Source organism: Equus asinus, chromosome 20 (genome assembly GCF_041296235.1).
Source record: "Equus asinus isolate D_3611 breed Donkey chromosome 20, EquAss-T2T_v2, whole genome shotgun sequence".
Lineage (NCBI taxonomy): Eukaryota > Metazoa > Chordata > Mammalia > Perissodactyla > Equidae > Equus > Equus asinus.
The window spans coordinates 61,103,358-61,616,388 of record NC_091809.1 but is presented as its reverse complement, the minus strand read 5'-3'; the positions used below and the strand labels follow the sequence as shown (position 1 = coordinate 61,616,388).

The 513,031-nt window shown below is 38.2% G+C and overlaps 1 protein-coding gene across 2 annotated transcripts; it reads left to right on the top strand.

Annotated features, from left to right (window-relative positions):
• Positions 1–227,256: 227,256 nt before the first annotated feature.
• On the top strand, positions 227,257–489,184 carry ARHGAP42 (Rho GTPase activating protein 42). 2 transcript variants are annotated; one of them, XM_014842478.3, is made up of 24 exons: positions 227,257–228,028; positions 294,580–294,675; positions 316,679–316,740; positions 373,132–373,203; positions 418,620–418,721; positions 426,467–426,577; positions 436,561–436,665; positions 438,676–438,805; positions 444,516–444,616; positions 446,438–446,547; positions 448,930–449,008; positions 450,402–450,441; positions 459,247–459,309; positions 460,231–460,305; positions 461,021–461,105; positions 461,713–461,771; positions 464,326–464,431; positions 466,864–467,023; positions 468,270–468,414; positions 469,676–470,056; positions 470,436–470,592; positions 472,621–472,683; positions 483,350–483,429; positions 483,812–489,184. In XM_014842478.3, exons 1-24 carry the CDS (start codon positions 227,875–227,877, stop codon positions 483,898–483,900), a joined length of 2,625 nt encoding a protein of 874 aa, XP_014697964.1. In that variant the 5' UTR covers positions 227,257–227,874; the 3' UTR covers positions 483,901–489,184. The 2 variants fall into 2 exon arrangements, with proteins under 2 accessions (XP_014697964.1, XP_070346491.1); XM_070490390.1 differs by lacking the exon at positions 227,257–228,028 and adding an exon at positions 262,068–262,219 and having other exon boundaries at positions 483,812–487,278.
• Positions 489,185–513,031: the final 23,847 nt, after the last annotated feature.

Sequence of the window (513,031 nt, the reverse complement as noted above, 5' to 3'; positions counted from 1 at the left end):
TCTTTATCTCATTGAAGCTTCCATGAGTTTTTCAGAGAACACACTAGGTATATATTTAACTCCAATTTCTTTGTTGTGGGAGATATGTTTTCCCTTGGCTAGTCATTTCCTGCTCTGTCTCATTATTACTCACAGCAATGCTATTGGGCAGGATTTAAAACAGCTTAAGGACAGCATTCTCTCTTGCATGATCTACGTCTGATCCATGTGAAACATACCAAATCCTTTGTCCTGTTGAACTCTGCATGTATAGAACCAACGCAATGCAATGAGATTAACTCCAGCATCAGCAGCCAGCTTGCCCAACTCCAGCCCTTTAAATTTCTCAGGTGGGAGTTAAAAAGAAAAAACTAAACTGCCATTTCACTCATTCTGCGGCCATCACATGTTAAGATCTCTGAATAGTCTTATTGAAGTACCCCCATTAGATAATAGGAGGTGGAGCACTCATAGCCAGGTTCTCTGCAGAGCATACCTCTTCAAAAATCTTCTTCATGAGTCTTCCTCTTGTCTCAGTCAACGTTTTCCACTCTTGATGTGGGTGATGTATTTTAGAATCATGTAACCACTTTTGGCTGTGTATTGTGAAATACCTAAAGATGCTCTGTCTTCCTCGTCCCTTTTTAATCTGATAGCTATTGTCTTAAAGTCTCAGCCAAAACATTTCTCAGTATCCTGTTATAAGGGGTTTGAGAAAAGAAGTGAAATAGACAGTTATGCTTCCAAGGAATTACTCTGGTTGTTCTGTAAAAAATAGATTGTAGAGGGTAGAGGCAAATGTGGAAGCACAGAAAAGGCTATTAGATTAGTCCAAGTGAGAAGAAATGGGGACCAGACTAGAGCTGTGAAAACTTACATGCCAGACATATTTTCAAGATAGAACCAGGAATGCTCATGAATTATGTGAAAACTGTGAGGAAAAGAGAGGAATCAAGGATAACTCCTAGGTTTTTATCCTGAACAAGTAGGTGAAAAGTGTGCCGTTAACTAGATCAAGATGGGGAGGTAGATTGTTTAGAGAGGTAAAGAATTAAGAGTTCAATTTATACATGCTAAGTGTGAAATGACTATTGAAAATTCAAGTAGAAATGTCAAGGGGCAGTTGGATATAAAAGTCTAGTGCTCAAGAGAGGTCTAGACATGAGGGCTACAACACATATTTGTAGATCAGCAACATTTGGGAGATATTAAAAACTATGGGACTAAATGCGATTACCTCAGGATTGAGTGTATCTAGAGGAAAGAGAGCAAAGGGTTTAGTAGCCGTCAGGCAGTGCAAGATTCAAATTTTAGGAAGATGAGGAAGAACCAGCTTTGAAGGAGTGATCCCAAGGACTCTGAAAGGGGAAGCAACATATTGAGGAAGGGTCATTTGGTGAAATGGTTAAAGATATAATTTCCCATTTCCAGATACTAAAACTTAAGAATTTCAACTTGAGGAGGCAGCACATATTGTTGTTGGTTCAAAATACAATATTTCATGCCTTGCAAGGCAGCAGCTTGTTTTCCCAAGGTGTTTTCTCAACAGTGATGCTCTAGCTGAGACTGTAAAGGATCAATCTAACATTTTATAAAGCCAGCAGAAAATTCCTTACTGCTTTGCCAGCTAGCATATATCCGTGTTATCCTATTATTGAAAGAAGGACATTGTGATCATAATAATGATTAAAATGGCTTTATCTGTGTTTCCCTGATTCAGTAACTAGGAGACCAGTCTCATTTAAAGAAAGAAATAAGTTAAAAGAAAAGTAGGTAAAGAGCTTCACTTACTCCAGAAACAGAAAGAAGAAAATATGTAATTTTGCTTTACCATTTGCATTCATCTGTTTGCTCTACAAAGAACAATATCTGGTGGACAAAGTTGTTCGTTTTTATAGTTGAGTTACCAGATTCAAGCCTTGATGTACTCCCCGATGAACTCTAACAATGCTTTCAAAGGCGGACTTTGACTTTGCCCATTTAATGAACAAATGCAATCAGCCACCTGTTAGTGAAAATCGAAAATAGATGTCTTTGAGAATGATAAATAACTAATTGCAGAGGGATTTTCAGAGCATACCACTGAAGAAGCTCTTTTATATCCAATCTCACAACTCGATTTTTTTAATGGATTGATAACAGTTTTTCTTTGTCCTATAACAAACTTCCAGTTCAAACTCTCAAGAGAAAAATCCATCACACTGGAATCCTGTTACCTCTCAGCTAAGTCCATGAAATCAGATTCATGAGAAAATAAATGTCTATTGTTCAGATTACCGCTGTTTGATGGGAAGCTGAGGCATCTCCCACCTGTGTAAGTTATAAGCATGAGTTTCTTGTGTGAAATGGCCTTTGGCTCACTTGAAGTGCCTTTGAATCGTAATCCTGAGTGAATAGAAGCTGAATAATCTCTATGTTCATGTCAATAAAGGAACACACCACATTATAGAATCAGAGAGTCAAACACAGATCTCTGGAATGGGACGTTGGATCACATCGTATAGCCTTCGTAAAATCTTAATCCAGGCATTCCCCTAAATCCTACTAAAATCAAAAACGAATTGTTTATTTATTAGTATTGAGGTACCTGATTGCTATATAACTAGGGAAATTTACCTGATAAATTCCTCATCATCTCTCAATCCCTAGTTCACATTTCAACTTTTCCGTGAACTTTTTTTAAATTCCCCACTCCTCGTCCCTCCCTTCTCTGCTTGCACAGCTTCACATCACTTCCATAACACCTATTCACATTTTCCTGTAATAATCTACTACAAGTCTGTTGCTCACAATCCATAAACTTAATCACGTCTGTATTCCCAGAGCATGGGTTAGTCCTACAACATAATGGGTCTCCCTAATCATCTCTGGAATGAATGGTTGAATGAACGTGGCCATGTGATAAGGTGTAAAGAATCATGCTGTGCAGCCAGCATTTAGTTCTCAGTCCCTGGTTAAGCCCTGAAATTACTTTGCTGAAGACCCTACCAAGGAAGCTTAAGAGCTTATGTCATTCCTACTGCAGTTGATGCTATTGATGTCCTTCCTAGAAAACTTTTTTTACTTGGTGTACACGTATACACCCCAACCCCAACCCCAGCTGCTATGAGTGCTGGCTGAGAACTACTCACAACTGATATCTTTACCAAAGAAGGAACACCTTCCCCCAGTGCAGACCTGACTTATTCCCTGGGACAAGGGGAAAGTGAGAGAATACAAAAGGCCAGCCTTCTTAACTCAATGTGGGGAAAATTCTGTGGTACAATATGTGTGCCAGAGCTTTCCTGAGAGGGATGAATGAAGTCAGTCTCCAGCTGAGACTGTATTTTTTGCTTACTTTTCCCCCTGCCCAATCCTGTTTTTCTCACTTAGCACCTCCTTCAATGAATCACTTGAACAGGGATCTCCATCTCAGGTTCTACTTCAAGGTAATTTGACCCAACATAGCTGGTACTGGAAGTGGTTCTAAGAAGCAGACTCTGTGGCCAGGATTCTGGAGTGCCTCACTTGCTGGGTGGATGGCAATAAGGGCCTATCAGTGGTGTAGGTGTTATATTTATAGTTCATGGCATGCTCTAAAGTGCAACTGCTAAGACTTCCATCTTTTCTGGACTGGGAAGGGATACAGGCAAAAGAGAAGCATTAGCTTGCACATTGTCTTGGATTTGAGATGTCAGTGAGAAACAGCAACTGTAAGGACTAGGAAATTTGGTGACTGTTCTTGAGTCCACTAATTCACTGAAGAAAGAACTTAAAAGGCTCAAATCTATTAACCAACAATTTAAAGCAAAATGTGAGAGTTAGAGAGGCACATTTAAAGAGACACTCATCTCCTGCAGCCAGAGGACACATGTAGAAAATCAGTCACAGGACTTACTTGAAAGAGAGGCAGAGTTTCAGAGAAAGCTGGGTTCTCAGCCCAGGCAAGTCTCCTATGCCAAAGCGAGAGCCTTGATAGGGAAGGAATAGGCTTCTGAGACCTGTGATGGGGGTGTCTGGATAGATGAAAATCATGCTACCTAACTAATAGCATGAGAATGTTTGAGACATGGGATGCACTTGCAAACATGGCTGGTAGTATTTTTAGTTTAGACAAATAAGGTCTGATTTTCTTTTAAATCTGCCTGCTTTGGGCAGAACTAATTTGGAAAAATGACTTAGGACATATGGGCAGTTATCTTAATCTAAAACTTTTAAATGAGATCTCTCTAGACTACACTTTCCAGTACAGTAGACTGGAAACACATGTGGCTATTTAAAATTAAATTTCAATTAATTAAGACTAAATAAAACTTAAAAATCAGTTGCTCAATTGCACTAGGTACATTTCAATTGCTCAATAGCTACATGTGGCTAGTGGCTACTGTGATGGACAGTGCAGGGAGATGACATTTCCATCATTGTGGGAAGTTCCATCAGACAGTGTTGCGCCAAACTGTGCAAAGTTTGCAAGGTAAAAGAAGCTTCTTCTTTGAGAGTGATTTATAAGTACAGCAGCTAACAACACTTATGTCTACATCCGGGTGTGTGGTCCTTAATCGTGTTGCCTTCTTATTCCTCACAGACTGAAATTTAAATGAAACAATCCTTGCAGAACTTTGATCTCGTTGAATGTGACAAGAAGTGTTAGTCTACACAGTTAGCATCATTAATGAGAATATCACTTACAAGATCTCCATAGTCATTAAAAAACATTTACATTATCCTGAGTCTGCTAATTTCCATTGGGATTTTCCCTAATTACAGTAATGCAGTCTTTCAGCTATGATTTGAATGTAGTGACAATGCACAGGCCAGCTTAGATCATTTTTCATTTATTTTATAATGTCATATTAATCCTTTTCCCATTTAATACTTCCTACCATTAATTCTGAATCCTGCCAGAAACTTCCTATATATAGTTTGCAGTACTTACGCCATTTACAAATGATCACATTCCTTCCATGTAAGTTATCTTATCTCAGATTTAATTTCACCAAGAATAAAATCTGCCTTTGCTGATTCTTTTGCATTTATTTACAGCATCTTGAACAGTTGATGCTCAATGATTGGAGGATGGACTGACTTACCAATAAACAGGCTCTGTGGTCATCAATATTATCAACTACAGAAGTGATTTAAAATTTTGCTTCTTTTATATTTGCAGATGATAAGGCTGATCTTGTCTCTTTTCTTTTCTTTCATCCAATCTGGTTGTAGGAACTGTTCTGTATAATCATTATTTACTAATGGTACAAATTTATATTAAACAGCTATACTGTACTATTAGTAGGGCAATTATATTCAAAATTCTAAAATCAGAACTTATTTCTAAAAATCACTGGATGTAAATTTGTCATTTAACTACATGTTTCATTTTCCAGTAATTTTTGTGTAACATAGACAAGGACACAGCACATAGTAGATGTGATCCTTGCCTGTGGTCAGCGATAGGTCACAGGCAAAGACTAATCTATAAGATAAATATCACATTCACATGCTGCACATTAGGGTAGAAAACTCACATACAGAAAAGCATGAAAACTATATTGCAAAAATCTAGATGAAGTAGAAAAAATTAGATGTTCATTCTCGTGATATCTTGTTGCTTTGATGAATGAGGAATAGCCATGCAAAAATCCCTGATGTGCAAAATCTCAAAAACAAGCCATAAAGGAATTAAACAACTTTATATGGAACTCTCTGCAAAAACACAAAATCTAGACAAGTATAGATTTAACAAGGAAACTTGAGCTGTTGGGTTAAATAATGGTTTACACAGCATCATTTAACAACTACTGATCAGTCAGGCCACACTAGGTTTTGCTGAAGCTACAAATAACCCAATAACAGTGGCTCATAACACACAGTTTCATTTCTGGTCAAGGTGCATGTCTGTTAGGCGTCAGCCACTGCTCTGCTCCACATCAGGTCGCTCCAGGACCCAAGAAGACATTATCTGGAATATTGCTTGTCCTGGTGGCAGAGGGAAGAGAAACATGGAAAACCACATACAGGCTTTTAAAGCTTCCCCCAGGAAGTAACACTTGACACTTCCACCTCACTTGATTGTGAACACCGGTCATGTGCTCACTCCTAAGGTTAGTGGGACAGAAATGTGTAAAACTCCCTCAAAGAGAGGCCAAACAGGGAAAGAAAATGAAATATTTGCTTACAGTATTACAAACTACCACACTACCAAGTAGCCAACTCATTCCAAAATGTGGATATACATCCCTTGCTGTCCTGCCTGATTGTTTCCATTTCACCACATTATCTTTAGCTGATTTCCATTACAATTTAAATATACCACTTTTCAGGCTCTGAAGCTGAAGAGAAATTGCAGTTTTCCAGCTGTTCTGCAACAGAGCTTTCCAATTCCATTTTACCAGTACTAAAGCTGATATTTTAATTTGTTCCTAACTTCCATGTTTATTTCCCATTTCTCATATGGACCAGAACTTGGGAGGGAGATGAGAGTGAACGAGAATAGCCTGAGAAACATCTACCTAACAGTTTCATTCACAGTGCCCTCTGATCAGAGAATGCCTTTCTCTGGAAATGAAAGATATTCACAAGAAGATTTCACACACTTAATCTCACTTAATCCTTATAAGAAGCCAATCCAGTATTATTATTGTCATTTAACAGGTGATGAAACTGAGACTGAGATAACTTAATTGTTCCGCTTATGAGCTACCTCACAGCTACCTCACCTTGTCCATTCCCTTCAGTGCCCAAAGTGTAAGTATCCTTTAAGACCTAGGTCTGATGTCATATTTTCATGGAAACCTGCCTTATTGTCCATTTTCCATGCTGAGTTAGGCACCATCCCTCCCACCATTGTGTGATTATCTCCTTCACCAGACTATGAGCTTCTTTAAGGCAAGAAAGTTCTTATTTATCTTTGTATTCTCAGGGTCTAGCACAATGCCTGTCATTGGCCTCACCCTTAATATTAATAAAATGATAAATAAATGAGTGAACTGTGCATGTAGTTTCAAACTTGGCAAAAAAATACTAGAATCAATGTACTACATCACAGAGGGTACAGATACAGTTGAAACCAGAGAGCACTGAAGAATTGAAAGATAACTAACTGGGAATCAATTGGCCTGGGTCTTAATGTGGCTCAATCACTATCTACTATTGTCATCATGATGATTTAGTTTTCTTGGCTATTAAACAAGTATGTAGGAATGAATAATCCTTACATGATCAAGCCCCATCAGCTCTGAAATTCTTTGTTTCTGAGAGGGGAGTGTTCTTCTCAGCCACCAAAAGCAACTCCGAAAGGTATCTGCCTACCTGCGGATCCTTTCGTGCCCCAACTAATGCCAAGACCAACCAGTCAAATCAACCTTTCTAAAACACCTCTGCAGTTATTTCCCTACTATAATGTATCCATTAGCCAGGCCATTCAAATTTCTTCCATTAGCTGGCTTGACTTCATCAATTCAATCCTATCTCTCATTTCTCATGAAAATACAAAAAGCAAAGTCATATAAATCAACAAGTCAAAAACTCAGCTGGGAACCTAAAATGGGTGCAGGAACAAGGCAGAAAATAGATATCCGAGTGAATCTAGGAGAGGTACGGAAGTTAGAAAATAAGATGTCAGTGAAGGGGAGGCAGATAAAAATTGAGGCAAGACACACTTTAGGCAGGAAATCTTAAGTACACTTCCTATTGGGATAGGAGAAGGGTCGGTCCAATGAACTAATCAACTCAACAAATATTCTTGAGCACTTATTACATAGCAGGTACTTTGCTGGATACTGAGGACTCGAAGAGCCAGAGAAGAGGGGAAAAAAAGCAAACAAATAATTAAAATACAATGTGTATACTATTATAAGGACACAGACAAAGGACTATGGCACCAAACAGAGGATACAATTAACTCCTTCTCAGGAAGCCAGGGAAGCTTTCACAGAATTTTTGACATACGAGCTAGGTCTTCAAGAGTTGTTGGGAGCTTTTTGGGCATAAAGATATTTTTCCCAGAGAGGGAACGGCACAGGAAGTGATATAAAGAATGAAAGGCCAAATGTTTTGGTGGAAAAACAAGAATTTTAAGGTCACTGGAGGTTGAGATGAAACGGATATTAGGAAGATGACACTAGAGAGGAGACCAGATGGTGAAAGATTTCCTTTGCCAAGTTATCTGTTAACAATGAGAAATTCATAAGGAGGCAGTTCTAATCACAGACCCAGACAACTGCAACCCCTGCTCTAGGCCCCAGCCTTCAGAAAGCCCCTCTTTGGCTCTTGTCCTGCTGTCCCTCTCCCCATGGAATCAGAAGTCTACAGGGCCAAGTGAACATGCCCACCTGGAGCCCTACCCCTAGCCTTTCCCCCATCCCCTCATCCTCCCAACCCCCAGAATCCTCTTCCACTCTTCCATTAGGAAATATATTCCAGGTACTCCTAACCCTAAACTTACTTGCTCAAATACCCTCAAACCCACTTCCAGGGCCTGCACACTTCCTTCCCCAGCTCCATTCTCCCAAGCATGGACCACAGCACTGATGTATGCACCCCTAGGCATGGGAAGAATCCTGAGGGGCTGCTGTTGCCCAAAGGTAAGGTGGTGGATAAAGCTCAGACATCCAGGTGCAGAGCAGAGCCAGAGTTCAAAAACAAATAGGAAGAAGGTAAGGGAGTCACAGTTCACAGCCGTGGCTTCTATTCGTACCTTCACCTGGGCAAATGTGAGAGGCAAGCTTGTAGGGAGGTCTCAACTTTTAACCATTTCACATAATTTTCTTAACTGTAAGGATTACTTGACTTCCAATTTGAATCAGCATAGATATTTGCACTAAAATGAAAATCTTATTGTTTTTTACTAGTTTCCATGCTGAATTAGATTAGTTCCCTCACCTGCACTTTTAAGAAAGTGGTCCTTCTGTCTTTTAAAACTTTATAGGTAAGAACTCTAGACCTCCAGTATGGCAGGAAGTCCACTCATCTTGCAAAGGCAGGGCCTGGGTCCTCAGAAGAAGCCTCATCGTAACAGCACAAGTGAATGGATTTAGAGTGAACAAGTATTTTCCTACTCCCCAACAGAATTTAATCTTGGCTTTCTTCTAGGACTCAGATCCTTGACCTTGGCCCTGCTGTGCTGAATCGATACCTTGCCGTAGATGCCCCCAGACTCTGCTTTAACTTTGGACGCCAGGCTTTGGTGTGCTGCAGAGGCTCTTATTTCCTCTCCATCCACCCCCAGCATCCAACACCAACTCCACCCTCTTTTTTCAGTTTCATTATTTCCCTGTTGTCATTGACAGCTGGAGGTGCCTCACATCCCTAGGCCTCCTAACATAAGATGGATCAAACACTGCAAACAGAAAACATCAAATAAGATGAGAAATTAAGCTTTTGCAAAATTCAGCATCTTCAGCAACTTCTTCCCCATGAACTACATTCCCTACACCCAGTTTCAAAAGAGCAAAGAAGGCTCTTCATTTTCTCCTTAATTTTTAGAGGACTAAGTCGCACATTTGGAAGAAGAGAATAGGGCACCCCTTAAGACAGCAACTATTCAGCTTAGAGTATCTTTGGGGAAAAGAAGTAGCTGGAGATTCACTGGAAAGACACAGATGGGCTCTGTGAGAGCTTGATTTGCTTTAACATCCTCTTGTGCAGTTGTCTCAACTGGCTTCGAAAGACAGTTGTTGGAAATGTAGTTTATGATTCAACTAAAAGTATTCACTGAAGCATATGTTTCTCGGTTGTTAATAGTTATTTCAGAAAAAAGATGTGTGTATTCATTCTTAAAATACTTTACATTCTATTGCAGTTGTAATTTTTGACTGCACGATCCATTCGATGGAAAAACAAGACAGATAGCAAAGATGTCTGTGATTTTTATGGCTTCCTGTTTATTCACCAGGCTCCTAATTTCTTTTTGCCTACACAGTTACTGGGGGGAATTAAGGCTTCTGCTCAATCTGGCACGCAGGAATAACTTCTTTAAATAGGTTTTGCTTTGTGATACTGAAAATGCATCACTGGCATAACTTTTTAATCAAAACTTATTTCCAAAGTCATTTTAAGGCACAAATTAAACCAGTCTAGATAATGGGGCCAATTTTAACATTAGATTGTCTTTCAGAGACCCAGTGAATTGAAATGGAAGGCTGAATCTTAGCCCTTAAAACATCATTGGTTAAATGAAGCAAGAGCAGACAATGGGGAGGTGAACATAGTATTTCACAGCAGGATGAGTTAGGGAATTCTGTCCTTAGAGCTTGCAACCCAATTTTTAAAAATCAATTCGAAGTAAATTCCATGGCGGAGACTTGGGAAACCTACTGATACTCATTAAAACCACTTCCTAAGGAGAACAGGGGAAGAGTTGGGTTTAGTTCTTTAAATAAAGAACATGAACCTTTGAAGGGAAAGACAAAAATTGACTTTTAGCTTTTGAAATCAGCTTTATTGAGACCTGCTGAGTTGAGTTTTACTTGCTGATGAGTTGTCAGGCTTTCAAAGCGCCTAAGTGGTCAAGGTGAGTGCCTACATTTATCTCAATTCCAGGCACATGCCTGGCTTCCCATTCTCTATATTAAAGAGAAAAAATCTTCCTAAGCTTAAAGCCCACAATGACAACAGCTCTGGCTCTGTCACAAAGCTGAACTGCTGAGCAGAATGTTAAGTGCTAAGGGCTAAACCCGCCCTAAGGTGATGACTCTTAGTTCATACTGAATTCAATTAGATCAGCTTCATTTTCATCATTAAATTATTTTGATGGGAGTCCTACAGCCGCTAAGGGAAGAACCAGCCTTCAGTATAATTCACAGAGGAAATGTCCTTGTTTAGTAAGTCAAGGAATAAGTGGAGTTAGAAGGAACCTCTAGCATAAACACCTCATTTATCGCTCACCATCCCCACCACCACATCTTGGGCAAATGGATTTCATTATTCCTAAATCATGCTTGACAAATTGATATCAAATCTCTCCTACAGCATGTCACATGACAATTTGCTGTTGCAAGGGTATTAAGTAAGCTTGCATAAAATAGAGATGCAGGAATATCCCATGGCCATTGTTGTAATAGATGACTGACCTCTAAGAAGCTGAAGTATATTAATAGCTAGCCCAGAAGAATTATTTAGAAACCACTGGAATTTCTCAGTATGCTAGACACCTCACCACAGCCAAGAATTCATGACCTTTATGAATTTATTGTGCATCCACTCGATACACGTGAACATAGCTTTCTCATTTAACTTAAGTCATAGAGGACAAAGTAAACAAAGCCCCCACTGAGAGCCAACATAAGGAAAAACGTAATAAGTTTGTGAGATATCAAAGAGAATAGTACTCTCAAATGCTCTGTGGAATCGGGCGAAGTAATACAAATAAAAAAGGGTCATGTATGCACACAGCCCGGCTACATATACATGTGTACATATACAGCCACCTCATTTAAAATACGGCTAACATTTACTGTGTCCTAGCTATTTTAGTAGAGTTCTTGAATGTAATATCTCTTGGAATCCGCTCATCAACCCTATAAGGTATTTATTCATATTACTTTGCAAATGAAGAGGTTAAATGATTTACTCAAAGCCACATGGTTAGAAAGTGATAAAACTAGGATTGGGGCCAGCCCCGTGGCACAGCAGTTAAGTGAGCACATTCTGCTTAGGTGGCCCAGGGTTCGCTGGTTTGGATCCTGGGTGCGGACATGGCACTGCTTGGCAAGCCACGCTGTGGTAGGCATCCAACATATAAAGTAGAGGAAGATGGGCACGGATGTTAGCTCAGGGCCAGCCTTCCTCAGCAAAAAGAGGAGGATTGGCAGCAGATGTTAGCTCAGGGCTAATCTTCCTCAAAAAAAAAAAGAAAGAAAAAAGAACCTAGGATTGACTCTTCATCTTCTGATTTCAGATCTCGTGCTTTCTCCTATATCTTATGAATTAAGTTAGGATATTCTACTTAATTAAATTAGCCATTTATGGGTCACCAATTTTCCAAGGATTTAGAAAAATATACTTAATAATAAAGCCTGTGATAATTGAAAATACCTCCCGTCTGATGATCCGGCTCTTTTGGAGCTTAGCGTTACACTGGACCTTGGTTTATCCTGCTGCAATCTTGCGGATGTAGATAGTGCAGAATCTATAACCAAATGTGTACAGGCCCAGGACATTCCTTAGTAATGTGATTGCATTTTTCTTTGCTTTGAACAGAATCCAAACTTCCACCTTTATTTATCATTGGCAGCAAAAATCAAGGAGTGCAGGTGAGTGCAATTAGTCATAAGCTTCCCTTACTCAAATGCTGGACAAATCGAAAACACCTTGAAACTGAGGACCTTGTTTTCTTTTTCTCTTTTTCTCTTGTGCCTGGCATAGTCTTAGCATATAGAAGATGCTAAATAAGCATTTTTTGAATGAATGAACACAGACTCAGTAAAGTCCTAGTTGGAGCCTCATGAGAGTCTGTGAATGGACACACAGTATCTGTATGCAAAGAAAACTCCATAGTGCCCTAATGAACATAATTAAAGCTCATTGCAAAATTAATAGCAAATGTTTATACTGTGTGTTTTATTTGCCAGGAACTGTTTTAAGCCCTTTAAATACATCTATTCATTTATTCCTCAAAACAATCTTTTGAAGTATATATTTTAATTATGTGTATAATTTAATATACCTGTCTCTCCTTTCTTTTCCTAGATATTAGGCTACTTAAAAGAAGAGATTAGAGCTTGTTCATCTTGTAACTCAAGCCTCTACCACACTGCTTGACCCATGATATATTTTGGGTAAATAAGTAAATTCATGAGTAAGTGGGCTTTTTTCCTGTGGGGCAGGTACATTGTAAAGATCAGATCACAGTCATCAGTACCTTCTACACTGTACCTAGGAGAAGACTACTCTTTTTCTTTTTTTTTTTTTTTTTGAGGAAGAACAGCCCTGAGCTAAGTGCTGCTAATCCTTCTCTTTTTGCTGAGGAAGGCTGGCCCTGAGCTAACACACATGCCCATCTTCCTCTACTTTATATGTGGGATGCCTACCACAGCATGGCATTCCAAGCAGTGCCATGTCCGCATCCAGGATCCAAACTGGTGAACCCCAGGCCGCCGAGAAGCAGAACGTGAGAACTTAACCACTTCGCCACCAGGCTGGCCCCAGAAGACTACTCTTTGAATTGCAGCTACCACTACAACATTCATTCTTATTTCGAAACTCTACAATTCATTCAAGGACTGAGCCATTCAGAATTACTTCTAACCTCCCATAGTGGTAAGCCCTTTGAATATATACTCTATAGGATCAAAAAGCGTATCTGCCTGTAAGACATGCAGCTTATACTTTCATAGGATAAGATTAGAGTTAATAGTTAATGCTAAGCCAAGAAAGCAGTAGCCGAGCTGAAACATTTAGGCATGTCAGAGAGTCAGAAAGTTGGGAGATTAGGCTGATCTTGGGCATGAGGCCAGAGTGTGGTTCCTGGGAAGAGAGGTGAACATATGTCAATGTTTGAGTTGATAAATATTAAGAGACAAAATCCCTGGGATTGTTTGAAGTCACAACTGAAGGAATACAACCTGGTGATGGGATCATGAGATTAAACTTGGGTAGACTTGGATAATTTCTTTAAACAGGAGAATTTGTGCTAGCTTTCAGTGGAAGGAGGAAGCCAATTGGACGCAGAGACATACCAACTAAAAGGCTATTATAGAGATACTGTAGATGTGAAGAATTAGTTAAGGAACAGACAAATGAAAAAAGAATAATCAGAATTTAGTGAATGATTGGAAATAAACAGTGAAAGGCAAATGACGGATCAAGCATGATTCCAGCAAAAGTGCTAGGAATTTCAAATATTACTGATGGGGAGAATTGGCAAAAACAAGGAACTCTGGAAGAAATGACAGTTTAGGGGAAAGATGATAAGCCCCCTTATAATTACACTGAATGTAAGCTGATCCATTCAAAAGGAAGTAGAGCAGGAGATCAGAAGGCCCAGCATTATCCCTTAGAGTCCACAGGAGAATGGGGATATTTTAATGTTGTCTAAGTCAAGGAAAGAGAAACTTCAAAGGATTTTTCAATTGTCAGACAAATACTTTCAGGTCATTAGCATTTTTGCTTTAAAGGAATTTGGTGGACCCCTGTCAAACTTGACCACCCCAATCCTCCACCTTGCCTCTAATGGAATATAAATGTCCTAGAGTCAATGACTTTCTTTTGTTCTCCATTGTATCTCTAACACATAGACTATTACTAGCACCTAGTAGAACCTCAACAAATATTTGTTAAGTGAAAAGAAAGGGCAGAGTGGGGGAGGGAGGAAGGCAGGGAAGAAGAGAAGGAAACAGGGAGGGAGGGGGAAAAAATTACAAAACGCTACTGACTATGCAGCAGACCATGAAACAGAAAACATATGAACTGCTTCTTCAAAGTTTTGCTTTAAAGATTTCTTTATAGGATAAAAGTATCTCTGGCCACATCACACAAAAGATAAAATAACGCTGATTGATTCAGAAACAGAAACTCATTTGTCTTCTATACTTTTTTCCCAAACCCACATTTCCCTCACAGGTCTGCTTTTGAAAACTGACAAAAGGTAAGAAATAATGCTAAGGCACTTAAAGCGTTTAGAAGCACCTCACTTATTTCCTCTTTCCTCATACAATGCATACACGCACAAATACTGATTCTGGACACATTTCATCCCTCAGCTATTTCATCGTACAATGGGGACAACTTAAGGGGACTTAAAGGTGAAAAATGAATTTTATACTATCATAAAAAGTTAAAGTCAGCCCATCCACGGCTAAGGTGAAACAACTGTAGGTAGTAAATATTCTTTTTATTAATCTGTTTAAATGATCTGGGGAAGAAATTGTCCCACAATAATCTTTCCTTTGTTCATTGGATTTTATGATTGCTTCTTTTAGCTGCTAGTCATTAAAGTAAATACAGAATCTATCTCATCTTCTACCATGAGGAAAGTTATGTAATATGAGGACAAAGGGTTATAGCAAACAGAAGTTGCCCCTTTCATCTAAAGACTCTGAAGAATTACAAGTTCCAAATTCCTTTTTTTAATGAAATGTTTAAAAATCAGTTTCAGCTAATGTCCTCTTGTTAAATGAAGGTTGTGTGCACAATTTTTGAAATATATTACAACTTGCTGCAGTAAAATCTTCCTTGGCCAGAATTTAGCAACCAAGGATCCTCCATGTTACAGGAAATTTTGTTCACCCTCAACCATCATGTTAAAGCAGCATAGAGAAACAAACAAATTACTCAGAATCTCAGTGACCAGGACTCCACATAGGAGAGTAGCAAAGGGAATTTCAAGAATGACAACAAAGAGAGGTCCTAAGATGAAAACCATGCAGCACGCATAGGGAACAATGCACCCAGACAAAAGAAGTGATGGCTTCTTTCAGAGGGAAAAATAAATTGGAACTCATCAAGGATCAGAAGGAATTGACCTTGTGGAAATTTACACCAAGAAGCTCTTGAAAGGTGTGAGAAGAATTAGTGAAGAGTAAAAGAAAACTATGCAAATGAATGAGCAAGGAAATTATTATCACCTTCAGGGAAAGGAACAATAACCATAGTACACTATGCTCAACTATGAGTAGCATTTGTGTAAGCATAGTATAAAGACAATAATTGATTATTAAATAATAATTGTAACAAATCTATATTAGAAATCAAATTTTTATCTTCCCTAACAGAAAATCAATAGATAATGTGGAAAACTGATGAATCAAAAGGTAGACACACCCACAGGCACCAAATCCCAACGCTAACATAAGGAAAAGATTCCTTAAGTGGAGAAAATGGAAAGAGGGATGCATGCTGGGAAAAGGGTGTGAGCAAAATAATGGTGATTGGAATTTGCAAAACATGATAGGGAACTATGGGAAACAAGGCAATCGTTCTGTGGACTGTCTTGTGTGCTAGAATAAGGAGTTGAAATATTATCCTTTAGGCCCTAGAGAGCAACTGAACACTTGAGTAGAGGAGTAATATGATGAAATCAATGTTTTTCTGAATTTGAATCTAACCTCAGTATGTTAAATGGTTTGGAAATGAGAGAAACTAAAAGTGGAAAAATCAGTTTGAAGCTATGGAAATGGTCTGAGTAGTTGATTGACACTACAGGCCTGTCCCTTCATGAACATAGAGTTGTATAGAAAATTGAGATTTGAAATATTAAGACTTTATAAAAAAATATAAATTAATCAATACTTGAGAATTTCTTAGTGGAGTACTTGATTTCTGGCAGCAGAGTACCAGTTCATAAGTGATATGCTGTTAACCAAACTACTTGGCTTGCTCACCCACCTAATCATCAGGTAATGTTGTCCTAATTAAAGAATTATGTTTAATAGATCTCACACATTAAATGAGAAAAGATTATAATAATTGGGTTGTTATTGTTATAGCAAACAGTTTATAGCATTTATAATATAACTGGAAGTGTTCTAAAGCTTTATGTATATTAAGACATTTAATCCCTAATGACACCCACCATGCAGTATGTAATACTCTTATTCTCATGTTACAGAAAGCTATGATACACCAGGTTAAAAAACTTGCCCAAGCTTTAATAGCCAGCAAGCGTTGAAGGTGAGATTTGGATTCAGGCAGGCTATTGCCAAGAGCTCACACTCTTAGCCACTATGATAGTATAAGAGGTTGCCTCTAGTTCAAATATGTGAAAATTAAAAGTGAAAACGATTTCTCTTGAGCCCTCATTTCAGTTAATTAACATTTTCATATAAGAAAAAGCATATACATGTGAGGACTCACTTGCAGCTGAGCCTCATTTTCCCTCATAAGGGGTTTTTGTAAGCATTATGGTAGATGAAGGGGGAAAATGGCCCAATTCTTTGCATCTCCTTGTATCCATGACTTCCCACTTTTACTCTGGGCTTGGTTATGTGTTATGGGCTGAACTGTGTCTTCCTCCCAAAAATTCACATGCCTGAACTCTAACCTCCATTATCTCAGAATGTGACTCTATTTGGAAATAAGACCTTTAATGAGGTGATTATGTTAAGTGAGTCATATCCAATCTGACTGATGTCTTTATAAGAGGAAATTTGGACACAGAGAGAGACACCAGGAATGCAAGCACACAGAAAAAAGAGCATGTAAGGACACAGCAAGAGGGCGGCCATCTGCAAGCCAACAAGAGAGGCCTCAGAAGAAACCAAACCTGCCGCCACCTTGATCTTGGACTTCTAGCCTCCAGAGCTGTAAGAAAATTAATTTCTGTTTTTTAAGATACCACCATCCAATTGGTGGTATCTTATGGCAGCCCTAGCAAACTAAGATACTGTATAACTTGCTTTGACCTATAGCATGTTAGTATATGTGACACAAAGAGAAACTGGAAAAGCACTTACCTCTTTCCACTTGCTCTCATTCTTGTTCTCTGCCATCATCCTAAGAACATGCTCAGTACCTTCTAGAAGAAAAAAAACAAATGGAACAGAACTGAGTAACCATAGATAAATCTATCCTAGGTCGTCCAACAGCTAGTCAATTCCCTGATAGATGACCAAAATCAGCCAAGACCAAAGACACCAACGAATAGACCTGTGACCTAAATACTTGATGATTGTCTAAAACCACTATTTTTGAGGGAGCACGTTATGCGGCATTACTGTAACAACAGATAACTGAAACAAGCATCAAAAAAATACACAGTCACCTGGCACAAGGCAGCAACTCCATTAACCTAAAGTCGGCTTCTCCACTTCTACTGTTTTAAAGGAGGCCAAAGGGAACAAATAAGTCCTATGCCAATTTACTCACATCATGTGTGTAGACAAGGCTCTAGTAATTAGGAGAAAGTGATAAGCTAAAACATCCATTTCAAATGTAAGAGAATGGATGAGAATACGATTTTATTATTTTAAAGGATGTCCATGTCCATTACAAAGATTTTAAATGTTAACAGGCCTAATTTCCCTGATGCCATTAGTAAAGAAACTCACAATTACCTGTAGTTTCATTAAATAAATCAATCCTCTAATTCTCTTTAATTAATTATCATTAGTGCAGATGATTGCTGTGGCCACAGTAAATAAAGCTATTATCAATTGCCTGTGGTGCTTCTCTCAAAGCAAGATTTGTTCCATTATTTAAAAACAAGGACTCAGAAAAATGCATACATTTGGTTTTAGAAGAAATTAGAAATGATCATTCAAATCAACCCCTTCTCCAAAGAATCTAATGCTTGAATACCCTCTACAGCATCCCTCAAATTTTGTTTTACAACTGTTTCACTTTGAGTCCAAACAGGACACCGAAACCATAACATGATATAAAGAGAATTTTATTAAAAAGAATCCTTAATCAATGATAAAAAGAGATGCTATAAGATGGAAAGAAAACTCAATAGGATATCCTAGGACTGATAGAAAATAGCCAAGGAAGGACAAACTTAGCTGGGAGGTACCCTCCCCAAGGAGAGGATTCAGACTTTGTTGGAGAAGACATTGTTGCAATCTAACGGATGGCAGAAAGGTTCTCTGTGTTGCCTAAATCAGCTCTTTTCCATAGTAACTGGACAAGTAGGAGGTAACCTTCTGGAGTACAGAAGAGCTCCAGCCAGTGGGTCGCACATGTACAGAGGGAGTCAAGCTATCACCGTGGGCAGGAGGCCTGGGGTACATTGTGTCCATGTTGCAAGAGGCACAGAAAGGTGATTGCCAGGGCTGGACCAAGATTACAAAGTCAGAAGGACCATGAGTTTCAGCTCTATGTCTGAGGCAGGACACCATCAGATAGCCTCACACTCACATGGCTGACTATCCATGCAGCCTCCAGATCCAGTAGGGGATGCCCCATCCTCCTGCAAGATCCCTGTAGCACCCTCTACTGAGGAAGCTTAACATCAGGATCACTGTAAAGGAGAAATGTTTTAAGGAGTTCCATCCCTAATGCCAGACCCAGTTGCAGAGCAAGGTTTGAAAGTGAGTGTCGAACAGACAGGTAATAAAATTATCAATTGATACACCAACCAAAGTTTGAAGATTCACTGTGAAGGAGGATTCAACAATTCCCAAGCAAGAAAAGTATTTCAAAAGTAACTGTAGTTTTTATCTGACTGATTCAAGATTTTTCACTTAAAAAAGGAAACTTGCAAATCTAACAAACTGAAGATAGTTTCTTTCTATATATTTTATGACCTTCCCAAATACAAACACATCATATAAATTAAATTAGCAACTCCTTTTTGAATGACTCTCATTTAGTAGCTAAAGTTTTCAAACAATAAAGAATAGCATATGATTATAACAGAGATGAAGAGATAAAAGAAAATATGTAATGGCCTGTGAGTGTGCTGAAACCTAAGAAATATATCTAAATATGTAAAAATTAACTACAAATATCTACTTCTAGTGTGTGGTCATAATAAACCTTCCTCGGTTCTCCATAACTGATTCAAGTTTGCCTAGTATGCAGCATAACTGAAGTCTTCGTTCTCAGAAGAGCTAAGCGCTAGTGCCTTCTTAGATGTGAGAAAACAGAATTTCTCACTGAAATCTCTCTATATTAGTTTGATAGGGTTGCCTTAACAAAGTGCCACAAACTGGGTGGATTAAACAACAGGAATTTATTGCCTCACAGTCCTAAGGGCTACAAATTTGAGATCAAGCTGTCAGTAGAGTTGGTTGCTTTTGAGAACTGTGGGGGAGACTTTGTTCCCTGCCTCTCTCCTAGTTTCTAGTGGTTTGCTCACAATCTGTGGCCTTCCTTCTCTGGTCCATGCATCACCCCATCCCTGCCTTCAACTTCACAAGGCATTCTCCCTGTGTGTGTATCTATCTCTGTGTTCAAACTGCACCCTTCTAAAAGTCACAGTGGATTAGAGCCAACTCTAATGACCTCATCTTAATTCGATCATCTGCAAAGACCCTCTTCTGAAATAACTTCACGTTCACAGATACTGGGAGTTAGGACTTCAACATATTTTAGGGGGACATAATTCAATTCATAACACTCTCCTTATACTTTAAAGCCAGCAATTTCCACAGATTTCAGTTTCCTTGTGCCAGGAGCTTCCATCATACTTTTTAAGCCTCAGTTCATCTGGGTACATTGTCTCACAGGATTCCTACTTGATAGACCCATCAGTAACGATTAGTAGTTAGTAAACAGACTCACGTTTAAGATAATCAAGAGAGACTCATTCACAAGCCAGAGTAAAAATCTACTTAGATATTCTCCAGAGGATCACAACTGGCCATCCACCCAACAAAATTCTCTACTTGAGGAGACAGCCCTAGAGCAACCAAAATTAGACATGAGAAAAACGTTTGCAAAGGATTATGTCAAGAAAATTCATCAGAACTCTTTTGATTTCAAGTGACAGAAACCAAATTTACACTGACTTTGTGGTCAAAAGGGAGGGGAATGTAGACCCACAGCCAACATCATACTCAATGGACAAAAACTGAAAGCCATCCCTCTGAGGACAGGAACAAGACAAGGTTGCCCACTTTCACCACTCCTATTCAACATAGTACTGGAGGTGCTGGCCAGAGCAATTAGGCAGGAAAAAGAAATAAAAGGAATCCAAATAGGTAACGAAGAAGTAAAACTCTCACTGTTTGCAGACGACATGATCTTATATATAGAAAACCCCAAAGAATCCACAGAAAAACTATTAGAAATAATCAACAACTACAGCAATGTAGCAGGGTATAAAATTAACGTGCATAAATCAGTAGCATTTCTATACACTAACAATGAACTAACAGAAAAAGAACTCAAGAACTCAATCCCATTCACAATCGCATTGAAAAGAATAAAATACCTTGGGATAAACTTAACCAAGGAAGTGAAGGATCTATACAATGAAAACTACAAGACTTTCTCGAAAGAAATTGACGATGACATAAAGAGATGGAAAGACATTCCTTGCACATGGATTGGAAGAATAAACATAGTTAAAATGTCCATACTACCTAAAGCAATATACAGATTCAATGCTATCCCAATCAGAATCCCAAGAACATTCTTCACAGAAATTGAACAAACAATCCTAAAATTCATATGGGGCAACAAAAGACTGCGAATTGCTAAAGCAATCCTGAACAAAAACAAAGCCGGCAGAATCACAATCCCCGATTTCAAAACATACTACAAAGCTACAGTGATCAAAACAGCATGGTACTGGTACAAAAACAGGTCCACAGATCAATGGAACAGAATTGAAAGCCCAGAGATAAAACCACACATCTATGGACAGCTAATCTTCGACAAAGGAACAGAGGGCCTACAATGGAGAAAAGAAAGTCTCTTCAACAAATGGTGCTGGGAAAACTGGACAGCCACATGCAAAAGATTGAAAATTGACCATTCTTTTTCACCACACACCAAAATAAACTCAAAATGGATCAAAGACCTAAAGATTAGGGCTGAGACAATAAGTCTTTTGGAAGAGAATATAGGCAGTACACTCTTTGACATCAGTTTCAAAAGAATCTTTTCGGACACTGTAACTCCTCAGTTGAGGGAAACAACAGAAAGAATAAACAAATGGGACTTCATCAGACTAAAGAGCTTCTTCAAGGCAAGGGAAAACAGGATTGAAACAAAAAAACAGCTCACTAATTGGGAAAAAATATTTACAAGCCACTTATCTGACAAAGGGTTAATCTCCATAATATACAAAGAACTCACACTGATTAGCAACAAAAAAACAAACAATCCAATCGAAAAATGGGCAGAGGACATGAACAGACATTTCTCAAAAGAAGATATGAATATGGCCAATAGACACATGAAAAGATGTTCATCATCGCTAATCATCAGGGAAATGCAAATCAAAACTACACTAAGATATCACCTTACACCCGTTAGATTGGCAAAAACATCCAAAACCAAGAGTGACAAATGTTGGAGAGGATGTGGAGAAAAAGGAACCCTCATACACTGTTGGTGGGAATGAAAATTGGTACAGCCACTATGGAAAACAGTATGGAGATTTCTCAAAAAGTTAAAAATAGAAATACCCTATGACCCAGCCATCCCATTACTGGGTATCTATCCTAAGAACCTGATATCAGAAATCTCAAGAGTCCGTTGCACCCCTATGTTCATCGCAGCATTATTTACAATAGCCAAGACGTGGAACCAGCCTACATGCCCAGAAACTGATGATTGTATAAAGAAGATGTGGTATATATACACAATGGAATACTACTCAGCCATAAAAAAGACAAAATTGGCCCATTCACAACAACGTGGACGGACCTTGAGGGTATTGTGTTAAGCGAAATAAGCCAGTCAGAGAAAGACGAACTCTATATGACTCCACTCATAGGTGGAAGTTAGTATATTGATAAGGAGATCTGATCGGTGGTTACCAGGGAAAAGGGGGGGTGGGGGGAGGGCACAGAGGGGGAAGTGGTGTACCCACAACATGACTAACAAAAATGTACAACTGAAATCTCACAAGGTTGTAATCTATCATAACATTAATAAAAAAAAAAAAAAAAGGGAGGAGAATGATGATATTTGTTGGTTTGTGTCACTAAAAGATCCAGAGTGTGAGAAGAGCTGGATCCAGGAGGCGAGCAGCTGGCACTGAGACTCTCCCCCGTCTCTTTCTTGTGCAATCCCTAGGGATGGCTCTATTTCAAGGCTTCTCAAGCTTACCACTCCTGACATTTTGGGGTGGATAATCCTTTCTTACGAAGAGTTGTCCTGCGAGGATGTTCAGCAGCATCCCTGACCTCTACCCACTAGATACCAGTTGCACCCACTCCCAAATTATGGCAACAAAAATGTCTCCAGACACTGCAAAATGTCCCGTGGGGGGGCAAAATTGTCTATTTTCTTCAAATGGTGATCTCAGAAACTATTTAATCCATAGGACATCTACTGATTTAGCAATTCCTACATAAAAAAAAGGGCTTCTTTTCCAATAGTCCAAAATCAGTCCTAGGCCTAATGCTTATAATCTAAAATATAAAAAATATTTATAGTATTTGTAGACATGAGCATAAGACAGGGGCTCAGGATGCTATAAAAGTCTACACAAAGATAATGTACCTATCTTCTATTCTGGATAGACACTTTGTGCTAATTTCCATAGCAACTTCTGTCATTTTATATGAAGAAGTTTCTTTTTTACTACTTCTTAACTTTCTTCTGAGAATGTTGACTTTTCCTAAATTTCCAGTGTCTATAGTATTTGGGGCCTGAGGTGGTTATTCATTTCATATGCTTTTGATCTATATTGCTGGCAATTTCATATGGTTAATAATAAGAGAAATTAGAATAGTTGTTTGACTGCTTTAGCAGAGAGCAAAATAACAGTATTTTCAGTAAGAAAGAAGGATTAAAGACATTAAATATCTTTCCCAAAGACATAAAGTTGGAAATAGTAAAGCCTGGTTTAAATTTCAGTTCGTCGAAAGTGATATTCTTCATGAACCCACAATATCTAGCAGTGGTCCTTCCACGCTGCCTGTGTCAGTGCTGGGCTCACAAGTCAAATGTAAAATGAGGAAAATTAACTACACTCAAGTGAAATATCACAAAAATTCAACTCCCATAACTTTTCAAGTCCTTGTTTTCTTACCCAATAGGATTATATAAAAACATTAACTTAAAATGACTCTGGGTTTAATCGAAGACCTAATCTAGCTTTCTCACTTTACAATAAGGAAAATTTGGGCCAGGCATCATGGTTAAAAGCCTTGTCTATCACTTTTTGTGATCTTTCTTATGTCTGAAATGTCAGAGATCCATCTAGTCTTGAAGTTCCCACTTTCATGGAGCTCCCAGTCCACTGGGGGAAAGAAAGCTCTAGAAACCCACTACAACACTATCTGAAGAGTCCTCTAAGCTGGCAGCAAAGGGCCAAGTGTAGCCAGCGCCCAGAGAAGGGAATCAGATGCAGAGTTACTGGGTGAGCAGAGACTAGAACCCGGGTCTCCTCCACTACAACACCTGAAACTTGGTGTGTAGGGATCTTCAGAAGAGACTTAAGCAGGATAAATTTGCTGGCACCCTAAGATATGGATGGATGTAGTTTTTGACTAGCCAGCTATCTAGAAAGCAGTTTTTATTGTTCTTCAAAAAAAAAATTGTAACCATTTTAGAGCTCAGGAGCCAAGGGCTCAGACAATAAACTGATGCAAAGTTGATTTTCTAGAAGGCAGAATCCGAGGGCATTTGATCTCTAGAAGCCTCATAGTACAATTTCTGTCTCAAGTTTTCTTAATAAATTAAATGCAGAATACTCTAGTGTTATGAAATAAAGCTCTGGAGTAAAACCCACCTAAGGTGAACTCCCGGTTCTTTCTCAATTAGAAATGAGTAGTGTTTGGCAAATTACTGAACCTCCTTAAGCCTGGGTTTTCACATGTAAAGTAGAGTAAATAGTCCCTACCTCACCTAATGGTGTGAGGTTGAAATGAGATAATGCACTGTGTGAAGCACTCAGCACAGAGCCAGGTATGTTGTGAGCGCTCAACAAAGATTTCCTGTAAGTTGTACTGGCTTTTCCCTTGGTTATTTTAGCTTTCGTTCACTTCCTTGAGCAACTCTGAGATCCCACTGTGCATGGGTGAAGAGAGAGGCTTGTGTTTCTAAGTTCTCTGCCATTGTAAGAGTTCCTTGGAACACTGTCTGGCTAGCCTCATACTCCTGACCACAAATAGGCTCATGGTCTACCTGGATTCTTTTTCAGGTGAGCTAGCATCGCTAGGATTCATTCATTCATTTGTCTATTCAATAAATCCACAAATGTTTATTGAGTATTAACCAGGCAATGATCTTGGTGCTTGGACAACACAAAAATAAATGTGTATAATTAAATAAATAGTACAATTTTTGGAGAGTGACAAGTATAATAAACTAGAGAGCAAGATGAGAGAGATATGCTTTAGATATGAGAGGATAGAAAGCTGTTGTGAGGAGGTGACATTTGAGCTGAGACTGATAAGGATGTAGGCCATTGTAAGAGTCAAGGGAAAGCATTCTAAACAAGGGGACCTTCAAGTACAAAGGCTCTGAGGCAGGAACAATCTTGGTATAGTTCAGGGGGAAAAAACAGCATTGTGAGCTATGATAAGCATGGCAGGAGATGAGGTCAAAAAGTTAAGTAGGATTTAGATCGTGTAGCCTTGTGTACATGGACTAAGAAGTTTTTTGAATTTGATTCTAGGTGTAATCGGAAGCCTTTAGAAGGATTTATTCCTAAGATACTTGGATGTTCTAGCGTTCTGTGGTGCTATAATTTCTGTGATGTTTTTTAAGGAGTCCAGGTCCAGGGGAAGTCAAAGTGCTCCACATTTTCCAGTCACTTTTATAGTGGTTTAGCATTTATAGTTAGCCACAGCATTTATAGTTAAAAAGTGTTCCTTCTACAATTATCTCTCATTGGAATAAAACTCTGAGGGGAAGGGTAACTTCTGAGCAGAAATTTGAAGCTATTTTCCAATTATTTCAGAACCTCCCCCCTCTTAGCCAAAGGCATGAATCCCTAATGATGAGAAATCTATGCTTGACCTCAACAGTTTGTTCTCACTCTTTCTCCATAAATCAAAAGATAATGAAACGGAAAAAATGAAAAAATAACTTTTTGAGAATATTTATACATTAGAAATTCATTCCGTGTAAGGTGATTGTATTCCAACTCTGAATAACAGAAAAGCATTAAAGTTTGTTAAAGTTTCATGAATCCGTTTCTCCAATTGAGAACTCTCTCTTGAGCTCCAGACCCATATTTCCACCTATTGCATATCACCAGATATGTAGGTCTGGCACTCATCTACCTCAAACTCTATATTTTGAAAGCAATTTTTCCCACCAAACTTACTCTTTCTCTTGCCTTCCTTATCCCATTTGATGGCTTTGCTATCTAGCCAGTTATTAAGGAAAAAACTCTGAATCTTTCTAAACCAACTCAGCATTACCAGCAACTTCCAGTTCTCCAAAAATATTCAAATTTCTTCACCTTGATACCTTGACACCTGCTTTGTCTCCTCCATGAATGGGATTTCCTTCCTTGTCTTGCCAGTGAACCCCTACCTATGCTTTCAGGGTCCACCTCAAATCTTCTTCCTCTCTAATGTAGGAATCTCGTGGATAACACAAGCAGTCAATTGCTCAAAACATGCTGCCGATTTCCCATGCTTTTTTTTTTCTAGTTTTCTTAGAAACTAATAAACAGAAAAAAATAATAGTTTCTTCACCTTTTTAGAAGTTCATGCCTAGGTTTAGCAATTTTCACAACATTGTATAAACCTTTTAAATGTCTGTCTTCCACACGAGATGATGAACTCCTTAAGGTTCTGCCTAATTCATCCTTAGAGAAATCTAAGAAGTAAATAATAAGCGGTAAATATAATGAAGTAAATGGTTGAGTTGACTAGTTTCCTGTTAACAATTCCCTATCATCCCTTTGCCTTTCTGGAAGAAATATCTCAAATAGTTTTTCTCACAATTTTCAATTGACATCTGTTTATGAGAATATTCAGATAGGAAATATAGGTTAGGGAAGCTGGCAAGAGATGAAGCCAGAGAGATAGGCAGGGAGGGAAGTTCTTGTCCACCATCATAAGGAGTTTGGGTATTAGCCTAAGAAGCCAGTGGAGGTCTTGAATCAAGAGAGTTGCATGATCTGATTTATATTTTCAAAAGAGAATTCTGCTAAATGGAAATCAGATTTTAAAAATCCTCTACCAGTTAGAAGGCTATTGCAATAGTCCAGGCAATAAATGATAGTGGTAGCAGTGTAAAGAGAGATATAGACAGACTGTGTATTTTGTTGACGTAATAGATACATAGGTGAGGAAAAAGGAGACATCAAAGGTAACTACTACTGGGTTTCACTTGATCAACTAAGAGAAGAATGATACCATTTACTGAAGAGGGAAATAGAGGGTGAGGAATAGTCTCAGAAGAAAATCAAAACCTGCCTTTTGACACATTGAGTTGAAAATGACTAGTATGTCATTTTCAAAAATGACATACTGGAAATATCAAGTATATCAAGCCTAGAGCTCAGAATGAGGTAAAGGCTAAAGAGATACACTTGAGATGCATTAGCATTTGCACAGGATTAAATCTACAGTACTGGATGGAATTGCATAGGGGGAAAGTCAGGTGAAGAGGAGAATGGCTGGAAGACTCAGAAACAAACGCTGAGCTTCCTCAATATTTAGACATAGGATAAAGAAAGTGAAGAAACTGAGAAGGAAGGGATAGAGAAAGAGGCAGAAAACCACAAGAAAGCAGTGTAATCATAGCACACTGCTTAGCTCTACAGTGACCAATATTTACATAGTCATTACCAAGTAAATCTTACTGTCATCAACATTTAGAATCAGCTTCTAGAATATTTTGGCTATGATTACAAAACAAAATGTATAGCTTATTAATCTTGAAAATATAAATGTTGATTTATGGCAAGCAGAAAGTGGGAGATGGTCAGGAAAAGAAGAAAGGGAGAAAAGTGTGAGGGTGCTAAAATCTTCATTTACAAAGTGGGAAGAAATGAAACTGTGTTGAAATAGAACACACAAACTATTCTGAAGTGTTGATGTAGCTGGCAGGACCGTAACTAAAAGAATTAAAAGCCCTTCCAGTGCACCTAGAAAGGGAGGTATAAACAGGAGTCTGTTCCTTCTCATTTTAAATCTTTCCATACTATTTGATTTTTTAATCACATGCAGGTTTTACTTTGATGTAAGTAAAAATTTTAATTTAAACAGTTATTCCAGAGCCTCAGTTGCAGGTGTGTGATAGGGGGAGGAATAAAATTAAACTAAATTTATAAGGCTAAAATATTCTGACCCAGAAATTCTACTTCTAGTAATATTCCCTAAAGAAACATTCAGAAATGAGGACAAAGATTTATATACAAGAGTGTTTGCTACAGTATTAATTATAATAGTAAAAGGTTGGAAACTACCTACATAATAAATATTTGGAGATGATTTAAATAAATTATGGTTTACCCATACAACAGAATATTAAACAGCCACTAAATTGTATTTGAGATTATCTGGCAGCTTATATAATATTCACATCACATCATCAGCCTAAGTAAAAATACAGAATTAAAAAACCATGCATGTGTGCACACACATATGGACAGGATTGGATACCCAGCAAATATACGGTTCAAGAACAAGAACCAACATTTCTGTACGAAGCTAAGAATTTACCACCTACAGATCCTCTCTAGAGAAACTTTTTAAATGTGTACTTCTAAAAGAGAGAAAATAATTCTAGAAAGGAAGTCTAAGATAGAAAAGTAATGGTGAAAAAAGAAAACTTTTAAATATGTGGATAAATCTAAATGAACATTGATAGTGAGCTTTAACAAAAATAGAACTGAAATCCTAGTGAGAAAAATGTACAATTTGAGAGGGAAAGACAAGGTAAAATATTCTATGTCCTTTTGGAAAGAAGGTAAAATTATTTAGGCAATATACGCGTACTAAAATGTCTAGGCTAACTGATGAAACAATATATAGAGTTTATGGCTTCCAAAATAGTTCAGGGAAAAAAATGGCATGAGGGAGAAACAGCTACTTTATTGAGAAAAATGCAAGAAAAGAACAAATGGAAAATCAGGATAATAAGCAGAACTAAATAGAAAGTGTAAAATAAAATAGTAAAAATGAATACAAATATACTAATATTCATAATAAATATAAATGTACTAGACTCAACAGTTAAAAGACAAAATTGTGTGACTGGATATGTTTAAAATCCAACTAAAACCCATTTCTGAGAAACAAAACATGATACCCCTACTGTAACAGGAATCTCATGGGAGTGATTTGAATCCCCAGGTCTTAGCATCAACTAAGACCCTGTATCCAACAGCTTTCAAAACTATTCCCCTTTGCCCAATGTATAGTTACCTAGGTAGACAAGTAGATCCCTTTGGGACGACTGGGAGAATTGCGTATTTACATTTGCCATGATGGTGTAGGGTCCTTCTTCATGGGATAGAATCACTCACTTACTGTATGGTTTCGAGTGTGAGAACTGGCTCATGTCTGGAAATTGGTCAAAGAGTCATGATTCACCATCTGGAAGGCTGACCGGGGCTGTCTATTCATCCCTTCTTGATCCTTTTGGTTATATGCATTAAGCAGTACCCTTGTTGGTTGCCCACCTATCTAGCCTCTAGGAAAACCATTTTCTCTGAGTCATCAGAGAAATTCCTTGAGTCAGGACCCCCTAGATTCTTGCTGCCAATTATGGTAATTAGGCCCACCTTGGCTATGAAAATGAAGCATTGCCATCTATCCTCTGCTACTCCAGGGTCCTATCACTCCCTTTTTACTGAAGAGTCCACTATTATAATAGCAACTCCTACAATACGAAACATTCCTGAGACTTTCAAAAAAAGATTTGACCCTCTCACTGGCACAATCCTCATCACCTTGGAAAATGGAGTAAGCTTTGGGCCCTCCCAAGGAAAACTGTCAGCTAATGAGCCCAACTGAACATGCCCATTGCTCTGAGCCTTTTGATGGTTTCCTCCACAGTTACCCATGGCAGTTCTGGCATCTCTATTTCATTTGTGAGAATTGTCACTTTTTCCAAGCATTCAAGAGCCATCTTAGCAACACACTAAAGCAATCAGCCAAGGCCCAAGCCAGGATGTTAAATCCTGTGTTACAGCAGAGTCCCTCTATACTGACATTCTCCTCTTAGCCAGCTTTCTGTTCTGCCCCCAGTGACCCAGCACCTTCAGGGTTAACTCCTCATTCATGCCAGTTTATGTTAAACCAAGTGCTGAAGTTTTTTTGGTGTATGATCTCTCACCTTTAGCAGTCCCAGCACTTCTCTACTTAGTTTATGCTACAATTTGACATTATTGGTGGTCTGGTGGCCAGGAGAAGTGAGGTCAGTTCCTGAGGAGGAGAGGGACTGTCGTAAAAGGTATCGGCCTCGTTTGAGGGACTTGTTCAATCTTCAAGCAAGGAAGGGGGCTGTGTCTTCCAGAGGGATGGGTCAGTCGTTTTTGAAGGACAAAAGAGTTAGGGAAGCAAGATTTTCAAGTGCACCTAATTAGATATCCTCAGTGCCGAGTCCCAGTTTTTCACAGTCAGGCTTCATCAAGTTTACATGTTTTTGGCATAAGAGCCTTCTCTGAAATTCTGCACTTTACAAATCTACGACTTTTAGAAGGAAATATAGATGATCTCTATGACTTTGGAATATATATGGATTTCTTAAATGACACAAAAAAGCATTAACCATAAAAGAATTAATTTAAAACTAAGATCTTTTGTTCTTGAAAACACATGTTAGTTAAAAATCAAATCACAAACTGGATTGCAATACGTATAACTCACAAAACCTTAATATTTAGAATATATGTACCAATCAATAAGACACAACCCAATAGAAAAATGAGTGAAACCATAAACAAGCATTTCACAAAGGAGGAAACATGAATGGCCAGTAAACATTTAAAAGAAACTCAACATCAGTAAAAATTAAGGAAATACAAATTAAAATCATAACGTGATGACATTTCATACCATATTAGCAAAATTACAATATCTGACAATACCAACTTTGAAAAAGATATGGATCAACAAAAATTCCTATCTTGTAATGATGGGAGAGTAAATTGGTACAACTAGTTTGAAAAACAACCATACGTAATGTTAATATGTATCTACACTACCCAGCAATTTCACTCTAAAATAGGCACCCTTGAAGATTGTGGGTTAATTACAAAATCAATGTAGTTCAGTGATTCTTCATGTGTGGTCTCTGGATCAGCAGCATCAACATTACCTGGGACCTCTTAGAAATACAAATTCTTGGGCCCCCCTGAAGAGCTGCTGGAATAGAAACTTTGGAGTAACTCCTAGCTATTTATGTTTCAACGAGGCCTCCATGTGGTTCTGATAAGTACTAAAGTGTGAAAAAACACAGATGGACTAGGTTAAAACCAGCTTTTTAAAAAAATAAAATAGACTAGATTTCACTAAAACAAAATTAATTAGAAAAGAAAATGGATTATATTGCAAGCAGGAAGGGTAATTACAGTTTCATTAAAGTTTTGTTTTAGGTGTATGTGTACATGTATTTGAGGTGTGTGTGTATTTGTGTTTGTACAGAGTCAATATGCAACATGTATTTCCTATTGTGGATCACAGTCAACAATGTTTGAGAAACGCTCATAAAGAGACTTTTAAACATGTGAAGCAGGAAACATGTACCAAGATATTTCTAGTAGCATTTTTTTATAATAGCAAAATAGTGGGAATACTTGAAAGACCATGGACAGGAGATTGTAAGCTGTGATTTATTAAGGAAATGGAATACTGTACAGCAGTGAATAGAAATAAACTACAGCTATACTCATCAACATGAATGAATTTTCAAACCATATTGGTGAACTTCAAAATTAAAAATTGTACTGATGAGTGAGAAAAACAAGTTACAGAAAGTTACATATAGTATATTCCATTATATAAAGTTCAAAGATAGACAAAATAATATTTTCTTTGAGTAATCACAGAAATGTGGTGAGATGATAAAGAAAATAAGGGAATATATGTGTGTATCAAATCATCACATTGTACACCTTAAACTTACATATGTTATCTGTCAATAATATTTCAATAAACCTAAAAAAATGAAGGAGTGATTTACACAAAAGTCAGGATGTGGTTATTTCTGAGGGGTGGACAGGGAATACAATTAGGTAAAAGTGAATAGGATGCTTCAAAGATATTGCTAACATTCTATTTCTTAAGCAAGGTAGTACATATACTTTATTATTCTTTAATTGTACATGTATGTTATAAACTCTTCTGTATGCAGTATATTTCACAACAAAATATTTAAAATATATTTAAATATGCACAAATAGAAAAAAATGGAAAGTACATGGTTAAATAGTTATCACTAAAAGGTGGAGCTATGGCAGTTTTAATTTCCTCTTTGCATTTGTTTATATTTTCCAAGTTTTCTTATCCGAGCTTGCTATCCTTTCTAAACCAGAAACTAACTATATTGGATATCCCCTCCTTGATCATCTTCTCAGGGAACCTAATCCTACCCAGTTCCCTGCTGAGTGTCTAGCTGACCACATGACACAGGATGCTGCCCTCTCCTTATGTCCCCAGCCATTGCTGATGGTGCCATGATTGAACATCTAATCTGAAGGGGGCCCATCTAGAGGCTGGGCAACATTTCCAGTTTATAAAATTTTGAAAAATACATAGGGCAATTATATTCCTCTTAAGTAATATTGAGACACAGAACAAACAGTTGTAGCTAATGACTGTTAAGAAGAACTAGAAGGTCATACAAGAATGGAGTCATCACTAAGGAAGGCCAAAACCAAATGCCAGAAGTTACCATGGCCTAGAAACTGTAAGCAATGAGAAAAGGCCAGTCAGAAGAAAAAAGAGAATGACCTGCCACATTGTTATGGACTTTATATTTGTGTGCCCCCAAATTCCTATGTTGAAGCCTAAACTCCCAAAATGATGGTATCTGGAGGTGCGGCCTTTGAGAGATAATCAGGTTTAGATGAGGTCATGAGGGTGGGGCCCCCATGATGGGATCAGTGTCCTTCTGAGAAGAAGAAGAGAGAGCAGAGCCATCCCTCTGTGTGTGTGTGTGTGTGTGGATTCAGCAAGACGGTGGCCATCTGCGAGACAGATAGAGGGTCCTCTTCTTGAACAACCGAATCGTCCGGCACCTTGATCTTGGACTTCCAGCCTTTATAACCGTGAGAAATAAACACCTGCTGTTTAAGCCATCAAATGTGTGGTATTTTTGTATGGCTGCCCAAGCTAACTAAGACACATAGAGAAGAGCAGATAGAAGCAGTACAAGAATGACCATTCAGCCCCAGAGAAAGGGAAGGCAGTGCCTCAGTTGCTTACTTTCCATTCCCTATTCTGGTATTTTTGAGGCCAGTGGTTTTTCCCTGTTCTTAGTTGTCCATCAAACCTCTCATTGCATTTTAATAAATCTCTTTATATTTAAGCCAGCTTGTTTGAGTTTTACTTCCTTATAACAAAAGCTGTGTTTGAGAGCATTTCCTGGGCATCATTTATTCACCCCTGCTTAGCAACATCAGCAAAGAAAAAATCAAGACAGTCATGACTGACAGTGTAGTGAGTTGAATACTGGCCCCCCAAAAGACATATTCAAGTTTATGACCCAGAACCTGTAACGTAACGGTGGCCTTGTTCTGAAGAAGGGTCTTTGCAGCTGTAATTAAGTTAAGGATCATGAGAAGAGATCGTCCTGGATCTAGGGTGTGCCCTAAACCCAGTAACTGGTGTCCTTATAAGAAAAGGACAGGGAGATTTGAGACACAGACAAGCTCCTGAGCTGTGAGAATAAATTAAGCCACACAGTTTGTGACCATTCGTTACAGCAGCCCTGGGAAACTAACACAGACAGTATTGTGAATAAGCCACAAGTAATTTGATATCTGTTCTTTACTCATTTTCATAATAAAATTATTTATATCAGAAATTAGTATAAACAGCATAAAATTATTAAGAAGAATTTGTAGACATTATAAAGAGCATTATATTATTAATATGGACTTATACAGTAACCAGGCGTAGATCACCTTTTTAGATCAGACTTACAGAGCTTCTGATGCACAAACCGAAAACAGTTTGAAGTATGTTTCATTTCAATCCAGAACCTCTTTAAGAATGAAAATTGACTTTATGAAGAAAAAGCCTTTTATAAAAGCAAAAATGACAAATGTAGGAGAGGCATAGGAAGTTTGACTCATGTCAGCAGGAGTGAATTTGCTTTCTCTTTCATTCCATTACTTTCCCTGCTCCAACCCCCAGCACACGGCGGGGCAATGCATTAGACTGGGAGCAGACGTGGGCCCAGGAGCAGCGGGCGGAAGACTTCATTCTGCAACTCTCAAGATGACACAGCTGCCTTCTACTCTGGGGATCCTGCTCTGAATTGCAAAGAGCACACACACTCCATTCTCCCACTGAACGAAGGGCTTCACATTTTAATAAGGGCCCGAGGGTGAGGTACAACTCACAGTAGGTGAGAGTTTTACTGCTGGCCGAGTGAGAGAGAACATCGCACTTAGAGATATTAAATTGGACAGTGTTCACATACATTTTAGTTTACGGAAAAATGGTCAGTTCAAGTGAAGAATCAGTGGATGAACATGAGCGGGTTTGGGACTTCAGTCTGGTGTTTGCTGAAAGGTGAGACATGTGGATTTAGTAAGAAGAAGATGCACAGGATGGAGAGAAGTGGGGGTGGGAGAAAGTGCAGCAGGGTTTGGGATGGGATCCCCACAGCTGGCGAGAGAGCTGCCAACCTCCCCAGTAATGGGTCTGTCCGGGCAGCCACCGTTGTGGCCACGCTTCCTGCTGCTATTATGAAAGCAAACAAAACAAAAGGGGGACAATAAAAGATAAAGAAAAACAATGTTTTTTAAAAAATAAAGAGTAGATTAAAAAGTTATAAAAGATTAAAACCGAAATAGAGAGTGGGCTAGGAGAAAAATAAAAAGTAGAAGTTAAGAATGACCACATGAATCCAAAGAAAGATAAGAGATTAAGAGTTTTTAAATAATAAGATAAAATAGGTAAAATTAAAGATAAAGGTCAACAGGATTAGTGGATCAAAAGCCATAAAAGTAAAGGCCATAAAAGGTTATTGTTATGAGCTAAAACCCATAAAATAAAAAGTAAAATGTAACAGAGGGAATTAAGAACTGAAAATATGAATTATGATAAAAATAAAACTATAAGAATAAGGAAGATTGGGAAAATGATTGAGATAAAGTACATACAAACTGTTTGAAGATTAGATGACTAGATTAGAAAATAATATAAAGGGGAAGGAAGGGAGAGAAACCACAAAGAAGTGTGCACAGGGACAGAGGCCCCCACCCCATTCATTGTGCTGTGTCATACCTCTTTGTTTTTGCCGTCCTTACCATGAGAAATGGCTTTCTATCTTCTATACTTGGCTAATGATTCTGTATCCTTCAAAACTCACCTCTGGTATCACTTCCTTTAGGAGGCAAAACACATACATACACACACACACACACACACACACACACACACACACACACACCCCTTTCTGCCCAAACTGGGTAAAATACTTCTCTGTGACCCAAAAGAATCTGGCATCTACCTTGGATCAATGTCTGTCTCTTGCCTTGCCCTCCTCAGACCGTTACTTTGCATTTTTTGCTATACAAAGAAGTAATAGTATGATCACTTTTAATAAAAAAATAAAAACAGGAAACTTTATCAAATCATGGACTTTTTCTGTACTGTAACCTATTCAACAAGTGTTTCCTAAGCATTTGCTCTGTGCCAGGCTCTGTGCTAGGATCTGTGAATAGAGAGACCAATAAGACACAGTGCCTGTTCTCAAAGAATTAATAATTGAGTTGGGGAGACAGCTTAGTAAGCAAAAATTACAGCACAGTGACCCTGAAAACTGTGTGAGTTTTACACATTTCAATTTGTTCAGTTCGGATGTCACATCCACAACATGAAGTCACTCTACATTGGTAAAACCTTCATTCTCTGTTTCTAAAGCCACATCCCAAATGGAATTTTGAGTGTCCTTCAGTAAAAATTTTATAACACAGTAACAGCAAAAGCAGTCTATTTGAGCCATCCTCAGTAAAACACTAGCTAGGTGTAAAGTGAAATGCTCCATTGGCCAGCCACCGTATTTCATCAGGACAATGCACTGTTGGCTGCATCATTTGATGGAGTTGCTCAGGGCAGGAGGCCTGTAAATTCTTGTTAACAATTTTAAGATACCTTTGCCTCTGAACACAGGCACAGAAGGCAAAAGTGTATAGTGTATCTACATACATAAATTCTGTTTTATGAGATGTTTCTTAGACTCATTTTGTGACTAGAAGAAAAGTCAATAATATAAATTTCAAAAACGGTTCTTTAAGAAATATAAAACTCTTCTCTCCCTCAGATTGAAAAACGTTTACCAAAAGACTGGGATTTATGAATAGTGCTATGAGATCTGTGTTTTAGCAACACATTTTATGTTGTAGTGGGGGTTTCATTCTTCATAACCAAAAAACACTCCTCCCTCTCATGATGGTTTTAATGTAATGGGAATTACTATAACTGTCTAATATAGGAATTTACTTGGGATAATTATTGGGAAACTATTTATAACTTTATTTCAAGGTATATAGTACACTACAACATCCTTATCCTTTGAGTAATTGGTATTTATCAACATTCATCTTTTTTTGCAAAGAGAAAATTGAGAAAGAGGTGCACAACCCAGGATTTGGAGTCTTAAGGCTGGAGGACACCAGATTCTGTGTCTTAGTGACTTAGTTTAGGCAAATTATTCAACCTGTCCTCAGTTTCTAAAGCCTGAGAAGTAGAGGTGATGGCAATATCCATTATTATGTGTTGTAAGGATCACATGTGATTAGATAAATGAAACCCTGTAAACAAAGTATCAGGACACAAATACAAAGAACAATCATTTCAAAATGCTACTGAACAACTATTAAATTAATTAAGATATCAAAGGAGAAATAAAAAAAATACCTGGAGACAAATGAAAATGAAAATATGACATTCCCAAATTTATGGGATAGAGCAAAAGCAGTTCTAAGAGGGAAGTTACAGCAATACAGGCATACCTCAACAAACAAGAAAAATCTCAAATAAACAATCTAACAGTACACCTAAAGGAACTGGAAAAAGAAGAAAAACAAAGCCCATAATCAATAGAAGGAAGGAAATCATAAAAATCAGAGAAGAAATAAATGAAATAGAAACTAAAAAAAATATATATATATATTATGAAAGTAAGAACCGGCTCTTTGAAAAGAGAAACAAAATTGACAAACCTTTAGCCAAACTCACCAAGAAAAAAAGAGAGAAGTCTCAAATAAGTAAAATCAGAAATGAAAGAAGAGAAATTACAATGGACACCTCAGAAATACAAAAGATTATAAGAGAATACTATGAAAAGCTAAATGCCAAAAAATTAGACAATCTAGAGGAAATGGATAAATTCTTAGAATCATACAGCCTTCCAAAACTAAATCAAGAAGAAATAGAGAATTTGAACACAGCAATCACCAATAAGGAGATCAAAACAGTAATCAAAATCTCCCAAAATATAAAAGTCCAGGACCAGACGGATTCCCTGGTGAATTCTACCAAACATTCAAAGACTTAAAATCTATCTTTCTAAAACTCTTCCAAAAAATTGAAGAGGAAGGGAAGCTTCCTAACTCATTCCCTCACAGTCCATGGGATAGCCCCACACAGAGGTAGCTAAGCTATTGCAGGGGTGTCTTCATCAAGTCAGCACACCAGGAGAGCAGATAGCAAGAGCAAGGCACGAACATCCCCAGGATCATGCAGGTGAAAGAAAGCCCCCCACCACCAGGTGCTTCAGATCAGCTGGTCAGCCAGAGCACCTATGCATACATTAGAAAAGCAGCAGCTGTGAGTGAGCAAGGTGGGGATTGCAGTGGGCTCAGAATATACAGCTCTTGACCCCCGCCCACTGGGGACAAGTGGAAGCTGCAACTCAATACTGTCACTATGCTGAGGCACAAATCTACCCCATCCAACTGTATGAAGAAATATTTTAATACTCAAAACCAGAAGGAAAATGACAAGCACCCAGAAATCAATCCTGAAGGCACAGAAATTTAAAATCTAAATGACAGAGAATTCAAAATAGCTATCGCAAAAAAACTCAATGAGTTACAAGAAAATACAGATAGACAGTTCAATGAAATCAGGAATAAAATTGATGAACAGAGGGAATTCTTCACAAAAGAGATTGCAACTATAAACAAAAACCAATCAGAAATGTTAGAGATGAAAAACACAATGGAGGAGATAAAGAAACATCTGGGCTCCCTGAATAACAGAGCTGATATTTTGGAGGAGAGAATTAGCAGTCTGGAGGATAGAAATACAGAAATGCTTCAGATGGAGGAGGAGAGAGAATTAAGACTAAAAAGAAATGAAGAAATCCTCTGAGAAATATCTGACTCAATTAGGAAATGCAACATAAGGATTATAGGTATTCCAGAGGGAGAAGAGAAGGAGAATGGAGCAGAAATCTTGTTCAAGTAAATAATAGCTGAGAACTTCCAAAAGCTGGGGAAAGAGCTGGAAATACAATTGAAAGAAGCTAATAGAATCCTAATTAAATCAATGTAAAAAGACCTTCCCCAAGGCATATAGTAGTAAAGCTGGCAAAAGTCAATGAGAAAGAAAAAATATTAAGTGCAGCAAGGCAGAATAAAATAACTTACAAAGGAACCTCCATCAGGCTTTCAGCAGATTTCTCAGCAGAAATCTTACAGGATAGGAGAGAGTGGAATGATATATTCAAAATTCTGAAAGACAAAATCTTTCAGCCCAGAATACTCTATTTAGTGAACATATCCTTCGGATATGATGGAGAAATAAAAATTTTCCCAGATAAACAAAAGCTGAGGGAGTTCATTACCACAAGACCCCCCCAACAAGAAATGCTCAAGACGGTCCTCATACCTGGAAAAACAAAGGGGGGGGGATGGGTTACAAAGCCTTGAGCAAGGAGATAAATAGGTAGACAAAATCAGAAAATTGCAGCTCTATCAGAACAGGTTAGCAAACAATTATAACATTAAAGATAAAGGGAAGGAAAACACCAAAAATAAATATAATCTCATCATTCTAATCACAAATTCACAACACAAGATGGAATAAGTTGTGACAATAACTTAGAAGGGGAAAAGCAAAGGGATGGAATTGGCTTAGTCTAAGGAAATAAGAGGCTATCAGAAAATGGGCTATTTCATCTACAAGATTTTTTATACAAAACTCATGGTAAGCACTAAACAAATAATCAGAACAGAGACGCAAATGATAAATAAAGAGAAAAATGAGAAAACTATGATAGAGAATTACCTAACTGAATTGGTAGTCTGAAATACACGGGACAAGAAAGAAGGGAAATGTGGAAGAACCAGAAAATGAGTGATGAAATGGGAACATTAAGCCCTCATACATCAATAATCATTCTAAATGAAAATGGATTGAATTCTCCAATCACAAGGCACCGAGTGGTGGGATGGATTAAAAAACAAGACTGAATATTATGCTGCCTCCAGGAAATACATCTGAGCTCTAAAGACAAACACAGGCTCAGAGTGAAGGGATGGAAAACAATACTCCAAGTTAACAGCAAACAAAAGAAAGCAGGTGTTGCCATACTTAGGTCACACAAAGTAAACTTCAAGATAAAATAGTTTAAGAAAGACAAAGACGGGTGGTATATAATGATAAAAGGGACACTCCACCAAGAAGACATAACACTTACAAATATATATGCACCCAAAACAGGAGCACCAAAGTACATAAGGCAACTATTAATAAATCTAAAGGGAGATATTAGCAACAACACAATAATAGTAGGGGACCTTAACACCCCATTACAGCAATGGATAGCTCATCCAGACAGAAAGTCAACAAGGAAATGGTAGATTTAGATGAAAAAGTAGACCAGATGGACTTAATAGATATAAACAGAACACTCCATCTAAAAACAGCAGAATACATATTCTTCTCAAGTGCACGTGGAACATTCTCACGGACAGACTATATATTGGGAAACAAGGCAAGCCTCAATAAATTTAAGAAGATTGAAATCATATCAAGCATCTTTTCTGCCTGTAATGATATGAAACTAGAAATGAACTACAAGAAAAAAAAGCTGGGAAAGCAACAAATATGTGCAGACTAAACAACTCATTACTGAACAACCAATGGATCACTGGAGAAATTAAAGAAGAAATAAAAAACATCTGGAGACAAATGAAAATGAAAATACACGATAACAACTCAAATGGGGTAGAGAAAAAGCAGTCCTAAAAGGGAAATTCATAGCCTTAACAAACAAGAAAAATCTCAAATAAACAACCTTAAACTACACCTAACAGAATTAGAAAAAGAAGAACAAACGAAACCCAATGTAAAACAGAAGGAGGCAAATAATAAAAATTAGAGCAGAAATAAATGAAATTGAAACAAACAAAATAGTAGAAAGGATAAATGAAACAAAGAGCTAGTTCTTCAAGAAGATAAGCAAAATTGACAAACCCTTAGACTCACTAAGAAAAAGAGAGAGAAGGCTCAAATAAAATTAGAAGCAAAAGAGGGGAAATTACAATGGATACCACAGAAATACAAAAAATTATAAGAGAACACTATAAAAAGCTATATGCCAACAAATTGGACAATCTAGAAGAAATGGATAAATTCTTAGACTCATACAATCTTCCAAAACTGAATCAAGAAGAAATAGAGAATCTGAGAGCTGGCACAGTGGTGCAGTGGTTGAGTTTACACGTTCTGCTTTGGAGGCCCAGGGTTCGCCAGTTCAGATCCCAGGTGCTGACCTACGCACCACACGTCAAGCCATGCTATGGCAGGCGTCCCACAAATTAAAGTAGGAAGATGGCCACAGATATTAGCTCAGGGCCAGTCTTCCTCAGCAAAAAGAAGAGGATTGGCAGCAGATGTTAGCTCACTGCTAATCTTCCTCAAAGAAAAAAAACAAGAAAAGAAATAGAGAATCTGAATAGACCAATCACAAGAGATTGAAACAATAGTCAAAATCTTCCAAAAAGTAAAAGTCCAGGACCAGATGGCCTCTCTGGAGAATACTACCAAAGATTCAAAGAAGATTTAATACCTATCCTCAAACTATTCCAAAAGGTTGATGAAGACAGAATACTTCCTAACACATTTTACAAGGTCAAAATCACCCTGATCCAAAAACAACAAAAAGAAGTAAAATTACAGGCCAATATTGCTGATGAACATTGATGCAAAAATCCTCAACAAAATATGGGCAAACCAAATACAGCAATACATTTAAAAGGTCATACACCATGATCAAGTGGGATTTATACTAGGGATGCAGGGATGCTTCAACACCCATCAATCATTCAATGTGATACACCACATTAACTAAATGAGGAGTAAAAACCACATGATCATCTTGATAGATGCAGAGAAATCATTTGATCAGATCCAACATCCATTTATGATTTAAAAAAAAACTCTCAATAAAATGGTATAGAAGGAAAGTACCTCAACACAATAAAGGCCATATAGGACAAACCCACAGCCAACACCATACTCAATGGGGAAAGGAGTATGGGGAATCTGAGAAGAGGAACAAGACAAGGGGTGCCATTCTCACCACTCTTATTCAGCATAGTGCTGGAGGTTTTGGCCAGAGCAACTAGGCAAGGAAAAGAAATAAAAGGAATCCAAATAGGCAATGAAGAAGTGAAACTCCCACTATTTGCAGACAACATGATTTTATATACAGAAAACCCTAAAGAATCCTTCAGAAAACTATTAGAAATAATCAACAACTACAGCAAAGTTTCAAGGTACAAAATCAACTTACAAAAATCAATTGTATTTATATACTCTAGTAACAAACTAATAGAAAGTGAAGGCAAGAATACAATCCTATTTACAATTACAATAAAAAGAACAAAATATCTAGGAATAAATTTAACCAAGGAGGCGAAGACCTATACAATGAAAACCATAAGACATTATTGAAAGAAATCATTGATGACATAAATAAATGGAAAGATACTCCATGCACATGGAATGGAAGAATAAATATAGTTAAAGTGTCCTTACTACCCAAAGTAATCTACAGATTCAATGCAATTCCAATCAGAATCCAAGTGACATCCTTCAAAGAAATAGAACAAAGAATCCTAAAATCCAAATGAGGCAACAAAAGACCCTGAATAGCCAAAGCAATCCTGAGAAAAAGAACAAAGCTGGAGGCACCACAATCCCTGACTTCTAAATATACTACAAAGCCACAGCAATCAAAACAGCATGGTACTGGTACAAAAACAGACAAATCAATGGAACAGAATTGACAGCGCAGAAATAAAACCACACATCTACGGACAGCTAATCTTTGACAGACGTGCTAAGAAATACAATGGAGAAAACAAATTCTCTTCAAAAAATGGTGCTGGGAAACCTTGACAGCAACATGCAAAAGAATGAAAGTAGACCATTATCTTTTGCCTTACACAAAAAATTAACTCAAAGTGGATCAAAGACTTGAAGGTGAGACCTGAAACCATAAAGCTCCTAGAAGAAAATATAGGCAGTACCTTCTTTGACATCAGTCTTAGAAAGATCTTTTCAAATACCATGTCTACTCAGACTAGGAAAACCAAAAAAATAAACTAGTGGTACTTCATCAGACTAAAGAGCTTCTGCAAGGCAAAGGAAACAAGGAACAAAACAAAAAGACAGCCCACAAACTGGGAGAAAATATTTGCAAATCGTATATCCAACAAGGGGTTAATTTCCAAAATATATAAAGAACTCACAGCACTCAACAACAACAAGGAGAAAAACAACCTGATCAAAAAGTGGGCAGAGGATATGAACAGACATTTATCCAAAGCAGATATACAGATGGCCAACAGGCACATGAAAAGATGTTCAACATCACTACTCAACAGGGAAATGCAAGTCAAAAATACAATGAGATATCACCTCTTGGCTATGAGAATGCCTATAATCACCAAGACAAAAAATGACAAGTGTTGGAGAGGATATGGAGAAAAGGGGATCCTCATATACTGCTGGTGGGAGGGCAAACTGGTACAGCCACTATGGAAAAGTATTGAGATTCCTCAAAAAATTAAGAATAGAACTACCATAGGATTCAGCTATTCCACTACTGGGTATTGATCCAAAGAACATGAAATCATGAATGAGTAAAGATACATGCACCCCTATATTCATTGCAGCATTATTTACAATAGCCAAGACTTGGAAGAAACCTATGTGCCCATTGAGGGACAAAAGGATAAAGAAGATATTGTATATACACAATGGAAAACTACTCAGCCATAAAAAAGGATGAAATCTGGCCATTTGTGACAATATTGATGAACCTTAGGGATATTGTGCTAAGCAAAATAAGTCAGAGGGAGAAAGTCAAATATCGTATGATCTCACTCATAAATAGAAGATAACAACAACAACAAACAAACACATAGAGACGGGTTTGGATTGGAGGTTACCAGGGGGGAAGTGGGGAAGAAGGAGGGTGAACAGGGTGATCAGGCGCTTGCGTATGGTGATGAATGGTAATTAGTCTTTGGGTGGTGAACGTGATATAATCTACACACAAATCGAAGTAAAATGATGTACACCTGAGATTTATGTACTGTTATACACCAACGTTACCTCAATTAAAAAATTAAATAATTAAAAATTTTAAAAAATAAAGGCTAAAGCTCCACAGATTTTTACAAGGAATCATTGTTTAAAAGAATAGACCTAAGATAAATAGATAAATAAAAGAAAAAAATACACTTTGACACAACTTATCTTAATTATTTAACTGTTTCCTCTAGTGGTTACTCAATATATGTAATAAGCAATTCTAGAGCTACTTCCCAATTTTTCAGATTCAGATTATCTAAGGACAGATTTCTCTATCTAAGGACTTCCTGCTGTGATGGATGAAAATTCAATCTCTGTAGGCCCACAGTTTGTAATATATTTATGACATTGTGATATCTTAGTTTCTCTCTGGCTTACTCTTACAACATTTAAGCAATAAAATAATTTATTTCTTATTTCCTAAACTTAAAAATAAATAAATAAATAGCAATCATCTGAGTTAAATAGTCAAAAACCACGTTCTACTCCCTAGTCAGAGCTAATCTTACCCATTGGCACAATAAGATATGACTTCGGGGACCTCAAAAAAGTCCTTTTACCACCGAAACATTATCAATGAATTGCTGCTTACTAATGATATTAAGAAGTTTATTTTAAAAAATAGGATTAGAAAGGCTTTATTTTACAATTAGAGATAAGATTTAAAATGGAAATATCTTTGGTAATAAAGTTGAATCCAGGACACCTGGAAAAGACAGGGTATGTTATTTAAATACAAGAAGCACTGAACTAAAGCCAGAACTGAAGTAAGGCAAGAGAAAATTAGCTCAGAGCAAGAGAAAGTTCAGTTGGAAAATAGGACTTATTTACTGTAACCATAATAGCAATGACAGAGGACTGTCCCATGGTATAAGGAGAAGGTAGAAGTAAATTTAGGTGAAAGACAAATCTGACAGGTTTGGAAGGTGTAAGAAAGAACTCATCATCACTCACATGTGCAAGGCATTATTCCAAATGTCTTAACATATTCATTCATTCAATCTTTGAAACAACTTCAAGGAGGATTATTATTATTTGCACCATTTTAGAGATGGAAAAACTGAAGTTCAAATGCTAAAATAACTTTCTAAAGAATGTTGCCATGATCCCTTTGAAATATCAGGTAGTTTCCCGTGTTTGATTTTGAGACGTGGAATTAGAGATTGCCCAGATATTAATTTCAGATTTAATGTCTCAAGAGCTGGATTAATAGTTCAGTCAATCGGAAGGGAGTCTACATTTTCAAATGTCTGGACCACAAGAGTAAATGAAAGCAAGGAATTTTCCTTGACTTATAATGAATTAACCTTGGGGACAATGTAGCAGCCAGAAGACCTCTGCTTCTGGAAATAGGAAGACAAGGAAAAGACTACATAAAAACAGTGTTGGGGAAACTCCAGGGATGCAGTGCTTTGTTCCAATGACAGAATTCTTTCTGGATGATACCCCAAACCTAACCTCAGTGTCCCAGCTCCATCTGATGTCAAGCACAGCTTTCATTCAAAAGGAGCCAATCCCAACACCATATGTTCTGAAAGTCGTATTATTATCACGTGTAATTCAGTATGTCCACATTTGGAGAACAGGAGTGATAAATCACAGTGGGAGAGAAAATAAGCCCTTACAACTCCTGAAGTTGGATCTGCCTATCTTCTTATGATTCTATTTCTCAGTCTTGCACTTTAAGCCAAGAGATGATACCCCAAAAGAAGACAAAAAAGGTCCACAATCCAGTGTCCAAAAACTTAGGACAAATGTTTTTCAGAATTCATATTTTTTCAGATATTAGAAACATAATGTGATGCTTTTACTATAATTATGTAACATCTCCAACCGGGCCCGAGAAGCCCTATAATCAAATACATTAATATTTTTGCAGAAAGTGATAAATATTCAAGCAAAGTGGAATGATAAAGACTAAATAACTTCGCATCAGAATGGAACAATTTTAACATAAAATGAATTTACCACACACTTAGAACTTTTTGTTTTTGCATTTGAATTGTGGACATTTATTATCCCTTAAACCTAAACTAAAGAAAATGATCTAGTAAAAAGTTATGACCTCTAGGAGACCATATTAAAATATAAGACTTCCTAAATCGGACTGGCTACTACAAAGAGTGGCCTCTGGTGAGTTGCTTATGTCCAGTCTCAGGAGGTGACCTATACCACCCGGAACTTCTAACGAGGCTCTCTCTTCCCTTCTCTTTAGTCAGAGCATTTAATTAATGCCACAGCAAGAGCCAACTCTGAACAATAATGTAAGGTTAAGTGAAAATAACATGTTATTGAGAAGTATGGAAACACAATCACATTGATCTACTTCCAAGCTCACTCACATAGTTACTGGCAGGCTTCGATCCCTCACCACCTGCACCTCTCCACAGACTTGCTTCATAACATCACAGCTGGCTTCCCTCAGAGCTAGCGACCCAAGAAAGTGAGAGAGAACACTCCCAAGGTGGAAGCCAGTCTTTTGGAACTTGGAAAATTTGAAGTGACATCCCATCACCTCTGCAATATTTTACTTATTAAATGTGAATCAGTACAACCAGTCCTTGCTCAAGGAGTGGAGGTTACACAGGGTGTGACTTCAAGGAGCTGGGGATCATTTGAGGGTCATCTTAGAGGCTATCACAGTGGAATTCTGGAATTCATTGAATACTTAGACATGGTCTTTTTGTAAAAGACATCACTCACTGGTTTAAAAAAATATATATCATATTATATACTTATTCCTAACTGTCAAATAAAATAACCACCTTTGTACATCTTTCTATGGAATAAGGAGAATCATATTTTGATGAGACACTATTCTCCAGTTAATTTGTAATTTCCTCCCACTTGTTTTGTTTCTGATGTGAAACCAGTTCATTTTATAGTCAATACTACTGAAGAGATTATATTACAAAGAAGCAAGGCAATAGAAAGCAACTGTCTAAAGTCTGTGATACTGTGCAGTGAAGTTTCTAAGCATGGATTTTGTGGCAAAGAGAAAACTGAACAAGAGCAGTAGGAATCAGATATTGATTTTTTAAGCATATGAGCCTTTTTTTCTCAGAAAATAATTTAATACAATTTTATTTTAGAGCAAATTTTCTGTGTTACAGAAAGAACACTGTAAATATACAACCAGAAAAAGTCTGGATGAATTAACAACTTTAGCCGTCATTGTTTCTAAGTGGTGAGATTACAGATAATTTTATTTTCTCTTTGTATTTTTCTATATTTTCTGAAATTTTTATAATATAAAGGCATACTTTTATGCTATACAGTGATTATTGTAATGAAACGAGAAAACTCTAAAAAATTTTGTCATAAATAGATGTTTTCCCACATTTAAAGTCTTTTAGGACTTTATCATTCATTTCTAGTCAAGTGTTAGTCTTTAGTCTTCAATCCTGAAGCCTATGGCTTCTACCATAAAATGCTTAGTAGAGTAACTCATGATCTCTCCCCCCACACCTCACTCCTTACATTTATTCTGGGTCTTCCTTCATATGATTAGTGCCTATTATGTATCTTTTTTCTTACATGGAGCTCTGGAGAATTGTATAAAGATGTAAAAGACATGGCTCCTGTCCTTGAAATGCCCATGATTCATTTGGGTTGACAGAATCATAACCAAAGTTAGAATACAATTTGCTAAGTATTTTAATTGAGGTATATACAAAGTGATTTGTGAGCACAGAGAACAGAGGCACTAAATCTGCCTGGAGTACAGGAACGTTTCACACAGGATATGATATACTTCAAGTATAAGTAAAGTTTCCTCTACCTTGAATGCAGACAGCAGGAGAACAGCCTGTGCAAAGGTATGGAAACAAGAGAGAGCATGATATGCAGAGGGAGCAAGTGATTTTTGTGATTTGAGTATAACAGGTGTGTGTTTTGAAGGAGAATGAAAGTTAAAGTGGAGGGAGATGGGATAAAATTTTTGCAAAACACACAAAGTTCAGATAAAGAAGTGGTATCCAAAATACACAAAGAACTCTTAAAATTCAGTAGTAAGAAAACAAGCAACCCAACTTAAATGGATAAAAGATGTAAACAGAAGAAGATATACAGACAGCAAATAAGTATATGAAAAAGATGCTCAACACCGTGCATCATTAGGGAATTCAAATTGAAACAACACTGAGATACCACTGCAAACCTATCAGAATGGCCATAATCCAGAATACTGACAACACCAAATGTTGGTGAGGATGAGGAGCAACAGGAACCCTCATGCACTGCTACTGGGAATGAAAAATAGTAAAGCTGCTTTGGAAGACAGTATGGCAGTCTCTCACAAAACTAAACATACTCTTACTATATGATCCAGTGATCATGCTCCTTGGTATTTATCCAAATGAGTTGACAACTTACATCCACACAAAATCTGTACATGAATGTTTATAGCAGCTTAATTCACAGTTGCGAAAACATGGAAGCAACCAAGAAGTTCTTCTATAAGGAAATAGATAAACAAATGGTGGCACATGAACAAATAAACTATCAAGCCACCCAAAGATATGGAAGAATTTTAAATACATATTTCTAAGTGAAAAAAGCCAATTTGAAAAGGCTACATACTGTATTATTCCAACCACATGACATTCCAGAAAAGGCAAAACTATGAAGACAGTAAAAATATCAGTGGTTGACAAGAGTTATGGGAAGGTGGATCATAGGAGATCATAGGAGATAATAAACCTATCTCTATAACATTGTACTGGTGGATACATGTGATTTTACATTTGTCAAAACCTGTAGAACATACAATACAAAGAGTGAACCCTAATTTAAACTATGGAGTTTAGTTAATAATAATGTATTAATATTGGCTCCTTGATTGTAATAAATGTACCATACTAATACAAGATTCTAAAAATAGGAGAAATTAGTGGGGGATAAGGATTATACTAGAGCTGTCTGTATTTTTAGCTCAATTTTTTCTAACTAAAAGCTGCTCAAAAAAATTAATAAAGTATATATATAAATTAATAAAGTATATATGTTAATAAATTATATATATAAATTAAAAGTATATATATTTATACATAAAATAATAAAGTGTGTGTGTATATATATATATATATATATATATATATATTTGGTGAGGAAGATTGGCCCTGAGCTAACATCTGTGCCAATCTTTCCGTATTTTGTCTGTGGGAGGCTGCCACAGCATGGCTTGATGAGCCGTGTGTAGGTCCACACCCAGGATCCAAACCTGCGAACCCTGGGCCACCAAAATAGAGTGTGCAAACTTAACCATTACCAGGCCAGCCTGGCCCCTATTAATTTTTTAAAAGTAGAGGAAAATATGATGAAGAAAGAGATTGGTGTTGAGATATAAAAACTTGATAAACTATGGTTATGGCCATCTATTTCTGTGTAACCAACCACTTCAAACTTGATGGCTTGAAATCAAAGTCATTTCATAATGCCCACAATCTGCAAGTTACAAAATGGGCAATGCTCAACTGGTTGGCTCGCCTGTTCCATGTGGTATTAAATGAGGTCACTTGATGACAATCTGCTGGTAGTTAAGCTGGACTAGAGAATCCAAGGCCATTTCTTTCCTATATCTGGTGCCTTGGTGGGGGAGGCTGGAAAGCAAGGCTCAGTTGGGCCACTCTCCCTCTCCTGATGGTTTCAGGGTTTCTCTATGTACTGTCTACAGCAGGATATTTTAATTTCTTATGCTACCACTCAGATTCCAAAAGTGGGTGCTCCATAAGACAAGAAGTGGAAGCTGGCAATCTCTTAAGGTCTGAGCCTACAAACTGGCAAAGCATCACTTCTGCCATATCTATTGGTCAATGCAGTTATGAATCCTATCCAGATCCAAGTGGAGGAGACATAGACCCAACCTCAATGAGGGAAATGCCAAAGCTTTTGTAGCCATCATTGAGGTATCACAGCCATCCCATGGAATTTGAATCTTGTCATCTAGTAAATGGGATCCACTGAAAGATTTTAATCTAGGGAAAGACATATTAGAATCAGTTGTGGTAGTATGAAAGCGGGAATGAGGGGGAAGAAAATTGGAGGAAGGAAGCCCCGTCACCCATTATCACAGAATTATTACTTTGTATTTTTAAGGGGCTTCTCCCAGAAGGGGTTGAAGCCCACTTTGTTGTTTTGATTGTAAAGATGGTCATTTGAGGCTGCTAAGATATTGACATAATTTCAATTGGAAAACTTATGTGTGGTGGGTTTTTTCTCTCCAATTAGATTATGAATTCTTTGAAGACAGAAATTGTGTAAATCCATAGCACCAAGAATTTTACAAATGCTAAGGAAATGTTGATTGATTGGCAGATTAAAGAAGGCAAATCATATAGTGCTCCTCCTCAGACAACAAATATTTATTGAGCTTTCGCAATGTGCCAGGCATTGTTCATCCTTTTATTATTAAGATATAATTGAAATTTAATGCTACACAAGTTTAAGGTGTACAATGCATTGATTTGGTGCACATATATTGCAAAATGAATATCACCATAATGTTAGCTAACACTTCCATCATCTCGCATAATTACCATTTCTTTTTTGTGATGAGAACATTTAAGATCTACTCTATCCATCTATCTAGCAGTTTTCAAGTATATAATACAGTATTGTTCACTATAATCATAATCACCATGCTACATAGGATCCTCAAAACTTATTCATCTTATAATTGAAGTTTATACCCTTTGACCAACATCTCCCTATGATTATCCAGTTTTCCCAGCACCATTTATTAAAGAGGCCATCCATTCCCCATTGAGTGTTCTTGGCTCCTTTGTCAAATATTAGTTGATTCTATGTATGGGGATTTATTTCTGGGTTCTTGATTCTGTTCCATTCATCTGTGTCTATTTTTGTGCCAGTACTATACTATTTTTAATACTATTGCTTTGTAGTACAGTTTCAGATCAGAAAGTTTAATGCCACCAGCTTTGTTCTTTTTCCTGGAAATCGCTTTGGATATTTGGGGTCTTTTGTGATACTATACAAATTTTAGAATTGTTTTTTCTATTTATGTTAAAAATGCCATCGGAATTTTGACAGGGATTGCACTGAGTCTACAGATAGCTTTGGGTAATATGGACATTTTAAGAATATTAATTCTCCCAATCCATGAATACAGGCTATATTTCCACTTATTTGTGTCTTGTTCAATTTATTTTATCAGTCTTATAGTTTTCAGTGTACAGATCTTTCATTTTATTAGTTAAATTTCTTCTAAATATTTTATAATTTTTGATGCTATTGTGAATAGGTTGTTTTCTTTATTTCTTTCTCAGATATTTCATTGTTGATGTATAGCAATGCAACTAATTTCTGTATTTTGACTTTGTATCCTGCAACTTTACTGAATTTGTTTATTAGTTCTAACAGTTTTTTGATGGAGTCTTTGGGATTTTCTACATATATGATCATATCATCTGCCAACACAGATAATTTTATTTCTTCCTTTTCAGTTTGGATGCCTTATATTTCTTTTTCTGCCTGACTTCTCTGACTAGGACTTCCAGTACTATATTGAATAAAAGTTGTGAGAGTGAGCACCCTTGTCCTGTTTCTGGTCTTAGAGGAAAAGTTTTCAACCTTCTACTGTTGAATATGACATTAGCTGTGGGCTTCTTGTATATGGACTTATTATGTTGAGGTATATTCATTCTATAGCCAATTTGTTAAGAGTTTTTATCATGAAAAGATATTATATTTTGTCAAATGCTTTCCCGGCATCTACTGATGCACCTATGGAGATGATCATTTGAATTTTATCTTTTATTCTATTAATGTGATTTATTGATTTACGTGTGTTGAACCATCCTTACATGTCAGGAATAAATCTCATTTGATCATGGTGTATGATTCTTTTAATGTGCTGTTGAATTCACTTTGCTAGAATGTTGTTGAGAATTTTTGCATCTATATTCCTCAGAGATATTGGCCTGTAGTTTTCTTTTCTTGTAGTGTCCTTATTTATGTATCAGCATAAGGCTAGCCTCATAAAATGAGTTTGGGAGTGTTCCCTCTTCTTCAGTTTTTTGGAAGAGTTTGAGAAAGATTGATTCTTCTTAAATGTTTGGTAGAATTCACCAGTGGAATCATCTGTTCCTGTACTTCTCTTTGTTCTGTGGTTTTTGATTGCTGATTCAATCTCCTTCCTCATTATTGGGTGTTTAGATTTTCTATTTCTTCCTGATTCAGTCTTAGTAGGTTGGATGTTTCTGTGAATTTGTCTATTTCTTCTAAGTTAACCAATTTTTTGGCATATAACTGTTCATAGTAGTCTCTTATGATCCTTTGTGTTTCTGTAGTATCAGTTGTAATGTCTCCTCCTTCACTTCTGATTTTATTATTTGTCTTTTCTCTTTTTTTCTTAGTCTAGCTAAATATTTGTCAATTTTGTTTTATCTTTTTAAAACACCAACTCAGTTTTGTTGATCTTTTCTATTGTTTTTCTAGTCTCTATTTCATTTATTTCTGCTCTAACCTCTGTTATTTCCTTCATTCTGCTAACTTTGGGCTTAGTTTGTTCTTATTTTCTGGTTCCTTGAGGTATAAAGTTAGGTTGTTTATTTAAGATCTTTCTTTCTTCTTAATGTAGACTTTTATAGCTATAACCTCCCCTCTGAGTACTGCCTTTGCAGTATCCCATAGGTTTGGTATGTTGTGTTTCCTTTTTTTATTTGTTTCAAGATTTTTTTTAATTTCCCTTTTGATTTCTTCTTTGACCCATTGGTTGTTCAGGAGTGTTATTTAATTTCCACATACTTGTGAATTTCAGCTTTCCTCCTGTTATTGATGCTAGTTTCATATCACTGTGGTCAGAAAAGACCAGGTACTGTTCTTTATGCTTGCAATACATCAATGAACAAAACCATGATGGCTCTTTTAGTGAGATGAACATATTAAGTCTACAAAACTCAAAATTGAGGTGTGGGATCTCCTGGAAGCATTTTGCTTAGAAAATCTGTTATTCTTCCTTATGGCTCTCTCCTGAGTGCTGTTTCTATAAAACTTCAAAAAATTTCTTTTCTATAAACTGCAAGTGACCTTGGAGTCAGAAATTGCTTTGCCTGTGTAAATAGACAACTATTTTACTCAATACTACAGAGTCTATAAGTCAACTAAGACAATAAAGTTGAAGTAGGGTATCAATCTAAAGAGAAATTTTTGCCCTTGCAGGCATTTTTTTGAATTTCTGTTGAATGCACAGCTGCAACTACTATTTTGATAGCAAAATCCTAATTGCATTCAATAAAAAACAGGATATTTCCATTTAAGACATCTAAGGTCATTTATTTTTGCTGTTAATCCAACCTGTGTAAGTACAATCATATGTCACTAAACAACAGGGACACATTCTGAGAAATGCGTCGTTAGGCAATTTTATTGTTGTGCAAACACCATAGAGTATACTTACACAAGCCTAGGTGGTATAGCCTTGTACACACCTAGGCTATATGGCACTAATCTTATGGGACCACCATCATATATGTGGTCTGTTGCTGACTGAAATGCGTTATATGGCAAATGACTGTATCTAAAAAATGAAAAGTTTTCTAAGTCTTTGGACATACACACATCCCAAATAGAAGATGTATATCCCTGATCCAATAAACTACATAATGGGGTTTTAAATAGAGAAAGAGAGGTCATCGTAGTGTAAATGTCGTAGAAACAAAAGGTTTCCTCTACAGAGCGAACTAAAAGATTCAAAGCCATACACTGCAATGATTTCATTTTCCTTCTACATTTTCAGCTATAAAGCAGCATAGCTTTGAAAAAGCAATAAATTTAATCAGATCATGTTTTGTAACAAAGTAACCAGTCTGAAAAATTGAGGAAAGTATATGAAGTATATGACTAGGTATTGGCATTATTGTCTGTTTTCTTTCTCTTGTTTTTATTTCAACCGGTATTTATTGAATATTTACTATATGCCAGGCATTGTGTTAGAAACTGAGAATAAACAATGAAGAAGACAATATCCCCATCTCACTAAATATTCACAATATTGGGAAAGATACACATATAAATAGACAGTTTTATTTAAATCTTCATGCTTTCTTGGCAAATTAAATCTTTGTGCTTTCCTAGCAAATTAAATTTTTAATGGCAAGAGTAAAGAGAAATTGATACTTTCATGTGCTGCTGATGAAAATATAAATTGAGGTAACTCAAAAGAGTGTGTTTTTATGACACTTATCAAAAATCTTCAATATATGCTTGCTCAAGCAATTCCGTTTCTGGGAACTCATCCTAAAAAAACAATCATGAAGCTGTACAAAGATTTATGTAAAAGAATTTTCATTACACAATTTTTTGTAATATTAAAAGATTGGCAACTACTTAAAGGTAACAATGGAGAATTTGGTCAAATTATTTGCAACTTATGATGAAATAGTGCACGGTCATTTAAAATAATGTTATCAATGATATGGGAAAATGTTGGCTACATTATCAAGTGGGGTTTTTTTCTTAAATAGGCTACAAAGGAACATGTGCAATATAATGCTATTTTTGCTAAAAACGATTTTATATATGTGGTGGGATGAATTGGCAAGAACCACCTCTCATTGTCCCCAACAGTGGGAGGCCAAGAATCAAAATAATTTAATCATAGTTGGCACCATTCTTCCTGGCGCCTAAAAGAACAGCTATTGACAACCAGCGTGATTGTTCTTGTGATTCAGCCAAGTTTCAGGTCTGGCAAGAAAGAGCGAAATGCTTCTCAGCATAATAACGGGGCAGGCTATTGTTCACCAAAGACAAAACGCAAAAACCCAAGCTGATGGGAAAAACGTCCGTTCCTCGTTAGGCAGGAGACCAACCTGCATTTTCTCAGTGGAAAATTAATGCTTGTCTTTGTGAGAATGATGTACTGTACAGGTGATTCAGTTAAGAGAAACTGCTCTCAAAGGTAAATAGGCTGAACTGATATTAAGAGACTGGCATTCACCCTTCTTCAAAGGACAGAGGCCCAGCACCCTCTGTTGCCCGCTATGTCTAATGCAGGAGTCAGCAAACTATGGCCCTCATGCCAAGTCCAATCCACCACCTGTTTGTTTGGATTTTTTTTTTTGAGGAAGATTAGCCCTGAGCTAACAGCCACTGCCAATCCTCCTCTTTTTGCTGAGCATGGCTTGACAAGTGGTGTGTATGTCCGCGCCCAGGATCCAAAGCGGTGAACCCCAGGCACCAAAGTGGAGCACACGAACTTAACCCTATGCCATAGGCTGACCCCTCATCACTGTTTTTGTGTGGACCACAAGCTAAAAATAGATTTTCCACTTTTAAATGGTTGGAAAAAAAATTTTTAAGAAGGATGTCATGTGACTTGAAAATTATATGAAATTCAGATGTCAGTGTCCATAAATAAAAAGTTTTACTGGAATAGAACCACACTCATTTATTTCCGTATTGTCTATGGCTACTTCCTGTTGCATCAGCAGGGTTGAGTAGTTGGGGCAGAGACTGTATGGCTTGCAAAGCCTAAAATATTTACCATTTGTGTTTTGCAAAGAAAGGTTTGCAGAACTCTAGTCTTGTGGAGAAATCCTCAGGGTGCTTCTCAGCAAAGATTAGGTGCCACTCAAGTTTGCACCTCCTCCTGTGAGGAGAGGTGCAATTTTCAAAGGGAAGGACTCGCATTATGATTGCAATGACTTGAAGTTTCCCTTCTTTTCCTAGGAGGGTGTAGAGAAGACTCTGAATGTTGGTCACAGTAAAAATTACCCTATGTAGGTTAGCAAAGATTCTTTCTTTCAGGACTAAAAATAGGAGGAAATTCTGTCACGCCCAGATTACATATAAATGTAACACAAGCATTGATATCCACCCTCACCCCTACTCCACATTTCAAGGGTCAGCTTCCTCTATAATGCTCTGAAAAGTGAAGCTTTCCTTGAGTCTCTCCCAAGTTGTCCACTCAGAAGCTCCTCTGGGGCAGCAGTCTCTCCTGACTCAGCCATGGACCAGCAGTCATCAGCTACTGCTCTTCACCTGGAACTCTTGGACCCTGACTCTTACTTAGACACCACTCCTTCCCTCAAGTGCTAGCTTGAGGTCAGAGTGCAGCACTCTGCCCTTTTATTTTATTTATTTTTTTGGTGAGGAGGATTGGCCCTGAGCTAACATCTGTGCCAATCTTCCTCTATTTTATGTGGGATGCCACCACAGCGTGGCTTGACGAGCAGTGCTAGGTCCTCACCCAGGATCCAAACCTGCAAACCCCAGGCCACCAAAGCAGAGCACGTGAACTTAACCACTATGCCACCATGCCAGCCCCACTCTGCCTTTTATCCTCTGCAAAACCCCTAGGCAAGCCTATAAAGATACAAACTATTTTCTGCTGCTGGCTTTTTGCCTCTCTCCCAAGTGTTTCCTCCATCTAAACTCTCCCATACAGGGCTTCTTCTACCTTCCAGGAAACTCCATTCTTGCAAGTAAGGATTGATCTTGTTACAAGATCTATTCCCCATCCCCTTACCCCTCACCCATGCAGAACTCTTCTCTAAGTCTTTTTAATGCCGTCTGTACTAAGGCAGGGGGTAGAGGACCTTCCAACAGGATGACTGATGATGGCCATGACATGTAAGGTCACGCAGACAATGGTGGGATGCTTTGGAACTCCAAGTCTCAAATCAAATCATAAGCCCTCTGTTATGGACTGAATATTTGTGTCCCCCCAGAGTTCGTGTGTTAAAACCCTAATCCTCAATATTATGGTATTTGGAGGTTGGGCCTTTGGGAGGTAATTAGGCTTAGATGAGATCATGAAGGTGGAGCCCCCATGATAGGATTGCGTCCTTAGAAGAAGAGGAAGAGACCAGAGCTCTCTTTCCCCCCATGTGAGGATACAGGGAGAAGGTGTCTGTCTGCAATTCAGGAAAAGTACTTTTGCCAGGAACTAAATCAGCTGTCACCTTGGACTTCCCAGCCTCCAGAACTAAATAAATAAATGTCTGTCACTTAAGCCACCCAGTTTATGGTAATTTGTTATGGCAGCCCATGCTGAGTAAAAACCTTTCAAATCAGGTCACATTCTCAAGCTCTCTATTAGTGAACTGCGTGTGAGCCTGTTTAATCTGCCCAATGTTTTCAACTACTGAACTAAACACTACATACTTACACACATTTGCACACATAAACTCTCACACACACTTAATGTGCACTCAAACCATACACCTGCACATACTTATAGAACAAACACTACTTGTCAACAACTGTAAAATATTTGTTAAAGTTGTTTGCATTGCTGTAATGTAACCCCCTTCTCCATCCTTTCTATGGAAGCTTTATTAAAATCCATATCGTTCATGAATACTTGAGGTAAATGGATTCTTTTGTGCTATGCCCAAAGAGGCATGATATTTTACATGGGGATCAATATGGTATAGTAAACACTCTGCATTTGCTTAACCAGAAGGCTGTTCATCCAGAAAAGCAACAATATTAGGCCTCTGGATATTTGCAGAAATCTACAGGGAAGGCTTCAGGCTACCATAAACCACAAAATAAGAATTCAAACCAACTATAAATAGATCTCTGTTGGCAAGGGAGATATTAATTATAACTTTTACATGCAAGTTTTAGTATGTAACACTTATGACGTTTTAGTTGTGTTATGGATTGAATGTTTGTGTCCTCTCAAAATTCACATTGAAGGCCCTAACCCCCAATGTGATGGTATTGGGAAGTGGGGCCTTTGGAACATAACTAGGTCTAGAGGAAGTCGTGAGAATGGAGCTTCCATGATGAGATAAGTAGCCTTATGAGAAGAGGAAAATCTCTCTCTCCTCTCTCTCTCTGCACGAACACTGAGGAAAGGCCATGTGAGCACACAGTGGGAAGGTGGTACCTGTAAGAAGGCCCTCACCAGAACCCAACCATGCTGGGACCCTGCTCCCAGGCTTCCGGTCTCCAGAATTGTGAGAAAACAAATGTCTGTTGTTTAATCTCTGGTATTTCATTATAGCAGCCAAAGCAGAGCAAGACAGAAATTAGTACTGAGAAGTGGGGTGCTACTGTAACAAATACCTAAAAATTGAGAAGTGGCTCTAGAACAGGATAATGGGTAGTGGCTCAAGAGTTTCGAGAGACATGTTAGAAAAAGTAGAGATTGTCATGAAGGGGCTGTTAAAGGTGTTTCCGGTGAGAGCTCAGAAAGAAAACAGGAGAGCTGTAGAGAAAGTTTCCATCTTCTTAGAGAATATATAAATAATCAGGAACAGAATGTTGGGAGAAATATGGATGGTAAAGCCATTCTGGTGAAGTCTGATCAAAATGAGGAGCATGTTATTGGACAATGGGGGGAAAGGCAATTGTTGTTAGAAAGTGGCAAAAGACTTGGCTGAATTGAGTTCATGTTCTAGTGTTTTGTGGAAGGTAGAACTTTTGAGTGATAAAATTAGATATTTAGCTGAGGAGATTTCTAAGTAAATTGTTGAAGGAGTGGTTTATTTCCTCCTGACTGCTTAGAATAAAATTTGAGGAGAGAGAAATGAATTTAAGAAGAAATTGTTAAGCAAAGAGGAACCAAAACTTAAATATTTGGAAAATTATCAACCTATCCATATCACAGAGAATACCAAGAGTCTGGCTAAACAACCGTTTGATGAGAAGATTAGTATGGGTACGACCTAATCAGCCACCACAGTGGAAACACTGCTCATTTGAACTGAAAGAGATGTAAATGGGACAAAATGAAGTGTCTTAGTCAGTTTGGGCTGTAGAAGAGAAAACCATAGATTGGATATCTTACAAACAACACAAATTTTTTTTTTTTAAAGAGTGGCACCTGAGCTAACAAGTGTTGCCAATCTTTTTTTTTTCTTCTTCTTCTTCCCAAAGCACCCCAGTGCATAGTTGTATATTCTAGTTGTGAGTGCCTCTGTTTGTGCTATGTGGGACACCACCTCAGCATGGCCTGATGAGCAGTGCCATGCCCGTGCCCAGGCTCTGAACCGGTGAAACCCTGGACTGCAGAAGGGGAGTGCGCGAACTTAACCACTGGGCCACAAGGCCAGCCCCAAACAATACGAATGTATTTCTTATAGTTCTAGAGCCTGAAAAGTGTAAAATCAAATCAATGGCCAATTTCTGCTCTGATGAAGCTCTACTGGCTGGCTCATAGACAGCTGTCTGTTCACTATAATGTCACATGGCAGAAGGGATGAGGGAGCTCCTTTGTGTCTCTTTTATAAGGACACTAATCTCATTATGAGGGTTCCACCGACATGACCTCATCACCTCCCAAAGGCCCCACCTCCAAATGCCATCACACGGGGGATTAGGTTTTAACATATAAATTCTAAGGAGACACAAATATCCAGTCTATAGCATGAAGGAAAGCTGTCAGATTCTTACATCCTACAGGATCAGATCATAGAGCTATTCAGCTGTAAACATGCACACCTCAATTTAACAGGCTAGAAGGCAAGTGCCCCAGAGCTGTGGGGGCAGGGTTGTCTGGAGCCTTGGGGGCTTGACCCCAGCCCAGCAGAGTTTTGGAGGCATGACTCTCACCAGGTAGAAATTCAGAAGCAAGACTGCCATCTCAGTGGGTCCCAAAGGCAGAGCATTGAACTGAAGAGGATTGTTCTCCAGCTTTAACATCTAATGGTATTTGCATTGCTATGTTTTGGACTTGCTTGGGACCTGTCAACCATTTTTCCCTGGAGATTTCTCCCTTTTGGAATGATAATACTTACCCTATCCCTACCCTATCATTGTATTTTGGGAGTACGTAACTCATCTGGTTTTACATGTTCACAGGTGGAGAGGAATTTTCCATTAGGATGAATGATCCCTCAAATCTCACTCCTATCCGATTTAGAGATATTTAGATGAGACCTTGGACTTTGGTCTTTAGATTTTAAAGTTGATGCTGTAAGACGTTGAGAATTTTAGAGCTGTTGAGATGGAATTAATGTATTTTTCATGTAAGAAGGACACAGATTTGGAGGGGCCAGGAACAGAATGTGATGGACTGAATGTGTCCCTCCAAAATTCATATATTAAAACCCTAACCCCCAATGGACCACTATTAGAAGGTGGGGCCTTGGGAGGTAATTGGGTTTAGATGAAGTTATGAAGAGTGCATCCCCCATGATGGAATTAGCACCCTTATAAGAAGAGGAGGAGACACTAGAGCTTCCTTTCCCACTATGTGAGGATACAGTAAGAAGACTGCTATCCCCAAGCCAGAATAATGGCCCTCTTCCTAAAGAACTGAATCTGCTGGCATCCTGACCTTGGACTTCCCAGCTTCCAGAACTGTGAGAAGTAAATATCTATTGTTTAAGCCACCTAGTCTATGATTTTTTGTTATAGCAGCCATAGCTGACTAAGATAAGCTACAAACATAGCATGAAATATAACCTTGAACTAGTTGAAACAATTAAGACATTGATTATCTACCATTAATGGAAGCCTAGAGGTATGGCTGCCATTTGTCCAGTTCAATCAGACAGATCAATTCTGTTTTCAAGGATCCAGGTTCTTTCTTTACCTCTACTCAACCATTCTCAGTGTCGGCTTTATCCTAAGTTTGCTCTCATTATTCCAAGTTGTCTATCTTTGACCATTATAACTTCATACTTTCTTGTTCATATTGAACAGGAAAGATAAAGGAAGCCCTCTCCTACACTTGTGGAATATACATTGTTTCCTACAATCTGATTGATCAAAATAAAATATGTATCAACCCTTGAGTCACTAGTAGTCTTCAAAGGAAGTCCATGTGCTAAATAGCTTAGACTAATGAGAACCCACCTGCCCTAGAATACAGTCAGCTTTCCCTGAAGCAGAAGACTAAGGTGGATACCCAAACTAAGGTTCTACTAGAAAGGGGGAAAAGGGAATAAATGCCAGGTGGGCGACAACATTATCTACTGCATAGTAGTATATGTAATTCTTATCAGGACCCAATATTATCTATGAATTCATGTTCTGGGGTTCACTAAATCCTCCGTTTTGCAGACAATACTGAATAATCTGCCAAAAGAAAATAACTGCCTAAAAAGTTTACATGTATTAATACATCAATAAAAAAGAGCCATCAGATATCATATGTCACACTACAAAGTATAATTATGGGCTCACATAAATGACTTCAAGTTCCAAAATAACTTCTAAAAACTAAAGCATTTTCACACCTATGTATTAAGCTGAAATTCAAAAGAAGTCTGTAGTTTTTATAGTAAATTATTTGCTGTTTTCAGCACTCTGACCATAGTTTTTCAGTTAACTTTCTCCAGGTTACCTCAAAGTCAGTGCATATACTTTTTTTTTCTGTCTTCCTCAGGGCAGTCTAACCTTGCTTTTATCCAACTAAAGTGAGTATAAAAAATAACCATTATTAATGGACTCTCAAAATCCTAATCTCAACCCAGAATATGGGGAATATTATTTATGAGTCCTCCCATAATCACCGATGACCTCAATCAGAATCTGAACTCAGTAAAAGATAGGGTCTCTAGTAGATAACACACCGCCACAATGTAAGTCAAAAGATTAAAAATAACCCAAGCAAACTAGCTTAAAATATAATGGCAGTCATTTAGCATTGACCCTTTACATTGAGCTCTTGAGGTTCCTGCTCATAGAAATTATAAGTACTTTGATAATTTTCATGTTTTTTCTCACTTTTGTGTTTATACAAGTTCCTATAATTATGAGCTGGTACACCTTTCTCTTCATTCATTATCATATTTAAATTTAATTGAAAAAGTAATATCCTTACAATTTATAAATGGTCTTTTGACAGTACTTCACTACAGTAAAGCAATTTCCTGGCTTTCATTAATGACCAGACTGATATCTTTTTAAAACTGAACAATGGATCTATTAAAATTATTATTCACCATCTGGGTCTCCTTGAAAGCTTGTTTGAGGCCAAGCTGTTATTTCTATAGAAGAAATGAAAATGGACCAGGCTGAATCACCCAATAGGCCTATAACACATACTTATAAAATTTTTTCTCAGATAGGGCATGCACTTGATTAGCCTCCAGCAGTCAAAAAGGTAAGAAATAGAGATAAATACAAAGAAATTTAAGAGCTAAGTCTCAGGAACAGAGGAAAGAGAAGGCTTGTAAAGACTATCTGAAAAGTGAATCAAGGCTAACCACATCTGACACACATCTATTTAAAAGTGATTTTAAGCCATCAAGCAAACAGTACTTTGAACACAACCAGTCACTGAGTTATTGTGTGACTCCAAGTGACTATTTACCCAGGGCATTGTCAGAGCAGAGTATGGAGAGGAGTCCCTGCTCTTGAGTCCCAGTGCCAAAGCTTAACAGCTGTGGACCTTGAGCAAGTCACTTGACCTCTCTACTCATTCATTGCTCACCTGAAAAATGGGGACAATAATAATTATAGTATCTTATTTATCATCATTTATAAGTATTAAACAAGGTAGTATATGTAAAGCACAACATTTAGTACATTGTAAGCTCTTTCTCCATGTCGTCTATTATGATTAATTTGAAGAAAGAGTTATATTGGTTATACATTAAATGAAATCATTTTCAAGTTGTCTATTTTACAAAGACTATCTCAATTTCTATAATCAACCAACAATAGAGATAGTGAGTAGTCAAAAGTCATCTTTTGAGCAAAGACTTGAAGAAGGCTAGGGAGAAAGCCATAGAATACCAGGACGAAGAGTGTTCCAAGTAGACAGAATAGTCGGTGCAAGTCATGTTAGTTTTAGGAATAGCAAAGAGGACAGTTTGGCAGGAAGGGAGTAGACATGAGGAGACAAGGTTAGAGGGGAAGGTGGGGACCATGTCATAGATCCTGGTAGATCATTGTGAGAACTTTACTTTTTCCTTGAGTGAGATGGGGAGCCATTGGATGGTTTGGAGCAGAGGAATAATATGATCAGATTCACATTTTAAAAGGATTGTTCTGGTTGCCTTGTACATAATAGACTGTAAGGAGGAAAAGATGGAAGCAGGGGAGCTAGGTAGGCTTTTGCAGTATTTCAGGCAAAAGATCACGGTGGCTCACATCACAATGATAATAGTGGAGGTGGTGAGAAATGAAAGAGCCATAAGAATTTCCCAATGGACTGGATTTAGAGTGTGAGATAAAGAGGCATCTGGATGACTCCAAGGGTTTTTGTCCTTAGCAACTGGAAGTTGTCCTCAGTTGAAATGAAGAAGGTCATGGATGGAGCAGATTTGGGGGAGTGGAGGAGAAATCAGCTATTCAGTTTTAGCCATTCCAAATTCAAAATGTCTAATAGATACCAAAGTGGAGATGTATGATTTGATTGGACAGTTTGATATATGATTTTGGCATGTTCAAGAGAAAAGTCTGGACTGGAGATGTAAATTTGATAGTCATCAGATGTGGTATGTAAAGCCAGAGAGTGAATGTAGATAAAGAAGTTGACCAAGGATTGAGCCCTGGAGCACTCCAAATTAATAGATCAGGGAAAAGAGGATCAAGGAAAAGAGGCTAAGAAGAAACAACAAGCAAGGTATGAGAAAAACCATGAAAATATGGCTCCTCGAACGTATATGAAGAAATTCTATTGAAGAGGAAGGCATGAGCAATCATATACATTCTACTAGGTTAAGGAAAATGAAGACTGAGACCTGACCAATGGATTCGGCAGTGTGGAGGTCATCTGTGACCCCAACAAGAGCAGTTTTGATGGTGTAGTGGGAACAGAAGCCCAATATGAGTGAGTTTAAGAGAGAATGAGAGGAAAGGAATTGAAGGCAGCACGTATAGACAAATATTTCTAGGAGTTTAATCGTTAATGATAAACCCACAAAATAACTCTGGAAGGTAAGTATGTGTATATTCATTTTACAGACAAGGAAACTGAGGCTGAGAGAGAATAAAGATTCAGCCCAAAATGAAACAACTAGCCAAAAGTAGGACTGGAACCTGAACACAAATGTTTAACTCCAAAGATAGAGTTCTTACTTGTTCCATGCATTCAGCAAGCATATGTTGAGTGCCCACTATGTATATGTACAACATGATGCTTAGTAATGATAAATGTTTATCTGAACAATTATCTAGACAGTATTTCATAGAATTGTCCAAGGATGACCTGAATCAGAATTAACCAGAAGGCATCTTAAAAATTCCAATTCCCGAACTTAATCCTAGACTCACTGAATGAGAATCTCTAGTTTTGGCGCTCCGAGGAATTCTTATGCTCACCAAAGTTATAAGATTTGCTCGTGTAGTGAAATATGGTTTTTTCCTCCTAAGAAGACATTAAAAGCATGTATATTTTTTAAATTTCTCCATTTTCTGTCTTTTCTATATCTCATTTGCAGCACTGAAAATCCATTTGGTAACCCATTCCAACAAATTTTCAATGTCCTCTTTCATAACATTTTTCATAACCAGATAAATTTCACTAGAATAATAAACTCTACTTTTTCTATATAAATCTCTCAACATAAGTTTCTATAATTTGGGATGATGTTACATGTTGCATTTTCCCCTTAAGGTGGAGTTTCACTTGATGGTAACTTAATTAGGAAAGAACCTGTCTTTAAACCAAGTTGCTCTATTTAACAAAGGCTATGGGTTTTTCAACTCCGAAGGAGGGGATTCCACTGAAAACTATTTTTCTGTGAAGGGAAAATGCACCTATCCATTGTATGTTTCAGGTCATTCACTTATGCTAAAGACTGAGACAGTAGTTGCACTGGAGTTTCTGAAAATCATCCCATTGTAGACACTTGATCTCTCTTTTCTAATAATTCAGGAACATTGGTTTGTGCACCTATTCAGAGAATGCTTTATTTTGTACCAGTTCTTTGCCTTCTATCCAGAAACAGCTGTTCCATCTCCTGTGACACAGGATGTAATAAAATAGAGTAAATGGAGTAGAGTATTTTGATAGATTAATCACTGCAGGGTGTGCGGCGTTCACAGTACTCGTGGTGAAAGTGAAGAGATTACACCAGAATGACATCTGTTTTCTTCCATGCAAATTGCTAGACTTTGAAACTGGTGTTATTTAGCAGATGTGTAGATTTAATTATTAGGATTGCATAACCACTGGGGAAAGCATGGGATTTTATTGATAGCTTTCCACCTACAGTAATTGCAGAATAAGTAAACTGTCTTTGTCTCCTTCATGGAATAAAACTAAAAAGTTAAACCCGTAAGGGATGTGTTATTCTTATTCCTAAGGTGCATACGAACTGGTTGTGTTGATACCTATGTATTAATAAAATTCCAACAAATGTGTGTAACAGTTTGACAATTATTTTCCTCATAGGCTGCAACTAAAGACCCATTTTCAGTAAAATATTTCAGAGATGCTTATTGGCCCATCATTTGCAAGACTGAAGATCTTTTCTGGAATCCTAAGATTTTTAGAGGGTTATCTACAGTTTGGATTAAGAGAAGTTTGGAGATTATCTGCGCCTATCCATTCATTTGACACTCAAGGAAACTAACGAAGAAAGAAATACAATATCTGCTAAGCAAGTGCCAACTTATTCCTCAATTTGCTGACTCATTCGACTCCTCAGAGCAGAGTTTGTTAGGACAAGGGGGACCCAAATCTGTTGACAGACTCTCCATAGAGTGCCCTGAGGCTTGGCCTTCTCAGCCTCTATGGTTTCACTCCTGTGTGGTAACAGAAATAGCTTGAAGGCAATGTTGAAGGAGGTCATCGAAAGGACATGGCCACCAGCTGATCCTGGAGTTGGACCTGGGCAATCAGAGGCTCCTCACCCCTCCCTTGTCTTTGGAATATACACTCTGCCTACCGTTCCCATAGGTGGAGCTGTTTTCAAGGAGGCAGCCTTGAGAGAGCAAAGTGTTGTTGGGACCATCTGGATGATATATGTGCCTGAACCCAGTTAAGGCCTCTCCATAAACTTGTAAGATTCTGGCGGGCAGGTGCAGAGATCTACTTGTCTAGTGGCTGCCAAAGACAAGCCTCATACGTGAGTTCCCTTGATTATTAAATCTGCCACGTACCAATCTAGAGTGGTCTGCCTCTTTCTTCAGTCTCTCCTTGCCTTCCATCTATGGGGTCCAGTTTCAGATTTCACTCAGGAAATTCCTGAGGTTGTGAACCAACAGGCAAAGGGAAGATACCTGAAAAAGCTCCAGGGAGAATGTTGCTCCACATGTGAAGGAACACAAAATTCAAGAATCCAAGGCTTAGGGATCTGGCCCCACAAGTGCCACTAATGTGGTTTCTGGCCACATCCCTTTCCTAGTCTGTGCAGTGATTGTTTAGCCTGAGAAGCCACCAACCAGCACTGTTGAATTAAAACCCTATCTAGTGACTCTTCTACTGTAGGATATTCGTTCCCCCTTTTCCCCAAATGCTCTTGAACCTGATGTATCAAGAAAAGGTGCTAAATGATCAACTTCCCTTGTCCAGAAAGGGTGGTTCCTGATGATCAACTCTTTCAGAATTTCTATGTTGATCCATTTGAAAAAATTTAGATACATTGAAGAGTTTAAATCACATCCGGAAATCAAGTTCATATAGAATCTGCCTCCCCTCCTTCGTAAAGTAGTGATCTAACATCTACAGAATATAAGGTGTATGTAATTTTAGCCAAAACAGGCAGAGACATGTCTTTAAAATATCAAGCACGTCAGTACAAAAGTTAAATTTTCAGGTAGTCACGCAAAGGTTTTGTCCCACATAATGAAAACAACTGAATATTTCAAAGCCATCTGGATAATTAGTGGAAGTTTTCCATTTTGATTCAGATGTTTTGATATTATGTGTACAGTTGAAGCAGAGCTATGGGGTTTATCTGATTAATTGGTTATGCCATATGCTCACTGTATGGCATTAGACAGAGCTCACTGACAGTGCCCAGAGAGTCACGCATCCTACAGATGAAACAATGCGACCGCGGCCTCCACACCACCATTCCCATGGCAGAACCAGGAACCCATGGAGCTATGCCTCGCCCGGAAAGATACCACATTCCATCTTCCCACATTCAATGCTATAAGCCTTCAGGAAACATCACACCCTGCCATACATCGCTAAGTACTACTTAGTTGATCTCCCATTACCTGGGCTCTTATTCACATATTAGTCTGTACTTCCCCTTAATCTGTCTGAAGATTCCACCACTCGTTGACCTCTCTGACCTTCTACCATACTCTCTGAGCTTCTCTACCTGTCACTGACAAAATACTCTTAATCCTTGACTTCTTCTCTGAATATTCCCTCTACTCCTATCTAACTGAAATCTGCTTTCCTCTAAAGATGCTGCTTTGCATGTAGCCAACGCAGGTGGCATCATTTCTCACACACCACTTATTTCACTGGGTCTGGAGATGGTGAGGCTGTCCACTTTATTCCCTATTGCCACTCGAGGACCATTATCTCTGCCTCCTCCCTAAAACACTTCAGCTATTTTGAAGCTCAAGCCATTAAACCGTACCACCACATGTCCCTCCTTGTTGCATGCATATCCACGCCTCCAGCTCATTTCCCTTGTTCCTTGAAGAATGTAGCACCTGTCTCACTGTGTCCTTCTACAGAAACTTTCTTGTCAGAAAATTGTAATATCTTTTTTCTCCTTTTTTTTTAATACCATCACAGATAGGAAGGATTTTCAAAATATGTAAGTGGTATAGAACAGGGACGAATTAGTGGTAAAAAGACTGGCACAGCTACATCTGTATACTAGCTGAGTCTCAGTCCCGCACAAAGATAGTTTTTCCAGTTGCCCAGCCTCTCAACTGCTAAGTCCAATTCTTGTTGCTCATCTTACATGTATCCTTATTAGAAAGGCCTTCTCAGAGGCTGGCCCCGTGGCCGAGTGGTTAAGTTCATGTGCTCCGCTTCAGTGGCCCAGGGTTTTGCTGGGTTGGATCCTGGGCACAGACATGGCACCACTTATCAGGTCACACTGAGGCGGCGTCCCACGTGCCACAACTAGAAGGACCCATAACTAAAATATAAAACTATGTACTGGGGGGATTTGCGGAGAAAAAGCAGAAATAAAAAAAAAGATTGGCAACAGTTGTTAGCTCAGGTGCCAAAAAAAAGGAAAGGCCTTCTCTGACTAGTCCATATAAATTAACACCACCCTCCCACAAGTGCATCTCTAATTGTCTACCTTTTCCAAAGCACACATGACATGTAACACATTTATGAGTTTACTAATGTATTTTCTTTCTCTTCTAACTAGAATATAAGCTACATGGGAACAGGGTCTTTGTTCTTTCCACCGTTGCTATCCCAGTGCCAAGATCAGTACCTGACACACAACTGGTGCTCGGTAAATCTTTGTTGAAAAAATAATTTTGGACCAAAAGTAGGAGTTTTAGAGATGGAATTACCAGATTTCCACTGTGTGATATTCAGCTTTCAAATGCTAATTAGTCCTTTAATTTTTGAAATAATTCTAAATGAATCAGAGAATAACATAACGTCTCTCACTCTGGAGAGTGAATTTAATGCAGGTATCTTAGCATGCACAAAATTCTCAGCATCCACTGATAACCACATCTATCTGTACTTACTGAAAATACAGGCACTTTAAATCCCATGGAATAAAGTAGTTCTTGAAACATCAGAGGTGATATCTTGGGTCATCATACAGACAAACTTCTAGAAACAACATCATTTCCATCTAGGATAGTAGGAATATATAAATGAAAAATAGGATTCAGTCAGTGGAAGCAACACTAAATTTCTGCCTCTGCCATGCATAAGTTTCCTGTCTTCCAAAAAATAGCATTAGGAGAAGCACAATTCATTTATTTATTCGGGGATTTGCTATATAAAATAGAATATATGGCATGAATTGCAGTAAGGGGGCACATTATTCTAAAATTTTCTAACAAGCCAGCCAAGTTTGCCAGATTCCAAATTAGCATTTAGTCATTTGTCCTATGAGGAAAATGCAAAATTATTTATTTATACCTCTTACAACCTTGCTTGGTTAAAGTTGTATCTGCATAATAGGCAATGTGCTAGAAGGGAAAGGAAATATGCTTATGGCATCTGCCATAAAAAGAAGCTATTAAAATGACAATGTTACTGATTTCTTGAATGTTGAGAATAAGCACTCCATGAAAAAATCATTCCACAATAACAGGCTAAACTAGAGACTTTTATTAACAGAGTTCTCATAGTTATTGTTCCCTGGACCAAAGTCAGTTTACATCTGACAAGGGGTTGTCATCTCTAACTAGGAGCCCAAGCAGTGACCACGCTTGACCTAAAAGCTGAGAGTACAATCCAGATGAGACGAGGAAGCAAGGACATACCATAACCTTGCAGCAAATTCCAAATAAAGGGAGAAATATAAAGAACAAATTCCAAGCTGATGGCAAAGTTTGGAATTATTTTTTGTAATATACTCATATTCGATATGTCAATTGTGTTTTAACTTACAAATGATACCAGGGACTTATTCTATTGAAAGAGATTAGGTGAAACATAATCCACAACAAACACTCTTAAAAAAATTTTTTTATACATTGCCCCCAACTTTGCTCTAAATCCTATTTTCTTCTTGATGTCTTTATTTTTTTATTCATTTTCTGGGTCTTAGAGAACCAAATCTCTCAAGTCCCAGCCTAAATGAGGTTACATCCCCCTACTGCTGAACCATTCAGTAGGAAAGAGAGAAGAATTTCTCCCCTTCCACCAACCAGGCCAATCTCTAGGGCTGAGGTAGGGGGAGCTTCCCCCAAAGCATACAGCTTTGTGGAGCCAGGATAGATACTTGCACGAAATTGAATACATGAGAAGTAGAGATGGACAAAAAGCTATTCTCACTGTAGTAATCTAATCTAAAGAACCAAAGTCAAAATTGCAAAGCTGTTTTCAAAGCACAATTCTTTGTGACTAAAACTATCACCACACAATGTCAAAATAACTGGGAACATTTTTCAAAGTATTCAAACCATCACTTAGTCAAACTTAAGGAGAAAGTTAAGTTTCTCCTCACTTATCTCCTACAGTAACAGCAAGAATGTCAACTTGGTATAGGGGAACTTGCTGTCAGACAGATTGTATTGAAACCCAACTCTGCCACTTACTATCTTTATAACCTTGGTCAAGCCACTTAATTTCCCTTAGTTTTTATGATTCTTAGTGTAAGATGCCCATCATAGTACCAACTGCACAGAATAGTTTGAAGCTTGAATGAGATAAAGTAAATATAGGATTTTGAAATATTCCTCAGTACGTTATCTATATTTAGTATATAATAAAGGCTCAACAAATATTATTGAATATGTAATTTAAAAGAAAATACCTTTAATTCAAGAAAAGTGAGAGGGAAGATAGTGAGGAAATCCAAAACCAAGTACTGACGTGATGGGTTTGGAGATTTTAATGGGATGGGGGCCCCTGAACTATTAAAAAACACTATATTAAAGCAGTTCATAATTAATAACAACTAATATTTACTAAGCCTTTACTATAAGCCAAGAAGAGTGCTAAACCCCTTACATACACTATCATATGTAATCCTCCCAACAACCTTATTTACAAATGAAGAAACAGTCTTAGAGACGTTGCGTGGTTTGCTGAGGCCTCAAGGCTGTTAAACTACAGGGCTGGGGTCTGAGTTTAAGTCTGAGAAATCCACATTCTTAACTACTACTAACCACTACTTTATTCCGCCTCTAGAAAATGTGGGTTGTTGCATTCCCACTGGGGTTTCAGAATCAGGTGCTCCCTGTGCAAGCATGTACCCAATCTATGAAGAAGGAAGTATGTCAGTGTGCAAGTGGGTGTTGGAAGCCTGTCCTCATCTCTTTTCAGATGCAGCTGGTGAGGGGAAGGAAGCAAAGGGAAAAGTTAAATGTAAAGGCCTACAGCGATGCACTGCCTATAGTTTCCTCCTACCACCTAAATAATAGGAAAGATAACTCCAACAGCGGCATTCCAGGGAGCTCAGATTTCCTCTTTGGCCTGACAACTTTTCTCCCAAAAGGATGCAAATAGAAATTTCCAGCTTTAGTTTTTCTAAAATATTTTTCTAATCACACAGGATTGAAATCTAGGAGTTGTCTTACCCACATGTCTTACCAGTCATCAAGCCCTGTTCTTCGTTCATAATTTATCTCTAATCCACACTTGCCTTTCAGTTCCCCCACAAGGTCTCTAGGCAGCCCTTCCTTACCTTATGCTTATTTCGCACTGTGGCGATAGGTGTCACTGAACAATGTCCCAGGTCAGGCGTCTCCAATTTATCGTGTGTGGCTGTTGCCTCCCACCCTTACCTAATGCACGTTCAGGAATGTATCTCCATCACACTTCTGCTACATAAGCAGGTGGCCTCATTGGGTTTATGGGTTTCTTGGGGCATGAAGGGTGGGCACTGTTGCACAAGGCTGGGGAAAACTTCACACAGCTGGGCAGACTGCAGTGCTGCTGCTACCTATGAGGATGGTCCTCTGTAAGGGAGCCTGAGGAGCAGCAGACACAGGCCTGAGTGCTGGCTAGGGCAATACGGCTGGTGATGATGCAGCAGCCTAAGATTCCTGGGCATAGGAACAATGGCCTTAGCAGGGGTCCTCCAGGATCATTCACCTGACTCACCAGAGGAAAAGAGCCTCCTCGAAATTGGTTTCCTGTGTCCGTCTGCCAATCACCTTTCTACTTCCTTATTCTCTTCCCTATATCCTCTTTTATCCTCAAACCCAAAAAAGCCCTAGTCTCTGCTTTTTCTTTAATTAGATCACAGTGGCTCATGAAAATCAAAGCAAAAACTGGAAACGAAAAACTTGCTTACCTTTTCTTTGAGGGGAGGGAGGAGTTAATCTTCAAAAGTTCCCTGAAAGAGAAAAAATATTTTCATTCCATTCTTTTGGAAGGAGTGGTTGTCCTTTTCCTTTCAGTGGTTTGGAAGGAAATCTTTCCTTCTAATGTAGAAGGAAAAGGAAGGAAACCCAATAGTTAAGTTTCCGCATTAAAACGGTCTGACTACTCATTTCCCGTTATGCTGCATTTGCAAGGCCCTTCTAACTCTTCCTGCTTCAAGTCTCCCCGTTCCAAACCATTCTACCCGGCATCGTCTCCAAAGTCCATTGACTACTAATTCTTCCAAACATGTTTTGGTGTTTATCTCACTAAATTTCCTCCTCCATAAACCTTGCAGTTTCTTGACTTCAGTGACAACACACTGTCCTGGAAGTCTGTCCCAGAAGCACCTCTGGCTGCTATTTTTCAGTCTCCTTTACAGGCAATTCTTTCTGTATTCATCTTTTAAGTATTAGAGTCTCTCAGGATTCCATTCTGTTTCCACTTCTTTTTTAACTCTACATAGTTCTCCAAGGATCTCGTCTGGTCCCAAGAATTTTTCATCTCGGTTTTAATAACATCTTATGTATCTGTGCAGCCCAATCTTTTCCTATGTTGCAAACTCACATATCCAACTACCTGCGAGCCTCTTTACTTGGATGCATCATAGACACCTAAAATTCAATCACATCTGAGACTGAAGTCAGTGTTTCTCCATTCGACCTGCTCTCTCACCTCCAGAAACAGCACAGTCAATTCAGTTGCTCAAGGATATATCTGGAACATAGTAATTATCCCTTCACCTTTTCCAGTCCTCCAAATCTCATTCAATCACCAATCACTTCTCTCCATTCCACCCCACCCCAGTTTAGGTCCTCCTTATCTCTCCTCTGGATTATTACTATAGTCTCCCCACCTAAATCCCTCCTTCCTATCCCTAAATTGCCCTCCACAGTCTAATTAGCGATCTTTCTAAAATGCATATCTCACCTGTCACTCTCCTGGCTCCTCTGAGTAACCCTCTACTGCAGCTAAACTGGCAGATGCTAACTCTGCTTCACAGGATTTGTACACCTATTCCCCTTCTTAGAATTCCTTGCTCTCTCCTATCTCTCTGGAGTATGCACTGTTGGGAAAGGCAGTCCTCCTCAGGCCCTGAGAGTCCATGCACATTACGGCTGAGTGTGCCAAACTTTAAGGATGGTGTAAGCTACCACATGACTAGCATCCATCTTGGCTCATTGCCTTTCCCTGTGGGAAAGGGGGATCAGGATACTTGGAGGCAGGGGAACAGGATACTTCTTTCCTGTGCCGTAAGATATAAACTGTCTTGCTCTCATCTGTTGTCTAATCACCTCTGGAGTGCTGGCAAGTTTACTCCATACCATTCTCTATGAGGTCTGTGTTCTTCCCTGACATACACATTCATGAAGACCAAAGTAAAATTCTATCTTCCCCACAAACACTCAAAGATCCAAAGATTTCTCCATCATGCCCTGAGCATCTATGTGTTAAAGCTAAAAAGAGGTGCACTACAAGGAAGTCGGGGAAACTGGGAGAGGTTACCAGGGCTCCTGTTCTAATTCTCAGCTTTGAAAGTGCTGCACATTTATTACAACCTTGTCACAGGGTTGCTTAGATGCAGGGGAAATGACTCCAGCAAACCAAACTCACAACTGACTGAAGTACAAACAGTCACCCAATTTGTTCATTTTCAGTGAGAAACATAGCTGTTATGTTCATCTGAAATGTGTCTGTCAGTATGACAAAAGATTCTCTCACTACAGGCAGATCTGAGAAACCACAGGATTGGTTAGTGAGCCAAACCAGTCACAGGATTGCTTAGTGAGCATGGAATCAGAGCCAAGGGAGTTGGTTAAGTGAGACCAATATTATGGGTGAATCAGAGTGAGAGAGCTTATGGATCCTTCTCATGTCACAGATTTACCTGGTACAGAGGAGAACAAATCAAGTCCTTGGTGTAGGGCAACCTTCCCCAGAGAGTACTTTTCTTTTGTTTACGTTCCGTTGCTGCCCGTCCATCTACTTTCACTTGGGCCCTTTCTTTCCTGCAGCTATAGATATCAGCCCTTGTACCTGAATCTGGTGGAGAGACAGATTTGATATCTGTTGGTTTGAAACCTCAAGAGCTTCCTGGGTGAAATCTGAAACTGGCCCCCATGCACAGAGGGCGAGGAGAGACTGAAGAAAAAGGCAGACCACCCCAGATTGGTGGGTGGCAGGTTTATAAAGCAATAGAACTTATGAGGCTTGTCTTGGGTGGCCACAAGATGAGTAGATCTCTGCACCTGCCCTCTAGAATTGTAAAAATTTATATAGAAGCTTTAACTGGGTTCAGTCACATATACCATCCAGATGGCCTCAACAACACACTGCTCTCTCAAGGCTGCGTCCTTGAAAACAGTTCTGGATATGAGAACGGTGGGAAAAACGTACATTCCAAGGACAGGGGAGGGGTGAGGAGCCTCTGATTGCCGAGGTTCAGCTTGTAGGTCAACCAGCAGTCTTGTCCTCTCAATGACCTCCTCCAAAACTCCCTGCCTTGTAAGCGGCTCTTACAATCTTCTACGCCCTCCTCCTCCACAACGTGCCCTGAGTGGTCAGCAAGGGGTTTCATTAGCACGGATGTGGCTCATTTGGAGGCTATCTGGATGCATTGGAGGCAGATACCACAGCAACAATATAGACACATGCAAGAGAAAATGCAGGTTAAGATAATGATTATAAGTATCTATTTTTTCCACCAAAAGCCCCACAATCCAAACCACCAATTTTTGAAGTCCCCTGGCCTGGGGGTTGGGTTGGATCACTTAGGGCATTCACTTGTGTCCTCAGTGATTTAATAAAGATGATATATTAGAAGACTCATGAGGTACAAACACACAACCTTCTGTTTGGGTAATGGCACAGGTGCCTCCTTGTGAGACAGTCATAATGTCCAAGGCCATCCTATTTTAGAGGGCAGCTTCTTTCCTTAGAGAGGTTTCAGTGTTCAGTAAACACAGGCTTTGCCAGCAATCATTTAAGGTTTGTTAGGTGAATTTAGGCTTCTATGTGTGCTATAATGTCCTCAAGCCAATGGAGAGAACAAAGATGTTAGCCAAATGATTGTACCAGTAGAAAACAGAATGTGCCCATCCTGTGACTGGATACCACAGGAGAAGCAGAAATCGAAGGTCAAAAAGACAGATATTTGCTAAGAACTTGTATGGAAAGGTCTTCCCTTCCTGTAAGAAGTACATTTGTGGCCTGATCCGTAGATGTTAATGTGGCTGTAGCTTAGGAATCTGACCTAGTTGTGCATACCATACATCTTGGTCCAGGGAGAGAGCATTATCAGGCATGAGGAGATGGACTGGGGGCAGGATATACCAGACCAAGACTTCCACCTTTTCTGTTCTTTTAATGGTGCGTTTTCCATTCCAGCTATAGTGTGTTTCAACAGGTCCAGCTTGCACCAGGACAGCAAGATGTTGGTGAAGATTGAGCAGTTCCCCCTCACCAAGGGATGCGAAGTAACTCATCCATCCCAGTGGGATGTCCCATTGCAAATTCCAGTAGATAATGCCTTTCCCAGGCGTAATGGTATTTGCTGTTCTCAGCAGCATAGCACATTGATTCACAGTGAGAGGTGGGGCACTGGCTGCCTCCTATGACTTCTATAATTTTATATTTCTTCACAGTGTTGGGTATCTCAGCAGGAATCCCAGTCTGGCATGTGGGGCAGCACATCCTACTGGTTGATCATTCAAATGTATTAAAGGCTGGGATAGTACTTTAGTCCACCCAACCAAGGTGGTTTTACCTGTTAGTAATTTAGTCTTCTGCTTTAATATTCCATTTTTCCTTTCAATTAATCCTGCTGCTTTTGGGTTACAGGAGAAATGCAACCTCCATTCAATGTTATGTTCCTTTGCTTAGTCTTGCATATCATGACCTTTGAAATCCCTGTCTCTTCTACGAGCGCATCCATATATGGTACTCAGTTTCTCTAATCCCCTAATGGTAGCAGCCTGGTTTGCGCAGTGACAGTGGAGACCTTGGGTGAGGCAAAACATGGTGTCCACATAAACCAAAGTATATTTAGAACGCTCACTCAGAGGGAAGGAGTCAATATGATCAATTTGCTAATCCCTCACTTGTTAGAATTCCAGTGGATGGCTCTAGGCTCCTTTGACAGTTGCCTCAAGTGCTGTTTAGAACACACAGAACAGGGTGTTACTGCACTAATCAAGTGACTGTATTTTAAGGTCAATCAGACATCCCTGGCAATACACCATCCCACCCAGGTGCTATGGTGGCCATTCTTTCTATGCATCCAACTTGCTGTATCTACTGAAGAGTCAGTTACTAGGGCTCATACCCAAGCAAGGACATCAGCTTCCTGATTGCCGGGAGTTGAGGGGGTGTCAGTGCCTTATGAGCTGGGAGGAGGAAAACAGTGAAAACTTCCCCAGGCTCTTGTAGGCAAACCTAAATCTCTTTTCATATATTCTGACCCCACAAGGGCTTATTCATGATCATCCACCCCTCTGCTTCCCATTGTCTAAGCCATAGGGTTAATCCTTTTGGAATAGCCAACTGTCAGAGTAAACAGCCAGAGCTCATGAGTGATCACCAGCCAAATGCTCTAACTTCTGCCCATTGGCTGCTGCGGTTCTTTCATGTTTCCATCCAGATGGTGTCAGTCTTGGGAAGAATAGTGACTGCAGTCCAGGTAGGTGGGTTGTCCCCACTAGACAGATCTGTATATCAGGCATCAGCGAGAATTTTCCTCTTTCCCTCTCTACAGTCTGCAGGGAGTGCCATAGCAATAGGGGTGGGGACATTTGGAGGATCTAGATATCCTACAGGGCCTAGTAGCACCTGCATTTCTAGAGACAGTGGGATGTCAACAGGGTGTTCCTCTGCTGCAAATAGGCATGTCACTTAGTCAAAGTGGGAGTTTAAGTCATGGCAAAGGTAGGCCCATGGAACATATTTTCAACCCATTCCTTGATAGGAAGGGAAGTCTTATCATGATATGTTGTTTCTTCATGAAAGGCTCTACCTGAGGGAGTGCTGTGTCCATTGCTAGGAGCTGTTGCTCCAGTATATCAGGTATTTAGGGTTTCTCCCACCTTCTAGAGCTCAGACCAAAATTCTAGGGGTACTGTCTCCTTCTGTTGTCTCTGCCACAGTGCCCAATCCATACCTTTTGGAGTCAAAGACACTTCTAATTCAAATGGTAGCCCTGCTTGGGAGATGCCCAGAGCTTTAATCTGCTTCACTAGTATTTTTGCCTTCTCAAAGGTGGCTTGTTGCTCTGATCATCAGTCCTATATGTGCCCTTTTTTTACAAGGTGGTATAAGGGATCTCCATCTGCACTGTGTCAGATCCAGAATAAAAGTCTTCCAAAACCCCAAAATCCCTGCAAAAGTTTGCATCTTTTTCATGTTCTGAGGGGTTGAATAGACTTGCATCTTGTCAATCATACCTTTAGGACAATAAGCATCTTACTCGACCATATAATCCCCCAAAACTTTACAGCAGTGACTGGGCCTTGAATTTTCTGTGAGTTCACCACCTTTCCTCTCCCTCCAAGGTGTTTCAGCAAAGTCTGCAGAGTATCCTGCAACAGAGGCAAATCTTCACATGTTAACATTATATTATCAATGTAACAAGTCCGTGTTATTGATGTGAGGAATGAGAACAGAGATAGATCTCAGGTTACCATCCCATGACGTATTGTGCAGTTGTGCAGGTAGCCTTGGGGAAGCACTTGAAAGGTCCATTGTGGTCCTGCCCATGTGAAGGCAAATTGATCTTGTGACTCAGCAGCCAGGGGTATACTGACAAAAGCATTGGCTAAGTCCAATACAGCATGGTACCTTTCTATACTGTGGCCAAGATATCTAAAATGGTGGCAATTTTCTGCATAGCCGCATGGATAGGGGCCATTACCTTATTCAATTCTCAGTTGTCCACAGTCATCCTCCAAGAACCATCTCGGTTTTTTACTGGTCATACCAGTCTGTTGAAAGCACTATGGGCAGGGCATACAATACCCATTTGGTGCAGTTCTTGGATAGTTTCTCCTATTTCCTTATGCCCCTCAGGCAATTTATATTGTTTGACAGCTACCACTCCTCTGTGGGGTGGTAGACTTACTGGTTCCCAGCTGGCATTTCCCCTCAGCATTAGTTTGATTCCTCTAACTTGGAGGCAAAATTCACTGATAGAGGTTTGCAGATATCCTGGTAGGATATCATTGCCCAATATGTTCCCTAGTATTGAAGAGAGAAAAGCCTCATATTCTCATGGAGGAGGATGCCCAACTTGCAGTGTAAAGGGACCTTCCTGACCATAACTCTTTGCCCTCCATAACTATCAATGGCACTGAGGGGGCCAGAAAATTTCTAAGAGTTACTATGCGTTAGAGTACATTTGACTTTAGTATCAACTAGAGCCTTCACCTATTATTTATCTCTGGGGAACCAGTGAATAGTAAGCTCAACATGAGGTCTCCAATCACCTTTGACAGCCCTCACTTCCAGGTAGGCTTGGCCTGCATCCTGTACTCAGGGCACAGGAGGCACCCATCCAGAAGAGGACTATATTCCTGAGGCTTCTCCTGGAGAAGCAAGAGCATCAGGGATAGTAGGGCCAGGTGGGACAGGTCTGAACTGTTGCTCAGGTTTTAAAGCTTTCTATAGGCCCCCAATACAGCATTGGGTTGTTGGTTTATCTTTTCAGGTAGGGTCCCGGCAGCAATGAGATCGAACGACATTTGCTTCCAGGTTACTTTTATCGGATCCTTTATAACTGGTTGAGATAGTCTTCTGGATTTTTCAGTTCTCTCTCTGTTTCAGGTCTTTCCCATAGCTTGTACTCATTCCTGGAATTTGTTAGTTTCCCCCAGATCAGCACTGGATTGCCCGACAGCTTAAGTGACTTGTCCCGTGACTGGGCTCGGCACAGAAATCAGTATCCCATACCAGATGTGGAGACATACTGGAGTATCTTGGCTTTCATTCCTGCAGTGAATGTGGCCCAATCAGGGTCTTCAAAGTCAGGGACATATATTGCCTGTCTCATTCTCAATTCTCTAAGAATTTGTTGTACTTCCTCTAGAGATTTCCAGGGTCCCACATGCCCAGGGAGATCCCCTTCATTGAATAATTCATCTCCACCTAGAATAATTCAATCTATAAGGGAGTGAGTATCTTGAATTCCTGGAACACCATGCAGGCACTACCAGAGGGCAGGGCACGTGGTGAGGTTGTCCATTTTTTCTGCTTCCTGCCCAGTCAGAGAAAAGTCATCACCCTGCTGTATCCCATAGGCGCACCAACCATGCCTGGATACTCTCTCTGGTCTTTTGCTGGAATTTGGAAGCTATATCAATAAGCTCAGTGGGAGTATATTCTGTCATCCTGAACGTTTCCTGAATTGGGGGCTACCCTGCTGGCTGGGTTGCTGCTGCCATGCTTTTGTTTTCCTTTGTATTACAGGTCAGATGGGACAGGGCCTTTCATCTGTTTCATTGTCAATCACCATAACATCTTCCTCTTTGTTCTCTTCACTTTCCCAGGGTTCTACCTCCTGGTGTTCTAATCAGGCTTTGTCACATCACTCTGACCTTAATCTGAGACAGTTTGTGCCCTCCTAGCTTTGCAAAATGGCACGCTAAGTTCTCCAACTCATTATCCTGCTCTCTCACCCTGTCTGCCAGCCTGAAACTGGCAGTGTAGTGGACAAGAGCATGTCATTTTCTAACCTCAGCTCTTCTTCTAGCTTTCTAACTTGAGTTTCAGCCTCTAGTCAGGCTGAACTGTCCACAGTAGAGTCCCCCCACTGTAGGAGCCATTTGTTTCTCTTCTTTGGCACAGTGCGTTACATATAGTTCCTCAAACAAGTGCATTAAAGTACCAAGCATTTTCAAGGCATCCCTGTACTCACACAGCAGTCCACAAGCATCGAACTTACAGGTCACCCCTCCCCACACAGAGGTCTATGGCCAACTTGGAATTTCTCTTGCCAAAGCTTCTTTCCCAAGACTCATTTCTTCAATATCCTGGCTGGCTTTCTGATTATTAGTTTGAAACCTTTGGAACTTCCTCAGTGAAATCTGAAACTGACCCGTCCCTCCCCGCCTACAGAAAAGGCATGGAGAGACCAAAAAAAAGAAGACCACTCCAGATTAGCAGGTGGTAGTTTTAATAAGCAAGGAAACTTACATACAGATCTTGTGTCGGGTGGCCGCAAGATGGTAGATTTCCACATCCACCTGCCAGAACCTTAAGAGTTTATATAGATGCCTTAAGTGGGTTCAGTCACATATGCTGTCCAGATGGTCTCAACAATACATTGCTCTTTGAAGGCTGCATCCTTGAAAACAGCTTCCGCTATGGGAACAGTGGGCGGAACATACATCCAAGGACAGGCCAGGGGTGAAGAGCCTCCAATTGCCAGGGTGCAACTCAAGGGTCATCTGGCAGTCACATCCTCTCAATGATCTCCTCCAACAAAATTTTAAAGTTCCTTTTCCCTCTATCTAAAGTTTAATTCTATCAGAGCCATAAAAAAGGGAGGATACAAGAGAGTTACTGAGGCTCACTTTCAATGTATGATAATTTAAGAAATTACCATTATTTTTAAGGATTGTACCAACTTTTCAGCCTCGTGAAGTCAATGTTTGGTGGCATGACCCCTCAGATCACTTTTCCAGAACCGTACTACCCTCTATACCTTCTATAAGTATTGAAGAACTGCCCTGCAGCTTATGGAACTGCCATTCTGAGAATTCAACATCCTCCTACTCCATGGTATATGGGGTTAGCCCACAACCAATGACTGACTTATGTTGGGGTACAAAAAACAGCTCCTCAAAGGGGTCAATTCTTCAGTGAAGTATGTGTGCCTTAGTCCCCATCTCCAACCCCAGGTTCAAAGTAAGACTAGACTTGAATTGAGACCACATTCTTGCTCAACTCTTTTCCCTCACCTTTTCTCCTTTGCTCTCCCCCAACAGGTCCTTTCTGAAGAGATCTCTCACAGTAAATACCATATCTGAATCTCTGCCCAACCTAAGATAGCTCATAACAATATCTCCTTCCCTTCCTCCTGCTACCCTTCAGCATCCACTGTGGGCTTGTTGCTCACCCTAGATAAGGCCTCTGCTAGTTCTGTGGAATCAAGCCAGAGACCTAAGATCAAGCATAAAGAGCCTACCAGTTAGGATCCCTCTATGCAGGATGGGGGTGCATGGGAGAGAATGTTTCCTGATGCTTTCTCCCAGATGCCAGAATTGTATGTTATAGCCTTGACTCAGTTTCTGGAGTTGCTTTGTGTGTCCTCTGCCATAATTTTCCTTAATAACTAACAGTACTTTCTGTCTAATAATAATTGCTTTTTTGTGGAGGAGAGGGTTTATAGAGAGAAATAGGGCCAACAGAGCACTGGCATGGGGAAGAGGCTAAATGGGTGTGAGAGCTCAGGGGACAAGAAGGTCATGCCATACCTAGAACACCTAAGAAAAACCCACAGGAAAGCTTATGATTTGTTATCTCCGGAAACCATGACAGGACAAGGAGGAGTCATAAGGCAAATGACACCAGAAAGGAAAGATGAGGTAGGTGTCATAACCCTTAAAGAACTCGATCCATTGGCCACAGGGTCTCCCGTCAGGACAGGGCCACTTCAAGAAACATGGTCATTTGGGGGAGAGAGAAACTAAGTCCCAACCTTCTCCTGACTCTGCTGGCCTCAAGTAGTCCTTCATCAAAACAGGAGGACCAGAGAACTGTAAAAGAAAAACATGGGCAGGAGCCACCAACTTGAGAAATACAACAGCTCCAGCAGCAGGCTCCACAAGAGCAGCCTACACACACACAGATGCTCCAACCTCAGCACCTCAGCCGTAGGTACCATAATTGCCTTTTCAGTGCTTGACAATGATCTCCCTGAGACCTGGGGCCAGATCTCACTCATGTCTGCATCCTCCAGTTACAGAGAAGGCCTTACCTCCTAGTAGACCTCATCTAAATAGGTCCACTCTCTCCAGCACTACCCCATCCCTGTCCCAAATCTCTACTTACCTCCTGCTTATTTTCTTCATTGCACACACCACTACTTGAAAATATATGTTCCTTTGTTTCTCTTTTTACTGTCTTGCTCACTAGCTTGAGAGTTCCATATAGACAGTAACTGTATTTATTGACCATGTTTACCCAGCATCAAGGACAGCACCACACAAAAATAACGTAGACTTTATAAAACTTGTGAAATGAATGAATGAATGTCGATTAGCTGATGGCATGGTGGAAAGAGTTGGAGCTGACTATTGTTTCAGCCCTTTAATTCAAGACAGGAGCTTATCTTCAAAAGCCAAGTCTGAGCTTGGCACTGGGGACAAACAAGAGTTGGAGTACTTCCTATTTCCTGATGCCTAAAGGATAATTGGGCTATGGGAGTAGTTAAAAGGACTGAGTAGAATTGGATGATTAGAAATGGAATAGAAGAAACGACTGGAAAAGAGCTTTTGCAGTAATCCTCTTTCATTCACTTTTTATCTCAGAATGCTGAAGAGTTTTCCATATGTATCACGTTTTCAGTTAGCTTTCAAATGTGTAATTTGCACAACTTCAAAAGAATAACTGGCAACATATGAATATGCATGTGCATATTTATAATATTGCATCCATCAGCACAATATTACCTTTCCCCCTGGGTTTAAGATGTGTACCTTTGCACCTTAGAATAATGAGTCTACATGGATTTGTGTCAAACAAATGGCTCTACTATTCTTTATTAGTTTTCCTTTTGTAGTCCTTTATGCCAAGAACAAAGACCATTTTCTTTAAGGGTTGTTTTTCTAAAATGCTTTCTCAGGTGATACAAAAAAAAAAGAAGAAAGGATTTGCTTCTTTATAGGACTGCGTATATTAGGTTAAATCTTCCGGGGCAATATTGTCAACAGTAAAACAATACCTTTAACGTATTCCATTCAAGTCTTCAATTCTGTGAGTTTCTCAGATTGACCTGTCAACCGCTCTCTAACTTTTGACCCTATAAATGAAAGCCAGCCCTCCTTTATCATCATGCCAGTCCTCTGGGTCTTCCTCTCACTAAATTCATCTGCTAATGTTTTTCCGTTTAATTCTGTTTATCAGCTTACTCTCACCTGACTCTATTCTTTCCATTTTCAAATACCCAGGTTGCCCCTCCCAAAAAAAAGTAATATTGATTGAGCACATACATGCTTAATGTACACAATCTTATTTAATCCTTATGACAGCATTATGAAGTACTGTATCCATTAGAGCTCTCAGGTTGTAAGTGATGGAAACTACCTCTGGCTAAATTAAGCAAAAGGAAATTTAGTGGAAGTAAACTGGAATTCCCAGCACCAACGGGAAGGGCAGAAAACCAAGCTCAAAAATGAGCAGCATCTAAGACATCTCCAGAGAGCTGGGAATCAGAAACTACAGGGGTAATTTGTAGTCAAAATACTGCCATTCAAATAAACGAGTAAATGCTCACACTTCCATGTTGCTATGTGTGAGGTACTATTTTAAGAATTTTTATAACACATATATACATATCACAATTTGTAATAAATATTCATTTTTCTGTTTGGCATCTATCTCTCTCAAAGTTTGAAAGCTCGATGTAGGCAGAAACAACCTGTACTTTATTCACTGATGCATACCTAATGCCGAGGACAGTAGCTGGCACTGGATGAAATAGGCACTATTACTGTTCTCATTTTACACATGAGAAAACTGAGGCACAGGGAAGCTAAATAATTCCCAGCCACATAGTTGGTCAGTGATAGAGTCAGGGTCCATACAAAGATGGCCTTTCTCTAGAATCTGTGCCCTTAACCACCATACTACAGATTCCATCTACTTTTAGTCTTTTTATTCTTGTGATCAGGATTAGACTTTCAAAGAGCCCATCTAGCTGGTATTGGTTGGTCGTATATAGGCCCATCAGCTAAGGAGGGGTGGGCCCATGATTACCAAGTCACTAAACTTAATTCACTGAGGAAGCAATAATTCCTCCAAAGGAAATCAGGGTATTGCAAGGAAGATAAAATGGGAAATCAAAGAACAACAAACATCTTCTCACAATAACCTTCAGAGTAGAAACTGGTATCTTCCCCATTTTACAGATAAAAAAACTGAGGCAGAGTGCCTATTACAATCCTTTAGTTTTATAGTGAAGAAACTGACTGTACTGAGTTGAATGGTGATTCCCCCAAAACTCTTATGTACCCACAATCTGTGAATGCGACCTTAGTTGGAAATAAGGTCTGTGCAGATGTAATCAAGTTAAGATGAGGTTATACTGGATTAAAGTGGGCCCTAATCCAAAGATTAGTGTCCTTATAATAAGAGGGAAATTTGGATTCAGACACACAGAGAGGTGATATGCCATAGTGATGACGGAGGCAGAAACTGGAATGATGCATCTGCAGGCCGAGGAATGCCAAGGATTGCCAGCAACCACCAGAAGCTAGGTAGAGACAAGGAAGGATCCTCCCTCGAGCTTCAGAGACAGCATGCCCTGTCAATGTCTTGCTTTTTGATTTCTGGCCTCTAGAATTGTGAAGGAATACATTTCTGTTGTTTTAAGCCACTTGGTCTGTAGTAATTTACTACGGCTGCCCTAGGAATGTGACACACTGAGACTCAAAGAAATTAATTTATCTCAAATACAGAATTTATAAGAGGCATACACAGGATTTTCTCTCTTTTCCTTTTCCTCCAACCCTCATGCCCTCACTCGATCTCCTGTCCCCAACTGTCCAATTTTCCCCCAGATTGCCTAATCCTTCCTCCATTCTTACCAACTGCAACATCATTTGGGATTTGCTCCCCACATCATCTTGACTGCTAATCTCCCTTTTGTCAAAATTTACCTAAGTAGTATTCCATTCTCCAAGGCTACTCAACTTTCTGTTAATAAGACAAACTGGTGTGCTAAGTCAGAAATAGTGAAAGCACAATAATGAAAGATTTTGATTCTAAAACAGCTTTATAAAAACGAATATCTTGATCCAAAGGCACCATGGTCATAGGGGATGAAGAAGAGGGTATTATTTTAGCATTCCATCCTTTGGCTCACACCTATGTGTCTAACAACTCTGCTCTCTTTTTCTAAAAATATTGACATTTGGCCTCTTCTGCCCTTTGAATCATTAGTCTTTTTTTAAAAACTCTAACCTCCTGGGAAAAAAAACAAAAACTCTAACCTTCTGAAACTAGCCATTTTGATTTGCTCTATCCTCTCTTTTATAATCTGTGACTTCCACCTTACTAAGCAAAAAAAAAATCTGTTTTCTGTTCCCTTGTATCAGTAGGAAATTATTGATCTTCAAGAAAGCAGAAAATCCATCTGACAAACAGGATGCTATTTAGTATTTAGCAAAGAAGGAGGAAACAGGAATGGTTGTTGATTTAACCAACCAATAATGTCTGCCCTTTGTCTCTATGTGCCAGGAATAATTCTAAGCACTTTATATTTACTAACTGATTTAATCTTCACAAAAACATAGAAAGTAAATATGATTATCACTATCATATTTTACATATGAGGAAACTCAAACTCATACATATACTTTATGTATGTATGTATGTGGCACAGAGAGGTTAATAAAAGCCTTGTGTGTTAATTTGTTAGGGCTGCCATAACAAAGTACCACAGCTGGGTGGCTTAACAGAAATTTAGTGTCCCACAGTTTAGGAGGCTAAAAGTTTCAGATCAATGTGTCAGAAGAATTGGTTCCTTTCAAGGGCTGCAAGGGAAAATCCCTTCCATGCCTCTCTCCTAGCTTCTGGTCATTTGCTGTCAATCTTTGGCATTTCTTGGCTTGTAGATGCATTACCCCAATCTCTGCATTCATCTTCACCTGAGGTTTTTTTTTACCTATAATTGTTGTACTTATCTTGGTTTTGTGAGTTATGAACGCTAATGTGGATGGTATAGGCAGAAACATTCTAATAAATAATGTGGAAAAGGTACATGAATGTAATTAACCTGTATGGCAAGTAGAAAAAGAAAGAGAAAAGATTATAAACTGTGTGTGGTCTCAGTCTCTTAGAAGTGCTTTCAGCATGGAGAAAGGAATATTTTAAGTAACATTTTCAGTCTCATTTTGACAGCATACAATTAAATGCATGATTCATGTTTACTATTTCATGTCTTAATTATGTAGTAACGAAAAGCTCGTGTCCTTTTGAACCGCAGCATTACCTCTGGCTCTTCACGTATCATACTTGCAATAAACTACATCTTTCGCTTTCAGTGAAGAACATAAAGGGATAGAGGGAAGAGAATAACTTAGAAAAAACTATTTAAATGTGATGACCATTTGTGAAATTACTGGAATGAAAATAATAGGCTTCCATTTCCAAAGTATTAAAATCAATTTTCTTAGACTACTCATTTGTCCCCTTGTGGAAGTTAGAAATAATATAAGGCTGTCAGTCCTTAGAAATAAGAAGTGATAATTCACTTTTAACAGGTACATTTGGCACACTAGCTTCACCTCATCTCAAAGTCTTGACTGCATCAAGGATCTCTAAATTAATAATTACCTATAAAACAACTGACAAGCTAGTAGGTTAAGTAAATGCAAGACTTAACCTTTAGCAAAAGGAGGAATATATCAGGATAAAGTTGACTAGGAGACTTTCTTCCAATATTGTTAAATTGGCCTGATGCTAAACTGACTTTAAAAATCATTACAACTAGAATTAACCTAGAAACCTAACTTAGGGGATTTGAAGAAAAAAGCCATCAACTAGTTTTTATTTTAATGATGTATGTCCAGAAAATAGAATTTTAAATTGCACAGCACACAACAAAATAAGGGACAAGAAGTGTTAGATGGAGGGTATAATTTTCACAATTTTATATTTTACTACCCCTCAAGTAATCAAGATAATCCAGTTTCAGGTGGGTGCACAAGGCAACGGAGGTGGGAAACAAATATGAGAGGCAGACATTGTGATGGTCACAGAAGCTCTTTTTTCTAGGATGAGTACTCATTTCTTGCAGACGATGCCTGGCAGGCCTGCCACCACCAAATTTGTCTGAATCCCGGCGGAAAACACAGTTTACACTCAAAATAGGAGGGACCTCCACAGCACGTGTATCCTCTACAGTGCCTTGTTTGAAACAGAAGGCACCTGCTGAGCTTCAGATGCAACCTTTGCAGGCTATAAAATAATTCTAGGAGAATTTAGCCTTCAGTCATTCGAGCATACAACTACAGGGCCTGGGAAGGAACAACATCAAGAGCCTTTCGGTAAATCTAGAGACAGAAAGCAGTACAGTGGTTGCCTGGGGCTCGGGGTAGGAATGGGGATTAACTGAAACAGGGCAGGAGGGATCTTACTGGGGCGATGATATGTTCTAAAACTGCTTTGTGATGAGGTCTGTAGAACTCAGGAAAATCACTAAAATTCATTGAAGTGTACACAAAATAAGTGAATTTTATGGCATGCAGATTATACTTCAATAGAGTTGTTAAAAAAAAAACAAAAAAGGAAGCTTTTAAAATCATGGCAGCTCTGGGCCTACGTCTAGTTTCTACACAGCTGTGGTTCCAGGAGGCTTCTGGGATAAACTACACAAGGTGATAATGAGAATGTCCTTCTTTGTTGTTCAGGAAGCAAACAGGAGGACAATTGACATCACACCCAGGTCCCTGAAAACCACTGATAGCTCAGATCCATAAAATCTCTCTTTCTTTCTTACAATGATTGTTAGGCAGTTTTGATAAGAATACCAAATCACTAAATAACATAAGTTAGAACTTCTCTATAGAAATTCTCATTTGAATTCTAAACATCATGATGCTAAATGACCCAAATTTATTTCCCCACACAGATTCAAAAAGGAAATTGGTTTGTGTATCAAGTCAGGCTCGTCTTTCCTAAAGCAGTTAGAAGACAGTGCACAGACAGCAGTCTCTGCTAGAGAAGGACCTAGTACCTTAGGTCAAGAACTAGCAATCATGGCAGAACGTCTTGGGAAAGCTTGTTTAGCACGTGCTCACACCATCTCTAACATAGGCTTGAGCTGTGAGACTATTGAAAGACTTGGCCTGATTTCTAAACAGCCAAAAAAAGAAGCATATTTGTGTTTTTCTTTTCTTTCAGCAGAGTTTCAGCACCATATGCCTAGCTTTGGCGCCTGTTATGAGCTGAATTGTGTCCCCCCATGTTATGGAATGAACGTTTGTGCTCCCCTAAAATTCATATGTTGAAGCCCTAACTCCCAGTGTGACTGTGTCTGGAGACGGAGCCTCTAAGGAAATAATTAAGGTTAAATGAGGCCTTCAGGGTGATGCCCTAATCTGACAGGATTAGTGTCTTTATAAGAAGAGATATCAGAGAGCACTCTCTCTCTCTCTCTCTCTCTCTCTCTCACTGCCCCCCTGACCCAACCATGTGAGGACACAGCGAGAAGGTGGCCATCTATAAGCCAGGAGGAAATTTCTCATCAGAAACCAAATTGGTGGACACCTCTAGTTTGTAGTGGCTGCCATACTTACCAGGAGTGATGCTTAAAAATACAGATTGCCAGCCCCAATTCAGATCTACTGATCTACTGAAAGAGGATCACTGGAGGTGGGGTCCTGGAATTTTTATTTTTCTAAAGATTCTTGGGTTATTCTGATGCCTAGCATGATTGGGGCACTACCAACAATGCCAATTCTCTGACCTGAATGACCCTAATGTTCATTTTTCCCACTCCTTAGCTGCCAAGTGTTGCTAAAGAGCATCACAATGCCACACTGGTTGGAGCTTCTGTGCTGCAAACTACTTGATATCTTTGGGCCTCCTGGACTCCTCAGAACACTTTTAGCATCATTTATTAACTTTGCATTGTTCCCCAGTCTCCTCAATTCTTCCTCTTCTAAACTTGGTCTTATTCTCACACCACCTCCCTTGCTCACAGCAGAAAGTTGTTGCTGTGTTACTAAGAAGATATAGGCCAGTAACTTTCAACTGTGGCTGCACATTAGACTCACCTCAGGAGAGTTTAAAAATACTGGGGTCTGGGCTCCACTCCTAGAGACTGTGATTTAACTGGCCTGGCATGGAATCTACACGTCAGTATTTTTTAAAACTCCCCAAGTGATTCTAATTTTCAGCCAGTGGTAAGAAGCACTGAACTAGGCCATTTGACACCAATTATCTCAACTTCCAACACTCCCCATTTCCCAGCCTCTACACACAAACACACACACACATACACCCATTAACATTTTTTTCTAACCTACTTTAACTTTTCTTTTTTCACAAAAGACACGTGCCTATTCATTTTCAAGGCTAACTCCCCACCTGTGTCCTAGACTCCATCCATCCCACCTCCTCTAGGAACTCACTTGCTACTTCCCCCCTTCTTTTCTACCTTTGCTCTTACGCTTATGTATGTTTAAGCAATTTCCTCACTGATTTCAAACATACATAAATCTCTATTTTACAAAAGATCTGCTACCACCAACAACACAACTACAGCCACATTACATTTCCTTCATCCAGTCAGAGTCAAACTTCTCTAATAAAATAATTTATGCCCATTTTCTCTACTCTCTATGTGTCGTCTAGCGTCAACTTCAATCTCTTCCCATCTCATGCCAACCTAAATACAACCATCAGATTCACTTTCAAGTATACATTTGATCACGTCACCCCTTTGTTTAAAAACTTCCAATGGATCCCTACTACTTTCATTAGCAAATATTTATTAAGGTCTTACCTTACACTAGGCAGAGTGCAGGGCAATGGAGATTCAAATATACAAAGAGAATAAGACACAGACTGCATCTTCAAACAGCTCAGAGTGGTAAAGAAATTTGTGCTTTGATGACTATAAAATTAATTCTACTTGCAAACCGAAGTTTTTAGTCCTCGTTTAGTCCTCTGAGATCATTGGTATTGGATCTACTTCTCCAACTTGATCTCTCAGTAAAGCACTGGCTATAAGGATTAGTAGAATTAGAATTGTCATTTGAATCTAGAACTGATTCCAATGTTTTTCTCCTAGTACAAAGGAAAGAAAGAAATTGGCAACGATTCTGAGGTTTCTTTCCAGAAGACACTGATACTGTTAATTAAAATATGGAATGAATGCATGACTGAAGGATTAAAACAAGTAACAAAGAAAATAGGTAGAAAAACATGAAAACTTAGAAAAGATAAGCTGAACAAGATCAAGGTGAAGACAGTACCACCAGAAGCAGGGAGGGAAGGAGGTGAGAACAGAAAGTGAGGATGATGAGGAGGGAAGGAGTGAAGGAAGTGTAGATAGGAGCAAAATAATAAAAGCAAGAGATAAAGCCGTTGTTCAGCAAACATCCACAACGATAAACTTGTGAAGTCAATTCAATAATTTTTCATTTTAAGGAATATCTTGAGAAAAACTTTAAGAGTGTCTACCCCAAACAGAGAATACCTACAGGTAAGTCTGGCATAATAGCACTGGAATGAGCAAGACTAAACCAAGGATATTTGGCTAGGCCAGCCCTGGGGGAGCAGAAAGAGAATAACCAGGTCACAGGAATTTTCCCTAAAATAACCCAGATATTGTTTTATTTTGTTGCTCTTAGTTTCTACTTTTTAATAATTTGAATGATTATAAAACCAACAACGTAGATCAACATTTATTCTATCACTAGAAAAAGCAACTCTCACATTCTAAGAGTTCTTCATTAACAAAGTTTTGATAGTAAATAGAAGGTACCACCAAAGATAAGAAGATAAGCACAATGGAGTTGAAATCACCTCATCCTCAAATACAAGTACCTATCTTATAGGGATCTTATGAGATTAAATGAGTTAATACATGAAAAGCAATTATAAGTACTCAAAAAACGTGCATGTTATTATTGTGAATACTTCTCCATGTCTAAGAGATGGACACTAGTGTAAGGCCTTATTATAGCTGGTAGGTTTGGTATTCTTATTTAAGCCTTCATTCTTTATCAAAGAGGTACTAAACCCCAGCTTTCATAACCTCAGCCAATCCTATGGGGCACTCTGGAGTTGGAATGATCCTTCACACTTGTCCTGAATGGAGATACGAGAATAGGACTCTCTACCCCTTCACTGACCAGGCTTTGGCTGCAGACTGCCCCCAGGAAAGGCTTTGACCTTGAGTGAGGAGGCTCTGTTCCACTGAGGGCAAGTCCCAGAGAGGAGTCGGACGAGAGACTAAAGCCACTAACAATCCCAAAAGCTAAGAGAACGAGTGGCCTCAGTCCTGAAGGAGGACCCTGTGTGGCTCACCACAGGATCCACAACAAACACAAAGGGCTCCTGTGCAAGCTTCCTTAGGACATGAGAAGGTAAGGGAACTGTGGTTAACTATTAACCCTCCCGCAGGCCCTCCCCTCCTATAGTGAGGACACCAAGGCCCAGGTAATATCTATTACAGGCCAGTCAACCCAATCTTAGATAGTGATCATTTGTATTTATAGGAGGACTTTTACACTACTTAAAGATATTTTCCATACCATTCCCTAAATCCTAATCACAACATCGTCCAATAAGAAATGTGTATATGTATTTTCTTTATATTCATGCTCCATTAGCCCACAATATACCTAGACAAGGATGGGGATGGATATCCTAGAAGCACAGGTATTGGCCACACATATATGATCTAAGTCATCTCAGAACAGTCCCCTCCCTCTTGGCTCCTTCCAGCCCTTTCCAGTATTCACTGTTAGTTAGTATCTGCTATCTTGGTCTTATCCAGGTATAATATGACATAATCATTGATTATCATATGACTCACCAAATTTAAGAACATTTAGATACCACAGATCTTACAATATGTCCCAATTTCATACAATAGCAAGATTTTTACAACCCTGGTATTTAATCTCATGTGCATTTGCCTATCTTGAGGCAAAAGACTCCACAAAATCAAGGCAGCTATAGAAGAATAACAGATCAGATCCCTAGAACATGAGGAAAGGGAGAGATGAGCCAAGAATCTTACACTAAGGGAGAGGTCCAGGGCCTAAGTAAGTGTGAGGCCTAAGTACAGTTCCTTAAATATTAGGAAGTGCATTTATCTACCTGAAGGATGTTTCTGATCACTCAAAAACGAGAAAAACAGGTTTTTTTCCCGGTGCTAAACAACTGAAGATTGATGAGAAGTTTCATCCTAGTTTCTTTGTACAGATTTTGGATAGAGTTATAGGTGATATACTTAAATCTTTTTCCTCATCATTTACATTTTTGGAGGAAAAATTCATATGTTGCAAGGACCATGAAACAAAGGAGAGAAAAACAACTTCACAGACCAGAAGTTCCTTTCAATACCTATTTAATGGCTCTATATTTCAATTTTGTTCTATCCTTTCAAATACATTTTATGGAAATGTGCTGTTATGTGTGAACGATGCTTTAACTTCAGACAAGGAAATACATATCTTATTATGTTTTATTTCACATAATTGAACCATCTACAATAGCATTGTTTCAGAAATAAAGACAAATGATTTAACTTTTTAATTAAGCTTTAAAATCCCTAATTAAATGCCTAAATTGCAAAGAACAATTTCAGTCTAAATTGTCTTTAGATTGCTGTGTGTGGATTTTCCTATTGCATGGTGACTGCCAGAGAAAGTAACAAAAAGATATAAATCAAACTCATACTTGGTAATTGGTACCATTAACGCATCTTTCATTATCTAGCAAGACAAGAACAGAGAACATATAATGCTTCAGGTAAAACATAAACTCATATTGGCTGCAAGTGCCTTCTCTTAAGCTTGAAATTTGGGGAGTCTATTGGGCAACATGTACTTGCATAATTAGTGGCCTGGAAAACTTAACAGGACGTGGCAAAATGGCTGCTTGGATCTATCCGGGTCCAGGGGTATTTTACAATACCTAAAGGCGTTTTTTTTAAAACATGGGACTTTGAGAACAAAGGAACTAAAGACCCACATTTATTGAATATCTATTATGTGCCAGACATTATGCTTAGTCCTTTACACACATTCTCACATTGAACTGCATATCAGTCCTGTGAGATAAAGAGCATTTCTGTCTCTTTGAGGAAACTGAAGCTTAGAGAAATTGAATCACCTACTGAAGGTGACTCAACTAGAATGTGGCAGAACAGGGACTCAGAATCCGATTCTCAAACGTAACTGTGCATTAAAACAACATTAGCTATTAGAAAAAGACAACTTAAAACCAAAGTAGATATCACTACACACCTATGAGAATTGAAAAAGTTAAAATAGGAACACTACCAAATGATGACAAAGACACAGGGCAACTAGAATGCTCACACATTGCTGAGGCCAGGGGCAGAGTGCAAAATGATACAGCTGCTTTGGGAGATAGTTCGGCAGTTTTTTACAAAGTTAAGTCTGTACTTACCATATGACCCACAATCCCATCCTTATGTATTTACCCAGGTAAATAAGAACTTATGTTCACACAAAATCCCACACACAAATGTTTCTAGCAGCTTCACTCTTAATCGCCCAAAACTGGAAGCAGCCCAAATGTCCTTCAACTGGTAAACTGTGGTACATCCATACCATGGAATACTACTCAGCTATAAAAAGGCATGAACTACTGATACATGCAACAACATGGATGACACTCAAGTCCATTATGTTAACTGAAAGAAACCAGTCTCAAAAGGCTATGTATTTATGATTTCTTTTATATGACATTCTGGAAGAGGCGAAACTATAGGACAACAAATCAGTGGTTGCCAGGACCCGGACATGTGGGGAGGAGTTGACTCTAAAAAGTCATGGGGAAATTTGGGGTTGATAGAACTATTCTATATCCTGATTTCATGGGAAAGGAGGAGACATGGAATCTGGACTATTTAAGCCCTCCGGATGATTCTGATACCCAGCCAAATTTGGAAAGTTTGCACTTAAGCAGTGGTTTTCAACTGTGGTGTTTCCTCACTTTGGTGTGTCATGATCAGGTGTGTACTATGTCACAATTAATGTGTTACTAATAATAATTTTAGTCACAATTAATGTGTTACTAATAATAATTTTAAAAGTTTATGAATAGTTAATATTTTTATATTTAAATTAGAGATGACTCAAAGTTAATTCCAAAATGTCTTTTTTGTTTTTTTTTTTTTTTTGCTTACTTGCCTCTGAAAAGCTATTTGAGTGGAAAAGAAAAAACAAGGTGGAGCTATAGCTAACATCCATAACGCAGGAAATCTGGATCCAAGGTGCATGCTGGTCACCACTATGCTATGGAGAGTTGCTCCTTTCACAAGCTCTGATGGGATCTAAATCTGCACTGTTACATAATATAATAGCTGTCCATAACCAGAAAAGGTCTTGCAGCACTTTTGAATCCTCTCATTTCACTTTATCTAGTCCATATGTGGTTTGCAAACACAATGGAATGTAAATATAGTGGGATGGTACACGAAGCATTCCTATTTAGAGGGGTGTGTGTGTGGTCTGTGATGCGGTATGTGTGTATTTGTGGTATGTGTGTGTATGTGGTGTGTGTGTGTAAGTGTGTGGTGTGTGTGTATACATATATGGTGTGTGTGTGTCATATATATGTGATCTGTGTGAGTGTGTGTGTTAAGGGTGAGAATCACTATACAGAAATAGGAAATACTGAAAATTTGAAAATAGGCAATACCAATTTGTCTATTTCAATTATAGTCACTTTTAAACCTTGGACAATTTTAGCAAGTAAAATTATGACTAAAGTTTGAAACAAAGAAAATAGTTCTAAAATGACAATTTAATACTTTTCAAAAAACACAGAGACACAAAGTAATGGCTCAAATAAAGTGAAAGAGGAATATAAACCAAAATTGGACATTTTCCAATGATCCAAAAGAAACTGATTTTAGATTCATAGCTAAGGAACACTGCTTTCCCTAAAGAGTGTATGCAAACTTCACTGTGTATAAGAATCATTAAAAGAGCCTGTTTGTAATGTATGCTGTGCTATGCTGCCCATATCTCACCTTCTGGATGGACACACTCATTCTTCCAGCTGCTAAGAGTATTGGCTGCTGATGACTCACAGCTGAGTCCCTCTCCAGGCATTTCCCTCGTCAAAGGGAGTTGCCTGACTCAAGGTTACATCCTTGGATGCTAGCAAATGGCAGCAAATCAATTCAAACTCAAAACGTAGTAGTCTCAATCGCAGCTGCTTTGCCAAATGTGGTGTTTCAGCTTCAGCAGATCAGCATAGCCCTAGCAACATCGTATGTTGCCCTTGATCAGGCCAATGCCATCTTTTCCATTCTTATCAAGGAGAAAAATCAGCAGCACTCTGAATTGTTATGAGATGAACAACAAAATACACTTATGGTGGTGCCCAAGGGCTATGTTAACTCTCCTACCCTTTGCAATAATATAATTCAAAGGGCCCGGACCACTGGAACATTATACAGAATATTTAACTGGTGCATTATGTTGATGAGATCTTGATAATTGGACCAGATGAGCAAGAGGTGGCATGTGTGATGGAGGCCTTGATAAGAAGCGTGCACTCCAGCACAAGGAATGTAAACTCTGGGAAGACTTAGGGGCCCACATTTGTGAAATTTTCAGGGGTCCAGGGGTCTGGGGTATGCTGGGACATTGCCTCAAGAATAAAGGAAAATTTATAATACCTCAGAACTCCCATTACCAGGCAAGAAGTTCAATCATCTGCCAGGCCTCTGCATGTTCTAAAGACAGCATATTCCACACTTGAGAATACTGCTCTGACCCATTTTACAAGTGACACAGGGGCATATAGTCTTGAATTGGGCTCAGAGCAAGAAACAGCTCTGTATGAGGTCCAGGCTGAGGTGCAAACAGTCCTGGTACTTGGGCCACAATTCATGGTAGATTCTATGGCACTAGAGGGTATTTATAGTGGGAAAAGATGTTTTGTGAAATTTATGGCAAGCTCTAATAGAAGAATCACAATATAGATCCTCTAGGGATCTGGTACAAGGACTTGTTATCTGCAGCAAAGAACTATACATGTTTCAAAAACATCTGGCATGTTGTTGAACTCCAGTGGAAATGTAGAATTTGACCTTGGGAGATCAAGAGACCATGTAGTTACAGCTGCCCATCATAAGTTATGTACAGTCAGATACACCAAGTCACAGGTGGACACAATAGCAATATAGCATAAGAGGGAAAAGTACATTTAGGGAACATACTGAGCATGAGTAAGGCCAGAGGGTGCAAGCAAGCTGCATAAGTGGGTGGTCCAGACTTCCATGTCATCTACCACTGTTATATTTGTGTTTCTCCATCAGCTCACACCTATGGCTATGGGGGAAGGTAAAAAAAGATGCCTTTATAACTAGCTGATAGAGAATAAAAAGTCTTAGTTTACAAAAGAGTGTGCTCAATATGTGTGTGCAAGCTGAAAACAGATGTCTGCCACATTACAGCCCCACTCAGGGGTGACCTGAAAGCAGTGAGGGAAATCCTTTCAATGGGTAGAGCTTTGGGGATGTACCTAGGCAACTACTTTGTTGGAATAAAAGTGGCCAAGGTAAGAATATACATGAACTTATGGGCAGTGGTGAATGGCTTGATAGAGGGTTGGAAGGAAAAAAAAACTGAGGATCAGGGATAAGAGGTTTAAGGAAGAGCTTGTGAATGAACCTATAAGAGTGGTCACAAAAATGTGATACTCAGTGTATTGCATGGCAATGCCAACTGGAGAGCAACCACCTTGAAAAAGAGAACAATCAAGTAGACCAAATTACTCAACCAGTTGACACCAGCCAGATTCTATCAGAAGCTCCCCGACTGCAATTGTTAAAGGGATGGAGACTGTGAGCCCAGCAGCACGATTTCCCTCTCACCAAGGTTTGATCTAGCTATGACCACTGCTGAATGTCCAAAGGGTGAGAAACAGAGACCAAAATTGTGGCCTGGACAGAGCACCATACCCTGCAGAGACCAACAAGCCTCTTGATGGACACTGTGTACCCCATAAGAGAAAGTAATTCATCTTGACTGGAAATGACACATATTCCAGGTACGAGTTTGCCTCTCCTGCCAGCAGGACCTCAGCTAGCATCACTATCTGCAGACTTACAGAGTGTTACAACCACCAATATATTTTACTGTAACATATTGCCTCAGACTAAGGAACCAACTTGAAAGCAAAGGAGGCGTAGCAATGGGCACATGATGGGGCCTACTGGCACTTTCACTTGCTACACTAGCCAATAGCTGTCTGCCTGAGAGAGCAGAAGGACTTTTTGAAGATGCAGCTGGAGATAATATTCTGAGAGGCACCATCATATAGAGGGCAGTATTCACCCGACATCAATGACCATCATATGGAACTATGTCCCTAATAAGTAGAATACGTAGGTCTGGGAACCAAAAGATAGAAGTTGACCTTCAGCTTTTAGGGCTTATAATTCTAGAGGACCTGGTTTCCTAGAAGACAAAAGCTTACATAGAATACACAGGAAAAGTCCCATTAAACTTAAAGCTATGGCTGATGCCCAGTTATTTCATTTTCCTCATCCTAGAGACTGGATGGCAAAGAAACGAGTCACCATATCTGCAGGCTTAACTGACCTTGATCCTCAGGAAAAAGTACGGCTGCTATTACACAGTGGGGGCAGGGGAGAATGATTTGGCACCCAGGTGATCCATCAGAGCTTCTAGGGTTTCTTCCCTTCCTAATTTTGATGGTAAATGAACAAGCACAGCAATCACAGCCTGAGAAGAATATAGTGACCAGAGACTCAGGCCCCTCAGGGATAAAAAGACTTTTTACTCCACCACGTAATCCTTCTAGACCAACAGAGATGCCAGCCAAGGTGAGAGAAACCTGGAATGGAAGGTTGAGGAGGAAGACAGTGAGTGTTCATTGCAGTCTCAAGAGTAGTTTCAGTAGCTGAGGTTATAATTCATCGCACTATCCTTCCTCTTATAAGTTTCCCTAGAAAACAGACCAACCAGGATCCTGGGGGAAGTTTTGTGTTACTAGAACTTACTAGATGACACCAACACACCCAAGTATGCAAGGGATGGACTATTGTGGTTGCTGTGGACTGAGGTTACTCTTTCGTCTAGATGCCAGGAGTGTTGTCTACTGAGGCAGATGACTACAACTGTCCTTAGCCAAAGGAAACTGCATCACCCAAACTTACATTCCCTCCCCAGCCCATATTCAACAATTGGTCAATGCAAAAATACAAAGGCCTGGTCCCTTTGCCTGAGTTCATGGCAAATCCAAAGGGCCCTAGCTCCAAAATTCCCTGCGGGATTAGCTGAGATTCCTGTTACAATACCCATTTCTGCTTCCCTCTCTCCCAGATAAGTGCTGTACCAGAAAGCAAACCCCTAATAAGCTTCTAAATTCAAAACTTGTGTCAGTCTGTTTGCTGGGGAATTTGACCTAAGTCGCTCTTACGATTGCAAATTTCTGGTCAAATCTCCAAAGCTGAGATCAAGAAATCTATAATTTTAATAAACACTTCAGGAGATTCTGGTACGTTAGGTAAAGGACCATACTGTGAGAAACTGAATGAGAAACTGCATTCGGTAAGCCCAAGTCTATGGATTAACTATAACCTAGTGTTGTAAAAGGAAACTATCTGGCATCCTGTTACCTGAATCCATGGGGCTTCCTCCATACCCTTACATTCAACCTCCAGGAAAAAGGTGAGGTCACGTCCCAGCTATGGCACCAAGATTCAGCCCATCACTTTCCTAGAGGAATGTGGCCTACCTGAGCATCAGACTAATCGCATATCTCCTCTGCTTTTTATAACCATGTTTCTGCTGGCTCAAGAACAGAGCCGTCTTCTCAAATGGAGGAATTCCACAGGGTCAAAATTTGCACGTTATTGTTTATTACTGGTCTTCCCTAAATCCATTGACTAGCTAATGTGATCAGAGCCTCAGGTAAGCCAATTAAATCCAAGATATAGAAACGAAGTGATGATAGTGATGATTATATATTCCCACCTTTCATCTTTCCAATTCACAAAACACCTAACTGTCTTCAGTTCCAGCCTGCGCAGTAATTACTTCCATTTACCTTTCCCATTATTACAACCAAGTTGCTGAAATATCAGGGTCTGCTGATCTTAATTTGGGTCTATTAATATTACTGTCTTTTCTTAGGATTCATTCTCACAGTAAGTGTTCTTTCCATCTCTCCTTCTTAAGACTCTGATCTCATATCTTTTTGTCAAAATTGAAATTATCTCCATTCACTTCATAAAAGTTTAGTAGCTCAAGCTATTCACACATTTCTGAGCAAAGAGGTGGAGAAAAATGGGGTCCAGCTTTAATTTCCGTATCCAAGGTTTCTTTAGAGCTGTGTCTTCCTAACATTTTATCCATCATGACAGATTTTACTATTTAAAACAGAAAGTGGGGGGGCCAGCCCGGTGGTGCAGTGGTTAAGTTTGCACATTCTACTTCGGTGGCCCAAGGTTCACCAGTTTGGATGCTGAGCGCAGACCTACATACTGCTTGTCAAGCTATGCTGTGGCAGACGTCCCACATATAAAGTAGAGGAAGACGGGCACGGATGTTAGCTCAGGGCCAGTCTTCCACAGCAAAAAGAGGAGGACTGGTGGCAGATGTTAGCTCAGGGCTAATCTTCCTTAAATATTCTTTCCAATCCAAGAAGAGTGAGATGTGGGGAAAGAGAAAGGTTATCCAGACTACAGAACTCTCATCCAGGTCGTCTTTCAAAGGGAAGGTCACCCTGGATTGACAGCATCCCTTTCTTATAATTTTATTTATTTATTACTCACTATTCAATCTCTTGCTTACATTAAGTAATGAGCAGGGTGATACATCTCAAGTTGATCTATTCTGCTCTTGCTTTTCTCTGGCTACAGCCTTTGTAGGAACAGCATAATCATTAAAAGTGCTGGCTTTGCAAACAGACAAACCAAATTCAAATCCCAGTTGTGCCATCTCAGACAAGTTAATTAGCCTTATTTTTCTCTTTGTAAAACGGAAACACTAGTACCAGTTTCATGGGGTTATGATGAGAACTAAATGAAATAATGCATACAATGTGCATTGTACTAGTGCCCAGCACCTGGGGGCTTTAATAAATAGTAGCTGTTATTATTGCTACCATACAGCATTGTCATCAAGAGAACTTTCTGTCAAAATTTCATTAAGGAGTAAATGAGAATCACCTGTAAAGAAACTGGGACAGGATCCCTGAAATTATTTCAAAAATTACATCAAGAAGCACTGGCTACAGTCTGTAGCGAAGGGTGCAGCTTGGCAAAAAAGCCCCAGATCGAGTTCTTCCTGATTTCTAACAGGTCGACCCTGGCAGTGCTCTTCTGCCTCCATTTTACTCTCCCATACGACTTTTAAAACGCTACCATCAAAGATATCCCTTCATCTTTTCACGTATTTTGGCTTTTAGTTTTGTTGAGAAGCATAAAATCTTTTAATTATCCCCTCACGTACTTAAGGTAAGGTGTATTTAATGAGAAATCATCTGAATTAGAGTAACCACACAGTAACATGCTTTTTAAGCAAAGTTTCATCTCTTTTGCCAGTTAATTTTGGAAATCAACCCAAATTCAACCAAGAAATGCTAAGGCATGATTTATCTAGACATCAAGAACACATTTGATTCAGTACCACCCCAAACAGAATCTGCAAGGCCAGCAACTCTATTTGGCCATAAACCACTTCAATGAGTAACACACTCTAATGAAGGATGAAGATGAATCATCTTGGTTAGTGGTAATGCTTCGGTGTGGAGAGAGGGAATAAGTACTCTACAAATGACTATTAGGTTTACTTTTTTTCCCACTTTAAGAGACTAGAGAAAATAAATATTTAATGAAAGAAGAAAATGGGGCACTGTAAAACCAAACTGGGAGGCTAGCAGAGTTTTTTTGAGAAACAGTATAGAGTTCTAAAAGCCAAGCTAAGCCAAAGCAATTCACACACTGGAGAAAAGGGGCCCACGTTTTCAACATCTTTACAGCTCTTATCCCCACTAGGACAAAATTGTTTAGGCATTCATCAAATCGTGGACACTGGAGTTGGAAGAATCATCTGGTCCCGTATTTCTTAACTTCAATCATTAAACAACAAATTTTGTCACATCCGAATGTAATCAATATTCTGACTGACAGTATTTTTCTTTAAACTGACTCTAATTTTTGTTTTCAAAAGTTCATGTTCAAGGAAAAACATATTGTTTTGAATATATTATAATATATAATATTATGTTAAAGTACTAGTTATTTTATCTTAATATACATTAAAACAAACACAACATTTAAAATTTATTCATTCACAGTCCACCTAAAATTATCTTGTATACAAGTGGTACTTGTCATAGACAATGAAAAACATTGGAAGATATTGGAAAAACTGAACATAAATTTTATATACCTCCTCAGGTTCCCTCAGAGCCACCTGTCTCCTGGACCCTCAGCTACTCTGTCTACCTCAGCCATTACTGCTTGTGTCTATAGAGTTTCCCCACCTGGGCCCAACAAGCCGCTTGGCCTACGACTCCTAGCTCCCTCCCAGCTTTGGCCAGCTCAAAGAAACGTGGCTCACTAACCTCACACATGGAGTTTCAGGCTCTTCCACCACTGCCTAATTTACACAAAACACCATACACAGGGCATGGAACACAAACAGCTTTTGAAGGTCCCAGAGGATGAAACAGAAATGTAGCAGAGTTACCCGATAGAGCAAACTTTGACCTATAATTCCTCTAGATTTTGCTCCCACAAATGAATCTAGACACAGTTTCTCTTTAAAGCCCATCCTGAAAATTTTCTTATGCAAAAAAGACACACCTATTAAGCACCCTACTGTGTCTCTTTGTGGTCTGTTGTGAAATAGGACCTGACTTCTCATTGCTGCCCAGCTTTCCTTACCTCACTTGTCTTCTTCCTCACTCTCTCTGCCCTAGGTTTGGCATCTCCCAAATAAAGCCTTAGCACTTTAACTCTTGGCTCAGGATCTGTTTTCTAGAAAATCCAGATTAGGAAAAATGCCATTTATAGCCCTCCCTGACAAGACATTCAGGCTCTGCTTGATGACTTCTAATAACATACAAATTATTGACACAAATAATACCTTCCAATTCCACACAGCTCTCATGAGTAGAATATTCTTATAGTCTACTGTAATCTATTACAATCTCAGTGAGCCTTTACTGAGTCCAGTGCAGGTGGGCACTGGCAGGGAGAACAATAAGGATTTGCTGTGGTATTGGCCCCCACAAAGTAGGCTAGGAAGGCACGATAGGTTCATATGAAGTCACTAAAGAGTAACAGTTGACTAACACCAACCTGTGACAGCTTGTCCCAGGGTTCTTAGAAAATGAGAAAAATAAAGACAGTATAGAGAGTTTTTTATAAAATTGATTTTGTTCATTTGTAGAACTGTCCTTTATTCTGAGATCATGCCCTTCCTATCTTATGGGTATTTAAAATGTCCTTTCTTTTATTAAATAATACTGATAATAGATAAAAAGTATTTTTTAAATATCCCTTCTTGGCCATATAAAAAATAAATATCTTACAATGGTCCCCACACTTGTTTTTAAACTTGAAGGTCTTAATTATTGAATGAAGGACTAAATTAATCAAATTAAAAGTAAAACAGAGGGGCTGACCCCATGGCCTAGTGGTTAAGGTCAGCACACTTTGCTTCAGCAGCCCAGGTTCATGGGTTCAGATCCCAGGCGCAGACATACACCAGTTGTCAGCTATGTTGTGGCAGCGACCCACACACAGAGGAAGATTGGCATAGATGTTAGCTCAGGGCTAATCTTCCTCAGCAAAAAAAAGAAAGTAAAACAATGATGAAAGTTAAGATATCAGATAAACTCAACAGGGTATCTTATCCTTAATGTTAATACTCATGACTAAGAGATTAAGCTATGGGTTCTAGCCTGTGTTCTAGAAAGTCCTAGTCAATAGTTTGCCATCTAGGTCCTTAGGTACTTATCTGGGTGAGGAATGTTTCATCATAAGTTACAGCTTTATGAGTAAACTCTGGCCTCCATCGCTACTTATACTGGCATCTCAGTTTTCTTTTCAGGGTCGTTTGACACTTGCTACCATGTGAGACAACTGTCATATCAGATTGTCAGCAGTAAATTCACTATCAACCTGGTAATCATTTTCATTACTCACAAAAACTGCTATTGAATTCCTCCAAGAAATGATTGATATGCTGCATCTTGTTTTGACACATCACACTAACGCTGGAGGGAAAGAGTGAAGAAAAAGTTTTAATGATGCATTCTACAAGATGGAAGTATGGCTGCAGGGCAACAGGAAGTGATTACTGGCAATATCTCCTTCGATTTAGACTCAGGACACACAGGCAGCCCAGGACTTCCTCCAACACAGATTCTCCTGATGCCAGGCACCAAGACAGTTTCTGAGGTTGATGAACTTAGTGACCTTATCTAAAAGTGCAACAACTAAAGGAAGCCCGACCCCAAAGAAGCATAGTTAATGCCTAAAGGGACAGTCCAATTGCACCCATCTGATAACAACAGCAGTCATAATGAATAATAATAATAATAATAATTGTTATTGGGCACTTATTATGTGCCAGGCCCTGTGGTAGTGCTTTACATGCACTATATCACTTTATCCCATTGTATATTATCCATCTCCCTCACAACAATGTAAGTTCCAAGAGGGCCAGGACCTGGCCTACCTTGTTCAGCGTATACCCTAGGTTCCTACAACAGCACCTGGCACACAGGAGGTGCTCAATAAATATTTGTTCGTGGAATGAATAAATAAATGATCATCTCCTCCTTCTTTGAAGTTGGTCCTCAGTGTCTTCAGAGGACACTCCAGAATTCTGCAGAGAAATCTGCAAGCCCACTGAGGAAGCTGGAAACACAGAGAGGTTACGAACTGTGTTTTTGAAAAGTCTGTAAAGCTGTAGAAGTTTTTCATCAACCATAAGATCTGAATCAATAGTAAATTTACATTTCAAACTTACTAAAAAATGTTTTATTTTTGTTTATCATATGCTCCTATGTGGGTACAAGGAGAGTTTTTAAACAAAGATAATCAAGGATCTAATGAAAAGCCAGAAGCATGCAACAAGAGTGGACAGAAGAACTGCATTTCAACATGCAAAGCTTTCCTAAAGTTCCTTGAAGAAGTAATGCATATGCTTCCAGTTCTTGCAAATAAAATGCTCAATATATGTGGGTGTCCACCAGGCTGGTTAGCTCCCAGGCCTTCTCAACAAAGAGTACAACCAAAGCCATCAGTTTATAGAAGTTCCAGAATTAAGACACTACCTTCAGCAGTGTCTTTGGAAGGATCACAGACAAAATAAAATCATCATAAATGATTTGATGATAAACAACTTACATTTGAAGGACAGTTGGGGAGAAAGAGATGAAAAAAGCAAAGAAAGAGAATTTACCCACAGGTTTTAAAGAAGTTGTACAAAACGGAAGTTATCATACTATGAGAAGGCAATGATGACACTAAAGAACATGTAAGAGGATCCCCCGAAGCACTGTTTGCAATGTATATAACTGTGACCCTATAATTTCAACAATCCCAGGAAGCCCTAAGCACTGCTGACAATGGGAAGTGCCACCTCCTCCGCTATGCCACTTCGTGACACATGGCCCCACCCAGAGCAGAGAGCATCATTGACAAGGAAGACAGATAGACAATGGCAAGATTCTCCTTTTATCGTGAATTATTCACTAATAAAGAAAAGGTTCTGGACAGAGATTGATCACACACACACACACACACAAAGTACTGTTATTTCTAAAATATCTGGAGAGGATAAAATACAAAGCATTTTATACCGACCTTGTGGATTATTTAGAGAAAGACCAAAAAATTTGCCACATGAGTAAAATTTTATAATACTCTCAGTCTGTGCTGAAGAATCTTCCTAATATTGTTCCTTCCTTCTCATTTGTCTTATTTCTACCTAATTTTGCCTTTGGTCTTTTCTCCATTTACTTATGCTTCCTGCTACTCTCCTTTTCAGAAAAATCCAAGAAGGAAAGTGAGAAATATAATTTTTTCAAACCCTCAGAACACATGGAGTAAATCTAAAGCCCAGTTGACAAACTCAGGGAGGGAAAAAGTGAAGCTTTCTTTCTTGTCTATAATTCAGTCTCATTTGTATTTTGAGCTCCCATTCCTATTTCACAGATCTAGTGGTAAACCTAAACTTTTTCATTTTGGGGATTTCCCTCAAGGTTCCTAGGGTCTTAAGCATTGTCAAACAACAAGGTAATGGATATTCTCTATTTATTGGGACATAAGTTTAACTGTTTCTTCCAGAACATTTGCTATTCCTGTCAACAAGATCTCAGATTCTGTGAGTCTTTATTGCTTCTGGGCTACACTTGGAGCACCAGCTTCTTGTTTCAAAACTGCTCTTAGTTCTATCTACCAGAATGCATCCTGTGACCATTTCTCTCTCTGGTCTTGCCACTTCCGCAAGCACACAGCATAGAAGTGGATTCTCCACGTCAGTCAAGCTATCAAGACTGCAGCACTGGCCAACATCTTGACTGCCAACTCATGAAGGATCCAGAGCCGGAACCATTCAGCTAAACTCTTCTGATCGCTTCTTTCCAATGAAAGAGGAATTTCTTTTTAATCCAGGGGAAATCCTTTATTTTTTTTTTAACAACAAGCTGTTTTTCCCATGCAGCCTCCTCGTTTTTAGCAAATCTGCAAACTCCCCTCAAATTCTCCTACAACTTAGGGTTTTGAAAAACAACAACCAAAAGGTATATTGGCTGCTTCTCTCTCTGTGCCCCATACTTCCCTGAGGAAACAATGACCCTGTTTGATGGGAAACAAGGAAGAGGAGACATAGACACAGGGAGAAAAACGTCTCACGTATTGACCCAATCTGACTTTGGTCAAGTTTCCTGGTAATATGGGTACATATAACCAAGTTCTGTCAATTATTATCTCTAATCTCTTCCATCTTTCTCATTCCGTTGCAGTGTCTTGGTTCAAGATTATCATTTCTTATCCAAAATACTTACTGTAAACGCCACCTAGCCTGGCTTCCCTGATCTAACTTCTTCACTGTTAGCAGCGGTTTTTCTAACACAAAAATCAAATCCTACATGTCACTAGCTTAAGTGAAATAGGTCAAAGCCTCTGGTTTCTTTTAAGAATTAACCCAAACTCCTTAGCGTAACACATGAGACTCTTCATGATCTTGTCCTCGCCCTCTCCAGCCTCGTCTCTTGCTACTCCGAAGCACGCACTCTACCCTAAAGGCATAACCAGACAAGAATAAGCTGTTCTTTCCAAGTCTTCTTGCCTTTTTCTATGTTGTTCCCTCTTTCTGGCACTCCATTGCCTCCTGCCTTCTCATGTTGAACTAACTTGTTCTTTCAGACTTTCCTCTGGGATCACTCTGCCAGGAAATTTCTCCCTGACCTCCCCTTGCGGTCACTGCGAACCTCTTATCTGAGGACCTGTAGCACTCCATGCAAACCGCATCATGGTAGTTACTGGTTTGCTAATCTCTCTTCCCCAGCAGGCCATGAGCTCCTTGAGATCAGGAATTCTCTTTCATCTCTGTATCCCCAGGATCTAGCATAGTGATCTACAAACAGTGTTCAGTAAACAATTCATGAATTACTGTGTAATCAGACAATTTATGTTATTTATGATAAAGCTAGTGTCTACATCATACATCTAGCACACTGGATATCTCTGTCAAGAAAATTAAAATAATAAACTTTGCTGATCAATTCTAAACTCACTGAGTAGGTTAACATTTTGATCTTTTTTCTGAGAACATTGCTGTCATATTAGCCTAACTATCTGGAGTTTTTGATTCATCTTTGATATCAGTAACAAGGCTCTATTTTTTGGCATTCCTAGAAAAACAAAACAGAGTAAATGACACACACATGGGCATAACTCCGATGTTACACTATACCTTAGTAGAATCTTAGCTCTTTTGGGAGCAGCTGACTGAAAATTAAATGAGAACAGACATTTAAAATTATACCAAAGGTAAGTCAATGGATTGAAGACTTATTCTCATATCAGACTATCCACGATTGCACAGAACTCTATTCATGGTCACTAATTAACACTTTTCAAAGGGCATTGTGTGCTGCATATTTTACTAGATACAATATCAAGTGATTACAGAATTATAGGGTGATCATTGTTGGTTATTTCAAGTAACATATTAGGTAAGCCAAACAAAGAGATTCCAATGAAGGTCTCGAAACGTTATCTAAATGAATATTTAATTTTGTAAAAATTAATTTAACCTATTTTTACACTTTTTTACCCTTTTGTTCATTTAAAGTCTTAAATTCATTATCTTTGGATTAGCTGTCAGATATTCCTAATTAAAGTTATCCCTAGGTATAATGCAGGTAGAATTTTCAACTCATGGTATAATGAAAGGAGTATGGTTTGTGTTGTACACATCTCATTCCCTTTAAGGTATACACAGCAAATATTCAGCATCATATTGGGGGTCAGAAAGCATCTGCCATTAGATAGAGGCTGACACCTGTGTATAATTATCTAGCATGATTAATGAAGAAGGAGATCAAAGTTTCATGCAATTTTAATTTTATGCTCTGGGCTTGATGTGCAAAGGATTTGTACTAGGTAATAAGGGAATATAGTTTCATTCTAATAAGCATGACAAATGAATTTTTTTAAATGAGTCTGACTCATTTAGCTAGGTGTCTATAAGCCTATGTGACCCTTAGTGTCCTGGCAGAATTTGGGGATAATCTTAGTGCCTAATTACTAGTTATATGACAATATTTCTTTTATGAAAGGCACACACACACAGAAGTATTCATGCTGAGGTACAACAAAAACCAAAATTCTTATAAAGAAAAGCATCTTGGTTTCAAAAGCTAAATCATATTAACAGCAATTTTCCACGAGGCCACATTTTTAACATCTACTGTGGGCCTCTGAAGACACTTTGACAAGAATGACATTTTGTCAGAATTAACAAACCAGGCAAAGAATATGTGCTGTAGTCCTGACATGAGTGCTATTGAAATAAAACACAGACAACACTGGATGCTGTGTTCAGCTACAACATGCACTTCTGAGATGTTGCTGATTCAACTTGATCTCAATGTCCGCATTATAACGAGCTGGTCTGGTGCCCTGAAAAGAATACTATGAAAGTTCTGTAGCTTAAATTAAGATGAACTACATCTTCTCTTTTAAATAAGATCCAAAGCATAATACAGTGTTAAGAAGAAAATAAAAAACAAATAACTACATGTAGTTCTAAATAATAGAGTAAATAGAAAAAGACTTCTCCTGAAATTTTTTGTGAGAATGACTAGTTGGCACTTTTAAAAAATAAGTCCTTTATTTTTCTGTTTTTTAGGAAGTTCATTTTAAAAAAACTTTTTGCAGTGAAATCATGATGGAATCAGGGACTCAGTGACCAGTAAGATTCTTGACATGCATTGTAGACTCATGCTACGGGAGAAGAGATTTTTCATCTATAATCATTATTTTGTGACAAAATATATGTTGGAGTCGGTACTGATAGAAACCTGGCCGTATGTTTGGCAAAGAGTGTTGCTATAGGATTAAAAGTTTGCACCTGAACGCCAATCCACACACTGCTTCATTCACAGAGAACCATTAGGAGACAACGTGTGCTGTGACCTTGAATCAGGGATCAAGGAAAGAGTAAAGATTGCAAATATGATCAGGTCACAACCACTGAGTGAATGTCCTTTCTGAATGTCGTGAGAAGAAATAAGACTGCTTTTCTATGCAGGGCATGTTGTCTGCTGGGGAAAGGCTCTCGCGCAAATATTTTTAAATAAAGGAAGTGATTTACAGTAAAAAAAAAAAAAGAGAGAGAGAGATTCTCAACATATTCCAGATCAACCCAAAGTCATTGTACTTTAGTTTCATTTTACAGCAAATGTGCCTTGGGCACTTACGCTATGCTAAGTGCTAAAGGAATATGGTGGGAACACAGGGCCTCATCTTCAAGGAACTCAAAACCTAGTGAGGGAAATAGAAGTGCAAACAAGTACAATGCAGAGCAGTCATGCATAAGTGCTACGGGAAAGGAACCAGCTAAGTGCTGTGAGAATCAAGGAACACAAAGGAATTAGCAACTAATTCCCAGGCTTGGCAGAGAGAAGATGGGGAGGACTTAGAAAGAATATGCATTCACTCACCCATTCATCAAACATTTATTGAGTATCCATAATGAGCCAGGCCTGTATTAGGCACTGACTGTATACAGTTGAATAAAATGTAATTCCTGCCCTTCAAGATCTCCCAATCTTCACTTCCACTCTATCAATGAATATTTTTGCTTGGCCTTTGAGAATATAATGATGAGAAAATCGAGAGTACAGACTTCATGGAGTCTATGACCTGGAAGGATAAACTGGCAAGTAAAAGAACAATCATGATACTATGAGATTGTAATACGGCTGACTAACCTTTTTTATGTGCTTAAATGAATTAGCCCATTTAAACTCTACTGACCACCTGAGATAGAAAGTATTTAAAGCTCCAGTTTAGAAAGGAGAAAACAGGCACAGAAAGGGTGTGTAACCCATTCAAAATCAAATGTCCAGGCAACGGCAGAGCCAAGATTTGAACCCAGGCAATCTGGCAGCAGGTCTATGCTGTAGCCACAATGTCACATCACCGCTCCAAGTTCTGTGAAGGATAAAGTCCAGGGCGCTGAGGTGCAGAGAAATGAGATCTAACCTAGGAGTGGGAGGGAGGCTAAAGTCTACCTGGAAGAAGCAACATCCGTGTTGAAACTTAGTAACAGCAGTGACCAATGCTTTTTGAGAGGCAAGCATGGAAAGCTAGCGTACAGTCCCTGCTTCATTTGAACCAAGAGTATGATGGATCAGCAGCAGGCAGGAAAGAGAACAGCATTCCACATTGAGTGAACACCACAGGTAAAGGCTGGGAAGCTGGTTTGACTATTTTCTCTCCTTTGATTAAGCTCTTATACTTGGTTTCCAATTGGAGCATAACTGAATTGATTGCCTGATGTAAAAAATCCCAGGAGGGCAGATCTTTCTAAAGAAAATTGAAGGATTTCTTTCAATGTCAATGGAATGTTTGACTTTTAAACACATCAATTAGCTCATCAGGATTCCAAAATTACTTAGAACCCAAGAACCATTGATCGTAACATTGTTCTACTGCGGAAGGAGCTAACCACAAAAAGCGTCAAAAAATTTTGTTTTTCAGATGCAAACATAAAAATAGTAGCTAATATTTATTAAGCATTCACTATGTGTCTGACTTGATGCTATATACTTTACATGAACCACTTCATCAAATAATTGTGTGGATTAAGTGAGATATGTACTGTCATTTTCCACTTTTTACAAGTGAGGAAACTGAAATTTAGAAAAGTTAAGTAATTTTCCTGAAGTCACAGAGATTAAAAAAACAGCTGGAATGGAGACAAGGTCAGATATCAACACATGCTCTTAACCATTATGTCATTTGTAGCTGAGTTCCACAAAAAGGTTTTTACCAAACCTTTAAGTTGACATTGATGACTAGAAACTGCCTTATTTATTTGCTTTCTTTTCTTTTTTAATAGTGTAGAGGAAAGAGAAGGAGAAAAACTTTATTTGGGTCTCAGCTCTATAATTTTCTGCTCTGTGACCTTCACAATCATTTCACCTCTCTGAGTCTCAGTCTTTCATCTTTAAAGTGAAGAGATTTGACTACATGGTATCTAAGGTCCCTTCTGGCTTATCTACAATTTTGGTAAAAAAAAAAATCTTAAGGCATAAAAATCACTAACTATTCCCACATTTTTAGAAAGAATTTTTAAAACAAGCAGGATAAGTTGAAAACTTAAAGAATTCAAATTTAGTAAGATTTTTGGTAAATATAGACTAAAATCATCTGAGGAGTCGACATGACATTTTCAATACCCTGAATTATTTGCTGCACCTATTTGAGACTGAACATCCACCATATTTTTCGCTCATAACTCTGAGGGCTAGTGACACAGTTCATTTCCTCGTTTCAAAAAGATTGATTTCATCCCCGAGAAAAGGTGCATATGAGCTGGAAAAAATGAATGTTTATGGGAACTGGGAGCATCCGTTCTCATTCTATTAAAACATCAGCTTATGTTCCACTTAGGCCTTGCTTACTAAATTCAGGATTGCTCAGTCTTTAGCCTAGGATACCATGTGTTTGTAAAAAGGAACAAGCTGTCTCTTTTAATCCAACAGCCAAATGTTAAGATTCCTCAAGTGTCAGTTTGAATTGTGCTGTTCAGAATCTTAAATTGAGTGGATTGTATCAGCTCAGGGCTATGCCTCCAAGAGTTCCCAACACACTTGGGTCTACAGTTACAGAAATAGCCAGATAACCAGAAAAATGGCCCCCACAGGAGTGGCTCCTCAGCTCAGGGATCACTCCAGGGCCCACTTCCCACTGACCTCTTCAAACCTGCTCTCTCTCTCTAGGCTTCTGAGTTTCACTTGTTTGAAATGTTTGGATGGCTCACCTCCCCCAACTCCCCTCTCAGCAGGCTCCAACAGACTGAGAACCCGATCAAGCTCTTTCCTGAGATGCAGCTTTTATTAACAGCTGCTTTGACACCATGAACAGTAAGCTAGAGCTGTCACCTGCCCAACTCGTGCCCCATGGAGGCCTTCAAGAAAGAAGCAGTAGGAGAGCAGACGCAAAGCAGATTATGACAAGAAAAAGAAATTGGGAGAATTTCTGCTAAGACATGTGCAACAAAATATAATAATAGTCTTACATTTATGAGTTGCTGTCCCAAATATGATCTTTTTTGATTTTCAGAATTAGACAGGCAGAAAAGTACTCATGGCCCAAATTTAAAATGAGAAAGCTGACGCTCAAAGAGGTGGTATAGGTCTCATTGTGTGGAGGCTTTTTAATTCCTATGGCTGCAGACCAAGTCCTCATGCACAGTGTAGGGCAAGACCACCAACAAGATTTAAGATCTTCTATGCTAAAATCCATACCAAAATTGATGCAACTTGGTCCTTGCATTAAAGGTCACTTAATCTTCCTCACTTAACAAATATTTCTTGACCACCTACTTCCTCAATCTCAAGGAGCACACACGTCAAGTCATCAAGTCTAACTTTCTGTCTACTACACTATGCTTGGAAATTAATGAAAGCTCAATGATGAATAATAATTACACCTCCACTAGCCCAAAAGTTGACTTTGTACAAATTGACATAAACACCCTTCCTCAAGATACTTTGTGATATCTGCTAGAATATTGTCATCATAACTCTCTAAATATGATGATCACAATGTAAAGGATGACCCTTGAAGATGTGCAAAGTGCAACCTGTAGAATCATAAGAGGACAGCCTTGGCTCAGGGAAGGTTTCAGGACTCAGGAAAGAATCTTGAAAGGAAGATATTTGTTCCATAGACAGAGAGAAAAAGGGGAGGTGTGGAGAAATAAGCACAACGGAAGTGAAGCCAGTGCCCAGGTGGACTAGAATGGAACAGCCAATAACAAGAATAGTGATGATAATAATAATAAAACTTGTTTATTGGGTATTTAGTGCATGCCAGGACTTCAACTTTACATGTATTGATTTGTTTAATCCTCAAATCAGCCCACTGAGAAAAGCATCAGTTATTATGAACGAGGAAACTAAGCACACAGAGAACTTAATTAACTGGGACTATATAGAAGGTATCACTGACTTCAATTGCTTTGTAATCTGCACATACAATTATTAATTTTAAAAAACTACTTAGCCAGGTCTGCTCAGTCAATCTATTGGTAGGAAATAAGTAATGGAGACAACAGAACTCATTTGCAATTTTTTAATATTATATTTTTGTCACCACTCATCATGTTGGGAAATTATCTAAGCTGAAAATATCTATGTCAACAAGTTTATATGAACAGACTGTAAATTAATTTCCTCTAATTGCAATTTTAGGTGGCATATTTCAAAACAATCAATTTTCACCAAAAATTATTTCCTTGATACGTTATATGAATTCATTCAAACATTGTGAGACAGGTGACTTTTTTTTTTTAAATCTCAATATTGAAGTTATAAGTTACAGATTGCCCAAATTATAAACTTTTTATAATAGTCCTACACCAAAAGCTGAATGATTCGATTAATATAGATGATTCAATACAGAGTTAAGTCTTATTTTGTTTAATGGACTGGGAGAGATTTTGATAAATTTTAAGCATTTTTTTAAACCTATTTTTAAATTTAGAAGGCAAGGCAAGGCAAGGCAATTTTTGAAATATTTTTGCCCTCAAGAGGGCAGTGGTCCCTCGAAGTCACTGTAGTGGTCCTGGCTATTCTTTAAGATTACAATGCTGACTCCTACGGACGTTACTGTAAGCACTCTTCTTCTCTACACCTCTGTTTACTTGGAAAGGTTCTCACTTAGGAAATCTTTCTCTCACAAAACCCAGCTTTAGAGACAGCAGACATACCTAAGAATGGAGCTTAAGTTAAGATGCCCACAGTATATCATTAGTTCCAGAAAATTACAATAGGTTAGAAGAATTTTCTGTGTGTATCTACTTAATGCATGTAAATATGTTGCAACCCTAACTGAAGGATCAGATGGTCAGAATTGTAAGGTAGGCTTGGTCTGTAACATCTGACACAGAATTTTTGCCTTTAAGCAGCTAAAGTACCCTTCTATTTCAGGATAATAGAGGTTTTAACGCACTTTAAAAATGGATTCAATTGACTATCTGGACATCTAATAGCTATTAAAACCCAAGATTTTAATTATCTGAGGGTAAATGAAGCTCACTTTTATTGACTTTATTGCTCTGTGAGGGCAAATAAAGTTAAAATTTAAGATAAAATGTATTCTGTAATTTATGAATCCATGAAATTTACTGGATAGGCACAGATAAATGACAGTGAGTTCACTAGCCACCTAGAATCGTAAGAAGTCCTGTATCTGAGCATGGAACTTCACAGCAGGCTCTGAGCTGTATACTTAAAGCCTCGATGGCAAATACTCATGCTTATAATCGTCATATGTCCCCTCAGAGGTTTTCAGTTACAGAAACTACAGTTTAGCTCGGAGACAATATTCCTAATAAACTTCTTAATTCCTCCTTACTGTCTACCACCCCACGGACTTCTAACTCAGAAAAGGGTCAAATTTATTTCATCATTCCTGATTGCTCATAGAGGTCTGTTCTTCAGATTACCCTTTGAATGAGTTATGGCATTCTAATGGTTTGCTTATTAATTAGCAAGTTAAATAAAATCTTGGAATGTGTTCATTTTATATTTGTATGAGTGGCATGATTTCACATATTTTGAGGACTATAGTTTAACAAAAATTTGACTACAAAATCACAGTACTGTATGCCGAAGGGGAGGAGTTGAGTAAAAGAAGAGAATGGTGAGTTCTACTGGATTATACATAAAAGATTAGTCAGAAATTTGAGTATCTATTCATATCAAAAATCCAGGTAGGCAGCAGTTTATTTTAGCAATGTCTTGCTATCTCCCTAATCAGCTACTAACACTATTTCTTTCTTAATATCTTGCGAAGAACGTTCAAATGAAAAATATTAGAAATTCCGTTCCAAGCAAATCTAGGAAAAGAGTGGCCAGCTGTTTTTTCACTAAATTTTATCAATATAACCAATGCATTTTGCCCCTGCTGGTTCCTAAGCAAGAAGAACTCGATACCTACTAGATTCTTGTTGAAACCATTATTCTGGTGACAGTTAGCCAGGAAAGATAAAAGCCAATAGTGGAAGCCTGAGTAGACAGTTGAGTTATAGCCCATATAATGGCAATTGCCAGAGTATAGTGAGAGGGGTTGGAAAATATCACCTTGCTACATAAAGGAGACACTGCGTAGGATCCCACTGGATATAGATGAATTATTGTTGCACTGCTTGCCCTTAATGAAAATATCTTCATTTGACTAAGTCAATCATCAGGTTTAATCATAGAGAATGTTGAAGTATATTAGACATTAATGATAAAGTAATATTTAGCAAACTATAGTCAACCATCTTATTAATTATTGTACTCAATAACATAAACAAGATAATTAGAAAAGCCGACAATGAAGGAATCAGAATGGTAAACAACCTAAGTCAACACAATTCTTAATAGAGAAACTCAATGGACTTTTAGTGGGCTACTGTGTTCTTTGTTTAATTGAATCAGCAGAGAAACATGGACCACAAATGATTATAACCCATCTTATTGCTTCTTTCAAACTTTTCAATGGGAAACAATTCATGATTGAAAAGTAAGCACTTTGTATTCAGACCTCCCATTTCAATGCAAAGCATGGACTTAATTTGTTCTGAGTTATATTTCCCTAAAATTAAAAAGCATAAATCATATTTCCATATTCTACACCCGAGTCACCCAACACATCCAACTGGGCAAGACAGAAGAAAAAATGGCATGTTTCAAAATGACTGGAATCAACAGAAATCTATTAAAAGTCTTATCATAAAATAAATAAAATTTTCAGATTAGCTAGCTGCTCTTTATGATCATACCTATTTTAAGTGTTTTTAAAGTGCTCTCTTATTGATTTATATATCACCAAGAAGTGGCTAATAAAACTACAAGACTAGTCTGAACATTTTAGCACCAAGAAACACAAAACTATGTATCTCATAAGGTGTGAGCCTTTTAAAAAGTTGACACTTTTATTCTCCTCCCAGCTCTGAGATTGTCTGATCAAGACAAGAAAAGGGAGGAGAGAGAATAGTGTTGAACACTAGCGGAAATAAATGGCGGGCACTGATGGTGCCCCTGCAAGAATTATGCTGTTAGTAGTAACTCATAATTTGAATAGCACTTTTTAAACTGAAGTGTGTGCTTTCACTTTTACTATGTTGTTTTGTGCCTCACAAGTAAAGCAGGCATATTTTTCTTCCCATTATAGAGATAAAGAAACAACTTTGGGGAGATTCAATGACATATGCCGCTAATGGAGAAATCAGGACTGGAACTGCAGTTGTCTGAGTCCAGTATCTTTTCTACTACACCCTGCTGCTCCCCCCATCCCCTGTAGACCCTTTTAGAACAAATTGCCATTTTGGTAAGTGGTAAAAGCTTGGTAGCAACTTGAACTATACTTGGCACTCTGATAAATGACCCAGGCACTTAATTGGGATGCTTGCCAAGGAATAGAGTTAGTGCAGTGCATTTCCAATGGCTCTAAACAGCAGATGAATTGCACATCAATTTATTTAAATAGCAAGACGGCAAGCCTATTCATGGTCATTACCAGGTGCAGATTGATGCCTGCTAGCATAGATTTCCCACTGTGAAGCCCTTTAGTCACTCCATGTGGCTTCCCCACTCCATTATGTCTGCTAAATGAATCAATCTTACCTTAATATCATTCTTAAATATTTAATGCCAAGTTACAATGCTACCTTTTAAAATCAGCTGGTAAAATAAAAGCAAAGATTGTTCAGCAGGATGCACCCACCTCTGCAGCCTCCACTCTTCCACATGATTACTTGCTGGGTGAGTTCTTTGCCCCAGGGGTGGGCCAATTAAAAGGATTTATTTGCTTGTGTAACAATCTAGGCAGCAGCAAAAGGAACTGTGGTTATGAAAAAAGAGTAAGCCATTTAAATTTTACTTTTCTGGTTGAATCCTTATTTGTTGTAATACAGATCTTGACCCAGAAAATCACTTTCAACACTTTATCAGTGTATGCTCCTTTATAGGAATTATACTGGGCCCTGTGTGGGAGAAAAGGAGACATCCCTTTCCGAAAAGAACTTTCAGCCCTGCTTCTGGGTGATGCTCAATATGCAAACAGTTAAATTTCTGGATTTTTAGACAACCAGCACCCTCAAGCCAAATTCACATCAACTCTGTTGTTTCTAAGAGTTGACATGTGATTCTACACCAGGATATGGAGCTCTATTTTATCTTTCCCTCTTTCTACTTTTGATTTGGCATTCAAATATATGCTTTTCACAACCTTTCTGCTCTATGTGTTTATTTGCTCCTGAGATAGAGTAGTATTCTAATTCACAACTTTGCCTGTGTCTTTCCAGTCCTCCCTTTCTCATTGTTCTGTAGGGGAAGAAGAAATATTCCTCTACTCTCTAGGTCCTTCTGGCTGGTCCAAGAATTAAATTGACATGAGATAGAATAACAGGAGAAAATTGAACAAGTTAACAACATGTATACATGGGAGAAACTTAGGAAAGCTGAGTAACTCACCAAAATGGCAGAAGCCACCACCTTCAATACCTTCTTCAGCTAAAGACAAAGGAGGATGTTGGGGATAGTGGTTTGGGACTTCAAAGGGGAGGAAGGCAATTCACATGGAGATAGAAACATTTGGGGTTTTTTTGATAAAAATTTGTTTATCAAATGTTTGCTGGGCCATCTATAGACAGCGTGACCTAAGAGAGACCTTTGATAAAAATGGTCTTGGCAAGGACCCTGAAGTCTACCATTCCCAGAGTTATCTATGGTGATGGCCTGTGCTGGGGACAGGGCTTTTATCTTAAATTCTTTTAGGCAGTTAGGGGAAAGGTCAAAGTTTCTTTCAGAGTCTTTTGTCCTTAAAAATTATCAAGCCAAAGAGACACATTTTGGGGTGGCCAATTCTGATCCCCACATTTGCCTTTCACTCTTCTTTCTTTTGCTTATGTATTAATGTTCACATAGAAGAAGGAGGCATAGATAAAATATGGATTTTTTTCAGCTGTGTGGTTTGCCAAAGATCTCACTTATATGCACGTGGTATATTGTTTCGTTTCTCAAACTTCTTTCCTATGCTTTATATCGACTAAGGGATTCCAAAATAACCAAGCACCTGTTAGTGAAGGAAAAATTAAAAACTCAGTTCTACCTTCCAAGAAAGAAAAAGACTGTTATTGAAGCAAAATTGTCCAAAGATTAAAATTTACATCCTCTAGCATAAGTAGTTAGTTGGGTACCTTCAAAATCTACATATATCGGGGGGCGGGCCCCATGGCCTAGTGGTTAAGTTCATGTGCTCCACTTCGGTGGCCCAGGGTTTTGTCAGTTCGGATCCTGAGCATGGACATGACACTGCTCGTCAGGCCATGCTGAGGTGGCATCCCACATAGCACAACCAGAGGCACTCACAACTACAATATACAACTATCTACTGGGGGGCTTTGGGGAGAAGAAGAAGAAGAAAAATAGAAGATTGGCAACAGTTGTTAGCTCAGGTGCCAATCTTAAAAAAAAATCTTCATATATCGAGACTTAATGATGCTAAGTATTAGGGATGTTATGAGGGAAGAAAGGGTGTTATAAAATATTTGGCAAACTGTTTACCTGAGAATCAGTAAACCTGGCTTTTAGTTCTGGCTCTATCGCTATCTGCCTGACTCCAGGAAACTGTCTTTATCATCCCCAACCCCCATCCACTTATAAAATGAGGATTAAACTAGACCCTTGCTACTCCAAGTGTAGTCAGCTTAGATCCTGCCAGAAATGCTGAAGGATGTTGGACCTCACCCAGACCTACTGTACTAGAATCTGCATGTTAACAAGATCCACAAGTGATTCACATTGTTAAATTAACTAAACCAGGAGGCCATTAGACAGACGGGACTCTAATGCTGTAGCAGCCACAGTAAGCAAACCAAAATCTAAGCCTATAAATGCCTCAAAGTTTCTAAATCAAAACGCTAAGGACAACCAATCACAAACAGCCAACTAGGCCTTGAGCCGTAGCCAATCAGTAATTTCCCTACTTTGCTTCCATCTTTTCTCCATGAAAGTCCTTCTCCAAGCTCGCATAGACAAAGCACTCCTAACCACTTCTCGTTTGGCGCTCCCTGGTTGGAATTGGTTTCTGCTGAAATAAACACTTAACAGGTTTCATACGCCTCAATCTAACTTTTAACAACATGCATGGAAAGTCTGAGAAGCACTGAACTCCAAAGTTCTGTTCTAAATCTAAAATTCTGGTGTTTTTCTCATTTTAAAGCAGAACCTTAATCACTGTTGTTGACCCTTCCAAAACCAATTGCTTGTCTCTTTGGAAGCATACCCATTGAAATGCCGAAATGTGACTCTAATGAGCCTGTGTGGACCTACAGAGGTTAAAAGCCACCTGTTCTGTGGAAGTGCTTGTCTGGGGCTGTTCTGATTCATGAAACTTCTCCTGGAAATACTGCTTCATGACAGCTTCCTGACGCAATGGAGCTACCTTAGATTTGGAGACATGAAGATCACATCAGAGTCACTGCGCCAGCTGCTGACTTAGGGAAAGTGTTGCGCCTGTGCAGGTCCAGTGCAGGCAGGGCTCTGCGAGCCAGGCGAAGGAGATTCCTGTTGGCTCTCCTCACTACTTATTCAGTCGCACAGGGAGAGTGGGCTTCTCCTGACACCCAGAGACGACTCAGGCAGAAGTATTCTTCAACTGCAAAAGTTCAAGATGTCATTTCAAATACTTTTCAATAAATCAGGATGGCAGAACTCAAGGGAAAAAGGAGAAAGGAAGTTCAAAAACTAACACACAGAAAGAGATTGCAGATTTATTATCCAGAGGTGTGACTAAGGAAACATAACAAGGAGAATGCAATCAAATCTAAAATTCAAGATGGAATTGCTTTGATTGACATGATGGGAAGGTCAATCTGACTTTCCGGAAAGCAACATGCAGAAAAATAGGCAATTTGTAAAAGAATGATGATTTGAAAGTGGAATTTGTTTCTTAGAAATTATTTTTACACATTCTTTCCCATCAGCTCCAAGTTTAAGAATGCATCCAAAAAAAATGTGTTGAAATAACCTAGTAGAATAATTTTGACTTATTTTTGCTCCCTTTTTAGGCAGACTTTGTCCCATTTGCTTATTCAGACATTGTGTGAGCAGTTTCTTCTGTTGTTTTGGTAGAATCTAATGTCCCTCACTCTTCAGAACCTGCCAATGCAATGCATGCTCTTTGTCTTTGCCACTTTCTAATTCAAATATTGTGGCTTTATACTGGTTTCTAGTCAATCTCCTGATTATGATTCTGCTTATGTAAGGCCCCTTAAATTTCACTGGGACCCATTTTCTGCATCCTTAGTTTGGAAGTATCTGGGTACCCATATCAGAGAGGTTCTTTTTTCTGGGTAAAACAGATGGAAAATATATAACTACTTTTTTCCCTCCATTCTCAGATGGCACAGAACTCTTAAACAGTGCTCACAAACCCAGGCCAGTAGCTTGTACTGAAGTGGTTTTCCATTGCCCAGAGATCTGTGTTTGTGTTTTACAAAGACTAGGAGGCACTCTGAAACAGTGTCTTAAATCAGTAACCTACATATCACAAACAAAAAAATTGTTAGTCACATTGTGACTATTTTTAATGGCTTTTGGGAATGAGACTATCTCAAAGATGATAAGTTCCCTCTATTTGCAGATTCTCTGACATTGGATTCACCCTGAAAAGTAATAACAATAAATAAAATCTCATAACTATGAAAACTGAGGCTCAGTAAAGTAATTTTGCAACTATAGACGTTTAGGACCTTAGGTGTCCTCTTGTCCAATTATCTCTTTTTACAGATATGGAAATAAGTCCAGAGAGGTAAAGCAATTGGAGCTAAGTCATACAAATAGTTTTTCATCTGTTTTGGTACAGGGCTTTCTCTAGTTTCTGAACAGCTATTATGCATGTTATCTGTACTTCTAGAATTTAATTATGGGTAAAGCTTTGTGACACTTTTTGTTTGTGAATTATGGGGAGCAGATTCTAAAATGCAACCCCCTCCTCGTGATCCCCACCTCCCAGTATTTATGCACCTGCGTAATCTCCTCGCCTTGAGTGAGAGCGAGACCTGTGACCTATTTCTAACCAATCAAATGCAACAAAGATAGCAGAATATCATTTTGTTACGTAAGATTGTAATTTCTGTTTTACTAGCAGAATTCTTTATTGATTCTCCTGTGCTGGCTTTGATGAAATAAGTGTAAAGGAGGAAAAAAACTTTTCCGCTCTACCTTCCTAGGTTCTCCAGCTGGGGCCCTATAAATTAGACTGACAAAAAACAGATTAACAAGAGAAAAACAAACAGACATTTATTAACACATGCATCCTGCATACACATGGGAGCACTCAACAATGAGTAGCTCAAAGGAGTGGTTAGAATTTGGGCCTAAATAGCATCTTGACAAAAGAATAATAAATTTTTAGAGAAGTGACAAGACAAAGGAAAAGGAATTTGAGTTCCTAGGAGTGGCAAATTGTGGGAAGGTAAATACACAGGGAACTAATGGAAGATAAGAGCGAGTTGGTAAGGTTTGTTTTGTAGGTTCTTCTGGTGCCATCTTTGGGCTGATAAAGGTCTAGACTTTTCTCTGGTGATTGACTTCTGTCCTTCCCAGTAGAGACGGGGAGGAGTTAACAACTTTACAAATTTATGTCCTGCTTTTAGGCAAATAGGAAAAGGGTAGAAGGCTTTTCTTGTATCTGCTTTTTCTCAATTGTCTGAGCCCAAAATAATTCTTACATCAAAGCGGCATCTTTGGGGAGGCTGAATATTCTGCTACCCTTCATTAGCCGCCATCTGGAGAGGCCCACCTGGCAAAGACCAGAGGGTAACCTCCAACCAACATCCAGAAAGGAGATGAGTCTCTCAGTCTGACAGTTCACGAGGAACTGAACCCTGCTAACTGATAAATAAATGGAAAGTAATAGGATATATTGGAGTGTATGGGGAAGCCATTTGGCTTAAAATTAATTCGGCCTGAACTTGTTTTTCCAAAAGGGCCTGGCGCGGCCTGTTGAGCGTGCATTGTACATCTGCTTTAAATATTTACTATGTCCTGAAGACAAGAATGACGCCCCTAAAGATAGGGATGTAACCTCCCCCATGTCAGCATTTCTTTAAGGATAAGCATTTCTCCCTAAACTAACAGTTAACTACTGACCTCCTGTGCTCACCATGTCACCACTCACCTTGTGACCACCGACCTACTATGTTCACCAATCTGCTGTGCCAGCAAAGCATCTCATGACTATTGTAAAAGGGACATTCTTATCATATGTGATGTATGCTCCTTGTTCCAGGATACAATATAACCACTCTGTAAACCCCACTTTGTTGGTGCCCTTCTTTCATTGGGGAAAGAAGGCCCCAGGCTAGTCCTCAGATCTGGCTCATAATAAACTCACCCCAATATTGATTTATAGGTTGATTATGGATTATTTGTGTTGACATAACAAACACATGAGTTCAGAACCAGATCCTTCCTCAATAGAGCCTCAGATGAGACCTCTGGCTGCAGCTTCATGAGACAGTTGGAAGCCAAGGATCCAGGTAAGCCATGTGCAGATCCCTGACCCACAGACTGTGAGTAATAAATGTGTGTTGTTTTAAGCTGGTAAATTTGTGGTAATGGGGTAGATAGCAATAGATACGTAATCTATGATTATTAATTTTTATCTACTTAAATAATATGTTCAGGAAAACAGCATGTATAGCAATTATAAATCAAAATATGAGATTATAATAATTAGGTTTGAGACCTTGGGCTCATCTCTCTTTAAAGCACTCTACTATATTATAAGCTCCTTAAGGGTAAACCTCTATATTATACATCTTTGATTCCCAAGTACTTAGCAATGAGCTTTATCAGCACATGACAGACAGTAAAGAAACATTTTTTTACAAATTAATTTTTGTTTCAACTAGAGTAATGTGAAGTTACCTAGTGACTACTCTTGGATTATTTGTAAGGCAGATTACACTAAATAAAAAGAAACTCATATACAATATAGCAGAGAAAAACTGGAGACATCCTGAATATCCATCAATGAATTGGAAAAGGAGTTAGTTCTATTATGGCACCATGGAATACCATGTCATCATTTCAAAGAATGAGTGAGCTCTTTACCCACCAACCAAGTATATTATTGAATTTGGGGAAAACACGCAGAACACTCTGTAGAAATAAACTAGTTTTTTAAGCTACATTTTATATACATGTATGTGCACAACATGGCCATTAACGAGTGGTGTAGGCCCATGCCCGGGAACTGAACCCAGGCCACTGAAGCAGAGCGGGCTGAACTTAACCATTAGGCCACAGGGCCAGCCCCTCATTGTAATTTTTAAAAATCAGTAAACTGAACTTAAAAACCCAAAGTTTTTTCTTTTTCTGGATTGCTTCCTTTCAGTCCCTTCCAAATGATAGAATCTTGAATAATAGCCTATTTCTCCCCTACTTTAGATAGAAATCTTAGAAAGAAGTGAGAAGGAACTGTATTCTATGGAGCATGGAATCCAAACACAGAAAACGTTACAAGCTGTTCTTTGTATTACTTTTATGTATCACATTTAACTAAGGTAAAATACTTTTTAGAAAATGTTTGGAATTGAGAAATGGGCAAAGAGTTAAAATAAATGGTTCATAATAGCTACTTTAAATATGGCGTGATTATATATTTTCCAGTGTAAATATAAAGCTCTTATTTAAAATTTATATGCTGTTGGTTTGACTCAGAAGTCATCCAGCAACAAAGCAAGATCTGATTGCGAAGTAGCTGACATCTTACCATTTCTCAAACAAAAGGAGGAATGCACACACTTCTCTTCATTGAAGATTAACCAATTTGACTTCCTCTCTAGTACATCAAATGCATTTCGGTGGATCTTCTGCAGTGAACGATAAGCCATCAAATTGTTCACATAAAACTTTGAATAAAAAACCCAGGGCTGGGGTAGAAGATGTAAAAGTTTCCAGCTTTGACATTCTGTGCTTTCTTGATTCCACAATTCTGTCTCTACAGACATTTTTTTTATCATATAGATCACGATTCCACATAGGTGCTTCTGTCCTTTTGGCACACACAACCCCCAGCTCCCAAGTTATCATGGCTATTAGTCCTCAGTCCACACTAGCCCTGCTAACATCCTAAAATACTTAGATTTGCTATATGATTAAATAAGAGGGACAAACTTGGGGGATTATCCTGTTTTAAGAAAATTTTAGACTCATCTCCATGGAAATCATTTTCCTTATAGTAATATAAAACAGCATCTTTCACGCAACAGTTGATTCAAATACCATCATAAATGAGCCAACTTAACCATATGCATGAGGACTTCAGGAAATTTTAAAAGTAAAATCGATTTTTCATTTATCTTTGGGAATGAAAATGCATGGCAGAACAAATCTGAGAAGAGTATTTTCCTTGGCACAAACTGGGTAGAGATGAGTTGATACTAATAAATGTGAGTTAATATATCTATTTAAAGCTACTGCCACTGGGGAAAAGGAGCTATTTAAAAAGGTCTCCAGCTAGAACTTTGGAATAAAAAATTACTTCCTATGATATTTGCAGCTAAACAAATAATTAAACGTGGGAAAGGGAAGAGTATCTAAGTTAATATAGTTGCTGAGTTGTATGGTCAGTCAAGTTGAAATACTAGAGAAAGCACTCTTAAATTTCAGACAGAATAATTTCATTGGAAAATGTTACATCTCTGTAATTTAATCATAGGTAAAGCTTTGTGACACTTTTTATTTGTCAGTTGTGCTGAGCTGACTCTAAAACGGCCCCCAGAAATCCCCACCTCCAGGTATTCATGCCCCTGTGTAATCTTTTCCCCTCCACTGTGAGTGGGACCTGTAACTTGTTTCACAAACATCCCTTCATGATTTTGTTCTGATAAGATTTTAACTTCTGTCTAGTTTAAGCAAACTAGTAAAATGTGAAAATAGACCTATCATTCACATATGCCTTACATCCAGGAAATCATCAGCTTTTGTAGTTATACAATTAAGTCTTTGGAAATATTTAGGTCATTATTATAATTACTATTCTGCTTTGCAATATAATTTCAAATTACTTCAGAAAATGAAACCAAGTTAACTAAGGTCAGAAATGTTATCAGGATAACACTATGCCACTATTGATAAAAGAGTGTTATTAAAATATATTTTGGGGGGCCTGTCCCACAGCATAGCATTTAAGTTCAGTGTGCTCGACTTGGGCCACCCGTGTTTGCGGGTTCAGATCCTGGGTGCGGACCTACACCACTTGTCAGTCATGTCATAGCAGCAACTCACAAACAAAAGAGAGGAAGATTGGCACAGATGCTAGCTCAGGGCTAATCGTCTTCAGCAAAAGAAAAAAACTGAAAAAAATATATATTTTGGTATTAGTGTAAAAAATTATTATACAGACAGACTTTAAGCTCACAAACATGATAAAATATCCCCTTTTTTAGAGTTTTATATAAGGAAATCTTAAAATTAGTTTTATGAGCCCAAACAAATGGAAAAAAATAATTTCTTGTTAGAGAGTCTCATTTTTGTATAATTCCCTGAAACAACACCATCTGCCAAGGCCTGTCTGTGAAGATGGTATCATGGTCCCAGGAATAAACTAGGCTCATTTGGTTTTTTTTTTTTTCAGTGGACTTTGGTCCCAGTTGTTATTAGTTTTTCATCTATAAGCTATCTTTATTTTACGGTTAGACACCAGACCCCTGAATTGTTAGATACTTACATTTAAACTCTAAGGAAGCAACTGGTACTTTAATAAGTGGAATTGAAAGTGACCTGGAGATTGCCTGGTGACCCAGCCTCCTAGGACTTTATGAGCCTGCTTTGTGTAGGATATTTGAGTTTTTCCTGCTCAACCTACTGCTGTGTTCTGTAACCAAGTATTGAACCAGGAGAAATGAACTTTGCACATTTAAACTTCGACATCTTAAAAAGTCAAATGAGAATGGGAAGCTCTTAAATATTGGAATCAGAGAATTTTAGAACTGAAGAGGACTTTGGAAATTAACTAACTTGACTTCTTCACTTCACAAATTAATAAACCGAGAAATTTAATTGTTGCAACACATGCAATTCATTCGATCTTAGAAAAAAATATGACCAGAGAAGTTAAGTGATCTTTCAAGGTTGCAAAACTAGTTTGTCAGGAAGCTATGATTCCAGCTGAAATCTGTCTGACTCTAAAACTGATTCTCTGCTCACGACATCATTCTGCCTTTCACAAAAATCTTCAGAAGCAAGAATATATGGCTTGCAGGGATCCAAGAAAGGAGAGCACTTTAGAAGAGAGACAATGGAAGCCCTGAAATCGTGTAAGATGGACCTCAGAGAGCAGATAAAGAAAGGCTTTGTCAAAGTGTAATTTTCAATTGTTAAAAATAACAACTCTCATTCAAATACATGGTGACCGTGTGTCAAAGATTTGTTTACCTCATTAATCATGCAACCAGCAGGATGGTAAAGCAGGTTCAAAGAGCATTTGCAGAACAGAGGTTTATACAGTCAGTCAGGGAAGGAGTGATGAAACAAGTTTGATAAATTAGATTTGTAAAAATTGGCTGATGTCCTAGAAGGCAATTAAAAATCTCTGGGTTCATTTTACTTCTACTGGAAAGAATGCATTTAATTTCTACTGGTAAAAATCATTTGTAATTTATCAGTTTTCTAACTACACAGAGTCCAGGTCCCAATCAATAACAAATAGTAAATCAAACAATGGTATATTTCCCTGGAGAACTAGATAATCCTTTGGTGAGTCTGTTGGACAACACTCCAGAATGATATCAAAGGGGCATCCAGTCATCCTTGCCTTATTTCCAAGTCTTGGTAACTTTTCTTAGCAGCCCTCTTTGCCCAGGGATGAGAGATGGCTGAAGAGAGGAGGTACAGCATACCTATGGACTAGGAAGGACAGTCTGGGTCCTAAACCCAGAGAAAAGTGTAAGTACTTGAAGAGCCCCATGACTCATCAGAGTTTGAAATGATGCCAACCCAATGTTCTTGGGTCAGAATAGTTTGGTTCAGTATCCCTTTCCTTGAATGGCAAAAAAAGATTGGGGCAAAAGGCCTGAACCAATAAAGCTAACCAGTTGTTAGCTTTTATTTAGGAAGAACACATCCGATCTGATTATGCCAACCTACACACTACACAGCCAGCACCCTCAGGAAAGCATAATTCAGTAAAAACAGCTCTATAGGAGGCCAACGATACAGTCCAGGTACCTAGTCTTTGATGGAATGATAATCCACAAAAGGATTTTAAGTTTCTACATAAATGGATGTACAGCGTATCCTGAGAGGCATTGGTAGCTATCTGGCAACTATGGGTTTAAGGTTATACTGCTTGACTAGCACTTGAGGGAGAGTCACTTTCTGTTGCCAATTAGCTATAGAGCAAAGTAAGCTAATAATTAACTGTGTTGGAGGTGGTGTTGACCTTCTCATAAAAGCTGAGGAGGCTAACCAAGGAAGGATGTGGACATAAATTTAAAGAAGACCATTCTACCTCTTCCCAGAGATAATCCACAGAAGCAGCCTCATGCTAGGCAATAAATCTACTCTAAAAGTAATTCTGTGTACAATGGAACATAGTCAGTTGGACACTAGCACCTGAAAAAAAGGAATTCTGGGCATCCCAATCCTATTCTGAGGAAAAAATGGCTCTTTTTATGCAGTTTCCATCATGCTTCTTGCCTTAAAATCCGTCCTTGCACTTAGTCTCTGAGCTTTTGACTTAACCTCTGATGCTTAAATGAGGCCCCTGGATCTGCTGGCAGATTTGACTTGCACAATTTTAAATCATAAAGCTTGAAGGAATGGAAAATCACCTTTCCCTTTTCCTCAGTGAGACAAGGTTGGAACTCTTCAAATGCAACATAAACTGTAAAGTAAAAGAAAATCCACAAAACCATACCAAAAAATGCTTATAAAACATAGTCAATTTCTGATATGGCTTTAATTAACTCAAGCTAAAAATAATATTGCTCATGAGAATTAAAGTTCCTTTTCTTTTTTTTTCTTTTTTTACTGAGGAAGATTAGCCCTGAGCTAACATCCACTGCCAATCTTCTTCTTTTTGCATGTGAGCCACCACCACAGCATGGCCACCAATAGACAAGTGGTATAGGTCCATGCCCAGGAACTGGGCCCAGGCCACCAAAGCAGAGTGTGCTGAACTTAACCACTAGGCCCCTGGGGTTGGCCCTAAAGTTCCTTTTCTTTTTCTCATGTTTATCTGGGGAATTCTACCTGGAAAAATGAAATAAATCACCTACTCTCCATCCTTAGATTTCTCCCTCCCCTGCTCCTTTCCCACTTCCTATCCCTTTTCCCTAGCCTGGGATTTCAAAGAGGCTCCAGTGACCATTCATCTTTCTTCTCCCCATTTCAAAGTTAATGTGTTCAAAGGAAGTCACTAGATCCATTACTCTCATTATTGTCCACACTACATCTTAGAGGAGAAACAGAAGTAAATGCAAACTCCACAGACATGTAACTTTCTATTCAACTGCTGTTCCAAAACTCCCATAACTCTCTACCTTACCAGTGGAATTGAGCCCAATAATAGTAACTGCTTCTGAAAAGCAGACTGACAGTCAGAAGTCTATTTTAGCTTCATGACTCTTTATTCTCTATGAATGTGCTGTCCCCTATGCCAACCAGGAAAGATGAATACCTGTTTCAAAAGTATACAATATAATGGCTGAGGAGTTTGAAGAATTGAGATCACTGGTCAAGATCCATTAGTGCCCTAGCAAACTCTGAACATTGATTGGCAGTAAATACAGTAACAAGCTTAAAACTTGATAGAATACGACACAGATCAACCAGAGGCAGTCATTCAAGACCTGAATTTGAGGACAGTATAATGGACAAATTTAGGGTCACAGCCCATACACACAATGTAAAAGCATCCACATATGATCTCTTTTCGCCCTGGAAATTTTTTTTTGTCTTAGGAGAAGAGGGACGTACTCCAGAGATTTAATGCATCCAATTTTTTCTGCATATAAATATTAGTTTAATTCAAAATGGTCTCCCCATTTCTTTAACAAAACTAAATGAGAAAAAAATTGTGAGAAATGTGACAAGTTATCTAAGAGCTGATATATTTACAAGATCTTCCTTCTGAAGTGGCAATTGTAAGCTAATTTTTTTAGTGAGCTTTTAAATTTTAATTAAAATTGTCCACTTTATCTTAAAGGAAACAGAGCCTCTTGCTCTGTTCAGACTTAATTTAGAATATTTGCAAAATACAGAAAGGTTAAAGAAAAATCTTTTTTGAGGAAACCGGTAATTCTCACTCTCGTCTTCTTTTGCGCTATCTGGGCCAAGGCCCCAACCCCTCCCTGGCATTTCATCCAATCAATGTTGTCTCACGTCCAAAGTTTCACCACCTGAAGAATCCCCAGTTTCTAATCGAGGGTTACTGTGTTTGGTTCTTCTCACACCTTATAAAGTCCTAGACCATATACTCCTCCCCAAAATCTTCCTTATTTTTTTTTTTTTTGTAGATTATTTTAAGCTCTAGATAGCATTTGCCTCCTGGATGTCTAATTTCTTTCCCTGCTGCCACAGGATCTAATTCTCTTTTTAAAGGGGTTCCATTTCTCTGTAAGTTTCTCTCTCTTTTTCATGCAGTTTCAGATAAGAGTTTGTTTTTCATTTTGTTTTTGTAACTTCGACGTGCCCCATTGAGAGCAGCACTTTTTACTACACCTGAGCGTCTTCCTCTGTTTTTCTTTATCTTTCACATGATTCTTGTGTATATTGCTTAAGGTTTTCTTGGTATCAGACACCAAAAAGTGACTCCCTAGCTTAAATAGAAGGAAGATTTTATTGAAAGGGTCCTGGATTATCTCACAGAATTGAAGGAAGAACTGAACAATCAAGACTCAGTAAGTTAAGGAACTGGGGCAGCTGGAGTTTATAGACTTCTCTCCATTTTCATGTTTCAGATGAAATAGAAAAATGAGTCATTATGCAGCTGAAAAAGTATATTAAGAGGGAGAAAGGCTTAAAAATGGAATATACAACATGATCTCAGTTTTAAAAAAGAAATACATTGTTATTGTTAGTGGACAGCATACAGAATAATGATTTCCTTCATTATATACCTCTATTCTCAAATTAGTATGTATTACTTGTATAATTTTAGAAGTGTGAAAGTAAGACATCCCTATGTCATGGGATTATGAAAAAATGACCTCTCTGAACACGTTATTCCATCATAACTGTCCATAAGTGTTCATTGGCTTCTGGCTGGTGACCCGATATTCTCCCAGGCAGAGAGGAAAATCTCTTCCATGTGGCCTCTGCAGTGGGTTCACTCTCTGCAGCTTTTGCACCGTCTGAAACTGGAATAAACTTCACTACCCCAGGAAAAGCCCAGTCTCTTTTCTCTGCCCCTCCTTCCTGCTGCAGAAAGAACTGACTCTTTTATCGTCCTTTTCCCCTCTGTAATTCTGCTACCCTCTCTATGTGGTTCCCACGGGAACTCAGTTCTAGAGGACCCCATTCTTTCTCAAACACTGTTTTGTTGATCTTGAGGACAGTGGGTGTTATTGCCTTTCGTGGCACAGGAAAGGAAATTATGACTGCCTCCACAGGAAAATAAAAGTTTACAGTGGGTACTATTGGTTAGAGAAGAGCATAAAGAAGAAACAGCCCTCAGTTTTGAGTGCAATTCAAATGTGATACCAGGGCTAAGATAGTCACAGTCCATACTAAGAGAGAAAGCAGGATATAAACAGTATATACAAGACGATTCCAGTTGTGAAAATATACCTTTATCGCTATCTTTAATTTGGGTCACCACAAATAATTTTTCTCTTTGCTAGTCCGTGTTTCCTGGTTGGTTTGTTTCTTTTCCTTAAATAAACCTGTGTTATTTGTGCCGCTTTAAACATTAAAAAGGTAAAGTGATAACTGCAGGTGAGTTATCTATTGGCAGGAAGAGACCAGGTACATGCAAACACCCTGCTGTATTTTCTCAACTTACCGGCCAAGAATTCAGAAGTAATGGACGTGAGGTAGCTGCACAGGGAGGAACAGATGCCGCCGACCTCAGCAGGGCTTGTCCCTGCCCCCCGGGTTCCCTACAGAGCATGCAGCTGTCCTGCAACACCTGCTGACCAAAGAGAATCCTAACAAAGCTGGGGAATAAATAAAGAGTTAAATTCTTGCTGTGCCACTGCCACACTTGATGTGATTCGGATCATTAGTTTGGTCCTAGGATGTGGTTCAGAAATCCATTTCCCCCAGTAACACTGACACTGAGTCCAACAGCTCCCTAAATTCACTGCAGTCATTTATAAATATACATAATACCTTTAAAACCACCATTATCCTAGTCAATCTAAGTGTTCGTTGACCTCCGAGTATGTGCACAATACTGTGCTAGGTAAGATGCAGGTGGAGACCGATGATTTTGCCATGTGCTTCTCCATTAAACCTACTCTTGAGTCAGCTTTGAGGGGCTTCAGGTTTGCGGTAATCCTCACTACCCACAGTGAAAGCCCAGGATTCCCCTTATCCACCCTGTTTCCTGACCGCACTCTTTTTGCCAGTGTTCCATTCCCTTCAGTGTTCCATTCCCTTCAGTGTTCTTCCGCCCATTTAGAGGCTCCAGCTGGGTTTTACAGCTTCAGCATGCCCCTGGAAGACAGAGCAGTCCTTGCCTTACCAAACACACAGCTGACAATGGTTTGCTTTCACCTGAGGATAAGTGAATGGTAGTGACCGGCTGGGGGCAAAAAGTGAAAATATGGCTGCCTATCCAATTCAGAAAAAAAGATCTTGTCCTAGTTAATAGTGGTTAAAGAAACACCACCACAGTAATAGTGTACCTCAAAGGTGATGCCACCCAAAGCATGCTGACAGCTTCTCATGAAGCAATGACCCTTTGTCATGTGCTCATATAAAATATTTTGCTTTTCCTCATTTTAAAAATTCCTATGCCTTCTGTAACCTTTACTTCTAAGCAGAGAGCCCCATTCCCTTTTTATTTCTCTTTCCTAATGCAGCAAGATCAACCCCCCACCCCCTTTTCGAGAATTCAGTTCTTTCTGATGCTCTTCTACAGTTCCAGCTGGGTTCTTTTTTTTTGTTTCTAGCTTCCACATCCCTCTTTAGGTGGTCTCATTCTTTCTCTAACTAGGCAGAACGAATGCTCTTTACTGGATTCTGATGGCACATTGAATGCTAGTGACTGACCAGAGGCATAAAGGGGAAGTGTGCCTGCTCACTCCATCCAGAAAATGTCTTCATCTGATTAGCTGTGGCTGGAATTAAAAGTAAGGAGAGACAATGCCAAATTGATAGTGCACTTCCCCAAAACTATGCTACTGAAAACATATTCATAGATTATTAACGTAGGAAAAGCCAGAAGACCAATAGTAAGAATTTATCATCTCATTTTTATAAAAAGAGATATTTTCACACCTCTTTAAAGAGACATAATGAATATTTATTATCATTTTGATTATCTACATTTTCTAATTATTCTCAAATGAACATGCAATATGGATAGTTTTAAAATTTTGATGCTGAAATATTACCTTTGAAACAGAGCACATCACATAATCATAATCACGATAAATCGCCAATTGAATAGATCATCACTAACAAGTGTCCATTAACCTCAGGTTGTTATCACAACCTTGGTGCCGGGGTGCTAGGGCAATAGGGCCTGGGAATTCCACACCATAAGCATCTCTAGACTTACCCTTTTCTCCACTTTCAAAATATCCAGGCTTGAGGTAAGCTCTATCACCACAATGAAACCCCAGACTTCCTTTTTCTAGCTCCTTTCATCCTATAACAAAATCAAACTCTTTCTTCCCGGCTTCCCATTTCCTTTTGAGGTTCCCTACCATTTCCAGAGAGACCCACTATTATTTTTAAGTGTCAGCACGTCTCTTTAGGTGAGATCCAGTCCTGTGTGCCTCATGTAAGGCTAGCACGGTTCGACCCCAGGATAAAGTAAATGGAAGTGACTGCTTTGGACGAGAAAGAGAACTGCACCCCCTATTTTTTCTTCCAGGGAAAAAAAGTCTTAATATTATTAAATTTGGTTACAGGAGAACATAAAGACAAAAGAGTGCCACATTAGTAGATAATTCTAACCAGATGCCTCTGAAATATATTCACAGTTCATTGATTAGAGAAAAAAGCGGAACATAAAGTGCACTGTATGATTTCACGTTTTGTACAAAGAAATATAAACAATGCTGTCTATTTTATGTGGAAATAAATTAATTTCTTCTTTATGCTAATGTCTATTTCCTAGCTTCCTCAAACCAACTTGCATTATTCTATAATTCTTACTATTCTAAAGGAAAGACTATTACCTGCAGCGTTCCAGGTTACTGTGTGGGAGAGGAGACCACGCACTCTCCTATGCTTACTGTGTGCTCCATTTTATTTAGCCAGTGATACAAACTTAATGGAAGCCAGGTACCCACGCAGAGCTGAGGCAAGAGCAATAATTCTTGGACTGCCTTTTTCCTCATGCCTGGCTTCTGTGTGGAACTGGTGATCACTCCAATCAGCAGTGAGAAAAGAGCCAAACTCCTATTATCAAAAAGACAAGAGATAGCAAATGTTGGTGAGGATGGGAAGAAAAGGGAACCCTTCTACACTGCTGGTGGGAATGTAAATTAGTATACCCACTATGGAAAACAATACAGAGATTCCTCAAAAAATTAAAAATAGAACTACCATATGATCCAGCAATCCCACTTCTGGGTATGTATTAAAGGACACAAAATCAGCATACTTGCACTCTCTTGTTCATTGCAGCATTATTCACGATAGCCAAGATATGAAAACCAACCTAAGTGTCGATGGATGAATGGATAAAGGAAATGTGGTGTATATATACATAGATATAGACAGACATATACATATATCCAATTTGTATATCTACACATTGGAATATTATTCAGCCATAAAAAAGAAGAAAATCCTGCCATTTGTGACAACATGGATGAAACTGGAGGGCATTATGCCAAGTGAAAGTCATACAGAAAGATAAATACTGTATGATATCATTTATAGGTGGAATCTAAAAAAAAAAAGGGGGAGTAGAACTTGTAGAAATAAAGAGTAGAATGGTGATTGCCAAGGTCTTGAGGTGGAGGGAATGGGGAAATGTTGATCAAAAGGTACAAACTTTCAATGATAAAATGAGTGTGTTCTGAGGATCTAACATACAGCTTGGTGACTATAGTTAATAATATTGTATTGTATACTTGAAACTTGGGAAGAGAGCAGATCTTAGACATTCTCACTATAAAAAAGGGAGTAAGTATGTGAGGTGACAGATGTGTTAATTAACTTGATGAGGTGATTTTTTCACAATGTATATGTATACCAATTTATCACATTGTACACTTTAAATATACACACTTTTATTTGTTGACTATACCTCAATGAAGCTGGGGGGAATAAAGGAAAATAGCCAAATTCTTGGTATGCCACTGCCTATTCACACACAGGGATAAAACACCATTCACACTAAAAACTAATAATTGGGGCTGGCCCTGTGGCCGAGTGGTTAAGTTCGCGCGCTCCGCTGCAGGCGGCCCAGTGTTTCGTTGGTTCGAATCCTGGGCGCGGACATGGCACTGCTCATCAGACCACGCTGAGGCAGCGTCCCACATGCCACAACTAGAAGGACCCACAACGAAATATACAACTATGTACCGGGGGGCTTTGGGGAGAAAAAGGAGAAAAATAAAATCTTAAAAAAAAAACAAAAAACTAATAATCCATGCATTTTTAAAATTAATTAGTAGACTTTATTTTTTTTATGTTCGTTGCCTGTCTTTTTTTTTTATTGTGGTAACATTGGTTTATAACATTATATGAATTTTGGGTGTACATCATTATATTTCAATTTCTGTGTAGATTACATCATCTTCATCACCCAAAGACTAATTACAATCTATCACCACACAGATGTACCTAATCACCTCTTTCACCCCCGTCTCTCCCCAATTCACCTCTGGTAACCTCCAATCCAATCTGTATCTCTATGTGTTTGTTGTTGTTTTTACCATCTATTTCTGAGTGAGATCATATGGTATTTGACTTTCTCCCTCTGACTTATTTCTCTTAGCATAATATCCTCTAGGTCCATCTATGTTGTTGCAACATATGTTCTGTCTGGAGTAATGAAAATGTTCTGAAATTGGATAGTCATGATGGGTTCCACAACCTTTGAACACACTAAAAACCACTGAAATGTACATTTTAAAGAAAAGATTCTCTGTTTATTGAACAAAGTCCAAACTTTGAGGCCACATCCTTGCTGGAGGTTGGAGTCCAAGCTCTCCACCTCGAGCTCTACAGTGCTGGTCAAAGTCCAGCTCTCTCCCAGGCGTCCCCAGCTCTCATTTCACAAACTTACACTGGGGCGGTTCTGATTTTGACCTTAGCATTCGGACCACACTCACAAATTCATTGAAACCCATATATCCCCTTTGAATGAATGTCACATTTAGGAGAAGCTGCTTCTTCCCCACTCCTGGTATCTCTCTCCACATGAAGAGAGTGCAGCTCCGTGCCTCTCTCTGCACCTGTACCAGGTGCTCCAGGGAGGGGGAAGATAGTGGCAGTGCCACATTCTCCACTATGGCTCTCTTGCCACTGAAGCTCAGCTTTCCTTCAAGGGTTTGCTATTCTTTCATGTACTTTTAGCTGGATTTTAAAACTTAACTTCCCTCTTTAGATGAACCCATTTCTTTTCTATATCACATGCAGAACTGACAATGTTTGCCGGATCCCAGAGGCATAATAAATGGTAGTGATTCATTAGGAGCAGGAAAGGAACCAATTTTAGTTTTAAAAAAATCTGTAGCTGATTAATCTTGGTTAGTGTAGAGCATAAGAGATAGACATTACACTAATAGAGTACTTCTAAGATTACATTACAAAAAATATGTTCATAGTTTCTCATAAAGAGAAAAAACAGGGCACAAACAATATGTACTGTGTGATCCCATTTTCGTACAAAGAGATATCTACCTTACTATCTCTGAGTGCCACAGTGAATGATTTTCTTCTTTATAACTTATCTTATTCTACTCTTTTCTAAATTGCACATATAGGTCTTATGTAATTCTTAAAATTCAGAAGTATACTGGTACCAACAATATTTCGTGGACATTTTTAATGGTTATAAATAAATGACTCTAATCTGATCATCCTAGACAATCATTTATTAAGCTCAGAGTGGGTATCCAATCCTTCCTAGGTACTTGGAGACAGGAGGGAGACACCAGAGACAGTGAGGGGAAGGAGAGGCTAAAAGTCACACAGGGAGGCTCTATCCTCCACAAGCTCATGTTCGGAGAATTTGATGCTGTACATCAGAGACAGGGCTGACATCTTATCAGACTGTCTGCCGCATGCCCTTTGATTCAGCAATTCTTTTACGAAGCAACAGTTACTGAGTGACCACTTGTGAGGACATTGTCCCTGTCTTCAAGAAGCAATTGCTGTTTCTTCCACTTTTCAAGCTAGAACAAGACATGGCTTGTTCTTCTGGGGCTCCATGTGTCCATCTCAACTTGCTTATTTATTTATGTGATGCCATTAGATCCTGACCAAGCTGGCAGATCTGGACAAGGTTTTAAAAGCAAATGATCCTGGTCAAGAAACAAGACCCAGAGGGAAAGAAACCCCTTAAAACACATGTCCTGAATATCCCCAGTTCCTCCTCTTCACTCCCATCTTCTCTGTGGGGACAAGTGAGAGGATATTAACATTAATAAGCAAACATTTCTGACTCATATTCCCTACCTGCTCAAGTGGGATCCTTCAAGTCATCCCTGGCTACTTGCACAAGCCCTCAAAGACAGGGCTAGTCTCAAGTTTGTCCAGGAAGGGTCTGCATATGCCCTCCCTGTCTCGCTTCCCCCACTGCCCGTGAGATACTTGGGGCATCTCAATACTGTGTGTACCCCGGTGTCCTCTGAGAAAACTCCAAAATACTAAAAATATGTTGTTTGAACCAGTCTTGTGTAAAATTAATTTTTTAAACTACACTGAGGAATATTTACTATCAGAGGAAATTCATAGTGACTCTTTTGTAAACTGAAGAGTTATTTTATGTTAGACAAATAATATTCCAACCTCAATTTACAAATTTGCTCAAGCTGAGTTGTATAGGAGGTTTGCTCAAAGTGAGGTTTGTCCAGGGCTGAAACAGCAAAAGAGCAATTACAGAGACTTATGTAAACCTGTACGTGATAATATGGTAGAACTGCACTGAGACATGCTTAAGGGATGCAAAATAAATAAACGATTTGGGTGATGCTCTTTGAATGGGTCCCTTTAGAATATACTCCACATCTGCCGAGGAGCAGTGTAGTGTGTGCGTTTAGTATTCATGCATTTCATCTGCTTGCAGGAGAAAGCTGTGGAAACTGAAAATGGCAAGGGTCAATTATTCATCTCTCTCCTTCCTGCTCTTTCATAACGTAAAAATGTAATCCCAAAATGACATCTTCCCACACAGATTTATCTCGTAGACATCCAGTAACTTACACATACTTACACAAGCCCCAACCTAAATTGTTTCCTCACTTGTGGCATTTCATTTCCTTATTCCTCTAGAAAATGGTATGGATGTTTTCCTCTGGAAAATAAAATACACTTCCAACCTGAAAGTTTAAATCTTCAAGAACATGCAGCCCCTTTGATGTAAAAATGACGTTCAAGAAAATTCAAGACCCTTCTAGGCTGTATTGTTCCTAGAATAAGATATCACACAAGTTTCTCAGTATTTTAGATGCTAAAAAGCAACTCTAAAACTGATGTGAATTTGAATGTGAACTAATTACATATGCAAGTGCCTATCAATTATTAAAAATGACTAAAGTTAACTATATTTTGATCACACCACATATGAAAGCATTAGTGCAAGGCCACCAAACTATGAATTACCAAACAAGTGGTCAAGAACCAGCTTTATACTCCTTAGCTCACCAGACACCTCCAACCTATAAAGGAGTTGAGAGTGCTCAGCCAAGAATTGGAATAGGAGATGAGAAAATCTTCTGTGAGAATTTTCACCCACCCATGGGAGGGATGAGGTACTCCTTTCCCTGGAGCCCAGTGAAGAATGGCTTCTGGGACTAAATGTGTCTCCTAGAGTTTGTTAGACATGGTGTATTAGTATCCTATTCATGACTGAGAAATCTAAGGAATGAGATACTGACTGGATTGACCTGTAGTAGTGCAATCTCTGGAAACATTTTGGAAGTAACTCCCATTTACAATGGATCGAAGTTGCCGATTTCCTATGGACCATGTGAGGGTGTGAGAGAGCAAAATTATAGTTTCTTTATGACTGTATCTTACAAGTTCTGCTATTTCAGCATGCTAGTAAATAGATGACATGTATTCCCCTCCGATCTCCAAGTCTTTTCTGAGGCCCCCTTTCCTTTGAACTCTATCCCAAATAATTAAGGCTTCAATTTTCCTCTAACCCCTGGTCGACTGGCTCTCTGAGGCTGAATTTAATATTGGATTAGAAGACAGTAACTCTGGCCCCTCTCTTGAGGAGGGAATTCATTGGCTCTTGCTATCCTCACCCACCCCACCATAAGAATTGGGCATTCCCCAACAGTTCCAGAATTATGTTTTTCTCTATGGATCTCTGCAACTCAAACTGAGCTCAATCGTTTCTCATCTCTTTACACTGCAGTGATAGACTGGCTTCTGCTCTAGAATTTCCCTAGAGATGAACTAGGGCACTATGAGTTTGTTCAGGTTGGTGAATCTGCCTCAAAAAGTTTCTGACCAAGAACTCTTTCTGTTTGATACTTTCCAAGCCTGTTTCTTCAGAGGTGGAAGGTGGATCATGCACTCTCAGCTGTTTCTGTTTGAGTTTCCAGACTTTAAGAGACCTTTTCAATGAAATATTTCTCTTTTTCCAATCATTTTTCCTCCTGGAGCAAGAATGACTCTCCTGTAGTATTTATTTTCCATGGATGTTCCTTTGCCATTTTCTCAGGGTTAGGTAGGTTTTTGTTTTGTTTTGTTTTTTCATTTCTACTTGCCTCATTGGGTAATCCCATTTCTTTTCTATCTAATATGGAATTAACACATTGCTGGACGGAGGTGTCATCTTCTGTTTCTCTCATTCTCACTGTTTTATGTATTAGTTAAGCCTTATTTGTTGGAAGCTAGATATGCCTCTTTATTTATGAAGAGAAGAAGAAGATTAGTATCTAACAGAGTCTTCCCCAAAACTCAAAAGGAATTGAACAACAGGACTGAGGAAGGGAAAGAACATGGGCTGCTCTGGGCTCTCGGCAGCTGTTGTTGAGGGTGTCTATCCAAGCTCCCCCAGGACCAACTGGATAGGAGTTATTCTTTGCACAAAGAATTTCATCCCAAATGTATCTGTAATTGAAGGAAAAAAAGGGGGTCAAAATGTGAAACAGTAACCTATGCTGGTTAAGCAAATTATCACAAATATACACAATGAAATACTTATTATGTGGCCATTTCAAATGACGTTTATGAAAACTCTGTGGTAAAAACATGGGAAATGCTTATGGCAAAATACAAAGTGAAATACAATTTACAGAATGTATCACAACTGTGAACCTTTTAGTAGTTGTAAAAACATATGCATAAGGTGGAAAACTGCGTAGAATAAAGCTATCATTTGTGTTAAAAATGGAGAAAGTATACATATTCTTATTTATGTGATTATACTGAAAAATATCTCTTGAAGGATACACAAAAGATTAATAAGAGTAGTTATCTATTAGGGTTGGGGGTGGAACCGAGCAGATGGGGTACAGAAACAGGAAAAGATTTTACTATATACCTGGTCATACTTTTTTGAACCACGTGAATGCATTACGTTTTCAAAATTATTCAATAAATACATATATGCATTTATGTGTGTCTATGTGTGTGTATATATATATTTATTTATCTGGAAGGCAATATACTAAGATGGTAAGAGGAGTGGCTATCACTCTGTATTAACAAATGGTTTATTTTCTTCTTTCTACACGTCATCCAAATTTCCTCTGAGTAAATGCTCCTTTTACAATTAAAAAGAGAGAGTGAGAAAGCCAAACATTTTTGTCTAGTTTTTTTTTTAACTAATTCCTTGTCAAACAAGCTAGAGTCAATAAAATCCCAAGAAGGGAGAGGAAAACTATCATTTGCAGAGTTTCAAAGAAGTGTCAATAACTGTGCCAAGGATTTCACGTGTTTTTCCCTTGGGCAACCAAGCCAGAACATCAGGAAAGAATCTAAACAGAATACTGCTTCCGTGAGGCTCTTTTATCTAGTGCTTAAGATAATGCTTCTCAAACTTTACTGTCTCTACCAGTCATTTGGGAACCTGGTTAAAGTGCAGATTTTGATTCAAAAGTTGTGGGTGGGGCCTGTGATTCTGCCCCTCAAACAAGAGGATGCTGCTGACCTGCAGACCACACTCTTGAGTAGCAAAAGTCCACTGCGACACATCCCTGCTGCTTCTAGTGCAGCCCGGAGTCCCCATCTTCAGGGCAGGACTCGATCTCAGAGTAGCCCACAGACCAATTCACCTTGCGGAGATCATTAACAATGTTGTATTATTTGTTTTACTTAGTTGTCCTCATTTAAAAATGTAGAGAAAGAATAAAAATAAATAAGAGACAGAAAACAAAAAGAAGGAGTTCTCACAGCCCTTGAGAGATCTTCTCCCCGCTTGGTACAAGTTGACTGCTTTGGATAAGCAAGGACTCTGCAGTTCATGGTCCCAGCCTGGTCTAGCCTTTCACAGCACTTAGGTTGAAGAAAACAATCCTTGCTCGCCTTGGATTAGGAGTCTTCCTCCTCCAGAGATAGTGCCAATGACACTCTTGGTTTCTAGTCTAAGCTCAGTCATTTAGAAGCAGGATTACTTTGGGAAAGTCATTTCAGCCTTGTGGCATTCAGATTCCTCATTTGTAAAGGGTGACTGATGAGCTGGTGGTAAGAATATCCAGGCTACAACGTCTGAGGCTGATTCAACTAATTGGGCAAGCTGCAATTGTCTGCCACGTTTGTACTTTGTCCTCAGAGTCTTGGGGAGCTATTCAAGGCTTAAAAATAGGAGAATAATACAATGCTACACTGCAAGACTAGCACAAGAGGATGAGAAGAAATCCCAGTTTGCCTAACAATTGGCCAAATGATGTTCAACCAAGTGTAGCTGCCAGACTTAAGGCAACTTTCAGTTACTGTCACCAGCAGAAGAGAAACTTTCCGAAAAGCAAGGCCAGACCTCTGTTTACTCTTCAAACAAATAGCTGAGTTTAGCAAACAAAACCTTGATTAGAGGCCGTTATGGAATATCAGTTATTGCAAGTGTTTAAATTTTTATAGATGTGCTTGAATTTTATTACACAAGAATTCCTTAACTGTGAACCAAACTCAGGCCTTCCGTATGCTAAGGCCGGTGATCAAAGTGTAAAATGTGCTTCTAATTAACATTTTCCTCTTGAAATTAATAATAACTACTATTATTTATTAAGCAATCTCTTCTGTGCTACATGCGCTTCATGCATTGTCTCAATTTACTCTCACAGCAACAGCAATGAGATAGATATTACTATACCCATTTTATAATTAAGAAAGCAGGCTCAGGGAGGTTAATTAACTGGCCAGAGGTTACAGAGTTGGCTGAACTGGATTTTGAACTCTGCTCTGACTTCTTGGCTTTTAACCTTAAGCTCACTTAAAGCAGAAACAACAGACAGACATGAATTTGCCAGTTGTTCATCCCTCAGAAACCACTCAGCATTCATCCTTTAATCATCACACATGCACAGTAAATATATGAACTCAATCTGAAACCACCCATGAGTGTATCACATACTTGGTGAGAACAGCCAACGTGTGAGTGACATGCCATGTACTTCTAGGGTATCTGTCGAAGAATGAATAATCTCAAATACAATCTTCTATATATTTTTAGATTATCAATTTTATACTTCCTTTGGATGCATATAATTAACATTTCAATATATATCTAAACAAATATATTTGCTTTCACATATATGTAATAGATGTTAGATACCTATGAATTCACTTATTTCCTATGTGTGCTTAATTTCAGGATCATGGGCCTATGTATAGACCTTTTTTGATTGTTTTTAAAAAGTAAGGTCACAGACAGATAAATACATCTATGGCTATATTTCATAGGTACCATAGTGACATCTTGTGGGAAAAACATGTTGAGTTGCATCTGTATGTTTCTGAGTATTTCAGAACTACTTTTTCTATTTTCAAAGTGGAAACTATCGTCAGACTTAATTTGAGATGTTGACCATCGAAATAGAGCTTAGTGCTATACAAATTTAAGATAATAGGGTTTCATATCAATTTCCAATGTGCTTAAAAATAATAAAATTTTTTTGAATCATAAGTAGTCTAAATTGATGGAGTTGAGAGAAGTGATCCTGATAGCAATACTAAGACAGTTTTAAATCAGTAGACTTTCAAAACAGTTACCATTGTTTCTGTTTTAGAATGTGAATGAAACGATTTCCTCTGGGAATGATTTTGGAATAATTTAATTTGAAAGCAGATAGATAATATCTCTTTTCTCCGTGAGGGAAATTCATATTCCCTCAGGATATCTTTTAAAAGATTCAAACAATCAAGACTTAGTAGAAGATTGTTTACTGACTACAAAATAAATAAACAATTGTTTCTTGAGCTCTCACTACGTGGACTATGAAAGCTTTTTGAAAAGGCATTATGAAAGCTTTTTTTCTTTTTTCTCAGTAAAACCTACCCGTTTGATCAGCTGGCTACAGCAAGTTTGTTAATGAGGCTAAGGGTTGATTTTATTCACATGGGGATGAGTTTATTCTCCACTTTTTGGGAAGTAGTATAATATAATGGAAAGATAGGGGTCTTTTAAATCAAACAAAAACTGAGTGCTTTTCTTTTCTGTTTCCATTTTTCTATTTTCTTTTCTTGTATTCTATTTTATTTTTTAAGCCAGGTCCAGGCTATACATACATTTGCTTGATTATTCTCTATATCTTATTTATTTATTATATGTGTATGGTGTGTATTCTTTTACTATTTTTTTTAATACTATGAGACATTTTTTAAAGATGTTACATTAACCTTGGAAGACAAAGCAAATATTTTATCTTCATTTCATTACATTTGACCTATATAATAAGTGAGAAGAATTGTAGTTACTAATTGTGAAAGGGCCATTCCTGGATAAATTCATTTTTATTTTCACCTACTTTATTATTTACTTACTACTTATCACCACTAGAGGGCATCTGAGAACTGAGCTAAGTACGGTGCAATGTTGTGATTAAAACAAGCCTCTGTTAAAATAAGACTACATCTTCCATCAAAAAAGCTAATTGTGTTTTGTGGCATAGATATTCAAAAATTACTTGATGATAGTTTTATAATGAAGTTAGTAAATATGCACACACTTCCTATTAAAATGTTAAATTAAAACACTTCCTTTTCTTTTCGATACAATGCAACAGCTAATTCTGTAATTAGAATTAAATTTGCAAATGCCAGGTATAATAATGGCAATTATGCATCAAATTTTATTTTCAAGTGCACCTGCCTACATTTTAAAGTTGGTATGCAATTACAAACAAACTACTGAATATCTGGGAAAGTATGCATAATTAGCTGGGCAAGACTGGTCTTAATTATTATAAATCCTAGCATGTTATCATTTTTAGCATATTTCACCCCACAACGATGTTTAAGTACTACTGTGTGTCAGGCACTATTGGTGTTCTGGATTCACTGTCAAGGAGCTCCAGTCTAGTAGGAGAGATAGACAAAGAGACAGATGAGGAGAGAGACTGTAATAACCAGTGTGCTGATAGGTCATGCGTGGCACAACCTGGGAATCAGAACAAGGAGAGTGAGCTCCAGTCCTTCCAGATAGTTTCCTTTTCCTGGTAGGTGCCTGTCTCAGACTACAGAGATCTAGGCTAAAGGATAAGTGCTGATGTACAAAGGTGGTTTCAAATCCTGTTTCACCCTCTTACTAACTCTGTGACCTAAAGCAAGTCTTTTAGCCTCTCCAAGCTTTGATTTCCCCTCAGGATAGCAGTAATAGTAATAATAAGCCTACCACACGAGATTGCTGTGAGAATCAAAGATAATGCCTACAACGTATTTGATGCAACAGTTGGCACATAATATATGTGAGCTTTCATTATTATTACTTTCATGTTATGATCAATAGACCCAGAACAGACTCCATTGTCCCATGTTGATGGGGATCAAGATGACACAGAGAGCATTTGTTTTCACTGTGTCATGGTAGTTGAGATCAGATGGAGGAGAATATGAGGATCCTCCGGGATAAGAGGAGGATTGACGGTTACCCACAAGAACTTGGCTCCAATCTCTTGGCCACTCTAACCAATAAATTATTGTGCTTTTCCTCATTGCTGGATTTCTTCTCTCTTTCTGTCTTTCTTTCTGTCTGTCTTTCTGTCATTCTCTCTCTCTGTTTTCTTTTTCTTTCTTTCTGTTGTTACAGAGTATCAGGGTAGGGTGGAGTAATCATTTTTCTCTGTGTAACATGGCATTCAAGAATGAAACATGTTCATTTTATATCAGTGTGCTGGTTTGGGTTTTTAATACATGACTCTCTAGCATAATATCATACTTCAGTCTCGATTTCCTAAAAAATCAATTTATTTAAAAGGTTGGACTGGATGAGCTTCACAAATCCTATTGTGTTTTTATTTTCTTAATCTTCTCTTTTATTACATTTGCTCAGAACTGGAAAGGCAACCACAAAACCAAAACCAGATGGGAAAAACTAAGCCAAAGGAAAACTAAATCCTGATTACTAACAACTACTTAGATCATATTTTGTCAATCTGTGATTCAATAATGATGCATACATATTTTGATAAGAGTATAATACCTCAGACTAAGCTTCTCTCTCTAACATCATAGATATTTGTATCATGACAGAGGATGAAATAACCCAGCAAATTGAAGCGGAGAGTTTATAGTTATTTTCTTCCCAGCTTTAAAATTGTCTACTTTAGTAGATGAGTATCACGTGTCCCTCGCCTACCTATAGAGTCACAAAACAGATTCCTCTCTCAGAATCTATAGAGTGAAAGGACTTATTGGAAGGTCTGACCCTCTTTTGTCCTAAACTGACGTATCTGGCTTTTATTGGAGAAGAAGCAAAAACTCTGGAGTGATTTTTAACCTTCAACTGGCGTGGGGATGAGAGGGCAACCTTGTTTTGAAAGGAAGCCAAGTGAAAAGTGACAGAAGACATCAAAATGAAGGTGTCTTTTCTCTGCCCCCATGGTAATGCCCCCAGTTTTTCAGTTTGGAGATAAAGGGTTCTTGACACTCCTCTGCCGATCGAATAGATTTGTTTTTAGCTGATACATTCCAAGTTGATCAAACAGCTTCCTTGGTAAAAATAAACTGCCCACAAAGAGATCGTACGTTGAGCACAAAAGAGAAGGAAAGCTGGGTCAGGAAGAAAGAAGGAAAGAGTGTTATTTGAAGATTTATTCTGTTGTTTATTTTTTCCCTGTAAAAACAATTGCAGCTAAAGCTATGTCTCTGTCTCAATGTATAAACTAGCTTTTCACAGGCAGTTTTATTTTAGTCATCTACATTGGGAATTCATTTCTGGCAAGAGTTGAGTGAGCGCACCAGCTCCACTTGAGACGGGCTGCAGGGAAAGCAGGCCAGCGCTTTCTCTGTGACAGTGATTAAACTGGAACACTCTGGGGGGAAATGCCACACGAATGCAGCATGTTTTCTCTTCCTCCAGGGGATACAAGAAAGGACCATGGACTGAGCGACATGTGCCATTGCCTGAGAGGAAACAAGACCAGCAGCAACTGTGTCCTGGGCCCTCTGCTTTGGAAGACTTGCCTTGCTCTATAAAATCATGAGGGGGCCAAGCTTCACTAGGAAACATTGATCATAGTAGTCACTGTGCTGGCATCCCTGTGCTTTACTCCATATCTCAACACTCCTTTAAGTATTTCTTCTTCTTCGGGTTTTTTTTTTTTTTTTTTTTGGTGAGGAAGATTGGCTTTGAGCTAACATCTCTTGCTTGAGGAAGATTGTCACTGAGCTAAATCTGTGCCAGTCTTCCTCTATTTTGCATGTGGGACACTGCCACAACATGGCTTGATGAACAGTGTGTAGGTCCATGCTGGGATCCTAATCTATGAACCCTGGGCCGCCAAAGCCAAGTGTGTGAATTTAATCGCTACACCACCGGCTGGCCCCAACACTCCTATAAGTATTTCTTTTACCCACATCATTCTTCAGAGGTTCCTTTGGCTTCTAAGATTTTCCAATTTTTTCCTACAATTGGCAGGGTCTATCTTTCTTTAACCAAAAAATGCTTCTCTCTCAGCCTTTCTAGTTGGCTGAAATCTAAGAGAAAACAACTACTAAACTTCCATATAATCATCCTACCTGTGCTCCGATAGCCCCCCCCACCCCAGCACCCACCTAACGACCTACTGCCCCAGACTCCTGCCTTCTTCCCTACACAGTCTCCATTAAAATGGCACGTCTTTTTTGCAGTGTGCTCACCAAACATAACGGAATGCCTTCTCCATGCCAGTCTAGACATTAGGCACTACAGGGATTCAGAGAGAATAAAGGCAGCCCCGGCACTGACTGGTGTTCTGTACTGAATGTTCATTTTATAGAGTAGGAGAACTTAATTTGGGAGCCTAAGGATGGGATTCAAAGGGGTGGCTGGGGGCAGAAGGTATGAATCTCCTGAAATGGTATATGTGTGCGCATGTGCCCTAGGGCACCTCTAAGCGTTTTTCTGAAGGGGAGGCTGCAGCTTTCATATAGTGTAAGGAAGAGTTGTCACAAAATACCAGATATGTTCCCTGCCCTCTGGAGCATAAGGAAAGGAACCAGAATAGTGATGAGCAGGACACCAGGCAGAGTCAAGGAGATGGAACGAAGTGTATGGCAGAGCTATTATTTAAATACAGGATATCACAATATTAAGTCTACTGGTTTCCCCTTCTTCTCACCATCATTTTTTCAGTGCTGCCAATTATAAAAAGAAAAAAATAAATGAAAAAAATCATTCAGACAAAAACAAAATTGCGTTTTTATATAAAAAATATTTTTAAAGGCATATGTTGTATTTATGTTTTTTGTACTTTTGCCTGGTGGCTTTTAAAAATAAGTTTCATAATGCCATTATGGCTTTACCTATTTCTGAAAAAGATGTTCCAGATAGCACTCCCCAACAAATGAGCACTTGCTCATCAAAGCACCTCGGATAACAGTGGTAAATGCACGACATATACTGCATTGGACATGTAAATAATCAAAAATCATATAATTTTATTATTTTATCAGATTTAGGATAGAGATAATATAGTAATTAAAACCCTAATTCCTTCAGGAAAAAAGAGTAAATCAAGACTTATCTCTCTTCTGAGGATGTTTTTCTATTTTCATTTTGGGTGGCAAAGTTGGATGGTTTCACGCCATTTTCTTTTGAGCCAAAATTGTTGTTTTAGTTGGACTGGCCTGAAGGCAGAGTCTGGACTCTGAGAATTTCACTGGGTTTCCACGTGGTGGTCTTCCCAATGTTGTGTAGAGTCCTAGCCTGACCTGCTGACTGTGATTCAGCAGCCTTCTGCCCAGAACAGTTCCCTGAAGGTGCAACTGAGATGACGCAAAAGTAGAACAACTCCCCAGTCAAGTGCGTTGCTGCATCATATCCCTTTGCCTGGTCTCCTTCCTGATAAAATGTTTGCTTCGTACCTGGAGGTGTGAAAGAAAGCTCCTAGAGGAGTCAAGGTGTGAGCTGAGGCTTGAAGCAGGAGGAACACCCTGAGCAGCATTCCCCCTAAGGCTGAGTTCTCCTGTCTTCCCCATCTCCACACACAACTCCCCCTCTTGGGGGACAGAACATTTCCTTACCAAATTCTCTTTAGAACCCTGAGGGAAGGATCATCTCTTCTCTCCTCTTACTGCTCTGTACCTTCTGTCTCCTGAATTGTCTCTCCATTGCCCTTTATACCCCCAAACCCTTTCCCCTGTGTCTGCAGAGTCTTCATTTCATTGTAATAAAATTCCCTAAAACACCTCAAACACTGCACAAAATGTCTTCTCCCCCTTCATTCTTTGATAACTGACGCCTGGTTTACTCCCACTTCCACTATTATCCTGGGAGATATCAAATAGCTTCACTTCCTCCTCTTGTTACCCAAACGCTATAGTTTGCCTCTTCAACCATCCTTCCAGCACTTTCCTCATTCCAGCTACCTAGCTTCTCCACTATGGTCATTCTGTGAACTCCCAGTCTTGGATCAACTCAACCATCTGTCTTCTCTACCCTCACACTTGCTGAATATGACTGAAGAAAATCACTCAACTGTTCAGGTTAGTGTTGCTGTAAAACCAACGTTTCCAGCTACAGTTTCTCCAAACTTCAAACTTAATCACTCTTCTCCAGCTCTCTTCTCCTAGATTAATTTGACCTCCTAATACACTAAGAAAAATAAAAATTATGTGGTTCATATGTCCTCAACTACTCCTAACCACATTGCCTTATGTTGCTATCAGAACTTCACACTCATCTCCAATCCCACAAGTTCCAAGAACGGGGTGTCCCTTGTATTCTAGGTTAACCCAACTCCTGTACTCTGATCTCTTCTCTTCCTACCTCCTCACAGACTGCTCCATTATTTATCCTCCTCTCTTCCTATGGCTATTACACTATCTCTTAACTGATTCTTTTATGTCGACTCATGAATGTATTCTCTTTTCCAGTCCTGTGGGAAAAACTTCACAATTCTTATTAATTCCATATTGTTCTCCCTCTAGCTCCCATTCTTTCTATCCTTTCAAAGTAGAGCATCTTGAAAGAGAGGATGTATACTTATTTTATCACCTCCTGTCCTAACTTCCCTTCACTCCTTAACCTGCTGCAGACCACAATCTGCCCCAAAAACTCTGCTGACACTGTCCTCACTGAAACCATCAATCTCCTCACTGTCAAGTAGAAAGACATTATCTTGGTCGTCTTACTCAACCCCTCCATGCCTTTTGATACTGTTAACTACTCCCTCTATTCCCTTGACTTCCTTGATATGACTCTCTCCTTATTTGATACCCACTCTCTGGCCAATCTTTTCCAACTTCCTTCATGGGCTACCCTTTTTTCTACTCACCCCTTTAATCTTGATGTTCCCAGGTCAATGCCTTCCAAGCTTTTCTACCTCATAACATACATGGATAATGAAACTATCTGTATAACAAACTGGGATAAACATGACACTATTTGCAAGTGTCTAAATGGTATTAGTAAAAAAAGTAATTTCTTTCTCTTTATATCATATAACTTTTGATTAAAAAAATTTTTTAAATAACCAAAAAGGTATTAGATAGTGAATTTGTTTAAAATTCCAAATATTTTTTAAATTTCTTATTTGTGAAGTAGCTACTCACAATTTCTTGTCAAGACTTTATAGTGATCATCTTATTTAACACGTTATTGGAAGTCCTATCCAGAGCAATCTGGCAAGAAAAAGAAATAAAAGGAATCCATATTGGAAAGGAAGAAGTGAAACTGTAATTCTTTGTAGACGACATGATTTTTATATAGAAAACTCTGAAGAATACACTAAAAAAACTTTTAGAAATAATAAATGAATACAGTCAAGTCACAGGATACAGAATCAGCATACAAAAATCAGTTGCATTTCTATACACTAACAACAAAGTAACAGAAAGAGAAATTAAGCATACAATCCCATTTACAACTGCAACAAAAAGAAGAAAATACCTAGAAATAAACTTAACCAAAGAGGTGAAAGATCTGTACACCGAAAACTATAAAACATTGTTGAAAGAAATTGAAGACAAAGAAATGGAAACATATTCCATGTTCTTGGATTGGAAGGATTAACAGTTAAAATGTCAATACTTCCTCAAGCAGTCTATAGATTCAATGAAATCCCTATCAAAGTTCCAACATTTTTCACAGAAATAGAACAAAGAATCCTAAAATTTATATGGAACAACAAAAGACCCCAAATAGCCACAGGAATCATGAGGAAAAAGAACAAAGCCGGAGGTATCACACTCTCTGATTTCAAAATGTGCTACAAAGCTGTAGTAACCAAAACAGCATGGGACTGGAAGAAAAATAGGCACACAGATCAATGGAACAGAATCGAGAGCCCAGAAATAAACCCACACATTTATGGACAGCTAATTTTCGACAAGGGGGCCAAGAGCATATAATAGAGAAAGGAGAGTCTCTTCAATAAATGGTGTTGGGAAAACTGGACAGCCACATGCAAAAGAATGAAAGTAGACCATTATCTTACACCATGCACAAAAATCAACTCAAAGTGGATTAAAGACTTGAATGTAAGACCCGAAACCATGAAAGTTCTAGAAGAAAGCCTGGGCAGTACGCTCTTTGACGTGGGTCTGAGCAGCATATTTTCAAGTACCATGTCTGACCGGGCAAGGGAAGCAAAAGAAAAAATGAACAAATGGGACTACATCAAACTAGAAAGCTCTGCACAGCAAAGGAAACCATCAACAAAACGAAAAGACAACCTAACAATTGGGAGAAGATATTTGCAAAACATATATCAGATAAGGGGTTAATATCCAAAATATACAAAGAACTCATATGTCTCAACAACAAAAAAGCCAAAACCCAGTTAAAAACTGGGCAAAAGATCTAAACAGAGATTTCTCCGAAGAAGATCTACAGATGGCCAACAGGCATATGAAAAGATATTCAACATCATTAGCTGTCAGGGAAATGCAAATCAAAACAACAATGAGATATCACCTGACTCTGGTCAGCATGGCTATAATTAACATGACAGGAAACAACAAGTGTTGGAGAGGATGTGGAAAGATAGGAACTCTGCTGGTGGGAGTGCAAACTGCTGCAGCCACTATGGAAAGCAGTATGGAGCATCCTCAGAAAATTAAGAATAAATCTACCATATGATCTAGCTATTCCACTGCTCGGTATTTATCCAAAGAACTTGAAAACACTAATGCATAAAGATACATGCACCCCTATGTTCATTACAGCATTATTCACAATAACCAAGACTTGGAAACAACCTAGGTGCCCATCAAGGGACAAATGGATAAAGAAGATGTGGTATATATGCATAATGGAATACTACTCAGCCATAAGAAATGATGAAATCTGGCCATTTGTGACAACATCAACGGAACTTGAGGGTATTATGCTAAGTGAAATAAGTCAGAGGGAGAAAGTCAAATACCATATGATCCCACCCATAATTAGAAGACAAAAACAACGTCAAACAGACACATAGCAACAGAGATTGGATTGGTGGTTACCATAGGGGAAGGGGGAAAAGGGAAGGGGGAGGGCAAAAGGGGAGATTAGGCACACATGTGGTGATGGACTATAATTAGTTTTTGGGTGGTGAACATGATGTAATCTACACAGAATTCGAAATACGTTACAATGTACATCTGAAAGTTATATAATGTTATTATCTAATGTTACTGCAATAAAAAATAAAATAAAAATAAAGACTTTATAGTGATCATTTCTTCATACTCTTCATAGTCACCATCAACAAGAAACTTCATTGTGAGAAGCAGGTGATAAAAATATTTTCTTAATTTTGACAGTTATTTAAATGTTTACAACAGTTGACATTGTATTTCCAAAACATAATAGCTTTTCCTTTTATTTCAGTGACAATTGTAATGTTGTAATTTCTTGTGAAGATATGAATGAATTTCTAATATGATTGAAGTTTTTCATATCAAGGATTTCAAAATGGTGATGTTCTCGTCTGAAGTACTTGCAGTATTACAGATAGTTTGGACACCACACTGGACATGAACTGACTGATCTGTCCATTATATTTTAAGTCAGAAATTTGGGGCCACTACCTGGAGCTGCACCTACTAATCTGTCTGGCCTTCCTACCACCATCCCACCTTCCATCTCTCTCAACTGGCCAAACCTAAGACTTCTGAGTACAAAGACCATCAATTCCCCCAGCAATGCCACAGTTGGCCACCTCCACTCTAAAAAAAAGTCTGAAATAGATGTTGCGGTGGTAGATTATATCCTTGATTCTATTCTGAGTTTTGCAGCAATGCAAGTGACAGAAGACCCTCATCATGCTAACCAACTTCAAAGACTGCAACATGAGCTATTAGAACCACTGTGTTCAAGCATCCCACTGCCACATCTGGAGGCAATCTTCCCAGAGACTCTGGCCACGGCTACTCCCACTCAGCTTCCCTAAACTTGAGAGGATCACTGTCTCAAGGAAAATTAGCGTCATGTTACACCAGGCAGGAAACTTTGCCACTGGACTCTGTCTTCAGCCCTGTTTCTGCCATATATGTTCTTCCAGAAAGAGAAGAGAAGTTGCTTCTAGGACTGCAAAATCCTCCCATACGTTGACCTATATAATTCCCTGAACTATATGTCTGTCTTCTGAACTATATACCTATATCTGGATGTTTCCATCAGGGTGTTCCACAGACCTAGAATGTCCACAACTGAACTTACTATCTTCCTCCCTGAAATCTACCTTTTTACTGAATTTTCCCTTTCGGTAAATGGCACCATCACTGCCTCAGTTACAGAAATTCAACAGTCTCTCTTGGACCTTCCCTGTCCCTCACCATCCACATCTAATCAGTCATCAATCTTGCCACTTTGGTCTCAAATTTATATTCCTTGTTCTTCAAAGTCTCAAAATGCCTCCATTGGATCACAGAAAAAGCCTCTAAACTGATCCCATTGTTTCCAGACTGCCCCTCCAGACAGCTACCATAGTGGTCTTTCTAAAATGTAAATCTGATCATATAACTCCCCAGTTTGGAATCTTTATGAACTCCCATTGCCTAGGTGGTAGAGCCCAAGTCCTTTAGCAGGAAATACAAAACCCACTTTGAGCTGGCCCTTAAATCTTCTCTGCCCTCTCAGCTTTCACCTTTCCTCCCTCATATTCCACAATTTTCTTTCCTCATGTTCCAGAACGTTCTCTCCTCTTCTTCCACAATCAACTGTTTGTGGTTTCTTGAATAAGCCCTGCTATCTTATTGCCATGCCCTGGCCCATGCTGATACCTCTGCCAGGAATACCTGTCTCTTCTGTCACCCTCCATTTCCTTCCTGAGATGACTCATAGCTGTCTTTCTAGACTCAAATCAACTACCACCTCCTCTGAGAAACCTTCCTTGGTCATTCCAATCTCAGTTGCCTCTGCTGGAAACACCCATTATATTCCATCCTATCATAGGACTCATTGTATCATCTACTTTCTTGAATGTTCTAAGGAAAATTATAAAGATATGCACATTTGGCATATAGTTCTTACCACCAAGACCCCATAGTATACTGTTTGGCCCAGACATCTGGGTATTAGAGGGAATAATAGGAAATTCTTGAATACAAGCATGAAGACAGGTTTATTTAAGAAATTTATGCTGTATGTTCAGTGATTTCACAGTTGGAGCTGCCCCTTCTGCACAGCCAATAGATGAACCAGCCTCAAGTCCTGGTGCTCTTCATCCAGATTGTCCATTCACCCAAACCTTGTGCCAGCCCCTAAATTAGGCCATCATCCCCATCCCAGCTTCCCCCTACAACTCTTTGTTATGCTCCTACACAAAAGTCACTTTCCTATGGGTGAGGTCACTGTCATATATCCTAAGGAGTTTTTGCTCCCTGGAGCCTCTGGGTCAGTTGAGGACATATAGTCGTCATAATCCTGAGACTCCTCTTATCCAGGGGCTTCTGACAATGGCCATCCCCCGCCTCTGCTTGGCCAGACAATAGAAAGAACTTCCACCACACAGCTCTGACCAATCTCACTTTACCATTTAAGCTCAGAACATAACTTGGTATATGCATTCAATATCCATTTAAGTTGTGTCTTTCTCTTTTCAGCTTTAGCCCTTTTTATTTGCTAACCAGAGTGGCACTCAATTAATGCTTGTTGAATGAGAGAGGCCCCTGTCTAGACAAGATAGGCCTTGCAGGAAGAAGACTCAGAGGAGAGAGTCTGGTGCCATTCTTTGAGCTAAAAAAGATAGAAATATAAGGCAGATTTGTATGTAGAAATGAGGAGATCAGTTCAGAGCACTCAGGATTTGCAGTGCCTCTGAGACTCTCATACAAAGAGGCTGGCCAAAAAGTCTAAAGAGGTGACTCCAAGGAAGGCTGACATTTCCCAGGTCGCCACTACAGAATCTCCCTGGATGATAACCACTCAACCTACTGTGATCTTTAACCATGAATTAAAGGAAAACCTACATTTAGAGTTACCCAATAATAGAAGGAATCATTTCCTGCTGTGTGTTGTTATAGAGGGTGAGTGATCGTCTGCTCAGAAGGATGCAAAAGGGAATCTTGCACTGAGCAAAGATTAAACTCAAAAATTGTGCGATCCTATAATCACCTTATCCAGTAACAATAGGCTATATTTTTGACTAATCTTAGAATCACCTCATACTCACAGGGTTCTTAACAGAAAACAAAAAGCAGTTTCATAATTTTGGCTTGATTTAATGCCGGCATCACATGATCTTGACATTTGGGGCAAAAGAAAGGTAATGGAGTGCAAGGAAGCTTTACAATTGTATTAACTCGTTCAAAAGGCTTTCTTGAGCATTAATTGGTTGGTTCAAGACAATAATTTGATAACTTAAGAATAAGTAAATCAGAAGCATATGGATTAAATTTTCCTTGAAGCACATTTGAGTTCCAAAGTAAGGAAAAAGGCATTTGGCAAAATCTAATCTGCCTTTGCCAAACCTAAAGTGTTTGAGAAATAATTTGAGAGGTTTTGCCAAACCCCAAATGCCACTGTGTTCTTCCATCCCACCCATATCTCCAAGGTGCAAAGCTAATGCCTGTCCTCAGCATTGCAAATGAGCCTGGGCACCTGGCTGGGAAACCAGCTGGCTTCACTGAGAGCCGCCCGAGAGAGTCCTGAACATTTTTAGATAGAAATTATTTGATTGAATGGTCTTTTGTTTCCCATCCCTGCTCTGATCCCTAAAATCTTCATCTCAGAATTATTTCGAAAAAAATTTGTCCAGTGACTTGCTGTGAAATATTTTAAATCTTTAGCAGAAGAAATTTTGAGCAGAAAAAAATACTTCTAAATAAACTTTACCAAAAAGGTAGCCGTATTTTCCTACTAGAACCTTGTGTGTGTGGGTGTTTCTCTTTCTATGTGCAGTCATAGTGCTGACAACCTGAACAATCAGTTTTTATTCAAATCATCTCTGAACTAAAATTAAATTTGCGGTTGAAGCTGCCAACAGGGAATCCCCAGGGGCCTGAATTAGGTCAAGACTGAACTGGTAAACAAAACCTTCAAGAAATCAACAACATATATTGGAATGTAGGTGGTACATGCAAGCTTTTTCATCCTGAGAATTTTCGAAGAGTAACCTCAGCTATATTGAATTTCCACATACGGGGTGATTTTTCTGGAAGATTGCCAGTAGATGTCTGTCTAATGCACTTTACTTTGCAAAATGATGCTCCCCCACCTCGCGGCAGGGAAGCAATGTGGCACATCTCAGAGACACACAGGGCTTTCAGTTCCCAGGGAAACTATTCACAGGCTTTTTATTCTGGCGCTAAAGCAGTTGATTTTCTTTTCTGGTTTTCTTGCATTTTATTTATTTTTAATTATAGATTAAGTTCCGGAAATTTTTATGGGTACTTCGTATTATCATGTCTCAAATATTTATACCATTTGTTGAAATTTAGATGAGAAACTTCAAAGATGTTTTGCTTATTTGTAAATATAAAGTTTTTGAATAATTTTTGGTTGAAATAATTCATTTCCCCCAGAATTTAAGGTTGTTTAACACATATTTTACTCAAGAAAGGAGTATATTTCTATGTTCTTTAAACTCAGCCATGAAATGACTGTTCTTCCCCTTGAATTTATACCCTGAAGCCCTGCAGGAATGACTTGCTTGTTATGAGTTGCCTTGATATGAGAATAGTTCCGTGTATGCTGTCCAATCTTGTGTTGTAAGAAAGAAACTTGCTGAAAATGTGACCCCAAGGGCAATCGCTTCTGTTCTACAGATGCTGTTACAGAGTAGAAATAAGGGATTAGCAGCAAGGCCCTGGGATACTGTCTTAAAGGGATCATTTGGTTGCACGGAAGAGGAAACTATTCAAATTAGCCCAAATGTAAATAGCACGTTTGGAAGGATACAGTGAAATCTCATAGAACCCAAATGTAGAAAATATAGAAAACTAAAATCTTCATGGAGATAGTTTGTCTCTCTGTAAAGAGGCAAGTAATCTCTTTTCTCATTCTCTCTGTTCCATTTCTCCTGCTCGTCTCCATAGACTTGCTTTTTCATGTTGGTTTGTCACAACTGAATATAGTCATGTGTCCTGAAACTACTTGATGGTTCTACGATTTACCACCATCAAAATACCAGTTCCCAGAGGCCAGACTCCCAATGACCAAGGAGCAGGGCAGAAGAGGAAATGCTTGGAAGGGTCCTGATGGCTTATAGAGCCTGTAAACCGGAATGTATGTCATCTTCCATTGTGTACAGTGTCCCTGTTGTATTGGGTCCACGTGATTTGCAACATACTAATCAAAGGGTAAGTTCAGTCATATTCTTTTATTTAGCCAAATTTGATTAAAACAAGCTTAAGATTCCACCTCTGGATTGGCAGATATATTAATTATCTGTTGCTGCATAATAAATTCTTCTAAAATTTAGTGGTTAAAAAAACTATAAATATTTATTATTTTACAGTTTCTCCGGGTCAGGAATTTATGAGTTGCTTAGCTGCATGATTCTGCCTCAGAGCTTCTCATGAGGTTACAGTAAAAATGTTGGTCAGAGCTGCAGCCATATGAAAGCTTGACTGGAAGTGGAGGATCTGCGTCAAAGGTAGCTCATTCACATGGCTGTTGGCACAGCACTTCAGTTCATTTCCTTGCTGACTGTTGGCAGGTAGGCTCAGTTCCTTGCCAGATGGACCTCTCTGTAGACTGCTTGAGTATCCCCATGACTCAAGAACTGGTGATAGGAGAGAGTGAGAGGAAAGAGAAGGCCACAATGCCTATTATGATGTAGTCGCAAAAGTCACGTTCATCACTTCCACCATATTCTATTCATGAGAAGCAAATCACTAAGGACAACCCACACCCAAGGTGAGAGGAATTAGGTTCCACTTTTTGCATGGAGTAGTGTTGGAGAATTTGTTGACATATTTTAAAACCACCACATCAGTAGATCCATTTTTATCCTCTCATGCCTGCCCTAGTCCCCTGTATCACATAGTACCCCAAAAAGACTCAATGCAATGCAAACATAAAGTCTCCAGGAAAGGTTTAGTCCCAAACTGTGAAGACCTCTTGAGTCTTCCTGGCTACTTCAATGGTTATCTCTGCCCCCCAAGGCTTTGAGGAACCACTGTTGAATGTTAGACTGGAACCACTAGACCATGCACAGCATCGTCATATTGCCTCAGGTCCCCACATAGCCACCTTCAAAGAAAGTGACTTTGTTACAACTTCACTCTTTCCACATTAATTATAACTCAACAGGCCCCTCCTAAGTTTCCCTGTCCTCTTTGTCCCTTATACAATCTTTCTCCTCCTCCAAGACCCCACTGTGCCCATGGTCAGATTCCGCAGATTCCATGGGTGCCCTCTGCTCTCCCATGAAACTCTCACCACTATCTATTTTTTAAGTTCCTGGCATTTCTAGGGGAAAATAACATTCCTTTTCCCTACTAAAGTGTGTAGGGAGTCACACACAAGCAACACATCTCAGGATCAAAAGAACAAAATTTATGCTGAGCTAGGTAATAATTTGTTCTTTGCATAAAAACAAAAAAAAATTTTTTTAAATGACAGATGATTGGGATTAACTTGTCTTTTTGGAAAATCCTGCATAGTCTATAGAGAAAGAAAAGGATCAAACACTAAGATGAGGACCTAAATCGTTTTCAGCCAGGCAGGAGTTAGATTAAAAACCCCATGGTTTCAGAGACTCTTTGGTGGGCTGTGAACTGAGGCAGGACAGTCTCCTTATTGCAGTGAGGCAGCATTAGCACTTGTATTAACATGTACTGATTAGCCTCTGCCTACCAATTTTTGGAATCATTTTTATAGCTACCTCCCAAAAATTTAAGTCACAAATTTAATTTGGGGATGGAAAGGAATTTAGGAACCATCTATTTTAATTATTTCATTTTAAAGATGATATTAACTACACCAGTGATTAAGCTGTTGCTCCCTGCCATGGACATTAACTCGTGACTCTACACTGTGAATGTACTTTATGTGGTGGCTAACACGTAGAATGATCAACTGTCCTGGTTTGCACAGCACTGAGGGATTTCCCTAGAAGTGGGACTTTCAACACTAAAATCAGGAACTTCAGGAGCAAAACAGGATGATTTAAACACTCTACTGACATGTTGTATTTGTTATCAATTGCTGCATAACGAATTACCCGAAAATTTAGTAGCTTAAAACAATGGGTATTTATTTCTCTCTCATAGTTATCAAGAGTTAGGAATTCAAGAGCAGCTTATCTGGGTGGTTCTAGCTCAGGGTTTCTCATGATATTGTTGTCAAATTGATGGCCAGTGCTACAGCCACTGAAGGCTCAACTGGAGCTGAAGGATTCACTGGGAAAATAGATCACTAGCATGGCTGTTGGCTGGAGGCCTCAGTTCTTCACTACATGTACCTCTTTTCACGATGTGTCACCAGCTTTCCCCTAGAGGAAATGATCCAAGAGAGAAAGGCAGAAGCCACAAAGATTTTTTATGATCTAGCCATAGCATTGACATGCCATCACTTGTCACATAATCTATTGATTACACTGACCAATCCTGACTCAATGTGGGAGGAGACAGCAACAGTGGTGACACAGGTGATGTCAGAGCCCCAAAAGGGTAAAGAAGGTGTCTGTACAGGAGGAGTGTGGTGTCAGAGATGGGAGATTGGTTATATATGGGGGAAGTTAATCAATTAAGTAAACATATTTATCATAATGGGAACCAGGATTCCTAATGTTGTAAAAGGGAGTTACAAATATGAAAAAGAAGAAAATGAGGTAGACCCTATGGTATTAGATTGAGATTGGAGATATCACTGTGAACTCACAGTTTTCAACAATACAAATAGGTGTATAAATAAATGTAGGTATAAATGCAGTTTTTATAAATTTTTTAGATCTGTCCACTGAGAGGATATGGGAGCAGCAGCACCCAATGGCAATGAGCATAAATAATACCACTAGCATGAAAATCACAACATTATAAATACGTTCACCATTAAAACAAAACAGGTCTCCATGGAGAAATGACTGATTCCAGGAGTGCAGCAGGGAAAATATAAGATGAGCTTGGAATAGCTTCTTGTGCCAGAAAGTAGCAAAATGCTCAAAGAGTGATGTGGACATGTCCAAAGGACACAAAAGTCAACTTGAAGGGGCTCCCATTGGCCAAATATGGGCCAATTTTGCACCAAAACAAATAATGATAGTAATTAATTTTAACTCATAAAAGAGTATAGAAAACTATTGACATACATACATACAAACATGGAAAGTTTGTTGAGAAATAAGGTATTACATGGTCCCAAAATACCTCTCCAAAAAATTCTTATTAGTTACAAGTGGGGAAAAGGGAGTAACTTTATAGTAAAGGAGCTTGCAGGTACCACCTTGCTCAGTAATGAATACTAACATAAGTAACAATGGGACAAACCAAAATGTGTGCCATCTGATAAAATCCAAAGACAAGAATTCAACACAATTTCTGTGATATTTTTGCCAATCTAATCTAATCTTAACTTAATTGTGAAAAAACATCTAACATATCCAGAATGGAGGATATTCTATCAAAAAAAGAAATTGACCTGTAAATCTTCAGAAGTGTCAAGGTCATGAAAGTCAAGGAAAGACTGAGGAGCTGCTCCAGATTAAAGGAGACTAAGGAGAAATGTTGATAACTAAATGTAACCTCTGATTCTGGACTGGACCAGTTCCTATAAAGGACACTATTGAATAATGGTGAAACGTGAACGAGGCCTGAGGATTAAATAGTAATGCAAGTTAATTTTCTAATTCTCTGTATTGCATTATGTTGGGAAATGCCCTTGTTGTTTTGAAATACACACAATAAAGTATTTGGAGGTGATAAGGCATCCTAGCAATAACTTATTCTCAAATGGCTCAGCACGTAAAAGTTCTCTAAATAGTTCTTGAAACATTTCTGCAAGTTAAGATTCTTTCAAAATAAATTATTTTTGAAAAGTAAAACACTTCCACCAAATCTTCTTGTTTCACCTCTATCATGACTGACTTCTTTAGCATCATGTGACACTTCATGTCAATTTTTGGTATTCTTAGGCTGTTGGGGGATACCCTTATTTATTTATTCACTCATTGTTAAACAAACAATTACTGATCACGTATGATGTCCCACGTAACTTGCTGGGCACTGAGAATTTACCCATGAACAAGATCCAGAATCTACCTCTAGGAAGTTTTAGATTAATGGGGAGACAGACAAAGAGATATCATCATGTTTAACGTGACATGTGCTGTGCTTGGGGAAATACCAGCTAGTATGGAAGACCAGAGGAGAGGCATCTTAGGATGTATTCGAGGATTCCAAAGGGAGGGATCTTAAACTGACACCGGAAGGAAAACTAGGAATCACCCAGGATGAAAAGTTGAGGAGGTGTGTTCAGGCAGAGGAAATAACATGCAGAGAGGAGCTGGAGGGGAGAGCAGGAGCATGGCCTACTGTAGATATTGCAACTGGCTGAGAATGACTGAAACAGAGAATAAGCATAAAGAAGCGTCAAGACATGAGCCTAGAGAGGAGGGAGGCTACAGGATGACCTTTGGAGATGCCTACGGCACCACCAGCACCTGCTACACTTGCATCAGCCAGGTTGTTACCACCACCTTGGGTGATCTAGTCACAGAGCTTGCCGCACCCAAGTCTCTACCCACACACCTTCCAAGAAAGTGGTTCTGAGGAGAGCATGGTTTAGCCAGCTCAGGACTGTGAGATATCAGCAAAGAGAAGTACATCATTTGCAACAACTCTCTTGACAATGTTAAGTTACTTAGCCAAGTTTAGACAAGCGTATTTTGAAAAGAGTTATTGGCATACTTGTTTGCATATAATCTTTCATCCCTGGATGGAAAGATATTTACAAATGATGTCTGGAAAATAGAATTGGATATTTTTTACTCTCCCTAAAATACTTGCTCTATTCTAAACACCCCATCACAGTGGGTTTCTCCTAGGCAACATCGTGGTTCCCTGAATACACACATCCAATGATCTCAGTGGTTGCTATTGCACTGTGGCCTGTTTTCACTTTGGGTGGCAAGCCTCAGCTCCCTGCTGCTCACCCAACAAGACGTTCACTAATTCCAGAACTCCTGAGCAAAGAATTCCTTCAGATGAACCAGGAGCTTTATTTTTAGTGGAAAAGATGTTTGCTTAATAGAAAAATTACTTCATGTACTTATAGTCATTAGAAATGAGAAAGAGACAATACTTAGTGAGTTGATTGCTCCATCTGGTTAGGGTAGGATTATTCCCCGTGACAGATTGGCTGTGGTCAACTATACAAACTGAATGAAGTGACGCCCAGACCATCTGTGCATGAAGCCATTTCTGAGCGGTTACTGTAGACCTCTGGATAAGTACTTGCACTGAGCAGTGAGATTGGTAGCACCTGATGTCCTTATGGTGAGTCAGTCCGGCAGCTGAGGTCAGTTGTTTACTGGATCCAAGACCAGATTATAAACAGAATGCCTCGGCTTTCTTCCAGTTCAGTTTAAAGCATGTCAATAGTTTGTTTCTGGCCTCCTCTTGTTACAATTTAAGCAATATAGTGTATATTAGGGTCTTTGCAACTCTGTTACGTAAGTTTTAAGAATGAAAGAACAAAAGATAAAGCAAATAATAATAATAATACCTACTCTTTATTGAGTATTTACTATGTACCAAGCTTTTTGCCGGACGATTACATCATTTCTAATCTTCCTAACAACTCTACAAAGTAGTTATTATCCCCATTTTATAGTCAATGAAATAAAAGCTCAGAGGCATTAAGTATCTAGTCTAAGATCACAGAGCTAGTAATCTGATTACAAACTGTGATTTAAATTCAAGGCTGCCAAATTTATACTCATGGTCTTTTCACCAGGCCATTGCCTCTCAAAGATACGTATCATTAGGTAGCTCTTCTTTGCTCATTTTGTATGGTTTTTTTAAAATCAAATATTGTTGAGCATTTGCTATATGATAGTCAATAGTCTAAGATAGAAAGAAATTTAAAACATGGTTGCTATGCCCAAGGATCATAGAAACTAAATAAGGATGGTCGACACGCAAATAAGCAATAAAATAATACATGTTATGACGAAGTCCATAAAAGTTATGCATTGTACCAGAGACTTTCACAAATGAGAGAGATCTATTCTAGGTGAAGTGACCAGACAAGGTTCCAAAGGAAGTATTTGAGCTGGATCTTAAATGTTGAGTGTTCACATGGTAAAAAAGAAGCAAATTCTAGTAGAGAGGCATGAGCAAAGGTGCAGAGGCAGGAAAAAACAAAAATCTTCCATCCAAGAGGCAGGAAGTACATTGATATGACTGGGATATAGAAGATTCTTTATCCGACACTCTCCTGGCTGACTACTGCCTCTCTGCTTCTCCATTTCTTTCACAAACGCAATCTACTGGTAAGCACCGTGTCGAGCTGTTGAGACATGGCTGCTGATAAACTTGGAAAACATTAATGAATTGATAAACAGACATTATGTGCAGTGGATGAGAAACGGGAGGTAAGGAGACTACTGTCAGATCACTCTCTTGGTCTCCCCACCTTGTCTTTCTTTAGAGTCCCTAACAGGCAACTGAATCCTGAAAAAGGTTTTTGAAATCGTGCTAAGTGCTCTTCTATGAATTCATGCTAACTCACCCCCAGTGAGCCCTTGATGGTTCTCTACAGTGTGGTCAGTCATCGCTCACTGACTCCCAGTCGTGTCTCCTCAACTGCTAAACCAAATCATTTCCATGAGCCAGAAGTGTTATCCCAGGGAGATGGGATAGCCACATGAACTTCTTTGATTTCTTGTTGCTATACCTCAAAACGCTTCTGTAGTCACGCTGTCTTTTCCACATCAAATTCCTTCCATTCTTCTTACATAATTTTTTCCTTCCCTCCTGTCTTTGGGAAAGGGATTCATTCGTAGTCCTTTTTCCCAAGACTAAACCCACCACTCTCCTGGTTATCTCCATCCCTCCTAGCTCTTCTGGGCCTCTGTTTCTTTAATTGTTTTAATTCTTCTTTGATCTCCAGTCTCTCCCTCTCTATTTCCACTCACTCTACAAACATGCTTAGGTCTGATTTATAATTTTTTAAATTAATTGTAATACCTCCCTTTACCCTGTTATTCCTTCCATCGGCCATCCCGTTTCACCCTCCTCTCTCTGCCAAAAGCCTAAAAATAAAACTGGTCTAAGCCAGTTTTTCCACTTCCTCACTCCTACTCACTCCGTGAAGCCCTTATAATTTGGCTTACAATCCCACCTCACTTCACTGAAGTCACTGTCTAGAAATTCTCCAGTGGCCATCAAACCAGGGGCCTTACCTCATCATTTTCCTTACCTGCCCCTCTAAAAATCTGGCCATGCTGAATCAAGTGGGGCCTTTTTGTCGGTCATTTATCCTTTAAGTTACAGCACTGTTTTCTCAGTTGCCTAAGGCAGAAACCTAGTATCTCTCACTCCCAGTCCTCCTTGAACCACAATTCTCTTGCTTCTTCCGTTCTCTCCATTCGCAATGACACTGCAGTTATTCAATACTCATTATTTCCTGCTTAGATTATTGCAAAACCCTCCTAATTGTGCTCTCTGCTTCTTGTCTTGGACACTAATAATCCATTATCTTAAAAGCTACTGCAATGATCTTTGGAATATACACATAGGTTCATGTCACATCCTTCCATTAAATCCTTTACAGATTTCCCATAACCTTCAGGAACTCTTGAGCATGGTATATGAGGAACTTCATGTTCTGGCCTGTGACACTGTTTAGTCCAGCCTTATTTATACTCCCCCTCAACACACACACACACACACATCGTAAACTATACACCATTTCTGAATTTACAGTTCTCTGAAAATGTTATGCTCTCTCGTATCTCCAAGCCTTTACACATTCTATGCTCTCTGCCTGAATTGCTCTCCCTAATCTCTTTCAACTGGATGATGCATTCTTGTTCTGTAATAGTCAATTCAGCTGTTACCTCCTCTAAAATGTCTAACTTGATCCCAGCTCCACTCTGTCCCAGAGCCTCAAAGGGGAGGTGCCAGCCCCATGTAATTCCATGAATCTCACTGGATATCTCTATCCTAGTAATCACCATTCTGAATACTGAACATCTGGAAAGGCTGGCAGTCAGTGGAATAAGTAATTGGTAACAATATCAAAAATTACTGTCAAAAGAGATATGGCGAGGGATAGTTTTGAAATAGTGATCTGAACCAGTATTAGATGCGAAAATTAAGTCATTCCATCTACCCAACCTAAGCTCTCTCAGGGAGGTGACAGGGCAGGGGGAGAGCTATTATTCATACCCATACCCATGATTATCTTCCCAGGCAAAGCAAAGACAGCCAATGGACCCAATCTAAGATCTAGACTCTACTGTAATTGAGTACATATTTCATGCAATTTAATGGATCACCTAGGTGGGTTGTTTTGATCTGTGCTTTCTTGTTATTACACTTTATGCCACTTTCAAAGAGCTGAAATTCTTAGAACAGATTCGTCCTACAAAGCAGGCATCTAACTCATAAGCCCTGCTAAATAAAAATGGTGTGATATTTATGCATATGGTGACTACTCGCTGAACAAGTTAATGTTGGTACTTTTTATTCTGGCAGACAAGAAAATTGGTGAGACCACTTAGGTGTGATCTGTTGTGCTTTTGTTGCATCAAATTTAATGTTTCTTGTATGTCCCGCACCATCACTGGCATAGTCATGAGAATATGGAGGGGCTTAATAAATGCTTGGTGTTTGATTGATTTCAAGTACCACCTGAAGTATAAAATGCATTTTGGCAACAGATTATACACTGGAGGCAAAGGAGAAGATGAAATCAAAATGGTTCCGAAGTTTGCAAACGTGAGTCACCACGAGAAGGATGTGAAAAAGAAAAAAATAACAGAAACAGCAGGTAGAGGAGGGGTTTTCAGGAATGCAAATTATTAGTTTGGGCTGTAGAAATACATTTGTGGTACCAATAGAATGTTCAGGTAAAGGGGTCAGAGATATATATTTACATGGTAAAAGAAAGCTGTTTTTCTACTCACAACAAATCTGACACCAAATGTGTGAGTTTTCCACACCAAGAAGATCTCCAGTTCTCTATGGACTCCAACTGGATGCCCTACAATTTAATTCATTTTGACACTAGCTGGAATTAATACAGACCCCACAGGTTAAAGGCTCAGTCCCACAAGACTGCCCCCAACTTCAAACACCAATTGCAAGTACTGGGTGTCCCAGGTTACCCACATTTCTGTCTGGCTTGACTACAGATTGGAGGTTCCAATGACCCCCTTCTCAAGTTCGATACTTGCTATAATGGCTCACAGAACTCAGGGGAAGCGCGTTACTTGTTACTGCTTTATATACTATTTATTTACTATTACTGATTTATTATAAAGGCTACAAATGAACAGCCAGGCAAAAAGATATATAGGGCAAGGTCCAGAAGAGTCCTGGGTACAGGAGCTTCTGTCCTCATGGACCTTGGACCTTTGGACCTCATCACCCTGCTGGTACGTGGGAGTTCTCCTAACTCCTTCATTTAGAGTTTTCATGGAGGTTCCATCCATACGCATAATTCATTAAATCATTGGCTGCTGGTGACTAACTCAGGGGATGAAGCTGAAAGTTCTAACCTTCTAATCATGTGATTGGTTTCTCTGGCGACCAACCACTATCCTTCAAGAGACATCTCATTAGCATAAACCCAGGTATAATTGAAAGAGGCTTCTTACGATTAAAAAAAAGATGCTCGCTCACGCCTATCTTAAGGGAGATTCCAAAGGTTTTAAGAGTTCTGTGCCAGGAACTAGGGAAAAAGACCAAATACATATTTTTTATTATATCACAGGTTGCATCTAAGAGATGATATGCAAAGGGCTGGACACGGGTGAAATCCAGAAGGCAGAAATGAAGAGGAAGAATCCAAATTTTTCAATAGTGAAACATTTGTATATATACATCCTCCAGGAAAATTTTTATTGTTTAAAACTATTCAAAACCATGGATTTTGGGCAGTAATACAAAAAACTTTACCAAAAAAAGTCAATATACAGCAGACATTTCCAAATTAGAAAAGTTAGATTCCTGAAAACCTCAAGTCTGAAGAAGACAAAAACTGATGGAAAACAGGGTAAAAGAAACAGAAATCACAACTGATTCTGTTAATGCGATTTATAAATGTGTAAATATAATAATATTTATTTAGATAAATTAATACAGACAACAAATTGAATAAAGAAAATATCAATGACATTTTAAACGTAATCAATTACTAACAATGGAAACATCAAAATTAATTTTTATTTATCTTTCCATGGTTACTGGGAAATTTTATAAACTTTTCCCCCCACAATGACAACAAGATGCTTGCAAGTTCATTGCATTTTGTAACAAATCACGTCATGACTAAGAGGTATTTTTCCTGTCTCTGGTCCTCCATGCACATGTCTATTGCCTGCCTAATATGAGGGACTTGCTGATTGCTACTTTCTCAATTTCAACTTTTCAAAGTAATCATCTATAGAAGTAAATCATAATTCTATTATAATGGATGTGAAATTTCCAAGGCTACTGAAAATGTGTACTGGCATAAAAGTAATATACAGAAATTTCAACCAGGAAGACTTCCTAGAAAGGATTGTTGCCACCCTTCTAGGCCTAGTGCGAGCCATTGCTCAACCATGATTAATCAATAAGGAGAGTGATATTTAACAGACTGAACTGAACTCCTCTGGAGAACTATAGAAATATTCATGAGTCAGAACTGAATTCCGATTTCAGAATTAATCAGAATCAATAGAAAGAGCTCTTTGTTTTGAGTTCTGTAAATTCATCAGAAAATATACTTTCACAGAGTAGATTGGTTCAAACAAATCTCAGGGTATTATCACATAGTCCAAAATTCCAGTTTAACCCAAAAATTCATAAACTTGGCTCCAAAATCTCATGAAAATTGTCTCTTCTTGATGAAGAGTTCTCCCTCAGCTCTTTCAGATTTTCTTGAAAGTAAGTTATGCTGTTTGGAAAGATGCATGAAAGTGCAGAAACTCTAGAGAACTGAAAATAATCTAATAATGTGTCTTCTATTCTTCAAACTTTCTGAATAACTTCTGAAATTGTAATACTATATTCATTAAATAATTCCTCATTAGTTCAAAATCCACGTTTCTTCAGAGGGCTCGTCAAATGGAAACTAAGTATAGTCTCCATTTGGCCAAATCTACATGACCAATGTGCGTTTGAATATTTGCACTCAAAAGTGAATTATCAGAACTCTTTTTTTTTCAAACAGAGCTTATTAAGATATTGCATTAGATAGGATACTTTTGGTTGCAAATAAAACTCAAATCACTTAATGAAAGAATGTATTATGTCACATAAATGATATATAGCGAGGCTCTACAGGTGAATAAATTCTAGGCTCAATAATATTATCAAGGACTTGAGTGCTTCCAATTTTTCATTCTGCCATCCTCAGAGAATTGGCTTTGTCCTCAGTCAAGTGCAGATGAAATGGCTGCCACATTTCTAGGAGTGGAAAAGCTTATTTCTTCCTAAGAGTTTCTTTTTCTATGAGGAAATCTTTTGCCAAAAAAAAAACAACCAATAAGGTTCCCTTTTATATTTCAGTGGTCAAAATTATATCACATGCCCATTCCTAGACAAACACTTGCAAGGAAAATGAGAGGGGCAAACTGACTTAGGCTAATTAGAATTTATCCCTGACTTGGGGCTAGGATCACTTCCCTCAGCCAAAAAATTGATTTCATTAATAAGAACAAAAATGGGAAAAAGGAGGTATGTTAGCTATAATTGTCTTAGCAAGTCATTTGAGCCAATCTAGACCTGACAAGTTGAGACTGTCAAAGCAGCTTGCTTAATTTCTTTGACATTATTTATTTACTAATGCTTATTGAATGACTACTTTGTGTACACTCTTTACTAGCTATTTGACCTAACAATATGACTGCATTAAACGAAACCAAATCCATGTACTCTGATTCAGCTACCTCCAATTACGCCATCAACTCCTTATGGTTACATGTAGAAATAGGAGGAAAAGTTATAATCTTGCTTCCTTCCTTTCTTACACCAGGTGGGAAACCTCACATGCAGAAATGACAGTATAGGCTGTGAGAATGATACCAAGAAACCCGGAAATAGAGCTCATTTTTTCTGAAAAAGAAAACCACTCGAAATATCTTTTTGTTTCTTTTTTTTTTTTTTTTTTTTGCAGTTTTTGTCTCTATGGCAAGTGAATTGCTTTTTCTATGTTTCAATGAAAAGCTTCCAATTTCTGATTATCAGGTAGTTAGGTTGGGCTAATTCATGTGGGCTGGCAAATCTTATAAAACATTTTTTGCCAAAACCCCGAGACAAATCACAGCATTTGTTCAGATGGACTGCACTTGACTGCAAGCTCCACGAAGCATGCCCTTGGAACAGGGAAGAAAGAAGTATTAAGGCAGGAGTCAAAGGAAAGCCTATGTGTACTGGCATTCTTCTGCAAGTGGAAAAAGAATATCCAAAAGCTCATTACATAGCCGTTTCTTGCAATTAAAAACACCAAACACTGCAACTTCCATATTTAGACTCAGCTTGTTTCTTTTTCTCTTAAGATGTCAGCATTATGGAATCCCTGAGATCATCTGGAAAATACAATATACAAAAAAGAATATGACGAATCTTCTTTATCTTCAAAATAAACAATTACGTGTAAACAATTCTAGAAGGAAAAACATGCTGGCTCCAAGTTTCTCCAAAACTTGGAGTTTAACTGAGAATAAACACTGATAGATTACATATTATAAAAAAAAATAACACTTCTCAGGAAATTTACAATTTCCCAACACAATTTAGACATTAAACATTAAAATGTTGACTTCCACTCATACAGTGGAAATCTACGAAACTATGGAACAAGGAAGACTTTTATGTCCTTGATATGAAAACATACCTAAAACATATAGCTACATGGAGAAAGGGAAAAAAGAGTTACCACAGTGTCTATATTAGGCCACATTTTATGTAAAAAAGTAAGGGTAAGAAATCATCTTTATGTGTCTTTTTCTTATATAGGCATACCTCAGAGATATTGTGGTTCAGTTCCAGACCACTGCAATAAAGCAAATATCACAATAAAGCAAGTCACACAAGTTTTTTGGTTACAAAGCACATATAAAATTTATGCTTAAACTGAAAGTGAAGGTAGAAAAAGATATTCCATGAAAATGGAAACAAAAAGGAAGCAGGGGTAGCAATATTTATATCAGACAAAATAGACTTTGAAACAAAAATTGTAACAAGTTGGGCCAGCCCCATGGCCAAGTGATTAAGTTCACATGCTCCACTTTGGCAGACTAGGGTTTTGCCAGTTTGGATCCTGAGCACAGATGTGGCACTGCTCATCAAGCCATGCTGAGGTGGCATCCCACATACCACATCCAGAGGCACTCACAACTAGAATACACAGCTATGTCCTGGGGGGATTTGGGGAGGAAAAAAAAAGAAGATTGGCAACAGTTGTTAGCTCAGGTGCCCATCTTAAAAAAAAAAAATTGCAAAAAGAGACAGAGAAGAGCATTACAAAATGATGAAGGGAACAATTCAACAAGAGGATATAACACTTGTAAATATCTATGTGCCCAAAATAGGAACACCTAAATATATTAAACAAATGTTAGCATATATGAAAGGAAAAATTGACAGTGACATAATATTAGTAGGGCACTTTGACACCTCACATCAATGGATAGATCATCCAGACAGAAGACCAATAAGGAAACATTGCCCTTAAATGACACATTAGACCAGATGGACTTACTAGACATATACAGAACATTTCATGCAAAAAGTGCGGAATACACATTCTTTTTGAATGCATATGGAACATTCTCCAGGATGGGTCACATAAACCATAAAACAAATCTCAATAAATTTAAGAAGCTTGAAATAATATCAAGCAACTTTTCTGACCACGTCAGTTTGAAACTAGAAATTAACTACAAGAAGAAAACTGGAAAAGTCACAAATGTGGAAATTAAAACCAAATGCTACTGAACAACTGAGTTAGTGAAAAAAAATCAAAGGAGAGATCAAAAAATACCTGGAGACAAATTGAAATGAAAATATGACATACCAAAATCTATGGGATACATCAAACACAGTACTAAGAGGGAAGTTTATAGCAACACAGGCCTTCATCAAGGAACAAGGAAACACTCAAATATTTTCTACACCCTAACATTCTACCTAACAATTTAATGTTGTAAAGAACTAGTAAAATGAAACAGAGGAGTTAGAAAAAAAAAAGAACAAATGAAGCCAAAATTCAGTAGAAAGAGGAAATAATAAACATCAAAGCAGAAATAAATGAAGACTAAAAAGACAAAAGATCAAAGAAACTAAAAGCTACCTCTTCAAAAAGATAAATAAAATTGACAAAACTTTAGCTAGACTCTCTAAGAAAAAAAAGAGAAGGCTCAAATAAATAAAATCAGAAACAAAAGAGGAGAAATTATAAAGGATACTACAGAAATACAAAGGACTTCAAGAGCATACTATGAAAAGCTACACGTCAACAAATTGGATAACCTAGAAGAAACAGATAAATTCTTAGAATTAGACAACATTCCAAAACTGAATCAAGAAGAAACAGAGAATCTGAATAGATCAAACACTAGTAAGGGAGATTGAAACAGTAATCAAAAACCTCCTAAAAAACAAAAGTCCAGGACAAGATGGCTTTCCTGTTGAATTCTACCAAATGTTCAAAGAAGATTTAATACCTATCCTTCCCAAACTATTTGAAAAAATTGAAGAAGATTGGACACTTCCTAACATTTTATGAGACCAACATTGCCCTGATACCAAACCAGACAAGGACAACACAAAAAAAGAAAATACAAGCCAGTATCACTGATGAACATAGATGCAGAATCCTCAAAAACATATTAGTAAATCAAATACAACAAAACATTAAAAGGATCATGCACCATAATCAAGTGGGATTTATTCCAGAGATGCAAGGATGGTTCAACATCTACAAATCAATTGATGTGATACATGACATTAACAAAATGAAGAATAAAAATCACATGATCATCTCAATAGATGCAGAGAAAGCATTTGACAAGATCCAGCAACGATGTATGATTAAAACTCTGAATAAAATAGGTATAAAAGGAAAATATTTCAACAAAATAAACACCATATATGACAAACTAACAGCTAATATCATACTCAACAGTGAAAAATTGAAACCTATCACTCTAGGAATAGGAACCAGACAAGCATGCCCTCTCTCACCACTCTTATTCAACATAGTATTGGAAGTCCTAACCAGAGCAATCAGGCAAGAAAAAGAAATAAAAGGGATCTAAATTGGAAAGGAAGGAGTAAAGCTGTCACTATTTGCAGATGCCATGATTTTATATATAGGAAACCCTAAATAATTCACAAGAGAACTATTGGAAATAACAAATGAATACAGTAAAGTTGCAGGGTACAAAATCAACATATAAAAATATGTTTATATTATATCTATATCTATATATCTATAGGTATATATAAGTATATAGATATATAGATATAGATATATAATGGAATACTACTCATCCATAAAAAAGATGAAATCTTGCCATTGTGACAACATGGATGGACCTTGAGTGTATTACACTAAGTGAAATAAGTCAGACTGAGAAAGCTAATACCATATGATTTCATTCATATGTGGAATATAAAAAAACAACAACAAGAAATAAAGACATAGATACAGAGAAAAGATTAGTGGTTACCAGAGGGGCAGAGGGGTGGGGGAGGGTAAAAGGGGTCAAAGTGCACGTTTGTTCAGTGACAGATGGCAACTAGACTTTTGGTGGTGAATACAATGTAGTCTATACAGAAGTCAAAATACAATGCGTTCATCTGAAATTTATGTAATGATATAAACCAATGTTATCTCAATTAAAAAAAAAAGATTCACATAAAGTCCACACACACGCACAAAAATTCTCAGACTTTGACTTCCACAAAAATGCAATACATGTCCATTTCCCCATTCCTCTGAATAAGTACAACTAAAAACTCTAGATATTATATGTAAAAGAAATATAAGAAGACTTTAAAAGATGGAGATGAGAAGGCATGCCAGTTAGGGTAGCAACCATCAAAGGAACCTAGACTTCTACGCTCATTCAGAGGAAACAAGGCACCTCTTCCCCTCCTCGCTAGGACGATGTCAGAGGAGGTCTAATGGAGAGTGAGGATTTTCACCATCAATCAGTGGTAACAAGGCTACATCCCTCCACATCCACCATTATATCAGTAGAGGACTTGTGGTGAGTAGCAATGAGATGCCTTTCTTCCTCTTAGTCAGAGTAGAATGACCAGTGGTCCAGTGGGGAGCTTGAACAAACACACCTACCCAGCAGTAACAAGAAGCCCCTCCTCCCGCAGGCATCAATAAAGACTTAGACTTCTACCCCTACCTTGCAGTAACAAGATGGTGTCCCCTTCACACACCAGAGAGGTGTTAGAAAAGGCCTGCTAAAACATAAGATTTAAAATAAGATCCAGCCATGTTACATAATTCTCAAAATGTCCAGGTTTCAACTGAAAATCACTTGTCATCCCAAGAACCAGGAAGATCTCAAATTGAATAAGGAAAAACAATCAAAAGACACCAACACCAAGATCATTCAAATGTTAGAATTATCTGACAAGCATTTTAAAGCAGACCATAAAAATGCTTTGACAAGAAATTACAAATATTCTTGAAATAAATGAAAAAATAACTATCTCGGCAAAAATACAGAAAGTCTTAGGAAAGAAATAAAATACATTTAAAGAGAACAAAATCGAAAATTTACAGCTAGCAATATAATAGTGAAGTTAAAATAACCTCAATGGATGGGCACAAGAGTAGAATGGAGAAGAAATAAAAATCAGTGAACTTGAAGCTAGAACAATAGAAATTGCTCAATCCAAACAACAGAGAAAAATAGTGACCAGAACCTTAGGAAACTATGGGACTATAAGAATTAACATAGGGGATGGCCCCATGGCCAAGTGGTTAAGTTTGCACACTCTGCTTCAGCTGCTCAGGGTTTCACGGGTTCGGATCCTGGGTGCAGACATTGCACCACTTGTCAGGCCACGCTGAGGCAGCATCCCACATGCCACAACTAGAAGGAGCCACAACTGAAATACAAAACTTTGCACGAGGGGAATTTGGGGAGAAAAATCAGGGAGAAAAAAAGAATTAACATTTACGTAATTGAGTTCCAGAAGGAGATGAGAAAGAGGATGAGGCTGAAAAAGCATTCAAATAAATAATGGCTGAAATTCCCAAATTTGGCAAGAGACATAAACCTACAAATTCAAGAGGCAGAGTATAACCCAAGCAGGATAAACCTAAAGAAAGCTACACCAATATACATCAGGGTCAAACTCCTGAAAATTAAAGCCGAAGAAGAAATCTTGAAAGTAGAAAGACAGAAACAATACATTATTTCCCATTGTAACGACATCAGATTTCTCCTTAGAAACCAGGGGCGCAAGAAGGATACATCACAGCATTCTTCAAGTGCTGAAAGAAAAGATCTGTCGACTCAGATTCTACACCAAATGTAATCATCTTTCAAGAATGGAAGGAAGATTAAGACATTCCCAGATGAAGGAAAGCTAAGAGAATTTGTCACCAGAACTACCCTAAAAGAATATCCTAAGGAAATTCTCCAAATTCCAGTTGTAACATCAGGGAAGAAGGAAAAACACATGAAAAGAAAAATATGGGTAAATGCAATACACTTTCACTCTCCTCTTGAGTTTTCTAAATTATGTTTGACAGCTGAAGCAAAAATTATTATACTGCCAAATATGATTCAAAATGTATGTAGAGAAAATATTTAAGACAATTTTAGTAAAGGGGGGGTAAAGGAACATAGAGGGAGGTAATATTTCTACACTTCACTTAAATTGGTAAATTGTCAACACCAGTAGGCTTGGATAAATTATGGATCTATAATATAATATCTAGAGCAAGAACTTTAAAAAAAAGGTATATAATAAGATACACTCAAAACACTGTAAACACATCAAAATGGAATTCTAAAAAACGTTCAAGTAGCCCACATGAAAATAGGAAAAAGTGAATAGAGAAATAAAACCAAAGAGAAGAAACAGAAAACAAAAATAAACTGGCAGACTTATGCTGAACACATCAACAATTACATTAAACATGAATTGTCTAAATACACAAATTAAAAGACAGAGATTGGGGGAGTGTATTTTAAAAAAAAAAGCATGACTCAACGTGCTGTCTACAACAAACTCACTTCATATGCATGGGTATATTTCTGGGTTCTTTATTCTGTTCCATTGGTCTAAGTGTCTGTTTTTATGCCAATACCATCCTGTTTTGATTATTATAGCTTTGTATTATAGCTTGAAATCAGGAAGTATTATGTTTTAGCTTTGTTCTTCTGTCTCAAGATTGCTTTGGCTATCTGAGGTCTTTTGTGGTTCCATACAAATTTTAGGATTGTCTTTTCTATTTCTGTGAAAAATGCCAATGGAATTTTTAGAAGGATTGCATTGAATCTGTAGATCACTTTGGGTTGTATGGACATTTTAATAATATTAATTATTCCAATCCATAAATACAGGATATCTTTCCACTTATTTGTGCCTTCCTCAATTTCTTTCCATAATGTCTTATAGTGTTCAGTGTACAGATCTTTTACCTTCTTGGTTACATTTATTCCTAAGTATTTTATTTTTTTTCATGCTATTGTAAATGAAATTGCTTTCTTAATTTCTTTTTCAGATAGTTCATTGTTAGTGTATAGAAATGCACTGATTTTTGTACGTTAAGCTTGTATCCTGCAACTTTACTGAATTTGTTTATTAGTTCTAACAGTTTTGGGGTGGACTTTAGTGTTTTCCACATATATAAGATTATATCACCTGCAAACAGTGACCACTTTGCTTCTTTCTTTCCAATTTGTGTGCCTTTTATTTCTTTTTCTTGCCTAATTACTCTGGCTAGGACTTCCAGTACTATGTTAAATAAGAGTGGCAAGGGTGGAAACAATTGTCTTTTTCCTAATCTTAGAGGAAAAGTTTCCAACCTTTCACCACTGAGTATGACGTTAGGTGTGGCTTTGTCATATACGTCCTTTATTACGTTAAGTATGTTCCTTCTATACCAAATTTGTTGAGAGTTTTTATCATCCAACATTGACAACTTTGATGGATCTCAAATGCATTGTGTTGAGCCAATCTCATAGGGTCACATACTGCATATTTCCATTTATATAACATTCTCAAAATGAAAAAAAGTAGATGGAAAAAAAAAAATAAGTGGCTTCCAGAGGTTAGGGATAGCTGGGGAGTGGAAAAGGGGCCGAAGTATGTGATTATAAAGGGGTTGCATCAGGGAGGTCTTTGTGGTCGTGGAATAGTTCTGTATCTTGATGCTGTGGTAGATACACAAATCTATACTTGTGATAAAATGACATAGAGCTATACACACACATTATACCAATATAAATTCCTGGTTTTGATATTGTACAATAATTATGTAGGATGTAACCATTGGGGAAAGATGAGTGAAGAATACACCAGATCTCTTTGTACTATCTTTGCAATTTCCTATGAATCTATAATATTTCAAAATAAAAATTTTTTATTATTTACATTTTTTTATTGAGGTATAATTGACATATAACATTATATTAGTTTCAGATATACAACATAATGATTCAATATTTGAACATGTTGTGAAGTAATCACCACAATAAGTCTAGTAACTCTGTCATCATACATAGTTACAAAATTTTTTTCTTGTGATGAGAACTTTTAGGATCTACTCTCTTAGCAACTTTCAAATATGCAACACAGTGTTATTAACTATAGTCACCAGGCTGTACATTACATCCTCATAACCTATTTATGTTATAACTGGAAGTCTATACCTTAAAAAATTTTTTAAATAAATTAAAGAAAACATTGCCTTCCATAATAAAATTGCATTCTCTCCTAAAATGTCAAATACAGTATCAAATTAATTAAACTTATAGCTGCATAGTATGCATAGAGTCATTGAAAGTTAAGTACAAACTAGTCATGTTTTTTTGAGAGCTTATACAGATACCACTCTTTGCCTGAATGACCATAATCCCTTCCCTCTCCCACTTCATGAGCACTTATAAATTTTCAAGACTCAGTTTATAAATATTATCTCTTCCATGAAGTTTTCTTTTATCCTTCCATACCCTCCACACCAACTCCTAATTTTACGTTCCCAAAGCACTTTGGACCCATCTATGACACAGCAGTTAATGACCTGTGTTACAATATTTGTTGATGCATCTGTCTCCTCTACTAGATGGGGCATCTTAAAGGCAGATATTCTAACTTCTAATGGATCTCCAGGGGCAAAAACAATATCCACACATAACAGTAACTGAATAAACAAAGTAAGGAAAATAGTATTTAATAAGTTACAGAAAAGAATAAACTATGAAACTATTCGATAATCTTTAAGTTAAAAGTCCAAGCCAAGTGTTGACGGAGGAAAAGACTTATCTCTGGATAATGAGAAACATTAACTATCATCTCTCATTAAAGTACTTAGATATCAAGGAAACTAAAATTTTAAGTAAAATTTATTTCTAAAAGAATCTTCCTTAGAACTCCACTTCCAGTATAGTGAGATAAGCCTCTATCATATTTAGTCCCTTGCAGATACCAGCTATAAACTCTGCACAAAATACAATAGAAAACAAAAACCAGAAAACCTACCTGAAAGTACTGGAGAGTGATCAAAAGGAAGAGGGAAGTTGGCACTTGGATGAAGGGAACAGAAACTGCAGTAAGTTTCCTGTTTTTGTGGCTTTTAGCCTGAGGTTATAGGCATTCACTGCTCAGTGAGGCGACTAAGCCTCTTTATAGAAAACCCATACATACTTCTTCTAGACTGAAGAACTAGAGGAAAGAGTTTAAGAAACTACAGCAACTGGAAAGTGAAGGGGAAATTCCAGAAAAGAGGAATAGAGAGGATTCTCAACTTCTCTGCATAAACTGTACCCAAATATCTGGCTGACCCCTGAACCATGCAACTCAGCTACGGATAAGAGAGTAGAATTGAGATTTGAGCTTCTATTCAAGAGAAAGAATTTTCAGTTTGAGTTCAAACAAGTTAATTTTCTGCTTAAACAAAAAAATCAATACACCTCAGAATATAACATAATCAAGATTCTCCAAAAGATAATATTCAAAGTGTCCAGAATATAATGCAAAATTACTTATATGGAGAACCAAGAAAGTGTGACAAATTCTCAAGAAAAAAGATAATCAACAGAGATGAAACCCAAGGTAAGCTAGATGTTCAAACTAGTAGGCAATGATTTTATAGCCTCTGTTATAAATCTGCTCAGTGACATAAGGGAAAATATGTTTGTGATGAATAAGAAGATAGGAAATCTCAGCATATAAATAGAAAATACAAAATAAGGCCAAGTGGAAATTCTAAAATGGAAAAATGCAAAATCTGAAAAAAAAATCGCTAGATGGGCTGAAATCAGAATGGATATATAGAGGAAAGAGTCTGTGAACTCAAAGATAGATCAAGGAGAAGTATCCAATCTGAATAAGAGAGAGAGAAAAAGAATGAAACCAAATGAACAGGGATCTTTGGGAAAATAACAAAGGGTCTAACATATGATCAATTGAAATCCCAGAAGGAGAGGAGAGAATATGGCAGGAAAAAATATTTAAAGAAATAATAGATTTAAAATTCTCAAACTTTGTAAATGATATACATTTATCGATTGAGGAAGCTCAGTGAACCCCAAGTAGAATAAGTGCAAAGAAAACCATATGCTTAGGCACATCATAGTCAACCTGCTAAAAAATTTTTTGAAAGTCAAATAAAGAGAATCGAGCTAGCCCTGAGGGCCTAGTGGTTAAAGTTTGCTGCTGTCATTGCCTCAGTGGTCCAGGTTCAGTTCCCAGTCCCAGAACCACACCACTTGTCTGTCAGTAGCCATGCTGTGGCAGTGGCTCACATAGAAGAAATAAAGGCACTAACAACTAGAATATATAACTGTGCACTGGGGTTTTGGGGAGGGAAAAAAAAAAGAGGAAGATTGGCAACCCATGCTAGCTCAAGGCGAATCTTTCCCAGCAAAAGAAAAAAAAAGGTAAAGAGAATATCATGAAATCACCTAGAGAATTACATTTAGGGGACAGTAATTTGAACATCACCTAGTTTTTCATCAGAAACAATGGAGGCAAAAAGACAATGAGACAGATTGTTAAGTGCTGGAAAAATCCATGAAAACATTGTTTTCGTAATTAGCCAAGGAAAACTAAATAATTGTGTTATCAACATACTATCACTCATATATGAAAACATGGTGTTCTTTTATTTCTTTTCACAAATTTTCAAATCTCACATTACAGAAATATGAAAGTGAAAATTCAGTACACTTTTAGGGGCATAGGCATTTTAGTAGCATTTCTCCACATCAGTTAAAACTGCCTAAGCTATAGTTTCTTTTTTTGTTTTTTAAGATTTTTATTTTTATTTTTCCTTTTTCTCGCCAAAGCCCACTGGTATATAGTTGTGCATTTTTAGTTGTGGGTCTTTCTAGTTGTGGCATGTGGGATACCGCCTCAACATGGCTTGATGAGTGGTGCCACGTCCGCGCCCAGGATCTGAACTGGTGAAACCCTGGGCCGCCAAAGGGGAGCGCGTGACCTTAACCACTCAGCCACAGGGCCAGCCCCCAATAAGCTATAGTTTCTAAATATCATGTGTCCTTGTTATTGTCAACAATTTATTTATTCTTTTACTTTTTTGGTCAACAATTTAAAGTTTAATATTTAAGTGACACTCTAACAGAGCACGCCAGGTCACTTCTAGATGTTCTTCACTACATTTCCCAGCATGCTAATTACAATAATTATGCTAAGCATTCCCTACCTTCAAGTTCTTTGTCTTCTCCCTCCCTTCACTCCTGGTACTTGATCTCATTCCTGTATCAAGAAATTGAGGAAGAAACATATGAATTTATTCAGCTTTATCCACTTATTCATTCTATCATTTAATAAACATTTGCAATAAATTCCAGATAGATAGAGAAAACTTCTAAGAGAGCTATTGGAATTAAGAGATGCAATGAGGAATACAGAGTTTATAGGGGAGCTCCCTGCTACCAGCTTAGATTGAGAGATATTGGTATATGGATATAGTTTATGCTAGAGGGATGGATATGATCACCCAGAGAGAGTATGTGTGTCAAGACGGTGGTGAAAATAACATTTATAAAGACTGGAAAGAAACATCCAGATAAGTTAGAGAAAAATCAGAGGAGAGTGTTGTATTGGAAACCAAAGGACAGTGCTTCCAAATAGAATAGAAAAAGCACTCTGTAATTATGAACAACCTCTAATTCTCAGATTGTAACCTCTAAAAAATTTAAAAACAAAAATAAAGGCTTCTTGTGGCCTTCCTGGTGGCTCAGTGGTTAAGTCTCACATTCCGCTTCAGCGGCCGGTTCGGATCCGGGGTGCGGACACGGCACCTCTTGGCAAGCCATGCTGTGGTAGGCATCCCACATATGAAGTAGAGGAAGATGGGCACAGACGTTAGCTCAGGGCCAGTCTTCCTCAGGAAAAATAGGATTAGCGGCAAATGTTGGCTCAGGCTGGTCTTCCTCAAAAAAAATAAAAAATAAAAATAAAGCCTTCTTGGGTAAATGGCTGAATCCTGGGCTTAGACAAGATGTGTACAATAAGGACCTGAAAATTTTGTCAGCCTGCAAAGCAAAAAAGCTTTTAATGATTACTGGGGTTGTACCAGCAGTTAAGGGTCCAATTTGAAGCATTAACTACTGGTCAAAAATGGGTAACTTGAACATCAAAAAGAATAATTTCAATGGAGTAAAACATTATCAAATATTTATAAATCCATGAGTTCATGATCACACTAAAAACAACCTCAGTGCTCACTTTTGGAGGATGAAGAGGGGACCAAATGTTATTCTGTACACTGACAAATAAAAGAAAAGGATCAAGATTCAAGACATTGAAAGAGGAGGTCAGAGTATATGCTGAGAGTGTGGGGGAGATATGGTAGAAGAGAAGCCACAAGAAAGCTCTGAACTATTTGACAACTGGGTTTTGGGAACATGAGAAATGTGAGAGAGAAGTTAGGGGGGAAAAATAGGACAACATATGGGGTTGAATATCTTTGTTCTCACAGGTTTTATTTATTCTGCTGCACTCAACAGCCACGGATAGGAACTGAGCAAACATCTACTGGGACTTTGCAGGCCAGGTGCACCGGAGAAAGCAAGCAAGCAAGGACTTCTCAGTGGAAGAAGTTGTTGAAGTTTTCTCCTCTCTCTTTATTTCAACAAACCTCTGATCTTGACTTATCTTTTTTTGACATCCTATCAAGTAGATATGCCCCTCATTTTGAAGGCTCGCCCCTCCTGTTACGTGCCCCATCCTTTTAGCGTGCTCCAGACCACTACTCCCTTTACTACTCCCTCACTCATCTGCATCTTCCTGCCAGCTTACTCCTATGATGCTTTTCTCTGGGTTTATAAATGTGCACAGGCTTTCTCCATCCCAGGGAAAACTAATAGCCTTTACCCTGCTGCCTTCTCTATCTACCATCTTGTTCTAACCTCTCTTTCTCTTCTTCTTCTTTTTTTTCTTTTTTTTTTGCTGAGGAATATTCACCCTCAGCTAACATCTGTTGCCAATCTTCCTCTTTTTGCTTGAAGAAGATTTGCCCTGAGCCAACATCTGTGCCAATATTCTTCTATTTTGTATGTAGGGTCACTGCCACAACATGGCCATCAATGAGTGGTGTAGGTCCACACCCGGAAACCAAACCCAGGCCACCAAACCAGAGTATGGTGAACTTAACCACCAGGCCACAGTGCCAGCACCTCTCACCTCTCTTTTATTTACAAGTTTCTCAAATGAATATGCAACACCTGTTACATCTGCCTGATCTCCAAACCCTCTTACAATCTGATTCTGCCCTAATTATCCTACTTGCTCATCAAATCCAATGACTTCTTTTCTATCTTTGTCTTACTCTGATTTGGGGTGGAGGATCAGCGTTCAATATTGTCAATACCTCTTTCTCCTTTAAATCCTTTCTCCCTTGGGAACTTGACGTGGTAGAAAAAGCCTCATCTCTGCTACTTACTAATTTTGTGGTTCGTGTCAATAAAATAATAATATTAATGATATCTATTGAATACTTACTATAGAGTTTGATAAACAGTTTAGACACTGTATCTCATTTAATACTTTAACAATCCTATAAGAATAGCATTATTATCCTTGTTTCACACCACTAGTAATAAGATGTGATTCCTTTTTTCTTTTTGCCTTTTCTAATAATAAAAATGTCTATTTAAAAATGTTTAATCCCCTTTAACCATATCAATATATGGATTGTTCTTTTACAGTTTTGTTTTTTTTTTTTTTTGGAGGAAGATTAGCCCTCAGGTAACTGCTGCTAATCCTCCTCTTTTCGCTGAGGAAGACTGGCCCTGAGCTATTGCCTGTTCCCATCTTCCTCTACTTTATGTGCGGGACGTCTACTACAGCATGGTGTGCCAAGCAGTGCCATGTCCGCACCAGGGATCCGAACCAGCAAACCATGGGCTGCCTAAGCAGAATGTGCGCACTTAACCACTGCACCACTGGGCCGGCTCCTCTTTTACAGTTTTTTTTTTTGCTTCTCTGTCTCTTCACTGATGAACCCTCCTTCTGCTCCCACTGAATGTGATTAGACTCAAGAAATCTGTCTTTGAATCTCTTCTAGTGTCTCTATGTCAGTGAAATCAGTGTATCCTAAGACAGAGATTCTCAAAGTGTGGTCCCCAGACCAGCAGCATTGACATTTGCCTTGGTAGAATGGCAAATTATTTGGTCCCATGCTACATTTATTGCATCAGAAGCCCTCCAGTTGAGGTCCAGCATCCTGTGGTTTAATAAAGCCTCCAGGTGATTCTGATGCATGCTAGAGTTTGAGAACCAGTGTCATAAAGAATGGGACACAGACCACCTACATCAATGTCATTGGGGTGCTAGTGGAATATACGGTTTTCTAGGCCCCAGCCTAAACCCACTGAATCAGCATCTCTGAGTCAGGGCCCGAAACTCCAAGATATTCTTCTTCCCACTAAAGTCTGAAAATCTGCACTCTATACCCTCATCCTCAGAGATCTACTAATAAGGCTTCAGTTCTAATTTCTGCACAAATGACTCCTAAACCTCCAGGCTTTATTTTCAATTTCCTACCAGGCATGTCCACAAAAAATGTTTGCTACCACCTCAAAGCCATATATTCTAATACTATGTTCATTCCTCCTCTCCTCGCTCCCTCAAATGCCTTCTGACATTTTATTTCTGTTCCCAATCATCCAGGCCTAAATCTCATTAACCAGGAGTTATCTTTGTCAAATATAACTCCCTTGACCACAAATCCAACTGGTTCCATTGATTTTTGCTAATAACTTTTCTGAAATACCTTTTGCTTTTCATGGATGCTGCTATTACTTATTTCTTGGTTAGAAATTACATCACACTTTCTTTTAAGAATATTTTCTGGAAAGACTGTAAATATAATGCAAAGATTTTGAGTCAGGAGTCAATTAGACTTGGATATAAATATGAATTGCTGAATTCAGGGCTGAAACCCAGGTCTCCGCTTCCAAACCCAGTTTCTTTTCAGTAAGCTGTGCCCTGCGAAATGTTTGGTTTTTGGATAGCTGCTCTTGACTCTTTTCTTATTTGATGCAGAACAGAGTCTAGTATAAAGCAAGTCTATCTTGGACCCCATCCATGGGGATTCAGTAATGCTGTACCAACTAGATCTCAGAATATTCTTCCACAGGAAGTGTTAGAACACATTATTAGTGATCAGAGCAACTTTAAATCTGAATATAGTAGTGCATGGTGATTTAAAAAAAAAGAGTAAATTGTTCCATTGATGAACAATTTTTGAGGTGATGGAGAGAAAAGAGCCTCAGAAAAATATAAGGAAACTTTTTCAGGTAGAATGTTTTGCAGCATTCACGGTGTCACTATAGCAGTACCACAAAAGCACTTCATATTTTTGGACAGCTTTCCTTTAATTATGTCTCTCACTACTGTTATTACAATAATTACAGTCCGTGTTTGTCAGAGTCGCAAATGTCAGAGTTGAAGAGAACCTCGAGGTCATCTTTTCTCCACTCCACTTTGTATTATTCAATATTACATCAGTATTTGTATTGATGAAGAAAACTTAGAGTGAGGGAGGTAAAAGGACTTGACTAAAGTTATACAGCTGATTGGTGACAGAGCTGAGATGATAAAAACGCAAGTCTCTTGACTGTCAGCGTTTGGCTTTATTGGTCTTCCTTTGTGAGCAGGCAGGAAACGTGACAAACACAGAGGATGGAGAGGCATGAGGGAGAGGTCAGCAGGAAAGGCTGTGAGGCCAAGTGAAGGACTGGATAGTTAAAGCAAGGAAGAAAGGAAATGGTGTTGCTCAAGTCAAGTCTAAGAATAGATTTTGAGGGAGGGCAATACCCAAATCTTCAATAGTTCTCCATTCAAGTTCGCAAGGAAAATAGATAAGACAATAAACCCAAATCAGCTGTCTTTTTTAAATTGAAAAGCTTTATATGCAATATCTGAACTTCACCTAAAAATGCCAAGACATTTCCTCACAGCATGTGACTGCGCATATTTGACAGCCAGGGATGACTGCCACCAACCCTCAGCTCTGTGGTGTGACCAATAGACCAAAATTAGATCAATAATTTGACCTTCCACAGATGGCCTCAAAGGGGCTATTACAGGTAGTACAGGAAATAAAGTATTTCATGGAAAGATTATCATTATAGTATTCCTTATAAATAATACGTACTTTTTAAAGTCCACAATTATGCCTAGAGTAACATAATATAATCACTAGATTCTTTATTTTACTTTCCCCATGTGTACACAGATTTTGTTTTGCAATGTTCTGCAGATTCCCAAATTAGATCCCAAGGGCAACTTTATCTTTCTCTCCCTGCTTTCTATCAACTCCTTCAGTACGCAGAGATATACAGGGGCTGTTGCTCCCGGCCTCTCTCCAAATGCTATAAATAGCAAACAGGCTTCAGATTTTCAATATCTGCATAGTCAGTGTCACACACATATGCTTGCCAAAAACCCATTGCCAAGACTTCATAAAACTGAAAATCTTTTAAGAACTTTTAAGTGGGTTCTGCACTAACAAAGCCTGGACATCATTCTGAAGGCAAATGTCTTTGGTGATATTGCTACTAATCCTCTACTATATGAGGGTAGAGCTGGGAGTCAACATTAAATTCATCATTTGTCTTCCCACAGATCATTACAGACTGCCTGGGAACTAATAATTTCCATTCCTGTATCGTGAGGGAACTTTGTGAGGAAAAGTTCCAAGGCAGGAAACTTGAAGGAATGTTCAGTTTCTCTAGTGGCCTACTCACCTTCAATTTTGTTACCAAAGTTGGCTGCCTAAAAACAGATCTAAACCACTATGTCATTTCCACACTCAGAAACTTTCAATAACTCCCCACTACTTACAGGATCATGTTCCACCCCCTTAGACATCACTAGGTCCTCCTGGCCTCCCATGGGTTCTTGTCTCACAAAATCCCCACCCGCTTTCTCACCATACTCACTACTCTCTCACAGCAGTACTCACATGCTCCTTTGCTCCTGCCCACACCTCACCTCCTTCTTTCTTATCTTCATCTGTAGGACTCATCTTCTTTCATGAAACTATCCTACTGGTTGGAAGTAGTCCTGTCCTTATATATACTCCCAAATCGCTTCTAAGAATCTCCTTTCTAATATATGCTACTTTGTGCATCCAAGCCTAGGGGCTCCCGGGGGGAATATACAGACCTGGGACATGTGGGCTGAGATGTCCACATACATACACTCAAGGTACCTCATAGTATGGGGTGGAGCCAAGATCAGAAAGAAAACATAACTTTTTTGGTTAGCTTGAAGGATATATTTAAATATTTAGGCACATGTTATGTGGGCCTCTTGCCCTGGGCCTCGAAAATGTTAAGGGCAGGCATGAACAGAACTGGGTATTTTGGAAAAATGGTAAGCTCCCTGCTTCTGCAAGTGTGCAAGCACAGATTAGGTAACCAATAATCTAGGACTTTCTTTCTTATTTTTCTTTCTTAAAACTTTTCAAAATATAACTTCATGGGGAACTGAAGGGCAGGTTTGAATTTAGAATTCCCGTAGTCCTCTGTACTGCATGCAATATAGTGGCATGAGACCAGGGCCTCAACTCCCACACCCAAGCCTGTAGCTGTGGCTTGCCCTCATTCTCTTCCCACCGTTGGTGCCATCCCACACCATGAGGTGCCCTACATACACAGGTGCAAAACTGAAAATTTCACATGAGCATAAAAGTACTTAAAATTCCATCATCCATAAAGATGTCTGTACACAAATACTTATTTAAGTGTGTTTCTCATAGTGAAAAATTGGAAACAACTAAATACCATCAATGGGGAGTTAGATAAATGAAGTATGGCACAGCCATCCAGCAGAATGTTAGGTTAAAATTTCAAAAGTATATTTAATGTGAAAAATATTCATGCTATATTATTAAATTAAAAAGTTGTTTAGATATAATATGCATACTATTATCCTACATTTGTAGAGTGCATATTTAACATGAAAAATAGTCACATTACATTGTTAAATTAAAAAGCTTATTAACCATAGTGTACACAATGTGATCCCATGGTTGTGTTATGGTGATAAAGGCACAGCCTTTGGGATACATCAGACTTCCTTGGTTCCCCACTTAACTAGCTATGTAACATTGTAGGACTCTCTGAGTCCCAATTTATTTCTGTAAAATGAGGATAATCTTATTTACCTCATGGAATTTTGTGACCATTTAAGGAGATGATATATATAGAGTACCTGGCATAGTACCTGGAACATCAATGAATGATAGTATTATTGTATGTGGATTATATTTTATATATGATTGATATTCTCTCTCTCTCTCTCTACACACACACACACACACACACACACACGTTCACAATACCTGGAATAAGATTGACTAAGAGGTTTAACAAATATTACTACTTCAGGCAGTGGGATTTCAAGGTTATTTTTGGCTTGTTTTGGTTTTGTTTAACTATATTTTCTATTTTTTGTGACAAACTATTTTAGTTATTTACAAAATACATATTTAAAATAAAATAAAAATCATTGTACACAGAGACTATTATGATTATTTAGATGTAGGGTCATGAATGTTTGAACTATGGCTGTGGCAATGGGGATGGAAAATAAGGGTCAAATGTGAAAGACACATTGCTCAGAAGTAAGCAAGTGTGAAAGGAAGGAACAAGGATGATTCCAAGAACAGTGGAAAAATTGAGTTGGGAAAGTGGGAACTGATTTGAGAGTGGTGAAAATACTAGATTTGGTTATGAATATACTGATTTGATTGAGAGACAGAGAACCAAGAGGAAATGTATAAGATATGATTTGGCTGAGCATTAGAAGAGGTGTCACACAGGAGATATAGACTCACAAATTTACCAAAATATATAATATATACATATATATATGTACGTATTTGAAGACTCAGTAGAGACCCAAGGAAGAACACAAAAGGAAAAGAAAACCTGAGTCTTGAGTCCAAATTTTGAGCCTGAGTCTAAATTTACAGGAAGAAGGGAAATCAATGAAGGACGAAGAAAGAGTAAACAGAGGAATAATTCACAAATTGGTAACCCAGAGGAGCAAAAAAATTTCTGTTCTCAAATAATGGAGTGGGTTAAAAAAAAATCTGACACTTGGATGTACAAAAACACTGTAGATTTTTTTTCCCAATATTATTTTTTTATAATCTTCCACCCAACTAACCTTGGGAGGAGCAGGGATAGAAAAAACATTAACTTGCCTATTAACAGTATGTGTCTGAGACTCTTCAGATAAATGCTCTTTCAGGCTTTTATTTCCTCCCAGCCCCTTCTTAACTTGGCATCCAGGTATAAGTTATGCATACAACTGGGGTTTACAGGAAGCCTGAACCAATTTACGCATATCTCTTCCTAACTCTATGTTCAGCAATATCACGGTGGTAGCTTAAAATCAGGAATGGTGTATTTATACCGCAGAAGATGTCACATGTTGTAAGTTAGGACTTTTTTTTCTTTTTGAGAGTTAAACATCTACCAGCATATCACTCTTTTCATGCCTAATGCCAGTGAACAACAGAAGGTTCTTTTATTGTCTTCTGGGTTCTGTGATCTCCTCAGAGATATCTCTTGTCTGCCTAGTCACTGGTTAGCCTGTTAATAGCCCTGAAGATGTCTGCAGCTGGTCAACACAAGACCCGGTCTCTTGGATTAGTCAGGACCCAGGGGTCTTCCCTTGCTGCCTCAGCCTCACCTCACTCTAACTAGTAGTAAAGATAACTCTGAAACTCCCACTGTGTCTTCGATCAGATCTCTTGCTGGCAAGCCTCTTCCCTTGGCCTCTGGGATGGGTCATCTTGTGCAGTGGCTTGCCTCATTCATCTTCAGCAGTAGGCCCACCAGCTCTCTGCTCAGCTCTTTTCTTCTTCTCCCATAGGTCTTGTAAATCCTCTGGGGACATTTCTATGCCATTTGGGAACTAAGAGTTTCAAAGTTACTAATTTAGACTCAATGTCTGCCCAAACACTCCACACCACCATTTTTACTCTAATGACACTCCTCCAGGAAGTGGAGTTTGTATAGTGATGTTCTCCCAGAATTCTGACCCAGAAATAGAGCAAAAGACCCTCTGCTTTGACTTCTCCTCACCGCAGATCTACCTAGCAATGCTCTGCAACAAGATCTCAGCCTAAAGGTAAAGCCATTGCACACATGTCTGACCTGTTCCTCTTCCCTTCAACTCTCTTCTTCCCACACTCCTCCATCCAAAGGCTCAGGCTTTCTTCCCTAAGGCAAAGGCTACCTTACATCATGTCTTTGGATCTCTCTACCTATGGCATACGGTAATCTGAACTTTCAAAAAACCTGCTGCTCAAGACTATTGCCTTCCTAGGTACCAACAGCAAATGTTATTTGACAGTCAAAACTGAGTGATGCCTTTATCATTCTAGTTTGTATCACCCTTCACCTGAAGCACCAAAACTCATTGCTTCAAAAGGTGGGGACCCTGGAGTAACAACATTTACAGATAGGAAAAAATATCTGGAATGGTCATTTTACTATGATCCCATTATATAAGTTTTGGAAATGTGCTACTAAACAAAGTTAAATAGATTTCTTTAACATAAAAAATTTTTAAGGTGGTTAATATGCTCATGCACATTGTAAATTTTCAAGACAGATATAGTATGCAGCATTTCTCAAATTTATTTCATTAAGGAAACTTTTTTAAAAGATCTCCTTGTGGAACTAATTTTCTATGGAGTAAATTTTTGGAGACAGTGAGTTACTCAGGAGAACCAAAATAATATAGCATCCAGAGAAAGACGAGGGGAGAATTTTCTAGGGGGAAAGAACAGCTTTTGATGGTCTCCATTTGTCTCCCCCTTTGTCTCAAAACTAAAATTGTTTCTATTGGAGAAAGTAAACTGGCATCGATTAAACAGATCCTCCAAGCATATATATGTGCTACTTATTACGACCTTAAGGGCTTTTAGTAGCTCCATTATTGTTTTTTCTGCCATCGGACTTAACAATTTAGTAATTCATCCCTTAGAGCATTAATAGTAACTTTACAGATTGAATATGTTAATGGAACTTTGAAAGTGCTTAATTTAATCTTGTTGAGTAAATTATGCAATGGGAAAATCTAAAAGAGGGCAGCTCTATAAGGAATAGATTAGACTCTATTATCTGCTTGAAGGATTACCTTCCTGGAGCCAGGATCACTGTTTTATATTCATCTTCTCTGACTTTCTCACTTACTTACTCTTTCTGGTATCCCCAACCCCACAGGCACTAGAAGGGGTTAGGTCGCTGCTACGGCAGACTTTTATTTTAGTAACTGGAACTATCATATTATCCTGTTGGCATTTAAATTAAGTTATACAACTCTTAAAAAGTGGTCAAACATGGCAAGGCCTGGGGCAGCATAGATTCACAGGTTTGCACAGTGTGTGAGGATGTCCCCAAAGCCAAAGTTTGGCTTGAGTTTTCACTGAACCCCCAACTTTGCTGTTCCACTGGGTCTCCCCTTCACCCCAAAAAGAATGCGAGCCTGAGTGCTGTTTTTCTCGCACCTCGGCTACGTTGGATGCCTCAGATTCACCTGACACAGGATGCAACTGCCTCTCACCAAGCCTGTCCCCAGAGGGTTGCCATGGAGAGACTATGCTGGCCATAGGCCCAACCTCACCAAGAATGACATTTTGGACAGGGTGGCATAGCTTTCCAGGGACAAAGGAAACCTTTTAGCATGCAAGACATGCCTTGCACAAAAACATTAATTTTTTTAAAACAGTTTTCTGTTACTCTATTGCTAGGCATTCAAAAACATCAACAGAGTATCAGTAACTGTGTGATGCTGATGCATACATTGGCCAACTGGAAAACACTGACTGCTGGTAGTCCAGCCATGTGATTATGTTTACATAAATTACATAAATATGACATAATATACATTATATATAACATAAAAATTTTGTAAATATATGCACAACTATAGAAATGTTATATATATACATATATTTAAATGCTTGCCTAGTTCTTTAGAGTTTACGAATATCTGCTTAATAACATAATATTCCATAAAATGGAAGGAAGCTTGTCAACCCAGAACACAGAAAACAGGTATTACTAAAATCAAAAAGCAACCTAGACAAGATACTCCGAACTACTATTTTTCAAAAGTTTGAGTAACATCATATGAGGAAGTATAAATTTATTTAAAAGCATTGCTGATACCTTAGTAGTTTTGTGTCCATTATGTTTTTCAATCGAGATACTAAAGGTGAAACTATTTGGGGGAGAATCCATGAAATGTTTTTACATGAGAAAGAGGGGTCTTACAAAATGATAGGATTAAAGGTGACTTCAATTTTTTTCTTTTAATTTGTCGTCATTTTCTAATTTTTCTTAAATAAGCAAGTAATATTTTGTTATAAGGAAAAGCATTTTTAGTCAAAACATTAGGAAGCCAGTATGATAGGTATCAGGACTTGGGTAAAATGAAGTTCATTAGGTGCCAGAATTGTTTGGTTTAAAGGTGTTCGGAGCAGATGGCCCAGCCTGGAAAACAGATCCCCAAGATTTGGGGAGCGAGTAAGGCTTGAGAGGAATTTTGAAGAGAGAGAAACACTTAGCAACCAGCGAAGTGAGAAGAGAGTGTTTTCAGTAGATGAAGCAACATGAACAAGGGCAGGGAGGCGGGGTTCTGCCTGGCAGGCCAAGGGATTGCTGTGGAAATTGGCAGGATACATACATACTGTAGGAAGATAAAGACACACTGCTCAGAAATGACCTGGCTCAGTAGAGCCAGAAATACACACCAAACACAGCCATTAAGGAATGGAGATGCTTCTATCCAGACATTAACACATATACAAATTAGGTCAATAGGATAATAAACGACAAGAAAAAGACAGAGCAGCTCTGGTCAGGCTGCTGTTTCTCATCTGTGAGAGGTGAGGCAGACAATAACCCACATTACTTAATCACTTCATGAAGTACTCACAGAAAATTCCCAGTCACCTTTGGGTTAAATTATAGAGCCTGTTGTCCTGCTTTGGGACCCTCACTGACTTGCCCCACACACTCACAAATCCCTTCAAATCTCCAGGGTTTCTCTCTCCACCCAGCTCAGGCACTAAATTAACCACTCCTGGCCATCCCCCAGGACCCTCCCCTTTCTGGAACGGCACCTCAAGCCTTTTCACCCATCTGGAGCAGTGCAATTCCAGAAGTCTCTGAAGAATGGGACAAGCAGTGAGGAGAGCAGAATCCAGGAAGGTGTTCCAAGCAGGTGGTCCAGCCTGGAAAATCGATCAGAAGAGGGAGAGGATATTACTGTGTCTCAGACAATAAACTTTGAGCAGATACTCAGCAAGAGAGCCAACTTTTCATTAGTGGTGGAGGTGGAGGTGGGGGGGTAAGGTGGGGGCAGGCATAAGATGAATCATTTAAAACCAGCAATTGCCATTAAACCACCAAATAACAAAGTTAACTGATATGAATTTCACACCATGTCCTTTTTATTTTTATTCCTTTACTCATTTATGCATTCAAGAGGACATTTATTGAATATTGAATGTCACCCACAGAACATAAATTAGTAGCTAGCCATGGGAATGGCTAATTAGAGAAATGCCTGGAAATACTACTCCTGAATGACTATTTGTTAATGTATATTCCTTCCTCTATAATGGCAGCCTTAATAAGTCACAAACATATTTGCTAAGTTCTCTCATATATACCAAAAGTTTGCATCTCTATTGGGATGCATAAAGAGCATAATGAACACTAAAACATAAAATGTGTCTCACACAGCTCCATCACATGTAATGATGGAGTTATGCACTGCACAAGTTTGTAGTCCCATTCCCATCACATTCTATGTGATAGAGTCAGGAAGTGCACAGCCTGCAAGATAAACCATGGGGAATTTTCTGCAAGAGGAAGTTGGATATCTTGATGAATTGCAAAGGACTCGAGGTAAAGTCAAAAAAGAGGAGCAAAGTATTAGACTCTATATGAAAGAAAACAAATCTTTTTTATTTGCCTAAGAGCCTTGCAGGTCTTCAGATATTGCTTAGATAAACCAAAATAGCCATATACCTAATGCATTTTATTACGTAAGTTCCAAGGAACTCATGTGCCAGCAAAGGAAAGGAGATGGGAGAATGCCAAACTTACCAAAATTAAGTATTAGAGAGAATGGAGCTTGCAGTGAAAAAATAAAGTTGAATTTCTTGCCCATGGATGTTTGGGACTGATTCAGACCTGCTATGACACATTCACATATATAATTTCATTCATTCCTTACAGTAATACTGTAAGGAAAGTATGATGGATATCACTACAGAAGAAAAAACTGCGATCCAAGGAGTTAAAGACAAGGATTCAAATCCAGAACTTCTGCCAGTTTTTTCTTCTAGCTATTACATGTTTTTGTCCTATTTTGGTCATCTACTTCCTTTAGCAGTCCAACCTTCGGGGCATGATATTCTCTTGTGAATGTATGATTTTCTCTCCCAAACCTAGCGTAAGTTCTCAGTTTCACTCCCTGGATCTCTGGAAAAGGAAGGTGTCTTGCTTTGTTTACTTTGTTTTGGCTTGGTTCCAAAGTTTGCCCTGTCATAAGTAGGAAGGCTTTGCTATGAGCCACTTTGGAACATCAGTATCATGGTCCAAAGAGAAGGCAGAAAGCACCAGGAAATGGCAGGCTGGAAACGCAATAAACCTAATTGCTAAACCTAATTGAAGAGGCCTGGTGAACTTGTCCATGATTTTACCTACTGTCCATATCCATGGATATTCATTCTTGGGAGCAGACCACAACAGCAGACATCTCTAGACAGTGCAACCAATTGACATCATACAGGCTGCAGCATCAGAGTTGAAGAGATCAGTCTGTTGGAAGCAGGACCCTAGCCAGAACCAGCAGGTGAGACTACACAGATTAGAGTTCAGCCATGAAAATAAGAGAACTGCTCTGAGCTCAGTATCCTGCCAGGTCCCCAGACAAATGACTTGATATTCAGGACAGCATTGCAGTCCAAGCGGGGCCAAGGATAACAGTAGGGAACAAAGTAGCAGGGACTACATTCACACGCTAGGCACCTGGGGCTAAGTGTCATGTGTCAAGAACACATGACACTGGTTTTTAACAGTGTAATTCAAGTTCCAACAAGAAAAAGAGTGGCCAAAACACACAGGAAAAAGAAACACTATCGAGAATATGGGGCTCAAAGCGAGAAGTGTAAGGGCCAGCCCATGGCCAAGTGGTTAAGTCCGTGCCCTCCACTTCAGCAGCCCAGGGTTTCGCTGGTTCGGATCCTGGGTACGGAGCTAGCATGGCCATGCTGAGGCGACATCCGCAGAGCACAACCAGGAGGACCTATAAGTAGAATATACAACTATGTACTGCAGGGTCTTTGGGGAGAAGAAGAAAAAAAAATTGGCAACAGATGTTAGCTCAGGTGCCAATCTTTAAAAAAAATAAAATTTAGAAATACAGAGGTGAAGACTAAAAGGAAACAGAGTAACGAATGGTTACCTCTAGGGAGAGGAACTGAAAGATGAGAAGGTTCATGGAGGGAACCTGCTAGCTTTTATTATTTGCCTTACAATGCTATTTTTCAATTGTGGTAAAATATACATAACATAAAATTTACCATTTTTAAATGTACAGTTCGGTAGGATTAAGTATATTCACAATGTAGTGCAATCATTACCACTGCCCACTTCCAGAACTCTCATCATCCCAAACAGAAGCTCTGCACCAGTTAAATAATAACTCGCCATACCTGCCTCCCCTCCGCCCCTGGTAACCTCTATGCTACCTTCTGTCTACAAACTAGCCTATTCTAGGTACCTCATATCAGTGGAATCATACAATATTTTTCCCTTTGCATCTGGCTTATTTCATTTAGCATAATGTTTTCAAAGTTCATCCATGTTGTAGCATGTCAGAATTTCATTCCTTTCCATGGCTAAATAATATTCTATTATATGTACACATTTATTTATTCATTTGTTGATGGACATTTGGATTGTTTCCACCTTTTGGTTAACGTGAATAATGCTGATGTACAAGTGTCTGAGTCCCTGCTTTCACAATTTTTTTTTAACATCTGTCTAAGCATTATTCCCTTTAAATTTTTTTTCAAAGAATAGTTAAGGAAGGGAGGAAGGAACTAAGAAACAAAAGAATGAAAGAACAGAGGAAGAAGCGAATGGGCTGAACCTTTAAGTGAAGACCCAGATTATGGGGTTAGAATGCCACAGTGTGTTGGGGAGAGGAGGCAATGGTGACCCACGCTCCTTACAGCCACAGTCCCTTAACTCTACCCAAAGCAAGTTGCTGACACCAGGAGTGAGATAGGCTATCTCCATTTTGAATCCACATTGTATCTGTGGGAATACAGGTAAATTACTTAACCTCTGTCATACTCACTTTCCTCATCTGGTAAAACGTTTGAATATCCTTTTTTTTTTCCTGCCCTGTCTGCATTCAGCCCTCTGATATTTCTTCCTTTTATTATCAACAAACATTAAGAAACTGTGTGTCTTTACTGTGGCTAAGTTCTCAAGATAAAGAAATGAATAGGGGCCAGCCCAGTGGCGCAGTGGTTAAGTTCACATGTTCAGCTTCTCGGCAGCCCGGGGTTCGCCAGTTCAGATCCTGAGTGCAAACACGGCACCGTTTGGCACGCCATGCTGTGGTAGGCGTCCCACATGGAAAGTAGAGGAAGATTGGCACGGATGTTAGCTCAGGGCCAGGCTTCCTCAGCAAAAAGAGGAGGACTGGCAGTAGTTAGCTCAGGGCTAATCTTCCTCAAAAAGAAAAGAAAAGAAAAGAAAGAAATGAATAAATGTGGTCCACACTCTCATGAAGCTAACACTCTGGGGGGAAGATGGCCTTGGGTACAGATAAGCGCAAGAATGTGTGTGTTGGGTTCAGTGGACACATCACACAAGAATGGTCAGATCTACTCGGAGTTGACATGTATTACATTGTACATCAGGTTGTTTCCATCCAGGGTCTGTCTGATTGGTTAGAGCCCATGCTGTATCAGTTGTTAAGTTCAGTGTTTTGAATATTACTGATTTCGCTAGTACATAATTGAGAAAGATAGAGAAGGAACACGAGCAGAGTGTTGAAGGATCAGTCTCATTAGCCAGACAGGGGAAAGTCTAGGAGGATACTTTCCCAGCAGAGAGGATAGTGATGGTCTGTGCAGTTGAACACAGGGTGAAGAAACAAAGCTCACCAAGCAAGGAGGCTGGAGAGATAAGGAAGGGCCAAGGGTGTATCATGAACCACCTCATATGCCAAGTACTGAATATTTTCCTCAAAGGTGCAGGGAAGCCTCAGAAGCCTTTGAGTGCAAGATATGGAATGGCGGATGAAAGAATAGGCCAACTAGGGACTGCAGCAGTTCAGGTGAGAGACGGAAGGTCTCCTGCTACGGCCGGAGCAACAGCGATAAGGGCAGCCATCAGAGGACCCCTGAAGAGAGTGTGTCAGGTCTGGTAATTGCGAAGTCATTGTTGAACTTGGCCAGTGTTGAGGTGAAAGACTTATTGCTGAAGGCTGAAAATTGGATGGCTCAAAGCCTATACCATATGTTCAACCCTAGGTCTCTTCTAGTCTTCAAAAAATTCTGGAGGTGGTTTATACATTTCCTAGTAAGTTTTAGCTCTGAATACCTACTTGGGTGGAATTAGTTCAATTTGTAGATCTTCCCACTGTCCTGGGCACACTTTCACACTGAACCAAACTTCCAGTTCTCAGTAAATTCTGATCTTGTTTTTCCCACTGCAAGACAGTACCAAAGCTCTGTCGAGGTGGTGTGCTTCCTTACCGTGGAAAGCAATAAACTCAGCTTTGTCTTACCGACAGATTGTGTTAGTGATATTTGAGCACTCAGAATTTGACCACACCACCCTAGCCATAGACCTCAGACTCTTTCCTTCATTCGTATGTACACATCAGCAATATGTGGCATTCGTGTAAATAGTTGCCATCACTAGTTTTGTTTTCTATATCATAATGTTGCTCAGGTCCCACTCACATCAAAAGCCTTTGATCTCCCACATATCCTGCGCTCTTGCAGACGAGCTTCTCCCCTTACATTCAATTTCATTTTCACTCACCAACAAGCAAAGCACTTTAACTCTCCAGCCCCTCCCTGCCACCACAATTACTATCACCTGTGTCAGAGTCTACCTTGGGAAGTCCAGGGACCCTTTAATTAAGAGCCCTGTCAAACAACTGACCTCTACCCTTTAGCAGCCCAGAAAATCTGTCAAGGGTCTTGAAATTTATGTCCTGAGCTTCCTTACAAGGGAAAAGAATGGCGTGCATATTTATTTTCCCATTCAGGCCTACCAAATTCAGTGAAGGTTCTTAAGCAGAAGTGGCTACAAGTCATTTTAGGTTTTAAGTTATGAGTTTGATATTTTTTTCTGTTATGCTACTCAGTATAATTGCTCTAATGGATGTGTGTACAAACTCAAAGCAGCATAAAAGAAGCTATACAAGTTGGCCTATGCAAGTCTGGAAAAGATTCCAGAGGAGCTGAGATGTGAAAGGTGAATTGGCCATATGTAGCAAAGGCAAGAACAGTCAAAGGATTAAACTTTGAAATAATAGTAATAATCACTGATACTTATTGAACGCTCAGAACGTCAGCCCTGTTCTAAGCATTTTCATGGAGTTAAAACCATTTAATCCTTTCAACCACCATGAGAGGTCAACACTATTTTATCATCCTCATTTTACAGATGGGGAAATTGATGGACAAAAGTATGATGCAACTAGCTCAAGGTCACATATGTAATTTCTAGAGTCCAAGATTCAAACCCAAGTGATAAGAGTGCACACACTGAATCAAAGTGCAATGTTTCCTCCCACTGAAAGAACAAGATGAGATAAAAAATGAGAGATCACTAAGGGGCTGGAGCATCAAACACAAGAGAAATAAAGAAGGGAGATGAAGCTGTACAGATTTATCTTCCATCTTTGGGATTTTGTCATTGACAGGCTTCTTATATTTTTCCTTGTGATTCTTCTAAATTCTTTTAGAAAAAGAAAAGAACACTGTTCGGGATTGTTATTTAATGCTAGCATGGGGACAGGGTTCTGTCACAAGCTGAGACCAGGCAGAGACCCACATGATGTGGGAGAATGATTGCTGGACTGGGAGTTAGAAGACTCAGTCCTGAGACACAGCCACGCTCTGTGACTTAGGGCAAATCTCTTAACTCTCTGGCCTGTCACGTCCTCACAAGTAAGCATTGGAACCCAGTTGTCCCTGAAATGCCATCAAGTTCCACGTCCTTATTGCCTCCTACCAGCCTGTACTTGGACCTCTCAGCTTGCCTGCTGCCAGCTGAGCTTCTCGTGTTTACTCTTTTCTACTCCTTTCCCTCTGCTTTATCCCATCTGCTGTCTCCCACTGTTCTGGCACCATCTGTTGTTTTCATATGTCCTGAGAGTTCAAGAATGTGTTTTTACATGGGAAGTTTTCCTATATGGGATTAGGTTCTTCCCAGGAAAGATACCTTATTAATAAAAAAATCATAAATGTAGTCTTCCATAGGGTCATTTTCTGTCCTTAAATCTCAATTCTTCTTTCTTATAGTGTTTATGGTATTAGAAATAAATGTATGCATTTACCACAGAAAGGTTAGAAATAACACATAAGCAATTAAAATTTTGTAAATCTTTCTAGGCTCATATACATTGTTAACTATTTATTTTTTATTTTGAAATCCCCAATACCTGAGACATTTCTTAAAATTCCTGTGTTAATTGTAACAGAGTTGCTTCTGAGAAGTTATAAGAATTAAGAAAAAGAAAACCAACAGGTAGGAGAAACGCATAAAATCTTGGATAAAATTGTTTCCAAAGAGAGTGGGTCAAATTTTGGTCTTAGAAACTTATGCCTCACTTTATTCCATATTCCTTTTAGTCTTGTCAAAAACTAAAAGTGTGCAGTAATTATGCATGAATACCCTGTACCAGCTCCAAGAAATGTAAAGTGCAGTATAGATACTATCTCATTACCTTTCATCATAACCTCATACAGTCCCTGCACGCTGGTGCCATTCTCCCCACTTTAGAGGTGTGTCCTAAAATAAAAGTCACCAGGCCTGTTCATAGCCTAACCTTTTATGCACTTTGGGATTAGAAAAAATCTAAAATTCTATTCTCTCTTTTACTAACAAAGCCCTGAGTCTGTATCATCACTCTTTTGAGGGAAATAAATTCATTGGAGCTGCAGGACAAGGAACAGATCACAAAAACATTCCAATTTTCTTCTTGTTTCATGGAATACATGAAAGCTACGAATGTAAATGTCAGTAAAACATGCCTCGGTCCTTAGATGAGAGGTAGTGAATAAACACGTTTTTAGCTGAGCCTGAAAAATGTGTTTACTTACAAACTTTAGATATAATTCTGACTGCTTTCCAGGAAGCAGTCTCCCTTCATCACCACAGGGCTTTGTCCAGAGCCTGCCAGCTCTTGTTTCTCAGCTCTCTGGACGTGGGACCCACCCTTTGAGAAGGTTGTTTGTTTACGCTGTGATGCATCATCAATTTTCCCACTGCAAAGGCTGCCTCTGCTCTCATGTGAATCAGAGCCTGTTGAACTGCTCCTGACCCAGAAATCCACACATTGCCCCCTCCCCAACGTCTCCTTCATAGAGCATTTGCTCCTTTGTTTCCTTTGACTTTCGGTCCTGGCTTCTGCCCCTGTGCTCTTGTAGTCCCAAACTTCTCTACTGTTTTTGTCTCTGCTTTATCCAACTTTAATCATATCAAGAGGCCATCTCTCTTCTCTCCTGTTAAAATTGAAGTCTCCCCAGACTCTTGTACTTGTCTTATCTTCCAGTATCTCCCAACCCCTTAAACAAAAAGAAAAAACAATTGTATGAAGCTCCTTGAGGTCAGAAACAATGAATAGGGTCTTATTCAGCTTTATATCCCGGAAGCTTTTAGCACAGTGACTTGCAAGTAGTAATTTATGTTTAATTAGCTCTTAGATTGAATTTGGAGGCATTTGTTTGGCCAGATAATGAAGTTCACAATGAATATCACAGTATAGACTATGATCTGGTCTCTATCGTTCTACTCTTTCCTTAATTACAGCCATCACTTGTGTGTGATGCTCCATATTCTGGGCTCCAGTGTTGAAAATAAACTTTTATACACAAAGGGATGAAAGGATTTAATGTTCATTTAGGGAGCCAAAATCTCTGGCTTGTTGAATGCTCACAATTTTTTTTAATATTAAAAAGCACAGAATCACCACGTATCCACAACACTAAAGACATACTTTTCCCAATTTAGCATTCCTAAAGTTGTGATGAATTCTATAATTAATGCATACATTTAACGTGGTAGTGCTGGTCTTTCTCCCCAAGCATTAGTGGTATTTCTTACAATCAATGGAGTTTTAGAATCAACAAATACAGTGTAAAATTCGGATATCAGTGCTTCAAAATAGTATTTTTGAAAGAATGCTACTTTTTTCACTTTTCACTCTACTCAATGAATATTTTTCTCAGCAATAAGATCAAGAATTTTAGTTCTTGATTAATTTACCCTAAAGTATGGAATTAAATGTCACTGCATCATAAAATAACCAATGACATATCTTCCATTTAGTGCCACCGAATATTTTCTGCATTTTCTAATTTTCCAAAGTGTGTCGTGAACTGATATATATTGGTGGGGCGCTTGCCAGGTTGCGCTTCTTCCAAAGCTACATTTAACATCTTATTTAATTTGGGGGTTGAGCAAATGCCAGCAGCTGCAGGCTGTGACTACCTGTAACACTGAATCAATATCTTTTGCTTTTCACTTCCCAGAAAATTATCAAAATTCTGGGAATTCTAGAATTAAATGCAAGTGTTAAGACCCTGGTTTAGTGTCTCACTGATAGGAAATAGGTATCATGGTGCCCAAAATATGGAATTAAAAAATAGTATCAGTACTTTTTAAGGATTTTTTCTTTTAGATTTAGAAAGACACACATTAAAAGACAGATATTATCATCCTACTTGATAGGGAAATATATGAATCATTAAGAAAGTTATTTTGGGGGCCAGCCCTGTTGCTGAGTGGTTAAGGTCCTGTGTTCCTCTTCGGTGGCCCAGGATTTCGCGAGTTCAGATCCTGGGCACCGACATGGCACTGCCCATCAAGCCATGCTGAAGCGGCGTTCCACATGCCACAACTAGAAGGACCCATAACTAGAATATACAACCATGTACTGGGGGGCTTTGGGAAGAAAAAGGAACAAAATAAAATCTCATGAAAAAAAAAGAAAGTTATTTTTTAAGAGAAAAGAATGAGAGACATGACAAGTAACTCACCAAAGAAATAGAAATGACCAATACGTGTGGAAAAAGGAAAGTACAATATCACTACTAACTGGAAGTCAATTACCACAGCTACAGTTTTTTCTTTCATTGTCAAGTTTTCCTTTATTTTTTTTTAATAATAGCTTTATTGAGATAAAAGTCACCATTTTAAAATGCACAATTCAGTGGTTTCAGTATATTCACAGAATTGTGCAACTGTCACCACTAACTAATTTTAACATGTTTGCATTGTCCCCTAAAGAAACCACAGGCCCCTTACCAATCGCTCTCCATTCTCCACTCTCCCAGCCCCTGGCAATCACTCATCTACTTTCTGTCTCTATGGATTTGCCCATTTTGGATATTTCATATAAATGGAATCATACAACATGTGGTCTTTTGTGACTGACTTCTTTCATACAGCATAATGTTTTCAAGGTTCATCCATGTTATAGCGTGTATCAAGACTCCATAATTTTTATTATTCTAGTGAAGTTTTGACAATGTTCTGGTGAAATGAAACTCTCTAGCATTATTGTTGGGATGATATACTGATTTTTTTAAAAGTCCTTTCTGGGTGACAATTTGTCAATCCATATTTTTAAAACTTTTAAAAAATACCTAACTTTTCACCCAGGAATTCCACTTTCAGGAAATTACTCCAGAGAAACAATCATGGATGTGCTCATAAATCAACCTGCAAGAGTGTTGTTTGCAGTACTGTTGAAAAGGAAATACTTGGAGGGACACGATGTTCAACAATAGTGAACATGTTTGATAAATCACGATGTGGCAATATTGTGGGATACTCTGCAGCCGTTTGAAACGATGTTGAAGAATGTGCTACAGCAACTTGCATAAGTGCCCTGCAGCTATGAGGTTGCCATCTGTGGGCTACAGTCTTTTTTTTAATTAAATCAGCTCAGATATGATTTTTTCAAAATTTCATGTAAAACCTCACTACATAGTAGATAAAAGGGTTATACTGCTTTAAAAAATTAGTTTTAAGACAAATCTTATAGATGAATATTTGAAATTGTAGAAAGAGATTAGTGATACAAGGATGAGTGACAAAAGCAATTTATTATACCCTTTGGATCTCTCTTTCTCTTTCTCTCTCTCTCTCTCTCTCTCTTTTTTTTTTTTTTGGTGAGGAAGATTGGCCCCGAGCTAACATCTGTTGCCAATTTTCCTCTTTTTGCTTGAGGAAGATTGTTGCTGAACTAACCTCTGTGCCGATCTTCCTCTATTTTGTATGTGGGACACTGCTACAGGATGGCTTGACGAGCAGTGTGAAGGTGCACAACCTGGGATCCAAACCCATGAACCCCAGGCCAGCAAAGTGAAGCACATGAACTTAACCACTCCACCACTGTGCCAGCCCCAGGATTTCATCTTTTGTAAAAAAATGTGTGTGCATAAAGATATGTGATATACATGTATGTTTTTGCTTCTCTGTGTTTTCTGTAACATTTATGACTACTTATACGATAAGAAAAATTCAACTTTTTCTTAACTCTGGAATTCAAATATATAGCACACCATGCTTTTTTTTTTAAACATATCTTTTTTCCATCATAAAGAAGCTTCCTAGATAGTTTACTCCTCTCATGAACTGAGCTACAGCATCAGTTCTATTTTGAATCAACTGGCTGCACTCCAGCATTCTCCATCATGTTCTGGCTAATCATGAAATTTTATTCAGTGGGATTCATAGATAAAAGAAGATTATTCCCCCTAATTCCATAAAATAGTTTGTACACACATCCTCAAGGGAACTTTGGTCCCCAGAACCCAAACCTATGCCTTGACATTGCCAAAGTTTTTGTAATCTCTTTAAAAAGAAAAGGAGATTAAACGAGATTCCAAAACCTGGCACTATTTTGAGACAACGCAAATTCAGATAGCTCTTAGTTTATGTAGCCAGCCAAACTACTCTCTGTATGTGTGAAAACATGGAACACCTATTTTTTCCAGTAATGAAAAATTCATTCAATCAGCTGGATCATATCAAATACTTTGATGTTTGGATCTTTGAACTTCAGACGCACCTCTTTTTTCTTTTATAAATTATAAGTACGTGAGCAAACTTTCACTATTCATCTTCAGTACAACATGTACTAAAAAATTAAGACTTTACTCCTTCAACCCAGGCAACACATACCGTTAATTAAAGTGCAAGTTAATGCCAACTACTGCAAACAAATTCTAAAGCAGTAAAATGACGACTTCTCCCTCTAGGGGCCCCTGTAGATGCTCTTGAAGATCTCAAAATTACATGCATACAATTCATAATTAAAAGAGAGATAAAGTAAATCTAGTCTGTCCATCCTCTCAAAGGTCGTCCAAGGCAAAGGTTCTCCAGTTGACCTTTAGTAAATAAAACCACAGACCCAACAGTTAAAACCAGAGAACGTCTGCCGTTGGTGATGGGAGTCAAAGATCTCAAAAGAAAGTTTGGCCAATAAATACTGGTAGGTCATTTCTGAAAAACAAAAATGACATTTATACCATACTGTCATTATTTTGGGAAAGGTCCCTTTCTTTTTCCAACTTCATTCATCTGAAAATACGGAGCCTGATTTACCTTCCATCGTGAATGTATATAATTCTCACTGTTTGAAGACCCTGTCTCTAACAGCACCAGATTATTCTTTGAAAAGAATTCCTTATGCCATTTGCATTTTGTAAGTTTACAAATGCAGAAAGAAAGTATGTGTCTCAACACAAAGATATTTTAAAGAGATACTGGCTACTATTTGTAAGGTTTTTGCTGTGAAATTATGTCTTTTTTATTGTAGATTCTTTATTGCAATTCATAATATATTTTACTTATTTATAAGCTACCAGAAGCAGATATACAACTACATAATTTATCAAAGTAAAGGGAAAATTCAATAACATTTAAAGAAATTGTTTTCATGAACTATATTTCATTCACATTTGCTTTTCTGAGATAATACAGAGATGATGAGAACTTAGCAAAGTTATTGGCAAATAGTGAATACTCAACATTGATGCCATTATTATTGTGTCTATTATTAGACTATTATTTATGAATGCTATGAGTCAACACTTTGTGCTGGCACAAAGGCAAGTAACAATTTCTGCTGCCATAGAATTTGCCATTTATCAAGGAGATAGATGTTTATCCAAAATTACACAAACAACTCTAAATTTACCACAGTAGCAAGGTCTATGAAGGAAAGGCAAACAGTGCTATGAGAATGTAAAATAAGGGACCTGAGCTGTTCTGGAAAGTCAGGGGAGGCTTCCTGGAAGAGGTGATGTTTGAGCTGAAATCAGAAGAAAGAGTAGTAGTCGGAAGACCAAGATGGTGAGAAAAAGGGCTCCCAGCAAAGAGAACAGCATGTTTGGAGCAGCGGAGGTCAGTGAGACTGGATCAAAAACACTGCAGAAAAACAGAAGGATTCAAAAAATATTTACATAGTAAAATCCACAAGAGGAAGTCATGGATTGGATACAGAGGAAAAAAGAAAACAAGTTGTCAAATGATGAATCCAAAAACCTGGCAGACACCACCTTAACCAAATGATCAAAGTTAGCATCATCAGAAATGAACTAATTGACTGAGAAGAACCCAACATCACTTCTGTGACATTCTTAGGCAACAAATGGTGTTGGGAAAACTGGATATCCACAGACAAAAGAAAGAATTTGGACCTCTTACTGTATACTATATACAAAAAAGGACTCAAAATGGAACAAAGACCTAAAAATAAGACCTAAAACTATAAAACTCCTAGAAGAAAACATAGGAGAAAAGCTTCAGGACATTGGATTTGGCAATGATTTCTTGGATATGACATCAAAAGCACAGACAGCAAATGAAAAAATAGACAAATGGGGCTACATCCAACTTAAAAACTTCTGCACATCAAAGGAAACAATCAACAGAGCAAAAAGCCAACCTATGGAATGGGAGAAAATATTTTCAAATCATATATCTGATGAAGGTTAATATTCAGAATATATAAGGAACTCCTACAACTCAACAACAAAAAAACAAATAATCCAATTTTAAAATGGGCAAAAGACTTGAATAGTAGATAATTCTACAGAGAAGGCATACAAATGGTCAAATATATCAAAGGATGTTCAACATCACCAATCATAAGAGAAATGCAAATCAAAACCACAATGAGATATCACCTCACATCTATTAGGACAGCCACTATCAAAAGAACAGGAGATAAGAAGTGTTGGTGAGGGTGTGAGAAATTGGAACTCTGTGCACTCTTGTTAGGAATGCAAAATGGTCCTGCCATTATAGAAAATGGTTTAGAGGTTCCTAAAAAAATTAAAACTAGAATTATGATATGATCCAGCAATCCCACTTCTGGGACTATACCTAAAGGAATTCAAAGCAGGATCTTGAAGAGATATTTGCACACCCATGTTCATTGCAACATTATTCACAATAGCTAAGAAGTGGAAGCAACCAAATGTCCATCAGTGGATGACAAGATAAAGAGAATATGGTATATACACACAATGGAATATTATGCAGCCTCAAGAAGGAAATCCTGTCACGTGCTATGTCATAGATGAACCTGGAGGACATTACATTAAGTGAAATAAGCCAGTCACAAAAGGACAACTACTGAATGATTACACTCATATGAAGTATCTAAAATAGTCAAAATAATAGAAACAGAAAGTAGAATCGTGGTTGCCAAGGGCTGGGGAGAGGGGAGAGCAGGAATTAGTGTTAATGGGTAGAGAGTTTCAGTTTTGCAAGATGAAAAAGTTCTAGAGATCTCTTGCACAGCAATGTGAACGTACTTAACACTACCAAACTGTACTCTTAAAAATGGTTAAGATGGTAAATTTTGTGTTACTTTACCACAATAAAAACAACAATTGATGTACAGTCTTCAAAAATATCAATGTTATGAAATATGAAGTATGATTCAAGAAGTATTCTAGATTAGAAGAGACTAAAGAGAAATGACAGCTGAATACAATACATGATCTTGGATTTTCTTTTCATAAAGGACAGTATAAAGGCCTTAGAGGAAATCTGCATAAGGTCTGTGGAATAGATAATATTGTATCAATGTATAATTTCCTGATTTTGATAATGTACTTCTTTAATGTGAAAGAATTCCTGTGATTTTAGGAAATAATGGCTGAGGTATTTAGGGGTGAATCGGCATCAAGTATACAACTTACTCTTAAAGGTACAGCGAAAAAAAAAGTGTATGTGTACAGAGAAGAGAGCAAATGTAGCAAACTGTTAATATTTGGGGAATGTGAGTAACTGTTATGCAAGAATATTTGTGTGATATTCCGAATTTTTTGGCTTGTCCAATCAGATATCACCCACTGAAATGAAGAGTACTGTGTAAAGGGTTTCCACTCTGCCCTCACACTGCAAGTACTGGTGCTAGGGCTTTCCATTCCCACCTTCACTGCTGATTTGCTGTGTTTGAGGATCCTGGACTTTTGTAAAGGAGGAGGAAGAAGCAAACAGCCCATGTGACTCCTCTTGGTGGCACAGCGCTTTCTCAAATGGAGACACTGGTCTGCGGGCTTTGGCTGGCTTCCATGTTTGATCTGGCTTTCAGGGAGCTCACTGTTGCTGTTTGTCAGTGAATTAGGCAAAGTCCTGATCTTGAGCCCTCCATCTGATGCCCCACCACTCACCCAATTATAAGTGGATTCATTGAGATCTATCTGCCTGGACCTCATCTGAGGTCCTGTTTCCCTCCTCTGTTCCATCCTCAATCTAGGCATCCTCTTCTACTCCTGCAGGGGCAGGATATAGAGTGATGTCTTTCTGCCTCTTATCTTGGTCAATTCTACTATATGTAAAACCTATGCCCTGTCTCCTCCAATGCAAATCTCTATTCCTGATTTTCTAAAAACCTTTCTGGAGATCAGAGGAGAATTCTAGGCTACTAGATAAAATTTTGAGTAATGCTGGCTTTATTGTTGACCATTGAAGCTTTTCTTTGGGATGAGTTTGCCTAGGAAAAGAGCACTGTGAGAAGGCTAGAGGGCCTTCAGGATCTCCTAATATTTAACTACTCATTAAATTATAGGCCTCATCATATATTTTAATATTAAAATTGAGGTCTTTTTTAGGACATTGACAGTCCCTTCCAGCCTAGAGATTCTATTATTTCATCAGTTACTCTCAGATTACCTGAAAATTACTTTGAGGAGAAAAAAATTGATCAAACAAATGAACCACAGCGATCAGCTCAGCTGACTTCATGACATCCTGATTATTGTACAGTTGATAGTTGCTGTAAATCTCATTATCACAGCAAAGTACACTCATGCTGTGACAGTGGCAGAATTAATACCATTAATTGGAGGACAGGGGATAAGTTCATTTTTTTCTTATCCCAAACGTAAAACATTCTTATTGGAAAAGAAATCAGAAATGTAGAATGTTATAATGGAGAAAATAAAAACCACCCACAATTCCACTGTCAGAAATAACCTCTCAACATTAATAGCCATTAGTTTTTAATGACTTAGTCTAAAGAAATACCTATACTAAATGCCAAAAGATATGCATATGATATATATAGATATAACATATATATGTTTATTACAGTATCATCATAGTGAAATTGAAAACCACCCCAGGGGGCTGGCCTGGTGGTGCAGTGGTTAAGTTTGCACATTCTGATTCAGCAGCCTGGGGTTCACCTGTTCGGGTCCCGGGTGTGGACATGGCACCACTTGGCAAGCCATGCTGTGGCAGGTGTCCCACATATAAAGTGGAAGAAGATTGGCACAGATGTTAGCTCAGGCCCAGTCTTCCTCAGCAAAAAGGAGGAGGACTGGCGACAGAAGTTAGCTCAGGGCTAATCTTCCTCAAAAAAAGAAAAGAAAACTACCCCATTTGAAGGGGACTGGTATCATGTGCCATCTATGTAAAGGACTATTATGTTAGGAAGTGTGGGACATTTGCTTGGGTTAGGGCTTCATCACAATCAACTACAGGGGATAACTGAATTAATTGTGATGGCAATTGACACTGCCTGCCATGGATTACCAGTACTCCCTTCCTCATTGGCAATGAACTTAGCACTGCATTCAAGGCCAAGGGCATGACTTAGCAAATCCCAAAATTCCATCTTTGTGATGTTTTTTCAGAGACCACTTTTGGTGCTAAGTACAGAACCGGTCTGAATCAAAGCAGGAAAACAAAAACCACAGTAGGTATTTCAACAGAGAAGTGTAATTCAAAGGAACTGATTAAATAGGTATTGGAGAATTGAAAAAGTGAGAAGAGGACACTGAGGTAACAAATAGCTAGCAATTTGAGGAAGCCCTATCACTTCAAAAGTAAGGGGTACAGAGAGAAAAGGTAGGGGTAATTAGCACCTGAAGCTTGGAGGGGAGGACCCACAGAGCTGGACTCAGGCCTCTGAGAAGAGAATGCTACCCAGCTGGTGATGGCAACTCAGGAGTTCAAAGAAGGGACTGGTGAAGTGACAACATTAACATTTCTTTTTTTTTTTTTTGAGGAAGGTTAGCCCTGAGCTAACTGCTGACAATCCTCCTCTTTTTGCTGAGGAAGACTGGCCCTGAGCTAACATCCATGCCCATCTTCCTCTACTTTCTATGTGGGATGCCTACCACAGCATGGCATGCCAAGCGGTGCCATGTCCGCACCCAGGATCCAAACTGGCAAACCCAGGCCACTGAGAAGCGTAACATGCACACTTAACCCCTCTGCCACTGGGCGGGCCCCGATATTTCCTATTTTATAGGATTCTTGGGTGGATTAAATGAAATTACAAACGTGGAGCTCTTAGTTATTATTATTGGCAGGAGGTATTGTAGCCCAGTAAAGTGCAGGAAACTTCAGTCAGACTGCCTGCTTTCAAACTTCATTTCTAAGAAATACTAGCTGTTTGTCATAGAAAGTTTCCTTGCTTTATTGTTATCAGAATGAGTAAAACATCAGAATTCACTTAATTTTACTAGAATATCAAACTGGACTATTTGTGATAAATTTGATATAAATTATCAAATCAACCCTAAAATGTAAGTGGTATTATTTTTCCCATTTCACAGATTAGAAAACACAGGTATAGTGAGATTAATTAATTTTCCCAAGGCTACGAAGTTACATACCCATCAGTGGTGGAACTTGTATTAAATCAGGATTCTCCATAATACTTGTGACCATCTAACACATTAGATATTTTTCCTTATTTATCTCCCCCTGCCCACTAGAACATATGCTCTGTGAGAACAATTATTTGTTTGTTTATTTGTTAGTTTATTTGTTTCACTTGTACTTTCCCAGCCTCTTAAGTAGAGCATAGCACACAACAGGCGTTGAATAAATATTTGTTGAGTGGCTATGAACCAAGCAGGGACTTCAAAAAAGAACAACGATACATATTATCTCACTTCATAAAGGCCACAAAGTTGAGAAACGGTAGGGTAGACATTATTTTGCCTGTACTTTGTATAGAAAAAAATTTTTTAAGAGGTGAAATTAATTCCCTAAGTCACATACTTGGAAGACCTTCGGCCTCTGGATTACCAACTCCTTGCTCTTTCTATACTTTTAACTGGGGACAGAGGTCAAAAGAGAGAATCAGAGAAAAGGTGGAAAGGAGGAGCTGGGCTCACGATAAACCCTTTGTGAGTCCAGTGTGCCTTGTGGGTCAGAGTTGGAAGTCTCACAGGCTGACTGCTGTGGAAAATGCTCTAGTAGCAACAATGAGGTGTGTCACAACTACAGTTGCAGCAGACTGAAAGTGTCAACACAGCTTTCTCACTGATCTGAATATTCTTAAAGATGTAGCTTCAACTCTAAGTCAAAATTACTTAGTCAAATTTCCTCTGCTTCTTTCCAGAAATCATGAGTAAAAACCTTATTTGAAAGCCATGAGAACAAGACAAAAATGAGTCTACTTCAAGCTTCCCAGATAGCAACGTGAGTTATAATCACTAGTCAAATATTCAAAGACTTCAAAGCAGCATTTAGAGAGATAAGTGGTTAATCACAACCTGCCCATTGTACTTGGAGCTTCACAGGGTTTTTTAAATCTCAATTAATTAGTGTTTATAAGCTACCATGAGATCATTGGACAAATAGTAGATAATAATAATTAAGCATTATTACATGAAATGCATTGTTACATCTAAACTCTCATGAAATTACTAAAGTGAAAAGAATGCCAAGTGACAAAGCTCGTAAAAATAATTTTAAAGTGTGTACAGCTTCTTTGTTCTGAGCCCTGAAAGAGGTTTGAAACTGGTTAACTGCCGTGAAAAGCTGAAATGTTTTTATGGGTGGCGAAATAGAAGCACAGAGAGAAACAAGGTATCATTTGCCTTAATCCCAGTCTTTATGTCACACTGGAGCAAAGGCTACAGAATCATAATTGAGGCAAGACCTACCAACCAAACAAGACAATAAAGAAACAAGTTTGTAATTGTTGTAGGATCTAGTTGATAGCAGTATGCATACATTTTCTTTGCAAAAACTAGTAGACTCTTGTTCTTAAAATAGCTGCTTCTACTGCTAAAGAAGTCAGAGTCACTCTGAGTTTTCACCTAAGTTTCTAGTTAAGTTGGAAACGAATGCCAGTGTCAACGTTTGTTTATGAGCTGTAACCTTGAAAGGTTTTCCAGTTTTGCAAAATTGAACGCAATCTTCTCACTATAGCTTTAAGATGGTTTATAGAGTGATAAGAGATGATATGGCTGCCACGCAACTGCCCAATTTCTCAAACAATCCTCACTACACACGAGCTTTTCTCCCTGCATCCCTTAGGAAATAGAGAACTCCTCTATTTTCAAACAGGTGAAATACCAAGAAGCTTATGAGAGTGTATTTTTCGTTAGTCCATAGTGACTTATACAAATGATGGCCAACACCATTTTCCAGTTGGGATCAGAAATCTTCTTTTCCTATCTGGAAACCATTGATTTGAAAGTTTATAAACAGAAGGAAACACTGAGCAACAGGTGAGCATATTTTTCAGGAGCCTCTGCCATTGCTTTTCCCTTCAGCCCTTTCCAGGTGCCCCACTTGCTATGCGTCGGCCAGTATCTAGGTGCCTGACTGAACGGCGTGGTTTTAGGCAACAAAGAACTCTTGAGCTGTAACAGAAAGCAAGTGAGACTCTAAGGATGAGATTGAGATGATAAACTTTTTTTTTTAACCTCTGGCATTGTTGGTTTTTCTCCCTTCTGATCTTGAAAACAAAAATTGATCTGATTTACACAAGAAGAGTTGGCATAGACTACCATTAGCTACTAAAAAGTAAGATATTTCAGAAATATTTTGGAAAGACTGTTAAACAAAAGATAAAATTACCAAGATAAGTATAAAATGTCCACTCATTTAAAGTTAAGTTATATTCATGGAGATTTTGAAAATATTTAAACCAACACATCTGTTATTTATTGTTGAATATAAATTTATACACACTGTCAAAACTCTATGGACAACATGGGATCAGTGTATTTTTTTTCCCAACTGATTTTGAAAATAGTGTTTACTTTAAACATGTGTAACATTTTTTAATTCTCATGTGCCCGTTTTCCCTAACACCAAAAACATTGTCCAATCTTCACAGTAAAAAGCCACAAGACTATTTTAAGTACTAGGCTATCTTTTTGAAAAGCCTCTTAATTATGTGGTTAAAAAGCTTTTATTGCTTATGGAATATTTCTAAGTTATTGCCATTTTTTTTTCCCAGTCAGACCTCAGATACATGATACATGAATCTGCTTCCCTAAAACTATATTCTTACAATTTCTCTTGGTTTGTTTATTTAATGAGATTTTCCATAAAGTCTAACTCATTTTTCTTTACAATCAACATTGTAAGCCCGCTTCAGGGAGTTGCTTTTTTTTTTTCCTCAGTCCAATCTAATACTAACGTTCTTCTCTGTTATTTTCTTCACAGAATTTCTTTTTCAAATCAATGACTTTTCAATTTTCGTTGTTAACTTCCTTCTAAATTTCTGCAGGCAATCTCTTGATACTTCTGAACCTTGTTAGACCACTTTGTAAAGCAAGAGAAGTTAATGATGAAATTATACACTAATCAATGTGTTAAACTGGAATAGTTAGATATTGCTTGATAATTAGGCTTTGGAGATTCTAAGGATTGGGGGAAGAATAATCCACTGGGTTCCTTCTTGTCTTCAGGAGCAGACAATACCAGTCCAGTGTGTGCACTCAGCTTTTTGACCAGACACACTTTGACCTCTATTACTGCCTTTCTTCTGGACCTGGGCCTTCCTTCTCATGAGACCTGCATGAAACTACCTTTTAACAAAAAAGCTGCTTTCTTTGCCTGGTTCTGCCCTTTCCCCTGTGTCATTTGGGCCCAACTCTCTCTGCCACCCAACCCAGATATCCCAGAAGAATATTTACGGAAAAGTGAGCTCAATGCAATAGTATTTTTTAAAGCACTTGTACTATTTTTTTAAGGGGCTTTATTTTTTTTTCTGGTGGTCTATTGTTCACATTTATTTTAAAATGATACCAACAGTGAAACTTGAGATCATAATAATTTCTTTACAGAATGTTATTTCCAATAAGTAAAAATATTAGAGCAAAATTTTTGCACATTTTGGTGTTTCTTGTTTACAATGCTGTATTATATTTAAAATGATCTTTTGTTGTTGTTTGCAACCACTTGCAAAATATTCCAGATTTCTTCCTATGTCATAAAGTGCACCAAATTACTCTTTTACTTTGAGATGGTAATTTTATTTGCATTTCTACTTGTCCCTTTCTTAGAAAAGAAAGAATTTTTTAAAGTGGTTAATATATTCTCTTCTCGGGAGATCAGCAAAAGGAGCAAAATAGATTAGAAGATTTAGTTTAGCTACTTATTTAGCTGTGTGAATTTTGACAAGTCTCTCTGAGCCCTAAAATAGGGAAAATAATACCTCTCATAATGTTTATGACAAAAGAGTGGACATCTATTGTCAAATTCCCAGTGATTCTTTGTCCCTCAGGGAACTGCATGTCCCTGCTCCATCCAAGGGTTCTGATACAAGGGTTAATTCTGAGAGACCCCACCAGTCTCCAGGCCATGAGGTTTAGCAGATGACCACAATCTGGCCAACCAAAATACCCCAACCTTCTCTCTACTGTGATGGGTCCCAGAGATAGGCACACGACGTACAAAGGGCCAACTGAAGTGATTCTTTGAGCTTTGCTCTATGAACACACAGAAAGAATCTATCCTTCTCTAGGATAGCAAGCGCTGAGAAGCATGTGAAGCCAAAGCCAGGTGACTTTGAGTTATCAGAGAGAAAAGCTGAGTTGAGAGTTATTGAGTCAGAGATAGATGTGGAGAACACCTTAATCCTGCCATGTTTAACATCAGACCTGCCCCTGAAGTTTTCAATTAAGCCCTTACCCCCCAAAAAAGATTTCCCTTGAATGTTTACACTAGTTAAAGTTAGTTTTTGTTATTAGCAACTGAAAGGGTTCTAACTAATACGGAGCATTAAATGAGACCAAATATGAAAGTACAACGACCTATACAAATGTAAAGGTATAACTATCGCTCAAGGAATACCATGTTCGCCCCCAAATTGTCACGAGTAGAAATTGGTGTTAGAGAAATACAGTGAGGACTATATCTTGTGGGGTCACTTGATAAATATGAGTATACTGCTTTCACAACCTCCAATCATATCGCATAACCAAAAATAAGGGGGGAATGTCCCTTCTGGAGAGTACTCTGAATTTCTGGCAATAACATATGGGTAAAAACAATACAAACTGAACTCAGATGAACCAAGCTACGTGATAAAGTTTCAAAAGCTCCTTAAAACAGCAATCATTTAGATATACTGTCTACCACAGAATTGCTCCTATGCCCTTAAATAATGTTGTATAAACATTGTTTTAGTCTAAAATGTGAATGTTCAAAGAACACAAACTGCTGTGATATTTTGTATTTTTGTTTCTTCTATGACTATGATGGCCTTTCTCCCCCAAGTATTAAATTGGTTTATTACCTTAAAAGGCAAAAATTAGTGACTATATTTGTCTCTGTTGAAACAAGGAATAAACAAGCAGCTGTGGTTTGTGCGTAGGCATTTAAGATGTTCAGAATTCAGATTGTGGTTTAGATATCTATCTCAAAAATGAGATTCTCAGGATAGGAGTCCATTTAGAAACGAACATAGTGTACAGGTAGAGCAAGGACGTCTAGAACAATCAAGTCCAAGGGCTAGCTCAATCCTTTACCAGTACAAAATACACAATGACGGTAAATAACTCTTCTTCTCTGATATGTGCATTGGGCAATTTTCTGACACATCAGAAATTAAATAGGGAAAATCTGTTTTTAGGCTGTGCCTTTTCCTTTTTACCAAATGGAAAAATGTTTATGATTTTGCAACAAGGCCCTGTGTGTGAAACACAGGAGACAGTACTGGTGCAATAACAAGAATGCCACATCTAATTAAGCTCAATATAATGGTTATTTGAACACACACTCACTGTGTGACAGGAACTGGGTGAGAGAGTAGGTGTGCAAACTGATTAATACTCTGTTCCCAAAGAGAAAAATCAACTGTGGAAGCCCAATCTATAAAATGTATAAAAGAGAATTTCTCTACTTGGCCATGTGGAGAAGGAGAGTTTGACACCACATCATTTGATTCCTATTCAAGTGTCCTTTCCACTATACCATGGCTTTAAGCTTCCACATATCTACATTTATCTGTTCCTTCCCTGTTGAGATCAGGTCAACAAATAAAATGATGTCTGTTAAGTTCCCCCATGAAAGCCATATAAGATGTAAAGCTAGCCCAGAGGAGAAAATGAGTAACTCACCTTGGGGATGGCTGGGAAGCTTTCTAAAGGAAGTAGTACCTTGGTAGGATTTTTAAAAAGTGATTTTTCCTTGGATGGTGTATTAGTCAGGCTTCTCCAGAGAAACAGAACCACTAAGACATACATGAAGATTTATTATAGGAATTGGCTCATGTGATTAGGAGGCTGAGAAATCCCACAATCTGCCAACTGCAAACTGGAAAACCAGGAGAGCTTGTGGTGTAATTCAGTCTGAGGTGGAAGGCCTGAGGGGGGAGGGAAGAGAAAGTGGGGGCACAGTGGTGGAACTCTCAAGTGAGTCTGAAGACCTGAGAACCAGGAGCACCAAAGTCCAAAGGCAGGAGAAGATGAATGTCCTAGCTCAAAGAGAGAGAGCAAGCTCACCCTTCTATTGTTCTATTCAGGCCCTCCATGGATTGGCTGATGTCCATGCACAGTGGGAAGGGCCAGCTGCTTTTCTTGGTTCACCAATTCAAATGCTAATCTCTTCTGGAAATACCCTCATAGACACACCCAGAAATAAGGTTTTACCAGCTATCTCGGAATCCCTTGACATAAAATTAACCATCACCAATGGGGATGGGCAGTCCAGGAATAGGTAAGAAAATCATGATGAGCTTGGAGTACAGCTCGATCCTACTAGAGAGTAAAATAAGTAACTCTGAAGGACTTGGAAGAGAAACCCCCTTCTTAGATTGTTTTATTTTAAGGAGAGAAATGCTCAGTTGAAGCCATATGTGAATTAATTATCCTCCAAAACCACTGAGCTGTACATGTTTCTATGGCTTCTAGGGTCAAAAGAATATTATTCTGATGATGAAGTGGCAGAAGCTATACACATAAAATAAAAATCTAGTTCTGTACTGTGCCAGCCCAATTTTGTTCCATCAAAGCCATTCTCTTAAACAGCATTTGCACAGGACTACAGTCACATTTGTACATCAGGGACAGAATTGGATAGAACCCATTTTGGGTCACCAGCTCCTCACCCCAACCCTAACCCCAACCTTACGCTGTCCATCATCCTGATAATTCAGAGAAGGTTTTATTAGGAAGCAGCCTTTCTATATATAGACCAGAAAATCCATCTCATTGTCAAACAAAGTCAAATGTATTTTAGTCTTTGTCCTGTTCTTAAAGGCGAACTGAGCTTCACTCCCTCTTTCAACTCCAGTGAAGGTGTTAACCAAAATTGGATGGCAAAACCAAAATATGGGGAAATTGGGGCCGGGTGACTCTATGGGCTGCAGAATTTATCCTGCATAACTGAAAGTTGAAAGTTAGCCACAATTCCAGCTCACCCATAATGTTTGACCATACTTTGGCTGAGGTTCGAGCAAAAAAATCAGTTCGACTGATTTTTCAGTCTTTCCATTCTATTTTTAGTTCTGATGATGCATCAACCAAAATGTAATCACAATGTTCTTTTCACATTATTTTAAAACTCTCTAAGCTTTAACCTCAACAAGCAGACCTCTGGAAATTAGTGAAAATACAGTCTTTTCAGCAGATTTTCTAGGAGACAAGTAAGGTTTTTGAATTACCATATTGAAATCAAATTACATGTAGAAGAATATTAGAATTATTTATACTCAATTTTTTTCACCCTCAAATGTGAACACATGGTACATTGACACACTCTTTCTTTCTGTCTTAGAAAGGAGCAAGCCAAGTTTTATGTCCATTCATGCATTCAGAAAACATTTATTGAGCAAATATGGTGTGCCAAGCACTGAATGAATACAAATAAAACAAAGAAGACTATGCCTTTGTCCTTGGGATAGAAGAGAGTCAACAAAGTAAGCAAACATTTGCTGTCAAGTGTGCAGCAAAGTGTTACAGATGTTATGAAAGAAATTAGGATAAGGCACAGTTGTAGTATAACATTGACCATGGGGCTCTGAAAGCAGCCATAAGGAAAAGTAGCTGTTTGCTAAGTGGACATGGCAGGGTGGCAAAGTTGGCAAGGGATTAGGGAAGGGTACTCCAGGCAGAGGTGACATCACAAGCAAAGGCAAGGAGGTGTGACTTGCCTTAGTCCTGTGTTTCTCAAACCTGTGTAATATTTAGACTTCAGAAAATTTCTCTTGTACCCCAGAGTCGCATTAAATTTTCTTAACTATGCAGAAATATAACACTAAGTATAAACCCTAAGGTTTATAACTATTATATAATTATGAAATCAAAACAGTTGAACAAATTAATTATAATGAAAAATACAAAACTATCATGCCAAATAACAAATGATCAATTTAATGACATGAGTGATATTTTTTGTGAAACAATATTGTCTTGATTTCTACGACGCTTTCAAGATTAACATGCCTATACTACTTTGTGCTAAATGATGATTCAATTCTTTCATCATCTTTTTCTTACTAGAACCATTGCCAGATATTTATTCATACAGCAAGCTGCGACATCACTTGGTCTTCAATTGTAATGAACGTATCATTTAAAATATGAAGTCTGCCTTTCTTCTTTATTCATTAGTCTGTAACAATGAGACAATTTTGTGGTAGTACTCAATTAGAAAGTGATCATTCTAGACCCTTATTAGTCAAAATGTGGTCCGTGGAGTAGCAACATTGGCACCATCTGGCAGTTGTTAGAATTGCCTTGGGCCACACAGGATTTACTGAATCAGAGTTGGTCCATTAACAAGATCTCCAGGTGATTCCCATGCACATTAAAGTTTGAAAAGCAGGAATTAGTGATTCAAAATATGTTTATATTGTTTCTAAAGATAATCACCAAAATTAAAACATAAAATAGAAAACTTCTCATAGAGACTTCTTGAACTCCTGATGATCCCTCTCACTAGCCCATTGGGAGAATTTAAAGAAATTCAGCTTGACTGAAGCATAATTCCAGGGGCAAAAGATATAGCAATCAATAAGGTTGCAGAGATAACACAGACTGGTTTGGCAAACTAAGGAGTTTGGAATCTATCCGTTAATCAATGAGGAGCTACTGAAGGATTTTAAGCCCTGGAGAGAATGATGAGATTTGCTTTTTTAGAAAGATTACTCTGGCTGCACTCATGGATTAGAGAACGGCTGACTGGAGCCATGAAGACAAGCTGAAGGTTTATTTTAATTGCCCGGGCAATGAGAGCTGACCCAGCATTGAAGTTGGTGCTAGAGAGGAGGGGGTGGACACCAGAGATAGCAAGGAGGTGGCTTGGTGACTGATTGCATGTCAAGTTTCTTTCTCAACCAACTAAGGCAGGAAAAGCAATTTGAAGAGCAGGTTTAGGAAAAAGGATTAAGTGTAGCAAAGTGTATATAGTGAGCTTGCAGTAACTTTGGAATATCCATTGTGGAGACGTCCAGTGGGCACTGTTATGAGGGTCTGCCTGGAGATGTAGATTCAGGAATACCGAAAGGAATTGCAAGAAGGGAATAACTTATGAAGATGTGGAATCTTAAATTATTGCCTCACCTTGCCATATAATCTACACATTTAAATGGATTCTTGGTGTTTATGACCTACTATAATGTTATACTCTTGACCAAAATTATGATACTTTCCGTATTGTCGCAGTTATGGATACTGCCTCCTATATTAACAGGAGTAAACACATTTTTTTAGAAATGAATTAGCTATGAATTGTTGTTCTTGTTTTTGAAGGTGCCCTGAAACAGCTTAGAAGAGAACTGTGATTTTTTCCTGTTTGAAAAGAAAATATTTTAATTGTTAGGTAACACTTCTTCCTGCTTTAGAGAAGGCTCATCAGTAGCAGTCTTCTTTGTACAAAGTAGCATAAGTAAGCCACTACTTGCTTTCTGGAAGGGCAGAAAGAAACTATCATTAGAAATAAAATCTCACTATCAGATCATTAGGGATATACATGGTTTATAAGAATGGTGCCGAGCCATCCTTCTCTTTTCCTGTTGAGTCAGCATCAGTCACCTGGGGTCTACCCGAGATGGAAGGATATCCTAGAAATCCTCCTCTCTGCTCTCCCTCTCCTTGTCAAACACACTCTTTTAATATTTTTACCCCCATTTATTTCCCACTTCAACTGTCCCCATGCTCAACATGAAAGCAAAAGTCACGTCATTTAAGTCCTAAGTTATCCTTCCGCCTTCCTAGTGAAGTATCTACAAGACAAGATCCCAACACATCTGTTTCAGGCCGATACTGACCTTACAGCCTAAGACTGGGAAGTTATTGTGGAAAGAAAGGTTCTCCCTTCCCTGTCTTATTTAAACTTCCCTCCCAAGAGAAGGGACTGGGTCAAGAAAAGAAACCCATCCTGTTACCTAACAACATCTGTCATTTCTGCCTAGTCCCAGTCCCATCCTTTCTGTGCCTTCCTGGCCTCTCCTGCAGAACAAATGGAACCCAGCTGGACAGCATAGCAGATGCATCAGTGGTCAGTGTTTCATAAATAGTCTTCTGCTTCCCCACACAGTAGGCTATGAGTACCTGGAGGGTGCCCTGTCTGTGTTTAAGGAACAACTTAAGCCACCTTAAGTATTACCTTGGATCCCTATGGTAAGTCTGCTCCCAACCCAGAACAGTTCCTCACCTTGCCTCCAATCCTTCTCCTCAATTAGAGAACTGCTTCATACTGAGGATATTGGATGAAACACATCACTCCTGCCTGTCCATTTCCCAGGATTTTAACTGACTCCTGCCAATCCCAAACTCATCTAAACCGATTTTTCTGGGTGAGCTCTCCCAGAGTGGGTACTCACACTAACCATGTTCTCGAAAATTTATACCTCTTCACGGTTTTAAAAATAGGCACAATGCAGACATGCTAAGAGATTAAACACAAGAGGAACACTTGTGAAATAACCTCATGAATTATGATCACAAGTCAGATTAGTTTACATGAGACATCCACAATTCAATTAGATATCATTTTAAAATGTATTCCTAAGAGTTGTAGACCCCCAAAATATAAGGAAATATAAGATCCCATTAAGTTAATTTTTGCATTTACATGTATTTAATACAGTCTGTCTTAGTCTGCTCAGGCTGCCATGATAAAATACCATAGATTATGTGGCTTAAAAAGAGAAATTGGTTTTCTCACAATTGATGGAAACTTGAAAGCCCAAGATCAAGTTTCCTGGAGAGTTTGGCTTCTGGTGAGAGCTGTCTCCCTGGCTCACAGATGGCCACCTTCTCCCTGTGTCCTCACGTGGTGGAGGGAGAAAGCTCTCTGATGTCTCTTCCTCTCTTTTAACGACACCAGTTCTATAGGGTTGACTTCATTTAGCCTTAATCACTTAAGGGTCCTGTCTCCAATATGGTCACATGAGAAGTTAGGACGTCAATATGTGAATTTGGGAGTGACACAATTCAGTTCACAGCAGAGCTCTAAAATGCAAATTTCATTTAAATGATCACTTTGAACTGGCAGTGAAGACTTCTTCAAATGGATAGAAAAATAAAGTATTATGAAGCTTTTCACAATGGGAATTGTTTCTTATTAATGTATCATGGAATCTATTTTGTGGGTTGGAACTAGCAATTGTTAAAAATGTGTGTATATATATATACACACACATATTTATATACATACATATATATATATGCATCATATGAAATGTATTCATTTGTTTCTATACCAGTTGAGTCCAAAATTTGGAAAGCCACTGATATAGCGTATGTAAATTTCAATTCAGGTTCATGGCTCATGACCACCTACTTGAGTTATGGAACAATGACAGAGTGACTATGAAAATGATCATCCAATGAGGCCCATTCCAGTTTCAAACAAGACTTGAGACAGCATCATGGCTGAACTATCTGAACTAACTAATCTCAGATAACCGGGATGGAACACGGTTCCTCAAGTGGTAAATGTATCTTTTAACTCCAGGGAGATTTAGAATTTGGGACATCAAGAAAGATTTAAAAGAATCAAAATGATAGCATTAAATTTTTAGGTAAAAAGTAATTTGTTTGATATTATATATTCTTATGGTATTTATGAAAATTTTGTTTTAAAAATAACTCCAATTTAGAAAGTTTAACTGTTTAACTTACAGAGTTAAGTTGAAATTTTTTTTTTTTATTTTGAGGACGATTAGCCCTGAGCTAACTGCTGCCAATCCTCCTCTTTTTACCGAGGAAGACTGTCCCTGAGCTAACATCCATGCCCATCCTCCTCCACTTTATATATGGGACGCCTACTACAGCACGGCATGCCAGGAGGTGCCATGTCTGTACCCGGGATCCCAACCGGCAAATCCCAGGCTGCCACAGCGGAACATGTGCACTTAACCGCTGTGCCACTGGGCCGGCCCCATGAAATTTTTTAAAATGTATGAAAATATTAAAATAAGAGAACTTATAATTGGTCATTTTACAAGTTTAAGATACTAAATTTAGAAGAATATTTTTCATTCAGAAAGATTTTGTTTAGGTAGAAGATGGAAGACCTAAAAAGGGAAAAATAAGTACAAAATGTTTAAATATTGCCCCATTAAGTTGATGTTAGTTGGAAGGGTGTTTAAACTTGTAAATGAAACCAAATATTATTCAAAGTTTTTTAAAGAATGATTGCTAACATTTGCTATACTTATAAATAGAACAATACCATTTGTGAGTTGAACCCAGAAGCCTACAATAAAACCAGGTTTTTAAAATGAATTGTAATTTTAATAGTGTAGTTATTAAAATTAAGAAATAAAATATTCTGATAATCTTTTTCTACAGATAAAAACTATCCTCAAGTGTACCAAAAAATTCACATCAACAGTGATAGCAAAAGCAAGACCCTTAGATACAAACAATTACAAACGATGTAATTGATGGGTGCCTTCTTCATTGTCAGCTCCCAACAGAGGTCCTGACTGCAGGCTGGCTCCCTCTGGCATTGGCATCTAGCTAAGCTTCCACTCATCCTTCCACTTACCCTTTCTTCCCTTGCCTAACCTCAAACCTGTATCTTCCACTCCCTTTTCTAAGACCCCTCTTCCATCTTGACAACAAAATTTTCACTATATGGCAAATATTATTCTACTTGACACCATAAAGTAACAAAGTTCAGAGAGCTTCACATATCTCTGAGGCATTCTTGGAAAGATCATGGAGGAGAAGATTAGAAAGGTGAAATGTTCTGCAGCATTAAGTGGAATTGAGACCACTTACACTACTTTTATTTACTTAGTAAACTAAAGTTTAATTTCAGTAATCCACCTCTGGCTCATAATAAGAGTTTAATAAACGGGCAACTGGAGAAAAAAGGAATTCACTAATAAATGTAAGGATAAGGACTCACCCTTTCTGAAAAAATAGCTTTGTCATTATTATACATAATTTTGTAAAACTTTCTAATTCCATTATCAGATACAATTCACACTGACGGGATGTAAGTTAATGTATATTTTAAGGGACAATATCATGCACTTTATTTCTCATAAAGAAAGTTGCCACTGTGACTACTGGTTCCAGATGCTTTTTCAGATTTGGTCTTTTTTCCGTCTGAAATGCTCAAACCATAGAGACGGTGGGTCTGTTCTTTTTCAATTATCCTTCTTATCACATTCATTAGTGTGCTTCACTCTGATTGAGTTATGACCTCTCCTTGTTGGGTGCGGAGTCATTTATTTGAGTCAGTTTCCTTAAGCTCCTTCTGGGCTTGTTATTTTCCTCATCACATTTCTCACTGCCTTCGCCAGGGCCTGTTACAGAGCGCTGGATGGCAGCCGTCCTAGCAGACATCCTCATGGCCTGGCAGCACAGATAATGAGCTTCACTCCGCCTTTCATGCTCAGTGGAGCTCAAGCATCACATAGAGACCTCCCAGCCAGATGGGAGAACTCTTCCTCTGTTTCTCTACAGACCCGCTCAGGCGCCTGTACCAGAAAAGCCAAGAAACAAATTTTAGAAGATTATAAGGCGTTCCGCATTCAAAACACTTGTTAGGTATCTTCTGTGGGCTGATAATGAGCAAGGTGCAAATGATACAGAGAAGAACAAGACATGGTCTAAAAGTTTAGAGTCTAAAAACAAAGAGTATAAATGTGGAAAAAGAGGTAGCTAAAAACATATTACAAATTTGGATAAGTGTCCTAACAGAAATATTTACTGTGCTGTGGTCTCGGAGTCAGAGACAGCTCTGTTTGTCCTGGAGGGTTGGTTTGTTTGTTGTGGGTTTTCTGCCTTGGTGTCCTCATCTTCATTATACAATTCCTACCTCCAGAGTTAGAGTGAGGAGAGGCAGGTTAGTGGGGTCAGGGACACTGTAGTTGCTCAGTAAAAGCTTGCCTCCTTCCTGTGTGCCAGTGGTTACTGTGGAACCCAGCAGAGGCCACACCTAAAAGGATTTCAGCGAGAGGAAAGGAGGTACTTCCTCTCCAAACACAGCTGCAAGTCTCTAAGCACACATGGGTGAAGTGTCAGAAACACTACTCGTGGGGCCGGCCCGGTGGCACAGCGGTTAAATGGGCACGTTCCTCTTCTTGGTGGCCCGGGGTTCACCGGTTCGGATCCTGGGTCTGGACATGGTACTGCTTGGCAAAAAGCCATGCTGTGGTAGGAATCCCACATATAAAGTAGAGGAAGATGGGCATGGATGTTAGCTCAGGGCCAGTCTTCCTCAGCAAAAAGAGGAGGATTGGCAGTAGTGAGCTCAGGGATAATCCTCCTCCTCCTCAAAAAAAAGGAAGAAACACTCTACTGGTGACTGATTCTCATTGTCAGTGTGGAGAAGATTCCTTGTTCTAACTTTGAGTCCATAGAGGCATAGTGATGTCTCAGGTATAGAGCTAAAAGGGACCCAAGTGAAATCACAAAGATAAAGAGCTTAGGACAGTATCTGGCACACAGCAAGAACTTTATAAACAATAGCCATTATCACTGTCATCCCTAATTTTATCCTTTGGGAAACCAGAAGGCTGGAAAGGTAAATGTCCCTAAATCACACAGCTAATAAATGGCCTTTGTGTGACCATTTGATTAATGTCTCTACTGTAACTCATTGCACTGAAAATTTAATTAGAGCAGGAGCGAGGTAAGTTTTTGCTTACTCTTGTATTCTCAGCATCTACAGCTACAAACATGTAACAGATACCTACAAATATTTGTTGAATGCATTTGTCTTTGTTTTTTGTTTTTTTGTGTGTGAGGAAGATTGGCCCTGAGCTAACATCCATTGCCAATCTTCCTCTTTTTGTATGTGGGATGCCACCACAGTGTGGTTTGATGAGTGGTGCTAGGTCCCTGACAGGGATCTGAACCTGCCAATCCTGGGCCATTGAAGCACAGCATGGGAACTCAACCACTGTGCCACCGGGCCTGCTCTGCATTTGTTTTTTTTTTAACCATGGCCTTTTTAAGCCAGCTAGACCTGAATTGAAATACCAACTCCAGTACCTTCTAGCTATGTAAACTTAGGCAAGTTAACCACTTTGAGTCATAATTTCCCCACCTGTTCAAAGTGGGGCTAACAGGACTTCACACCCATTTCACAGGCTTGTGGCGAAGCTTAGACAAGGCCATAGACATAAGCACTCTGTACCTTGTGTCTGGCACACAGAGGTGCTCATTCCATTTAATCTCCTGATCTGTTACTCTCTGCTGTAGGGTTTTCTGTCAGTTAGCAAACATTATGGTTTGCCACAAGAGGGCAATACTAAATGGAAATCAAAATCTATGTCTAGAAAAAAAACCAAACCCAGAAACTTTCCTAAATTATATCAATTCATTTCTCCTCTTCTCTTCTCCAAGATCAATGTAGTTAGTTGATGAGTTTCATGCTTAGAATTCTGTTCTTTTCCTTCATCTTGTTCTTTAGAAATCTGTCATCATCACAAAATCTTAGCTCTAGAAGGGACTTTGGAAGTCATATTGTCACGGGGAGTGAATTCTACCCGCTGCAGTATTCCTGCTCCCTTATTTGGTGGTCTTGCTGCTTCCAGGGCCCCTCTATTAAGCTAAACCCTACCCTCCTGAGTGTTAGTGCTGCATTTCTCTCCCCCAGACAGCACCTCTTAGTTACACTCACTACCTCAAACTCAGCATGGGAAACTAAGCCTATCTACACTTATTCTAAAAAGATAATACTTCTAAGCTATTTAAGCTCAAATCTCAGAGTTACATTGGATTCCTACCTCATCCATGCAGTCACAGAGTGTTTACTTCCTTTATTTAATCTGCTTTCTGCCCATCTCTTCCCCATTCTCATTTCTACCTACCGAGTCCCCTCTTATCATCCCCTCTTATCATCTCTCAACCATTTACCTTTTTGGTCTTCCAACCACTGCTCTTCAGTCTATTTATTGGACAATAAGCACTTGGAGTTAATATGCTCACACAAGGTGGTCTATATTCTGTGCTCTTCCTAGGAAAGACTCCCAATTCTTACCCCTGGACAAAGTGAAGTTTCTTTTTGAACCCAGTCCACATTGAGCATTTGTCTGTTTTTCGTGACAAATAGAAAGGAAGAAGGGAGAGTTGTATCCATTAGACAGGGGTCTGCAATTTATAAGAGCATTTTTTTAGCTGCAAAAGACAATGTTAGCAAGTCATACAGGCGACTGCTATCACTAGTGATATGACATGGGCACTTGCCCATCAGAGAATGCAATGTCATACCCCAATCAATCTGACAAGAAACAATGATGTTAGGAGCACTGTGTGGGACCAAAAAACTGCTTTTAATAAGGCAGAATAAACAAGACCTGCTATGGAAGGGCATGATGTGAACTTTCCTTTTCTGCTAGCAGAGGAATATCTCAGAAACTTTCTTGATTCAAAAATTTACGTAGGTTCAAACGGTTTTAAAAACAAATCTGATTCTTACGTCTTCTTTGCTTCTCTTATTAATAATTAAATCATCCAAGTGAAATAAGCCAGACACAAAGGACAAATATTGTATGATTCTACTGATATGAGGTATCTAGAGTAGTCAAATTCATGGAGACAGGAAGGGGAATGGTGGTTACCAGGGATGAGGGGAGAGGAGTTGGGGAAGTTGCTGCTTAATGGGTACAGGGTTTTAGTTGGGAAGATGAAAAAGTTCTGGAGACGGATGGTGGTGATGGTTGCACAAGACAAATGTACTGAGAGCCACTGAATCATACACTTAAAAATGGCTAAAATGATAAACTTTGTGTTACATATATTTTACCACAATAAAAAAATGTTGAAACTAATTGAATCATGTGTTTTGTTCATTTGAGTTCAATATCGCTTTTCTAGATTTGATGTAAGGTTGAACTAATATGATACAAAACGTATTTTCGGGGCCGGCCCCATGGCCAAGTGGTTGAGTTTGCGCGCTCCGCTTCGGTGGCCCAGGGTTTTGCCAGTTCGAATCCTGGGCATGGACGTGGCACCACTCATCAAGCCACGCTGAGGTGGCATCCCACATGCCACAACTAGAAGGACCCACAACTAAAAATATGCGACTCTGTACCAGGGGGCTTTGGGAAGAGAAAGGAAAAATAAAATCTTTAAAAAAAACCCAAACCTACTTTCAAGGAGCATGCTTTGAGAAAAGATAACACACAGGTGGAAATGCAAACTGTGACAGTGTCCTGCATTCTCACTGCAGGAAGGCCCGAAGAGCACGGTTCATTTTTATAGGTACATTCGCCTTCTGTTTAGTCATGTCATACCAGGTCTGAACTTAGCCTCAGAATATCTGAATCTGAGAGGCCTAAGTCGCCAAAACTAACTAAAAAATAATAATAACTCAACAGTAACACTTATTGAGTACATATTAAGCACCAGGCTTAAGTGCCAGACTTGATGTAGGTCAAGAAAAAAGTTTTAGGCAGATGTACAGATATCATATATCAGTTTACTATCCCCAACTCACTATTTTGCTGTTTAAAATAAACTAACAAACAAAGCCCCACACATCCCATTTCAGAATTAAAAAAACAAACAGAGACATTTTGCTGTGCCAGTAACCACGCCAAAGAGTGTGTCAGCCAATAACATTTGTGAAACTCACCATGCAGCTGACAGGGCCACATATTGTGAAGTGGAAATTTTTGGAAAGGCTTCACTTCAATCCATTAAAATTTCCTATAAAAAAAAGCTTGCAGATATAGACACTCTTTTACTTAGAAAGCCTATTCTTCAGTTATTATGGTGGGGAAAACAATACATGAAAACAACAGTTCAAAACTAACCACCTCAAAGAAAACCATTTCTAGTGTCTTTCAAGTAGCTGGGTGAATGCGGCATAAGAGAAAGCTGACGAGCAGGTATAATTAAAGGATGAATCACAGGGTAAGTCATGAGTAATCCTGAAAGCACCTACAGGAAAACAGTCCAATACAGCATACTAAGCTTTAGAGACTAAAGGATGAAGGGTAGAAGGAGAAATTCTAACTCCATGTAAATGCAATGATAGGCCTGAGTGGATACGTGTCGATAATGGCATCAGTGCGTTATCGGTACAGCGTCTGCGTGAGGCTTTGTAACATCGCATATTCTGCCTCATGTGATATGCGTACACATTCTCCATGTTTTCTGTTCCAAAAACTGCTTCAGGTCAGGTACTGTTTTGCTTTACTTATCTTTCCATATAAATCACTTCTCTGCCCAGATCTAATAATGTAGACAGTAGGCATAAAACATGCAATTAAATCTATGAATGGGTAAATGATAACTCATTTCTTAGAATCTAGAATAAATCTCTCCTGACATATAAGACTTTTAAGGAAAAATGAAAACTGACATCCAACATATTAAATGCTACTTATCAAAGACTGTTGATGTATTTTTATAGAATTAATCACAGGACTTTTATTTAATAAAAAACAGGAAGAGATTGTTATATTTTATCCTGTTTCATATCTCAGCAGTTGGCACTGGATTTAGTTGCTTGGAACAGCAACACGGCAAAAGTTGAAAGGAAACTATTCCTTTGACCTGACTGGTTTTTTTGTCTTTCAGGCTGTGATGAACAGATGTAAAACCACCTCATGTGAAAAACAGCCTAGCTGCTGGTTCGGTCACTCCATTAACAGACATACAGCATTATGGCCCCCCCCCCCCCCCCCATCCACCTACACACATGAGGAGCGTTTAACTGAGAGACACAAGTCAGACCCTTGGAGTTAAAATGACTCTAATGGTTGACTGGCCATTCTGCCAATATTTTCAGGTCTATTGACATAAATATGGATGGAAGCTTTTTAAGGCCAACTCCCTGGCTCAGTATTTAAATCAAAGCCATCAAGTATACTGTTTACATCATCTTATCTTAGTTTAAGGTTTACAAGCTATTTTTAATGTTTATGTGTACTTTTTGTTTTTAACCATTTGAAACTAAAAGTCTTGACAGTCTCTGAAACTTAATTTGGAAAAATGTAAAGCACTTTAATGGAATTTTTCCCATGATCTGCAGAAGAGTTTTTTTAACAGATGGTTCAAATGGACAAAGTAATGAAAACACAGAAATTAAAAGCAGATCCTTAAGAAAAATAACTGAGTTCTCAGAAATCCTATAGATGATGGCAGGACTAGATGTACAGCAGCAGTTACTTTTGCTGTCAAGGTTTCGAGAGAACAGAAATTTATTAGGTGTTCCTCTAGCAGGGGAGGGGTAACAGCCTCTTGGTAAGAATTAACTAGTCATTTGGAACTCCAACCAACTCCAACAATTTGAAAATCTCCATGCTTGTAGGGCAGTTCCATCCAGGTGCCCATAAAAGATATAGTATTGTGATGCAAATAGCTATTCTACTAGAGGTAGGAACACCTAAGTCCGAGCTGCGTTTTGGGGGCTGAGAATGACCTAAAATCTTCCCACCTTCACAGCAACTTGGAAAAACAACAGCAACAAACAGCCCAAGGCCTCTGAGGGCCTTCGTTTGCAATATAAAAACCCCGATGAAGTGAGCGGTGGGAAAGAGGAAAACATTTGAACCTGGAATTGAAATACATTCAGCGGAGACGTGGGAAGTCAAGTCCATCAGAAAGCAGCATCTTCCAGCCAGGCTTCAAAATGATCTCTTAACTGTAGGGACAATTAACGTTGGTTTCTCTCCCAGACAATTCTAGGGAGTGGGTGGCGAGGAGGAGGGGTAGGGGAGGTACGTTGGGAGTGTGAGGACCTTTCGTGGAGTGGGGGACCCCAAAGTGTCACCGTGGGCTAGCCAGGTGCCCAGGAGGGGACAGGGTTAACGCCCGGGGAGAGGGCAGGAGCGCAATCGCAAGGCAGCTGCGCGGAGCCCAGGAGCGCAGCGGCGTCCGCTGGGTGGGGGCAGGAGGGTAAATGGGAGAAGGGGCGGGGTGGCGCGGGGTGGGAGCCGGCGGCAGGAGGAGGGTCTCCGAGCCCGGGCTCGACTCGCCAGCGCTCTGAGCCTGCGTCCGCCGAGGGGGAGGGTTTCCCCGGCCCGGCCGGAGTGGCGGCTGGGCGCTCCTGGCTCAGAGCGCAAGCGACTGTCAAGAGAGTAGGAGAGTGGAGCTGCCGGAAGTGTCTGCGCGCCGCGAGAGAACTTTCCTGCTCCGGCCGCGGCCCGGAGCCTCCGCCGCCCGCGCGCTCGCAGCGACGATGCGCCCCGATGACAACGACCTGAGTGGCCCCGCGCCTCGGCCCACTGCCCGCGTCTGCGCTCGCCTCGCCGCAGGGGAGGAAGCCTGAGCCCAGAGGCAGCGCCGCGCCGCAGGAGCCCGGCGCAGGCGGCGCGGCGCTCGGGGCCCGCTTCCTCTGCGCCGTCCCCTAGCGTCCCCGCGCGTTGCCCGCGATCGCGCGTCCCCAGCGCCAGCCGCGGTCGCCGGCTGTCTCCGCCCTGACTGCCGGCCCGGACGTGTCCCCGGCTGCCGCTGGCAGTGCCTGTGCCATGGGGCTGCCTACTCTGGAGTTCAGCGATTCCTACTTGGACAGCCCGGATTTCAGGGAGCGCCTACAGTGTCACGAGATTGAGCTGGAGCGAACCAACAAGTTCATCAAAGAGCTCATTAAGGACGGCTCTCTGCTCATTGGGGCGCTGAGGAGTAAGTAGAGCTGGCGGGGGAGGGTGGAGAGGGCGCGGGGATCTGGAGAGTCCCCGCAGGGTGCTCGTCTGAGGGGTGGGATGGAGGAGACCGAGCTTCTTTTGTTTGAATGGGTTTGGGGACAAAAGCTGAAGAGCTCCCCTGCTGGTGGCCAACGAAGTTTGTTCTTAGGTGTTCTTATTTACTTCCATGTCTACAGAGAAGGGAGAGTTCTCTCCTGGACACTGGAGTATATCCTGAGGAAAGTTGTTCAAAGTCATCTTTTTGTATAACGCTCCTGCAAAAATGTTGGGGGCTTTTTTATTCGTCTTTTTTTGTAATTTTAGTCTATCTAGTTTGAACACTTTTAAAAAAGTTCTTACGGAGGGATTCAAGAGTTTGTCTTAAGGACAAAACAAAGCTAATTTATTTAGTGATGTTAAAAGAAAATGATTACTTTCTTGGGTACATCAGTGGCTCTGCATTGGGCACAATCATTGAGTTGGCTTTTTAAAAAAATATACATTTGTAGTTTTGCCATTTAGTAAGATGATCGAAGACAGCATGGTCCCAGTGGATTTTCTCTCCACAAGTTTTTTGTATCTTAATTTTTGGTTTGGATTGTAAATCTGATGTTGGTCGAGTCACTGGGGATGGGAGTTCAGTGGGGAAGGCCAGTCAGAACTTGTGATGATCAATAGGAAGTAAAGACGGCCCTTAGGGGCTTTTCCCCTCTCCTTTCCCACCCACCTCTCATCGGATTTTCTTTACTCCCTCTTGGATCCTCTGGTTTTCACTTTCAGTTACTAAGACAGAGTTTTAGGAAAAGAAACTCGAGTTTCTCTTATAGAGAGTTGAGTGCTAAATGATAGGCTTAACTTGTTACCTTTCCCAGGACATATTTGCGTCTGAATAGAGGCTTTTGAAGGTGTTAGCCGCTGAAACGAAGCCCTGGAATCTCTGACCTCTGATAGCTGGGTGAGGGAGGTATTTTCATAAGGTGGAGAGGCCTTGGGGTGATCTCGCAATCCCCAGGACATATGTAAGGGAAGCATGATTGTACATGTCAAGTGCAAGGTCAGTAACAACTTGATGCCGATGAGTGTGTACCTGAAACTGAGACAACATTAGCATCTGATCTGTATTTTGAAGCATGTATTAATGGTAAGGATGGAGCTTAGCAAAGTGTCTTGAAACAGTGTGCTCCCAAATCCTTTTTTATTTTAACCATCCCAAATGTCAAAACCTTTTCCTATCACTTGTGTTACATTCACTTAATTTCTGAATTTGAGGCTACAATGGATAACAGGATTTACTGATTTGTGAAAAATATAGTTTATCTGCAGTTCTTTCCATCCTGTGTATACACAGGTGTGAACTCTCCTTTCTTCTGGTTTGCAAATCCTGGTTGATGTCTCAGGACCAGCCTATTTGCATCCTAGAGAGCATAATGCTTCTTGCAAAAGAGTTTCCCCATCTAAGAGTGCTAAATGTCAAGCCAACTCTGGCTGGTCTGCCAGATGGTCTACAAATAACATTTTCTCCTCACTCTGCTGAAGATCGGTTTTAGTATTTCAAAAGTTGAAAAACTTACAAAGCTGTGATAAAAACTCTGAAATGTGCATTATTTAACTAGTAATATTATGTACATTATTTATGGTTTTGGAATCTAGCCTTGCAAAAATCAGGTGATTCCCATTCTGTTAGGTTTATTCTTCCATTCATAAGTGAAGAAATCTCGAGTGTAAGTTTCTGGAACGTATAGCCCCTGCCTCATTAATTTGGCCTTATGTACTTAAATATACAACTGCTATCTTTCCAGGATTCTTAGGTTTGTGATGAGAGTACATGACTTTAACTAACATTTGATTATCCTCTCAATGCGGAAGGAAAACGTTTTGTTCCTTATTAAAAGAATTCCCAGCATCAGCTGCCAAATGGGAGTGATTTGGAGCGGAGGAACCTTTGAAGTCACATGATGGCACTGCTTTTTCCCACCAAGCTACCTTCTGTCCCTTGGAGAGGATGCTTTGAGGCTCTGCTGCAGCTGCTAAGTGCGTGCTCTCTGAAGCTGCTTGGATGGGAGGGTAGGAGTGTGTCTGAAGACCTTGGAGGCTGCTTAGTTCTTGCCCAGATCCACCAAGGAATCCTTCCTCTCATCCTGCCCCTTCTGACAGTTTTTCCTTTCTTCCTCAGGAAGCCTTCACCTTCCCTAACTTCGAACTATTCCTTTCCATTCTCTATACTTACTGTTTCAGTGTATCCATTATCCATTTCAGTTTTATTGTTAGCACTTTGCTATTTTCATTAATAATTAGTGGTTTCTTTTTTTGTGTGTGAGGAATATTAGCCCTGAGCTAACATCTGCTGCCAATCCTCCTCTTTTTTTTTTTTTTTTTTTTGCTGAGGAATACTGGCCCTGAGCTAACATCTGTGCCCATCTTCCTCCACTTTATATGTGGGACGCCTATCACAGCATGGCTTGCCAAGCAGTGCCACGTCTGCACCCGGGATCTGAACCTGTGAACCCTGGGCTGCCGAAGCGGAACGTGCAAACTTAACTGCTGCACCACTGGTCCAGCCCAATTAGTGGTTTCTTAATATAACCTTTCTGAGTTGACAACCATCGATGCATTTCTAAGCATCTTTATATTATATCCATCCCAGTTAATAACTTTTCTGGTGAGAGTGTTAGCATGCACTCTTGGTTAATATTAATACATGCTTGAGAGTTCTAATAGGAGTCACATATGCTCCGTGATCTTTGGTTCAGGAAGTAGGTCTCTTCAGCAGAGTATTTGAAAGGGTCCTTATAAATGAAGATCTTGACTAGTTGATTTCAATTTTAAATAATATATGTAAGATACTTAACATTTTTAAAATGAATTATTGCATTTCATATTCACATCCACTCTGAGAAAGTAGATGATAGTTAATTAAGTGGGTTGACATAGACCTGAGTTTAAATTCTGGTGCTGTCAAATGCTGTCATGGTTGGCAAAGAACTTAATCTCTCTGGGTCCTACCCTTCTTATAAAATGAGGGAACATCTATAAAAATCTTACCACTGGGGTTATTTGTTTATTTTTTCACACGCCATATAGACATTTGGTGATTGATGTTTGAGAATGTTTGATATTGGTGAATTGGGTTTTAGTTCATGTTCTATGACTCAAAATCTCCACCCTTTTCATCAACTGTTATCTATGAACTTTGTTCCTTTACCAGGTGCCAGTCTTAAAATTTAAGTTGTGAAATCATAAGCTAGTTTTGCTTGTTTATTTTCTGCTTTTATGTATCATATCTAAGGAAACATTTCAAAATGGCTTTCTCATATAATTCCCCCTTTACTTCCTCTTTTCTTTATACTTTTGAATTCAAAGAATCATCTTTAAATAAAGCTTTGTCCTTGTAAGAATAGACAGATGCCCCCCCCCCCCCAACTCCCCAAAAGAAGATAAGAGAAAAAAAGGATAGAAATAGAATTATACTCATTGAATTGAATTGACTGGGGCATGGGGCAGAGCCTGTCAACATTCTTTCCTCCACCCTGCCCTGTAGCATCTTGGCCATCCCTCCTTTCTTAGGATGATCTCCTTCTTCTCATTACCTTAAGGTGGAATTGGCCAGCTATTTCTTCTGCCTTTAGGATAATGTTTCTCAAACTTGTATGTCTGGGCTTTTAAAGGAAAAAAAAAAATGTTAGTGGTGTCTAATATAGATTTAATTCTTTATAATGATAGTTAAATAAATATATAAAGCATGAAACTATAATTCTTATGCTTATTCATACAATCTTAAAAGCAAATCACTTTTCAAATTAAATATAAATAATACTGTGAAACCAATAAAAAACTTGTCAACCACATTGATGTGCTGAAATGAAATTTCCTCCCATCTAAAGACTGCTGATAATATCTTGTGTGAGTTGATTCATTTTCTCACTCCTTTTCTTGGTTGAAATTGCAGTTCTTCAAAATCTGCTTGCCCTGATAATGGCCTTTTCTCTATCACAAACTTTATTTATTTGTGGATCATATTGCTTCTGTTCTTAAAGCTTTAGTTCCTGGCGTTAGTGATCCCTCACACAAATAAGAAGGGCATCTGTTTGAGTGGTAGATGTTGGTTGCACATAAGTTGATGTGGAATATGTAGTTAATTAAGCCATTAGCAAGAGGGAAGCCCACAGTGTCTTAAAGGTGTCTACCCTCAGTGTCCACAGAGAGTTTGAAGTACACTGGTATGGTGCACTTGTGGTCTGCGGATGAAGTAGCTGTTTATAGTAAAGGAAAACCATAAATGCAAAGGTGACATTGAAATACCCTGCCTTCCATTTCCTGTGTTTTGGAGTCTTGACTTAGCCTGTTTTCACTTGAAGGCAGGCTCTATTTGTGTGTTCGTTCAAAGGCCCACTTTACTACCACAGTTTTTGGTGGCACAGGGAAGGAGTTAAATAAAAGCGAGGAAAAAGACAAGTTTAAGAAATTTGAAAGACTTTCTATAGTTATTGTGCTGTTTCCTTGGTCATCCTTCAACTTTTAGGAGAACTGCTATTGTTTTAGGCTATTTTTGGTATTTAAATCTGCACCTAGGTTTGAGTTAGTTTAAGCAGAACTCCTGGTAGATTGTTTTTCTGAGCAAGATTAGCCCTGAGCTAACATCTGCCGCCAATCCTCCACTTTTTGCTGAGGAAGGTTGGTCCTGAGCTAACATCCAAGCCCATCTTCCTCTGTTTTATGTGGGATGCCTACCACGGCATGGCTTGCCAAGCGGTGCGCAGGTCCTCACCTGGGATCCGAACCCGCAAACGCCCGGCTGCCAAAGCAGAATGTGCGAACTTAACCGCTGCGCCGCTGGGCCGGCCCCAAACCTGGTAGATTCTTGTTTACCCTGTAAGAGCTAATCCCCTGCTGCTTGTTCCGCTAGCCCTGTGTTGCTTGTTTAGCTGGGCAGCCTCATCAGAGGTGTGGATGTGTAATTACTTCAGCCATTCATTTGGTTCCTATAGTCATTAGGATTTGAGTTAAATGAGCAGAAATAACTGTGTCTTTCAAATGAACTGTAATTAATTTTAGGAACTGGTAGATTAGGAATGTGGTGCTTTAAGGTTCTGCTTCAGAGATGTGCACAAGTGAAAGCAGTTATACTTGTGTTAATTTAAATGGGAGCCTTGGCGCTCATCAAAATAGAATTAAGTTGTGCTGGCTGAGTACTTCCGTTTACCTCTCTTCTGATGCTCAACATGAGCTTAATAGGTGCCCTTTAACACTGTCTTTATTTCCATTGGATTTCCTTTTCCAGCAGGTAGTAATGGAGGGGCTGTCCTCTTAGAAGGCCAGCAAGTGGGTTGCTGGGAGAATGGAAAACGGTTCCTGTTTCATGGAGGAGAACGGCTCAGCAATAACCACCTTTTACACTGGCTCCTGTGACAGTTATGATCAAGGTACTGAGGGTGCAGAAAATTCAGGTCACCACGAAACTTTTAAGTCACTGAAAAGCTGCTTTAACAAACATCTTTTCAATTATTAACATTTCTGAGAGCACGATGTTAATTGTGTTGATGATGCTTAAGTTATCACTCAGATTATAAAGAAAAAACTAAAGCTTAGATCAGTATTGCTTTGGTGTAAGTGCAGTTTTATTCAGATAATGTATACATAGAGAATAGCAAATCTTTGAAATATTAGATTAAAAAATTTCAGATGATTAAGCTGCATTCAGTAAATATTATGCAACAATGAAATGTGTATTATGGACAGATAAGAAAGGGTAAAGCAAAGGGGTGTTATTTAGTCTCGAATCTCTTTCATGAATATTGTGTCTTGCCAGAGCTGTGATTGCCACCTATTCTGGCCCCAGCCATCCCTGATGTCCGGATGGTAATTTCTGCTCATTTCAGACTTCTAGGCAGGTGCCAGCCTCCCCATACCCCCACCTGCCACCCACCAGTTTCAGCTGGCAGCTCTACCAGTCTTCCTTTTTCCTCTAGCCCGCTGAATCTCTGCCCGGCATCTAATAATCCTTATAACGTATCCCCAGTGGGTCTGGCCTCATCAACCAAGGACTTGCTACCTGCTTCTTGCTGCCTTTAAGCCTGAAAATTAAAACCAGTTGCTGAGCACCTGGCTCTTTAGTGCATGGAATCTGTGCTTCATCTTCTGCAGCTGCCCTATTCTGAGTTGTAGTGGCTAGGTTTTCTATAAGTGTAGAGACTTCTGTAATATTTGTTAATCTTTGTGGCCCTTGAAGCAAAGGAAGAGAGGCAGGATGGAAACAGGACGGTCAATAGAAGTGTAATTAGTTTCACAGTTTTGTCTTTGGCCAGATGAATTTAAACTTTGGTCTGGATGTTTCAGGTAATGTGGATCCTTCACTATAGGATTACATCTAACTGGAATGTTTGGTTAATCCGAATAGGCCATTGTTCATATCTGCAGTATTCTGATTTTATTATCAAGAATCCAGTTATAATGCTGAAGAAAGTGTTGACGGCAAATCACACAAGTACATCCCTCTGTGTAAGGAATGGGATTTGCTTCAGAAAAAGTGAATTGTGGAATACTAAGGTACCTTATAGTAGCTAATAATCTGCCAGTTTTTTCAAGCTTTTTCCTTTGTTGCACAGGTGTGCATGCATAAAAGGAGAAAAATAGCCCTGATTTTCAAATATTTTGCATCTTTCATTTGAGAGTAATTTTTTAAATTTTAAGTTTTACAGGGAACATGGTGGGAAAAGGCTAGGATAAGACTAACTCTTTATATATTATTTTATATTAATTATTACAGATTCTCCAGTTCCAATTTTTAGATTCTTTGGTAGAAGTCTCCATTCCTAAGGGTATTTTAAAAATGCCAAAACTTGACATTTTTTATGTTGTTGGTTTATCTGATTTGGGTAATTCTTGGGAATAATGGAGAGTGTCATGTATTTTGTGAAGGATGGTTGGTTCTCAATGACAGGCGTTATGAAAAAAAATCAGAAAAAATGCTCCATGCATATAACCTTGCTACATTAATAGTCCTCTCCCTGAACTTTGACTTTACTCTGGGAAAATGTGAGTAGACATGAAATGCCCCCTTTCATTTGGAAGTCAGACACTTTTCTCAGTGGTGGAATTTCTATGATATTTCCTCACGCACATCTAAAAGGCCATACTGCCTGCTAGTTTATGAAAGACATGCCAAATAGGATTCCCTTGTATGTAAACATATGCTGGAGCTTATCCAGATGAAAGATCCAGCTTCAGTTCTCTCTTTAGTACACAGGAAAAGTGATGATTTAATTCAGAAAACTGGTATGTGTTTGTGTGGAGTGGAGTGGTAAGCTGCTAAGAGAAATGAGTGGTCTTTAAAGTGTATTATCCTTTTTCAAATGGAAGCTATGTAAATTGGTTTTACTTTGCATGGTGAGAATTTTCTCTTTTTCATTTATTGAATTTCCTTATTCCTTAAAATGTCTGAATGAAAGACATGGCCAAAAACAGGGGGCGGGGGTGAGTGGTGGTGGTGGTGGGAGGGATTAGTAAGGAGAAGCAAATTAAAATTCGTTGTGAAAACAATGTAAATATAATGGTTTTGGAACTTGTATCAGATTTTGTGTGCCTTCTATGAAAAAAGTTATGATGTGACACTGGAGAATCCAAGGAATAAGAGATGAGCCTTCCAACTATTTTAAAAGTTGGTTGTGAAAGATTTGACCGACAATTAAAAATTGTCAACAAAAGAGATAATAGGGGTAAGTTTTTAAGGGGTACGCTATCTGGGAAGATTTGGGAAAGCTGTGTACTCATGAAAAAATGATGTCAACATAGGTAATAGGGAGTTTTCAAGCCTTCTACTGACTGCTTCTCAACCCTGGTTTTCCTTAGGTGACCCTTTCTTTTTTTTTCAGGAAAGTTACCCCTGAGCTAACATCTGCCGCCAATCCTCCTCTTTTTGCTGAGGAAGGCTGGCCCTGAGCTAACATCCGTGCCCACCCCCTCTACTTTATACGTGGGAGGCCTACCAAGCAGTGCCATGTCCGCATGCGGGGTCCAAACCGGCGAACCCCGGGCGGCCGAAGTGGAATGTGCGTACTTAACTGCTGCACCACTGGGCCGGCCCATAGGTGACCCTTTCTGACATTATTACTTCCTCTGGATCCCAGCTCCATCATTGCACCTTTTGCTTGGTGTGAGATCTTGCTGGAATTCTCATCCTTTCTCAGTGTATTTTCTCTATCCTTCTCTTAAATGTTGGTGGTGCACAAGGATTCCTTCTTAGCCCTTTTACTGTTTGCTTTCCTTGTGTGGTAACTCTGCTCCCAGGCTTCCAGCCCTGACCTCATTTTCCTGAGCTCTGGGTTGGATTTTCACCAGCCTCCTACATAACACCACCTGGATGTGCTGCAGGCACCTCAGATTCAGTGTGTCAAATGAGGTTCTTGCTTCTCCTCCAGCTTGTTCTCTTTGTGTTCTCATTTGTTTAGTTACCTCCTCATCCACTTGGTCATCTTGGATATTAGAAACACCTGAGTCCTTCTAGCACTTCTTATTTCCTTCTAGTTGTTTTTTTTTGGTGAGGAAGATTGGCCCTGAGCTAACATCTGTTCCAATCTTCCTCTTTTTTTTGCCCTCCCCAAAGCCCCAGTACATAGTTGTATATCCTAGTTATGAGTCATTCTAGTTCTTCTGTGTGGGATGCTGCCACAGCATGCCTTGATGAGTGGTATGTAGGTCTGCACCAGGATCCGAACCAGGCCACCAAGGTGGAGTGCTCAAACTCAACCACTCAGCCATGGGGCCAGCCCCTCTTCTACTTGTTTTTAAATTCCAGTTTTAAACTGGAGTTTTTTCACTCCACCCAGATCCTAATATCTGGTTAGTCCTGACTTTCCATGCTCACAATATCTTAGATTTTCTCTGCCTGCATTAATACTCCTTCAGTGTGTGTATTTGTGTGTGTGTATATACACATATATATGTATAATGTGTTCATATAAATGAAATGATTTTTTTCTTAGCTTAAAACAACAGAAATTTATTTTCTCATCGTTCTGGAGGCTGGAAGTCCAAACTCAAGGTGTTGACAGGGCCATGCTCTCTCTGAAGCCTCTGCGGGAGGATTTTTCCTTGTTGCTCCTGGCTTCTGGTGTTGTCGGCATGTAGATGTGTCACTCCAGTCTCTGCCTCCATAGTCACACGGTGGACTCCCTGTGCATCTCTGTTTATTAGGTTTTACTTAGTCTTTTGAATATAAACTTCTAGGTGCCAGAGATATCTGTATTCTAACCAGCTCTGACCATATTGTGGATGCTGAGTAATTGCTGAACATGAACCAATTTACATTTTATTAAGAAGAGCACGATATGGAGGAGGATTTTGAATGTCTGTGGCGTATACGAGCCGGGGAATGGGGTCTACAAGTTTGCTCTTTAATACTGCTTCTCCTAGGCTTCAGCTGCTCTGGCCTGGTCATACTGGCTTTCAGTACTGGAAAACCCAGAGGACAGCACCCAGAGGACAGCAGACAGGACCAAGAGTTAGCACTTCATTCTGGTCCTGGCCACTGCCACTAACTAGTGGCACGGGTACAAGCCACCTGTCCTAGATCCTATTTTCATCAAAAATGGAAGTAGCATTCACCCTACATTCCTTGTAGGATTCTCATTCAAGCCAATGGAAAAAAGTGCATAATAACATAATATGAAAATATAGCATCATTTTCATTTGCTTTAGGCAGGATCATTGTAATCCTAATAATGTCAGCTTTTTCAAGATTTGACGTTAACTGATTCTTGTCAGTGTTATCGTATTGTGTAGAAATGAGATTATTGAAGTGAAAATACTTTAATTGAATGTTAAAGCATGGGCTTGTGTGTCTCCCAAATTAAATCTGTTTGGCAGGAAATGACTATAAGATTTGGCATGGTTTTATTTTAAAGAAAAGATTATCCACTATGATGTGGGAACCAGAAAAGCATGAGGTTGGCATTTAGGGATTGTAAGCAGCCACTTGGATTTTGAGACTTTCTGGGCGTATCTGCTGGTGCTCTAGTTCGGCTGGCTCAGGTCAGTGGTCTATAAACGGTATTAAAAATGCTGGTCACAGTTTGCACTTGTGAGAAGTGAAATAGACAATTTCACAAAATCTAACAGGCCAAACTGCAAATAAGAGACTTTTTTTCACATTGGTTTCTGTGTTGAAGGCAGACAGTGGCTTAGAAAAGCACATTCCTGGGTGTTTGTTATGCTGCACCGATGTTTTGTAAATGTACTTATGCTTGAGGTGAGATCATCCTGGTGGTTACTGGTGAGAAAAGAAAATGGTGAGATTGGTAAGGCAATGCTGGAGGCTCTGGGAGCAGGGAATTATGGGAAAAAAGAATAATTAATTAAAAGTTGAAGAGTAAGATTCAGTTGGTTCATTGAGAAAATTGAACTGAGTCTGTTAGCTAGTTGATCCAGAAAAGGTGGTGTCATTGAATTGGTGCCAGAGTTGGCAGGAGAGGATATTTGGATGGCACCCTAAAGACAAAACAGATTATTAAAAAAAATATATCTCGGGGACGGCCCAGTGGCGCAGCGGTTAAGTGCCCACGTTCCACTTCAGCGGCCTGGGGTTTGCCGGTTTGGATTCCGGGTGCGGATGTGGCACTGCTTGGCAAGCCATGCTGTGGTAGGCGTCCCACATATAAAGCAGAGGAAGATGGGCAGGGATGTTAGCTCAGGGCCAGTCTTCCTCAGCAAAAAGAGGAGGATTGGCAGCAGTTAGTTTAGGGCTAATCTTCTTCCAAAAAAAAAAAAAAAGATATCTCTTAAGGTATTTGTGAGTTTAAGGAGAGCCCTGCCCTGGGGCTAGGGTAAGTTTGGAACAATTAATAGGAAGTCTAGACTTTAGGGACACTTTGGAAAGTGACGCAAGGACTGGAAAAGGCCAGCTTCAGGGGATTAAAGAAAGAAAATACAGATCCTGAATAATCCTGAACAAGGATGGCAGAGAGCTTCCAGGTTTGTTGGGTTTAAACTCTGTTGGGTGCATGTCTTCCCATTATTGCCTTGGTTCCTCAGACTGTTTTAATGGAAATTAGAATTCTATGGATGTTCTATGGATGTTCATGAGCATGATGTTCTGTGATAGCCACTGATGAGTGGGCATGAGAAAGGATGAAACAAGGATGCAAAACCAAGATGTCAGTTGCAAGAGACTCTTCTCACTTTAAGTCCTTGGGTTATGGCTTGGATTTACTCGTTTCTTGTTTGAGATTGTGTTTTGCACTTCTGTCAGAACAGATGTTAATTTAAGCTAATCCCAGTTTATCCAAATAATCTGAACATTAAATCTGGCTAAAAGAAACAGAGAGGGGTTGTTCTTTGGCTGAGCTCAGCATTATTATTCACACATGTGCAGTGCTAATAATATTTAATCTTTAATCATTAGAACATTTCAACGTTAAGTAGATTCATTGAAGATTTAGCATTAACAGCAGTCAGCCTGCTATAGTGGAAAGAGCCTGAGCTTTAGAATCAGAACAGGGCTTTTCAGTCCCATTTCTGCCACTTATTAGCTACATGGCTTTGAGCAAGTCACGTGACTTTGTGGTTTTCCTTGTCTATAATATGGGAGTAATATTTATTTTATATGCATATTTTCAGGATTAAATAAGAACACATGTAAAGTGTCTAGCACAATGGATGGTAGTTGGTGTTGTTAATTTTCTTTTCTTTTTTTTTTTTAAAGATTGGCACCTGGGCTAACAACTGTTGCCAATCTTTTTTTTTTTCTTTCTGCTTTATCTCCCCAACACCCCCCCCCCCAGTTGTATATCTTAGTTGCACGTCCTTCTAGTTGTGGGATGTGGGACGCCGCCTCAACGTGGCCTCACCAGCGGTGCCGTGTCCTCACCCAGGATCCGAACCCTGGGCCGCCACAGCAGAGCGCGTGAACTTAACCACTCGGCCACGGAGCTGGCCCCTAAGTGTTAATTTTCTCATCTCCTTTCTAGCTAATGTTGAGACCAGGCAGCAAAATTAGACTAGAGTTATAAACAACAACCACTATATTTTATTGAAAAAAGGATGTGAAGTGGCTTTTCTAAGCAAAATCCTTACCTTACCTGGAGAAATGCACCATATGTAGAGAGGGCACTGTAGTTAATGTTGATGTGGGAACTGTAGACCACGTATCGTTGCCTGGTACCTTGAACGTGGCTTGCAGTGAGAGTAAGCCATTGCTTCTGTGGAATAGGTTAGCTGTCTTTTTTTAAAAATTTTTTATTTATTTATTATTTTTTAAGATTTTATTTTTGTTTTTTCTCCCCAAAGCCCCCCGGTACGTAGTTGTGTGTTTTTAGTTGTGGGTCCTTCTAGTTGTGGGATGTGGGACGCTGCCTCAGCATGGCCTGACGACCGTGCCATGTCCGCGCCCAGGATTCGAACTGGCCAAACCCTGGGCCACTGAAGCAGAGTGTGCGAACTTAACCACTCAGCCACGGGGCTAGCTGTCTTTTTAAGGAACTTTCCCATCTGAGATTTTATGATTTTTTAATAAACATGGCATTCATCACATTTTATTTTGATGATTTGATTGTTTGTTTTTCTCCCTAGAAAGTTTGCTCTGTAAGAGTTGGCACCAAATCTTTGGGACCCTAGATCTGGACACATGATACATTTTTCATCAATGTCCATTAAATGACTGAACTTATAAAAAGTTGTGTCAGACTAATGTTTGGAGATGCAGAGGTCCACAGGTTGTCACTAAACACTTAATGTTGGAACTAATTCTGAAATTTATTATATGAAGACAAATACTTTAGTCAAAAGCCAGTAGCATATTATGTAGATTTACCAGAATGAGATTGGTTAGAGCAGGCTTATTCAAGGAATTGATGTTTGTATTGGAGAATGAGTTTTCTCTTAATCAGTGACAATAATATGTAGTAACTCAAATATAGGAGCTATTGCTAAGAAAGTGAAATGGTACAAATGATTTATTTTGTTTCCTATTTGTAACAAAGCATATGTTGTTTTCAAGATGCTGTTTCAAAGTGTTGATTTTAATTGTATGGGAATGCCTTCTTTTAAAATGCCATTTATTTAATTAATTAATTACGTTATTTGTTTTAAAAGTTGGCACCTGAGCTAACAACCGTTGCCAATCTTTTTTTTTTTAATTGCTTTTTCTCCCCAAATCCCCCCAGTACATAGTTGTATGTTTTTAGTTGTGGCATGTCATTTATTTATTTATTTATTTAGAGGAAGATTAGCCCTGAGCTAACTACTGCCAGTCCTCCTCTTTTTGCTGAGGAAGCCTGGCCCTGAGCTAACATCCGTGCCCATCTTCCTCTACTATATATGTGGGACGCCTACCACAGCATCGCGTGCCAAGGGGTACCTTGTCCGCACCTGGGATCTGAAACGGCGAACCCCGGGCCGCCGAGATGTGGAACCTGCAAACTTAATCTCTGTGCCACCTGGCTGGCCCCTCATTTATTTTTTAAACAGCATTATTGAGGCATAGTTCACTGCCATAAAATTCATACTTTTAAAACTGTACAGTTCTTTGGGTTTTCATATGTTTACAGAGTTGTGCAACCATCACCACTAATTTTATTTTTAAAAAATTTTTCAGCTTCATTGAGGTATAGTTGACAAATAAGATTGTAAGATATTTAAAGTATACATTGTGGTGATTTGCTGTATGTATACATTGTGAAAGGATTCCTACCAGCTAGTTAATTAACACATCCATCACCTCACATATTTATCTTCTTTTTTTTTCTTGGTGAGAAAATTTAAGTTAAAGTGTCTTAGCAAATTTCAGTTATACAATACAGTGTTGTCAACTATAGTCACTATGTTTTACGTTAGATCCTCAGAACTTATTCATCTTATAGCTGAAAGTTTGTACCCTTTTACCAACCTATCCCTATTTCTCCTATCACCCCAGCCCCTGGAAATCAGCAATTTACTCTGTTTCTATGAGTTTGACTTTATTTATTTCTCTTTTAGATGCCACACATAATTGATGCCGTGCAGTGTTTGTCTTTCTCTATCTGGCTTATTCCACTTAGTATAATGCCCTAACAGTCCATCCCTGTTGTCATAAATGGCAGGATTTCCTTCTTTCTCATGGCTGCATAATATTCCATTGTGTGTGTGTGTGTATATATACATACACCACATCTTCTTTGTCCCTTCATCTGTTGATGGACACTTAGGTTGTTTCATGTCTTGGCTAGTGTGAATAGTACTTCAATGGACATGGCAGTGCAGGTATCTCTTCGATATCCTATTTTCATTTCCTTTGGATATATACCCGGAAGTGGGATTGCTGGATCATATGGTAGTTCTCTTTTTAATGCTTGAGGAACCTCCATACTGTTTTCCATAGTGGCTGAACCAATTTGTATTCCCAATCAAGAGCACACAAGGGTTCCCTTTTCTCTGCATCTTCACCAACGTGTGTTATCTTCTTGTCTTTTTGATGACAGATCTTCTAACAGGTGTGAGGTGATATCTCATTGTGGTTACAATTTGCATTTCCCTGCTGATTAGTGGTATTGAGTACCTTTTCATGTACCTGTTGGCCGCTTGCATGTCTTCTTTGGAAAAATGTCTATTCAGATCCTCTGCCCGTTTTTTAATCAGATGTTTCCTTTTGCTATGGAGTTGTATGAGTTCTTTGTATATTTTGGAACCACTATCTAATTTTAGAATAGTTCGTTGCCCTGAAAGAAATCTCATGCCCTTCAGCAGACCTTCCCCATTCTCTCTTTTCCTTGGCTCCTGGCAACTCTTTTACTAATATATTTTCTGTTTCTGTAGATTTGCCTGTTCTGGACTTTTCGTATTAATGGAATTATATAATCTGTGACCTTTTGTGACTGACTTCTTTCACTTAGCATATTTTCAAGGTTCATCTTATTTTAGCATGTACTTTATTCCTTTTTATTGCCAAATATTCAGTTATATTGATACACCACCACCTTTTGTTTATCCACATGAGTTGATGGAAATTTTGGTTGTTTTGTTTATTTACTTATTTTTGCTATTATGGCTAATGCTACAAGCATTCGTGTACCTGTTTTTGTGTGGACATGTGTTTTCATTCTCTTGGATGTATCTCTAGGTTTGTAATTGCTGGGTCATGTGGGAACTCTGTGTTGGAACTCATCCTTATAAATAGGAACTTAGTAGGTTTATAAGCATTTACATTACAGTTTTTATGATGGAAAGCAGTTTGAGAGCTAAATGCATAGTTAAAGCAAAGTTATATCTTCGCGTAACAAATTCAAACATAGCCTTTACATCTATTGGAGAAAACAGAATCACTTGGTGGATATTTAAGGAGGAAACATTTCCATGGTCTTAATTTTCATTACAGATGGATAAGTATTTAAAAATCTCATAATGTAAACATAGGACAATAGCAATTTTTACATATGTGTAAACTGTGGCAAGAGAGGTAGAGAGGAGGAAACAAGGAGAAAATGCAAAGAGCAAAGTGTGACGGGCGGGGAGAGATGTGGATAAGAAAGAGAGGCTGCAACATTTACTGACATATTCACTTAGCATGTTTATTTAGCACTCGCTGTATGTCAGATACTGTTTCAGGATTTGGGAATACAGAAAAGAGACCCAGCTCTTCTGGGTTTCCATTTACTGAGGACATGCTGCTAATATTGTATGGTGTGTTTGTTGTTACTGCTTGGGGTTTAAGACTTAGTAGGTACTGTGAGTACCCTTTGTCTCCTCTAGACAACCTTTCCCTACAGAGTAACCTTGTACATACCTCCGTTATAGCAGTCAACACAGCTTGGGGATCTCGTATGAGAATGTGAATAACCATTCTCCTTCCACTCAGGTCTATTCAGGAAACACTTAGGAATCACCTACCATACTTTAGGCACTGTACTACAAACTGAGTGTGTGTGTGTGTGTGTGTGTGAAGTCAGTGTGAGTGTGTATGCTGAGTGGCCCTAGTAAATTATTCTCCTTAAGCCCTGGTTTTCTCATTTTTACAATGAAGATAATAATAAAAATACCTACTTTTTTCATGAGGATTAAGTCTCCTGTGAGATGTACCTAGCATAGTGCCTGGTACATAGAAATCAGCAAATGGTCAATATTATAATCACAGCATATCTTTTTTTTTTTTTTTTTTTTTTTATTAATGTTATGATGGATTACAGGCTTGTGAAATTTCAGTTGTACATTTTTGTTAGTCATGTTGTGGGTACACCACTACCCCCTCCGTGCCCTCCCCCCACCCCCCCTTTTCCCTGGTAACCACCGATCAGATCTCCTTCTCAATATACTAATTTCCACCTATGAGTGGAGTCATATAGAGTTCGTCTTTCTCTGACTGACTTATTTCCACAGCATATCTTTTAACAGAAAAAATGAAATAACCTCAATATTAAAAATGTTTAAAATGGGAAATATTTTTTATGCCTTTCTTTGATGATAAATTTTATTTTGTTTTTCATTTAACCTTCCATGTCCACATGAACACTTTTAAAAATATAAATACAATAATAATATATATACCATTTATATATAAATTTATACTATTATGTCAAATGTTTTCCTTGTTTCTGCATATTTTTTATTATTAGCGTATTTATGGCTAAAAGTCCTCAGGTTGAAGGTGGTACTTATGTGTTAGTAATTTAAAGCAGTCTACATATGCGATGTAAGTGAAACCAGAGTGGGTTTCATTTTGAGTACAGAAACATCTGCAGTTTGCTACAGTTCACCAAAAGGAAATTGGATCATGTATCAAGCTATGTGATCGAGTAAGACTTTCATCTTTGAAAGAATTTTTCCTGCCTAAAATCTGCATTCATGTGTTATTCTGAAATGAAGCCTGTGGTATACGCATTGTGACACGGAGTTTGGGAAGTCCCAGCGTATTCTGTTATTGGCATGCAGCTGTGGCATCTGCTGAACTTAACTGGAAATCAGAATTAACTGTTTTTAAAACTTCTTCAGGCTCACACATTTAGATTGCTTCTTTTTCTTAACATGGACAGCTTAATCAGTTCTTGGATGTTTCTTGTCAGGCCCTAAATTATTAGTTTTTTGGAATTATAAATCACTTAATTTTTTATATACTGTAAACACTGTCCTTTTTAAAGGAGTTACTTATTAGTCAGAGAGGGCAAACTAGTCCCTTAGGGCATCTTTGACTTTAGGTTCTTTCTGACCAGTTGTTCTGTTTACCCTGCTGCTCCAGCCCCTCAGATTATACATGTTCACACACCCCTATCCCAGGTTCCTTTAAACTATGGTCTATGTCTCTTTCTTTATGTCTAGTACTCTGCCAGGTACATACTTATTGCCAGGTAACTGTTGAAAACGTGGTTATGTTGAATTTGTGAAGATTTAACACTGAGATATTCTAAAGCTTAGGACTCTAGTGACCACTTGTCAAATCCAAAGGACGTTGTGGTCAGCCATATACTGGACGGTTGTGTATTTTACCCTACTGACCACTCCTTCTTCTTGAAGCTTCCCCCTTGGCATCTGTGAAGCCAAGTTCTCTTATCAATCTTGATCAACTTTTCAACTTTTTCTTCTTAATCTTCCAGCGTTCCTTTACCTCTTCCTTCCTCTTAAATGTAGGTATTCATATTGTCCAATGAGAATTTTTTCTCAATAGATGTAAGTAGGTGATGAATATTTATCCACAACCCAATGGTTAGCATCTGTGAGATAAGTGGGGGACAGAAAATTTAGGAAGCCAGTAGATAAGTAAGCGCTAGACACAGGACAATTGATTAGCCAAAGGATAAAAATAGCTCTTAATCTTTACCAGGAATGCAAATAAATGTGATTTCTCTGTAATGTTTTCTTAACAACCAGAAGCAGATCTAGTTCTTGTGAAAATCTCTCATAGGAAAATAGGACCTTATTATCTTTGAGGTAACAGATATTGAGGCAGATGGGTCAAGGTTAAAGGGAGAAAGCTTGAGACTCACAGATCATGAAATGGGAGTTCTACCATCTGGTAAGATTTGGCATCAGTTAGACCAACCTGTGAATGGATCGTGACCATGTGACCTGATACACAATTTTTTTAATCTATTTAATTAGCTAAAACGATTTAAAAAAATACCTTTTGCTAGTTAGAGTGTACTAAGACTTGCTTTCATTATGCTGCTGATAACCTTATAAATTAGTAATATGTTTCAAGAAGCTTCAGTGGTTTATACCCACTGATACAGTGATCCCATTTATGGTGCTTTTTCCACAGCAGGTAATATTGATTTCCTATCCAGCATCTGTGCCCTTTCATCCTGGGCCAGTCCTTAGCTCTCTCTGAGGCTGTTTCCTCTAAATTTGGGATTGCCATCTTTGCCACACAGATTTATTATGATAATTAAATCCATTCATTTATCAGATAATTATTAATCACCTACTATGGATCAAGCATTGTGCTATGATAGTATTCTAAAGTAAAAGATCTAGGGACCAGCCCGGTGGTGCAGCGGTTAAGTGCGCACTTTCCGCTTCTTGGCCCGGGGTTTGCCGGTTCAGATCCCAGTTGCGGACATGGCACCGCTTGGCATGCCATGCTGTGGCAGGCATCCCACATATAAAGTAGAGGAAGATGGGCATGGATGTTCGCTCAGGGCCAGTCTTCCTCAGCAAAAAGAGGAGGATTGGCAGTAGTTAGCTCAGGGCTAATCTTCCTCAAAAAAAAAATAAAGTAAAAGATCTAATAAAATAATTCATTTCTCTTTAATTTCTGCTAAATAATTCTTGGAAATTTTAAAGTGTTTAGTTTAGAGGAATTTGCTGTAATAAAACATCAGCTATTTGTTGGCTATACTTTAGGGAATTCTTTAGGAAATGTGTAACAATTTGTTCCTTTGGAAGGATTACTGTAAGTGGTCTGCTGTATTCATCGCCTTTCCACATCAAGCTGAAATTTGAGTAAATTTGTTGCATTCTGTTTACTTTAGTAATCCATGGGTTTGTATTTTTAATGTGGTTTGAATTTTATTATATTTATTGTTCATCCTTTCTGGCAAAATTGTTATGCCACAATTTTCTTATGTACTCTTTTGAAAATGAAAAACAAAGAATAATCTAAAGCAAGAATTTTGGCTAATGGGCTCTGTCTGGTCACTCTGAACAGGTATGGTTTTGTAATATGGTATCAGTATCCTGTCCTTTCTGTTATTTAAATCATGAGTAACCATAGTGGGGAGAATGATGCAAAGATTTCTGAAATCCTATTTTTGTGGAAATAGGGAGAATCTTTTTAGCAGAGGTTTTAAATGATCTAGAGACTAAGCAACAATTTGCTTAAAGAGGATTTAAATGTATTTACCTATGAAGTCAATTCTTAAATGCACTGTGAAAAGGTTTTTGTTAGTGGCATTTCATATTCCTAAATCTGCTAAACTTTATAAAAACACTTCAAAAGATGAACAGTGAATTGAATTTTATGTCCACTTATAGGTACAATTTAGAAATTATTGTATGTGTTTTTGTGTGTGTGCTATTTGAGATAGTTTACTGCCGTCTGAAGCAGCCATTCCTATTAACCTCTACTTCCAAAGTTGATGGGGTCTTTTATGTTTCTTCTATCACCAGTAGAAGAGGGAATTCCAGAATTTCAGTGTGGAAGGAATTTTGTTGAGCGCATGTGACAGCCAGCTCTCTAACATCTGGAGATGGTTCTTGGGCCTGATGAAGAGGTAGTAAACGTCGGTCAGGGAAGAGAAGAGATACCTGGCTTGGCTTCTCAGATTCTTTTTTGCTGGTCGGGTGGAACTACAGCAGACAGGACTAAAGAATTCTTATTTAACTTTGACTTTCGATCCCAAATTAATTATACCTTTGTGCCATCTTGTTAACTCTTATCTCCAGTTGGGAAATAGGGGAAAGTAACTTTCCTGTTTCTGTCCTTAAGTGTGCAGAGCTGGGACGAGACTTAAAACGTGGTGGAAGTAATAATCTGCCTTTGAGGGGACTCCCCCTCTGCATTCCATTTCCTATTCTACTTAACTTACTGCTTGGGAACATGTTTATCTGAAGATGTTAACAAGAATAAGCAGGGCAGGGGCCGGCCTGGTGGCGCAGTGGTTAAGTGCACACGTTCCGCTTCGGCGGCCCAGGGTTCGCCGATTCGGATCCCAGGTGCGGACATGGCACCACGTGGCAAGCCATGCTGTGGTAGGCATCCCACATATAAAGTAGAGGAAGTTGGACACGGATGTTAGCTCAGGGCAAGTCTTCCTCAGCAAAAAGTGGATTGGCAGCAGATGTTAGCTCAGGGCTAATCTTCCTCAAAAAAAAGCCCAAAAAAACCAAACCAAACCAAAAAGGATAAGCAGTGCAGTTCCTTATGGCTCTAGGTATATGTTCATTCTGATTTATTAGATATTCAACCTTCTTGTTTTCACTACTACTGGCCATATTAAAAAGTTTTTGTTTCTATTCTTTTTTTAAAAAAAGGTAATTGAAAAGGATAACAGAATGCCAACACAAGGAAAGCTAAATGTCAGTAAGATTTACCTAGTATCTACCATGAAAAATACAACTATACCAGGGGTTTGGGACCGTATAAGATTCAGGAAGCAGTGATTCTGGTTCTTGAAAAGCTTACAAACTAAACAGAACATAGATATGTGAAAAGAACTAAGGTGGATGGTGTTAGGTGGGTGAGAGCTCACTACAGGAATTGCAGTCAGCATGTCTTGGAGAGTGACGTCCACAAATTGGACTAGCGTGGAAAGAGAGTCTGTTGAACAGGACACCACCGGCAAAAGCACTGAAGGAGAAATGAATTATCCAATGACAGGGCAGAGAAATTGATTTCTTGTATTAACTAAAGCAGTTAACAAAGGAGAAATGAGAAGAATACTTGGAAATGGGTACTGTGAATGTCTTTGGAAGTTAGCCTAAACTAATAGAATCTGCTAGATGCAAGCTTCATGGGGACCTGTGCCTGTCCTGTATTTTGATTCACTGTGGTTTCTGTCTCTTGAATTGTGCTGGGTCCATGGGTGGTGTGGAGTTAATCTGTATTGAATATGGGCCATGGCCAGCAATGTGGCATATACCAGCATGTGTATTTTAAAACTGTTTGTTAAAACCTGTTTTTGGTTGATTGAAAAGGATGTTTTTAAACTTAGATAATTAAGACACCAGAATTTCATTAAGTATAATATAAGTAAATGAAAAAAGTCAGTGGATCCCGGGTCAAAGAATGCTGTCGGTAATTAATGGAAACAATTAAATTCAGTACTTAACTCAAGAAATAAACCAATAGAAGTTTTCTATTTAGTGAATTTACTAATGATTGACTTCTGAAGCATCAGTTCTTTCTCTTGTCTTTCTCATGTCTACTTATATGAAATAGAACTGTATGTTAGTGGTTTTATATCCTTTGGTAAAGTGTGTCTCATTAGGAGGAAGATAATATTATTAGAGAGTGACCTGAGTTTCCTCATAAAAATGCACCAAAAAAATAGAAATATAGCAAACAGTTTAATTTTGTCAGGTAAATCTGCAAAAAAGAAGGAAGTTACTTTAAAGCATTGTTTTTTTTGTAAGAAGTCTTGTGAGAAATTTCAGGAAGGATAAGAAAGCCCGCCTACCCTTTTTAACTATCTCAAGGTTATTTTGAGAATCAACATGTTGATGGGAACAAACAGAAATATTACATAAGCAACAAGAGAAAGGCAGTGGATATCTGTGTGGAACTGAACTGAAGGAGGGCAAGAGAGGAAAATTGCAGGATGAGCTCTTGAGGTCCTTAAAAACTAGAGAATGAAATATTCATGAGAGATTCCAGCGGCTTAGACATCTGTTGAATAACAAGTATCACTAAACGTTTATTATCTGAGGATGATTCTGGGTTATGTAGAGGACAAGTTCAAAAAAGAAAACCATAGAGAAGCAGTCCTGGTTTTGTTTCATGTAAGTAGGGAAGGAAACCAATTCGAGCTTAATGTGGATTTAGTATTTTCTCTTTACATGAACTGCCTTGAGCATTTTCCTGGTACTTAAGTTCACTCACGTAAGATATTATACGTTCAAATGTTCCAGTTGCTTTCACTGTGGGTTGTGATCCTAGAGGTTTCTTGAAATCAGTTTAGCGAGTTGAACTAGTATTAGGAAAAAATAGAATAAATAAGATAGCACAGTGTATTGAATGTGTTAGAGGAAAATATTGTTTAATGAAATTTGTTTCGGTTTTATAAGTACACATGAATGGATAGATAATGTGGGATTGTAAAATGTAGTTCTTGCTGTGAGTCACGGTCAAAAATGTAAGAAAAATCACAATGTTTTTACAAAAAATGTAAAAAAAAATGAAGTATGGTATTTTGAGTTATGTTGTGGCTGTCTAGCATGTATGTGGCAAAGCCTGATTAAGTTTTCTTTGGGAAGATGAGTGGGCAGATGCATTGGGCAAAAGAAGTTTTCTGGTGCCACAGAGACGTTTGAGGTCACAGAGTTCTTGGAAAGTGGCACATTGCATGAGTTCTGTGAGGCTCTTCAAAGTAGATCCTGGTTAACTCCACCATAATAGCTCCTGAAAGTGGTCATAGCCACTGTATCTAGCAACTGACATTAAGGCTGAGAAAGAGAATTTATCTAGTTCCTTTTTCTGTTTTCTTTTTTTAAAGATTGGCTCCTGAGCTAACATCTGTTGCCAATCTTTTTTTTTCTTCTTCTCCCGAAAGCCCCCCCAGTACATAGTTGTATATTCTGGCTGTAGGTCCTCTGGCTCTGTTCTGTGGGATGCCGCCTCGGCATGGCCTGATGAGTGGTGCCATGACCGTGCCCAGGATCTGAACCAGTGAAGCCCTGGGCCGTCAAAACAGAATGCGTGAACTTAACCGCTTGGCCATGGGGCTGGTCCCTCTTTTTTTTTCCCTCCCTAAAGCCTCGGTACATAGTGATATATTCTAGTTGTAGGTCCTTCTAGTTACCTATGTGAGCCACTGCCACAGTGTGGGTACTGACAGAGAAGTGGTGTGATTCTGCATCTGGGAACCAAACCCAGGCCACTGAAACAGAGTGTGCCTAACTTTAGCCCACTAGGCTATCATGACTGGCTCTATCTAGTTCTTGAAAGTAGATATTTTCTGTTCAAACTCCTATACCTCTGAAAGGAACTATGTCTTTTTATTTTGTTTTACTGAGAATATTTCAGAATTTTAGAGAAGCATAGCTTGGTTGATAGAAAAAGGGAGACTTACCGAAGTGATCAAGTTTGAAACAGCAAAATGTCATCCTGTAAGTTTTGCGGATGATAATAAATTAGACAAGTTTCAAACACATCAAGAGTAGAAAAATTAAAGTTTTGTATAGGTAGGATATTTAAAAATGAATTTCCAAAGAGGAAAATAAAAATGAGTCTCTTTGAAATAAAAGTTTGAAAAAACTGGCATCATCTACTATATGGTGCATAGTAATTTCTCACTTAGGGATAATGCTCCTGTATTGAGTGCACAGATTATCAAAAAAATATGAACTAATAGTGAATTCTACATTGAGAAAACTATCATGTAAATTAGTTTCTTGTGTGAATAATGGCTCAGTACCTTATTTAACATAGCTCATTTAAATCTGCGTTACATTTGATCTCATATTACTCAATTAAACCTTTAAATTATTATTCAATGAATGGTGTTGTGATGGAGAAAGGGCAAGTTTTGATGCTTCACTACACATTTTTTATTTATGTGACTTATTGAATATAGTGATTCTTTAATAAATTGAAAGGGCTATACATCTTTCAAAGAAAACTGGTATTAATGAAAAAGTATTGGAAAAACCCTTGGACTAATTGAAAAACTAAGAATAAGTACTTGGTGCTGGATAAACTTAAAAAATGTCAGGGCACAACTAAATGAACTCAGATTTCTTGCTTCCTAACCTAGTTCTCTATCTGCCACTAGGTATTGTCCTTTTCTTTTTGCTGAAATACAGGCCATATTGAATGCTATCAGAAAACAATTGAATATTCATGATAGTTTCAAGTTAGGTATGGATTTTATTGCAGATTAAGGTTATGACTGCAGGATGTATCCACTTTGAGCGCAGTTGGAAGTTTTGTCCATGATAATTATTGAACGTCAGTCTATGGCAACAAGGAGAAAAAGTCTTGGCAAACAAACAGATGGATTCAGAAGAACTGAAGCGATCAAGTCCAGTAGGAGCTAGCAGCTGGCCTTCTCTGGGTGGCCTATTAGCATTTTCCGAGCTTGTCTGTCTGCCCGTGCTCCACAGAAGGCTGGAGGTCAGATCTGTGCTGCAAACATAGCCATCTGCCTCCAGGTTCTGGTGTACACTCACAGGGAGCCTCACCCGGGTCTCTGCCCTTGTCACTCCTCTCTTCCTGCTTTCTTGTCTTTTATTCTATGTGTGTACGCGTGTGCAGCCTCAGAACAACAGATGGTAAAACTGGCAGCAAGGGGACACTCCAGGCTATACCAGCTCTGCCTGTCATTCAAATATTGTACATTCTAAGTCTGTTATTTTACAAGAAGAAAAATGAAGCCATCTCTCATATTCACAGAGACAGGTGCTTGAAACCATAAGGAGAAACAGAGAAAGCCTATCAGCAAAGCTATTGAAGACTTGTGTATCCCAGGCACTATTCCAGGCTCTAGTTGACACCCAGCCTTGCCTTCTCTGATGAATTTGGCTGGTGCAGGTCCTGCTGGTGGCTGAGTCCTCGTGCCAGTTGGCCTGGCACTGCAGTCAGCATTTATAGCCTTGGAACCGTTGTTGCTTTGGAGCAAGATCGTTGTTCCTCTTCTGTCTCTCTGGGGGGACGTGGTCTCCATGCTCTCGTTGCGATGGGCTCCACAGCGTGCTTTTCCTAAATTGGGAATCTCTTGGTGCTGGGAACCTACCCCAGAGGTCACACTACGGATGCTGTCCATGTAGTGAGATGACCTGGTGTATGTGAGACTGGGAAATCCAAACAAGTCTTAAGGGGTCTTAAGGGGTCTTAATTCAGTTCACCAGCCTTTTACTGAGTGCCCAGAAACCAGATGATCTGACAAAATTAAATGGATTATTTTGCTTAAGATCTAAAGGGAATGGAGAGTTTAGGTTGACCTTTAGGGATTCTATGTTTAAATTGTTTCTGTGTAATGATTGTTAATAATCTTGGAAAAAATTGGAAGATATTTCATACAAATGACTGTTCTGATGGTGGGAATATAGTTATTTTTGTTTTTTTTCCTATCCTTCTCTAATGTTTCAGTGTTGTTTATGTAATAATGGTAACAATTTTTAATAATAACAGAACTAGTTTTGTTCTCAAGGGGCAAAAAGCCCAAGATGAAAATTCCAGATTTATGAAAGCAAAAACATGCCTAAATTCTTGATCTTAAAGAATCTTTCTAAAAGTCATACCAAAAACCCCCAAAAAACTTAAAATGAGGACTCTTTATGTTAATTGTATCTGACTGTTTTGTTTGAGGTAACATTGTTTATTTTTTGAAAAGCCTAGTATGGATATCTAATGTTCGTTGAGCACATATTACTTTTAATAATTTAAAATATAAATATGAATGATCTTCTAAGTAGGATTTTATTGAATATTTTTAGTAATTTTACCATAGACGTGTTAAACATACTCAAAAATACAGCAGATATTATGATTAACCACTGTATATTTATCCTTCAGATTCTATTCAGATTTTTTTAAAAACTATTTTAAAAAAAGTTGAGAGTTGCCATGTTACTCCCCCTTCCCTGACATATATACACATATGCAGTTTCCTCTATTACTAACATCTTGCATGAGTGTGGTAGATTTGTTAGAGTGAATGAACCAATATTGATATTATTATTACATAAAGTCCATAGTTTACATTAGAGCTCACTTTTCATGTTGTCGTTTTAAGCATCTTGACAAGTGTATAAAGTCATTTGTCTACCATTATATTATGAGGCAGAATATTTTCTCAGCCCTAAGATACACCCTAGGCATCGCCTAAATGCATGGCCTCTCTCCTTTTCTCCCAAAGCCTTGGCAACCACTGATCTTTTTACTGCTTCTATAGTTTTTGTTTTTGTTTTTTTTGAAGAAGAAGATTAGCCCTGAGCTAACATCTGCCGCCAATCCTCCTCTTTTTGCTGAGGAGGACTGGCCCTGAGCTAATATCCGTTCCCATCTTTCTCTACTTTATATGTGGGATGCCTACCACAGCACAGTGTGCCAAGCGGTGCCGTGTCCGCACCCGGGATCAGAACTGGTGAAGCCCGGGCCACTGAAGCGGAACGTGCACAGTTAACCGCTGTGCCACCAGGCCAGCCCCCTAGTTTTGTGTCTTCCAGAATGTTATATGTAGCCTTTTCAGATTGGCTTCTGTCACTTACAATATGCGTTTAAGGTTCTTCCATGTTTTTCATGGCTTGATAGCTCATTTCATTTTTTTCTTCTTAAGATTGGCACCCGAGCTAACATCTGTTGTCAATCTTTTTTTTTGTTGTTGTCGTCTTCTTCTTCCCAAAGCTCCCCAGTACATAGTTGTATATTCTAGTTGTGGTCCTGCTGATTGTGCTATGTGGGACGCCGCCTCAGCACGGCCTGATGAGTGCTGCCATGTCTGTGCCCAGGATCTGAACTGGCAAAACCCTGGGCCACCGAAGCAGAGTGCGCAAACTTAACCACTTGGCCTTGGGGCCGGCCCCAGCTCATTTCTTTTTATTGCTGAGTAATATACCATTGTGTGAATGTAGTACAGTTTGTTTATCCATTCTGCTGCCTAAGGACATGTTGGTTGCTTCTAAGTTTTGGCCATTATAAATAAAGCTGCTGTAAACATCCATGTGCAAGTTTTTGTGTGCACATAAGTTTTCAGTTCCTGTGGAAATACTAACGATTGCTAGATCATACGGTAAGAGTACGCTTGGTTTTGTAAGAAACTGCCAAACTGTCTTCCAAAGTGACTGTACCATTTTGCATTCCCACCAGTAGTGAATGAGTGTTCTTGTTGCCTCACAGCCTCTTCAGCATCTAGTATTGTCAATGTTTTAGATTTTGGCCATAGAGGTATGTAGTGGTATCTCATTGTTGTAATTTGCAGTTTTCTATGACATAGGATGTGGAGCTTCTTTTCATGTGCTTATTTGTCAGCTGTATGTCTTCTTTGGTGAGATGTCTGTTAAGGTCTTTGGTGCATTTTTTAGCCAGATTGTTTGTTATCTTATTGTTGAGTTTTAAGAGTTCTTTGTGTGTTTTAGATACAAGTCCTTTATCAGATATATGTTTTGCAAATATTTTCTCCCGGTCCCTGGCTTATCTTTTCAGTCTTCTAATAATGTCTTTCACAGATCAGAGTTGCTTTTAGTGTTGGATTGAAAACATCATTGCCAAAGCACAGGTCATTACATTTTCTCCTATGTTCTAGGAGTTTTATAGTTTTACGTTTTACTTTTAGGTCTATGATGCGTTTTGAGTTGATTTTTGTGAAGAGTGTAAGATCTATGTCTAAATTTCATTTTTTTGGCATATGGATGTCCAGTTATTTGATCATCATTTGTTGAAAAGACTATCCTTTCTCCATTGAATTGCCTTTACTCCTCTGACAAGAATCATTTGAATTTATTTATGTGTGTCTGTTCCGGGCTCTCTCTTCTGTTCCATTGATGTATTTGTCTTTTGCCAGTACTATACTATCTTCATCACTATAGCTTTATAATAATTCTTGAAGTTGGGTAGGTTCAGTCCTCTGACTTTATTCATCTCTTTCAATATTTTGTTGGTTATTCTGGGTCTGTTGCCTTCCAACATAAACTTTGGAGACATTTTGTCAATATCCACAAAATAACTTGCTGAGATTTTGATTAGGTTTCTATTGAATCTATAGATCTAGTTGGGAAGAACTCACATCTTGACAATATTGAGTTTTTCCTATCCATGAGCGTGGAATATCTCTCCATCTGTTAAGATCTTCTTTGATGTCTTTCATCAGAGTTTTGTTGTCTTCATTTAGATTTTGTACATATTTTGTTAGATTTAAAACTCAATATTTCACTTTTTGGATGCTGATGTAGATGATATTGTATTTTAAAATTCAAACTCCAATTGTTTATTGCTGGTATATGGGAAAACTATTGTGTGTTTTTTTCTTCTTTTTTTTTTTTGGTGAGGAAGATTCGCTCTGAGCTAACATCCATTGCTCATCTTCCTCTTTTTTTGCTTGAGGAACATTAGCCCTGAGCTAACATCTGTGCCAGTCTTCCTCGGTTTTTTGTATGTGGGATGCCTCCATAGCATGGCTGATGAATGGAGTAGGCCCACACCCAGCATCTGAACCCCCCAACCTGGGCTGCTGAAGTGGAGTGTGCGGAACTTTAACCACTCAGCCATGGGGCTGGCTCCAACAATTGATTTTTGTATGTTAACCATGTATCCTGCAATCTTGCTATAATCTTTTATTAGTTCTAGGATTGTTTTCTTTGGGACATTCAACACAGAAATCAGGTCATCTGTGAACAGTTTTATTTTTTCCTTTTTGATTTGTGTACTTTTTATTTCCTTTTCTTGTCTTACTGTGTTAGCAAGGATTTCTAGTTTGATACTGAAGAATAATAAGAGGGGACATCCTTGCCTTGTTCCCAATCTTAGGGGAAAGCCTCTAGTTTCTCACTGTTGAGTATGGTGTTAGCTGTAGGTTTTCTGTAGATGTTCTTTATCAAGTTAAAGAAGTTTGCCTTTATTCCTAGTTTACTGAGAGTTTTTGGTTATGAATGTGTGTTGGACTTTGTCACATGCTTTTTCTGCATCTATTGATATGATCATGTGATTTTTCTTCTTTAGAGTGTTGATACGATGAATTACATTACTTGATCTTCAAATGTTGAATCAGCCTTGCATACCTAGAATAAATAACAACTAGTTGTTTTATAATTGTCAGATTTGGTCTTCTAATATTTTGTTGAGGATTTTTACATCTGTATTAATGAGAGATATTGGTCTATAATTTTCAGTTCTTGTGATATCTTTGTCTGGTTTTGCTTTTGGGGTAGGGCTGGGCTCGTGGAATGACTTAGGAAGTATTCTCTCAGCTTTTATCTTCTGGAAGAACTTGTAGAAAATTTTAAATTGTTTCTTTCTTAAATGTTTGGCAGAATTCACCAGTGAAACCATCTAGGCATGATGCTTTTTTGGGGGGAGATTTTTAATTATTGATTCAATTTCTTTAGTATAGATAGGTCTATTCAGATTATCTATTTCTGCTTGTGTAAGTTTTGATAGTTTGTGTCTTTCAAGGAGTTAGTGAATTTCATCTACGTTATCAAATTTGTAGGCATAGAGTTGTTCATAATATTCCTTTGTTATCTTTTTAATTTCCATGTTATTAGTAGTGATGGCCCTTCTTTTATTTCTGATATGGTAATTTGTATCTTATCTCTCTCTTTCTCTCTTTTTTCCTTGGTTGGCCTGGCTACAGGTTTAATAGTTTTATTGATCCTCTTAAAAAACCACTTTTGGTTTTATTGATTTTTTTTCTCTATTGACTTCCTGTTTTTAATTTTATTGGTTTTTGTTGTAATTTTTATTATTTCCTATTTTCTGCTTACTTTAGGCTTATATTACTTGTCTTTCTCTAGTGTCCTAAGACAGAACCTTGGATTATTGATTTCATATATTTTTTCTTTTCTCATGTTTGCATTCAAAGCTATAAATTTCCCTCAAAGCGTTGTTTTCATTGTGTTCTATGATTTTTAATAAATTGTCTTCATTTTCATTTAGTTGAAAATATTTTTAAGTATCTCTTGTGACTTCTATGACTCATGTGTTATTTAGAAATGTGTAATCTCTAAATATTTTTGGATTTTATCTGATTCTATTTTTTCTCCTTTCTTACATAACCATTATGTTTCTCTCTAGTATTTTTGAAGTGGGTGCTCTGGTATTTGCAGTATACATTTACAGCTAACCTAAGTCCACTTTGAAATAACACTATACCACATTACTAGTAGCACAGTTACCTTATATTTGAGTATTCCCAATTACTCTCTCCCATCCTTTATAACATTGCTGTCATTCATTTCACTTATCTCTATGCTGTAATCACCCAATACAATGTTGCTATTTTTACTTTGAACACATTATTATCTATTAGGTGAGTTAAAAAGTAGTATAAGGGGCCAGCCCCATGGCTGAGTGGTTGAGTTTGCGCACTCTGCTTTGGCGGCCTGGGGTTTCACTGGTTTGGATCCTGGGCACGGACATGGCACCCCTCGTCAGGCCACAGTGATGTGGCGTCCCACATGCCACAACCAGGAGGACCCATAACTAAAATATACAACTGTGTACTGGGGGGATTTGCGGAGAAAAAGCAGAAAAAAACCAGTAGTATACAAATTTTATTTTATAATTTATTCTGTTTCTCCTCCTTTCTTTATATAGGACTGAAAAACTTTTAACATTTCTTGCAAAGCAGGTTTATTGATGATGTAATCCCTTAGTTTTTGTTTCTGTGAGAAAATCCTTATTTGTATTTCACCTTTGAAGGATAATTTCACTGGATACAGAATTCTAGGTTAGTGGTCTTTTTCTTTTAACACTTTAAATGTTTCACTCTACTGTCTTGCTTGTGTGATTTCTGAGAGACATATGATGAAATTCTTATTCTTGTTCCTCTCTAGGTAAGGTGTAATTTTCCTCTGCCTTATTTCAAAATTTTATCATTTTCTTTTGTTCTCTTCAGTTTGAGTATTGTATGCTTAGGTATAGTTCTTTGGCATTTATCCTGCCTAGTGTTCTCTGAGTTGTCTGGATCTGTGGTTTGGTGTCTGCCATTAAATTTGGAAAATCCTCAGCCATTATTACTGTAAATATTTCTTTTGCTCCTTTGTCACTCTCTTAAGATCCTTCTGGTATTCCAATCACATGTACTTTTTGTGATTATCCCATGGTTCTTGGATATTTTTTCATGTGTTGTTTTGTTTTTGTTCGCATTTTGGTTTGAGACATTTCTATTGATGTATTTTAAAGCTCACTGATTCTTTTCATGGCCATGTGTAGTCTGTTGATGAGTCTATGAAATGCATTTTGTAAAACTTTCTGCTACAGTGTTTTTGGTTTTTTGCGTTTCCTTTTTTTTGTTTAGTGGGGAAGATTGTCCCTGAGCTAACATCTGTGCCAGTCTTCCTCTATTTTGTATGTGGGACGCCACCAAAGCATGGCTTGATGAGTGGTGTGTGGGTCCATGCCCGGGATGCAAATCAGCGAACCCTGAGCTGCTGAAGTGGAGTGCACAAACTTAACCACTACACCACTCGGTCAGGCCCTCTGGCATTTCTTTTTGATTCTTTCTTAGGCTTTTCATCTTTCTGCTTACTACCCATTTGTTCATGAATGTTGTCTGCTTTTTCCGTTGGAGCCCTTAGGATATTAATCATAATTACTTTAAATTTCCTGCCAAATAGTTCCAAAATCTGTATCACATCTCACTCTGGGTCTGATTCTTGCTTTGTCACTTCAGACTATTTTTTTTCTTGTCTTTTAGTATGCTTTGTAATTTTTTGTTGAAAGGTGAACATCATATATCAGGTAATAGGAACTGAGGTAATTAGGCTTTTAATAGGAGGTTTTATGCTAATTGGGCTAGGGACTGGGGTGTGTTTAATTTTTTCTTTAGCTGTGGGAGGCACAGACTTAAAATTTCCCTAGTGTCCTTTTTTTTGTTTCTCGTTGTTGTCTTTGGGGTTGACAGTCTGAACATTTTTAGGCCTTGGAGGAAGTTAAATCACCTTTTTTGTTTGTTATCTGCAAAATGAACCAGGTTTTAAATAAATAATAGTTAACTGGGTAGAGAATGCTGTATTTTTATCAGTGTGACATATGAGTGCTTAATTGGCTATTTACTTTTATTTTCACTTGTAGTTGAAATGTCGTCTATGTATTGTTTATACTGCCATTCTTCCACGTAACAATATAGTATCCAAAGAGAAAGAGTGGGAATATAGTAAAGGTGGGACCGCTTCTTGTCGGTTACTTTACTTACCCTGAGTGTTGAGAGGGATCATGTGATGAAATGCAGCCTTCCAATATCCCCAAGGTTTTGCTACTTTAAAAAATTTTTGCCAGTGTTTCACTTCCGAATGTATTCTATGTGTAAATCCATATCTACTGCTTATTTAGTATATATCCCAGTGGATATTACAGATTTAAATAGTTTTCCTTAAACTATTATATGTATGTTTTATTTTTGGAACAAAGTATGCCATTGAGTCCTCCATTATAAAGTATAAGCAGAATCATTGTATATAAATGAGTGAGAGACATCAGATCAAATATTTGAGTGCCAGCTGCTTGTTGTGGTATGAGATTAACTGAAGTAAAAATGAAAAGTTAAGGCACAATAGATGAGTAAACATAAATAGAAAATAAGGGATGTCATCAGGGTTAATTGCTGGGTTAGAGAAGTAGTGGGAGCTGTGAATTGAGGAGGTGGGTAGATTGCTTTGGGGTCCTGGAGTGGACTGTGATGGCAGGCTGCAGAGCTGATCCGTACACACAAATCTGAGAGATCCTATGTGAGCGAAACTCATCACAGTATCAACGTGCTAAAATGAGAACCCTCATTGCTAACAACTGGCTGACTTCCCTTCCCCAAGTTTCCTAAACAATTTGTTTAAATTATTGACTGAAAGATTATTAAATTATCAATGATTTAATAGAACAGAGTTAACTGCTGGCTGAGTTAAGGGATGAAAATAAAAGATTCTTTCGTTATCGATTGAAGTGATGTCCTCTGCAGAAGAGAGGCGATCATAGAGGAGTGAGCAAGCTTTCTGGTTCTGCCCACTTGAGAAAGCATCTGTCAAGCCTAACAGTTCAGGCAAGGGAATTAGAATACAGCCCGCCTAAGTGTGGAGCCTGGCTCTGTTCTCTATTAAATGTGGAGATATTGACGATGCTGATGGGTGAGGATGATTGAGTAAGATGATGGAAGTCATGTAATTAAGTCACTGTTTGTCACATAGCAAGTACTCATTAAATGGTCACTACTATTTACTAATAGTAATAAAACCCAAATTCAGCTGTGTGCTACATAATTGTTTCGGATAAAAGATACCTTTTCTGTGTATTTTTAATGAATGTAAGCTAATAAGTCCGATGGCAGCTACTGCTTTGCTTAAAACTACTACATAATGCAAATGACAAAAGGACAAAAACTTTTTTATTCTTAAGGAAAATGGAGTTTATTTCCAAAAGAAAGCAATATTATTTGGGGAGCTGTATTTCTATATCTGTAATTTACATGGAACTCTACCAAAAAGTCATTATAGAACCTCACCAGGGAAGCTCTGTGTATTTCAGCTCCTTCAGTGGATAATTGAACTGCTGCCATCTGCGTTGTTGTGGAGTGATTGGAATTACTTTCTCCTTAACTGGCTGAACTCAGCTGGGTGAACTTCTCTGTGGTGCTTTTGTTTAGGATTATCTCTGTGCCCACCGGGGGCTTCATTTGGCATTCATCTGACCTTGCTCAGTTTGAAATCATCATTCCAACTGGGAGGTGAGGTGATCCTAGGCGGGGCTGAACATTGAGGAATGCTGCGGGATTGTTTTGTCAGTTTAGGAGAATGACTTCAGTGCATGTTGGTTATAATTCCTCTGCTCCTCACAGTGATCAGTGAGAATGAGTTCCCGCCTGCTGTCATATGTTTGAAGAGCCAGAGATGAAAGAAAGGAAGGCTATGAGGAAATGATGATTGTTTTATTCTGAAAAGTTTTTCTTTCTGGTTTTCTATTAAATAGTTTGATTTGAAACAGTTTTGTGCAGCAAGCCTGGAAAATCATCATTACCACTTATTGCACAGGTTGATATATGCTAGTAATTGCTAAAATATACATTGGCTTAGTTGATAAATTTTGTTCCCTTCTAAGAAGACAGACACAGCATATATTCATACCTCTTGCAACAAGCCTGCTAGGATTGAGGCTCCTTAATCATGCAGTTGGCTGTTGAAAAGGCTACACCCACATTCCTACTGCAGTAGTGGTGGGGGTGGAGCAACCCATATTGAGTGGTAGTTGGGAAGAGAAGGTGAGGCCCATGGATAAAAATCCCAGAGTTTTCAGATTTAGCCACAGACTCACTAACTAGAAGGGCTTCTGTTAAGAGGAATAAGGATGACTTAGGAGACAGACAATGGCATTGAAGAATATAGCATTGCCGTCTCAAGTTCAAGATGTCTGGGGCCTTCTGATTCGCTCTCTCAGGTGTGTTTACTCTTCTTTTCCCCTTTAAGGGAGTAGTTGTCTACTGTAACACACTGTGCACTGCAGTTGTTTACTTGTCTCTTTTCCTCACTGTAAGCTCCATGGGAGTAGAAAACTATCTTTAGCATGAAGCAGTGTGTTTGGCACCTAGGAGGTCTCAATAAATTTTGAATAAGTGAAATTATATGAGCAGCTTTCTTTGCTCTATATTTTTTTCTGCCTCCCGTAATGGAGTCAGAAAATAAATTGGAGTTTTTCTCTTTTTTTTGTGAGAAAGATTGGTCCTGAGCTAACATCTGTTGCCAATCTTTCTCTTTTTGCTTGAGGAAGATTGTTGCTGAGCTAACATCTGTGCCAATCTTCCTCTCTTTTATGTGGGATGCTGCCACAGTGTGGCTTGATGAGTGGTGCTAGGTCCACACCCAGGATCCAAACCTGTGAACCCTGGGCTGCTAAAGTGGAGTGTGGGAACTTAACCACTGCGCCACTGGGCCAGCCCCAAAGTGGAGTTTTTCTTAATTGGTCAAACCATTTAATTGTATGTTAACCTTAACAGAGAATATAGCCCTGTATTTATTTATTTAATATAGTGGCCAAAGGATGTCTGATAACTTTTAGATAACATGACAAACTTGCTGAGTAGGTATAAACCCTCAATCTTGGCATTCAATGTGAGTAATTATTAATATATATTCATTAATATCTGTAGATTTCATGTGGCAAAAGGAAACCTGTGTATCAAAAAGTTGAAAATTAAAGCATAAGAAAACCATGTGTGCTACCAGTTGAGGAGATTGCGCTCTTTTCGTGAATTTGGCCTGGTTTTAGAGAATGTGCCAAATGCTCGTGTGGTAAAGAAGGATTACACTGATACTCTGCCATGCTTTGTCAGCATCGTCTAAACATGCTTCATGTTAGTTTATTCATCACTGGTAGGAAACAAAGTGTCCATGGACCTAAATTTTATAGATATGTGAAGCTAACTTTCACAACGTAGTAATTTTAAAGACATTTCTGAAATGGACTACTTGCATCCATGTTATCTAAAGCAGAGTCTGCTGATATATGGAACCTCTTTTCTCCATGGCTGGTGTGGGCATCGTGAACATCTTGAGACGCTGTTTTATGCTGATAGGCAGCTGAGGTTTCAGGAAGCACGTTCCTGGGGACTCCGCGCCACGAGCTTCAGAGCCCACTATGGTTCCTTTATCCAATAGTTTAGTCTTTCCTTTTCTTTTTGTCTAGAGTCATTTCTCTTACCAGGTACGCCTTGGGCTGATCCTTTCACACTGCAGAAAAAAGTGCAGTTTTCGCTTTTTATTGACTAATAATCCACATGTAGAGAGGTATTTTTCAGAGTAAATGCCAGGAGTTTTTTCATGCGGTGTTTTCTTGAGGTTCACTTTTCTCCCTCCTCTCGTTATACAATGAGTGGAGGAAGCTTTTACCTTTATGGAAATTGTATTTATTAATCATTATTAACATTTGTTAACTATCAAGACTCAGGGTTTATAAAGATGATAAAGTTCCTGATTAGTAAGTATGTCATCTAAATTTCAGGTAAGATTAATTTGCCCAAACACACAAGGGGGTAGTTTTCTGCTTAGGGAAGGTTTGATGTAGTGTGGATTGTGTAGCTGCATTTTCCACCTGGACATCATGGTTTCCTTCATCAAGTACACAGCAGGAAGAGAAGCTCCACCCATGTCATGGGTTTGCTCTCTAGCAGTACATCTTTCTGCTTGCTGCTGAGCATCAGCAGTTGAATTCGCTTTAGGAGAAAATCGGCTGTCTTGCATTTGACCTCAGAGGTACGCAAGCCTATTAAACCTTGTGTGTGAATGCTGTCTGGGTGTGTGGGTGAGAGCAGGGATATGCTCTGACCAAGAATGACCTCCTTAGGCTGGAATTTAATTACAGCTGGAAAGCTCATGCTGCTTTCTCACAATGAGATTTCAAGAAACACTGAAAAGCTGGAATACCTTCCCACTCAAGGACTATCAGAATGGCATATGTCTTTGATCAAGCCTCATGCAAATACTGACACAGACCATATCAAGTAAATCGGAAAATTTGACTTGCATTTATTTCCTTGAAGTGGGTTGCTCAGATAATAGTTTATTTTTACACTTTTTTTGCTGTATCATTGTGTGCAGTCTTTCGATGTTTTTTCACCTTCTTGATAAAATCACTGTTTTATAACCTTTAAAATAAGGAATGATGCTTTGGTGCCTTACGGTATAACCTAGATTTACATCTTTGTGTTCTTTTAAAGATTTGGACTCAAGACTAAAGAATTTTATTCTAGTGATTGTAAGTAAGTTGGCAGATATTTTCATTTTGCTGGGTGTCTAGCTCTTGTCAATAGAAGGTGCTATTTCTGATAAATGGGTCCTTGAATTGGTGAGACTGGCTTTTGTGGGCCACCCTGGGGGCAGGGAGGGGTAGGAGTTGTCTGTTTGGAATGCTGAGTGCATTGGGCTGGCTATTGCTGAGTCTCTAAATATATTGCTGTTAAGAAGAAATTCTTCCTGTAACCAGCTGCCCAATTCAATTAGCAGTTACGTGAATGCCTGGTTCTGTTTAGTGAATATTGTGCTTCCATCAGATCTTTGTTCAAAAGTTGCTTTCTCAGGGAGACTTCCTCTCCATCTTAAAGAAAGTTGAGGGGCTGGCCTGGTGATGTCATGGTTAAGTTTGGGTGTTCCATCATAGCGGCTGGGGTTCGCAGGTTAGGATCCCAGATGCAGACCTAGCACTGCTCGTCAAGCCACCCTGTGGCGGCATCACACATAAAATGGAGGAAGATTGGCATAGATTTTAACTCAGCGACAATCTTCCTAAAGCAAAAAGAGGAATATTGGCAACAGATGTTAACTCAGGGCTGATCTTTCTCACATACACAAGAAGTTGAATAGCTTCCTTGTCCCTTTTCCTCACATAGCACTTACCTCCATCTAACACACTATTCATTTGATTTCACTATCTCTTTCCACTAGAAGATAAGTTCCATGAGGAAAGGGGGTTTTACCTCTTGTTGACTACTGAATCCCAATGGCCAGGACAGTGCTCAGTAAATGTTGAATGAATGATGATTGAATAGTTTTCACTGGTTAGAAGCAGGTGAAGTCTATAGTCTAGTCTCAAGTAGGCACAAACAGCCGTGTCTGGCTGCGAGAATTCCTTCTCTAGGTCCTCAGTTACTGTAACCAACTTCCTGGGTGAGAGTCTTTCTCTAAAGCAGATGCTAGGACATTTTTGGGACGAGATTGGCTCAAGTGTCCAGAACCTCTGAAGTGGAGACAGACCAAGAGGCTCTAAGATGTAGAGAGCTGGGCCCATGGCATAGGGAGTGTTTGGTGCCTTATTTATTTAAGGGCGAGGAGTTGTTTCTCCTCTGGAAATCAAACTCTTACCTTCAGAAACTATGTTACCAGTGGAAAAATGATCCCCGATCCTTTGTATGCTGCTTAGCCCTGAAATCTTGAGAGAGAATTCCGATAGTCCTTATCTAACATCAAGATGTTGATTCACTTAGGTCACTTGTTATGTTAATTAGCCATCACCAAAATATTAAGTCAGATTCACTTATTCCTGCACTTAATGTATCACAAATCCAGTGTAACACTTAGGCATGTGAGGCCTGGGGTTTAGCATGCACTTAGTTTAGGCAAACCAAGTGTAAAAATAGTGGTTAAGAGCTCTGATTCTGGAATTCGACTGCTGGATTCAGATTTAGGTGCAGACTCTCATTAGCTGGGTGACTTATGGCACGTTACTTAAGGAAACCGAGGCTTGAATATATTGTCTATGAAATGGAGTAAAAGTTGACTCACAGGATTGTTGTGAGGATTATGTAAGATTTCTTATAAAGCTCTTGGCATAGTGCTTACAGATAGTAAGTGGTCAGTAAATGTTAGCTTAAATTTATTCACTCATCAAAGATTTTTAAGTGTCTCCAGCATTGTAGAGTTAAGAAGGCAAAAGACTTGTAAATTCGAATTCTAAGTACGTACTTGGGTTATGAATGGATTGCTGAGTGGGATCCCGTAGACTGAGAACAAAATTCATAAGAGATCAAGCTTTCTCTGAATGTTTTTTTTCCCCCCAAAACCCCAGCACATAGTTGTATATCCTAGTTGTAAGTCACTGTAGTTCTTCTATGTGGGACGCCACCACAGCGTGGTCTGATGAGCAGTGTGTAGGTCCACACCCAGGGTCTGAACTGGCAAACCCCAGGCCACTGAAACAGAGTGCGCAAACTTAACCACTCAGCCATGGGGCTGGCCCCCTCTTTGTATGTTTAAGATGAACTTTATTTACACAAATTAGATGCACACAATGGCTTCCAGAAAACTTATAGTAAAGAAACTATTCTAGCAAAAGCAAAGGTTTTTAGAACTGTTCTTTCTTTAAATGATCTTTGTCATTACACCAAAGGATTTAATGCAATCTGGAGTGCTTTATTTAGCTAGCTGATTTTTAACCTCCTGTTGAGACTAGGAGGAGGATTAAAAGGGAAAACAGAGCTGTATTTTTGGTTTTAAAGTAGCAGGCCTGCATACATTTGAAAATCATAGCAGATTCGGGTATAATTTTTGTCCATACCCCCTCCTCGGGCTTCCCCCCTCTTTCTCCTGCACAGCCCCTCTCTCTCCTCTTCCTTTGTGTATGTGTCTCTCTCTCCCCTCTGTGTATCTTTCTCTCCTCTATATGTGTCTCTCTGTCCTCTGTGTGTGTGTGTTTGTGTGCGTCTCTCGGCTCTGTGTGTGCATCTTTCTCCTCTGTGTATGTGTCTCTCTTTTCTCTGTGTGTGTATGTCTCTCTCTCCTCTGTCTCACACCTATACTTAATCAAGGAAACATTTATTTTTAAAACATATCAAATTCCATGAGTCTTTTACACTATCATGTAAGTGTAATGATTATTCTGTAAATATTAGCGGGATTATGCAGTAAAATTTTTTTAATAGGGTAATGTTTGAGAATGAAGAAATTACAAGATGACACCTCAATTCTCACTATTTAAAATCATCACAGAGGCCAATTTCATGAACACTAAACTCAAGGAGAGTAGTGGGGCCTGTGGAGTTATCTAAAGAGTCTAGCATTAGTCCTCAAGTAAGATCTGCTTTTAAAAACAAGATAGTAAATATTATATCCTGTTCAATTTTGCAAGAATCTTGACTATGATTGGAGTATCCCGCAGAATTTTTGTATGCTCTAAATAAAAAAGCTTAAATTTCAGAGAGAGATTTATCGAATCTTATTCAAAGAAGATAAAAGATTTCCTAATAGTGCAGACATAAAATTTTCTACTAAAATGTATTGCATTGACTCAACAAATTCTTTTTGTATATGCTGCCATAACTGGACCAATGGGCAAAATGTACTTTTGCTTTAATTATCTCTCTCCCTCTATCTCTCTCTGTCTTTTCTGGTGGTTTGTACTGGGAAAAAAATTCATAAAGTGGTTGGATGCAAATTCTTCAAAAAAACAAAAAAGAGATAAATCACATAGCATGATGTCAACTTGGAGCCAGTGAAATGTGGTATGTTTTCTAGAGTCTTGCTACTCAAAGTGTGGTCCCTGGACCAGCAGCATCCATGTCACCTGGTAGCTTCCATTTAATGTACTGAGCTCATCAGGATCTGCTGCAGGCCTGCAGAATTACACTCTGCATGTAAGATCCCCCAGGTGATCCAAATGCACAGTGAAGTCTGAAAAGCACTTAGACTGTGTGAGGGCGTGGTCAAGACTGTTGATTATTCTCAAGCAGATGTGCAGTCCAAAAGGGTGGTTTAGTTTTGCGTACTTTTGATGGATCTGTGAAACAAGAATATCATATAATTACTTTTGGTTTCTCCCACACACATGCGTTTCTGCCATAATGAGACATATGTATTCTTGTAAAAGCTTACCTTCTTCAGATATTGCACACACATACATGCACACACACACATGATATCGGGACTTACTGGGAATAAATAGGGTTAAGGGCAGATAATTAAAAACCTCTGCAACTTTAACTACAGCATCAAGAAAAACGGTCTGATAAAAATACCAGCAGAGTTAAAACTACACTAGCATTTGTACCCAGTACCAGTAGATCCCATGTAGCCTTAAACTCTGGGATTCTTGCTTCTTCAAAAATGTGCTCCATGGTGTTGACTTCTTTAACTCTTTTGTTTTTAGTATAAACAGTCAGAATCTGCATGTGCAGCTTCCCCAAATAGCTTAATGCTGTGGAAAGTTTAGTGGATATTGAACCCACTAATTCAGCCACTTCTCATGCTGAAGGAAAGCTCTTCAGGATTTGTAGCTGCTTCTACAGTCTTTACATATAGGTAAGATGCCCTTTAACTGTGAAAAGGCATGTCCCTGGTGGTTTCAAATGTCAATGTGTTGGAAAAAAATCATACTTGAACACATGTGACTTTCATGATATAGCTTATCTACTAATCGTAAATGACTTAATTCACATTGCAGGAAGGCATGGTGGCAGAATAGACTGAAGTTTTCAGCTTTCTAATGTTTGCAGATTTCCAAATGTGCTATGAAACCAAAGATAGAAACTTTTCATTTAATGTGTTGAGTTCATCAGTATAAGGAGGTAGTGGGCTCACAGTGATGAAAGATATGGAAGTGAAATTGAAATGCACATTAAAGACAGTATGAAATAGCTTAAAAAAAAAGCCACTGGATGTGCAACTTTCCTCCTGACCCCTTTGGGCTGCATATCCTCGCTGAGGTGAAGAGTTAGACCTGACAAAATAATCTCTAAATTCCCATCTTGCTCTGATTTTCTCTTGTAAATATTTTTAATGATTTCTTTCAATTTATGTGTTTGGAGTTTAATGCTAAGCCAATGCCAGATCAAATGAATTCCTGCCCCTTCTCCTACTTTAGTCTCTCTTAGTGAGTGGGATCCCCCCTTTTGTCTCTGGCCTCTTTCTTAAGAGGCTTGCTAAATTCTAGAAGAGGAAATGGCAAAAATGACTCTTAATAGCAAAGTCACTTTACGTCATTTTCTCTTTCTTTGCTTATTTAGGGAGTAATCTGCATGAATTCCGGTCTTACAGGGGCTTTTAAGAGTTAGAAATGTGAAAGCGCTGGGTAGAGGTCAGAGAAGTGGGTAAAGGTCAGTGATATGACAATATTTCACTTACACCATTTAGGTGTTTCTTATACTATTGAGTGGCAGTCTTTGTCTACATAGGTAATATGGAAAGACTATATATACAGGGTTCAGAAATCAAAAAAGTAAAGGAAAACAATAGAAGGGAAAGGTTGGTTCTCAGAGCTGGGACATATTTTTCTAAAAAGTCATTGGCCCGACTGTTTCTTCTGGGAACCATCTGGAGTGGGGCAGTGGGAGAGGACAAACTGCAGTCAACCCAAGGTTTGATTGAAACCTGAAGCCTTAGTGGATTTGAGCGAGGACTAGGATAGAGAGCTCTCACCATTTTGTGGAGTTTTGTGAGCTTTTTCCTTCTTCTACTTCATCATTTTCCACAGTGGCCTCATAATTTCCTTCTGGTGGATCCATGCCGGGGGCTTACCGATTATTACTTGAGGATGGCTCTGGTGAGAGGGAAAACTTGGTGGAATTCCCCTTGAGCTGCCTTCCTGGAATGAACCTGGGTTGAGAAATCGTCGGGCTGTGGGCATACAGATAATGCCTGATAGACAAGTCATGGTATTGCTGCCACCATCTTATCAAATGCGATAAACTGGGACTGCATTGTAGCAGCAGGGTCACAGCCTAGGAAGGTGTCTGTGTGTATGTACGTACGTGTGTGTGCTTTCTCTTTGTCTTTTGTTTTTGTTTTTCTGTACTGCTATTATAAGGCTTTCATAAGCTGAACCTAAGAGGTACGTGAACACTTTTTTTATTGCGTGCGTGTTTTTTCTGAAAACTGTTTTTTCTCTCTGTTGGTTTAAAAAAACCAAACAAACCAAAAGATGAAACTCTAGTAGCACCTTCTGTAGGAAATAGAATGATTTTTAAACACTTAGACCTGTAGAGTACAGATTAATTTCTCTAAAAGGACTTTGATGTTTTACTGTTAAAATAAGCTAAGCAATTTGTCTTTTTTCGATAAAAAATGTTATGTCAATTTGGCATATGTAAACAAAAATTTATTTTATGTCAAAAAAGAAAAAGGGACAGGAGAAATACACTTATTCTGGTTTTCTCCCTACCTTTGATCACGCCATTACATATAACTTCCTGACTCCAGGAAGCACCAGGCAGAGAGGAGCAAGCTCAGCAACATTTTGAGGAAGCACTCAGCTAAATCCAGAAATTAAGACACCACGAAACAACTGAACCAGTGTAGTCAATGAGTTAGTGGCTTGGAAGAAGAAGGAAAAAAGGAACAGGGAACTATTCTGTATATTAAAAGGGACTTAAAACATTTAAGAGACATAAGTGAATGCAATGAGTAGATTTTGCTAGGATCCTTATTTGTAAACAAGCAGAAAACAAATTTTAAAGGTAACTGGGGAAATCTGAATGTAGGCTAGCTTTTGATCTTAAAGAATCATTGTTAATTTTGTTACATAAACATAAGGCTATTATCATTTATAAGAATGTCTTCCTCCCCCTCCAAGATGCATACATATGAGGCAAGTCCTTTAATCTCTCTCAGGATTTGTTTCTACATCCGTGAAATGAAGATGACGATTGTGGAGGATTTTGTAGGGTTGATGTTAAGATAGAATGAGATAGTATTAGCACAGTCTGGCCAGGGATTGTTATGTCTTGTTTATTACTATTGCTATCATTATTACTATTACTGTATGAGTTTCATGTATCATTTCAATTCTAGCCCTATCTTATCCTTTAAAACTTTTGTTTCATTGTTTTTCTCTTGGTGATCCTATCAGTGTCCTGTCAGTCAACGTCAGCAGTTATCCTAGGTGGCCTGCTCCACTAGGCTTAGACATCTTGGCCCATCTTGGCCTTGCTCACCATTTACTCTAGGCACCAAGTTCTATACCAGGCCCAGTGACTACCCTGAGTAGATGCGTAGTTACTTGTTGAATGAATTAAATCTATTGTCTGTAAAAGTTACAGCAGAAAAATTAATCTGTATTGAAATACTTATTGTGCTAAATAGTAACAGACTTCTAACTTGCTGGGAGAGGATGTAAAAGGGGCGCATCCTCCAGCGCTGTAGTGGACACTAGTGTCTGGATTCTCATGCTATTGTTTCAGTCACTCGCTTCTTGCCCACAATCAGGCTCCTCCTTCCTCTTTCTCAGAAAGTACTCATGTGGCCATTTCTTTCTCATCAGATTGTAACCTCTTTAAAAGATGAGAAAGAAATCATATTAGCATCCCTTATAATGTTTTGCACATAGTAGGCAGTTGCTAGCTGTCAGAAGAAGACTCTATTTTTGTACCTGAGATATTTTTGGATATTTTGATGAGTGGGTGGGGGGGTTGGGAGAATATGTGGTGTAAGAAATGATTTTTTTTAAAGCAATTAGGGAAACAGTTGTAGATGTATTGTGGAATCCTGTAATTTCTAGCTGTCAAATATTCATTTGGCTATAATTATTATAATGCTTTCACATCAATTAAACATGTTTTCTCTCTCCATCTTGAATATTAATAATTGGGAGTGTGTGAGGAAGAGGCATTTATGTAATGTGGATTTGGTGTTCAAACGTGGAAAGAGCTGAGATTCATTGAAATAACTGGGAGACCCTAGATGCTGATGTTTCAGAGATGCAGTCTGTTCAAAACCTCACAGTATTGTGACGAGGTAAATGCTTAAGTCTGAATCTAATAGCTAAGTGCCATTTTTGTTTTAGGTTTAAAAGAGTATCTGTGTAAAGGATCTGACATTAACTTAAAGACTTAAACTTAGCTCAATAATTCTATCAGATGTATTTTGGGTTTTTTTTTTCATTTTACAGTTCATTCAGAACATTGCTTGTTCGTGTCTTACCTGTTTTTGTGTAAGGAGAGGTTATGATTTTTATCAGAGTAATATGTGTGAGGCTCATAAACAATGTATTTCCCCACATGAAGAGATAAAGTAGGTTAACAGAATTACCACTACTACTAACTACTAAAGACTGGTAAAGAGTGGAAATGTTATGTTACAAATGAAGTGAACATGTGGAAATCTGTTTATTATTACATTTCAGGATTGAATATTTTGTTTTCTTTTTCTTTAAGAAGAAGCAGTGGGGGAAAAAAACTATGCCTGTTGCATTCCATGCCAAGGTCAATTCTTCATATTTTGTCTGACTGTTTAATTTAATAACACTCAAGCATAGAAGCAATCAGGGGGCCACGCTCACTGCTAAATCCATAGTTATAAAGAAAGTACGGACTTCAGAACTTCAAAAAAAAGCTGTTCGTTAAGCCCAGACCTAGTTGGAGATCATTTTGAAAAGTGTTTATAATTTTCCAGGATTCCAGGATTAAGACAAGGAAACACAAAATAGAAATGTATAGATTTGGCAATGGCTTTTTTTCCTTAGGTTGAATTACCTTAGAGTTTTCTTTTTAAAAAGAGGGAGCTTGTGTTCGTTGTATCATTTGAGATTTGTTAACTGCTTATCTATAGTCTGTGAGTTTTAGTGAAGTGATTAAAGAATGAGGGACTATTGACCTTTGGTAACTAAAATACTCTTAGATTTTACATCAAGTCCAGGATACATTCACCTAGTTCTTAAACAAGCTTGTTTTAACATGAAGAACACTAGATTTGAAAGTTTGAAATCCTGAGAAATATTTTTTCCATGACTCTGAAAAATAACTTCAAATTGCATTTTTTTTCCTGAGAAGGATAAAGTAGATATATCATGATTGTTTTCTTTCCTGTGTTTCATTTGTGATTGGCATTAATAAAAATACTCTAACCTAATTCAGTTTATTAAAGCAGTATGGATTAAATATTTTGCACAGCCAAGTATGCTAAGTCTTTGAAACTATTTCTAGAGGTTTCAAATAAAAATGTAAAACGCGGCAGTAATGTATAATCTACGTAGGTGTATATGTTGATTCCTCCTGCCCCGTTTTCATCTAAAAGAAGCTCCTCTTTTCTTGCTCCATTTTGTAAACAGGAGTTGCTTATGGCTTGTGTACTGGAAATGCTGCCAGGAAGCAGGGTGAGCAAAGCATCTTTTCCCATGACCCTCACTCTCATGTTGTTCCAAGGGTTCCCTACTTAGAAATGCCTTGATAACCACATTCATTCCTAACACACCCCACCCCCAACACACACAACTGCTGAGTGCCATCTGACTTAGAGTCCAGCTGCAGCTTTTTAAAACACTAGCAGTGAAGGCTTTTACCTAGAGCAGTGAATATCTATGAAAAGATTTTGTGTGATGTATTGCATGTGTATAGAAAAAATTTTTTTAAAAAGATCCAGTTATTTCGTGTCATCCTGTAAGCTAAAAGTTGATTCGTGGTTTTTTTTTTTTATTCTCTAATTTTGGACTCACTAAAGAAAGCTATTATTGAGTGTGTTCATTCTTTTTGTATGATTTCTGGAACTTTTCCTACTGACGGTGAAATCTGAAAGGCTAAAACATACTTTAGATTCCCTTGTTCCATGACTTTTATCATGAATATAAAAGTTTTTTTAAGAGCCAGCCCTGATGGCTTAGTGGTTAAAGTTTGGCTCACTCTGCTTCCGCCACCCAGGTTCAATTCCCGGGCGGGGATTTACACCACTCATCTGTCAGTTGCCATTTTGTGGTGGTGGCTCACAGAGAAGAACCAGAAGAACTTACAACTGTATACAACTATGTACTGGGGCTTTGGAGGGGAAAAAGAAGAAAAAAAGGAGGAAGATTGGCAACAGATGTTAGCTTAGGGTGAATCTTCCCCTGCAAAAAAAAAAAAAAGTAAAAATAAATGAGAAAAAAATATTAAAAAAAAAGTTTTTTAAAAGACCAGGTTATGCACAACCAGAGGCACTCACAACTAGAATCTACAACTATATACTGGGGGGCTTTGGGGAGAAGAATAAAAAAAAAAACGACCAGGTTATGCTGGTCACCATCCATTCCCCCTTCACCTCCCAGTTCTTATATGATGCCTTCAATTTCTTCCTTTGGTATAGAGGGGAAAAAAACATTTACTTAATAAACACAAGGGCTCTGAATTTCTCTGATCGTCCCACCAACACTGTGAAGTAAGTGGTATCATTCTTCTTTTATATATAGAAAATTGAGACTGCAAGGAAGAGGTGAAGTCATTTGCTCAATGTAAGAAAAAGCTAGTCAGTCGTGGAACTAGGATTTACACCTGTCTGTCTGATACCAAAGCACTATTCGTTGCCATTTGACAATAATACTATTCAAGCCATGAGCATTATCCAGGAGCTTTATGTTCTAGGGGGAAGGAAAAATGCCCAGAAGGTAGAATTTTATAAGGAATGGTTCTTGAAAGTGCAGGAGGCTGGTGCCAGAAAGTGTGAGGTGAAGCCTTGGGTAGATGTGCTGCTTCTGGTAGCTGCCCCTTCTGCTTTCTCCTGTGGTCCAGTGTCAGACTTTCTGCTCCAGAGAAGATGCTGCCACTGCTGTAGTTTGACACAGGATTGGATGAAGCTTTGGAACTTTACTTACTGGATTATTTAAAAAACACATATGTAGAGTAAAGGGGGTAGTGGTGGTTAGACTTTATTTCCCCTGTCCTAGGGAGACAAAAGCTGACAGGAAGTGTAGTTGTTCCTGGAGCCAGGACATGAGGCCTCATTCCAATCCCCATGGGCTTGGGTGGAAAAGCAGCAAATGTGTTTGATGGACTACAGGGACACTCACACGTCGTGAGAGGGGGGAAGAAGGAGCCTTGTTCTTGATGAGACACGATGCCTGTTCAGAAGCTGCAAGGTGTGAAGGTTAAGTATGTGGCATAAAGGAACCCCCATTGTGGGTTGTTTCCTGTTACTGCCTGTCCACCATTCTACCTTGTGACTGACCTTTACACATCCCTTGACTTCTCTCTGCAGCCCCTAGACTAGATTGAAGAACCTCGAAGGCCTAGTGTCCTTGTCCTATCTCAGTTACTAGAAATTTGAATTATGTTACACGAGTTAACTGCTCTAAGCCTAAATGAAAGTGTTAGAAGACCCATGTTACTGAAATGCTGCCTGGAAAGCAAATTTCCGTGGACGACTTTTTTCCTGTGATGTTCCATGGTGAGAGTAGAGATTAATCTTGGTAAAATAACTTGGTACGAGAAGTACTTATTTTAATCTGAAAATTGTTATTTTGTCCTTAACTAAGTTTAGAGCAAGCATTACTTTGCGTTTGTCCTAGTGACTGCAGTGTGCACTGCTGGCGTGCCCAGGTTTAGAGGGAAATCCATGAAGTGTCAGCTTTAACCTGGGACTTCAGACCCTTCTATTTTAGTTCTGTGGATTTAAAAACAAACAAACAAACAAACAGCAAAAACAAACTTGAGAGGTGATCTTAGTGATGGCTTCAGGAAGCAAAAAGCAAAGGGCAGCTGCTCTGAACAAAACTGCACCTAGTCTTCTCCCCTTTTCTTTCCCTAAGCTAGTTCGTACTGAAGCTTTAAAGCATCTGCTCCGGCCTTTTTCTCACTGTGGGTCAAATACTATCATCGGGCTGATCCTGTTGATGAAAGTAATCTGTTTATTCCCCACCAGGCTATCAACTCCTGGATGCGACGAGGTCTTATTGTTTTGTATACCTAATAGGTAGACCTTTGTGTTATGTTAACTGATTGTCACTGTCAAACTGGAATGAGTCTTCCTTCATTTCCTTTGGAACTTTGAAAGGAAGCTAGCCTTGAGACTGACAGGGCCATAACGTCACAAAGTGACATTAGTTCAGTGACCGTGGTTCTTAGTTGATTGTCCTACAGGAGCACAGTGCAGGAGCAGTGAGGGTGGGAATCCGAGGGTTTTACTTTCAGTGTTGTAAATAGTTGAGGTTTCAGGTTTGTAACCTGTGGTTGGTGATGGCAATGTGTTTGAACTGCTCTGAGGCTCCTCTGGAAGAAAAGTGTTTTTATAATTTGAAGCAACAGATTGTATTAGTTAGAAATCCTTCTTGTTTGAATTACTGAGCAGTTATTACATACCAGGCAGTGGTCCCCCTCCTTAGGCCCAGAGAAGTCATCCCCTAGTAACTTGTCACATGTAGTAAATTAATGCCAGCGGAAGTGGGATTATATCCCTTGGCTTCTGACTTTCTGTCCAGTTATGTGTGAGTAATCCAAAGTCTACATATTTTTAAGTCCCATGAGGCACAAATGTTTATGTTAGATGAGCATTTTAATTCTAAATCTTTAACTTTGAGTTAATTCCCTTTAGAACTACTTATAACCACATGATAAAATGGGTATAAGTGAAATTTAAACTGGTTGATTTGGGGAGAGTTTTAAAAAATTTCCTGCCAAATTGGTAAGATTCCTGGAGCACTTAATCTTAGTAGTTTAATCTATGTGATTAAGTATAGGTTTTTACCAGTCATTGTAAACAAGGGCACTGGGAGATTTAAAAAAAACTCTTCCTCAATTTGGAATTGACATACTGAGCACTGACAGAAATCAGACATGTTTAAGATCTTTGGTGGGGCAAGAGAGAGCTAAATAAAAGACTTTTATGTAACGAGTGCTAGCTGTATAATTTAAAAAAGGTGTAGTCTATTGAGGATGGCCTCATTCCATCTCAGAAGCCAAGTGTACTTTAAGAAACTTTGAGTTCAGGCCATGTCCATCTTTATGTGGATTCCTCTCTATCTCCTTTCTCCTTGGCCTAGTTCTAATCCATACTTGTAGGAAATAAACTGTGAAAACTTTAGTCTTTGATTACTTGGTTCAGGGTAGCTTTGAAGAAGATTGCTAAACAGTGGAATGCATAACTGGGAAACATTCGTTTCTTTTAAAGTGTGTTAAAAGTGTCATCGATTCTGTTGGTGATGTTTGAGTTCCAGCGTATTTCTTCATACATCCCTACAAAATTACTCCTAAAAGGAGAGGAGCGGAGACACACACCCATTCTACACACCTGCCCCTCTTTCTCTACTTGAGTAAATCACAGTATAGTTCCATTCTGCCTATCACAAGCCAAAATTTGTTTCTTTACTTTGTCCCATAATATACACTCTTCCATAATATACATTTCTTTTCATATAAAAATAATAGAGAAGTGCTATGTTTATCCTGTGTCACTCTACTACAGGATACACATATCTCGTTTTAAGAAGGTTGCTGTTAGAGGGTCTTACTGTATGCTTTTAGTCTCATTCCTCTGTTTATGCAAAGTTAAGTAAGTACCTTGTATGTACCAGGTCTAGATCTGTTTGTTGAACAGTGAAGAAAATACACAAAAACTTGTGCTTTCATAGAAATTATATTCTAATTGGGAGAGACAAATGAATAAAATGTCATAGGTGAGATGGTGATAATTGCTACTGAGAAAAATTAATCAGAGGAGGTTATGTATAGAAGTGTATGTCTGTGCATGCGTGTGTGTCCTGTAGGGGCTGCTACAGTTTTGAATAGTTTTGGGGAAGGCCTTACTGAGAAGGTGACATTTGAAGACCTGAAGGGAGGGAGGACCCAAGGTTATGTTTAGATAATTCAAGTGCCAGTTTCTTCTTGAGGGAAAAACATTTCATTTTGAGTAAATTCTCATTTATTTTAATCTTTTTTTTTAACTAGCTGGTATACTGTTATCACTTGTCTGTCACTGCCTTTGAGTAATCTGGAGGTGATTCTAAATTAAGTCCTTTGACAAATTGACGAACTTCGCTCAGACCTACTTGACTAGAGTTAGAGAAAATACTATCTTCAGTGTCTTTAATTCTGTGAAGTTTGTTCTCCGTTCATCTCTAGCAGTCGTTGCGTAGTCTGACGTTCCAATTCACTTTAATTCTTACTTACCAAGTCTTTGGGTGATAGGAAGTGGAGTCTTTGTGGACCGAGGGATGTAGAAATTGCATAATAGGGAAGTTAATACATACCTTTTGATTGATTAAGTGAGCCTTATGTGGGAAAGTTTTGATAAAATGAACTACTTTGTTAATTTTTCCGTCTCTTGCATCATAACGTTTTCAATAAGTACAAATTAATGAGTTTCTTAATTGTTTCAGGATTTATTGCGCTTTCAACTGGTAGGGAGTTAAAATTTTACCCTTGCTTAAACAAATGATTTCTTAGCACAGAGAGTGCACGTTCATAGCCCAAAGATTTGTTTGCAGGATAACACTCAAGGTATTTAGGAAGAAAATCTCTCAAGCCCTTTAGAAACTCCCATTTACATGTAAGTGATATGCTGATAACATATCAAGTTTACTGCTCAATAAAGCTCAAACCCCAAGGAATTCTACTTGATCCATACTTCTTTACTCCCTTCGTTCAAGAAGTTGTGATTAAAGAAATACACAATGTAATTTCAATGAAATGATCTGATAATTTAGATGTTTAGTCTGATATTCAGTGTAACTTTTTGTAATGTTGCTATTGTAGCAGATATTAGTCACTTATAAGCTTGATTTCTAAGGATTCTCATAGAGAAGTCTAGGTATACACTTCACTATTGTGATATGGCTTAAGTTACTACATTAGCTGAAGACAGTGCTTACCCCTGCTCCGCCCCCACCGCAGACCTGTGCAATTAGTGCACAAACTTTACTTCATTTACCATAAAGGTCGCTGACCTTGAATCATGGTAGGCTGGCTCCCTACACTGCACTGCATCTGAACTACCTGTGAGTCTTAGATTATAGAGATTTTCTATACTTAAAAAGTTATGGTCAGGGACCATGTGCTGCAAACAGAAACAGTATACACAATTTCCTTTCTTGGTTGTATATCTCTTCTCATGAATTTTCATCCTGAAAATACAGAGAGAGACTATAGTGCCTGACAATCTTGTTCGTTACCTGGAGAGCCCTTGTTAAAATATTGCCCACAATCCTACTGTTTCAGCATTTCTAGAAGTCTCAGGTGGCTTACAAAAGCACAGAGGTGCTGGGAGCTGCCTTCAGCTCTTGTTATAAGCTTGGAGCCTCCTCTGCCAGAAACAAGCCCAAGGGTCTGGGTGGCTTGAAGCCTTCAGGCCCTATATATGCCCAAGCAGTGAGAAACTAAGCTGGAGAGAACTGATTTATTTCCCACTCTCCTGTGGTTAGGGACAACAGAGGTTGAATACTTCCAAAGCAGGCTTTTCAAGGGGTTAGGGTTTTGTGGCATTCAAAGATAGGAAAGGTGATTGAGGCAGTGCTCTGTAATTTGTTTAGTTAGGTTATTAGCTCCTTGAGGTTAGGCATGATGCTTCTCTTTACTAGACAACGTCAGATGCTCCAAAAGATGCCATTGTTCAATATGACTGAGTGAAGCATAAAATATAAAGATACATGGTGACTCATAGAGCCTAAGTTGTGCAGTTTTTATATTTTAATCTCTCTAAAATTGGGTATGGGTCTTACAATTTAGAATCTTAGAATATATGAGCGATGGTAAATAAAAATTACAGCACCTCAAAATTTTAGTAGTTAAGCAACTGATATTAGTAAGTTTTGAAGTAAGCCAAAAATACTAGATAAGAAGAGCTGAAAACCACATATATATTTAAGTTTTTGAATTGAATGGTGACCTAATCACGGGCTGACTACATGTTGTTTAATAAAAGCCTGGCATGAATTGTGTGTATCATTTGTTTGAAAAGTCCCTTTATTTGCAGCAATAAAATAGGGACAATATGCCTTCCAAGTGTGGGAAGCTCTGAAGCCAGACATAGTTGCACAAGTTGACACAGTTGGAATTCCTCAGTTCTGGTTGCTAAATAAAAGTCTTAGCTATTCAGAATCGCAGCAGGCAGTAGCCGACTCTGTACAGATCACTGAAGTGCATTCATGTTGGCAACTCAAATAAATAGCATGGTGTATATGTGAAGGAGTTGTAGTTGGATTACAAGATTGAGATTTACAGTTGTATTTCTATACTCTAATAATGAGCTAACAGGAAGAGAACTCAAGAATGCAATCCCATTTACGATCGCAACAAAAAGAATAAAATATCTAGGAATAAATTTAACCAAGGAGGTGAAAGGACTATACTATGAAAACTATAAGACATTTTTGAAAGACATCGATGATGACATAAAGAAATGGAAAGATACTCCATGCCCATGGATTGGAAGAATAAATATAGTTAAAATGTCCATACTACCTAAAGCAATCTACAGATTCAGTGCAATCCCAATCAAAATCTAAATGACATTCTGCACAGAAATAGAACAAAGAATCCAGATGGGGCAACAAAAGACCCTGAATTGCTAAAGCAATCCTGAGATAAAGAAGAAAGCTGGAGGCATCACAATCCTTGACTTCAAAATATGCTAATCAAAACAGCATGGTACTAGGTGCAAACACAGACACAGATCAATGGAACAGAATTGAAAGCCTAGAGATAAAACCACACATCTTTGGACAGCTAATCTTTGACAGAGGAGCTTAGAACATACAATGGAGAAAGGAAAGTCTCTTCAGTAAATGGTGTTGGGAAAACTGGACAGCCTCATGCAAAAAAAATGAAAGTAAACTTTTATGTTTTGCCATACACAAAAATTAACTCAAAATGGATCAAAGACTTGAAAGTAAGACCTGAAGCCATAAAACTATATATATAGAAACTATAGGCAGTACACTCTTTGACATCAGTCTTTCTAGAAGGATCTTTTCAAATACCATGTCTACTCAGGCAAGGGTAACAAAAGAAAATGTAAACAAATGGGACTTCATCAGACTAAAGAGCTTCTGCAAGGCAAAGGAAACCAGGAACAAAATGAAAAGACAACTCACCAACTGGGAGAAAATATTTGCAAATCATATGTCTGATAAGAGGTTAATATCCTAAATATATAAAGAACTCACACAATTCAACAAAAAAAACACAAACGACCCAATCAAAAAATTGGCAGATGATCTGAACAGACATTTTTCCAAAGATACATAGATGGCCAACAGGCATGTGAAAAGATGTTCAGCATTACTAACCATCAGGGAAAGGCAAATCCAAACTACATTGAGATATCCACCTTACACCTTTAGAATGGCTATAATCACCAAGACAAAAAAAATAACAAATGTTGGAGAGGATGTGGAGAAAAGGGAACCCTCATACACTGCTGGTGGGAATGCAAACTGGTGCAGCCACTATAGAAAACAGTATTGAGATTTCTGAAAAAATAAAAGTAGAAATACCACATGACCCAGCTATCCCACTACTGGGTATGTATCCAAAGAACTTGCATTCAACAATTTAAAGAGACTTATGCACCCCTGTGTTCGTTACAGCATTATTCACAATAGCCAAGACGTGGAAGCATCCAAAGTTCGCAGCAACTGATGAATGGATGTGGTATATATATACAACGGAATACTACTCAGCCATAAAAAAAAGACAAAATCATCCTATTTGCAACAACACAGATGGACCTTGAGGGTATCATGTTAAGGGAAATAAGCCAGACAGAGAAAGACAAACACTGGATGATTTCACTTGTATGTGGAAGATAAGCAAACACGTGGACAAAGAGAACAGACTAGTGGTTACCAGAGGGGAAGGGAGTTTGGGGGTGGGCATAAGGGGTAAAGGGGCTCATATGTATGTGGTGAGGGACAAATAATAATGTACAACTGAAATTATACAATGTTATAAACTATTATGACCTCAATAAAAAAAATGAGATTTGCCTCCATGTTTTCTGATGGTTATGATTAGTCACTCCAAAATAAAAATACGAATACTTTAAACATATGAAGTGTATCTTCTTCAGAGCCACTTATGCATTTTTATAATGACTGTCCCATGTAAGTATATAATACACCAACAGTTAAAATAGTTACGTAATAGAAATATAGTAAGATCCATAAGAATGAGAGATTTTTTTTAAAGTGAAAAAAGGCTAAGAAAAGGAAAATTGTAAATGATGTGATAAAAAATTTTTTTTATTTGCTACTGAATTAAGCCCAACATGATAGAATTGTAGGTACAAGAGCAATATTTATTTAAGGTGGTATTGACCTGGACATGGGAGATGAAGATTTCGGCCCTGATTCTTTTGCTTAGTTTAGTCACTTAACCTTGGGCCTTAAGTTTCTTTATCTGTGAAGCAGAGACAATAATCTACCCAGTCTTTTTCCCCAGTAGGGTTCCAATGAGATAAAGGGTATAAATATGATTTGAAAAATCTCATCATGTGTATTTAAAGTGGTGATATGGCTGTAATAAGTCCATTTATTAAAAGCAGGACATTTGGAACTTAAATTAGAATAAAAAGTAATAAAATAGTGTATCCCGCCAAAATCATCTGTATTGTGATACCTTGAAGTGGGATGGAGGGTTGGCTCTAAAGGTGCACAATGAAATCTACAATGTTAAAGTGTAGTTTTCCTGAAATAGTCTGAAAAATTGCTTTAGTGTTTCAAAATGGGGTAGGGCAGCAGAAAAATGAAGTCTGTAAACATATGGGATAAGAAGTCTCTTGAAAACAACTTAGAAAAAACACTGTGTAAATGGAGAATAATGATCTTTGTGCCCTTAGTTCCCTGGCAGCCCAGGCTCGACCCTGTTTTACAGAGTCCTCCTTTTCTGTTTCTTTTTGAAAGAATGAGGCATGATGCCAGCATACTTCCACATCTCGTCCAAGACAGAGGCTTATGTATTTGCCTTTCATTACTATTCATTATAAAATATTTTCAGTCTTTAAGAGGATGTTAGTCATGTTATGTGAAAAAATTCTTTTGCCACAACCATGCTGTTCATTTATAGCCATGATATTGCATGATATTATACACTTACGTTTGGCCAAAGAAAATCAATAAAAATACAATAGTGAAAACCCAAATATGCTGTCACCATAAACATAGCCAGCCACTTAAGCTATAACCACATTCTAAGCTTGTGATTCCACTTAAATTGTGCTTAGAAAATTTTTGGAGGTTCGTGTGTGTTAGCTTGTTTCTTTGCTTGGTTAAACAGATTTCATTATTGGGTCTGGGAATGTTTTTCTTAAGGAATGCTGGAATGCAGATATCTATTAACCACTGAGATGATAATAAAGTTGTAGTAATAATGTGAATCATCAGAGGCAATATGAGTGTTGTACAACTTTCATTAGTGGTGTATGGTGCTAAAGAGCTGATGGGAAAGTGTTTAAGTAAATGGTAAATTTACCTTTTGGGATAGAGATGTTTGTTGTGACTTTAGTGTTTCCTTGGTTGGCAGGCACTTTGGCTGCCTTAAATTTGCTGCCATCATAGTGGTGACCTTTTTAGGTCCTGAGAGGTAAGCTTAATGCAGGTCTATTAACTGAGAGCCAAGAATAGCATGTCTTTCTAATCAGTTTTTTCCTCCTGAAAAATAATGGTAGTTATAATTACGATAGTTTATCAAGCTCTTACTATGTGCTATGCTGAGCCCTTTACATGCATGATTTCATTTGGTCATTATAACAATCCTATGAAGTAGGTATATTAATATTATCCTTATTTTATGGATAGGTAGATTGAAACTTGAAGAGCTTAAGTAACTTGTCCACATAACAAAACTGAGAGTTTATCTAGTGTATCTGACACCAAAAACCTCACTTTTATCACTTTTTAAATGGGACTTCTTTGTGTTAGAAGATGATGCAAGGAAATAAAAGTCCACATTCGCCTTCTCTCTATTGATTTAAATTTGTGGGACTTAATTTTTTTTTTTGACTAAATGCTCTTCCCATCAAGCTTGATTGGCCCACCAGAATCATTTTTAGACTTGGATTGCTTCTAAAGTAATGCTGAGATTTTAGTTTAGGATCTAAAACTTCTAGGCTGCTTTTGTCAACTTCTACTGCTTTGCTTTTTGCCCAGCTTGCCAAAAGATCTTAAATGAAAGAACTTTCCAGCCATTCTCTCTGGCTCTTCAGATCTCATCTGTTTGATTTGGTGTTTAGGTCATTAGCTATGTCTGTTTACTGGGGCTCTGGTTTTCCTGTTTCTCATGCACCTTTTATTGCTTGAGAGAAGTCTGTGTCTAACCACCTGGCTTCTTATCTCTAATTGCTCTTTGCTAGTCCTGGGAAGGCCTTAGTTTACCTTTCCTGAATACTCTGAATTCCTGCGTTCTGTTCTGTTTATTGACAGCATCCTATTTTCAAAGCCCTGTGCTGGATGCAGTAAAGACTGGAGAGGTTCTTAGCCTTCCACAGGCTTACTGTTTGGTGAGAGTTATGGGACTTAGACACAAATAAATATAATAATATAATGCAAAATTGTAGGGGATAGCAATAGACATTCAAAAAGGAAGAAGATTACAGTAATGTAGTACCTACCAAAATTTTCTCTCAGAGGGGAACATGTACCTTCAGTAGTCTGGGGCCATGGCCCAAATGGGCTGCCTTGATGGAAGTAATAAGACATAAGTTAGTTCATGTGAATTCAGCTTTACTCACAACATACGTGCTTTAAAAAATGTGAAACAGGATAAAACTACTTAGCTTCCTTCTCCCCAATTTTCTAATAAAAGTTATAGTACCAGGAAGATACACTAAAAGTATACATGGCTTGCTGAACCTCTGGCACACTGCTGTGCATGACAAAGCATGTCAGTATTTGATATCTGTATGTCAGCAGATATGTTACCCTGGTTGGATTATTTAGGGTGGCTTTCAGATTAGTTAATTTAGGAAGAGGCATGTCTTAAAGATGCTTTAAAAAGACCAGAGGAAGCTACCTGCACCATCCTTAAGTAGAGCCAGCTGTTCTTGTAAAGTATGAACAGCTTCACAGTAGATCTGTGTACTTCTTTATTTGAAGACGTTTGAAGGTCATGGTGGAGACAAAGGGCTATTTCCAACATGGAGAATGACTTTGTGGATGTTGAGAGAGTTGAAGTTTACATTGATTCGCTTGGCTGGAATATTGAGTGTGCAAAGAACACTTTTGAGAAGAAAACATGGCCGAAAAAACATGGAGGAAAGATGATATGCTTGAATTATCTAGTGGGTAACAAATTTGTGTAGTGCTTTAAAAAGGAAATTAAACTAGTCCAATCATGATTTAACCACAAATGTATTTGGCATATGAAGACAAGAAGGGGCTGATGGAAAAAGGAAGTAAGTTTTAAGAGTTGGCAGCAGGCTGATATGTGACATGAAAGATAAGGTAACATCTAAATGCTCTTCCAGAGTCATTGTCTTGGGTAGATTCCTCATAAGGTCAAGAGAAGAGTGGGCTGGAAGTGAGGCTAGAACACTAAAATGCTTTCAATTACCAAATCTATTGATAAGAGCTTAAGTTGTAGATGCCCAGCAAACAGTGGAAAATAAGTGATTGGGCTAGAAAATAGGTCACGGGTAGAAGGGTAGACCAGGAAGCTGGGAAAACATACCAGGCCATCCTGGTGTTGCCAGAAAGCTTAAGAAAACTCCAAGGTCCTCCATTTTGGGTAAGTCTCTGTTTTTGGTTAAATCAAAAAAAGGCAAGGGGGATAGCTTAGAAAATTTTGCTTGAAAATTCCCGCAACCAAACTTAAATCACCACTTAGGAGTTGCCTGCATATACTCTGACAGTACTTTTTATTTTTTATTTTTTTAAAAATATTTATTTATTACTATTATTTTCTTCTTCTTCTTCCTTCCCTTCCCCCTCCCCCTTCTTCTTCTTCTCTGCAAAGACCCCCAGTACATAGTTGTAGATTCTAGTAGTAGGTCATTCTGGCTCTGCTACATGGGATGCCGCCTCAGCATGGCTTGATGAACGGTACCATGTCCGCACCCAGGATCCGAACCGGTGAAACCCTGGGCCTTTGAGGCGGAGCGTGTGAACTTAACCACTCTGCCATGGGGCCGGCCCTGACAGTACTTTTTAAAAGAGAACTAGTATTGAGGTGAAACAAGGTGGCTCAAGACAAACCCTTCTGGAGGAAAAGAGTGTGAGGATGAGACATCTCAAAGGAGACAGCAGAGGAATGCTTATTGAGGCAGGAAGAGAATCCTTGTAGAATCTGCAGTGCGCCATTGTTTTCTTATCCCCCTTTTCAAGTTTTATTTCCCCAGGGTAGGAAGATGGGTGGTTTATTTCATTCTTTGAACTTTCTATTTTTAACTTGGGTAGCAATAGTGAAGTCTTTGTGGTTTTTAATTTTTAATTTTTATGGAATTTATAGCTTTATAGAAACTGGATAAAATCTGGCCAAGTGTTGGTTCCTGTTTGTTTTTAGGCTGGAATCTTCTGGAACTGCTCGCCAGACACATATCATTTATGGGATTACGAATGGTTTGGTCTTCATTAGAGACCAGCTATTTATTTTCACTAAAGCTCTCCTGAAGATAGTAATTTAATACATGGCTTAAGTATGTTATTCTTACAATGAAAATATTTCATATTCTGCATTTGCCATCATAATACATAGTGGTGTAATAGTTAGTGTTTGTTGAGAACCAGTATTTCAGGTTTCTGTTCTGTACCTAGATACTGTGGTAAGCTAATATTAATTTCTAATATATGTGCTAATAGTAATTTGATGTAATATTCATGACTGTCTTGCCAAGGATTAGTACCTTCCTTTTGTACACGAGGAACCTGAGATTCAGAGAAGCTAAGTGCTTGCTCTGAGACATGGTGCAGTAAGCGGTGGTTCCTGGATTGGTGTCCATGTCTGCCTGACTCTTGTGCATACTTACTCCATGACAGGAAAGAATGATTGATTCTAATGAAGAACTTCTTCCCAGATCTGAGCAAATTCATCACGTAAGACTTTAGTTCATCACTGAAAACAGATGCTTTGACTTGTATTGCCTGCCAGAAGGGTGGATTTATCCACTGAAAAACAGGATACAGAAATAAGACCCTGAACACACATCTGGTATAGAAATGAATGAGGCCTTCTAAAGCTGGGCTAATTTGTTTTATCAACTTTACAGTGCCAGAACAACCATGTTGTTCCTTCCTGGAATACAGCAACTTAATTTAGTGGCCTGGAGTAGTCTGTGCTTTTTCATTTCCTGGGGGATGAAGAACGTTGCATCAGGGCCCCCCTGCCCGCTGGTGATTCTGTCTGCAGTGACCGCCCATGGACATGGCTGTTCTCGCATGGCAGTGTTTCTCAAGGCCTTCAAGGAAAGAGAGTCCTTCATTCCGTTACTATAAGTCACTTAATTAATTTCACTTTAGCTCAACATACACTTACTGAGTGATTACTATACCAAACTTTGTCCTGGGGCTTCTTTATGGAGACTTTTCTTTAATTGTTAATATCAGACAACCACTATTTTCTAGCCATTTATGTAAAATAGAAAATAGAAAATTGGGCATTTAAAACTTTGTTCAAGTAAGAGCCATAGTAATGATTTTTATCGACAAGTAGTTCTCATTGTGTTTTTCTTATGCTTTGCCATATCGAGTGTTCTTTTCCTCTGACTTGTTTTCATCTAGCAATCTGACACTTTTCTGAGAGAACACTAAAAACATAACTGCAGGTATTAAAAACCAAGGTTTATTTGATAATTCTTTGACATATTCTGTGTAATGTATGGTATGTTTGTATTAAGTTAAGGCTAGCAGTTATACTCATGTGTCTTCCCAGTGCCATAAGCTTTTCAGTAATTGACTTATAGTGAATCCTTATGTTACAAGTGTGTTGGTGGTAGTTGGTGTACGCATCTTTCTCTCTCCTTGCTCTGGTCTCTTGTGTGTGCTTTCTGTTGGGCACTAAGGGCAAAGAGAGATGAAGAATACATACCTACTTCTTCAAGAAGCTTAACACGTAGAACATTATTTAGTTATCTTGTGGCTTTAGAAAGTACAAGAATGAATGTGCCTTTCCTTTGACTTTTAGCATGGTATTTCATAATGCATGTCTAATGTACGTTTGCTGCTAGCTTATTCCATGTTAATAAACATACCTAGGACTCTCTCATATAGTCCAACACATCAAGTCTTACTATCTTAGAATTTATACGGCAGGTAAGGGATTAGTTAGATGTTGTCTAAAGTCACACCCTCTCTGGTTTTAATGCCTGATACTCTTTGGGAATTAGCTATGATATATAGCAGAAAGAGCATCCATCCAATTTGGGAAGCAGAAGACCTGTCCAAGTTGGAGTCCAGCTCTTAGACTCTGGGCAAATTAAGTTAACTTTTCAGAGCTTCAGCCCTCATAGTTTTGTGTGAGAATTAAGAAAAATATGTAAGAAACTTGAAATAGTAAAACATCTTACCAAGACTATTGCTATCATTATTGTAAATGTATATCAAAGCTTCCCGTAAATATGAAAACATCTGTGCTATTACTGTTGTTTTGGAAAGTGGATAACTCACGTTTTACAAGTGGTTGAAAAAGCCACGTTAGGGATTTGCAAGAATGTGAACAGGAAGAAAGGAAGGGGAAAGGTCTCTGGAAGTTTGGCATATTTACCCACTTTGCAGAAATTTGTAATTTCAACAAGTAAGCTCTTATTATATACAAGATATGGTACTGGATACTTGGGTAGTGTCTATAGATGGTAAAATTTCCAGCCTTTAATACACTATTTAAGATAAGGTGGGTAAACTAGGTTTATGGATAACTGGATAAAAGGTAAAATAGAGAAGGCACAGCAAGAGAGTCACAACATATAGTGGGAAGTATACAGGAGGAGATAATGCCAAATTGGAAGGAATCAGGAAGGGCTTTTTGGAGGAAATGGAGACTTGAGAGAAATCTTGAAAGAGAACATGGGAGAAGAGTATACCCTGAGAAGGTGGAATAACAATATGTATAAACATAAGTACAAGCGACTGGATGGTTTGTTCGTGGTAATGACCAGTTCCTGAGTTTGGTGTGTGTCTTGATAGATGTGGCTGGATATGTAGGTAGAAGCTTCCTTTTGGAAGATTCTGGACATTTTGGTAATTTGGCCTTGCCTGGTGCATTGTCACGTCTTTCAGGTGCCTGTTTTCATTGATTCCTGTGAGAAGCCTTCCCTGATGCACTCAGGCAGAACTGATTGTGCCTTCCTATTGCTACTTCTGTGTGCAGAGCAGTATGGCACTGTGGTTAAGTGGGGATTCTGGAGCCAGGCTCTCTGGGTTGAAATTCTGGCTCTGTTATTTACTAGCTTGTGCAAACTTGGGGAAGTCACTTAACCTCTCTGTGCCTCAATTTCTTTGTAAAATGAGGGTTATGATATCTACTTCATGTGGCTGCTGTGAGAATTAATGGTTTAATTTACATTAAGTGCTTGGAAAAGTATCAGGCGCATAGGCACCACTATCTGTGGTGTCGGTGGTGTTAGTAACCTCTGTTAGACTTTATCACTTGATCTCTGATAGATTTATTTACATGCCTCATGCCTCTACTGGACTGTGCCCTTTTGGAGGGAAAGATATATCCAGTTTTTACCTTTGTATTCTCATTGCTTTGTACTGTCTGCCTTCTGCTTGGTAGTGTGAAGATGATAATTCTACAGCACATATATCTGGATATAGTGCACCCGTGAGTCTTGCTTAAATTTAATCCCAGAGAAACTGTATTTCAGGAAGGACTTCATTATACCAGTGGACTGGCTGGTTGTCCTTGTTCTGACGTAGATATAGCTCACTTCCCTAGGTAACATTGTAAAAGTAATTCCATGAACACTTATAAATTAACAGGTAGACTCCAGCTCTTAAGTCTATGTGTAAGAAGAGTTATAATTAAATATTTACTACATGTTTTGTATTTCTCTAGTGAAATAAAGTTTTAGTGTTTCATTAACATCATCTAATCGTGGGTGCTTTAGCTTAACTCTTTGATGTGAAAACACGGCTGACTAATTAAAGCCTAGTGTAATTACTTCTAAGTTATCGTGTGAAAACATGTGAAGACATTCTAGCAGCTTACGCTAATGGAAAGGATGTGATTTGGGTGGTACTTGTAGCATCTTTACTATGTACAACCTTGCTTGCTAGCAAATGTTATTATTCCTCTACCTTCTCCTTAGAATGTGGCCATGGTGGCTCCATCTGGGACCTTTTTATTGTTTGTACTCAAGTTCTAATAGTTAAATAGAAATAGGGAGAAAGAGACATCCTTGCCTAAACTAGATTCCCTGCTTTTCGTGTTTTTATACACTTGATCTTTCTTTTTGTGTTTAAGAGAAAATGTAGATTCTGTCATTTTAGTTTGGTACTTTAAAATTCGACAGTAAACTTTAAAAACTTAATTAGGTTTTCAATTCGAGGACTATATAATCAGATGTCCTCAATTTTGTTTAAAAGGTTTTGGAACCCGTACTTGTGTTTTGTGCATGTGACCAATGTTTAGGAACTTTAGACAATTAGGGAATCATATGTTCCATGTGATTTAAGTCAGTGGAAGGTGTCGGGCTTTCTAGTTTGGAACTGCACACTCAGTAGCAGATGGAGATAAGATGAAAAGTGTGAGCTGGATTCCTTATCTTGCAGATTGGTCAGTATTACTTAACCTTGATGATATTTTGGACCTTATCATTACTTTGAAAAATGAGAACAAATAAAAGGAAAATCAAGAATCCAGACACTTAAAGTTGAACATGTCCTAGTTTGAACTTACCCTTTGCTTTTGGAATTATCATCTGAACTAGTTAAGAACCATATTTTCTTGTATAATCCTGTCTCATTATGCTTCTAAAAGGACTGTGAAAGAATAATTCATGCATTCTTTTTTTTTTGCTTTTTCTCCCCAAATCCCCCCAGGACATAGTTGTATATTTTGGTTGTGGGTCCTTCTAGTTGTGCTATGTGGGACGCTGCCTCAGCATGGCCTGATGAGCAGTGCCATGTCCATGCCCGGGATCCGAACCGGCGAAACCCTGGGCCACCAAAGCAGAGCACGCAAACTTAACCACTTGGCCACGGAGCTGGCCTCCATTCATGCATTCTTGATTGCATCCAGGGTTGAAGTAGACACCCGTCTCTTACACAGGTATACTGAATAACCAGGTTGTCTCTGTCACAGCCTAATAGCCATGTAACCAAGAGAGAATTTGAAGCATCAACAGACTGTTTTCTTGAGCACTTTCCAAGGTTATCTAAGGGCTAACAGCTGCCACCTTCATTCCTGAAATTTACGTTTCTTTTCTGAGATGTTCAACCTGGAAATAGCCAACATGTTTTAAGTGCTTAACTGTGTGTCAGACCTTCTTCTAAGTGCTTCATCTGTATTAACTCAGTTATTCCTTACAATAACCCTGAGAGATGGGTTCTGTTCCACCTAACAAATGTTGGTACCGAGGTACAAGAGAGATTATGGCACTTGCTCACGATCATGGCACTGCTTGACAGAAGCTGGAAGCTAACCCAGGTAACCTGCCCCAGGTAACCTGCCCCTAGAACTCATACTCTCAATCTCTTGGCAATATTGACAAGAATAGATTGTACAGTGGGCTACTATATTCTTGTTTGGGGACAGGAATTATAGTGCCTTCAGTGTGATCTCTGTGCAAGGACCAAGCAGCTTATTTTTCTCAGTCAAGGAGCAAGGCTATGGGAAGCAAAGGACAGTCTAGGAAGAAATGGTTGTGGGGGTTGTTAGGAATTCCCTAGGACGAATCTTCCGGATAGCTTATGGAGTTTGAAAGGAAACTCAGAGGAACTTGTGGTGAGTAGGGGAGAGCAGGAAGGATATCTGTTAGAAGGTTCCTAAGAATCCTGATCCACCCATATGTCCCCTGCCCCCGTCTTCACTCTGCTATAGGAATTGCATCTGTGACTTCAAATACAGTTTAGCGTAAGGCCTTTATATTGTACATAGAAAAATGGACATTGAATGGGATGCTTTTCCCAAGTCTTGGAGTGTACCTGCATACAGCTTGGCTTACAATTATCCTAGGAGTCTGCTTTCTTTCTTTGTTTTCTCCTAACATTTGATATAGGTGTTATGATTTCTCTACTCTTAGCCAGAGCTGTGCACTTTCAGATAAATGCATACTTTTGCACACTGCCCGTCTGTCTGGAACGCCAGTCAACTTTCCCACCTTTATGAAGTGGACTTGAATGATAATAACTAATGCCATTTATTGAGTTGCCTAGAATGTACAAGGCACATACCTCATTTAGTCTTCATAACAACCTTGTGAGATAAGTATTAATTCTCTGTTGTGTAGATAAGAAAAATGCATCTTGGGAAGGATGAGGGATTGTTCAAGGCCTCACAGCTAATTGGTGAAGTCTAGTTCTGATGAAGCCTTTGTTCTTTTCATTGACTGATAATTCACTAAGGAGGCTCTCGTCATCTTTCTTCCTGAAAGCATAAAGCAGAACCATTCTTAAGCTTATAGACCTTTCCACTCTCTTAAACTGAGAGAACCTCTCAAGTAGCATACACAGCTGGTCCCAAAGTTTTACCCCTCTCTTGAGATGAGGTGTTAATCTATGAGTAGCACTTCTTAACAGAGCATGATTTATTGTTTCAAACAAGATTTAAAAAAAAACAAGCTGTCTTTTGTATGTGCGTGTGTTTGTATTTCGTTTATGTTGTTGTTGTTTGTTGTTTTAAAAGCCTCTCTGAGGCTGGAGACCTGTGGTCTTCAGAATTGTCCTTGGTGCGTGTGTTGGTGAGTTCTTGGATCACAGTGGTGCAAAAGGTGACCTGCATGTTTGGAGAACTATTCACTTGTGAGTCCTTACTTTGTCAGGTACTTGGGCTTGGTTTCGTGAATGGTGGGTTACGTTGGTAAGTACTGGGGTCGTGTCTAGGCAGGGGGCCACAGTTGTTCTCAAAGAAAGAATTATTCTGACACTTGTTAAAATGGTAAGGAAGACTTTATGTAGGACTGGTGCTATCGGTGTCAAGAGTATCCCAACAGGGGAGAGAGATCAGGCTCCACTGTGAATGCAATAAGAACAAGTCGGGGTAGATAGCCAAGGAGCAGGTTAGGGGGAGGGCTGTATCGGTGGATGGAAAATTACTAAGAGGAGACATCAAGGGTGGGAGGATTCTTGGTGAAGGCAGGCCAAGAATGTATGCATCAAAGGTGGGAGATGAGAAATTTGATCAGATATCCAGAGTGGGGGATTCTCTCTAAACTGGTTAACCACTGAGATGATAATTTGAAGTTGTAATAATAATCTCAATCATCAGAGGCAATATGATGGCTAAAATTGGGCTATGTAGGCCCAGTGAGGACAGGGAGCCAAGATAGAGGCCCAGTCAGGAAGAGGGCTCAGAGGTACCTCACTAAAGATTGATCAAGGAGAGTCTTTGTCTCCTCCTATTGCTGGAAGTAAATGTAAGAGTATAGGTATTGGGCTTGAACCCGTGGGAGATACCATTAAATGAAGTATAGAGTGAATTCCAGAAAAATATGTTTTCCTACTGGCGCAGACTTCTGTGGAAGGTTGGCATGGATGATGAGAATAGTTCTGAGAGGTGGGGCTTTAACACTTCCCTGATACTGCGCTGTCAGATTGATTTATTTTTAATCTTATTTAACAAACTTAATGCTTATTAAGTGCCAGGGTCTATTCTAAGCCCTTTACGAACATTAACTCACTTAATCCTCACTTAAAAAAAGCTCTGAGGTCGTTATGCCATTGTTAGTCACTCTGTACAGATGAGGAAACAGAGGCCCAGAGGAGCTAAATAATTTGCCCAAGGTCACATAGCGAGAAAGTGAAGGGACTTGGTTTCTACCCAGGCAGCCTGGCTCCAGGGTCTGCGTTCTTAACCACTGTCTTAGGGCACATCCCAGGCTGTTGCCTCCCAGGGATTTACTTCTCATTATTCTGGGCTTTTCTATATTGTCTCCAGGAATAAAGAAAAATTCTTTTCCTGGATTTAGTCTCACTCTGGACTGTGTTCAGACTGAAGTCAGGATTGAAGACTATGTTTAGCTTGTGGTCTATAAATCACAAGCTTATTTGTAAACAACCTCTCAGGTGGCCTTTCACCTTAGAAATCAAAACCACATTCCCTGCTTGCTCCACAGTCTGTATCGTATAACTGAAATCAGTGACCTTTCTAATCAAAGGTTGGCTGCTTTTTTGTTCCAGTAGCAACCTCAATAGCATTCCTTCTTCTTCTTCTTCTTTTTTTTTTTTTTTTTTTAGTAAATGTTCCATTTAATAGGGAGTGAATGGTAAAACTCTGATAAAGGCTTTGGGAAATTAGCTTCTAGATAATACATGACTGGCACCAAAACTTTCTTAAAGGGGCACATTCCCCTTGAGCAGGGCAGCAGATCCAGCTCCTAAAATATTTTAGTAGTCTCTTTAAATTCTGCTTAAATTTGTCAAGCTGGCGTTTTAAAAGGTTCTGGTTAATATAGTGTTAACATCAAAGTTATATAATATTACACGTGGAAACTCTCGAGCATTCCGTGGTACCTTTAGCTTATGCCTTTTTTTTTTTTAACTTTTAATTACAGATCTGTCTATGGCAGTACAGAAATTCTCCCAGTCATTGCAAGATTTCCAGTTTGAATGTATTGGTGATGCTGAAACAGATGATGAAATTAGTATCGGTGAGTACTACTGTTCTTCAGTATTCTAAGTAATAATTTTAAAAGTTCTACTTCAGTATTGATTTCATTGAGATAAAACATTTACACATCCAAATGCTAAACATGTGAAATATTCTGATTTTGATAAAAAATATCAGGGCAATTTTTGGTTACTGTGGAAGAGAGTATTAAAATTGAGCTCTATGGTTTTTTCCATAAGGAAACAACTTAATCATTCTGTAATTCAGCTCAGCCCTTTGAGAAGATGTGGATGACAATGTTTGTTTCTGCCTCAAAGTGAATCATTCATTCAAACAAATATAAATTGAGCATCTACTATTAAATATACTGGTTTTAAGAATTATCTTTTTTTTAACTTAATTCTGATTTCTCTTTTAACATGAGTATTTGTTTATGAAGAAAGAAAAAAAACAGTCACACTGTATTAAACTAATATTATTGTAGGACACACAACATCACTGGGGATCAAGAGATTTGAGCCCTAATCTGACTTTACCACAGTAATTTAGCAGTCTGACCCTGGGGAAGTCAGACTCCTTCCTGAATCAGATGGTTTCATTTCCCGTTAAGTGAAGAGATTGAGTTATGTGATCTCTGAAGTTTTATCTATATCTGAGTTTTTACTGTTTGAAGATCAGATTCACACGGCATTCTTTTTCCCATATTTTAACAATCCCTACTTGCCTGTTTGTAGACATGGGGTCCATATGTAGGCTAGGTTAGAGACGTGTCACATACTCAGACTGTATAAAATGTGTGTGTATTTTAGAGAATAATACTAAATGTACTCACCTTCCAGGTATGAAAATGGAATATAATAAGTATTTAGAACAGTGACTGTCAAACTTTATTGTGTGTATGAAACACATGGAGATTGTCTTAAAGGCAGATTCTAATTCACAAGGCCTCAGGTGGAGTGTGTGATTCTGCATTTCTAACAGACTTGGTGGAAGGTGATGTTAACACTGCCAGTCCATGGACCACACTTTGAATAGCAGGGATTTATAATCCCCCACCTGCCTCTCCACAATCACATTCCTGTCTTTTCTCTGCCATTTCTTTTTCTTCTGTAGTTTTGTCAGTCATATATGTATTTCTAAACAACATATTTTTGTTACTTTTGAAAACCTAGGTAGCAAGTCCAAACCTAGCTGGGGAAGGAAAAAAGCAGTGTTATCTCCACAAAAGAGAGGCTCTCAGGAGAAGATGAGCTGAATGAGTTTCTGATTCATTGTATGGCTTTAGCCTGCCTACATTCATGAAAGTTCCTTCTGGAGAAATCACTGGGCAGAGTGCAGAGTCCTTAGACAAGCTGTTTTTGCCTATGGGATTTGCATTATGGGTCCATCATTATGGTCAAGTTGGCAGTCTTTCAGCGGAGCTGTGCCAGGCAATCACTTTATTTGCTTGCTCCTTTATCCCTATCATTTGGTAGATAGGGAATAAGATGAGTTTATTTGGAGACATGTTATGTAGGGAACTTGTGAAAGTCCAAGTTAGTCACTGTGAGGTGGGTGTGGAGGTGGCTGTTCTGTTGGGATCGTGAGTGACTCCTTCTGCACTCGGTTCTGTGATGAAAGCTGGCTGAGCCATGCCTGTCACTTGGCTGAGGTGTAGTTAGGGAGCCTCTAGGAAGAAAGGAGAGGATTGCCACACAGCCTCAAGCAGCATGACATCTTCCGCTTTACAGGATGAATGGGAAAGGACAGCATTCGTGACCATGCACCACTGACATTTGGAACAAGAGTTCTTGACACTTGTGTCCTAAATGTCCAACCCCCAACATAGGCTTTGTAACACACAGCTAGACAAAAGCTTAGATTATGTTACTAAAATACTAATATATTAGGATTGTAATTTAGAAAAAAAGAGAGAAAAGGCACACATAACAGCAATTATTTTCACTTAGTACTGAAACTAAATTCCAAGAAGTCAGAGGCCAGATGTTTTATTTTTTAAACCATTTTAGCTTTAGTACCTGACTCAAGGCCCAATTCATGGTGGACCCTCAGTTAAATCGTTGAATAAATGACATAATTTTTCTTATAAACTTTAATTTGTTCATGTATGTGTATAATTTTCTGATAATAATTTTTATTCCTTTGTAAAGAGGGTTATAGCAAATACTTCTGGGTTTTCATAAATATTACAACTTTTAATGATTTTGTGACTTTATTCCATCAGGCTTATATATATGAATTTATGAAATAATCTCTATAGTATATTAGAGTTGCTTCTAGTTAGTCTTTTACTTGTTATTAAGAGTACAATAAACATATTTTTTGCATATTTCTCTTAATTTCTGTTAAGCTTCTTACTTAAAATACCTTCTTGAAGTCACAGGTAGTAACTGCAGAGGCAGGTTTTTTTTTCAAATCATTCTGCTATGCGGCCTTCCAGGCAGATGTTAGGTGATTTCTCCAGGTTGTTGTGAACTTGAACTTGATATCCCAGCATTGGTCTGTTTATCTGTTTCCACTTGGGCTAAATGGACGTTGTTGTGGCTCTTGCAGATTAAGTTTGAAAGGTGTGAATTCATCAGTAGGTGAAGGCTTATTTTAGCTATGATTATTAAATTCTAATGCTTTGAGGGCTTTGAAGAGTTAGATCCAAGGTTGGGGAGCGGAAGATGAATACTATATATGGGTAGATGTAATATTATTACTACTTGTAAATCAGGAGACTTATTTAGCTCCTGTTACTGGGAATCTGATTTAAATATCAGTGATGTGTTAGGAAAATCTAACTTAGAGCAAAAAGATTTATAAGCAGAAATTATTTCTGAAACAACTAATGTAAAAATATAGGTATGTTCCCATATCCTCACCAACCAATACTTTTTATCCTTTTACTGGACCCCAGATATATGGTAAACAATTAAAAATAACTATGTATATAATGAAGAAATAGTAGAAGACTTTGAATAATCATTCCTGATATGGAGGAATTACAAGGATATTGCAAGCTATTGTACGAATAACAGTGATCTGAGAAAGTATCCCTGAGACTAATGGGCAACGCTAGTGTGGATGGAGTGCAAGAACTAGCCTTTCCCACCTTCATCCGTTTCCATTCCACATGGTAAGGTACAGAGTTTCCGCTGTCTTTAAAATAGCTTATTGAAGCCCCAGTTTCAGCTCGTTCTTTATTACTCTGATTTAATAAAAGAGGAATGAAGTAGGGACAGCTGTGACTCTTAGCATTGAGTAATAGCCACAACACTCTCAGCCAGAGTCGTCTTGAGACTTACCAATGATGTAACCACTAAAAACGATGACTTACCAAAAAAGCTCATCTCTTATAAGCAAGCAATGTCAGTGCAAAATAACTTGTAAAGTCAAGACATTTGCAGACTTTCTGTGTGTAAGTTATGGTGGTAGGAATGGGTGGGAGGGCAGTAGGAGGAGGAGTAAGATGTCTGCTTTTAATGTGCTTACAGTGTTCCCGGAGTTTGTTAGATGTGTAGGCCTGTAAAGTGATCCTACCCTTCAGCTGTCCCCTTCTGCTCCCACCATTTTGGCCTTGTGCTTGTTGGTTTTTTTGTTTGTTTTTTGGTGCCGGTGAGACGTTGCTGGCTTGGAAGGAAGTAAAATGGGATTAGTTGTCTGGGACCCAGTGGGGAATTCCTGTGGCTCAGAGAACAGGTCAGTTGTTCCCAGAACTGAAGTCCCAAGCAAGGCAGCATCCTGTGCTCTCCTTTTAGCACCCTCCTATCCAGTCAAGAGCAGCATAAGGTCATTGCTCCTCCCTTCTCTAAGGATGAATGAGCTGCAGGTGAGCTTTTGATGGCTCCCTTTTATCTGCCCACTGCAGCGTTGCCCTAGTAGGAGGGAGCCTGTGGAGTCCATCCAACTTAGCTTCCCACAGCTGCTCTAATGGCCCACTTTTCATACTGTTTTGGTGTTTTGAACTGAATAAAGACATTGAGTTAGGCCTAAGTTAGGCATTGAGTAGCTGGACACTTGGGACTTAGAAATTGGTGATGGAGGGGTGGGGTGTGATTACAAACTGGTATAAGATTCAGTCTTCCTCAGGTAATTATATGGGTAGATTAGATATAAAATGTACCATTCTTTAACTTTAATTACATAGCAATATATATGCAAGTGGAAAAAGACAATACCCACTGCATCAGTCCTGGTACACGTACCTGCATGGGGATTGATAATTTCCAAAGTGAGTCATAACCCGACTTAAAACCCGACTAGTAGGAAATAAAAGGCTATCTTTACAAAAAATACTATTCTTTTGAAAACACTGTTTATACTGGTTCATTCAAACAAGTAGAAGCTCAAAGATATCACTGTGGATCCACCTGTGAGACATGTTGTTTTGCTAGGTTAATTTAGCACAGGACGGTATAGGATAATAAAAGGCTATAAAACTTAGTTATCACTTCAGAATTTATGTTTATACCAAATGTGAGGCATGCTAGTTACCGTGTTTTGTTCCTGTATTTGGTGCCTATACTTTGAAATCACTTTTAATCAAAGTCTTAAAAGAAGTCTAGATTAGGGGAAAAAATCAGATATTGTTAGTCAGGCTAAACTAGTGCCAATGGAAATATTAGTCATTAATATGATTCTAAGCTTTTCTTTCTATGTAATCTTGGAAACCATTGGAAAGTCCAGTTGCGGTTATGCATAAACAGCTTAGTTAATTATGTTGTGTGATGGCCTGTGGTAATTCTCAGGAAAGTCTTGGACAATATGAACCTTGCACTCAAGAGATTAAACATTTACCAAGGAGAGTCAGTTTGCTAGTAAATATTTTAGGCGGGGACTTCATTCCTTTAGACACACCTAAATAGAAAATTCCTGTGGTAGAGGCAGGCAACACACAACCACTTGTCAACTAAGGTTATGCCTCCCAACTCTGAGGAGAGAAATGACACCATCAATTATGTAATTCAGATCAAAATATATTTCATAATAGTTGCCCAGATATTTCTGACATAACTAATGTATTCCTGTTCAGGTATTTACTCTGTTTTGATTGCAGATAGGCAGACAAAGAAATAGCAACGGTTAGTGCTTAATAATTCTTAGAATGAAGAGCATGTTAAATCTTTAAAAAAGTCTTTTGTGTGGAAATCTATGTATAAATTGTATGTGTACAGATTGATGGATGGTGACTTGAACCTGAACCAAGTTTTGTATATCGCTTTGGCTGGAGTGCGCTGTATGTTTTGGATTCTTTCCTCTCCTGTCTTTAGGAGAATATGTGGAAAGGTGAGACTATAGGAGATGAATTTAAAATAGTGACATTGCAAGTCACAGGGGCTTTATTGTGTTTTCCTGAGGGAGCAGTGCTTTGCCCAGGTGCAATTTGTTGTTTGATGACCTCTCTGCAGCTGGGCTTGTATCAGTGTGATACAGTGGTAAAGGGACTCGGCCATGAGCCTGAAATTGCGTTGGTGGTCAGACAGAAGCCTGGGAGTGATCATCCATGCCTGCTCAGAGGGTGTCAAGCAGACGAGATTTTTCAAGGGAGTGGTTGGAAAATTTTCTTCATTTACCTTGTTAGAGGAATTGCTGGGGGGAAAAGGCATAAATCTTTTGCCACGTGAATCCATTCACTTTGAGGATGCATCAGTTAGGTTCAGTGGAAAAGTGTATTATTTGATCTAGTTTTCCAAATGATAGATAAGAACATAGGCTAGGGTGGGAGGTGTGGCAAACAGTTTGCTTTGTATATTTGGAAGGCATTCCTATAAAGTAGAAACCCTTTGAGAGATAATAACGTGTTTCAGGTTAAAAATAATAACTTGTCTATTTATAAACCTAGGAAATACACTTAAGATCGTTAATTATTTTAGCTAAAAAAGAACCTCTTTTATTCTTCAACTTAAACTAATAAAATTCAACTATTAAACGAACTATTAAATTATTGAAAATGCTTCTGTAAAGATTTTCTTCAGAATTTGGTTGTAAGCTACATTCACACAGATTACTGCTAATATTTATCTCATGATACTGTGGTGCATAAGGTGAAGTGCAGCCATGAAACTCTTCATGAGCTTTTCTTAGGAAAAGTTTGCAAACTAGAGACAACCATTACCAACCACAACCAAACCCCTCAAAAAGAGATCTGTGATTTTTATTAAATTCTAGGAAACAAATTACCTTCTCATTTGCTGAATCAAAAGGAAATCCATCAGTTATTACAAACCCTCATTACAACCCACTTAAATGTGGTTATATAAATCAGGAAGTCCTCTATTAAAGTGGAACATTTCCAAATGCCTAAATTGTTTATACAAATAATATTTTCTTTTGAACTCTGTAGAGGAAGCATATTTTACTTTTTAATGGCTCTCAGTTGGACAATTGAATTATTGTTTTCCTTTTTTTTTTTTTTTTTTTTTACCACCCTTATTTTTGCACCCACACAGAAACCACCCACAATTGAGGATCAGAACAGCTGGGAAAGTTGCACATTTCAGGTGGAGTTCCTCTCTTTAAAAAAAAAACATGCCACTTGAGAGAGATGCTTTCATCATATTAGCTCTGTATTTTAAAGACTATAACTTGATTTAATTTGAAATTCAAAGGCTTAGATTTTTTTAATTTCAGGCTCTAAGAAACAATCTGAAACATGTCAGAAGCCACGTCTCAAAGAAAAAATTTTCTTTTAACTTACTGATATACAGTAATCCCCTGAAACCCGTTTATTTCTTTTGTGATTTATTCTGCTAAACAAAAAGTAGTTCAGTCTTTTTCACAGAGAACTCCGTCTCTTATCTCCGCCAGCGAACGATATGCTCTTTGAGGTCAGAAAATTTTACTCACATTTCTATTCCTGTATAATACGTTAGAGCTTTATTTGTAGCAGGGGCTTGGTAAATATTTGTTCCATGAATAGTCCCCCCGAAAAATCTAGTACACCTTTATAAAAGCAAATCACTTTAAAGTACCTAAATAGAATTTTAGAGCAAGACATTAAAAACTAAAATATATATGTATTTGGATATGTCTAGCATGATTTTTTTCTCTATGGTAAACTAAATTTTGAGAAGGAAATAGTTCATATATTTACATACAAGACACAAACACGTATCTAACTTTGCTTGTACTTGAGAATCATTTAGAACAGATTTCTTCATATTTGTAAATATTTCAAACCAGAGTTAGAAATTTTTCTATTCTTTGATTTATTGAATGTTTCCTGAGTACCTGCTAGGTGACAAGCACTGTGCCAATCACTGGGAAGCTGGTGGTGAAAAGAGTAAAGCTTTTGTCCTCCTAGAGTGTATAGACTAAAGGATAAGTCGGTAGCAATGTTCTTCTTTTAGGTAACGTATCTTTAAAAAGACTTATTTCAGGGTGAATGGAGAGGAAGTGAAAGAACTTTTATCTATGGTTAGTGACTTAATGGTGGCTCAAAAATCTCTGCAAAATCATTAGACAATGAAATAAATGCTGTGGCCCAGTATAAGTTGGGTTGTGGGAATATACACTTGATCCTCATTATTTGCAAATCCTGTATCTGTGAATTTGCCTACCTACAACTTATTGGTATCCCCAATGCAGTACTCTTAGCGCTTTTGTGGTCACTTGTGGTCGTTTGTAGAGAGGTGGAAAAGTTGTTGCCTGACTCGCAGAGAATCTACTGTATAAAGTGTGGCGCAGTGAGGCAGCCATGACTTATGGAAGATTAACAGGATAGTTTTTTGCTCTTCTATAAGAGCAATAGGCTAAAGAGTGTTAAAGAAGAAAATTCAACTGAGTCAACTTTAAAGATCTTACTGGCTTTATTCAACTACTATGAATCTGGCCGCATCCAATCTTGCAGATAGAAAGGAGCTCCAAAGACTGTACAAGGCAAGAGATTTTTAGACCAAAGTGAGCAAGAACAAGGAAATTACCGTGGGTATTTGCTGACTGGTTAATGCAGGGTTACTTTCCTCATATGGAAGAAAGGGAAGTTTTGGAGCAGGGTTAGGTAACTTGTGCTGAGAAAGCAAACGCTGATTGGTCGACCTAGGCTTCCTTTTCTGGAAGAGTGAGCACAGAAACTTAGTTACGTTTTGGTTGGCTGACGTGGGGTTTAGCGTGAGCGACTCCATCTTGGGCCTAACCTGATTACTTTAATAAGCAAAAGGATGTAGAGATTAGAGTCAGGAATTTGATTTTGTAGCTTTTTCCCACTCTTTTTAACCTGTCTATGCCAGTATTTTCTGTCAATAAAACTTATTTATTCTATTTGTACTGAAGGGGCAACCAAGTCTAAGTCATTGTCAATGACTTAAAAAATTTATATTTATACTTTCATTGGGTAGCTGACATTAAACAGTCAACTGCAGTTAAGTCACAATTGTGTCGAATGCTACAAAAGCAAAGTATGTTTTGCTAAGAGAACATATTCAAAATAGACCAGGGCTAGTTGGTGAGTGGGAAGTTGAGTGAAGGCCACTCTGATGAAGTGACATTTAAATCAGCCATGGAGAAGTGATAAGTGAAGGGGGAGTAGAGAGAACATTCCAGATCTAGGGAAGGGATGAATGAAGGCCTTGAGGAGGAAAGAAGACAGCCAAGGGGAAAATGGCGTGTGTGAAGGTTATGGGCAGATAGACAAGACCTAATAGGCCATGTTAAGGATGTGCAATTTTAACCTAAAGGCAATGAGAAGCCATTGCAGGGTGTTAGTCAGAGAAGTGACATCATATTTGCATTTTAAAAAGGTTAATTTGACTACCTTATGGAAGATTTAAGAAGGCTACCCCAGATGAGCTTTTCTTAAAATATTTCACTTGGCCATTTCTCCGGGTTTGTGACCAGCAGAAGGTGGGGCATATAGTGTGCCTTTATAATGTAACCTATGGAAACTTAATGGGTTTTTTTATGCACTTGCATTGACCCACAGAACTGCAATCAGAGTACATCTCTTTTATTTTATGTATGAATAAAATGGTCTTAGTAAAATTGGAAGCATATGGTTGGCTTGTAATTTCAAGCCTGAACCATGACATACCCCTCATGACATTTTTGTCATAATGTTTTGCATAACAACAGAAACATGTTTTGTTGCCTCTTGGTCATCAGAACATCAGGCATCAGAAAGGTATATGGTTGCCTGTGTGGGTGTTAGGTGTGTAGTTTGGAGTTTTGTCGGCAATTTCCTAGTTTGCTTAGTGGGGTTTATCCCCCCGTGTTGAATGTAATGTAAATTCTTCATCTGCTTTGAAAACAGCTTTTGAAGATAGTATTGTGTCACAGTTGTTGTCGTGGTGTGGAGTAGTTTATGTCTTTCTATCTGGGAGCTGCATTTTTTTTTAGTTCTAGAATAGTTCTCGTACCTTCTTTATGTATGTGTGAGTGGAAAGGTGGGGAATCGCACAGGCTATTTTCTTTGTTATTTTGTTTTGTGTTGTTTGAATTGTCACAAAATGCTACTGCTAACTTAGAAATGTTGGGCTGGTTTCTTAGAATTCCAAGTTTAATGTCTTAGAGTAGAAAGAGATCTTGGAGAATGTGGGAGCTAACTGTCATTTTGCTTTAGACGCAGGTAAAATAATTTTTTAATATCACATAGTGTTAGAACCTGATCACCTGGCTCCTAGGTCATGAACTTGGACTCTCAGTTTACTTGTTCACTCATTCTATAAAGCTTTATCAAGCACCTGTGATTCGTGAGACACCGTTTTGGGTGCTGAAGACAGGTGAATGTACAAAACAAAACAAAAAAATCCCCACCCTAATGGATTTGCATTTGTCAGAGGAGTTAGACAATAAAATATATAAGTTCATTATATAAAAGTCAGACTATTTTAAGTGTTACAGAGATTTAAAGAGGGAGATTATTTAAAATTTTTCTTCAGTATTTTTAATATACAGATATCTAATTTTAAGCTGGTGGTACCACTGCAAACTGCTTATAAAGTGAACCTTGTCTTATCCTCCATTCCCTGTGTAATCAATCAAATTTACATGACTATGTAAACATTTACCTGTTTCTGGATGTGAGACCGTTTGGTGCAAAAGAGAAAGGCAGTATATACATCCAGCATGCCTCACAGGTAACAGCTCTAGATTTTTTTCTAAAGCATTTAGAATGTTGAAGCATTTCTCCAGTTCTGTGTTTGACCACTGCATCCTTCTGCCCTAGCCCATGGGACTTCTTCCCTTGCTTGGGCATATTTAGTTCAACTGTGTACTTGAATTTTCCTTGTCTTGATCTGTGCAATATTGAAAAAAACTAAGATGTAATAGCCTTTTAGCTGAAGTATGAGAATTGAGAGCCAGAGAATATCTCAGAGGGCTTTGCCATATAGTCTAAAGTTTAATTTGCACATTCTCAGGAGACATTCGAGATTTATGATTGAAGTTGCCCTTTAGGAGGTTTATTCTGGCATCAGTGTATGTGATGAATTATAGCATGAAAATCATTGCCAGTTCAGAGTGAGTCAAAGATTGCCTTCATCACCAAATCTTTTATGGACCAAGAGAGAACATTTCTAAATGTGAATGAAATAATAAAAATACGGTTTCAATTTTGACATAAAATGTTTGGACCAGAAAAGCAATGGTCCTGGAGACTATGTCTGAAATAAGTGAGTTAGGAGGCAGAGCATGGGCACCCAGAGATTAATGGAAAACTCATGTGCAAAAGACAAGAATGAACATATGAGCAATGAAGAGAGACTTGTGGGGGGTGGGGGCGGGGGAGAGGTTGGAAAGCAAAAAAAAAGAGTTGAATAATAGGCCTAAAAAAGAAAAAGCAAAGTTTGCCTTGGATAGGAATATGTGGCTGGAAAAAAAAATGCTAAATCTGAGTTATTTCTCTGTCATAGAATTCAGAATAGTTGCTGAGTCATGATTCAGAGGGCTATAGAGAGAAGAGTTTTTAGGTCGTACTTGATTCTTGGGACTCAGAGATAATGTCTTTTGCTCCTTGTGGTTATAGAGGAAAAGAATACGACTCTGCCATTGAAAGTACAGATGAGCTTCAAGCGAGGAAGTAGAGATGATTCTTACAGATTTTAATAAAATATAAACTATTTCCTGTTTAAATGTAGCTTGAACTCTTAATTCCTCACACAAAGCATGCACTGTCCAGTCAGTAGTTGCCAAACTGCCCAGCATTGGAATCAACCATGGGGAGCCTTAAAAATTTGATTCCTGGGCTCCACCTCAGACCTGAATTAAGGTGGAATCCCCTGGGTTGACACCTTAGGAACCTTTAATTTTATGGAGATTTTTGGTGTCTGATCCAGCCTGTGGAAATCCGCTACTCTAAAGTATAGACTTGTGGTTTATGCTGCAGGAGGCGCAACTGGGAAGGGTACCGAAACAGGGAAAAAGTCTGTTCCAGAGGTGTGCTTTTGGGATCACCAGATCCCTGATGCTCAGTGTTTTGCCAAAGGAGTCACTAAAGCTGTAGAAGCCATGTGTTTGTAGGGAAACCTGGGCATTTATTGCCATATCACCCTTTACAGTCTGAAAAAAGATTTTGGTTTATGCAGAAGAAATTGATATATATCCTTAGAATGAGAGATGGTATTCACGGGCCAGTATAGATGCTGTGCAAATTTCTCAGGGATGAAAAAAAGTGGCTTTTCAAGTTAAACTCACATACAAGGTGTCACTTCATGCTGATACAGACTTTGGATTCTTTAGAATTCTCTACTAATAATATCTTCTGAGTGCAAAGAAGCTTATGGGCAGTTTAGTACATGCAAATGTGAATAAAATCTTCTTGTGTCCTTATTAGGCTTGTAAAATAGAAGAGCTTAAAAAAAAGAAACCACTTTGTGATATAATAGCTATACTACTAAGGAGAATGTGCTGAGCACTATAGTGAGAACAAAAATGCTGGGAGAGCACTAAAGCTGGAGAAGGGACCTCTGGCTGGAGACATCAGAAGATGCTCTGATAGAGGAGGTTATTTGAAGTGGGTCCTAATGGTTAAGTAAGATACAGCTTAGGCAACGTAGGAGAAGACATGGAAATGGGAAACTATAGGAATGTCTAGTAGTTTTCAAAGTGCTAAGTTAGAGATTAGAAGTAGTAGCATCTGAAGCTCAGATACTTAGAAAGGTACCTATGACCACATCTTGGAGGCCCCAAATCACTTGCAATATGGAGTCTGGGCTTTATTTACCCATTCAAGGTTTTTGAGTTGGATAATAACATAGTCAAAGATGCCCTTTAGGAATTTTATTCTGACCATTAGTACATATGATGAGTTAAAGCCATTTAAGCTGGGGAACTAATAACTAGGCTGCTATCATAGTACAGCAGAGATGAAGTGATATCCTTAAATGGGTATGGAAAAAGAGTAGAGGAGAGAGAGCTGCAGTATTTGGTGACTGGATATACGGAAGGAAGGATGGAAGATAATCCATCACTTGAGTTACTAGGAGAATGGTGTTACGAGCCCATTTATGTGTTTATATGTGGCCAGAGTATCTGGGGGGTGGAGCAGAATTGTGAGTTAGGTTAAGTTTCGAGATGCACACAAAATCCTCAAGTAGAAATTCTCAGGAGGTAGTCGGAGTTGGTAAATTTAAAATAGTGAGTTGGGCTGTGGGACTATGCCTAGAGCAGTGGGAAAGTATGTAAATTTCAGGGGAGCTAATTTGCGTTCAAAGTTTGACTCTGCTACTCATTAGCTCTATGACCTTGCTTATTATTTAGCCTCTATATTTCAGTTTCATTATTTGAAAATTAGGAGAATGGTGAGAGAAGATTTGAATGTTTTACTTGTCCCTGCCTCCTGGGGTATTGTGGGGATTAGAGGGCTATGCAAAGTGCGGGTACAGATAAAGTATCATATTTAAGTATCAGATAAATCCTCCTGCCCCCAGTTTTGCTGCTTTTCTTCTTTCACAAGGATAGGAGTACGCTGGAGTAAGTTTGTAGGCCTAGGGGAGAAGAGTGATGATGAGAGAAAAATGTAGCTAGAGTTGGGAAAGGGTGAGATTAGAAGCTTCCTGGGGAGTTGTTAGCTTTTGAGAGGAAGAGGGCCGCTTTACTGACACAGGCAAGTTGAAGAGAATGAATAAAGACAGTGTTGATCAGAGGGTCTTGAACTCTTCTCAGAGAAGCAGGAGGGCCATCTGGTATGAGTGAGGGCAAGTTTGGGGCTGGGTTCTTGAGAAAGGAGAAAATTCTTTTTAGATAACCACTGTGGGAAATAAGATTAGGAGTAAACTAGAGTTGAATGAAAGGATTGCCAAAAAGCAAGAGCAAAGGGGTTAGATAGCTTGAACTCTTAGTGTCCTCGTGGGTGTGTGAATTACAGCGGAGAGAAGGTCATTGGAGGTTAAGAGGTTGTGGAAAAGAGAAGCTGGATATTCGACAAGGAAGCGGATGTTGAAGCTTCAGTAGGGTGGTGGCGGGAGGATTGGGTGCAGAGGAGGAGTATGAATGGGTGCCTCAGTCTTTGTGGAATGTGAAGGAGTGCTGGGAGGTCAGTTCCTAATGGCAGTAAGGATGGGGGGTGCGTACTTGGTGTAAGTGGTTGTTTGTCAGCAATAAATTACTGATTGTTCCCTTTAAGACAGGATACTTGGCGCCTGATTACCCTTTGAGCACAAACAGCTCTGGGACTGTTTGCCTTTAAAGATGATAAGCCTGTTCTTTCCTGTAATGTAGCAGGGTAGTAGGCTGGCGCTACGTGGTTTTTTTTTTTTTTTTTTCCTCTTCCTTCTTTGGCACTAATGGTCTGCTGGAAGAGAATAGACTTTGGAATCAAACAATCAAAATTAAATACCTGCTTCTTCACCTGCTAGCTGTGAGATCATGGGACACGTCACTTGAGCAGACTGATCCTCCTTTCCTCATTGGCAAAATGAAGATAACACCTACTTCAGCACCTCATATCATTGTGTGACATTCAATGAGATAGTAGAGGTGCTCCAAAGTGTGAGTGGTCTACACCTTGGGAAAATGGTTTCTGAATTGGGGATTATTTTGGCTTTGGAAAACAGGTGAAATATCATGAAAACAAAACAAAACGAAAACAAGGCAGTATCACAATAGCACAGTCCTTCATTTTCTAACATGTAAGTTTGGAAAGAAAACAATAAATATATATGACTTGCAGACTATGCTGTACACAGCAATACTTACTGCGTTAACGTAAAGTCTCCTAGTGAAAGAGTGTTGCTAGAATTCAGATGAAATTCATTTGAATTAGTGAGGAAGTGTCATGAAGTCAGGGAGAAACCAACTGGAATCAAGCTTTGGAAGTGTGTGAAACTGAAAGGCTGTCTTTTTATATTTGTGTGTATTTATTTGCCAAAATTTAGCCTTATGTGAATTTTATATATTATATACATATTATATAATATGTATAAGCCCAGTATACATATATAGTGAGTATATTAGAACTCTCAAACTACCTTGTAGTTTGGTAATTTCAAAGCAGGTATTACTAAAAGGTCCTATCTCAGTTCAGGAGAGTATATGAAGAAAAGAATGTTAGTTACGCAGTCTAGAGTTATTTCTGTGCATCCATGGTGACTTTCGTCTTGGAGTTACAATTCTTCTCCATTTTAATAGGTAATCCTAACAATCTGTGGCAGTAGTGGTAACTCTCTTTTACAGGTGAAGCCCCTGGCTCACAGAAGCTGTCTGTCTTCTTTTGAGTCCAGTTGTTATGCCAGTGAGGATAAGAGAAACCAGGCTGAGTATCCAGTTAGACCAGAAAAGAGTGGAAGATTGACAATTTGGCCACAAGTTCTGAATCTCAGCCCAAATATGAAGTGGCAGGCAGTGTTGTGACCCATGTTGACAGACCAGATTAAAGTATAACACAGGTTAGTGCCTGAGGACCCATGGAATGTCAGAGCCCAGGTGTGGAGGGGAGCACTAGGAACAAGTGTTGGGGAATTTACAAGGAGACTAGATTACTGGTCATAACCCCTGCAAAGGATCTGGGTAGTATGGGGAAAGGATAAACAGGACCAAGAGAAAGCAGAAAGAAATCGCTTGATATTAAGCCAGTGAATTCCAAAGTGGAGATTCTGTCCATGTGTCCTGTTCAGAGTCTGGATTGGCATCTGAGTACTGAACAGACGAAATGTGGCACAGTTGATGGTAATAGACAAGTGATGAAGCAGAGATGAGGCAGTTCCTAACTCTATGCAGAGCACCTGGTCAACTTGATAAAAGTTTAATTTTATGACTGTTTTCATTTGTAGGCTGTGCAGTTCTTACTGTTCTTTGATGCTTAGTTGGCAAACTATGCTATAATATTAAATAACTTTTTATTACTAAAATAATATCTAATATGCTCTTCCAACATGGTACATCTCATATTCTCCAAAACCTGATTCACCTGAAGGCAACATTAGGATGCTTTGGTAGGATATAAAGGAAGAATTTCAGTGCAAGTTTTCAGAGACTTGTTTTCAAGATTAATCTCCTTTTGATTTGAGTTTGCAATTAAATACAAAAACTGAGCACCAGAAGGACATTGTGGAGAACCCAGTTTAGTTACCTCAAAGATAAGTAAATTTCCATGTAGTTCTTCATGAGACCTTGGATTCCAAGTGGCCGTGAAGTGTTAGAAGAAAGGTTATGCCTCTAGTACTGGGGTGTATTACAGTGACTTGCCAGCATTGGGCAGTGGGCCTGTGACTTTTTATTCTGTTGGTTTAGGAAGGAATTTATTTGCAACTGGGCATCCATGGAGCTTGAAGCCACAAATGGAGTGGAAAAATCTTATTTAGTGTTGTGGCTTCCAGAAAAGAACTAGACTTTGTGGTTTCAGATAATGCCAGTATTGCAGACAAAGTGGACAGCCCATCAGTGAGGGTGTTGTTACCAGAGACACACAGTATCTGGTGGGAGAGTTGGTGTCACTTTTTATATCAGTCCATCTGTTTGCCGTATTTGTTATTTAGTGTTTTAGTATTCAGGAATACCACAAGCTGATTGTGCTGCTTGCTTTGTTTTTGGGTTAAATTGTTTCTGAGCCAAAAGTTTCCATTGAATACTTCAATCAGTATGCTACCTTTGATCTTTTAAATGTTCAAAGAATTCAAACACCCTCAGTGGGAGTTGCAGGCATGAACTGCTCATGTGATTCCCTGTTAGATCATAGCATGCCATGTAGTGTAATGTTGGGTGTCACTTGCCTGTGTATGTTGATTCGACTCCTGTTTTTCTCAGTGTGGTCAGATCTAGAGGATAAGACAAATTCACCTGCTCTGGCTCATATCCTCAGTTAAGTGTTGACGTTTTACTGCCTTTCTCCTACTCTTCCTGAAAAGTCAGTGCCAGAAGGATACTAAGAAAGAACTTGACAGAGCCTACATCTCACACCCAAATAGAAAAATGAAGACTGCTGGGGCATAATCTGGACTTATAAAATATGACTGCATTAGTTCAATCCGGTTTTTATAGACTTTTACAGGTTTTCGTGTTTTCCTTGAGATTTAACCAAGTCTATAATCCTACTGCTAACTCAGTTCTCTCGTATTCATCAGCATATCTGAATGTCATAAGTGATTTGCTGTCTCTAATAAAGTGAAAAAATGTGTTGTTGACATAATTGTCACTGAATTTGTGATCTGTACTTTTGAGTATGTATTTAGGTTTGAGGAAAGACTCCTGGAAGAAATATTTAACACGTAATTGTCTGATTATGATATAAATGTTGGTTGGATGCAAGAGTGACATGCTTTCTCAGTTCTCCTCCTAGTTGTAAAATCTGTAAAGCCCATGCTGAGATATTGTTGAAACACTGAATAGTTTGATGCTTAGTATTTAAGGTAGTTAAAGTTATGGCAACAACGACCAGGGAGTAATTCTTTTTATTCTCTCTCATTGGTATTTCCAGACACTAAACAGGTTTTCCACAGTCAAAAATAGGGTGAATTTAAGCCTGCTGAAAAGATTAAGCTAGGAAATAGATATTTTACCCAGTTCAGGAATGTTTCAGAATTTATGATATTAGTAAATATAGAAGCGATTGTGCTTCCTCACTGTCTAGGTATAATTCAACTGCTGTCTTTGTGCATGTTTATACTCTACGACCTGTCATAAATACACCTGAAAAATATATTTCTTTTGTTCCAAAAGTGTTTTTCCAATATCACACTGTGGAGATAAAAAGGAAACCTATAGCAAAATTCTGGACCTCAATAATTTGTTGGAAAGTTAAAATTTATCCACAAAACTGTATTTTGATTTCTCTCCAGTAATCTCATAGTCCAGATGGTCAGGAAGGGGAAAGATTATTACTGGTGAATACAGCCAGGAAAGTTTCATGCAGGTGGCAAGAATGTGGATAGCCAACATAATTTTCCAAAGTATCTGGCCTGTCCTTTTCATAATATTTTATGACGCCTAGAATAAGAATTGGTATGTTTCTCCTTATAGAGCAAATAGACTGTGGGAATGTATTGTTAAACTCATTAATTCATTTTTAACGATCATCTATTGAAAGCCCATTGTGTATTAAGTATTGTTTTTGGAATGCTGCTCTCACTAAATCAAGCTCCTGTCATATTGTCTAGGTACGGTCGAAATCTGTAATTGCAGGACCAGCTGTTATATTTGACAATAGTTTGGACTCTCAAAGCAGATAATGAAATGGTTACTATTTATGTAAATATTAATATTGATAAATAAAGTATGGAGCATCACAAATAATTGTTTTTATAAAAGAAAGTATTTGGGTATTAGAAATTTGCATGTAATAAAAAAATTTTCAGATTTGCTTAAGTAAAGTTTTAGAAGAAATGGTTCGAGCAGTCACAAGATCAATAACTTTTTATGTAAGGCACTGGGATGGGTGCTGGGGGGTCATTTTGTGTATGTTTTGCGCCCAAGGTCTGGTGGAGAATGGACTCCTTCCAGTTTTTGTGGTCTCTTAAGGCATTTGTGGGTCCCATGCACCAGAAATTCTAACACCGGCCTCTCATCTTTAGCTAGCTGCTGAGGTACACTAGGTAGCTTAGATCTGACTGACTTATGACAGAGGTTCCTGTTAGACTTTGAGGGTGGGGCAAGCGGGGAAGTGACTGGCTATCCCATTTTCCTTCTGTGTTATGTTTTGTTGTGCTGAGTAAACTATTAATGCAATACTTTGACATCATTATAAATAAAATTTAGGGGAAAATATTAGATATGGGTTTGAAAAGTTAGTAGATTGCTGTCATTAATTCATGAAATAAATATTTAGTGTTCCTGGCTTTTCATTTTCTTATAGAACAAATGATGACCTTGAATATCTTCTTTTGGACCAAGAAACATACACTTCTGTGGAACCGAGACTATAATATATAAAGACAACAATCTTAGTTTTTTGAAGTCATTTACCTGAAAAATCAACAAAAGACAAAGAGGGAATAAAACTTACTGTCAAATTGGGGCAGACCCAGAAAACTGCTGGAGGGAAAGTCGTTTTTGTTGCAAGAAACCAGACATGGAATTGCTTTTGCATGTTAAAATTTTTCTTCTCAGACGTTCTCATTATAATCAGCTATTATTATGCTGAGTCTATAAATAGTATTTATATGGGAAACAGACCGGAAAACCATTCAAGTAAAGCAGAAAACAGCATCATTCATTTGTGGACAAAGAGATACAACAGCAAAATGAGAACCTGAGTTTCCTTACTTGTAACCAAAATCTGATTTAAGGCTACTCCACAATTTACTCTTGGAGTAGTAGTTACCTTGGGGAAACCTGTGGACTTCTGCAGTCATCGTAGTAAAATACTGCCTGGGACTACTAGGCACTATTACATGGGCCGGTGATCATTTTCTGGGTTGACCAAGTGGGAGCTTGTAGTGTAGCCCTGCCAGTCTAAAATCAAGCTATATTTTTATTCCAGAAATAGCTGTCAACAGGAATCTATGGGCTAAGTATTACTTAACCCTTTGGGAAAATTAATAATATATGATCTATGCCCTCCCTACAATTTAGGCTAGTAGGAAAATAAAGTATTTGTAGCATCTTTTATTTTTCATTATTTGTTTTAAAAGTTACAGATTTATTAGGCTTAACAAAAACTAGCAGTCTCCTGTCTACCAGTTCCCACCACTTAATTCTTAATTCCCCAGAAAGACCACTTTGAACTTTTAGCCATTTCTGCTATTTCTTTTGAGACCATTATTATCTTACTGCTACTTGATTTTTTTTTCCAGCTTTTAGATACCATCTTTTCACTTTCTACTGCTGTCACACTATGTCTTGAGTTCAACTGTCTTACATGCTCTTTTCCCCTATTCTCTCAATAGAGTTAAAACTTAATTTTGGCAAAATCCATTTTTAATGTTTGTAGTACAGTGACTTTGTACATGTTACAACTCAGCTATTTCTTTCTTTTCTTTTTTTTTTTTTTTTGGAGCAACATTAGCCCTGAGCTAACAGCAGCTGCCAATCCTCCTCTTTTTGCTGAGGAAGACTGGCCCTGAGCTAATATCTGTGCTCATCTTCCTCTGTTTTGTATGTGGGATGCCTGCTAAGCATGGCTTGCCAAGCAGTGTGTAGGTCTGCACCCAGGATCCAACCCGGCAAACCCCAGGTTGCCAAGGCGTAATATGTGAACTTAACCGCTGTGCCATGGGGCCGGCCCTCAGCCATTTCATTTATTTTGATTGTGTTGCTTGTATAGCTTTGTTTACCGAGGAGATAATAATTGCCTTTGAATTTTCTTTAAAAAAAAAAATATGAATTTCCTCTCATTACATTCAGATATGTCAGGATATTGATCTGTTCTATTTACCTTTCTCTGGAGACATTTCCTGGAGCCCCTAACCTGTTCCTCCAATCTAAACAAGATCCTGTCTGGACCTTTTGCACGACTGTTGTCCTGGAATATCTCTGTGCTGTCCTGAGAGTTCCATTTACTGCTCTGCTATATTGGATGTTTTATTTCTAGATTCCATATCCTCTTCTCTGGATTTATTCCCATGTTTTGTTAGAGTGCATTATCCAATAGCTTCCAGTAAAAGGAAGCATGTAGGGGTAGGTTTTCTGTTGTTGTTTGTTGTGGGTTTTTTTGATATTTATAAAAATGTTGAGAGGCATTGAATAGAAATCTGGAGTTAAAGTGTTTCTTATACAGACTTTCAAGTACTCTTTCTATTTAGATCTCCTCTAATTTCTCATTTTCATAGGACGTGCTACCTCCAATTCCTGTAGCCCAAACTGACCCACCTCTTGGCTTCTTTCTCTGTAGACATGTTAACATTGTCTTCCATCATCTGAAGTTTTATTGCCATTTTTTTCAGGCTCGCCAATAGAGATCTTCTGTGGCAGTAGATAGCTGCCAGAATGATCATAGAATACTTTTTTTTAGCAAAAGTACAAAAATATAATATGCTATCACATACTCCAGTTAAGATTTTTGATATATTTGTAAAATGTTTTTCTGTTCAACTTTCTTTTGTCAAAACTGGGCAGTATTATTGCAGTGATAGTTATTTTTGCAGAAATTAGTCTCATTTTTCTAAACGTTTAAAAAAAAGTTATACTTACTCTAATGCCATTAATGTGTTTATCAGATTAATCTGAGTCTCCCAGGTAATCCTGTGATTTCTGTTTTGGTAACTGAATAAAACCCAGTGTGAAGTAATCACAGGGATAGCGTTTCAAACCAGCTTAGTTAATACAAACCTAGTAGTTCTGAAAAGAGAAAAGAAATCCTAGATTGGAATTTTGAATTCTTGAATTGAAAACATTCTTTCTCTTTAGAGTTCTGTTGATGAGACTTGATTTGTTTTCCTCTCTTCCCTGCCTTTATGGTAGGCTTTATGCTAGACTTGCTACACTCCCGGTCTCACAGAATGTTTGCAGTATTAGTGTGGGTGAAGGAAGAGGTGGGGAGCCTAAAGAATTAAGGATGGGGAGGGAGAGTTCAAAGCTTAAATAAAAATAAATCTTGCATTCACCTTATTTGTTTTGTTAGTTTTGTGATCCAAACATTCTGACTTTAGTTAATAATCCATATTAAGCATAAGGTACAGGAATTGATGTGGACGAATTACTCTTTCACAGTTGCCACTTGGGACTATGCAGTTTTTTTTCCCAAAGATTTTATTTTTCCTTTTTCTCCCAAAGCCCCCCAGTACATAGTTGTGGGTCCTTCCAGTTGTGGTATATGGGATGCCGCCTCAGCGTGGCGTGATGAGCGGTGCCATGTCCGCGCCCAGGATTCGAACTGGCACAACCCTGGGTCACCGAAGCAGAGCGCACGAACTTAACCACTCGGCCATGGGGCCAGCCTCCATGGGACTATGCATTTTTAAGAATATGATACTGTAGCTCCCTGTTTATTTTTTGGGGGGTTTGTTCTCCCAGTGTTTCTGAATACTTGATCCTCTTCCCAGGCCACAGCAATATAGCTTCAGATAGTTTTCTAGAGCAGTGCTTTCAACTTTAATATGCAAACGGATTGCCTGAGGAGCTTGTTAAAGTGCAGATTTTGGGGTGGGGACTGAGAGTGTATATTTCTAACAAACTTCCAAAATGCTGAGGCTGGTGGTCCTTCTGACCACGCTGACTAGCAAAAGTCTAAAATACTTTGAGTATGGGAGTAATACAGAATACAGAATCTGTTTTTAAGTATCTATAACTGTTGAACTTCTAGGAAGAAGTTAGTGGGAGACCTTGCATTACTGACTGCTCCTAAGTACATCTAAATAGTATTGGATTTATTGCTTCTTATTGATCTAATACATTTTTCATTATTTGTAGGATTCTGTTTAGAAGTGATTCCAATACTGTACTTTTATTTATTGATGTGTTAGTTTTATATATATTAAGTGTATAAACTATATATAAACACTATTCCTGTAGTGTCTTTGAAGGAAAAACATTATACTTGATACGTGCTAAACTTCAATTTGCAGCACACTGACATATAGCTGTTAGTCATTGAGCTCCTGTGGTATATACTGTTTTATGCTTATAAACACATAAAACTTCAGAATATGTACAAGTTTATAACTAGCTTCATTGTAATGTTTATTCCTGTGCAATTAGATATTAGCAATAAAAAAAGGTTAATTCTTTTTTTTTTTAATTTATTTTCTAAATAGCTCAGTCACTTAAGGAATTTGCGAGACTACTCATTGCAGTCGAAGAAGAAAGGAGAAGACTGGTAAGTGTATTCCCCGTTTCTTAGGAATGCTGTTTTGTTTGGACGTATTAAAAGGAAGACTAGACCTTCTGAATTAGACTTAGCCATACCAGACCTTATAATTTGGTGTACTATTGTGAGTATGATGTCACTGTTATGAGTATGTACTATTGTGAGTATGATGATCAAATATTGCTTGTAAGATGTACCATTTCTATTTATTTCGTTTGTTCAGCAGATGTAAATTGCGTTCATTTTGCTTTCCAGTTAATTGTTCTGAGAATTAAAAATATTGAACAAACTGCCATTCAGAAACCCACTCTAATTGAGCAAGCTTCTAATAACCTTAGTGTTATAATAAAGACACAAGTATTAAGGACACTTCACAGAAGGAGCAACTAACTTGGCTAGGGTGTTAGCAGGAGACTTTCTTGAAAAGCAGGAGACTTTCTTTCTTGGAAAGACATTTGAATTGGGTCTTGAAGGCTGAAAGGATTTTGCTGGGCTGGGAAGAGTGAGGAAACCTTCTAGCTTGATGGATTAATTTCTATGACAGTATCAGAGCGTAATTATTAGTAATATATTTATTCATTCACAAATATGATTTTGTAGCCATTGTGTTCAAATTTCTGTGAAGGCCCTTCTCTGTGCCCCAGGTTTCCTATTTGTTGAGAAAAACAATATATATCCCAAAGGATTGTTGTAAAACATTTGTAGCAGCACCTGACGCATAATGAATCAATGTTGATGGTGATAGAGATGTTGATTGTCAGTTACAGTGAAGGTTACAGACTTGTTTAAAACATCATCTTTGATATCACTGACTTCACCATCCTGTTTGGGAATTATATATGCAGATAAATAAAATACTTAAGTACGGACTAAATGTGCTAGAAATGCAGCATGGTTTGGTATCATTTGCTAGATGGATAAGGAAGAGCAATTTGAGGAGGGCGTCTTTAAGGTGGCCTTAGTGATAGGGAGCATTGGATGAGGTAAGGAAGAATCACACAAGTAGGACGTGGGAGTCATATAAATGAACTTGAGCAGAGGCCACAAGGTGGAAGGAAGTACTGTGTATATTTGTAGAATAAGGCAGGTGGTTCTTAGAAGGTATTGGAAGATTGATTGGGAGTTTTGGCGATATGCGGGGTTTAAGAGCTGGGCTAAGAAAGTTTTGATGTTTGTTATAGGCAGTGGGAAAATTGCTAGAAGTTTTGGAATAGAAGATTGAGAGGCTCAAGATGGGATTCAGGAGAGATTAATTTGGCGGCCATGTGAGAGAGAGATAAGATGGGGAAGAAATGTCGGGGAGATGGGTGACCATCATTACGAAACGTCAGCCTACCATGGGTCTGGTCCCAGTATCAGAGAGACAGCCATACAATGTGATCTGTACTAGATACATATAAGCCACTATGGGAGACTGACCCTTTCTGGGGAGGTCAGAGAGAGGTAACTTTAATTGGAGGTGGACTTTTATTGGAGTCTTTAGGCTAATAGGACACTGTTTTAAGTGCTTTATATATAATCCTCACTCTAGCTCTATGAGCTACACAAAAGAAGTCCAAGTTCCGTGGGGAGATATGGGCAGTATCTGTGCTTTTGGCCCAGAAGTGGAGCTGATGACAGAAATGGGAAAGACTGGTGATATAGATGTGCAAATGGAGTTGGAGATGGCATGGAAGCCAGGGGAATAAACTATTCCTGGTTGAGTGAGGTTGTGATTCAAATCCTGTGCAGATAGTTCAAGAGAGTGATAAACCAAACTAGCATGGGCTATATTTTTAGAACATTTATTAGTTTAAGTAATATGAGAAAGTGAATTGTAGGTTACAGGAGAAAAAAGAGCCAAGGGAATGTTCTTAAAGCACTGAGGAGGCCTGCAGGCACCAGGGGAAAAGCTCTTCCTCGCGCTGGGAGAAAAGGAAGAGAGGATTGGTTAAAACATAGGACTTTGCACAGTAAGTCAATTGGTTGAACAGGTGGATAATAGTGTTAGGAAAGAATGGACATCTGCTGTGAGAGGAGTTTGTAGAAATAGTTTAAAACAGCCACGAGCAGGTTATACAAGAGAAAAAGGACTACTGGTCAACAATAAAGGCTGTTGAAGTTAGACATCATAAATATGTCAAGGAAAGACTAATTACCATGCTCTCATAGTTTTTCTAGCAAAACCCAGAACCCTGCAATGTGAGCAGCAAGAACAGTATGAAGGCCAGATTCAAATTGGTGGCTGGCACGGAAGACATGGTGCTAAATTATAGGGACATGATAATGTGAAAATGGGTCCTGAATGAGTATAGTGATAAATGAGGCAGGAGGCTATTGATAGCGTTCGATTAGAAAGCAGAGAGGGCACGCATGACTACTTAGTTGTGCTGAAGGTTCACTAGAATAATGGAGATTCTAAGAGAGGACAAGGAAGTTGTGATCAGGAGTGAGAGTTGAAACATATGCTGAACTTGGCGGTGGAGCTGGAACAGATAATGCTGAAGTTAGGATGTGGCTATGCAGGGAGATAGACCTTAAAAATTGAGAAAGCTGGGCTCAGAGGTTTGGATACTTTATGAGCAGGATCTTGAGATCATCCAATATGATGACAGGATTAAGTATAAAGTTCAAGGAGAAGAAATGACTGAGGAACGTGGTAGAGTGTCTTATAAGCAATGGAGATGGAGCCTGGACCACCAGCTTTTAGTGTTTAAAAGGTCTTCACTTCTGCCGTCAGCCATGTTTCTCATGTTAGGGCAAGGAGGAAATTCTGCATTCGTGAGTGAAGTCATATTGTGGGTTTTGCTTGCTTTACCTGTTTCAGAGAAGGTCTGAAATAAAGAATGTAAAACAGTGAAGAAAAATCTCTATAGATAAAGCTTAATGGATTGCATTTCCGCAAAGATTATATAAGAGGAGTCAAACATATAAATCTAAATATTGGAGTGATTAATCAGTCATATGATGTTACTACAACTGAAGGCATAACTGGTAGCAGATTTTGGGCAAAATGTGCTGAGGAATTTGTGTTTTAAAAATTAGTGCTCATTTAGAAAGTGGAATATTTTAAGTGTTCTAGGAAAGTGTAAAGGAGTTCTATAATTGATTATAAAGCCACTTAATCATCCTGTTATTTCAGTAATAAATCATGACTTATTATGTATTAATTAAATTTGACCGAAACCTAAGTGATTAAGCAAAAATAAAATCTCAACAAGATGAAAAAGGACACAATAATTTAAACATATTCTCTTGTTTCCAATGATTTGACATACTTTGTAAGATGAATACATCCTCTGGGTAACGTAAAGACTATTTGCAGAAAAAGATCCCAAAGAAACATTGATTTTTAGAAATGGAACCTCCTCTTAGCTCCTTACAAACTTTAAGTATTGAGTTTTTAAAGCATATTCTGCTAAAGCCAACCAAAAATGCATAGTAAAAATGAAACAAAAAGTGACTCAAAGTGAAAGTAATAGGAAATACCCATTTTAGAAACTTTCGAGGGTATAGATTGTCCTGTCTCATACTTCTTACTCGAAAAACCATCTTCCGTGATGCAGCATTTTCTAAGAAGTTGATTGACACCTGCCATCACGTGGCTACACAAGAACAGCCTTTTAACGACATAAATATAAGAAATAGTAACGCTTTGTAATGGCCTTAGTAAAATGCTTATTACTTACAGTTAGAATATGGTATTGATAAGTGACATAAGCTTTTCTTTTTTTTTTTTTCAAATATGTCTTTATTGGAAATGTTAGCGTTTTTTCCCATAGGATGCAGCTCTTAAATTATTTTGTTTAGAGATGTCCTAGATCAGATGTGCTGGTGGCAAGACTCGGAGACTGGTCCCAAGGCAAAGAGAGGCTTCTAAGCCATGTAAACATCATAGTAAGCTTGCTTCGGTCTCTGTATCACCAGAGACTGCTCTATTTTGTTTCAGATCATAGCTGACTCAGTGGAGCAAATGCTACCATTTTAGCCCAGACTGTTCGAAATTAATTTGAACGAATACTGACATACCAAGAGAACCCCCTAGGGAAGCATGAGATGCTCAGGGAGGCCTTCTGAAAGAGATCTTGGTAACCTCTTCTTTGTTGTTTGTATTGAAATACTGAATTTGACTCTTGCTTCCAGGCCTTTGGTCTTGACATTCCCTCTCCCTGAATCCCTGGAACCGTACTCCAGCCCCAGTTCCTCCCTTCTCAGTACTCTCCCTCCTGTTCCTTTTTCTCTATCCCCACTGGCTTGCTTTCTGCTCTTCCTTGTGTGTCACTACAAGTTCTTTTGCACTGGGACCTTTGCTTGCGTTTGTCACTTCCTCTGTCTCGAACATCCTCATCCCTGTCCTCTCGTGATTGGCTCCATCTTGTCATCCATACTTCACCCTGTCTGTCTCCTCTGGGGGCCTGCATTTTCCACGCAGCCTAAATTAGTCCCCTTTAGTCCTTATATATTGGGACAGAAATAGTTGCTCTCGTGCAGCTTGCATTCTCCTGGGAAGAAACAGACATTAAACAAATTATGTTTGGTGGTAAGTGCTAAAAAGAAAAATAATGCAGCTGGTAGAAGATATTGCCATTTATTGAGATGAAGGAGGAGATGGGAAGAAATAGTTAAATTTTGAATCTATTTAGGTGCCTACTGGATATGTAAGTAGCCTTGTCTAGGCAGCAGCTGGATATATGAGTCTGGAGTTCAGGGGAGCAGATGGGACTAGAGATATAAATTTAGAAGTTGTCAACATGTAGAGGGCATTTAAAGCTATGGGAATGTGTGAGATCACCCAGTCTGTGAGTGTGCAGATAGAAGAGAAAAGGTGGGAGGATTGAGCCCTGAGGTGCAGGGAGTCCTGAGTTTGGTCAGGTGAGGTAGAATCAACAGAGGAGATTTAGATCAGTGGGAGAAGCAGCAGAAAGCTGTTGGGACGGGTTGCTCAAAGTCCCATTTCTTCGCTTGACCGTAGTAGAGAGAGAAGACAATAATAGATAGAAGCTAATAGGATGTAGACCCAGTGGCTGCAGTGTGCTTCAGGATAGAGGGTCCAAATTACCTGATCCACCTTGTGCTGCTCCTCTACCCCTGCCCCTGGGCCCCTCACTTTCTGGGTACTGTGTCCCTGACCTTGACAAATGTGTGGGTGTGGGTGTGAATGGAGATTTTTCTTCTTAGCTATATCTTTGTCGCCAATTGAGGAAGACTCAACTTCAGAATATTTTAGATAATGCTTATCTTGAACAATTTATACAGATGGACTTATTTCTTATAGTTTTCATTTTGATTAATATAAGAACTTTTTTTTTTTTACCATTATCACCCACAACATTTAACATTCACATTTGACCTAAGTTACAAATTTTTCTTTAGTTTTTTGGGATTTATATTCTTTGTATTCAGTGCCCAGATTAGTCTTTTTTATCTTTATTATTTATATTTATATAAAATTCATATTTATATCTCTTTTATCTTTTATTAGTCTTTTTCATTATTTTGGGTAATGAAAGCACTTTCCTGAAATGGGCTAGGTGTCTGGGTATAACTTTGGAATAAAAACATCGTGAGAGACTGGTAGGGAAATTTATAATCTTAATGTTCACTTCCTTTATAAAGTATTAAAAGCTCTATTTTCCTTTCTTACACTTTTTAAAACATAAGCAGTCCTACATAAGGGTTAATAGGGGGCAAAATCAAAGTAGTTTTAGATCTTTATTTAAAAAAGGAAAAATGAGGTCCAGCTTCATGGTGTAGTAGTTAAATTCAGCACACTCTGCTTCAGTGGCCCAGGTTCACAGGTTCAGATCCCAGGCATGGACCTACACTACTGGTCAGCCATGCTGTGGTGGTGACCATCATATAAAAAAAAGTGGAGGAAGATTGGCACAGATGTTAGCTTACAGCTGATCTTCCCTGGCAAAAAAAGAAAGAAAGAAAAATATATGAGAAACATAAGTTATTTGGTTATTGACATAAGATTTTGAGTCTTATGAGTCTTAAGAGATTTAAGAAATATATCTGTGGTGCCCAGTACCTTAGATACTAGTCATATGTGGCTATTGAGCACCTGAAATGTGTCGGTTACTATGTGGTTTGGATTATGTTTCTACTGGGAATCACTGCTTTAGATGGTAACAGCTGACTCTGAGCAGTTTCAAGGTACCAGTCACTGCTACAGTTGCTTCATATTTTTAACTAATTTAATCTGCACAGCAACCCTCTGAGGTCTATGCTATTAATACACCCATTTTAAAGAAGAGAAAAACTCAAAGGCACAAAGCTAATCAGTGGTACTGTGAGGATTTAAGCCCAGCTTGTTGGACTCCAGAGCCTTCACATAATCCATAATGTTACAAACTAAGACCCTGTTTTAATTAAAAACTGCATAATAACAATAGCAAACATGTATTTTTAATATAGTATATGAGATGCTGATTAAGCACTTTAGGTGTATTTCAGTATCTTACAAAAACTCGAAGAACACGGGCATTATACATTTTGAGATTAGATTAATATTCAAATTCTTCATCATGTTTAAACAGGCATATATTTCAGCAGAAACTTATTCCATCAATCCATTGACAGTTCCTGTATCAAATTTTGGCCTGTAAGAGCCAAAAATGTTCAATAAACCTATTTAAGTCTTTTTTTTTTTGCCCCTCTGAACCAAGGATTCACAAAGTTGGAGAATTTCTTAAATGTTGTTGTCCTTATTCTGTTGATGAAAGATTTTGCTTTAATCTTTTGCCATAAACTTTTGCATTGGCCATCAGTAGGTGATATTGATTAATCTCTGAGTTTCTGGCAGTGATGCTGTTATAGGCTTAAGACCAATTATCTGTGAAGTCATCTAGTTTCTCTTATTGTCTCAGATATGCCAACATTCCACATACATGAGTATGGATCATATTTCTGGTATGTCTTAGGTTAACTTAGAAACAAACTCTAGGTATGCTGGCCTACGTACCAAGATTTTTGTATAGTGATTTCATCTGAAATTTTAGGAAAATAAAACATCTCAATGTTGTCCACGTACAAAGTTCTGATGATGGTGTTTATTGTATTATAGAGGCCTCCCATGATTTCCAGTTATCTGGTGAAATATGAAGGTAGGATTGAGAGGTGGCGGATCACACACAATTCATCATGACTGCACCCAGAGTGGATTTTACTTTTTATTGGCAATAGTATTCATTAGTATTTTTTAAAGTGCGCAAAGTGCTTTTATATATATTTTTATTTGATTCTTACAACAATCTGAAACTAAGCTCAGACTGTAAGTGAGTTACTCCAGGTAACACATACCACTAGTAGGTGATAGAGCTGAATGTGAAGGACTCAGTGTCAGGTCTTCAGACTTCAAGCTCACTGTTCTGTTATATCCTGTGTCTTCTCTTTTTCATTTAAATTTTAAACACGCTGAGGACAGAATCCTGATCTCCTTTGTACTCTTTCTTTCCTTGTTTTCAGAACACCTACTATATATAATCTTGGTTGTCCAAAATTTAGTATAGTGCTTAGCAGTGCATACAGAAATAGAAAATGTGGTTGTTGAGAGTTATCACAGCTTCCTATTTACCATTTCTCACTGTTTGACTTAATTCTTTAAGGTAAAGTCTAATAGAGAAATAAACTTTCTTTGAGTAAAATTCATTAATTTAGTGTGAAGAACTTGAATAGGGTAAGTGCTAGGATTTCAGAAAATAGTTCAAAGTGTTCATATTTGTGAATTATGTCTTTTGATTCTATAACTGAAAAAGACTTAGGACATTTAATGTCAGCTAGAAATGTCTGTCAAAATTCTAAAAGGTCTTAAAGTATAGATAGATTGTAGGGGTCGGACAGTGAAGCCTATCCTGGCAGACTGCCTTTTAGGCATTTCACTGCTCGTTAACACTTCCAGCCTAGAGTATAGGAAAGGGAGTAACAGGGAAAACAGAGTCCATTGTGGTGCTCTTTACTAGCCCTTGGAAAGGAAAGAAGCTCGTGCTTTCCTTAAATTAAGGTAGTATGCTATTAGAAGTTCTGCTGTCATGGCTAGAAATCAGCAGAGGGAACTGAGGTGGCACTAATTTTAAAATATGTTTGTATTTTTGTATATTAGTTTTATTAACATTTGGATGTGAATTTTTTTCTTATGATTGATGCCATAAATCTAGCAATTTGACATATTTCATGGGTATATGTCAAATTGCTAGATTTAAAGATTTGTAAATGGATATTTGACAATAAGCATCCAATCTTTATATTTTCCTGTTTCCCAAGACCCCTTTATTTTTTTAAGATTAACCTTGACTATATGGAAAGATTTAAAGGGAACTTTTCCACCAGATAGTGCTATTTTAAAAGCAGTCAATTTAAACTAGTATACTTGAATAAAGAACTTTCACATTCATTTTCTTTTTTTTTTTCTTCTTTTTGCTCTCAGCATATAAACTGTGTTGAAAATGTCTTTTTCTTAGTTTTGCTACTTGGCATGAATCTTTGAGTGTTAAGGTTTTTGTTGCTTATGGCTGTAAATATTTTAGACACAGCAGCTGTGCTTCCTAACTCTTTCATCCCATCTTCAGTTCTTTTATCCTCTGACTTCGCCATTTATCCCCATTGTATAGGCTTTATCTTGGAGTCTTATAATTGCATAGCATGTTGAAATATTTCTGTTTTTACCTTTGCACTTTCAAAAATACGTTTACTCCGCAGTGTCAGCCATCATTTTTCTTTGGTACAACTCGGGACGTACTAGTCTTTAGTACATTTATAAACCATGTTTTGATGGTTTTAAAATTTTTTTTGATAGGAAGCACAAAGAGACTTTGATATTATAAAAAGTAAATGTATATAAAGTCATTGGGTAACTGATTCCCCCTCCCAATTTTTTGAGACCTGGATGGGGTACTTAATTTTTAAGGGCAGAGAAAATAAACCTAAATAGACATAAGGTAGACTAGAAAAGCAGCGGTGAAAGGTATCGTGAAGGGAAATTTTAAATAGTAAAGCTATGAATGGTTGGGAAATAGCAGCTGATGGACCGACCAGATATTCAGAAATAAGAAGTTGATATATTTTTCAGTAAGCAAAATGTTTTTGTCTTTGTTTGTGATTAAACCATAGAGTCATAATGCTCATGCACTGTAAGAGAAATTGTGAATTTAATTACCATCAAGATAAGAGAGAAAGCGTTTTTAATTAAACTTTTTTATTTTGAGATAATTATAAGTTCACACACAATTATAAGGAATAATACAAAGAAATCTGTGTATTCTTTACCTGATTTCTCCCAATGGTAACATTTTTGTAAAATTATGGTATAATAATTTATTACATTTTACTTTGTTATAATACTAAATAAAAGTAACAAAGTGTTCACAAAATTGCCCTTTGTCCTAGAATCAGAATTCATAACTCGAAGACAAAAGTGGGTTCTTACCAAGATGCCTTGTGTTACTTCATGCAATTTGCTATTTGTGTGTTACCTAGAACAGTTATTCATTAGACAAACAGAAAATTGATTAGGAAGACACTGGGGCATCTCGTTTATCTGTGGGAAGGTCCATGTCGCATGTGGGATTTAGGGACAGCCAGAATCACAAACTCTGAGGCTTCTGAGAGGATTTTTCTCTCTGCCTTTGCTTTGCTTGTCAGCTTCATTCTTTAAGTTGGCTTCTTTCACATGTTGGCCAGAAATGCTCCCACCATACCTCACAGAAGTTGTTTCTGGAGGGAGCCTGTCTCATTTCCCGTGGTAAACTAAAAAAAAAAAAACTTTAACAAGTGCTCTGATTGGCCCAGCCAAGGTCATTTAAAGACCCTTGACCAATCACCCAAGACCAGGGGGACGGAGTCTGTTGCATGTGTTTCTCTGACTATCAGGACTGTTTTTAGAAACAAGAAAGTTATTGTGATTTGGATAATCACCCAACTCTTGTCTATTACAGCATAGTAGTGGCTTTAAGAAATTTCCAGTTAACATGGTCATTTGAAAAGAATACTATGATAGTGAATTGTATGAAATTTTAAAGGAATTAGAAAACATTATATTTATTCATCCAAACATTAGAAACATTCACTTTAAAAATCAGGAATCAGACAAGAATATGAGCTATTATTGCTTAAATTCAGTATTGTTTTGGAGGGCCCCTGGTCTGTGGAGTAAAATAAAATCAAAGACATAAAAGATCTGACTTAATTTTGTTTCTTTCATTCCTTTTTTTCTTTTCTTTCTTTCTTTTTTTTTTTTGGTGAGGAAGATTGGCCCTGAGCTAACATCCATTGCCAATCTTCCCCTTTTTGTTTGAGGAAGATTGGCCCTGAGCTAACATCTATGCCAATCTTTCTCTGTTTTTATATGTGGGTTACCGCCACAGCATGGCTTGTTGAGTGCTGTAGGTCCGTGCCCAAGATCTGAACCCACGAACCCAGGCCGCCAGAGCAGAGTGTGCCACACTTGATCACTACACCGCTGTGCTGGCCCAATTCTATCATTTCTTGATGTGATTTTCTCACATAGAAAATCCTAAATAATCTACAGACACCTTATTAGAAGTAATGACAGTCTAGCCAGGTTGATAGATATAAATAAATTATTTCTGCACATCACCTCAAAAAATTGCAACAAAAGGATAAGATACTTAAGAATAACTCAACAAAAGATGTGTAGGATTTGTATGTGTGAAATTATGATGCTTTATTTTAAGATATTAAAGGAGAGCTAGGTAGAAGACCAATAGAGAATGATTTTAGCCAACATTCCTTTTCTTCCCACCCAACTAGACTAGACAGGAGAATTTACTGTAGCAATCTAGTGTACAGCAATTTGATTAACTTCTTACTAGTATAGTGGTAAAACACAGGCTGGTCCTGAAGATACTATGTTTCCTTTTTTCATTTGGAAAATGTGGTCATCCTATGAAGACCTTACTTTAACCATGTTTCCAAACTTCTGCCAAACCTTTGGATCTTTAAGATATTTTCAAAAACAGAAACACTGCTGTTTGAAAAACTGATATGCTTTTCATTTGTATAACCATATCTAACTACCTTGGTGGCAGAAAAGTGCTCTACATAGTAATTACTGCATTTCTATTTGTCTCTCATGGCAAAATAAAATATTCCCACTGATCTGAGACTTTTAATTCTGTTGACTTTATGTTTCACCCACAGTATAATTTATGCTCATCATACATAACAGAATACTATTTAAGTGATGCACATGCAATGTGTTTTCCATAGTCTGCGTGAAACCAGAACGCAAAGTTGGGAAAGTCTTGATTCTAATTAATTGTTGACATCAAGTAAAGCACTAAGCTCTTCAGAGTTTTTTTTAATAAATGAAGAGCATTTTGTGTTTCCCAAAGTGTAAAATGGAAACCACCAGCAATGTGTTAGATATTAAGTGCTGTATGAATAAACATCTTACATTTTGTTAGTTCCATAATTATTTTAATATATATTGAATAAAGAACAACTGCAGATTTAATGGAAATTATTGCTTTGTCGGAAGCTTAGTAAAAGAAGTGGATCAATTTATAGGGAAAAATGTAGGACATGGGTATGGCCAAAATCATGGAAGTGGGTATGTGGGTGACTGAAGTTGGGAACCAGTGGAATAGGTGATATATGTGCTTTAAATATCTTTGATTTTGATTATCTTCTGTGACTGATACTCTGCTGGACATTGCCAACAACCAGCCTCCGAATTCACCACCTCGTTTATGGAGCTTATATTAAAAAAATAACTATACCCAGAAGCTATCTGATTTCTCTTCAGTTTCTTCTGAGAGAACAAGACTTTGTATAGTGAACACATTAATGATAGGTTAAGCCAGATTTGGCTTATATTGTATGCTCAAAGATTGAAGCTGTCCATTGTAGAATTTGGGTACTTTTATAGCAAAGCAGATGGTAGACCAGTATGCATAGCAAACTTATGTAGTTTTCTAAAGTGAAATAGTTGGGAAAGAGAGCAATCATTTATTCCACAAATATTTGTTGATCTCCTCCAGTTCCTGGAGAAGAAGATATATACATATATATATATATGTATACACTGCTCTGGAAAAGGAAGATAAAGGAGGATAGGTAGTGGAGGGGGTGTAGGTATGTTTTAATGCAGGGTAGTCACAGAAGGCCTCAGTGATTAGGTGTCATTTAAGCAGAGACTAGACAAAAGGAACAGCAGTTAGTCTTACAGATCTCTGGTCCAAGTGCTTTTAAGATAACTCAACTCAACAGCAAGTGCAGAGACCCTGAGGCTGGAGATTGTGTGAGGAACAGCAAAGAGGCATATGTCATTAAAGTGTGGGAGCAAATGAGAAAGTGGGAGTGTGAAGAGTATGTAGGACCTTCTAAGGAATTGGACTTTTGCTCTGTGGAAGGGTCTTTTAGACAGAAGTGACTTGAACTGATTGAGAATCTTAGAGGATTACGCTGACCGTTGTGTTATCTAGACTATAGAGGACATGGCTGGATGCTTATCTCCTAACTGGGGGTACCAGTAAGGAGGCTATCTTAGTTATTTCATAGGTAAGAGACCATTATTGGCACCAGGATGAACGTGATGAAAGTGATCAGATTCTGGGCTTATTTTGTAGGTGATACTAATGTAATTTGCTGACTGATAAATATGGATTGTGAGAGAGAGGGGGCAACTATGCTTTATACACAGGTTTCTCTACCTTAGTGCTATTGACATTTTGGGCCAGATAAATTTTTCTCAAGGGCGTCGATCCTGTGCATTGTAGGCTATTTAGCGACATCCCTGGTCTATATACTCTTCATGTACCCCTCCCCTTCCCCCTGAGTTATGACAACCAAAAATGTCTTCGGATATTTTGTTCCCTGAGGGTCAAAGTTGACCTGTTGAAAACCACTTATCTGAGGGTCTTGCCGGATGGGATCCTGAGATGGAGTGATCATGGGGTGTTAGGTGGGGTGAGTGTTCTCAAGAATTTCATATCTGACATGTTAAGTATTACACAGTCAACTGGAGCTGTTGAGTGAGAGTCAGGGGAGAGGTCAGGGCTGGAAAAATAAATTTGGAAATCATTAATGCGTAAATGGTATTTAAATTCACGTTTGAGGTTGGATGAGATTATGCTGGGAGTGAGAGTGAATAAAGTGATGAGGTATAATTGACGATCGTAAATTTGAATTTTGAGTCAGTGATTCCGAGAAAATACCTAGAAGTGAGGTTAAATATTAATATCTTAGTGTTTTTGTTTTTTTTTTAAGGATTCACCCTGAGCCAATATCTGTTGCCAGTTCTCCTCTTTTTTCCCCCATCCCCAAAGCCCCAGCGCATAGTTGTATATTATAGTTGTGACAAATAGAAATGGCAAGCAATAAGATATATTGGAGTATATGAGGAACCCATTTGGTGTAAACCTAATTTGGCCTGACTTTTTTTTTCCCAAAAGGGCCTGACTGTGACCGTTGAGCACGCATTGTATGTCTGCTTTAAAACATTTCCTATGGCAAGAACAAATGGCCTTAAGATAAAGGTGCAACTTCCCCCCACGCTGGCATTTCCTTAGGGATAAGCATCTTTCCTTAGGCTAGGAACTGATTGCTGTGCTCACCTGTGACCACCCAGCTCAAGACAGCAGACCTGCCATCCTGCTGTGTTCACCCATACAGCAGACCTATCTGCTGTTTCCATCAATCACTGTGCAGACAGAGCAGTCTTGAGACTATTGTAAAAGGGACATTTCAATCCTATATGAAACATCCTATTTGGGGGTATATAACCACTCTGTGCATCCCACTTCTTCAGTGCCCTTTCTTCCTTCAGGAAGAAAGGCCCTGGGCCATGGTCCTCAGATTTCAGCTCAGAACAAACTCTCCTAAATTTTCATTTATAGATTGGTTATGGATTATTTTCGTTGACAGTTGTAAGTCCTTCTAGGTCTCAACATGAGCCGCTGCAACAGCATGGCAACTGATAGGTGAGTGATGTGGTTCTGCGACTGGGAACTGAACCTGGGCTGCCCAAGTGGTGAGAGCACGGAACTTTAACCACTAGGCCATCAGGGCGGGCTCAGTGTTTTTTTTGTAGCTGGTAAAATGCACATAACATATAATTTGCCATCTTACTCATTTTTTAAGGGTACAGATTAGTAGTCAGTATATTCACGTTGCTGTGCAACCGGTCTCCAGAACTTGATCATCTTGCAAAACTGAACCTCTATACACATTAAACAGCTCTCCTGGTCCCCTCCCCCCAACCCCACGCAACCATTGTTCTACTTTCTGTTTCCCTGAGTTTGACTACTGTAGATACTTCATATAAGTGGAATCGTACAGTATTTTCCTTTTTGTGACTGGCTTTTTTCATTTAGCGTAATGTCCTCAAGGTTTGTCCATGTTGTACCCTGTGTCAGAATTTCTTTCCTTTTTAATGCTAAATAATAATCCATTGTACGTATATAACACATTTTGTTCATCACTCCATCTGTTGATGGTTACTTGGGTTGCTTTCACCTTCTGGCTATTTTGGACAGTGCTGCTATGAATATAAGTGTGTAAATAGCTCTTTGAAATCCTGCCTTTAATCTTTTAATTTGTTGAGGAACCACCATCCTGTTTCCTATAGAGGCTGCATTATTTTGCACCCCTGCCAACAGTGCACAAGGGCTGCAATTTCTCTACATCCTACCTAACATTTGCTCTAACACTGTTATTTTCTATTTTTTTGGTAGTACCCATCTTAATAGGTGTGATAACTTTGGGGTTGACATTTGTTTTTAGATGTAGTTGTGGGCGATGATATATGCTTTATGTCCATGAATTTACAAGGTTAACAGACAGTGAGTGTTTCAAAGCAACAGGAAACCACTATTTCAGAAGATGCTGATACACACCATGCTTTGTGGTGGGGCAGACAATGTCAAAACATGAAAGAAAATTTTTTACTGTGTGTTTTAAGTTGTTAAATGATTAAGAATGATGATCATTATAGAACAAGAGTCTAATCTAAAGTATGTTTATACAGTGGGTAATTTAGCCATTCAAAGCTTCATTATTTTAATTGGCAACAGTTAGATAACAGTAATTTCCTTCACCTTTTGCTGTTCTTTTCAAGCAAAGCTTTAAAAGGTTTTACTGCCAGCCCCAGATAAAGCAGGCCATAAAAATAAGTTTGACATCTTCATGCAAACGTCTCTTTGTTGTAACTGGAGCTTGAATGGGAGTGAAATGAGCCACCGTGGGGGATGATAAAACCAGGAGTGTAGGCAGCTTCATAGAGTCTGATCATGGCCTGTTTGGGCCTGTGGTGTCACATGGAAGGGTAGGCCTAGAACAAACGGAAAATAAGGCTACAAGAGAAACAACCATTACGCAACACTGGCAGAGTTCCACACTGCCAAAGCCTCAGGACACCTGTCCCATCAGAAGTGAGTCAGTCAGTGGGCAGGAAAGAGATGGGGCCTGGCGCTCCCGAGCAGAGTCATTTACAGTTAGAGGAGAGCAGGGATTCTCGATCTGGCACTGTTGACATATTGGGCAGAAGGATTCCTCATTGTGGAGGACTGTCTTGTGCAGGATGTTTGGCAGTGTCTCTGTCCTCTACCCACGCAATGCCAGTAGCAGACCTCTGCCCCAACGCTCCTGCTTGGGACAAGCCAAAATGTCTCCAGACATGGCCAGATATCCCCAATTGAGAACCACTGGACTAGTGTATTTACTGCGGAGCAAATTCTAGTGTATCCAGTTAGGGTATCCCTTAACGTTATCTGACTTATTATAGATAATTATAGATATAGTGCTTATTGGTCTTGTCTCCTAGACTTAATAATCTCTCAAGACAAAGCAGCCTCTTGTCTTGATTCTTTTTAGTACCTAATGTTGTCCATTTTATAATATGTTGAAGCTCAGGAAATGGTTGCTGAATTGAATGCAGATGAAGTATTTGTGCAAGTATAATCTTTTCCAACTTGATTATAAATTTCTTAAAGTCAAATAGTAGTTTTTACATACTTGTATAACTAATGTTGCTTAATCCCTTCCTGTATGTGAGATACCGTGTTAAACACTTAGCTTGCATAGTCTTATTTGAGCCACATATCCACTGTATGAACTCAATTCTGTTATTATTCCGATTTTATAGATGGAAAAATTGAGGCCTACTTATCATTGATGTTTGTAAGTAGCAGAACTGAAAACCCCGCATGTATCCAGAAGTGCAGCCCTAAACCTCATGCAGGACAGCTTCTTCAGCTGTCTCCATCCCCAGCAATTCGCAGGGCCTTCATGAGGTCTTTGTTGAATGAGTACTGATAGTTCATGGAACCGAACCAATACTGTAACCATCTGTTTGTAGGAATGTCATGTCTGTAGGAATGTCATCAGAGTTCCAGCTTGGCCTGTCTTCCGTTTCTTTCCTACTTACTACTTTTGTGGAACGATAATTTCCTAAGTTACAAACCATTCATATTGGCTCCAATACACTAAGGACAGGTCTAACATGGGGAGACCATAGGAGAAGGGTGTTACATTGCTGGAAAGAAGCTAGAAGTGCCTGCTGATCTACCCCTTAATGTGCTTCTGTCTGGTCCTGCCATCCTATTTCCTCCGGGGTTATCTGGATCACTTCCTTTAATTTTGTTAGCTTCTTGGCCAGGACCAGTGTGTGTAAATGAAGTCACCATTAATCTATTACTCATCCATTGTCCTTATCATCTGATGGCCTCTGTGCTATGATAAGTATGATAGGAAATGAATAAGACAAGTGTCTGCTCTTGAGGTGCTGAGTTATTGGTGGAGCTGTACGTAAACAGCATCAGTAATGCACCAAATGATGAAAGTTAGAAGAGAGTCACAGGTGAATTGTTATGGGAATTCAGAGAAGGGAGAGAGACTTCTAGCTAGAGGGACTTAGAAAGGCTTTGTCGAGGAGACAGCATTTGCACTAGGTCTTAAATGTTAAGTGCCAGCAACAGCAGATAGAGGAGAAGGGGAGAGGAGGGAAGGAAATGCCAAGTGACGAAAGGGAAGTATAGGGAGAAAGGACTCTTCAGCTGAGCTGGCTATTCCAGGGTGAATATCGGAGAATGTATTCAACCAGAAGGATAAACTTAAACGTGCTTTTGTAAACGAGAGCTTGTTTGTAAACAGGAAAGTGCAGGGCAGACTGATGCATCCTATATGATTCCTGGTGCTATGGTTCTTTGGTCTGTTGTCTGGCTGGAAATATCTGAGAAAGCTGAGCCTTGATAGTCAGGCAGGATTTCACCCAGACTATATAGAGGTGGCGGAGATGGCATTGTGATAGGAAAGAGAACATGAGCAAATGAGTGGCTTTAGTAGGAAAAACTTGGTTTGTGTGTAAGGGTAGAGGAAAAAAATTCATATTGTGGAAAACCCAGAAGACAGGTAAGGAGTTTGGACAGGAGGACCTGGAGGACTGGACGACCTGGATTGTCACTTCTTCAACAGCAGGCCTTTGATTCATTTTCGCATTCACAACGCTTAGCAAGGGACCTGGATTGATGCATGCATACTGAATAAATCAATTTTATCAGTCGTATTTAGAATAGATCAGAGGAGAAGAGTAGAGGCAGGTCAGATGAGTTATGAGGCTATTGTATTAATGATGAGAAGAAATGAGGTCCTAAATGATAACTCTGCCGGTGGAGATGGAGAGGAAGGGATGGAAGCAAGTGGTGAGAGGAAATAGCATTGACGGGGCAACACCTGATTGTGTGGGAGTAAAGGGCAGTGGCTATGGAAGAGGTGGACATGTAATTGGTTACTTAGAGAATGAGGTTGAATGTGGAGGGATTGCCGTTTGGGAGAGGGTGGGGAATGTGTTAAGTTTAGCTTGGGATGTTTTACGTGAGGCAGCATAGTGTAATGGTTAAGAGCACAGAATACGAAATTAGTGGACCATGGATCTGCCTCTCATTAGCTGTGTGTGACCTTAGGCACATCACTTTAACATTTCTGTGTTTCAGTTTCCCCATTAGTAATAAGATAACAACCCTATTGTTATGAGGATTAACTGAATTAATATTTGCAAACCTCTTAGAACAGTGCCTGCTACATTAAGGCTGTATACTTATTTGTTAAATAAGATCCAGTGACTATGGAGCTTTTCAAATCCAAGTACAGAATAATGTAGAGGATTAAGGTTAGAACATGAATGACTTGATTTTTAAGCCAGTAAGCTACTTTTTTTCCTGATATTCAGGAATTCTTGACTTGAGAATATTCCCTTTGAGTTTAGTAGCATAGTCCTACTTTTTCATCCTTGGCATTTCCCCTTTATTTTTTGAATATTAATATTTGGATATTTCTATATGATTTCTCAAATTTTCACTAATAGTTTTTGGTGTAGGATCCAAACTGCCAGGATTCTTCATGGCAGTAGATGTGGAATAGTACTAAAAGCCACTGTAAAGTCTTGTTTCATATTCACATTGGTGGTCCCTTGACAACACCTGCTATTCACCAAAGGAGTGTGATTATAGCTTCTTTTCCTTAATTTTGCAGATATTTCTTAATTTTTTTTTTTTTTGAGGAAGATTAGCTCTGAGCTAACATCTGCTGCCAATCTTCCTCTTTTTTGCTGAGGAAGACTGGCCCTGAGCTAACATCTGTGCCCATCTTCCTCTACTTTATATGTGGGATGCCTACCACAGCATGGCTTGCCAAGCAGTGCCGTGTCTGCACCTGGGATCCGAACCAGCAAACCCTGGGCTGCTGAAGCAGAACGTGTGCATTTAACTGCTGCGCCATCGGGCTGGCACCCCCGCCTTTTTTTTTTAATGTGGTGATTAAGTCAACCACTTTATTAGAGCTTTGTAGTTCTTTTTTTTTTTCAAGATTTTATTTTTCCTTTTTTCTCTCCAAAGCCCCCTGGTACATAGTTGTATACTTTTAGTTGTAGGTCCTTCTAGTTGTGGCATGTGGGATGCCGCCTCAGCATGGCTTGATGAGCAGTGCCATGTCCACGCCCAGAATCTGAACTGGCGAAACTCTGGGCCGTTGCAGCGGAGCCCACGAACTTAACCACTCTGCCACAGGGCCGACCCCAGATATCTCTCAATTTTTAAAGACACCATTTTCACTCCTACTTCTGGGCTATCTCTGAGGTTAGTGGGTAGTTCTGAAGTGGAGAGAGTTACTGTAGGGTAAGCCAGAAACAGACGAAGACCAGAGTATGATGTCGTTGGGGTGTTTTGAGGCTGCTGTGGCCATATTTGCCCATTTGCTAAATGATGTCATTTGGAAAACATTGTTCTCATCAACGGAGAGACTCTTGAATGTTCTTTGTTGCCACTTGGAACATTGCTGAGAGAAAAAGAAGGGAGCTGCTCAATTTCCCTAGAAAGTTTTAAAGGGACTTTAAAAAGATGAAAGAAACTTCAACTCAAGTCATTCCTTAAAAAGACTATCTCCATTTTGAGAAGGAAAACAATAGTTAAATGATATTTAGTAGAGCTAATGGATCAGTTTGTGCCAGGCAAATGTGTGATATTGCAGAGTAGGGTGAATTAAAATAAAACCAAAATGCATGCTCCATAAGAGTACACTGGGATCCTGAGAGTGTATGCTATAGACAAATACCTGGGATTTAGGGCAGTTTGACTTTTCAGTAATGTAGAGGCTTAGAGTGGTTACTTTATTACTTTTGTAATGTATTACTGGTTACATTTTCAGTCTTTAAATATGAATGTAACTGTTAATTTCAACATTAGTCCAGTGCATAAAACTTCACTTTATGATTTCCAAGAATACGTTGTAACAAATGCACAGGCTGCCTATGTCTTCGAAGAGAACTATTTTTGATTCAGTGTTAGTCATCACGTTTTTAAATTAAGTGCTTCCCTTTAGAGTGTTCTGGGAAGATGGGAAATGCTCTAACTTAGCCTTGGAGTAAGGCTTTTGTCTAGTTACATAGAAAAGCCTAATATAAACATGAATAATTTAGAAAACACTGACCTGTTGAACTCTGATGTAAGTACAAAGGGGATGTTGGAGGTAGACAGATCGGTATGGAGTGAAGTTACCAGACCTTGTGGTGACCAGGACTGGGTAGGATTTTGGTTTGAAAAGAGCAGGTAGATTCCAGGCTGTTTCAGGTGGGAGGAGACAAGGCCCTGAGTAAGCAGGGAACTTATTGATAAATAGTAAGGAGATTTGCCTCCTAAAGCAAAGGGTGGCCAAGGGAAAGGACTGGGAAAGTGTAACTACAGCAAGCCTTCTTTGTTACATAGATTGGAAAGGCCCGGTTTCCAGATGATCAAGTTCTGAGTGCTGGTAAGCTGTTGGGGGGAGGCAGAGGGAGCATGATTTTGGCAGCCTGTTCAAAATGCTGAAAGAATCATCCCATTGTTCTATCAGTAGGAGTGAAATGTGGCTGTAAAATAGTACTTGTATGCCTGCACAAGTTACATTCTTCCTTTCATCCCCACTCCTCCCAAAAAAGGAGTAAAAAGTAAAAGAAAACCAAAGAAGCAGCAGACATCTTTTCTCCCTTTTATTGCCTTCTTTTAAGTCAACTTGGTTATCCTTTTCACTATCTTATTTTTTTACTTAATATTCTTTCTATATGTTTACGTTTCTTACGTTCCAATGCGTTTTGAAGCAACTCTTTATTATGACAACTGAAACATCTTGAGCGATGTGTTTGTGTATTCCTTCCTATTTTGCCTTAATCAAAACCACATTCTTCAGTAGTAAATGATGGGCTTATTCTTAATGAGTAGATTTAAATCATTTCCAGAGCAGAATTCTGATCTTCTCTTGATTTCTTTATTAGTATCTGTGTATCTTGTCTAGTAGCAGTATGTATCTGAAAATACTGCTACTGATAGTGAATACCCAATGCCTGCTCTTGAAGTACAGAGAATTGTGTGAGTAAAAGATTTATTTGTGTGAAGTTGTTTCACCATTTGCCCAGAAGGTAATCCTTCCGCAGGATCTAGGTAGGGTGGAAAACTCTACCTCTATGAGGGTGGCATTTGCGACTCTTTCAGTTGAGGTTATACAATTCACTACTTGTCCAGATCACAAATATTTTCAGTAATTTGGCTTTGAAATAAAATCTGGAATTTCCTTAAAGCGTAACTTTAATTTATTCTGAATTCATTTACAAATTTTAGGGTGTATCTTTAGAAAAGAGTAAGAATTTCTGATGGTTGAATATTTCTCAGTGTTTTGTCATTTACTTTTCTATCATCATTGCCCAGATAAATTTCTGTGGAATCACGGGTGGACTATAGGGCTGGGTGGTGAGTAGGTGCATCAAGTTTAGGTCTCTTTTTATAATACGGTCATGTGCCGCATAATGACGTTTTGGTCAATGATGGACCGTATAGTATATATGGACAGTGGTCCCGTAAGATTAGTACCATGTGGCCTAGGCGTGTACTAGGCTATGCCACCTAGGTTTAAGTACACCGTATGATGTTCGCACAATGACAAAAATCAGCTAATGATACATTTCTCTGAATGTATCCTCATCGTTAAGCAACGCATGACTGTGGTAATAAATAAAACTGATTACTGTTTACTTCAGTGTTATTTTCCACAACTCCATTGCTTTTCTTTAAAAAAAAAATAGTTGATTGGTTCTTACTTCCAAATTTTCTTCTGAAAACTCTTCATCCTTCAATTTCCTCAGCCATGGTAGAAATGATCGAATTATTTCTACACTATTTGTAAACTGTAGTGATTTAATCTGAAAGACTTCCAGATGCTTTGAGAGGAACAATCCTCTGTCATTATAAAATGCTTTACCCTGTGCCCATGTGGACTGTGTGGTCTCATTCTACAGTGTGCACAATTTTCTACTTTTCCAACAGAGCAGAAAGTTTTGCAATTCACAAATGTAATTGCTTATGGCCAAAGGATGGGAAATCTTTAAATAATTTAGTAGCAACAGAAACTAACCTCCAAGAATGAATTAACACATTCATCTGTGCATAACAGTCTGAGACAAAAACTATAAATTTGCTTGGTTAGCCAAAAACGAATGAGGGTTTAAGATTTTAGAAGTAGAGTGCTTGTCAGTAGTTTCCTTTGATAGAGGAGGAGCCTGGCACTCAGACAGGTGACGGTCACACGGCTGGTGGGGGTTATAGCCGTGACTAGGGCTACCAGTTTTCCTGCTCCTCAGTCTGGTTTTCTTCCCACTGTGCTCTACTATCTCCAAGCTCTATTTTTCTTCCCGGCAAATTATACTATGCCAAATTAAATTTAGATCCTAAGCTTGGAAGCCCAGACAGTAGGTAGGTTCACACTAAAATCTTTTTGATGAAGAATTGGAAACCAGCATAATCCGTTTAGATCAAGGAGCACAGATTTTCATATAATTTGGTTTGTTTTACCATAAAACTTACATAAGATCTTGCCCTGAAAGTCACCTTGCAGCGCTGTCTCTTTTGTTCTGCCTTTTCCCCAGGCTTCTCTGAGTTGATGGCAGACCACCTCTTGCTCTAGAGGCTCCTCTGGAAAAGGCTATTTCAGAGCTGTCTTAGTAACTACAGTTACTATAGACAGTGTGACATGAGATTTTCTTCTTTAGTTGGCTTCCGTCCACCAAATTTATGTGATTGAGAAACTAACACCACATATGGTTCAACTTTATATTATAGAGACTGTGTCTGGTTGAGGTCTGCAATTCCCTAATGTCTTAATTGGCCAAAACACCCAAATCACCATTTTAATCCAAGTATTACTACAGGGAATATTTTCTTTGGAGTGTGCTGTAAGCTCTTGAACTAAGGAACAACCAGTGAAGTCTAAAATATTTTTCTAACTGGAAAAAGCCTCTGTTTTATTAACCCTTAACTCATGAATCTTGTAGACTGTTAACTTAAAATATTGAAATTATTAGGTTACAGAATATATACCATTATTTATTTGTCTTCGTAAGTACTCTCCTCCTTTGAGAGGCTTTACGTTTAGTCCTATGATGAGATCTTTGGTCCAAACAAGGACTTGCCTCTAATAACAATCTTCCCCTCCCCCCCAAAACCACACCCACATTTAAAGGTTCTCCATGTCATTTTTGAGGATATTTGAAAAGATTATGCTATTCTGATGATGATTTCAAAATAAAATTCTAAAACAAAGATTTTCAATAAGTAAAGCACTGCTGAAAAAATTAAGCGCGTAATTTGGCCAAGAATTTAACCACTCGTTTATTAGAGTTAGTTTGTTGTAATTAAGACAATGTTTGTGCTTTTACACACTAAACATACAAAGGTGGGGAAGCGTTGTAGCCTTTGGAAGTAAAGCTATAGGAATGTTTGTGTGTGAGAAACTTCCCAGGAAAGCACACAGTTTTTATTCAATTGTTCGGTGGCCACATCTTTTCTGCACGTGTTTACAGAGATTGTGTGGTCTGCCCTTGGCCCTTTTTTTCCAAGTTAAAGTTTAATGGTGCTTACTTTAAGGTTGCCCTCATTGTTTTTCACTCATAGACTACTAATAACTCAAGTCCTTTCCACTAGAAGGGAATGACAAGAAAGGTTAAGAGAGGCAGTTTAGAGATGAGAATGAAAGGACAGAGTCATTAAAATTTCAGAGGATCTGAGCATAGAAAATATTGCACTAGCTGCTATACTGGAATCCTGAATGCACATCAAGGAAGCACATGAATTCAATAACTAGTTGTGTGTACAATGGTGACTTTTCGTCAGATCTTCATGAGCTGTGAAATGCAGCTTAGCGTAGAGAAAAGAATATAGGCTTATGTTATTTTAGCTGAGACTGCCACTAATCAGCTATATAACTGTGGGTGACATTTAATTTTGGAGTCCATGTTCTGTAATATTGGGATTTTAAATAATTTTGCTCTCTGCTCTGTGAGTTATGTATAAACCTAAATAATGCCTATGAAAACAATTTGAAATATAAGAAGTTTTGAATAACTCGTACCTCTATTGCACATTTTGCCTCGTTTTGCTGTCATTGCTTATTTATTTGTTTCCCATTCTAAGCTGTGTGCTCCTTGAAGCTGTATTACTTGTTTCAGAATCCTTAGCACATAGCTCAAGAGGGCTCAATCATTATTATGAATGAGGGTTTGTATAAATGACCTAACAGAGAAACAGAGGAAAACAGTTAATCGCATTGTGGGTATTGTAATCAGGAGAAATGATTTAACTCTAAAAGTGATAGTCAGGGAAGTGCTTGTTGGAAAAATTTTGGAGCATTGTTTTCATAAAATTAAGAAAGAATAGCTCCTGGAAAATTGAAATACTCTGTAATTAATTAACTGGTGTACACTAGCCGCTCTCATATAATAATGGTTAAATAGTGTAAACTCAGATTTCAAATGATATTTTGTGTTAATATTATGTTCTATGTTTGATTCTCATATGCTATTTTGTTTGTAATCCAGGTGGATGTTAATTCTGATCACGTTTATGAGAAGAAGGTTTACCTATGTGGTAATATAAAGGGTTAACACAACTGTAATTCAACTTCCTAGAGCATTTGAAAATTCCCCATTTAGTATTCAGAAAATGTTAACTCTAAAACCATTAAATGTAATGGGATTAAAGTGTTTGTTTCTATCAACTAACCAAATAAGAACAGTTTTATTATATCAGAAAAAGCACTTTTACTGTTCCTTTAATGCCTAATTTGCATGTAAAGAATGTTTGGATCTTGGCATCCAGCTTGTGTTATCTCAGGAAAGAGAAAATCTGAATGGGTGCTTCCTCTTCTCCAGTGCTCTGTTGGCTGTCCTTTGCTTGGACGAGATGAGGATGTGTATCTGTTACGCAGCATGCTCCTTAAATCTGTTTGGAAGCGCCGCTCCCAGATTTCTTCTTCTGCTACAGTCTTTACAAGTCCAGCCTGTGTGGGCATGTACCCACACTCAGTGTGCGTATGTTTTGTGGCTTCAATTTAGGCAGCTCTTTTTGAAAACGTAGTCTTTTGTGTTTATTTACATATTTGTTTTGAAAGCCTCAGCACTGCTAGAGAGCTCTGCACATGATAGGATGAGGAAAACCATGCAGTGACTGAGATTCTGTTATTGTCAAATGTTTCATTTCACCAGAGTCTTTGATCTCGACTTAGACGCTTACATCCAGGATTAATGAGTCCAAGCAATGGATGAGTTATTGTTTATTCTAGCTGGTGAAATGCTGTTTTTTTCTCTTCTCTCTCTCTCCCTTTTTTTTTTTTGGTATGTGTTCTTGAGAGTATGACATCGAAGGAATCCACCTAACATTTATCCCGGGGTTTTAATGATTCTGTGCAAAGCATTTTCAGAAATTTTTTCTTGTGGCTTGGCGTGCAATACATCCTGTAATTTCCTGTTGGGGAAACACATGAATTAGATGATTCATATTGAGTATGTATGTTACCCATTTTGTGGTCTTTCTGTAGTTTGATTTTGGTATCCTAAACTGACCACCCCTGCAACTCAAGATGCTTCTGAATATATTTACACCCTCCCTCTCATCTACCTCCCAGTCTAGAAGTGTATTCTGTGGATATCCAAATTAACCTTAATATCCTAGGGACAATATCATTAGAAAGTAATTGAGAATTACGCTGAATCACTTAATCCATTTGAAGACCAAATAGATATAGCTTTGGGTAATTTGTAGCCTTCATCAATGTGCATAATTGAGAAATTATTATTATATTTCAGTAAACTGAATTTATATAACTCTTACCAGTCTTCGAGTATTAATGAAATTGTATTAACAATAATAGCTCGTGTTTTACTGGCTTACTGCCCCAATCCTCAGATTACATGATTTCTAGACTTCCAAAATCCTTGTTCTCACCCAGTAATTTTTGGGAACCCTCAGGGACTGTCTCATACATTCCCAGAGAAATCACTCCTGCTGGTGTCACCACTGTCTCTCTGGGGCATGCAGTTCTTTCTGCTGCTCAGCAGAGAAAAATATTTTTTCCATTGATGTCCTATCCAGAAGTGAGATAGAAGACCAACCGACAGATTTTCGAAGGAATTTTGCAAGGACTAATTACATAATTCTTGTAGTCCACATGGATAAAAAAGGGTGGCTACGGAGAGAGGATTTTGTGAGAAGAATTCTGTGAGTGAGCTTTGTTGCTGTGTTACAGCTTTACATAGAGTGATGGGGGGGCCATCCGTGGAAACAGTGAATCTTGGTATGATTTTCCTGCAGTTTTGGGGTCTTAGTGGTCTGATGCCCAACTCATACTTTAGGAATTTGACACAGCGTGTTATATGGGGAGCAGACAGCTGAGCCTCTGGTGGAGTGACTGCATTTCTAACTGATGGCGTGTTAAAGGTACATGGATGCTGAGGACTCATTGGGGAACCCAGGGTACAGTTGTTTACCTGGGGTCTTTAAAAAAGGGATCAAGGCAGGGCTGGCCCCATGGCTGAGTGTTGAAGTTCCACATGTTCCACTTCAGCACCCGGGTTCACGGGTTTGGATCCTCGGAGTGGACCTGCTCCACTCATCAGCCATGCTGTGGAGGTATCCCACATACAAAGTAGAGGAGGATTTGCACAGATATTAGCTCAGGGTAAATCTTCCTCACACACACACAAAAAGGATCATGGGGCCAGCCCTAGTGGCCTAGTGGTTAAGTTCGGCACACTCTGCTTTAGCGGCCCTGGTTCGGTTCCCTGGGCACAGACCTATACCACCTGTCTGTTAGTGGTGATGTGATGGCAGCTCACATACAAAATAGGGAATATTGGCAACAGATGTTAGCTCAGGGCGAATCTTCTTCAGCAAAGAAAAAAAAGGGATCATGCCAAGAGGGTAGGGAACCCCATCAGTAAGAGTCTGTGTATACTCCCTGGTGTGGAAGCTGAGGATAGATCAGGAGTGGCTAGCTAAAGGAGAGACGTTGCTTGCATTAGGGAAGCCGTAGGGAGAGGAGCCTCTAGGGAAGTGAGTCTAAAGAATCTGTGAAAGTACCCATGGGAGAGGTGGCTTTAGTCACTTCCATGGCCAGAGAACAAGAATCCTTCATTGTTAAGCATCAAGCAAGAATTTTTCTAAACAGTACCGCACAGTAATCCTGGACATGGTTAGTAACAGAAATGAGGCATGTGGAAAAGAAAAGAAGCTAGCTAGAATTTACCTTTACAGAACACAGATTATCCCCTACACCAGCCTGGAGTGGGTGGGTAGGGGATTTGAGACTTTCATTTCCTGAATGTCCAGAGAAGTCATGGGGACTGCCCACAGTCTCATCCTGAGAGCAAGCAAAAGACTGTTCCCCTTGAGCAGATTTAGGGGGACAGTGGGAGGTAAAAGTCACCTGGCTCTTAACATGACATTCCAGGAGTCCTGGTGTAGGGTACCTGTTGTAGTTGACACTGTCAATTTCTACATTTCTCACTTGACTAAAGCTGACTTGGAATCAGTGGCAAAGCATGCAGGTGATACTTTTCTCCCTTTGTGTTACACTCTCTAAAAGGATCCCAGAGAAGTTTTGTTTTATTTCCTCGGTGCTTTGCAAAGATCAATAGAAGAGCTTTCATGGGTTTACTTAGAGCTTCCTTTATTTGAGGCCCTCCGAACTGAGCCGGGATAGACTTGAGAAATTGCTGTCGCAGAGGCTGTCCTCAGACGTCCAGTACAAGTTTGCACTAGACTACATCTCAACTTGAAATGTGCATGTGTGCCGTGTCTCAACCAGAGGAATATAGTGCATGTTCCATTTTCCACGCTTGACCAACATTATACTGAATGCTCTTTGGAAAATACTGTCCATGAGGCAGCAACAAATCCAGGAACATGGTAAGTATAAAGATGAATTTGATAGTAGCAGTTTAGAAAAGGATACCATGCCATTTAAGATTAGTATCAGCAACCTGTGACTGGAATTTGAGTGTTTTATTTGCTGCTGTAATTTAAAGAGCGCACACATTTCTCGCTCTGCCATGAACTGAATGATCGCTCCTGAAGGTGAGGACTATGGAGCAGCAGCTTCGGAGTCAACTGATCACTTGTTAGAAATGCAGAATGTCAGTTTTAGCCTAGACCTCCTGAATGAGAACCAGCATTTTACCCAGATCCCCAACTGTTTCTTGTGCATTTGAAAGTCTGAGAAGCCCTGATCTAGAGAATAACGTCTCAAATCATCTCTGATACCAGCATTCTTGTCAGACTGTTGCTTGGGTAGGGTTTCAGCGTTTGGTGAACAGAGAGTGAACGAGTTATCTAGTTGGCTTAATGCCAACTATAATAATAATGTCATATGTAGAACTGTCAGCTGGCATTGCTGAGAAATCATGTACAGGCAGACAATTTGTCAGCCTCTGGCAAGGTCAACATCCTGCTTAGAGCAACCTCAGTGGGCACCATGAGTTACTATTTCAGAGCCAAAGGGAAAAAAGTGGAGAGAGACATTTTTCTTGGAACATAATTTTTCTTTTCCCTTCTCAAGGGAAATATGGGGGATGGGTCATATGTAAAAATTTTTTTAAAGATAATTTGATGTGATTTAATAAAATATTTGCAAATTGTACTAGTTGGAATTTTCTGTGCTTGCATTTTGGAATCATATCTGCTACAGTGGAATCCTTTTTCCACTATGTTCTCGTCATGTGAACTTGGGCACATTCCCAGAGAGCCGAAAGCCTGAGTTCCACGTGTGTGAACTGAGGTCAGTAACACCTACCTTGCAAGGCTGTTACGCGGATTAAATGGAGGAGTGTACCCTCTAAGGAATAGTTTGGTTTACTGGCATCAGTGTTCTCATGAAAATCCTCATTAGGTTATTAAATAAGGTTTTAATTACACTCTGGATTTCTGAGTTCCTGAAAGGAACACAGCTGTTCAAAAAGAATGTACCTAAAAATATTGTATTAACAAAAACATAGAAGACTTAATTTAAAATTTAAAAAGGAATCATCCCCATTATTGGGACATTAAAGCATTGTACTAGAGAAACTGATTAGTAAGGTTTTTCTTTTTGAGTCAAGAAAATATCAGATAAAACTTGTTTGTGTAAGGGACTCGTGAGTATTCCGTAAGCACAGATGGCCCATCATGGTAATCTGGCTCTCTTGCCTTAGATGGCTTTGTGGTCCCATGTCCAGACCACTCAGCATATGGCATTCCCCCAATAGGCACAGGGCCTCAGCTGGCATAGTTGGGTAAATGACAAGGATTTTGGTTTGATTGTGGGGGTAGAGGCATTCTCTTTACTCTGCCAGACCTGAATGAGGAAGGACATAGTCTCCTGATGGCTGTCCTCCAGGAAGCTATGGGTTGAAGCTGACATTCTGGGCCAGAGAGAGATGGAAAGAACCTGGTTCTTTGATGATATCTTTGTATTTCTGAATTACCCAAACCTGAAGCTTCTCCTACCCCTATTTCTCCTGTTACGTAATCTGATATGTTTCTGTGTCATTTAAACCACTTTGAAGTGGGGTTTCTATTCCTTGCCATTAAAACTTCCTAACTGATACAAGAATTGGAATAAAGTCCTCCTAACACAATGTGTGGACAAAAATCTTTTAGGATCTTGTAATACCCAAGAGTCATGAATTCTCTTATGAATGGGAAGTTCGGTTAAGAGTTTTGTTTACTAGAATGTCTGGCAAACTTTCATTGAATATTGTAGCTAACTCTAGTTTGATTTCTCCTAGGTTATTGATTATATTCTTTTATTGGTGAAATTTCCCCTCTTTTCCCTTCCCTGCTATCTTGAAAAAGTTAGTGTGAGCAGATGTCGTGCCCTCCTGGGCACTGCCGGGGCACAGGATGTGATTTGGAAGGAAGCAAACCTGTTGCAAATAACTTCCTTTCACTAAAAGACTGAGCCCGAATCCAGGCGATTGATTCTGACACATGATGTAGAAGGATTCTGCATTGGTATGCTGAGCAGCAAGCTGGGTTCCTTTTCAGTTTACCAGGAGGGAAGTGTGCTGCTTGGCATCACAGCTGACTAGAATGTGGGTTTTATATCCTGTAAGTACAGGCTGGAGACAAAAATCTAACTCTGTTTTTGTGTATTACTACACCGTAAGTTGTCTGAATATCTACTGTTTCTTGCCAAAGGTCATTTTGACTCTTAATGTTTTATCTCTGCTGTCAAATTCAACACTGAAAATAAAGTCATTATCCAGAATGGAAATTGATGTTTATATGTTCTGATTAAAACCAATAGGACCAGCCTGTTAGAGAATGTTATTTTGTTCACTCTACTGAGTATCTTATAAGTGTGCTGTCCAGTATTTTAAGAAGATCTGGATAAGATAATGTTCTTATTTTTCAGTGCTGTGTAACAAACCAACTCAAATAATAATGGGTTGAAATGACGCCATTTATTTTGCTCATGAATCTGCAATTTGGGCAGGGCTAGATGGACTCTGTCCACTTGGTGTCATTTGAAGGCTGGGGGCTGCACTCATCTGAAAGCTTATTCACGTGTCTCCTGTTTGATACTGTAAAGGCTCAAACAATAGGAGTTTGGCATTGGGGTCCTTGGGCATTTCTTTCTCCATGTCATCTCTCTGCGTGGTCTTTTTAGGGTAGTCAGACTTCTTAGATGTAGAATCAGGACTTCCAAAGTTTAGGTTTGTTGAGGGTAGGGGCTATGTCACAGCGCTTAGTCAGGCTTTGAATGCAGTAGGAGTGGAGTAAACCTTATTTTTAGATAGCCTATGCAGTGCACACTTTTTTCCTTAAAGCCTTATTGAGGTGTAATTTACATACCATAAAATTCATTCATTGTAACTGAATCATTGGTTTTTAATGAATTTACAGAGTTGTGCAGGCATTAGCACAATCTAGTTTTAGAATATTTTCATCACAGTAAGCTTCCTCATGCCCATTTACAGTAAATCCCAACCCCAGGCAACCCAATAATGCACTTTCTGTCTTTCTAGATTTGCCTTTTTGGATTATTTCATATAAATGTAGTCACACTTGATGTATTGTTTTATTTTGGGCTTTTTTCACTTAGTATGATGTTTTTGAGATTCATCCCTGTTGTACCACGTACCACTACTTCATTCCTTTTTATGGCTCAGCAGTGTTCCATTGTATGCACATACTATATGTACTGTTTAACCATTCACCAGTTGATGGACATTTGACTTGTTTTCCATTCTTTGACTGTTACGAATAATGCTGCTATGAACATTTGCATACAAGTTTTTGTGTGGACATACATTTTCATTTCTCTTGGGAAGGTGTGAAGTTGCTGGGTTGTATGGTAAATGTATGCTTAACTTTTTAAGAAAATGCCTAACTGTTGTTCAAAGTGGCTGCACCATCTGTATTCCTGCCAGTAGCTAATGAAGGTTCTAGTTGGAATAAATCTTTTTTAAAGTGCTTTGAAGGCATTCTGTGGGTTAAATGAGAGCAGATTTGTGATTGAATTTAGTTTGTGGGCTAGTATATATCCTGTCATTTTTAGGCAACAGGTAGGGGAGTATGGCTGCTTTCACAAGAAAAATAAAACAGGAAAGGAAGAGAAAATAAAGTGGAAGGAAAGCGTGACAATGTCATCCTTCCTCCTTTGAACAACTACTGTTTCATTAGCATGAGGGTATACAACATAATGATTTAATATTTGTATATATTGCAAAATGATCACCACAGTAAGTCTAGTTAACATTCGTCCCCTTACAGTTACAAATTTTTTTCTTGTGATGAGAGCTTTTAAGATCTACTCCCTTAGCAACTTTCAAATATACAGTACAGTATTATTAACTATAGTTACCATGCCGTACATTACATCCTTTGCACTTACTTATTTTATAACTGGAAGTTTGTACCTTTTGACCCCTTCACTCATTTTGCCCACCCTCCATCCCATGCTTCTGGCAACCATCAATCTATTCTCTGTATCTATCAGTTCTTTTTTTTAAGATTCTACATATAAGTGAGATCACATGGTATTTGTCTTTCTGTTTCTGACTTATTTGTGTCACTTAGTATAGTGCTCTCAGTGTCCATCCATATTGCTGCAAATGGCAGAATTTTCTTCTTTTTTATGGCTGAATGATATTCTATGGTATCTGTACCGCATTTTCTTTATCCAGTCATCCATCAGTGGACACTTAAGTTGTTTCCATATATTGTCTATTGTAAATAATGCTGCAATGACATGAGGGTGCAGATATCTTTTCGAGTTAGTGTTTTCATTTCCTTTGGATAAATACCCAGAAGTGGGATTGCTGGATTTTATGGTAGTTTTATTTTTAATTTTTTTGAGGAGCTTCCATAGTGTTTTCCATAGTGGCTGCATCAATTTTACATTCCCAAGAATAGTACACAAGGTTTCCCCTTTCTCCATGTCCTCGTCAACACTTATTATTTCATTTTGATGATAGCCATTCTAACAGGTGTGAGGTGATACCTCATTGTGGTTTTGCTTTTCATTTCCCTGATGATCAGTGATGTTGAACACTTTTTCATGCACCTGTTGGCCACCTGTACGTTTTCTCTGGAACAATATCACTTCAGATCCTGTGCCCATTTTTTAATAGGATGTTTGTTTCTTTGCCTTTGAGTTATATAAGTTCCTTATATATTTTGGAGATTAATCCCTTATCAGATATATGATTTGCAAATATTTTCTCTCATTCAGCAGGTTGCCTTTTCATTTTGTTTATGGTTTTCTTTGCTGTGCAGAAGCTTTTAAGTTGCATGTAGTTCCACTTATTTATTTTTGTTTTTGTCACGTGTACTTTAGTGTCAAATTAAAAAAATCATCACCAAGACTGATGTCAAGGAGCTTACCCCCTGTGTTTTCCTCTAAGAATTTTATGGTTTCAGTTCTTACATTCAAGTCTTTAATCAATTCTGATTGATTTTTGTGTATAGTGTAAAATAGGGGTCCAGTTTCATTCTTTTGCGTGTGGCGGTGGGTTCCATCTTTTCTTGGGAGGAGTGTTAATAAATTTGACAGCATGTGTAAAAATGAAGTAGGTAGATTTAAAAAAAAATATATTGTGTCATTAGGAAGTTGTGACAATTTCTTGCATGTGATGTTTCAAGGTCTTATAATAAAATCTTAGATTTGGAAAAATAAAATGCCATATCCAATTTCTAATAGTTGACTAGGTGAGTGCTTTCTGTATGGTGGGCACTGTCTTAGTATTTTACACTTAATCTCATTTAAACCTCTCAAGTCATCATTTACAGCTATATGAAATAAATTTTTATGAAGATGATTAGTATTTCCATTCTACAGCTGACAAAATTTAGGCTTAGATTAGTTAAATTACAGTCTCAGTCAGGTAGACAGTAGAGGAATTGGATTTGAACCCAGATCTGTCTCTTCCAGAGTTAGCTTTTATAGTCACTATGCTGTACTCTCTAGACCCAGAGCTTTCCTTTTATGGGTCATCTGTGATTAGTAGACAGTTTTCCTTTATGTGGATCAAAAATTAGTCTACCTATGTTCTTTTGATCCATATAATGTATATGGGGTTATAGAGGCCAAATCTAGGGCAAATTTGTGGTGTCTGGGACTAGGGTGTGGCTTCAGTTTGTAGAATGAAACAGCTCCAGAAATCAAACCTGGGAGAGTATGAGTTGTCCGTAGGTACTCAAGCCAGACCAAGGGATATGAATAGCAGGTTGGAAAGACACAGGAAGACTTAAGTACTAAAGGCTAAGGCAATACTGGGGATCAGAAGTTCAAGCTCACAGCCTGAAGAGACACAAATTGCTTTTGGAGGCACCACTAGTAGCAGAAGGAAGCAGGCAGGAGTCCAGAGAAACTGTCGCCAAACAAACTAAAATAGAGGATGATAAATGCTATGACCAAGATGTGAATGAAGTGATGGGGAGGAGGACAGAAGAAGGAGGCAGTTACTGAGTTTGGGGCCACCTCGCTGCTTCTGACAGGGAGCTTCTGAGTACTTTTTCGGGGTTCTGGATCCAGTATACTGAAGTGATTATCTTAGATTCTTGAGTGGGTTTTTCTGGCTAGAAATCTTGGTTTCTTAACTTTCTAAAGACTTACAAGTTTATTTGGGGATGGCTTCATTCACCTAGTTTTACAAACTAAATACTTTATCTGAGTGAAATAATATTTTGCACATTATGTGATAGATTGCACATTTTCGTGAAAAATCTGAAATGTGTTAACTAGTATAGAGGTTCTTCTCTCTATCTGCATATTTTATGGTTTTAATGGAAAGCCCCAGTCCCCAAGGCATTTGGATAGAAAAATTAGGAAACCCAACATACGAAGTCCCTTCTCTTCCGTGCTATGTTCCAGCTTAATAGCCCCCAAGAGACCTCCAGCTTTGCATTTATTGTTGAGTTTCAAAGGAATTTAAAGGAAATTCCCCCTTTTTATATTCTGTATATACACTCTCTTCACTCCCAGTTATACATGGACACTGTAATCTTCTAATTTAATCCTAAAGATTCTTGGTTATAACACCTTACAAGACCTGAGGTGATCTTGACTTTGTGCCTCAACATATTTTTGTCTGAGTTTTGTGATGGTGGTGCTTGTTATTCTTAAATGCTGCTTTGCATTGTAACTTCTCTTAAAAATCACTTTTTATTTTGTGGTCAGGCTTATTTCATAGAAAATTTGAACTTATTAACATATTCTCAGGCACAAGAAAGTTGTTGATTAGGAAGCTTGTGGTAACAGTACCTATCACAAGCATAGTACATATTATATTGCATATATCTGAGAAACAATATCACAGAAGGGATGTGCTTTAGATCATCTTTATCTTAATTATATGCTTATATCTGTACTTCCTTTTTTATCCCAGTTAAATATTTAGTTTTTATTTGATTATATGTAATATGGTACATGGTTATATATATTCTATATTATTTATACATATTTCATTGAATTTCCGATTGATAGCAAGAGCTAATTGCTCTTTCTTGCTATTGTCTTCTTGCTTGGTTGAAGCCAGTATTTGCTAGGAATAAATCTGAATTTCACCATTATGTTGGAATGTTTCATCATGTGGTTCATCATGGAATTCTAGGCTCACCCTTCACCTGTGGTTGTCTAGTTAGTTTGATTATGAAGGCCACCAAACAAGGAAATCTTTTTTGAGATTTTGAGTCATTCGTCAAAACCAAGACAAAACTAGCAGATAAGAGCATACTTAAAAAGAGTGACAAGTCATTAGAACTTTGAAATGGCTCATGAGAAATCAGTTAGTCAAATCTCGTGAAGAAACTGAACCTCAAAGTTCTAGTGACTTGTCTAAGATCCTTCAGCCACTTATTAGTAATCTTCTAATTTCATAGTCCAGATCCTTTTCCTAAAATGTTCACAGGTCACCTTTTATTCTCCTATGCTAATGAAATTTTATACGTACTGTAATGCAGTGGATTGATCTTTGTTATTGGTTCTTGAGGGAAGGTTAGATTTTTACACTATGCAGAACTTTTAAAAGTACAAGACAAAACTTTCCATCGTGGACAATCAGTCCTTTTGCTAGGTTAAATATCAGTTTTTAGGTCTGAAATTTCCCATGCAATATTTATGATGTCAGGAGAAGTCTGGGTTAAAGGAGAAATGTGAAGCATAGTTGGAAAATATCAAGTTTAATTTAGTAAGAATTCATTCTATTGTTCCCTCTGCCTTTCCTAATAATTTAAAATTACAGATAAACTTTACCATAAATGGTGACTTTGTAAAACTTTTCGTGTATATAGGCATTCATTGTTTGTCATAGAGTGGTTAGGATTCTCTTTTAAATATAAAACTTGATTTGAGATATAAAGGTGTTTTTTTTTCAGTTAAACTAAATGAAAGACCTCAAAATATACACATATTTAAAAAAACGCTAAATATATAGCTTCTGGAACTTAAAACACCTCGTTATTATTTTCAACCTGTCCCTTGTGTACAACTTGAATGTTGCTGATTGCTTTCTATTTTCTATTCTCTAGAGGTAGATACATCATGACTAAATGACTGGTTTTAGCAAAATATTTTTGGTTTGTGGAAATATAGAAATAGGTCATGAGAAGAGTGTTCAAGATTTTAAGTTTATCATATTTTTATTAACTTAATAAAAGTTAACTTTTTTGAAATAATTTAAATATGATAGATAATTTTCAAGAATAGCACAAAGAACTTCAGTATACCTGTCACCAAGATTCACCAAATGTTAACATTTTGCCAATTTTGCTTTAGTACTCTTTCTTTCTCTTGAGAGTAAGTTGCAACCACTATGCTTTTTTTAACCCCTAAATGCTTAAGTATATATTTCTTAGGACAGAGACATTCACTTATGTAAGTACAGCATAATTATGCAAATTAGGAAATTTAACACTGATAGAATACTTTTACCACAGATGTTTTTTCAAATGTTGCTAATTGTCACAGTAATGTCCTTTATAGAAATTTTTTCTTGACCGTGAACATGAAAATCTGGAATGGGTCCTCAGTCTTTTTCTGTTCTCCATGACATTGACATTTTTGAAAAGTTTAGGCTAGCTATTTTGTAGTATGTCCTTCAATTTGGGTTTGTCTGTTTCCTTACAAATAGATTCAAGCTGTGAATTTTGGGCTGTAGTTAAGGCACCCTTAACACAGAACAGTATCATTACTGTTGCTGTAAACTTTGATCTCTTGATTAATGTGGTGTCTGCCGCATTTTTCCACTGTGAAGTTACCTTTCCCACTTTGGAATTAGTAAGTCCTTTGCAAGGGAAGACCATGTATGTAGAATCCTGTTTCTCATCAAACTTTCACCCATCAAGTTGACTATCTCTTGATGATTCTAACAAGGAATGTTTTTAATGCCTCTCAGTTAATTTACAAAAAGAATTATTGAAAAAATAGTGTTCCATGGAAGAAACAGTTAATGATTTTCACGTTATCTTTTTGGTAATATGAAGGTGGTAAGCATTAAACATTAGCTCTTGCCACATAAATCAAAGGGTCGAGCTTTGGTACTCTGCTACTCACTGACTGCTATAATGTTCAGAGCCAGAGTTCTTGCCCCTCCGAGTTCTCTTACAGGTCCTTGGGCACACATTCTGTTCGTTCATTTCATGCCACGATTTCTCTCTTCCCATCCTTGTTCTCCTTTTGCTTTGTTTATTTTTAACTCCATTTTAAATTTATTTTATCTTGCTGTGTTATAGCACCTTCGTAAGATGTTCAAAGATTTGCTTTACAAGATGATAGTATATGAAAAAAAGGCACTGATTTACATTTAGCCTCTTTATAGGGGATATAACTCTTCATTCTGCATTGAGGGTCAACTATTGAGTGACCAGTCATTGATAGGAGCAAAAATACAGTGTGTTAATTGATAGTCCAGCTCAATTCCTGGGAAGCTATCCTGATTTCCATCTCCTTTTTATTATTTAGTCTTGCACCAGCATTCACTGTTTTGAAACTTTCTCTCATAGTTTTCCTGGTGTCCCAATGAAATTATAACCTTGTTTAGGACAAGGGCCATCCATGTATTGTATACTACTTCCATGTATTATATACTCTAGTATGTATATACTATATATCATCTACAGAACACAACTATAGTAGCCTCACACCCCTTAGTATCTGGCAAGGTGAGATAAGCAGGTAGTTAAGTGCCAACTCAGTTCTTACCAAAGTAAGTGGAGAGTGAACTGATGACTGTACACTAGCCATTGGTAAGACACTTGTGTTCCTGAGATGTAGCAGTGTCTGCAAGTCCTAAATCTACTTCATTGAGATTTTATGATCATTCAGATAAATCACTAATGGAAGACAAGTGTCCTTTTGCTTAATAAATCAGAGTGACTTGAACTTTCTCTGTAGTCAATAAAGATGAATATGAGTGACTGTGAACACAGCAGTTTTGGAGTTTCCATTTTCTGGTTAATTGGAATAAATATACTATACCTTCTACTCCCCAGCTAAACAAATCACTGTTTGACAGGGTCTACTTTGAAGAAATGGAAAGAAGTAACTTGGAGGTATTTGGAATAGGGTCCAGAGATGGTGAAGAGCAGAAGTACCATTGCCCAAGGACAGAGCTGACACCATGTGAACCACTGCCAGTAAAGAGTGACTGATATAATTAGGCAGTATGTTTAGTTTTATGTCAAACAATTGGTGATTCTTGACATAAGGAGCAAAGTAGGAGCAAGAATGATTTCCCCTATAAAAATAATACAATGTTAGATCATCTTCTCAACTTGTACATGTGTGCTATGGCCCAGGGGCCTTAACTTTTACTTTGTAGACTATAAGTTAAATCAAAAGTAAAAATATAAGCTTGTCTTTAAATTACATTGTAAAGTTGTGAAGTAAGAGTATTTGAAAGGAGGAAAGAACTTCTGAAAGCATGTATTGAATGTGTACATTAAACATGCCCTCCATAATCTTTTAAAATAGTCAAATGTTTTTTACAAAGTTTCCTGTAAAATGGATATATTCCCGTTGCAAAGGAGTATCACAAAGCAGTTGTCCCTTTGTTCTTTGTCTCAACTCAGCTGAGTTCCCTGCCACACTTCTTCAGTAGCAGTGTCTTTCTATTGCAGGGACTTTCAAAGAGGAGACCAAGTTTGAAAATGTTCCTCTATCCTGTGAGCATTTCCTCCCATCAGTGGCTCAAGAGACTGCTCAAGACTTCCCACTTTTGAGCACTAATAATACAAGGGCCTCTGTATTCAAAAGATGAAGTATATAAATCAGAATTATCTATCTTCATATTGCTAATAATAAGAGTAAACATTTAGCATTTAATGCTAATTTTTTTTAACTTCTTTGACTATATAAGTTGATTTTAGAACATGTCAGGAAGAGAAAATATGACCAGGATCATCTCTCTCTTTTTCACACGTGCGCTGTCTCTCTCTCTCTCTCATATGCTGCTACTTGGAAGGTTTTCTTTGGAAAAAAAAAAAAAAAAGGAAGCGGTGATTTATTTTAAAGCAGGGTAGCTTAAGGCATTCATCTTTTAGGATTCTAGTATTTTTGTGCTAGAATTTGTATAAAGCCATCTATCTCTGATGAGGTACCTACTTGCTTCGTGGTAATGTAGAAGAGTGTGTAAAGTTGCCTCCAAATTTGTATTAAATTGTTAATAGGTGATCACTGAGTAAGGAGAGACATGAATTCATTTCAGTTCAACTAGGTACGTCTCACTATGTTAGTGTTGAGTCTGCTATTAAATATTTGTGCAATTTTAACCTCTTTGGGCTTCTAGAAGGAACAATAATAGGTATGATTATCTCAAGGCTGCCCCTTAGCTCTGTATTATTTTCCATCTAGTTTAACCTTGGCATGTGAAAAATAGATTCAAGTTGTAGATATGCCATGAAATATAGTCTCTTGACAAATCAAGATGTTTACACTTCTGTGTATACAGATATTTACCCTATAATTAGATGACATTAAATGTGATAAATGAGGTCACCACTCAGGTTAATTCAGATACAAAAATCCCCTTTCTTTCACTCAAGAAGGCAGTTGCTTTAACCTTGTAAGCTCTTGTCTGTGTAGTCACAGATAAAAGCTTGAGTATTTGGGTTTATTTGATGCGAAGTTCTTGGCAGTTAATACCAAAGGGTTTTTCCATAGCTCTTTTTGTTGTTGTTGCTTTTTCATTTGTGCAGGAGTTGAGTTCAATTTGGGGGCAGAACTTCCCTTCAACTCTCAGTGGATTTCACTCTTCTTTGTAGTGACAGTGGCTTTAAAAACCTCAAGAGGTACAATATTTTCATAGATAGTAATGGCATGTAGTGCAAATGTGAAGTCTATTTAGAATATAATTTGCATTCCTTTGTCATTATAATCACATTCTCTATTCCTGTGATGGTTAACATAGAATGAAATGTAAATTTCATGCCATGATTTTCAAGGTCTTACATGCTCTGGACTCTGTTTTAATCTCCGACCATTCTCTGTTGCCTTCAACATGCTTTAGGCATGCCAGCCATTTCCTTCCATCAAGATGTTAAGCATGCTTCTGTCTTAGGATGTTTGCACGTGCTGTTCTCTGTGCCTGAAACTCTTCTTCTCGATGTTTGAGTGGAGGTTGTGTGGGTGAGGAGCTATTACAATTCATGGCTCAGTTCCAAGGTACCTCTTCATCAAGCCCTTTGCATACCACTCAATTTAAATTAGTATCCCCACTGCCATCATTTTCTGTCACATCAACTTGTTATGTTTTCTTCATGGATCCTACCATTATCTGATATTATCTTGTTTAGTTTTTGCTTATTTGACTGTCTTTCTGAATTATAATATAATAGTGGCATGAGAGCAGGGTCTTTGTATTCCACAGTAAATATTTGCTTGAAAATGATTTCAGTTACAGATAGTAACTCATGAATTGCAGCCTAATGGTTGAAGTATTTTAAACTAAATCATGGGGAACTTCTAGGTTGGTTTACAAGAAATTCATTTGTGATTAATTTTAAATTCTCACCTGAAAAGTTGTGAAGACTAGTCTGTGTGTTGCTTTTGGTTGGACAATAACCTTCACTGGGTATGTACCTATTAATCCCATATTCACTGTCATCTATATTTAAACCAAGAAGGGAAGCATTAGTACCATGCTATCTTGATATGAGCCTGGTCTATAATAAAGTTGTCATTAGTTCAGACAGGAAGCTGTGCACATTTTTCCACACTTGTAGATATAATAGGCAACTGTTTTTTCACCAGCCCAATTCTTTCTTTCATTGGACCAACCATGGCACTGAAATCCCCACCATTGGATTGTCATGCTGTTTTACATGTCCCAAGGGTAAATAGCTTTCAGAGTACAAGAAGCAGATTAGTACTTGTCAGTAAATCAGATTTACTAGTTGTTAAGAAGCATGGAGAAAAGGTCTTGATGAAGGAAGCCATAGGAGTATAAAGACTTTATTAGTGGGCCAAAGAGTGTGGTGATGGTTGGAAATATTTAGGATTCAGGTTCCCTGGGAGCATAACCCTTGGTGAGGGACTCCATTAGAAGAGAAAAGGATGGTGGTGCGTGGCCTGAATAAACACACTGAAATAAAGGCCAAACAAAGCCTACTTAGGGGCAACTGAACACGTGGAAGTTTCTGAAGACAAATTTTATCCACTTCACGATGTCACCCAGGCTTGCCCTTGTTTTTCTCCCAAATGCTCTTAGTGTAACATAGTAACGAAACTTAGTACCTTAGTAATGTAGATAATAAGCTTCCTGGCTGGTAAGCTCAAAGACCATGAGAAGCTGTGTTTTTCATTCCTCATTCTTTCAAGGGTGTTTAAACTCCTAAGTGAAGTTTTGGCACAGAGTAGCAAGGCATCTTCCAGTGATAAGACAAGCAGGCCATTGCTTACTCATCCCTAATAAATATCGAGGGGTAGCTTGTTTTGCCAAATAGCATTTAGTTTGCCTCTTCTCCGTACTCTATCCCCAGTGCTATTCATTTCAAAAATGTTAACTAGAATTGATACAGAATCAGAATAAGCTCCAAAAGTTAAATCCCACTCATTCACCTTTTAAAAGTAGAATTGAAAATTTAGTGACATGTTTAACCTTGTGTTTGCATAGTGAGAATCTGTAACTTGGCATGCCCAAGTAGAAGGGGGTCTACATTCACTGTGTTAAAATCCTCATTTTCCCCAAAAGAGACAAAGGAGGGGGTGGGAGGTGGGGAGTGGGGGATGGAGGGCGGAGTCTTCATACTGAAACTCTTATACTTCAGTGTTTCTCTTCCTCAGTGCTACAGAACACTTAACCCTCAACTAGTATGTAAATGAGTGGACTATTGTTTGAGACTGAAACCAGTATACGAATAGGAAAATGACCTTAAGTTTGCATGAATGCCAAGTCCAGCATTGTCTGTCTCATTTCAGTTTGATTTTGGCATTTTCTGTTCTCTTCTTCTCCTCTTCCACCTCCTTCCCTGGCCTGCTCCCCAACCGCCACTTCCAGCCAATGGGGTTGTATCCAGAAATGTTTTTTGGCCTATAACTCTAGGCCCTGGGGAATACAAAATGAAAGCTGGAGGCATAGATGTTTCCTCAGAAATACTCATTATTTGGTTGGGAAGACAGACTGGCACAGTGTGGCTGGATGAGTTCTGTGATCTGCTGTTATAGTGGTATGATCACAATCCTTTGGGACTTTGAAGAAGGCCCTTAAAACTTATACTGGGGGGCCGGCCCCATGGCCTGTGGCTGAGTGGTTAAGTTTGTGCGCTCCACTTCAGCAGCCCACGGTTTCACCGGTTCACATCCTGGGCGGTGACATGGCACTGCTCATCAGGCCACACTGAGGCAGTGTCCCACATGCCACAACTAGAAGGACCCACAACTAAAATATACAACTATGTACTGGGGGGATTTGGGGAGAAAAAGGAGGAAAAAAAAAGAAAAGAAGATTGGCAACAGTTGTTAGCTCAGATACCAATCTTTAAAAAAAATTACACTGGGATTATTAGGGATTGCTTACCAAGGCGGTGACACTGGGGCTGAGGTTTAAAGGATAAGTCAGAGACATTTGGATAAGGAATGGAACAAGTGAAGCAAGAAGGAAAACTATGGAAAAGATCACAGTGTAATGTAGGGTTTGTTAGTTGTGTTATATGGTGGCCGAGAAGAATTCCCATATAGGAGTGTGAGCAGAAAAGGTTATTAAGATCTAGAGAAGGATTCCTTCATTAAGGATGTTGGGATACTGGGCTAAGGAAAGGTGTTTAATATTGAAGGTTGTAGAGAGGGAAAACCGGGAAAGTGACATACTCTTTTTAATAGAGACCATTCTGGCAGCTGTTGAAGAATTATATGTGGGTAGGTTGCAAAACTGGGTGCCAAGAGATATGTAAGGTGGATGTTGCTGTAATCCTGGGGAGAGGTGATAGGATGCATGATAAGGCAGTGGGGAGATCGTGGATTGGGTGTGGAAGACGGAGAGGTTGTAGTCTAGGATGAAGGGGCAGCTGGCTGAATTTGGAACCATTCACTGACAGGCTGCGACCTATCTTGAGGATGTGTTTTTGAGGTGCCTGTGGAAATGGGGCAAGCACTTGGTTTACAGATAGGGAGCTTAGCAGAAATGTCTGAGCTGAAGACAAGATTTTTAAGCCATCACTTTGCGGGACATTTGAAGCATGAAACTACATTAGGTCATCCATGATTAGGGTGTGGAGTTTTCTCTTATCTTGAAATGCAAGATAAAAAAGCTAAGTTAATTGAGTCTATCTTTCCCCCTTTTACCCTGCAAGAGAATTTTTGAAAGCTGATTAGGTCAAAAGGCCATTGAAGATGACCTAAGGTACAGATAGATGCTCTCATGACAATATGCTTAGGAGGAATGGGGTGGAAGCGTAAAGGTAAGGTCTACGGATTTCATTAGCTTTCTGTCTTTATGTTAGTGTGCAAAGCTGTTTTTCTTTTGATGGTTGTAACACACAGTCCAGTTTTATCATATTCCTGAATTATCTGAAGAGATGCATTTTCTCATCCAAAATTCTCAGATTAATTAAAATATGCCTTAACCATAGTCATATACTAGAATATGTTAGGAATTACTGAAAGCAGAAGGTTTCAAACAGGATGTGATTGTCGGCAGCTGGACTGGTGTAGATTGTCTGGTTGGGATTCTGTTTGGGGACCTGGGTAACGTTGAGATAAGAAGCAGGATTTTACCAGCAGCAGCAGTCTTCTGCTTGTGTAAACTGGACATCTGAGGAGGTAACTTTTCTTCTCCACTAACTACAATATCTCTTAGTTTTTTAAGGGGAAGCAGAAAAAGAGGGAAGTGAGAGATTGTTTCTCCATACCTTTTCATAAATGTATGGGCTGACTTGGGTGTCCCATAGTGCAGTGTTACTGTGTTGCGTTATATCAGGTTCTACGCATCATCTTGAATGCACCAGAGTTTGAATGTCTTAGACTGTCTGCTGCTGTCAGGAAGGAGAGTAGTTTCCAAGCTTTATTTTCTGGAGAAGAATCTTAAACATCCTTTTAGCCAGTTCTATGAACTGAAAATAATTCAAGCCATGGCCTAAGGGTAAGATGTTAATGATTTATTAAATGATTGTGTTTTCTGTTGGGACCTACTTTTCACAGGTAAGGAAAAGTGTATTTTTGTTTATATTGTTTGTCATGTGTTATAAAGGGAATTTCTCTAGTATTGACATATCACTCATATCTCACGTGATATAAGACCTCACAGAAGGGCTGAAAGAGGTTCTTTACTTCATTGGGTAAGAAAAGTTTTTGACAGCTGTACAGTGTGGAAAAATGGCCCATAGTTTATGACCACATCTGGCTTTGGAAAAGACCAGGGACGAGAGTTTTAACATATGGAACTTATTTGGGAAGTAATTCTTAGCTATGACTAAGAGCCTGTGCTCAGATGCCTGGGAAAGTTTAAAAGAAAATGTTTGCAAAATAAATCATATCTCTTGTTTGCTAAATTGGGGAACTCAGATAACTTTTGGGTACTCGGGGACTTCTGTGATTCTGTATTAAAGATCTGAAGTTTTCTCTTTTAATTAATTTTTCCTGGTTTTATTTATAGCACTGCAATTCAATTTGTTGGTTTATTCAGTTAAGGAATTATTTATTTCAAAAGATTATTTTCTCTTCCCTGTGGCTCCCAGAGATCCTTAAAATATTCGCATTCAGGCAGTCACTACCCGGGTAGTTTATAGGAAAGATACACTGTGTGTGTGTGAATTAGCTTCTGGTGCTGTTTTTTCGTTAACTGTACAAGTTCTAATTATAATGTTTCCTGTGTTTATTTATATCAAGATAGTAAGTGACATAAACATTCCAAGGAAGCGTTGTACTAGAAAAAGACATTACTACTACGGTTGTATTTCTGAAAGAAGACCCTTTTTCTCTCATTTCCCAAACTTTAATTGGGTAGAATTATGTGGGGGAAATGCTCCTACTTTAGGTTAATAATTGCAGTAATCTCTTTCTAATCTTCCCTGTGTCCCTGCTGATTTTTACCTCCCCATTACATTATTACAACTAAGCATTTCATAAGCCAAGAAAAATCACTATTATTCAACTCAGCTTGACTTTTATCACACATGTAAATGCGGTATCAGCACAACAGTGAAACTGTTTGGGGGTGCATAAAAAGTGCATATCACTTTTCACAAAAGATCTGTAATAAAAAAATATATATCTACATTTCAAGGTTTAGAAATTAGAGAATAGGAAAACAATAAAATCTTATAACTCTAAAGCTCTTTTTTTGTTTTAAATGATAACCATGCTCACATTTCATATAACTTTATTTTGGGACAAGACTTATTTTTGGTCCTGTCGTATATTCTTCATTATCTGAGAGTGGTGCAATGTGGTGTGGTTGAGTGGTTAGGAATATGAACTCTAGAGTCAAACTGCCTGAGTTTATGTTGTGCCTCTGCCACCTACCAGCTGTTTGTGACTTTGGGCTAATTATTTAGCCTTTTGGGGTCTCAGTTTCCATATCTATAAAATGGGAATAATAATGGTACCCTCTTCATAGAGTTGTTGTAAGGATTGACGGAGAACTCTCTTGGTCCATAGTTAATGTACAATAATTACTGTTATATGTGCTCTCTAGAACCTATTTCCCCCTTTACCTACCAGTGGGAGTGACCTGTTTACTTTTCTCCCCTGTTTTCTTTTTTTTTGAGGAAGATTAGCCGTGAGCTAACATCTGCGGCCAATCCTCCTCTTTTTGCTAAGGAAGACTGGCCCTGAGCTAACATCCGTGCCCGTCTTCCTCTACTTTACATGTGGGACGCCTACCACAGCATGGCTTGCCAAGTTGTGCCACATCCACACCTGGGATCCGAACTGGCAAACTGCAGGCCACTGAAGCAGAACATGTACACTTAACTGCTGCGCCACCAGGCTGGCCCCTCCTCTGTGTTTTAAGGCCTGTTAGTCTGTAACATACTCCCCTACCCTAGACCTCTTCTCTGGTTTCCAGCTAAAATCTAACAGAGCCGTATGAACTTCTTTTTCGAGTTTTCAGTTCAGCACAGCAATAAAATCAACCTTACGAAAGAATGAGTAGAGAGACTTTGAAGGTGATTTGCATCTATCTTTTTTTTTTTTAATAAGATTGGCACCTGAGCTAACAATCTTCTTCTTCTTCTTCTTTTTTTTTTTTTTTTTTTTTTTTTGCTTTTTCTCCCCAAATCCTCCCAGTACATAGTTGTATATTTTAGTTATGGGTCCTTCTAGTTGTGGCATGTGGGACGCCGCCTGATGAGCTTTGCCATGTGAGCGCCCAGGATCCGAACCATGGAAATCCTGGGCCGCCAAAGCAGAGTGCACTCGGCTACAGGGCCGGCCCCAACATCTCTTATTTTTGAGAAGTTACCACTCTTTCCATTTTAGCCCAGTGTGGCTAAATGGTCTGTGCTCTGTGAAGTTTTGAGTTGAAGTCCAAGAGTTTATATATTTTTTGCAAAACCAATTTATAAGTAAAGAGCCTTGTGTGAGGCTAAAAAGTCATTGTAAATTAATGGTTGTTTTTGACTAAATTTTTTTCTAAAGATAAAAATCAATGAGCTTAGCTTCAGACTCCTACCTTTATAGATATAGATTGCTACCTATATTATACAGCATGTACCAGAGTACATATTATAGAAATATTTTTCTTATTTTAAAAAGATGTGTAGTTTCTCATAGGTAGGTTGCCATCCTCAGTAATATTATGAGGAACAGTATTTGCTACAGTAACTCATTGCGTGTACCAATTATGGCTATCAGAAATACCTTTATTCATCCATTTACCAATGATATGTTGAGTTTTCATCATGGCAAGGCACTTTGCTAGGCAATGACTATTAAAAACTGGGACTTTATCTCCACCTTTACAGTACTGGAAAGATAGGTAGATATATAAATAAATAACATGCAGCATGAGTACTGCCACTCTTGTTTGCAAGAGATGTTTCTAGCCAACATTTTGTAATCATTCCTTCAGTGTCCAGGTTCAACTTCAGAATCCTTCTCAACCCCAGCACCAAGAAACCTGCTATCACTCAGACTTGTGAAGCTAAAACTGTTTGTCATCAGTGCTATAGCAGAGGTTTATTCAAGGTGTTGCTATGGAAGCCCAGAAGTCCAAAAACTTTGCTTTGTGTAAAAGTAAGTTTAAGCGTAAAGAAGTACAAATGAGTTTAATCTTTTGGGTATTGGGAAAGACATATTAAATTCGAAAGGCGATAAGCCCACAGATACATGTTTAGAAGAAATGCTTTAATAACTAGATAAAAGGAATCTTGTATAGTTAACACTCTTTACCATTGTTTGTAGTTTAATACTGCTTTCTTCCAAATAGACATTGGGCTCTAAGCAGTGATGTATTGCTAAAAAGTTAACTGCCAGCACTTGTGTGTGCGTGTGTGTGTGTGTGTGCGTGTGTGTGCTCGTGTCCCTGATCTGTATGCTTGCTGATTCCCAGGGTGTAACTACTCCCACCTTGGCTGATTTCAACCCAAGGTCACTTACCACAGGTTGGGAAGAGATGAAGAAATGAGCCCAATGGTTCCCAGGAGCCACTGTGAGCCTGTTGTAGGACACCACCAGCCCCCAGTCGCTCCCAGTATTAGATCAGTCTCTGCTTTGTTTATATGCATCTCTATCCTGCATAATTCCTTCCTCCCTTCTCTCCTGTCTCCTCTCTTATCTCTTCCTCTTCCCTTCCATCCCCTCCCCATTGTTGCAAAACTGCAATAAGCAATTTGAGAAATTGCATATACATTGGAATATCTTAAATCTATCTTAAGGTTTTAACAATCTGCCATTATGTAAATACTGAGCAATTATGATTAAAATACATTAATCTTCAGTTACTAAAATTAATTGCTGTAAAATAATTGTAACTGGGAATTTATTAAATGAATTTTCATTTCTTTTATAAACTCAGAAAGGCTCTTAGAAGTTTGCTTAAATTCACAAATGAATGGGGCTGGCCGAATGGTTACGTTCACACGCTCCACTTCAGAGAGCCAGGGTTTCGCTGGTTCGGATCCTCGGCGCGGAAATGGCACCGCTCATCAGGCCATGCTGAGGCGGCATCCCATGTGCCACAACTGGAACGACCCACGGTTAAAATATACAGCTATGTACAGTGGGGATTTGGAGAGAAAAAGCAAAAAGAAAAAAAAATCACAAATTAAGAATTTAAAACAGATGAGTGATTTTAACTTTTCTCTCCAAAGAAACTTTTAGTAGTGAATACCAAGAATGGTAGAGCAATATTAGCAAGAAGAAATAGCATTAAAAGGGGGGAGGAGATAACAGTGAATTACATAAATTATCAATGGGTTGAAGCTCCCTCTCCTTCTGCCCTCACACATAAAGCCACTGTGACCCCTCTAAGCTAGGGAATAAAACCTGGGGAAAATCTTCTTGAGGCCGCAATTGGCTCAGCTTAGGAAATACAGTGCTTCTGATTTTTGAGGTGGAGGAGAAGGAAGGAGGTATATTTTCATCAGCATGAGGACATTGATATATATGGGACAACTGTGTTGTGGGAAAATGTTTCGCCATCTGTAGTGTTAACAAATGTGAGAGCGTCGTTGGAATCTAATAGCATTGCTGCCAGAGGTACACAAATTCAGCAGATCCTGAGGTTTCCTGAGAATGTGCAAAGGTAGAGGATTGTCTGGAGTAACCTCACCAGCATCTTTGCAGAATGTTTTTACCTAGTCAAATGCAGGAGTGATTATTTAACTGTTAAAACAACTGAGGTTGCAGCGTTTCTCACATCATTCAGAGCCTGTGTTCTCAAAGGTAGATTTAACTTCAGCTTCTTCCTTGTATGACCTTGTAAGTAATGCAGCAGTATCTTCTATAAAAGGGCTTTCCTTAAATGCATACTTTTTGGTAAAAATCGAAAGAAAATTTGTTACTATGAATATATGCGCAGGATATGGGGTATAATTTTTTTTAAGTAGCTTTTAAGATGTCAATTCTAATTTGACCCTTCACATATCTTGTTATTTATAGTTGAAAAGCAGTTTGACCTTCTTTTTTGTGGATTTTTTTGTTCAGCCTCCATTATTTTAAAGTTATAATTGAAGGAGTAGTAATCAGGATGGCAGTAAGTAGACACAAGTTTGTAAGGAGTGGTGGTGTGATTATATCTGGTGTTTAAAAATGTTTTCCACAATGCTTGGGTGTTTGAAAAATATTCTTAGTTTAACTTCCCATTAGAGACTGCTGAGTAAGAAGGTATAAGGCAAAAGCAGTTTAAGAACAACAAAAAAGCTAAGATAAATAACTTATCTTTCTCGTTCAAATAACTCAATATTCAGAGAATTTCATTTGGTACAACCTAGAGTTATTGACGTTATTAGATAACAGTGGATTGTATGAAATTTTGCAATTTATACTTCTCCTCCTCCACTTTCTCAGCTAGATTCTGTGAAAATGGTCAGTTTCTTTTTGGATGAATGCTTTTCTACTCTCCCATCTTATAAGTATAGATGGTTTTATTAAAAAATAGCAAACCTTAATTTGAGTTATATTTGGAACAGTCATAAGCTCTAGAAGCAGAGAGAATTGCTTGCCATTTGCCCTAGTAACCACTCTGTTCCATTTAAGAAGCCTTGACATCTAGTATGTGCTGGTAAGATTTTATTCTCCTATACTAAAACTTCTGTAGCAACTTCCTAAGTCATTTAGAAAAATGATATATGCATTACAGTTGGCCTACTCAAAACAATGAATTTAATAGGACACAAGTACAACTTTATTTTAACGAACTCTAATGATCATTATACAAAAATATGAAATTTCATCTTTATAAATAGGCTAGAGATAAAAGCATGTTATCATTGTCTTTATACAGAAAGGGAAACAGACTTGGAGAGGTTGAATGACTTGACCAAGATTGCACGGTTGTATGAACCAAGAATTAAATACAAACTAGTGCACACCACTAGGGAATGTACTGCTTCTACTGATCTTCTGAAAGAAAAAGGGGATTTATGTAGCACCAGTCTCTAAAAACTTAAATTTCTTTTCCTAATATATTCTTATAAGAAAAGTATTACTACTAGTAAAAGTAAACATGAAAGTAATATTAAATTTAAGTGAGAGTTGGATCAAAACAGATGAGGTCCAATGCAGTGGGGTTCATAATGGAACACTGGCTTAATAAGTAGACTCAAAATATTCAATATTGAGTAGCAAGTGACATTCAAGTAGAAATTAAGTGGATTACCGTGGTACCCGGATAACCTCACAAAGCATTTTTTTTTTTTTACATGAAGATGTGGTTTTTCCGAGTAATTTGCTCGCGTTAAAAGATGTAAAGTCAAATGCATTTAGTCTTTGACTTCGTGTTACTTGTTATATGAAGGTCTTGTTGATATGCCCATGCTCCATACCTTATGTGAGTTTTGGCTTTTAAATTCTACTTTAGAAGAGCTCTGGGTTTACCGACACAGAGAAGGACTGTCTCTTGTGTAGCTGTGGAAAGTTGACCAGTATCCAGGAGTGAGCTTCAGGATGGCCCTAGACCACTCATCAGAGCATTATCCTGGGAAGCTGTTTGGGAGGGAGGAAGAGGAGAGGGGTTGGAACAAGGCAGAGGGGGTATACTTGCCTGTAATCCCAAATTAGGACTGATCCGATTTTCCCAGTTGCAAATACCAATGGAAAAATAATCCATACCTCAGAGACTGGTAATAGGTGCCTTCTCCATTGGTTATGTTCAGCCCACTCATGATTACAGACCTTTGCAATCTTTTTACCCTGTATGGATTGGCTATATAGGCACCTAAGCAGGAAATTATTTTTGTAGTGAGCTATACCATCCGTGTTTTATTTTTGTAAATAGCGTGGTCTATTGTAGGCTTCTCAAACAGTTGCTTTCGACAGCACGGCAGAATATCGTTAAATTTCTTCAAAACTTTGAGTCTTTTAGTGCTTTGAAAGTTTGAGGTAGAGAATTGTAATCTTACATCCTAATGTTGTATTGAGTAAGTTGCAGGATAGTGGGACACTGTAAGCATTGATTAGTGATAAGCTAGGACAGGCACCAACATCACTAGATTTTAACCAAAACCTGGAAAGGGGAGAAAAAGTAAAAGTATAAGGAGAATAACCTTTCAGATTTCTTCTCCATCGCTACTCACTTCGTTGGACAAACAGGTTGTGGTAAGGTTCTCAGCAGTGAAAAGCAAGCATTGAAAATTCCTATAGGATAGGACATGAAAATCCATGGTCTGTAGAAAATTATAATTCATATATACTTGGGGGGAAAAGCCCAAACATGTTTGGAGAATCATTCGTCTAACCACATAAAAACATTTCTAGCCATTACTTTTGAGTGATTTATGAGCACTCTCTTGTGGCTGTTTATTAGAACCACTTGAAATAGCAAAAGAAAAGTGACGGGAAACTTAATTGCCTGGCTTAATGTAATGCACCCACAGTTAAAGTGTGTCTGCCTGGTAAATGCAGTACTGTAAAGCATTGTCCAATACTAGATTTGTTTCTCTGTTATGGAAGATAAGGAAATAGCTGTTATTTATTTTTGAATTTTAAGATGGACCAATATCTGTAAAAATAAGTTGTTTTAAACTGAAGGTTTAGGTAATAGTTAAGAATTATAAAATAGTTAATAAGTTAATTGTCTTAATTACTGAAATAAGACCTTTTCAGGAATTTATATTATCAGTATCTAGGGAGAGTATTAAAATTGCTTTTGTATTTTTCCTGAAGCCTCTTACGCAAAGTAACACATTCCACAAATATTATGGGATCTTGAATCTCATGAACTCTGTGACTTGACCATCACCCCCGCCTCCCTCTCGCTCCCCCCCCCCCCCCACCAAGTATTACCTTCTGGGAGGAGTTTCATCAAACCTGTTGCATAAATCTGGGGAGAAAGAGTTCCATGTGACCCAAAATTGCATTTCTCTAGATTTTGTTTTTCTAAATTTGTAAAAGTTAAGTCTTCAGAGTTGCTTATCCTGATTCACATTTTTAATTATGGTTTTTCACTGATTTGTATGTTATTTTCCTTTATTATACAGTAGCAACAGTAACTTTTAAACCTACCAAAATTTTAAACACCTTCTTTCCTTCACACTTGGATTACTAACGAATTGAAGAATTTCGTCCATGTGATTGGCCAATGTGTGGGGTTGAAAGGCATGCATTCCCTGGGGGATGTACAAAAATGAGGGTCAGAAGCAGCCAAATCGGGTTGTAAATCCTCTTTGTGCCCTATGAGTGTTGGCATTTCCATTTTGATCTCTTGAATTTAGATTCACATATTGTGAATAGCAGGCCATTGACTGCACACAAAAGAAGCATCACGTCACATATGTTATAATGGTTTCTGGAAAAATTTAGATTCCTGGTTGTCTACTACTGTAAATGGGTACTCTCCATGCGTACTTTTCTGTTAATTAATTTAGGTTTCAATTTCTACCTTTAACTACATTTTAAATCATGTTGGGAAATTCTGAAACTGCTTAGGACACTCCTGAACACGTAGTAGACATTGTGAATTCTGTGAGGAAGCAAACATTTATTGAAAGTCTGCCATATGCCAAATCTGTGCTTGTTATTTTTAAAATATATATATTCCTCCTTTGATTTTTTATAAAAACCTTAAGAGGTATAGGGATGAAGACCCTGAGTCTTAGCAGTTTTGGTCCCCAGATTCAAATGGAACTCAGTCTTAAAACACTCACATTCTTAATACATTCCAGATGAGTTTTAGATTTTGAACTTCAGTCCTCATATAAAATGGACTTTAATCTCGATATTGTGACGAGCTCAGCATAGTACTTGACACATATGAAACACTCAACAAATCATATCTATTATTATCTCTGTTAGATGTTGTTCTCCCCTTTCCTCATTTTTTCTGTTTAGTACCTCTGGAACTTTTTATTCCTTCAGTTTCACATTAATAAAATGAGAGTAGGAGGAAGAAAGAGAAAAAAATTGAGCAAATCGAAAGACGAAAGGAAAAATGAAGAAATATGGACAAAATAGAGATGGGAAGTAATATTTGCCCCATAGGGTGATTGTTCATTATCACATTTGATTTGTTACATCCTCAGGTTTTGTTTTTACCAGGTCATGTTTCCATAACACCCACTAAGGGTTTTGGCAGAGATTTAAACTATAGGATATGAATGTGGATGCCAGTGTCTTAGTATATGAATACCCCATCCACACCCTTCCTGATCCTTCCCTTCTCAATAAAAACTGTTTCATTCATATTGATTAGTTCTGCCTTTTGAAATGGATATTCCAACCAAAACATTTCTTTACATCCTCCCATGACATCAAACATAGTGGTCCAAAGTGAAATTCATTGTCTTTATTTCTTCTTCACCAAACATACTCCCTTCCTCATTTACCCTAGTTCTTAATGGGATGCCAAAGTTCCAGGGCTTCAGGCAGAAACCTTAGTGTCTCCTTTGATTACCCTCCCTCTTGATCCTTTTATGTTTTCTGAAAAAACTGTCTCTGCAATTCCCTGCTATCTGTCTTGCATCACTGGAGGCACCTGATCTAGTCCCTTGTCACTTGAGTTCCTCTTTTAGCCATTCTGCTGGCATGTCTTGTCTTCATCTCTTCATTCTAAAAATGCCCCACACTTTACTGGCTTCCTACAACAAGTTTTTACAACATTAATCCTCTGTTTAGAAGCCAGTGGTGATTCCGTGTACAGGCTGCTTTGCCTAGATTATGGGTGTCCTTTCCTTACTTATAACAATTAAGTTTCCTACTAAAAATGTACTCTTTTCTCCAGTTAGATAATGTCCTTATCACTTAATAATAATAGTGTATTACTTCTGTGGAGCTTGCTCTGTGCCAGACTTGTTTGACATGCTTCACATTCATTCTGCTATTCCTATTTTTAAAAAGTTAACTGAGGGCCTGTAATTTGGTTGTTGCAGTCACCATCATGATTGACACTGAATGAGTGCTTAATAAATGCTTTCTTTTTCTGCACTGCACTCCCCCTTCCCACATGTTATGCTTAGTTCTACTCCCCTTGCCTTTATTCATTTTGTTCCCTGTTCCTAGAATATGTTTTCTCTTTGGTGTATCCAATTCACATCCACTATCCAAATGCTACCTCGACTCATCTAGTTCTCATGGATCTTTCCTGTTGTCAAAATCCTAATGTATTTGTAAGGAGTTCTGCATAGTTTATCATGTAATTATTCTCAGTGTAATCAGTTTCGTCTTTCAATTGTTCCAAAATTTTTAGCAGTGCTTTATGAGCATGAAATACTTTTTGAATGAATCCTCCCGTCCACCGCCGCCTTCGTAAGTAGACATTAACTTTCCGGAAGGTTTAGCTTATGCCTGAATTTTGTCCCTTCTCCACAAATCTCACCAGTGTGCTTGACACCTATATAAATACCTAGTGATTGGCTATGGGAGAGTCCAAGACTTTCATGGGAACATATCTACTCATAATGTGCACATAGATACACTTCAACCAAAATGGCAATACAGTAGATTCAGGTGTAGAAGTGTATTAGGTAGGTAAATAAAGAATGAGATGCATTATCTATGTTTATTTGGAGATATTGCAAGCTATAAGTTTGGAGCATTTACTATATGTAAGACACTGAGCTAAGTGTTTTACATTTGTTATGTTAGTCCTTAGAACCAAGTTGTTGGGTACATAATGCAGCTGATGTTCAGAATGCTTAGATAGCAGATCATAAGCAACAGTACCTGGTTTAAACCCAGGTATTCTTGATTTGAAATACATGCACTGAAGTACTATTCTGCATATCATCTTACTCAGCTTCATTATTGTTGGAGTTCTCACCACTTGAGAAGTTTCTCTCTGTTTAACGCATTAGAGCATCCTTGTTTCCAACAAAAAGTAAACATTCAAAATGTTAGCCTTCATTGTTGCTATTTTTCCAAATTACACTAAAGTTTTCATGACACTACCTTTCCTGTTATGCAAACTTAACTTTAAAGGCAGAATCAGCTATTTATTACCTCTATAAAATCTGGGTATGGGTGGGTGGGTGGGTGTGTGTGTGTGTGTATTTGGGGTTTCATGAGGGCAAAGAGGATTTAGAGTGAGAATTAAAATTGAGCTCCTTTGCTACTGTTTTCAATCATCCCCCTCCAGTAAAATACCTGCACAGTGTATCTCGAGGACTGCCTGTCTGAGCTCACAAATGGGAGTGAGGTGATGGATGTCAGACTTATCTACAGTTGGCCCTCAATGTCTTGGAAAGGATTTTGAGTATTGATCTACTTTGTATGTTTTCACAGCACAGCACAGGATTTCAATCTGTCATCTCATTTTTCTGCAAATTGGAGAGTGACAGAATCATGGAAGGCATTAACATTGTAGTTTTTATTTTTGTGTATACTATCTCTATGCATTTAGATTATGGAGTTTAAGAAATAAAACTTGACTAGAGAAGAACCGGTTTAGTGAAAGTAAAACACTTTAATTGAAATTGTAAAATTTTGATATAATTTTAGACTTACAGAAAAGTTGTAATAATAAAAGGAACTCCTATATACCCTTTAACCTATTTTAAAATGTATTTTTAAAATAGGTTTTCCTCTTCATCTTAGCATTTGCTAGCTATATAATAGATAATCTTATCACAATGGTAGAATAAATTATAAATCGTGTCAACTGGCCCTACTTTTTTCTCCTCAGCTTTATTGAGATATAATTGACATATAGCATTATGTAAGTTGAAGGTGTGCAACATGTTGATTCCATAGATTTATATGTTGCGAAATGATTACCACCATGGCATTAGCTGTCACCCCCATCCTGTCACATAATTACCATTTCTTTTTGTTATGAGAACATTTAAGATCCTGTGTTTAATTTTAATACTTTTTAAAGGTTTTTTTAAAATCAAGATTTCTTTCCAGCATATTGTTATCCTTAGAAATGTCTGTCTCCTTTCATCCAGTCCCTATTTCCCACACCTGGAACCCCCTCACAATATTCTTAGAGATCAATGGAAGATTTATCTGTTTTAAAGCTTGTCACTCCAATTTGGAGTTTGGGGCTAAAATACTGTTAATTGAAATGAAATAAGATGCTATTTTAATAGGGTTGGATATTATGGGACTGTTTAGGCAAATCCCGAGTGTAAGGAATCTAATTAAATAGGGGGAAAAATGAACCTTGTTTTATTTTGCCTCTGTAGAATTAAAACATTCTGGAGGCAAATGGAAGTGGTTATGCTTTAATTTTAAAATGGTGCTTGAACTAAGTACATTAAACCAATGTAATTAAAGGTATTTGTAAATTTAATATTTGATGTACTATTTCTTAGTTAAATCTTAGAATATGAAATTTAAATGTTCCTTCCTAAGATCCCACCATGTGTACTTGTTTTCACATTATTGTTTGCATCCTGTGAAATCATTTGTGAAAACAACTTAATTATAAAGTAGAAAAAGATTATCCAGCATGCAAGGTATTTTTATTTCATTTATAGAAGCAAATGAGAACAAAAGCTGTTTATTTAAATAAGTTGAATAAAGGGACCATCTTTTTAAAAATATTATTTGCATGAAATTATACAGAATTTAATTTGTTTGCATTTTTAATTTCAGATTCAAAACGCTAATGATGTATTAATTGCGCCACTTGAGAAATTTCGCAAAGAACAGATAGGTGCAGCAAAAGTAAGTGTTACATTTTATTATTCTTCAGACATTCTCTTGATATTTAAAGATGACTTAATTTCAGATATTAACATTTTTGAAATTAGAATGACCTTTTAAAAAATTCTGTACGTCATTTTTAGCTTTTGCACAGAGCCTGTTACAAAGACTGGAATTCTTTTAAACATAGAAGATTATTCTTTTTCTACTGAATAGAGAGAAAGTGAGCATGTTACTTAATAAGTGAGTTCCTCCCATCCCTCGAATTGTAGGAAATTAACTATTTTAAAGAGGGTGGAATTACAGTAAAATTATGAGGAGCTTTGTTCCTAACACCTATATAAAATAAAAATTAGGCACAGGATATGTTGAAAATTCCAGCAGTAATTATAAAAGAACTTTTATTATTTTTTACATTTTTTCATTATTAATAAAATTGTGTTCATGGAAAAATTTTAGACATGTTCGTCCAGTCTTTGCATTAATGTTTAATGGATTATGGACTGGTTAAAATTTCCCTGAGCCTAATAATTTCTGAAACTTACTTGCATCCTCTTTCTTAGATCCACATTTTACCTATCTGCTCCATATCGTCTAAGGACATAAAATTTAGAGTTTCCAAAATAGAAGGCATCATCTCCCATCCTTCCCATCCTGTCTCTCTTTTGATTTTCCATTTTGTCAATGACATACCACTTCCCCAGTTATGCAGTGCCGTCCATTCTACTGCAGAATTATTTCCCCTCCTTTACTTCCCTTCTGTCTGAAATATTGAAATAGCCCACTAGTTAGTGATGAGGATTTTTAGGCTGCTTAATTTTAAAACAGTTTATGATGAGGATTTTTAGGCTGGTTAATTTTAAAACTGCAGATGAGAACCAAGCTCCAAAGAGTGGAATTTGCTTGCCCTTTGATCAGAGACAATTGCATTTGTGAAGGAAATCTCCATGCCTCCCTCTCTGCGCCAGGAGGAAGGGGGGATGGCCTTATCTCTGGAAACTCTTAATGGGGAAGGCAAGAACTTAAGTTGTTTACTGTCTGGCAACCTCATGTAACTGATCCCCCACCCCAAAATCCTCCTTTGTCTTTAGCTGAAGATAATATTTGAGCGGTGACTTCTGCCATTTACTCAATCCGGTTTGATTCTTATCTAGAAGTTGTGGGACCGCCCAATGGCTGGACCCTACCGGCACTGGTACCATTTTAACTTTTTTTCCTTTATCTTGTAAAGAGATGACTCACATACCCATGCCTTAAATTTAGCCCTAACCCTCAACTCGGGGCAGCAGCAGGAGCTCTGACTGCCCGTGTGTCCTGTCCCCATGCACCAGCTCTGCCTGCCCATGGGCCCTGTCCCCATGCTATTCCACACTATTCTCTAAATAAAAGAGCACTACTGCCAGATCTTAAGAGTCTAAGAAATCTTTCTTTCGACTCCTCGGCTCACCGACCCCGCATCAGTTAGTCTCCACACCCCCATCCTATTCTGTTAACAAATTTTTGTGACCTTTAATTGTCATTCTTTGATGAAACTTTCAATGATTCTCCTTGAGAGACAGTTTAGTCGTGATAATGACAGCTTTCCACAGTGTGGCCATTTACTGCGTTTCAGTATGCCTCCCTCCACGGGCACGTTGTCTTTTCATCAGTCTCTGTGTATACCCTGGCTCTATCCATGCCTTTCCCCAAACATTTCCTCTCCCTGGAATATTTCTTACCCTTTACTTGTTGAAGTCTTGCCAGCTCTCCCTGGCTTATTTCGTATCCCAGCATCAGAAAGAAGCCTTTAAATAGGCCTTTCCTCACATATCTATTCCTTTTCCAGAATTGATTTTTTTCTTCTCATAGAATCAAGTAGTCCATATGCTTATTTCCTGTAAAAAGCTATCACAGTCTGCCTTGAATTAGAGATTTCTACCAATTATGAGCAATTATCAAGTCAGGGACTAAACCAGAACCATTTTTGTGTTAATTAATTCAGTAAACATTTATCAATAGCATGGTTGGTCCACTTGTGGAGTATAGGGTTTGATAAGATAAAGGGATACAATTGTAAACAAGATAGGCATGCTCCCTGCACTTGTGTCCCTTACTATCTTTTGTGGAAAACAGACACCAAAGTAATTGCAAATTCATGGAGGAGGATTATGATGCAAAAGTGAGAGTGTAATTAACGGAACCGACCTTGTCCAGAGAACCAGGAAACACCTTCTGGAGGAAGTATTGGTTAAGTTAACTAAATGATGATTAAATTAAGATTAAACTAAATGATGATTGGTTAAGTTAACTAAATGAAGTATTGGTTAAGTTAACTAAGTGATGATAAAGAAATAGCTAGAAATGGGGATACAGGGGTGGGAAGAGAAGAACTTTTATATGTTCCTGAAGAGGGAACAGAGTGGTATAAATAAAGATGTTGAAGAAGGAAAGAGCCTGACATTTTAGAGGAAAAATATGCAATGTGTTTGGAATATAGAGGACCATAGGGATGGAGGACATGTGCACAGCTTTATTAATGATTCATGGTATTTTACTCCTTTTTCTAAGGGCACTGATCAGCCAAAGAAAAGTTGTAGGTAGAGGAGTGGTATTTTATTTGCATTTTTAAATATCCCTCTAGTTGCCTGAATTGGGGGAGGCAAGACTGGGAAAACCAGTTTGCCAGCTATAGGATAGTGGCTTTAGATTCAGAAGGCAATAGTGTCTGTAGCAACAAAGGGAGGTATTTTCAGAGGTAAAACGGAAAGGGTAGGAAATGGGTTACATGCTGGGAAGTGAGGATGTTTCAGGGATGACTCTCAGGGTTCCAGGTTGCATAATTGGATGCTTTGCGGAGCCACTTACTGAGATAGGCAACATTTATGTTTGGATGGCACAGATGATGAGTTTGACTTTTGTACGTAATGAAGGAATTTGAGCTTCATCCAAGACATTCAAATGGAGATGTTGAGTTGGCAAATGTGTATTCGGATCTGAATTAGAAATACACATTTGGAAATTATGGCACTCTAGGTCGTAATTAAAATCATGGGGGTAGATTAGATCCCCCCCGGGAAAGAATAGAGTGAGGACAGGACCTAGGTCCCGTATAATCTGAGAACTCTCAACATTTGATGTTTGGGAAGAGAAAAACAAGACAGTTAAGGAGCCTGAGAAGGGGCAGAAGAAGGAAGAAAATAACAAGAGTTGTAGGGTTTTCACTGAACTATTACATCTGTGACCTAATTAAATCCTACAAGCAACCTGTGAGGTGAGTACAGTGTTACACCTGCTTTACACTGAGGAAATGAGGTGACTGTGCTAGATGACAGAGCTGGGAAGTCAGACTATGGATCTGAAATCAAGCCATTTTAACTTCAGAGCCTCGATTTATAATGTTTCACTTCATCAATGATATTTGGTAAAATTAAAGAGCTTTGTGGAGAATTCTTTCTCTAGTACAGAATATTCCAAGTGTTCTGGCCCACCTAAAACAGTAGATTTTACTTGTATATGGATTATTCTTATTTGAAGGGTTAGTTAGCTACAATTGCAGTAGCATGAGCATTTACACTCATTTTATTTTATTTTCTGAATATCTCATTTGCTAAACAGATCAACTGAGAGCACACGACAGTGTACCATTCCTTTGCCTACTCATTAGGAGGTTAAATGTGTGGTTAAATGAAAGCAAATGAAATCTGGAACATAGAGATTATTGTACTTGGCGTTTTTTTTGGTGGTGATTCTGTGTATTCTATCTGCCTGATGCTCTTAGTACGAAATTGTTTGTAAGCTGCTAAGTGATCCTTGTTTAGTAAAGTGAATGAAAAACGGATTCTCATATATGCATAGGTCAATTTGTTTTGGCATTGCAGAAACATCTTGGTAGGAATAAAAGTACTTGAAGGTGTTTGTTTTTTCTACTGCCTTACCCCATTTTACTTAAGTATTTTCTTACTTGGTAGATAAAGTTAATTCTACAAATGACACTCTGCCTCTCTTCAGTCTTTGCAGTGGAACTTTCTCGCAAGTGTTTCAGGCCAATGAGCGAGCTGGAAGGCAAGAGTGTCAGTTAAGAGTAGAATCTTCCACTGTAGTCAGTGACCTCCTCAGCTTGGTCCAAGTGGAAAATGCTGAGTCAAAGTGGCCCTCTCCTCACAACCAGATGATCCTATTTAACTGAAGTGGATAAAGTCCATGGGCCACAGACATTTCCTTTGCAGTGTGTTCTATGGAGCTTTGAGACACCTGATACTTTGCTGTGGAAAGTGAGGCCCTGAGTGAGTTACCGTTGTGGGAAAGAAGCACCATGCCTCTGTGAGAGGCGTTAGAAAAGATTAATGACGGGGTTGTTGAACTGAAGGATAGAGGAGATGGTTCCTGCTTTTTGAATAGCTAAAGTTATCTGTAAACAGTTGTCAAGAATGTATTTATTTAAAGCTTTGTAGTCTGATGGTATACACAGAATGGAATTGTATTACAAGCCTGACATATTACATGTGTCAGAGTGTCGAACTAAGTGTTTCATTTGTTTAATTCTTCTCCTGATACACTGACAATTTAAATTCTAGAAATGAATGGAAAGTATGTATTCAGAACGATTAATGCCAACTAGAATTTCCACAATATGAATATATCTAGAGCAGCATTATTACAGAGCAAGATGCATTACAACTTTTTACACTTTTTGTATAAATTGACAGCTATATTTCATTGATTTCATTGGAAATCTCCTCCTTGCCCCAGAGAGAATCAGTTGTAAGTTATATCTGCAATTTGCACACTTGTTCCTCCATAAGCTGGCTGACTCCAAAATATAGGTAGAACTCTATATCTGAGCTCTTAATCAAAGACAAATATATTATGGAGAAATGTGTGTGTGTGTGTGTGTGTAAACATATATACATACCATACTGTTACATATTTTAAGAGATGAAACTGATTTTCAGGAGGCCAAGGGCTCATTTTGTGAATATAAACAGACTGAGCAGCAAGTTGGCACAGCGAGTTCTAGAACTCACTTCCTCAGACCAGCAGTCTTTCAGCTCTTCCATGCTGCTGTTTGGAATGCTCTTTTGTGAAATGTTTTGTTTTCTCTACCTTTAGCAAACAAATAATTTGGTGTGAAATATATCTTAATTATAAAAATGTTTCAAATATGCCCAAACTTTCCCACTTGAATCAAGCCTAGTTAATACATTTCCCTTGACTTTTAAAATTTCCCCCAGCACACAGTAGGCACTTAACCCTGACTTATTTCATTAGAGGTGAGAGACTTGAGAAATATTGCCCATAAAAATTGAAATACACATTTTTCATTTCTTTGGGAAATATTTTTCAAGACTGGTTTTCATTTTTAATTAGACCTTAATGGAAATCATATGAATATTCTTCTATGGTTTTAATAGAAAAATAAACAATGTAACATTAGTCCTTTCAAAACAGAACTTGATTTTCTTTACATTGATTTCATGTTGAAGACTGTAATGGAACCCGATAATTCTTGTCTCTTTGTTCTGTCCGTAGAGTTTGGTTCTGTCTCTGAACATTTATTATTTTTAGACATGCCTTGCACATGCAATTATTTTAGTATGTAGTATCTAAAAGAAATCTATAGAGAATTGTCATGATTAATTCCTGTTACAGCCTACATTCCCTTCAATGTGAAAAATGGCTGCAGTCCGATTTGTTGTCTCAAATATACAAATGGCTTAGAGAATCTAGAAGGATTACAGATGCTTTCCTTATTCCAAATTATAAAGTTTTTGCCACTTTACTGATGTATTATCCATCAAATTAGATGAATAATTGGACTCATGGTGAGAGCAATCCAAAGTATGTGGCTTATAGGGTCAGAGATAGATTTAGTAAACCACCTAACTTTTCCTCCATTTGTCAGCGAGTCCCACAGAGAATGGTCAGGATTGGCTTTTCACATGCTGCTGATGGCCACTGGGCTGAGTCTCTGTCTCCTGGACAGATGTTTTCTAGGGCTGAATTCTCTGGGTAAATTATAAACCATTTGATAATTGTTTTGAAACTGCTTGTAATTCCCTGTATTATGTCTACCGTCAGAAGAACCTATTATGTAATATGGGGTTGAAGAATTATTTTTTGTTATTTGATCATCTTTTTTAACAATAATAGTTAACCTTTATAATAGTTAACCAAGTACTGCCCTGAGCACTTTACGTGTAAACTCATTTAATCTTTATAACCAGCATATTAGTCAAGAAAACTGTGAAACTCATTTTCTAATGAGTTTAAATAAACATCATTCATCATTTTATACATGAAGAAACAGAGGTGCAGAGAAGTTAAGCAAATGAGGTCACATATTGGTAAGGAGTAGAGTCAGATTTTAAACAGAAATGAGATAAAACCTATGGAGTTCTCTAATAGCACCATTACATATTTGATGCTCAAGAAATGTTAATTCCTTTTCTTTTATTCTTAAAGAAGGAAAATTGGCTGGTTAGCTCATTTGGAAAGCTAGCTAGTGCCTTATAGTGAGTTCTGTAGAGTCATGGAAATTTGAGATCAAAACCTGGCACTTAATACTTATAGGAAATGTGAACTTGGGTAAGTTAATTACCGTTTTGAAGCCTTAGTTTTCCGTCTGAAAAATGGAGAAAATAATAAAACAATCTTCATAGGATTGATATGATAGCATAATTTGACATTTCTTATAAATTTCTTACCATAATTTCTTCCACATAGTAAGCACTAAGATGTTAATTGCTCTTATTTTATAAGAATAATTATTGCTATTAAATACTTTCAGTATTAACCCAAGTATTGCAGTAAAAATAAGATCATTGTTCATGTAGTTCAGTTTACCTTATTTTGTTTCATGGACAGAGACAAATCCATGTTGATTGTTGACTGTTGATAAATTGTGGTTCACAGGGGTACCAAGCAAGAGGACCTTAAATGGACATTACTTATAATTAATAACACTGTACAATTTATGGAGCACTATTACTTATAACAGTCTTACAAAGTAGGAAGTGTCAAACCTGAGGTCCAGAAAGATCAGGTGGCTTTGGTGACAACCAGAGGTGCACATGTCTCTAGCTGGGACTCAAATCTAAGCCTTCTGATACCTCATTCAGTAATTTTGGCACCATACTGAACCTGCCTCCATCAAGGGATTGTATTCTTTTTTTTGTAGTTTATAGCGTGTTTTCACCATCCTTACAACATCATTGTGAGGTGAGTATCAGCCCTAATTGACCCCATTGCCACCACTAGAAAAGCAAACCAGGTCACATCCCCTGGAGACAGTGAGTCATTTATAGTCTCTGTACTTGACAGGTGGTGCCATTCAGTGTCTCTTCATGTTTCAAAAATTGCTAAAGAATCATGTTTTTATGTACGTTTCAGAACTTGCCAGTCATTGGAAAAGCTGAGCCTCCCACAGTTAGAATTCTGGATAGGGACATAAGCCAAAAGCCATTCTGCTGAACTGTTCAAGTCACTTTATATTATTACGTCATTATATGTTAAATATGTATGTACATTTATAAACATATATAGGTTATTATAACTTTATTAAATGGCTACTGTGTGCTCAGGAGGGTAAGCGCATATGTTATAATTTGATTATAATAAATTGTCGCGAAGATTACCGCTATTTTCCCTCCTAATTATTCTCGTCAGAAGACTGATACTTAAGAAACATTTTAAACTTCCCCACAAATTGTATTTTTACAGGAGATCTTTATGCTAATTTTTTAGGTCAAATAGATACCTTTTTAAGATTTTAATGCAATTGTTGAAATCGATACTGAGAGATCTTGAGTGTGAAACCGTGCTGTACAATAAAGTTATTTTCATTCTTCAGAGACCAGGTTTCTTGGGTGAGAATCAAGCCTGTTTCCTTATAATGAAGTCCTCCTTATAGCAAATCCAGTTACTTAAAGTTAACCTGGTGGAGGGAGAAACTCCAATTAACTAGTGAAAATTTTCTCAGTCTCTTGCTTTCAACAGGGACAACAGTGAGGAGTTCTTCCGAAGCTCCATTTGGAGAGCATCTCCACAGAGCAGATTTCCTCTGTGAACTTTGTATCTTCTCTAGAAAATAGGCTGGTTTCCTTGGTTGAAGAGTTGATGTTTTTATTTGTAAATACATTCTTGCCTCTACCACATGGACCGCCTGCCCTACTGCAGAAGAATTTGCTACATGAGAGTTTATGCCTCTAAATGCATCTCATGGTGTGTGCTTTGTCACTGAGCATTGCTATACATGTTTATTTTTACTTACACCTTCTTTGTTTAGGATCACTGCCTTTCCAGTGGTCCTCGAAGTGGTTGGGAAGCTATTGGTGATTTCTTTTTTTCAAATTAAATGTTTAGAAATATTCTGAAATACTTGGGAGACTCCATATTGACTTTTGTAGGGAAGTCAAACAAGAACACAAGAAAATTGGAAACATTTGATTTTGTATTTACATTTTAGAATTCAAAGCAAGTTGCAGATACAAACAGGAATATGTGGGTTTGGTGGTGTTTGTAGTATGTGTCATTTGGTGTTAACCATGGAGCTCTGATAAAATGACTACCATCAGTGAGTTAAGCCCTCTTGTGTTTAATTTTATAGTGTAATTGTTGCTTGTTTGTTGAGAAAACGCACAAAAATATCAGAGTTTGTGATCAGGGTAATCTAGGAGGAAGAAAAAACATGAAGGATTTTCCAAATCATTTTTATAGTATACTAATTTTTGCAAGTTATAATCTGTTTTTTGGGGTTGTTGCAAATGCCAGCATTTGAATTTTACTGGTGTTTTATTGGACTGTTCCTCTTGCCCTCACCTGTATTTTATGTGTATCAAATTGAAATTAAAACTTTAGAGGGTTTCCGTTTATTTCAACGTGCATTATAGAGACTATGAATCAGTGAGTTAAATATTTAGGAAACTTCTATGGATTTAAAAATTAAATTATGAAAACCTCAGACTGTTTCCCCTACAAAATTAACTAAAACCTTTTGTTACATCTGAAGTACAGAAAATTTTCATGTGTAGTCACCCCAAAAATGTACTGAGCACCCAGTGTCAAAGTTGCCACTGTCAATATTTGTCGGGCCACTGTCAATATTTGTCGGGAAGCCTCTGCATTTACTAAACATTCGTGTTACGTTTAGTTAGTATTCTTACTTAGTATACTTACTTGGTAGTTCTTAATAGGACGTTGTTTCAACTTACCAAAGCCTTGTTTTCTATAAACTGCTTCAATTTTTCAGTGTTCTTGTTAGAATTTAGCAGTGAAAACTGAATATGAAGCCCCAAAGAGTGTCTGGTTAAAACCAACGTTAACAAAAATAGTTGACCAATAAAATTCGTATTCTATAAAACTCACCAATAAAATTATTTACTGTACTCATCAGGTTTATTTGGATCAAAATAAAACCTCAGCAGCTCTTAAAGTAGAGCTCTTTGATTCCATGCTTGCCTACTAGACTTTTTGAATTTGATGGTGAGACTTTTACTATGTTTCAGTTACTTCATTCCGAAGTGGTGAGATGTTTTGGCATCTAGATTTTATCATCTAATATATTGGCAGGTCCTCTACCACCTCCTCCTCCTTTCTCAGCTCTGAGTCATTAGAAATTTGATTAGCGTGCCATCATCCATCTTGTCTTAAGTCATTGATATAAAAACCATTCAACTGGACAGTGATCTATTTTGTACCAGGCATGGTGTTAAGTCATGCCTGCAAAAATAAAATCTGATGCTTGCCTTCATGGAGCTCACAGTACAGCAGAAGAAGCCCCAGGGAAACAGATAATTAAGATGCTATGGGATTAATGGTATCTCTGAAATATGCCCATCGTATTGTACAAGCACAATGGAAGAAACAGTTCACTCTGCTTAACCAGGGGAAACTGGCAAAGACTTATGTGAAGTTTCGCCATTAAGCAGGTGCAGTGTAAAGGCTGGCAGAAATTTTCCTGTCAGTGCAAGGGAAAACAGCATTGCAGGCAAAAGAGAAGAGTCGTGGTGTAAAAATTTTGTGATGTGGCTTAGAAGCTTGATATATTCTGGTGTGATTAGAGCTATTCCTTGTAACCTTTGTTTTTTTCTCCTTAAACCACAGTAAGAAATGCATTTTACATCACACTTCAGTGAGTATATGTGCCAACATACTTCTGTTACTACGTGATGTAATCTGTTATGTTCACTTGTATTCTAACCTATTTCATTAAAACAAATGCTGGTTATAACCCATGAAACTGATTGTGTAACCTACAGTATGTCATAACCCATAGTAGGAATAAATATTGGGCCATAGGTTAGCATGTGTGTGTAAATGGAAGATGAAGGCAAATTGGTGAGAAATGAGGCAGGAAATATTCAGCTGGCGCAGAATAATGGGGAGTGTTGTGCTGTGCCAAGGAGTTTTATGGTTAATAATAATCATGATAATAATCAGGATATAATAGATATAGATCATATATGTCAGTATTCTATACAGCTCATATATATTTATTTGATCTTTACAACAATCCTATGAAGTAGGGGCGATTCTTTTCACCCTTTTCTTACTAATGAGTAAATTGAGGCACAGAAAAGGTAATGTCATTTGCCCAGGATTAGGCAGCTAGTAAATTACAAAGCAGGGATTGAACCCAGACATTTTGGCTCTAAGGACATGTTCCTAACCACCCACACTATACTCATGTGGGCAGTTGAGTCTTGAATCTGTATTTCAAGAAGATAGTTTCTGACTCCTGCCTTTTACAATACTCATAGAGACCAGCTGCCAGCCAATATTTCAAGATTTGCATTAGCATGTTAGTGATAAATTCTAATCTACCATCAGGGGATCAGGTCATTTCTGTGTACCTGCCGGCCATGCAAGACTTGGCAACTAGTAAACCAAACCAGCAGGAGAGCAAGAGCAGATAACCTCAGGCAGGCCTGTGTCAGATCACAAAGGTGTTTGACTCTAAGCTCCCAGTGAATGCCCTCCAGAGAATTACAAACCTCTGGAGTTCAGGTGTCTTCCATGGAGGTCAAGGATAAGCCTGTTTGTTAGCCCTCTAGTTTCCTTAGGGCACAGCCTTTCTCAGGCTCTGCTTTGATTCAGGAGCTCCTGCCATTGTAATGCTTTTCTTTATGTCAGTAGAGTTCTCCAGCCTACCACATCTTTCCTTATTAAAACTTGTTTCTGTTCTTCCCTCTGGGCAGGAGAGGCATGTGTCCTCACCTGTGAATTCAGCTGTCACCAAGTTCCCCCAAAAAAGTCGGCACAGGGGAGAGGGAGCAGTGAGCCCACCATCCTGTGGCATATTCTTAACAATTCTTGTACACCAGCACCAGCTCACAACAACCGTGTTCTACCTCAGAATGAGTTTTCCACTCTGCAGTTTAAGGATGTCCTTTGTTTTAGAAAGTCTAGAATGTTCATTTCTGTGTTTAAGGCAGAGATTGGCAAACTGCAGGTCAAATCTGGCCCTCTGTCTCCTTTTGTGTGACCCATGAACTGTGGATGGCTTTTGCCTTTTTAAGTGGTTTAAAAGAATTAAGAATACTTTGTGACATATGAAAATTATGTGAAATTCAGATTTCAGTGCCCATAAAGTTTTATTAGAATACAGCATTGCCCATTTGTTTGTTTTTTCTATGTGGCTCTAATCTCATAACAGCAGAGTTGGGTAGTTGTCGGAGACCATGTGGCCCACAAAGCATAAAATATTTCCTCTCTGGTCCCTTGCAGAAAACATTTTGCAACCCCTGGTCTAAGGCCTGAAACAAATTTCACTTTTCACCTCTGCAGTCTTTAGGTCTTCATGCAAACAGGACCTTCTCTGAAATCACAGACTTAATAATGTGCATTTAATGGTTTACATTCCATATGTTGGAAACCCACAGAATTTATGGTAAGATAAACTTGGGTGTGACCTTCAATAGGTTAGTGACTAAAAGTCATATTTTTGTGTATTGTTTGACTAAAAGTCAAACACAAACACCACAATTTTTATTTGAAGTAAATATATCTTCATGGAAATCTTTTATCTTTGAAGCCAAATATATATTCTCAGTTTAGGGTTATGGTTTGGCACACAAGCAATTTAGAAGATGGTGATGAGGAATCCTTTTTACATCTGAAGTAGAATGTATTTAAATATTTAAGAGAAGGCCAAGTAAAAACCGCTATACTCTACAATCACGTGCCTTTGTTTAGGTTTCACACTGCAACCCAAACTGCTAAATATGGTGGACAGCCTCCTCCCAACAATGTTGTTTTAAGTAAGAGTGTGATAAATCTCATCACAGATTTAACTTTCTTTTTATTCATGTGCATTGTTTCTACACTATACAAAAGCAGCCAATTAAAAATGAAAAGAAAATATTTTGGGTTTTTTGGGATTGTGCAGATAAGATGACTCACTTATTAACCCAAATTACTGAAAATTGTGGATATGTTTGTATAGACTCAGTGCTAGATAACAGGAAGTATGCTGGCAACTGGACAAATATATTGAGAGAAATAAGGTTAGGTCTGCCATTTTTATTCACAATAATAAACAGCTCGCCCTGATTTATTTAGTAATAGGTTTGCTTAAGATAGCTTCTTACTGTTCTGCTTTTAGAGTAGGTTTGACGTCTTTCTTCTCTATATACAGTCAGTAATAATATGAAGCCAAACTGAATGCTCTCCAGAGACCCTGCAGCCCCCGTTTGCATTGAGAGCCTGGTGATTTACTGACTCTGAGTTAGGGAGATGACCTCTACAATTACTGTAGAAATCCAGTGAGAAGTGAAGTGAGCTCACTGGAGAAAGATTTCAAGCATTGACAAAACTTACCTTATTTGGTAAATGTGGTTAACTGGTCCCAGCTGGTAATGCTGGTGAGCTCATTGTGAGATGTATTGTCTCTTTAAGCCAAATTTTTGTATTTTTTATCTATTAGAATTAGAGTGTTAAATGGTATGTTTAATTTTTCTAGATGTACCATGGACTAAATCAAATCTGAAAGAATTCCACTTTGAAAATTAAAGCTCAGATGCATTGACACTTGAACAATTTTCTATGTGTATTTTCTGGTCTATCATGTTGTTCACCGTACTTAGTCTTTGGGGAATTTTGGTTTTAATTTATGCCTTGAAGAACAAGACTCCTTTGGGAAGCAAATCCTTGTTTACTTTTTGGCTTTACTATACTTGACTATATGTTCATATAAGTTTACTCTGTACATTAGAATTTTAGGGTGAAATCTGTTAATTTCGTTTCCTTTAATTACCAAGAAGCACTTCATAGTTAGCAAAGAAAGGCTGCAGTTTCTCCCTGATAGTCCTGTCTCAGTTTTGGCTTTTCAGAGAGTTAACCTGAAGTCTGGCTTTTCAGAGCTGGTTGTTTGAGAGGAAAAAAGCATAGGCTTTTGCATTAAATGGGCCTTGGGTTGACACCTGGCTCTGCCATTTGTGAACTTGACTTTAGAACAGTTTCTTAACTTTGACAGTAAAAAGTGATACCTATTCTTCCCAGGATTTGTGAGAGTTAATACATGTGTGTTAAGGTGCCTAGCCCAAAATTGATAGTAAATGTCAATTTCCCATTTGTTCTATTCCATCAGTGGACTAATTCCAGCTTTTCCTTGGCCTCACTTTCAACTGTCTCCTTTTGGAGTATCTCTATATAACCTGGCTGATCCTCTCTGCCTCTGTCTTCAATTTTCCGTGTGGTAGCAGGACAGAAAGGGTTCTTCATATCCTTATCATCCAAAGTGAAGTTCAGCAGGATCAACTAGCAGCTTATTAGAAATGCAGAATCTTTGGTCCCACCTGAGACATTGAATTGGTATCTTCATTTTAACAAGATCACTAGTTGATTCAAATGCCCAATAAAGTTTGAAAAGCACTGGCCTGTCTTACTTCCTGGGGATCCACTGCTCTGGTGAGGAGCATGGTCCTCTCTATGTTGGGGATTATCCCTGAGTTTTGAAGTACTTGAATGATTTCAGAGGGGTGACCCCAGAGAGAACTGTGAAAAAATTGTTTCTTTCCTCTTCTGGGCTTAACTGTCAGTCAATTCTGCACATATGTGAACTTCTCTGCCCTTACTACCATCTTCTCTGACTGGATTGTAATTGTAAACTCATTTAGAGAAGGATGTTCTGTTTTGTTTGGTAAAGATAATAAGTGCTCATCAGTGTTGCTATGGGTTTCTTTCTGGGGTAGAGGATAGCAATTTGGCATCACCATTCCTTTCTGTCTGATTCCCATCTGCCGCCCTCCGTTCCGTAATTTACATCATCTGCCTTGCCACTTATATTCTTATGGGGCTCTGAACTGGTGACTTCTGGTTGGTATTAATTTTTCTCCCCCTACCTTGGCTGTACTATGGAGCTTTTTCCTCCCTCTCTTTGTTAACTGATGATAATCTCCTCTTCCTCCTCTCTTCTAGCTTCTCTATTCTATGTGTTGTTCGGATCTCCTTCCTATTTTACCATTTCCTCTCTGTCCTCATTATGGTTTTCAGGTGAGAAAATCATTTGGCACAAGGATTAAACCTTAGAACAAAAGTCTTTTGGGTTCACATAACAAGACTGCCTCTTAGCCTGGGCTCTGTGGACTTTAGCAGTCCTTCAACCCTTGTCCCATTCAGCATACAGCCTCTGAGCTGGGCTGTAATTTATCTTTCTGCATGTCCATCTTCATGTCTCGACTGAGCTCCTGGAAGACAGATTCTTTATTTATTCATATTGATAATCCCCGGTGCCTGGCACAGAGCAACCCAGTATAAATGTTGGTATTGATATGTTATGTCTGTTTGCTAATCAATAGCAAAATTCTGAAGACTGATGGGGTTGCATCCTTGATTTGGGGAACTACATAGAGAAGACTGTTAAAAAAGATCTTACTAAGACCAGAAAAAGGGACAGGCTGGGTCGTTGGGGTCTACGAAGGTAGGACTCCCTGTGAGTCTTTCTGGGGTACTTGGATAACCCTAGAGGTGAGTGTGGTTCTCAGATTGCAGTACATTTTTAGAAGATAATATCCAGGGTAGTTCATGATGTCTGGACAATACTGAACATTTTGATGCTAGTAATTTAACACTTATAATAACAGTTTGTGAATGGTTTTTATCCTTAAAGATCATCTTATGATTAATGTTACCTTAGGCATAATGAGATTGAGAACTCAATGGATATTTCCACTCCTGCGCTCCCCCTTTCATTTTATTCACTTGTACTGTGTAGTCATGCCATTGTGTGTGGTCTTTCCATTATATCCTCTTATAGGACATAATGTGTAGTCATTTGATCATAACATAAAACCTACCAACCTGGGATTGTATCTGTTGGTTTTCTTTAGTTACTATAAATTGCTCAAGTAATTGTTTCAGCAAAATGTATAACAACAATAGCAATTAAAACTTAAAACTTGTTTTAAAAGCAGTAAAGTTTTGTTGGTGGTGGTGGTTTAAAATCAGCCACATAAGTCCTTTTACTCTAAATGTCACAAAAGCCAAGCTGAAGCTTTGGCATAGCATTCTTTCTTTTACTGGATCATATTTATTTTCTGGGGGCGAACATTTAGAAGCTGGGAATTCATTTTCATAGATAGTCCTATAAACTCAAAAGACATTGAAAGGAATCACTTAATTCTAGCTAGCAAATTGGCACAAAAATGTTAAATAGAAACCCAAATGAAATCACTTCATGATGAAGTCACAAAAATGAAAATGTCATTGGTGAAATGAAACAGAGCTATTGCGCTTAGCCTGCTGTTTAATTCAGATCTGTCCCCCGTCCCACCTCTCTCTATTTTTTTTCCATTATGACTTGACTTTAGTGAAATTTACTGTTCTTAATTCAGAATATTTCCAGATCCTTCCTGGGCACTCTCCTTGAGAGAACTAATAATCAGACAAAGCAATTTCTGGATTCAGGAGAGATGTGAAGTTTTCTTATGGTACAAAGGGAGCTGACATCTTCTGTAAGGCCTCATCCCAGAAGGAATGCTAAAAGCAGTGAATCTTGAAAATGTCAAAGTAGATAGAGAGCCTGGGTGGCCACGTGACAGTGAAAAATAGGAAATGTTTGTGTTGTGTGTCATCTGAGTAACTATCATTGCAGATTCAAATGTGGCCGGTTCTCCCTCCTGCTCCTCCCTGACCATGAGCCAGAGATGTGGGTGCAGGAGTGGCTTAGCTCAAAATCCTTTTCCTTCCTCATCACTTATGTGGCTCATACTCAGTTGCCAGATTAGATCTGGCAGTCCTCAAAGATGACCTGGTTTGGTCATAGATAGGTGAGGCAGAATTTGTTGAATATTGGAGTTAAGATATGGATTCTGGTCGACACCAAAGGCTGTGTTCTGCTGTGCCCTGTCGTCCTAGCTTGAGAAAAGTAAACAAGAGCCGTTTTCCCTCTTTGCCCAACAGGACATCAGGGCAGATCAGAGTAAACACTCCAAAGATTGGGCCCTATGATTTCACCAGCTCAATTGGAGCCAGAAAGATTAGGGAGCTAAATATATTGGTTATGTTATACTACTGAGTTGATTCCCTGGAGAATCTTACAGAACCTTAATGTCAGCTTGGCCTGCTGCCTTAAAACTTGTGCACAGCAAGAGTCAAATTCCATTTACCATGAAATCAGTATAAATAATCCCATTCAGTGGAATATCAGATGCTTTTGTCCTACCTTCCCTTTTAAAAAAACCGTTGATTTGCTTTTGAGCCTGTGTATATTTAAATTTTAAATTGGCTCTGAAGTCCAATTCATAAAAGATTTTTGTGGGGTGTTGGTTTTTTTTTTTTTTTTTTTTTTGCAAAACTGCATTTCTGTTAACTTCTTTAACATGTTCTGTTGTTGGCTTATATTAAATACTTGGATTAGTGTTAAGAAATAAACAAAAAGCTCATTGTCTAAAAACTATAATTGCCAACTTCAGATTAAATTTTTTTAATTGTGTTGCACATGCATAAATGCAACTGCAAGAATTAATAACAATATTTTTAAATAGGATAAGATGACTGGAACCAAAATGAAATTATAAATGTATGCAAATATAGTTCAAATTACAAAATGTAATCTTTCTCAGATTTCTACAAAAAGAGCTTAAGTAGGTGCCTTGGGAAAATAAGTGCACTGTTTCTCTCATAGCATTGTGAATTAAAGACTTCTCCATGGAGTAAGTTCAAAGCCAAGAGGACAAGTTGAGCTTTATTTACCTTTCAGTGGGTGGCATCTCCTGCATGTACTCAGATCCTTAAAAGTCTGAGGTCTACATTTTCCATTATAAGGCTTTATAGCTGGGTAACCTTGGGCAAATCAGTATCAAAGGATACGGTTCATAGACATCTCTTTGTATTTTGAGAGAATCAAATGAAATTTCTAGTGTGAAATGTTTTGTGAAATCTGAAGTATTATCCAATTATTAATTATTATTTTCCATTATAATGAACCTATTTCCAACTTGTCCTTTTTCAAAACAAGCATTTTTTTGTTTTGTTTTAATCTAAAAAGCGTGGCTATCCTACAGGGAACAGACTTCCTTGAAAAATAGTGAAGAAGAAAAGTTCCTACTGGGGCTGACTATTCATCTGTAGGGAATATGGAACAATGTATTTCTTGATAGAGTGGAACTAAATATGGCTTTCTTCACACTCTAAGGTTCTTGGCTTAATTTTGTAAATTTTTAGTTATTTAGAAAGATCCTCCCTTTTCCTGTCTTGGTTTAGAAATTATCACTAGACTTGGGGAGGAAGCTCTTTATTCCTTCTAATTTTTATGATAATCACCGAGAATTTGCTTCTCTATCTGAACTCATTTTACTTGGCACAATGAAACCCATTTTACTGTTTGTGAGTTACATATTATTGCAATAATTGCTGCATTATATGTGAAACTTCCTCTTAAGAAATGTCTGTTCATCAATGCATTTCTTTACTAGCTGACCCCTCTAAGGCCAAATTAGTAATAAGACTGTAAACATTTGCAAGATTGCAATAATGGTTTAACTTCTTTGAGAAAAATAGATTATAGTGGGCAGAACACTGAATTAGATTTAGACTTTATGTTGAGCATCCTTGATTTAGAATGAAGGTAATCTCTTTGCTTTGTTAAATTGGGTGGTTTAAGAGAAAAGCACTAACTAGATATTAGGAGACCTTGGAGTCTGACACTTAAAATCCGCTGTTATCCCTCCACTTAAGTGACCTTATATTTAAGGCAGGAAGGTGTACGTGAGGAAGAAACTACTTCTGAGGCCATCTATTTCATCTGTTCGCAGCTTTGTGTGAAAGTTCTTATTGAACGTTTCATCCCTATTATGGACTCACAACTGTGCTGAGCACTGGACATGCATTGATGAGTAAGAGATCATCCTTGCCCTTGAACTATTCAGTCCAGGCTCATATGATGTTTAGCTCTGGTTCTCTATAGCGCCCCTTCTTCAGGCTCATGTAGAACTGATGGAGTGTAGTGCTATTCCTCATGATATGCCCTCAGATATTTATCCCATCAGATACCAGATTCCTCTCCTAATCTGGCTCCAAACTCCCTGAATACTTTTATCTTTATTTTCTACCTTTTGAAATGAGGAAGTTAGATCATTTCTCTGGGCCTTTCTAGCTCAAAATTTGCTACGTTTCTTAAATGGTAATCTTAACTTTTTCATTTGAAACCTTCATCTGACCAAGATGCGAGCTTTGATGCAATAGCATTGTGTGAAATTAAGTGATGGACACAGAGATGCACTACCCAGAGCCCCCTTCAGGGGAGGACTTGCTGCCCGTGCTATAGGAGGGCCGTGGGCAGCAGACAGCCTGCAGCTGTCAGCTCCCTCTGAGCTTGCTCCTCCCTCCTGGGGCCAGCTGGGATTCAGGCAGCCCACATCCAGTGGTTGATAGGGGTAGGCGTAAAAAGATGCAGCTTTTTAAGCTCACCACAGGACGATTCTAACAGATGATAATTCTAGCTCCAGAGTGCCCCACTGAGTGGGCCTAGGCCTCCCCACATCATATCTTCTACATCTCTCTCTATCCAATCCTGGTTTCTGGAGAAGCCATCTGGAAGCAAAGTGGTTTATAGAATGCTCTTTGTTATCCTCTCAAGCTCTGTATTTTATTTAAAAATTGTGTTGTTGGTTTTTTTCAAAGCTGTTTGCAGAGTAGTAGAACCTTCCTCACAGTGAAAAGGGTAAATGCAAAGAGATATGTGAGCATTTCAGATAAAAAGGTCCATTTGGCCATGGAGCTTAATTCCTTAAACATCATTTAGAGCTTCAGTGTCTTTAACTGCCATGAAAAACAGCCATTCCATTTTTGGTACTATTCCATAATTGAGCTTGACATGTATCCCTAGGGCCTGAACAAACTGCTTGTCACTAAATGATACTTTTGTTCCTTGTAAAGTGCCTTCAAATTGAGAATTTAAAATTTTGTTTCAGAGCAAAGTGGAATTTTATAAAGCATTGCATGGGAAAGAGTGGAATAGTTGATCTAAAACAAAGTGGGGGATGAGTATGTGTTGGTGAGTATGTGTATATTCTTTTTCCCCCCAGCTCTAAAATTCTTTGGTCAGTTACTGAGATATATTTTAAGCGGATGTGGAGAAAAGTAAGTTGGCATTCATTTCATGACATTTAGAATGATTGTATTGACCAAAAGGAGCCAATTTCCTGTTTTTATCATAAAAAGGCTTAAAATAACTTATTCCAGGTAATGCACCTTTTAGAATCATAGAAGTAACAGATTGTAATTCTCTTTATAGAGGAAGAGGGCTTTAGTCTGGTTCTTGAAGAACGTGTAACACTGTAGAGACAACAAGAGTACATTCTCCCTGCCATGCAGAAGGGTGCTGGCAAAAATCACACTGGTGACGATCACGATGGTGGTGGTGGTGTGGTTCCAACATGCCCTTATTGTTAGAATGTTTTAGAATCTGTTGGGTGTGGTGTTTTCACATTTTTTTTTCCTAATAATACTTCGTCTCACCAAAGCAAAAGCTAGTCTCTTAACCTCTGAATTTCAAAGCGCTTTATCAAAATTTCTCTTATGTCACTTACTATAGTAATTTCTACTTTGCAACATGGATATTTATTTTCTATATTCTCTCCTCTACTTAAAGATAACGTCTTTGAAATGAAAGTCTTAAGTAGCGCTATTAGAGGGAGTAGTAAGTGTTCAGTAAATATTTAATGAATCGCTGTGGTGGTTGAATATATTATCCTTTAAATTCTGGGGGGATTGAGTATTTATTATGTGCTAAGAACAATACTAAGTGATTTACAAGAGATTTAGTCCTTTTAAGGACTTCATTAGGTAGCACTGTTGTTATTTCTGTCATACAGATGAGGAAAACTCAGAAATAAAAGAACCTGTTAAGGATTCCATAGATGCTAAGTGCTGGCATCAGGATTTGGAATCAGACTATATGACTATCACTAAAGGTGGTGCTCATAATCCATTACGTTATATGGTGTAGATATAACTTACTATTTTTTTTTATTAAATGAAGGGATGATTTTTTTTTTTTCCTGCTTTATCTCCCCAAATCCCCTTGGTACATAGTTGTATATCTTAGTTGCAGGTCCTTCTAGTTGTGGCATGTGGGATGCCACCTCCACGTGGCCTGACGAGCGGTGCCATGTCTGCGCCCAGGATCCAAACTGGCGAAACTCTGGGCCGCTGCAGCGGAGCACAAGAACTTAACCACTCGGCCAGGGGGCCGGCCCCATAACTTACTATTTTTAAGCAATATATTATTTTCTAAATGAAGCAGACCAGTGTTTTTAAAATAAAAATTTGATTAAAATGTTGCTTGAACTAACCTGTGCTCTGTGCCTGTGGCAAGGACTCATAGCTTATTAATTTTAGGTAGATTTTATTCTCACATAAACCTCATGGCTGAAGAATGGGATTCTCTGTGGTCCAGGATACTAGCTAAAAGAATCAAGTATCTAGAAGTGTTCTGGGGATGGATGGAAGGCACTGTGTTTTTTGAGGAGGAGCTCCAAGTCTTGGGGGGGGCTGCAGCTGTTTCACAGCCATTCGTCATATCACAGAGGTTCTCTCCAAGGGGATGTTTTAGTTGACAATGAGAGGGAGCTCAGCATCTCAAGGCAAACAGGATAGACGCGTGGTGAGATGCTCTCCCTTTTCCACACATAGTTCCTGGCCTTTAGGTTATTTTCTGGATGAATCAGGTGGCTGATTCCTCTGAGGCATGTGAGACAGATGAGAAGAGATAGCCCTCTTGTGATATGTGTATTTTTTCCGCACCGCCAAGCAATCAATTCTGACACTCTCTGAAGAATAGCATCAGGTCCTTCAGGTTAAGGGTTCAGTCTTGTATTCCTGTGCCCCATGCCACCCTCCTTCAGATGCTAATCGGAAGTCCATATTGTCACCTATGCTTCTGACTGACTAGCTATAGATCCAGGGTTTCCACAACCTCCTTATTTGGTTTAATTTGCTAGAGCAGCTCAGAGAACTCAGAGATAACATTTTACTTACTAGATTACTGGTTAATTACAAAAGGATATAACTCAGGAACAACCAGATGGAAGGGACGCATAGGGCAAATATGTGGGAAGGAGGTGCAGAGCTTCCACGCTCTCCCAGCACCTCCACGTGTTCATTAACCCAGAAGTTCTGCAAACCCCATCCTTGTGGGGTTTTATGGGGGCTTCATTGCATGATTGATTAAATCATTGGCCATTGGTGATTGAACTCCATCTCTAGCCGCTCTCCCCTCCCTAGAGGTAGGAGTGGGGATAGAGGGGGTGGGACTGAAATTTCCAACCTCTAATCACATGGGTAGCTCCACTGGCAACTAGCCTCATCCTTAGGGACTTTGCAAAAGTCACCTTGTTAACATAAACTCAGGTGTGGTTCAAAGGGGTTTGTTATGAATATCTAGATATATTTATAATTCTTATCACTTAGGAAATTCCAAGGGTTTTAGGAACTTTGTACCTAAACAAATGGGGAGGAAAACCAAATATATATTTCTTATTATAAATCTCAGTATCACAACTCTAAACCTCTGAAAAAGGAAGCATTACCAAAAATATGGCTTTAATTTAGTTCCCAGCAAATGTTTCATAGGACTTTTATTCACAGAAGAATCAGAAACAAAAGTCTGTGTAGCCCATAGCAAGTTCTTTATACTTTCCTCTCTTTGTCTCTCCTCCTCCTCACCCTCAGTTGCTCGTATTTATGTATCGTCTTCAGATCATTAGGTCTAAAGATATTTATTAACCTTCTTCATGGCAGGTAGACATTTTTCTTAGACTTGGAGCTACGAAGATGAGTAAGTCATAGGGAATAACTGAAAGTCAGAAACTGTTGATGGGTGAAATAGAGACAGATGGTTTATGTGTCATGATAAGGGCTGAGTTAGAGGTATACATAGGTACCAAGTGCTTGGGGGACACACACGGGCACTTGATCTAATGTGGAAGTTCAGTCTCTGAAAAGGTGATGCCTGAGGTGAGTCTTGGTGGGTGAGAGAGAGTTAGCGAGGGGAAGAAGAGTCTTCCTGGCAGAACAAAGAGCATAGGCAAAGCAGGCAGGAGATTGTAATGGTACGTAGGAAGAACTTCAGGTACGTTGGTATTGCTAGAGCATAACATAGGAAGTTGGAAGTGTTGGAGATGAGACCAAAGAGATACGGAAGTGCTGCATTACCGAAGGCCTCTTATGCTTTGCTAAGAGGCATGGACTTCCTTCTGTAGCTTTGGGAAACCATTTATGTAGGAGAACATGATAGTAAGAATGGTATTTCAGATTAATTATTCTAACTAAAATAGGGATAACGAGTAGGGAGAAGGAATGACACCTTCAGGAAGACCAAGTAGCTGTTAATTAAATTAGTTTAGCTAGGAGACATCAAATCCCTAAATTACTACAGTGATTTTGAAATATAAAAGTGAAGATTTTGAAATATGTTTTGGAGGCAAAAATCGTAGGTAGGACCTATGGATGTGGCTGTTTAGGGAAATGGAGGAGTCTGAAAGAATGACAGGTTTCTCTATCTTAGTTCATAGAATAACCATAACAATGTTCCTGTTTTTTGTAGCTTCGTCATCCTCACCTGCTGTCGCCCCTCATGTCTTTTGTTGTTGTTGTTGAGGAAGATTAGCCCTGAGCTAACATCTGCCGCCAATCCTCCTCTTTTTCCTGAGGAGGACGGGCCCTGAGCTAATATCCGAACCCATCTTCCTTTACTTTCTATGTGGGACACCTACCACAGCATGGCTTGCCAAGCGGTGCCATGTCCGCACCTGGGATCCGAACCAGCGAACCCCAGGCCGCCTAAGCAGAACGTGTGAACTTAACCGTTGCACCACCGAGCTGGCCCCTGCCCCACCTTTTTTTTTTGCCCCTCATGTCTTACAGTCACGAAACCATGAAAGATTTCTTGAATCCTCATCTTTGTACTTATTCCTGTATTTTCTTAACTCAGGCCCCGGTTATTTCTTGCCTGTACTTCCCCTCTCAAGTGTTTCCTTCGTTTTACTACCGGAGAAATCGCCCTTAAAATAAATCTGGTCTTTCTCTGTCCCTCAGGCTCCCTCTGAGTAAAAATCTCTGAATGGTGTAAACATAAAGTATATGGTCTGGGGTCTATGGCTTTTCAGGATGTTCAGAAATGTGCTTCTTTGGCAACCATCATTTGTCTCCCAAATTGCCTTTTTGCGTATGGAAGTACTCAATAATTTTTGGTCCTGGCTCATGTCTTGATTTACATTGATCATGTGCTGCTCACCTTTGTCTGACTAATACATTTTATTGTGTTTATGTTTTGTTTTGTCTCTTTGCCCCACTGGACTATGAGGGCCTCGAACATAGGCAGTATGGCTTGTTCATGTCCGTGCCTTAGTGTCCTGAGTGCTCAGCATTCATTGAATGCATAAATCAGTGTTTGGGGGGAAGTGTAGCCTTTCTTAGATCATCCCCAGAGAAAAGCACTAAAGAAAAAAAAATATATAGTAAAATACTCTGAACCAAAAGCCATGTGTAACATGTGTGCAACTGGACAAGTTGTAACAAACGTATCTGAAAGATATGCCTTTCACCTTATGTATTTTAGAACTGGCACTGTTGGGGCAGGCTGGGAATAGGCCTGGGAATAATCTGTTGTTCTCAAAACATACTTTGACTGGTAGCTCCTGATCTATATGAAATTATAACCAATAGCAGTCTGCTTCTTGAATATTCTATTTGCTAATTAATTAGTTCTATTATACTGATTGATTCAAGTTCTCAAAAAGTGGTGCTGTAGCCTTATCTCTAATTCACAGTGTAAAATCTGGTTTGTTAGGCCTGTGTTTAGACAGTATTGTGTTTAGACATACTGTGTTTAGACATACTGTGTTTAGACAGTATGATAAAAAGAAGCCATCTATATAAATATGAATGGAACTGATTATATGTGATACCTGTCTAGAACCAAATGAAGAAGAAAATGACATTCATGAAGAAGGCCTTATAGCTGCTTCTAGAAAAGTCCTAAAATGTCAGATTTCTAGTCAGTCACCATAATTCCGAAGTACTGTCTTGTTAGCCATTGATTTCTGTCTGCCCTTCAAACAAAAGCACATTTTATTTCTGGTTTTCCGTATATACCCTGTGACCGAGCTCTCAGGAAGAAGGCCCCTGGTCTTCTTGGTCACGTTGTTCATTGTTATTACCTCATGTCTACCAGCCCAGTCAGATATCCTAAGTAGCCTATAAATTCTTCCCTATGGCTAACCTAAATATCACAGATTTAGTCCATTTGCTTCTGCTATTTTCTCTACTGGAGATGGAGAACAGGTGACCACCAGGTGACATGCTTGGATTTTACCAGCAACTGAAAGAATTTGTAAGTTATTTCCTTCACCTTGGATTTCCCACCTAGTGCTCATCATGTGTTCATCAGCATGCCACGAGCGTTCAGATAACATGATTTCCATGGAGAGTTGAGGGATCATTTGATGAGAAATGACGGAATCCTTTTTCAACCAATGCTACTCTTTAGAGAAATATTTATGAGTGTGTGTTTGTGTGTGTCTTTATGGGATTGAATTAGGGCTTTTGAGTCTCAAGGTTTTAAATCTAACCTTTTCTTCTTGTAAATTAATTTTACTCAGATGTTCCTAGCCTGTGGTTCAAGTTGGACTTTATGATATGCAGAGAGAGCATTTGGACTATATGAAAAAACAAATAGATAAACTCTATTCTTAGCCTTTGCATGGAAATGAACTTTCTGATTAACTTTAAGAGTATTGGCAATAATACACAAAATAGATTAAGTTGGGCTAAAACTTTCCTTCTCACTTATTTGAAAAGACAACAGTGAATGACCAAAAGGCCATAAATAAGAATTAAGGTAAGGAAAAACTTAGAATCACAAATAATTGACAAACAGCCCAGCTGGCTACTCTTTTAATTTAATTAACTGAAAGAAAATTAATATATCCTTTAGTATAGAATTTAATTTCCTTTGAGAAATCAGTGTCTTTGGAGTTTTATTTAAATCTATGAAAATTGCAGTGCCTAATTATTTATATTGATTGGTGTGTTAATAGTTGGGAGAAAGAATAATATTATTGTAATAATTACTTTTAAATTTTTTTTGTGACCACAGAACTAAGGTTTTAAGAATTATTTTTGCTAATTCTATTTGGTAAATTTCCTAGTAAAGAATAACCCTATTTCTTAAGTCAAGCAGTGTATCCCCTGATGGGAAAATTTATTTTAGTTTCTCTCCATTGTTCGTTTTCACAACTTGATTGTTTTAAGTCTCAATTGGATTAAGATCATCATTAAAAACATTTATAATCTTTTGGTTTTTTTTGGAGGAAGATTAGCCCTGAGCTAACTACTGCCAATCCTTCTCTTTTTGCTGAGTAAGACTGGCCCTGAGCTAACATCCACGTCCATCTTCCTCTACTTTATACCTGGGACACCTACCACAGCATGGCTTTTGCCAAGCGGTGCCGGCCATGTCCGCATCCGGGATCTGGACCAGCGAACCTCGGGCCGCCAAGAAGTGGAATGTGCAAACTTAACCGCTGCGCCACTGGGCCAGCCCCCATTAAAAACATTTGTTAACTATGTCTTGAGAAATGGTGAATCTCTCCATGCCTATGAGTTAAGCCCACATTTTACTAACTGAAGTCTATTTTATTTTTCTCTAGTGTTCTTTGATAATCTAAGAAAGAATTAAGTATTATTTGAGAGTGAGGATTTTGAATTTTAGAACAATTGTATTCCAGTGAAAATAACAGAGATTTTTCAGTCATCCACGCTTCTATGCTTACATTCTGAAGAAGTGTCTAAATGTATTCTGCCAGATAGTTCTTCTGGGTATTTCAGTTTAGTGGGTTAGGAGTGACCAGCCCTTGCTTAGTTGGCATAATTATAAACATAGTCTAGACTTCAGTGAGGTGTAGGAATGGTAACTTTGGTAATTTCACAAGGGGCAAGATAGTGACTCTAGACTACACAGACTACATTTCACAAGTGTTGTCATCATGTTTACATGGTATAACAAAGAGACTTTTTGATTATAAAGCAACACCGATATGTGGCTATTTAAACTTTAGGCACAAACCACACTGAATGCTGAAAATAGCAGGGTAGAGTAAAATTTTAAAAAAGTGTATTTTTGTGAATGAAAATTGAGATTTGTTCTTAAGTTTGTGGCTTAAGTCATATGACTTGAACATAGCCAAGTGACGGCAATGCCACCCAGCTGCCCCATTTAACTACCAAGATGACGATTTTCAATGCCAGCAGCCTTTAGTGCTTTCTCCCCTTCCTTTAAGCTTTCCATTGTTCTTACTGGTTAGTGTGAAATTTTGAGGAAGGGATTTTTTTGCTGGAGTCTAAAACCCCAGACTAAATAAGACAGAGGAGCAGCTAAGATAGTACTAACTGAAACTGTAGATATTTCTTATAATTCCCACCTTCCTAACTGTTGATATTTATCTTCTTGTATCAGGGGTTGTTTGCTAGCTCACGGGGCCACACCCCCAGCAGCCATCCCTCCGAGGTATTTCTTATGGTGGGTGTACCTAGGAAAAGCTTATTTAGAGCAATGCCAGCAAAATAACCATCTTTGCACTTTTAAGTAATCTACTCCTTCTTATACTCTACTTGCTTCCGGAATGTTTAAGCTGAAGTCATTGAGTCCACCTCTCTTTTATGACAGATAATATGACCAGGGCCCCAGAGTAACGTCCAAGGTAAACGCCACTTAGTGATGTTTCAGTCAATGACGGACCACACGTATGATGGCGGTCTCATAATATTAGTACTATGTAGCCTAGGTGTGTAGTAGTATATACCATCTAGGTTTGTATAAGTACACTCTATGATGTTTGCACAATGACGAAATTTCCTAATAATGCGTTTCTCAGAATGTATCCCTGTCGTTAAGCAACACATGACTGTACAAGTAGTGATAAAATCCAGAGGATAGTTATGACCATTTGACCGTGTTTACAGAATTGGCCAATTGTAATTCATTCCTTCAGTGGTTACACATCAAGCCTTTTTTATGCAGGAAGTACCTTCTTAGCTTATAGTCTAGTCCCGGATTTCTCAACCTCTGCATTTTGACATGTTGGGCTGAGTAAATCAATCAAAGTCAATGTCTCTCTTTCTGACTCTCTCTCTCCTTCTCTCTCATCTTTATCTGGGGTAGCCCTTCAATCCAGTTGTGGAAATTAGACTTTAGACAGAAATACCTGCAGTAACAACTTTTGTCCTGGACCTATTCTCACAAAAGTGCAACTCTTTCTTTAAGAGATTAACTGGGACTGGCCCTGTGGCTCAGTGGTTGGGTTTGCACACTCTGCTTTGGCAGCCCGGGGTTCACCAGGTTCGGATCCTGACTGCAGACCTACACACTGCTTGTCAAGCCATGCCGTGGCGGTATCCCACATAGAAGAACTGGAATGCCTTACAACTGGGATATAGAGCTATGTACTGGGGCTTTGGGGCGGAAAGAAAAAAAAAAAAGAGGAAGATTGGCAGCAGAAGTTAGCTCAGGGCCAATCTTCCTCATACACATACACAAAAAAGGTGAAAATGGCAAATTTGTGTTTTATATATATATATATATATATATATATATATGTTAAAGGGAAAAAAAGAGATTAACCTAAGGTCAAAAGTCAAGGAAAGACGGGCAGAGGAAGTGAGCAGAGAGGGCGTTCTGCAGTACAAGTTCAGACCATGTTCTTCCCCTTGTGGGAGGAAAGGTTGAAGGAGGAAGAGTACCAGGTGTTTTTGGAAGGCTTCTGGAAGCTGCCCCTCAACGCTTCTGCTCATATTCATTGACTAAAACTTAGCCACATGGACACATCTCTTTGCTAGGAGTTTGAGAAATTTATTCTTTATTCTTGGCAGCTGTATGTCCTGCTACAATTTACAGGTTCTATTACTGTGGAAAAGGGATAGAGTTCTGTCAAAAGGGGCTTTTGATAAAAGCAGTAGAAATAAAGAATTCCATGAGCTGATACTCAGAAGAGTGCTGTTCCTAGCTTTGGTTCACGGCTAACTCTGTGACATTGACCAAGACACTTCAGCCCTTTGTGTGGTGGGGATCATTTTCCTTTAAAATGTTGAAACTAAGCAGTTGTACTATTTAAGCTGTTGTTGAGAAAGGCCTTGTGTTTTAGTCTAGACTCCAGGCTTTTGCTGGTTGAGTGACCTATAGTTAATTTCCGTGAACCTCATTTTCCCCCTGTATGACATGGGAGTCATGATAATACATTATTTCTTTCCTATCTATGAGCATGATCTTCCTGAAAGCCCCATGATAGCTAAGTATACAAAATCAGCTCAAAAGAACAAGGTTGTGAATGAGCCTGCAAATCCCTTGAAAATGTTAGATTTTCATTATCATAAAATCATAAAGATAGTATGGTCAATAAAGATAAAATCTTGTATCCATATCTCAGGAGTGTCTATATTGGTATTGGGGCTGGTTTATACCCTTCCCAGGCCCTTAGGGCTTGCTCAGTAGATAACCCTGGCCTAGGATTGTCGCCTCTTGTCCCTGATGCATGGTCAGGGCCTGGTTCCAGCTCTGCTCCTGTCACCCTGCAGCAGTGGGAGTTGCAGCTGCTCTGGTGCACAAGGCTCAGTGGCTCATCAGCTCCTCCCATCTTGTCTGATCTCTTGATGGAATAACATGGCGGGCCTTGTCCTCTGACCTCTCCCACAGCTGCTGGAGGGGCCAGATGACAATCTGAAGTGAAGGAGAGTTTCTGTCCCATGGAGTGAATTTTGACCAGTTATGGGAGGGAACTGGCAAGTAAATCTTGCTTCCTCCTTGCTTACCCAATTAAAATGTCCTGCACTGTGTTGGTTTTGTAAAACCTGCCTGGAGATGTGCCGTATTGTGTGAGAAACTGCTGTTTTTCCTTTAGTTTCTGTGGTGAGTTCGGTAGTAAACACTTGGGTTTTCCTTCCTTCTTTCCTGTCTCTCTTCCCTTTTTCCCTCACTCTTGCTCTCCAAGGATTGTATGCAAGCTATAGTAGACAAGCTTTGCCTCAGGCTCTTCTTTCTAGGAATTTTGGACTAAAAAAGTATTGTATTAACATAATATATAAAATTAATTTCCACTTGCTATGGCTTTCACTCTAGGAGTTAAGGAAAAACCCCTCTCTGTTTCAGCTATGGCACTTCCAATAAGCAGTCTTTGTCAGAGTCTGGCTTTTGTCTCTCTGGGTTTGTTCTTCTTTCTGTATTATCAGTGCTTTTTGAATTTTGTGACTGAGATTTTTCTTTCTTTGTCCAAGTCCTCTGTCATCCAAGAAAAATAGAGAAATTTGAATGCTGGGCATGAAGAAAAGCTTCGGGTTACCTTTACAGGCATACCTTGTTTTCCTGTCCTTTGCAGAGGTTGCAGTTTTTAAAAGTTGAAGGTTTGTGGCAACCCTACACCGATCAAGTCTTTCAGTACCATTTTTCCAATAGCATTTGCTCACTTTGTGTCTCTGTGTCACATTTTGGTAATTGTTGCAATTTTTCAAACATTTTCATTATTATATTTGTTATGGTGATCTGTGATCAGTGATCTTTGATGTTGCTGTTGTAATTTTTGGGGGCACCGTGAACCGCGCCCATATACGATGGCAAATTTAATTGATAAATGTTACATGTGTTCTAACTGATCCACCGACCAGCCGTCCCCCTGCCTCTCTTCCTCTCCTCAGACCTCTCTATTCCAAGACACAATACTGAAATTAGGCCAATTAATAACCCTCCAATGGCCTCTAAGTGTTCAAGTAAGAGGAAGAGTGGCATGTCTCTCACTTTAATCAAAAGCTAGAGATGATTAAGCTTAGTGAGGAAGGCACGTGGAAAGCTGTGATAGGCTGAAAGCTGGGCCTCTTGCACCAGTTAGCCATGTTGTGAATGCAAAGGAAAAGTTCTTGAAGGAAATTAAAAGTGCTACTCCAGTGAACACACAAATGATAAGAAAGCCAAACAGCCTTATTGCTGATATGGAGAAGGTTTTAGTGGTCCGAGCAGATCAAACCAGCCACAACATCCCCTTAAGCCAAAGCCTAATCCAGAACAAGGCCCTAACTCTCTTCAATTCTCTGAAGGCTGAGGGAGGTGAGGGAGCTGCGGAAGAGAAGTTGGAAGCTAGCAGAGGGTGGTTCATGAGGTTTAAGGAAAGAAACCGTCTTTATAACATAGAAGTGCAGGTGAGGCAGCAAGTGCTGATGTAGAAGCTGCAGCAAGTTCTCCAGAAGATCTAGCTGAGAGAATTAATGAAGGGGGCCACACTGAGCAACAGATTTCAGTGTAGATGAAAGAGCCTTATTGGAAGAAGATGCCACCGTCTAGGACATCCATAGCTAGAGAGAAGTCATTGCCTGCTTTCAAAGGACAGGCTAACTCTCTTGTTAGGGGCTAATGTGGCTGGTGACTTTAAGTTGAAGCCAATGCTCACTTGTTTTTAGTGCTGTCGAGTCAATTTTGACTCCTAGCGATGCTGTGTATACAGCAGAGGGGAAGCCTGCCCAGTCTTTTGTGCACCATCTTCTCACTTTCTGGCACTATAACAGGCAATGCTCACTGAAACCTGTCCACCATAGGTGACTCTGCTGGTATTTGAAATATCAGTGGCATAGCTTTGTCAGCATCACAGCAACACACAGCCCACCAGCGTATGACAACCTACAGATGGGTAGTGTGGTTCCTTGAGTGGGAAACGAACCTGGGCCATGACGATGAGAGCGCTGAATGTTAACCACTAGACCATCAGAGCACCGTTTTGAAAATCCTAGGACCCTTAAGAATTATGCTAAGTCTACTCTGCCTGTGCTCTATAAATGGAACAACAACGCCTGGATGATAGCACATCTGTTTACAACATAGTTTGCTAAATATTTTAAGCCCACTATTGAGACCTACTGCTCAGAAACAAAGATCCCTTTCAAAATATGACTGCTCATTGACAATGCACCTGGTTACCCAAGATCTCTGATGGAAATGTACAATGAGATTAATGTTGTTTTCATGCCTGCTAATACAACATCCATTCTGCAGCCCATTGATCAAGGCGTAATTTTGACTTTCAAGTCTTACTATTTAAGAAATACATTTTCTAAGGTTATAGCTGCCATGAATAGTGATTCCTCTGATGGATCTGGGCAAAGTAAATTGAAAACCTGAAAAGGATTCATCAGTCTAGGTGCCATTAAGAACATTTGTGAATCATGGGAAGAGGTCAAAATATCAACATTAATAGGAGTTTGGAAGAAGTTGATTCCAACCCTCATGGATAACTTTGAGGAATTCAAGACTTCAGTGGAAAAAGTAACAGCAAATATGGTGGAAATAGTAAGAGAACTAGAATTAGAAGTGGAGCATGAAGATGTGCTGAATTGCTGCAATCTCATGATAAAATTTTAATGGATGAGGATTTGTTTCTTGTGGATGAGTAAAGAAAGTAGTGTTTTGAGATGGAATCTCCTCCTGGTGTAGGTGCTGTGAAGATTGTTAAAAACAACGAAGGATTTAGAATATTATGTAAACTTAGTTGATAAAGTAGCGACAGAAGATCAATTCCAATTTTGAAAGCAGTTCTATGGGTAAAATGCTATCAAACAGCGTTGCATGCTACAGAGAAATCGTTTGTGAAAGGAAGAGTCAATTGTTGTGGCAAGTTTCATTATCTTGTTTTAAGAAATTGCCATCAGCTTGATCAGTCAGCAGCCATCAACATTGAAGAAAGACCCTCCACTGGCAAAAAGATTATGACTCACTGGAGGCTCCGATGAGGGTTAGCATTTTTTGGCAATAAAGTATTTTTAAATTAAGGTATGTATGTTGTTTATTTAGACATAATGCTATCACACACTTAATGGGCTGTAGTGTAGTGTAAACATAACTTTTATATGCACTGGAAAACCAAAAAATTTGTGTGACTCGTTTTACTGCAGTATTTGCTTTATTGCAGTGGTCTGGAACTGAACCCACAAGATCTCCAAGATATGTCTGTAACTCGGAAATCCCTAAATTCACCCAGGGTAATTTTCCCAACATCCTGCCTGGTATGCAGAGTTGTGTAACCTTAGTTTTATCCATGATGTCACGCCAGAGCCCATAAGATTATAGCCACTCCAGACACTGTCCACCCTCCTGATTCCAGTCTTCCTTGTCTTCTGACAGTCCAAGAGAGGATTGACAATTGAAAACCATCAAAAACTTTCAACAACATTCTCTGTCTCTCCCAAGGTCTAAAGTAGCTTTATAAGTACCTCCTCTGCTTCTTACTTCTCCTGTCTTTCATTACCTTTCTTCCCTTTGTCCCCATTTCATCCATTTGTTTCCTTTACTGTTTTTTCAATGCGATAAATTATCCTCTAAGCACTGCTTTTGCTACATCCCACAAATTTCAATAAATTTATTTTTATATTATAGATTTATTTTTATAAATTATATATAAAATATATATAGATTATAAATTTATTTTTATTTATTTTAAAATATTTTTAAATCTCTCTTGAGATTTCTTCCTTGACCCATGTGTCATTTAGAAGTGTGTTGTTTAATCTCTACGTGATTTTTTTTCCAACTATCTTGTGTCGTTGATTTCTAGTTTAATTCCAGTGAGGTCTGAGAACAGGCATTGTATGATTTCTATTCTTTTAAAAAAAGTGTGTTTTATGGCACAGAATGTAGTCTATCTTGGTGAATGTTCCATGTGACCTTGAGAAGAGTGTGTAGTCTGTTGTTGAGTGAAGTAGTCTGTAGATGTCCCTTATATCCAGTTGATTGATGGTGCTGTTGAGTTCCTGTGGTCTCACTGATTTCTGCCTGCTGGATCTATTTTGAATAGATGAGTGTTGAAGTCTCCAACTATGATGGTGGATTCATCTATTTCTCCTTGCAATTCTATTAGTTTTTGCCTCACATATTTTGATGCTATGTTGTTAGACATATACACATTAAGGATTGTTATGTCTTGAAGAAGTGACCTCTTTATAATTGTGTAATGCCCCTCTTATCTCTGATACTTTTCTTTGCTTTAAAGTCTGCTTTGTCTCAAATTAATATTGCTACTCCTGCTCCCTTTTGATTAGTGTTAGCAGGGTATATCTTTTGCTGTTCTTTTTCTTTTAATGTATATGTATCTTTAAGTGTAAAATTGATTTCTTATAGACAACATATAGTTGCGTCTTGTTTTTTTGATCTAATCTGGCAGTCTCTGTATTTTAATCGTTATATTTAGACTGTTGATACTCAAAATGTTTTTTGAAATGCTTGGATTAATGTCTACCACATTTGTTATTGTTTTTTCTATTTGTTGCCCGTATTCATTGTTCCTGTTTCTGTCTTCCACTCTTTTTCTGTCTTTCGTGGTTTTAATTGTGTATTTTCTATGATTCCATTTTCTCTCCTAAGCATATAAATTATATTTTTTAAAAACTTTTTTTGGTAGTTACCCTAGAGTTTGCAATATACACTTACAACTCATCCAAATCCACTTTCAAGTAATGCTATACTGCTTCACAGGTAGTGCAAATACCTTATTTATCATAACAAAATACTCCTAATTCCTCCCATCCCATATACCATTGCTGTCTTTCATTTCACTTATATGTAAGCATACATATGTACATAAGCATACAGAATCAAAAATATTGTTGCTATTATTTTAAACAAACTTTTATCTGTTAGAATGAGAATCCATTAAGAATGAGAAAAATGTCTTTATTTTACCTTCACTTATTCCTTTTTTGATGTTCTCTCTTTATGTAGATCTGCGTTTCTGACTATGTCATTTTCCTTCTCCCTGAAGAACTTCTTTAAACATTTCTTACAAGACGGATCTACTGACAACCAATTCCCTCAATTTTTGTTTGTCTGAGAAAGGCTTTGTTTTACTTTGACTTTTGAAGGATAATTTCTTAGGGTATAGAAATCTAGATTATTGGGATTTTCCCCTTACACTTTAAATATTTCATTCCACTCTTTTTGCTTGCATAGCTTCTAAGGAGAAGTTGGCTTAAATTTTTAGCTTTGCTTCTATAGAAGTAAGGTGTTTTTTTCCTCTGGTTACTTTTGGGATTTTTTGTTCTTTATCTTTGATTTTCTGCAGTTTGAATATGATATGTCTAGGTGTCATTTTTTTGACACTTAATCTGCTTGATTCTGAACTTTCTGGATCTGTGGTTTGGTGTCTGACATTAATTTGGGGAAATTATCAATCATTATTGCTTCAGAAATTTGTTATTTCTTCTCTTCCTTTCTCTTTCTTCTCCTCCTGGTATATTACACCTTTTGTAGTTGTCCCACAATTCTTGGATACTATGTTCTCTTTTTCAGTCTTTGCTTTTCAGTTTTAGACGTTTCTATTGATAAGTATTCAAGCTCAGAGATTCTTTCCTCAGCCATGTCCAGTTTACTAATGAGCCCATGAAGACGTTCTTCATTACTTTGACAGTGTTTTTGATCTCAAGCGTTTCTTTTTGATTCTTTCTTAGAATTTCCATCTTTCTGCTTACATTATCCATCTGTTCTTGCATATTGTCTACTTTTTCCTTTGGATTCCATATCATATTAATTATAATTAAAAAAAATCTGGTCTGATAATTCCAATCTTCCATTCATTTCTGACTGCTTGTTTTACCTCTTTAAACCCTATTTTGGGGCCAACCTGGTGGCACAGTGGTTATGTTCGCACGTTCCACTTCAGCGGGCTGGGGTTCGCTGGTTTGGATCCCGGGTGCAGACATGGCACCGCTTAGCAAGCCATGCTGTGGCAGGCGTCCCACATATAAAGTGGAGGAAGATGGGCACGGATGTTAGCTCAGGGCCAGGCTTCCTCAGCAAAGAGAGGAGGATTGGCAGCAGATATTAGCTCAGGGCTAATCTTCCTCAAAAAAATAAATAAGTAAATTAATTAACTTTAAAACACCACAAAAAACCCTATTTTGCCTTTTAGTTATAGCTTGTAACTTTTTCTTGATAGCCGGGCATCATGTCCTTGGTAAAATGAATTGCTGTCAGTAGTACAGTTGGCCCTTCATATCTAAGGGTTTCGCATCTATGGGTTCAACCAACCACAGACTGAAAGGCCTACATTGATTGCATCTGAACATTTACAGACTTTTTTCCTTGTCATTATTTCCTAAACAATACAATATAACAACTACAGTGATGTATCACTTAATAATGGGCATACGTTCTGAGAAATGTATTGTTAGTAAATTTTGTTGTTGTGCGAACCTTGTAGAATGTAATTACACGAACCTAGACGGTATAGCCTACTACACACCTAGGCTATGTGATATTAATCTTATGGAACCTTGTATATGTGGTGTGTTGACCAAAACATCATTATGTGCTGCCTGACTGTGTTTACATAGCATTTACACCATATTAGGTATTATAAGTAATCTAGAGATGATATAAAGTATATAGGAGGATGTGAATACGTTATATGCAAATACTACACCATTTTATATATGGGACTTGAGCATCTGCAGATTTTGGTATTCATTGGGGGTCCTGGAACCAATGCCCCACAGATACTGAGGGACAACTGTAATATGGTGGTGACATGTCAGGGAGGGAAAGTATTTTATAGTCCTGTGATTAGATCTGTCTTTTGGTGAGCCTGTGCCCTTGGACTGCGACCTTCATGAATGCTTCTGTCTCTCCCCTATCCCCCCATTATGCAGGACAGGATAGCTAGAGGGGGCTGGAGTTCGATATTTCCCTTCCTCCAGGTCTCTTAGGCTCTGATAAAACCCTAATAGGGAGGCACTGGTAGAATGGTTTCTCCTCAAAATGGTTACTTTTCTCCCTAGCCCCTGGGGAAGCAGGAGGGTATTTTTCTCTACCTTCATTGTGAGAACCTAGTAGAGCTCCTGGAGGTAAAACAAACAAAACTGTGGGGGGCCCTGTTTACCCCTGCCCCCCTGGAGTTTCTCCCTTTCTGACTGTGTGTACTGAGCCTCTGGCAGTTCTCCAATTACAGTTCAGGTTTTCCTATCCAGTGAGTTTCCCAAGATTTGTGCTCTGTTAAATTATGATTCTCTCTATCTGCCTGGCTGACTCTGATGTTTGGAGCAGTGGTTTGCCCTGTGACCTCCTTACTCTGATGGATGTAAGAAGACTTGTTAATTTTTCAGGTTGTTCAGGTTTTACTTTTTGTTAGGACAGAGCAGTGACTAAGCTCTGTTCATGCTGCACCAGAGACCAGATGTCCCCTCTACTCTGTTTATCTCCCTTGCCCCCAACTCCCCACCCTTTTTTTAAGGGGAGGTGAGTTAAAATGAAGTGCTGCAGTCTTAATTTTCATGCTGCATTTTATTGTGCAAATAGCATGGGCTTTGGAATTAGACCATTGATTTTGGTTATCTACTCTATTCACTATAAAGTGTCTGATCTTATTCGCATTACTTTTTGTCTCTGATAATGTCTTCATGTTTGTGAAATGAGGATGATAGTTCTTACCTTCTGGGGTCTGTGTGTGGAGATCTGTTATGCGAACTACTTTGTAGCCACTTGAGAAAGGTGATTTTCTTCTTTCAGTTTTCCCCTCAGCCTTGCTCAGCCAGAGCAGCAGTACCAGTCACAAAAGGGGCATTTAATAAAGGCTCAGATTAATGAATGAATTCATGAAAAACTAATTTGTGAGCCTGTTGTCAGCATACCCCTAGAAAACTTTCTCTTCCCTCCTAGAAAACTTTCTCTTCCTTCAATTCTAATTTCTATTCCCTTCCTAGTACCCTTCCAACATTTGTATTTCTTTCTCTCTATAGATCTCATCTAAGTTATTTCTTCTTTTCCTCTCCCATTTTTGGAATGAATTTAATTTTTACTGAAGACGAGCACAGTTTGTAAAAATGCAATAATATACGAGGCTTTATAAACTCTGTCTCTCTGTTCCAAAGTTCTGCTCCCCAAAGGCAGCCACATGTAATTCTTTAAGCTATTGTTTCACTTTGATTTCCATTTTCCTAAATAGAATACTCACTCTTGTATTTCTTTCTTTCTTCAACTTTAGGCTTTGTTACGTTAACTTGCTTATTATGGATCATGAATATGTAGCACTTGTACAGCCCACAACCATTACTCCTCCATATGTATTTCCCCTCCTGCCATCCTCCAAATATATAAGTCACATTTTAAAAAACCAGTGGTCAAGCTTTACGTAATAATGTAGTTATTGTTTGTAGATAAGCCATACTAGTTTCTATGATTGCATTTCCTTTCTTGCATGTTTGTTTTTCCTAGAGTTAATAATTGCTTTACTTTTAAAATTTACGTAAAATTCTCTATTCCCAAATGCATAGATGTAATTACAAAACATATCTTAATATGTTCAAATGCATCAGATATCTTCTCCATTTTATTTTTTTACAGACATTCCTCTTAGAACTCTCATCATAAGTGGTTGCTTTAAAGTTCATAGGCTTATTAGTCTGTCTGTTTTCATGGAAGTTCATATTACATTATTTGGGGAATTCCCTTTGCCTCTTTGAACTGTTGTTTTCCTCAGTCTCATGTCTTTTTTGGTTTATTTCTTCATTTTAGTGGAGCACATCCCTCAGTATCTTCCTGAGAAACCATACATAAATGGTAAAATTTTTCAGACCCTGTATGTTTGCAAATGTTTTTATTCTGCCTTTATTCTACATTGACAGTTTGACTGGATATAGAAATCTAGGTTGGGGGGGGGGTGCCCCTGGCTGAGTAGTTAAGTTTGTGTGCTCCACTTTGGCAGCCCAGGGTTTGCTGGTTTGGATCCTGGATGCAGACCTGCATACCGCTTACCAAGCTTTGCTGTAGTGGCTTCTCACATAGAGGAACTGGAATGACTTACATCTAGGATATACAACTATGAACTGGGGCTTTGGGGAGAAAAAAAAAAAAGAAGAAGATTGGCAACAGATGTTAGCTCAGGGCCAATCTTCCTCACCAAAAAGCAAAAAAAAAAAAAACCACAATCTAGATTGAGATTAATTATTCCTCAGAATTTTGAAGCCACTGCACTTTTGTTTTATAACTTCCTGTGATATTGTGGATCCATTATTGTTTTGATTTCTGATGATTTTTATTTGACCGTATTTTTAGGTTTTTATCTTTATTCATGGTTTTGTAATATTTTATAATGATATATTTTGTGGATATTTTCTCATTTATTATGATTTGTACATATTGTACCTTTTTTTTTTGAGGGAATTTAGCCCTGAGCTAACATCTCCCACTATTCCTCCTCTTTTTGCTGAGAAAGATTGACCCTGAGCTAATGTCCATGCCCATCTTCATCTGTTTTATATGTGGGATGCTTGCCACAAAGTGCCTTGATGAGCAGTGCATAGGTCTGCACCCCGGATCCAAGCCGGCAAACCCTAGGCCACTGAAGCAGAGCATGCGAATTTAACCACTACACCACTGGGCCAGCCCCCATATTGTACCATTTTAACATGGAAACCTTTTTTTTTTATCAGTTCAGGAAATTTTCATGTATTATTTTTTAGATAATTCCCTCTCTATATTTTCTGTCTTTTAGTAGTTCTATTAGTTAGATGTTGGCCTTCATGATTGATCTTGTAATTTTCTTATCTTTTTTCATCTGTTTTCTTTTTTAGTTCACAGCCCTGTCTTATTTCATTCATTTACTCATACCTCATGTGCATTTTCCTCCTTACATAGCAACCGTTCTTATGAGTTTAAGGTTTAATTCTTATGAGTATGGATTTGTCTTATGTTCCTGTAAATTAGTATCATTTTGTATGCTTTCTAATTTACATAAATGATTTTATTATTTGTCTATTTTGTGTTCGTTACTCAGAATTGTTTTAAGATCCATCCACATGTAATATTTCCTTCTAGCTTCTGCATAGCACTCCACGGTATGCATCTCATTCATTTTATGTCTACTAGTGAATACCCTGGCTATCTTCCTGTTCCCACAGATGCATATCCTCATTCTGTTTCCTTATGGACTTTTCTGTGAGATCTTGTTGGGATGTACACCCAGAAGCTGGTTCTTAGCCCACACATATATGCCACTTATAGTGCAACATTTCTCTTTAGAAAGGCTTCATCCCTCTACAATGCCACCAGTTGTGTATAAGTGTTCCTGTATCTCCAAATGCACTCAACATATAGTGTTGTTCAACTTTCTAACTCTTGACAATATCTGATAGATATAATGTGATATCTCAACATTTTAATTTGCTCTTCTCTTGTTATTAAATGAGTTTGAAAAACTCTTCCTATGCTTATTACCCTCTTCTGTGTCTTATTCCTTCATATCCTTCACATATATTTATCTGTTTGTTTTTCTGTTGGTGTAGTTTGTAGGAGTTTCTCATAAAGGCAAATATGAAACCTTTGGTTCTTAGGAATCTGATCACCGGGTGGTGGTAGTGGTGAGGTAATTGGGAATGGGGGAGAGGTGGTGAATTATACTCTCGGCTACCCAGGAAGGAGCCCTTTTGGAATGTCTGTGTTTGGGCAGATTGAGGAGGAGGGGAAAGGTGGGGAAAGGGTTGGGGAGATTAGGAATGGTTGAGTGCAGTCACCCACAGAAGGAATGTTGCGGTATAAGCTATACTCAGATCCTCAACAACTTGAGTTCCTGGATACCAGGACTCTCTTGGGCCTCAGGAAACTCCTACTCGGCGGCATGTGGTTGGAATATCTTAGCATCTGACTATTTTGAGACCCACATGGTGATGTCACCCTGGGTAGCCATTCTAAACAGTGAGTAAATCCCACCTTCAGAAGAGGAAGACATCTAGCTGAGTTTGGTAGTCAGGGCTATATCTCATTCTCTCATTGTCTAACACAGTGCCAGTTTATCAGAATTCTACATGTTTTTGAAATAGAAATTTAGCTATTGATATTTATTATTACACTTCAGATTCCTATCTCTACTACTATGCATTTACTTGAAGAATTTTTCAAAATATGCAGATAGTACTTATTTAGCTAATGGTTCTACTAACACGATGACATAAATAGTTGAATGGGAAATTTTGCAATATCCTGTGTAGCGATTACAACATTGAGATTGTCTTAAAACCTGATGCATAAATCTTAAATATGTGCTTCATTTCTTTAAAGAAATATAGAAAATATTTTTTCTGTTCATTTATTTTTTAAAAAATTTGTAGCATGGTAACATTAAAATAAAGGTTGCTAAAATAATTGTTTAAACAAAACTTTGCAGTAGTCTTTTATAGAAAAGAATCAGGCAACATTTTGAGATTTCTATTTATGATTTTCTAGATATTGTGGTAGAGTCTATTCATCTTTGATAGCCTCTTGTGGTCAGTGGAAGGCATTGGTTTGGGCTTGTTTTTAACAGTTGTGTCCAATTTTATATTTTTTATCTATCTAAAATATTTTTTATCTACATAACAGACCTACAGTTTTGTTTTGTTTTGTTTTATTGAAGTTGTAATAGTTTGTAACATTGTGAAATTTCACTTGTGCATTATTTTTTGCCAGTCACCATATAAATGCACCCCTTCACCCCATATACCCACCTTCTAACCCCCTTCCCTCTGGTAACCACTAAATCTCTGTTTGTCTCTGTGTTTGTTTATCTTTCATATATGAGTGAAATCATCCAGTGTTTGTCCTTCTCTGTCTGGCTTATTTTGCTTAACATAATCCCCTCAAGGTCCATCCATGTTGCGAATGGGACAACTTTGTCTTTTTTTTTTAATGGCTGAGTGGTATTCCATTGTGTGTATATACATATATATATACACGAGATCTTCTTTACCCATTCATCAGTTGATGGGCACTTGGGTTACTCCCACATCTTGGCTATTGTGAATAATGCTGTAGTGAACACAGGAGTGCATAAATCTCTTTGAATTGTTGATTCAAGGTCTTTGGATAAAACCCAGTAGTGGGATAGCTGGCTCGTATGATATTTCTATTTTTAACTTTTTGAGAAATCTCCATACTGTTTTCCATAGTGGCTGCACCAGTTTGTATTCCTACCAGCAGTGTGTGAAAGTTCCCTTTTCTCTACATCCTCTCCAACATTTGTTATTTTTTGTCTTGGTGTTTATAGCAATTCTAACACGTGTAAGGTGATATCTTAGTGTAGTTTTGATTTGCATTTCCCTCATGATTAGTAATGTTAAACATCTTTTCATGTGCCTATTGGCCATCTGGTTATCTTCTTTGGAAAAATGTCTGTTCAGATCTTCTGCCCATTTTTTGATCAGGTTGTTTGTTTTTTTTGTTGTTTAGTTATATGAGTTCTTTCTGTATTATGGAGATTAACCCCTTGTTGGATATATGATTTGCAAATATTTTCTCCCAGTTGATGGGTTGTCTTTTAATTTTGATCCTGGTTTCCTTTGCCTTGCAGAAGCTCTTTAGTCTGATTTAGTCCCACTTGTTTATTTTTTTCTTTTGTTTCCCTTGTCCATAGTAGACATGGTATTTGAAAAGATCCTTCTAAGACTGATATCAAAGAGTGTACTGCCTATATTTTCCTCTAGGAGTTTTATGGCATCAGGTCTTACCTTCATGTCTTTGATCCCTTTTGAGCTAATTTTTTTGTATGGTAAAAGATAATGTAGACCTACAGTTTTTATAAATATTTGACAATTTTCTTGTCAGGTAGAACAACTTTAAAAGCAAAATTGACACTTGAAGCTTTTGCTGTAGTGATTTCCTCCCACCCCTCACTTCAGTTTGTAAAATAAAGCTGTGGCATGACCACATTTGCTAATTTTAGAAGTTAAGTGATAATATCGTTGTGCTCAGAGTAAATGCACTGTAGTTTGGAAAACAAATTGATTCCAGACCCAGAATTTATCTTATACTTTCGCCAGCTATAATTGGGTCCAGGGACTAATTTGCCATATTTGATGATCTGTTTTAAAATATTTTGTTATTTATATATATATATATATATATATATATACACACACACACACAGACAGACACATATCACACATATATACATATATATATGTGGCTTCATTTTAAATGATTACCTAGTTAAATACACTTACTATGGATTTACAGAAAACATACCATTATAATGTAGTCTCGTTTTTTTTGAATCATGCCATGACAATAAGAAGACAGTGATCATGCACAGCATTTAGCAAAGATTTGTGATTGTTTTTCCCTTCCCTCTGCAGCACTGGTTTCAGAGAAATTCTTAGCTTGATTTCCACAACAAGTACCATGAGATAAGAGGTAGCTGTATGGTGTTAAGTTACTCTGTCCAAGTAGGACTTGGCTGACCTGAGCAGTAACCCATGGCTTTTTGGGGAGATGTGAGTTGCAAGGAGAAGTGCTCTTTGTTTTCCAGAACATGCTTCCCGAGATTACACTTGTCCTTCATGTAGCCTCCTCTTTTAACTCAGCTCTTTAATTTTATGCTAGAACTGAGTATGTTTTTGTTGTCTACATCATTGGAGCCTTTGAGTATATCTTTTTTGCTGGCCTAATGGTGTGAAGGGCCAGAGTTTGAATAAGAGTCCAGGAAGTGCTTCTGGGAATGACTTTTGTGTTGCCAGGAATGCTGATGTGTTGGCATTGAATTAACAGTTCCCAAAATGCCGTCAAACACTGACTGAAAACAAAGAGACAAGTGTAGTCACCACAGCTGTGTTCTCTTCTCCTTCAACTAGTTTCTTCTTTAATGCGCAGTGAGAAATTTTCAGCCCCCTATCGAAAGATGAAAGTGAGTCAGTTTTGTGTACTATACTGTAGTGCAGCTGGTTGCCCCCAACATTCATGTATCATTGAGTTTGAGTTAAGGCTATTTGTGCAGAATTGTCCCTTTTACAATGGATATTGGTTTTTTTGAACAAAAGGAATGTCTGTGAGGGACTATGATACCCAGTGTTATTATGAGAAGATGAATTTCACTGGTTGATTAAATGTTTATTAAGCACGCTCTCAAGTATTGTTTTAAAGAGGATAGGGTTTATATATAAATGTCTCTGCTACAATGTAGACCATGAACACCATAAGAAACCCAAAGCTGTAGGACATTCAAAAGGGAGAGAGAGTTGCTGGAGGAGACTTGTGGATGAGGTCTATTTGAGCTGGTTGCTAAAAGCAGATAAAATTTGAATATGTGGAAATTGGAAGAAATGAACATTTGTGTTGGAGGAGAGATGGTTTGAATGGAAAAAAGAAAGGAGCAAGAACAGGAGCTACCAAGGGGCTAGTGAGAGAGACTTTTGGAAAGTAGATTGGGCATGTCAGTTGTGGGCAGGAAATGCCAGATTAAAGAGTAATATCCACTGATGAAAAGATGAAATATTCACCTAGGTATCTGTTCCAGCAGTGGAGAGGACCAGCTCCTCCATCCTAAACCTTGGGCTTCTCTGCTTCCTTTTGGGTCTACTGCTCCACATTTTGTTATGTGAGTTCCTCAATGAACCCCTTTTGGATGGGAATTGTATTCTTTATTTTCCAATTATGTTTCTCCTAGTAGGACCACATTTTCTCCTTAGATTAAAAAAATCCTTTTAGGATTTTGACTTTTCCCCCCCTCATTTACAGGTTTGTTACTTTTATTAAGTATAAACATAACGATACTTCTTAAATTGTCTAAAAGTGACTTGAACTCTTAAAGCAGAACCCTACTTGCTCTTCCCATTCAGGACAGTTTTACCAGTTAACTTTCTAAAGTTCCATATATGGAACTGGATCCTGAGGGGTTCCTGGAAGTATAATTGAGGAGAGAAAAAGTTCAGAGTTACAGTAGATCAAAATAGAATTACCTGGATAGATTAACCTGGATCTGACAACTTCAGAATAATGGAGAAGACAGACCAGGGGCCTTCCTGTCTTCTCCCTGATTCCTCTTCTTCTCCCTTTCTCCTGCACTCCCCTCCCCTCATCCATCCTTCCATCCATCCATCCATCCATCCATCCATCATCCATTATTTTTCAGTAACCTCTTTCAAAGTGCTTCTGCAAATAATGAAGCAAAGCATTATGGATAGTAATCATAGAGCTTTTAAAAAATAACAATGCCTGAATCTCTGGATGGGGGAAATAGGAATCTGCATTTTGAATAGGCTTAAAAATACTTGATTCTGATTCAAATGGTCCAGAGATTGCAGTTCCAGAAACACTGAAATAAAAGCAAGGAATAGTATTTCTTTGGCCAATGAAATTTATGAGTGTGGTTACCTAGTGTTTATTTCATATGGACTCATAAATGGAAAAAACGTACCTGGTGGATAACATTTATAGTTGGAGAAGATTATATGCCCAGGCAAGTCCTATTTCCTTTAGGATTATATTCCGTTTGCTTTTCTACAGAAGCATTCCATAGGGTAAAAGGTAAAATGACCCCCCTCCCGACATAAAATGCCAGCCTCTTTACAGCTACTCCCACAAAAAACACATCATTTTAAGGGCAAGCAAAGGCCAGCTATTAGAGTTATGTTCCAAGTGTATAATACAGATGTTGCTAATCCTTTTGATTTGACTTTGAATTGTCTTATTTCATTATTTCAAGCTACCAGCATTTAAAAGTCTACTTTCCTCCCCGTCAAGAATGAGTTGTTTGAAATATCTGTTTGTGGCTGGGAAATATGATTCCTTGCAAGGAGTCTGTGCAAGTGGCTCTCTAAACTGGTTATGTGTTAACTTCTCTGAATCACCAAAAAGCCTAGAAAAGACATTTTTTTCTTGGTCCTCACCCAGACTTAGTAGATCAACATCTCTTCTTGAGAATCAACTGTGAAGTGCTCAAAGAGATTCAACTGGAAGCAGCCTGGCCCCCTCCATACCGTAGTTTCATAAACTTCTTTGAGAGCAGAATACAGATTCAAATGGCTTTTGTTGCACGTCCTTCTTCCTATTCTCCTTCATTAAGTTTTGCACATAGTTGAAGGTCACTAAATCTTTATTAAACGCCTGTGTTGGATGTTTGATGAGGATGGTGAAAATCAAGGTTGTCTTGATCCTTTCATTTGAATGTTTTGTTGTTTTTATTATCCCCTAGGATGGAAAGAAGAAGTTTGACAAGGAGAGTGAAAAATACTATTCTATTCTTGACAAACATTTAAATTTGTCTGCAAAGAAAAAGGAGTCTCATTTGCAAGAGGTAAGCTTTTCCAATCAAATGTGGAAGGGCGTTAGCATTAAGTCATGTGAAGTTCAAATTTCCAAAAGCACAAGTATCTCAGAGTCTGCTACTGCTTAATAAAATGGTGATAAGAATAGTTAATTAAGCACTCACTATGGACGGGCACTGTGCTGAGCTTTTTACACGCCTTTGGACATTTAATCTTAACAATTTCAAGTGAGAGATTACTATTTCCTTCAACAGTGAGAAAGCATGCAACAGACTTTTTCTTTTCTGCTTAGTAGGTTTATTTTAAATGGCAGGACCTACCAAATTCATGTTATAGCTTTTATATTAAGTTAAAAATATGTTTTTAAGGTGTTGCTTTAGCATTAGGGGCAAAAAAAGATAAACAATTACATGTTTTAAAATCTCAATTATTTTACATCAATTTTCTTAAACACCAAATCAACAGAAATATTTACTAACATGTATATGTATATGTAGTCCATTTCTTCCCTTTTCCTGAAACATCTGTTCTTCTCACTAATAGTGTTTTAACTATAATTAGTAAAATCAAAGTCTTTTTACTAAGGAATAATGCAGTTCCAGTTCCAATGATGGGATATGTTAAAAAAAATTGAACTGTCTTGCCATTATCACCAGGGCAGCAATAAAATCTTGAAACACCTCCCACACTCCTCAGCATACGGTGGGGTGTCTCAGAGCTGTGAGTTGGGAGTTGTTGAGCTGGTTCAGCTGCGGCTCGCTACTGCTCTCCAGACCTTCACTGGGAACCTTGTCCCGCGCTGAGGCTCCTTTAGTTTCTTCTTCCTCTTCCCTCTGTTAATTGCAGGTATCGCAGTGCAGAACCTCTTTCAAATGCCTCAGTCTGTTCCTTCCCCAGCAAAGCCACTTCCTTTCCTGAACTGCTTTTCAAACTCAGACTGGCCCTCTGCTCTCCATATTCCTTTGCTCTTGATGACTTAGAGTTTGACTACGGTTCCACTGCATCAAAAAGGCACCAGAGGGTTGTTTTTACCTGATTCTTTTTTTCTATACTCTCATGTTCTTATTGAGGGAATTGAATTTGTTCATGTAAAAATGTTTACTATTGGGAAGGTTTGTTATTTAAACATGAGTGCATTATAACCTTTGTCTTAACACCTGCTATCAAAAGAAGATAATTCAATATATGGAAAGGCCTATGGAAGGGTGAAATGGAAAGGTGGCTAAGGTGAAATGGAGAAAGATCTGCCATTTAAGGAAGATTATATTTTTAGTTTTCATGGGCAGATTTAATCTTATGAAGTACTGTGTTGTAATTTTTATATTATGTTCACACGTTCCAAACTTCTTAAATCCTCACATTTCTCTTTTATTCTTTGAGGAAGATTAGCCCTGAGCTAACTACTGCCAGTCCTCCTCTTTTTGCTGAGGAAGACTGGCCCTGAGCTAACATCCATGCCCATCTTCCTCTACTTTATACGTGGGACGCCTACCACAGCATGGCATGCTGAGCGGTGCCATGTCCACACCTGGGATCCGAACCGGCTAACCCCAGGCCGCTGAGATGTGGAACATGTGAACTTAACCGCTGCACCACTGGGCCAGCCCCTCACATTTCTCTTTAAACGCTGCACTTGAATAAACCTGAGAGAGAATGCAGTGTGTAGATGTAGTCAGGTGGAGAAAGGTCCCATAGTTAATCACCAGTCTACCGTCGTCCGCTGTGTCAGGGGCCATGGCCAGCTGTCATTTTAAAAATTACCTCAAAATCCAGTGTGCTTTTTAGAGTCTCTGAAGGGTTATAGGTTCCTCCGGTTTTTGGCGAATATGAGAGGCCATGCTTAGACAAGACAGTGGTTAAACTATCAAGCAAATGCTAACTTTATCCTAATTTTACAGTCCTCTGGAGGATATGCTTCAGTTTTCCCTGACAACCTGGCTCAATATTTCATACCCTGCTTGTTAGTGACCCTCGGCCCTTTAGCCGATGGTAGAATAGAATATCCGTTCTGGTTCTGTGTTTAGTTAGAGGCAGGAAAAACCTATAACGTGGTTAGTAATGTCCTCCACTTGCCCCATTCCACACACACACACACAAAACTTTTCCAGGAGGCACAACCCACAACACAATACACCACACAAATTGTGCTAGAGCCCCTCCTAAGAGCACGTAATATAGACAATGGAAAATGTAGCTTGGGTGTTTTTTTTCCCTCTTTCCTTTCAGGAATTAGACCTGTTGTAGGGAGATGCTGCCACACACACACATATTTAATTCCATAACATGCATTAAAAGTCGTCTGTTCCTTTACAGAGCAGCTCTCGTCCTCCAGCACCAAGCTTATTAAGTTGTTCTCAGAAAGGATCCCTTTGTGCCTTTTCACCTGCGTAAAATGACTCCTTCTTCATTTTGCTCACGGAAAATAAGTGACTGCCCATTTCCAGCACTGAATTAGGCGTCAGCTTGTGTTGATAAAGCTCCAAGGCCATCAATTAGACAGATCATTGGAGTAAACAGAATTGGAAACAAACTTGTCAGGATTATAGGCTTTACAGTAGATGAAAAGAAGTTAGATTTGATATGTGAATGGATAATTTCTTTCTAAGCATAAAATAAGAGGAAGAGATCATAAAGGAAATGTAGAAAGACCAGAATGTATTAAAATAATCTGTCTATTTCAAAAGATACTAAATCATCAAAAGGCAAAGTGTTAGGGAACTTATGTAGTACATGATACAGGATTACCATCTCTTATAAACAAGATATATTCACAAATCAATGTGAAAAAGATAAAAGTCTTTAGTGGAAAAAATGGGCCAAGAATATGATAGGGCATTTCATCAAAGAAGAAATATAAACTATAGTGAATATTGTAACTTTCAATGTCACATCTTCAAAAAACATTGCAAATTAATAATAGTAGGAGGATGTTATTGTAATTTATTAAAAGATAATATCTACTATTAATGGAAGTATGGGAAAGTGAGCAAAGTTTTGCCTTCTGGTGGGAACATAAAATCATTCAATCATTCTTGAGGTAAATCTGACAACATATTTCAACAGACTTTAAATGTGCAAGATAGTTGAAATTATTTCTTTTGGCAGGAATTTACCCAAGAGAAATTATCAGAGATGAGCATAAAAATAAATCATATAAATATGTTGATCCAAGAGTTATTCACAATGCAGAAATTTAGAAACATCTGAAATGGAGGAAAGAAATAATTGGGGTATATACACATATCGCTTGGCCAAAAGTGGAATTGATGTGGCTATGAAAAGTTTTATTTGGAAAATCTTTTAATGACATTGGGCAATATGCATTAGCTTAAGTGGAAAAAAAGCAAAGTTTAAGCCAGAATGTACACTATTATTGAGGTTTCTTTAAAGTAAGTTTGTGTATTACACATAGAAATATTAACAGTGGGATTGCAGTTTTTATTATCTGTATGTTTCTGTTATAATAATGAATAATGAATAAACTTGCAATAATGACTATGCATTACTTCTATAATTAGGAAAAAAGTCAAGGGGAAAAGAATTCCTTTCAGAAACCCAGATTTTCAGTTTCCACATATCACTAAATACACTTTCAACAATTTCCTCTTACCCCACTTCCTAAATGAAGGGAACTCCTTAGGTTCTACCCTCACACCTCTGTTCTTATCTTTCAGTTTGTGCCCCTGACATCGCTTCTATTTTCATACTGTCTATAACATCTTGGTGAATGTCTCCTAGGTCATGATTTCACTGCCTGACCGTCTTTGCACTGCCCTCTGACTGATTACCAGGACTTCAGACCACCACTTTTTAGTGACAAATATGAAATGTCACACATCACCATTTTCTCAAATTTGCTCCTGCTTCTCATTTCTTTAATTCTGTTAATGCTGGTATATGATTTCATCTATCAAAATTATCTTTGACTTTTTTCCCCCTTGCTTCGCATACCCACATCCTTCAACTTCTCTTTCTTACTGGGATATACCAAACACTTATCAAATAAGAAGTCTCTAGGGGCCGGCCCAGTGATGCAGCAGTTAAGTTCGCACCTTCCTCTTCTCAGTGGCCCGGGGTTCGCCGATTTGGATCCCAGGTGTGGACATGGCACCGCTTGGCAAAAGCTATGCTGGCATCCCACATATAAAGTAGAGGAAGATGGGGATGCATGTTAGCTCAGGGCCAGTCTTCCTCGGCAAAAAGAGGAAGATTGGCAGTAGTTAGCTCAGGGCTAATCTTCCTCAAAAAAAAAGAAAGAAGTCTCCTTTAATAAATCAGAGCAAACAAGAGGTGCATTCACATTTAATGATTATATAATTTATATATATTAATCAATATAGTCTATACTGTCCTCTCTTTAATCTTCTTGAAATTCTGGGTTGATCTCGTCAACCCCTTCCTCAAGCTTTTGCACAGTCTATAGGCTGAAGTTTGCACTCATTCTCTCTTTTCTGCCTTAACTCTCATTTCTGATGGTTTCAAACAAAATCTTTTGATCTATGAAACATAATTTTTCCTGACTCTATTCCCTCGAACTCATTTCCTTTATCTCCACCTGCTCTAAATGTCTCCATTCTTCAGAGTCCAGCTTAAATCCGTTCTCCTCTGGGAAAGATTTAACAAATATAACATGAGACTTTTTCCTCTGTTTGGAATTGAGATAGCTGTTGTAGTTAGGGAAGAATTTAGGTATCTGCCAGAACTATATGGTTTTCTTATGTAATTAACTTGGTTTCCTACCAGGATGACTTTACCATTCCCTTTCTGTGTAAACAACAGATTATACCTGTTGTTCTGGCATAGTTATTACTAGTGCTTCCTTTTGGTTTTAAAAGTTTGAAAAATAAATTATATGGTTATCTTACTTTTCCAGTACAAAATACATAGCAACAGTTGCTAGTGGGTATATAAGCAAGTCTGCTAGTGAACCACACACTGTGAGCTTAAGGACTAAAGAGATTCATCTCAAGTAAAAGAATGTCTTTCTAAATCTTGTACTGAAAAGGAATTAAGTTGTTGTTTTCTTTAAGCACTGTACGTTCTAGATGATCTTTCAAAGTGGATTTGGTATATCGAATGCAGTTGCCTAGATTGGAAGTGATGGAAAATATCTATAACTGGCAAATGGCAAGAGTCATTATTTCTCTTTTATTCTTCTTTGGTTCCCTCCCCCCACTTTGATGAGGTGAGATTGTCCATGACAAATAAGTTTCTGAGGAAATGACTTAATACTCAAAAGTTAAGGGTCCCCAAGACCACCTCCAGGTTTGGTGATTTGCTAGGAGGCCTCATAGCTATGATTTATTACAGTGAAATGATATAAAGAAAAATCGAAGAATGCATAGGGTGAAGTCTGAGGGAAACCAGGCAAAAGCTTCAAAGAGTCGTCTCCTAGTGGAGACACACAGGACAGGCTTAATTCCCCCGGAAATGGGCTGTGACAACATGTGTGAAATGTTGTCTATTAGAAACTTGATATAGACTGCGTGCCCGTAGTTTTTAGTGGGGGCTGATCACATAGGCACCCTCTGCTTGTCATGTACCCAGATTCCAGACTCCCAGAAGGAAAGCAGGTGTTAAAATAAACCGTATTGTTTCCATAAACAATATGGTTTTGGCAGAGTGAGTTCCTCTCATCAGTTAGGGTGGTGGGAACTCTCCCGAAATCCACACTCCCAGCTGCCAGCCAAGAGCCAACCTTGTAAGCAGGCCTTTCAGTGGATAGCATTCGTGCCTGCTGTGCTTGCTCTTTTCTGCACAACTTGGTTGATTAGAAATAATCATTTTAGGCTCTAAAGGTGCTTGAAAATTCTAGTTTGTTTCCATGTGCCAGACAACACAACCAATGACATTATCTTTTAAAATAAACAAAAGCTTCAGAAATAACTTGTGGAATAGAATGTTATCTCTGAGACTGAAAATATTCTTGCATCCTTTACACCCAGTGATGTACTAGGGCTTTCTCTTGGAGAGCTGATTTTCTCATCTCTAACTTCCACGTTCAGTGATATTGGGTTTGTCATTTGGAACTGGCTATTTTGGAAATATTTCTACCACAGAAACCAGCAAATACTGCAAATCAGGCTTTCTCCCCCCCAGAGAGCCAGTTGCTAAACATTTATTAGCATACTGCCACCTATACCTCCTTACCATTTGCTCTATAAATAGTGTGTTCTTCTAAGCAGTGGGAAGAAGAAAATATATATGATTTGAGCGGAATACTGATTTTCTTTTTGATGGAATGTCTCTGTTTCCTAAACAATCTTTGGGAGCTAAGAATCTTCTGGTCCAAATTTTCTACCTGATTTATGTGTTCTTCTCATATGTTAGTCTAGAAACTTGGAATTCTCAACTTTAAAAATCCCTGGAAAGTTGCTTATAATATATTGGGTTATTTTTAATTATATAAATAAATGCCGTGGTATGTAGGAAGTATATATAATTATTTTTAAAGATGTTTTAAATGAAGTTTTAAGATGCTATGATGGCCAAGTCAGCAAACCTAATTTTATCTTTTTTTTTTTTTCCCTTTGGGCTTTTGTTTGTGAAATTATCATTGTAAAATGGCTCCAAAGCAATTTTCTATTCCCAAATTGTTGTTGGCGGATACTTAGTATTCAGGAGAGTCCATTGTTTTCATCCGCTTGTAGTAATCTCAGCTGGCAGTGAGGATGTGAATCTGGGCAAGGAAAGTAAAATCATGACTCTCTATGAAACCAAAGTCAGTTTTAAAGAGAGCATCTGAGTGTGACAGTGGGCATAGAAGAGGGGAGAGAGGCAACGTCAAAAAGAAAGTGAAATTATCTCATAACCCTTTTCCCACACTTTATCAATAGAACCTTATGGTAGTCATAAAGAATAAGCGTGTATGACATTGGTGGAGCATGATTCGTTAGGTTCATGCTCCATTCAATGGTTCTTGGACTGTTTTTGGCTCTGCTACCAGTATTATCATTCTAAGAGTTTTCCTAATGCTGTGATTCTGCTGCTTAATATTCACAGATGATTCTTCCTTAATTAAAACCTGAATTTGTTATGCAGTGTTCACGATCTTTTATCATGTGATGCCAACCTTACTTCTGCCTCCTTTCCTCCACTTATTTGCTGTGTAGCCAAACTCTGTCAGACACTTTAATGCCTTTTTACTCTTTCATGAGTGACCCCTTTTTTCTCTTTGACTGTTCGCTGCCAGGTGTTCATCCTTAGATACAACTCAAACCACCACCATTTTATCCCAGAACTTAGTCTCTTTTTCTATGACCCCATAGATTTCCATATACATTTATATATCTCTTTTATAATAGTCATACATCGCTTAACGAGGGGGATATGTCCTGAGAAATGTGTTGTGAGACAATTTTGTCATTGTGTGATCACAGAGTGTACTTACACAAACCTAGGTGGTATAGCCTACCACACACCTAGGCTGTATGGTAGTAATCTTATGGGACCACCGCTGTATATATGGTCTGTCATTGAGCAAAATGTTGTTATGCGGCGCATGACTGTACTTTTTAAAATGTACTGAATGTTGTCAACTTACTCTGTGAGGTTTTTCTTTTCCCCTCCCATGCCATACACGATAAGGTCTTGTGGGCAAGGACTGTGTTTTCCCCGTCTCTGTATTCCCAGGACATAATAATTGCTATATTAAAACTCTTTGCAGGACTTATTTTTAAAGATTTGAGAGTAAAAGAAGATTTGAATCCCTCTCTAGCACAGAACCATCAATAATTATTTCCTGTGTCATGGTTTGCCTTTTTGTGCTCTTTAGGCAGATACACAGATTGACCGAGAACATCAAAACTTCTATGAAGCATCACTAGAATATGTCTTTAAAATTCAAGAGGTTCAAGAAAAAAAGAAGTTTGAATTTGTTGAACCGGTAAGTTTTAGGTTCCCTATAAAATAGTAGTTCCAATACATTCTATGAAAAAAAAAAAACCTCATAGTGTTTTTCTGCTGAAAATTATGATTTTTAAAAATAAAAGAAGAGGGAGGAGTGGGGGAGGGTGAATAGGTGGAGCACAGGGCACATTTAGGGCAGTGAAACTATATGGTACTCTAATGGTGGAGACACGTCATGTATTTCTCAAAACCCATGGAATGTACAACGCCAAGAGTGGATCCCAGTGTAAACTATAGTCTTTAATTAATAATAATGTGTCAGTGTTGGGTAATGATTTACAACAAATATACCACACTAATGCAAGATGTTAATAATGGGGGAAACCGTGTGTGTAGGGGCTAAAGGGGTATATAGGAACTCAATTTATAATTTCTGTTCAATTTTTCTGTAAACCTAAAACTGTTCTAAAAAATAGTTTAATTTTTTTTTAAAAAAAATTAAAGCAGGTACATTACATATACTTCAGTGTATACACCTCGCCACTAAAGTGACCCATTTACCCAACCTTGAGGTGAAGGGAGAAAACGTCAGGCTGTATTTCTCCCTTTGTTCCACTTGCTTTTTTGTAAGGCTAGGACCTGCCTGATTTTCCAATGAAGTCATTTATTTTCCTAAGTCAGAGTAGAAGTAATGGATTCCCTAATGTAAACTGCATTACAGAAAAGAACAGGTGGCTGGTCTTTATAAGCTGACTTCATTTTCTTAGCATTTTTTTCCCCAAGTAATACCCTAATACGTTACCATATTGCCTGAGTAGACATCTTCATGAGGCATCATCTGTGATGAATAAAGGTAAGTTCTATAATCAAGATAATCTTCTGTTAATATATAATGCTCAATTCCCGTGAGATGAGAGGACAGCGATAGTAAATTGCATGTTATTAAAAATATAATGTAAGCCATACATTTCTTCCTATGTCAATTTGTAAAAGAAAAAAATCTATTTATCATAAGAAATAAAATACCCTGTTCCTGTTTTAGTGGAAGTGATGGGGAGAAGAGAAGGGAAGACCATTTTAAAATATATTTGACAGAATTCATTTCCTGATGGAAACCCATCAGCGATTCCCTAAAGATGATAGGAAACGGAGACAGAAAGGAGCCTGGGAAGTGTTGTCAGTCCCTGTCCCTGCCTGGCTCCCAGCACCTCTGCTGCCTTCAGCTGGAGCCACCTGACTCTCTCCTGTAAACTGGGCACTTGGCAACTTTCTAAGACCAGCTGTTCAGCTAGAGGGAATGTAAGGAACTGGAGGCCACAATGCAGGCTCAGGGATGTGACTTTCACCTTTGATTTGGGATAACAGTCTTGACTCCAAGTTCTATTTGCCAAATAGCCAAGTCCTTAAACTTACACCCCTTAGAATGAATTGGTAACCTCATATTTAGTAGACAGTTTGAGGATCTGATTTAACTTATTTTGGGGGCCTTCTGAAGCTGACCTGGGGTTCATGGACAACTGGTCAGCCTAACAACTCATATTCTAGGAGGATGACCAATACTTAAAATTCCTGCTCGCCTTCTCATGGACTAAGTCCTGCCTCCGGATCCTACCATGGTCTTTGAAGCCTCTCTGCTTGCTGGCAAACTTCCTCCTTAGGGCCTGCCTCTTGGGATTTCTGAATTTTGTCCCTTCTTGATGCTAAACTGGTAGAGTACCCTCATTAATTCTGATGGTTTCCTTCATGCCTGTTCCCATTCCCTTCAGATACTGTGTTCATCTGCTATGCTGGTCTTCCTTGTACCTGGAATGGTCCTTTCACATCTGTAATACCTCTTCTCTTCTGGAAGGGCACGCAGGTAGCCTATTTCCGCATCTAAGCCTCTTTTATAACCCGTCCTGTCTGGGAACAGTGAACTAGACCATTCAGTAAGATGATATCAGGTATAGAAGGAGAAGATTGTAAAATTATTTGAGAAGATTGTAAAATTATTTGTTCACAAGTGACAGAAGGAGTGATAAGAATTTATGAATTTCTGTGATAATGCATGTAGAGAAGTGGAAACCGTCCTTCAATTGAAGTGTGTTTACTTTCTTCCCTCTACCGTATCCCAAACTGGGATGGCCTGATAAGTCTTCTGTAATGCGTGCCTTTCTTGTGACACCACAATCAAAATTGATGTAAAATTTGTCCTTCTCCCAAAATATTTTCTTGGCTGCTGTATTTTTCCTATTAGAATGTCTGGCCAAACTAAATAGTACCGTCAGTTTAGTCTCATTCTCATTTCTAGCCACAAAGTCTCATCCATGGGGTTCTCCTTAATTTCCATTTCAGTAATGAGAAGAATAGGAATGGGAGCAATGAAACATGGGCATGTTGCTCTTTAGGTTATGGATTTACAAATTAATTTGGAGGAAAAAAGTTTTTAAAATTTCAAAAACAGAGCTCCCAAGAGCTATAAACGTAAAAACAGAGGAGGACGTTTTAATATCTTTGTGGTTTTTATTCTGCAGAAATCCAATTCCTGTTGCATTACCGTTTCATATAGCAGAAATCGAGCAGTCTCCTCTAGTTTTAGCCCAGATTTATTTAACAAATAAGCATTAGAGTAGAGCAAAATGCCCTAGGGATGGAACCGATCTCATAAAGATTGTGAGATATCAGGTAGAAGATATAAATGGGGGCTGCTGATTGGTATTAAATATCCTTCCTACTTTATGATGGTGCATTTGAGATAACTTTACAATCTTTCAATTAATATGAAGATCTTAGTACTTGCGATAAAATTTCCACAGAATATTCAAGTGACATTAGGAGTAAACATTCCTGCAGTGTTGTTTGTCCAAGGAAAACCTGGGTCTAATATGTAGGAAAAAGAGGGAATATTTACATATTTTTTCATAAATTAACTATGTCATTAAGTATACAGAAAATCAGCTTTTTAAATACAATTCTTCATCAGCTATACAGTTTTAATGGCCTTTTTCTTTTTTCATTTATCATATTTTATATGGAAAGTAATTGTAGCTAACTGGTGATTTCTAGACCTGCACCATCCAGTGTCGTCGCAATTACCCACAATAGCTATTGAGCACTTGACTTGAGGCTAGTCTAGATTAGGATGTGCTGGAAGTGTGAAATACGTACTAGATTGCAAAGGCTTAGTGTGGAAAAAAAGCATGTAAAATATCTCTTTAAAACCTCTTTATATTGATTGCATATTGAAATAATATTTGGGTATATTCAATAAAATATTAAATTTCGCTTAGTTTAAAATTTTTTTATGTGCTTACTAATAAATTTAAAATTTCACGTTGATTTTCACGTGTGGTTCACATTAATGTTTCTGTCAAGTAGCGGGAGACTGCATCCTTTTGTATTTGCCAACAAAATACAGGAGTCCCGGTCTGTAATGGGGGAAAAAATGGGGCAGAAGCATAATCTTCTCTGACTTCTGATTGTTAAGATCCTCCTACTTCTCAGGGTTGCCTGGACTTACGAGAGGTTTGATGATTAGGAGAAAAAGTTTAAGAAGTACACTGAATGTGGACAGCGTGCATAAGAGAGCTGAGTCCTAGTGTATCAGAAGCATATTGTGGTACATGAAGGTTTGTGGCTCAGAAAACTGAAAGAATCTTTTTATGACTTGACTCCCTTATGGTTCATTCGACTGCAGTTTGGGTATGTTTTGATTACGTCTTTTGAGCATATTTAGTTGGGACTAATGTGTTGTGAGCAACTATTATGTGCTATTTGTTTTCTCTGCATTGCCTCACATAAACCCCCCAGTGGCTTTATTATTAGGTAATTATTGTCCTTCCAGATGAGGAAGTTAAGTCACAGAAAGAATGTTAGTTGCCTGAGGTCACAAACCTAAAGAGGGGGATAGCCAGGAATCCAGAACCCAAATCTGAAGTTGCTGTACAGTCGCACTTACTACCTCAATGGCTACTTAACTACCAAAATTAGTCCTTTGTAATACTTGCTCTGACCAAACAAAATGGATGACCCTAGCAAATTTTATCGTAAAGCTATTTAAATTCCTTAAAATTAGAAGAAGAAAATAAAAGGTTGACCTTTACTTTGGTAAAGGTAATTGAATCAATGCACAGATCTGCCCGTTCATTTATTTGTTCTTCCGTCCTTCTTGGATCATCCTACTTTAAAAGTTATTTCCCCAGGCCGCAGTTGTCTGGCCACTTTCCATGTAGAGACAGAGAAGTATAATGGCTAACTGATTGGCAGTAAGATGGAATCTGTCTCCAATCTCCTAGCCGTGCAAATTTGGCATGTTTTTCAAACTCTGTGTGCCTCAGGTCTCTATCTGTAAATTGGGGATAAAAATTGTATGTAGTTCCCAGGGTTGTGGTGTGGCTCAACCAGTGTAGGTAATGCGCAGAGAAAGGGGCACGTGTGTCATTAGCATCAGTAAGGTATCAGCTAGTATGAGCTTTCACGTGGACTATTTTCCCTAGATATGAAAACAGTATTGATGAATTCGTTTATTAGCGTGGCTTCAGAGTCAGAGGTAGCTTTTCAAAAACGCATTTTTAATTTTAACGTGCTTCTAAATAGACATCTAAATTCTGTAAGAGCATTTTAATATTAGAATATTCTTTTTAGATTGTATTTTTATATTATGTTTAAAAGTAATATGGAAAACGAAAATAAGCCATTGTATATAACCTAAAATACACTGCTTTTGATACTCTTTCCTTAGGTCTGCTAAATTTAATTTTAAATTATTTCCTGAAGAAAATTTCTGTTAAATTGCTTAATATGCTTTAGCTCTTTAGCTTATTATATCATAAAGTATAGTATAAAATACTTTTTGGGTTCTCTAAAGAAGTTTGAATAATTTCGAGACTAAATAATAGCTACTTGCTAAGTTAAAAAAGTCTCTCAGGTAGTATATAAACCTGCAGGTCTTGAAAGTTAAACCTTTTTGTGTTTTTTTCCAATGTGTTTGCTTAGCTTTAATATAGAAAATTTAACTTAAGGTAAATCAAAGGGAGCAAATAAAAGTCATTTTTTTTTTTTTAAACTCTGTAGGAGTAAAGGTTAAATTTCTCTGCTACTGAAAACCTAACCAAAATCATTCTCCAGAAGTGAAACAGTAAAGCTCTCCTCGGGTCATGTATCTGAAAATAAAATCTCTATTGGTCCTTGGATTTAGTTCTAGATACTGTTCTTGAAAATCTGAAATTTGCAGTAGCAGTTAAATAGTGAATGGAATTTTGGAAAAGTAAGAAAAATACGTTCTATTTGTTTGGCTGACTCATTGCCTTGAGTTTTATTTTAGAAATCAATGTTGGAAACACCTGGTCTCAATGTAGCTTCTGCAGGACCTTAATCATCTTGCTGACTGCCTTACTTTCTTCATTCTTACTGAGCCGAAAAGATGAGCTTCTTCATTGCTTCTGTTACTTTACCACAGAACCTACCTCCAGCCACTTCGTCTGAATTCCATCCCCTTGCAGGCTTGGAAATTCGCCTTCAAGAACTTGAGTGATTCTTCACTGCTGGAGCAATATACAGCCGTGACTTCAGAAAGTTTTGGCTTTTTAAAAGTAATTGAATCGATACACCTGTCTATTCATTCATTTATTCTTCTCTCCTTCTTTCATCATCCTCTGTTAAAAGTTGTCCACCCCAAGCCACAGTTGACTGGCTACTTTCCATCCTTGGCTCTCTTTTCTCTTCAATTTTCTCATTCATTTGGTTAGATTTTGATACTCATTTCCATTCAATAAACTCCTCTGAACCTCTATGCATTACAATTAAAGCACTGTATAGTCATTTCGAGGCTATCCTTTCAGATGTTTCTCTCTAAGTTTCCTCCAAATAAGGAATGGCAAAGGCTACAGGTTTAATTCATAGGCCGGACCCTTGCACAGTGTCAAAACTGATGTCTTTGCCCCACTTTCACAATCTTCTTAGGGGTGTCCAGTGGCCAAATGTAGAGGTCTACATAAGACTTTGATGTCTTTTAGTGCATTATGGTGCTCTGGGTATGGAGCGAGGTTTATTTTTTTAAAAACAGCCTTATTGGGATGTAAATCACATACCATAAAATTCACCCATAGTTAGTTAATTTTTGTTTATGGTGTGAAGTAGTGCTCTAACTTCATTCGTTTACATGTGGCTATCCAGTGCTCCAAGAATCATTTGTTGAAAAGACTATTCTTTCCCCATTGTGTGGTCTTGGCACCTTTGTTGAGAATAAGTTGACTGTAGAAGTAGGGGTTTATTTCTAGACTCTCAGTTCTCTTCCATTGTTTGTGTGTCTATCCTTGTGGCAGTATCATGCAGTGTTGATTGCTGTTGCTTTGTATTAAATTTTGAAATCAAGAAGTGTGGCTTTAACTCCTTTGTTCTTTTTCAAGATTGTTTTGACTGGTTTGGCCCCCTTGTAATTCCGTTTGAATCAGCTTGTCAATTATTGTAAAGAGGTCAGCTGGGCTTCTGATAGGGACTGCATTGAATCTGCAATCAATTTGGAGAGTATTGCCAACTTAACAATATTAATTTTTCCAATCCATGAACTTGAAATATCTTTCTTTTATTTGGACCTTCTTTATTTCTTTAAACAATGTTTTGTACTTTTCAAATTGTACATTTTTTACTTTTTAAAAAATGTACTCCTAAGAATTTTATTCTTTTTGCAGCTATTGTAAATGGAATTGTTGATTTCGTTTTCAGAAAGTTCATTGCAAGTGTATAGAAATACAGTTGATCTTGTATCCTGCAACCCTGTTGAACTTATTTATTAGTTCTAGTATTTTTATAGATTTACTAGTTCTAGTAGGTTTTTTAGGAGTTTCAGAGACTAAGTTCTTAGGAGATAAGGAATGAATCACATCATTGAAAGAGCCTTTACATTTCAGTTGTTCTCTTCAGTTTGGGAACCGTCCTGGAATTAGTGCATCGATTGCTTTGGGGTTTCTCCTCTCACTCCCATGCTAGCTTAAACTCCTTTTCTCACTTTTCTCTGCCGTTCACAGTATCACTGGTAACTGTGGGCCCTTAAGGCTTGAAATCTGGTGGTTAATGGGCTAAGAAATTATGAATATTTGTTCCTTTGCTAACTTGTAATGAGTTTTGCTAAATGATTACTTATTTATAAATGCAGTATCAGTTTTTACATTTGGTCAGATTATTGGAGTGACAAATAGTAATTTGATTCTAAAACCCTTGGGAATAATAAAATGTTATAAATTTTTCCTGATGATATAAGTGACTTTATTAATGCTAAAACCTAATCTGTCTATCTAGTAGTTTGCAGTTGTTCTTGTTGTTATTGTTATTATTTTAAAGGTCAGGCTCACTTTAAGGCAGGCTGAGCCAGTTGTCTTGTCCATATCATGCCACCCACTCAGGCAGATTGAACAAAGAAAATGACACATGGGAAATGCAATTCTTAAAGATTTTCAGGCTGTCCTATTCCCTTAATTTAGCATCATGAGGATAAAATGAAGAGTATTTACACGTAAAAAATGTTTAACTTTGCTACCATCTAGAGGCAGTTATTTCATACATGCTGTCTTTGTTAAACTTTCCCAAAAGCTGCTTCCAAAGTAGATGTGGAACAAAAGGAAAAGGTGGGTGGTTCTTTGTATATAATTTTTCCGTACCTTGCAAAGAATTGTACTTTCCCTATTGGGTGCTCAGCATGCACTGTGAGATTAAAATGTATTTGTCTGCTGCTAAGTGAATCTGAATTCTGCTAACAGATGCCAATAGATTTATTTATTTAGATGGATCTCAGGGAATTGAGTGTTTTATAGAAAGATTTATTACAGATATTCTATGTATCTTCTTTATAAGTTTAATTAAATTCTTTGTACTTAGGATGATATTAGAGTAGCATCTTCCTTGTATGGCATCCGGTTCATAATAAGACAGTTTAATTGTGGACTAATTGTAGACATTAAAACATGAAACAGGGGCCGGCCTGGTGGCGCAGGAGTTAAGTTCACACGTTCTGCTTCAGCTGCCCGGGGTTCGCCGGTTCAGTTCCCAGGTGGGACGTACGCACCACTTATCAAGCCATGATGTGGCAGGCGTCCCACATATAAAGTAGAGGAAGATGGGGATGCATGTTAGCTCAGGGCCAGTCTTCCTCAGCAAAAAGAGGAGGATTGGCAGCAGATGTTAGCTCAGGGCTAATCTTCCTCCAAAAAAAAAACCACACAAAACATGAAACAGTGCTTATAACAATTTCATAAACTATTATTCGGATATTTAGAAAACTAGTGTTGTCTATATACTTCAAAAGTATTTTCTTAGTTTGTCTCTGAAAACCTCTAAATCCACATATCCAAGCCCCAATTAATTAAAGATATTTTTTAATTCTATTTTAAGATACATTTGTTTTTAATCAGACCACAATATATGCAGACTATATATTTTCAATTATTGTGCAATTTGACAAATATAGCATCACTTTAGTAGAGGATCATCTATTGAATATTTAGTTTTGGTAATAATTATCAATTGATATAAAGTTGACAGTGTAAAATAATTCTAAAATTTACATTTTGTCGCATCACAAACTGTTAACCAAGAGAAGGAAAGTCTTTGAAATATAACAACTTGGGCCCAGCGCAGTGGCGTAGTGATTGAGTTCGCCCGCTCCACTTCAGCGGCCTGGGGTTCGTATGTTAGGATTCTGGATGCAGACCTAGCACTGCTTGTCAAGTCATGCTGTGGTTTCCTCCCACATAAATGGAGGAAGATCAGCACAGATGTTAGCTCAGGGCCAATCTTCCTCCCACACGCACACACACACACACACAAATCTGTCTATCTATCTATATACACACACATGTACACACACACACATATATAAAACAACTTAAAACCAATTTTTGAAAGTACCTATATGCTTTCTGAAATGAACATAGTTTTGTAAGAAGTTGACTTGTTATAGGAAGAAAGGCATTAGGTCGTTGTTTTCAGATAGAACCGCTACTTATCTATCTGTTGGGAATCGTAACACACGTACCACTTGATGCCTAGAAGGATCCCTCTGCTCCCCACACAGAGAAAGTAACAAGATGTTATTCTCATATGAAAATGGTTTCAAACTGTGTTTCTTCTTTAACTTAAAATAATAGCTTACAGACATATTATGCTGGTTGACTTACAAAAACATTAGCCACTTCTCAAAAAAGATTTTCTAACTTTATTTTACGAAGAGATCAAATTGGTGGACAAGTCTGTGGAATAAAATCTCAGTGAATTAAATGAAAAGATGTGAGTAAATTATTTTTCAGTTATATCTGATTCCATAGAGACAACTGTTTCCTGTAACTCCCTGGAGAGCTACTCTTTCTTTACTAATAAGAACATAATAAATAAGCACGTATGAATTTAGGATTAGAAGGCTAGGATCACAGAAATTGTGATTTCCTAAAGAAGATTTTATTCTCTTACATGAAAGGTCTGTATCCAGCTCCAGGGTTTTGCTCAACTCTTTCCTTTGTTTTGAGTTCTTCCGACTACTTGCTAAAATGTAGTCTATTCGGTACCCACATCAGCAGTGCCACCTTGTGATATTTCCCGTAATTTCATCTGGCCAAATCTTTATTCCTTCCCTTGGGCACTTATCTCCAATTTGCTGGTTTAGTCTTCCTCACATCTGCACATGTTTTACCTTCCTGTTTTGGCTGGAAGCTCTTCAAGGGTAGGACCTATGTCACTTTGGTCTTTATCCCCGCTAATGGCCTCTCCTGGATATTCCTTCGATGCATTTGAATGTTAGCGTAGTTCACATGACAGCTGCCCATGACAAGACTCAAAAATTAAGTCACTGTCGACCAAAAAGGAACTACAATTAGCTTTTGTGGTTTCTGTTTCACATCTGTAATTCTAGTGCCTGCCTTGCCGAACAAAAAGATTGAAAATTTATTAGCTTGAGGAATTAGAGTGAAATTTCTCCAATTTATTATATTTGATGATCATCATTTTTTTAAGATATGTTTTCATGGTTTCTTTCTTATCTCTTTATTTTTGCAGCTTTTGTCCTTCCTTCAAGGTTTATTTACTTTTTACCACGAGGGATATGAACTCGCCCAGGAATTTGCACCGTATAAGCAACAGCTGCAATTCAACTTGCAGAATGTAAGGCTATACCCGTTCTCACCGCCTCTCCTTAATGAATCAGGTGATCACAGGGGAACCAAGTTAGAACCCAGCCAAAGCTGGCAGTCTTTCAAAAACTTATCTAAGTACAGTAAAACTTCACTGATTTAGAACAGCCACATTATACATTTATTAAAAAATTTTTTCTAGCTGCTGGTTGAAAGTACACCAGGAAGGAGCTAATTTCATGTTAGAAAAATTTATACTAGCAAATTTCATGAAAATAAATATTACTGAGGTATAGATGCTTGTAAGTTTGGCAGCTTTTGTCTTTATCCAGTGGTCTCATTAATTCACTGGGTGATCTTCGATAAGTCTTATTTTCTGAGAGGACAGCATTTCTATATCTGTGAAATGAAGGCGTTGTACTTTAGCACTCTAAGATGCCATCCCTATCTGAAATTGTATACAATATATCTGATATTTATTACTTTCAAATAATAAATTTGAACATGGTTTTGAAGCATTAAAAATAGCTATTTTAAAGCTTAAGTGAGAATTATTTACAAACATCCTGTCTATTTATGTAAGGATTTATTTTGTAAAGCTGTCTAAATGATTTTTTTAATACCTGATTGCATAGTTATACAAATTCTGATTTGCATGCAGGTACTGAGTACCACTTTTATTAAAAAAAAAAGAAAAATTTAGCCAATCCATTTTTGCATTGTCAAACCTGACAAATAATGAAGTCCTAATTGCTAAGGGTTTTGTATAAATGAAAAGTTATTTCTGAAATCCTAACTGTCTAGTACTCTGTAGCTAAAATAATTTGGAAAGCCTTCACTTCATTTTCTATAAAAAGCTTGTCTTTCATTACTTATCTGATTCTTGCTGTTGTGGAGACGTAAGTAAAGAGAACTACAGAATGTCCCATGAGAAATATGTAATTGGATTTATTCTACTGTGTTTTGAGTTTTAGCTTTTTATTTAACCTAGATTTTCTAGCAGAATCGATTTTACATGCAATTCCTTCCATTGTTTTCCAATATGGAATGCATTTGGGCTTTTTTAGTAAATATTAAAAGGGAAAATTATAAAAGCCAAAGTATTTTTATGATTTATTTCCATATTAAAAGCAATTATAATATGATTCCTGGGATTCAAGAACAGGAGAGGGGTAAAGAATTGGGAAAAAAATCTGATTTTTATCTTTAAAAGAGAAAAGTAGCAAACATGGCAATTAAAATTTAACTGACTTACTGAAAAGATTCAGTTCTTTTATTATGAGCCATAACAAAATCTTAGAGTTAGGTGGTGAAGATTTTTATGTTTCCAAACACGTATTGTTGAGATAATGTGGCCTGAATGCAAAAGAAAATTTCATGGAGAAAAGCATTATGCTTTCTGTGTCTTCCCTGAAGTAAACTTACTGTAATGTGAGTAAACTGTTTCTTGCAATAGAAGTTAGAACTTGGAAACCTACTCATTTTTATGAGTTAATTTATACACTGATCTCTTGATAATTATATTAGGATTTCTGGAAACCAAGCTAAGGAATGTTTCTTCAAAAAAGTATTTGGAATAAGGACAATGAACTATTTTCTTAATAAGTGCCACATATATCAAAAGTATGTGAATTTGATTTGTTTTTACCCCCAACCCCAAGAATTCTAAGTCCCTGTTTACCTGCTTTTTTACCTTAGGTGTTAATGAATATAAAACTCTACTTAATAGGTATTACGTATTCTTAAATGCTCTAATTTGCCCTCTAAATAATAATTTTAGAGTGGGAAAGAGGAAGAAAGACACACACACACACACACAAGATTCAGAGACAAACACGCAGAAGGTCATTCAGAAAAGTTTCACTAAAGCATTCAAAGTCAGACGAGAGAACTCAACAGAGAGGGTCATGGATGTGGTGAAGCGTGCTGAAAGAATCCGGGTTATCCTTTGCGCCATTTGTAGTTTGGAAAACTTTAGGCTGGAGGTTCCTCAAAACCGATAGGACACCATGGATGAAATTGTTGTTTCTGTTTACTTAAGACAAGGAATAATTTTGAAAGTACTCGACAAGAGGTAGAGCGGTTGATGCAAAGGATGAAATCTGCCAACCAGGATTACAGACCACCCAGCCAATGGACGATGGAAGGCTATCTGTATGTCCAAGAGAAACGTGAGTCACGATGACGTAACTTAATGTCTCTTATGGTTAACATTCTGCTTCTGTAAGATGTCACTTGATTAGCGTTTTTCCCTTCAAGTAGGAAGACAGAAATTCCTTACAGCTTTATCATATTTAGCCTGCTCTGTCTCCACCACCACCAAAGTGAGGAAGTTTTTCCACATTACGCTGTCAAGATCTCTAAGTGGTATATTATTGAACTTGGAACTTACAAACTTCACTGATGATATGGCACCGTGAGTTCAGTTTTAGAATTCAATTGTGATATCTAATATCAATTTAAAGTTTCCTGGAAAATTGAAAATCAAAGCCTTTATCAGGATGAATCATCCTGGTGACTATGATAATAGTTTTCCCCTTCAGCAGCATTATTTCATTTAATTCTGTGTTTCATCGGTTTTCAGGAGTAAAATTGGCAATTATGTAATGTCAGATTGACATGCTTTACTTCCTGAGGTTAGGAAATAAGCATCAGACCTAACAGAGCACTATTATAATTGCCTCATACTGAGGAAGTTTTTCTCACAATAAATAATAAAAAGCCATTCAAACTTGTATAACTAGGGTCCTTTCTGAGTGATACTTGTCATTAAGTGGAACCAGTCGGACTAAATTAACTCTGTTTCAAACCAGATATGCTCTAAAGCACCATTCTCATACTGTTTGTGGTGAAGGAACAGGTTTTTTCATTTCCAATCCATCATGGACCAATGTCTTTGTAAAATACAAAATCATGAGCTTGGATTTTGCAGTAATGTCAAATTGCTGTAGAAGTTTTCAAACGCATATTCTAACTTTCTTCACTTTTTCTCCTGTATTGGGACTCATAAACCACGTCGGGTAGCACTGCTCTGAAGTCTGCCTGTTGGTAGACAATAGATGAATGAAGTTGTTTTGGTTAGTAAGATTATAGCAGTTAAAAGGTTTGAGATGCAGAAGCTGGAGACATTGGATTGGCTGTGAATTATTTTGACATAATGCAGCACGATCACAAAAATGCTAATACATTTTTGTATGTGACCCCATGCTCAGGCGATGCTCATCTATTGGATAGTAGTATACAAGCAAAGAACATTTTCATCCAACAGACTTGGCAGGCATTTATTACTACATGGACTAGAAGGTAGAGGGCTGCTGGCTGAGGAGATCTGGGTTCCAGGATTTTCTCTCTCATAACTATCTATTTTGACCAGTCTGCTGTTTTCAGATGTTAAAATGATAAATCTAATGACCTGCCTATCTAATCTATAGTTAGAGTGTAATAAATAGCTTTCACCACAATGTCATAAAAAAATGACCAATTCTTTGGTCATATACGGGGTATATGGATTTGAGTCAGGACTATAAGCAAATTTTTGAATACTGAGTAATTATTTCAGATTTGAGAGCCTCAGTGTGAAGGTACATTGAGAGGAGCTCACATTTTGTATCAATAAAAGATTTTACCGAGTGGAAGAATTTGTTGGTAGTGAGGCCCGTTCAAACATGCATGTGGTAGAGAAGGTGGCAGAATTCTCTTGTACATTATCTTCAGATATATCATAACAGTTGCTACCTGGTAGTCCATCCATTGGATGGTGTCATGGTTTGCTTACCCATTCCCCAGTTGTTGGCATTTGGATCAAACTCTAAGCATAGATCCTATAATAATTTGGGGCCTGCATGGGTAGACAAAATGCAGTGTTTTATGTACCTGTCTGATGTTTGTATCTTGTTCTAAGATATCTGACTTCTCTGGGTCAGTCTCAACTGATCATAAAGCCCTTTGTGGCACTGATCTTTCCTCTGACAGTTCCTGTCTTTCTAAATGACACCATTCACTCTCCTAATTTACAAAACTTGGTTAAATCTCTAACTTCAGTGACTCTGTGTAGCCTGGGGTCACATCTGTCCATTTTATCTCCTTGATAACCTTTAAACCTGCATTTTCTCTCCATCTCCACAGTCTTGCAATGGCCTTCTAACTGTTTTCTTTCCGCCTCCAGGCTTGTTCCCCTCAATCCATTCTCTACAGAGCTTCCAGCAGATCCCTCTGTAATGCTTGTTGGTTGTGCCCCTCCTATGATGGCCCGTTAGCCATGCGTGGCATTTAAGGCACTAACAGTCGGATTCCCCTTCTTTTTTTTGGTGAGGAATATTCACCCTCAGCTAACATCCGTTACCGGTCTTCCTCTTTTTTTTTTTTTTTTGTGCTTGAAGAAGACTGTCCCTGAGCTAACATCTGTACCAATCTTCCTCTACTTTGTATGTGAGATACCTCCACGGCACGGCTGATGAGTGGAGTAGGTCCACATCCGGGATCCAAACCCATGAACCCAGGCCGCTGAAGAGGCGTGCATGGAACTTTAACCACTATGCCAAGGGGCCAGCCCCTCCCCCTCTATTTTGGCATCCTCCCTTATGATGTTTCCTTCCTGCTCCCAAGACACTTTTCATCTTGATTTTCCCTGTATCTGCCTGCATTATTTTTATAGCTTTAGTGAGGTACGATTGGCATATAATAAATTGCACATAGTTAAAATGTACAGTTTGATAAATTGTGCTGTACACCTGTGAAACAGTTACTACAATCAACATAATAAACATACTCATCGCTTTCAAAAGTGTTCTCATGCCCCAATATAATCCCTCCCTCCTTTCTTTTCCTATTCACTGTTATTCCACCTTCCCATTGCCTAGGGATTTAACAAGAAAAATCAGTAGATTTATATGCCATTGGAGTTATTTTTATGTGAGTGACAAATATGCAAAGCCCCTTTCTACTTGGAATCTTTGAAAGCCTTTATAGTAAGAAAATCTGAGCAGTTCACTAAGACATATTGTGCTCCTGCTCTCCCTGAATGAATGAGATGAATAATATGGCTTCAGGGTGTTTATTCTGTAATGGAAGGCATAAGACAAACTCACGCACTTAGCGACCAGTGGTCAATAGTAAATAGCAGAGCTGTCAACTGAGTGATAAATGAAGATGGATGTAACGGGGTAGAAGCAGATCATTGCAGTTTGGACACAGAGCTCCACTTTATCTGGATATGTGGTTTTTACGTTATTCCCCTCTAGGCAAAGATTAAATTGCATTCTAGTACACTTCAGTTTAGCCAGGAAGTGCATGAGTTCCAGATTCAGACAGAACTATGTTGGAATTCTATGCCTGCCGACTGTTAACTGGGCGTTTTCGGGCAAACAGCTTTCTGAGCTCAGTCTCCTCATTTATAAAAGAGGGCTATTTATGCCTGTCTCATAACGATGTTGCGAGAATTAGAGAGAAGGTATGTAAAATGTCTCTGTTACTGGTAGAGGTGCATAATAATACTACGTTGCTTACCATGAGCCCTTACTAGTCTGTGCAATTTATGTTTGTCTCATTTAATCTTAAAACAACTTTTGAGAAATCATTCCTCTCAAAAGAATAACTCCGATCTCATGCCCTATTGGTGAAGAAAAGAACATAGTACCAGCTGTAGCTCTTAGGCTCTGCTTTCTTATATGAGAAATGCTCTTTATAGCGTCCGACTTTAAGAGTTCCTAGATAAGATGTTAGCACTTAGTAGGTGTTCAGTGAATGTGAATTTCCTCCCATTCCACAAACATCATCTCAGCAACCTCAGATGATTACTGGGTAAGATAATTAAATTTGTTTTGTTTTGCAACTTTAGAGCTGTAATAAATTTTTATTTTCCCAGGCTTTCTTTTTAGGGACTTCAGAATTGCTTGTCTAAGAACATCTGCCCTGGCCTGGTGCCAGGCAAGTTTAAATAAAGCAGCATGTGGGTGCCACAAACTTGAAGATTAAATGCATGATATGCTGAACTTAAGATGGAGGCAGGAAAAAACATCTTAGGTCTGAAATGTCATCAGAGCATTGTAGCAGCTTTATTTAAAAATTAAAGCTAATAATGCTTCATAAATCGCTTCCTAAGTGGTAAAGTCACTATAAGGATTTCCATCCAGCCACTTTCCATAAATCAGCTTTAAGCTTTTAAGTATTTTATCCTGCATGTAACAGAATTATCAACAAGTATTGTTAAATATTATAGTGTGAAATGGTCTCCAAACAGAATTGAAGTTAATTGCAATAATCCTTTGTGATTACAAAGTATATAGCTGCACCCCGTAATTTTAAAATCTGGAGTGGTTTAAGTATTAAAGATAAACATGACACTAAGGGCACTGTTATTACAGAAGAAAATTCAAATGACTCAAATACTTGTCTCAAGAGGCACACTTTTACATTTCAGTTTCTTGCTTTTATATATATGGTTATGAAACCAAGCCAGCAATAACATTGTACCTAGTTGTTGCTAGAAAGATACAGGTGTTAAGGAGCATGAGACCCTAGATGGAGAAGCTATATACCAAGCAAGCTCCATTTTCTACCCACCTAGCCCACTATGACATTTGGGTGCAGGATAATTGGCTTCTCTGTGGGAAATTGAAGGTGTTCCACCTTGGTCACGGGAAATTTGCACTCACAGGGCATCCCTACACCCTATAGAAGCAGCAGCATCTAAGTCCTTAGGGGGAGTACTGAGCAATGACATGGTGTGCTACAGGAAAGGCTTGCACAGTATTTATGGGGAAAAGAAAGTTGAGCATTATTCATATACAACTTCTAATATAAATAGGGGAATTTTTTTCGTTTTAAGGAGTAAATTGAATTTGCTTTTTTCAGATTAGTGGTAAGAGGAAATAACTCCAAGGTCAATAAAGTCTTAGAGAATAATGAGTGACTCATTTCTTCATTCGTTTGTCAAATATTTATTGAGTGACAGCTGTATGTCTGGTCCTGTTCTAGCAATTAAGAATATGCTAGTCAGCAGAACATCACGTTACATGTTCCTGCTGTTACAGAACCTTAGAGTTTAGTGGCAGAGGCAAGACAATAAATAAATAGGATAAATTGGTAAAATTGATCATATTTTATACAGTGATAACTGCTGAGAAGAAAGTAAAGCAAAAAAGAGAGAGAAGAAATATCAAGGTGGGAATGTTGTGATGTTATCTGCACAGGAAAGGCCATATTATAAAGATGACATTAGGAAAAGACCTGAAGGAAGTGAAAGTGCAAGTCATGCAGAAGGAAAAGTAGTCCAGCAAGTGCAAATGCCCTGGGGTAGAAATGTATTTGCTGTGTTTAAGGACAACAAGGGGGCCAGTGTAGCTGGAGCACAGTGTATGAGACCGAAGATAATAAGACGTGAGATGAAATTGATAATGAGGGGCCAGATCACATGGGGTCTTGTACATAGTGATAGGCTGTTTGGTTTTTATTTGGAGTGATGTGGGAAACTGCTAGAGGGAACTAAGGGGTAAAATGACCTGGCTAAATTTTTAGCAGGGTATTTCTGGCAGTTTGTCGTGAATAGAGGACAAAGATAGAAGTAAGGAGACAGTTCTCATTCTTCCTATCTCTCTGAGAGATGAGTATATCACTTTTACAGATGAGATAACCTGAGTTCAGATCTAAAGTAACTCTTGAGTTTACAGAGTGAGTGTTGGAGCTACAGGTAAAGCTAAGTTGTTTGATTCCAAAAACACTCCACCCTACGCCCACTCTCCCTCCATACTGGCCTTTCTCACTCACAGTAAATGTTCTAAACCTGCATGGTCTATGGAAATACTCAGTTGTGTATCATTGAAAACTGTACAGACTTAGCTATAAATCATTTATTAATCTGTAATGTTTGTTTCCTTATGTTAGGACCACTTGGTTTTACATGGATTAAACATTATTGTACATATGATAAGGGAAGTAAAACATTTACAATGAGCGTTTCAGAAATGAAATCCAGTGGGAAAATGGTGAGTTGTTTTGTTTTTTTAACTGAGCTTGTTATTTAAGTCACATGTGCTTGATTTTCTCATAAACATGTACATAATTTTAAAAATGGAAAAGTCAGAGTTTTCTCTCACTTTAGCGACCTTGATGACTTGGAAAGAGTGGTCAGGATTTCCCTTTACCTTGGCCGTGGAACGTTTATAAGCACTTGAGTTACGTGGAGGAATCCTTCGGTAGACGCCTGAGGTGTCATCTCACATCCCTGGCAGCAAAGTTGTTTGTGCTGTTGGTTGGCCAGCGCCCAGCAGAGACCGTCAGGGACTGGACCAGGCCCGAGGAGTCTGCATCTTTCCCCCAGGTGGCCTCTGTGGGAGGCTGGGTTTGCCCCTGCACTCTACTTCCCATGCTCACTAGGTACTGTTTACTGAAATCCTTGCCAATGAAGTTTCTCAGAAGAAATCAATCGATGCTCATTTACCCCAAAAGTAAATTGGTCGCTGAATGTCTCGCATGGGTGGTGAACAGTGTGGAGCAAAGTGTACTTTATTTGAGGAAGTGCAGCAGAGTGCAGCACTTGTATTATGTGTAGTGTATAATCTTTTTGTGAGTTGGGGTATGAATATGGCAAATGATTGAGCTCGTGAATTAAACAACTGAGGCCGTCATCTAAGAATCCTAGAGCTGGGAGTTATACTACAGATTATTTAGACCCACCTTATTTTAACAGATTGGAAAATAAAGGTGGTAGAAAGTAAGTGATTCACTCAGCTAATTTGTAGTATAGGTTGTGGCAGAAGTAAATGTTGATCTAACTTAGACATTTACTCAAATATATAAGCTGAAACTTACTGTGCTTGGGCATTCATTAGAGTCTAGTAATTCAAACTGAGAGAAATAAAATAAAGGAGAACATACTTGAAAAAAAAACCTTAGATGGATCACTACCATCGTGAGAAGTTGTTAAGTGCTATAATCACACCTAGTTTATACTCTAAAGGTTTCGTAAGAAAAGATATTGCCCAAAAGTCAGTTTATGTGACAGTCAGTGAGCTAATAACTAATAGACCAAGCCAACGTTCTGTTAATAAATCTGTGAGATTTGCAACCAAGATAATAGGACTAACCAGACATTAGGTAAACATTCCCCTTGAAATTGACCGGGCATCTCAGGTATAGAAGAGAATTCTTATGAACTGAGTCTATATTGGGTCCTGTCCGAAGAGTTTTGGTAGCAGACTAGCAATTGGTTACCAGCAAAGGAATCATGTGGTATGCATGATAGCAGTAGCGTTATAGGGAGTATATACTAGAACTTTATTATTTTGGTAGCTGTCTTAAGACTTTGAGCCAGCAATCATTTAACACCATATAACTCTAATACAAAGACACATGAACAATACTCATCTCTTAGCAGTCTAGGGAATTTTGATTCAGAGCAACAGTGTTGTATCCCGACAAGTATTCTGTGTTTCTAGTGGTAACATTACAGTAACTCTATAATTTCACACCATTTCCAAGTCTGAAGTCCTAAAGAAATGTATATTATAGTATAATTTAACATTATAAGTCAATGTGTTGAAGAGTACTAGGCAGGCATGTCACAGAATTTTTTGAATAAAACATGTATATGCAATTAATTTATTAATTAACAGTTTGATGTATTATAATTGGGCAGTTAACCTTAGGCAGACGTCTTTGTATTTATAGGACAAGGTGTGATCGTGACCTTTATACATAACCTGTCCTCTAAGTTAACATTTTAATTCAGCAACATTAGATGGTGTATTTAATAATTTCAGTCCCCTTGTTATCATGTCCATAATGGGTTCCACTTCTTGTTTCAGAATGGCCTTGTTACCAGCTCACCAGAAATGTTTAAATTAAAATCTTGTATCCGAAGAAAGACAGATTCAATTGACAAACGGTTCTGCTTTGACATAGAAGTAGTTGAAAGGTTTGAGCTTTTCTTTTCACTTCATATTTTTTAGTAAGATAAATTAATTGTTTCTCTGTTTAGATGTAAACATGAAACAGCATACAAAGCGCTTGTTTTTCAGTCTCTTTTTAAAAAACAGCATGCATGTTTATTTCATTCTTTCACATGTTTATTCAATAAATATGTATTACATGATGCTTTCAAAACAATAAATCAGACACAAAGTTCTGGCAAAAAGTAACATCACTCAAAGAAGAATCTGGAAAATCAATATAAATGGCTGTGTTAGGGGAAAGTGCATATTATGGACTGAGGTCCCCATCACAATGAAGGAACCTGACAGCATTGTTCCTCCTGGGTCAACTTTTTTGTAGGGTTTTGAAGCCAAGTGGCCTTGCTTCCAAGGAGTAATAAGACACAGCTGGGAATGCCACAAGCTTGCTTTACCCAGCAAAATTCAGGGCTTACCGTATACAAAACACTGTTCTGGGCATTCTTGGCCACAGGCTATTGGGAGAGACATATACATTGGTCTTCTGAGTTTATAATCTAGTGGAATTATTTAGCTCTACTCTTTTATTGTATCAATAAAAGAAGAAGAGAAACAAAATAGGGAGGGGAATGCTTCTTGCTTGATCTTTGTCGTATTCCATGATCTATTTTTCTCCCCCTGCATTACTACCTACTTTTCTGAATACTCCAGCTTTGTGTGGGGTGTGTGTGCACACTATATATACTGTGATATACTAGATATAACCTTCTATACTATATATACTATAGCTTACAAATGCTACAGCTTGTAACCATCTAATAGGGCAAGGCCCCATTCTTATGCTTCCTTAAAATTGTGTCAGCTCTTTTGGTTCTGTGTTCTTGTTTTTTATGGATCTTCTTATTAAGTTTCCCTTCCTCTCCAAAAAAATCCTTTGAGATTTTTGATTGAAGTTGCATTAAAGTTATTAATTAATCGATGGAGAGTTGAATTCTCCTTGAAGATTCTACGTATCTTTTTTTTAGATTTATTCTGAGGTATCTTTTTTTATTGCTATTTTGAATAAATTATTTTCATTAGTAGAAACTGTTTTTCCTAAATGGTTGAGATTGCTGTATAAAAAGGCTATAAATATTTTTTAATCTATCAATCTATATCTAGCATGGCTGTTAAGCTTCTTATCGATTTTAATAGTTTTCTGGTAGGAACTTCTGGATTTTGTATGTAGACAAATACCAACATGTTAATGATTTCTCTTTCTTTCAGCACTTTCTAGTTGTATAACCTTGGGGTACTTTGTTAAATTCTGTACTTTAGTTGTCTGTCTGTAAAATAAAGATAATAAGTACCTACCTCAAAGGATTGTTGTAAGGATTAAATGAGATAATAAAGGAAACAGTACAGTGCCTAGCGCATAATAAACAGCCAACAAGTATTGATTGTTGTTATTTTATTATTGGCATTGTTACCTGGGCTTCAATTCTCCAAGATCAAATTATCTTGATTTTTATATACACTTTTCCTTTTTCTATCGGTTTAATGATCTGTTTTAATTACAGAAGAAATACATGCCTTTTTCCCAGTTTTAAGTCATTCCAGGTTTTTAATTATACCATATTCAGATGAAATTTCCTCCTCAATGTATCTCTTCACAGGACCCTCTCATTTCCTTTTTAAATTTATTTTCTGGACAGTCTGCACAGTTAACTAGATTAATTTCACTGTTTTTGGATTTCATATCTTTTTCTCTCTCCTATTGGTTTTCTCCTCCCCTTTGCTTACTCTTTTCTCTCTTGAAGTACATCCTTGAGTAACTCTTTCAGAATGGGTGCGTGACAGAGAATTGTTTTTAAATGAATTAATTTTAATAATCTGATCATGGTATAGATAAACACTGGTTTTAGTGTCTTAATTGACTAGTTATGGTATGAGACTTTTCATATTGCTGTATACTCATTGTCATTATTTTTATTGACTAGATTGTACCACCTTGGGGTCATAGTCTTAATCATTCTCATATTGCAGAATGTTTAGGTGGTTTTGAACTGTGAGGAAAATAGCTTTGTCATCATGTTTGGTCTTTTTAGGGGAAATAGTTTGAAACTAGCCTCCTTCAAACAGCCTTATACCTAAAACACTTAATGATTTTACTATGTGTAGTCATTAGAGTTAACAATATTGGTGTGTCTGTGTCCTCAGTAATTTTTCTGAAAGGTGTCTGAAGGTCAGTCTTTTTCTTTTCATCTTTTTTCTTCTCTTTATCCTATCTTTTTTTCTCTTTCTCGTTTCTTTTTTCTCGCCTGCTTTTTCTTCAAATTTTACCTTTATAGTTAACTAAGAATTTAAAAAATAATGTGTAAAGGCCTAAGAGGAATAAATGGGATATATTAAATCTTTGCTTTTAATAGGCATGGGATCATCACGTTGCAGGCCTTCTCCGAAGCTAATCGGAAGCTCTGGCTCGAAGCCATGGATGGGAAGGAACCGGTAAGAAGAGTGACACGTTCTATAACTTAGATTTTGTTCTTCTAATAATCACAGAGTGCATCTGAAATTTTTGTTTACATCTGTAGTGTATTTGAAAATGTTAAAATAGCAAATCAGAGGAGTTGAGACTCTTACTGTTTTCCTAGTACTGTCTCACTCACTGGCATATAACACTAACTTTCTAATTTGTTTCTCAGGGGGACTTCCAGGACTAATTAAAAACCCTAAAATTACTTTTAAAAAAGTTACTTATGATCATTAATTTGGCTACCCTGATTGGATTATTTTATTCAGCTAATAATTATTGATTGCCCACTCTTTGCAAGGCCTGTGCTAGGCTTTATGATCACTGTGATGAACAAGATTCAGGATAAGAGCGAATCCTGTAATCTAGACCCTTGTTTAAAAGTCTTGTTTGATAAAACTGCCTGTGGCTTGACATTTTCCTTCTATCCATATCCCCATTGTTCTCGTAGCTATTTTGATGTTGGCATGATAATTTACTTAAAATTATTTGGGAGACTTATGTAAAAAAGGAAATCAATCATGGATCACTGTCCATTTTCTTTATGAAGACGACTGCATTAGATGTTAGAGAGATGAATACACGGAGCAAATAAAAGACCCCATCCTGTCCCTTGAGAACTATCCTTTAGGTGACAAAACCTGTGAGCAGCCTTGCATAAAGTACCTGTATACAACAGAGCTACACAAAGTGTGGTCCCCAGGTTTTAAGGCCATCCCTCCATAAGATGAGTACAGAAATTATGATTAGGCATCTGGAAAATTGTATGGCAATTTGAAGAAGTCATTTTGCATCTGTTGAATTTAATAGTAAAAATTTGGACTGCATCTATTTTTTATGATGTTTATTATATTTTAATTTTATGATAATTTACAAAGATGTTAGTCAATGATGGATTAAAAATTAAAAACAAAACTTTACTCTTCACCACTAACACTTGTGAGGCAAGCCCTGACCTAGAGCAAATTTAGAAGATACGTGTGATGGCTCAGCAAGTACAAGTTAGAATTGTACGTGTTGAGAACAAAACCCTAAGCAGATAATTTGAGGAAGGAGCAAGCAGGTAGAATCCATCATGAGATGCTTCCAGAAGAAGGGATATCATGCGTCATGTTGGGGAATAGAATGAGACATATAAATTAGACTGAAAGGAGTAGAACTTTGCCCAGAGCAGTACAGCCAGGGATGGAAAGGTATAGCAAGCAAGGTTGGTTGACAGGGTGGGAAGATGGCGCTGTGGATCCAGCAGTTGTAGGACCTTGAAATTAAGACACCCCCTTTCTGTGTCATTGTACCAACATCACCCAGGTAATTTTCTGTGCTGGGTCATTAACTGCAAATAATTGATTGACTTCCCTTGTTTTTTAGATTTACACCCTGCCTGCCATTATTAGCAAGAAGGAAGAAAGTAAGTCATTTTATAATTATTTAAAATTTTATCACAGTTATTTTGTGATAACAAAGATATTATGTGATATTAAGAGTTAACTCTGGGAAAATGATAGTAACATACTATTGTTCTGATGGTGCCGCAGATTTGAAATTTTCATTCACAGTTTCTCATGTTAAAACCTCTTCTGGTATTATAGTAACCACAATTAATTTTTATTTCTTTGGTGTTTATTTCCTTATAGGTATGTACCTTGTTTTATCCTAGAAAGAGATTTGAGACAGTCGATATTTGGTTAGAGAGAGATATATGGATATAGATATAGATATACATTTTTTATGTTTATCACATAGAGTGCTTCTTGATTATAAATTTTCCCTGCTCCACTTTACAAGACTGAAGATGTGAACACTTTGTGCTGGTTTTAGGAGATTGTGCCCTAGAATGTGAAAAATAAGGACATCATCAAAACACATAGGATATGTAGGAAAACATGTATCATTACTGAATCCTTAGTATCAAACTATTCTTAACAAACACGTTTTGTGTTTTCTATCACATTCTGAATCCTCTTTAATCATCTGCCACCTTCTTGCCACCTTTTATCCCTGGCTAGTTTAGGGTATTTTCATATGTACTTCACGTAGACAGATTATTTGACATTTAAAATTGGTTTATATATTTATTTCTAAGGTTATATGTATATCTTTTAAAGCAATTTCAAGTTTTAACTCAATTAACTTTCTCTCATGACATCTAAATTTATTTTTAAAACAGAGTTAATAATAACCCTGACTTTTAAATTGCTATTAAAATACAAATTAGAATGGAGTAAAGATAAAAACTGGGAAAACACTCATGTGGAAGTTATAAATATTGAGTGTGTGAAAAAGCCCATCATTTCAACTGAATGAAATGCTTCCTAGTGATTAATTTCAGAAATTATCAAAACAAAATGCATGATTTAAAATCCCTTTAATATTAAACATTTTTAAAAATTTCATTTTTATTCTTTCGTTTGTCGCTAATCAAGTATGATTAGTATAAAATCTCTTATTGCCCACTTTTATCTAATCACAGAAACATTAGCCAACAGCTAAGAGTTTTGTAAGTACTGAATGTTCATTCTAAACAACTACCTAAAAAGTAATGTGTTGTGTAATTTGCACTTGAGTAGAGTTTGAAATGTGTTTTCTAATGTTGGTTTCATTTGTTCACATCCAGTATAAAGAGAGTCCTTTCAAATTCAAATGAATTACTCAAGGATGAATCCTTTTTGGAAAATAACTGTGCCTATATATGGTATTTAATAAGGCTTTTGAATGGGGGCATGGTCAAGTCAATCAGAATATATTTGATCTTCAACACACCTCTGGAACTAGGGTTTCTATCACGACTAGGAAATTTGAATAAGAAAGGTAGCAAATGTACTCATGCTGTGATGGAGGGAGAATGTACTCCTTTGTTCGGTCAAGACTAACTCTTCTGGAAATCAGCTTTTCCTGTAGTCTTAACCACCTGAAACATCACTCTGCCACCATCTGTAATTATAAAATGATGTGTTTTATAATTCTAGCTTCTTTAAAAGCTAGGGAAATAGCTGTCCTAGAGTCCGTGTGTTTGTATCATTTCTCACGTTCTGGCTTTTGGTATGATGTGCTACTTTCCTACCCAGTTCTCTGAGCTCCTTGTGGTGGAATCTGTCGCCCCTTCTCCATAGTGCTCAATACAGGCCTTCCGTGAGCTGTGTGCTCAGGACATGCTTGCTCTTAGTGCCCCTAGGCTTTAATGCTCAAGGGGAGATTTTGATCATAGAAAGGAATACTGCAGTTACCTTTGCTTTATTAATATGTAGTGCTTGAAGTTATAAATCTTAACTTTAATTTTAAGTTTTATTTTTATTATTTTATCATAAGCTATATTTTTTCTGAAGCCTATTTTTAATCAATATCCAGATCTTAATTTATAAATGTTCTAATTTTTTAAAATAAGTCCTTTTCACTTTATTGTTTCATAAATTTGATAGAATTCCCCTGTTTATACATTTAATCAAGCTTCTTTAGACATATTAAATTATAATTATGGGGGCTGGCCCGGTGGCACAGCGGTTAAGTTCGCATGTTCTGCGTCTTGGCGGCCCAGGGTTTGCTGGTTCGGATCCCGGGTGTGGACATGGCACCGCTTGGCACGCCGTCTGTGGTAGGCATCCCACGTATAAAGTAGAGGAAGATGGGCACGGATGTTAGCTCAGGGCCAGTCTTCCTCAGCAAAAAGAGGAGGATTGGCAGCAGTTAGCTCAGGGCTAGTCTTCCTCAAAAAAACAAAAAAAAACAAACAAAAAAACCACTTAAATTATAATTACAAGACTAGTAAATTTCATTCTTCCAAGTGTAACACCCTAATAAAACAAATTTGTTATTCTGGCTAATATAATCTTCCTAAACACCTGGCAACTTCTGTAATCTAGTGAACTGGCTTATAAATGCAGAGATTAATACCCCTTTAAGTATTCTAAACATTCTAAATAAATTACGAAATTCTCTAGTGATTTCAAAGGTCTTCTATATGGGCATCAAGCCAACTTATCCAAAATTACACTTGTTTTTGGTTGTTTTTATACATTCTTGGAGATTCAAATTTGCTCACCCAAACAGAATGACCACTCTTTGAAAAGTCAGGACTGTGACATGTGCCACCAATAAAAGAAACTCTGACTAATGGAGACACAGGATTGAATGCACCTTCTGGAACTAAGCTCTTTGCAACTGTGGGGTGGCCATTTTGGTTTTACCAACTTGCATGAGCAAGGCTTTCCTAACTTTCCTCAACCCAACATGCAATGAAGTTCCTTTCCCTGAAATGACCTGCCTCTCAGACTGGTGAGGGGCTTTCCAGCGCCTCAGAATTTAATGTTTTTGCATGTAACTTTGAATATTCTACTACATCAAGGCCTAAAATTTATTAATGGTATCTTGAATCTCTCGCTCAGACTATAACTTTACCCTTTTTCTCTTTTACCCTGTGTCCTATCAACGGCTATTTTTCTAGTGATTTAATGACTCACAGGATGTATCTGAACACTAGACAGTATTCCAGATTCAGGCACACGGTCCTGTTAAGAGCAGTGTTATGTTTTCTTCTAGCAACATCTCCAGAATATTATTTGTTTCAGATCAAAATTATATTCCAGTGATGGTGAAGTTCTCAGACCTCTTTCTTAAGTCTTCAATAAATCATTCAAGCTCATCATGTTATGAGTTCAGAGCAGCTTGTATCTTTCTTTATGTTTGCCCCTTCCACCATTTTTCTATGTATCATCCTGTTTTTTGAGATCTGCATGTCCCTTTTTGACATCTGACGCCCCTCAAAAGTGGTACTATGTCAATTTCAGTCCGTTAACTTCTCTCACAATTGGTATTTGAAACCAGCACTGGCCTTCATTCATTTGTCACCTTCAGAAGTACTTCTTTATCGCATTGGTCATTCAGATGGATTCTGTTTGTCTTAAAATACTCTTGTTATCCTGTGGAAAATTGGTTTTGTATGGAATATGTTTGTGTTTTTGAACTGCTGAAGATAATGAAGCTTAGGATGTTCAGATATAAAACTCAGGTAAAAATTTATTTTGAATGTCAACCATTAAAAGTAGTATAACATCAGTGCTTTCACTGCAAATCCTAACAGCAGCAGCAGAGTAAGAACTAGCTAGTGTCCTAAAAGAGGGCCATATTGTGAATATACAGAGAACATATGCTGTGAAATGAAGAGTAAAACTATGCTGTGACTGTAGGGTAATGAGATTCTCTTTAGAAGCCTAACGTGAAAGGGTCTCCCTTAATTTAATGTTTTCAGAGTATAGATGCCGTAAATGAGACTGGTGTAATTCATTAGAGAAGGAAAGTTTTACTCATCATAGTGAAAAAAGCATCAAGTAAAAAGAACTAAAGTATTGGTGAGTTATAGGATATTGAATCCGCAAAGACTTTTCAGGTTGTAATATGTGCCACAATGTTCTTTCCTTGAAATGATAAGACTTTGGGAATCAATTCATTTTGAGAATAGTAATGTCTGTCATCAATATTAAACAGATGTTATTCAGGTAAGATTAGAACTCAACTGTTCCTCAAACAATGCCATTGGGGATATTTTGTTAAAGGATAGCTTACTAATAATTCTTCACAATTCTGCCATTTGAGCTCATCTTTCAAAGAAGCAAATTATCTTCCTTGACACATATTTTCTATCCCAAGACTTCTATCTTGGGACTAGTTGTTAACAGGGGCAGAGACAGTTGTCATTTTTTCTAGGCTTTCTTTCTCTAGTATTCTCTGTTGGTACCCTGAGCCTTGTCCCCACTCAAACATAAGCTTTGTGTGATGACTTTTCAGCTGGTCCTTCTGCCCTTGGTCTGCAGAAAGCGAGACTTTTGAAAGAAAAGGTGCTTAGTTCTCATTCTCTCATGCAGCTCAGTTCAACGATGTTTCATTGTGCATCTGCTTTTTGCAGGTATTGTGAACAGGAAAAAGGAAGTCCTTTCAAATGATGTTTCAAATGATGCTAATGAAAGTCACTATTTGGCCTGTGTAATGACAAAGTCTCCTAACGTTCTGTCCTCACTTACAAAATTGAAGGGATTGGACCAGAAGATACTTTCAAAATTTCCCAACAACTCTAAATTTTTGCCACTGTGTGTTTCAGTGACTTACCCCATGTGTGCCTAAGGAATGTGTTCTCCCAGCAATAAACAGAGAAATTAAGCTCATTCTTATCCTAGGCAATTGCCATCTGTCGTGAATGTTTTTGAGCTTCATACTGCTGTTTAGATAGCTTAGTTCTGGAAGTTCTCAGACATTCCTAGGTTACATCCTCCTCCTACACCACATCCTCCTCCAGGCCCCTCTCTGATCAAATACAGTTTTGTTTCCGTCACTGAGACCCAGGAAGGGAGTCATAGCTCAAGAGCTCTTCATAGGCAGAGCAGAAAGAAGGAACGATTTGGTCCAGGGCTGTGGAGAGTTAACTGCTCATCCCTTAGGGAGAAGAGAAAAGGTCCTATGGGTAACACGAACACCAATAGCACTCATTTCTTTTTCTGTTTCTTTCAAGCCACATATATATGATATTCTTTGTCTGTGATAAGGGGGTCTTTTAATCTGGAACAGCAGATTAGAAAAGTAAATTAGAAATTAAAGACAAGTGTTGCTTTGTTTGGTCAACCCTGAGAATGTACTGCAAGGCCAAGTAGGTTACATCTGTAAGGACATGCTGGGTTTTTAATTACAAGGAAATTGAAGGTACAAGGACTTTTGCGTCATTAGCTGTCTGGAAGACTATTGTTTTTCTTTTCCTCATGGCTGTTTGAATTCTGTTGAGATTCATAGCTTTTGTGCTGCTAAACTGCCTTATGGAAACTTTATTTGGGTTTCAATGAAAACTTTAGCCCTGAGTAGTTTCCAGAGGAAGGACATAATGTTTACACTTAACTTTTGATTGAATCAGTTAAGTTCTTTAAGTTAGCCTGTCTTCTGCTTCTCCCCCTGTATCATTAATATTATAAGATTTCAATTCCTGGGAATTTGGTGGTAGTTGTATTCCGCGTATCCCTCAGATCCTCTCTGTAATAGGATAGGGGCCCTGGGGTGGAGTTGATGAAAGTGGCTCCCATTAGCTGAGAAGCTCTAACCTTTGTAGAAGCCATCAGAGAGGGTACTTGAGCAAGCCAGCTACAAACCAATCACTAGCAAGCCATCAATCAATAAGCATTAATTGGCTGCCTTCTCTGGGGTAGGCACTGAGCCCTGAGTGAGCAGTCCATATTTCTGCTGCGTAGGATAGGTATACTCCGCTCTCTCCTGTTGTGGCAGGAGTACCTCATTCTCCACTGCAGGAGAATTATGATAAATTACCAGTCTTCAGTGGTGTGACTTGATTTAATAAGAACTGTTTCCATTGAGATTTCATTTGAACACTAAGGAGTTCCTAGTTTTTCTTTTTTAATCTAGAGAGGACCAATTTTGTTGAATTCTCATTAACACTGACATTAGGTAGTAATCCTTTCATGGCTTTGGAAGGTTGCTCGTTTTCCTATACGGAATGTTATTACCCCTGACTTCCCTCAGAAACACCACTCCTTGGGATTGCCTCTTAACATGGTCCCTGGGAGACGGTGAGTGCTGTAGCCCGTTTAAACCGTGTAGCCCTCTTCTCAGACCTCAGCAGAAACCGCTGGGTACTTGAGTGAAGGCACTGTTGAGTAGTAGTTTGTAAGGCAACCACGAATGGGTGCTGCCACTACTTCCCTTTGATGCCTTTTGATATGGATTGACAAGTCAGTAGCCAAAAAAAGAGGATATATTCCAAATTAAGCAAGGAAAAGCTAATTGTGGGGGATTGGCTTTATTTCATTTAGTCCTTTTTTTGCCATAGCTAACTGTTTAAGCTATACGTAATTAAATCAGAACTGGCCTCATTATACTGTGGTAACAAACGATCCTCAGGATCTCAGAGTCTTAGGCAGTCAAGGTTCATTTCTTGATCACACTGATGTCCATTCAGGTCAGCTGTGGCTCTCTTCTACATAGTTTGCACTCTGGAACCCAAGCTCACAGAGTAGCCTATCTCTGTATCATTGCGGATCTTGTGCCAGAGGGAAAAAGAAAATGGCAAGCTCCATGCTGGCTTTTAGTGTCTGCTGGATAATGACATTTGTCACTTCCACTCATATTTCACTGGCTAGTGCACATCACATGACCAAGCTTGTATTTGAGGGAACTGAGAAATATAACCTTCCTGAAGGAAAGGGCAGCAAATATGGGTGAACAGTCATCCCAGACTACTGCAGTCTGTCCAGTTCCGGTGAGAGGATGTTTGTTCATTGTGATTTATTGAAGTATAATGAGAGTATAGGGACATTTCTTATACATAACTTGTTATCTTTTCAGTGGCCAGCTAGATTCACAGGCCCTGAGTGACTTATGCCTGATCTACACTTGTTTAAAGAAACAGGTCATTGTTCTGGCCCCCCATTTTTTTTTTAAAGATTGGCACCTGAGCTAACAACTGTTGCCAATCTTTTTTTTTCCTGCTTTTTCTCCCCAAATCCCCCTAGTATATAATTGTATATTTTTTTAGCTGTGGGTCCTTCTAGTTGTGGCATGTGGGACACCACCTCAGCATGGCCTGATGAGCAGTGCCATATCCGTGCCCAGGATCCAAACTGGCAAATCCCTGGGCCACTGAAGCAGAACGTGCAAACTTGACCACTTGGCCCCTGGCCCCAAATACTTTTAAAATAAGTAGCATAGTATGCTTCTCTGAAAAGTCACACTCCTGGCAGACAATTCCTCAAGCTCTAGTGACTTCAGCCATGCCCAAAGAATACCTTGTTCATGTAATTTACATATGTACATATTTACATTCTCCCCCAGCCAATAATGATGATGATGACAGCCAACAATTCTGTAGGACTTAGTGTATTCCAAGCAGTATTCTAGGAGCTTTGCAAATGTTAATGTATTTCCTCTGTGAACAGCCTTATGAAGAAGATACTACTATTATCCTTATTGTATAGAAGAGGAAACTGAGGCACAGGGACATTAAAACTGGCTGTATTACTAGCTGTCCAGTAATATAGCTAGTAAGTGGGAGAGTAACTACTGTCTCTTTCATCTGGTTAGAACCAATGACTGACTTCTTTTATCATTTCTTCTGTTTTCCTTCATATCGCAGTGATGTGTGGACAGGATCACATGGACAAGGAAACTAGCATGTAATTAGGTTTGTTGCATTGTTTGGTGCTCTTCAGTGCTTCATGTGGTTTTGTCTTCATCTTACTACAACCTTTTAACTTATTCATTATTATCTGCCTCATTTTATAAATGAAAGAACTAGAGTTCATAAAAGGTAATAGGCACACTCCCGTACATACAGCAGTAAATTCTAGAGCTGAGGTCCAATCCCGCGTTGGCCTCGCTCTGAACAAAGCTGGGCACCATCTCTGCACGAGGGAACTCCCTGTACTCTTTCAGGCAATAGCAAAGGATATTCAAAGGAAACAAAACAAAATTTGGGTTTTGCCTCTGAGTCTTAGTTGGTATTCTTAAATTAAATTCTTTCACTTTTAATGAGTAATCTAATTTGATCTGGCCCCAAAACCGTAAGAAGAAAATTAGAGCAGATTTAAAGAAAACCTGGCAGAAAGCAATGAAAATAAATTGCTATTTCATAATCTAGGGTCTTTTGGGGATTTTTAGTGGACTCACGAAGCATATTGTGAACTGTTTTGAAAATGATACAAAGTGCAACAGAAATGCAGAATTCAGGAGCTCTGAGTATGGCGCTAGATCTTAGAACACACAAAGGCGAGCTTTTCAGCAACCTAGTGAATCATCTTAAGATTGCAAAGCTTTCTCTCTGCCTCGTAGTGGTGTCCTGAGACTCCTCTGGGAAAGAAGATGTGAATAGCTTTGTAATATAATTATTAACAGAAAGTAAAGCTTTATTCTTATCACATTTACTTCTACTATCTGGAAAAATATGTAGTGAAGGATAATGCTAATTTTAGGAAAAATGGACGGGATCAATGTAACATATTTATTTTCTTTGAAGGATCTATATTTCTCAGTAAGCAAGTTGATATAATAGCTTTGGTGAATGTAAACCTCCCCCTTCTACTTCTACCCCAAAATAAAAATTCAGACGCTAAGCAGAATATTTGATAAGTTCAATAACCGCTGTGTCATTGAGTCATGAAACAGCAGAGCCCTCTGACAGGGGAATGTGAGGCCCGCATAAACACTTAATATGATTTTCTTTTACTTTCAGTGTACTTGAATGAAGCAGGGTTCAACTTTGTAAGGAAATGCATTCAAGCTGTGGAAACAAGAGGTCAGTGTTGCCTGACAGACACATCATTATTGCTGTGTGGTCCATTCTTACATAGAATCTGCTCAGAAAATGAGAATATATTTAGTTATTAACATGAGATTAATTTAAGAATTATATGAATGTATAAATTATACAAATACATAAATAGCTATACTTCAAACTTCACCTTACTCAAAATCGTACTACAAACATACTTCTTTTTAATGAATCTTCGTAATATAACCTCACTTCTTATTGACGGACTCCATATTATTTATTATTATAAGCACCTCATTAATTGTTTTCAAGCTTTAGGAAGATAAGGTTCCTGAGGAGTTTGTCTTCAGCTCTCCTGCTTCCTTACGTTATTTCTCTTCGCAACTTTAGTTACTGCCACAATTTGAGCGTTTTTCCTCACTCTAGTCATGATCTCTCTCCCAGACTTTTCTAAAGCAAAGCTCATACTGGGCTTTGCGGTGCTATAGACTTAGCTTCAAATTTTGGTGCTGCCACTTAGAAGTTTTGAGAAGTTAAATAGGCTTCTTCAATCCTCTGAATCTGTTTGCTCACCTTTAACGTGAAGATATAAATGCCGTCGACCTGTTCAACATGCCAGACTCCATGACTGAAGAAGCAGAAGATGAGAAATACTGACCATCCCTTCCCATCTTTGATGCTTTTTTGTATTCAAATAACGATGAATAAGCAGGTGTACTTTGCCACTTTGAAGATCTTCAAAGGCTTTCAAATCACTCTTCAGTGTCTGCTCTGAGAAATGTGTGTCTGATGGGTGTTGCTAGTGAAGGTTTGTTAAAGTTAGACTGCAAAATTGGATAAGTAGCTTTCAGATTCTCTGTGGGCGTATGTCTGGTTTTTTAACATTCTGTACTTGGGAAGCTGTGTCTCAAACCATTTCCTTGTGATTTTTTTCCTTCTCATTAGGCATCAACATTTTAGGCCTCTACCGAATAGGAGGTGTGAACTCTAAAGTTCAGAAACTCATGAACACCACATTTTGTAAGTTTTGAATGAAGCCGCTTAATTAGTCTTTGTATTCTTATAGAAGATAATCCAAACCATAGGTTTCTTGCAGATATAGACTATTGCTATCTTTGAGTATTTTCAAGTAATATTTAAAATTAATATTTGTATTCAGTTTTTAATGTTCAGATGTAATAGATGTACAATCAGATTTTGAGAGGGGGCCTTTTTAAAATATTGGACTTTTTCTCAAGTGTCCTTTGATTAACTAGAGGTACAATGAGATTTATGGATGCTGGATTCAGATTGCTTGGCTTGGAATCCTAACTCGGCGACTTAAAAACTTTGTGACATTGGATAATTTGCTTAACCTCTCTGTGCCTCAGCTCCCTCATTTATAAAATGGGGATGATAATAATGCCTATCTCATTAAAAGTTGTGAGGATTTGATGTTAATCCATATAAAGCACTTAGAAGCATGCCCAGCTCATGGTAAGCACTCTGTGATGTAAGCAATCAGTAATAATTTGATTTGAGAAACTATTGTTCCACAAGCAATCTTTGAGGTTTAGTGTCTGAGTGAGCTTTGCACCAATTCACGCAAACAACAATCCTCAAGTTAAACTGCATTGGCATCCTAAGAAATATTGTCTGTTTTTTTCATGTATTTATTGTTTGTATCCATTTTCTTAATGATGAGAGTGACATTTTGACTTGCACAGTTTAAGCATCTTATTTTTATTCTTTTCAGCTCCAAAATCCCCTCCTGATATTGACATTGATATTGAACTGTGGGATAATAAGACAATAACAAGTGGGCTGAAAAACTACCTCAGGTGAGGAGGGTTTATCTCCAGGTACTCTGCGTGTGGTTTCTCACTCATGTCCTTGGGCCGTCACCGTGTGATTCCACGGAGCCCGAATCACGGAGCCCGTGTGCATGAGCTTCACTCCTTAGTGCACTTCCTTCACTTAAGGTGAAATAGCGCAGGTGGGAATGTTTATGTTTAGTGTTCTGGAACTTATATTTGGTTTTTCAAATAATAAACTTAAAAGGCTGCAATACTTTATGAATACTAAATTTTTCTTTCACATTAAATTTAAATGTGAGGTTTTCATGTGTTTTTAAAAAATAAGTTGAAATTGAATGTTTTCCTTTTCTGTTAGCTATTCTGTCCATATCTGAGAGAGTTTTGCTCTTGTGGTCCAACACTTCTCACAAAGTGAAAAAATTGTCTCCCAGCCTCCCTTTTTAGTACAATTGTGGCAAGAAGTGCTACGGGGCATGGGTGTCCTTAAGATCTGCATTTCAGAACTGCTTGGGGCTTCCTTACTCAGACTTAATCATCCTGCCTAATCTCCCAATTCTTGAAGAAGCGCGGAAAGGTCAGGGGATTTATAGAATGATAGTGCCATTCTAAAGTCGGCTTCCTTCTGTTGTAGGTGCCTTGCAGAACCACTGATGACTTACAAGTTACACAAAGATTTTATTGTTGCTGTTAGTAAGTACACTTCCGTTGGACATGTTATAATTGATGTAGTTTTATGCTATATTCTTAGAGGTATAAGTTTAAACCAGCTGGTTAAGATTTTTCTATATATTGCTTAAAAGATTGTCAATCTGATACTTAATAGCTTACAATATGGTTTATAAACAAATAAGAAATGGCAGAATGAACTAAAATATTTTGTCACTTAATAAAACCTCATTGGGGTGACAGCCTGGTGTGATTAGAAAGAGCTGTGAGGAATTATTCTAATTACATTTCACTTGATTGATAAGTATCAGTTTGGTACAAGAGCAGCTTTAGAATTAAATAGACAAGACTACAAATCTGTGCAGTCAGTTGTGCCACCACCATACACATACTCACATGCTATATTCCTAAATCTGGAGAGAAGAGTCAGATATTTTTTGGCAGGCAACAGGCACTTCCATCCATCCACTTTCCCCCATATTATATTTATTGATGATGATTACATATCTATGTCATTGCTGTAGATCTGTGACTGTCAGAATGGGATATGAATAGATAGGTTTAATTCAAACCTCTTGTGGAGAGGGAGTCAGTGAGAAACATGTAACCTGAGAAGTTAGAAATAGTAGTTTTAAATCATCGAGACTAAAGTGCCAGGTTGCCATCTGAGCCCATCGCAACAACTTGTAACCATTAGGAGTTAGCATTTCATTGTTGAGATGTATGAAGTGTGACTATAACGAGTATTTTTCACAATCCAAGAAAGAAATCAGTTACATTAGTTTATTCCTACACATTGTAATATCACAGGAAATGTTGTCTACTGATAAAAGCATCAGATAAAGTTGAGTGACCTTGGTTTTCAAACCAGCATATGTGACTTAACCACATGATCTCGTGAACCACCTATACTGCTTAGCTGTCTCCTGAAAGCTCTCCACTCTACATTCTCTTCATGGAAATCTGTCTTTGTTAGATGAATAAGCCCTTAGAAAATATGTAATCCAACTTGTCATTTTATCTCCTAGGACCCAGGGTGGGTAAGTGAGTTTGTCCAAGGACATTGGTAAATTCATGGCAAACCCAGAGCTGTAAGCCAGTGTTTTTGACTCAACCTAGAACTCTTTCTTATAGAAAAAAAAAATTTATAAAAAATGGCGTTTGAGCAAGTTAGCTAAAATGACTCAGTGAGCTGGATGTTTTGATACAAACATTTGGTTGCAAGATTTTTCTCTCCACTTCTGTGGCAAATAATGATCATATTATTCACTACAGTGATAATTAAAATGTGTTCTTATATATGAGAATTCATCTTTTGTCTGGGTCAAGGATAATCCCATTTACCAGATATTAAGTTAGTAAAGTTAGATATTATTTGGTTTCAAGCAGCAGAAATCCAGCTCAGCAAAAAGGGGAAATTATTCAGAGACTACAGGACATGCTGCAGAATTCCCTGGCAGAGGGTGGGTCACGTCTTCCATGAGCCTGCAACGAGGAACTGCCAAATTGGGAATTGGTGTTTCTCTCCCCACTCCTTTTGGAGGGTCTCTCATCTCTGTTCTTTTCTGCTTATCTACCCCATTCTTGTCTTCCTTTCTAGTCAGTTGTTCTCAGCTTTGGAGCACATTTGGTCATATCAGCCTGGTTTTACATGATATGCTTTTTCGCGTATCCAGCAGACAGTTCAAAGTTTTGATATCTCTGGGTTCCAGCTCCTGAGAGAGACCTCGTGTTTGGCCCAGCCTGAGCCAGGCTCTTTCCTTACCTTATGTCCAGATAGCTATGCCCAGAAGAGGTGGTGGTCCCATGATATAAACCTTATGTATTGGGCACTTTCGGGGGAAGGGGCTTGGCAGGGTGGGCAGTATTCCAATAATTTGTTTATTGTAGTAAGAGAATGTGAAATAGATTCCATATTCTGAAGTGTTGGATGTTTCTCTAGACATCAACATCTTGGTTTTTGCCCGGGAGAGTAGACTTGCTTTAGAAGATTTTTGCTTTTCAGATTTACCATTGTCTGCTTGTGCTTAAAATGCTTAAAATCTACTAGGCCTCTGTTTGCATAATAATCTTCACACCTCAGAAGAGTAGCTCCCTGTCGTCTTTGAACTTGAATCTTTGAAATTTGGGGAGGAATGCCTGCTTCCTGTGGTCTGATGGAGTCACAGGGAGGTTGCAGTGTGATAAAAAGTGTATTGCAGTGCCTGGCACATTAGGCGGTCTGTGACAATTGCTGTGATCACTCACATTGCTAAAGGTTTTGTTCTATCCTTGTGTCATAAAACCAAAGTCAGTGATCAGTTATGGGTGTGTGGAAGTATATAGTTCCACGGGCCTAAGCTAAGCCCATAGGCCTGGCTTAGATAGAACTGGGTTGGTTTGACTTAATAACTTCATGACCATGGACAATTACTCAACCTCTCTAAGCTTTAGGAAATGATAGTGATAATACTTACTACATGAAGTAATGCTTGTAAGGCTTGAGGGGTGGCAGTGGTTATGATGTTTAGATTATTATTGTTTACATATGCATTTGAATGCAATTAAAACTTGAACATTTGCAACCTTTATGTTACAGAGTCTGATGATCAAAATTACCGGGTGGAGGCTGTGCATGCATTGGTGCACAAATTGCCAGAGAAAAACAGAGAGATGCTGGACATCTTAATAAAGCACCTGGTCAAGTAATTCTCTGACTTATATTGTTCACTTAACTACTTGTTCAGCTCTCAAAGTTAAGATTGTTTGTGTCTTTCTAAAGTGTATGATGGTGCTGTAACATTGCCGTTGTAATCAGAGTTCACTGAATGCGCTTAAAAAGTGATGTAGCAGTTTGTTTTTAAGATATTTGTATATGTGTATGTGTACCTGTGTAGGTTTACACTATGCAAATAATTATATCCTTTGCAACTATTAAACTAAAAATGAAAAACTTACAAGTCGACTTAAAAATATATGAAGGAGTATATTGTTTTTTCCCTGTCTTTTAGATACATTGTAAGGGTCAACAGGTTCTGCCAGGTCAAACTGCCACTCTAATATTAGCTTCCTTCTTTGGATTCATAGTATCTCTTGGTTCCTGAAGATTTTTCTGACTCTACTGTTAGTTCATCTATGTATTTTAAAATCTCTATAGATAGATAGATATTGTATTGGTCAATTTCTCCAGAGAAACAGAACCAATAGGATGTTTGTGTGTGTATGTATACATGCACAAATCTGCTTATACAGTTACGTACATACACTTATATACATGTATGTGTGTGAGAGAGAGAGAGATTGATAGATGGCAAGGAATTGGCCTGCACAATCGTGAAGGCTGGTAAATCTGAAATCTGCAGGGCAGGCTGGCAGGCTGGAGACCCAGGGATGAGTTGATGTTCCAAGGCAGCCTGGAAGCAGAATTCCCTCTCCCTCAGGGGACGTCAGTCTTTATCTCTTAACTTCAACTGATTGGATGATACCCACCCACGTTTTCGAGGGTAATCTGCTTTTCTCAAAGTCTGCTGATTTAAATGTTAATCTCATCTAAAAATTACCTTCACAGAAACATCTGGAATTGTGTTTGACCAAACGTCTAGGTACTGTGGCCTAGCAAATTTAACACATAAAATTAACCATCACAGATCTGTCTAAAGATTCTGACACACACACACACACGTATTTAATCTAGAAGTTTGCCATGCTACTAGAAACAAAAGTCCAAATTCAGGTTTTTAAACTTGAGAATTACCTTACAGCCTCATTTACAAATAAGGATATTTTCCATCTTAATAAGTACCGTGATTCACAAGGATGATTAATCCATCCTTATTTGTTGGAAGTAGTAACCCAGTTTATGCTAATTTGAGCCATGCACATTTGAAATAGTACTATGTAACATATTAATAAGTCTCATCTTAACTTGTAGGCTTTGAGATAATATGAATTGCCCTCCCCCAAAATAAAAAGGAAATCCAGTAGGAACAACATCATTTCAAGTTTATTGTTAACTATTGCCTATGACAACACCTCTTTTAGTTAATGAACAAGGACTCACTGTTCTTGGTCATAATTAATTGTGAGTTATGTTTTTGAATTGTGTAACCTCTTCATGAAATTTAACCACAGTGTCTTTATTGGACATTCTCTTGCTGTATTCAAGCTAATTTTCTAGCAAAGCCTTTTTAAACTTGCTTTTAAAAGCTACACGAGTGTCACATGAAATATTTTTGCTTAATTATTCAGAATGTTAGATGAACATAAGCTTCACCCTTAATGTGAATGTGGTGGCTTTGATACAGGGTAGTCAAAGTCATTTTTGAGAGTTACTGGGATTACTTTGCTAAGGTCGATAATATCAGAACCCTTTCGTCCCATTTCCATTTTCAAGCCAGCAATGATGCTACCACATCTCATTGTCTTACTATTTGCCTTGCACAATGCTCACCACTAGGGAGTCACTCAGGAATGTTAGATGGAGGGATGGATGAATGGATTAATACATGGATGGGTGGATGAATGGATGGAGGGAAGGAAGGATGGAAACATGTATTGGCCAGTTGTCTTATGTGGGGAGCTCCAGAAAACCCTTGACTTGCATTCAAGAGGCCTGAATTGAAATAGCATTTCTGTCCCTGATTTGCTGTGACCTTAAGTACCCATTTTTACTTTAGAAGCTTTAGATTTTTTACTTGTACAATAGGAAAAACTGACTTCCCAGGAAGATTAAGTGCAACAATATCTTTGAAAATACCTGGCAGTAAGTTCTCAGTAAGACGTTTGGTGAATCCAAATATAATTACAACTAGTCTACTCTTAACTATCTGTTCTAAAAGAAGTATAGTACCACAGAAAATACTAAACAGCTGATAATCTTTCTAAGGACATTGTACTTGATTTAGATATCAATATTTTTTTCCTTCAATAGATTAACCTTTGTAATTAGGTTTTACTTGGGCTAATGTTAATTTTTTAGGCTATACGCACTAATGCAAATTGGGAGTGGCTGAACCTATTTGAGAAAATTAGATATAATGGCATATTTTATATTATTTATGCCATAAATTTGATAGATGAGAAATTTCTTTATTATTAAACATTTAACTTAAGATATTTTTGTTGCTCTTATTTGCAGAGTATCACTACACAGTCAACAAAATCTCATGACTGTCTCAAACCTTGGTGTCATTTTTGGCCCAACTCTAATGAGAGCACAGGAGGAAACTGTGGCTGCCATGATGAATATTAAATTTCAGAACATTGTGGTTGAAATTCTGATAGAGCACTATGAAAAGGTAGGCTGAATTTTCATATGAAAGTAGTAAATTTTGTTTCTTGCTTTTAAGAAGGAATTTTGCATTTGTATCATCCAGGAGTTTCACATTGTGATCTCAGATTCCTGTAAAATGGCTGTCTTGTAAATTTTGTATAAATTACTCCTTCGTGAGGACTTTAATTTTCTCTTTTCTTGTTGATTTTTAAATGCTTCTCAAAATCCTCCAGGTTGATGATGTCTTTTCCTTCTACATCATTTACTTTTCAAGATTTTCTCCTTGAGCATTTATGTGGTCAGTGGTTCGCTCATATTCAGAGAATACTTAGACTCATTTTGTGGTTAAGTCTATTTTAACCTTTTTATCTCTCTGGAATTAGACTCTTAATTATACAGCACAGGTGATATTCTAAATAAAACAAAAGAAAAAATTCAGGGAACAGAGACCTGAAATTCTCTCTATATCCAGTCCCTAAGGAGGGTTTCTTTAAAAGAGTGAGATCTTAGAATATCTACGGAAATGGGAAAGATCTTAGAATAACTACAGAAATGGGAAATTGAGATAGCCAAATTGATTGGATTGTTAATCCAAATCAGCCATTGACGTCTAAACATTTGTGATTCATCTGTGTCTGATCTAGTCCTTGTGAGAGAATGACTGTGACTCTCTTTCCCCGGGCCCCTTCTTAGTGCTGGAGAAGAATATCCTTAGTGCTCTCTAAGGTTGTAAGCTGTCTCAAAACCCAAGAGCACACGGTTGCTTCCTGAAGCTGTGCTTAGACCTCTGCCTGCGGCTTGTCACATTCCTGAGAGCTCAGGGCCAAGAGCATGACAGCCTCTTCTCCTGAGAAGCCAGGGGCCACTCACCTGGGGAAATGATACAGAATGAGCCTCTTCCCCTCGGGTTATGTTCAACGTGAAGAGAGAAAGAGAATATCACAATAAAAAGAATCAATGTGTCTTGACGTGGACATTTATTCATATTTGAAAGGTTTCTTAAAATTATTGGAAAATCTTCTGAATTTTACTATTGGGGAATAAGGGAGAAGAAAAAAGAAAACCCACAGAAGAAAGATAACTCAGCGTAAATGAAAAAGAAAGTTATAATTCTCTAGGATGTTTATTTTTTTGGATCAAGTGTCTCTTGCCATGCACCTGATTAAGTAGCATATAGTTCTAAGATTATTTAATAACTCTCTAAGCTATTTTATGATGAAAATGGCAATTTCACCCTTTTATTGACCTCCGTCTATTTTTCTTCTATGCAGATTTTTCATACTGCCCCAGACCCAAGCATTCCTCTGCCTCAGCCTCAGTCTCGATCTGGATCACGAAGGACACGAGCCATCTGCCTCTCCACAGGCTCCCGGAAGCCCAGAGGGAGGTATACTCCATGCCTGGCAGAACCTGATAGTAAGTGTGCCAGCCTAAAGAGATGCTTTCCTCATTCTTTAATTCAGCCTTACCTCACCTTTTTGGTAATTGGATAGAAATAGATGATGTTCTTACTGTTGCTGTCTCCCCAACACCTGCCCACTCTTCTAACGTTTGTATATTCTCTGTCAGTATAGTTGCAAGGTACCTTGGACAAGCAAATTCATTACTGCTACAAAGGGAAAAAGTGGTTTGCTCAATACCCCCTTTTCTGCAACTGTGATTAAGTACATCGGGTGCTACTTTGTAGCAGATTTTGTCCTGTTGTCAAAGTGGTAGAGAAGAAAGGTAGAGAAAGACTGGCTGAAGCCGTCATTTTCTTTCTTCCTTTCACATTATGTTCCCAAAGCATCACATCTTGGGTATCAAAGTGTCTGAAAGAAAAGAAATAAAAAGGGAAGCTACACCACACATTATCACTAACTTACTATTCTGAGCCAAACCCCCCATGATGAAGTTGGTGGCGGCTAGAGTCCATAGCAGGTGGTAAAATTGGATAGATGTGGTCATTTTAATTTTATTTCATACTCTCCATCCCCCTACCCCCATTTTCCCCCACAATCGATATTTAATAGAAGACACTGGTTTTTAATGTAGATATACTTGAACACTTTATTACAATTTCTCTGTTTTTTTCTTACACCTTACTTTTAGGAACATTAAAAAAATACATCCAGTTAAATAGCCAGTTTCTTATGTTGCTATATTCTTAGCAGGAAAAGGAAAAAGTCCTGTCTTTAAAAACTGTAATTTGTAGCTGACATTTAATGGTGCCTTTGAATGAAGGAGGACTTGGATGCATTGTAACTCAGAGTCACCTAAGATCAGAAAAGTAAAGGAAGGCCGAAATATATCTTTAATATCCCCTCTCCCATTGATTTCTTGTAATATCATGAAGGAATCTCATTTCTCTTACTTGTGAGTCCTGTTTCAGAAGCAAATTTTGTCTGAATTCAAGTGAGCCCACTAATGCTGCAAGAAGTAACATTATTTCATAGGGGCAGGGTACATTAAAAAAGTCTCCCTTGAATGGTATTGAAAATACATTCACCAAGTTCAAATGCATATTTTAAAGCCTTTCTCTAGTACTGAGGACAGTTCTCCATACCAGGTAAAGGCCTATCACTTCATTGGGTTCAGGTGGCCGCAGAGCACATGTGAGTTGGACAACGGAGCGGTTTTGCTGGTGCTGTTCTCAACAGAAAGCCACTGTTCTTTTCTCTCTCCTGCCCCCGCTCAGGTGACTCCTATAGCAGCAGCCCAGACAGCACACCCATGGGGAGCATCGAGTCGCTCTCCTCTCACTCTTCTGAACAAAACAGCACTACAAAGTCCGCCTCCTGCCAGCCCAGGGAGAAATCTGGAGGGATTCCTTGGATTGCATCCCCATCACCTTCCAACGGACAGAAAAACCTTGGTCTCTGGACAACTAGTCCCGAATCAAGTTCTAGAGAAGATGCAACCAAAACAGATGCAGAATCCGATTGCCAGAGTGTTGCCTCAGTCACTAGCCCAGGGGACACTTCCCCACCCATAGACCTGACCAAGAAAGGGCCTTATGGGCTTTCAGGACTGAAAAGAGCCTCAGCTTCCTCTCTCAGATCCATCTCTGCCGCTGAAGGTAGGCCAGAGTGGAGCTTACGCAAGATATCATTGTCTCTGTGTCACTTGCCTGATTATTCAGCTTGATTAAGCAGGGGGAAAGTTAATGGCAAAGGGACTAACAATGCTTATCTACTTTGTTCCTGAGCTAAGATTTTTAAAACTCCTGTGCGCTGTGACTTTTTCCCTAGTTCTTTCCATCTCTGTGAGGTGATGTCTCTGTAATTATTGTAGATTGTGATCTCCCTGAGTGATGGGCTGCAGTGCTCAAAGAACGTTCTGTACCTTCTCGTTTGGGCTCAGGGAAAAATGCTTCCTTTTGTTATGCACAGGTACTGTGTTATTGCTATTATTTAGTCTTATCGCACCTTGCCTATTTTCTTGGGCTTTCTTTTTAGGAAACAAGAGCTATAGTGGATCCATTCAAAGCCTAACTTCCATAGGTTCCAAGGAGACACCCAAAGCCGCACCAAACCCAGACCTGCCTCCAAAAATGTGCAGGAGGTTAAGGCTGGACACTGCCTCAAGCAATGGCTACCAGCGACCTGGCTCCGTGTAAGTGAGAGAGAGTTTGCATTTGCTGTGTCTCCCGGGGACACACAGGGGTTGAGTATGTCCAGTGAACCCTTAGGAGTCCCACAGCTGAATGCCTCATCTGTACAGTGGGTACAGTCAACTTCTCTGGGACCCTGTCCTCTTCTACAAGTGATGTGAAAGTTAGAGTGGGCTTAAGGTACATAGAAACAATTGCATGGGGAGGCACTTCAGGCACTCTTCTTAGAAGCAGAACTGTGGCCTAGTTTAGGACATTAAAAATAGATGTATAATATAGTAGTTTTGGGCTTTGAAACAAACACCTTCCTATAAAAGCTAAACATCCACCTCTCAGCCAAGGAGACTACCCATATCCCAGCTCCCCTGTCTTTTTTTGGTCAAAAATACAACTGCTTTCTAGCTCGTGAAGTTTGGTTTTCTCCCCTCTCCATCGTATGTCTCCCCTATTTGAGTACCACTGATTTAAACAAACTCATAGAGAACAAGGGGCATGAAAGGTAAAGAGGATTTCTTCTAATCAAAAGAATGACCCAGAGGTGTAAAGGCTGATGGGGTAGGGTACATAGAGGTGAAAGAAAGGGAGCAAAGAGGAGAAAATGGAACCTGGATAAACAAGCAAAATCCAAATAAGAAAGTTTTTCTTCCTTTTATTTTATTTTCCAGGCTTTTGCTGAGCTTTTCCAGATGCTATATGAGCTATTTCGGGGCGTCTTTACATACGATGTCTCTTTTCAGGTCCTCAGTGTCCTTCTGCAGTAGGTAGTTTAAACCTCGTCTTAGAGATGATAAGAACTAGGACTCCTTGGCAAGTTAAGGAACCAGTCCACACACACTTAGCTAGTAAGTGGCAGAGCTGAGATTCCAACCTAGGGTTCTCAAACTTGAATCTGTGCTATTTCTGTTTTACCATGCCCGTTTTTAACATGATGGTATTTCTGACATTTTAATTATTCATTGAAAGCACAGTAAGGCATTTTACTAAGCCTGTCTCCATAGGAATAGTGTCTTAAATTCATTCCTGCATCCCTTTCTTTGACAAGAACCTTTTGGTTTCAGAGTGTGTTTAACATAGATTATTTCTCTTGATCAGAAATCCAGCTACCACAATATAGACAAATATATTTGTAAATCTGTCTGCTCTCCAGTATGTGTAGTTCTAATCATTAAGGGAATTTAAGTTTTAAGCCATATGTCAAGGGAGATGGGAGAATATAAACTCCATCCTTTGCGAGGGAAAGAGAAGGGCTGCTTTGCGAACGTACGGAACGTTAAAGTAGAAATTAAAATTGAGAGAGTGTATTTTCTCTATTAGATGTAAAGTGATCCTTCGGATTATGAAATGGCTCGACTCTGGGAGAAAAGTTTGTCACTTAAAGAAATAAGAGATCTTAAGAACTTTTCTAATTACCTGGGGTGCCTTAGTTTTAATTCTTTTCACTCTATACTCAGTATTCTCACCTTTTCAGAGAGACGATGCCCTTCCCTCCCCATGATTTGAAACAAGATTTGAATCCATAAATTTATTTATTGGCCATATTTTGAGCTCTCTCTTTTCCCTTTATAGGACCTCTGTTCACATATAAAAAACAAAACAAAACAATTTTAGAGTTAGCGTTGTCTTAGCTCTCAGAATGAATAACAGTTCTTCTCTTGTCGTGTTGATTTGATCCTTCCCCTGTGACTCCAAAGGTGTCAGTAACGTCACTGCCAGGAGCAGAGTGGGGAGAAAAAATGTTCCTTTTTAATCTACTCCCACAGTTTTCTGAGGCAGAAAAGATGAGGACGGTAAGATTCCCAGAGGAGGGAGCTAGAGGTTTATTACGTCTGGTACTTTGTGAGCTGGAGACTAGATATAAAAATTTCTTCCCCGTTAAAGCTTAAAACAATTGATATTTTGGGTTAAATTTGGGGGACAGTTCTTAACTAATCACTTTTTGTCTGGGTCAACTGATAACCCTGAGTTTCACTTTGAGGTGAGTGATTTTCTGATTGATTTAATGAAACTTGTAATTTAAAATTATTTTTCAGTGTGGCAGCTAAAGCCCAGCTGTTTGAAAATGTTGGTTCACTTAAGCCAGTTTCTTCTGGGCGGTAAGTTCTCGAAACCCTTAAAGTTAAAAAAAAAATCGTGGTGACCTTGTTTCCTTGTGTTGACATGGCAGGTCATCTTTGATAGCTCTGCTCCTCAGTTCTGCAGCTGGTCAAATCCATGTCCACTGTTTCTTCACAGGGAGAGGTCATGTCGGAAACAGCATTTAGCATCTCAGACTGTTACACTCAGTGATGCCTCATTTGCTAAAATCTTCACAAAGGAAGGGTTCTAAACAAACAAGTTTTCTAAAAACACAAGTTGCCATAATCGTTGTACACCAAAGTTTCCTTGGATGGCAGTCAGTTTTTGGAAAATTTTCAAAAGTATGTTCTTGGCCTTTAAAAGTTATAGAACTTTTTCTGGAAGAAGCTTCGTGAACATCCATTGAAAAATATGCTTATCCCTATTGGCCACTATGGTGCTGGAGAGCGAATTGCCCCAGGCAGCTCTCTTTTTTGAGCACAGCGCTTCATTCCCAGTTTCCAGATGTTACCTTTACTCCATTGTTAAAAGGACACGAGTTGTTACATCTTGCTGCTACTCACGTGCTTGCTTCTGAGCTTCCTGCTTTCCTCTTCTTCTGTTCCAGACTGATTCTTCACATCTGCAGTAGGCTTTGGTTTTTCATTTGAATGTTTCTAAAATAAGGGAATTTCTTAGTATTTTGATATGTCTGATTTTTTTTTTCCATCAGCAACTAGTAGAGGTAGGAGGCATTCAATTCGTGCGTGTTATTGAAAGAGCATATAAATGAGAGCACTTGAAGAACAAACCCTGCTTTTTACTTTGGATGTGCTAAGGCAATTTTGAGCTTCCCGTGTCTGGATGATTGAGGCTGTGAAGTAAAGGAATCACAGATAATTGAAGTATTCCTGTGTAGTTCTTCTAAAAGTTTTTCAACCATAGAATTTTTATCATCCTTATAAAAGTATGTGGACTTCTTCTGCAGGCATTTAAGCACCTACATAGTTTTGGGCTTGTGCTAGTTACTAGGGATAACAATGACCTTCACATTCTGGTTTTTTCCAAAGCCTAGTGAGCGCCCTCATGTATTAGTGTTTTTAACTCCACAGGGGAGAGCCACTTTGCTATCTTACTAGAACGATGGTTAATGCCTTGCGTTTATATAGTGACCCCAGAGTACTTGAATGTACATTACCTCTGTCTGTAGCATCTTCACTTTCTTCCTTTTTATCAAGGCATGGTGAAAACTGGGCATTGTGCATGTCAGAGCAAACATCATTTCTCTGAAATTGTCATCATTTTTAGGCCTTAGTGTAAGGGGCTTAGCCTTGCTCCTTCTGTCTGTCTTGCAATATGGTCGAATTGTTCCACTAGATGGAGCCGTTCTATTAGGAAGCTCTTCATCTCTTAAGTAAGAACTAAAGAACTGTAATCAAAGAGGTAATCCTTTAAGAGCTTTAAGAAAGCAAGCTATTAATGAAGGAAATCAGAACACTGTCATCTAATAAAGATATCCTCAGATGTTTAACAATCAGCTCATGCATTTTCAATATGCTTTTACATTCTGAATACTGTTAAATCAACTTCTAATGGGTTGTCTGCATAAACTAAGAGCTCACTGAATGGGGATTGAAGGTTACAGTCTTTCTCTGTCAGTCCATCCACAGCACTTGTGGACTGTGCTGTAACTTGTCCCCGAGAGACAGACACAGTGGAACACAATGGACATTCAGGGTCAGACAGACCCACATTCAAGTTTTTGGTCCACCACTTCCTAGTTGTATAACCTTGGATTTACATATTTAGGAAATCCATTTTCTGTATCTATAAAATGAGGGTCATAATTCTGTTTTTGTCAATTTGTTGTAAATGTACACAGTAATGTATTTAAGTACGTGGTAAGTCTCTGTAGATGGTCTCTACAATAATATTTATTATTGAAACTGCTTGTTAAAGATAGTCAAGCCTCTAATTAATGTATTAATGGATTTAAGCACTCTTAACAGTGTTTAAATAAAAAGCTCTTAAAATAAAATAAAAGCTCTTAAATACTTTTAAATTCTTAACAGTCATCTAGTACTCTTTTGTACCAATAAGTACAACTGAACGGCAGGTAGAAGTTGAGGGCATCTCCCTTACTAACTTCCTATGCTGGCTATTTCACTTTCCTTCTAGGGAGCCCAGGGTTACCTTTGAATTGGATCTTGAAGAATGATAGAACCAGTAGTGGGTAGTGGGAAGACCAGCCATGTTTGAGAAAGAGACCCCTTGCAAGATTTTAGTGGATAGCCTTGAGCAACAGAAGAGTAACACCTCTGAGAGTCACTGCAGGCTCTGAGAGCCATTGGGCAAAAGGATGATCTAATCGGCGATGCACTTGAACAGATCGTTCAAGTGGCTTTTCTAGGAGGTTGTGAAGGGGAGAGAACAGTCAACCATTTAGGATGGAATTGATGAGATTGAAAATGTTTTAATTAGGGCAGTAACAAAAGCATGAAAAGCTAATAGCAGAATATTATGGATAGGCCAGGATTGGGCAACTGCTTTGATACTGGCAATGAGAGGCAGGTAAAGAAGATTGCAAGTCTTTGAGTCAGTGTCAGAAAGAACGGTAATTTAGCTTCTAATCTCAGCTTGTGAGTACAGAGAGGGAGAAGGAAGGTTTGGGCCATAACATATGAGGAGCCTGAGGAAGACTGAGAGGCAGTTAGACATGTGCAGGTGGAACTAGGAGAGAACATGGAGTTCGATGCCTTTTGAGAAACTTCTACGTAGCAGTTATACTGCATAGATGAAGGTGAGATTACCCAGCCATGGCGCTTATTGAGCGAAAAAGGCTGAGCACGTTTGGGGAATGGTGTCATTTAAGGGTCAGGAAAAGAAGAATGTAGAGGAATGATCAGGAGGAGAAGGTGGCGTGGTCAATGGAGTAGAGCTACAAAAGAGACAAGGAGATCGCTAGGGGAGGACACTGGTTTTAACCTCTAAGACATCACTGGAGATGTTTAAGATATCAGGTTCAGTCCAGTGGGAAGGGCCACTCTGCAAGGGAACTTTACCTGCAAGACTTGTTAAAATGAAGATTCCTGGGGCTGGCCCAGTGGCTCAGCGGTAATGTTCACACATTAGCTCCTCAGTGGCCCGGGGTTTGCCCGTTCGGTTCCCGGGTGCAGACACGGTACAGGTTGGCACTCCATGCTGTGGTAGGCGTCCCACATAGAAAGTAGAGGAAGATGGGCATGGATGTTAGGTCAGGGCCAGTCTTCCTCAGCAAAAAGAGGAGGATTGGCAGCAGTTAGCTCAAGGCTAATCTTCCTCAAAAAAAAAAAAGAAGAAGATTCCTGAGTTTTGCCACAGACTCTGTAAACCAGAATATCTGAGACTGGGGCCTGGAGGATATGCATTTTTGACAGTCTCCTCAAGTGATTCTTATGTACCAAAAAAAAAAGGTTGAGAACCACTGGAATAGAGAAAAAATGCCATATTACCTAGCATAGCTCTAAGCAGGCATTGGTCATTAACTATTGTTTTCCTTAACCTGTAAAATGTCTTCAAGAGCCAAATGTCACTTGACTCTGTCTCACCATTACAAAGGGATGTGGAAAACAGTACCCTTAAAGCTTTCACCTCCGTCAGCTATCCTCGGACAGAGGGGAAGATCCACTTTATTTTTTAAAAAATTTTTAATGTATTTTTTTTTATTGCAGTAACGTTGGTTTATTACATTATATAAATTTTGGGTGTACATCATTATATTTCAATTTCTGTGTAGATTACCTCATGTTCAACACCCAGACTGATTACCATCCATCACCACACAAATGTTCCTAGTCCCCCCTTTCACCCTCCTCCCTCCCCCCTTCCCCTCTGGTCACCACCAATCCAATCTCTGTTTCTGTGTGTTTGTTTGTCGTTGTTTTTACCTTCTACTTATGAGTGAAATCATATGGTATTTGATTTTCTCCCTCTGACTTATTTTACTTAGCATAATACCCTCCAGGACCATCCATGTTGTCACAAATGGCCAGATTTCATGCTTTTTTATGGCTGAGTAGTATTCCATTGTGTACATATGCCACATCTACTTTACCCATTTGTCCCTTGATGGGCACCTAGGTTGCTTCCAAGTCTTGGCTATTGTGCATAATGCTGCAGTCAACATAGGGGTGCATGTATCTTTACACGTTCATGTTTTCATGTTTGTTGGATAAATACCCAGCAGTGGAATGGAATAACTAGATTGTATAGTAGTTCTCTTCTTAATTTTTTGAGGATTCTGCATACTGTTTTCCGTAGTGGCTGCACCAGTTTGCACTCCACCAGTAGTATATGAGAGTTCTCTTCTCTCCACATCCTTTCCAACACTTATTATTTCCTGTCTTGTTAATTCTAGCCATCCTGATGGACGTAAGGTGATCTCTCATTGTGGTTTTGATTTGCATTTCCCTGATAGTGATGTTGAACATCTTTTCATATGCCTCTTGACCATCGGTATATCTTCTTTGGAGAAATGTCTGTTCAGATCTTTTGTTGTTAGTTTTATTGTTGTTGAGATGTATAAGTTCTTTATATATTTTGGATGTTAACCCCTTATCAGATTTATGGTTTGCAAATATCTTCTCCCAATTGTTAGGTTGTCTTTTCATTTTGTTGATGGTTTCCTTTGCTGTGCAGAGCTTTTTAGTTTGATGTAGTCCCGTTTGTTTATTTTTTCTATTTTTCCCTTGCCGGGTCAGGCATGGTACTTGAAAATATGCTGCTAAGACTGATGTCAAAGAGCATGCTGCCTGTGTTTTCTTCTAGAAGTTTCATGGTTTCAGGTCTTACATTCAAGTCTTTAATCCATTTTGAATTAATTTTAATGGCCTGCTTTCATTCTTTTGCATGTCATTGTCCAGTTTTCCCAACACCATTTGTTGAAGAGATTTTCCTTTATCCATTGTATGTTCTTAGCTCCCTTGTTGAAAATTAGCTGTCCATAGATGTGTGGATTTATTTCCCTGGGCTCTCGATTCTGTTCCGTTGATCTGTGGGTCTGATTTTGTGCCAGTACCATGCTGTTTTGATTACTATAGCTTTGTAGCATATCTTGAAATCAGGAAGTGTGATACATCCTGCTTTGTTCTCTTTTCTTAGGATTCCTTTGGCTATTCGAGTCTCTTGTTGTTCCATATAAATTTTAGGATTCTTTGTTCTATCTGTGAAAAATGTCATTGGAAATTTGATAGGGATTGTGTTTAATCTGTAGATTGCTTTAGGAAGTATGGACATTTTAACTATGTTAATTCTTCCAATCCAAGAGCACAGAATATCTTTCCATTTCTTTGTGTCTTCTGTTTCTTTCAACAGTGTTTCATAGTTTTTAGAGTACAGATCTTTCACCTCTTTAGTTAAATTTATTCCTAGGTATTTTATTCTTTTTGTTGCAATTAGAAGATCCACTTTAAACTAGTATAATGTAGGCAAGCTATACATTTATCTTCTGAAGGTTGAATTGAAAATTACGCACTTGAGAATTAATTGAGAGTTGAATGCTTGGCTCATTATAAGCAATCATATATTTCTCTTATCATAATTTAAAACCAATATTTTGGATATAATTACAAAGCACCAAAACAAAGCTCAACTAAGTCGCCTTGTCCAGTGAGTTTGACTTTTTAGAAGGCTGAAAGTCACTGGTTCAGAGCACAGTGACACATGTAAGACACATGAAAGATAAAGTGCTATAACATGTAAGAATGACAAAAGCCACAATTTTTTAAAAATAACTTAATATTTTCTTCTTTTAGAGAATGTAGAGAATACTAACTAAAGAAGTGAATAAAAATCACCTCTAATTTCATCACCTGAAGATAACCACTATTAACATTTTGTGCACAGCCATCTAATCTCGTCTGTGACAGTGGTTCTCAAGCTTTTTGATCTCAGAACACCTTTATACACTTTAAAAATAATCATTGAGGACTTCCAAAGAGCTTTTGTTTATGTGGGCTATCTCTGTTGATATTTACTGTATTAGAGATTTAAACCAAAAAATACTAGAAATTAAAAAAAAAATGTTTATAAATTTATTTAAAATAAGAATAAGCTCATGCAACTAAGGTGATAATAGCAACATTTTTGTGAGAAGACACAGTTTTAATTATTCACTGTTATTAACAGTCAACAATTATCAATAAGAGAAGTGACTTTTCTCGGCGATATTATCTTAAGAGACTTTATAGATGATATTCCAATGGAGTCACCAGAAGTGCACTAGACCAGCAATCAGGAGATGTAGAGTCTAGCCTGACTCTGCCATAAGATTAATTTCTCTTGGCCTTCATTTCTACATATAGAAGATGGATCAAGGAAATATTGAAGTTTCCTTGAAAAATCCAAACTCATTATATGACCCAAGTCACCTGGATGGTCACAAGTCCTCCAGCATTTGGGGTTCACCCTTTACTGTCAAATGGCTTATGTGCCTTCCCCGAGTCTTAACAGGGAGTAGCCTCCCCACCTCTTCCCTCTTCCAAAGACCATATTTCTAATGTGTTTAAAATAATGAGAGTTGGTTTGCATCTACCCCTAAGCCCAGCCACTTGGAAGCTTGCTCTTCTGTTGTTGCCATACACTTCACATGCTGCAGTCAGCTTCCATCCCTTAATGATGGTAACTGCTGAGAGCTCTGGAACTGATACCTCTCTTCCCTATCCCACCGAAGCACCATTAATACAAAAACATTTTTTAAAAAGCCCATTATATATTAGCGTAAATAACATAAATTTTATGAAAAATATTTCCTAAAACAAAAAGAATTGCATTGTTTGACATTTTTGCAGATCTCTTTCATATCTGACATAACAGGAAATAAATAGATCCTTTTACACATTCCATTAGCTATCAGAGCAGTGTCCTCTCGGGCTCCCACCTACCCCTCCATCCAGGTTCCCTGTGACTGTACTTTGAGAACCATCCCTCTGTGATAAACACAGAAAAGTAACTTTGAAGGTGGTGGTCACTGTTTTATTCCTACCATAGTGCTCAACATAGAGTAGATGCTTAACAAAATTGTTGGGTAAATGGATAAAATACACATTTTTAACCTAAAAAGACTGGTTTCTTTCACTTCGTTTTCAATGGAGTTGCAGTGTCTGTGCTTTTGACGGAAGCAGCTTTAACTCTACAAGTTGCCATGGGAGTTTTTTAGCATTGAGGCATCCAGTACTCACTCAGACATCCAAGCCAGAAACAGCCAGTATCCTACTGATGACAAAAACCTAAGAAAGGAACATGTGACTCATTTTAAGAAATCTCCAGCCAGTGACCAAGAAGCAAATGTAGTGTTTATTGCAAATTGTCATGGGCAATTTAGGGGTCTTGCCAACGACAAATTTTTCTGTTAAGGTTTTGCCTTGTTTGCTAACGCTGTTTCATGTCTTGAGTTCTTCTACAGCATTATTTGTAGTAGCTGCCTAATACTTCATTGGATTGGTGTATTTTATTAAATCCTCTACTGATAAACACTTAGATTGTTTTGATTTTATTTTTGTTTTCGGCTTTTCTATATGTTACTTCTTTGGCCTCTGTTTAACTATATCTGTGTGCATTCCTACTCCCTTCACAAGTGAAATTCGCAGCATACAAAATGTGTGGGGCTGGATGTGTCAGTGTGTGTCAGTGTGTCATTGTTAAGTGGCCCTCTAGAAAACATTGTATCGATTTTGATGGTACATTTTTTATTTTGCTTGTGATTAAGATAAGCATTGTGACGCTTGCACACTGACCCTATCAAACCTTTCTAAGTCTACTTATCAGCATCAGACAGTGTTTAGAATTAGGAATGGGGCTTGTGAACAGATCATATTCTAGATGATAGGGGAAGAAATGGTTTTCAGGACGGTAACGGTCATTACTTTACTGTCCCATGCAATAAGAAGCAGGATTTTCAAAATCCTTTTCAAAGGATATTAGAGTCTTCTGAAGAGAGACTCAATAGGTGATAGTGTTATTTTCACATCTTCTTCAATACACCAAGGCAGTCAAAGAAGAAGCATTAGCACCTGGAGAGAACTTCACTGTCACAGAGTCTACATTAAATCATCAAAGCTCTCTGCTGAGTTCACACCTCTAGTTGCAGATCTCAGCAAAAGAAAATTATGCCTGTCTAGTCATATGCACAGATAATTGAAAAGTCATGACAGGTATTATTTTGTTCTGTGTATTTTTAACACATTTAACAATATCTATTTATTTAGTGATATAATTGTTCTGCATGCCTCTCCCCACCATCCAATGCCATAAAATACTATAAGGAGAACATTCGTGTCTGAAATATTAGCAAGAATAGTTTGGTTGCATTTCAAAGTGTAATTTCAAAAATTACATCATTGCAAGGTAATTATTATATTTTAATTACTTCTCTAACTCTGTAAATTGTTTCTTTATAGATCTCTTAATTTGTTTTAATGATTCAAAACAATAAGATAATATTATCAGAGGAAACTGTTGCTGTTAGAAAATTTGATTCTTTGAAAAATCTTTACATATTAGAGAAATGCTCTGCAACCTTCAATTATGTCAGATCATATATCAGATCAAATTATATCAAATTATGTCAGATCAAATGATTATACTTGACTAGATTTATAGGAAAAACTAATATTTTTTCTATTTAAGATTACCATAGTCTGATTTTTACAAGTCTTCATAACTTGGTAGTATCCTGTCCCCCTACCCGCTACCCATGTCATCTAACACACCCAAGTGCACACATTTGTGTGCACGTGTGCTCACACACACGCACATGGCTCTTCTTTAATGTAAAGTTCCGTCCTTTTCTGGGTACCTCCACTTCCTTAATTCTTCCTCAGACCACATTTCATTGGGAAGTGGTGTTGGTGGGCTAGTAGTCATTTCTAAACCTGCCTGCTACAGGCTCTTCTAGCAAACTGTCTGAAAGTACAGGCTGGGACTCACCTCCGAAGAAACAGACTCTGGGAACAAGGGCCATAATTTTCCTCTGTAAGCTTTGCAATCTTCAGATAACTGTTAGGTTTAAATGACCTAGCCTCATTCTGCAAATGACCTAGCCTCATTCTGCAAGTGCAGAGATAAGACCCAGGGCCTACCTCTGACAGGGAATTGAAATCATAATGAAACACTGCTGCTTTGAGAGAGCTACAGATGGCACATACTGCTGGTATTTACTAGGACATCAGGAAGGAAAAACAAGGTGCCTTGAATCTTTAACAGGACTCATTGTATAGGAAAAGAGCCTAGAGCATCTTCCCTTTTTTTCGCTCACTTATTCAGCAAATATTTATTGAGTTACTACTAAGCATCAGGCATTGTTCATGGAGATTACATTCTTATTGGGGGAGAAGATAACAGAAATATCAATAATAACAACAGAATACCAGATATTAATACCAAGCAGACTTAAAATGGGAGAATATGAGTTGCCCGGGCAGCTGTTTTAGTGTGTGTAGTCTGGGAAGACCTGGCCTTCAGTGAAATTCAGGAAATTTAACGTGAACTAGAAGTGCATAGCCATATGAAGATGAAGAGGAAAACATCTCAGGGCGAGGCGCATCAAGCATTGAGGTGAGAATGAGTTTGGCTTGTTTGAGGAGAAAGAGGGCTAGTGTGACTGGAGTAGAGTAGGCGAGCAGAGGTGGGTACAGAAGATGGAGGAGATTCTGACAAGCATATGATCGTGCACGGTGTGGAGGCTAGAGTTGGAAACTTGTAAAATGTTACCATCATGATCATCAAAACCTTTTCAAACTGTCCTCTGGCTGCTCTCTGTAGATGGATTGCAAAGGGACGAAAGAGGAAGCCTATAGGATTTAGGAAGTTAGGAAGCCATCAGTGAGTCACACCAGAAATGACTTTGGCTTGGGCCCTGGTTATAGATTCAGGACAAGTTGCACATCTTACCAAAAAAGTAATTGGGCGTTGCCGAGTAAAGGTGACTTGACTAGTGATTTGATTGGCAGTCTCAGATGATGACTTTTCAGTGTTGGCTCAAATGTTTTTAAATAGATCTCATATAAAACTCTGAAATTCTGACCTCTCTTGAAAAACCAGAGTTTCTAGCTACATAGAGCCTGAATTCCCGTATGGGAACAGATGTTGGGAGCTTCCATTTTGGGAGATGGGTAGACTCTCTGGTTTGCAAAGCCTCCATCTGTCCGCATCATCTCCCTGACAATGAGGCTGTTGTTGGTTGCCGTTTATCAGCAACTTGTCCTGTTGTTGTTTTTGTTATCAGCCCTACTTAACTTATTTACCCTACCTTGTAGTCCTTTTTGGATCTCATCTCTGGTATTCTGAAAGTGGCGAAAAAGAAAAAAAAAAGCTTTAGGGTACCTGTGAACCTCTATATTGCTGTAAAAACAGCCTATTTAGCAGCATACTAACAAATAATAGCATTCCTTAAAACCAACTTAGCCTGTTTATTATAAGCCAAGTGGTTACCCTTGGGAGCATTGCCTGGAAACGCAAGAAGGGCTTTTGGTGTGCTGTCAACATTTAGTTACACAAGTATGTTCAGTTTGTGAAAAATACACTTATGCACACTTACATGTGCATTTTGTATATATTATACTCCATTTATAACTAAAAACTAATATCATTTTTTTAAGACTACTTTGAAGTATAAATGTACTCAAGTTGAGTGTTGTGAGTTTTAAAACTTGTCCTTTACTCTTTCAGCCAAGCCAAAGCCATGTACTCCTGTAAAGCAGAGCACAGCCATGAGCTCTCCTTCCCACAGGGGGCGGTATTTTCCAACGGTAAGTACACTCATTCCCTGCCCCAAGTTTATCGTCGTGGGGGATTAAGGAATAGTGTAGTGATAAGAATCTCAAGTAAAAGCCAAGAGACTCAGAATGTAGTCCAGGCCCTGTCTCTCATAACCTGCACAAGTGAACACATCAAATCCCTCTTGAGCCGAGTTTCCTCCTGTGAGAGAGAGGGGGGAGGGAGGGAAGGAGGGAAAGAGGGAGGGAGACGATTACATAAATGCAAAGGAAACTTTAAAGGTGCTGTACGTAACATTGTTTTTGACAGCTTGAGTCTACGCATGAAATCTAATGTGGATTTTTACCCATTTGCGTAGATAATTATTTGAAGCTAATGTTGATTGAGTGACATTTGCTTTTTACTTTTTGCCAGTGTACCCATCAGTGGAACCAGGATGGTTGAAGGCAACTTATGAAGGCAAAACAGGACTAGTCCCAGAAAATTATGTTGTCTTCCTCTAATACTGTTTAGTGGATGGCAGTATCTTCATGGTATCCATGGTAACAAATAATAAGTGCTATGATTTTATCTGACACAGATATGGGGATCAGCCCACTAAATGAAAACAGTCAATTTCTATCAAGTTCTACACCAGCGGATTATGGAGCTCCCTATTAATGGAAAAGAAAAAAAAATGTTTAAATTGTTTGCCAATCCTGTTTTTATTTTTTAGCGGTTTTCTTATTTAAAAATCTTGCCTTTTTTGGGGGGGAGGGGAGGATAAGTAACTCTCCATAATGTCTCTTCCATAACAATTGTAGAATCTCAAATACTGTGTTAAGTACTATACCCCAGAAATTTGGAAACCAGAAATCTGCTAAAAGGATTTTGAAATCTATGCTTTACTGTCTGGTAGTCTCTGAGAAACCTTGAAATCATTACTTAAAAATGTAATTTAAATTGTTCATTTGATATGTTTTCTTAAAAATATACTGCTTTTATATATGATTGTTTTGCTGGTCCTAAACATTTCAAGGAAATAAGTTTTTTTAACATAAGTTTATTTTTATTTGTTTACCAAGTAGATGATAATATTCAAAAGCAATAATGTATATGATATCTGTAAGTGAAACCAAATTAAGTCATACACTGATTCCACTGTAGTCGCTCCTTCCAGCATTCCAGACACCTTCCATGGGCTTCAGCAGGGATCAGCAAACTCTTTCTGTCTAAAGCCTGATAGGAAACATTTGGGGCTTTGCAGGCCCTGTGGTCTCCATCGCAATACTCAACTCTGCCACTGTAGCAGAAAGCAGCCATAGACAATAAATAAACAAATGAGCGTGGCTGTGTGCCAATGAAACTTTATTTATGGACCCTGAAATTTGAAAATCCTATAATTATCATGGTCATGAACTATTATGCTTCTTTGACTTTTTAAAATTCATTTAAAAATGTAAATGTTTTTAAGCTCATGGGCTGTACAAAAACAGGCCACAGGCCAGATTGGATTCATGGGTCGTGGTTTGCTGACCCCTGGTTTAGAGAATGTGTAAACCTACTTCATAACTTTGGAATTGTTTTTGAAATTTTACTACATTAGCATATAAATATTGATAAATCATATGCACATACCCTCTGCTGGTAGCATTATAGTGGTATCACAAACGTATAATTACAATAATAGGAAAACAATGTACAAGTGCAGTATGAAGGCATACAACTTAAATTCTACTTGTAACACTGTGAAGTGTCAAAGTATTTTATTGCTATCTAATTTTGGCTTTTGAGAAATTTTTCTAAAGGCTATGCTTAGTTGAAACAGAATCTAAACATAAAGGTACAGGATTCTTAAGTTATTTTGAACCACAACGTTTGAAATTATTTCATCATCTTTAGCAGGAATAAAATCTGTACATGATTTTCTTTTATGCCACTTAATTTACAGCCTTCGTTAGGAATTTCACTGAATTTATAGAGCATAGAAATAGATATTTACTTCCCATGCATATATACCATCAACGTCTGGTTATGTGTCAACCTTTATTCCTATTATTCCTGTTTCAATAATTCTGCTATGTTATTTCTGTAAATATCTGCATGTGGCAAAGAGCCTTTCTTCTCAAGATTCCAAAAAGTTGGTTACCTGCCATTGATGGCCAAAGTGCTGGCCCATTTGGCCATGATATTTTACTTGTTAATTCAGAGTTCTCCACTGTATAGACACTCAGGTATTGACTGTAGGCAACTCTTTTTATGTGATATTATAATCTGTAGTCTCAATCTCTTTTACTTTAAATTAATATTTCTAGAGTTAATAGGTTAAATTATACGTGCACACATACATACACAACTATGCCTTAGAGCATTTATGCTTTCAAAGTTAAAAATGGAATAATGGATTAGAATTTAAAAATAAAGAGGAAAACAGTAGGCAGAGTCACAACCAGAAATAAATATCAGTGCACTGAAATAAAGGAAAGGAAAATATTTAATGTTATAAGAATTAGTAATATAATGAAAAAATCTGAAAAAAGTTTGTCTTTTTCTTTTATCTCCTGCTGTTGATCTTTGTACACTATAATCAGGTGTTGCAAGAGCCTCTTGGTGTCTAGATCCTTGGTGGCCCTTAGAAATAATAGCATTGCTGACGCCCTGACTACCCTCTGCTGGAACAGAAGGTAGTCATTCCAATGTACCAGTCCCTTAGTCTATGTAACACCCTCATTTTAAGCACCCTTGCCATCATCTGGATCCTACTAGATTAGAACCTCTTAAGGCAAATTGATTTTCTTTCAAAGACCAACTTGACTCTAAAGAGAGGTTCAGAATCCTATTTCACATGCTGCTGCATAAAGAAAGTTCAACCTTCATTTTATTTTAACACAGACCAGAGTGTTCCTGTCTTTGAGTTGTCTATGAGCTAATTCCACTGATGCTCAGTGAGGAATGAAATCTTTTGCTGTAACAGACATGGGTGTGAAGCCCAGCTCGCCTTTTCCATGGTGAGGCATATCTTTTGGCAGTACTGGCTGTGGTCCCTTTTTTCAAACAAGCTACAAAAGTGCTTGCTCAAATTGTGCTTTGGTTTGAAGTTTTAATCTTACAGATTTGTGAGGATGGTCCTTTTTTCTTCATATCGATTGCATGTGTAAGCAAGTCATGGCCATATACTGGAGACAGACTAAAGCTGCTTTTCCCTAGAAATAAGTTTCCTACAGATACAATGTTTATGAGCATTGAGAAAATCAAGACATGTGCCCTAAATCACATGGAATATTAATTACACAAGAAGATAAGTAATGCCAGTCATTGGAAGAGGGTCGCATTCAGAATTGTAAAAGCATTTGAATAATGAAAGCTTGGCTTTTCAGAGACAATGCAAAGATGTGTTAGAATTGCTACATCCACACCTTTGAAACACACAGCATGGGCACCCTAATCACTGCACAGAGTATAATCAGCCTGACGATGAAATTGAGAGTCTAAAAGTCAGTCAGCTCATGTGCTATGTAAAAATATACCAAGTACAAAACATCTATGTATTTAATAGGTGACTCCGTTATGCCATAACTCCGCCAAGTTTATATTAACTAGTCAGTCAACTGAAGGCTTTTTCTGTTGTGTTATGTGTAAATGTCTGAAAAGTAAAATAATTCTTGGGTTCCTTTGAAGTCCATGAAGTGTGAGGAAGTGCCATTCCTGCTTGTTCGATGTGAGTGGTTTTGCTAGTTGGGTTGGCTCTCTGTGCTTTGTACTGTGAATGAGCGTAACCAGGTTTCTCAGCAATGGCTCCTTGGCTGGCTCTTTCAGGGATGGTGGAGGAAAGAAATGTACCCTATAGTCACAAACTATCCAGGTTCCCAAATAGGAAAAAATAAAGATACATTATGAATTTTATTTTATTCTTATTCTATGATGATCGGTTTTAGGTATTGTGGCACACCTTCTAAAAATCTGCAACGTTGTAAGGAAAGAATCAGGCACCATAATCCTGTGAAAGTAACACCCTACTAAGCTTCTCACTCCAAGCCTCATTCTTCAGGTCTGTGTCTGATGTGAAGAGGATGTCATTCACATGGGTGCTGGTGTAGACGAGTCTCTCAGAGCCTTTCTTCAAACAACTTCAGTTTGCAGTATCCCCCCCAGTTATGTATTCAGAATGCCTTAATTAGCATTTAGAACCCCAACTTGATTTAGACTTTATTGACTTAAGTTAGAGGCAGACCAATTTAGAAACCGATTTTGTTCTTTGTTTTTATAATCATGTGTAATTTGCAACTGTTACTGTGACCTGACATCACTGAATAGGACCCCAAAATCATATCTGCTGGTAAAGAAAAAAAAGCAGAGACTTCACTATTGTCTAGAAGTTATTTTTCTCTTAACTAAAGGTTTCCCACTTAAGGTAGAAATTACTGTTTACTTCTGCCTCCTACCTTTATTGGTTACCTTACAAAATCAAAACATTTTTTACAAATTAGGTTAACCTTTGTAAATAGTCTGTATCCCACCTGTCTCCTGTTGCTTCACAGACTTAATATCAGTATTTATCAAGGAGTCTCACATCTCCTGAACTCTTTCACTGTATCCATCCTTTTGTCACCACTATCTCCCTGCTTCAAATGTACAAGTTTCCTTGGTGTCGTAACCTTGGACAAACTCAGGCTTATGAATGACGTGGACTTTTAGAGGATCAGATCAATAAGTAAGATTTTTCATTTTTTTAGGGCAGCTGCATCCACTCTTTTAAGTAAGGAATCTCAAATAAGGATGTTGACAGCACTCACAGCAAGCCATTGGGCAGAAAACTGATCTGCATATTCTAGACCAATGATTAGAAGCTGTTGTATGAGTTAGGGAGCCAAACAGGTCCTCACTTCTCTCCTTGGCACTCCTGAGAGAGATGCCAAATTCAGAAGTTGAACATTTCTTGGTGCTATAGGGAAAAATGAAGTCTGTGTGCTTACTGGGGAGTCCCAAAAGGCAAGGGCCATTTACAATTATTACAAACATAAATATCGTCCATCATCCAAGATGTTCAATTACAGAGCTACTTGAGGAATTTAAGTGTTGGAGGGAGGTGGGGGCCAAAGATGCCAACAGCACCTTAATTAAATGACCACTTTCTCCTCTTTGTACCATCTGCCATCTTGGCTGTGTTTCCCATGGTCTTTACCCTTCCGGGGTTGAGAACAGCCCAAGTTTGCCTTAAATCCACTCAGTCTCTTAGATTAAAAATAGGCATTGTTTTGTGTATGGCAGCACATGTTAGCCATTTTATATTTGCCTCTGTATCTTCCTCTCCCTCATTTTTACAGAGAACAATGCCTGCACATGATTTATGCTTAAAATTTGAGGTAACACCACATTGAGGGCTGTGATTTCAAGAGTTTTCTCGAACTCTGAGCTGAAACCTTTACCAATGACTAGGGAGTTTGGCAAGGAAGACGACTGTTTTTTAATTCAAAATCCTATTTATATAGTTAAAAGTTGAGGTACTATAGTTTATATAAAAGTTGGATATTTAGATATTATATTTCAGTACTAGGAATTTCTTTGCAGCCATTAACATGACAAATTAAGTAATATGAAAATGTCAGTAAATTATCATATTGAATTTTTTGTTTATTTTGTAGTGTTTCTGTATTTATCTGCACTTTGTGTATATATATACACACACATACATACACAGACATGTAAATAACCTCATGTTATTCCTAATATAAATTGCCACAATATCTTTAATGTATGTTTACACTGTATTTTAAATTACTTTAAAAATAAACTATGTAAGCATATTTTAATTTAGTCTTTGTATTTGAAGATCTCCTGTGTTGAAGGACAGCTGTCATGGATTCATATGGAGAAAATCAAAAGTTTTGTGTACTGTGAATGGTCATTTTGGGTGTGGGTGAGTGGAGAAGCATAGCAGAATTGATAACCTTTTCCTGACAATTGGACCTCTTCCCAAGAAACTGGCATTTTGAAAGATCAGGAAAATGTTAATGTTGGTACCTGTTAATAATCTGCGTGTCTGCAGGAAAGGGAAGTAAATGGCCATAAACAAAACATCAACTATAACAGGTATGCAGGCTTACCTGAAAATAGAAGTTTGCAAAAGTGTACAGTGTGCTATGGAAGAAGTATCAGCATACAAATATCCCCTTGGATTTTTATTAGTTTTACTTTACTTTCTTGGTCACTGTTTAACTTCTAGCCAAAATTTTGCTTTTCTGCATCAAAAAGAGAATTGTATATTTATTTTGTGTTGCTAAATGGATTGTTAGAGTGCAGCAAATCACCTTGCAAAAACTAAGCCTGACAGATTGATGCCAGGGCCATTGGGCGTACAACCTGATTTGCTGAAATGGATTGTAGCTGTCTTCAGTATCAGAGGAGAAGCAATAAATTCCTGACACAGACCTGTGATGATGAAAAGATTAATGTGAATAAATTCCAGTATGATTAAGCAGCAAAGGATTTTTAGGATAGGCATCAGAGATTATTGTGGATCAGCTTCTGTTTGAGAATGTTGGGTTAGAAGAAATTGACCTGGATGGAACCACTTATAACTGATATTTCAGAAATAATAAAAACTAGCTTCCAACAGCCAAAGCTGGAAGGATTTGAGCAACAAAATAAGTAATGTAGTATTGGATGATTGGATTATAACCCAAAGTATAAAATATCCATGAATCTACACTGATATAAATAAAAGACAATAAATTTTATATAAAGAAATGTAAAACAGAGAAGAGACAAATATTCTTTAGAGAAGAATTCCGAATAACAATTGAGATGATTGTATTATTCTTCCCTCAAGGGGGTAGAGTTTAACTCTTCCCGCTTGAGGATGGTTTAGACTTAGTGACTAACTTCCAAAAAATAGAGTAGGGAAAACTATCATAACTTTACAGACGAGAAGCCTAGCAGACACTGTCTTAACCAAGTGATAAAAGTTAGCATCATCGGTGATATCATGTGGTTGTCTCATAACCCATAATAGGAGGTGAGGAGAAGAGCATATCACCTCTGTGGTTTTCTTTCCCAAAACCCATAATTCCAGTCTAATCATAAGAAGAAATCAGACACACCCAGGTGGGGGACATTCTACAGGATAGATACTAGGCCAATACTTCTCAAGACTGTCAAGGTCATGAAAATAAAATACTGGGAAACTGTCACAGATCAGAGGAGACTTGGGAGACCAGACAACTAAATGTAGTGTGGATCCGGGAAAGGAAAGAAGACGTCAATGGAAGAACTGGTAATATCCAAATGAAGTCTAAAGTTTAGTTAATAGTGAAAAAAATTAAAATGGTAGCAAAAGTAGCTACAGGATAGTGACATGAACTGGGGACACCTTATCTCCTTTTTGGAATTTAAGTTGCATTTATTCAAGACTGAAATACTTTTACTTGTTTCCCCACTAAATTGGGATCTCCGTGTGGGACATGTTGCCTGTTCATCGCTGAGTCCCAGGCGCCAGATCAGAGCTTGATACACAGAAGGGCCAGCACCTTCATTAAATGAATCAACTCATTAAGAAAGGAGCAATCATTGTAAACCCTTTTAAAATGTGTAGAATGAAGTTGTATGCTTGTGTTGTTTTTTTGTGTCTGTGTCTCCTTGCCCAGGAGTAATGGAATTCATTCTTTAACATTCCTGTGAATGCACGGTTCTACCCTGGAGTTAGTTATATATTGATGGTGAAAACATACCTCCACACACGTGAGCATCATGTGTTCTTAAGGACAGAGATTAGACACAGATTCACTCTTCTCACTGCCAGACCTATAAACATTTGGCTAACTGAGCTGGATGACTTGGGGATGATGTTGAAGAACTCAATTTTCTAAACCATTAAATGCAAAATAACCGCTATGTTAAACTTATAGTTGAATTTCTTGAGCCGAAGAAGTGTTGTTAAAACTGAAATTTTGCACAACCAAAAAAACAAGAGGTGAAAATCTTTTCCAAGTTTCTTAGACAATGGTTTTACTATTAAAAAAAAAAAAAGATGTATATGAGAATATTTGAAAGATCTTTGTATAGGATACCCTTGGGAACACAAATCCCCAAAATACTGATTGAATGTTTACAAATGCTGTTTCTGGGTTTTTAGGGTAAGTAACCCAAGCATGGCATGAGCAGGACTCTACTTGTTGACGGAAGTAAGTTACCTGAAACATTCTACCTCTCCAAATTGCCAGGAACCCGTCTACTGAAAGAGATTCCTAGGGTCAGCCTGGGTGAGAATAAAGGAAAATGACATGGATCTCCCAATCCTCATTATGAGTTTTGAAATTCACTAAGTCACCTATCTATAGACAAGCAGATTTTTCACAAGGTGAATGAGCCATAAGTTGCTTTAGCAATTATCCAGTGCAAATGGCTTTCAAATATTTTTGGAGCAACTGAAGCAGAATTATTTCTTCAAATAAATCTTACTTGGAACCCAATATGTTAAACAAATACAAGCCAAATTGCTGGTATGTGTGCCTACATGTGGGTTAGAGAATGCCTTCACTTCTTCCATCCCGGCCTACACCCTCTGTGGCATATGCACGGAAGCCTTAGGGCTTTTCAGAGCAAGGTTTAGAAATGACTAACTTAGTCTAAATTTCTCATTCTGCTAATTAGGGAACTGAGGGCCATATCAACGTTTTCAGCAGAATCATAGACTCCTATCGTCTGTCATCTAACCACTAACTTTTTGGATGTGTGGGGAGGGCAGTTTTCCGTATGCTTTGATCTTTGAAAAGTCTAACTTTATCTGGAAAGGATATCCTCTGATGAAGGATACCTTCCCTGCTAGGGGCACGTGGAGCAGGAAGGCAAAAGGTAAGATTCAGCCGGCCTTGGCTGTTAAAGGAGGAAGAAATTTTTTCTTTTCGGTGAGTGAAAATTTCTGAAAATAGGTAGAAAATACCTAGCCCAGTTCCTTGTACCCAGTAGATGTTACTAGGATGACAATCATTATTAAAGACTTAAAGGTTTGGTGGTTGTGCTTGCTATTTTTTGATGCAAATGGCAAAAGAACCAGTGAAACCTTAAACTGCATTAATAGAATTTAAATAGTGGCTCCCAAATATATAGTACACAGCCACAAATCTAATGTTCTCCCTTTAAGTGTCACACAATCCTCTCTAGACACAGCTACTGCATGTCTCCTTTTTTTTTTTTTAAGGGAAGAAAACTGAGACTGAAAGGTTAATTTCTTTGACTTGCCCAATGCCATGTAGTTGGTAGTGGCCAGAGCTTGGAGTCAAGCCCCAGTCTCCCGCTTTGAAACCCAGTACTCTTCACACTGAACCACCTTATTACTACACTAAGTGGAGTATGGTAAAACTCTGTATACTACCACACTTGAAAGAGGTCTTTGGCAAACTCAACTTTGTCTAGAAGAAAGATCTAGATGGTGAGGAGGAGACTAGAAGTCCTCTCCTGTCAAAAGTGTTTTATACCAAAGTGTTGCTAATCCAAGTGTGACTTTCGGACCACCGAAGAGCTGTTTAGAAATGCAGAATCTCAGACCTTCTGAGTCAGAATCTGCATTTTAACGAGATCCCCAAATGATTTTATCAATGAGATTTGAGAAGCACAGGTTTAGTGGAACTTTGAATGAGGCCTTTGGGGATATCTGAGGGCAAGAAAAAGACTGGACTTAATGTTATCTTATCCTTTTTTTTTTCTTTTTAAAATTTTTTTTAATTGCAGTAACATTGGATTATAACATTATATAGCTTTCAGATGTACATCGTAATATATTTCGAATTCTGTGTAGATTACATCATGTTCACCACCCATATGTTGTCTTATTCTGAAGGTCAAAGATAGGACCCCTTGGAAGAAGTCACAAAGATTGAGATTTAGGTTTAAAAAAAGTTATTTATTTCATCACCAAGTCTTCTAAAAATAGATTCAGGAAACAGCTTTCCATCATAGCGAATGTTCAAGTGCATCTGAATGACCAACCAGTTGTTAGGATTTCACAGAGGAAACAGAAAAATTCAATGGGTACTTAAACAAGTCTCAAAAGAAAATTATGGAGCACCAGAACCTGTGCAAGTCATTGGAGGTCTTGGGTAAATTAGATACTATCCTTCCTTTCAAGAGGACCATGGTTTATTGAGGTAACAGGTAAGTAAAAATCAATGAAATGTACTATGAAGTACTAAAAATGGTTAAGTATTGTGTGATGGACGGGTGCAGAGAAAGGGCACTATTCTGAATCCAGGAGATGGCAAAAGCAATGAAAAAGAAGATGAAAAGAGATTGGATGCAGAGAAAGAACAATTGTGAACGGTCATACCTTAGTGGAAGATGTCATCATCCAACCAAGATTTGGCTGAAGTGAGAAGCTGAAAGGAGCAGGGCTTTCTGCAGTAGATTGGGGGACACATTGCATAGAGGAAGGGGCTAATAGCGGGGCTGAGGAGAGGGAAGAAATAGAGTGGGTGATGGGGAAGGGCTGGGATGAGCTGCATTTCTTCTTTTTTCATGTCTTCATCATTTCAACTAACATAGTACCAAGCAGAATTCTAGTTGCTCATCATTTAAAAAAAAACTAGACATGGTCTCTGTTCTCTAGGAGTTCATAGCTTAATGAGGGAGACAGACATGAATTAAAAAAAACAGCACAAATGAAGTAAGTGTGATAGAGGCACAGATTGTGAAAGGAGCAACAATAACCCGAGTTTAGAGGGAGAAGGAAGGGCAGAGGGGGATCAGAGATTTTACACGTGAAAGGAAACATTCTAAATAGACCTTGGGAAAGAATGTCAACAAGGAAGAAGGTAGCAAAGACCCAGAGACTTAGAGTTGAATAAGGTTTCTCATGGATTAAAGCTAGGTCTAAGTAGCTGGGAAATTGAGTGCTTGTGTTGACTTATTGGCATGAGGTTGTGGAAGGATTGGATGAGCTAAAAATGAGCAGGATTGATTGTGTGAGGGCTAATCTGAGGAGGTAGGGAGGGTTTAGGCAGGAGAATGATGTGATAACATTTACCTTTAGGAAGACTGGGATGGAGGGATGAGTGTGTTGTGTGTGTGTGAGAGAGGCACTGCAGGAGTGGGGCTGGGCAGGCAATGTTGCATCAACCCTAGAAAAGATGAACAAGGCCAGAACAAGGAAATGACTCATTTCAGAGGTCGAAGTGACATGACATGGCCACTGTTTTGAATGAGTAATTTAGGAGATTCAAATGTGGCTCAGATGTCTGTAGCATACTGAGGAAGAATCAACAATAAAGGCCGTGGATAGTTATCAAGGCTGAAAGAAGCAGCCAAAAGTACTCAACACAGTGTGTGGTTGGAACTGTTAGTAAGCTTGGTTCTGTGGACTGGCTTGGCCTGAGCTATTCCTCTTTTTGGGAGCCTTGCAGGCACTGTCAGCAAGACTTAGAGATCGATTGCTGAATGACTTCCATAAAATTAGGGGCTTTTGCCTGGGTTTCAAGGATAAACTTTAGGGGATGGAGGGGGGCTGTGAATTCCCCAGGTTCTATAGTAAATGTGTTGCGTCTGTATATGCACATTTTTTCCCTCAGGAATAGGGTCCATAGATGTGAACAAACTCTCAAATTTCAACCCCATGTTTGACCCACCTCCTCCCCCACACCCAAGTGTACCAATGGCTGCTGTGCACATAGTAGCTAAAAGTTGGGCAGGAATGTCTCTCAGAACCAAGGGTCAGCTCTGTGAAGGTGAGAGTGGAGTTTAACTTGAGGACAGCTTGATCTCTTCCAATACCAGGCCAAGAAAGGAATGAAGCTCAGCTGACTAAGGCCATCCTACCGACTGTGCCTATTTGATGAGGGATTGCTCATAGAGACCACATAGGTATAAAGGGGAAAGTAATGACAAGGGGGCCTGTGGAGTTGCAGAACATTTAGACTCCAGTCTTAAGTCTGTTGCCTCGGGCTATGTTATGACCTAGAAGCTGAGAAGGTGGCCTTTTTTATGCTTTGTGAACTCAGGAGATCCATGTACCAGAAAGAATTTTCTGGCCATTGGGGAACAAAAGGGCCCAGTCATTCTCTCCCCTATGGTGGGGCCTTTCAAGGAGTCCAGGGGCGGGCCAGTCTTCCTCTACCCAAGGAATGTTGAGTGGTGAAGCACAAAGCTACGGGGCTGTTGAGTAAGTGCAACTGCCCAAAGTGGCAGAGCTAGGCTTTGCTACCAGATTTACTTCTAGATTTTTATTTTATTTTTAGTCTTGTCATAGCAATATTTATGAAATATGGTTTTGATGTGTTAATCATTGTTTTCCTAATATGTGTTAAATACATAGGTATAAGGGCTGTTCAGGTGAGAAGCATTGCCTTAAACAAACCAAATGCCTCTCATAATGGAAGCTTTAAGAGTTGGCTTTTCTTAGTAGTAATGAAACTTGATTAACAAAAACAGTGGGGAATTGCTTAAGGACCAACTCTCCTCTACCTTCTGCCTGTTACAATTGTAGGTGGGGGAAAGAGAGGCAGGAAGAATCAAAATTCTAAATTATGCTTGGTGAATGTGGTAGGTAGTCTTCAAGAAGTGGCAGACTGTCTTCACTATCAATTCTTTCCCGCCCTGTGTGTGCATGCCTCTCCACCCATCAAGAATTGGAACTATTAATCTTCCCCTGAGTCTGGGCTGGCCTTATGACTTCCCTAGACTAATAGGATGTGGTAGAAGTGTGCCAGCTCTTGGCCTAGACTTTAAGAGCTTTGGCAGCTTGGGGAAGTCAACCACTATGCTGTAAAGAAACTTGGACTAATCTAATCAATTATTTGAAGCCACATGAGGGAAAGAGAGAGGCCATGTGGAGGAGCACCAAGGTGCCAGACGTGGGAGTAACACCATCTTGGGCCTTACAACCCAGAGGCCAGCTCTGTGTGATCCCAGGCAACTCCTGTGGAACAGAAGAATGAGCCTGCCCAAGTCCTGACACATAAAATCATTAAAAATAATGTCATTTTAAGCCATCAAATTTTGGCATAGTTTGTTATGTGGCAATAGATAATTGAAACAATGATTACGGGACCATACCATTGGCAATCCGTGAACTCTTCTGCTTTGTAGCTGAGTATGATAAAGACCGTTGGTTGTTTCCTAACGCTCTCAATGTTCTCCTTTCTCTAACAGTAACAGAAACCCCAATTTTTAGCTAGTGACACTGCAGCTCAAAATAAAGATTACATTTCCTAGCCTCCTTTGGCATTATGAGTGGCCGTGTGACTAAGTTCCGAGCAATGGGATAAGAGAATAAATACATACAACCTTCTTGTTGGTTCTTAAAGATAGGAAGCAAGCTCTTCTTCATCCCATCCCTTCATCCTGCTGCTTGGGAGATGGGTCATTTTGTACCATACAGATAGGTGCCCTCTCTAGAGAAAGAAGATGGAAATCTGGGTCCCTACGAGATTTCATGGAGAAGAACTGCCATCCTCCTAGACCATCTGCTTGTTTTATATGAAAGATGAACTTCTATTTTGTTTAAAATCTTTGTTCTCAGTTACATGTGGCTGAATTTGCATGCTAACTAATTCATGTGATTTCTGTAGATCTGCAGATCTTGGAAGCAGTGATGCCCAGGAGAAGGAATACCAGGGCCATAAACCCATAGGCTGCCCTAGTAGCTTTCCATGAAGCCCAAGTGCTGCCAAGGGAGTAACGTGGAAGTAGGTGTGATTGGCTACTTAGCTTGAGGAGTTAGTCACTAGCAAGCATAATCCTCACAGGTAAAGATGTGCTGTGTCCTCCAGCTGAGTATATAGGGCTCCAGTGTCTGCTAAATTCAGGAAATGGACTCTGGATCTTATCCCGTTCAGGAGTCTGCATAGCATCCTGCATCACAATTTCATCAAAGCATGTAATACCTGAGTTGCATCTGTCCGTTACCTATCTGTGGTCCACTAGACTGTGAGCTCCATAAAACCATATTCTATAGGCCTGAGGCAAGAACTCTGTATAAGTTGCCTACCCCAAATCTGGTCTTCCTCCTTCATCAGTGGAGCTTAGAATTTGTTTAAGGTGACAATATACCCAGTTGAAGAAGTATATTTCCCAGACTCCTTTGCAATATGGAGACTATCTGATACAGTTTCTTCTACTTACTTTACGACTGTAAGTAAAAGTCGTACACGGAAAATTTCTGGGAAAGTCTTTTCTTGCAATAAGTGGTACTGCTTCCTTCCTTGTGATTTTCCTCTTATTCTTCCTGCCTAGAAAATGGATAGGAGACTGGAGGTGGAGTAGCCATCAAAATAAAAGCAAGAAAGAACTTGGGACATTTACATCATCTTGGAACCTGGGCTAACTCCAAAGTGTGCTGTTTTATGAGGAAAAACCCATATTTGATTAAGTACTTTAGTAGAGTTTCGGTTACAGTCAGCCAAGTGAAATACCTTGCCTCCTCAACACTTTACTGAACCAAACCATTTACAGAACTAAAGAATATCAATCATGGAGAAATGCCACACTCAACATAAATGGTGGCTGAGTACTGCTAATTTCACCTGTGTCTTGCAAGGAGCCAGAAACTCTAATGTAGAAGGGTCTATGTTTGTGAGATACGGCTGACCGTAAATATCTATGTATATAAATGTACACACTTTGGCCTTTCACTGAGTCGTGTTTCTTCTCGTTTATATGTTCCATGGCTGAAATCACCAATCCAATTACGTATTATAGATTTGTAAACTTTTTAACCTTAAAAATGAATATTTTGTTCATAATGAAGAGTTTTGAATGATGAAGATTCCATGAGAATACAATGAATCTACTTTAAAAATTATTCATTGTAGCAAATGGCCTATAGCTCTGTTCATCTAGGTACAGTGCATCCTATATGATGAATGCTTTCTCTGTATCCATCTCTAAATACTCACTTTCCAGAGGGCTGCTCCACTTCGGATAGCCACGATGGCCTTGTGGACAGAAAGTCCAAGGAAAATGTTGGAAGCAGCAAAGGTAGACTTGAGGGACAATGAGAATGAGGGAAAAGGAAGAGAACATTTAGAGGAAGCCGAGTGACAGAGAGGAGGGACTTTATGGAAGGCCCCTGAACAGGTGATGCTGCCACTTACGGCCAGAGACTGTTATAAAATGTTGAGCACATGTGGAAGCTCAGAATGAACAACAGGAGACCTTTTCAAGTGACAACATGAATGTCATGAAGGGGTCTGGAACCCTACCTCCTAGCTTCCAGTCCAAATTTACTCTCTGTAATTGTGCAAAGCTTCAGGTCACTCATTATCAAGGAAGACATACATTTCTCGTTAGCTTTATGTAAACTTTCAACTTGCTAATTTCTAAGTATAAATTATATTTTAGAATATGTGCTTATACTTGTGGACAGTTTGTTCTTATAACTTTACTGGTCAACGGGAATTGAGGTTTAATGGAAGGGAGGCTGGGCTTGGAGCCACAAAATCTGGCTGGACTCCTAGTTAAGCCATAGACCTAGTTGTATATTTTTTGCAATGCTTATCTATAAGCCTCAGTTTCCCCATCAGAAAAAAATAGGCATAATATCTATCTTACATTTTGTTAAGAAGCTTCTATAAAATGGTGTACTTCTCCTCCTGCAGTACTCCCTAGCAAAATTGAAGAGATGAAAGATTAAAGCAACAGATAGAGGTGTGGTCAAGACAACACGGGTTAGCAGGAGTCTCACATTCAAATGCCTGCTAATTAAGACAGGTAATATAAAGGTGCGAGGTGGGCCAAGGCTGTGATGATTCAGAGAGTGCTGGCCCTGAAAGGCACAGACCTATTAGGCTCCAACTGACTGTTGCCATGCAGAAATGGAGGCTCAGATTTTCTGATTTTTAAAGAGACGCCAGAAATCTGGGTGTTTGTGTGTAATTCCTTGCTTTCAAAATTGGGCAATTATTTCAGAATGTTAAAAGATTTGTTGGACCAAACAACACAATCCTGGATGTAGATAGTGGGCTACCAGTCTGTGATCCTAGGATTCAGTGAATTTTAGGAGAGGGCTTTAATTTCTCTTTTCTTTTCTTTTGGCTAAAGCATAGGTCCTCTTGGGTGAGGAGACTCTTACCAATGCCTGCGGTTCTTGTCCCCAACACAGCTTCCTCATTTACCCTGCAAGTACGCAACCTCCATTTCAAAAAAGCATTTCTTCCTGGCAGAGGTATGAGTGTGGACAGCTGCTAAGAACAGGAGAGGTCAGCAGAACCTGAAGGTGTTGAGAAGTTGCATTATTTCATTGGAACAATGAGCAGGCAGAGGAAATATTGGCTCCGGGTGTGAAGTACGGATGATTAGATGTGACCAGGAAGTGGCCAAGAAGGTAAAAGAGGTCATCTAAAATAGGCTCTTTGGAACATCAGAAAAAGAACTTGAATTTTTTACCCAATGTCCAGCATCTTTTATAGTCTGAGATCCTTAGGTTTAGAACAAATTGGAGTCTATATCATCAGGTCTTTGTGAATATGAAGCACATTTCATTGAAATTTTACTATCTGAACATTTTAATCCTGATCTCTATTTTTGTTTTGCTTTTAGGAGCATCATCTTGGGGAGGGGAGAGTTTTCGCTGCTGCTGCTTTGTTCTGGTGAGCGAGGCCACATACTCATGCTGAGGCGGGATTTGGCAAATGCTTCTTAAAATGTAGGTTAAATCTGCTAGAATCAGCTCTTTGATAATCCAAATTCCTCGTGGTGTGGAATTATTTGTTTCTGAGTAGGACTGGAGCAGGTATGGGGTGGGGAGTAGCCATTGCAAAGAAAAGGAGGGACCAGACCCATTTGGTGCTGACTTTGTTATAGGCTGTATTTTAGTGTCATCTTTGATAATTTAATTTCAGGTGTATAGATTTCTGGGATCCTTCTGACTCAAGAGAAGAAACTCTGTAAGCTGCTTATTTCTTTCTTCATAAAATAATAGGAGAAGGGCTCAATAATAAAAAAGAAAAAAAACCTTCCTGTTCTCTGGATAAGGACTTCTATACTTTACATTTTGTTCCTCTTCTAAGAGCCACACTGCACTGATGGTTTTACTCTATGTCAGTATATTATCTTGCAGGGGGCAGATAGAGTTGTGGTTAAACTCTGAAGTTCCACTTTCTGGATTTGAATCCTGGTTTTCTAAACCTCAATATTCTAACCTGTAACATGGGGATACTAATAAGATACCTCCTAGATTATTAGTATTATATGAAATAGTCTTCAATAAATAATAGCTATTAATATTATCATTATTATGATGATTTATCTTTTATATCAACCCTGGAAAATAGCTATTATCTAAATTTTACAGATGTGGAAACAATTTAAGAAACTGCAATAACAAGAAAGTACAATAATCTTAAAAGCCCTTTATTTTTTCTTCAGAACCAGTGCCTCTCATGGGAAGTTACGGATTATTGTTGTTTCTTTGAGCCCTAGCTAAGGAATAGAGTTTCCAATAAGACTGAGGGATAATTTTCTTGTTTATCATGATGCCAGAACTAGGCTAGTGGTGTGCTGGCTTTCTTGGTTGTATCAAGTGATTTGGCTAAAAAATGCATTATAAGATATAAATTTAATAGGTGTGCATTCTCAGGTGCAGGATCAAAACTCCTAAATGAGAACATTCCATGTTGCTATCACTGCTGGGTGGGATGGCAAGATGAATAAACCTAGTTTTAAATACCAGCCTTCCAAAACTTTTACTTAATGGTGGAGGAAAACAACACTACTAGGTATACTTGTTTAAAGCTTTTCATGTTATTTTCAAAAATTCTAGAAAACAATTTAAATAAAAAAAATTAAATCTCTGTGGTAGACAGCCTGACTGGCAACCAGTGTCTCTACAACAGCTCAGAATAGAGAATTCTTATTGTTTTCCACACTGACCTGCTCTTAAAATGGAACAGGCCAGTCTAACCTCTAAGCAAATGTGGATCTAAAAGAGGGGAGGGAAATGGGCCAGGAGGGTGTCACAGCTAGTTGCCCTTCGATAAGGCGTAATCTCTCTCCAAGCTTCATTTTCTGTGCTTCGAAAATGCAGAGTTAATAAAGGCCTGCTTTCTATCAGGGATGCTTTTCCAACTGAGATCACACACATGAGACAGTGATTGTGGAAGCTTTGCAAAGAGTAGAGATCAATACAAACACGAGGAGTTATGAATATCTCAGCTGCACCTTGAAAAAACTGAAGAAGGCATGCTAAGTTAAATTTTTATTCTAAGGTTATAAGATTCCATAGACATTATTTAGGAGCAAAAGTTGAATTACTATTTTTATTTCATTATAAGATTGAATACCTATTTTGTTTTTCTTTCTGATGCTTTAAACCTCAAAGGGATGTGAGCCTTGTTATGAATGGAACAGTAATCCTATAGAAATGTAATGTTAATAGATAAGTAGAAGGACTAGTATGAGGTAGGAAAGAACATCTTCAAATATTTGGATTATAAATTTCTATACAATTAAAAAATTCTTACCCAAGCTAAGAAACTTATTTTCTGAAACTTTTCCATAGAGCTTAATAGATTGTCCTGCGATATTTTAATAAAGATACAGTGTTGTTTAGGAGAAATGAAACCGACTAAGAAATGAAACTGACTAAACGGAGTGTTTGCCCTGTAGTTCTCAGTGAAGCCTCTTGAGTGTTCCTTAGCCCAGGTCAACTTTCTGTGGCTGCCATATTTAAAAAGGTTTTCCTAGGAAGGTGAAATTATTTCTTACTAAAAGGATTAGGAAAATCATCACGGCAAAGGACATGTTGATTCAATCCTTGAAGGATAGAAACGATTTAAGAGATAAATAGAACAAAACAAAAAAAAGAAAAAAAGAAAGAAAGATAAATAGCAAAGCAGAGGAGGACACACTGAGTGCCAAGGGTACAGTGTAGATAACAAGACTTCTGACGCTCCTAGGAGATTGTTATCATTGATTACATTGTTCTTATTTCTCCTTATCTGTCTTAAACTTAAGAATTAAACCTAATTTGGTATGTCTTATTTTTACAATTTGCCTGGTCACACGGGGAACTGACATATGCCAAAACTTTCTTTTACGTAGCAGAATGCAAGTATTACCTGAATTAAGGTACTTTTTAAAAGGATCTTTTGAATCGAGGTACCTCTTCTTGATCTTTAAGAAGAAAGAAAAAAATCAGAGCTCACCCAAACCCCAGGGTAGATAGAGCAGATGGTAGGTGTTGGCGGGTCCATGGAGCTTTGAGTTGAGTACCGATTCACTCCAGACTATACTTGGTCTCTTCAAAACCCGACTTGTTACACCCACAAACCTCTCAAGGGTGAAAGACAAGGTTTGACTTTGGTTTCCTTTGAAACTTCCTAAGAGTGTGTGTTTTAAGTTCTTTACTCTAAAGGCAAAGAGGAAGGGTCCCAGACCTTTCCCGCGCTACAGCATGTTATTTGTGGGATGTTTGGACACTTCCAATAATAAACATGAATTGTGGACTCTCAAACTCATTTATTGTCTTCTTTATATCTCCATATCCCTAAGAAATAAATTTATGTAGAAGTGTTATCAGGACCTACTTGTAGATCTGAATGCATTGATATGTGCAACACTTTGAGTGTCACTGGAAAATAGCTGCAGCTTCTCTCATAGCTGTAACTGGAAAGACATTAGGCCTTCATTGTTCTCAAACTGTTTCTAGCTGTAGTAACCATCATCTACAGAAAAATATCATTTTAAAAGACCTGCTTATTAACCTATATTCTAAGACCTCACCACCCAATAACCTCTCCCCAAGAGGCCTGTGCCTGATAAGAGAAATCACATCATTTCCTATGGATGAGGCATGTTTTCCTTTAACAGGCAGATGTCACAGGAAGGTATATTCTTTTCTTTATTTACTTCCTAGAGTGTTCATTGATTGGCCTTTTCCTAATGAGGCAGTGGGTTTGCAGGAAGTGAGTGTGGACAGGTACAGGTGTGCAGCAAATAGGCTGGGCTGGGGGAGGCTAGTGCAGTCTGGGGCTGAGTTCACGAGGACACTGCAAACATGTGGAAAATGCCCTACGGAAGGATGGGAGAAAATTACGAGAAGTTATTTGTGCAAAAGGTAAATCTCCACTTTCACAACTCTTTCTGGGATCACTTCTGAGCCTTTGGATGCCATTTATAATTGTATTCTTTAGCGATAGTGTGAAATCAGCTAACTTTCAATTGTATTTACAGTAACAATCTAAAAAGCCCAACTAACCCAGAGCTACCTCCTTTGCCAAAGTTCGCCCTGTACTTTTGATATAAACACGCAAAGATTCATGGGAATGCTCATTGACCTTCATAGCTAGAACACAGAGGAGTCTTAAAAGTACTGTATATAGGAAGCTGAAACCTTTGTTAATGTAATTGAGAAGCTGATTTGTTACTTTTTCTTTCAACTGCTGTTCCTGGCAGTGAATCGAATATGACCTTATAAGGGACCACGATGTGCTATGGTACTGCCCCCTCTTCCTGCCCAACCCCTTCTCTCTCTGTGGGTAGGCTGCCCTCATAAAGCAAGTTGCTGCGCTGTTGATTTCCCTTAGTCTGAGTTCCTCAGATGTTGAAATTTTTATTTGGAAAGGAAACATAAAAATAAGTCATAATAGCAGCAACAGAGTTTTGAGAAAGAATGAGCTATTAAACAATTCCTAAATGAAATGCCCCTGCAGATGACTGTAGGGACAAGATTTATTTACTGTGGCATTTTAACATGATATATATAATTTTTTTCAAGTTCTAAGTTTTCTTTTCTCATTCAACAATCTTTCCTATTTATCTCATTTATTTAACGTCTTTTAATGACACTGTCAAACCATGGTAGTTTTCCTACTTAAGATAAATGTCTTAAGCCCCTTCTTTCTTGCTAAATTACTTTCACCTTAATTTTTATAATATGAAGTTCTCACATAGACACTGTCACTTTTTCTATTTTTATTGACTTTTTCATTGTCTTTGTTCTCCAAACTTTGTCTGAAGAAAGTTTGCACTACAAGGAGTTTCTTGCTGTGACTTCGACTTACTGTTTCCTTTTTAGTCAACCTACCCAACACAACAGATTCAGCTTCAGACTAAGTTCCTTTGGTCTACACTAGCCTTTCTCTTCTCTGAACTCGAACAGTAGAATTGAAGCCTATGATTTAAGATTTATTTATATTATGGCTTAAATTTCCTTGATTTTTCTGATGTGTGTAATATTTTTCATCTCTAGTAAGACCATGATTTCCTTGTGAGTAGGCATTGCCTTCTACTTAGATAACCCTGTAAATTATTGGGTGGCACATAACAGGAGCTCAGTGCATGTTGGTTAATGCCTTAGGGGACAGTCAGGGACACACTTTCCTGTCATTTTTCAGGTCCTTATTTGGTCTGAGGAAATATTTTCTATTTCATTCCCCCTAATCGCTTTAAGCCAATTTAGATCTTCATTCATTAAATTAAGATTCTATTTTAGGGATCACTGAATCAGGCATTTAGATGATAACCTAAATCTGTTTTTGATTGTGGTCACTTTTGGAAGACAATGCAGTTTCATTCTGCTTCCAGGCCTACTAAACCATGCTTTGAAATATTTCAAAACAAAAGGTATATTATAGAGCAAGATCATTCTTCTATTCATTTTATATTTGGAATCACTCCACTGAGCTTTTTAATAATTAGTGATGAGAGATGTAGATAAGATGTAAAGTTCTGGAACTGACAAACTCTTCATTAAACTTTATTCCGACTTTTTGTTTTTATTGTCTCCATTCTAGCCCCCGAGAATAAGAAAGTAAAAGATTTCATAGATTTGCTAATGAATAGGTTAAAGATCATAATCAGTAGAGAAGAAATGCCTACTTCTATCATTTCTTTTGATTGAGAAAAAAGAATGATCAGAAGTTTATTGTGTCCCAAAACAACTCCATTTATCTGCAGAAATTCAGTTCAATTTTTCCATAAGTCCATATTTTAAGGCATAAAATATGGATAACAAATTATAATTACAATTGTAGTGTAATAATATTGTGGTGCTAAATGAAATTCCAGGTTAAATTCACTACTTCAATTCTATGTGAACAAAATTAAGGGGAAACCACAATTTACCAGCCTCTATGTCAGCTGAAAACCCACTTCTCCTGGGAGCTCTACCAGATCAGTGACATTCTGTGGTCAACCTACAAATCAGCAGCTGGCTCCAACTCTTATATTCACACCCTCCATGACCTTGGATGAGTCACTTGTACTCTTGAGTTTCAGATTCTCTATTTGTAAAATGAGATAGTAGAATTGAGTCGTTTCTTAACATGTTTTTGGCAGCTGACCCCTCTGAGAAGTTAATGAAAGTGGTGGAAAACACATGTGCACACAGACACTAAAATTATAGACAGACTGTGTTGGGATCTAAGCTGCCTCAATGCCAGCGCTTCGATCACAGATAAAGAACCCATTGACCAGATGATTTTTACTCTAAGGGCCTATGACACTCTGGCCATATTTTTATTTTAAATCAACTTAAACAATATACTGAGAGAAAAAAAAAAACAGAGAAAGGAAGAAACAAAGAATATCTGTAAGCAATAAGATAGTTCAAATGCAACACACATCTGGGTAAGAGGCATCAATTAGATACTTGATTGTGGCGTTTGAAATGTGGTGAAAATAATGAATTTGATATGCAGAAATGAATAAAATGTATCAGCACTAACAATGCATTTTAACAATAACAAATTGCTGTTTATTACAAGATGGATGAATTCATCCTCTTGAAGTACACATTCTTCTCATGTCATTCAAAAATTTCGTATAGAAAAATATACTGATTCAAAGAACAGATAAAAACATAATGACTTTCAAATTAATACAGAAGATACTATGAATCTGAAATACATATTTTAAGGTGATTTTTAAATACTTAATTTTTACATTTAGCATGCACACTGTTAAAATATTAACTTTTTTCACAATTTTTTCACAATTAATTTTGATTTAATCAATAAAATAAACTTACATATTTCTGTTTGAACAATTTATCCTTGGGGTATGGTTTGAAGCTATCTGCCTATTATTTTGAGCAGTGAAAACAATAGGATTGTCTGAATATAGCCGGGAAGAATTAAAATGAAATTAACATTTTGAATTGTAATGTCAAGTTGAATTTTAAGAAAGTATATTGGAAAACAAGATTTGTTTTTCAGAACCAAGGTTTTATTAAAGGGAATGGGCAGAGAGGAGATGAAAAGAAAGACACAAGAAAAATGGTTTTGCATATCAAACAAAAATTGCTTTTTAAAAGGTACTTCAAATTTACTGAAAATAGAGTACAGAAATGATAAGGTTTAATGCAAGGAAAATACATTAGGTTTGGAAGTATCACAAATCAGAGTATCAACATTTTAAGATTCATTAGTGTTATATACTATAGCTATCCAGTGTTATAATTGAGTGGATAAAACCAGGGTAAAATCATTTAGGGGAATTTTAGTAAGTATCATAAATTACTTCATATTACTGAAAGAGGTGTAGGAAAGAAAAAGAGACTAAACGTTTCTTGCATTTTTAAGAAATTAAATGGAGACATTCAGGTTCAAATTGCATGAGGTTAAAGACAAATGACTAAAAATTTATAGAATAAATGAAATAAAAAATCCGTTAAAAGTTAGATTGACCCACTCTTGTCCAGACTTCAATATAAAGATAAGGCATAAAAGAGTCTAAAATGAAGCGAATAGTACTACAATTTCTAACATTTTGGGGATGCATATGTGCCATGTGTCCTCACTTTTCAGATGGGGAAAATGAAGTTCAGCAAGCTTAGGTAACTCATACCAGCTCAGTAAGTGTCAGAGTACAGCTTAGAATCCAAGATTTTTTCATTCAAGCTGCCAAACTCTTCCCCCTATATTTTAGCGTGCATCGATAACTTTGACTCTCTTTTGTAAAAAGGACATAGCCGTATCTTTCTCTAGATTGCTTGTGCACGAGCTTGCACTGATGGATGCATGCAGAGTTAAGAATAGACATTTCCTGTCCCAGAATAATTTCAGTGTAAGCCCTACTGAAGTAGAGATAACTTGGGATAGCAATAAGTTAAAGAAATATAGATACACATGATATATGTAATTTAGTTCTACGCAAAAAAAAGTTTTTAAAAAGATGAAAATGGTGTGCAGTAAGAATAGCCTCTGAACATAAGTTCAGTATTTTCTTAGTGCTTGGAAGAAATATATTTTGCAGCTCCAGAGCAAAAGTGAAATAAACCACAAGATAAGAATCTGGTGAATTCAGCCCAGTTTAGATAGCCAAATCAGATAATTTAGGAACAAACAATAACCTCTTCCTGTCCCCAGATCACCTCTACTTAGGCCAGTTTCCTCACTGCAAATATCTATCTGTTGTTCAGAAAACACTCTGTTAACTGAGATACTTGTCAAGAAGATTTTTTCTAAAGTATAAATTAACTTTAAATATAAAATGTTTCTACTTTCATAAAATGTGCTTAAAAATGAAGACCCCTTAAATAATAGTCATAAACATGATTCTCTATTTGGAAGGAGGAAACTAAAAATTCATGGGAATGTGCAGTCATTTTTTGCCCTCAGTGACCTCCCATCACAGGGCACCAGTCTACATGGACAGGGAGCTCTCAAGCTGCACAGGAGAGTGAGCAGACTGAAGGGCCACAAGGACTCCAGGATCCCATCCTCCAAAGGGCCTTCCACACAAGCTGCCTTCTCTCATGTGCCATGGCTTCTTTGCCAGATCAGCATTCCAGTTTTGGAAGGTATAGTTTTTTAGGGCTTTTCAACAAAAAGATAGCTATATCAGAAAATTTAGTGTGTTTCAGTTATTAAAAATCATATATTTGTTTGGTGACCAAGATTAACTTATTCAAGTGTTATCTACCTACCTTGTAGAATATATAACTATTAAGGCTTTTTAGCATGTACTTACCTATTACTTAGAAAAATTATGTTTGTATAGTGTTTTACAGTGTGCAAAGGAATTTTATAGGCACTATCTCATTTAAGCACAAGCTCTTTATTGAAATATTCTATGCTTGATAGGTGAAGATATTGAGGTTCAGAGAATTGAAGGTAGATTACTAAGATCACAAAGCATTACATTTCAAAGAAGTGACAAATGTATCTTTTAACCTGGGTGGAGTACTGCTGTTTGTTTCACTATATGTATTTGGGTGCTATTAACAACCATTTGAAATTGGTGTTTAGGCTATCTCTGTTTAGGTGGTTCACAGGTGTGCTTTTTCTGGTTCGCTAGTTACCTCCATTCTTCCACATATACCTTAACCTTTTATCAACCAGCTTATTTTTTTTTTACTAGAAATTCTTATTGATAATTATCCTTTAATAAATCAACAAAACAAACACTTCTACCAAAATTCAGAAATTTGACCAAGCCAAATGTAAATACTCTGTGGCTAAACTAATTTGGATATCACATAGTTGTTCCCCCCACCGCCACTGTTTGAATTTGTTGCATAATTTATAGATTTTCATCTTAGTTATTCTATATTTTATCAAGTTTTGTGGGAATTCAGATGATGTATTTCTTACTATGCATAATTTCAATAACCGAAATGTCATTTAGAATCTTGAATAACTTTATAATAATGCTTTGTTTGTAAATCATAAAAATTTTCACAAAAATCTAGTTCTTGACATTGATCCAAGTTCTTAAAATTATTCTGTCCTTTGATGAATTGTTCATGACCCTGTAATGTTTCACTATGAACACAGCATCTTTCAATCATTGTGATCATTAGGAAATATGTCAGATTTGTGAAGATCAAAATAAATCTGTCAAGTAAAAGCATTTCCTCTGTTCTATATTATCCAAGTTGGTCTGATTTAAACTTTATTTAAAAGAAGCAATTCTATTGTGCAGTTCTGCTAAAACTGTTTTAATAAAATAAGGAGGAATTAATTTCAAATTTTAAATATGAATTCTATGAATAATTTGATATATACTGCACTTCTTTTTGTTCAGAAAATGGCCCAACTTTAAGTGTTATTAACGGAAACACTTAGTGTCTATATCTGCCTTATCTTTAAATAAGGTTTAGATGGTTATTTATCAAGCTTCTGGTACATAAGGATTAAACCATAAAGATAAAGAATGGAAGGTTTGAATTAGGACAGGCATTAAGGCATCAATTTTATCAGAACTATTTAGTAAATATAATAATGGAAATATTGAGAATATGAATTCATCCTCAAAATTCCAACTATTAAAAAACATTCCTTGCCAAGCCATTTGGAGCTACCTTGAAGCTATAGGTCAAATCAGAGAAACTTTGACTTTCAAGGGTGATATATTCATCATACTTTACATAATGTTCCCTAATTTCATCTTGAGTAGGATTTTAAGGTATATTTTCTTTAAGTTGTGTATATACAATCATGTGTTGCTTAAAACGGGATACCTTCTGATACACACGTCATTAGGTGATTTCATCCTTGTGTGTACATCATGGAGTGTACTTACATAAACCTAGATGGTCTAGCCTACTACACACCTAGGCTGTATGATACTAATCTTATGGGACCACTGCTGTATCTGTGGTCTGTCATTGACCAAAATGTTGTTATGAGGTGCATGACTTTATTTCAAAAAGCACTGTATTATGATAATATTTATAGACCTAGGAACTATCAGTTAATCTTTCAATCCCAAGAGATATCTCTGTCAATAAAGAGATCGGTTTCTCCAACTGCACAGACTATGTCAATTACTTGCATGAAAATGCTCTGTCTCAAAATATATATATTTCCAGCAATTAAGTCTGACTCAAATCTTTAGTCATCAATTTAGTAGGAGAAGAGTTGAGTTTCTTTTGATCTTTGTTGAATTCCTTAGAGAGATGAAGTAGTTGGCAAATGATGCAGCCTGGAATCAGAGACTGAGATGGTTGGCTCCAGAACATGTGCTTTTCAACACTGTGCTATACTGCTTCTCTTATATCACAGAATAATTATGGGCAGCTGATTTAATTCAGACATGGAAACAGTTTGCTTTTTCAGACAGATTCATTTGTCTCAACTTTATGAATTCCAAACTGCTTACAAATAACTGATTACAGATCTCTGAATTTTATACAGTTAAAGTATTCTATTTGTTTGAGTTAGATCACTTATAAGATGAAATCCGACCTCATCTGATCAGGTAAATATAACATCCTACCATTTAAATAAAATGTTGCTTTAAAAAAGTACATAGAGTGATACATATACTCTTCAGCTTGTTATAGTGACTGACACCAAGGAAGAGAGTCTCAGATGTATTTACACCCATGGCCATTTATCATGTTTTCTCTTTATTCATTAAATAGTTGACCTAAATGTAAATTTGAAGAACTCTACCAACTATCAAAATCCGATATTTACTAAAATGTAGAATATTGTTTTATTAGACAAATATAAAGTTTCTCAACACCATTTAAGTTTGTAAATCTGAATATGAGGACATATTTAATTTAAAAACTGAAAACATAATGTTAAAGAAGAAGAAATGAAATAATTTTTTTATGTTATAGGAACATTTTCATGGCCAAATAATCCAATACAACTTTCTGTTTTTTCCAGCCTACTCCAAATGTAGCTGAATGAATAAGAAAGAAGTATGTCTAAGTTTCAAACAATATCTGGCATCTTATCATCTGGAACTTAAAAGCAAGAAATCCGTATACTCTTCTAACTTTGTGTCTCCAAAGGCTTAGCACAACTCCTTATACACTCTAGGCACTTATTTTATTTACGAGAGGGGCATATTTGCATATTTCCAGTATTATATTATATTCCTAGAAATTAAACCAATGAACAATAATAGTCTGAAATACTTTGTAATTAACAACTAGATTGCATTCTCTTTCACTTTCATGTTAAGTGCATTAAGTTTCATAAGAAAATTGATATTTGTATAATAAGTATCAAACTTTTCACCTGTGTAGAAATGAATTATTCTTTATTATCACACAGACTAGTAACAAGAACAAGAAGAATTAGTGGTAAATTGTTTTTTTGGCTTTTTTGGGTTTATTTTGAGGAAGATTAGCCCTGAACTAACTACTGCCAATCCTCCTCTTTTTGCTGAGTAAGACTGGCCCTGAGCTAACATCCATGCCCATTTTCCTCTACTTTATATGTGGGACACCTAACACAGCATGGCTTTTGCCAAGCGGTGCCATGTCCACACTTGGGATCTGAACCAGCGAACCCCGGGCCGCTGAGAAGCAGACGTGGGAACTTAACCGCTGCTCCACCGGGCCAGCCTGGTAAATTGTTTTTAAGAAAATACATTATTTGAAGATGATTCATTTCAAACCACCAGCCAACTTACTGTAAGACATCTGTCAAGTGGAGCAGATTGACTCGTTTTCTCATGTGAATCACAAAATACTTTCTCTGAAATCCACCGTTAGTTTACAAACAGAGAAGGAATTTTGAACATTAGATTGAAAATAAGTATGTGATGATGTAGTTACCAGTCCACTGTCACCCAATTTTCATAGCTATGCATTTGTCACCAGCCAATACCAGAACTGTTAGGCATAAACAGATGGAGGGAGAGTCTCACTCTTTTGACAGAAAACCTCATATGTACTCCCAAAGCACATTCAAAATATATATTATTGAAATATATTTGTGTTTTTCTTTTTGGCACCTCACCCTTTTCCTGGTAAGTTGGAGGCAGCCATGTTGCTCCAAGGACATTTAGGATTGTTTAGCAGAAACGCTTAAGAAAGTCAACACTCAGCTTTTGACTTTCACAATTGGTGTTTGAAATACAGAGCAAAAGAAGTCTGGAGAATGGGGCTTTCTCAAGAGAAAAATTGGTCTTCTAAATCTCAAAGGTATCCTTAAGAGGTAAACTCAAACAGAGAGAGTGACTAGGAATAGGGGAAGAGAACTCAGTCTAAGACCCAGGGGAAGCCTTTGACAGACAGAAAGAGAAAGTGAGAGGCTTCTGTGATTCAAAAGAAGGATGAAGTAGGGCAAGGAGGTCAGATGACAGTGTCCCATTTTTGAAGGAGGTGGGATGGGCAGCAGAACATCCAGGCAAGTAAGGAGAAGGCCAACAAAATCATGACTTTTGTGCATGGCTGTAAAGTCTATAAGCATCTCAGAGAAGCCTGGATTCAGCATGATGCCAGCTGAATGGTGGCTTAGCAGGTAGTGGTTAGCCATGACTCTCCTGGGTGGGGTGGGGGTGGGGGGGCAAAGTGACCCTACACAGAAGCCAGATGGGGAAAGCAGTTGGGCCTAAGTAGGATATGCTGAGCCAGCAAAGAATGGAAAATATCAAGTCAGACATGCCACAGCACCCTGCAGTACTAGAGAAGAGACAACAGATGAGTCTATGAGCCATGGGCTTGAATCTGAAGTGAGAGCAGTGAGTTCTAAGACCAGGCACAGCAAGGGACTGGTGAGGCCAGTGAGGACCAGGAGAAAGAAGCCCTGTCCCCACTGCCACTGCCTGCACTACTATAATAAGCTTCTTTCTCTTCCTAGCTGCTGTTGGTTAGTGGGAGTGAAAAGGAAGAACAGCCCTGATGGAAATTGAATGAGGTGATCCAAAATAAGGCACTTTGAAACTAAAAGAGATGGATATACTCTTAACTGCCAAGTTTGCTCCCCATTCTATCACTCACCAGCCCTCCCTCCCCAACTTCCCACGATCTGCGAAGAAGTC

Bases quoted from the DNA above. Each gene is read 5' to 3' on its own strand.
- ARHGAP42 (XM_014842478.3), top strand. From the start codon at position 227,875: ATGGGGCTGCCTACTCTGGAGTTCAGCGATTCCTACTTGGACAGCCCG. The intron at 228,029-294,579 runs GTAAGTAGAGCT...TTTTAATTACAG, and splicing joins GCTCATTGGGGCGCTGAGGA to ATCTGTCTATGGCAGTACAG. The intron at 316,741-373,131 runs GTAAGTGTATTC...TTTTAATTTCAG, and splicing joins AAGAAGAAAGGAGAAGACTG to ATTCAAAACGCTAATGATGT.